Source organism: Bos mutus, chromosome 29 (assembly GCF_027580195.1).
Source record: "Bos mutus isolate GX-2022 chromosome 29, NWIPB_WYAK_1.1, whole genome shotgun sequence".
Classification (NCBI taxonomy): Eukaryota; Metazoa; Chordata; class Mammalia; order Artiodactyla; family Bovidae; genus Bos; species Bos mutus.
The window spans coordinates 7,301,841-7,878,556 of record NC_091645.1 but is presented as its reverse complement, the minus strand read 5'-3'; the positions used below and the strand labels follow the sequence as shown (position 1 = coordinate 7,878,556).

Here is a 576,716-nt window from a genome sequence, read left to right as displayed (position 1 = left end):
CTCACATCCATACATGACCACTGTATCCTTAATCATGTTGTTTTCAGGGTTTAGTTAAGAAAAAATACTCTATGTGTTTCAACAAGAGTCTAAATATGCAGTTTTTGATGACAAAATTGCTGGAAAATTGGAGTGCAAAAGGAGAAGGTGATGTTACTTACATGAGGAACTGCAAAAAAAAAAAAAAAAAGACCCTGCAAACGCCTCTAATGACTAATGCTGAGCATCTCTTCATGTGCTTGCTATTTGCTTATCGTAGGACAAATGTTTACTCAAATCCTTTGCCCATTTTTAAAACACGTCATTTGCCTTTATGTTGTTGAGTTCTAAGAGCTCTTCACATATTCTGGATTTGGGATATGGATTTATATTTCATATGTGATTTACAAATCTTTTCTTCCATTCTGTTGCTTGCCTTTTTACTTTCTTGATGCTGTCCTTTGAAACGCAAAAGTTTTTAATCTTGATGAAGTCCATTTTATCTGTTTATTTTTTCTGCAGGCGTTTTGGTGTCATATCTAAAACAACATTGCCTGATCTAAGAGCATAAGGATTTAAACCTCTGTTTTCATCTAAGACCTTTATAGTATACAACTCTTACATTTAGATCTTTGATCCATTTTGAATTAATTTTTGTATATGATGTGAGATCAGGCAAAAATGTTCAATTTCATTATTTTCATATGGATATCTAGTTGTCCCACCACCATTTGTGGAAAAGTCTATTTTCCTTCCACTAAATTATCTTGGCATCATTGTCAAAAATCAGTTTACCATAAAGGTTTATCTCTGGACTCTCAGTTCTGTTCCACTGATCTATGTCTGTCTTTGTGTCAGTACCATACTGTCCTGATTACTGTAGCCTTGTTCTGTTTTGAAATTGGGAAGTATGCCTTCTCTAAGTTATTTTTCAAGAAAAGAAAAAAAGTTGTTTTGTCTTACAAAACAACTTTTTGTATGAGTTTCAACAAACTTAAGTGCTTCTCCCGTGCTCACACTGCACTGTATCTACATTTCCAGTAAAGCAAATACTTTATAGTATTGTGCTCATTATGATGTTTGTGTTCTGATTAGAAGATCATTTCTTGAAGACAGGGCACATGTTTAATTTAGCTCTGTATTTCCAATGCTAGAATAAAATTTGGCCCAAACCAGGCCAAACTGATTTGGCCCAAATCAGTGATCAAATTTCCGGTGTTCCTACCATATACTATATAACAGCATTAAATTTCTTTCGCCATCGGTGACTCAAGAATGTTACCGACTTAACTACTTCATCTCAAGTACTTGACAGACAAATAGAGAAAGAATGCACGGAGACCTGAAACCTGTTCTGGCACTGTCACAGAATTCTGTTACAAACACCGTGAAACCCCCTGAGTCTAGTTCTGATTCTTATTCTACAAATTAGGGGTGACATCTGCTATTCATTTCCTGTGATGGTTCATTTCATGTGTCAACTTGGCTGGGCCATGGTCCCCAGATAATTGGTCTTCGTCCTCTGGACTGTTTTTTTGTATGTGAGTGTTTTTTGTATGTGATTAATATTTAAATCTGGACTTTGAGTAAAGTAGCTTGTCCTCCATAGTGTGAATGGGCCTAATCCTATCAGCTGAAAGCCTTAGTAGAATAACACAGACCCCTCCTGAACAAGGAGTGCAGCAGAAGACAGCCTTCAGACTTGGACCAAGACACGGATTCTTACCCGGGTCTCAGTCTGCTGGCCTACCATGCAGAGTTTGGACTCATCAGCCTCCATGATCATATGAGACAAAATTCCTCAAAATAAACTTCTCTCTTTATATGTATATATACATATAATAAGAGATACATATCTCTTATTGGGTCTGTTTCCTTGACGAATACATAAGAACGTTTTCCACCATTATGGAAAACAGAATGGAAGTTCCTTAAAAAACTAAAAATAGAACTACCATATGATCCAGCAATCCCACTTCTGGGCATAAAGCAGAAAAGACAAAAACTGTAATTGGAAAAGATACCTGCACCCAGATGTTTGCAGCAGCAGTATTTACAGTAACCAGGATATGAAGCAACCTGTCCATCAACAGATGAATGGATAGAGAAGATGTGGTATGCAGACACCATGGAATATTACTCAGCCACAAAAAAGAATGAAATATTGCCAGTTGCAACAACACAGAAGAACCTAGAGAATATCATCATACAAAGTTAAGCAGAAAGAGGAAGTGAAAGTGAAAGTCGCTCAGTCGCGTTCAACTCTTTGTGACCCCATAGACTATACAGTCTGTGGAATTCTGCAGGCCAGAATATTGGAGTGGGTAGCCTTTGCCTTCTCCAGGGGATCTTCCCAACCCAGGGATCAAACCCAGGTCTCCCGCATTGCAGAGTCTTTACCATGTGAACCACCAGAGAAGCCCAAGAATACTGGAGTGGGTAGCCTAGCCCTTCTCCAGAGGATCTTAGGCAGACAGAGAAAGATAAATATTATAAGATATCACATATATGTGAAATTTAAAAAAAATAACACAAATGAATTTATTTACAAAACAAGCAGACTCATGGACATAGAAAACAAGCTTATGGTTACCAAAGTGGGGGGAGGTATAAATTAGGAATTTGGGATTAACACATACACACTACTATATATAAAATAAGCAGCAAGGACCTACTGTATAGCACAGGGTACTTGTCTCAATATTTTCTAATAACCTATATGGAAAAAGAACCTGAAAAGAATTTTATGTATATTCACTGTGCTGTACATCTCAAACTAACACAGCATTATAAATCAACTATGATTCAATTTCAAAAAGAATCTTTTTCATTGGCATATACTTTAGCTCTATCCTGCTGCTAAGAGGTAGATTGTTTGGGGGAAGTGTTCAGAAAATGAGCCCACTGGCTCCTCTACAAGTAGAGCAGTGTATTCTTTTTGGCAGGATGACGGGTATGGGATATCTGGTGGATGATACTGATGACAATAGCTGCCCACGTTTATTGAGTACTTACTCTTTGACAGTGTTGTGCTAAGCATTTGTGTCATCAGTCTTTGTAATGGATGCTGTTGAGGGTGTCATCTCACAGTGACAACTCTCCAAACACAGTCCTCAGCTGCAAAGAGTCATACACCCTTTGGAGAGGGGATAAACTCCTCCCAATAAAGGGTCAACGCAGGAGACCCCAGCTCCCTCCCTATATTTCAAGACAACTCTGCAGGGCCTCCCAGCTTCAGAGCGTCCTGCAAGAGTGGCTGGAGCCTGTAAGACTGTCCTGCAGCCCAGCTTCTCTGTCTGTCCAGACCTGCTTGCGTCTCGCTTACCCACAACTGTCAGTCCCCAATTTCCTGCCTGCGCATCCTCATCTCAGAACCTCCTCTCAAAGAACCTAACCTGCAGCAGTCCTCTTGTAAGGATTAAACGGAAGAGTCCACAAAAAGAGCTTTGACCGCGCCCCCTGACAGAGAGTAGGCATTCAAACAATGAAATTACTAATTGTTATTGGAGAATAGTTGGCCTACGACGTTGTCTTAGTTTATCCTGTACAGCAAAACGAACTAACACAGCATTGCAGACCAACTACACTCCAATAACAACTAATAATCCAAAAGAGATTATTTCAAAAAATTAATACAAAAAGAGGGGATATATGTATATGTATACATCCCCTCTTTTTTTGGATTTCCTTCCCATTTAGATCACCACAGAGCATTGAGTAGAGTCCCCTGAGCTATACAGTAGCTTTTCACCAGTTATTTACTTTATACATGGTTTCAATAGTATGCATGTGTCGATTTCAATCTCCCAGTTCATCCCACCACCTTTCCTCCTTGGTATCCTTATGTTTGATCTCTACATCTGTGTCTGTATTTCTGCTTTGGAATTAAGATCATGACCAACCTAGATAGCATATTCAAAAGCAGAGACATTACTTTGCCAACAAAGGTTCGTCTAGTCAAGGCTATGGTTTTTCCAGTGGTCATGTATGGATGTGAGAGTTGGACTGTGAAGAAAGCTGAGCACTGAAGAATTGATGCTTTTGAACTGTGGTGTTGGAGAAGACTCTTGAGAGTCCCTTGGATTGCAAGGATATCCAACCAGTCCTTTCTGAAGGAGATCAGCCCTGGGATTTCTTTGGAAGGAATGATGCTGAAGCTGAATCTCCAGTACTTTGGCTACCTCATGCGAAGAGTTGACTCATTGGAAAAGACTCTGATGCTGGGAGGGATTGGCGGCAGGAGGAGAAGGGGACGACAGAGGATGAGATGTCAGGATGGCATCACCGACTCAATGGACGTGAGTTTGAGTGATCTCTGGGAGTTGGTGATGGACAGGGAGGGCTGGCATGCTGCAATTCATGGGGTCACAAAGAGTCGGACATGACTGAGCAACTGAACTGAACTGAACTGATACAATTTTCTAGATTCCACTGCTGCTGCTGCTGCTGCTGCTGCTAAGTCACTTCAGTCACGTCCAACTCTGTGTGACCCCATAGACGGCAGCCCACCAGGCTCCCCTGTCCCTGTGATTCTCTAGGCAAGAACCCTGGAGTGGGTTGCCATTTCCTTCTCCAATGCATGAAAGTGAAAAGTGAAAGTGAAGTCATTCAGTTGTGTCCAACTTTTTGTGACCCCATGGACTGCAGCCTGCCAGGCCCCTCCATCCATGGGATTTTCCAGGCAAGAGTACTGGAGTGGGGTGCCATTGCCTCCTCTACTAGATTCCACATATATGCACTAATTAGTTTTTCTCTTTCTGACTTATTTCACTCTGTATGACAGGCTCTAGGTCCATCCATATCTCTACAAATGACCCAGCTTCATTCTCTTACATGGCTGAGTGATAGTCCATTGTGTATATGCCACATCTTCTTTATCCATTCCTTTAAAACAATGAGATTATTATTAACCACCCCAAAAATGTAGGTACTGTCCCTACCCTGCACTTTACAGATGAAGACACTGAACTTCAGAGAGGTTAAATTACTCAACCAAGATTAAAATTAAAATTAAAGATGTATTTCAAATCCAGGTATGACTGTCTTCAAAACTCTGCTCATTCAAGCTTCCTTATTTTTCCCATTTCCCCCAAGAGTCAATGAAGTCTCAGAGTGACTAAGCCAGTGAGAGGTAGGTCACACAACAACCCTGCCTGCCTCAGAAACAAGTCTGGCCCCTGAGTGACTAAGTCTCACTTCTCTTAACAAATCCTTACACAATGTCCTTTAAAAAATAGGATACTTGGTCTTTCACTCAACTTATGTTCATCAAACTGAGTTGCTTTCAGTAGTTATAAACTTTTATGACTTTTTTCTGGTTATTACTGACAATATGCTTTTCCTTCAGTGCCTTGGTGGTTAAACTCGCATGTCACTATCTATCTGGCCTCTTAGTAGAATGCGATCATTTGCATAATCTGTTCCTTGTACAGTGTTTATTTCCTGGACCAGCTTTGGATTAATTATAATGCCTGTATTTAATGTTCTTATGGGTACTGTTCTAAAATCATTTTTAAGTCAGTTATTAAAAACAATAGATGACATAAAAATGGTTGTTCTTGTATTTTTTTATGAAAAATCTCATTTAAAATTCCCAAGTTCTAACTCAAGGACAGAAATTAATTTTGTGGATTGAAGTTGGGGATAATTTATGGACTCTAACAAAGATAAATAAAACATTATTATTTTTCCTAAAAAACAATCTGTGTTTATCCTTATTAGGCTATCCTGCCCTTTTGGGGGGCTTCCCAGGTGGTGCTAGTGGTAAAGAACTCACCTGCCAATGCAGGAGACATAAGAGATGAGGGTTCGATCCCTGGGTCGGGAAGATCCCCTGGAGGAAGGCAAGGCAACCCACTCTAGTGTTCTTGCCTGAAGTATCCCAGGGACAGAGGACCTTGGAAGACTACAGTCCTTGGGGTTACAAAGGGCCTGATCTGACTAAAGTGACTTAGCACTGCCTTCTTTCAAACAGCCATTCTAGAGACTATATCCAAATGCAAGATCTGGAGGAAGGTATACGGCAGGTGGAGACTGCGTTGTGCAAGCAGAGTACAAAACAAGCCCGCATTGGCAGTGAACTGCAAGTAAGCGGCGAGTTGGAAACCACCAGCGAAGACGGGAAACAAAGCAGAGTGGATGAAAAACAGGAAAAACAAAAGAACAGAAACATGAAAGTCCTGCCCGAACTTCTGGGGCTGTTCCAGGAGGAAGGTTTCACTGCATCCAGAGCCAAATATGAGGGAACAGGTAAGAATGTTCAAGACATCTTCCCTGCAAAGGACTTGGAACACAACTTTATAGAAGCACCTAAAAAAGGTCAAAGATCCTAGACACTCACTGTAAACAAACAAACAAACAAAACAAAACAAAAAATCCTGAACCAGGAATCAAATGTAATCCTCCACATGATATTTACTGGACACTCCACTTCATGGTCTCTGTCTTTGAGGAGCTCGCAGTCCACCATACTAGGAGTGGAGACGGCAGTGGAAAGGACGTTTTCAGTGTAACAACTAACTGTTGCACAAAAGAGATAAAAGACTGAAGCCACTAGAAAGACTGAGGCTGCTATAGAACGTGTGGTTAATCCTGCCCAGGAAAATCCTGGAAGGCTCCACAGAGGAGATGACATTTGAACAGGACCTTGAAGAATAATAGGAGCCAAGGAGAATTTTGAGAGACTAGACTATCTTCTAGCGGGGAAAAACAGACACATGCTTTTCCTTGCTTCCCTCCAGCATGTGGAGGGCACTCCGCGAGGAGTGATCCCTGCGTCGTCTTGCGGTGGATCAGGAGCACTTGGTATTTTCCATATTTCAACACCTGGGGCAATCTCTATAGATTCAAGCACTTCACCCTTTGAGAAGCTTGTCACGGGGTAAAAGAAATGGTCCTTTGAGTTCACATGTCATAAAACCCCGAGAAGCAGCCTGCGTGTGGGGAAGGCAGCTTAGGTTCAGTGGAGCTACACAGAGGAAACAGATGTTCTGCTGTGTCAGACAGACTGGGGGCCAGTCCTGAGAGGTTGCTGAGAGATGGCTCCCTTGCTTCCACGTTCTTTTCCCCCTGAGATGAAAAGGAGAGCCCCATCTCTGAGCCCTGGTGGCGTTTATGTCTAGGTCACAGGAATTCTATCCTCAGGCTCCGACACTGGCCATGAAGCTAGATGGCAGCTTCATGCTGATGGCACGGTACCCACCAGGAGCTCTGTACCCAGAGGATCCAACTGCACTGCTTCAGAAGGAAGTTTTATCTTTCCCGATACTGCTGAACAGATGGCAGCTTTGCACTTGGGAAACATTTGTCGCCAGGATGAAGTCATGTCTTTTAGCAGTTATGGTCTCATTATTTTTAATGAATATTGATGCCATGCTCCGATGTGTCTTAGAAAGAGCTTGTAACTCCTGGTGGGGATCGCATCTGGTCCTGATCCCTGGGAAGGAACATTTTAAGGAATTCAGAGGAAATGGAAATAATGCTTTCAGCCCATCTCTGTTAATAACTAGCTGTGGTTAAGTGGCCTTTGACAAGTCCTTCAGTTACTCAGACTAGCTCAGTGTAGGGAGTGGGCACCACGGGAGGGGTGGATGTCAGTTCTCAGGCACCGTGAGCTCCTCCCTTACTGTTGAAACTGGGGCACTTGGACACCTAGCGATCAGGGTGTTTTGGGGGCCTATTCCACTTGGAACTTGGGGAACCAACTGAAGAGCCAGGCAGCTTCACCTGTCACTCTGAGACTTATCTATCAGATACATTAAACCCTGGACATGACCCTCTGGTGACAGAAATCTCCCTCCCTCTTTGACTCTGTCTCTGACATGCCAGGGTTCTGCCCCTTAGAATCATCTGGAGAGATTTTTTTTTTTTTAAATACCAATGTCAAGGACCCCACCCCAGATATTCAGATTCAGGTCTCAGGTGGGGCCTGAGAAATGCTCTCTTATTTTACAAACTCCCCGGATGAATCTCATGGGCAGCTAATGTTGAAAAGCCTTGCCCTGGAATCTCATACCTTTGTATAAAGCATACTTTTATCCAGTTTCATGCCAGATATCAAGTTTTATTCAGCTTTATGCCAGAACAAAAATTTTTACATCAGTTGTTGAGAACACCAGCAACAAAAACTATTATTGATAATTGCTTAAAGCGTACTTGGCTAGCAATTTACAGTTTACTATCCTTAAAATGGCCTCAGGCTCAGGGAGGTAAAATAGCCCACCGGGAATAAGCAGGTCTCTGCCGCAGAACTTGGTCTAAAACACCCAGGTTTTCTAATTATTTGAGCTCAACCCCTCTCACTATTTCACCCTGGCTCCTAAATTACCAAGCCTGTTTTCAGTTATCAGACTATTTGAGGCCCGTGAGACATTTACAGCTGGCCCTCCACCACCAGACTGAATTGAAACGTTGAGGTAATTATCTGAGTAATTCAGGCAATGCCGTTTATTTTTCCTGAATTACCTGGATAATTACCTCAAGCCTAATAAGATGGAAAGAAGCCAGAGCCACATTCTGATGGTTTTATTGCCCCCTCAACAATGCATTCTTATTTTAAAGGTCCTGATTTGAAGAAATAAGCTGTGGAAACATGGGTCCTCCTCATTTGCCACAGGATACCCCGTTAATCATCTGGGGAAGATGGCGGTTGGCTCAGGAACACAGTCATCCTGTTCTCCAAGTCTCTGGGAGTCGCCTCAGCTAATGAGGTGACAGAGAGGAAGGCTTCTGGGGGCTGGTGTTTCTGCTTTTCTACTTGAGCTTTGCCACATTTCCCTCTGAAACAGTGTCACTCAACACTCTGCACCAGCTCCTTGTTTGCTGGGGCCGGACCTGGCCTGACTGACTAAATGGAGCTCGTCATCCGCGTGGCAAGGCCTCACCTTTCACTTCAAGGCTCGTGGCTAGAAGCCAGAGGGCTCCTTCCAGCTAAAGGGACAGGAACCCCCTGCTTCTGCCGCTGCCACTGTCGACCCTGTTAAGACGACCAAAGGTGTCACAGGAAGAAGTGTCCACCCCATTTCCTCAGGAGGGTTCCTCCTCCTGGTGCCTGGTCGTCTTTCTGGAACCTTGCTTCATCAGTCACTCCCTCTCCTTCCTCTCTCTTCAAGCTTTGCTCTCCATTGGCTCCTTCCGTTGTGCCTATGGCAGCACTAAGACTCCTCCACCTTGTAAGCAGAAAGCAAGGAAGCCAATGAGATTGGGAGGAAGCAAGCCATAGCCAGAAGCCGGCAGAGTGACAGTACTGGGAGATGGGAAAAAGAAAACGGGAGCCAGAAGAATGGAGTCAGGTCAGAGCAGACTGAGCGATAACACGGAAGCCAAGGGAGATGTGAGTTTCCAAAGAAACATGACTTGGTGGAGAAGTAAGTGTGGGTCTGGAATTGAATCCTGACTCCTTCACTTTCTGGCTGCATGATAATCTTTAAAACAGTGATGTTATTAAAGCTCACTCCCAAGGTGTCATGAGAGTGAAGCAATTCATTGCATAGAAAATTACCTAGAGAGATTTTATGCTAATTATTACTGTTATTATTGCAAATGGGAAGGGCTGACCAACAAGATTAAATGCTTCTCTGAAATCAGACTGGAAGAGGTAGTCATGGTTTTCTAATCTTATCATCTAAACTTTTTATTATAAACCCATTCCCATGATACGAAAAACATTTTATAAATGGTCAAGAATATTCATTCATATATACATATATTATATACATGCATGCTTGGTCACTCAATCATGTTCGGCTCTTTGCAACCTCATGGGCAGGCTCCTCTGTCCATGAGATTTTCCAGGCAAGAATACTGGAGTGGGTAGCCATTCCCTTCTCCAGGGGATCTTCCCAACCCAGGGATCAAACCCAGGTCTTCTGCTTTGCAGGCAGATTCTTCACCGTCTTAGCCATGATGCTTTCATATGGATGAGATAAAATGGCTCACCATCACCATAGCCACATTCTGGAAGAGGGCACATGGACAAATTATACCCCTTATCTTTAAGGATATAACCTGGAAGTTGCACCCACCACTTCAAATCATGTTCTGTTGGCCAGACCTTACCTATGTGCCCATTCCTTGCTTCAAGGGAGGCTGGCCAATGCAGGCTTTATTCCATGTGGCCAGGATCATGGTTTTAAGGACCAGTAAATATGAAAGGGTGGCAGGGTGGACAATGAAGGGCTTCCTTGGTGGCTCAGTGGTAAAAGAGTCCATCTGCAATATGGAGACATGGGTTCAACCTGGGTCGTGAAGACCCCCTGGAGAAGGAAATGGCAACCCACTGCAGTATTCTTTGGAAAATCCCAGGGACAGAGGAGCCTTGTGGGCTACAGTCCACGGGGTAACAAAGAGTCAGACATGACAGAGACTAAACAACAACAACAAGTAACAATGAAATGAAGAGAGAACACCTTGATTACTCTTTTGGGAAGTTTGCCAATGAAGAGAAGGAGAAGGAGACTAGGAACAGGAAAGTCAGGCTGAAAGAAGGAGAAGCTAACCTTCACTGGTCGTTTTGAACTTGAAAGCTCACAGTACAAATGCCATCCATGTAACCTTGCCTAATCCCCGGACTAATAATCTCATTCTCCCCATTAACTCCCATATCGCTTGACATATCCCCCTCTGCCTCATCACTGACTAGTTTACGCATGTGTCTCATCTCCCCTATAGCCTCTAAGCATCTCATTTATCTTTCTAACCCTTACCGCTTCTAGTATGATGCCTTGCCCAAAGCTGACATCTTTCTCATGTATCACCTTCCTCCCTATTGGTCTTGCTTTAGTCGGAAGCACAAGAAAGAGTCTAGTGTTTCCCTTCCCCTTTCAACAGCGTAGAGAGTTGACAGTGCTCTTTGAACAGTACTCTTTCCATCTTGCGCTCAGAATGAATGCAGAAAATGATTGGTCACAGACCCCAGGGATGGGAGCACCGTTGCTCAGGAGCGACAAGTTGCTAACATGCAGAAAGAATGGGTGATGGTTCCTGCTTCTCACGATGCATGTTTGTTAATAATTTTGTCAGGCAGGTTATAGAATTTATAAATCTGTACAAGATCATAAAACTGGTTATGACTTTTTTTTTTAAAAAAAGAAGCAAGACTTCAGATCCTGAGTTTGAAAATCATGGCTTTAAATCAGATTTTGTTCTGATATACAGGAACACACAAGATTTAATTAAAGAGTTAAATATCTCTCCTACCCAAGACAGTCTAGCATATTGGAAAATATTTTGAATACTATGAACAAAGGTACAAATCCTGGTCCTAGTGTTATGATCTTGGGAAAGTCACTTAATTTGTCTGGGCATCTACTTTCTCACCCATTAAATGGGGTTAAAAAAACTCATCTTGCACAGTTATTGTGACATATAAGGCTATCGTGTGAAAGCGTTAGTTGCTCAGTCATGTCCGATGCTTTGCAACCCCACAGACTTTAGCCTGCCTGGCTCCTCTGTCCACAGAATTCTCCAATCCCATCATTAGAAAAGACACTGATGCTGATAAAAGCCAACTCATTGGAAAAGACCCTGATGCTGGGAAAGGCTGAGGGCAGGGGGAGAAGGGGGTGACAGAGGATGAGATGGTTGGATGGCATCGCCAACTCAGTGACATGAGTTTGAGCAAACTCTGGGAAATGGTGAAGGTCAGGGAAGCCTGGCATGCTCTAATCCATGGGGGAACAGAGTCAGATACAATTCAGCAACTGAACAACAACAACAAAGGCTGCTGTGACATATAAGGCCAATGTCTGTCATAAATTCTATGCATTTATTATTTTTTAACACTAAACTGAGAGTATTTGGATTTTGGGCTCCACTCATCATTTTCAACCAAATTTATGATATTATTATGAAGACATAATTACAGTTAGTAGAAGAAAAGTCACACTTATGTCAGTGATAAGCTATTTACAAAGATGAATTAATAAATGCCTCTCCTTAGTCCATCAATCATTTCAGGCAAATTATTGGGAAGAGCCACAATAATTCGTATAACACAACTAACAGTTTATCTTTCTGTTAAGTGGGTAAGGTGGGGAGGTGGTAACTGGTTTCTGGTAGTAGCTCTATAGCTTTTAAATTCTATCTTTGTTTCTTACTTTGGCTAAAGGATCTTTTAGGCTTTTTAAAACTTCAAATAAGTCTCAGAGACCCCAATTAAAACTACTGATTAAGTTTGTACAGAAAACCTTTTTTCTAATCACCATGTTAGCTTTCATAGTTTAAACAGGGCCACCAAAAATGTATGTTTAGAAAAATTCATGAAAGGATGTACTTATTCAAATTGCTTGCCATGTTTAGAAGCATAGATTTCTTGGTTGTAAATTTTTGTGTATTTCCCTCATTCCACGGTTTAAATTGACATGGAGAATCAATAAAATAGCAATCATTAAAAAAAAAGAGGAAAAAAATCTTTTTTCTAAATGCAGTTATAAAGCAAATGTTTCAGAATGGCTATAAGCGATGGTATTTTAATAATTTTGTTGAGCCTTAAGGTATAGTATCAAATTCTGCTCATTCCTTCCAGTGGGGGAGAAAACTGGAGAAGGCAGAGGGAAATTGCTTACTTGCCTCCCCGCCATTCTTTAATAAGGCACTGACCCTTGTCAAAGAAAACACATATACGCAGGCACACAAACAAGGACCCCCATTTACCTTATTTTCAAATTTAAATGATGGGATCCGGTCATTCATCTTTGTCACAATCCACCAAACAGTTTTGCAAGAGTATGTTTCATAAACAAGCTCTCCTTTCAGCATCAGCCAGGAAGGTTAAGGTTTAGATCCTGCGTGATAGAAACCCTTTTTGTAATTCTCCCCCAAACATCTGTTCAGTCGCTCATCAACATCTGTCACCCATTTCTAGGCTCAGCCCAGACAAAGCTATGTTTTTCTAACACACTCCATTCCAAATTGTTACCAAGTGATTCCTACTCAGACTAATCTTACACAGGGATTGAGAAGATGTCTTATTGGATCAAATTCGTCTTCTGCTAATGGAGCATCTACCCTGCAGTCTTGGCAAAAGCCCAATGGCTCGGAGGAAGGGAAATTCCTCATAACATGCTAACACTTTTCTGACTCAGATTGTTACACTGAGAACTTTTCATTTTCTTCAGTGCTTCAGGGTTAGCACACATTACCGTATACCTGTGTGTATCTTTAACTTACCCGATTCAAGGCCCAGAGGGTTTGCTTTGTAAAGTAACTGAAGTAAGAAGATAAAAAATGTTTTCTGGGCTTCCCTGGTGGTTCGGTGGTAAAGACTCTGCCTGCCAAATGCAAGAGACATTGGCAACACATCAGTCAAATCCAGGTTCTATCCCTAGGTCAGGAAGATCCCCTGGAGAAGGAAATGGCAACCCACTTCAGTTTTGTTGCTTGGGAAGCCCCATAGAAAGTGGAGCCTGGTGGGCTACAGTCGATGGGGTCGCAAAAGAGTCAGACACGACTTAGCGACTGAACAACAACAACAACATGTTTTCTAATACTTGACCCAATTGTTTGTGTGAAAAGACAAGAAACGTTGGCTAATTTGAAGGACATCACAGGTAAAAGCGAGCAGAAAGACCTGAACTGAGATCTTGGAAATGTCACCTCTGAGGCAAGTAACCTTGGTGGCTTTAGTTAATGATCCTGAGACCTCAAATACCTAATGAGAAAAATGCATACCTTATAGGATTACAGAGTGAAAATTGTACATGTACATTGCATGTAAGGTGCTTGACATTGTGACCGGCATATAGTAAACAACTCAGTCAGGGATAACTCTTGCTATCACCACCATCATGATGATCATCATTGAAGCAGAAAGACACCAGGAAGGCTTTACCTTCCTCTTTTGCTCCCAGCCTCCCTTTTCCCTTTCTGTTCAGCCAGCATTTACTGAGGGCCTCTTATGAGCTCAAATATGTGCCAAATATGAATCTGGTAAATTCCTTGTCCTCAAGGAGCTGTCTCCTTAGTAGTGGAGATACATAAACCCACATTCTACTCAAATCAGACACTGATAAATGCTATAAAATTATAAGTAAAGCTCTTCTCAGAATATTTGAAGATGTTTTAATACCAAATCTCTGTTTTTTCTTATTAGAAGACTTTAACTGGGGCTCATCTTACATGGTAAATTAGGAATTTAAACCCCAGGGCAGAACTTTCATTTCAATGGGAACCTACTGGTTATAATTTAGGTCAATGTTTATAATGTCAATAGTGCAATGAGGAGGAAGAGAAGGGTTTTCACCTCTGTTTCCATGTACATTAAAAATGATAATGAAGAAGGCCCCCAGACTGAACCAAAGAGAGCACCTCAAGTATTCTTTTTTATTTTCTTCATGAAGCTGAATATAAGAAAAGATTTGAAGCTGCCATGACTCATTAAGGCCAATTTGACTGACATGGGTACCAAATATTAATGTTTAGATTTTAGAGATAAGAGTCCCACAGACTCCGCTTTCTATTGTTTCACAGGGAAGAGTCCCTTTGGGAATTCTGTGCCAATGGTCGCTAAGGGCCCCTTTTGCACACTATCCGGGGAAAGAGCAAATGGCACTGAGCGCCCTTCAGATGGATATCCCTCTGCTGCTGTTCCTTCACAGGTCCCTGTCCTAGAGGCCCAGGTCTTGTGTGGGAGACAAGTGTGTCACACAGAGGACATGACTCCATGTGCTGAGATGAGCAGAAAGAAGCTGAATTCCTCAGCAGAGGGGGCAGCAGCCAACAGAGACCTTCCAGGAAGAGGAACCTGCTTCCAGGGAGGGGTCAGGGCCCCTGGTCAGGGGTTAGTCTGGGGAGGGCCAGGTGCAGAACCCAGGTGGGGAGTGGAGTGACTGAGACTGGGAGAAATGGGCCAGAGGCAGTTCTCGAAGGAGAACTCGCACTTTGTATTCACCAAGACACCCGCTAGAAATGAGTGAGATCCAAGGCCCATTCTAGAGGTCCCTCTATGGGCCATGAAGACCACCTGTCCTCATGGAAGTTTCACAGGGCATGAATTCCCAGGCTTTATCAACCAATGTCATGTAACTTCCCTCCTTCAGCAGACTGATAAATTGTTATGTTATGTAACATCTCTGAACTTGCATTTCCTTCGCTGTAAATGGGGAAAACAACACCCACCTCTCCCAGCATCCAGGAACGTGTATGTACCTTGTCTGGTGGTAACAGGCACGCATCTATTCATTTCTTGGAGGCCAAGAGTTATTCACCAGGAAGTGATAAGGAAACAAACCCAGGTATGCGGACCATACATGTCACACACGTTTCAGGGCTTCACTCCACTTCCGGGCACACCTGGCAGGCAGAGGACACCCGGGAGCCCGGCTGAGCAGCCACCAATTTTACACGTGAAACTGGGGGGCATTTGCCTCCCACCCTTCAACTCCCACCAACCTCAACAAATCCTGGCTCTGCTGACTCCTCTCCCAGCCCAGTCCCCACCGATGGGGAGCTGACAGAGGACAACCAAGTCAAGGAAAAAAATATGACTGCAGGGAGGGGAAAGTCATGACAAGTGACACTAAAAAGACTGGATTTTTTCAAGATGTTTTCACTTGTCTTTAAAAAAAAAAAAATTACAAAGGCAAATCAGATAACCAAAGAATGCGTGGTCTGTGAGGGAGAAAAGTAGGAAATTGAGTTACAAAAGGAAAGGGGCTGACTAAACACCACTTTGAAAACAGAGATGTCTCTAAATCAACAGGCCCCAAGGACATGTTTCCTGAGGTGCTCATAGACGAATATATTCCTTTCACTGAAAATCGACTTAAGACGAATCCTGTTCTTAAGTTGGGGACAGCTTTAAAACCTGATTTATGGTTTCCCACTCAAAGCCTTCCTGGGCTGCCACTGCAGACACTTTATACTTTGTTGCAGGGTCTGGAAGCCACATTCTGCCTCCTAGGCAGGACCCCTTGGTAGGGGAGGCAGGTGGAGAAGGCAGTCTCTATGTGCCCAGGATACCCCTGGCTTTTATGCCCCCCTTGCCATAGAGCTTGGAAAAGCACCTGACCCATGGTGCAGGTAAGTCAGGCACACAATGATAATGACTCAAGCTGTGTCATGTGCTTCTTAAATGTTTATCTGATCCGTTCTATGGGGCTTCCCAGGTGGCGCTAGTGGTAAAGAACCCGCCTGCCAACGCAGGAGACTTAAGAGACGCAGGTTCTATCCCTGGGTGGGGAATGGCAACCCACTCCAGTATTCCTGCCTAGAGAATTCCATGGACAGAGGAGCCTGGCGGGCTATAGTCCATGGGTTCGCAGAATTCCCAGATATTTCACAAGGTAAACAGATTACCCTTTTTCCCTGCTCACGGCCCTTCTGTGACTTCCCTGTCACCAGAATGAAACTCACACTCTTTGCCAGGGGCTTCAAGGCCCCGCGGGGTCTGGGTCTGAACCACCCAGATGTGCTCCATTTGTACTGCTCTTTGCCACCATGACTACGCCATGGCTGTATTTGCCTGTGGACCCGTTTGTAGGCGATGCTCTCTTCTTTCCGGCTTACAGTCTACACAAGTTCCCTCTGCCTGGAATTTCTTCTCTGAACTCTTTGGCAGACTAGTGCCCACTCCTTCAAATCTCAGCATTATTGGACTTCACTGGCAGTCCAGTGGTTAAGATTCCACACTTCCAATACAAGAGACATAAGTTCGATTCCTGGCTGGGAAACTAAGATTCTGCAGGCCTGTGTAGGCCCCCCACCCCCGTCCCTCAAAAAAGGTCTCAGCATTATTATCTCTTTCTTAAAGAGGCCTTCCTTGCCTCTCAATCCGATTAGGTCTGCCTCTTTTTACACTCACGATAGCCCAGTCTCTTCCTTAATAGCAATTAACTAAACGTTGTGGAGTTATTTGTCTAATGTTTGTCACTGCATCCCTGACAGATGAGGACATCGACTATATCTATTTTACAGGTATTATATGCCATGAATGGGCTTCCCAGGTGGCGCTACTGGTAAAGAACCCTCCTGCCAATGCAGGAGATGTGAGAGTTGGGGACTAGATCCTGGGTTGGGAAGATCCCCTGGAGGAGAGCCTGGCAACTCATTCTAGTGTTCTTGGAGAACCCCATGAACACAGGAGCCTGGTGGACTATAGCCCATAGGGTCTCAAAGAGTCAGATATGACTGAAGTGATTCGGTACGCAGCACAGCTCCTGACTCAGCCTGGTGTGTGACAAACAGTTGGAGAATCAATAAAAGGCTGCCTTGAAGAGAACTACAAAATCGTCTGCTCCTGCAGCTGAGAAAGGGTATAGGTGGCTTCTGACCTAAATCAGCTCACAACCAAATATCAAATTATTAAAAGTGCTTGTTGTCAAATTGAATTAAAGGCAAAATGGTAGGTTGGCAGACCATCTTCTCCTTCCAGCCAAGGAACTGCAGTCAAGGGAGGTCACCGGTCTGAAAAGTTAGGAAGAACTTTGAGAAAAATAAGAGCCATTTTCTAAAACCAGAAAACCCGTAAACACAAGTTTCCTGGAGAACTGGTCACTCAGGTGACCCCATGGACTGTAGCCCGCCAGGCTCCTACGTCCATGGGATTCCCCAGGCAAGAATACTGGAGTGGGTAGCCTTTCCCTTCTCCAGGCGATCTTTCTGACCCAGGGATTGAACCTGGGTCTCTTGCACTGCAGACAGATTCTTTACTGTCTAAAGAAAAGGGAAGTCCAACTCTAAAACCAGGAAGCCCCTAAACACAAGTCTCCTGGAGAGCTGGTCACTCAGGTACCCAGCCACACGGTCACCTGTGTAAATGCCAAAATGTCAGAACGTGCAGCTGATACTGGAAAGAGAAGCAGTGGTAGAACCCGGGCCCCAAAGATCCTTGCCCACATGGTACAGGATCTGCCCGTGTTAATCAGAGAAGCCTAGCTGTTCCCATAACTAAAGGCAACTTCCAGGCATTCCTTTGGTTTTCCACTGATTATAAAATATTATTATAAAGGCATAGCATGTCAAGGCATATCATTTATGAAAACCAGGACTCTTTCAGAGAAAAGCAGATAAAGAGAGAAGCCATGACTCATGTCTGTCTCTCTCTACTGAACTGGGACTGGGGCTCCCTTTCCAGGCCGGAAACGGGATGTTCCTGGTCTTTGTTTACCCAGAGCCCAGAGCAGTGCTGAGCACAGAGGAGATCATCCGTTAAGGTTTACCGAACCTATACATGAATAACAGACGGACAAGAGTGTGTCTACACAATTCGTGGAGCTTTGTCTTTCACTGACATGAAGTTGCCCCTCCTAAAAAGGTGCTGTACTTTGTCGGGATGTCTCTGGTGGTTCAACTCCAGACTCAATGGACATGAGTTTGAGTAAACTCTGGGGGATGGTGAAGGACGAGGGAAGCCTGGCTGCTGCTGTCCGTGGGCTGCAAAGAGCTGGACACGACTGAGCGACTGAACAACAACATCTGGTGGTCCAATGGCTAAGACTCCAAGTTCCCAGTGCAGGGGGCCTGGGTTCGATTCCTGGACAGGGAACTAGATTCCACATGCCACAACTAAGGCCCGGTGTGGCCAAATAAAGAAAGAAACATTAAAAAGAAGAAAATGTTATACCTTTAACCTGACCCACCTGTGGCCAGACCCCATGGAGGCATACTCCACAGTCCTGGAATCCCTCTCTGTCTGCTCCCAACTTTTCCTCCTCTGTTTAGACTCAGCCTGTGTCCTGACTTTGACACTATCTCTCAGTTGAGGTCTCCTCTCCCTTGGCACAGGCATTTGTACTCAATTTTCCACTTTCTAACAACTGTGCTGCTACTGCTGCTGCTGCTAAGTCGCTTCAGTCGTGTCCAACTCTGTGCGACCCTATTGACGGCAGCCCACCAGGCTCCCCCGTCCCTGGGATTCTCCAGGCAAGAACACTGGAGTGGGTTGCCGTTTCCTTCTCCAATGCATGAAAGTGAAAAGTGAAAGGGAAGTTGCTCAGTCGCGTCCGACTCCTAGCGGCCCCATGGACTGCAGCCCACCAGGCCCTTCCATACATGGGATGTTCCAGGCAAGAGTACTGGAGTGGGGTGTCATTGCCTTCTCCGTTTAACAACTGTAGCTTTATCTAATTCCCATCTGTGGCTACTTGGATGAGAGTCTTCATCCAACCTCTCAGCCACTTCAGATCCACCTACCTCCCCTCAGCCCACAACCTCTGTGAAATTTTAAAGAAATTAGACAAGCTGGCTAGCTGCCAGGTAGGCAGGGAACAGGCCTGGTGTCATCTGCCCAGCTACTAAACTACCTCTAGAAGTGAAAGACCAAGGAGAAAAGATTAGTGCAAGTGATGCCACTACCTATTTTTTTTTTTCCTAGAAAGACAGTAAAGAAAACAACCCAAAACAAAACACCAAGGCACAGATTGGTGCTTATTCTTTTCCGACCTTAGCTAATTCCAAACTGTTTCTCTCACCCAAGCCTGAGTTGGACATTTCTTCCCCTCCCCCCAAGGATGAAAGACGTATGTAAGTGTTGTTAAGTGCCTGGACTGTGGCTTCTGGGATAGTAGTGTGGTTACTCTGGGTCTACTTCTGAGTTGAGTGAGCAAGTCATGTAATCATTTCAAGCTTCAGTTTCTGTGTTGTCAAGACATGGAAGATAACAGCTCAGAGGAAGACTACTCACTGAGGTGTCTGGGCGCTCACCCCGCTGGATGAATGGTACTTCAAAAGTTTAGGTATTTCATCTTCCAAACAGCTCTTCCTGCTATCATTTGACCCGGCTCCAGAATCTTTTCGATGTTTCTCCTCCCCTTCCACTTCCTCCTTCTTGCCCCTTCTCCTCCTCTCTCTGTTCTCATCTATTATATGGATTAAGAGACAACTGTCTAATGTCAATTTGCACAATCAGGTAAGAAAACCTAAAAGAAGCGCCATCTGCCAAAATACAAACAAAAAGCAATCATCTCAGCTTCTCTTTCACCAGGTAACTGCGATCACCTGTCCTCATTCACCCCATCTGTGTTTCGTGGACTGAGCTCCCAATCGTTCCCACGCCAGCCACATGCACCACTACCATACCCAGTGGTTTCTCAATTATTGTAATTTTCATGCATAGTCTTTTAAAATATTCTTGTAACAAGTAGTTGCCATTGGTGTTTAGTAAATCATTTTTAAATATATTTCTATAGGGAAATATATTTTCTTATTGTGATAAGAACATGACATGAGATATACCTTCTTAACTAGTTTTAAGAGTACAATATAGTATTGTTAGGGCCTTCTCAGGATGCCCAGTGATAAAGAATCTGCCTACCAATGCAGGAGACGTGGGTTCAATCCCTGAGTCAGGAAGATTCCCTGGAAGGACATGGCACCCCTCTCCAGTATTCTTGCCTGGGAAATCCCATAGACGGAGGAGCCTGCAGGCTACAGTCCATGGGGTCACAAAAGAGCTGGACATGACTTAAAAACTCAACAACAACAAATAGTATTTTTTTAACAACAGGTATGGAGGAGCCTGGTGGGCTGCAGTCCATGGGTCAGAAGAGAGGGACACGACTGAGCGACTATCACACACACACACACTGTGTTGTAGAGCAGGTCTCTAGAACTAATTCATCTGACACAACTGAAACCCTGTGTCTGCTGAACAGTTACACCCCAGCTCCGCCTGCCTTCAGCCCCTGACAACCACCACTCTACTCTCTCCTTATGGGCTTGGCTGTTTTAGATCTTTCATGTAAGGGAAATCATGCAGTCCTTCTGTGACTGTTTATTTTACTTAGTATAACGTCCTCAGTCTCATCCATGTTGTCAAATGTGGCAAGACTTCCATATTTTAAAGGCTAATATCCCACTGTGTGTACACACAATATTTACTTTATCCATTCATCCATCAATGAACACTTAGATTGTTTCCACAGTTTGACTGTTGTGCGTGATGTTGCAATGAGCATAAGCATGCCAGTATCTCTTTGAGATCCTGATTTCAGTTCTTTTGAATAACTGTCCCGAAGTGGGACTGCTGTATCATATGGAAGTTCTGTTTTCATTTTTTAAGTTTATTTATTTGGCTGCATCAGGCCTGTGCTTTGGCACACGGGATCACCTTCTTTGCATCCTGCGGGATCTTTCTTTTGTGGCATGTGGACTCCCCAGTTGTGGGGTGTGGGGTCCACAGCTGCAGTCCACGAGCTTAGTTGCCCCAAGTCACGTGAGATCTTAGTTCCCCAACCAGCAATTGAACCCGAGTCCGCTGCGTTGCAAGGAGGATGCTTAACCACAGGACCATCAGGGAAGTCCCTCTACTTGTATTTTTTGAGGAAATTCCATACTCTCTTCCAGCATAGTGCACCATTTTACATTTGCACCGAGAGTGTGCAAGGGGGACGTGTATGAATAATATAAATACATGCATATCTATCATTTTGTTGGTCTTTAGGAAAACGTGTCAAAAGTAGCAAAAGTTTATGAAGATGTTCACAGTCTTGAGCCAGTTTGTTGCTGTTTAGTCACTAAGCTGTGTCCAGCTGTTTGCGACCCCATGGACTGTAGCCCGCCAGGCCCCTCTGACCTGCGATTTCCCAGGCAAGAATACTGGAGTGAGTTGCCATTTCCTTCTCCAGGGGATCTTCCCAACCCGGGGACTGAACTTGCGTCTTCTGTTTGGCAGAAGGATTCCTCACCACTGAGCCGTGTGGGTACTTTTACAGATTAATCCCAGGGAGGGACTGGAGGAAACAACTAGCCTCCTCCCGCCGTCCCAGGAGCACACTGCTTCCCTTGCAACCACTCCCAGAAGACTCACTGGTCTGATTATACACAAAGTCAAACAACTGATGCAATTTCATGCCCAGTGTTATGGAAGTGGTTGGGTAAGTGATGTTATTTCAGCTCAATGAAATATGTGCAACTATTTAAAAACAATAATTACAACAACTTTGCAGTCTGTATAATTTGTAGAAATATGGGAAATATTTTAAGATGTACCGCTATGTGAAAAATATAAGAAGTGAAAGTAATGTTAGGGTGGTGGAATTTAGATAATTTACTGTGATTTTTATTTTCAAAGACTTGAATTGTTTACATTCCCCTTGAACAGAAGCATCAGTATCAGTCAGTCTCACCCTGAAAATTTTGTTAGAAATGCAGAGCTGGGGGTCCTACCTGGAATCTACTGAATAAGAATTTTCATTTTAACAACATCCCCAAGGGGTTCATACGTGTGCATTCGTGCTAAGTCATGTCCAACTCTTTGCGACGCTATGGATTGTAGCTTGCCTGGCTCCTCTGTCCATGGGACTCTCCAGGCAAGAATACGGGAGTGGGTTGCCATTTCCTCCTCCAAGAGATCCTCCCAACCCAGAGATCAAACCTGCGTCTCCTGCGTGTCCTGCATTGGCAGGCGGGTTCTTCACCACTAGCGCCAACGTACAGTTTATATTATCATTATATCAAGAAAAAAAAAGATGTTTACTGACTGCATTTCCTCACTTTGGTCTTCAAATAATCCTGAGTTGCTAGCACAGGAGTTGCCGTCCCTGTTGTACAGGTGAGGTGACAAGATTGGAGTTAAGTGACTTCCCCTGGGACATGCACCGTTTAGTGTCTGGGTCAGCTCTGAAGCCCAAGTCTCCCAGTTCCCAGGCTGAATCCAGGCCAGCCCACCTGGCTTGTATTTGCCCAGTCTTCCTACTTATGGCCCACAGGGGACCACCCAAGGTCAGGGCCTGAGGCTCAATAGCACAGCTGAAAGCAGCCCACAGGTGAAGAGGAAAAGTTGAAGTTTTACCTCCTCCATCTGCCTCTATAACTCAGCTTGCTCAATGCAAGGTCTAGATCACGGAGGTCACAGAAAGTGGGGACTTACAAATACTAGGAACTGGAGCTTATCTCACTCACCCTTGTCCTGCTCTTTGCAATCGCCTGGCCCCTGCAAACCTGCAAACCCGCTTAATCATGCCTGTCCGTGTATAAAAATTCTGTAACCCTTTTGTTTGGGGCTCAGAGCTTGGAGTGTTAACTCCTCTGGGCCCGCTGGCATAATAAACCTGAGTTCTTCAACTCTCCAAGTATGGTGCTTGGTTTCTCGAGTACAGGTTTCTGCAACACAGGGACCCCTGTTTCAGGAACAAGAAGAAGACAGGCTCATTTTCCTGAGGACATTTCTCTCTCCCACTGACCCTGATGACGCTGGGCTGACCCTCAGAGCAAATGGTGAGGCTCAAGTGTTTGGGAACGTTCCTTGGGGTTGTAAGGATGGGTGTGAGCGGGGGAGAGGCCACCGTACATCAACCAGAAGCTGCCTGACTCTCATCTGGGCCTTCCCAGGTGGCTCAGTGTGTAAAGAACCCACCTGCCAATGAAGGAGCTGCAGGAGACCCAGGTTCAATCTCTGGGTCAGGAAGATCCCCTGGAGGAGGGCATGGCAGCCCACTCCAGTATTCTTGCCTGGAGAATCCCATGGACAGAGGAGCCTGGCGGGCTATAGTCCATGGGGTTGCAGAGTGTCGGACACGACTGATTCGACTGAACACATACACACACGATTCTCATCTCATTCCACTCCATCCATCTTCAGAGGGAGAAAGGGGCTCAGAGAGGAGAAATGACTTCACCCAAACCACAGAGCTAGTTAGAGTCAGGCCGATAGACATGGTGGGCAGCCCACTTACTGGAAGGCAGGGCAGTGTGGCTGGGGGTGCCTGCACAGGCAGTGGCCATCGAGGGCTCGCCACTTCCTCGTCAGGGAGTGCAGAGCCCTTTCTGGAGAACAGTCTGCAGTAGCCTCCCTCAGTGCCGGGACACCACGCCAGGCGTGTACCCACTCTCATCTGAAGTCCATCCCATCACTCCATGCTGAGGACTGTCTGCTCCCTGTCCTGTGTTAGGTATCTCAAGTGCTTTTCCCTCTCCAACCATTGACGAAACCAAATACAGAGTAGTCATTTAAACATAAAGAGAGACTTCCCTGGTGGCCCACTAGTTAGGAATCTGCCTTCTAATGCAGGGGACTCTGGTTCGAAACTACCTACATGCCACAGGGCACCTAAGTCGCATGGGCCCCAGCTAGAGAAACCCACATGCTGCAACTCGTGAGCCCGTGTGCCACGTGGAGACTCAGCACAGCCACACACACACACACACTCGCAATCATGGACCCTGTAATGCAAATAAAATAAAAGCAACATTTAAAAAACAAAAAGTAAACATGAAGAAATAAAATGAATAACCTAGTTCGGGTCTGCTAAAAGGCAAGACTGAATTTATATCCATAGTGTGCTGTGCACTGGGCTATTCATCTACGTGCTTTTCAAAATGGAATCTACAGGCTTCTTCAATAAAGTGCACGTTCAACTGAAAAATTACCCCCAAATTTGACTGTTTTAACTTAGTCTCCAAGGTAACTTTTACATAACCCGCAGGAAATAGAGAAGATCATTAAAATACATGATTAATTACTGGGATAAATGGAGAGATGGAATAGTAATTAATATCACTTGAGCTCAGATTGCCCCTATAAGATCTGCAGAAATTGCACGACGGGGCAAGGTTTCATAGAACAATATTTCATCAGCAGATAATGACATTATCTCATTAGATGAGAGGGAGATGACAGATGTTGGAAGATCACTTTTCATAACAGTGCTCTGATAGTAATAATACCTGTGCCATCTCTCAATGACAGAGATGTAAATTTGTACTCTATCTAAAGAACACCAAAACAATAAGCCAATTCATGGTTTTAAAAAATTGATAAAAAATTGTTTGGCTCCATAGAGAGATCCAGCCATAGACTGAAACTTTGTAGGATATATTTTAACCTTTTACTGGTGAAAAATAAAACACACTTAACAATAAATGAAGTGCCTAAATGAAAAATATTTATATCTTTAACCTTTGCTACTTGAAGATCATTCCTAAAGTATCTAGAAAGAGCTAAAATTTTTAAATTAAAAAAAAAGTTTCCTGTAAGTACCCACTTTCAGCATTCTAAATATTCTCTCTCTTGCTCTATCTTGTCCAGAAACACTATTTTACATTTTTGTAATTCCCACCTTGGGTATTAGATTACACATCTATTTGTTTATTTTCCTCTTGTGTGACTCACCTACTACAGTGAGTGCAAAGATTTTTTTTTAGGGCTGTGTTCCCAGGACCAAGGTTAATTCTTGGCACATAATTGGTCTTCAGTGAGTCACTATTGAATAATGAATTATTTTTACCTTTGTTCCCCTATATCTCCTAAATGTCCTATGCATTACTTTTGTAATAAGGAATAAGAAGAGTAAATTATTTTAGAAGTAACAGGATCTGAAAGTGACAGATGTGGATCACTACATGATGGGTTCTGAAGTTGCTTTCTCCTTTCTTAGGTCTCCCCCGCCCCTATTCTCCACCAATTTACAGCTGCTAGGGTTACCCAAAAGCTTTCCTCCGGTTCTTTTAACTGCTGAGAATGTATGCTTCTGTCCGAGTTTTAGCTGCCCAGTAGAGTACTGACTGGAGTTTTCCCTCAGGCAAAAATCTGTAAAACATGCAAAACTCACACATGACATTTCATTCTTCCAAGCACGACCCTTGTTCACCATGTCTGCTTCTGGTTACTCTCTTTAAGTGCTTCCCCGTGACTGGTTCTTATATTTTTTTCTATAGCTTATGGTTGTTATTTATGGAAAACTTGTTCTTACGGGATCAACTCTGCCATTATCAGAAGTGGAACCTCAGATTTAAGCATTTTAGGAAGTACCCCACAGGAGTGTTGGGAAAGGGTTAGAGGTGAGCGGAGGGATAAAGAGATAAATCCGGATGCTGCAATGAGATACCTGGGGAAAGAGGACGAGAGTTCACAGCGGTGACCATTATGGGGAAAGAAAAGGTCATATCTGAGAGCTCCAGGCTCTGAAATTTCAATTCTTCGGAGAAATGGCCAGCATTTGAGTCCGCACTAAAATGTCAAAAGTTCTGGTTAGGGATGTAGGTTGCGGTAAGAGTTGATGCAGTAGTCCCAGGGGGTGTTCTCCCAGAACAGGGAAAGGGAAGGAAAGGGGGCCAGAAGCTGAACATGGGGATGATGCAGAGAGATACAGGGAGCAAGGTGGCTCAAACGGTAGGAGACATCAGAGAATCAGGAAGGTGGTAGTGGCGATGATGCTGAGGCTGAGGGTTGCTGTCGGTTAATAGCATCAACTGCCTCCATTAATCAGTAATCCAAGGTCCAGAAAGCTCCTATTGGATTTGGAAACTGTAAAATCACTGGTGATGTTTAGGAGCAGTTTCAGTGGAGGTTGGAGAAGCCAGGTTGGGGAGGGTTAGTGGCTAAAATTCACGCTCCCGATGCTAGGGCCCAGGGTTCAATCCCTGTTCAGGGAACTAGATCCCACAGGCCTCAATTAAAAGAGCTGCAACTAAGACCTGGTACAGCCAAATAAAAAAATAAAATAAATAAATATTAAAAGAAAGAAAGAAAGTGAGTGGGAAGTGAGGCAGCACAAATTGCTCTGCATCTATAGATGCCTTCACAGCATTCCACTTGCCTTCCCATGATCTTTGTCCACACACAAATTTCACAATCATGCACCATATAACTTTTTAAATGTAATTATATTAAGCCATTATTTGTTCCAATTTTATGTGAATATCCTTCAAAAAAGCACCATTTGATTATGGTTTCGGAAGCATTTAGAAGCAAACAATTGGCAAAAGGATTGCAATAGTGGCAGACACTTTCAATAATGTCCATCTATAACTTTCCCCTCAAAAAATTTCATAATTGCACCTCCACTAAAGTAGAGATGTCTTTGTTAATTTGCACTTCCGGTTGGTTAGAATTCCAGGCTGCCAGTTACTAGCTAGATGCCTCTAGTCTTCCTGAGCCTCAGTTTCCTGGCAGAGATAAAAAGACCAGCTAATCATTTGGAGAAGGAAATACTTCAGTATTCTTGCCTGGAGAATTCCATGGACAGAGGAGCCTGGCGGGCTGCAGCCCATGGGGTCACAAAGAGTGGGACATGACTTAGCAACTAAAAAAACAAAAAAAGGCATTCATATAACACTTACCTTTTGCCAGACACTAAATGGCAACCCACTCCAGTGTTCTTGCCTGGAAAATCCCATGGACAGAGGAGCCTGGTAGGCTACAGTCCATGGGGTCGCAAAGAGTTGGACATGACTGAGTCACTTCAATTCACTTCACATATAATAATAAATAATTTACTTCTTTTGACAGATCTAGGTACTATTATTATCCCCAGTTAGATGGGAAAACTGAGGTACAGAGAAGTTAAGACACTTGCCTAAGCTCTCAGAGCTAATCAATGACAGAGCAGGATTTGAACACACAAGTAAGGACCTCATTCAATGGCAACTGATATACTAATTATCACAATTTATTCACTCAATAAGTATTTATTGAGTACGTATTCTAAGGCAGGCATAGTACAAGGACCCGAGTAAATACTGAAGAGTAAAATCCTGGCCTTTGCTAGAAAAGATTCTAACCCGACTGGGGAGATGAGCAATTTAAGAGTGAACAAAAGATGAATATGCAATAACAACATACCAGAGCGCTATGGAGAAAACAGCCGCGATGCGGTGTAAAGAATAATGGAGGGACTTCCCTGGTGGTCCGGCGGTTAGGAGTCCGCCTGCCAATGCGGGGGGACACCAGTTCAACCCCTGGTCTGGGAATATCTCACATGCCGTGGGGCAGCTAGCCCAGCGCCCTAAAGCCCAGGCTCCACAAGAAGAGAGCCCACCGCAGTGAGAAGCCCCTTCACGGCAACTAGAGAGTGGCTCCCACTTGCCACAACTGCAGAGGGCCCGCACACAGCAGTGAAGACCCGGAGCAGTCAGGGAAAAAAAAAAAAAGAAGAAGAATGGGGACTCGCTTAACCCCAGGTGGTAAGGAGGGCTCCTCTAAGAAGGTAGATGTGAAAACTGACACCCGGCTGACAGAAAGGATCCAGCCATGCGGAGCACTAGGCGAAGAGGGAACCAGGCGGAAGGATCTGCACTTTAAGGTTCCAAACACTTAAGACCTCGAGGACCGTCTGGACAAGAGCAAATTGAGATCAGGCAAAGGACGGAGATGTGGACAGGTTGACCGGAACACGCAACGTCTTGTGGATCATGGTAAGAAGTTCGGACTTTACTCAAAATACAATGCAGGACTTCCCTGCTGGTGCAGTGGATAAGAGTCCACTTGCCGGTGCAGGGGACGTGGGTTTGATCTCTGGTCTCGGAAGATCTGACATGCTGAAGGGCAGCATGTCAAACTGTTCGCCACAACTGCTAAGCCCACGCTCTAGAGCCCGCAGACCTCAACTACCAAGCCCATGTGCTGCAGCTACTGAAGCGCACACATCTAGAGCCTGTGCCCTACAGCAAGAGAAACCAACCGCAGTGAAATGCTGGAACGCCGAAACGAGGAAGAGCCCCCGCTCAGCGCAACCAGAGAAAGCCCACACAGAGCAGTGGAGACCTAACCCCGACCTAAAATAACTAATTAACTTAAAAGATATCTAATGCAGGTTCTTTGAAAGGTTTGAAGCAGGGAATCGTCATGATTCCGATGATATTTTTAACAGCTCACTCTGGTTGTGACACGGCGAATATCCTGGGGAAGGGGCGGGGGCTGGAGAAAGGAGGTCAGTTCAGGAGCCAGTGAAGTCGTTCATGTAAGAGATGACTGGCATTTAAGAGTGGGTGGTGGTTGGGTAGATGGGATCCCCCCAGGGCAGACGGAAGCTGGTAGAATCTTGCAAGTAACTGATAGCCACAGAGATGGCCAGAGGAAGAGAGGAGACAAGATGAACCGTAGTGCTGTGTGAGAAATGCCTAATACAGCCTCCCTTTCAGCTCACGGAGACTGGGTGTCTAGAAATTCTCTGGACGACTTCCTTTCTTACTGGTTTTTTATTATTATTAATGGAGTATAATTTTTTTTTTTTTTTTGGAGTTACAGACCTCCTTTAATCTCACTGGCCAGCCTTGCTGGCAGCCAGGAGCAAGACTGCCCAGTGCTGGCGCTGAGATGGCTGTGAAGGGCTTAGACCCGAGTCCGTTCGATCCCTGGTCTGCGCACGTCATCCCTGAACAAAATCAAGGTTCTGTCAAGTGAGGAGGAAGCAGCGAAGGGTTACTGGCTAGACAGCCAACACCACCTACGGAGACAGGTTTGAGAGGAGAACCCCAAGAATTCGGATTTGAACGCCGGAAGTTTCCAAACGTCTGAGAAACTATGTCAATTGGACTGTTGGGTACATACCCAAGTCTGCTTTGAGCTTGATTTTTTTTTTAAGTTTAGAATTCTCTTTAAAATGTGCTGAGCTGTTGAGGGCACGTTAGATGTTGGAAACCATTGAGACTACAAACGGGAGTCTGAAAGGGGCACAATAGCCATGAGGCTTTCGTGAGTCTGTCAGGAGTCCGTTTTACAATGTGAGACGTGATTAACCTCGCGGCCGGCCTATCTGAGAACAGCTGGGAGCGAGGCGAGGAGGAACATATGCTGCAGCAGTTGGGAGCCGTCAACGGCGGCAGCGCAGCGGCCTGGCCGCTTTCCAATGGAGAGAGTCTCCTTGGAAAGGCTTCCGTCTGACTAAGGGTTCCAGGTGTCCATGGGAACTTGAAAGGAGAGAGATGAGGATTAAGATTTTGGCAAAGGAGAGTACCAGAACATTCTTCCATCATAGGCACCGATGCTCTGTAAAGATAGAAAACTCAACAGGGCGAAGACAGAGTCCAGCGTAGGTAGGGCTGGCTTAGGAGTTACCAGCACCTGGGCTCCAAACCTGGCTCTGCCTTTGGGACAATTCCTTACCCTCCTTGAAGCCCAGTCCTTTCATTTTTAAAACACTATAATGCCTACATTGGAATCTTAAGATGAGGGAATAAGATAATATATCAGTAGTGTCTCTTAAAAAGGCAGGAATCTGCTCACAGTTGCCATAATGTAGTAACCAAAAATTGGTGGGAGTCGGGGAGTGGGAATATGAGTGTCCAAAAATACGTTAACCACCTAAACCCGAATGGCAGGATGTTAAATATCATTTATAATTAGGTTGTACAGGACACAATTAATGAGGATACGTTTACCATATAAGGTTATGGGAACAGAGCAGGATGTAAAATGCATATAAATATTATTCTGTGCACATCAGAATGTTAACAGTGTTTGTTGAGACTGAAAATTATAGATTTGGGTTTTGTTTTTATATTAAAAAGAGCACACAGATTTTTATCATTCTTCTGAGCTTTCTGTGAGAATGTACTGCTTTTATAGAACCTGGGAATTTAATGGGAGATATTAAACGGTGGATGATTTAATATCACTGTGCTTGTTACCCTTCTTAGTGTATTGTTCTAATTCGGCGTTCCTCAAATCCACCTCTGGCATAGCCCCTGGGAAAATGGCAACAATCCAGTGGACCCAAAAATGTGTACCTAGAGGAATTAAAAGGATTTTTCTTCGTTTAATCTGGGTGGTTTCCACCAGCTGGGTGTGCCTCATCCTGACAGGAAATGTGTGTCACCAGAAGAGAATTTTATTCTTTGCAGCAAAAAGCCGGTTAGTGGAGGGAGGAAAAAAAAACCACCACCCGCTCACAGGTTCTGCTTGGCTGTGTCAGACCCAGCTCTCCTGTGTGGCCAGCTCGCCTCAGAGAGCAGATGTCTCCACTCAGGGACCGCGCTTTGCAACCGGGCAGGCTGTGCTGGAGGGGTCTCCTGGGGCCCCAGAGGTCGCCTGCACAGGGCCCCTGGGCTCTAAACCTGACTGTGTCTCTTGCAAGAGTCACCATTCCTTCCTGAGGCTCAGTTTCCCAACTCTAAAATCTGCATCTGCCTCGCCTCTCCCCCTGAAAAGGGAGCTTCTTTCTGGTTTGGGACCCTGCTTTGGCCTCCTTCCTCAAGGCCTGCTGCTGCTGCTAAGTCACTTCAGTCATGTCTCCTCAAGGCCTAGGATCAGTTAAAGTCTGCAACAATATTAATAAAGTATATGGGAAGATGTGTGTACATTATATGCAAATACTATGCCATTTTATAGGAAGGACTGAAGCATCCATGGATTTTTGTATGTGAGGAGAGTTCTAGAACCAACTCCCTGTGGATATACAGGGATGACTGTATATTTTGAACTTACCAAAGCAATAAGTCTAATTAACATCCATCACAAAATAAATTAAAAGAGAATGAAGTCTGCTAAATGACAAAGTTGTATAAGTGGCTTTTTAAATGTTCCATCCAGGCTTGGTCATTAAATGTGTGAATGTGCTCCTCCAGGGTATATTGGACATAATAGTTTATTTATGGAAAAAACAATTTAAAATAAAGGCAGGGAGGTGAAGAGCAAAGGGACTCAACCACACATACACATGTAACCATTCTCCCCCAAACCCCCGCTCTCATCCGGGCTGGCACATAACATTGAGCAGAGTTCCATCAACATTGTTAATTGGCTATACTCCAATGCAAAATGTTTTTGGTGTTAAGAAATAAAATAAAAATAAAATTTTTAAAAATAAAATAAATATGGGGAAATGTGAAGATCAGTCTGCATGGTGGTTTGTGAGTATGTGAGTGGACCCACATAATACCCATATTAATCTCTTTGATTCTTGGTTTCCTCAGATCTGCAAAATAATACTGACCTCCTTGAGTTCTTTCTGTGCCTTGAATGAGAAAGTGTTTTGTAAAGTGCTTAGCATGCTTGTGCGTTCATTAAATGTCCATTTCCTTTCAGTCAGGAGAGTGAAAGGTAGGTCTCATAGCTAACACTGGACTGTTTGATGTGAAGGTCCTGACCCCAGGCCCCCTGGTTGCCATGCCAGAGTGGTTATATCCAATTGTGACACAGATTGTTCAATGGGTAGTAAATGCCTCCCATTAGGAAAGACCATAGCACTGATCTCAGCCTGTGTCCCATCCACTGTTGGAAAGGCCTTGTATGATCATACGGGAAAGCGTAATTAGTCGCCCGTTCACCTACAGAACACCCACCACATACTCAACATTGTGCCAGGCGCTGGAAATTCAGGAAGGAGAAGCACAATCCCTGACCATGAAGAACTGACTGTCCAGGCAGAAACAGTATTACAGTACAATGCAATGAACACTAGATGAATCGCTCGTGGGAGGAAGTGAAACATCCAACCTCATTTAGCAATGAAATGTACCTCTTTCATTTTTATATGAAGCCCCCCAGAGGCTCAGTGGCAAAGAACCCACCTACCAGTGCCACAGATATGAGAGACCTGAGTTCAACCCCTGGACCAGGAAGATCCCCTGGAGTAGGAAATGGCAACCCACTCCAGTATTCTTGTCTGGAAAATTCCACGGACGGAGGAGTCTAGAGGACCACATCCAGTTCACAGGGTCACAAAGAGTCGGACATGACTGAGCAACTGAACATGAGCATGGCTCTCCTATGTTTCTGAAGTGTAGAAAACATTTGGAAGAGACTGTGGAAAATAAAAAGGCATCACCTTCACAAAGGACAATCTCATTTATGTCGTAAAGAGAATGAAATGAAATGCATGGGTGAGATACACAGAAATGAATACAGATGATGCGGAGACCAAGTTCAGGAAGGGAATACACCGTGGTCAGCGTGTTTACCGGGGAGATGAGGAGGTGACGGGTGGTGAGAAAGATGCTCTTATCATCTGTATGTTTCCACATTGTTTCATATTTTTAACATCAAGGATGTCGTCAGACATTGCTAAGTATAACTGCATTACTATATGTGCACAAGAAATAGAAGAGGAGGGAACAGCCTCTCCTCGGACGCCCACGCGGTTTGCTCCCTCATCTGCTTCAGGTCCTCGATCAAATGGCACTTTCTGAATATCGTGCTTCGAGTCGTCACCTCACCACCGAGAAAGCCTCCATCCCTTTCTTTTGTTTCTTTGTCCTCAGAGCACTTACCAGTCTGACACTATGCATTTTACTTCTTTTTAAAGTTGATTAGCTGTCTCCAGAACTATAATGGAAGCCCTGGCAGAGCCCAGATGGGTGTGTTTGTTTCCCAGCTCTAAACACAGTGCCATGGACACACCTCAGGGACTCCACTGGCCAACTGCCTGACTTATGGGGCAATAGGTCAACAGCGATGATTCCTTTCCTTTTTTTTTTTTTAAGTTTATTTGGCTGCACAGGGTCTCAGTTGCCGCAGAACGTGGGATCTCTAGTTGCAGCATACGAGCTCCTGGTTGCAGCATCTGGGATCCAGTTCCCTGACCATGGCTGCATTGGGAGTGCGGAGCCTTAACCACTGGACCACCAGGGAAGTCTCACGGTGACAATTTCTGAACGGAGGAATAACAGATCCTTTTATTCTCTTCTTTCTGCTACTTGGTATCTGAATTTTTGTAATGAACTCATATTAATATAATATTGGGCTTCCCTGGTGGCTCAGATGGTAAAGCGTCTGCCTGCAATATAGGAGGCCAGAGTTCGATCCCTGGGTCAGGAAGATCCCCTGGAGAAGAAATGGCAACCCACTCCAGTATTCTTGCCTGGAGAATCCCATGGACAGAGGAGCCAGGTGGGCTACAGTCCATGGGGCCACAAAGGGTCAGACATGACTGAGAGACTTCACTTTCTTTCTTTTCTTTCATATTAATATTACTGTCTGAAGTAAAAAAAAAAAAGAAAGAAAGGAAAAGAAAAGTCAACTGGGAGGCAATAAAATGTGACACCCAGTGGAAGCCACAAGGGCAGAAGAAAGGGCTGGTGGGAGGAGACCAGGCACAAGGAGCAGGGACAGCTCCCGAGACCTCTGGTGGGGGGACAGAGCCCTCCCCAAAGACGTGTCGTCCAGGCTACTGGCTCCTTTCAGACACCGGGATAAAGCCGGTCTACAGGTCGATGCTCACAAAAGCTCTTCTGCACCACAGTGCCTCATTCCCCACACAGAGAGCCCAGAAACCTACCTTCCTTCTTCTAGCTGCCAAATGTTTTTATCTGGTTCCTAGTTAGGTTTCAGCCGATTCTTTGCTGAAGCAACTTGGCTTCTTGTTTTCCTTGGGAACCAGACTCCTTTCAAATTGAAGCTGTAAAAAGGATGAAATCCATTCCCTGATTCTTCTCTATTCAGCCATTCAAACCCCGGGCAGATGGAGGCCCTGGGGGCCACACTCTCTCTGTGGCTGCGGCATCCAAGCTGGACGCTTTGCGGGAGGCACACAGGAAGGCGAAGGCTCAGGGCTTGTTTCTGCTGCTCTTTTCTTTCCTCCATTTTTTTCTCTATTCTATTTCCAAATTAGAGCTTTTGTCTTGAGGGAATGATTGTGGAAACAGGTCAGTCCTCCTCTCCGAGTGTCGCTGGAGGATTGTGGAGGCAGGCGGTCATGGTGGTCCAAACCTTAAGGGACTTGAATTCTCCTAAGTGCTCTGCACGTGTAACTAACATGTCACTAACATGTCACTAACATGTCACTAACATGTCACATGATTGTAGGTAAATCATGTTATCTCTCCGCGCCTCAGTTTCTTCATCTGCAAAGTGTTTTTGAAGTGTTTCTAAAGTCCCTGCCCCCGGATCCGTTTTTGTTTAACTGAGGATCAACAGTGACATCTTGTGGTACCCCTTGGCTTGGGTTCCATTTTCCCAGCCCACAGCCCAGGACGCTCATCAGCAGAAAGCCAAGGCCCCTCCCCAGCCCACCCACTCACAGACGAAGGTGTGTGCCTCTGGGGTGAAGCTTGAGACGATGCAAATGCAAGGGTTTCACCCCCAGGTACCTTATGGGGCTGACAGTGCAGCTCTAGAGAGCTAACCTGGCAGGAGGTGAGATTCAGTGGTTTTCAGGGCTCCTCCTAAGCGGCCTTATGGACTGTAGCCCACCCAGCTCCTCTGTCCATGGGATTTCCCAGGCAAGAATACTGGAGTGGATTGCCGTCCCCTTCTCCAGGGGATAATCCCAGCCCAGGAATCTAGTCTGCACTGCAGGAAGACTCTTTACCATCTGAGCCACCAGTTAAGTTCAGTTCAGTTCAGTCACTCAGCTGTGTCCGACTCTTTGTGACCCCATGAATCGCAGCACGCCAGGCCTTCCTGTCCATCACTAACTACTCCCGGAGTTCACCCAGACTCACGTCCATCGAGTCAGTGATGCCATCCAGCCATCTCATCCTCTGTTGTCCCCTTCTCCTCCTGCCCCCAATCCCTCCCAGCATCAGAGTCTTTTCCAATGAGTCAACTCTTCACATGAGGTGGCCAAAGTACTGGAGTTTCAGCTTTAGCATCATTCCTTCCAAAGAAATCCCAGGGCTGATCTCCTTCAGAATGGACTGGTTGGATCTCCTTGCAGTCCAAGGGACTCTCAAGAGTCTTCTCCAACAACACAGTTCAAAAGCATCAGTTCTTCTGAGCCACCAGGGAAGCCTAATTCCTGAAATAACACAACTCCAAATTGCTCTGTGCTTCTGTTTTCCCATTCATGAAATAAAATTGCCACTCAAAACTGCCTTCAAATTGACAATTTAGTCATTCTTTTACTTATACATCAGCCATTTAATTAGCTTCATCCTGGAGTCAAGTTCTGAGCAACTACCCGCACTAATGATACAAACGAGAAGGCACAGTCCCTGCTTTTGTCCAAGTTTAAGAGAGACAGGAAGGCCCTCCACAACACACGGTAAGATACAGGCCTTAAGGCAAAGTGTACACGGAACGGCCCAGGGCCCTAAAACAGACATCTAACCGGCCCCAGGATAAATGTCAGACAGAAAACAGAACACTTCAATCTGGATCTCACAGAATGGGAAGGAATTTGCCAGAAGAGGAACTCCAGAAGAGGAAACATGGTGAAAGCGGACAGGTTCTATCTGAATATCAAAACCAAAACGTCCTGGATCCAACCACTTCCCCTTCTACATATCACTCAATTCCTTGGCTTCCTATTTTGGCCAGACTTTCCAAAAGAGAAAGGGCATTTCATGCCCTGGCCTCACCCCTGCATTTCCTAGTCAGCCCCACCCCACCCTGACTTAGCCCCACCCCTCAATGGCTAACCAAGGACACCATGATACCACATCCCAGGGACCCTTTCTATTGCTTCGATTGTCATCCTCTAGTTTGGCTCCCAGCTGCAGGTGCCACATGAGGCGCCCTTCCCTTCCTGAAGCTCTCGCTCTCTCAGCTTCCATGAGACTCCCCACTCCTAGCTGGCCTCTAAGGTCTGCTTCTTCGTGAGCTCCTTTGTCAGCTCCTCCTATTCCACCCAACTTGAAATGTCAATATTTCTTAGTAACTAGACCTGGATTTCCTATCCTCTTTTTTTCGGTCAAGGGCTTCTCATTTATTCTCCTGGTTTTAAGTGTCATGTATCAGCTCCTAGATTTGTAAACCCAAATCTGAGTTCTGAAATCCAGACTTCTCAACTAGCAGGTGGTGGTGGTGGTGGTTTAGTTGGTAAATTACGTCCGATTCTTTGCAACCCCATGGACCATAGCTTACCAGGCTCCTCTGTCCATGGGGTTTCCCAGGCAAGAATATTGGAATGGGTTGCCATTTCCTTCTCCAGGAGATCTTCCCGACCCAGGGATTGAACCAGTGTCTCTCACATTGCAGGTGGTCTCCTGCTTTGCAGGTGGATTCTTCTACCGCTGAGTCACCAGGATAGCCCAATAAGCAGGGTCCCAGCTTAAATGCTACCTGAAGGTCAAGCAGCCTCCCCTGGCATTTTTCTTCCTTATGTCTACCTCCCCTCCCATCCCTCTGCACCATATATGCAGATCCAGCACCTAGAGGGTACTCAAAAAGTATTTGTTGAGTTAATGAAATATAAGTAAACAAAGCTATTTCAAAAGACAGAATAAATGTGGTATTGATTTTTTTTTTTCAGTGCTTTAGTCAAACCAGTTCAAGTCCATGCAGGTGACTTTCACAGGGTATCCTATGCTCTGTGTTTCAGGATGTGATCCAATTTTGAATTGTTTTTTGATGCAAAGTATCACCCTTTCCCCCACAACACACACACACTGTCTACATTCCTCTAGGGATATTTCCCCACAAAATCACACCTTCATTCTCCTTGATTATTCCAGGTTCACAGGCTTCTTAATCTGTGGCCTTTATGGCTGTGGCTATTCTTCCAGGAACTACTGGAGCTACAGAAGCTTGTGTTCTAGTTTGGTGGATGTTCACGCTCTGGGTGCTTTTTATCAGCTCAGACAATTCCCAAATCAGCAGGAGCTGAAAGCAGAATGGTCCAGGCTATGGAAAATGAAAACTCCTCCAGGCTGGGCCCCTCACCACCTCAGGGAAGCTTTGGGAAACACGCTCAATTTAGAGAAACAAGGTAAACCCTCCTTGAGGTGAACTTGAGGTTGAGATGTGTTTCAAGTTGAGGTCTCTGACCTAATTGACCTTGAAAGCTTCTTCACAGCAAAGGAAACCATAAACAAAATGAAAAGACAGCTCACAGAACGGGAAAAAATAATTGCAAATGAAGCGACCAACAACGGATTAATTTCCAAAATATACAAATAGCTCATGCAGCTATATGTCAAAACAATAAACAACCCAAGCAAAAAAATGAACAGAAGGTCTACATAGACATTTCTCAAAAGAAGACACATAGATGGCCCCAAATCACATGAAAACATGCTCATCATCACTAGCTATCAGAGAAATGCAAATCAAAACTGCAGTGAAGTATCACCTCATACAGGTCAGATTGCCATCATCAAAAAATCTATAAACGATAAATGCTGAACAGGGTGTGGAAAAAAGGAACCCTCTTACATTGTTGGTGGGAATGTAAATTGGTATAGCCACTATGGGCAACAGCATGGAGATTCCTTTAAAAACGAAACACAGAGCTACCATATGATCCAGTAATCCCACTCCTCAGCATATATCCAGAGAAAATCATAATTAGAAAAGATACGTGCATCTCAGGGTCCGTTTAGCACTATCTACAATAACTAAGACATGAAAGCAGCCTAAGTGTTCATCAACAGAGCAATGGATAAAGCTGTATGTATATACAATGGAATATTACTTAGCCATAAAAAGAACAAAATAATGCCATTTGCAGCAACGTGGATGGACCTAAGGATTATCACACTAAGTGAATTGTCAGAGAAAGACAAATGCCATCGGATTTCATTCATATGTGGAATCTAATTTTTTAAATGATACAAATAAACTTATTTACAGAACAGAAACAGATTTAAAGATATTGAAAACAAATTTATGATTACCCAAGGGGAAACGTGGTAGAGAGGAGGGATAAATCAGGAACTTGGGATGAAGACACAGGCACTACTATATACAAGATAGGTAACCGACAAGGACCTGCTGCACAGCACAGGGAAATACACTCAGTATTCTGTGATAACCTACATGAGAAAAGAATCCGAAAAAGACTGAGTGGAAGTTTATGTATAACTGAATCACTTTGCTGTACACTTGAAACCAACCCCACATTGTAAATCAACTATAACCCAATAAAATTTAAAAAACAACAATAAAAAGAAAAAAAAAAAAAAACCTGAGGCCTCTGAGGCACAGAGCAGCTCCCAACAGCCAGGGAACTGAGTTGTTGGAATGCTGTCTTCCTCTCTTCCTTTGCAGCAAGAGCCTCAGGCAGTGGGAACTTTGGTCACCAGGGATGAGAAGGTATTAAAATCAACCTCTAGTCACTTTATTCGGGAAACTTTAGGAATGTTTCTTTATTTATTTTTGTTTTGTGTGCATGCACTGCCGTATTTGTTTGTTTATTTTTATTTATTTATTTTTGGCTGCTCGGGGTCTTTGCTGCTGCGTGCAGCCTTGCTCTGGCTGTGGAGAGTGGGAACTGCTCGCTAGTTGAGTGCACAGGCTTCTCGTTGTGATGGGTCCTCTAGTTGCAGAGCATGGTCTCTAGGCACGCAGATTTCAGTAGCTGCAGCACAGGGCATGAGACTGTGGCTCTCGGGCCCTAGAGCACGCAAGCTTCAGGAGCTGTGGTGTGGACTCAGCGGTTGGTCCCCGGGCTCTAGGGCGCAAGCTCAGTAGTCGTGGCACGTGGGCTTAGTTGTCCTGCAGCATATAGAATCTTACTGGACCAGGGATTGAACCTATGTTCCTTGCATTGGCCAGCAGATTTTTATCTACTGCTCCACCAGGAATGTTTTTAAAAAGGCAAAAACCATCATGTCCAAGGAATGTTCACTCACCTTGCTCACATCTCCATAAATGACACTGACCAAGTTAATCATGCCTGCTTTCTGTGACAGAGTCACAGCTCCACCTCTGATATGACTTGTGCATGAATTATTCAGGTTCTCTGAGCCTTTACTTTGTCTTCGATAAAATGGACACAATAAAGTCCCTATACAGTCACGCTGAGGAATAAATCAGACAATACCTGTTGAATGCAGAACACAATGCCTAGAACATAACAGCAGTTTGGAACAAATACTTTGCTATCCCCAGTACTGGAGTAGAGGAAAATGCCCTCGTGATCCAGATATTGTCCCTGGAGAATTTTCTTCTTGACTTGCTCAACCAAACATACGAATGCATAATCCAGCAGCCTAGATGGGGAGGGACTCCCAACCTTGGGTTATGATTTCTGGTTTCCAAGGCTGTCTGCTTCATCCTCTGCTGGGTTTCGTCACCTTCATATCCCTGCATCCAGAGAGTGCCTGGAACATAGAAGGTGCACAAAATGTTTACTGACTCACCTTGGACTAAATCTGTGCTGTCCCTGTGGTAGCCTCAAGCCACACGTGACTGTTATGCACTTGAAGTGTGACTAGTCTGTGTCAACTGTGCTCTAAGTGTAAAATACGCACCAGATTGTGAAGATTCGGTACAACAAGTATAAATCATTTGCTTATACTTTTTTTGTTGATTACGTGAAAAATATATTGTGTTTGTTGTTCAGTTGCTAAGTCATGTCCAACTGTTTGCAACCCCATGAACTGCAGCCCACCACGCTTCCCTATCTTTCACTGTCTCCTGGAGTTTGCTCAAGTCAATGTCCATTCAGTCAGTGATGCTGTCTAACCACCTCATCCTCTGCTGCCCTCTTCTCCCTTACGCAGTGGACCACGTTTCATCAGAACTCTCCACTATGACCCATCCATCTTGGGTGGCCCTTCACGGCATGGCTCATTGCTTCATTGAGTTACTCAAGCTCCTTCACCACAACAAGGCTGTGATCCACGAAAGGGATGTTGTCTATATTGGATTAAGTAAAAAATGTTAATGTCACCTGTTTCCTTCTACTTTTTAAATGTGATTACTAAAAAAGCTTTTAAAATTACATGTATGGCTTATATATTGTATTTCTAGACAAAGCTGAACTAGATTACAGAGCACCAACTGGCTGAGAGATTGATAGGTACAGCCCCGAATTCTCTCTCTGGGGTCCTTCATTTATAAATGATGCACAGCTCTGTCAGGGGCTTTTCAGTTCCAGAACTCTATGCTTTTACAAGCTTTAAGCTACAGTTTCTTAGGTATGAATACTTATTAAATCTCTACTATAGGCTTCCCTGGTAGCTCAGATGGTAAAGAATTTGCCTGCCATGCAGAGGCTCAGGTTCAATCCCTGCTGGGTCAGGAAGATCCCCTGGAGATGGAATAGGCTACCCACTCCAGTGTTCTTGCCTGGAGAATTCCATGGACAGACCATGGGGTCACAAAGATTCAGACACGACTGAGCAACTAACATACACACAGGCCGAACAGTTTTCCATGGATGTTTAACCTGTATACTAAATGGAAGAAGAAAGAATGATTCTCCTCATTCAACAAACGAAGAGAAAACCTGCATAGGTTAAGACCATTGGCTAAGGTGAGCTGACTGCTAGGTGGCAGAGTGAAGTTAGAATGTCCGCCCCTCTTCTCTGGTTCTTTGTAAGAATTTTCAACAGAAAATGTAATCCAAGTGTTGAGTGTGGGTGCTTTGGCTCAGTGGTCCCCTAAGATGTATTTCCTTGTTTGGAAGAACTGTACATCATCAGAATCAGTATAAAAATGGATACAAGAGGCTCCTCGGAGACTGGCGGGGTTTGGTAGATCCTCGACACCCAGTAGTTCCCAGATGGCTCAGCAACTAAAGACACCGCCTGCAATGCCGGAGATGTGGGTTCGATCCCTGGGTCGGGAAGATCCCCTGAGGAGGAAATGGCGACCCACTCCAGTATCCTTGCCTAAAATATCCCGTGAACAGAGGAGCCTGGTGGGTCCCAGTTCATGGGGTTGCAAAGAGTCAGATGCAATTGAACGACTGAGCATGCAGGAGCACAGCAATGTGTGGGAAGGCTTTTCGTGAGAGAGGTCCGAGAGCCTCTGGAGGTTAATTGTTCACCAGCTTCAGAAGATCTGGCTGGGAGGGAGGCAAGGGGTGAAACATTGACCAGCATCTGATTTAGATGCAGGAATGCGTTAAGGAGGCACCTGAGACCGCTCCCACGGGCAAAATTCCTCTCCCTGTGAGAAGGGACAGGGAAAGGGAATGTGCTCAGGAGGGAAGCAAAGGGCCTCTGGCCTCACAGTGCCCTTGTTTTGCCAGCTCTGACAGCCATTCCCAGGGCCTGCTGGAGAGCGGGGGAAAGGCGAGGTCATGTTTGACTTTTCAACCTCCCAAAGTCAACTGAATTTTGGAGAGCTGGGACCAGGCAGGGAGGGGTAGGGAAAACAAAGATGCATAATTTAGATATTGTCCTTGCTTTGGGGCCAAACTGGAAAATTCAATGACTGGGCCTGGAGGCTCTTGGACTTCAAGTATTGGCTCCAGTTAGCCGGGTAATCCTGGGCAGTTTAGCTACTTTCTGAGTCTCCATTTACTCAACTGGAAAAGAAAAGTAATGAAGTCTACCTCCAAGTGTTGTTATAATAATCACATGAGCATGAGAAAGCTCCTGACTCCCAGTTCCATCAGGGATTAGCTGAAGAGTGGGAAAGACAATATCATTGCTTAAATTGGTTCCAAGGGCTCCCACAGCCTCTAGGGGGAAGGTTCAAACTCACATCCTCTTGTGAACTGACCCCACCTCATCTTCCAGCCTCCCTCTACCCTCAGCTTCCCACTCCTACTCCACCCTTAGCAGCTTCGGATCTGGGACTTGTTTAGAACCAACCTCTTGGATACTGAGGTTCTTGGTGATTCCTTCCTTCGCAATTTCTGCAGCCTTTAAGTCACCCAGGGGAGTTTACCCCTCGAAGGTCCTCCCTTAGCCCAACCCAGCAAATTACCCATATCCTTTGCCAGGATTAAACCCTAGCCCTGTGGGGCCGCTCTTCATCACCACAGACATCATTTGACGAAGAGCACGTTGCATTTCTCTTAATTTGTCTTAAAAACACAAAACAAAAGTTTGCTGGCTGGCTGCCCGGTTTCTGTTATGTAGACCAAGGTTGAATTTTTCTTGGACTGGTTTGCGGGGCCGCTGGATGCTGAACTGAAAAGTGATTTACATTTTTCTCTTGACAGGAGATGACCCAAGTGGGACTTGCCCTGAAAAATAGCTGTTTGAAGCTTGTGTGTGTTTGTGTGTGCACATATGTATACATCCCCTGGTCTGGTCAGGCTGATAAGTTCTTCTCATTGTCTGATAGGCTTCAGAAGTAGACTTACGAAAAGGGGTTTGCGAGATCATAACCCTAATGAGTAACAAGGTTGCCACGGCAACGTCGTAAGCTTGATTCTGGACCCTGGGTTAAAAGGGAAGCATCATCAGGCAAGTAGCTCTTCCCATCAGAATGGAGGTTCTCCTGACTCTTCTTGGGAAGATATTACAGTAATACTCACCTACCGTTCACTGAGCTCTGACTCTGCATAAGGGTACATTTAGTTCTTATAGCAGCCACATAAATTTTTCTTTATGGTTGAGAAAACTCAGACTCACAGAAGTAGTGACTTTTGTAGGAGTTGGAGCCTGAATTGCTACCCAAGTATGTCTCCCAGTCTCCCCAGCCTGTGACAGACATATCTTCAGCAATGCTTTCAGAGCAAATAGACTAGTTTGGGAAGCTGTCTGACCTTCAAGTAGAAATGGGTTTGTTCTGTGTTCTGTTCAAACTGGAAATGAGTTGACTGACAGGCTCATCCCCATCCCTTCTTCCATTGGGGGGAAAAAAATATATATATATATATATAGAGAGAGAGAGTCCATCTCATTAGGTGCCCTATATTCCTTTCCTTCTTTCTTCCTTCCTTCCTTTCACTTTTTTCAGAATGAGTTTCTATGTACCTTCAAAAAATCCTATCGGAATTTTTATTTGAATTAAATTCTACAGATATTTTTTAGTACCTTTCATTGAATTGTAAGTTTACATAATTTAACTTTTCTGATATCTTAATTTTGTTTTAATTTTTATCTTGTATTGGAGTATGGTTGATTAACAGCGTTGTGTTAGTTTCAGGTATGTAGCAAAATTTTTCAATTATACACGTGTGTGTTAGTTGCTCGGTCATGTCCACCTCTTTTCGACCCCATGGACTGTAGCCCACCAGGCTCCTCTGTACCATGGGACTCTCCAGGCAAGAATAGTGGAGTGGGTTGCCATACTCCCCACAGGGGATCTCCCCGACCTGGGGATCAGACCCAGGTCCTCCACTTTGTAAACAGACTCTTTACCATCTGAGGCACCACTTCTTTTCCCACTCAGGTTATTACAGAATATTGAGCAGAGTTTCCCTGTGCTACACAGTAGGTCCTTGTTGGTAATCTCATTTCTTTATTTAAAACTCACAAAAATTGTGTGACTTAGAGCGTAAAGGATGTTGGGAACCAGAACAGGTCCCACATGGGAAAATTTAAATAAAGGTGGACAAGTCATTTTAAGTGTCATGTATCAGAGAAAACTTGAGACCAAGAAGTGTGACTGGGTTTCAGAAGAGATGAGAAGTGGAAGCTGGGAAGTTAGAGCTCAGAAAGGGCGCTCCCTCTCCAAGGAGAACCATCTCCCGGCCCTGCACCTCCATGTTGGGGTGACCCTCCTTGTGTCCAAGCAAAAGAACCCCCTTTCAGGTTACACTCAGTCTTTGATGAATTTGAGAAAAGTACCAGGAATTCACCAATCAGCCACTCTTTCTTCTTTAGAGGCCCTCAGAAAGCCCCCCGCTTCCCTTTCTCCATCTGCGTGGAGTGACCTCTAACCACTCAGGACTGCTTACAAAGTCCATCCCGTTATAGGGCTCAGCACTGCCAGGCTGAGCCAAGTTCATCAGAAAAGGCTGACGCGTTTCTCTTCCTAGGCTGTAACCTCACAGGAGCCTGGAGGCAACAGTCCACGGGTCACAAAGAGACGCAACTGAGCGACTGAGCACAGCACTCCCCACCCCCCATCCCACCACACACACACACTGGGTCCTATGCCCAAATTCTTTGGAGATTCTGAAGGACCTCACTTGGGCCAGTCCACCCTGGGCCCAACCATCTCTCCCAGGGACCTGGAGTCACAAGGTACCAACAGGGAGGGGAGTCACTGGAAGCAGACAACTGAGGACCAGCAGAAGCCTCGAGGTTTCTGTTGTCATCTCCTTCCCCCCGGCAGGAAGGTGCTCCTAGGAGACCTGACCTTCACCCCCATGCTCGTCACTGAACGGAGTGATGGGGGCCGGGAAGCCGGCCCTGAGCTGGGTGCTCTCCAGTTGGCATTCAGCAGGGTCCTCCTCATCCAGCTCCGGTCCAGTCATGTCTGAGTCTCTGCGGCCCTGTGGACCATAGCCCACCAGGCTCCTCTGTCCGTGCGATTTTCCAGGCAAGAATACTGAGTGGGTTGTATGTCCTATCAAACAGTATACTTGGCATCTTATAAATGATTTCAACAGTAACACCGAGCGGAGCAGAGCCAAGATTTTTACCTTCTGCCCTTTCATAGCCTCTCATTTTCCTTTCTCCCTGTTGCTGCTGCTGCTGCTAAGTCGCTTTCAGTCGTGTCCGACTCTGTGTGACCCCATAGACGGCAGCCCACGAGGCTCCCCGGTCCCTGGGATTCTCCAGGCAAGAACACTGGAGTGGGTTGCCATTTCCTTCTCCAATGCATGAAAGTGAAAAAAGTAAAGTGAAGTCGCTCAGTCATGTCCGACTCCCAGCGACCCCATGGAGTGCAGCCCTCCAGGCCCCTCTGTCCATGGGATTTTCCAGGCAAGAGTCCTGGACTGGGGTGCCATTGCCTTCTCCGTTCTCCCTGTGGACCACCCTAAAAATGTGGGGCTGCACACGCTGATAGAAATCATACTGTACGTATATTAACGCATATATATGGAATTTAGAAAGATGGTAACGACGATCCTTTATGTGAGACAGCAAAAGAGACACAAATATAAAGAACAGACTTTTGGACTCTGTGGCAGAAGGCAAAAGTGGGATGATTTGAGAGAATAGCACTGAAACATGTATGTTACCATATATGAAGCAGATCACCGGTAAAGGTTCAATGCATGAGACAGGGTGCTCAGGGCTGGTGCACTGGGATGACCCTGAGGGATGGGATGGGGAGGAAGGTGGGAGCGGGGTTCAGGATGGGGAACACATGTACACCCATGGCTGATTCATGTCAATGTTTGGCAAAAACCACTACAATATTGTAAAGTAATTAGCCTCTAATTAAAATAAGTAAATTAATTTTTAAAAATATTTTTTAAAAAAGGAATCACACTGTACTCGGCGCCAGAAAATCCTCACTTACAAGTTGTGTGTCCTAAATCATTTGACCTTAACCTCTTTGATCATCATTCAGTTTTTAATCCCTTCAACAATTATATATACTTGTATACAGTACATATGCTTAATATATATTAATAAATAAAATATACGCACTTGGCATACATCATATATATTAATAGACAACACATATGTTTGTTATTGTATTGATAGATGTATTGGATATATTGCCAGGCACTGTGCTATGTAATGGAGAAGGAAATGGCAACCCACTCCAGTGTTCTTGCCTGGAGAACCCCAGGGACGGGGGAGCCTGGTGGGCTGCCGTCTGTGGGGTCGCACAGAGTCGGACACGACTGAAGCGACTTAGCAGCAGCGGCAGTGCTATGTAATTAAAAATATAACAAATCCTACCAGATGCTTAGTTTCTCAAGTAAGAAATGCAAACTAAAACAAACTATGCCAAGATGATATTTTTTTGTTCTCACATTGCCAGATTGCCAAACGCTCTGCAACAAATACAGCGAGGTCAAGGGCAAACAGGCTTTCTGATTCGCTGCGGGTGGGTGCATAAAGTGATACAACCCCATGGAAGGCAATTTGCCAAAATCTGTTCAAATATTATACAAACTCGGACTTTTTGTACCATCAATTTGTTCCTATGAAATTATCCTTTGGGTGTTCTAACATTCACAAGAAAGTAACATGTGTATATGATTGTTATCACTACAACATTGATTAGCAAAAGATGAAGAATAACTGAAATGGCCATCCGGATGGGCCTGGAGCAGTCCTAGACAGAGCGTCAGGCTTAAGGGACAGACCAGCCCTAGATGGAACGCCAGGGAGAAGTGACAAAGAATGAGCAAGATTTCTAAGTTCTAAAAAGGAAAATTACCAAGACATATTGCTAAGTGAAAAAAGGAAAGTGCAGGATGGTGTGTAGAGTGCACTACTGTGAGACTAACGATAGTGTAGTTGTTCAATGAGGAGCCTGCACAACCCAAAGAAATTCCTTTCTAGAAGAGGCCTGTATGAGATTTTACACCCATTTACACTACACTAATTATTAGCATTACTCTAATATTACTGTATCAATTCATTATATTAGTATATTTACTTATTATATTAGTATATATACTAATTATATTGGTTTATATATATATAATGCAGTAAAAAAAAAATTCCTCCAGAAAACGCCTATATGAGATTTTACACACACATGCACTATACTAATTTTTAGTATTACTGTTTCTAATATTATTATATCAATTTACTATATTAGTATATATATTAATTATATTAGTGTATATATATATATATAATACAGCCAAAAAAATTCCTCTCCAGAAAATGCCTTTATGAGATTTTACACATAAAGATCCCTGGAGAAGGGAATGGCTACCCACTCTGGCCTAGAGAAGTCCATGGACTGTATAGTTCACGGAGTTGCAAAGAGTTGGACACAACTGAGCGACTTTCACTTTCATACACATATGCACTATACTAATTATTAGTATTACTCTTTGTAATATTACTGCATCAATTTATTATATTAGTATATATTTATATTATATATACATATAATATATATATTATATAATTAGTATATATTCTTTATATTAGTATATATACTAATATAGTAATATAATAAACTGATGCAGTGATATTACAAAGAGTAATACTAATAATCAGTATAGTGCATATGTGTGTAAAAATCTCACATAGGCATTTTCTGGAAAGGAAGCTTCTGTTGCTGTGCAGGCTCTTCACTGTGACACGCAGGCTTCGCTAGCTGTGACACGTGGCCTTAGTTTGCCCCGAGACACGTGGGAATCTTAGTTCACTGACCAGCAATCAGACCCGCATCCCCTGCAATGAAGGTGAATTCTTAACCAGGGAAGTCCCTCTGGAAAGGGATTGAAGGGAGTTTTTCTGTGTGTTTTTTTTTTTTTAGGTAGGTGGGAAGCTAGGCAAAATGGAACAGGAGTACACCCAAAACTTTTCGCTGAACATCTTTTGAGAATCTTTGAACTGTATGAGTGTATAACCTATTCAAAAACTGAAATAAATATATGCAATTTAAAAATAACAACGGCACAATGAATGTTAAGAAGGAGAAGACCCAGGCATCACAGGAGCAGGTAACGTGTGACCTGACCTCGTCCACAGAGGAAGCCCCTGAGGAAGTAAGCCGTAAGTTGAAACTTGAAGGATAAATGGGCAGAAAGTCCAGTGGATGAACAGGGGTCATCCAGGAAAAGAGGAGGGAAAAAGCTCCACAGGGAAGGAGACTGGAATGCAGATACAAGGGGGCAGGGAGACAGGAAGCAGTAGCTGAGGCAAGCGCTGGGCCACGCTATGCACGCCGTGTTTAAAAATTTGGACTCCATCTGAAGGGTAGTGGAAACCCATTGAAAGGGTTTCAGCAGGAAAGTGATGGGATCAAGGTTATGTTTTGAATAGATTGCTCTGGAGTTTACAAGGAGAAATGACTGGAGGAAGCCAAGTGGATGTTGACAAGCCATATATCTGACAAACCACTTTGGAGAACTATTTGGTGCTTTTTTTATAAAGTTAAACATACATCTACCCTATGACCCAGCGATTTCATTCTTAGGTATTTATCCAAGTTAAATGAAAACACATGTTCACAAAAGTATTTGTACAAGAATTTTTATAGCAGCCATATTTATAAAAGCAAAAAGTATGCCCCCCCAAACTCCACAAATTTCTATCAAAAGATGATTTCAAAAGCAAATTGTGATGTATTTATACAATGAATACTATCAGCAATACAAGCGTAGACTCTCCTGATATACACAGCATGGATAATTCATGCATATACTGTGTGATTCCATTGATATGAAATGAAACTCACATACCAAAAAACAAAAATTGTAGTGATAGAAATCAGAAAGTAGTTGCTGGGGGGAGAGGGAAATTGGAAAGAAAAGTGAGGAAATGTTCTGGGGTGATGGAAATGTTTTGTGTCTGTTTGTACCTGGCAGTTACACAGTGTGTGAAACTGTCAAAACTTGCCAGAGTGAACAACTGAGACTTGTGCTTTTTATCAGATGTGAAGTATGCCTCAATTTAAAAGAAAAAAGAAAGAGTGGACATTGAACAAGTTGAGGACGTATTTACAGTAATCGGAAGAAAAGTGATGCTTGCCCAGTGGCCTAGTAGGGGCTCAAATAAAATAATGCATTTAAGAGGGCAAACTGCAGACTCCACGAGAACTATGCATGTGTGTGTGTGTGTGCGCGCTCAGTCAGTTGCTCAGTCGTGTCCGACTCTGTGTGATCCCATGGAGGATCCCACCAGGCTCCTCTGTCCATGGGATTTCCCAGGCAAGAACACTGTAGCGGATTGCCATTTCCTCCTCCAGGGGATCTTCCTGACCAGGGATCAAACCTGGGTCTCCTGCGTTGGCAGGTAGATTCCTTACCACTGAGCCACCTGGGAAGCCCATGCAAGCCAGAAAGCTCTGTATAAACTGTGACGCCCTGTGCAAAAGTGAGGATTTAGTCTAACACAATCCGTACCAAATTTTGGAGGTGATTGTGGACCATCTATGGAGAAGGAAATGGCAACCCACTCCAGTGTTCTTGCCTGGAGAATCCCATGGACGGGGAGCCTGGTGGGCTGCCGTCTATGGGGTCGCACAGAGTCGGACACGACTGAAGCGACTTAGCAGCAGCAGCAGCAGCAGCGGACCATCTAAATTGTCCAAAGCAGTCCTGTTTATTTGCAGTGAAGAGTTGAGGGTGATTAACGATTATTTTCTTGTTGGTTTGTCACCTTTTAGCAGGAAATAGGTCCAACGACTTCTGAGATTCATCAGAATACTTATTCTGAAAAGAAAGATTGGGGTGGGGGGTGGGCGGCAGGGCAGGTGTCTTTGCCCAGGATAATCTTCTACTGAAAACTGGGCTTTCCCAAATGAAAAAATGCATTCAGCTGTTGGGCTTGAGTCTTTAATTTAGTTTTTTGAATGATTAGGGTTTTAAAGATATGAAAGAAGGAAGCAGTCAGTTCCTGAAGCAGAGACAATATGATCAGTGGCACGGCCACCCAGCATTCAGGGGCGTGCTGAGAGCTGAGAGGAGGTGAGACACACACATGGGCTGCTTGAAGCCCCTGCCTCTGAGTGTAGACAGGTCTGGAGAAACAGCTGTGCGGAAATCAGTCACAAGCCATCTGAAGAGCTGGTCCCTCACCATTTAATTGAATTCAACTTGTTTATTAATTGGTAAGGGACCAGCTCTTCAGATGGCTTGTGACTGATGTCTGCACAGGTATTTCTCCAAACCTGTCTACACTCAGAGGCAGAGTGTATTGAATTTGATTGAATTCAACTTGTTTATTGGGCTTCCCTCATAGCTCAGTTGGTAAAGAATCTGCCTGCAATGCAGGAGACCCCGGTTCAATTCCTGGGTCGGGAAGATCTGCTAGAGAAGGGATAGGCTACCCACTCCAGTGTTCTTGGGCTTCCTTTGTGGCTCAGCTGGTAAAGAATCCACCTGCAATGTGGGAGACCTGGGTTTGATCCCTGGGTTGGGAAGATCCCTTGGACAAGGGAAAGGCTACCCACTCCAGTATTCTGGCCTGGAGAATTCCATGGACTGTATAGTCCATGGGGTCACAAAGAGTTGGACACGACTGAGCCACCTTCAAAGTGGAAGTGGAAAGTGGAACTTGTTTATATGTGTTTTTCAATGACAATAAATTCCTAATTATTTGTTTTCATTTAATGTTGATTTTTCTTCAAAACCACTTTGAAGGAGCAGACACTGCAGGGCCCTCTCTATCCACAGCAGTGGGCCCTCAGCACGGTACTTGGGCCCTTTATCCCACACAAGGCGGGACCTCAGAGTCCATGGCCTCTGGAAGACGCCTGCGCGTCCTCTTCTGAGCTGCAACTGGACAGGCGTCCCAGTTTAATTGTCTAGTGTCTCTCAACCAACCCCTCTCTCTTCCTAAGGATTGATCTTGGTGTGGTTTTTCTTGGTGGGAGGTTGAACCCATCTTCCACATCAAAAGTAGTCAGGACCTCTCTCTCTCTCTTTCTCTCACACACACACACACGCACACTTACTCTCACACACACACTCACACATACACTCTCACACACACATTCACACACTCTCTCACACACACATACACACACACTCACACAGACACACACATACAGACACACACACACTCACACACTGGCCCTAGCAAAATCTGAGGGTGGGCAACTGACGGGCTCAGCCGCTCTGGTGGTCTTCCCTTGAACTGGCAGCCTCCGAGAATCAGTTCAGGAATGCAGATGTGGCTGGTGGTTATCCACGGAAAGAGCTGGAAGCCGTTGGTTTGAAAGCAGTGGAACTAGCCTGCTGACCACACTGCTGCCGGACACCACAGCTGTGGCCTCGCCCACTGACTCTCCACTCCTGGGTGGGAGACCGGAGGCCCAGGATGTGAAATGACACGTCCATGTTCACACAACAAATTATCAACCAAGAGAAAACTCACACTTGGACGTTTTCCCCTCCCCCACTGCGTTCTTCACAGCACAAGAACCTCCTCTGATCTCTACCCATTTCTAGTTCTCTCCATCCCCTAATATCCCGCCAATAAACTGCTCTGCAAATAAGTTATCTGGAATCTGTTTTACTTGCTGACACCCAAGACAGATATACAACCATAAAATACAGTAAGTCCCCTACACACAAATGAGTTCCATTCTGAGAATGTGTTCGTAAATCCAATTTGTCCCTAAGTCCAACAGAGTCAGCCTAGGGAGCCAGCTAACACGGTTGTATAGTACTGTACTGTAACAGGTTTATAACACTTTTCACACAAATAATACGTTACAAAACAAAAAATAAAGAAAACATTTTTAACCTTACAGTACAGGACCTTGAAAAGTACAGTAGCACAGCACAACAGCTGGCATACAGGGGCGGGCATTGGGTGCACAGGCGAGGAGAGTTAGTGATGGAGGAGGGAGCGGAGGTGGGCAACGGAAGAGCCGAAGGGTCGTCAGCAACAGAGACGGAGGGCAGGCTGTAATTCCGCTTGCAGCTGACGTTGATGGCACAAGCTCTGGTCCACGCCAGACTCAATTCCACCTAGCCTCTTGAAAAAATGATCCAGTGATTTCTGGGTGGTAGCTCGTCTGTCTTGTCAGGGATGCCACGGTAGCCCTGGATTGCGTTCTGAACGGCTGCTGCAACTTTCATGCTTCTTTCGACTTTCAGGTCTGGTGCCTCAAAAACTACTGGCAACCCACTCCAGTGTTCTTGCCTGGAGAATCCCAGGGAGGGGGGAGCCTCGTGGGCTGCCGTCTATGGGGTCGCACAGAGTCGGACACGACTGAAGCGACTTAGCAGCAGTAGCAGCAGCCTCAAAAACTAACCATGCCTCCACAAGTAGAGAAAATCCCCTTGCCGTTTCCTGTGTCGTGAATCCCTTCGGTTCTTCAGTTTCTTCTTCCTCTTTTCTCTCTTCATCCTTTCTCTGGGCCTCCAATTCCATCCGGTTTTCACATCCACATCTTTGAAAGCTCACAACTTGTAGGCTAGTGTGTAGGGGGTTTAGTGCAGTGACTGCACTTCCTGTTTGAAGGCTTCACAGAGATGCTGTCAAGCAGTATCTCAGATACGCAGATCCAAAGCTTTTACTTTGGGGCCCAGGGAAATACACCTGAGTAAGTGGGAGTGGGGAGGGGGTAAGAGCAGTGAAAAAGAGAAGAGGAGGAGGAAAAATCTTATGTATTTCTCATCTGCTCTGTGCTGGAACTGAGGGTGCAGGGTCGGTCAACAGAGGCAGAGGCTCCAGCAGATGTCAAGAGCTGTGCTCAGCACTTGCTTTTGTGCTGACAACACAGGGAGGGGGGTGTTTTCCCATCAGAAGTGGGAACAGGGAGGTTGGATGACACTGAGAAATTTGCAGATGGTCACACTCACTCATACCCAGCACTGGAGCGGCAGGACTGGCATCAGGACTCATTGCCAGCCAGGTCTGCCCAGTCCAGGGTAATAAGTGTGTTGAAAGCTGGTAGGAAGCCATGCGTCTGTTTTATCTTTTTATTATGATTTCAGAATTGTACCCACGACTCGGAATGAGCTCACCTGAGCATAATGATGTGACAAGACCATCGGATCTTGTACTTATTTATTTAAGAAACACGAAGTACAAAAGTTCCTCCAGCTTCTGAAGAGCAGAGCTGGGGGTGTGTCGAAGCCTGTTTCAAGTGGAATGGATCCAGCTCGCGTATAAATTCGAGGCCGTGTTTGCTTGAGTCACACTCTGTTTTTTCAAATGACTTTTGTATGTCTCATTTCTTCTATTTCCCCCCTACTTCTGAGTTAGAAAACTGAGGTCTAGGACTTGAAAAATTCAAGTCCCGGTCCGCACAACAAACTGTCATTCGAGCCGAAACTCAAACCCAGATCTTTTCACTGTATTCCAATGCTTCCTTCCCAGCCTGAGAATTAACGCTGAACCAAGTGAGTTTAACAAGACTGATTCATCCTGATAGTCTGATTTAGCTTTCTGGGATTCTTCAGGTAAATATGAGTCCCACATATCTTTTCAAATACGTTCAGCCTCTCTGTCTTTGTTTCTTCATCTTTTCCCTGCATCCCACCCCTCCTCCCTTCCTCTGTTAACTTTTCCATCTCTCCTTTCTTCCCTTCCTCTCCTCCTCTCACAAACACATTTGTTTTTCTTGCCTAGAGGTGGTATCATGTCAGTGGGGTGGCTGAAATGAGAAGTATCTTTTAAGTCCTTGGAAGGAGAATATTTTCTTATGGATTTTTTTTTTTATTATTGTTTGGATTGTTTTTCCAATGATTGCTTTTCCATCTTTCTAATGAAAGATGACTCTGAGCCCCCCTGATCTCAGGCCAACCGGAGGATGCATTCAAGGTTTTTTTTTTTTTTTTCCCCTTACAAATGCACCCAGAAGGTCACTCTCAGGTCCCCGAGATAGCAGTGGGTGATCAATCACAGCTAGGACATCAGCATCACAGAGGATAATCTCATGAATGGGAGGATCTGGGGAAGGAGAGAGGGGAGCCAGGCTTGTGAGCTCAGTAAAGGGGTCTGATGGATTGCTTTCTCTAGAAGTTCTCTGGGACAGTCCCAAGGATATTCGTTCCAGCCCCAGTGGCTGGCCTTCCCCTCTGATTTTTTACTCCAAATAAGTAAATATACACTTACACAAAAGACTCAGACATTTCCCAGGTAATCTGATCATTGCAACTCAGCAAGCAATAAAGATGGTGTCTACATGGGTCCCCACAGGGCCCTAAGCACTCCTTTCAAAACAAACAGAAGGGACTCCAGTTCTGGCTTTGCCAAGGACAGGCTTTGTGAGCCTGGGTAACTCACTCAGTTTCTCTGGGCTTCAGCTTTGCAACAAGAAAATCAAATAATGAGCTAGTTTATTCTTTCAACAATTATTTATTAAACATCTACTTTATGACAGGCGTTGTGAAGAGTTTTGTTTGTTTATTTGTTTTCAAGGATAGACATAGTCCCAAGTCTGGAGAGGCAGGGGGAGGTCTCAAAGTTGAATGCAGAAAAAGATTTATAATAAAGGAAAATAATGATAATATAATATTTTCACGTGGTCTAATTCAAAGGACTGTGGAAGGACAAAGGTCAAAACAGCTGGACCTAAGAGCTCGTCTTTAGGATTCCTCCCACCTCTAAAAGTCTGTGTGTATGGATTTTTTGGTTTGTTTTGGTCTCCTTTTCATATTCATGTATTTTGTTCTTTCTTAACTTGTTAATTTCAAATCATTGTCATCATTATCAGCCATTGCCATCACACATACTGTTTAACAGCCCTGACAATTACAGAAGTTAGATATTATGGTCACCATGATCACCATTTTAGATATAAGAACACTGAAGGCCAGAGACGTTAAGCAACCTAGTCACACTCACACAGCTGAGAAATTACAGAATGGGGACCTGAACTCCCAACTGCTGACTTCAAAGCTCGTGCCCTTTCCACCACACGGTGCTGCTTCAGGTATATGCAGCCACTCAGGTCTTGCAGCACAATTTGCAGGACCAGGTGCAAAGTAAAAATATAGAAGCTCTTATTCAAAAATTATTAAGAACTTCAAATGGCAACCCACTCCAGTACTCTTGCCTGAAAAACTCCATGGACTGTCTGCTGAGGAGCCTGGTAGCCGACAGTCCATGGAGTCCCAAAGAGTCGGAAGCAATTGAGCAACTTTCACTTTCACTTCACTCAAGACAGCAAGAGCATTAAAGCCTGAGACTCTGAATGACTGCTCAGCTCACACACATATGAAGCCTGCCTCTCCCGACCGCAATTCACTTTAATAGGTGGCATCTCCCATCCAGGAGCAAAAGCATCCTGGCAGTTTGCAAGCCCAGCCCACAGTGGCAGAACATTTTATAGTCATGCTTCACATGTAGGTTACCTGAACAAAAGGTTCAGCCTGGACCACCTGGGCAGGATTGGTGAGCACTCTGGGATAGCTTTCCTGGAGCAGGAAAAATTCTTTATGTGGGGAATGCTGCATAATCTTGGGTTAACGAGGGTTCTGATCATACCTTCACAATACCTTTAGAACCTAAGGAGGATGACACTAATTCAACACCAGTGGAACACAGGCAAAAGCCCTTAACCTCTCTTTTTAAATTGTAGACCAGACCTGTAGGTGCCCTAATGAAGGACAGTGGAAAAAAAGCAACAGAATCGCTGGTTTATAAGCTTCCCTTGTGAAGCAGTCAAGAAGGTGTCAACTCCTACTAAGCCAATAAAAGATTACGAGCATCCTTTTTGCAACAATTCTTCATCAGTGGTATTCAATCTTTTGTGATCATACACCCACCTATGAAAGATTGGACCATTTCGCTCCCCAAAGACACATGTGTACATTATATATTTTTCATGCAGTTACAGACTTCCTGCATTGACCTCAGAGTTTTACAAACGCTTAGATCACAGCTCCTCCAGTTATAGAAACTGTGATGCACCCAGATAAAAACTTAGAGATCATTTATGTGAAACCATCATATTCCTCAGGGGATGAAGTTTGAGGCCATTTGAGATAATAAGTGGTTCTGTACACTTTCAAAGACCTGCTCTCTTGACTGTCAACTCTACTTTTGAACTAGCTGCACACTCCCCGGCCTCTCCTATCAAAACACTGCAGCCCAGCGGAACAGTCTAAGCCTACAGACACTGATGTCAGGATGTCAGTGAACATTGGCAGGGCACCTGGACAAGCCAGGGAGTTAGGCGCCAGGACAGTCCTTGTCCTTGAGACTATCACAGATGTCTAGGAGAGACATGTGTGCAAACAATGGAATGTGAGATAACGTGCAATTATAGGTGTTTGAGAGGTGACACACAGGGGCACAAGGTCGGCCAGGAGGGATCATTCAAGGCTCCCGGGAGAGAGAACGCTTACATGGGGTCTTGAGCAGCGAGTCCAGAGCCTTGGAGAGACAGGGTCTCCTGGCTGAGGGGACCTGCATGTGCAAAACCGAGAGGAGTGAGACACAAGGGAGTTGGAATTGGTTAGAACACACATGGAGTCTGAGGAAGAGGCGGGACGTGGGGCTGGAGGAAAGGGGAAGGGGCCCGACTCTGCAGGCCTTGGATGGACCTGCGGAAGAATGTCAGCCTGGGTAATGGATGAGGGAGCCTCTTCCTGGGGAAGGCATGAGGAGGCTAGATACCCATCTGTCCCAGGCAGCCTTCTGCTGGACGGTGGTGCAAGGAACGCGGGGGCGAAAAGCCTTTCTCAGATTCTTATCACCGCTTCCTCTAAAAATTAGCTGCTGCCCGACACACTGGAGAACATTAAGAAAGGCCCTGTAAACCCTTTGTAAAAGACAGGGGCAAGGGGACTTCCCTGGTGGTCTAGTGGTTAAGACACTGCCCTTCCAAGGCAAGGGGCCTGGGGTTCAATCCCTGCTTGGGGAACTAAGATCCCACATGCCATGTGGTGTAGCCAGAAATGAAAACAAAAAAGATCTGGACAGTCAGCCTAAAACATATCTCTAAGGCGTCCATGAGATTTACTCAACAGAAAAATACCATTCTTCTCCACAACCAGATGACCAAATCGAACTTCTTACAAATACAGAGAGACTGCCTTCATTAAAAAAAAAAAATTGAAGAGACCCTGATCCTGACTTGATATATCGATGTGCTTCTCTCTCCAAAGTCCCAGATTTTTCATTCATTCTTAAACTGAACCAGTTTAGGTGTGGGCTGGCTAGGCAGTGGGCTGGCTCTGAAGAAATATTAATCAAAAGAATAGAACATCACCAGAAATGTTTAAGGATTGCCATTTCCATATCATCACTTCACAGGGTTCTTAGGCAGTATGGGCATTAAGAAGTGCTTGGAACAGGTGTGTTTTCTCCCTAAGTATTTGTCGTTCAGTGTCCGACTCTTTGGGACCCCATGCGCTCTGTCCATGGGATTCTCCAGGCAAGAATATTGGAGTCCAGGGGAATCTTCCCAACTCAGGGATGGAACCAGGGTCTCCTGCATTGCAAGCAGATTCTTTACCATCTGAACCACCAGGGAAGCCCATTTTCTCCCAAATGCATAACTAAAAAACCCTGATCACTGAGACAGTGTGTGACACTCACCTTCAGCTTTAAAGCGGTCCTTCCCGCTATTTACCACTAGGGGTCATGAAAACCCTGTTTTAAAAGAAACGAAGCTTCAGAAATGCTGACCTAAAGAAAACCATTCCCCCTAGTGTTCAGATTTTTCAGTTAAAAAAAAAAACAAAAACTTTTTAACAACAGCAAACAGAAAAAAAAAAATTGCAAATGTTCAGAATTTATCTCTTGAGTAGCTACATAACGGTTATAATCCCTCAGACTATCTGCAAATAAAACGGTTCCTACGAGATCACAACAAACAGATTCTTGTTGAAATATCCACAGTAAACGTACATTGTACAGGAAATTCCATTGCATTTACACTATTTATTTAATAAAAATAATCTCCGTGATTATTTGCATTTATTTCTGAAGGAGGATGTTTTTCCTTCCTCAGAATAAGTTCAGGAAGTGGGTGAAGTGTTCAGGAAGTTAGCTAAATGCTGATGTAAATCCAAAAGGAAGGTCTGTTGTTTGGAAAAAAAAAAAGGGACCCAAAAAAAAAAAAAAAAGAGAGAGAGAGAGAGAAAGCTAGGAAGTGGTGGTTCTCTCTTTCACTGATGGAAAATGTTATACAGAATTTCTGATTTAAAAGGAAGAGGACTAGGGGAAAGGTGTGTGCTGATGACACCTTTTGCTGTGGATCTGGCTGGCAGTCCAGACTTCTTTTTTACTGATCACAGTAGCCCGCAGAGAAAACTGTCAAGAAACAAGATCTGGATGGAATATGTGAGTGGGATTAAGTTGGTGTTTATACTAAGTGAAGTCTTTCCTATGCAATCTGGAGCAGCTATAGTCTCGATAGGAAACTCCGAGTCCAAATGAGGTAGTGCGGCGGCTGAAGACGACATAAACAGCTCAACACGGTGCCCACCCCCCAGGGCCCCTGGCCTTTCCAGCCCCCGACGGATGGTGTCAGGCTGACCTGCAGACTCTGAGGGAGTCGTCTCCTCGGGGAAACCCCAGCTCCCCGGGGTGCCACGGGCCGCAGCCCCGGTGTGATTCCTTCGGTCATTATTTATCTGGGACTTGCAACGTAGGGAGTGTGCCGTATCAGGTGTCCGGAGCAAACGGAGAGCTCTGGGCCTCTGGAGCACAGGCCGTTTAGAAAGCACAGATTGGGCTCATTGAATTGTGCCGAGGAGGACGCAGTCTGTCGCCCGTTTCTCTGAAAATCGCCCCCTCCTTTCCAAGTCTCTGCTACCCGCTTCGTTGAGGCCTTCACGGTCTCTCAAACTGGTCTGTCTGCCCCGTCTCCCCCACACCCATCCTGGCCTTGTCTCCAGCTGAGGCCCCCCGAGGCAGCCAGGGAGAGCTCCGTGAGACACCCTCCCCCGCCCAGACCCCCGCCACCTCCCTGTGCCCGGCGAGGAGACGGCGCAGCCTCCGAGGCCTTTCCTAACTCGGCCGGAGTCCACCCTCCCTCCCGCTCGCAGGATCTCGGGCTCCAGAACCACTCACTGCCCGCACCTCGGTTGACTGCGTGCTTGTCTTCATTTCTGTAGAGCAGACTCTCTGGATTCGTAGAACTATGGCGTGAGAGAAGCAAGAGAGGGATCCCACAGGGCACAAGGCAGACACAGCTACACACACCACCTTCTGGGTGCAGGTATCATAAATCACGTGCGCCAGCGGAGACGTTCAGAGGAGGCAGCTGGTCGGATGGCTAAATGCCTCTGATGCCACCTTGTGAGTTTTTATTTTTATTTTTTTACAATTTTGGGGGGAAGATTTTTTGATGTGGACCATTTTTAAAGTCTTCATGGAATTCACTTAAATTGTGCTTCTGCTTTATATTTTGGGGCGTTTGGGGTCCTGAGGCACGTGGGATTGTAGCTCCCTGACAGGGAATCGAACCTGTGCATGGTGAACTGGAAGGTGAAGTCTTCACCACTGGACTGCCAGGAAAGTCCCCTGTTTTTTTACAGTTTGAACAGGGGGTGGTTTTGATGAGCAGACCAAGTTTTAGAGAATTCAGGGTGCCTGGACTCTGCCTGCTTCCTGCCCCCTCCCTAAGCACTTACCTGTTGAGGCCGAGGTGTCCTTCAGGGGATCAAATGGGATGACAATGGCTTAGAAAATGCTTTCCCGTTGCACTCAGTCCTCAGAAGCTGCAGCACCCACACTAAACAAACAAAGCCCCAGGACTCAGATTAGGAAGAAATTACACAATGAACACAGTAGGAACAGTAGCTCTGATCCCTTAGTGGGTCCGGAGCCTTTACCAGGTACGGAGGGCATGTGGTTTGTTGCCGTGAACTTCTGGAAGGAAAAGGTTGTGCCTTAGTTATCTTGCGGCTGGACCCTCGTTCAGCTACTCCACAAATATTTACTAAGCAACAGAGGATTTGTTTTTCCAGGTTTGGAATTTTAAGCTTGTTAATAACAGATGGATTCTTTCTCTGTTTCGTCATCTGTACTCTTGGACTCGGAGTTGGACCTTGTCTTTGCGGTTTTCGACAATCACTCCCTCTTTCCTTCCCCAGCCAACCCCAGGATTCTGCATACAGTAGGCACTCAGCAAATATTTGTTGGGGGTGGGGGTGCGGGGGGGGGCGGGGAAGAGGGAAGAAAGACAACAGTAAGCAGCACAGCGGGTAGGTGACCAGTGTCACAACCAAGACTGCAGGGTTTTCTGCCACCACCCCCAAGCTTCTTTCCAGAAACTTCGGCCTATGTGATGCCTCTTGTTACCTTTGGTTTTCTTTCCCACGCTGGCCACATCTGTCACCAAAGCCCCCACCTAACAAGATAAAACACCGTCTTCTTCTACCCTACCTTCCTTAGTCTCTCCACAGATATTTCCGAAAGCCTTGCTAGGCCCTGAGGACACGCGGGTGGGCACCTTTGGGTGCTCAGAGTCATCATCGGGTTGTTCATTCTGGTGGAGAGATGGATACATCAACAGACTATAACAAACAGTACAATCAAGGCTCCCAGAGTTGAAAGCACAGAGGCTTACACTTACCGGTGGTAAGAAGCAACAGAAGTGGGACTTCCCTGGTGGTCCAGCGGCTAAGACTCCGCCTTCCCAATGCGGGTGGGCCTAGGTTCGACTCCTGGTTGGGGAACTAGATCCCACATGACACAACTGAGTTCTGTGTGCAGCAACGTAAGCTCCTGTGTGCTGGAGCTAAACCCCAGAGCAGCCAAATGAATGAATATTAAAAAGAAGAAGCCAAAGGAGGCAGGAAGTGGCAAGTTGGAAGGTCAGGGACGTCTTCCCAGGAGAGGTGACCTAGGATCTCAGTGTCGAAGGAAGACTAGACACAGCCTAGTTGAAGGAGGGAAGAGTCCTTGCAGACAAAGGGAAATACCCACGGAAAGGCAAGGCAGTGTATGGAAAGCGACGGAACTAGGACGGGTTTTCCTCTGTGACTTATCAACCCTGTCTCACTGCTTTGCACTCTACACTTAATTCCTCTCGAGTGAAATGATGCAGTCCTTCGGCATCCTGGAAAAGGTAGATAACCAATCATTTCATCTCTTAAAGAAATAGGCATTGATAATGAGGGTTATCCGTGAGATTCATCAGGCTCTTGGGCGAAAACCACATCGGGGGCTTAAGGGAAGCCATGTGGGAAGCTGATGAAAATCAGCCAGTTGATGTGAAATGTAATAAACCTTACTTTTTATTCTTTCTCCCAGGGAGTTTGAGAAATTGGAAGCCTTTGCCTGAGAGCAGATGATTTCTTGGGTTCTCTTCTCCTTAAGGATGAGACAGAAGGAAAAGCTCAGAAGGAGAATTCCCGACTCTTGGAATTTCGGGTGGGACCAAGGTCCCGTTTTGAAAACTTTTTGGACTAAATCTTTGCAGGTCCAATCTTTTCAAAAAGTTTGCCAAGATGTTCCCAGTCCTACATCCCAGCTGCATGAAGGAAAACCGAGCAGAGGGCAACGCCCTTCTCAGAGTGTGGTTTATTTCTGTTTGCAGCAACTCTGAAGACAGGAGGCCAAGGCTGACCTCTTTAGTCAAGAGTCTGGTCAACTTTAAAATTATGATTGCATGTGAAAGCTAAAATGGGAAAGAGAAAAAATCAGTTCTCAGGACAGAAATGCTAAAAACCCTTGGGCCACATTCCAGCCAAGGTCCTGGCCCTGCATACGGAGCTCCCATCAGGGGCGGGTGGATGGGGAGAGCGGCTAAGACCGGTTCAGGTCGGTTGAGTGTCCGGGATCCTGGGGTTTATTCTAGAGGTGTCCAGCTTACAGATAAACTTACAAGAGTGATCACCTACATAATCCTTAAACAACAGAAGCTCATGGCCAGGTCTCGTTATTGAGTTGCCTGCCAAAATATTTATCAGTTCTCGGTGAACTATCTACAGTAAAGACATCAGAGGAACGGGGCTTCCCAGGTGGCTCAGTGCTGAAGAACCCACCTGTGAAGCAGGAGACCTGGGTTCGATCCCTGGGTTGGGAAGATCCCCGGAGGAGGAAATCGCAACCCACTCCAGTATTCTTGCCTGGAAAACTCCATGGACAGAGGAGCCTGGCAGGCTGCAGTCCCTGGGGTCGCAAAGAGTCGCCCATGAATAAAGTGACTTAACAAGCAGGCATGCATCTAGTATGAGCTGATTTTGGTTACAACTGCAAAGACCCTATTTCCAAGGAAATTCACATTCATAGGTAAAGAGTGTTAGGTCTTCAGTGTATCTTTGGGGCAAACACGGTTCAACTTGCAACTCACTGTATTAGGTTGGCCAAAAAGTTCGTTCGGGGTTCCCATCACACTATAGGGAAATCCCAGAAGAATTTTTTGGCCAACCCAGTAGAATGAAAACAAGACCCTGGGCTAAGCAGGAGAGAACCTGGCTGGCCAACAGGCTACCCACCTACAGAGGTCCCCCTCAGCAAGTCCCTCGTCCTAAGTTTCCGTTCTCATCTCTAGCGAGGTAGTGCCCACCCACCTTGCTTTCCTCCAAGGTGACATGAGTGTAAAATGAAATCATGTAAATAAAAGCATTTTCTATCCAGAAAGGGTTGGTACCAGTGCAAGGGATTATTGTGAATTCACCCCACATTGTGTTGACTTTTCCCTAACATCGTAACTACATAATGAGTAGGTAATGAAACGAGACACACAGCCTGTCTTCCAGGGAAGAGAATTTAAATTACATGCCTCCCTTCAGGTACGGTTGGACTTAAAAGTACAAGAGCAATCTGCAGTGAAGGAGACGAGCATTGCAGATTCTTGCTCCCTGGGTTTTCTATGCGCAGCAAAGCAGGGTGGTGTTCAGGTAAAACCGAAGGGTGGAAAGAAATTCAAAGGTAAACCGAAAGGACCAACGTTCTCCTCTGGGACCTCGACAGCATCTCCAATCGAGGGCAATGACTCCCCTCCCCTGTGTGCCTGTGTGGTCCATAATATTGCTTGCTCCCATGGCAATGTCCTGACAAAGGCCTTGAATTTGCTTTGTCTGATGACTTTTCTGGCTATGGGGACACAGACCACCCAACTTATAAAATTAGCTGAAGAAGTCATTTTCCTGGCTGACTGATGTGACATACTCCCATGTCAATTACACAACACAGAACCATTGTGTAACCAGAAAAAAAAAAAAAAAAGGTTTTGTTTTTTTCCCAAAAAATTTGGAGTTAAAAAAAAGCTCCCTTTCCCCTTTTTGAGTGGCCTGAACTCTAGCAATAAGAAAACTTTTTTCAGGCTGCAACATTAAGCCAAAGGGACTGAGAAGGTGTGTAAAAATGGTCACGTGTATTGAAAATGCCAAAATGGGGTGTGGAGTGACAGCCTGAGAACTTGAGTCACATCTGAAGCATCATGTGACCACTTGAGAGTTACCAATGACCACAGCAGTGATGGATTCTGTTGACCCTGGACCTCAGAGGGTTGGCTGACCCAGCCGAAATCCCACGGGGGAAAATTGCATCAGCAAAAAGAAGACAAGGCTGTGCCTCTGCCCTGCAAACCCAGCTCTTTATTTCTCCCTTCTGGGTAAGCGTGCTTCCCAGGGGCTTTCAGACACCTGCAGGAAGAGGCCAAATTACACACCAGCTAATAAACAAAACTTTATTTTCCTTTAATACAAAAATTAAATAGCAAAGTTTATTTTTTTTTGTACAGTGATAAATTAGAAATTTACAGTACAGACATTAATGCAGACATACGTTTGTACATCCTCGATAGCAGGGTCCATTTCTTCTGACGCTCAGCAATTCATTCAGGGTGCGTCGTAGGGGTTTGCTGGTACCTCTAATGTCGAACATCTGAAAGTCCCTCAGGTTGGCCTCAAGGGGGCTGGGGCTGCGGCTGCGGGTGGCTTGGGGGACCGAGAAAGGCCACACAGCAAGAGCTTGTCCGCCACACCAGCAGGCGGAATTTCATCTCTGTCTAGATCACACCTGATACTCACTCCACCTTTCCCACCGAGAGCTCAAGGAACCTTTGTCCTCCTCTCATCTGAAGTCTCACGACATCCCTGTGAGGTAGGAAGAAATTTAGGGCCACCTAGATGCCCCACTGGGAGAGACATCAGCGTCGCCTTCCCAAAGGCCCCAGCCAGGCTGGCCCGAGCCCTCGGCAGGATGGTGGGAGGGCAGATGGACCCAGGTTCCGGGGGGCAGGGGCGCTTGCAGCCTCCAAGGAAGCCTGCTGGGATGACAGTGGTCGTATACTGAATACTGTGGGCAATCAGGGAGCTCCGTAAGCTTGGAGGACATGGCTCATGGGTCCCCAAGCAGGCCCTCGACAAGTTGCCTGGGTGAATACTGGGGATTTGCTGGTGCAAAGAAGAAGGGAAATAAGGTAAATCAGAAACAGAAACAGCAGGTGGGTTTACCGCGGAGTAGAGGCTTGTTGGGGCGGGCGAGGGGGCTCCGGGGTTCACTTCCCTCCGGGTAATGCCCAGTGGGCATCACCGCACACACAAGGACAAGAGGTGGCAGCAGACAGCTCTGCCGAGGCCACAGCGCAGCAAAATCCATTATTTAAGCCTCTGGGATCTGATCCTTGGTAGGAGCAAAATGCTCTGCAAGGAGTTTCCAAGATCTACGACCTAGGCCCTGGAGAAAGATGAGAACCTAGGTCCCTATCCAGATGTAATACAAACCCAGACAGGGACTCTGAGCCCAAGTACAGTAAAGAGGCAAAAAGAATCGTCGAGGGTCCAAAGACGTGACATAATTGGCTGGGACAGCAATGCCCTCCAACTTCCCCCATCACGGAATGCAGTTCAGGACGTAGATCGATTCTGGGGCTCCTTCCAGGGGGCACTCTACAGCCCTCTTCTGGCTGCGGCGGTGGCCCCCTCGCCAGAAGCCGGCATGTGCACACCTGGGTGAAATCTCCAGTTAAGTCTGCCTTCCAGGGCTGAGGCTGTGGGGTCCCTCCTTACACCCTCAGGTCTCAGCTGGGTTCCCCCACTGAATTCAGTGGTCAGGAGGCTGAGTGGGGCAGGGCAGAGAGGACAGAGCTGGGGTGCTGGTGGTGTCAGAACCCAGACACAGAAGCTTCCTGGGGTCCAGGTTTGGGGGACGCAGGAGACAGAGGCCCAGGGGAAAGCAAAGTCAGAGAGCATCTCGGGGAAATAAATGAGTGTCCCTCTTTCTCCTGGCTGAGGTCCCTGAGCAAGCTGCCAGTTCAGGAGCAGTCTCAGGGATCAGGAAACGGGTCTCCACAGAGGAAAAAGGATATGACTCAACCAAGGCACTGCATCAGGAGGTTCTGGTCAGCTTCACTCTGCCCAGGTTCCTCTGCCCTGAGGTGCAACCCTTATGGAGGAGGAGAAAGGAGCCTGCCAGAGAGGAAGCTGACAGAGGTGCCCTTGGGCCTTTTCGAGGCCAAGGGATTTTGTAGGAAGTTACAATTATATACCTACTTCTCCTGGATTTCTGAGAAAGAGGAAGAACCCTAACCTTTTCCCTAGCAAGCTGCTGTCCTCAAATTCACCTGTGTGAGTCACTAGATTGGTTTCCCAGGTGGCTAAGTGGTAAAGAATCTGCCTCCAATGCAGGAGATTCGGGTTTGAACCCTGGGTCGGGAAGATCTCCTGGATGAGGGCATGGCAACCCACTCCGGTATTCTTGCCTGGACAATCTTTCTGGACAGAGGAGCCTAGTGGGCTATAGCCCATAGAATCGCAAAGAGTCAGACACGACAGAAGCGACTTAGTGTGCACACGCAAGTCACTAGAAAACCCCGAGCCCTGAACAACCTGCCCCGGAAGCCACATTAGATGGAGCCAAGGTTCATGATCATCTAGGGAGGTTTCCATAGAGACTGTCCTGTAACAGAATTGATGCTTTCTGGCAAAACCCCTGCACATCAATTTGCAAGGAACCCCGGGAAGGGCTGAGTGATGGGTTAAAGTTGGAAAGACCCAGGAAGAGGTTTATGGGATGGAGACAGTGAAACAGGTGGCAATTCAGCAGCCCCTGCTCCTTCTGAAACCAACGGCAAAGTTCAGCAGAACCAGGTTGGATTGGTTAGAGGAACAGAGTTGATCCTCCCTGACGTCCCTTAAGGTGCCTAACACAGGGTGTGACACACAGCTGGCATTCAATAAATGTGCTGATAATTAACTTTTTTTTCAAACCAATATCAATTTAAGAGGTGACAATAACTCACTTCAAGGTAACTGATAACTAACTCTTCAGCCACAAAGCTCCTTTCCTAAAACCGTAAACACCCTCCAAAGTCTAGAATGTGAAAGGAGCAACCTAAAAGCCTGTGACATTGTCAGTGTGTGCCAATGGCCAGCTCCAATCAAATATACTTCCCCTGAGAAGGCAAGAGACTGACGGAAGAGACATTCTAAGACCTAGAAAGCTTCAGAACTTGGGCATCCAGGTTCACCCAAGTACCCTTACTGTCACTATTTCATCATTCATAAACACGGAGCACCCTCTCCACAACTGGCCCTCTGCTAGGATGCTTGTCTCGGTCACCCAGTCACTGAAACATTACAAAGAGAACTGCATTGCAAACCCCTGCACGGTCCTTTTTCCCTTTCCTGGGCCAGAGTCTCCGAGCAACTCCCAAGACACTGGAGAGGAGCGTGAGTAAGGGCAGGCTTTGCCCTGGGTGCATGCTCCAGGACCCCGGCCAGCTATGGGAACCATCTGCGAGCAGCAAAGGGAGTTCACATTCTACGTTTCAGGGGCGATGCAGTCGTAGATGGAGTTCAACTGGCCCTTCTGGGGAGCATTTCTCATGCTCCTGGAGCCCTGACCCAGAGTCCAGCCAAGGTACTCAGGCCCAGAACACACAGTGGGGGCCACCAGTGCCCACTTAGCATCTGTGCACGAAACCCCAAGACTTTGCCTTCCAAAACAGGCAACAGTCCTTACGCACATCTTCATCTCAGCTCGAGAACCACACCAGACCAGAGAGAGAAGAAAGGAAAATGTCAAACTAGGGGCACGAAGCTCAAACAAAGACATGCTTATTTCCAGAATCTGAACTCCTATTTGCAATTTTGAGTCCCTGGAAACATTTCTCCACAAAGAAATGGGATAAAAGAGCTTTCCTACCTGTTTTAAAGGGGCGGGGAGGGGCAGGGATAAATAAATAATCATCCCAAAGTTGCTAAAGCAAAGACCGAGATGAACTTCAAGGACAGCAACCTGTTACATCAATCTGTCCCAAAGATCTGGTGATTAGAAGACCTCAGGGGGTTGAGGAGAAAGGCCAGTTATAACTTTAAAAGAACTGCAACTTTTGAGAGGCTGCTAGGGGGTATCCTCTTGCAAGGAATATAAAGCATACATTTTAAAAGCTCTGGATACCCCTGCAAAATGCAATTAAGACCTGTGCTGTAAGAGTTTGCAGTTCATTTCATATGGTCTACACTTTATTCCCTACAAACCAATCAAGCTCCTGGCTGGTATTCTGGAGATTCATTAAGCACCATATAAATACTCCAGGCCACACTGCCTCCAATGAAATCTTATACGGAGCCCTTGCCAATTACTAGGAAACAATTATGCACCAAAGTAGTTGGATTAGTTGTCCTTAGCTCCCTCTACAAAATTGAAAAAGTCTCCATTGCGCCAAGTAGACCAGACTCTGATAACATTCTTATGCTAAAGAGAAAAAAAAAGGCACTATCATTCTGAGAATGCAAGCTGACCATAGTTTTAAACTCAGTTGAGTAACTATTAAGTCATGGTCCAAGAATGTGCTTTTAATTGTAATTGACACACACAAATTATACAGTTAATCTGTGTGAATGCAAAGTTGCCAAGAAACGTAACATTTTAGCTCTTCCAGACTGGCGTCTGCATAGATACAATCACACAAAGTAAAATATATTAAGTCCCTGGTGCTCAATGCAATCGGTCTCTGGGGTGGGTAAGGTAAGTCGACTTGGTAGATCTCATTTTCCTCTGAATTAAGTGATTGTCAAGAAAGTGAATCGCCCTTCCTTTCCCCCCTCATTAGACCTGCTGCAGTGCAAACATTCCTATAAAAATACCTATTTTGAGTCATTAATGTAAAATGGAAAAAACAGCAGCGGTCTAGTAGGGAGCTGTTGAAATTTAAGAGGGAGAGAGAGAAGAAAAATTCACGGGATACCTCATGTGTGTTTGTACAGTACTTTTGTTTGTTCAAACAATTCTGTTTTATGACAAAGGCACTGAAAGATTCTGACACCACCTCTTGGGAGAGCAATCCACAAAGTTCTAAACAGCAGACAGTGTACCACAGAAAATGTTTATGTTAGATCAGCCAAACTATAAAACTCTTGTAACACTTCTCTGAACCCAGTGCTTCCAGTGTTTATAGATCGCTCTGCTGTCTGAAAGACCCAGTTAGTATTTAAAACTTGTAAAGGGTTAAAAAAAAGTTAATCTTTCTCCCTGTAAGTTGCCTACTCACAGCTCAAATCCCACCCTGCAGGGAAAAGGAGCATCCCCTGGACTTCCTGGAATCTCGGGAGGACCTCCACGCTCCAAGCTGCGACCTGCTCAAGTGATCAATGTTTTGATTTTTCACAGCTTTGAAAGCCTCTTACTGGCTTTTCCATTTTGGATCATTCCAAAGTCTGCAGCAAAATCACTAGTTTTATGATGCTGGGGGGGGGGAGATGGGCAGCGGGGGGAGAGCGGTGGTGGATTATTGGGGGGGGTTACTGAAGTGTTGCTAGTTTGTTCAAACTGAGATTCACTGCATAAGCTTTTTAGTAGCACTTGCACCCCAATGCTGGCATTCCCCCTGGAAAGCATGGAGGCTGGCTAGCCTTATACCACAGTCTCATTACCTCTCCCAGGCTTCACCCAGCCACTCCCTCTTTTCTCTCTCTTTACCTTCCCAGAATTCACCAATCTGTTGGAACACTTCTGCCACGTGTGCAGAGTTTTGGCAGACCAAATCCACATGCCCGAAGTGATGCCCACCAGCAAAGACATAAAGATTTTCAACATTTCCACTGCCATGTTGGAGTCATCTGCGGAATACCGGAAAAGCGCCCAGTTGGAGATTTCATAGAAATAACAGGCAATCACGCAGGTTGCAGGCACTGTGTACAGGACCGAGAAGACCCCGATCTTCACCATCAGCCTTTCCAACTTGTCTGTCTTCGTCCCATCCTTTTGAAGATTCGACCGAATTTTGAACAAGGCCACCAACCCCGCAGCAATGAACAAAGTCCCAATCACCAGGTAGGTGAACAGCGGGGCCACCACAAAGCCCGTGAGTGCATCCAGGTTCTGGTTCCCCACGTAGCACAGGCCAGTCAGCTCGTCCGCGTCCACCAGTCTCATAATCAAGATGACAATGGTTTTCACCGCGGGGATGGCCCAGGCTGCGATGTGGAAATAAGAGCTGTGCATTTCGATGGCTTCATGACCCCATTTGAGTCCCGCTGCCAAAAACCAAGTGAGCGTCAGAATAACCCACCAGATGGAACTGGCCATTCCAAAAAAGTACATCAGCAAGAAAATGATTGCACATCCTGTGTTCTTAAGGCCTTCTTGAATGAGAACAGGTTCTGCTGCCTCTTCAAAATCGCAGGATATCCTTTCCCGGCCTACAGTCAGCCTGACAATATAAGCAATGCTATAAATATTATAGCACATACTGAGAAAGATGATGGGGCGCTCTGGGTAGGAAAACCTGGAAGAATCAATCAGGAAGGTGAGCACAGTGAAGGCGGTGGAGATGAAGCACAGGCTGGCCCACACGGCCATCCAGACGTCGGTGAACTCCTTGGCCGAGCGGCTGTACAAGCCAGTGTCGTAGCCACACTTGAGAACACAGTTCAGGCTCCTTTTCACCCAGATGTACTGATCCGAGTTGGTTCCCACGGAGTGGCACTCTTCCCCAGGCTGGATGGGGGTTTTGTGAGGCAAGGGCACTTCCTCATCACCTGGCCCTTCCATGCACATGTGGTTGTGGTCGTTCTGGGGCGGGAATTTGCTGCAGTTTAGGCTCTCCGGCCAGGCAAAGCCAAACTCCTTCAGCACAGGCTCGCAGCGTCTCTTGACAGAAAGGCACATCCCGCCGCAGGGCCCGATGGGGATGTTGACCTTCTCTGTGCACATGGGCACATACACGGAACAAAGGAAGAACTGGAAAAAAGTCAAGAAACGAACAAAGAAAACAGTGACAGCTGACATGGAAGTCTGACCGAAGGCTTGCACAAATCTGACTTGCTTCTGGGCAGAGTCCATATCTACTTTTAAATCAGTCTATAGGGGTATCTGACTGTTGACTCTGACCTCAAATGAGCTTGCCTAATAATCCATCACTTACACCTTTTTCTACTTCTGGGTCTAGTAAACCCTTTCCAGGAGAACATAGATAAATAAATAGATAAAAGGGACTCAAAGCATTACATAATCCCCTTTTGCACAACACTTAGGGAAATAAACCTTAAAGAGCTGACTTTGAGCCTCCCTCCCCTTTCAGCTACTATATGAAAGAGCTGAACAGACTAATCAGTCTGACTCAGTTCTCTGGATGATGGGGTGCTTTATTTTTATCCCCATTTCTTTATTACCATAAAACTAAATATTCAAAAAAAAGGAGATCCGGCTTTTATCATGTTAATAGTCTCTCCTTCCTCTATTTTATTCCCCCAAATTATTTTTTAACCAGTCTCATATTGAAACAGAAAATGTCCTCATTGACGCTGTTAAACCCAAGGATGGGAAGCAAGTTGAAATCTCTGGGTATCAGGGGCTTTGTTTGGCCAGGTTTCCTCAATGAATAATAATGAAGCACAATAGGAAAATACAAATGTTCAGTCCCTGAAACTGCAATACCAGCAGGGGAGAGTCCAGTTGCTGTCCTCAATTCCTCCAGCATTGATAAACAGTCTGCTTGGCTCCGTACAGATGTTGTCTATGAAGTCTAGAGTTACAAGTAACTATTTTCCAGCATGTAAAGGGATCTCGTCCTGTCCTTCAAAACAGCTTGGCTGCCTCCCCAGGATACGTGTAATTAAAAATATATATCCCTGAAAAGCTGTTTTGCCAACAAAATTGCCACTGGTGTCAGGATATGTGTTGTTTCCAAACTGAGAGCTCGAGAATCATTGTCCTAAGCTTTCATAACCTAGTTCTAAAATGCTGACACTTCCACAGGGACATTTCACCAGCAACAGGTCTAATCCCAACCATCCTTCTGAAACCGCCATCCAACTTTTCAAATGACCTATGTAAAAACATCCACCTAGTAAGTCAATTGCCTGCCTGTTTATCTCTTAGAAGTTACAATCGGAACCACAGATTTCCAAAGCTTTCAGCCTGGATAACTATAGAACTATCCTCTATTCCTCTCCACTCCTCCCCCACCCCTCCAGTTCTCTCTTTTCTAAATTTCTAAAAATCACTCATAGCCTTTCCAACAGAAACACAACCAGTGTTAACATTTTTAAAAGTTTCCTTCCAGTTCTTTTTTTTTTCAGTGAACTTGTCGTTGTGGTAAGATTATAATCACTCGTATATACAAATTCTTTCTGCACTTATTATGTTAGGAAGAACATTTTCTATAGGACTACATAAGCTTTAATATTTTTAATGACTGGGAAAAAAGAAAAAAAAAAAAACTTCCAATATACAAGCTACCTTCTGGAGCTTGACCCTACTATCGCCTCTTCCCCAAGTGATGCCTTCTCCCCCTCCATGTCCTAAACCTGCCCTTAACCCTGAGAATAAGAAGGAACTCAAGACAGCGCAACCATTCCTTCGCACATGACCTCTACAATCATGCAAGACACCGCGAGGGGCCATTCTGCAGAAAATGGGCCAGGGGTGTTGCATTTAATAACACACCCAAAAAATACGGGGGAGAAAGGAGGTCGGCGAGGGAGCAGAAATTCCCTGTCGCCTTATCACTCCCTTCCAAGTCTTAGCTGCAACTGGCTGCCGTGCGGAGGACTCGCCCACCGAGCAGCGGCGGCCAGAATCCTTGGCAAAGATAACTCTCAGCTCCGCTGGGGTTAGGGGCTTGGCCAGACACGGGTGGGCAGAGGAGAAAGACGGAAGGGCGGGGTGCAGAGCGGGTTCTTTCGCAGGCCAGATGACTTACACAACGTTTTGGCCTCCAGTCCCTGAGGAGGGACAGCAAAGTGGGGGTGGGGATGGAAATCACTTTTCCCGGATAGATATCATTCCTTGAGACCTAGGAAGGGCACAGGGGGCTCGACCTGGCAAGGGCCCCGGGGAGTGAATCCGGGGCTCGGAGGCGTCCCCCTGCCCCAGGGGTCCCGCCCAGGGAGGGGGCGCCCACCTGCAGCTGGCTGGAGCAGCCGTACTGGATGAGCGGCGTGAATGTGGTCAGCTGCAGCTCGGCGTCCGTCTGCAGCTCGTGCCCCACCAGGTTGGGCATCTTGGTCACGTTGTAGCCCAGGTTCTGGCACATGGAGATGCGGATGGGGTCGCAGCGCCTCTCCTCCTCGTCCCCGAAGCCCCGCACCGGCTCCACGAGCAGTAGCAGCAGCAGCAGCAGCAACAGCCGTGGACTGAGCCCGACGCCCCCGGGGCCCCCCAGGACGCGCGGCCCTGCGCCCCGCCAGGCCATGGCCAGAGCCGGGGGCGGCGGCGGCGGCGGCGGCGGCGCTGGGGGCTGCTCCAGCAGACACCCCCAGTTTGCACGGGGCCGCCGGCCGCCCGCGCTGCTCCCGGCTCCGGGGAGAGGGCGATAAGGCGCCAAGGGCGACTACGACGGGGCGGAGGGGTAGCGGCCGGTTCTCCTGCAGCTGCGCGCGACTGCGTGGGGGCACTAGACGCCGCGAGCCGGGGCCGGAGGACGGCCTGCGGGGGTAATGGCTACGGGCGGCGATCCCCGGTACGGCGCCAGCCACGTCCGCGCAGCGCCTCTGCCGAGCCCGCGAGCACTCCGCGCCACCGCGCCGCTCCGCCGCCCGAGCCCGAAGCGGCGCTAGAGGTTCGCGGGGGCGGGCCCGGCGCGCGACGGACGGCGCGCCTCTCCAGTGGCCGCGTGCCGCCAGCCCGTGCCCCGCCCTGCGCCCCGCCCCGCCGCCCCGGGCTCCCCGCCCCGCTCCCTGGCGCTCGCCTCCCTCCCACCCGGTGCGCGGCGCTCTGGGGCCGGGCGCGGAGGCCGCCGCGGCTCTCCCAGCCGAGCCCGCGCGCCCCTTCTCCCCCGGGCGGGGCGGGGGGGAGAGGGGGGGGAAGGCGCGCCCCCAGACCCTGCCGGCTCCTTTTGCTGTCCTCCAGCTGTCCCCTCGGCCCCTGGCCGCTTCCCCATCGGGCAGCGAAACGTACACAAAGAACACGGGATTCGGGTTATTTACGAAATCGTGGTTTTTAAACCGCCGGCTGTGTGACCCGGAGCAAACTGCTCGGCCTCTCGGTGTCAGGGTCCTCGCCCGTAAAGAGACTGGGGAAGATAAGAGCGATAAGGCTTTTCGAACACGGGGCCCTGCGCCTGGCACGGCGCGGGCGCGCGGCTCCGTGCGCCCCCCAACCCGCCCGGCGTGCAGCCCGGCCCCGCTCCCGCCCCCCGCCTCGGCCCGACCTGCAGCCGAGAGTCGGGGAAGGCGGGGCGCCCCGGAGCCGCCGACGGCCTCGCGCTCCGATTTCCTCACCGTACGAAATGAAATTCCACAGGGGGATTCGAGAGGAAATGAGACCGGGACGCTCCGTGCTTCTCGGCCCGCCGCCCTTCCTGTCTCGGGGACACGGTTTCTAAATAAGGTTGGGAGGGCGAGAGGGCGGGAGGGGAGAAGCTTGACCTGTGCAGGAGGTGCTGGCGGGGTGGGGAGGGGACCGGGAAGGCTGCCCTCCTCCAGCCTTCCGGGCATCCACCCACCCCCCCCCCCACCTGCCTCCTGCATCTCTTTCCAACTTTCTCTGCTTCTCCGGGGGTCCTGGGGATCACGCCAGCCGTGTTTTGATCCAGCTTTACCCTCTCATTCCCAGCCCTCTCCCCACCCTCCGTTCCTTCGGCCGAGCTTGGTGTTAGCCCACAGTCTCCACTAAAGCCTCAGCAGGTGGATTCCTAAACAATTTAGTCCTTGCAGGACTGCCAGTGTGCCTCGCAGAGCCTCAGATGGGTCACCTGTAAGATAAGGAAGTTCGTATCTACCCCACGCAGTTGTTCTGACTTAAATGAGATAATGTGTGTAAATTGTTGTGCACACTGACTGGCACGTCGTAAGTGCCAAATAACTTGGTTATTGTTGATGTCGTGGAAATCTCCTGCAGCCCGGGTCTAAGGATCTGGGTTAAGAGCTTTCTGCTCTCTTCCTGAGATCTTTTTGTCCAACACTTATCACAGTTCTCCAAGAACTTGGTGACAGGGACCAAGCTTCTACTGTGTGTTTATGTCCTCCCATTTCAGGTAAGTCTAGCATATGGCAGAGGCTGGATGCAAGTTGAAAGGACCTCAGTACCACTCATGTGGTAATCATGTTATGCCTTGTATATACTACCAACCGGTCCTGGGTAAGGGCAAGAATGGAATCAACTTTTTTTTTTTTTTTTTGCTATTTGGCTCTGTGCCTAGAATTGTGTTAGGCACATAGAAGCTGCATGGTCTCCAGCCATCATCATAACCTACCAGGGAAGGAGACTCTGTTTGTTCCTCAAAGAAATGAAGAAACTGAGGTCAGAACCAAAGTGATTGTTAGAAAATGAAGGGGAGAAAACAGAGGCTGAAAGGAGGCCTTTGAAAAATGAAAAAAGTGGAAGTGGGGGGGAGCAGGGTTATTTCCCCAGAAAAGTTCCCAGCTGGGAATCTATGTACTCAGCAGTAGGGTTGAATCTTCTCTTTATCTTTGCAGAGTAATGCATGAGACCATTGGCCTACAGAGGTGAATAAATGATGAGTGAATCAAGTGTATAGATGGTTCTCACCTTGTAGGAACTCAGAGGAGGAGACAATAAACAGATAACAGTAACTCCATGTGTAAGTGCCCACAGAGAGAACTGTGGCTAAATTGAAGGTAGAAATAGCTGAATTTAAAGGGCTGCTCAAAAGGTAGAATTCTGAGCTACTCGGCAAAGCAGAGCTGTGTGCAGTTGGCACTTCTTGGGCACTTGCAAGGAGGGCAGAGGGGTTTGCTAGAAGGCAGTGGCAACCCACTCCAGTGCTATTGCCTGGAAAATCCCATGGACAGAGGAGCCTGGTAGGCTGCAGTCCATGGGGTTGCTAAGAGTCAGACACAACTGAGCGACTTCACTTTCACTTTTCACTTTCATGCATTGGAGAAGGAAATGGCACCCCACTCCAGTGTTTTTGCCTGGAGAATCCCAGGGACAGGGGGAGCCTGGTGGGCTGCCGTCTATGGGGTCGCACAGAGTCGGACACGACTGAAGTGACTTAGCAGCAAAGATTTGCATACACGGTTTATTAAGCAGTGGGTTCTATGAGGTCAAGAAGCAGGAGCTGTCCCTGCACAGAGCCTAGCACACAGAGGCAGCTCGTTGTGTTGGCTGAAGGAATACTACTATCAAATCAATAACAGATAATTCATGTAGAACCTTTACCCTGCGCCAGATATGGTGTTACACACTTTGCATGCATTTAGTTCACGCAATGGCCTCAGCAAACTGATGTTCCGAGAGGGTAAGCCGTTTGCCCAAGAACACACAGTAAGTGACAGAGGAGATGTGTATCTGCCGGCCGGAAAGTCTGTGTGCGTGGCGCCGCGTTCACAGAGGAAGCTGCCTGAAACTCTGCCTAATCCATGGTTACAGATAACCCTTTTGTGATCTGAACCTCTCATTCCTAGAGTCCTGCCATCTCTGCCTCGGCCTGCTTGATGCGACTGTCTCCTTTGAGAGCCCTTGAGAAAGCCGCTTGCCCGTCAGAAGCTTTTCCTGTCAACAGCTTTTCTTTCCCAGCATGGAACTCATCGCAGGTATTTTCCAAAAAAGAAAGCCCGGGGAATCACATTTCAGTCTGAATGTGGAAAGAAAACAAAGCCCACGACTTAGAGCTAAGTCTGAATGGCCTGGAGCCTCCCTCTCACCGAGTGGTTTACACAGTCGCCAATCTGCGCCTGGTGACAGGCATGGCATGTTTGTCTTTGTTGCAGAAAACACTTCCCCAAGGGAGTTCCAGGCAGAAGGCTATCCACCCTGTGACATGTACTGTTCAAGAGAGGTGCTTGGTCAGTCTCTCAGTCACTCTGTCGTAGCCAACTCTTTATGACCTCATGGACGATGGCCCACCAGGCTCCACTGTTCGTGGGATTTTTCAAGCAAGAAAATTGGAATGGGTTGCCATTTCCTCCTCCAGGGACTCTTACTGGACCAGGGATTGAACCTGCGTCTTCTCCATTGGTAGGCGGATTCTGTACCACTGAGCCACCTGGGAGATGGAAGAGTGGAGTCAAAGATAGTGTCTTGAGAATAGACCTGTTAACCTAAAGGATGGGCCACGGGTCCCTAGTGGCTCTGGCCCGAGTGCCTGGGCAGCTTCCTCCATCCACTCCCTGAGTAACAAAGATGCAGCTACTTTGGAGCAGCAACAAACATGACTTCAGCAGGCTGTTGGGCAGTCGGAGGGCTCTCTATTTGCATCTAATGAGAGGCTGGGTTCTAATTAACTCCTGTGATGTGTTAATTTTTCAACCTGACATTTTCTGCTCTAATAGATTCTTGTAATGGTTCCTAAATTAAAGGCTGCATTTGCAGACTAACGTTTAGGTTAAAATCCACCACCTAGGGGGTGGGGGAGGTGGCCCATAAACATCCTTTCCCTCCTAAGGGAAACCTCTCATTTGCAGTTCTTTGCTAACCCAATTAAGTGCTGAAGTAGTCACCCTAGAGCCTGCTTTTTATTTTCTGCGAAACAATCCAACTAATCCATATTCAGTGGCTTCCAAGAAAAGTCTTATTCCAACCACTCATGAAGAAACCAGCTTCTTTGAATCTGGACAGAACATTTAAAACTCACAAAGAGCTGTCTTGATAGAAAATGTAAGAAAGTGGTTCATTATTATCCTGTTTGGTTTTTGAGGGAGAAATTCACTGTGACTAAAACCTCATAAGGATTGGGAATTTACTGTGGGACCACAGAGCAGGGGGGCAAGCCTTGCCCCATCCCTCCGTGTATAGTCTGAATGCTGCATCTTCCCTTGCACCCAAGAACATGCAGACTGAGTAAACCAGAAGGAAAGATTCATCTAGCTCAAAGTTGAGAAATCAGAGACCCCAAGGGGTTAAGTAAAGTGAAAGTGTTAATCACTCAGTTGTGTCCAGTGCTCCAGAGGAGCCCACCAGGCTCCTCTGTCCATGGGATTCTCCAGGCCAGAATACTGGAGTGGGTTGCCATTTCCTTCTTCAGGGGATCTTCCCGACCCAGGGATCAAACCCAGGTCTCCTGCATTGCAGGCAGATTCTTACATATAAATATATATGAGAATCAAGTCACCACAGAACTCTAGGCTGTCACGGAGTCAAAGCCTGGTTATTCCTCCTTCCAAGCATAAGGTGTTATAGAGGACACTGTTGGTGGGTGGTGGTGATGGTTTAATGTACAGATGGGCAATCAAGAACCTTTGCAGGAGGCAACACATAATGCAAACATTTATGGACATGTCACTGAGCTGGATACTGAGTGGAATGCAGTTAAAAGGGGGCCCCTGCCTTCAAAGAGCATACAGTAACGGAGGAGGAGATTAAGACACGAGACTGAGAGTGAAACAAAATTGTTTATAGTTAAGTGCTTTTTCTTGAGCTCCCTTACTGTATTACAGTTCAGTTTTTTGTTTTGTTTTGTTCTTTTCCTTCTCCTTAAAACCCTCTGAGGCTGTGCCCTTTTCACCACTGTGCTGTTGGACAGCAAAGGAAAAATACCACCTGACCCAGAGAAAGCACTCAAGATACTTAGATAAATGAATGAATGTTCACGCTATAAGTGCTCTAGTTATTCAGAAAAAGAACCTTCATTATGTGCTGGATATAGATGACCACCAAAATACAGCCTGCTGCTGCTAAGTCGCTTCAGTCGTGTCCAACTCTGTGTGACCCCATAGACGGCAGCCCACTAGGCTCCCCCGTCCCTGGGATTCTCCAGGCAAGAACACTGGAGTGGGTTGCCATTTCCTTCTCCAAAATATAGCCTAGCTGGTCCCAGATTGATGGTCAAGTCTATTGTATAAGCCACTCCTGCAAGTCAGCTTTCAGCTCTCTTCTGAACTTGGTTGTTTTACCAATCGTTTATCTTTTCTATTTTATTGTGCCAATTCCTAAATCCTTAAAGGTAGAAAAGTGTATTGGCCCAAATTGTTATTTGATTCAGAAGCCTATTTCTCTACTTCATAAAGTAGCTCAAGACATTTTCTTATCACTTTTCGTTGGCTAGTTGACTACACATCTCATTATTGTCAGTCGTTAGGAATCACACATGCTTCAGGACAGGCAGTAAGCAGGGGTCGCAAGCCAAGGAGTTATAACTTAGGGGATCACCTGAGAATGATACATTTGTAGAAAAGCTGGAACGTGAGTTTAACTGTGAGGCATGTGTAAGTTTCCAAGAAACCTTGGGAAGCATGGAATAGAAGTCACCTGTAATAACATTCTCATAGGCATCACTTGTCAGTTGATACAGGTGAGGAATGAACAGGGATGAAAATGGTGCTAAAATATTACCAAAGGGCGAGCCAGCCATGTGCTGTGGATAAGCATGACCTGGATTAGACAGAGTTACAGATGGTGGTTTTAAACCACAGCCTTAGTTTCTTTGACATTGTTCCTGTTAAAGGGCAGAATGTATGTTCCTTTTCCTTGAATCTGGAATCCTTCAACCAGTAGAACGTGACGTGGCACTAGGTGACTTGCAGAGCTGAGTCGTGAAACCATGCAGTTTCTACCTGATTTACTGGGAAATTCATTTTAGAGCTCTGAGCAGCCTTGTAATGTCCAGTTACCTTGATACCACTATACAGGAGAGCCCACACCTGTGGGCTTTCGAGCAGACAGTCCCAGACAGATCTGTCCTTCAGTCATCCCAGGCCATGTGCCAGAAATGTGAATGAAGATGCCCTCTTGGAAATGGGGTCTCTGGCCCCAGCTTCTCCTACTTCCAGCTGTTTGAATCATCCCAGCCCAGACCTTATGGTGCATAGACGAACCATCCTTGCTGTGCCCTTTCTAAATTCCTGACACACAAAACCCATATTGGCTATTGTTTTATGCCTATCTTAGTGCATTTGAGCTGCTGTATCAAAATACCACAGACTGGGTGTCTTAGAAATTTGTTTCTCCCAGCTCTGGATGCTGAGAAGTCCAAGATCAAGGAACCAGTAGATTCAGTGGGAAGGGGCCCACCTCCTGGTTCATAGATGTCTGCCTTTTTGCTGTGTTCTCACATAGCAGGGACTTCCCAGCTGGCTCAGTGGAATAGAATCCACCTGCCGTTGCAGGAGATGCAGGAGACATGGGTTCGATCCCTGGGTTGGGAAGATCCCCTCGAGTAGGAAATGGCAATCCACTCCAGTATTCTTGCCTGGAGAATTCCATGGACAGAGTAGCTTGGTGGGCTGGAGCCCAAGGGGTAGCAAAAAGTCAGACATGACTGAGCAACTGAGCATGCACGCACACTTAGCAGAAGGAACAAGGGAACTCTCCAGGGTCTTCCCATTCCTGAGACCCCACCCTCGTGACCTAATCACCTCCCCAAATCCCCATTTCCAATACAAACATATCGGGGACTGGTGTTTCAACATATGAATTTTTTTCCTTTATTTATTTATTTTTAATTAATTTATATGGCAAAAACCAACATATGAATTTTGAAAGGACACAGTCAGTCACAATACCTATGGGTTTAGGTTGGTTTGTTACTCAGTATCATATAATCAAAGCAGAAGTAAAGGGACAAAATATCAAAGGAGAGTGTGACTGTTAGAGAAAGAATGACTATCACCCAAAGGATGATCTTACCAGTCTTTAGAATTCTTTAGCTCAGCTGTCAAAGAATCTGCCTGCAATGCAGGAAACCCCTGTTCAATTCCTGGGTTGGGAAGATTCCCTGAGGAAGAGCAGGGCTACCCACTCCAGGCAGTATTCCTGCCTGGAGAATCCCCATGGACGAGGAGCCTGGCGGGCTGCAGTCCATGGGGTCACAAAGAGTTGGACACGACTGAGCAACTAAGCACACACACATGGTGTAAAGAAGGTGTATGACTGCCATGCTGACAGACAGTGACTCTGGTACTGTGTCCGTTTAGCTACAGTAGAACTACATTTCCCTGAATTCCCTTCCCTGCATGATTCCAGATTGAGGTTAGCCACAAGAGAAACTGTCCCGAGACTGGCAAGGTGGAAGTGAAGCCGCACTTTATACTCTGAAAGCCAGTGTTGGGTACCAGGCACCGTGGCAGTTCACGTGCGTTGTCCCTGACGGCTGGCTCACTTGCTGGCTGGAGCGGCATCTAGACCTGCCCTGTCTCCTTCAGCTTCTCTGGGTCCTGAGCCAGGTGTGAGTAATTCTGTGGCTGAGAGCTGGGACTTCTGCAGGTCACCTGCACCTTCAAGATTATAGGTGGCTAGAGACAGACACGGAGAAGGCAATGGCAACCCACTCCAGTGTTCTTGCCTGGAGAATCCCAGGGACGGGGGAGCCTGGTGGCCTGCCGTCTCTGGGGTCGCACAGAGTCCGACACGACTGAAGCGACTTAGCAGCAGCAGCAGTGAGACAGACACAGGATCCAGTTTGTCCCTGTAGTTCCAATGTGCCCTCGACTTCCGAAACTTTGTGCTCAGCTTTCCTTGTTGATCGCAGTCCCTTCAATCCAGTACCTTTGCAGAGTACTCCAATGGCTTCCACATTTTATAAGGTCTGATGCTTATTATAAATTCTTGATTCTGCCTCACTCAGAGTGACTCTGCTTCTTCAATCAAACCCTGACTGATACATCCCATAAAAATGACTCATAAGATGTTAGCTCTGGCAGCTGCCTTAGGGATCACCTGGTCCACTCCTCATTCTGAATGGGGAAACTGAGGTCCTCAATGTGACTTGCCCAAGTGGCACATAAAAAATGAGTGGTTGAGGGACTTCCCTGGTGGGCCAGTGGTTAAGAATCTGCCTGCCAATGCAGGGACATGGGTTTGATCCCTGCTCTGGGAACTAAGATCCCACATGCTGCATGCAAAGCTGCTAAGCCCACATGCCACAGCTACTGAAGCAATGCCCTTAGAGCTTGTGCTCTCAGCAAGAGAAAGCACCACGGCGAGAAGTTCACACGCCGCAACTAGATAGCAGCCCTCGCTCGCTGCAACTAGAGCAACCCCCCTTGCAGCAGCAAAGAGCCAGCGAAGTCAAAACCAAATTAATTAATTTTTAAAAATCTAATTTAAAAAAAAAAAAAAAGAGTGGTCGAACCAGCTTGCTAATCTGCTCTGTGACCTCAGTATTTGCCAAAGTCCTCTGTGACTTAGGTAGTTGTGACTGGCCTGCTGTCCCAGATTCTGTTCTCTACCCAAGCACCTGATGGAGCCCCTTCCGTCCGGCTCTGTGCAAGTTGTTTTACATAGATGACCTCATTTAATCCACAGGCTCTCCAGAGTATATCCTAAACCTGGATTACCTCTCTCCGTCTCCACCACCTCCAACTGGCTGACCCTTGTCAGCGCTCACTCACGACTGTTTCTCCTAACAGGCCTGCTCATTGGCAATCTCTTCTCCACCCAGAAACAGGGGCATCATTACAGCTTCCGCCACTGGCTCTTCGCTCCTGCTGATAGCCTGTGGGTGGTTCCCCACTGCTGTTGGAATAAAGTGGATCAGGTCTGCACAGTGCCGGCTCCCCTCCACTTAGTTCACACTCTCTGCATGCTCCAGGCTCTCTTGGACGTCCACCTTCCTTCTGCTCCTAAAGCCCAGCCAGCTGGTTGCTGCCGCGGAGGCTCCATAGTTCCTTAGGCCTGGAAGGCCGCTCTCCCCCAGCCTCGCATCGCTGCTCCCTCCTGACAAACATTTCCTCTGTGAAGCCACCCTGAGCTGTCTCACCCCTCCCTTCAGTCACTTACCTTGACCAGGGATCAAACCCCGGCCCTTCGGCATTGGGAGTGAGGAGTCTTAGCCACTGGACCGCCAAGGAAGTCCCTACTGGCTTATTTAATAATGTTGTCTCTCTCCTACCTAGAAAGAATTTCCATGAGGACAGGGTCTTAAATGTCTTATTCGTTACTATACCCCTGATGCCTAGAAAGTACTCAGAAAATATTTGTTAAATGAACAGACCTGTATGGTACCTACTATAATTCTCTCCACTTTGTAAATGAGGAGAGCACCTGGGAGATTAAAAACTGGCCTGGAGCCCCTTAGAAAATTGTTCAGTCACCAAGTCGTGTCTGACTCTTTGCAATGCCATGGATGGCAGCACACCAGGCTTCCCTGTCCTTCACTGTCTCCCGGAGTTTGCTCAAACTCACGTCCATCGAGTCAGTGATGCCCTCAGTAAATAGCAGAATTGATATTATTCCAACACAGATTCACCTGATCCTCATGCATACTACTTTAGAGGTTTCATTGCCTCCATTAGTGTCCTTTGGGTGCAAAATGTGTCCAGATTTTAGAACTGCAAGTAACCTTTGATAATCAGCTATGTAAGGAGCTTATGATAAGCTCTTTGCCTAGTCGTTACAGTAAAGTTAATCAACCATTTCTTGAGTCCTTCCTGCGGGCACCGATAAGTTAACTGCAATTGCTCCACCAAATAGGACAGACATTAAGGATCCCTTGTTTATCACATCCTGGGAATTTATAGATGCCTGTATGTTTATCCGACTTTCCTACAATAGCTCTCAAGTTTTCAGTTTCAAGAATGTGGCTGAATTTTAGACCTTCTTGTCTCAGTTTTTCTTCATTATCTCTTCTGCCTTTGAGAAGCTATACCATTTCTATTCTAAAACAAGAAGAGACATCTTTTAAGAAAACACTTTTCAGACTCATGGAAAGAAACAGTGGACAGCATCTGTTAGGTCACCAGAGACCTGGGAGGAACCTTCCAGATCGTCTGTTGCAGAACCCAACAAATAATCTGAGACCCAGTGGGTGCAGATGGCTTATCCAAGATGGGGCTAAAAATAGATCTCCTTTACTCTGACTCCAGGACTCTTCCCACCACATTGCACCATCTTCCTTCTCCCTTCTTACTGGAGAAACTAGGATTGCTATGGAAACCAGGTTATAGGTGAACAGCAGCAGACCCATTACTCAGACCCAAGGCTTCAGGCTGCTTATGTAAGGATCTCGGTCATAGAATGCTCTATAAACCAGGCTCTTTCTACTTGTTATCAGTAGCACTGCTACACGTGGTCACTCCTGTGCCAGGGATGACTAGACTCGCCCCACCTGCATGCCCTTCAGAACGGCCAGTGGCTTGTCCACTTCAGTTGACTCATCTCCCCTTCTCCCTCGTCCACTTACTGTGTTTCAGAAAAGCTGTGTTGAATGATTTCCTTATTTCTGCTTCTGTGACTAAGCCTCCCTTGAAGGGTGAGCTGAGACATCCCTGCTAACCAAGTCTGAATTATAGTATCCTCATGCCGTCTATGGGGTCGCACAGAGTCGGACACGACTGAAGTGACTTAGCAGCAGCAGCATGAGGTGGGCTTCACTAGAGACTCAGCAGTAAAGAATCTGCCTGCAGTGCAGGAGATCCTGGTTTGATCCCTGCATTGGGAAGATCCCCTGAAGGAGGAAATGGCCACCCACTTCAGTATTCTTGCTTGGAGAATCCCATGGACAGAAGAGCCTGACAGGGGTCACAAAGAGTCAGACACAACTTAGTGACTGAACAACAACAACTATTGTGTCTGTTTATCAGTGACACAAAGATTCGGAGGGACTAAGGCACTTTCTCAAGGTTACAGTATGGGGCAGAATTAGGTCTGTCCACGGAGAGACCTACAAATAGAGCAAGCAAATTAGATTCAGAGTAATCGGATTGGAAATTTTAACTTTATGGTTACTAGTATGTGATGCTGATCAGTTTGATCTTTCTGAGTCTCAGTATCCATGCCTTTAAAATGGGATAATAAAAACAATGGCAGACCCTGTTGGTTGTTTTGCCAGTAGCCTCCCCCTACCCCTACTCAGTTCATTTCAGTCGCTCAGTCGTGTCTGACTCTTTGCGACCCCATGAATCACAGCACACCAGGCCTCCCTGTCCATCACCAACTCCCGGAGTTTACTCAAACTCATCTCCATGGATGGTGATGCCATCTAGCCATCTCATCCTCTGTCATCCCCTTTTCCTCCTGCCTTCAATCTTTTCCAGCATCAGGGTCTTTTCCAATGTGTCAGTTCTTGCATCATGTGGCCTACCCCTACTGGCCCAATCCAAACTTTTTTCCTTTCTAACAACAATGTGTTAGACTGTGAAGTGCTTCAGAGGAAGATGAGCTCTTTCCTGGCTCTAGGGCATGGCAGCAAATCTCTTGCCTTGCAAGAGACTGGCTTAGGAATGGGCATGTGACGTAACTCTAGCCAATGAAATGGAAGTACAAATGAGGGGCATGGAGGGCTCATCACAGGGGATGATTTTCCTGACTTTTAGAAGGGGATTCACTAATGGCTCAAACAGTAAAGAATCTGCCTTTCATGCGGGTTGTCTGGGTTTGATCCCTGAGTCCATTATAGCAAGATCTGCCTCTTCTTCTTTTATGTATTTATTTGGCTGCATCAGGTCTTAGCTACACAGCACGTGGGATCTTACCTTCAGGCACACGCACTCAGTAGTTGCGGCTCATGGGTTTAGCTGCCCCTCGGCATGTGGGATCTTAGTTCCTGCCCCAGGGACTGAACCCACGTCCCCTGTGTTGGAAGGTGAGTTCTTAACCACTGGAGCACCAGGAAGGCCCCGATCTGCCTCTTCTTACTCCAGTTCTTGGATGTTGTTTGAGGATATGATGACTGGAACTCTTGCTGCCATTTTGCTACCCCAGAGAGGCCAAATGCTGAAGATGAATGTGTGGCTAATTTTATGGGTCAATTTGACTGGACTACAGGGTGTTCAGACATTTGCTTAAACATTATTCTAGATGTTTCTGTGAGGATATTTTTGAATGTTTTTAACATTCCAATTAATAGACTGAGTAAAGCAGATTGCTCTCCCTAACACAGATGGACCTCATCCAGTCTAAACAGAAGAAAATAGGTCTAAATAGAATGAAAAGGCTGACCCTCCGCTGAGACGAGAAAATCCTTCCTTACTGCCTTTGATCTGGGACATCAGTTTTCTCCTGCTTTCAGGCTAGAACTGAACTATGGCTCTTCCTGGGCCTTGAGCTGGCTAGACTTCAGACTGTAAGTGCACCATGAGCTCTTCTGGTCTCTAGCTTGTCAACTCACCCTGCAGGTCTTGGGAGAGTCAGCTTCCATACCCACCTTGATATGTGTGTATCTGTCCTATTGGTTCTGTTTTTCTGAGGAGCCCTAATAGAATGAGAGAGCAAAAAGATGAAAAGAACCTGGGTCCTTACAGATACGATTGAGCTACTGAATTCATCAGCTCCTTATCAACTCATAAGGCTGTAGTCCTTATTTTTGAATTGATGGTTAAGTGACAGAAGACATTTTTCTTCTTGCGGAAGCCACTTTTAATTGAGTTTCTTTCTTATCTCTTGTACCTGGGGACTCTATAAGCGATCCAGCAGTCAAAGTAGTAGGACTGTTGTGAAAATATAATGGTGGTTAGTAAATATTGGTTCTCCTCTCAGAATCTGAATTACAGAGCAAGACTCTTCTTAATACTGATAATCCCTTAAACGGTATAGTCTTTTTGGCACAGAATGCCTCCCTAGGCATTATTCTACTAAATTGTGGGTTTATTATTATTATTACTATTGGCCTCAGTGTGCAGCTTGTGGGATCTTACTTCCTGAACTGGGATTGGACCCAGGGCCACGGCAGTGAAAGCGCCAAGTCCTAACTACTGGATCACCAGGGAAGCCCATAGATTGTAAATGTCTTGGAAACTGACATCAGGTTTATTTTGTCTCTAGCTGTAACTCCTAGCACAGGTATTGAATCTTTCTTAGATTATATCTTTTCGTGGATTTGTTCTTCAGTGACAGTGATGTGCACTTGGAAGTAGTTGCCTAGGAATTGGGCAAAGTGAATTAACACAACTCTAGATGTGTGCCTCATGGTATAGTTGTTGGTCATGTGTGCATGTGTACTCAGCTGCTTAAGCTGTATCTGACTCTTTGTGACCCCATGGACTGTAGCCCACCAGGCTCCTCTGTCCTTGGAATTCTCCAGGAAAGAATACTAGACTGGGTTTCCATGCCCTTCTCCAGGGGAGCTTCCGGACCCAGGGATCAAACCCGTGTCTCCTGCACTGCAGGCAGATTCTTTACTGCTGAGCCACCGGGGAAGCCCTAGTTGTTGGTTATAGGATGGTTTAATGTGGTTCTTTGATTGTCAGACTTTATGTTCAGTTCGGTTCAGTCGCTCAGTTGTGTCCGACTCTTTGCGACCCCATGAATCGCAGCACACCAGGCCTCCCTGTCCATCACCAGCTCCTGGAGTTCACTCAGACTCACGTCCATCGAGTCAGTGATGCCATCCAGCCATCTCATCCTCTGTCGTCCCCTTCTCCTCCTGCCCCCCATCCCTCCCAGCATCAGGGTCTTTTCCAATGACTTTAAGGTGTTTAATGTTAGCTGCTATTATCTAAGGCCTATGTTATATTGAAGGCACCATTAACTTTATAACCTATCACATGAACATTCCCTGACTGTCAGGATTTCCACCAAAGGCTTAGAATTAACGTTGCTTAGAAGGGCTTGGGTGACCCAGGGCTTCAGGATGAGCGTTATAAAATGCTAAATGTGATCCTAAAAGATAAACAAGAATTTTAAGGACAGATAACCATCACCAAGTTGCTTCTGCTTGCCGGAGGATGGGTTTTCTATACATCGTAGACCATAAATGAGGAAGGCAGAGAGAAAGAGGATCCCTGTAAGAGGAGTCCGTAATTTCGTGTACATGCTGAGGGGTGGGGTATGGAGTGGAAAGGAGTCATCAAGGGACAGGAGACCTATGGCTGTCAGCATCTCCGGGCTTCTTCCAGGACAAAGCGCCTTTCCAAGGAACGTTCAACTCTTCACCATGACTCCTATGTAGACTTTGTCAGTGAAGGGAACCCTTGACCAGAAAGCCTTCTTTATGGTCAGCAAACTTGTGAGGAAATGATGAATATTATTACAACAGCTGTTCCCTCATTCAATCTCTAGCAAGTCTTGAATCTAGAAGGTCAGGTGTATGGCTCAAGAAATATTATCTTCTGTCAAGTACCCCAAGTGATGTTTTTAGTAATTTTTCAGACCTTACCTTGAGTATTACTAATAGAGAGACATCTGGACTTGGCACCCTGTTTTGAGATGGTCCTGCCAGCTAATTACCGTGGCCTAAAAGGTCATTGTTTAATAGTCTCTGTAAAATAGGGTCTATTATACAGAGTGAAGTTAGTCAGAAAAGCAAAAATCCTATATTAACGCAAATATCTGGAATCTGGAAAGATGGTGCTGATGAACCTACTTGCAGGGCAGCAGTGGAACTGAAGACATAGAGAATGGACTTCTGGACCCCGTGGGGCAAGCAAAAGGCAGGACAGATTGAGAGAGTAGCATGGAAACATATACATTACCGTAAGTAAAATAGATCGCTGGTGGGAATTTGTGTAGGGAGCTCAACCCTGTGCTCCCTGACAACCTAGAGGGCTGGGATGGGGTGGGAGATGGGACGGAGGGTCCAGAGGGAAGGGACATATTCTTGCCTATGGCTGATTCGTGTTGATGTATGGCAGAAACCAACACAATATTGTAAATCAATTATTCTCCAATTAAATAAAAAAGTAAAAAATAAACTGTCATTGTTAGGCTTTATCTGTGTGTGCAGGGCGTACAGGTGGGAGACGCAGGTCTGGAGAGTACGATGCTCTGGGATTCTCTTCAGGAGGTGCTTATGGTCCCTTCCACCCATGAGAGGGACCTTGACCTTCAACAAAGGATATGAACAATGTCAGGTCAGCTTCCAGCCCATTTCTTGTGAGAATTAGTAAATTATCCCCTCTAGGTGGATACTCCTTGATGGGTTCTGGCTTGGTGAGAGAAGAAAAGGCTAGGTTTAGCCCCACCTGTCCACAGTGGGCTGCCTTTGAACATGGTATACAATCTTCTCAACTGTACAGGATGGCCTTTCATTATATGAGATCCTGGTGGTGATTTAGTTGCTAAGTCATGTCTGACTCTTGCAACCCCATGGACTATAACCTGCCAGGCCCCTCTATCCATGGGATTTCCCAGGTTAGAATGTTGGCGTGGGTTGCCATTTCCTTCTCCAGGGGATCTTCCCAACCTGTGGATTGAACCTAGGTCTCCTGCATTGCAGGTGGATTCTTTACTGACTGAGTCACCAAGGAAAGCCCTACCCTTGGCTTTCTCCAAGTGATGATCTTAGCCACCTGAGGGTTAATTCTTAAAACGTAAAATAGCTTTTTGTGGGGGAGGGGTCCCTAATAAGGCCCTAAATAAACAGCATCCTTATTTCCAACTACGTTCAAAACAAGTTGAGTAAATAAATAAATCAGCTAAAAATATTGCCTTTATTGGTGACAGAGGCTAGACTGATCAGTAGATACCACAGCTTTTTTTTTTTTTTTAATTTGTATTCCTTTATCCAGCTGTGCTGGGTCTTAGTTGCAGCATGCAGGATCTTCAGTTGAGGCATATGAACTCTTAGCTGTGGCATGTAGGATTTAGTCCCCTGACCAGGGATCAAACCTGGGCCCCCTGCATTGGGAGCACAGAGTCTTAGCCACTGGACCACCAAGTGAGTCCCCAGATGCTACAACTTGAGTAGAAAAAAAGTAGCTGCCCTTTATTTGCTGACCAGTATCCATCTTCTCAACCCAGGAATTGAACCAGGGTCTCTCGCACTGCAGGCAGATTCTTTACCAACTGAGCTATGAGGGAAGCCCTACCAGGTGCTAACTGACACTATATCTAACCTTCCATAATTTGAGGAGATCAATATTGTGGCCCCTATTCTGTAGATGAGGAAATTGAGTTAATAAATTGGAGAAGTCAAACCCAGGCCTGACTAGCCCCAGAACTCCCACTTCTTACTTGGCACTGCCACTTCTGAAGAAGCAGCTGGAATTTCTGCAACCAAAACCCAATTAAATCAACCAACAATTCTTATGAGATTCCCAAAATTGTCCTCTGGCAGAGTTTTTTCCTTTCCCCCAAGGTTCTCCTTTGGCACAAACCAAAAAGGCCTGGCTCCTTCAGCAGATCTAGAAATGTGTAAAGCCTCACGTCTTCCAATTCTGGGCCATTTTTCATTGCTCCTGGGAGCACTAGGTCTAAGGCCAGCATGGACATACTATTTTGAAACTAAAGGCATTTCTCAGAAAATGCAGGCATGGTGCCATTGCAAGGATATATTTCATATCATCACCCAGGTCTTCGGCCCCATGGTGCAGTATCAGCACGGCTGTCCTTCCGCTGGGGCTTCACCGCCTATGGAGAAAGCCTGCTCTGTTTAGTGTCACTTCCCGAGCATGGTGGAAAAACCACACGCACAGACCCAAAGGGCTATTTCGCTCTCGTGGATTTTTATCGTTACAAACGTACATTTTTCCATGGGATAGTTCTTGCTTTAGGTCAGGTTCCTTAGAAGCAGAGCCTGAAATGGATTGGTTTCAAGTGATTTATTGTGTTCAAGGAGGAGAGAAGCAGTCCTGATGGGGGAAAAGGGCTGAACAAGAATTTGGCTTCAGTTGGAGTCAAGCTTCTGCTTGATCCCGTGGAGACCTCCGGAGCACAGCCTGCACCACGGGGGTCATTTCGCCTTAAAGTTAGGAGGGTGGGCCCTGTGTACCCCCATGATGGCCAGTTTGGGGGCCATGGAGGCCATGTGTCTGTGTGCCTGTGCACATAGCTACCTTGTTGAAGTGGCTACCATTTGCTCCAGGGGGCTCCCTCTAAGCCACGGGCATTTGTCCAGAGAAGGGAGTAGCTGTGAATTACACCGGCCAACTCTCGCAGCAGCTCGGGGAAAGAGCCTGGGTGCGCGGGCTGGGGAAAAGGGCCTGGGCAGGGCACCAAAACCAGTTCTGAGTCACAAGACACAAAAATCATTCGAATCCGAGGACTGGTTCATTAATCTCAATGTTCCCAGAGATTTTGCCTCGTTATATATTCCTCGCTACACATTTAATTGGTGAAGAAACCAAGGCAAAAACCAAGAGTAAAATAGTCCTGCACAGCCAAGGAGTTGCACTAAAGATGGTGTTCAAGCATCAGTCAGCCTATTTCAACGTTCAGCCAGGCTGCTGGAACACATAACTGTGACAGCTATGGCGAATTCCATTTCATGCCCAACAATACCGCATACAATTCAGTCTTCCCGTGTGACCAACAGGTGGCACCAGAAACACCCACATTTATTCCAACTAATTTATGCATTACGTATATATTGGCTAAAATGTCAATTCCCCTCTACTCAGACTTCTCATGTGGAAAAGACACTCATAGCATTAAATCCACCTCCAAATTTGGTAACTTACAGTTTTCCATTTGCTATTTGACCTCTGTCTTGAAAGGTTACTTGAATGTGAAAAAAAAAAAAAAAATAGGGTGATAGGGCCAGTAAATTCAGAAAGAAAACATCTATTCATTAGCAAAAGGAAGGAAAAAAGACTGGAGTCCTGCATCCTTTTCCTTCAAGGTCTCTTGAGTGTGTAAATGCCGAAGATTATTAGGAAATATGTGAATAACAGGATAAAAAAGTCAAGGATACTGCCTCCAAAACATGAACTTTATTCCCGACTGAAAACAGACTTGGATGGCAACCAAGTTGTTCAAGGATTGCTCTGGCTAGTATTTGACCACGGGGTTCCACTCCAGGAAAGGTCTCTGGGTCCAGTGTTCACCATTTTCAAGTTTGTTTCTTTTGAAGTTTGTCCTTTATTGTTGGTGAGGGGAAGTAAAGAGAGGGAGTGGATGCTGCATCTTCCAATTTTTTTTTTTTTTTTTCTGAACAATCCAGCAATTACCTTTTTTTCCTATGTAGGGCGATCCAAGGAGCAGAATGACTTCAAGAAAAAACACTGAACTGAGAATTAAGCCCCAGTACACAATACACTGAACGGAGAATTAGGCCACTTTTATTATTTGATTCTTTAACTATGTTGGAAATTGTGTAAAATGGGGATACTGAGTCTCAGAAAGGTCATTTGAATGACCTTAGCCAGGTCCTTAGCCAGTTTCTCAGTCCAGTTTCTCTGACCCCAAGGCCAAGTTAAATCTAGGTGTGCTGTGAGCTCACCATGCAAATTTGACCAAACCATGTTATCTAACTGGGCTTCAGCTTTATCTCTAACATAAGAGGCCAGACTGCATGGCCCCAACACACCTTCCAGCTTGAAACCTCCAGATTCTGAACAGTACGTGTAAAGTGCAGTGTCTTGTGTACTGATCGGAGCTGGAGGTGTGGTTTGGCACCACCGTCCGTAGGAAGGAGGGTAAAGCTCACTTTGATAGTGTTCCAAAGTGGAAGGTGACACGGCTTTTATACAATGCGTGAAACAGTCTGGTTCTTGTATTTGGGGGGGGGGAAGTAAATACCAGATCCTGATTAGCCTTTCCTATACCTGTCGTCAGCTTATTGTACTGTAAACCCTGCGTCTCTGGGAGCCTTCCTTTTCAAATCAAACGATCCCAACATTTGGAATTCCTCTTCTCATGCCATGCTCTTCTGCCATGCATGCCGCAAATGATTTTCACTGCCCTTCTCTGAACTTTGACTATTTTTACTCTACCTTTTTGACAGCAAGACTGGTTAAAGGGAGTTTTGAGGGGAGGTTTTTTGTTTGGGGAATTTTTTTGTTAACTTAAAGACTTGAGGCAACAGGACTCCTGAATGGTACATGTGGATTCCTTGCTTATTTACTTATTTTTAAAAATATTTTCTTTTCATTTATTTGGCTGGACCGAGTCTTAGCTGCGGCACGCAGGATCTTTGATCTTGGTTGTGGCATGCAAACTCTTAGTTGAGGCATGTGGGATCTAGTCCCCTGACCAGGGATGAAATCCGGGGCCCCTTGCATGGGGAGCGCAAAGTCTTAGCCACTGGACCGCCAGAGAAGTCCCCCTCCCCTGCACATTTATATCTCCATAATGTGAATGGGAGAAGACAGGAAAAAGGGAGAAAAAAAATTAACCTTAATTGAGTACTCACAATATATCAGGCTCTCTGCTCAGCCTATTTGATGTCTTATCTCCTCTTGAGTGAGAAGCAGGGCAGTCTCGTGGTATAGTGGTCTGCCTGTGCCCTCTAGTTAGACAGACCTGGGTTCTCATCTAGGCCCTGTATCTGCTTCATCATATAACTCTGGGCAATCTATATAACTTCTCCAAGCGTTGGTTTCCTCAGCGAGACAACATAAGTAGCTAGTATAAGCCCAGAGTAAACGCTCAATGAGTGTTAGCCAACATCACTACCCTCCCAAAGGGCAAAGCTTATCTGCTTCACTCCAGAGAACAGCAACAACAAAAATAAAGTTCTAAGGAGTTAAGGAAAAGATTTCCAAACTTATATTGATCTGATTCTGTTATGGACACCTATCATTTCTTTTCCCCAGCACCATTCTTTCCTGGGCAAACCATCCTGCACGCCATTGTTTCGCTAGAGCAGCCGCCGTACTCCATCTCCAAGCTACCGGGGTGGGCACGTGACTTAGGTCTGGCCAATCAGAGTGTCTTATCTTTGTCTTGGCCATGATGGACCCAGGGCATGGTCAGCACGATTTTTCTGTAAAGAACCGATAGAAATATTTTAGGCTTTGTAAGATATAAGATCCCTGTCACCACTACTCAAATGTACTTTGACAGCAGAGAACACAGTCCATAAATGTATGGGTGTGGTGTGTTCAATAAAATTGAAATTCATGGACACTGAAATTTGAGTTGATACAATTTTCAGATGTGTTACAAAATATTATCTTCCTTTTTCCCCCCAACCATTTAAAAATGATGAAACTACTTAACTCACCTACTGTCCAAAAGCAGGAGACAGGCTGGATTTGGCCCATGGGTCATAGCTTGTTGACTCCTGGTCTAAGAGATGAGCATGTGACCCACAGAGATCAAAGTCCTGTCATGAGATTTAATACATAAACACCGGGAGGAACTGTGTGGCTCATCCTTTTGAATCCCGATTCCCCTGGCTGTCTTCCTTTCCACGTGGAGGAATCCTGTGAGAGTATGAGAACCACAGCACAGAAAATCAGAGCCAAGCAGAGCCAGCTAAGGATGAAGGAAGAGAACAGAGCCCTGAAGACTTCATTTGAGCCTCCCCTCTAGTGATGCCTGTTAGTTCCATGAACCGACGGATTCCTTTTTTCCCTAATCTAGTTTGAGTCAGGTTTTGGTCACCTACAATGAGAGGGTTCTGACAGAGACTTAAGGGTTTGTTTTCTTCATACTATGCAATACCAGCTTACAAAATTATTAAGGAAAATGGAGAACTAGCGTGTATCATGTACTTACCATGTGCCAGGCCATTGGGTAAGGTGCTTTCACGTGTGATTTCTCATTTATGCATGTGTGTGTGCATTTGGTCATGTCCAGCTCTTTGCAATCCCATGGACTGTGGCCCCAGGCTCCTCCATCCATGGAGTTTTCCAGACAAGAATACTGGAGCGTGTTGCCATTTCCTACTCCAGGGGATCTTTCCAAACCAGGAATCGAACCTGTGTCTCTCGCACCTGCTGCATTAGTGGGCTGATTCTTTACCACTGTGCCACCTAGGAAGCCTGGTTAGTTCTTATAAACCCATTGAGCTTGGCAATATTTTTACCTCATTTTACCAAGAGCACAGATACGTTTGATGCCAGTCTTGCTGGCCCAGATCCAGTGTTTGAAGGTTGAATGGAGCAGCTTGCAGGAATTTGGGGGGCATTGAGGGAACAGACTTCTCAGGTCCATTTTCTCTCCCACTTCACTCCCCTGGAAAGTCTGATGGAAGAATCAGGGCATGCTTAATCCCTTTTCTGAGAACGAGAGCACACATCGATGAGGAATCCCTGCTGTCCCCTCTGGCCATCCTGGGTGCTGGGGAGTGGCCGTCCTGGAGTTCCCACCCAGCTGCCTGGTGGAGAGGGGATGAGCAGCTGAGGCACTGGGCAATAGCCCAGGTTAATCCAGGATGCAGTTTGCAACCCCCTTGCAGGACCAATCAAGGATTTCCTTCAGAAGTATCACTTCCCAGCAGCTGGCTGGCTTGATTTTGCCAACTGCTTGTGACCCCTGGCTGCACAGGAAGCTTCAGCAGGTAGAACTTGGCCAGCCTGAGGAGCAGACACACCCCGGAGCTTCTTAGGACAGAACAGAAAGGTTTGCACAAATGAGGTTTGCATGATACAGGATGAGAAAGGTGCCAGGGAAAATAATCCCCCATGTCCATTAGCCCTCTTGATATATCAGCCCTTTGAGTTTTGGCCTGAAGACTAAGAGCTACCATAGCAACAGCTACAGGTACTTATTGGAGCTACTGTATCACCTCCCATTTCCTATTAAAATAGCCACCATTGGTTATCAAGCAATCACTAAGTGCCAGGCACTTTACTTATATTATTCTCAATCATTTCAACAACCCTGCAAAGTGGACATTAAATATTACCTACTACTTTATGAACAAGGTAACTGAGATGGCTAGAGGTCAAGATATGACGAACTCTAGGAAGGAAGGGGAATTTGCACCTGGTCTGTCTCTATTTCCACCTCACTGTCACAGGGGTGAGGGATTAAGTGAGAAGAGAGGGGCAGTACGTTTCCAGGAGCTGCTCAGGATGGGTCAAGCCACCAGAAATAGAAATGCGACTTGAGGCTTGAATCCCTTTTCAGGCTTTGGGTCACTTGGAAGCAGAGATTTTTGTTATTTTGTGTTTATCCCGTATACCCTCCACACCCAACTCATACTTAGCTCTGAGCAGGGACACAAAGAGTGTTTGTTAAATGAATGAGAAAGTGAGGCCCGGTGTCTGCTTTCTGTAAAACAGGAAGTGGCTGAGGGGCCGCTGACTTGATGAGGTCTTCTCTTTGTGTATGTCACTTTTAGGAGCTCTAAAAAGTTCTCAGGTTCATCCTGAGAACTCTCAGGTGCAGCCACACTACAATTTAGTGCAATGGACAGAAGTTTACAAAAGTTCACAGGTCATTTGATAGGCAGTGATTTCACAAATGATATCCTGGAAGTGAAAGTGTTAGTCACTCAGTCGTGTCTGACTCTTTGCAACCCCATGGACGTAGCCTGCCAGGCTCCTCTGTCCATGGAATTGTCCAGGCAAAAACCCTGGAGTGGCTTGTCATTCCCTTCTCCAGGGGATCTTCCTAACTCAAGGATCGAACCCAGGTCTCCTACATTGCAGGCAGATTTTTTACTGTCTGAGCCACCAGGGAACATACTCTGGTGGCGTAAAAGAGTTAATGCATCTTTCAAAAATATGTCCCACTGGACTGCTGGAGAGTAGCTTGAAGTAAGGAATGAATTTGATTGAAAAAATTTTTTTCTTTTTCTTTTTTTTTTGCTGAACCTTAACAGGCTCTGATTGGAGAAGGAAATGGCAACCCACTCCAGTGTTCTTGCCTGGAGAATCCCAGGGACGGGGGAGCCTGGTGGGCTGCTGTCTATGGGGTAGCACAGTCGGACACAACTGAAGCGACTTAGCAACAGCAGCAGCAGCAACAGGCTCTGATCAAGTGCTGAGTGCTAAAAAAAGTTAAGCAGAGACCTCTAGAAGGCAAGTTTTTCAAAAACAGAAGGTGGAATACAAAATTAAAAGTCTTTTTTTTTAAATAAAATGAATCAACTATACTTGAATAAAATAATTTTTTTAAGATATGGAAGAAAAGGGAAGGAGGAAAAATTAGAGAAAAAGTTAATAAACCGGAGCTTTGACTGTTTCCTTCCTAGCAGGGAAACCCTGAGCCCGATTCCCCTTTGCCTGCTCTTTGAGGCAAGGCTGAGTTAGCAAGCTATAAATTCCACGCGCCTAAGTGTGAGGAATGTGGAGATGAATGTGGGGAAGTCTTCATTCCAGAGGAAAGGGCATGAGAGTGGGCCAGCTGGAGATGGAAGACAGGACATACCCCAAGTGCGAGCCAACGGAGATTTGAAATTAGAATCTGGGCTCAACCTGCATCTAGGTTTTAAGAACTCTGTAAGTGGATAGGGCTGTCAAGCAGTTGGAGGGCATTTTGTAGAGACCTGAGGTGACACAGCATTGATTCACCCAGAAAAATGATCAGCATATTTATCATTATTTGAGTCAGTGTATCTTCTTGGCAAGGAGCAGCGTTTGGGTGGGGAGCTCTGACCTGGGGGGTTCCAGTAATGAAGAGAGAGCCCTGCAGAGGTGAGGAGGGAAGGTCAGCTGGTTCAGAGAAGCTCCTCTGGCTTGGCCATCAAAGGCAGCTTGATGGAGACAGGCTGTCTAAACAACTTGCCAAATTTCCGGTGGATGGTAGGCGACACCCTCCTGTAGAACTCGTGCTCTGGGATCCAAGCCTGGCACTTACTCTGGAACTAGTTGTTGAAGATCATTTTTATTAGAAAGTGTGGTTTGGAGTGTAAAAACCTCAGAGGCCTCTATCTTTAAAAAAATCAATGTTCATTGGCACAAACTAAGGTTCTCTGGGTTCTTAAATATTTAACAACAGCCTCTTTTCTCACCACAGTTAGCCTAGGTACAAACAATGCCTATGTGGGAACTAAGAATTCAAGGCTGATGGCCCTCTTAAGGTTTGCTTTGAGTGGAAGGATTTAAATGTATATTCTTCTAATGTAAGCTCGCCCAGTCATAGTGTGGGTGGATCGTGGAAAAGGTATTGCCTTAAATGGCCAGAAAGTGGGGACTGTGGACTAAGTATACCATTACTGTGTGAAGTGGGGCAAGTTATTCAACTTCTTATATCTCATTTTCCTTACCTTTAACATCATGGAGACAAGAGTGTTTTTTCCCCCTGCAGGAGTTCTTGTCAAAGGTAAATAAGATAAGTGACCATATCCTTTTTTAAAGAATGAAATGGATTCAACTGCATTACATGAAGAAGGGTTGAGGGTCTGGATTTAAATCTCAATTCTGTGATTCACCACCTGTCTAATCTTGGACATGGGCTTCCCGGATGGTGCAGCAGTAAAGAATCTGCCAGCCTATCTATGCAGGAGACGCAAGAGACGCCGGTTCCATCCCTGGGTGGGGAAGACCCCCTGGAGGAGAGAATGGCAACTCACTCCAGTATTCTTGCCTGGAGAATCCCATGGACAGAGGAGCCTGGCAGGCTACAGCCCATGTGGTTGCAAGAGTCAAACACAACTGAGCACACACACATACACACACACGCATGCACATGCACGCACACGCGCGCACACATGCAATCTTGGACCTGCTTTTTTTTTTTTCAATTGAAGTAAATTGCTTTACAGTGTTATGTTAGTTTCTGCTGTACAAAAACGTGAATCAGCTGTATGTATATATGTATCCCCTGCCTCTTGAGCCTCCCTCCCAAGCCCTGCCCCATCCACCCCTCTGAGTCATCACGGAACACGGAACACTCTCTGTGCGGGACAGCGGCTTCCCAGCAGCTGTCTGTCTTACACATGGTGGTGTGTGTATATCAGTGTTACTCTCCCAGCTCATCCCGCCCTCCTTTCCCCTCCGTGTCCCATGTCAGACATGCTTCTTGTCAATTTCCTAGTCTCTAAATACCGCTCTCAAGAAGCTGCCGTGAATACTGAAGAACGTATATAAAGCACTCAGCTTATAGATGGGGCTTGCTAAATTATACTGGTTATGATTATGACTTTAATCAAGCAAGAAGCACATGTAAAATTCATAGATTGGGACTTAAGCTGGAATATGGGAAATATTAATTATTATTATTGTTATCATTAATGTTTCTACCAGATACGAAAAAAATATTTAGAGGCAGAATTTATTTTGCCTCTCTAGAGAATGGCTGAATAAAACAGAAATGAATCCAATCTGTGCAGAGCCACCTGGGCCTCATTGGACCTGGGTCTTTCCCTACCATCTCCGGAAATCCTGTTTCACAGGAGTTTCCATTCGATTCAAATAGGAACAGTGAAGGGACTAAAACCACTAACAGTGTTTAATGCACAGGCAAAACCCAAACTGGGGAGAGGCCTCAGACATGATTCCTCAGCAATAACTTAGTAGCAACCACAGCCCCACAAGAATGATGTTCTGCCAGAAACCTCAAAGCCAGGGTGGTGTCCTGCCACCAACTCACCACAGGAGAGTGTACCAAAACAGTGGGGAGGAAGGAGCCACAGTTTAAAAATTACAGGACAAGGAAATGCAAGTCCAAAATATTCATAGGCAGAATGTATAATGGTCTCATAACATCCATAACTGCTAAGATAGAACTAACTACACCAGGACACTTAATCTAGTAAAAGCTTCCCATTAGGTAACAAAGTTGGTTAAGCTTGCCAAAAACAAATAAAACACTTAGATATTTATTTTTCTAGCTGAAGAGGCTCGTTGCTGCTACTGCTAAGTCACTTCAGTCGTGTCCGACTCTATGCGACCCCATAGATGGCAGCCCACCAGGCTCCCCCATCCCTGGGATTCTCCAGGCAAGAACACTGGAGTGGGTTGCCATTTCCTTCTCCAATGCATGAAAGTGAAAAGTGAAAGTGAAGTCGCTCAGTCGTGTCCAACTCTTAGCGACCCCCTGGACTGCAGCCTGCCAGGCTCCTCCATCCATGGGATTTTCCAGGCAAGAGTACTGGAGCTGGGTGCCATTGCCTTCTCCAGAAGAGGCTCATGGTTATGCCCAAAATGTTCTTCTGCCCATTATGTCTTTGTAGAAGCAGGGTCAATTTTTGTGTTTAAGGAGTTTCTGGAAACTTATATGAAAAATTTAATGTTTAGAAATCAAGCAATGGCCTTATATGTGAGGAATTTTAACCCCAAGAAACAAAAAAATTATAAAGTCTCCAGAATATTTTATCAATGGTTTAATCTTGGCCTAAAAATAGAAACCAGAGTCTTCAACAACATATGTATGTGATTGTTTAAAATGGTCAAAATGCAAATCAAACATTAAATACAGATAATTAAACTTCTTACCTAAAGTAATTTCTTACCTCAAATTCTGCTCTGAAACTATTTGAAATGATATTTTGTGGACATAAGATATTGGATTAGGGTTAGGAAGGAAGACTTTCTTTTTTTTTTTTTTTGACTTTGAAATATAGCTTTTATTGATGATTTCCACGTATCAGATACTAAGCTAAATACTTTACAGTGTGTCTTATTTACCCCTCCTAATATTCCTACTACATGCCCTTGTTAGGTCCACTTCATAGAGGAGGAAAATCAAAGCACAAAGAAGTAATTTGCTTAAAGACACACAGCTAGAAGTTACACATCAAGATAACTTTAGTTCACTGATAATAATTAGTGCTATCATAGTTCATGTTATTAAATATATGTGATGCTATATATTTAATGTTTTTCTGAAATATATCTTCAGAAGAAATTTTCTCCCTCCTTTAGGAAGGAAGACTTTCTGATGATAATTTTCCACTGGCTTGGGCAGGGTATTTTGCAGAGAAATGAGGCAACTGATAAGTGGATTATCAGGCTATTTAGTTTCCATCAAATTTTTATCTTGGATTAAGATGGTGGAATGATTATACAAATTAATCTTGTTTCTCCCACCCTCAGAACCCCTTAAAATAACATAAATGATAATAAAAATAGTTAGGGTTGGCATATTTAGCAAAGAAAAAAACCCCAAAAACAACAAAAAAGAATACCCACTAAAATATTTCAGATAAACAATGAATAATTTTTTAGTATAAATGCATCCCAAAAGTAATATTTTGGATTTATTATGTTTATCTGGCAACCATAAAAAGAATAAATCCATAACACTGTACTGTTGGTAGATCATGGTTAGGAAGAGTTTGAGGATCTCATCAGATTGGTTTTGTCTTACAATTCTACTTCTAGGCATTCAACCAATAGAAATGAAAAGATATCCACAGAAACACCTGTACAGGAATTTCACAGCAGCTGTATTCATAACAGTCAAAAATTTAGAAACAACCTATTTCTCATCAGCAGTATTGTGCATAAACAATTTGCATTTCTGACAAGTTCTACTGATGCTGATGGTTCAGGTATTAGACTTGGAGAACTACTTTTATAAAGAAATCTATAAAAAATAGATTAGCTCAGAAAGAAAGATAAGATTGATAGGAACTCCCAGCTCAGAGTAAGGGTGCCTATAAGTTAAGGGCAGTAAGGGGCCTTGAAATAATTAATTACCTGGATAATTAATCACAAGCTAATTTGAATAATTAATTACCTGGATAGTTAGTTACAGACCTGCATCCAGAGCAGCAAAGCCAGTCATGTCCCTGACCGCCCCCACCCCATCACCACCACCACCACTGAATAGCCAACCAGCAGCAGCAGCCTTAGACCCTGAGTTAAAGTCGCAGTAGAACAGCCCTGCAAACGCTGGGAACTTCCTACTGGGGAAGAATAGGATATGTGGCTGTAGAGGGCTGAGAGAGATAAATTTAAAATTACAAAATGGACTCAGAAGGAATAAACATCTTTGCTTAGGTGAAATTTCATTGACATCTTCCAGTGCCAAAGTAAAGCCCTTCTTCTCTGGCAATGAGGGAGGAGGTGGCGGTAAAGAGGATGAGGGGTTTTAGCCTGCCCATCTGCCCTACAATAGGTCCTTAAAGTGGAGTCTGTTCGTCAGAGCCCTGTGCGCCTATAGGAAGACCACAGCCACTCTCCCTTTTAGGGACGAAGCCTGCTGGGGAAAATGAATCTGAGTTGCTGCAGAGGCAGCCCACAGCAGGTAACCATAAGAATATGAGCAGACAGCTAGGAATGACCAGGTAAGTGCGGATCGCCAGCATCAGGGCTAAGAAGAAGCAAAAAGACCAAACTGACCAGAGGCAGCAAAGCTAACTCAGTGAGCAGAGAAAGACTTGGAAAAATACGAATTTGTGTAGCTAGGAGCATTTGAGAAGTTATCATGTGCATAAAACAAAAATATGTAGAATCACAGCCTGAGGCTGCCAAAGAAATTTAATAGGAACTAGACATGGCTGGGGACTGTGTCTCTTACTGTTTCTCTCTTGTTTTCTTTGTAAATAATAATTTAGCTAGATACAATAAAATAGGCACAAAAACTGCGAAATAGAAAAGATGTGAGTCTGCCAAAGCAGCCTTGTGGGTTGGCAGGTGGCGCTGCCATGGGATACCTCAAATTGCTCATTAAACTGCAAGTGTAGGAAATTCCAGATTTGGTGTGGGAAAGGCATTTTAGGGGTGGCATGTGTCATGTGTGAAAATTGGGTTGTATAAAAGTTGAATATGTGAGAACTGAGAGCCATCTGTGTCCACATTCCATTTGGCTTTCCCCAGAGCTCAGTAATATAAATCTTTCCACTTACACTCGATGTCACCATAAGAATAATGTCTGTATATCACTTCACCACTTCATAGTTTACAAAACACTTTTGCTAATTATTATATTTAATCTCTATCCTTGGGAGGCAGCTAATATCCCTGTTTTATCCTACAGGGAACAGAGTCAGCCAGCAATTTGCCTCTTCCTTCCAGGAAACAGAGAAACTCGTCAGAAAAGGCAATTTTGCAAATTGTTTCCCAAAGGATGTTTTGCAGATTGTTGATCCCATAGGATGTGTTTGTCAAACTTTAGTGAGCATTAGAATTGCCTGCATGGCTTGTAATAAAAAAAAGGAAAACACACAGATTGCTGCCTTCCACCTTCCCCCATCCCTAGCTTCTCATTCAGTAGATTGGGTGGAGTTTGGGAATGTGCATTTCTGACAACTTCTTAAGTGATGTTGCTGCTGGTACAAACTTTGAAAAACACTACCAGCTTCCCTGGTGGCTCAGATAGTAAAGATCTACCCGCAACACAGGAGACCCAAGTTTGATCCCTGGGTCAGGACATTCCCCTGGAAAATGGAATGGCTACCCACTCCAGTATTTTTGCCTGGAAATTCCATGAACAGAGGAGTCTGGAGGGCTACAGTCCAAGGGGTCTTGACAAAGAGTCGGACACGACTAAGTGACTTTCACTTTTCACCATAAGATATCCCCTCTTTAAAAAAATTTTTTTTTAATTTATTTATTTTTGGCTGCACGGACTTTCTCTAGGTTCAGTGATCAGAGGCTACTCTTCTCTGAAGAAACAGTTCCGTGGTCAACCTGAGAGGTAGTGATTATGTACTAGGAAATAAAATAATTCCTGCTTTATAAGGAAAGAGGAGGAAAGTAAATACACTAGGATAACAGGATTATAAATAATTTTTATTTCAAAAATCTCTTTAAATGCCATGTCTTATCTTTTAAACTAAAATTGAGGGGGAGAATATAGTATACTGAAAAATAACCAAAATAAAAGAGCATCTACAAAGTTTAATGAAAAATTGTTAATGATCTGGGAAAATGTTGGTGATATACAGCATGGTTTGAACTACTGATCTTAAAATAGATCTTTTTCTGTGAGCCAGAGTGCACGCGCGCGCGCACACACACACACACACACATCTAGAAAGACACAGAGAGAGAACGAACTGTTGTAGAAATTTTACAGTGGTTATCTTTGGTTTTGACCTTACGCATAATTTTTAGTTTCTTCTTTTTACTTTTTACACCGTACACATATTATTTATACAGTCAAGAAAATAAATCTGTAGTTTTTTAAAAAGTGCTTAGGGTTTGTACGAACCTCAAAAAAAAAAAAATCCCCATGGTGTTCTTTTTTTTTTTTTTACAAATACTATCTTCAAAAATCTCTCTTTTTTTAAACCAATTTTTCTGATAGAATTACACATTTCTTGTAACATAATTCATACAAAAGATAATTTGGGGCTATTTACTAGTACAAAAAGAGGATTATCCCATTAATCAACCTGGATCAAATTACCACATTTCAGTGCATATAGGCTGTAATTAAGGCAAGTCTAAACTAGACTGATCTTTTCTCTTTTTTTCCTTCCTTGCCATAATAATCTATTTTCATCTCCTTACCTACTTTTATTGTTGTGTATTTTATGTATTTTTATGTATTGTTATGTATTTTACCCAACTGTATTTGAAAACTGCCACAAAGCTACAGGCCAACCTCTGATATTCACACATAACAATAAATGTCTTGTTAATATCAGAAAAAGATTGGTAAACCTGTGCATACTGGGATACTGACTGCAACGACCATGTACTAGACACGTGGACTCCCTTGCTGCAAGTTTCTCTATAGGGGAAATATTTCCCTGCGAGAAAGAATGAGTCAATTGTTCAAAATTAAGTGAATTAAAAAAACATTTCCTTTTACCACTTCCCATTTTCCATGGGGTCGCAAAGAGTCTGACACGACTTAGCGACTGAACAACAACAGCAACAACCAACTTTTCCTGTTACCAAATTTCAGCTCTCAGGAGCTGCTCTGCGATTCGGAAATTGCTTTTCTTGCCTCTTCAGTCACCTGTCGTAGGAGGTTCTTGCTCAGTAATGATACTGTAAGTTAGATTAATGGAGAAGGCAATGGCACCCCACTCCAGTACTCTTGCCTGGAAAATCCCATGGATGGAGGAGCCTGGTAGGCTGCAGTCCATGGGGACGCTGAGGGTCGGGTGTCAGATTTAAAAGGAAAGATTCTGTTTCCCTTTGAAAGGAACTGTAAGATTTCATCTTTTAACCAACTGAACAACACACGAAAAGCAGCCTGCATGTGTGTGTGCTCAGTCATGACTGACTCTTTGTGATTCCATGGACTGTAGCCTGCCAAGCTCCTCTGTCTATGGGATTTCTCAAGCAAGAAAACTGGAGTAGGTTGCTATTTTCTTCTCCAAGGGATCTTCCTGGCCCAAGGGTCAAACCTGCATCTCCTGCAGTGCGGGCGGATTCCATACAGCTGAGCCATTGGGAAAGTCCCCAAAGCAGCCTGAAAGTGAAAGTCGCTAAGTCGGGTCCAACTCTTTTCTACAGTCCATGGGATTCTCCAGGCCAGAATACTGGAGTGGGTAGCCTTTTCCTTCTCCAGGGGATCTTCCCAGCCCAGGGATCAAACCCAGGTCTCCTGCATTGCAGGCAGATTCTTTACCAGCTGAGCCACAAGGGAAGCCCAAGAATACTGGAGTGGGTAGCCTATCCCTTCTCCAGCGGATCTTCCCAATCCAGCAATTGAATCGGGGTCTCCTGCATTGCAGGTGGATTCTTTACCAACTGAGCTACCAGGGAAGCCCAAAAGCAGCCTAGGGGTGAGCATTTCTTTGAATGCAATTGGGTTATTCACTACGTATTATGAAAAAAAAATCTGTGACTTTATTAATTTAAAAGGCAGCATTAAAAACTGAAAAAGAAGGGGAAGAAATAGCTTCTCTGTATTCATTTGGAGCTCTCCCCAAAAGGAGCCGTCCAGATGGGGCATCAAGATAAGGCTGACCACCAGAACTCACTGCGGGCACTGAGTCACTGACCATGCTGCGTGCGGCCCTTTCCTTCCGCCCTGGAAGGAAGCGGCCTGAAGCCCCTCTGAAAAGCACCTCCCCCTCCTCTCTCTCTTGTTCCGAACGGTGTTTGCGTCAGTCTGCAGCTGTGTATGGTATAATGTTATGTCTTATAATCCTGCATCGCTTCTATCCTTTCCAGTCATATCTAATCCAGAAAATTAGTTTCCAATGAAAGTAATATGCAGTGCTTTTATGATATTTGTGTGCAATGTCCCTTCTTCCACTGAAGATATTTGATGTAAAAGAAAAAAAAAATCAGTTCCACAAAAAAAAACCAAAGTGATGAAAGTTAAAAAAATTAAGACATTTCCATTACTCAGCCATAAAAAAATCAAATAATACCATTTGCAACAACATGATTTGACTTAGACATTATCATGTGTTTTGATACAAACTACTGTATGTCCAATCGATAATAGTAAGGTCCCATTGTATAGCTCAGGGAACTATGTTCAATATCTTATAATAAACTGTAATGAAAAGAACTTGATAAAGAATATACATGTATGTATGTGGAACTGAATCACTTTGCTGTACACCAGAAACTAACACAAACTGTAAATCAATCAACTATAAGTCAATACAAAACAAACAAAAAAACATTTTCCAGATAGTCCAGGGTAATTTATTATTTTTGCAATAGGGAGCTTAAATCAGACTAGGGCCATTTAAAATAATGCCAAACTGTTCTTATTCTGTAATATGTTCATGAAAAGACTCTTAAAAATTGAGTTAATAATGCATGTACTGTATACCAGGCTTCCCCCTGATGGCTCGGTGGGTAAAAAAAATCTGCCTGCAATGCAGGAGACACAGGAAATTCAGGTTCAGTCCCTGGGAGGTGAAAGATCCCCTGGAAGACAAAAATGGCAACCCACTCCAGTATTTATGCCTGAGAAATCCCATGGAGAGAGCGGCCTGGTGGGCTACAGTCCAAAGGGTCGCAAAGAGTCGAACACAGCTGAGTGACTAAGCACACACATACACACATACTGTATACCTCCTAAGTGCCCAATATTGTGACATTTATAAAAAATTTCCTGCTATAAAAGAACTTCTCTCTAAATTGATAGAAATAAAATTTACACATACGAAACGAGAAGAGATAAATACAGGACAGAAAAAATGAGTGGCTCAGTGAAGTCAGTCCACTAAACAACAGCAGGAGCTATATTCCGGTCATCTTTTGTTGGTGTTCTTGCTCAGTCACTCAGTTATGTCCAACTCTTTGTGACCCCATGGACTGCAGCACGCCAGGCCTCTCTGTCCTTACCATCTCCCAGAGCTTGCTCAAATTCATGTCCATTGAGTCGGTGATGCCATCCAACCATCTCGTCCTCTGTCACCCTCTTCTCCTCCTGCCTTCAATCTTTCCCAGCCTTAGAGTCTTTTCTAATGAGTCGACTCTTCATATCAGGTGGCCAAAGTATTGGAGCATCAGCTTTAGCATCAGTTCTTCCAATGAATATTCAGGACTTATTTCCTTTAGGATTGACTGGTTTGATCTCCTTGCAGTCTATGGGACTCTCAAGAGTCTTCTTCAACATCACAGTTTGAAAGCACCAATTCTTCAGCGCTCAGATTTATTTATGGTCTAGCTCTCATATTCATACATGACTACTGGAAAAACCGTAGCTTTTGACTATACGGTCAGCAAAGTAATGTCCAGTCATCTTTCAGTTCAATTCAGTTCAGTTGCTCAGTCATGTCCGACTCTTTGAGACCCCATGAATTGCAGCATGCCAGGCCTCCCTGTCCATCACCAACTCCCGGAGTTCACTCAAACTCACACCCATCGAGTCAGTGATGCCATCCAGCCATCTCATCTTCTGTCGTCCCCTTTTCCTCCTGCCCCCAATCCCTCCCAGCATCAGAGTCTTTTCCAGTGAGTCAACTCTTCTCATGAGGTGGCCAAAGTACTGGAGTTTCAGCTTTAGCATCATTCCTTCCAAAGAAATCCCAGGGCTGATCTCCTTCAGAAAGGACTGGCTGGATCTCCTTGCAGTCCAAGAGACTCTCAAGAGTCTTCTCCAACACCACAGTTCAAAAGTATCAATTCTTCAGTGCTCAGCTTTCTTCACAGTCCAACTCTCACATCCATACATGACCACTGGAAAAACCATAGCCTTGACTAGACGAACCTTTGTTGGCAAAGTAGTGTCTCTGCTTTTGAATATGCTAGCTAGGTTGGTCATAACTTTCCTTCCAAGGAGTAAGCGTCTTTTAATTTCATGGCTGCAGTCACCATCTGCAGTGAGTTTGGAGCCCCAAAAAATAAAGTCTGACACTGCTTCCACTGTCTCCCCATCTATTTCCCATGAAGTGATGGGACCGGATGCCATGAACTTCGTTTTCTGAATGTTGAGCTTTAAGCCAACTTTTTCACTCTCCTCTTTCACTTTCATCAAGAGGCTTTAAATCTCTCTAAACAAAGGTCTCACAGATCAGTGATAGGTCAAGGTATTTAGCAGCATAGTAATTCTTAAAGAATTGTAAATTTCAAGTAAGGCAAAGTGAATTCTTGCTCTTCAATAAGGAGGCATTTTCCCCCCCTTCTTTCTGCTACTACTACCAGGCTTCAGCACGTTCACTATCCACTGTAAGCTATGCTAAGTCACTTCAGTCGTGTCCGACTCTATATGACCCCATAGAATGCAGCCACCAGGCTCCCCCGTCCCTGGGATTCTCCAGGCAAGAACACTGGAGTGGGTTGCCATTTCCTTCTCCAATCCACTGTAAGCTAGTGGAGGAAATAGACAAGGGAGAGCTTTTCCCTTTAGGAAAGTGTGCAGCTTGCAAGAGAAAAGCCCACTCGAATGTATATAATGAAAACAAAAATCGCCTATTTCAGAAGAAGCACAGAATGAGGATGGGTTATAGATGTATTAGGAGCAGAGGCTCCTATTAAAGAACAAGGACTTTTTATCTGTACCTGTCCATCTCCATGCTCAGGCTGGTAGCAAAACAGCTGCTGTGTTTCTAGGGGGCATCCCCAGGTGTGGACATGGAACAGGGCAAGAATGAGCAAGCTATGACTGCGGGTCAAATCTGAACCACCATCTGATTCGGTAAGTTAGGTTTTATTGGGAAACATTCTTCTGAGGTCCTTTACATACGGTCTGTGGCTGATTTCATCTTATCATAGAACTGAGCAGTTGCCACAGGGAATTTGAAAAGTTCTCATGAAGCACTCCAAACAAGAGAGAGCCAGACTCCTGCTGCTTACTGCTCACAATATCCATCCCTATGGCCAATAATTCATCTACCCATTCACCCACCCATTGACCCACACTTTCAGAAACATTTATTGGAAGAACTTCCCTGGTGGTCTAGTGGCTAAAAATCAATGCTTCCAATGCAAAGGGCCCAGGTTCGGTCCCTGGTCAGGGAAGTAGATCCCACATGCTACTAAGAGTTTGATGCTGCAACTAAAGATTTCACCTACTTCAACAAAGAACGAAGAGTGTAGCAACTAACACCCAGTGCAGCCAAATAAATACATATTTTTTAAAAACCCCAAAACCATGTATAGGGTCCTATCTGTCTCTGTATGGATACCTTAAGCACATACACACACACACACACAAACACACACATATACACATACATATACACACACACTACACTATTTTAAGAGAGAGAGATTCCCAGAAACTTGCTTCCTAGAAACTTGTTTCTGAACTGGCTGATTCTGAACATTTCTCAACCCTCGTTCCTTATGACTCCCAGTCCTGGACTAATCATTCTCAATCTTCTCCTCTTTCAGTCTTAGAGCACATTCTCCTTGGGGCTCCTTTGTAAACTGGGTCTGATCCTTTAATAAGTGAAGACTGTGAGAGTGTATGGCAAGGAGAAGAGAGGAAAGGAACAACATCTACTGAGGGATGGAACAGCATCTACTGAGGGTCTCATTGTGCAGTGCACCCTCTGAGCTTCTTATCTTCGCACCTGAAGTCAGGGACAAGCAGGTGTGAGGAACCTTGGCAAGCAGCAGAGGAAGGGAACGCAGAAGGACACTTGTATTAATACTTACCAGGGAGAGTTCCTTGCTCCAAATTGTTTGACAATTCCCTGGGATCTTTTCAGATCAGGCTTCTAGTAAACTAGATATTCTTTTCATATTTTCCCTTTTCTTGTCTTTCTGAGGCCCTGGAAATTTAAAATAAGAGTGAAATAAAGATGGTGTTGAAAAATATTCCATTCTAAATGATACATTCTTGAAAGGAGCTTGTGCACAATGTTAACAATGCTGATCACAAAGATAATAGTAACAATTTTATGTGAAATTAAATATGAAGAGAAGCATTGTTTATTGAGCATCTATTATGTGATTTTCATATTAATCTCATATTCCCAATAAACCTGTGATATATTAAAATTACTTAAGGAGAGATTTAGTTGCAAAATGCAGAAAATCTAACCTGAGCGGTTTAACAGCTTAGGGATTTCGAAGTCCAGTAGCTGGTGCTGGCATCAATTCAGCATCTAAGCAATTGACATCTAGGAACTAGTCTCTTTTTCTGCGTCACTCTCCTTAGAAAGTTGGCATTTAATCTTATGCTTGTCATCTCATGATTGCAAGATGGCTGCATCAACACCAGATATCACATCTGCATTCAAGGTACAATCGAGAAGGAAGCCTAGGGCCTCCTGTATGAGTCCCGATTTTATCAGGAACACAACTTTTCCCAACCCCAACCCCCCACCCCCTGCTTAGACTTCTGGTTAGATATCATTGGCCAAAACTAGATCAGATGGATACCTTTAGTTTAAAAGAAGTGGACAAAGTAGGAAATAGGATTGCCAGGGTGGCCTCAGACTGCTGCTGCTACTGCTAAGTCACTTCAGTCGTGTCCGACTCTGTGTGACCCCATAGACGGCAGCCCACCAGGCTCCCCCGTCCCTGGGATTCTCCAGGCAAGAACACTGGAGTGGGTTGCCATTTCCTTCTCCAATGCATGAAAGTGACAAGTGAAAGTGAAGTCGCTCAGTCGTGTCCGACTCTCAGCGATCCCATGGACTGCAGCCTTCCAGGCTCCTCCGTCCATGGGATTTTCCAGGCAAGAGTACTGGAGTGGGTGCCATTGCCTTCTCCTGGCCTTAGACTAGGGATGGGGAGACAACTACCAAACCTGGACCACTGCCTATTTTTGTAAATAAAGTTTGTTGCCACATATCCCCACTTGTTCATTTATGTATTGTCTATAACTGTTTTCACGCTTCAGTGGCAGAACTGTGACAAAGACTCAGTAAAATTTGCGATCGCGCCTTCTACAGAAAAGTTTGCCGACCTTTGCATTAGACCGCTCGTGAACCATCACATAGTTTAGGTGCTGTCCTCCCCCAAACAAAACTGGGAGAGCTTCTGACAGCCCAAAGGACGGACCCTGTCCTTGGGGAGGCCACCAGTATGACCTGCCACAGTATTGCCACTTGTTTTCGACGTGGAGACCAAGGCTCCGAAAGTGTTAGTCAACTGACAAGGACACAGGTTGAGAGACTGCAGCCTCAAGGTCAAACTCAGGGCTCCCTGGCTTCATATCCTTTTGGCCCTACCCTATTTTTGTGTGTTTTCTAATCTGTGAAGGAGCTGTGAGATATCCACTATTCAATTCATGAGTTGTACAAAAAAGGACAGAGAGCCAATGGATCTATCTTAATAAGTTCAGAAGGTAATGAAACATTTACTTTTTAAAAAAACTTTTTGTCTTCTTTTTTTTTTTTCTGGCTGCTCCGGGTCTTTGTTGCAGCATGCAGGCTCTGCGCTGTGGCATGTGGGTCTTCTTCTCTAGTTGCAGCACTCAGGCTTAGTTGCCCCAAGGCACATGGGATCTTAGTTCCCCGACCAGGGATCAAACCCACATCCCCAGCATTGAAAGGTGGACTCTCAACCCTGGGCCACCAGGGAAGTCCTATAAAACATTTACTTTTAAATTGCATCCCACTGCTCATTTTCCATCTTGTTTTCTTTCCACTACATGTCTTCATGGGCTAGTAGACCCTGAGGAGAGGTGTTTTTTCGTTTTGCTTTTCATCTTTTCTCCCCAGCACGTCACACACACAGTCCCTCATGCATAATAAGGACTTGATAAAAGTTGGTTGTGCCCCTCTAACCTAGTCTTGTCTCAGAACAAGTACAAATATAAACCATTCATGTTTGCGTGCATTACCTCCTCAGTGGGTCTGTGGATTGCATCAGTGAGTATCCACGATGCACTCAGCATATGCAGAATGACTGAATGACATCTCCACCCCACCACTGGCCCCTTGGGACAGAAAATGATTGCAGTTGCAGTGTTAAAAGGCAACACGGATCACCTTTGGCCGGGCTGCCTGGTCTCACCTCTGTGTGATGGCAGCAGCCTCGATATGGATCTCAGACCTCAGCCTCTGCCTACCTCTGTCCCTTCTCTGCAACCTTGAAACAACGGCACAAGGGTTAAGACAGCTGTTAACCCTTAGCTGTTATCAGCTCTTATTAACCCGATCAGCTGTTATCAGCATACTCTGGGATGGATACAAAGGGCAAAGGTTTGAACCGAAGAGAGGAAGGCTTTTGCAAATAAATCTTTCTTGTTTTTCTTCTCACCTTTCTCTGTAACTCGGTCTAAGGGAAACAGGAAGAGATCTCTTCGCCTCTTCCCATCTTCCAGCCCAGACGTCTTCAGCTTCCTCAGATGCTCTCTATCTCTCTTGCCTGCCGGTCTTAGCCATTTCCTTAGCCCGGGAGATCCTTCCTCTCCATTCCCTTCCCCTTCATCAGGCTACCAACCCTTCTAAGATTCTACTTTAGAGTCAACAAAGCTTGCTTCAGCATTTAAAGATGCCCCTTATAGCACAGCCAAAGCATCCTATACCATTTGGACTAATTGCCTGTCTGCCAGATTATCTCCTTTGGGTCTGCAAGTAAAACTTCTGTGGAGCCACATGCAGCTTATCCCATGCGCTCAATTAGTGACTGATCTGTGAAAGAATGAGAGCAGGGGTAAGAATTCCAAGGGTCGGGCCTGGGAATTCCTAGTTACACTGGATTGACTCTTCCCTCGAGGTTTCTATTTGTTCCTCAGACTTTGGGAACTGTTAACCAGAAGGAGCTCCTTTGTTTGGAGATCTTATCCTCGTCCTTCACCATGGGGTGTCGTTTTCCTCTGTCTCTCCAGCCAGGCCTTCCTCTGCAGCCAAAGTGACTGCACCCTAGCCCTGTAAGTGCTAGAGCCTGGCGCCCTGGACAGAGTGCAAAAGCTACAGTGTAATCTTGCTGATTCTCAGGGCCATGGACCAGAGGAAACAAAAAGCACACTGATGGGGCTCCCCTGATGGGAACCAGCCAGTGGCTCTGAAGTTTCCTTCGGTGTTTAAAATTCCTTATCTGGCATTGCTAGCAAGTCAGCAGGCCCACGGGTCAATGGAGCCTTATCTCCAGAGCTGGCTCTTCAAAGAGATATATGCACACCACTCCCATGGGTCAGATAGCTGTGCCAGGGAGAGACGGGAGTAATTGTGTTCCATCAGCTTAACACATATATAACACAAGCCATTCACCACTTTTTAAAAAGCAAAAGTTTTTTTTTCCCCCTACCATTGTAAAAGTAATCAGCACTCACTGAAAATTTGGCAAATACCAAAAAGTGCAAAGCAAAATACTCCTCAACAATGTAGTACATTTGACATGTTTTTCTTTAGTTTTTTAGTGAGTTCCTTAATAGTTGTCATCTTATACATTTTGTTATCAATATACATTTGTATTCTGGCTGGTTTTTTTTTTTTTTTTTTTTGCATTTAAAAGCATAAGGAAATCTCCCAACTTTTTACATAATTGGGTAAATATGGTTTTAATGGCTGCCTCGTGTATTTATTAAATATTTTATTTCTTCACTGTTAGGTATTTAGGTGGTTTCCAGTATTTTTCATTTGAATTGTTATGAATGTCATTGAACATACAGCCTGTTCTAAATTTATACTTACTTCCTTAGGCTGGAATCCCAGGAGAGGAACCAAATAATATGAGTATTTACGATTCTCGTCTTTCCTTGCAAGATAATTGACAGAAAGGCACTACTAATTTATGCTTCCATCGGCAATGTTTGAGGATGCCGGTTTATTACCCCCTAGGCAAAACTAGATGGTCTTCTTCAATATTGTATATTCTTGTTTGGTAGGAAAAAAATTTCATCATGAGTTTAAGTTGCATTTCCTTTATTTATTATTAATGAAGTTAAACATGTTTATCAAGTATTTCTTTTTTAGACATAATCTATTTATGTCTTTTTTCTCTCTCTCTCTATTCGGCCTTATACTATTTTTCTTGTTAAATTTCACATGGCTTAATTCTTATCTTCCATATACACTGGGAATACATTCTCTCTATATGTTGTTTTCCATTGGATTTTGGCTTGTCTGGGGTACAGAAAATTAGCAGCAGCAGTAGCAGCAAAGAACTTGTTACAATATTGCTTCTGTTTCATGTTTCGGTTTTTTTGGCCACAAAGCATGCAGGATCTTAGCTCCCCGATCAGGGATGGAACCCACACCCCCTTCACTGGAAGTCAAGGTTTTAACCACTGGAGCACCAAGGAAAATCCCTCTTCTGTTACTTTTAAATAGTTTACCTCCTACACATTTGATAATCATTCTTTTCTTTGTTTGCTTTGATTATGTTAGCTTGTTATATTTGTTTGGCTTATGAGGGTAGTGATTAAGAAGCCCAAATCCAAAGTCAGACTGCTTAAATTCAAACACCACCTCTACAACCCACCAACTCTATAATGTGGGGCAAGTTACTGAAATTCCCAGCATCTTGATTTTTTCATCTGCAAAATGTAGACACTAATACATATGTACTGCCAACAGTTGCTATGATAATTAAATCAGAACTGTTCTTAGAAGCTTATAGCAAGTGCTAGGTAACTGGTGGATATTAATATTTAATCATTGTAGACTTACGTTGATTTAAAATCTAATGAAATAAAGTTGTAATTTGCTATTTTAAAAATTGGGGGAATTCCTTGGTGGTCCAGTAGTTAGGACTCCACATTTCCACTGCAGGCAGCACGGGTTCAAACCCTGGTCAGAGAACTAAGATCCTTTTTGCCGTTTGGCCAAAAAAACAAAGAAAAAGAAAAATTCTTATTTCTCAAATATTTTTTGGATAATTTCACCTACTTGATTTTCGAAATTTCAGTCATACTCTTGAAAGATTTACAGAGGGAGTTTTATTGGTCCTTCCCCATCTTTTCAGTAAGCTCACAAGGCTGCATAGGATGGTCAATGACAACTGTGCACTGGTTAAGACAGGAATTAAGGCATCAGTGCACCAGGGTGAGTGTGCATCTTGGTGATGCCACATTCTAGCTGCCTAACCTTCGTCAGGGTACTTCCCTGAGATGCAGATTTCTCACCTCTCAAATAGAGCAGAATTCATCCCAGTAGAAGCTGCCACAACACAAATGTGTATCAACTGATGAATAAATAACCAGAACATGATGTATCCACACAATAGAATAGTATTTGATCGTAAAGAGGAAGGAAGTATGGTATATGTTACAGCAGGGATGAACCTTGAAAGCATTATGCTACATGAAAGAAGCCAGTCCCCAAAGATCACATATTAATAGTTTATGATTCCATTCATATGAAATGTCCAGAACAGGCAAATCTGTAGAGACAGAAAGTAGATTAGTTGTTGCTTAGAGCTTGAGGAGATGGGGAGCCTGGAGGATGACAAGTAAAGGCTATGGGTTTCTGTTAACAGTTAACTCTCACGTGCTTTTAACTGACTGATGGTACCAAAATTGTGTGCTTGCACTCTTGTTGCAAAGGATACCGACTACGTGTGTGCGTGCCAAGTCGCTTCAGTCATGTCTGACTCTTTGTGACCCTACGGACTGTAGCCTGCCAGGCTCCTCAGTTCATGGGATTCTCCAGGCAAGAACACTGGAGGAGGTTGCCATTTCCTTCTCCAAAAGGATACCAACTACTACACTGGGATATTTACTATACAATTTATGCTGCTAAGCCTCTTCAGTCGTGTCCAACTCTGTGCGACCCCAGAGACGGCAGCCCACCAGGCTCCCCCGTCCCTGGGATTCTCCAGGCAAGAACACTGGAGTGGATCGCCATTATTGCCATATAAATACAGGAATTTCCCCCAACATAGAAAGGTCCTTCAGAAGACGATGAACAAGACTTCCCTGGTGGTCCAGGTGGTTTAAGAATCCTCCTGCCAATTGCAGGGGACATGGGTTCAATCCCTAGTCTGGGAAGATTCCACATGCTGCAAGATAACTAAGCCAGAACACCACAACTACTGAAGCGCGAATGCTCAAGAGCCCGCGAGCTGCAAGACCTGAAGCCTGCGTGCCCTAGAACCCACGCTCCACAGTGAGAGAAGCCGCCACAATGAGAAGCCCGCACGCCGCAACCAGTGAAGGTCCGCATGCCGCAGCAAAGATCCAGCACAGCCAAAAATAAATAATTTTTTTTTAAATTTAGAAAGAGAAAAATTTTTTTAAAGGACAATGAACAGTCATGATCATAATCAAATACAAGGACAAAGACTTTCAGAAAACCCCAAATCTTAGAGGTGGACAAAGGAAGGGGATCCAGAGAATATAGAAAGGAAGAAGGGTATCAATGGGAAGACAAAACGTAAAGAGAAACAATGGAAGAAAAGGATTAAAGAAGTCCAAAAGGAGCGAGTAGTGATCAGGAACGTTACGTCTATTCAGAAGTGAGATAAATACTGAGACTTGTCTTTAGTCGTTAGAAGTTCATTTAACAGCCTTAGTTCAGTTCAGTTCAGTTGCTCAGTTGTGTCCAACTCTTTGCGACCCCATGAATCGCAGCACGCCAGGCCTCCCTGTCCATCACCAACTCCCGGAGTTCACTCAGACTCACGTCCATCGAGTCAGTGATGCCATCCAGCCATCTCATCCTCTGCCGTCCCCTTCTCCTCCTGCCCCCAATCCCTCCCAGCATCAGAGTCTTTTCCAGTGAGTCAACTCTTCACATGAGGTGGCCAAAGTACTGGAGTTTCAGCTTTAGCATCATTAGTAACAGAAGTTTAATTCATGTGATGAGGAGGAAAGTGAAATTCAACTCAGTTCAATTCAGTTTCAATGGATTGAAAAGGAAATGAAAGATGATGACATAAAGACATACAGTCTCTCAGGACTTAGGGATCTAGTCCAAACATGTGCGTGCAGTAATAAACATCATCCTATTTGATCTATGTGAAGTCATAGGAGGTAGAGGCTGTTATTATCTCTACATTACAAAGGAGACTCAAAGTCATGCAAAGGGCAGATCTGGATCTCACACTCACCTGACATCAGGATCAGAAAGAACCCTTGGGCACTGGAGAACCCTGCCAACATTTCACAATAGTTGTGTGTCCTAGGGAAATCCCCATCTTAACAGATTCTCACAATAAGAAGGCGTTTGAACTCTGTTCCATCTCTTGGCTCCGCTTTCATGCTTCTTTCTTAGATCCTTAAAGCCAGAGTGTGTCTTTACCCCATCCTCTCATCGTTCTAGAGCTTCCCAGGAGGCTCTACTGGTAAAGAACCTGCCAGTGCAGGAGACACAAGAAATGTGGGTTTGATCCCTGGGTTGCGAAGATCCCCTGGAGCAAGGAATGGCAACCCACTCTAGTGTTCTTGCCTGGAGAATTCCATGGACAGAGGAGCCTGGCGGGCTACCATCCACAGGATCACAAAGAGTTGGACATGACTGAAGAGACTTAGCACGCTTGCACTCATCATTCTATACTTATCCTTCTGTTATATTTGTTTTTGAATCATTTCTCTCCTTTCTGGTCATAGAAGTCTGCTTGTTTTTCCTCTGAGGAACCACCCATTCTCTCAGTCCCTATCTATTTGCTTCCCAAGTGCTGCCTTGATCCTTGTCTCTAGGTCTGGGGAAGTCTGAGTCTTGACCAGTTTCAACTTGGCATCCCTTTGACCATTATGATAAGATTAGGGTTAAGCTTGCAAACAAATTCAAGCCACTGAAAATCGCATCCAAGACTTATATTGTGGTGCAAAAGAAGCCCTATTTTCTGTGATATTTGAATCTTGGAAGACAGATCTGGAGCTGTGGGAAGTCATCTCTTCACATAGAATCTAAGAGTAAACCTATAGTTGGGCGAGCAGACCTAGAAGAGGCTGAGAGGACTGGGGTCCCAGCGAGCCCTTGAATCAAGCCCCCTTTGAGACCATCACTTTTGTACTTCTCATTTTTGCTCTTGTTTAGTCACTAAGTCGTGTCTGACTCTTTGTGACCTCATGGTCTGTAGCCCGCCCACCAGGCTCCTCTGTCCATGGGATTCTCCAGGCAAGAATACCGAAGTGGGTTGCCATGCCCTCCTTCAGGGGATCTTCCCGACCCAGGGATCAAACTTGAGTCTCCTTCATTGGTAGGCTGGTTCTTTACAGCTGAACCACCAGGGAAGCCTTACTTTTCATTACGTGAACTAATTTTGCTGGTTTAAGTTAGTTTGAACAGGCTTTCTCTCACTTAATGCCAAGGAAGAGCTAATGTGTAGCTTAGCACCACCTGCATGGTATCTTCTTCCCACAGAGTGCCCTGATCCTGCCATATTTCAATTTGTGCTGCATCCATCCTACCAGTGCCTACGATGGTGCCTTGTGTGTAGTAAGTATTTAGTAAATGCCTGATGGGTTCAGTAGAATTGAATGTGGGCTGATTCTTCAACAGTCCTTGAAAATTGCATCAGAAAAGCTTCCTGTCTATAAGCTCGCTGTTTTGTCTCTTAATCACAGAAGTAACCTACAACAAAATCTCCAAATATTTGATCTTTCCATTTGTTTGATTCCATCTTAAACTGGAATTTAATGTCAACACGTGCTTGGAATGTTCACTGTGCATGCCAACAGAACAGCTTGAAAGAGTCAGAGTGGATTGCCCTGTGAGTGCTTCAGTAAAATGAAATGTTCATTTTTCTGTCCTCTGCAAAAAAACTAGTGTTTTTCTCTGGGGCTTCATTCCTTTCACACAGAGAGACTGACATCCTCTCAAGTAAAAATCAGGTAGAGGAATAGGATGTTTTGCTGGGTATTTCTGTGAAAACGTGGCAGCAATTCTGTGCCCAAAAGGACTTGAGCTACTGCTATTGTGCAGAGTTTAGGAACACTGCCCTCTCAAGCTGGCTGGGTTCATTTAACCAAGAAAGATACAGAGAGAAAGATACACTTTCAGAACACTTTGAGAAATGCTGTTAAATGATGTGTCATAGCTATGGACTGCTGAAAAATCTTGATCTGCTGGTATTAATAAATGCTGAGGATGTTTCCCATTGAAAGGAAGGGAGAGTTTTCTGTGCCATATCCTTATGACAAAAAACAAAAACACTAGGGGAAATATTTTGAGTTGATCATATTAATATTCCAATTCATCATAAATATAATTGTAGCTGACCCTTACTGAATATTTATCATGTGCCAGAGCACTTTACACATATCAATAATAGGCAGGGTCTGTTATTATCCCCATTTTGCAGCTATGAAACTGGGGCACCACATGATTACTTAAATTGCTCAAGGTCACACAGGTTGCGATGGAAGAGCTAGGCGTCACGCCAGCTAGTCCTGCTCCAGAGCTTCCGTCCTTAACTACCACGCTTCACTACTTCTCAGGACATTTGCACAGACAAGTGCAAATAAGCTTGTGAGAGCAGGGGACTGTGACCTCTGGGAAAGTCATCTCTCAACATCTATTAAAATTTAAATTACACGGGAGACTTCCCCGGCAGTCCAGTGGCTAAAGCTCCGTGCTTCCCCCGTAGGGAACACAAGTTCAAACTAAGACCCTGCATGATACGTGGACTTCCCCTCCCCCAAAGATTAAATTACACATGTCTTGGACCTAACAGTCTAGGAACACGTTCTACAGAAGAAATAAACATACTAAAGAATTCACATATGAGAATATGTATTGCAATGTCATTGCTAGGAACTGGAAAATGTCTGAATGTCCGTCAATAAGTGGAGACAGAATTAACTGTGAATTGGTCATCTTTGGCAGGTATATTTAGGAATGAATTTGATCTAGATCTGTTAACCTAGAGGTATATCCACGCTGTATCATTTAGAAAAGCAAAGCAAAGAGCCGAGAACTGTATATAGTGTGATCCATTTTTACAAAACAATGATCAGAGAATATCTATATTTATATGTGATTTCATGAGAATTGAGTGGAGTTAGAGTACTTTTGCCTGGAGAATCCCATGGATGGAGGAGCCTGGTGGGCTACAGTCCACGGGGTCGCAAAGAGTTGGACATGACTGAGCGAATCCTTAGTACCTTAGTAGTAGAATATATCAGGCTTTTTATATTGGGAGTGGGAGGAAATGGACACAAGAAAAGGTAAGAAAACAAAATGGAACAATATGCATGGCATAATGTCAGGTTAAATATGAAATATTTAAATATGTCACATATGAAAAGTCCATAGTAGTATTACTGTAAATATGTAATACCTGAGGAGACACTTAGGAAAGATGGTAACAAGGACAAATGTTAAATAAAACATTAATTTGATTAAATGGTAATTGTGTGACAATTTTTTTCTTGGATTTTGGTTGTCTTCTAAGGTTGATTTTTGTAATAGAAGATTATGAGTGGGAAATGGGGGAAAGGATTTAAACCTTTTTTAGGAGAGGAGCAAGCCTGGAACCCAGAGGTGACATTAAGACAAAATTAAGTGGTGTGGCCAGCGTAGAGCAGTGTGAACGTGGGCTCCATGAGATGCGCCGGGGCAGCATTATCAAGCACTGCGGGCCAGGGCCACGGGGAGACCGTGGCGGCAGCACTCGGCTGATGTGGGGCTCCACGCTTTGGCCACCTTTACCTGCGCTCTTGATTTGCGACTTGTTTTGCTCCAATCACAGCTTCTTGGATACGTTTAGTCATTGGACCCACTAACAACTCTAGGGTTTTGGAAACTACTTATCTGTGTTACAAAGGCATCTGCCACCCACCCACTCACCCATGCAGCCAGCCAGCCAGCCAGCCACCCATCCATCCATCCATCCAATTCTTCACTCAACTAGTGTTTTCTGAGTGCCTACTGTGTGCTGGGCCATATGTCAGGTCCTCATTCTGTGGTAAGATTGCTTCTACCGCAGAAGATGAAACATACTCTCTCCTTCCTCCCCCAGACCCTATCTGAACATATCCACCTTCTCACTAGGCAGAAGAGAAAGGCAGTGCTTTTTCTTAAATTGGGGCTGGGATGGGAAGCAGACTTTTCACTGGGGTCCATGTTGAATATCCATGACCCACCATGGCAACATGAGGCTTTCCATTAACCTGACCCTGACCTGTTCAGCCTGTTTCTTCCCTTACCAGTTCCCATCCTCTATCAAAACAACCATACTAAATGTCTGAGCATTCCCAATAGCATGCTTTTTGTAAGTCTCTGCCTTTGTAATCGCCAGTTACTTTGCCTGGAAAATCTACACCCATCCTTTAAGAATCAACTCATATGTCACCTCTGAGTTTCTGAAAGGATTAATTCCTCCATTCTGCTGATCAGTACTAGCTGTTGTCAGTACTTGAGGTCTAAAGGAAGTTCAAGAGATTGGAAACCTTTGGAATAAACTGCCCACATGACACTGAAACCCTAAAGACAATGAATCATCTCTGGACCAGAGCATATACGAAAAATCACCTAGAAACAGGAAAATTCTCAAACCTAGAGGATTTGAGTGCAACTCGACTGAAAGAAAAAAGGTACAACTCTCCGAGAGACTGTTCAATTGCAAAGCACAGAAAAAGAGGCCGAGAAGCACGCATGAATGTTTCCCATCACAGCATTGCCCCAAGGGGAGAAACTTACTGCTGGAGAAGCTATGTGAATCATTTCAGGTCTAACGACAAGGTGGTTCCTACTGTGGTGATAGACACAGGAAGTTATCAATTTCCAGTCTCATCAGCAAGACCAACCCTTATTTGTGAGAAAGATAGAATATCTTAGCCAGGCCTACAAAGTAATATTATAACTATAGACTTCCAAAGTAACTTAATAACAAGAGGCATCCTTCAATGTCATATTGAAATTCCAATCTATTTGACCGTTTTAGTACTCACTGAAAATTATTCAGAAATAATCCTGGTGTCTGTTTTTAGCCTCCTGCGCATTTTATTTATCCTGAGTCACTGGCAGGCATCTATGATCCCTGAATACCGAACTCAGAGAATATATATACTAGCAAAGCAAAGTAAGAGGTCTTAGAATTTGGCAGTCATCAAGACACAGGTCAGTAGTTCTCAACCTTTGTTCCACAGCACGCGTGGTGAACAGTGTTCACATGAACAGTTCCCATGGACTGTTCTAGGCTTATGTGACTTCCCAGTGTGCTGGGTCTCACTCCATTTCTTTCTTTTCTATTTAAGAAAGCATATCAGAATGCAAGTAAGAACCATATGGTTATGAAGTCACCATGGAGACCTTGAATCGGCTCTAATTTCTTTTTAAATGTAAATTACTTTTTTTTTTTTTTTTCCTTTCCAGCAGCTCCACTCTGGTCTGTCCAGTTTTTGGTTGGTTGTTTGTTTTTAGTTTATAAACAACAGAACTTTATTTCTCACAGCTTGGGAAGCTGGAAGGTCAAGTTGCCAGCATTGTCTTGCTCTTGTGAGTGCCCACTTCATGGTTCACGGACAGTACCTTCTTGCTGTGTCCTCAGACAATGGAAGGAGCTAGAGGTCCCTCTGGAATCTCTTATCTAAGGCACTAGTCTCATTCATAAGGGCCTTACCCTCATGAGTTAAGCATCTCCCAAAGGTCTCACCTACTGACAACTATCATCTTTGGGGGTTAAGATTTTAACATATGAAATTGGGGGAGGGAGGGCAACAAACACTTTGGTCTGTTTAGTTTTGAGGGTGCAGTCTGTAAAAGCCTTTAGTAGATGAGTGATGTGATTATATTTGTGTTTTAGAAATGCAAAATGGCAGCTATGTAGAATGCTACTGCAGATTTGGGCAAGAGCTACTGATGGCCTAAGTCAAGGTTGTGGCAGTGAGGATAGAGAAGAAGGGATAGAACTGAGAACTGTTAAGCAGTGGGATGAACAGAATGATTGAACATTGAGGTGGGAGCACAGATGAGAGAGGGGGAGAAGTTATAAATAAAGCCAGTTTGCCTGAGTGATTGGAGGAATAGTAACACCACTAAATAGGAAAAGGGTCAAAAGATAAGGAGCTGCTATAGGATGGGAGAGGACACATTTTACTATGCATGTATGTTAGGTTTGAGGTTCCTAAGGGAAATCCAGGTATCAGTTAAAAAGTCAGAAATACATGTCTAGAGATTAGGATCTTGGAGGAGGGCATGGCAACCCACTCCAGTAATCTTGCCTTGAGAATCCCATGGACAAAGGAGTCCTGGTGGGTTACAGTCCATAGGGGCACAAAGAGTCAGACACAGCTGAAGCTACTTAGCATGCACACAGAGATTAAGATAGACGTATAAATATTAAGGACACTAGGGTTATAAGTGAATGCAGTCAAAAGAGGAGTGTATGAGGTGAAAAGAAAACAGTTGAAGGACGAAATCTGGGAATAGATATATAAAAGGACAGACCAATGAAGGAAGAAGATGGGTAAGAACGTTGAGAAGGGAGATGCTGAGATTCATCAGAAGAATCAGGAGTACGGATTGTCACGGAAACCAGGAGAGGAGAGAATTCCAAAAAGAGAAAGGAGTTTGATGACGTCAGATACCCCAGAGAAAACAGGAGGAACGATGGGAAGTATTTACTGCCCTTGGCAATAAGAAGGTCATTGAAGATCTTCTAAAAGGACATCTGAGTGTGTGTGATGTGTCCACTGGCGTTCTGTGGGTCCAAGTGTGAACATGAAATAAGGAGTAAAAGGGAGCAGAGAGTTTGGTGATGAAGGAAATAATAAATAATAGTGATAACTAGTATTTATTGACTGCTTATTCTGTGTCAGGCACAGTGCCTGACATATAACTTCTCATTTCATTTTACAAACCATGTGCAATTATAATCCCCCTTTATACACCAGCAACACACTATGGAAATTAAATGAGTTGCTGAAGATCACTCAACTAATAGGTTGTAAAAATGTGATTCAAATTGGATACACATATATGTATGGCTGAGTCCCTTTGCTGTCCACCCGAAGCTATCATAACATTGTTAATCAGCTATACCCCAATACAAAATAAAAAGTTTAATATTATGGCTGAGTCCCTTTGCTGTCCACCCGAAGCTATCATAACATTGTTAATCAGCTATACCTCAATACAAAATAAAAAGTTTAATATTAAAAAAAAGATTCAAATGTGATTGAATTGGTGCTGATTGACCCAAAGCCCAAGGTCTTGCCCAATACAGTGGAGATGGGAGATAAGGCAGGGCCAAAGTGTACTGTTGTTTATCCAGTCATAAGATTATAAATGGAATGCTTCTTTTGAAATGATAGATTTAATTTTTAATAATGAAAAATCACACAAACACAAATAAAACCAGAAAGAAATGGTTTCCTTGAATTGTCACTCTGATCTCATGTCTGGAACCAATTGATAACTACTCTGGTTCTTTCAATGTCAAACCTTTGCAGCCAGCCAGCTAGCTAGTCAGTCATTAACACAAGCTGAGCACATGTTGTACAGGACGGTGAGCCTGAAGGGAATTAAGGCATCGGCCTCAACTTCATGGACTTTCTAGGAAAAGCGGTAGGTGATATACAGAACAGCAGGGAAGGAGGGTTTGAGGCCTACCTCTCTGTTTCCTATCTGTGGAGAGGCAGCCCAGAAAAGTATTTTGGTTATAGCATCCTTGTGGGGACCCGGGTCCATTCTTGAGTTGGCCTGGAATCTGTTTCACACTGGGACTCTGGGTTCTCCCTGAAAAAACTTGAATTCTCAATGGTATTAAGAAAGTGGACTCCCTGAGATCCCTTGGTCTCATAGATCACCCATCATGTGCCAGATGCTCTGAGCCAATGATGATAAGAAAGAAGATAAAACCATTCTGACCACATTTACCATCCTGGAATCCAAATATACTCACACCTAATTTTTTTCGGTTCACTGCTCTCCCCATATATCTCCATTAGCAGAAAGTCCAATAGCTCGTTTGCCTGAAGTTATTTAAGAATTCGAGGGACTTCCCTGATGGTCCAGGGGTGAAGAATCTGTCTTGCAATGCAGGGGATGAGGGTTCGATCCCTGGTCGGGGGACTGTCTCACATGCCACGGAGTCACCAAGCACATGTGCTGTAGCTGAAGAGTCATTGCTCTGCGATGAACAAGCCCACATGCCACACGAAGACATAATTAAACAAATGAATACTATTATTCAACATAGCTAAATAAATGAATATTTTTAAAAAGAATTTTAAAAAATGAATTCAAAACATTTCCTCTGTCTAAAGGGTTATAACCTGCTACCAAAAGCCAGGTTGAAAGAGAACTGGTGTGTCAATCAATTCAAAAGTTTCCTTGTTCCGAGTCACTGCCCCTTCATCATCTACTGGGCCTGTCTATGGTGGATGTACTGCTGTTGCTGTTCAAGATTTTGCCCTGGCTACATGGTGCATCAAGGTTTGCCTTCAAGATTCAGCTCCTCAGTTCACTGGATACACAAGTCCATGTATTCTGTCATAGCTTCCTGATGGCGTCCTCAGAAAGCTTTGCTGGCCCCATCCCTTTAGGGGCTTCCCAGGTGGCTCAGTGGTAAAGAGTCTGCCTGCCAATGCAGGAGACACAGGTTCGATCCCTGGGTTGGGAAGATCCTCTGGAGGAGGGCATGGCAACCCACTCCAGTATTCTTGCCTGAGAAATCCCATGGACAGAGGAGCCTGGTGGGCTCTAGGCCATGGGGTCGCAGAGTCAGACATGACTGAGCGACTAAACAACAGCTAGGTTTCCCATTCAGTTCAGTTCAGTTCAGTTACTCAGTCGTGTCCAACTCTTTGCAGTCCCGTGAACTGCAGCACGCCAGGCCTCCCTGTCCATCACCAACTCCCGGAGTCCACCCAAACCCATGTCCATCGAGTCGGTGACACCATCCAACCATCTCATCCTCTGTCGTCCCCTTCTCCTCCTGCCCTCAATCTTTCCCAGCATCAGGGTCTTTTCAAATGAATCAGCTCTTCACATCAGGTGGCCAAAGTATTGGAGTTTCAGCTTCAACATCAGTCCTTCCAATGAACACCCAGGACTGATCTCCTTTAGGATGGACTGGTTGGATCTCCTTGCAGTCCAAGGGACTCTCAAGAGTCTTCTCGAACACCACAGTTCAAAAGCATCAATTCTTCAGTGCTCAGCTTTCTTTATAGTCCAACTCTCACATCCACACATGACCACTGGAAAAACCATAGCCTTGACTCATTACGCAAATAATAATACCTGTCATTCATTTGGCTGATATGGCACCAGTACTTTACATGCATTATCTCCTCTCTCTTACAGAAGAATTCTGAGTCTAATAATGGAGTTAAAATATACAGAAATTACAGTATAAGGAAGAATGTGAAAAAAACTGCAGGAGTGAGGTAAGTGCAATGCGCCAAGAAAGCTTAGAGAAGGGAGGGCTTATTTCCAGCCAGCGAGGCTCATTCAGTCAAACATAAGCACATAATTATTGCAAGCTTTTTACATCCTGGTCTCAAGAATTTTCCAGATGAAGGGAAAAAGGACAATGAAACAGATCATCTTGATAGCATGATGTCAGCTGATGCAATCTGTCCATCAGGGCAGACTCCTCGGAAGAGGAGGCATGGGAGCTATAAGCTCTGAAGGTTCGGGGAATCTTCTGAACAGATAAGCCTGGGGATCCCTGATATCCCACAGTTGCATCTGGATCTCATTACAAGATCCCCGTCCTCTAGAAGAGAGAGAGAAGGGGGCGGTTGTTAACTTCCCGTTCAGTTCTCCTCGAAAGCCCTCATTTTGAAACTGTTAATGGTAACCAGTCCTTTCTCTCTGTGCAACTGGCTTTTCTCCCACTGAAGATTGCAATGCACTTTTTTGTACTTAACTTCATTCAGTTTGTGACCTCCTCTCCAATTTACCAATTCCGATTCACATCCTCCATCTTTTCTCCCACTGAGAAGAAACAGCTGACTTTTGGACTCCCAAGCTCCCTGGAAAAAGGCCAAGCTTCCATAAACTCCAGAAATATTATTGTGTGAATTAAACTGTTCACATGGTATCAGCTATGCAGTTACTCCAACGTTTATTTTGGAAAATATTACATTCGGAAAATGGGAAGCATTCCAGAGCATTCTCTTACCTTGAAATATCAGTAGACACAAGGGTATTCGGAGATAATTTCTTGTTCAAAAGTTAGCAAACAATCTGTACAATTAGACACATAAAACTGCCTTAAATAACATTAGTTAAGGGCTCTGGGGCTTAAAAAATTGCCTATAGAATATTTGTAGAGAAATTTGGGGCAAAAGGCTCCAATTCTAACTCACTGAAGTAAACTTTCAAAATGCCTTTGAGTTGGTTAAATCCCAGTTGGCTCTTATTGCATATTTCTCTTCCAATCACTGATGAGTAGACCTTGCTCAATTGCACATTTTCCAAGATCTTACATGCTTCAGACTTCATCGTCTGGCTACAAGAGGTAATAAGTCTAGTGCTCCAGTGAGAACTCCAGCTAAACCTGAAGGCCCGAGGGACACGTCCATCTTTCCCTTCCTTTCCTTTTCCTTCCATCTGTTTCTCCTCAGCGCGCTCATGCAGTGTTAAAGCTGTGAGAGGAGTGCCGAGGGTCCGCTGTCCCAGGGAGGCCTCATTGGTGCACCACTTGCTTTGATGTGGTTCAGTTCCCAGAGCCTATGATGTGTTTGCAGTGGCTCCAAGTGAGACTGGAGGGTCTTGAGAAGAAAAGTCCTAGAATGATGGATGGGTTGCAATCTGTCTTATATGTTCTTTCAAGCTTTGAAATTTGATAATACCTGAAACTCAACATTGTCTATGATCCCATTTAAGAAAAAGAAAATCCAGTGTGTGTATGTGTGTTTATGTGTAGATAAATAAAGAAAAAGTAGGAGGACACAGGCTAACATATGACAATGCTTAGCTCTGGCTTCCCAGATGGCACCAGTGGCAGAGAATCCCCACCTGCAAATGCAGGAGATGCAGAGATGTGGGTTAAATCCCTGGATCGGGAAAATCCCCTGGAGGAGCAAATGGCTACCCACTCCAGTATTGGTGTCTGGAGAATCTCATGAACAGAGGAGCCTAGCGGGCTACAGTTCATGGAATCAAAAAGAATTGGACATGACTGAGCATGTATGCATATTTTAAGCTCTGGGAAAGGCCATGTAATTAGATAGGAGTAGTAGCAGACTATTGATTAACATACATCACTTTTTTAATATTACTAATTTATTTATTTAACGTGTGAATAAACATAAAGAATAAATGATTTAAAGTAGAAAATTTTCAAAAGAACTAAACAGAATTTGATGTAGTAGTATGTAAAACTTTCCAAGAAATGTTAAGTTAAAAATAGCAAGTGTAAAGTCGTACCAAAAGTTCAGTTTGGGGGAAAAATGCAAATACACCCACATATAATTGGTCGTATATGCATAGGAAAAATCGCAAGGAAAATACAATAAATTATTGCTGTGTTTATTTGTGGGAGATGGAAAAGGGGATAGGGATTTTAACTGTCTACATTGGGGATTTCCTAGAATAGTCAAAATGTTAAATATTAGCATGTATTGATTTTTCTAGCAAACAAATTGGCTGAATAGTGTTATGCCCCTGTGTACTTGACATTGCCCTCAAAAGACTGACCAAATTGGCTTCAATGGGCCAATATGGAACACCACATTGACTGATCTGAACTGCTAACTCACCTCCCAACCCAAATGATAGTGTTCATAGGAGGTTCTCATACTTAACAAAGATCCTAGCTTTCACATCTGTACCTACCTTAAATAAGTAGTTCCTTCTGCTACAATTCCCTTCTTCCCCTGGTAAACTCCTATTCTCCTCCTTTAAAACTCAGCTCAACTATTAACTTTCCCTAACTCCCTGGAATGAATTAGTCATTTCCACTTCGCTCCCATAGCATTTACGCATACCTCTGTTTCCATAAGCTATTCCATGTATTCTAGTTCTATTTTTAACAAGTCTCCTCTTCTGAATTGATAGCTCCTCAGAGCAGAGATGGGCTTCCCTGGTGGCTCAGACAGTAAAGAATCTGCCTGCAATGCAGGAGACCTGGGTTCCATCCCTGGGTCTGGAAGATCCCCCGGAGAAGAGAATGGCAACCCACTCCAGTATTCTTGTTTAGAGAATTCCATGGACAGAGGAGCCTGGCAGGCTATAGTCCATGGGGTGTGAAAGAGTTGGATACTACTGAGCAACCAACACTTTCAGTTTCAGAGAGCAGGGATGAAAAGTGAAAGTGTCAGTCGTTCAGTTGTGCCCAACACTTTGCAACCCTATGGACCGTAGCTCACCAGGCTTCTCTACCCATGGAATTCTCCAGGCAAGAGTGCTGGAGTGGGTTGCCATTCCCTTCTCTAGGGGATCTTCCTGACTCTATGTATCTGTCTCGGAGCTTAAAATAATGAACAGTACTTAGTGTTCAATTGATTTGTTTCCTCAGCCCACCCTAATATAAGACTTTTAAATCTGGTGGACCCCAAACATGGTTATTTTTTAAAACTGATTTTTATTGGAGTATTGCTTTACAGTTTTGTGATACTTTCTGCTGTAAAACAAAGTCAGTCAGCTATGTGAATAAGTATATCCCCTCCTTCTTGGACCTCCCTGCCACCTCACCCCCCTCCCAGCCATCTAGGTCATCACAGAGCCTGAGCTGAGCTTCCTGCACCTTATAGCAAGTTGGCACCAGCTATCTATCTTGCACATGGTAGTGTATATGTCAATCCGCATCTCCTAGTTTGTCTCACCCCCGCCTTCTCCCCTGTGTCCACAGTCCGTACTCTACGTCTGCATTTGTATTCCTGCCCTGGAACTAGGCTCATCTGTACCACTTTTCTAGAGTCCACATATATGCGCTAATATATGATACTGGTTTTTCTCTTTCTGATTTACTTCACTTTGTATGACAGGCTCTATCTAGGTCCATCCACATCTCTACAAAATATGGCTATTAGCAGAATCTCTTGGGAGTGCATTTATAAACCCAGGCACTAATGCCCCCCGAGAGCGACCCTCAAGTCCAGTCTCCCAGATGGTTCTTCTTCTTCTTCTTCCTCCCCCTCCTCCTCTTCCCATTACTTTGCTTCCTGAATGGTTCTGTCCAAAGCCATTGACTGGCTCTGAACAAAGTAGGCATCCACGTGGTGGTAAGGGGAAAGAGACCCAGTGTGGGATGACAAAGCCCAGGCTGGATGCTGGAGCCTCAGCAGAGTGAGGAGGGCATTTAACAGGGGATCACGCAGAGGTGGCCAGGGAGTGTCAGAGCCTAACAAAAGGGTGTCCTTGGGAGGAGTCCAAGCAAGGTGAGAGGCCCCTCAGTGCAGCATTTTCCTGCTTGGATGGAGCATCTGTGCCCAGAGGGGTGGGGAGAGTATCCACATGGGTATTAGGGTCTAGGAGAAGAAAAAATTAGTAAATAAGTGTATTTATCACTGGGAAGTCTCTTTCTGTCACAGAGTTACAAATATGGAACAGGAGAAAACTAGAATGAATCTTCTGGTGTTGGATGAGAGTTGGAAACTCCCATAGTTTTCAATACAGAAACAGACACAGAAATAAATACAGGTTTAAATGGTGTGCATGTATAATATACAGGAATGGGTGTGTTTATCTAGATATCTGTTCCTTAGCCCTGTTTACCTGAAGGGCTTGAAAACAGCAACACCTCAGGAGCAAGGAGCATCTTGATTTAGCATCTCCATTTCTAAAAGTTCTTTGCAGGATTGGCTGATTTCAGTGCTGGGGTGGTGAAAGTAAAAAGCGACCCTGGACATATTGTGCCAAAAAAACAAGTCAAAGAATAATGACTGAAGAGCACCTGAGCCAGCTTGAAGGAGTTCTCACTGGACATACCTGGGACAATGGGAGCATCAAAATAAGTAAGGATAGTAGTGGGTTATATACAGCTCATTGAATAAAATCAGAATCCATGAGTACATACTGACATAAATTAATGCATAAATAATCTGCTTTATTGACTATGCCAAAGCCTTTGACTGTGTGGATCACAATCAACTGTGGAAAATTCTGAAAGAGATGGGAATACCAGACCACCTGACCTGGCTCTTGAGAAACCTATATGCAGGTCAGGAAGCAACAGTTAGAACTGGACATGGAACAACAGACTGGTTCCAAATAGGAAAAGGAGTACATCAAGGCTGTATATTGTCACCCTGCTTATTTAACTTATATGCAGAGTACATCATGAGAAACGCTGGGCTGGAAGAAGTACAAGCTGGAATCAAGATTTCCGGGAGAAATATCAATAACCTCAGATATGCAGATGACACCACCCTTATGGCAGAAAGTGAAGAGGAACTCAAAAGCCTCTTGATGAAAGCGAAAGAGGAGAGTGAAAAAGTTGGCTTAAAGCTCAACATTCAGAAAATGAAGATCATGGCATCCAGTCCCATCACTTCATGGGAAATAGATGGGGAAAGAGTGGAAACAGTGTCAGACTTTATTTTGGGGGGCTCCAAAATCACTGCAGATGGGATTTCAGCCATGAAATTAAAAGACGCTTACTCTTTGGAAGAAAAGTTATGACCAACCTAGACAGCATATTCAAAAGCAGAGACATTACTTTGCCAACAAAGGTTTGTCTAGTCAAGGCTATGGTTTTTCCTGTGGTCATGTATGGATGTGAGAGTTGGACTGTGAAGAAAGCTGAGTGCCGAAGAATTGATGCTTTTGAACTGTGGTGTTGGAGAAGACTCTTGAGAGTCCCTTGGACTGCAAGGAGATCCAACCAGTCCATTCTGAAGGAGATCAGCCCTGGGATTTCTTTGGAAGGAATGATGCTAAAGCTGAAACTCCAGTACTTTGGCCACCTCATGCGAAGAGTTGACTCATTGGAAAAGACTCTGATGCTGGGAGGGATTGGGAGCAGGAGGAGAAGGGGACGACAGAGGATGAGATGGCTGGATGGCATCACTGACTCGATGTGTGTGAGTCTGAGTGAACTCTGGGAGTTGGTGATGGACAGGAAGACCTGGCGTGCTGCAATTCATGGGGTCGCAAAGAGTCGGACACGACTGAGCAACTGAACTGAACTGACTGAATTGGAAATTTTGATAAGGAACCAGATATTTACATAATCTTGAGGGTCTCTCTCATTAAAAACTTATTAATTACAGAGACAGAAAGAATGACTTCATAGCGGACAGTTTGGCCGACACCATCTTAAACACGTCATTAAAGTACCCATACCGGCAACGGGGCATGGCAAAGTCAGACACCACCTGATCAGATGCGATGAGAACGTGACATCACTTCTATGATATTCCCTTCTCAGGCGCATAACCCGAGTCTAATCACGAGAAAACGTCGGCCAAGCAAACTGAGGGTCATTCTACAAAATAAAAGGACTGTGATTTTAAAATGTCAAGGTCATAAAAATCAAGGAGCATCTGAGAAACTGTTTGCAAAATAAGGAGACTGAAGAGACATGGCATAAATACAGTACATGATTCCATTCTCTTTTACTTTAAATGATGTTTTATGATCAAATGGCAAAACCTGAATGGGGTCTGAGCAGTAGAGATGACATTTATATACCACATAATGATATTACATTTCCTTGTTCTGATGGGTTTTCTTTGGCTATATAGTAGAATGTCCTTGTTTGTAGGAAAGAATAAAGTATCCAAAAAGAAAAGAAAACAATTTTAAAAGAAAAAGGTATTGAACAGTGCTGCTGCTGCTGCTGCTGCTGCTAAGTCGCTTCAGTCATATTTGACTCTGTGCGACCCCATAGACGGCAGCCCACCAGGCTCCCCTGTCCCTGGGATTCTCCAGGCAAGAACACTGGAGTGGGTTGCCATTTCCTTCTCCAATGCATGAAAGTGAGAAGTGAAAGGGAAGTCGCTCAGTCGTGTCCAACCCTTAGTGACCCCATGGACTGCAGTCCACCAGGCTCCTCCGTCCATGGGATTTTCCAGGCAAAAGTACTGGAGTGGGATGCCATCGCCTTCTCCAATTGAAGAGTGCTGCTGCTAAGTCACTTCAGTCGTGTCCGACTCTGTGTGACCCCATAGACGGCAGCCCACCAGGCTCCTCCGTCCCTAGGATTCTCCAGGCAAGAACACTGGAGTGGGTTGCCATTTCCTTCTCCAATGCATGAAAGTGAAAAGTGAAAGTAAAGTCGCTCAGTCGTGTCCGACCCTCAGGGACTCCATGGACTGCAGCCTACCAGGCTCCTCCGTCCATGGGATTTTCCAGGCAAGAGTGCTCGGGTGGGGTGCCATTGCCTTCTCCTAAGAATGCTAGGGCACCACATCAACAACCAACACTTGTATGGTTCACAAAGTGAAGTTATTTGTGATCTTTTTGCAACTTTTCTGTAAGTTTGAGATTGTTGCTATTGTTTCCCTAAGTCATGTCCATCTCTTCCGGCCCCATGGACTGTAGCCCACCAGGCTCGTCTATCCATGGGGTTTTTCAAGCAAGAGTACTTCAGTGGGTTACCATTTGCTTCTCCAGGGGATCTTCCTGACCCAGGGATTGAACCTGCAACTGCTACTTTGGTAGGTAGATTTTTTACCACTGAGTTGCCTGGGAAGTCAAGTTTGAGATTTTTCCAACTAAAAAGTGAAAAAAATTTTCCAGGTGAGTCCAGGGATCTCTTGTGGAGCACAAGCTTCCCAGATGATTCCATTGTTCTGCATTGGAAGCTATTGGTCTATACTATATGAGTGGGTCCTTATTAACTCGGGTATTCCTTTCTCACATGGGCTTCTTTGTCATATAAGAGGGCTTGGAAAACATATAGATTTTTAGGTCCAACTGGAAGCCCACTGGATCAGAATTTACAAAAGTAAAGCCTGGGGTATTTTCATTTATATTAAGTAGTTCCTAGGGGACTTCCCTGGAGGTCCAGTGGTTAAGACTCTATACTTCCAATCCTGGGGGCACAGGTTCAGTTCCTGATCATGCAATTAAGATCCCACATGCTGCATGGTGTGGCCAAAAAAATTAAAAATTAAATGACTAGGTAGTTGTTAAAACACCCTTAAAAAATATAAGTAGCTCTTAGGATCAGAGATGTTTGGGAAACATTAAAATTCATCATTGCGGTCATGGAACCTTTTCTCCAAGGCATGCAGGTGTGTCAGTTTAGTATCAAAATGGTGAACAATGTCTGCTCATCAAGGAAGAGGAGGTGGCCAGAACAAGCTAAATTCTACTGCCAAGGAAGGGCTTTTGTTGTCCAGGCGTCAATAGAAAATTGTGGCCAGGAAAGTGATGGTCCTGGAGGTTACCTACACAGACACTTTAGCTGAGGACAAGAAAGGGTCTGTTGTTTGGGAGAGGAATGAAAATAGCACTTCATATTTTTTATGGTTGAAAAGGAAAGTTCGCTGGCCTGTGATGGGATCCCAGTACTAGAATTGTCGTGGTTTTGCAGTCTGTGAAGGGCTGACTCCTGAATTGGTCTGAGTACTACGATGATGTAATTGCTGTTGGGGCTGGAAGGAGGATGGTTATGCGTGATTAAAAGGACTGAGCACTAAATACCACCGCCTGGGAGATCTAGCGAGGGCTGTTCTCTGTTGACTAAGGGAATGGAGTCTCTTACGAAGTCACCTTCCATGGAGGTAACATGCTGGCCTGTGCAGTGAATGGGACCAGCCTCTGACAGTGCCTGGCCTACAATGGGGGACCAACTTTCAGCAATTCTTTGAGGCATCATGGGCTAGCTTGGATGCTTAGATACCATGGCTCTTCTTAACCTGAAGAGGAACTTCCTAATTGAACAGTGTACACCCTCTAGGGTTCCCAGAAGATCTAGAACAGTGGTCCCCAAACTTGAGATCCACTTCATGAAAGACAATTTTTCCTTGCAGGGGGGGTAGTGGGGGAAAGGCAAATGGTTCAGGCAGTAATGCTAATGATGGGGAGCAGCAGATGAAGCTACAGTCATTTACCAGCTGCTTACTTCCTGCTGTATGGCCCAGTTTCTAACAGGCCTTGTACCAGTGCTGGTCTGAGGCCCAGGGGTTGGGGACCCCTGATCTAGAAGAAGGGAAAATGGCCCTAAGGAAGTGACACCAGATTCCACACTAAACTCACAGGAGGGGGGTCAAGCCATTTTTCTCTTTAATTAGGAGAATTGAATATGTAATCCTAGTTCTACCTTGAGCGTGAAGAAGCAGTTTATACCAGCTACATTTCATTGGATCCACATTGATTTCTACCACGCTGTTTGGCATGTGGTGGAATCCAGTACATGATTACTAATAAATGGATAAACACCTCATGATGATTATGATTTCAACAGATTTGGATGCGAATTCCTTTAAGGCTCACTTTTATATTCTGCAAACCTTATGTTAAATAGGTTACTAAGATACAGAGTTTATTTTATAGTGCATGCCAGATGCATATACCTAGCCTCTGAGACCTCACCAGACTATGATTAAAAATGAGGTCAGGTTTACCTTGTAATGTGCAAATTACTGTAGCTCAGACGTTCATCGTGTCTGATGACAGGCAGTCTCATCGTTTACGAGGTTCGTCTCTACACCTAGGTCTTTGCGCTTCCCAGTGGTTCATGTGCTCCACAAATCCATATTCCACAAACCCCGGGCAGTGGTGTGTTTCCAGACTGTTCATCACAGCTCCCTGACTGCCGCCTCTCACCTCCTGCAAACCCACGATTGAAGCCACCAGTTATGCTGGCCTCAAGGGAAGTCTCTTCTTCCCTTTACCAAATGTTCCCAAGGATGGACACAGATTCTTCCTTTCATTTCCCATCACATGACAAGGACTAGGCTACAACGTTTAACAAAATTTGATTAAAAGATTCAGGATAAGAGAAAGGTATGCTAGGGACTTCCTCGGCAGTCCAGTGGTCAACACTCTGCTTGCCAGTGCAGGGGGCACAGGTTGAATCCCTGGTCAGGGAGTTAAGACCCTACTTGCGTCTTGGCCAAGAAGCCAAAACATAAAACAGAAGCAATACTGTAACAAATTCAATCAAGACTTAAAAAAAAATGATCCATATCAAAAAAAAAAAAAAGAGAGAGAAAGGAAGGATAAAACATGAATTTAAAAATGGCCATGAGTTCTGAACGTGCTAGGAGGCAGAGAGCCGGAGCTCAGGCTGTCGGGGGCCATGGAGGTGCCTTCTTGCCTAGTTCCCAGGCTTGGGCTCTCTGGCACAGGCTGCTTGTCTTCTCCCTGTGGGAGTGACCTCTGGCGAGTCCGCTCTACCGAAAGTCAGGCCCCCATCTGCAGAGGCCTCAGAGAAGACCGCATTTCTCCCTGCAGACCCTCCAGCCTCAGGGCTGCCCCTCCTACCCCCGTTTCCTGTCCGCTTCCTCTGAGGAAACTCCAGCCGTCCCCGCTCTCGGGGTCAGGTCCGCTCCTGCGGCCTCTGAGAGATCATCTCAGCAGAGCAAAAGATCCTATAGGGCGACATTCACCGGGTCTGTGTTTGAGTATTACCACATGTGAGATAATCACAGGCCCCTCTTTTTGTACTAAGCTTCCACTAGTCCCCGTTTCTTTTCCTGGCATTTTTCTTCACATGGAGTAAAAACCCAGAACTGTAGCTTCCCTGTCATCCCAAACTCCTCACTCCTTGGTCTCCTGTGAGAAACTCCTTAAACAGGAAGCACAAGCCATCTCTATGAAAATAAACAATCCCATACAGGCTAAGGGAGTTTACACCCACACCTTAAAGGAAATATTTCTCCAAAGTCATCTTCAACTGCAGAGATAGATCTCCACCCATAATCAAGGCAACTTTTGATACCATGCTGCAGAAAAGTTTAGGTTTCTGGAGTTGGAGCTGTCAAATTTCCATTTTAGAAATTGGTCCGGTTTAGTACAGAATATCTTGCTAAGGCACTTCAGTTGTGTCCGACTGTTTGCGACCCCGTGGACTGTAGCTCTCCAGGCTCCTCAGTCCTTGGGATTCTCCAGACAAGAATGCTGAAGTGGCTTGCATGCCTGCCTTCACGGGATCTTCCCCACCCAGGGATTGAACCCACCGTCTCTTGCACTGCAGGCAGATTGTTTACCTGTGAGCCACCTCGGAAGCCCATCAGTATAATTTAACCTTGTCCATTTAGATCATTCCCCCCAAACCAAAACTACCCTTGAAAAAACTCCTTGAAGATCTGAAATTACAACATTCAAGCCACTCTCCCCATCCTGGCCTTCAAAAAATCTCTGCCCATTCTATGTTAGGACTCTGGTTACAAAGATCACGTGGCTGTTTACCCCTGGAGATTATGGATTTTCCCAAGCATCTAACTCTAAGGTAGTCAAGCTCTAAGAAGGGAAACTGTTTCCTCCTTCCAGGGACCACAGCCCTTTTCCTCCCCACATAAATATGGAACTAATTTTGATTTCTTTTTCTTGCAACTTAGATACCTGGCTTGTCAACAGTCATTCAAAAAGAATTTTATAAAGGTTAAAGAATTAGAGTTAGCCAAATTGTGAAATTGAGACTCTTTAGGGACTCAATTTCTGTAGTCATAGGTTAAGCAGAATTAAATGAATTTGGAGGTGTGGATTTTAGTGGGTTTAGGTTGTGGAGATTGTCAACTCAGATAAACTGGAGCAAAAGATGGATTTTCTCAATATTTTTGAATAGGCTTTAAGTATAATTAATAACAGCTGGCAAACGCTTACGTCTCTTTCCATTTGTACCGGCCACTAGTTCAAATAAGAGAAATGGATTTTTGCCAGTCATAAAGTTAAAATCATTAAAATAGGGAAAGCCATTTTAAATTACAAAACCACAAGTGGATATACAGTGTACAGAAATGGAACTTTCCATTCTTTTCTCTCAGGATCAGTTGCATTTATTCAAATACTTATTGCCTATGTGCCAGGCACTGTGCTAGGTCCTAAAGCTGCTATCAAGATGAGTAAGGGGACTTTCCTGGTGGCTCGGTGGTTAAGACTCTGCCTTCCAATGTAGGGGGTGTGGGTTTGATCCCTAGTCAGGGATCTATGGTCCCATATGCTGAAGGGTGTGGTCAAAAGTTAAAAAAAAAAACAACAGATGAATGAAAAAGCCTGCCCTTGAGTTCTTTACCACCCAGTTGGGAAGCGCGGGTGAGAGGAGTGGCAGGAAACACTGCTAACTAAAGTATTAAAATAAAAGTCTGTTCTCAGTTGATAACACAGTGGTGAGTCATGCATAATAGAAGCACAGAAAATAACTAACTCTGCCCAGAAAGCTTCAAAGAGAAGATGCACTTGAATCTGATCTTTGATGAAAAGAAGGTCACCAAAGAAGGGGAGAGGAATTCAATGCCCATTTGATGCCTAGCCTTCTTATGGACACTGTCAGTAAATTCCTTGTGGTTGGGATTAATCTCATTCATTGTTGTATGCCTGGCACCCAGCTCAGCACCTGGCAGACATCAAGTGTTCAAAAATATTAGTTGACCCGATTGACTAAAAATATCCTTGTCAGAGAGAAGCACATGTACAATAACAAATAAATAACACAATGATTTTTCTAGACTGTGGTTTATAATATCAGCACCATCAGCTCCTGGAAAGGAAAGAGAACTCTCCCAAGATAGCTCAAAAGAGTAGACTCTAGAGAAGAAGCTGTGACCTGAGTTTTAGACCCAGTCCTGTTATTAACGAGTTACCTGACTTTGAATCAATGATTATCCTGTACTGATCTAAGTCTTCTCATTTGTAAAATATCACTTATTATTACAATATTCAGTTCAGTTCAGTTCAGTCATTCAGTCGTGTCCAACTCTTTGCGACCCCATGAATCGCAGCACACCAGGCCTCCCTGTCCATCACCAACTCCCAGAGTTCACTCAGACTCACGTCCATCGAGTCGGTGACACCATCCAACCATCTCATCCTCTGGCGTCCCCTTTTCCTCTTGCCCCCAATCCCTCCCAGCATCAGAGTCTTTTCCAATGAGTCAACTCTTCGCATGAGGTGGCCAAAGTACTGGAGTTTCAGCTTTAGCATCATTCCTTCCAAAGAAATCCCAGGGCTGATCTCCTTCAGAATGGACTGGTTGGATCTCCTTGCAGTCCAAGGGATTCTCAAGAGTCTTCTCCAACACCACAGTTCAAAAGCATCAATTCTTCGGCACTCAGCCTTCTTCACAGTCCAACTCTCACATCCACACACGACCACAGGAAAAACCATAGCCTTGACTAGATGTACCTTTGTTGGCAAAGTAATGTCTCTGCTTTTGAATATGCTGTCTAGGTTGGTCATAACTTTTCTTCCAAGGAGTAAACGTCTTTTAATTTCATGACTGCGGTCACCATCTGCAGTGATTTTGAATCCCCAAAAAATAAAGTCTGACACTGTTTCCACTGTTTCCCCATCTATTTCACATATTATAATATTATATACTGTAAAAAAAAAAGCTCACTAGAAGGGAAAAGAATGTAGCACCGTGTCTTTTCTCTTATTTTCTAAATGCAAAATTAATACATGCTTCCCAAATTTAGGGCTTCCCAGGAGGCGCTAGTGGTAAAGAATCGGCCTGCTAATGCAGGAGATACAAGAGACTGGGGTTCGATCCCTGGGTGGAGAAGATCCCCTGGAGGAAGAAATGGCAACCACCTCCGGTATTCTTGCTTGGGAATTCCATGGACAGAGGAACCTGGCAGGCTATACAGTCCATGGAGTCGCAAAGAGTTGGACATGACTAAGCGTCTGAGCTCATTCCCAACTTTAAGATGCAGATGGAATGCATACCTGTCATTTCTCCCTCCCTCACCAAAATTGAAAGGCTGATTAAAAAAAAAAACAGGTTAGTGAATACTCAGAAACAGAAGGAAGTTTCTTTGAAGCAGAAGCCATGATCAAGTGGAAACAAGAGCGGTAGGCTGAGGCTTCCGCCATCCAAAAGCTCTTGTTCTTTGTCACATGCTGCCCCGATGGGGGGCCTTCCGGTTCTCTCTGATCTAATCAAAGTGATGAAGAGATAGAAAATAATTGAAACTGACAGGAAAGATAAGAGGCCTTGAGGTTACAGAGGTTTTATCATCAGTCAAATGCAGGTGTTTTGAAAATGTTTTGTGCCTTGGATCTCTCTTTAGCAGTTTAGTGAAGACTGTGGAAGCCCTTCTGTCTTAAGTCCTGTCTGGCTGCTATAACAAATACCACAGACTGGAGAGCTTATAACAACAGAAATTTATTTCTCACAATTCTGGAGGCTCAGCAGCCTAAGATTGAGGTGTTGGCATGGTCGCATCTTGTTGAGGGCTATTTTCCTGGTCCACAGCCAGTACTCTTGCTATCCCTCACAGGATGGAAGGGGTGAGAGAGAGCTCCCTGGGGCTTCTATTACAAGGGCACTAATCCCATTTATGGTGGCTTCCTGGTAAAGAATCTGCCTGCCAATGCAGGAGACGGGGGTCCAATCCCTGAGTCGGAAAGATCCCCTGGAAAAGGAAATAGCAACCCACTCCAGTATTCTCGCCTGGGAAATCCCAAGGACAGAGGGGCCTGGTGGGCTCTAGTCCATGGGGTCGCAAAGACTCAGACACAACAGAGCAACTAAGCAACAACCACAACAAATTCCATTTATGAAGGCTCCATCCTCACAACCTAAGCACCTCCCTACCCTCTAAGGTAGGGAGGAGGAGTCCCTACCTCCTATCACACTGGGCATTAGAATTTCAACATATGAATTTTAGGGGAACACAAACATACAGACCAGATTAATGCCTTCAAATGCATAAAATAAAGTATACAAAATTATATAAGAAATCAACTATATTGAAATGCAGTTATCAAAATATTAATATTTCATGATGTATTAACATGTTAGCAAATCCAATAATAAGACATGATGTGAACGTGGGAAAGTAGCTCTGTCACGTCCCACTCTTTGTGACCCCCATGGACTATATGGTCCATCAGATTCTCCAGGCCAGAATACTGGAGTGGGGAGCCTTTCTCTTCTCCAGGGGATCTTTCCAACCCAGAAATCGAACCCAGGTCTCTCGCATTGCAGGTGGATTCTTTACCAGCTGAGCCACAAGGGAAGCCCAATAAGACATGATCAGATCAGATCAGTCGCTCAGTCGTGTCCGACTCTTTGCAACCCCACGAATCGCAGCACGCCAGGCCTCCCTGTCCATCACCAACTCCAGGAGTTCACTCAGACTCACGTCCATCGAGTCGGTGATGCCATCCAGCCATCTCATCCTCTGTCATCCCCTTCTCCTCCTGCTCCCAATCCCTCCCAGGATCAGGGTCTTTTCCAATGAGTCAACTCTTCGCATGAGGTGGCCAAAGTACTGGAGTTTCAGCTTCAGCATCAGTCCTTCCAAAGAAATTCCAGGGCTGATCTCCTTCAGAATGGACTGATTGGATCTCCTTGCAGTCCAAGGGATTCTCAAGAGTCTTCTCCAACACCACAGTTCAAAAGCATCAATTCTTCGGCGCTCAGCCTTCTTCACAGTCCAACTCTCACATCCATACATGACCACAGGAAAAACCATAGCCTTGACTAGATGGACTTTTGTTAGCAAAGTAATGTCTCTGCTTTTGAATATGCTATCTAGGTTGGTCATAACTTTTCTTCCAAGGAGTAAGCGTCTTTTAATTTCATGGCTGCAGTCACAATCTGTAGTGATTTTGGAGCCCCAAAAATAAAGTCTGACACTGTTTCCACTGTTTCCCCATCTATTTCCCATGAAGTGGTGGGACCGGATGCCATGATCTTCATTTTCTGAATGTTGAGCTTTAAGCCAACTTTTTCACTCTCCACTTTCACTTTTATCAAGAGGCTCTTTAGTTCCTCTTCACTTTCTGCCATAAGGGTGGTGTCATCTGCATATCTGAGGTTATTGATATTTCTCCCAGCAATCTTGATTCTAACTTGTATTTCTCCCAGTCCAGCATTTCTCATGATGTACTCTGCATGATAGGCAGCTTATTATCGTTTTTGAGATATCTGCCTCAGTTGTAACATAATATGATAACATCTGTGATTTCTGTTGGTGACAATGTCACAGATACTGCATTTTGGTGCATTAATGTATTTTGTTGCCTATATGCAAATAGAACAATTTATTTCTATTTTTTATTTATTTATTTTTTATTTTATTCAAAATAAAATAATTTATTTCAGTTAGAGGCTAGTGAAAATTAAAACTTAATAGGTTTTTCATCTAATTACATGGACTCCCCTGAATTCTATCCAAAGACCTCAAGTTAAAAAAACTCTGGCTTGATAGAACTTTCAGGAGATTTCCTTGGAACAGAGGATATGTGATTCTTTAATTTCTAGACCTGAAACAAAAAGACATGACACTTCAGATTAAGAAAGTTCATGAAATTCTAGCAGAATAATGCAAAAAAATGAAATAAAGAAACACGACTGAAACTGATGGTAAAATATCAGTCATAAAGAGAAAATGCTAAAACTACCAGAGTAGAAAGATGAACTACAAAGGAAGGGGGTTCAAATAACCCTGGGTATCTGATTAGCAAATTCTATACAAGCAAACAATGCAAATTTTTTTTTTAACACTGAGGGAAAATTTATTGTGAATCTACAACTCCATTCATAACCAGATTATCAGTGGTTTTGAGGGAGAGTGAAAATAAAGCCTTTTTTGGACATTAAAGATTTAGAACCATTAGCACTCATGACCTAAAATAAACCGTATCAAGAAAAGGAAGTGTTGGAATGCAAGTATAATGTACACTAAGTGGGAAAACATTAAGTAATACAGTGGTATAAAACGTAAGTAAAAGAGCAGTGTCCTTACCCTTCAAAGCACTTGTAGGTTTTTAAGTACCAGAGTTTCAAAAAACGTTGAAGCAACTGACAAACAACTAATCTCAAAAATATACAAGCAGCTCCTGCAGCTCAATTCCAGAAAAATAAATGACCCAATCAAAAAGTGGGCCAAAGAACTAAATAGACATTTCTCCAAAGAAGACATGCAGATGGCTAACAAATACATAGATGCTCAACATCACTCATTATCAGAGAAATGCAAATCAAAACCACAATGAGGTGTCATTTCATGCCAGACAGAATGGCTGCGATCCAAAGTCTACAAGCAATAAATGCTGGAGAGGGTGTGGAGAAAAAGGAACCCTCTTACACTGTTGGTGGGAATGCAAACTAGTACAGCCACTATGGAGAACAGTGTGGAGATTCCTTAAAAAACTGGAAATAGAACTGCCTTATGACCCAGCAATTCCACTGCTGGGCATAAACACTGAGGAAACCAGAATTGAAAGAGACACGTGTACCCCAATGTTCATCGCAGCGCTGTTTATAATAGCCAGGACATGGAAGCAACCTAGATGTCCATCAGCAGATGAATGGATAAGAAAGCTGTGGTACATATACACAATGGAGTATTACTCAGCCATTAAAAAGAATACATTTGAATCAGTTCTAATGAGGTGGATGAAACTGGAGCCTATTATACAGAGTGAAGTAAGCCAGAAAGAAAAACACCAATACAGCATACTAACGCATATATATGGAATTTAGAAAGATGGTAATGATAACCCTGTATATGAGACAGCAAAAGAGACACAGATGTATAGAACAGTCTTTTGGACTCTGTGGGAGAGGGAGGGTGGGATGATTTGGGAGAATGGCATTGAAACATGTATAATATCACATAAGAAACAAATTGCCAGTCCAGGTTCGATGCAGGATACAGGATGCTTGGGGCTAGTGCACTGGGATGATCCAGAGGGATGGTACAGGAAGGGTGGTGGGAGAGGGGTTCAGGATGGGGAACATGCATACACCCGTGGCAGATTCATGTTGATGTATGGCAAAACCAATACAATATTATAAAGAATTAACCTCTAAGTAAAATAAATAAATTTAAATTAAAAAAAAAACAGTGTTTAAAGAAAAGTAGTAGAATTTTCACAAACAGAAGCAAAATGCTGGTTCATGCATAGGTTTTTAAAGTACTTGTGAAAATTTAGAAAAAGAGGCACCTTATTAAGGAAGGACGGGGCTTCCCAGGTAGCTCAAGCTGGTAAAGAATCTGCCTGCAATGTGGGAGACCCCTGGTTCAAATCCTGGGCCAGGAAGATCCTCTGGAAAAGGGATAGGCTACTCACTCCAGTATTCTTGGGCTTCCCTGGTGGCTCAGTTGGTAAAGAATCCACCTGCAAAGCGGGAGACCTGGGTTTGATCCCTAGATTGGGAAGATCCCTTGGAGGAGGGTATGAAAACCCACTCCATTATTCTTGCCTGGGGAATCCCCATGGACAGAGGAGCCTGGAAGGCTGCATTCTATGGGGTCACAAAGAGTGGAACACGACTGAGTGACTAACCACACACATTAAGGAAGGACACAGGATGTAGCTAAATCCCAGAATGAACAATTGTTTGAGTCTCGTTATGGTCAACAATAATGGGAAGGACTAGAGATGTCCTCAAGAAAATTAGAGACACCAAGGGAATATTTCATGCAAAGATGGGCTCAATAAAGGACAGAAATGGTATGGACCTAACAGAAGCAGAAGAAATTAAGAAGAGGTTGTAAGAATACACAGAAGAACTATACAAAAAGATCTTAATGATCCAATAACCATGATGGTGTGATCAATCACCTAGAGCCAGGCATCCTATAGTGTGAAGTCAAGTGGGCCTTAGAAAGCATCACTACGAACAAAGCTAGTGGAGGTAATGGAATTCCCACTGAGCTGTTTCAAGATAGGTGTTGAACTTGATGATGCTGTGAAAGTGCTACACTCAATATGCCAGCAAATTTGGAAAACTCAGCAGTGGCTACAGGACTGGAAAAGGTCAGTTTTCATTCCAATCCCAAAGAAGAGCAATACCAAAGAATGTTCAAACTACTGCACAATTGCTCTCATTTCACATGTTAGCAAAGTAACGCTCAAAATCCTACAAGCTAGGCTTCAACAGTACGTGAACTGTGAACTTCTGAATGTATAAGCTAGATTTAGAAAAGGCACAGGAACCAGAGATCAAATTGCCAACATCCGTTGGATCATAGAAAAAGCAAGAGGATTAAAAAAAAAAAAATCTACTCTGCTTCATTGACTACACTAAAGCCTTTGACTGAATGGATCACAACAAACTGTGGAAAATTCTTCAAGAGATGGGAATACCAGACCACCTGACCTGCCTCCTGAGAAACCAGTATGCAGGTCAAGAAGCAACAGTTAGAACTGGACATGGAACAACAGACTGGTTCCAAATTATTGGAAAGGAGTACTTCAAGGCTGTATCTTGTCAGTCACCCTGCTTATTTAACTTATATGCAGAGTACACTATGCAAAATGCTGGGCAGAATGAAGCACAAGCTGGAATCAAGATTGCTAGGAGAAATATCAATAACCTCAGATATGCAGATGACACCACCCTTATGGCAGAAACCAAAGAGGTACTAAAGAGCCTCTTGATCAGAGTGAAAGAGGAGAGTGAAAAAGCTGGTTTAAAACTCAACATTCAAAAAACTAAGATCACGGCATCCAGTCCTATCACTTCATGGCAAATAGATGGGGAAACAATGGAAACAGTGACAGACTTTCTTTTCTTGGGCTCCAAAATAACTGCAGATGGTGACTGCAGTCAAGAAATTAAAAGATGCTTGCTCCTTGGAAGAAAAGCTATGACAAACCTAGATAGCATATGCAAAAACAAAGACATTATTTTGCTTACAAAGGTCGGTATAGTCAAAGCTATGGTTTTTCCAGTAGTCATGTACTGTAATCCATACAAAAGATTACAAATGTAAACTACTCCTTTTTGTATTTTTTCTAATCCTAAAGCAGAGATCATTCTCCCTTAGATTTATTAGAATACCCTTTGCATTCCTTTGATCTGAGAGTTTGACTGAAATTTCCCATTCACCATCCAACTCCCTGTGAAAGTATGAAAGTGTTAGCCGCTCACTTGTGTCCGACTCTCTGTGACCCATGAACTGTGGCCCTCTGTTCATGGGGTTCTCCAGGCAAGAATACTGGAGTGGATTGCCATTCCCTCCTCCAGGAGATCTTCCCGACCAGGGACTGAACCTGGGTCTCCTGCACTGCAGGCAGATTCTTTACCATCTGAGCCACCAGGGAAGCCCTCATTAGCACTGTCATTCTTGGCATCTGTGACAACAATAACTGTGTTCTTCTCTTTTCAAATATCTTTTAAGCTTCAAGTCTCCATTTAACAGTTCATTAAGAGAAATTGCAGGCTTTTAATTGTAATTTTAAATATGTCCTTATTTCTTGGTCGGTATTTGCTGTGCCACATTGTAAACATAATGCTTATCATTATGCATGCAAACTACAGGTTCTATTACATTCAGAAGCAACTGATAATTAGTGACTGTATTCCTTGTTTGGTGATGAAAATGCTATGCTTTAAGTATTATACATCCTAACTCAACACTTTGTTGCTCATAATTGGCATTTCACTTTATTTTAAATATGTGTTAGGAATTTCAGGGTTGACGCATAACGTATTTTGTTTTTTCCCATTTGATAATAGGTTTCCCATTCAGCCTTTGCTTGAGGACCATCAGATTTTCAGGGATGGATTATTGAAATTAAGTAGGATAAGTCTGTGTGATCAGTCCTTTAATTTCCACGGACAAGTTTATGCTGTCTTTCTTATACTCTTAAATTTTTTTTAAATTAATTTGTTTGTTTCTTTTCGGTTGCACTGTGTTTTCATTGTTCTGTGCAGCCTTCCTCTGGTTGCGGTGTGCGGAGGCTACTCTTGGTTGCCGAGCGTGGGCTTCTCATTGCAGTGGCTTCTCTTGCTGGGGAGCACGGGCTTTAGGTGCGTGGGCTTCAGTAGTGGCGGCACACAGGCTCAGTAGTCGTGGCGCACAGGCTTAGCTGTTCTACAGCATGTGGAGTCTTCCTGAACCAGGGATCAAACCCAGGGCCCCTTGCATTGGCACGTGGATTCTTATCCACTGCACCACCAAGGTAATCCATAAGCCTCTCATATTTTGAACTAGAGATTTAAACAAAACAAAACAAAACTGTGATTATCCTGTTCCTATCCTATCATTGTGTACTGGCTATGTTAAAGAGGGAGATAACTTGAATGTGAGAGTGTATTTGTTCCTACAGAAGATCCCGGATGTTGAATAAGATGGGGTAAATGTATAGGAATTTAGGTTGTACCCCTTGAGAAGGCGAGGTTATGGTTATCTGAGGAAAAGGATGTTCCCAGATATTTGGGCAGCCAGAGGCGTGGAACTACAGCCGACACTTCTGGTTGCCCCCAGTATCTGTGCTTTTCATTTTGCTCAGTAATGAAACCCCAAATGTTAGCTGGGCATTTGTCCAACCAATAAAAAAGGTTATATTTCCCAGTCTCTCTTGAAACTAAGTGTGGCCATGAGACAAACTTTGCGCAATGTTTGTAAGGAGAAGTGGTTTGCATAGATCTACTGTGAAGTTTACTTAAGAGGAAGTTATGTCCTCTGTTCCTCTTTGGCTGGTCTTCCTCTCTAGCATGTGGATGTCATGGCTCAAGGTGAAGTGGCCAACTTACAAGTTAGGATGGAAATCACAGGTAACAGTTTGCAGAACAATCCGTCAGAAGGAGTTTGGGATCCCTGATGGATATAGAGCCACCATCTTAGACTAAGACTGTCTATGTTGGTCTGAGAGAGAGACCAACGTTTATCTTTTCTACCACTGTAACTCTGGACTTTCAATCTGAGTACTTTTATTATCTCAGTTTATACTATCAATATATTATTAGCATAGCTATCTTATCTTGTTTGGCTTTCTTATAACTTAGTTTTCAGGTAACTAGTTGTTTTGTTTAAAATATATGGGAAGGCATTTCTTGAGTTGTGCATAAAAGTAATGGTATTAAACAGTCTAATGGCAATCTTTGATATGTTGCTTAAATGAATGATATTTCCTTCATGTATTGTTTTTAAAGGGCCCACTGGGGAAGTTCAGTTCAGTTTAGTTGTTCAGTCATGTCCGACTTTTTGCAACCCCATGGACTGCAGCACGCCAGGCTTCCCTGTCCATCACCAACTTCAATTTCTCCATTGGGGAAGAGGAAAAAGAACAACAAAATCTAACACTATTCCAACTGACTGAGCTGTAGAAATGGAAGCTGCTTAACACTCAAGATGGTGTTCGACTGTCATTTTATGAGTTTTCCTTCAGGTGAGACAACTATAATGTTTCCCAATTTCTCTCCAAGTGACAAATGCTCCTCAATTTCATCCCTTCCATTTACATGTCACTCATATTTAATATGGGCTTCCCTGGTGGCTCAGAGGTTAAAGCCTCTGCTTACAATGCAGGAGACCTGGGTTCGATCCCTGAGTCAGGAAGATCCCCTGGAGAAGGAAATGGCAACCCACTCCAGTGTTCTTGCCTGGAGAATCCCATGGATGGAGGAGCCTGGTGGGTTACAGTCCATGGGGTCGCAAAAAGCTGGACATGATTGAGCGACTTCACTTCACTTCACTTCACATTTAATATATGTAGATTTCTTTTTAACGGCCTCTTTAGAGCTAGCATAAATCATCTTGTTTTTAAAAGCTGCACTCTTAGAAGCCCAGTCTTTTTTGTTGTGTATATGGCATCAATAGATCAATACTAGGTATTCTTAGACTTTTTTGTTGTTTATATGGCATCATACATAGCAAACTGGTAATCCTTCAGAGGTAGCAACTTCATAACAAAATGTGTAGGGGTCCTCCGTGGTATCACTGGTGTCATTTGTTAAGATCAGTTTTGCTTCCTCTATTATAATTATTTGTCTTTCCTCATCATTTAAACAGAACTTTCTTTCATCTTCTTTTGTGTAGAATATTTATTTTCTTATCATTAAAACCTTTGGTGACTTCATCATTCACTGTAACTCCAGAAGTCATAGTGCCTGGGGCTGCAATGCCAGCGCTGGCCCCAGCTCTATGGCACTGGGAGGAGATGGAGAGGTAGGTGGAAATCTTTCTTGTTCACAGCCGAATCTACCGAGCTTAGAATAGTGTCTGAAAATAATGTGTGTGTGTGCTCAGCCGTGTCTCACTCTTTGTGACCCCATGGAGTGCAGCTTGCTAGCTCCTTTGTCTTTGGAATTTTCTAGACAAGTATACTGGAGCAGGTTACCATTTCCTACTCCAGGGGATCTTCTTGACCCAGGGATTAAATCCGCGTTTCCTGCTGGCAGATTCTCTGCCACGGAGCCACCTGGGAAGCCTGCCTGAAAATAGTATGTGCTCAGTAAATATTACAGAATGAATAAATGAAGACTAGATTCGAATGGGATTTGTCTAAAGGGCTGTATATAAAAGTAATAGTATTTAACAGTCTAATGACAAGCTCCTGCTTTAAGACACTTAGAATTTGAAAATCCAGGGAACATGGAAAGTTATGTGTGAGGAAACTGACTCTTACAGAGTTTATAAGTCTCATGGGCCACACAGGTTCCTTGTCATGCCAACTGTTGGCAGCCCTCTAGCCAGGCATCAGTTCTAAGACCATGGCTGCCTCTACTAGGTGTACGATTTGAAGCATAGTCCCCCTAAAATCGAGTTCCCTTCCCCAGTTTATGATTAATCTCGCTATCTAAAACTTAATTTCCTTTCTCACCCTCCTACAACCTCAATCCTGTGCTAAGTGAACAGTAATCAACTAGTCAGATGACTAAAATTGCTGTTGCTGATGCCATTGCTAATATACTAAAACAGCTAGCTATTACAGATAACATCATTAATGTACAAACTCAGCCTGTTTCTCCACAAGATGAGCTCACAGACCCCCAAGCCATGGGCCACCTGACCTGAGAATCCAAGACATCCTGATTTCCAAAACTACGATAAAAAAAAGTCACAAGATGATTCATCCTAGTCTCTGTTTTCCCTTTTTAAGAAACCCCTAACTCACAGACAAAGTGGGAGCGGATCTGAGGCTTGTCAAGAAGTCAATCTCTCTCACGCCCTTGCTTGGTGGTGGTGGTTGTTCAGTCGTGTCTGACTTTTTGTGACCCCAAGGGTTACAGCACGCTAGGCTTCCCTGTCCTTCACAATCTCCCTGTACCCTGCAATAAACCCTAACACCTGCTGTGTTTGCTCTGGCCTGGCTTTCTGCGCCTGGGGCAAGTGAGTCCTTGCTGGGTTACATACTTGGCGGATGCGTACCTGTGACGGTGCTGTAGATACAATGGCTGGCTCAGTGGCCCAGAGTTTGGAGACAAAGACCTACTAGCCTTTCCCTTACAAGAAGGGAAAGTGCACAACTAGCAAATTTGTTGAGCCTTCTCAGGCACCGCAGAGCTTAGAAAGCCGAGTCATCGAGGGCGCTGCTGGGTCCCAACCAGCAGACAGCCTCAGCTATTTACTACCTGGCGCTCCAGGGAAGGGGAGCTGGCCGTTCTGAGGAAGATGGTTGTCTGGGTTCGCCTCTGACAACCGTCTTCCTCCACCAGCTCCCAACAAAGACATTTCATCCATTTCTTCCACTGCTCTCGATTCTGCTTGGCTGGGCTTTGAGAGGACCGAGGCTGGAGTACACAGTGACCCAACGCGCCCACTGGGGCGCATCTGTCAGGGCGCGCGCGGCGCGGGCCGTGAGGAGGCGGGCGGCCGGCGCGTCGCCGAGCCGCGCTCTCTCTACCCCCGTTGGCGGCGCGCGCCGCTCTGGGACGCTCTTGGCCGGGGGGCGCCGGCGGGGGCGCGCACGCTCCGCCTCTCCCCGCCTCCCCGGCTGCGCGCCCCGCCCCCTCGAGCAGCCATACGCTGAGCGCCCAACATCCGAGGACTTTGGCCCAGAGTAACCCCGCTAGCGTTACCTTTTCCCTCTTTTCCGCGCCTCCCCCCGGGCCGGCCCCGGCTGGTCCGCCGCGGCTGGGCGCGCGCTGCCCTCCCCGCTTCCTCCCTTGCGAGCGCCGGCTCAGTCCCTCCCGGCCCACGCGCGCGGCTCCTCGTCATGGCGGCGCTCAGCAAGTCCATCCCTCACAACTGCTACGAAATCGGCCACACTTGGCAGCCGTCCTGCTGGCTCTCTTTCCTGCACATCACCAGGGGCGCCCTGGAGGAGTCCCTGAAAATCTATGCACCCCTGTACTTGGTGAGCGCCGTCAGCCCTCCCCCAGGCCGAGGGCGGTGTGCGCGGTGGGCTCCTGGGAGGCGGGCTCGGGGCACTCGCTGTCTTGTCAGCCTCTCCTTGGGAGCCATCAGGGGTGTTTTGCGGGGGGGGTGGCAGAGTGGGTGGGCTTGGGGAGGGGGGAGATCGCGAGGGGCTGATACCCTAAATCCAGCTGGGACAGAAGAAGGGGGAAGGGAGTTAGAGGTTGAGCTGTCATCTGAACGTCTGCTGTTGGAGGAGAGGATGTCTTCTCAACTTCAGGATTAAGTTTGGGGGCCACTTCAAACTGTGAATGCACACACCTGCGTTGCTTTTCCTCTCTCCTGCCTTGTGATGGAGAGGTCTTCGTAGGTCAGCTAGGGGATGAGAAATGGCCTGCAATCATTCCTCATCTAATTCCCTCTGTTTTGGCGTTCCCCTCACCCCACCCCCACCCCCAGGTTTTTTTTTTTTTTTTTTTTTTTTTTTAGGGCATATTTGACATCAGGTCCCCATGACCTTAGATCTTGTGTCAATTTGGGAATGACAGGATTGTGGCTTGAAGGTTTTTGCAAAGTGTTTTTGCAAGTTCACAAAGTGGTCTCCAGGTTGAGATTTTGCTTGGTGTTGTAAGGTGGTTCCAGTCTATGAGTCAGTGAAAGTGTCTAGGAGATCTGACTGTATGTCACTTGTAGGTCCTTTATTCCACAGCTTTACAGGTAGGGCAATCTAAATTTGGAGCTTTAAATAGAGACTATTTGAAAATATGTGTATGTATCACTGAGAGTTGTTAGTTTGTTCTTGAATGTTCTAACCAGCATCTCTCCACCCGCCCCCCCCCCCGTAATCTCATCCTTTGTATTAAAGATTTCTTTAATCTTTAATTAACCAAGATCACTTTGGTTATTTAAGTTTATTGTCTTACTTTCTTGCCGAATAGAGTCTATGTCCTAAGAAGGCAGAGGTATATTTTTTTGTATGTTTCCTAAAAGTTCTAGTCAGTAGTCAGTGGATGGTCAGTTCTTCTCATTGAGTAACAATTTAGATTTATACCCTCATATTCCTGAAGGTGTGTCATGGCCATAGCTGTAGAACTTCTTCAGAAGTCTGATTATTTATTACAGAGATAACCGAGGAGAAGATGGTAACTTTCTCTGAGCTTGCAGAAGCCAGTTTCATTTGTATCATATTCACTGGTGCTTTTAAAACTTAAACGCGTGTTAGGAGTCTGCTGGGGGAGCATGTTAAAATGGGGGTTCTGATTCAGTAGATCTTGATGGGGCCTGAAATTCTACATTTCTGACAAACTCCCAGATGATATTAATGCTTCTGGACCAAGAGTCACACTTTGAATAGTAAGGATCTGGAGCAGAGGCTGATAATAAACTTATCATTAGAGCGATTAATATCTTCCTTGATTTTCTTTGGCAAAGATACATGTTTTTCTGCTTTTCCACTTGAATAGTCGCTAGTCTATAGCTCATTTATTTAAAAAAAAAAAGGATATCTACAAACATGATTGAGCTTTTGGCATATTCAGAGATTTTTCATTCCCTTATAGGATTATGAAGTTATATGGGGAGAGTCTAGGGTATGTACTTTCTCTCCCTGAAAATCCATAGCATTTTTATTGTGCCTCATTCATTCAACAATGATTTGTTGAATGCCTGATATTTTTCATATTTACAGCCTAGATAACTTATTGGTTATGTTCCATGATGACTAGTTCAAGGGAGCAACAGAAACATAGGTTCTTCTATGCCAGCAGGTGGGGTAGGGGCAAAAGTGTCAAGAGAAGTTTGTGTTTTATTACTCTCTCTCCAGCTAGGTTAAATACTTCTTGAAAACAAATTCTTGATCTTATTTGATCTTGTATCTGTGTTTGGAATATAGCTGGGTAACTCAAAGTTTGGGTTGCTATTCATGAATGGTTGTGAAGTAAAATTAGTGGGAACTGACCAGTATGTTATTTTAAGTGAAATAGAAAAGAATAGGAAAAAAAAAAAGAGAGAGAGGGCACCACAGGTGGTATGGATAAGTGTTATTTCATTACAATTTTGTTTGTTGTATTTATATAGGTGGCTGGGGCTCTTAGAACATATAGCAGCATTTTGTTCTTTGTCCATGTTGGGCAGTTGTTTAAATGTGTAATCCAGGTGCCACAAGGCAGTGCGGGGGAAGCAACGGGCTTTTAAAGGCTATCAGCCGCTTCTGATTTTGAATCTCAACTCACTCACTCACTGTTTGACTTTGTGCAAGTTGTTTTGACTCCTTCTGTGAGAATTAAGTGAAGTAATACACTGAAGACTATCACATTTTCTAGTTCATAATAGGTCTTGAATAATTAGGCATTTTTTTTTTGTTCCCCATGCCCTCGGTGACACTTAAGTTAGATGCAGGTAGCGAGGGCTCCTTGGAAGAAGTAACGTTTGACTTAGGCCTTGAAGAGAAGGATCACAGACATTGATTCATGTAGTAGATATTTATAAAATACTTAATGGAGCAGAGGGAGAAAAGTGTGCATTGAGGCAGAAATCCAAATGGTTTTGTAAAAGAAGTAGTAGGTGTATTGATTGACTGAAGCAGAAGTTTTGCACATAGGATGAGTAATGACAACTCTTATTTACTGAACACTCATGTAGCTAGCTTCCCTGATATCTCATTTGGTAAAGAATCTGCCTATAATGCAAGAGACTCCGGGTCAATTGCTAGGTCAGGAAGATCCGCAGGAGAAGGGATCAGCTACCCACTCCAGTATTCTTGGGCTTCCCTGGTGGCTCAGTTGGTAAAGAATCCGCCTGCAATGTGGAAGACCTGGGTTCCATCCCTGGGTTGGGAAGATCCCCTGGAGAAGGGAAAGACTACCCACTCCAGTATTCTGGCCTGGAAAATTCCATGGACTGTACAGTCCTTGGGGTCGCAAAGAGTTGGGCACAACTAAGCAACTTTCACTTTCACTTTCATGTGCTTAGACCTTTACTTATCTTATTTAATGCTTACACAACTCTCTCTTATGCCCATTTCGTAGGTAGGAAAACTGAAAGTTAGAGACTTTAAGCAGTTTCCAAGATGAAGAGTTAGTAGGGGGAAGAGACAGGCTTTTGTTTTTTTGTTTTGACTCAAAGACTGAAGGTCAGGCTGAGGATGTCATGAGGTTTTTTTTTTTTTGGAATAAAGGGGTTACAAGTACAGAATGGTGTTTTCAGAGGATGAATCTGGTTGAAATGGGTACACTGGATTGGAAAGGCTGTTGAGGAGTTGATGCAGTGGATTCATTTAAGTGATAGAAAATCTGTTCTCAGGGAATCCCACTTTGTAACTTGTTAGCAGTGTGACCTCAGGAAAATTATCTCACCTCTTTGAGCCTTAGTCTCTTTGGGTGTAATTATACCCATCTTTTTCAGGCTGTTGTGAAGATTTAAATGGGATAATAGTATGTAGGAATAGCAGTCATCACATAGGAGGTCCCTAATCAAGGGTTGGTGCATTTGTTATGATCTTTGTCTCCACCTCTGATTAGAATGGTGGTTTGTATTCAGAACTAGCATGGTTACTTCAGTAGGTGCTTCAGTAAGTGTCTGAATGAGTGCAAGTATGAATGGATGAACTCATGAATAATTCAGGAGTGAAGAAATAGTATTTGGCAGGCTTAAGGTAGTGGCAGAGAGAATGGAAGGGCAGTTTTAGAGGCATTTCACAGGAGAGGCATTTCATAGGATGAATGAACAGGACTTAGAGATTGAGAAGGTTGGGGCAGTGTGAAGGCTTGTTTATCATGCTTCCAGGATTTCAAGTCTGACTGATGGTGTCGCCATTATCACTGATAGAAGAGAAGTTTAAGGGAAGCCGGGTTGGGGGAAAATTTTAATCAGAAGTGTCTTTTAGAGCTTATAGAAATCTGCTTTTCATTTGAGATATTACGTGTGTTGTGCTAAACCGATTCCTTTTGTCCCTTTCAGGTTTCCTCACGGTCTGTACATCTGCTCTCATGTTTCTTTCTCATTGTGGCATCTAGCATCATGTCTTAGTATCACCTTCACTTTCTAATGCTTCAGATCAGATCAGTTGCTCAGTCGTGTCCAACTCTTTGCGACCCCATGAATTGCAGCACGCCAGGCCTCCCTGTCCATCACCAACTCCCAGAGTTCACTCAGACTCACGTCCATCGAGTCAGTGATGCCATCCAGCCATCTCATCCTCTGTCGTCCCCTTTTCCTCTTGCCCCCAATCCCTCCCAGCATCAGAGTCTTTTCCAATGAGTCAACTCTTCGCATGAGGTGGCCAAAGTACTGGAGTTTCAGCTTTAGCATCATTCCTTCCAAAGAAATCCCAGGGCTGATTTCCTTTACAACGGACTTGTTGGATCTCCTTGCAGTCCAAGGGATTCTCAAGAGTCTTCTCCAACACCACAGTTCAAAAGCATCAATTCTTTGGCGCTCAGCCTTCTTCACAGTCCAACTCTCACATCCATACATGACCACAGGAAAAACCATAGCCCTGGCTAGACGGACCTTTGTTGGCAAAGTAATGTCACTGCTTTTCAATATGCTATCTAGGTTGGTCATAACTTTTCTTCCAAGGAGTAAGCGTCTTTTAATTTCATGGCTGCAGTCACCATGTGCAGTGATTTTGGAGCCCAGAAAAATAAAGTCTGACACTGTTTCCACTGTTTCCCCATCTATCTCCCATGAAGTGATGGGACCGGATGCCTTGATCTTTGTTTTCTGAATGTTGAGCTTTAAGCCAACTTTTCCACTCTCCACTTTCACCTTCATCAAGAGGCTTTTGAGTTCCTCTTCACTTTCTGCCATAAGGATGGTGTCATCTGCATATCTGAGATTATTGATATTACTCCTGGCAATCTTGATTCCAACTTGTGTTTCTTCCAGTCCAGCGTTTCTCATGATGTACTCTGCATATAAGTTAAATAAACAGGGTGACAATATACAGCCTTGACGAACTCCTTTTCCTATTTGGATCCAGTCTGTTGTTCCATGTCCAGTTCTAACTGTTGCTTCCTGACCTGCATACAGATTTCTCAAGAGGCAGGTCATGTGGTCTGGGATTCCCATCTCTTTCAGAATTTTCCACAGTTTATTGTGATCCACACAGTCAAAGGCTTTGGCATTGTCAATAAAGCAGAAATAGATGTTTTTCTGGAACTCTCTTGCTTTTTCCATGATCCAGCGGATGTTGGCAATTTGATCTCTAGTTACTCTGCCTTTTCTAAAACCAGCTTGAACATCAGGAAGTTCACAGTTCACATATTGCTGAAGCCTGGCTTGGAGAATTTTAAGCATTACTTTAAATATAGTGATCTGTGCCTTTTCACATTGAATCTTCATGTTTTCTTGATTTGTAAAAAGCATCAATCCTCATTATCAATCCACTTGATAGAATTTTTTCTTTAAGAGCCTACAGCATGGCACCCCACTCCAGTGCTATTGCCTGAACAATCCCATGGACAGAGGAGCCTGGTGGGCTGCAGTCCGTGGGGTCACTAAGAGTTGGACACGACTGAGCGACTTCCGTTTCACTTTTCACTTTCATGCATTGGAGAAGGAAATGGCAACCCAGTCCAGTGTTCTTGCCTGGAGAATCCCAGGGATGGGGGAGCCTGGTGAGCTACCGTCTATGGGGTCGCACAGGGTCGGACAAGCGACTTAGCACCAGCAGCAGTACAAATGTTATAATATATGCTAACAATTTATCTATATACCAAAAATGTATTTCAGAAAGCTTTATTTCTTACTCAGTTATTGTCACACATTCACAATAAGTGGTACCCATTGCTATACACATGAAACAGTTATTAAACCACTAAAATTAATGAAAGCATAGTGTCCTTGGTACTTTGTGGCAAAGTTAAAATACACAGTTACTCATTTAGGAGGATGGACTCTGTGCTGTTCCAATTCTTAGGTGCCTTTCCTAAAAGGAAAACTTGTTAACTTACCTCAGGTGATTCTAACAGTTTTCTTATGTTTTTCCTGGTGTCTTTCCCCAGGACTTCCAGATTAGGGTACTGGCATTTATCATTAACTGATTTCAGAGAAGATCCTTTCTCAGTTTTGGCAAAGAGTGATTTAAAAATGTGCTTCTTTATTGACCTTCAAATGTTTATACCCTTCTTCAGAGTATGAAAGTGGTTACTTAATGTTTACTTCTGTTGAATCTTAACAGACTTGTTAGATTATAAAGGGTCAGTTCGTTACCTTTAGACTGAATAAATACTTAAGCAAGAGTTGGACTTCTAGGAATAAAAAAAGAAAAAGAAAACAACTTATGGACAGTTTTTAGTTAATTGTGAAAGACTTGAAAGGCAATGCCAAAGAATGCTCAAACTACCCCACAATTGCACTCATCTCATACGCTAGCAAAGTAATGCTCAAAATTCTCCAAGCCAGGCTTGAACAGTTTGTGAACCGTGAACTTCCAGATGTTCAAGCTGGATTTGGAAGAGGCAGAGGAAGCAGAGATCAAATTGCCAACATCCGTTGGATCATAGAAAAAGCAAGAGGATTCCAGAAAAACATCTATTTCTGCTTTATCGACTATGCCAAAACCTTTGACTGTATGGATCACAACAAACTGGGGAAAATTCTTCAAGATATGGGAACACCAGACCACCTGACCTGCCTCTTTAGAAATCTGTATGCAGGTCAGGAAGCAACAATTAGAACTGGACATGGAACAGCAGACTGGTTCCAAATTGGGAAAGGAGTTTGTCAAGGCTGTATAATGTCACCCTGTTTATTTATCTTATATGTAGAGTACATCATGAGAAATGCTTGACTGGATGTAGCACAAGCTGGAATCAAGGTTGCCGGGAGAAATATCAATAACCTCAGATATGTAGATGACATCACCCTTATGGCAGAAAGCGAAGAGCTAAAGAACCTCTTGATGAAAGTGAAAGTGGAGAGTGAAAAAGTTGGCTTAAAGCTCAGCATTCAGAACACTAAGATCATGGCATTGGTCCCATCACTTCATGGGAAATAGATGGGGAAACAGTGGAAACAGTGGCTGACTTTATTTTTTTTGGTCTCCAAAATCACTGCAGATGGTGACTGCAGCCATGAAATTAAAAGACACTTGATCCTTGAAAGAAAAGTTAGGACCACCCTAGACAGCATGTTAAAAAGCAGAGACGTTACTTTGCCAACAAAGGTCCATCTAGTCAAAGGTATGGTTTTTCCAATAGTCATGTATAGATGTGAGAGTTGGACTACAAAGAAAGCTGAGCACCGAAGAATTGATGCTTTTGAACTGTGGTGTTGAGAAGACTCTTGAGAGTCCCTTGGACTGCAAGGAGATCCAACCAGTCCATCCTAACAGAAATCAGTCCTGAATATTCATTTGGAAGGACTGATGTTGAAGCTGAAACTCCACTACTTTGGCCACCTGATGTGAAGAACTGACTCACTGGAAAAGACCTTGATACTGGGAAAGACTGAAGGTGGGAGGAGAAGGGGACAACAGAGGATGAGATGGTTGGATGGCATCACTGACTCAATGGACATGAGTTTGAGTGAACTCCAGGGAGTTGGTGATGGACAGGGAGGCCTGGTGTGCTGTAGGCCATGGGGTTGCAAAGAGTTGCACATTCCTGAGTGACTGAACTGAACTGTAAAATTTAAGTAATATGGCCAGAGGGTTTTTTTTTTTTTTTTTTTTTAATGTTCTCATATGGTTTTATTTTATGGGAAAAAACCAGTAATTCTATATAACTTCCCAAGCTTACCTCCACTTACAAGATGCTGTTCAGATTTCTATATTTCAGTATGGCTTAGGAGGGGGAATTCTGGATTCTGGAATCAAATTGCCTGTGTTAGAATTCTTGCTCACTTCTTACTAGCTGGGTAATCTCAGACAAATGACCTGTCTACTGTACTCAGTTTTTGTGTCTGTACTGTGGGAGAAATGGTAAATTTTAACTCCGGAGGCCCTGGTGAAGATTAAATGAGGCGTAATATGTAAAGTGTTTCTGGCATGTAGTATGCACTGAGTTTTTAAAGGTACTGTTTTAGCAGATTTTCTTGAGAAAATGAGACCAGAAATGAGACTTTTTGAAGCTTTTGATTTTTTTTTTTTACTTAAAAAAGGGAGAGAATTTAAAGTCATTAAGCAATATAGACTGCTGGGAATATTTGGATTATTTGACATTTGGAGACCATGGAATTTGTAAATATGTTGGATGAATCCCCCTTTGATTTTCTTCCTGAGGCCTACTTTAGAGGTGAAGGTGAAGGGCTCATTGTATCCTTCTAGTACATAAGTGGGAGAAGGCAATGGCACCCCACTCCAGTACTCTTGCCTGGAAAATCCCATGGATGGAGGAGCCTGGTAGGCTGCAGTCCATGGGGTTGCTAAGAGTTGGACAAGACTCAGCGACTTCACTCACTTTTCACTTTCATGCATTGGAGAAGGAAATGGCAACCCACTCCAGTGTTCTTGCCTGGAGAATCCCAGGGACGGGGGAGCCTGGTGGGCTGCCGTCTATGGGGTCACACAGAGTCGGACACGACTGAAGCGACTGAGCAGCAGCAGCAGCAGTCCATAAGAAAATGATGATTTTTTAACAAGATTTGTTATTGTCCCTTTTGAGGTGTAACAGTCATTTGGTCTTTGTCTTTCAAATGAGCAATTAGATGATGAGTTTTCCTATTCATTAATAAGAGATTGTGAGTATGTTGAGTTTGGTTTTCTGTGTGACATTTTATTATTCTTTGGCTGACCTCTGTTGAGTTCAAAATACACTTCCAGCATATTACTTCTAGTTGAAAGTTGAAGACTATTGTACTGAACACTTTTGTAACTCACCCTTTTCTGTAGCAATCTGAGTATATAGTTGGCCAAATGTTCTTTACTGCTACTTGTCTCTTTAGTTATCATAGATCAGGGATAAAAATTAAATTAATATAAACATTGGAATATAGGATCTAAATAGTTATGATCCATTCCTGTTCCTGTTTCTGAGTCAGTAGATTCTTATTAAAATGGATATTTATTTCATTAAATTTTTTTTTAAAGCCATTAAATCCTTAGTAAATATTTTTCAGCGTCAGCATTATTTCCGCTTGCCTTGTCACTAGAGAATTCTCTTCAAATCAGAAGGAGTGGGAATTTCCTTGGTGGTCCATTGGTTACATGTTGGCGCTTCCACCTCAAGGGGCCTGGGTTCAACCCCTGGTCTGGGAACTAAGATCCCACAAGCTGCACAGTGTGGCAAAAAAAAAAAAAAAAGATGTTGTTGTGATTTAAGATTTTTTTGGGTGCATGCATCTGTTATAGGAAGGGGGACCTCTTCCAGGGCCTGAGAGTGGGCTCTTGTCTAACACTTGGAAATGAATTATCTGAGGAGTCACACATGCTGACAAAGCAAGAGAGTTTATTGGGAAGGGGTGCCTGGGTGGAGAGCAGGAGGGTGAGGGAACCCAGGGGGACTGCCATGCCACGAGGCTCGCAGTCTCGGGTTTTATGGTGATGGGGTTCTTTTCTGGGATTTCTTTGGCCAAACATTTTGACTCGATTCTGACTTGGGTTCTGTCAGTGTGTTTCTCCTAACAAATCTGTTTTATCTTGGGAAAATAAGACTGTAGTTAATAAGTATTTGTTAATGAGCCTGATTTATTAGTGAATCAAATTGGTATTGTAAATTGATATTACAAATTGTATATGAAGCTCTCTCATAATTATACTTGCAGAGAATCAATTTCTGTGAATGCATGAGGATTTTAAGTAATTTTGCTTTCAGCTGCATTGAAAAATATTCAATGAAATGGATTTATGTGTGGAAAAAAGTGTGAAAAGAGGGAAGAATGCTGGATCAAGTGTCATCAGGTTTGAGCAGGTTGCTTTTATATGAATGCTGAATTTATAGCGTTTTTAACTTATCACCATGTATTTTGTCTAGTCTTTGGACTCATTACATATGCTAACTTGCTTTGGCTTCTTGCGTCTGGATCTTTGGAGTTTGCTTTGTGGTTAGTCCAGTTTGGGAGTTGCCTTGAAGGATTCCGTGTCTATTGGCAGTGACAGAAGAAAGCTTGTTATTCTGATCGTTTTTGATTTCTAAATGTTGAATAAAGTAGACATAGTCCCATCTTTGTCAGATCTGTATCTCAGAAACCCTCTAGCCCAGGAGACAGGGATTTAATCAGAATTCAGATTGAATTTCAGAGTGCGTGCATTTGTAGCTCCACATGGAGCTCACGGAGTGTAACTGCATTTACCTGACTCTCTGTTTTCTCTCTCTTTCCTATCCTTATTTTATTCTTCAACTATTACAGATTGCCTACAATGTATCAGAAATACAGGAGTGGGGTAACAAGATGTATGTGGACATTTAGGTTAAGGGGGAAGATAAACTTGAAAGAAACATGCAAAAATTGATTTCAACTGTATTAAGTGCTATTGAGAAGTACAGGATGTTACTGGAGAGTGTTACATGAGACCCTATCCTGGTGTGGTGGGTTTCGGAAGGCTTTCCCAATGAAGTAACAAAGTGAATATATGAATATCTGTTAAGTGAATATGTATCAGGCTTAACATTTATGGCACATAACCCAAATTCTAGCATGTGGAAATTCAGAGAAATAAGAAGTAGTTACTTTACAGAAAGAGAGATAATGTAATGATTTCTTAAATCCGATATCCTGGGCAAGAATTTGATTTCTTTCCTTTTGACTTTAGGTCAAAGGCAATAATAAAGCAACTCAGACGATACAAATACCTGGATTAACAGATTCTCTGGGGTTGAATCCCCTTCTAATAAAACTTATATTTTAAATTAAAATAGTCAGAAATTTTCAGTTACAAATGTTAGAAAAACTGTTTTAACCTCTATTTTCCTTCACTGATTTAAAGGTAAATAAAGTTTGTTTTGGGCTTCCCTTGAAGCTCAGTTGGTAAAGAATCTGCCTGCAATGCAGGAGATCCAGGTTTGATCCCTGGGTCGGGAAGATCCCCTGGAGAAGGGAATGGCTACCCACTCCAGGATTCTTGCTGGGAAATCCTATGGACAGAGGAGCCTGGTGGGCTACAGTCCATGGGGTCACAAAGAGTTGGACATGACTGAATGACTAACACTTTCACTTTCGAGGTTGTTTTAGACAAAATTGTCTATAAAGATCTGGGAAGGTCTTTTTAAAGCTTTCTTTTTTCTGTGCTCTCTCTCTCTCTCTTTTCCGCCCCCCTGTAGTTAAATTTATGGTTAAATTTCTTTTCTGGTTTAGATTGATGGTCAGGGTCTTCCCCATCAAAAAATAGTCAGCGATTCTGTATTCGTTAATTATCAGACTTCAATGTGGGTGAATTTTAGCAAATGTGTGACTACAAGTACAGTTTAACCCTTTTGAGACTAGCTTTATTTTCTGTTAAAGGAAATTCATGTAACAACAAATGATGAGGCAGTTTGATATTTTTTAGCCACATGGGCTTCTGATGTCTGTGATTTTTTCTCTTGCTCAAATTGTCCCTACTTCTCTGGCTTGAACTCTTAGTTTGCTATGGTTCTGTTTTAAGGATTCAGTTCAGTATATCCAGTATTCTTATCGGAGAGACTGGAATGTATGTACATACCTTCTATTTTTCATCTGAACTTAGTTCTTCAATAAGAAGTGTATTATTTGAATTTTTCTTCATTAAGGTATTTTTATATTAGAGCCCACATTTGTATTTAAGTATGCAGAAGATGGCAGGTTATAAGAATTGTTTTGATTTAAGACTATAGTATTCCTTGGAGAATTATAGCAATAACTTGAAGTAACAGGTGTGTGTTTTCAAGACTATCCCTATATTACCAAAAATATTAATATTACTTACTCAGTTTGGAACATGGCTATAATATACATAGGGCTCAATCTGAGTTTTGTTTTTGATCATATTTTGTCTCAATGTTATATATTTTCAGATTTATCTTTAAAGCCTGTGTCAACTTCCTTATAAATGTGAAAGTGGCCCTTTTACTGAGAGTAGACGATTATAAGCTTAATGGTCGTCACTGAAGCCTGATAGTATGATTTTCATTACAGGGAGGTTTAATAGTAAGTAGCTAAGGAAACTTTTGAAGATTTACTTGTACTCTCTGGCATATATTAGTAACAAAGTTTTGTTTTGTTCTGTTTTTATTTTATTATTATTTTAAAATTTTATATTTAATAAAGTATAGTTTGTTTACAATATCATATTTATTTCAGGTATACAACATAGTGATTCAAACTTTTTATAGATTATACTCCATTTAAAGTTACTCTAAAATATTGGTTGTATTCCCTGTGTTATGTAATATATTTTATGTGTAGTAATCTCCTACCCCTTTCCTTCTTGCCTCTACCCTCTTCCTTCACCTCAGCGGTAATCACTATTTGGTTCTCTGTATCTGTGGGTCTGTTTCTGTTATACTCATACTTTTGTTTTCTAGATTCCACGTAAGTGGTTTGTCTTTCTCTTTGTGACTTATTTCACAAATCTCAATACCTTCCAGACCATCCATGTTGTTGCAAATGGCATATTTTCATTTTTTTTAATGACTGTATTCATCCATTCATCTCTTTTATCTGTTCATGTGTTGATGGACACTCAGGTGGCTTCTATATCTTGGCTATTGTAAATAGTGTTGCTGTGGACATTGTGGTGCCTATCTCTTTCTGAATTAGTGTTTTTGTTTTCTTCAGGTGTATACTTAGGAGTGAAATTGCTGGGTCGTATGGTAGTTCCATTTTTAGTTTTTTGAGGGACGTTTATACTGTCTTCCACAGCGGCTGTACCAATTTACATGCCCACCAACAGTATGTGAGGGTTTCCTTTTCTCTACATCCTCGCCACCATTTGTTGTTTTTGTCTTTTTGGTGATAAGCCACTCTGACAGGTGTGAACTGATATGCTCATGGTTTTGATTTGCATTTCTCCGATGGATTAGCAGTGTTAAGAATGTTTTCATGTGCCTGTTGGCCATCTGTATATCTTCTTCAGAAAAATGTCTATGTAAACCTTTGGCCCACTTTTTTTTGATATTTAAAACAATTTTTATTTTTTGGTTGCGCTGCACAGCTTGCAGGATCTTAGTTCCCTGATCAGGGGTCAAACCCATGCTCCCTGCAGTGGAGGCACAGAGTCTTAACCACTGCACTGCCAGGGAAGTCCCTTCTGTCCATTTTTTGATTGGAATTTTTGTCTTTTTGATATTGAGTTGTATGAGCTGTTTGTGTCTTTTGGATCAGATTAGATCAGATCAGATCAGTCGCATCTCCTTCAGAAAGGACTGGCTGGATCTCCTTGCAATCCAAGGGACTCTCAAGAGTCTTCTCCAACACCACAGTTCAAAAGCATCAATTCTTCTTGGCGCTCAGCCTTCTTCACAGTCCAACTCTCACATCCATACATGACCACAGGAAAAACCATAGCCTTGACTAGATGTACCTTTGTTGGCAAAGTAATGTCTCTGCTTTTAAATATGCTATCTAGGTTGGTCATAACTTTCCTTCCAAGGAGCAAGTGTCTTTTAATTTCATGGCTGCAATCACTATCTGTAGTGATTTTGGAGCCCCAAAAATAAAGTCTGACACTGTTTCCACTGTTTCCCCATCTATTTCCCATGAAGTGATGGGACCAGATGCCATGATCTTCGTTTTCTGGATGTTGAGTTTTAAGCCAACTTTTTCACTCTCCTCTTTCACTTTTATCAAGAGGCTTTTGAGTTCCTCTTCACTTTCTGCCATAAGGGTGGTGTCATCTGCATATCTGAGGTTATTGATATTTCTCCTGGCAATCTTGATTCCAGCTTGTGTTTCTTCCAGTCCAGCATTTCTCATGATGTACTCTCATATAAGTTAAATAAACAGTGTGACAATATACAGCCTTGATGTACTCCTTTTCCTATTTGGAACCAGTCTGTTGTTCCATGTCCAGTTCTAACTGTTGCTTCCTGACCTGCATACAGATTTCTCAAGAGGCAGATCAGGTGGTCTGGGATATTCCCATCTCTTTCAGAATTTTCCACAGTTTATTGTGATCCACACAGTCAAAGGCTTTGGCATAGTCAATAAAGCAGAAATAGATGTTTTTCTGGAACTCTCTTGCTTTTTCCATGATCCAGCGGATGTTGGCAATTTGATCTCTGGTTCCTCTGCCTTTTCTAAAACCAGCTTGAACATCAGGAAGTTCACGGTTCACGTATTGCTGAAGCCTGGCTTGGAGAATTTTGAGCATTACTTTACTAGCGTGTGAGATGAGTGCAGCTGTGGGGTAGTTTGAGCATTCTTTGGCCTTGCCTTTCTTTGGGATTGGAATGAAAACTGACCTTTTCCAGTCCTGTGGCCACTGCTGAGTTTTCCAAATTTGCTGGCATATTGAGTGCAGCACTTTCACAGCATCATCTTTCAGGAGAAAGATGATGTCTTTTGGATAGTAACCTCTTATTGGTCATATTATTTGCAGCTATTTTCTCCCACACAGTGGATTGTCTTTTTGTTTTGTCAGTGGTTTCCTTTCCTGTGCAAAAGCTTTTAAATTTAATTATGTCCTATTTTATATTTGCCTTTGTTTCTTTTGCCTTAGTAGACATATACCCGCGCCCCGCCCCCCGCAAAATGGCTGCAGTTTATGTCAGAATGTTCTGCCTATGTTTTCTCCTAAGAGTTTCAAGGTTTCTTGTCTCACATGTAGGTGTTTAATCCACTTTGAGCTTACTTTTGTGTGTGATGTGAGAAAAGATCCTAATTTCATTTGTTTACTGAAGAGACTGTCCTTTCCCCATTGCGTATTCTTGCTGCTTTTGTCGTAGATGAATTGTCCTTGGAAGTGTGGGTTTACTTTTGGGCTCTCTGTCGTGTTCCGTTGAGCTGTGTGTCTGTTTTGTGCCAGTACCATACTGCTTTGATTATGGTAGCTTTGCAGTGCACAGTTTGAAGTTAGGGAGATGATTCCCTCCAGCTTTGTTCTTTCTCAGAATTGCTTTGGCTATTCAGGACCTTTGTGGTTCTGTATATTTTAGGATTATTTGTTCTAGTTCTGTGGAAAATGTCATGGATATTTTGATAGGGATTACATTAAATCTGTAGATTGCTTTGAGTAGTGTGGTCATTTTAATAATATTAATTCTTCCAATTCTTGAACATGGGATTGCTTTCCAATTCTGTATCATTCCTTTGTCAGTGTTTTATAGTTTACAGAGTATAGGTCTTTGACCTTCATGGTTAAGTTTATTCCTAGATATTTTGTTCTTTTCAATGCAATTTTTAAAAAAAATTAAAATTTTTTTAACTTTTATTTTATATTGGAGTATAGTTGACTTATAGTACTGTTTCAGTGTCAGGTGTTTAGTAAAGTACTTCAGTTATACATATACTTGTATCTATTCTTTCTCAGATTCTTTTCCTATGTAGGTTATTATGGAATAGTGACTTCTCTGTCCTGTGTAGTATGTCTTTGTTGATTATCTATGTTATACATAGTAGTGTATATATGTGGATTTATCTCTCCCCCCAGTCTTTCAACTTTGGTAACCGTTAGTTTCTTTTCAAAGTCTGTGGGTCTGTTTCTGTTTTGTAAATAAGTTTATTTGCATCTTTTTTTTTTTTTAGATTCAACATAGAAATGATATCATATATGTCTTTCTCTGCCTGACTTTCTTCACTTAATATGATAATCTCTAGGTCCCTTCGTGTTGCTGCAAATGGCATTATCGCGTGTCCTTATGTGGGAGCATCCGTATGCGGTCTGCATGTGCCAGGCTTTGGTTGGAGAGCTTGATCTGCAGTGAGCACAGGTCATGTCTTCACCCTGGGCGTGCTGGCAGCTGTCGCCTTGGTGGGAGACGGGGCTGGAGATTGATGGGTCAGGTCCAGGGCCAAGTGTGAGCCAGACCTTTTCCTCTACTCAGTGGTCGTTATTGCCCTGTTTGGGATGTGGTTGGGTCCTAAGGTGCTGGAGCAGAAACCCTGATGGTTGGGTCTGAGCTGGTTCCATTTCCTCTCAGTGTGAATTCTCCCCGCTCCTGGAAGGGGCAGCTTCATCCCAGAGGGAAGCAGCACTAGAGCAAGAGATGTTGGAGCAGGCCATGGGTGTGGCCTGACAAAGTGGGGCCCTCTTGAGAAACTGACCAGAGCCCTGGGAAGTCTCCATTTGCTTCCTCTGCCTTGTTCCCAGGAGTAGGCACGTATGTGCACGTGTTCTTCATGAGTGGAGTCTCAATTTTTTTGAGCTGTCTTGTAAGTAATACTGGTTTTCAAACCACGTAAGGGCACTTGTCTTCCTGGTGTTGGACCCCAGGGCCAGGGTATCAAATATGTGGTTTGAATCCTTCATGCCCCAGGGAGGGTCTCCCAGCCCAGGATATCTCTCTCATCTTCTGTGTCCCATCCTCGGATTACAGGTACTGACTTGATCACTTCTCCTCCCTTCTTTGCTGACTCTGTGTGGATTTTTACAGTCTTTGTGTAGGAGAGTCTTTCTGCCAGTCTTGTTTGTTTTCAGTGAGAGTTCTACATGTTGCTGTGTTTTTGATGTGTTCGTGGTGGAAAGTGAGCTCCAATGTCCTTCTTTGCCATCTTGATCTCTTCTTCTTTTGCGGCGGGGTGGGGGAATGGTCACTGGAGGAGACAGTGCTGCTTGGGTGCTGGTGATACTGTGGTTTTTCGTAAGCATCCTTGTTCACTGTTGGGCTGCACCCTGCAGGCAGGCAGTCCCTGTAGCTGCCCAGCTTCAGGACCAAGGGGAGAGCCCAGAGGTATGGATGGGGGGATCTTATATGTCTGAAGCAAGGTCCTGGAGCGACAGCCCACCGCATGCTACGGATGGTGGGCAGGACATGCCAGCAGCCCCCACTCCAAGGGGCGGGGATGTTACCAGTTATAGGGGAGAGGCGTCTGATTGGCACATAGGTTACCAGGGAAGTTAGCAGAGGGCATCCCGCTCACTGTCCCTTTGATAAGCTATCATTGTGGAGGTATTCTAGTTCTAATATTTAGACTAGCTGTGTGACTAGTGGTAAAGTGTATAGGCATGTGAGTAGGGTGTAGGTGAAGTGGGCACTGAGCCATTAGGGGATATACCAAAAGCAAAAGAATGACCATCTTGGGTGGCCTGATCACACATTGGCTGACCATGAGAGACGAACAGGAACTTCCAGTTTTTAATAAGCTGATTATCTGTATGTGATGAGGCAGCACGGTGCAGTGCACTGGATCTGAGTTTTTGTTTTGCTCTGCAACTTATAGTTTGACTCCCAGTTTCCTTATATAAATAGGTGATAACTCTGTCTTAACTACTCACGACATGCTTTGGGAATCATATGAGATAGTATATGTGTGAAAGCTTTGAAACTGCAAAAAGACATGTAAATATTGGTCTGTGATTCTAGGTTCCTTGTCTTTTTGTTTTAGAATTTAAATTTGGCCTTTGTAGCTTCAAAATAGTTTTAACCTTAAAAATAAAAGTGTTGGAAGCAGTATAAGTTCAGTGTATTTGTTAGAGTTCTCCAGAGACACAGAACCTGAAGGGGAGGTATGTGTGAGTATGTGAAAGTGTTTTGTGTTATGTATGAGAGGTGTGTGGTGTGCACACACACACACGTATATATATATGTATAGACAGACAGACAAACTGAGTAACTTATTATAAGGCATTGGCCCAACCATTACGGAGGCTGAGGAATTCCAAGATCCACAGTTGGCAAGCTGTTCAGTCGCAGTTCAGTTCAGTCGCTCAGTCGTGTCCGACTCTTTGCGACCCCATGAATCGCAGCACGCCAGGCCTCCCTGTCCATCACCAACTCCCGGAGTTCACTCAGACTCACGTCCATTGAGTCAGTGATGCCATCCAGCCATCTCATCCTCTGTCGCCCCCCCTTCTCCTCTTGCCCCCAATCCCTCCCAGCATCAGAGTTTTTTCCAATGAGTCAACTCTTCGCATGAGGTGGCCAAAGTACTGGAGTTTCAGCTTTAGCATCATTCCTTCCAAAGAAATCCCAGGGCTGATCTCCTTCAGAAAGGACTGGCTGGATCTCCTTGCAGTCCAAGGGACTCTCAAGAGTCTTCTCCAACACCACAGTTCAAAAGCATTAATTCTTTGGCACTCAGCTTTCTTCACAGTCCAACTCTCACATCCATACATGACCACAGGAAAAACCATAGCCTTGACTAGATGTACCTTTGTTGGCAAAGTGATGTCTCTGCTTTTCAATATGCTATCTAGGTTGGTCATAACTTTTCTTCCAAGGAGCAAGTGTCTTTTAATTTCATGGCTGCAGTCACCATCTGTAGTGAGTTTGGAGCCCCAAAAATAAAGTCTGACACTGTTTCCACTGTTTCCCCATCTATTTCCCATGAAGTGATGGGACCGGATGCCTTGATCTTCGTTTTCTGGATGTTGAGTTTTAAGCCAACTTTTTCACTCTCCTCTTTCACCTTTATCAAGAGGCTTTTGAGTTCCTCTTCACTTTCTGCCATAAGGGTGGTGTCATCTGCGTATCTGAGGTTATTGACATTTCTCCTGGCAATCTTGATTCCAGCTTGTGCTTCTTCCAGCCCAGCATTTCTCATGATGTACTCTCATATAAGTTAAATAAGCAGGGTGACAATATACAGCCTTGATGTACTCCTTTTCCTATTTGGAACCAGTCTGTTGTTCCATGTCCAGTTCTAACTGTTGCTTCCTGACCTGCATACAGATTTCTCAAGAGGCAGGTCAGGTGGTCTGGTATTCCCATCTCTTTCAGAATTTTCCACAGTTTATTGTGATCCACACAGTCAAAGGCTTTGGCATAGTCAATAAAGCAGAAATAGATGTTTTTCTGAAACTCTCTTGCTTTTTCCATGATCCAGCGGATGTTGGCAATTTGATCTCTGGTTCCTCTGCCTTTTCTAAAACCAGCTTGAACATCAGGAAGTTCACGGTTCACGTATTGCTGAAGCCTGGCTTGGAGAATTTTGAGCATTACTTTACTAGCGTGTGAGATGAGTGCAGCTGTGGGGTAGTTTGAGCATTCTTTGGCCTTGCCTTTCTTTGGGATTGGAATGAAAACTGACCTTTTCCAGTCCTGTGGCCACTGCTGAGTTTTCCAAATTTGCTGGCATATTGAGTGCAGCACTTTCACAGCATCATCTTTCAGGAGAAAGATGATGTCTTTTGATAGTAACCTCTTATTGGTCATATTATTTGCAGCTATTTTCTCCCACACAGTGGATTGTCTTTTTGTTTTGTCAGTGGTTTCCTTTCCTGTGCAAAAGCTTTTAAATTTAATTATGTCCTATTTTATATTTGCCTTTGTTTCTTTTGCCTTAGTAGACATATACCCCGCCCCCCCATAAAATGGCTGCAGTTTATGTCAGAATGTTCTGCCTATGTTTTCTCCTAAGAGTTTCAAGGTTTCTTGTCTCACATGTAGGTGTTTAATCCACTTTGAGCTTACTTTTTGTGTGTGATGTGAGAAAAGATCCTAATTTCATTTGTTTACTGAAGAGACTGTCCTTTCCCCATTGCGTATTCTTGCTGCTTTTTGAGAGATGAATTGTCCTTGGAAGTGTGGGTTTACTTTTGGGCTCTCTGTCGTGTTCCGTTGAGCTGTGTGTCTGTTTTGTGCCAGTACCATACTGCTTTGATTATGGTAGCTTTGCAGTGCACAGTTTGAAGTTAGGGAGATGATTCCCTCCAGCTTTGTTCTTTCTCAGAATTGCTTTGGCTATTCAGGACCTTTGTGGTTCTGTATATTTTAGGATTATTTGTTCTAGTTCTGTGGAAAATGTCATGGATATTTTGATAGGGATTACATTAAATCTGTAGATTGCTTTGAGTAGTGTGGTCATTTTAATAATATTAATTCTTCCAATTCTTGAACATGGGATTGCTTTCCAATTCTGTATCATTCCTTTGTCAGTGTTTTATAGTTTACAGAGTATAGGTCTTTGACCTTCATGGTTAAGTTTATTCCTAGATATTTTGTTCTTTTCAATGCGATTTTTAAAAAAAATTAAAATTTTTTTAACTTTTATTTATATTGAGTATAGTTGACTTATAGTACTGTTTCAGTGTCAGGTGTTTAGTAAAGTACTTCAGTTATACATATACTTGTATCTATTCTTTCTCAGATTCTTTTCCTATGTAGGTTATTATGGAATAGTGACTTCTCTGTCCTGTGTAGTATGTCTTTGTTGATTATCTATGTTATACATAGTAGTGTATATATGTGGATTTATCTCTCCCCCCAGTCTTTCAACTTTGGTAACCGTTAGTTTCTTTTCAAAGTCTGTGGGTCTGTTTCTGTTTTGTAAATAAGTTTATTTGCATCTTTTTTTTTTTTAGATTCAACATAGAAATGATACCATATATGTCTTTCTCTGCCTGACTTTCTTCACTTAATATGATAATCTCTAGGTCCCTTCGTGTTGCTGCAAATGGCATTATCGCGTGTCCTTATGTGGGAGCATCCGTATGCGGTCTGCATGTGCCAGGCTTTGGTTGGGAGAGCTTGATCTGCAGTGAGCACAGGTCATGTCTTCACCCTGGGCGTGCTGGCAGCTGTCGCCTTGGTGGGAGACGGGGCTGGAGATTGATGGGTCAGGTCCAGGGCCAAGTGTGAGCCAGACCTTTTCCTCTACTCAGTGGTCGTTATTGCCCTGTTTGGGATGTGGTTGGGTCCTAAGGTGCTGGAGCAGAAACCCTGATGGTTGGGTCTGAGCTGGTTCCATTTCCTCTCAGTGTGAATTCTCCCCGCTCCTGGAAGGGGCAGCTTCATCCCAGAGGGGAAGCAGCACTAGAGCAAGAGATGTTGGAGCAGGCCATGGGTGTGGCCTGACAAAGTGGGGCCCTCTTGAGAAACTGACCAGAGCCCTGGGAAGTCTCCATTTGCTTCCTCTGCCTTGTTCCCAGGAGTAGGCACGTATGTGCACGTGTTCTTCATGAGTGGAGTCTCAATTTTTTTGAGCTGTCTTGTAAGTAATACTGGTTTTCAAACCACGTAAGGGCACTTGTCTTCCTGGTGTTGGACCCCAGGGCCAGGGTATCAAATATGTGGTTTGAATCCTTCATGCCCCAGGGAGGGTCTCCCAGCCCAGGATATCTCTCTCATCTTCTGTGTCCCATCCTCGGATTACAGGTACTGACTTGATCACTTCTCCTCCCTTCTTTGCTGACTCTGTGTGGATTTTTACAGTCTTTGTGTAGGAGAGTCTTTCTGCCAGTCTTGTTTGTTTTCAGTGAGAGTTCTACATGTTGCTGTGTTTTTGATGTGTTCGTGGTGGAAAGTGAGCTCCAATGTCCTTCTTTGCCATCTTGATCTCTTCTTCTTTTGCGGCGGGGTGGGGGGAATGGTCACTGGAGGAGACAGTGCTGCTTGGGTGCTGGTGATACTGTGGTTTTTCGTAAGCATCCTTGTTCACTGTTGGGCTGCACCCTGCAGGCAGGCAGTCCCTGTAGCTGCCCAGCTTCAGGACCAAGGGGAGAGCCCAGAGGTATGGATGGGGGGATCTTATATGTCTGAAGCAAGGTCCTGGAGCGACAGCCCACCGCATGCTACGGATGGTGGGCAGGACATGCCAGCAGCCCCCACTCCAAGGGGCGGGGATGTTACCAGTTATAGGGGAGAGGCGTCTGATTGGCACATAGGTTACCAGGGAAGTTAGCAGAGGGCATCCCGCTCACTGTCCCTTTGATAAGCTATCATTGTGGAGGTATTCTAGTTCTAATATTTAGACTAGCTGTGTGACTAGTGGTAAAGTGTATAGGCATGTGAGTAGGGTGTAGGTGAAGTGGGCACTGAGCCATTAGGGGATATACCAAAAGCAAAAGAATGACCATCTTGGGTGGCCTGATCACACATTGGCTGACCATGAGAGACGAACAGGAACTTCCAGTTTTTAATAAGCTGATTATCTGTATGTGATGAGGCAGCACGGTGCAGTGCACTGGATCTGAGTTTTTGTTTTGCTCTGCAACTTATAGTTTGACTCCCAGTTTCCTTATATAAATAGGTGATAACTCTGTCTTAACTACTCACGACATGCTTTGGGAATCATATGAGATAGTATATGTGTGAAAGCTTTGAAACTGCAAAAAGACATGTAAATATTGGTCTGTGATTCTAGGTTCCTTGTCTTTTTGTTTTAGAATTTAAATTTGGCCTTTGTAGCTTCAAAATAGTTTTAACCTTAAAAATAAAAGTGTTGGAAGCAGTATAAGTTCAGTGTATTTGTTAGAGTTCTCCAGAGACACAGAACCTGAAGGGGAGGTATGTGTGAGTATGTGAAAGTGTTTGTGTTATGTATGAGAGGTGTGTGGTGTGCACGCACACACACGCAGTATATATATATGTATAGACAGACAGACAAACTGAGTAACTTATTATAAGGCATTGGCCCAACCATTACGGAGGCTGAGGAATTCCAAGATCCACAGTTGGCAAGCTGTTCAGTCGCAGTTCAGTTCAGTCGCTCAGTCGTGTCCGACTCTTTGCGACCCCATGAATCGCAGCACGCCAGGCCTCCCTGTCCATCACCAACTCCCGGAGTTCACTCAGACTCACGTCCATTGAGTCAGTGATGCCATCCAGCCATCTCATCCTCTGTCGTCCCCTTCTCCTCTTGCCCCCAATCCCTCCCAGCATCAGAGTTTTTTCCAATGAGTCAACTCTTCGCATGAGGTGGCCAAAGTACTGGAGTTTCAGCTTTAGCATCATTCCTTCCAAAGAAATCCCAGGGCTGATCTCCTTCAGAAAGGACTGGCTGGATCTCCTTGCAGTCCAAGGGACTCTCAAGAGTCTTCTCCAACACCACAGTTCAAAAGCATTAATTCTTTGGCACTCAGCTTTCTTCACAGTCCAACTCTCACATCCATACATGACCACAGGAAAAACCATAGCCTTGACTAGATGTACCTTTGTTGGCAAAGTGATGTCTCTGCTTTTCAATATGCTATCTAGGTTGGTCATAACTTTTCTTCCAAGGAGCAAGTGTCTTTTAATTTCATGGCTGCAGTCACCATCTGTAGTGAGTTTGGAGCCCCAAAAATAAAGTCTGACACTGTTTCCACTGTTTCCCCATCTATTTCCCATGAAGTGATGGGACCGGATGCCTTGATCTTCGTTTTCTGGATGTTGAGTTTTAAGCCAACTTTTTCACTCTCCTCTTTCACCTTTATCAAGAGGCTTTTGAGTTCCTCTTCACTTTCTGCCATAAGGGTGGTGTCATCTGCGTATCTGAGGTTATTGACATTTCTCCTGGCAATCTTGATTCCAGCTTGTGCTTCTTCCAGCCCAGCATTTCTCATGATGTACTCTCATATAAGTTAAATAAGCAGGGTGACAATATACAGCCTTGATGTACTCCTTTTCCTATTTGGAACCAGTCTGTTGTTCCATGTCCAGTTCTAACTGTTGCTCCCTGACCTGCATACAGATTTCTCAAGAGGCAGGTCAGGTGGTCTGGTATTCCCATCTCTTTCAGAATTTTCCACAGTTTATTGTGATCCACACAGTCAAAGGCTTTGGCATAGTCAATAAAGCAGAAATAGATGTTTTTCTGGAACTCTCTTGCTTTTTCCATGATCCAGCGGATGTTGGCAATTTGATCTCTGGTTCCTCTGCCTTTTCTAAAACCAGCTTGAACATCAGGAAGTTCACGGTTCACGTATTGCTGAAGCCTGGCTTGGAGAATTTTGAGCATTACTTTACTAGCGTGTGAGATGAGTGCAGCTGTGGGGTAGTTTGAGCATTCTTTGGCCTTGCCTTTCTTTGGGATTGGAATGAAAACTGACCTTTTCCAGTCCTGTGGCCACTGCTGAGTTTTCCAAATTTGCTGGCATATTGAGTGCAGCACTTTCACAGCATCATCTTTCAGGAGAAAGATGATGTCTTTTGGATAGTAACCTCTTATTGGTCATATTATTTGCAGCTATTTTCTCCCACACAGTGGATTGTCTTTTTGTTTTGTCAGTGGTTTCCTTTCCTGTGCAAAAGCTTTTAAATTTAATTATGTCCTATTTTATATTTGCCTTTGTTTCTTTTGCCTTAGTAGACATATACCCGCGCCGCCCCCCCCCCCGCAAAATGGCTGCAGTTTATGTCAGAATGTTCTGCCTATGTTTTCTCCTAAGAGTTTCAAGGTTTCTTGTCTCACATGTAGGTGTTTAATCCACTTTGAGCTTACTTTTGTGTGTGATGTGAGAAAAGATCCTAATTTCATTTGTTTACTGAAGAGACTGTCCTTTCCCCATTGCGTATTCTTGCTGCTTTTGTCGTAGATGAATTGTCCTTGGAAGTGTGGGTTTACTTTTGGGCTGTCTGTCGTGTTCCGTTGAGCTGTGTGTCTGTTTTGTGCCAGTACCATACTGCTTTGATTATGGTAGCTTTGCAGTGCACAGTTTGAAGTTAGGGAGATGATTCCCTCCAGCTTTGTTCTTTCTCAGAATTGCTTTGGCTATTCAGGACCTTTGTGGTTCTGTATATTTTAGGATTATTTGTTCTAGTTCTGTGGAAAATGTCATGGATATTTTGATAGGGATTACATTAAATCTGTAGATTGCTTTGAGTAGTGTGGTCATTTTAATAATATTAATTCTTCCAATTCTTGAACATGGGATTGCTTTCCAATTCTGTATCATTCCTTTGTCAGTGTTTTATAGTTTACAGAGTATAGGTCTTTGACCTTCATGGTTAAGTTTATTCCTAGATATTTTGTTCTTTTCAATGCATTTTTTAAAAAAAATTAAAATTTTTTTAACTTTTATTTTATATTGGAGTATAGTTGACTTATAGTACTGTTTCAGTGTCAGGTGTTTAGTAAAGTACTTCAGTTATACATATACTTGTATCTATTCTTTCTCAGATTCTTTTCCTATGTAGGTTATTATGGAATAGTGACTTCTCTGTCCTGTGTAGTATGTCTTTGTTGATTATCTATGTTATACATAGTAGTGTATATATGTGGATTTATCTCTCCCCCCAGTCTTTCAACTTTGGTAACCGTTAGTTTCTTTTCAAAGTCTGTGGGTCTGTTTCTGTTTTGTAAATAAGTTTATTTGCATCTTTTTTTTTTTTTTAGATTCAACATAGAAATGATATCATATATGTCTTTCTCTGCCTGACTTTCTTCACTTAATATGATAATCTCTAGGTCCCTTCGTGTTGCTGCAAATGGCATTATCGCGTGTCCTTATGTGGGAGCATCCGTATGCGGTCTGCATGTGCCAGGCTTTGGTTGGAGAGCTTGATCTGCAGTGAGCACAGGTCATGTCTTCACCCTGGGCGTGCTGGCAGCTGTCGCCTTGGTGGGAGACGGGGCTGGAGATTGATGGGTCAGGTCCAGGGCCAAGTGTGAGCCAGACCTTTTCCTCTACTCAGTGGTCGTTATTGCCCTGTTTGGGATGTGGTTGGGTCCTAAGGTGCTGGAGCAGAAACCCTGATGGTTGGGTCTGAGCTGGTTCCATTTCCTCTCAGTGTGAATTCTCCCCGCTCCTGGAAGGGGCAGCTTCATCCCAGAGGGGAAGCAGCACTAGAGCAAGAGATGTTGGAGCAGGCCATGGGTGTGGCCTGACAAAGTGGGGCCCTCTTGAGAAACTGACCAGAGCCCTGGGAAGTCTCCATTTGCTTCCTCTGCCTTGTTCCCAGGAGTAGGCACGTATGTGCACGTGTTCTTCATGAGTGGAGTCTCAATTTTTTGAGCTGTCTTGTAAGTAATACTGGTTTTCAAACCACGTAAGGGCACTTGTCTTCCTGGTGTTGGACCCCAGGGCCAGGGTATCAAATATGTGGTTTGAATCCTTCATGCCCCAGGGAGGGTCTCCCAGCCCAGGATATCTCTCTCATCTTCTGTGTCCCATCCTCGGATTACAGGTACTGACTTGATCACTTCTCCTCCCTTCTTTGCTGACTCTGTGTGGATTTTTACAGTCTTTGTGTAGGAGAGTCTTTCTGCCAGTCTTGTTTGTTTTCAGTGAGAGTTCTACATGTTGCTGTGTTTTTGATGTGTTCGTGGTGGAAAGTGAGCTCCAATGTCCTTCTTTGCCATCTTGATCTCTTCTTCTTTTGTGGCGGGGTGGGGGGAATGGTCACTGGAGGAGACAGTGCTGCTTGGGTGCTGGTGATACTGTGGTTTTTCGTAAGCATCCTTGTTCACTGTTGGGCTGCACCCTGCAGGCAGGCAGTCCCTGTAGCTGCCCAGCTTCAGGACCAAGGGGAGAGCCCAGAGGTATGGATGGGGGGATCTTATATGTCTGAAGCAAGGTCCTGGAGCGACAGCCCACCGCATGCTACGGATGGTGGGCAGGACATGCCAGCAGCCCCCACTCCAAGGGGCGGGGATGTTACCAGTTATAGGGGAGAGGCGTCTGATTGGCACATAGGTTACCAGGGAAGTTAGCAGAGGGCATCCCGCTCACTGTCCCTTTGATAAGCTATCATTGTGGAGGTATTCTAGTTCTAATATTTAGACTAGCTGTGTGACTAGTGGTAAAGTGTATAGGCATGTGAGTAGGGTGTAGGTGAAGTGGGCACTGAGCCATTAGGGGATATACCAAAAGCAAAAGAATGACCATCTTGGGTGGCCTGATCACACATTGGCTGACCATGAGAGACGAACAGGAACTTCCAGTTTTTAATAAGCTGATTATCTGTATGTGATGAGGCAGCACGGTGCAGTGCACTGGATCTGAGTTTTTGTTTTGCTCTGCAACTTATAGTTTGACTCCCAGTTTCCTTATATAAATAGGTGATAACTCTGTCTTAACTACTCACGACATGCTTTGGGAATCATATGAGATAGTATATGTGTGAAAGCTTTGAAACTGCAAAAAGACATGTAAATATTGGTCTGTGATTCTAGGTTCCTTGTCTTTTTGTTTTAGAATTTAAATTTGGCCTTTGTAGCTTCAAAATAGTTTTAACCTTAAAAATAAAAGTGTTGGAAGCAGTATAAGTTCAGTGTATTTGTTAGAGTTCTCCAGAGACACAGAACCTGAAGGGGAGGTATGTGTGAGTATGTGAAAGTGTTTGTGTTATGTATGAGAGGTGTGTGGTGTGCACGCACACACACGCAGTATATATATATGTATAGACAGACAGACAAACTGAGTAACTTATTATAAGGCATTGGCCCAACCATTACGGAGGCTGAGGAATTCCAAGATCCACAGTTGGCAAGCTGTTCAGTCGCAGTTCAGTTCAGTCGCTCAGTCGTGTCCGACTCTTTGCGACCCCATGAATCGCAGCACGCCAGGCCTCCCTGTCCATCACCAACTCCCGGAGTTCACTCAGACTCACGTCCATTGAGTCAGTGATGCCATCCAGCCATCTCATCCTCTGTCGTCCCCTTCTCCTCTTGCCCCCAATCCCTCCCAGCATCAGAGTTTTTTCCAATGAGTCAACTCTTCGCATGAGGTGGCCAAAGTACTGGAGTTTCAGCTTTAGCATCATTCCTTCCAAAGAAATCCCAGGGCTGATCTCCTTCAGAAAGGACTGGCTGGATCTCCTTGCAGTCCAAGGGACTCTCAAGAGTCTTCTCCAACACCACAGTTCAAAAGCATTAATTCTTTGGCACTCAGCTTTCTTCACAGTCCAACTCTCACATCCATACATGACCACAGGAAAAACCATAGCCTTGACTAGATGTACCTTTGTTGGCAAAGTGATGTCTCTGCTTTTCAATATGCTATCTAGGTTGGTCATAACTTTTCTTCCAAGGAGCAAGTGTCTTTTAATTTCATGGCTGCAGTCACCATCTGCAGTGAGTTTGGAGCCCCAAAAATAAAGTCTGACACTGTTTCCACTGTTTCCCCATCTATTTCCCATGAAGTGATGGGACCGGATGCCTTGATCTTCGTTTTCTGGATGTTGAGTTTTAAGCCAACTTTTTCACTCTCCTCTTTCACCTTCATCAAGAGGCTTTTGAGTTCCTCTTCACTTTCTGCCATAAGGGTGGTGTCATCTGCATATCTGAGGTTATTGACATTTCTCCTGGCAATCTTGATTCCAGCTTGTGCTTCTTCCAGCCCAGCATTTCTCATGATGTACTCTCATATAAGTTAAATAAGCAGGGTGACAATATACAGCCTTGATGTACTCCTTTTCCTATTTGGAACCAGTCTGTTGTTCCATGTCCAGTTCTAACTGTTGCTTCCTGACCTGCATATAGGTTTCTCAAGAGGCAGGTCAGGTGGTCTGGGATTCCCATCTCTTTCAGAATTTTCCACAGTTTATTGTGATCCACACAGTCAAAGGCTTTGGCATTGTCAATAAAGCAGAAATAGATGTTTTTCTGAAACTCTCTTGATTTTTCCATGATCCAGCGGATGTTGGCAATTTGGTCTCTGGTTCCTGTGCCTAATGCCTGATAACCAGGAAAGCCAGTAATGTCAGCTCCAGTTTAAGGCAGTCTCTGGGTGTGAGGTGGGAAAAGATTGATGGCCCAGCCTGAGGGCATATAGGCAAGAGGTGGTCCCTCTTACTCAGCTATTTATCCTGTCCAGACCTTCAGTTCTTTTATAAACACCTTTGTGGTCACACCCAAAATATGTGGCAAGCCTAGTCAAGTTGACGCAGATTTAACCAGCACATGCGCATAAAGTTCTAAGTGACAACAGAGTAATTCAACTTCCCTTATTACGCTAAGTATTTTTGTAAATGAGATCTTATTCTTCTAGAAGAGTTTTGAAATTTGTTGGAGAAAAAATAGGGAAGTCTTCTGACCTGAGATGAATGTTCTACTTCGGTTCTGTTCATTGAAGTTCTGTTTTTATTTTGAATCAGGTTTTCCTATAAGAATGTAGTTTAGTTTTGAGTCTCATGAGGACCACTCAGCTTTTTCTATAATTACTGTAATTGCCGTTCATTTTCTCCAAACATCTTGAATTGCTAGAGAGAGAAATGTCTTCAGAACACTTCATAGAACAGACCATGTTGTTGCTGTTCAGTCACTAAGTCATGTGTGACTCTTTGCAATCCCATGGGCTGCAGCATGCCAGGCTTCCCTGTCCTTCACTATCTCCTGGAGTTTGCTCAAATTCACGTCCTTTGAGTCAGTAATGCTATCTAACCATCTCCGCCAGGTTCCTCTGTCCATGGAATTTTCTAGGAAAGAATACTGGAGTGGGTAGCCATTCCCTTCTCCAGGGGATCTTCCCAACCCAGGGATCGAACCTGAGTCTCCTGCATCGCAGGCAGATTCTTTACCGTCTGAGCCACCATGGAAGCCCAGAAGAGACCTGCACAGCACAAAAATGAACTGGGGTTAGAGCTGGGAGTCATTGTGTAGAGTGAAAGAAACATACTTTTTAAAGTGCCTTCTGAAAGAAAGTGAAGTTGCTCAGTCGTGTCCAACTCTTTGCGACCCCATGGACTGTAGCCTACCAGGCTCCTCTGTCCATGGGATTTTCCAGGCAATAGTACTGGAGTAGATTGCCATTTCCTTTTGCAGGGGATCTTCCCAACCTAGGGATCGAACCCAGGTCTCCCGAATTGTAGACAGACGTTTTGCTGTCTGAGCCACCAGCTGAATACTTATATTTATTACTTTATTTATTTAAAATGTACTGAGATCTTGGAAGAAGGAAAGCAGAGTAAATAGGCGCATGGCTGGTTTTTCCATTTTCCTTGACTTAGTCTTGTGAACATAGTGTTTCATTTTCGTTTCTTTCATCTTTCGTTTTTAGCTCTTGTATACTGCGAATGTAATTTTTAGTCCTGGAGTCATCATGCTACCTTAGTTAGTTATAGAACTGGCATACGGAGAAGGCGATGGCACCCACTCCAGTACTCTTGCCTGGAAAATCCCATGGATGGAGGAGCCTGGCAGGCTGCAGTCCATGGTGTCGCTAACAGTCGGACACGACTGAGCAACTTCACTTTCACTTTTCACTTTCATGCATTGGAGAAGGAAATGGCAACCCACTCCAGTGTTCTTGCCTGGAGAATCCCAGGGACGGGGGAGCCTGGTGGGCTGTCTATGGGGTCACACAGAGTCGGACATGACTGAAGCGACTTAACAGCAGCAGCAGCAGCATGACTATTTTATTAGGAGATATATATATATATATATATATATGTTGTGTTTTCACTATATTTTAGTATTTCTTCTTTCAGAATGGGCAGCCTCAACCCTGTAGGGGCTGGTGAGTCACAAATCGCTGCTGTTGTTGGGTTTTTGCTTTTTTTTGGTAGCACTCACTATGTGTCATTCTTCCCCTCATTTAGAATGCCAGACTTCAGCATCGGGTGTGGTGCTTAAGAGCACTGAGTCCTCAGTGACTCTGGAGCCACTTAACTGTGTGCAGTCCCTGCCCTCCTGCTTCTTCACTGTGTGACTTTGCGCAACATAATCTCTTTGTGCCCACGTTTTCTTATGTCTAAAGTGGAATACTGATCATTCCATCTCATAGATTGTTAATAAGCACTGAGTTAACATTTGTACAGTGTTTAGAACAGTGCCTGGCATGTAGAAAGTGTTACAAGTGTTTGTTAACTAAAGTAGATATTCTGTTAATATTTTAAAAATGTAAATTCATTATGCCGTTTTCTCCCCTCCCTTTTTTTTTTAACATACTAGATTTATTCTTAAAATTTTTAGTAAATATTAAATCTTACACAAATAGTTCGTGTTCATTTGTAAGATGAAATTAGGTTTTAGACCAGGTCACAGTAATCAAGTATTTCCCCTATATGACTGATGGGATATTTAGAAGTCTTATCGGACACTCAGGACTAGTTTTAACTTTTTCAGACAGTCCTGTTATGTGTACTATGTGTAGGATGTCTGACATATTTGACCCTTTGTCAAAAATGCCTCGGTCCTGAAGGGAACCCTCCTGCACTATTGGTGGGAATGTAAATTGGTGTAGCCACTGTGAAGAACAGTATGGAGGTTCCTTAAAAAACTGAAAATAGAGCTACCATATGACCCTGCTACATACTGGAGACAAACAGGGTCTGAAAGAATACATGCGCCCCAGTGTACATTGCAGCTGTGTTTACAATAGTCAGACATGGAAGCAACCTAGATGTCCATTGACAGAGGGATAAACAAGATGTGGTACATGTATACAATAGAGTATTCCTGAGTCATCAAAAGAGTGAAATAACACCACTTGCAGCAACACGGATGGACCTAGGGATTGTCGTGCTGAGTGAAATCAGTCAGACAGGGAGAAATAGCATACGACATCCCTTATATTTGGAGTCTAAAAAGAAATAATGCAAATGAACTTATTTATGAAGAGGAAAAAGACTCACAAACTAGAGAACAAACTTATGGTTGCCAGTGTGGGAAGAATGGGGGGAAGGGATAGTTAGGGAGTTTGGGATCGACATGTACACACGGCTGTGTTTAAAATGGATAAGCAACAAGGACCTCCTGAATAGTACAGCAGCCTGGATGGGAGGGGAGTTCAGAGGAGAATGGATACATGTGTATGTGTGGCTGAGTCCCTTTGCTGTCCACCTGAAACTATCACAACACTGTCAATCAGCTATACTCGAATATAAAATAAAAAGTTAAAAAAAAAAACTGTGCCTGAATCCTTATATTATGCTGTTTTCTTTAAAATATTGTTTTCAATAAGAGGTAATTTTGCCTTCTAGGAGACACTTGGCACTACATGGAGACATTTTTGGTTGTCACAGCTCAGGCTGTGCTACTGGCATTTATAGAGTAGAAGCTAGGGATGCTGCTAAGCGTCCTATAATATGCTGGATAACCCTCCGAAGCAGCGGATTATCTGACCCAAAATGTAGTTAGTGTCGAAGTTGAGAGACTCTGCTTTAAAGAAATCATTATTTTCTGGTGATTAAATAAAAGATTTGTTCCTTGGAAGGAAAGCTATGACAAATGCAGACAGCATATTAAAAAGCAAAGACATCATTTTGCTGACAAATGTCCTTCTGATCAAAGCTGTGGTTTTTCTAGTAGCCATATGCAGATGTGAGAGTTGGACCATAAAGAAGTCTGAGTGCTGACGAATTGATGCTTTCAAACTGTGGTACTAGAGAAGGCTCTTGAGAGTTCCTTAGACAGCAAGGAAATCAAACCAGTCCATCTTTAAGGAAATCAACTTATTGCATATTCATTGGAAGGACTGATGCTGAAGCTCCAGTACTTTGGCCACCTGATACGAAGAGCCAACTCACTGGAAAAGACCCTGATGCTGGGAAAGATTGAGGGCAGGAGAAGACAGCAGCAAAGGATAAGATGGTTAGATAGCGTCACTGACTCAATGGACATGAGCCACCTCTGAGAGATAGTGAAGGATAGGGAAGCCTAGCATGGTGCAATCCATGGGGTTACAAAGAATTGAATATGACAGCGACTGAACATCAACAGCAACAAATAAAACATAAAATCAACTCCTACTGCATTCTTTTTCACAAAACTTGATTTATTAGACTCTAGAAATAGTCATCTGAGAGAGTTAATGATCAAGCTCTCGGGCTAACAAAGACTACTAAATTAAAGTTTGGTACAGTAAGGCTAAGATCATGGGTCAGTCCCTTGTGAGGGCCAGTTAACTGTGTTCTGTTCCATAGCCATGCAATCCTGATACCAGTTAACCATTTGTATGGCAAATATGCAGCATTAATCACAGGGGGAAACAGATAAGGGAGAATAAAGGAATAAGATGAAATGTGTATAGGCCTGATAGGTGTCTAATTGTGATATTTTTGTAAAAGGAAACTCCTAAATTGGGGGCCTGTCATTATAATTTTGCATCAGTCTTCAGGCTGTAGCCTTTGGGATAGTCAAGTCAATATCCATACTTTCCTTTCATGGGAACTATGCTTAATGCTGTCTCAGTCTTTGGACTTAAGCCTGGAATGTTCATATTCACCTATGTTTTCTTCCATATGCTTTATTGTTTATACTTTGCATATGTAAATCTGTGATCCATCTCAAACTAAGTTTTGTGTATAGTGTGAAGGAGAAGTTAACAAAAAAGGTAACTTTTTTGTTCTATACAGACACCCAGTTACTTCCTTTAGTCGCTAAGTCGTGTCTGACTCTTGTGACCCCATGGACTGTAGCCTTCCAGGCTCTTCTCTCCAGGGGATTCTTTAGGCAAGAATACTGGAGTGGGTTGCCATTTCCTTCTCCAAGTTCCTTAAGTATGATTTATTAAAAAAAGAAAAAAAGATATAATTTAAAAGTGGGAAAAAAGAATCTGTCATATTTTTAGTGTTGACTTTTTATTTTTACTTTTCAACATGGTGTTTTGATACACATGCATACTTCAGAGATACTGCAGGGGCAGTTTCAGATTACTGCAATGAAGTGACTGTCACAACAAACTGAATGTTTCAGTGGTACCTGAAATCTACCTTCTTAGCATATTTTCAGTATTCAGTACAGTGTTATTAACAATAGTCATTATGCTTGATCTTTTATTAGGTTTATTCATCCTACATAACTGTAACTTTGTATCCTTTGATCAACATCTCTTTGTGTCCCCTGCTCCCTCAGCCACTAGCAACCATCATCTACTCTGCTTCTGTGGGTTTTTAGTTTCCGCATATAACTGAGATAATGTAGAATTTGTCCTTCTGTGCCTGGTTTATTTTACTTGGCATAATTTCCCCCAGGTTTATCCAAGTTGTCCCAAATGACAGGATTTCCTTCTTTTTTAAGGCTGGATAATCCATTGTGTGTGTGTGTGTGTGTGTGTATGTACACCCAAGGATTCCCTTTTCTCCACACCCTCATTAACACATGACTTTTTGTCTTTTTGATAATAGCTATTATAACAGCTGTATGGTGATAGCTCATTGTTTTGATTTGCATTTCCATGATGTAATTAGTCATGTTGTACATCTTTTCATGCTCCTGTTGGCCATTTGTGTGTCTTCTTTTGAGAAATGTGTGCTCAGGCCCTTTACTCATTTTTAAAATGGTTATTGTTTTCTTGCTATTGAATTGTTTGAGTTTCTTCTATGTTTGGGACATTAATCTCTTATGAAATTTTGCAAATGGTTTGCAAATATTTTCTTCCATTTTGTAGGTTGTTTCTTCACTCTGTTAATAACTTTTTAGTTTCTATGGAGGAGATTTTTAGTTTGATGTAATTTCACCTGTCTGTCTATACATTTGTTGCTGTGCTTTTATAATTATATCCAAAAAAGTATTGTTCAAACAAATGCCAAGAAGCTTTTTATCTCTGTTTTCTTCAAGTAGTTTAGTTTCAGGTCTTACATTGAAGGATTTAATGATTCTGAATTGTTTTGTGTGTATTGAATATGGTAAGAGTTCAGTTTCCTTCTTCAACATGTGGATAAACAAGACCGTTTATTGAAGAGACTGTCCTTTCCCTGTTGTGTGTTCTTGGAACTTTTGATGAAAATCCTTTGACCATAAGTGCAAGATTTTATTTCTGGGCTCTATTCTGTTTCTTTGGTCTGCATGTCTGTTTTTATGCCAGTACTCTGCTATTTTTATTATAGTGGCTTTGTAGTGTATTTTGAAGTCCAGTTTAAGTGCATTGTGTCCAGCCTTGTTCTTTCTCAAGATTGCTTTGGCTATTCAGATTTTTATGTATGTGATTCCATATGAATTTTAGGATTTTTTTTCCCATTTCTATGAAAAATGCCTTTGGGATTTTGATACGGATTGCATTGAATCTATAGATGGCATTGAGTAGTGTGGACATTTTAACAATATTAAGTCTCCCAATCCATGAATATGGACTGTCTTTCCATTTATTTAGACTGGTGGCTCAGATGGTAAAGAATCTGCCTGCAATGCAGGAGACTTAGGTTCGATCCCTGGGTTGAGAGATCCCCTGGAGAAGGGATTGTAACCCACTCCAGTATTCTTGCATGGGGAATCCCATGGACAGAGAAGCCTGGCGGGCTACAGTCCAAAAGGTTGCAAGGAGTCGGACATGACTAAGTGACTTTCACTTCACTTCCATTTATTTGCATCTTCTTCAGTTTCTTTCATTACTCTTTTAAAGTTTTCAGTGTATATATCTTTCACCTCCTTGGTTTACTTTATTCCAGAGTATTTTGTTGATGATGTAATTGTAAATGAGATTGTTTTCTTAGTATCTTTTTCAGATTGTTTGGTGTAAGTGTTTAGAAATGAAACTGATTTTTGTATGTTGATTTTGTATCCCACAGCTTTACTGAATTCGTTTATTAGTTTTGATTTTTTTTCTCTTTTTTTGGTAGAAAATTCAAGGTTTCTGCACACAGAGACAGTTTTACTTCTGCTTTTCTGATACGGATAGCTTTTATTTCTTTTTCTTGACTTGCTACTCTGGTTAAGACTTCCTGTAATAAAGTTTAACAACAGTAGTGAGAGTGGGCATCTTTGCATTGTTTCTGGTCTTAGGGGAAAAGCTTTCATTTATTCACTTTTGAGTTTGATGTTAGCTGTGGGCTTATCATTTATTACCTTTTATCATGATGAAGTTTATTGATGTTTATATCTTGAAAGGATCTGAGTTTTGTCGAATACTTTATCTCCATCTACTGAGATGATCATGATTTTTAGCCTTCATTTTGTTAATGTATCACCTACTGATTTGTATATGTTGAACCATTCTTACACCCTAGAGGTAAGTCATTCTTGAGCATGATATATGTGCTGTTGAATTTGGATTGCTAGTATTTTGTTGAGAATTTTAATCTGTCTTCATCAAGGATGTTGACCTGTAGTTTTCTTTCCTTTAGTGTCCTTATCAGGCTTTGGTATGATGGTAATGCTGGCCTCATACAATGAGTTTCAAAGTTTTATGTTCTTTTCAAGTTTTTGGAAAAGTTTGAGCCGGATTTGCTTCCTTTAGTGTGTGGTAGAATTAATTGATGAAGCCATTACATTTTGGGATTGTGAGGTTTTTGATTATTGATTCAGTCTCCTTATTAGTTATTGGTCTGTTCAGATTTCCTGTTTCTTCGTGATTCATTATTGGTAGGTTGTATGTTTCATTTCTTTTGGGTTATCCAGTTTCTTGCTGTTTAATTATTCATAGTAGTCTCTTTGTCGGAGAAGGCAATGGCACCCCACTTCAGTACTCTTGCCTGGAAACTCCCATGGACAGAGGAGCCTGGTAGGCTGCAGTCCATGGGGTCGCTAGAGTCGGACACGACTGAGCGACTTCACTTTCACTTTTCACTTTCATGCATTGGAGAAGGAAATGGCAACCCACTCCAGTGTTCTTGCCTGGAGAGTCCTAGGGATGGGGGAGCCTGGTAGGCTGCCGTCTGTGGGGTCGCACAGGGTTGGACACGACTGAAGCGATTTAGCAGCAGCAGCAGTCTCTTTGTAGTAGTAGTTTCTATGATCCTTTGTATTTCTCTGATGTCAGTTGTAATGTCCTCTCTTTCATTTTTAATTTTATTTATTAATATCTTGTTTAAAAAGTTAGGCTAGGTAAAGTTTTTTCAATTTTATCTTTTCAAAACAACTCTTTGTTTCATTGATCTTTTGTGTTATTTTCTGGTCTCTGTTTCATTTATTTATGCTCTGACTTTTATTATTTTCTTCCTTCTGCTAACATTTGATTTAGTTAGTTGTGCTTCTAGTTTCTTGCGGTATGAACTTAGGTTGTTTATTTGAGATTTTTTTTTCCCCTAAAAGGCATTTATTGCTGTAGACTCCCTTCTTAGAACTGCTTTTGCTGTATCCCCAAAATTTTGATATATTGTTTCCTTTTTCATTTTTCTCAAGATAGTTTTTGATTTCTCTTTTTATTTTCTTTGAATTATTGTTTTTTCATGAGTGTACTGTTTAATTTCTGCATTTCCACATATTTATGAATTTTCCAGTTTTGCTCCTGTTACTGGGTTCTAGTCAGTCTTCTTAAAATTTTTAAGACCTGTTTTGAGCCATAAGACATGATGTGTTATTGAGAATGACTTGAAGAGAATGTGTGTTTTGTTTTGTTGGTTGGGATATTCTCTAATATGTCTGTTAGTTCCAGTTAATTGATAGTGTTGTTCAAGGCCAAATATTCTTCATTGATTTACTCTTTAGATGATCTGTCCATTGTTGAAAGTGGAGTATTGAAGTCCCCTATTATTATTATGTTGCTATTTATTTCTCCCTTCAATTCTGTTAATATTTCCTTTATATATGTAGGTGCTCTGATTTGGACCCATATATACTTGCAATTTTTATATCCTATTGATGAGGTGACACCTTTTTATTATACAGTGTCCTTCTCTGTCTCTTTTATGATTTTTGACTTAAAGTCTATTTTGTCTACTATAAATACAGCCACCCCTTCTCTATTTTGGTTATCATTTGCATCAATATCTTTTTCTCCATTCCTTCACTTTTGGCCTTTGTGTGTCCTTGGCGCTAACGTGAGTCTCTTGAAGGCAGTGTATATTGTGTCTTGGTTTTTTTTTTTTTAATTCATTCAGTCCTTGTGTGTCTTTTAGGAGGCATAGTTAATTTACGTGTAAAGACTTACTGTTGCTCTTTTCTTCATTGTTTTTCCACCGTTTTGTAGTTCACTTGTACCTTTCTTCCTTCCTCTCCTTGTGATTTGATGCCTGCTTTGTGGTGGTATTCTTTGATTCCTTTCATCTTCTCTTTTCTGTATCAATTATAGATTTTTGCTCTGTGGTTACTGTGAAGTTTATATAAGACATACTGATAAACAAAACAACATATTTATAATAGTTATTATACACTGATGATAACTTCAGTCTTATATAAAAAATTTACCTGGTTACTCCCCACTTCACAATTTTGATGTCACAATCTTTTTATATTGTTTATCCAGTAATAGATTTTTTTATAGCTATAGTTATTTTTAATACTTTATATTTCAACTTTTATTCTGAGTCACTTGATTTACACAGCACCATGACAGGATATACCATGATATTTGACTATATATTTAGTTTTACCAAGGACTTCCCTTGTGGCTTAGACGGTACAGCGTCTGCCTACAATGTGGGAAACCCAGGTTCGATCCCTGGGTCGGGAAGATCCCCTGGAGAAGGAAATGGCAACCCACACCAGTACTCTTGCTTGGAAAATCCCATGGATGGAGAAGGCCGGTAGGCTACAGTCCATGGGGTTGCAAAGAGTCAGACACGACTGAGCGACTTCACTTCACTTCACTTTACTTTTACCAGTGAGTTTTATATTTCCAGTATCTTTTCATTTCAGCACAAAGAACTCCCTTTAGCATTCCTTATAAGGCAGGGCTAGTGGTGATGGACAGCGAGGCCTGGCGTGCTGCGATTCATGGGGTCGCAAAGAGTTGGACACGACTGAGTGACTGAACTGAACTGAACTGAGTGGTGACTAACTCACTTAGCTTTTGATTTTTTTGGAAAGTCCTTATCTCTTTTTCCACTTTGAAGGACAGATTTGCAGATAAAGTATTCTTATTTGGCAGTTTTTTTTTTTTTTCCTTTTACCACTTTGAATATATATTTTCTTTCTGCTGAGAAATCATGGATATTTTTGAGGTTCCTTTGTACGTGATGAGTTTTCTTTTCTCTTCTTTCAAAATTCTCTTTTTGTCTTTGATTTTTGAGAATTTGATTTTAATGTATCTAGGTGAAGATTTCTCTCTTTTTTCTTTCGTTTTTGTTGGGAAATACTCAACTTACAGCACTGTGTAAGTTTAAGGTACACAGTGTAATGATTTGACTTACATGCATCATGAAATGGTTATTACGCTGTGATTAGTGAAGCTGAAACTCCAATACTTTGGCTACCTGATGTGAAGAGCTGACTCATTTGAAAAGACCCTGATGCTGGGAAAGATTGAGGGTAGGAGGAGAAGGGGACGACAGAGGATGAGATGGCTGGATCGCATCTCTGACTCGATGCACATGAGTTTGAGCAAACTCTGGCAGTTGATGATGGACAGGGAGGCCTGGCGTGCTGCGGTTCATGGGGTCGCAGAGTTGAACATGACTGAGCGACTGAACTGAACTGAACTGAACTGAGTAAACATTCATCATCTCAAAATTAGTGGAATAGAAAAATAACAAATAGATTCCTTTGTATTTAATGTATTTGGGATTCTTTGGACTTCATCAGTCTGGATGTCCTTTTCCCTCTTCTGATTGAGGAAGTTTCCAGTCAATATTTCTTTTTTTCCCCTACTATTTCTATGCTTTCTGACCCTTTCTCTTTCTTACTCTGGGATTCCTCAATGTATACATAATTTCTTTTGATGGCATCCCATAATTCTCAGGCTATCTTCCTTCTCTGTCAATTGTTTTTCTTTTTGTTCTTTTGCCTGTGTAATTTCAAATGATCTATCTTGAGCTCACTGGTTTTCTTTTCCTGTGGCTTGGTCAAATCTAGTCACTGTTTTTTAATTCCAGAATTCCTCCCTTCCTTCTTTCCTACTTCCCTCCCTCCCTTCCTTCTCTCTGTCTCTTGTTTAACTTCTCATTTTTGTTATGTATTGCTTTCCCGATTTTGGTTTTAATTGTCTATCTGTGTTCCTTTAGAGCTCACTGCAGTTCTTTAAGACAACTATTCTGAATTCCTTGGCTGGCAGTTCATTGATCTCCATTTCTTTAGGGTTAGTAACTGGTGCTTTATTTTGTTCCTCTTTTGACGTCTTATTTTCCTGAACATTCATTGTTACCGTAGCCTTGTTTTGGTATGTGTGCAATTGAAGATGTAAGCACCTCTTCCAGTCTTTGGCTTCTGCAGTGAAAGCCATTTGGTGGAGTCTGTGAGTGGGTTTGCTGCTGGAGTCTTCGGCAGGCTACTCTGGTGTCTGGGGGTGGGCTTGAAACCTGAGTTCACTGCTATGTACCTTATACTTGAGTCTCCCTCAGCACGCCTGGTATTTGAGACTTCAGATTGGGGCCTGAAACCTGCGTTCCTGGGGTATACCTGGAGCCTGGTTTCTTGGGGTTTGACCTGGCATCGGGATGGGCCTAGAGTCTGAGTCGATGGAGGCACAGCTGAGTCCTTGATCTGTGTGGCCTGGCCTGGTGCCTGATGTTACTTGGCAGGTGTGGAGCTGGGGTTTGTGGCGATGTTGGGTGCACACTTCACTCTTCTTCCTCCTTGGTGGGTGGCTCTCTGCATGCTGTGTTGCCTGGGGTTGGAGGTGGGGTGATGTGAGTAATATGATACTGTCTTTGATACCCTCTTCAATGCATCTTTTCTTATTTCTATATATCACCTGGGTGCTTTAATTTCTCACCTGGAATCTTTAGCTCTTATGAAGGTAATTTTGCATGGGGATATTTGTTCAAATTGATGATTCTGCAAGGAGATGAGTGCTAGAAACTGCTATTCTGCCATCTTATTGATGTCACTCTTGTTTCATGTAAGTCAGCCTCTTTATTTAATAAATGAGGAAGATGAAGTCTAAAGAGCATTGAAATAAGTAGCCTTCATAGAAATTGTTAGTTGTAAAACTAGAGTAAAAATTGTATCTCCTAATTATTTTATACTCTGTCATGCTGAATATTTCTATTCTCTATTCAGATCTTTTCCTATAATCCCCTCTTTCTCATACTTGTTCCCTTCCTACCAGTTTTTTAAATGTAGCATGTTGGTTGCAGAATGTCTAGGAAGTACCCCAAACAAAAAGATGAAAATAATCTGTTAATAGCCTTTCAAAGATAACCCAATGCATAATGTTCTGGTATTTGGTTCATATGTTCATTAGAAAATATTGTTTTGTAGTCTGTCTTATTGCTGTATATATTTTGATTGTTTTTTTTCCTGGTCATTAGTCTTCAAAATTTATATCAATATAAATAAACAAATAGAAGTATACATTTTAATCATAGTGTTATTATGTACTTTGTTGAGCTGAGTATTTGTATGCATATTTGGAAAATTGGTAAGGAATTTGAAAGTGAAAGAAGTGAAGTTGCTCAGTCATGTCCGACTGTTTGCGACCCCATGGACTGTAGCCTACCAGGTTCCACCGTCTGTAGGATTTTCCAGGCAAGAATACTGGAGTGGGTTGCCATTTCCTTCTCCAGGAGACCTTCCTGATTCAGGCACTGAACCCCGGTCTCCCACATTGTAGGCAGACGCTTTACCGTCTGAGCCACCAGGCAAGTCCCGATAAGGAATTTACTACTGTGGAATTACTTTATCTAAGTATATGAACACTGCAGCATTATTTTGCTATAAAATGTGATGTTTGTAAAGGTATCTGATGGTGTCTGATAATTTTATACACATGTGCATGTACCCTTATAATTCCTACATGGCTAGTACAATTACTGTTATGTTATTTGTTTAGATCAGTGCTTCTAAACTTTTTCATACTGTAGCATACACAGTTCAGTTCAGTTGCTCAGTTGTGTCTGACTCTTTGTGACCCCATAGACTGCAGCGCACTAGGCTTCCCTGTCCATCACCAATTCCCAGAGTTTACTCAACCTCATGTTCATTGAGTCAGTGATGGCATCCAACCATCTCATCCTCTGTTGTCCCCTTCTCCTCCCGCCTTCAATCTTTCCCGGCATCAGGGTCTTTTCTAGTGAGTCAGTTCTTCACATCAGGTGGCCGAAGTATTAGAGTTTTAGCTTCAGCATCACTCCCTCCAATGAATATTCAGGACTGACCTCCTTTAGGATGGACTGGTTGGATCTCCTTGCAGTCCAAGGGACTCTCAAGAGTCTTTTCCAACACCACAGTTCAAAAGCATCAATTCTTCGGTGCTCAGCTTTCTTTATATTTATAGTCCAACTCTCACATCCATACATGACTACTGGAAAAATGATAGGTTTGTCTAGACAGACCTTTATTGGCAAAGTAATGTCTCTGCTTTTTTAATGTGCTATCTAGGTTGGTCATAACTTTTCTTCCAAGGAGCAAGCGTTCTCCAATTGCTTGGCTGCAGTCACCATCTGCAGTGATTTTGGAGCCCCTCAAAATAAAGTCTCTCACTGTTTCCCTTGTTTCCCTATCTAGTAAATGATAACAATTGTGTGGCATACTAGGGAAAACTGAGACGGTTATCACGTTGCTCTGTTACCTGAGTCCTGGCCTGGCTACCCAGACTGATGCGCGGATCAGTATTTTGGCCACATGAAAATCCTGGTTGAAAGCTCTGAGTTAAAGCACAGTGTTGATAAGGTCTTAGATTATTTCCCCTGGTATTGTGTCAGATTATTCCTTTTTCTCACAGTGTACTGTTAGTTTGATCTACCAGTGTTGCAAATATGTACAGTTTATCTACCTTACTGCTGATGGACATTTAGGTGTTTTGTGGTATTTTTTTTTTAATGTTATGAATATAACTTTTGGTGGAAATAAGCAGTTATTTCTCTTGGTTATATTCCTAGGGGTGAAATTGCCAGATCATAGGGTAAGAGTACATTTAGTTTCATTAGATAATGATAGTTTTCTGAAGTAAGTATGCAGTTTTACATTCCCGTCAGCAGTGTGTGAAGTTCCAGCTACTTCATTCCTGACAGTGCTTTGCATTGCCGTTTCTCCTTGTTGTAGACATTCTGGTGCGTGTGTGTGTAGTGGTATTTCACTGTACAGTTTTCTGATGACTGGTGATGCTGAGCATATTTCATATGCCCGTTGGCCATGTGGATGACTGCTTTTTTCACTGAACTTTTAATTTTGAGATCATGGTAGATTCTTAAGTTGTTGGAGGGCTTTCCTTGTGTCTCAGCAGATAAAGAATCCACCTGCAATGTGGGAGACCTTGGATTGACCCCTGGGTTGGGAAGATTCCCTGGAGAAGGGAAAGGCTACCCACTCCAGTATTCTGGCCTGGAAAATTCCATGGACTGTACAGGGGGAGCCTGGTGGGCTACAGTTCATGGGGTTGCAAAGAGTCGGACACAACTGAGCAACTAACTTTCTTTTCAAGTAGTTGGAAGAAATAATAGATTCTCTGTACACTTTTTCTGGTTTCTCCCAGTGGTAGCATCCTGCAAAATGATAGTAAAATAACAGAACCTAAATAACTGCCTTGATATAGTGTCTGGTGGCTCAGTGGTAAAGAAGCTACCTGCAGTGCAGGAGACACAGATTTGATCCCTGGATTGGGAAGATCCCCTGGAGGAGGAAATGCAGCCCACTCCAGTATTCTTGCTGGGATAATCCCATGGACAGAGGAGACTGGAGGGCTACCATTCACGGGGTCAGAAAGAGTCAGACTGACTTGGAGACCAAACGTAGCATAGTAGTATAGTCATATACAGGACATTTCTATCACCACAAGGATCCCTCATGGTGCCCTTTTATAGCATTACCTACTTCCTCCCCCTTAGCCACCTCTTCTTAACTCCTGGTCATCACTGATTTATTCTTCATTTCTATAAATTTGTCATTCCATGTATGTTATATAAATGAAATTATATATATGTAGTCTTTGGTGATTGGCTTTTTTCACTTAGCACAGTTCTCTGGAAATTCATCAATATTGTGTCATGTATCACCAACTTATTTCTTTTTATTGCTGAATGGTAACCCATAGTGTGGATACAACTCAGTTTTTAAACCATTTACCTCTTAAAGGACATATGGGTTGTTTCCATTTATTGACTGTTACGAACAAAGCTGTTGTAATTTGGGGTGAACATTTTCATTTTTCTAGGGTAAACATCCGAGACTGCAGTTGCTGAGTCATATGATAGTTGCTTGCTTAGTTTCTAAAGAAACTGTCAAACTGTTGTTTAGAATGCTTCTGCTATTTCACATTCCTTCTGACAATGCACAAGAGATCCAATTTCTCCGCATTCTTGCCAGCATTTGGTGTTTTCAGTATTTTTAAACTTAATTATTCTGGCAGTTCTTTAGTGATAGCTTGTTGTGGTTTTAATTTGCTTTTCCTTAATGACTGATGTTGCATATTCTCTTTGGTGAACATCTGTTCATATCATTTGTATTTTCTAATTGGGTCATTTATTTTTTCACTGTTGAATTTTGAGATTTTCTTTTATATTCTACATACTAGTCCTTCACTAGGTCTGTAGTTTACAAGTATCTTCTCCCATTCTGTACCTTGGCTTTTTATCTTCTAACAGGTCTTTCACAGAGAAAAAGTTTTAATTTTGAGGTATAATTTATAGTTTTTCCTTTTATGGATTGTGCTTTTGCCTAGACTTAGATCTCTAAGATTTTCTCTGATTTTTTTCCTCTCAAAAGTTTTGTAGTTTTATATTTTACATTTATGTCTCTGATAGTTTGAATTTTTGTATAAACTATGAGACTTTGAAGTTAATTTTTTTTTCTTTTGCCTATGGAGCTCTTTTTACTCCAGTACCCTTTGCTAAAAAAGCTATTTTTCTTCTGTGGAATTGCATATGTATCTTGTCAAAAATCAGCTGGATATATTTATGTGTGTCTGTATCTAGGTTCTCTATTCTGTTTCATTAATCTATTTGTCAGTCCCTCTGCCAGTATCGCAAAACCATTGCTGTAGCTGTATGATATGTCTTGAAATTGCATAGACTCATTCCTCTCACTTCATTCTCTTTTTCAACGCTATTTTAGCTTTTATAGTTCCTTTGCTTTTCTATGTAGGTTTCAGAATAATCTTCTCAACCTCTCCAAAACTTTTTCTGAGGTTGTAATAGGAATTGTGTTAAACCTATGTATCACTTTGGGGCAGAACTGATGTTTTTCGATATTGAGTCTTTCTGTCTATGAATATTTATTTATATGTTCTTGATTTCTAACATCAGCATTGGGTAACTTTCAGCATATAAGTCCTACACAGGTGTTATGGATTTTCCCCTAAGTGTTTCAGTTTCTAAGGAGTTATAAATGCTGTTGTATTTTTAATTTGGGGGTCCACATATGTATTCATTAGTCTTGTATAGAAATACCAGTAAGTTTTGTATGTTTAGCTTGTATCGTATGCCCTTGCTCAACTCCTTTATTAGTTCTAGGAGGTGTGTGTGTATGTGTGTGTGTGTGTGTGTGTGTATGTGTATGTAAATTGCTTGGGAGTTATGTTTACTAGACAATCGGGTTATAGGGACACTTGTGTTATAAGAGATGTTATGTGTGTTTCCAGGAACAGAAGAAATTTTTTATGTAACTACTTGAGTATGAAACAGCATACCATATTCTGCCCATCAGTTCAGTTCAGTCGCTCAGTTGTGTCCAGCTCTTTGCAACCCCACGAACCGCAGCAAGTGGCCTCCCTGTCCATCACCAACTCCTGGAGTTTACCCAAACTGATGCCCATTGAGTCGGTGATGCTATCCAACCATCTCATCCTCTGTCGTCCCCTTCTCCTCCTGCCCTCAATTTTTCCCAACATCAGGGTCTTTTCGAATGAGTCAGTTCTGCGCATCAGCTGGCCAAAGTGTTGGAGTTTCAGCTTCAACATCAGTGCTTCCAATGAACACCCAAGACTGATCTCCTTTAGGAGGGACTGGTTGGATCTCCTTGCAGTCCAATGGACTCTCAAGAGTCTTCTCCAACACCACAGTTCAAAAGCATCAAATCTTCGGTGCTCAGCTTTCTTTATAGTCCAACTCTCACATCCATATATGACTACTGGAAAAACCATAGCCTTGACTAAACAGACCTTTGTTGGCCAAGTAATGTTTCTGCTTTTGAATATGCTATCTAGGTTGGTCATAACTTTCCTTCCAAGGAGTAAGCGTCTTTTAGTTTCATGGCAGCACTTACCATCTACAGTGATTTTGGAGCCCCAAAAGATAAAGTCAGCTACTGTTTCCATTGTTTCCTCATCTATTTCCCATGAAGTGATGGGACCGGGTGCCAAAAGTCTAAAATGAAAGAGACTACTTTCTAACCCCTGAAGATAGTAGAAGACCATTAGAACTGAGGAGATGGTTGAGGATCTAGGGAGTAATTGAAAATAACACCAACATTTTGTTCCTTAATTATGTAATTAGGTGAATGTGACACTATTACCTGAGGTTGGAAACTCAAAAGTAAAAGCATTTTGAGGAAACACAAGAAGTTCCGCTTTGGACAGGCTGATTTTTTTTGGATGTCTCTGGTACATCTTTATTGACATGTCCAATAGACATTTGAAGTATGAATTAAGAATTTAGTGGAAATGTTAGGGTTATATTGGAATTTCTACTTTGATATGATAGATGATGCTGTGGGAGGGAACATATACAGAAGGAGTAGCTATCTGAGGAAGAAATGCTAACAAAGGAATAGCATTTAGAGATATAATGGGAGAATGAGAAGACTGCAGTCACAGAGGCCATAGAAACTTCTCTTCTGTCAACATTTTACCTATTTGCCAAGATCCATCTTCCAGATATTATTGTCTGCCCAGTCCCATCTCCGTTTTGGTCGTGTTCTAATAGTAGTTCTGTAGCAGTTTCTTCTTCTTCTAGTCTAGCATTTAACACACTGCCATATTGTCATTAATTGTTTATATGTCTGTTTCTCTATCAAGTTTTTATGTTCCTTGCAGGCAAGAATTAGATCTGACTCACCATTGTGTTTCCTGTATATGGCTTACTTCTTAATAGCAGTTTGTATAATTGAGTGAAGTAGATTATCAGAAGCTTCTAAGGGGTAGAATAAGAAAAGAATTGAGAAGAGGCCGTTAGATTTCCCTTAGCACAGGGTAAGTGTTCTGCCCAGAATGGTGAGGAGTGAATGCAGGCTTCTCTGGTCTTCCTTTTCTCAAGTCTGTCTTGCCCTTTCTTAAATTCCCTCCCTCATTCCCTAATTCTGTCATCTTTTGTTCCTTTGATCATATTGTTTCACCTTGATAGAACAGCATTTCTTCATGGTACCTGTGAGAATGCCTCTGATCTAGCTCGTATTCCCTTTTCAATGAAACTGAATGAATGGTTTTTATCAGTTTCTAGTTTTTGTCACTGAAATTCTCTAATATTCAGGTTGATAATATCTGTAATGCAGTTTTGTTTAGCATTCAATTTCTATTTGAATTGAACTTCACTTTTTTGTCTGTTTAAAAATATATCTTATTTTTCAGTTTAAAACTTTTTCAGTTCAGTTCAGTCACTCAGTCGTGTCCGACTCTTTGCGACCCCATGAATCACAGCACGCCAGGCCTCCCTGTCCATCACCAACTCCCGGAGTTCACTCAGACTCATGTCCATTGAGTCAGTGATGCCATCCAGCCATCTCATCCTCTGTCGTCCCCTTCTCCTCCTGCCCCCAATCCCTCCCAGCATCAGAGTCTTTTCTAATGAGTTAGCTCTTCGCATGAGGAGGCCAAAGTACTGGAGTTTCAGCTTCAGCATCATTCCTTCCAAAGAAATCCCAGGGCTGATCTCCTTTAGAATGGACTGGTTGGATCTCCTTGCAGTCCAAGGGACTCTCAAGAGTCTTCTCTAACACCACAGTTCAAAAGCATCAATTCTTTGGTACTCAGCCTTCTTCACAGTCCAACTCTCACATCCATACATGACCACAGGAAAAACCATAGCCTTGACTAGATGGACCTTTGTTGGCAAAGTAATGTCTCTGCTTTTGAATATGCTATCTAGGTTGGTCATAACTTTCCTTCCAAGGAGTAAGCGCCTTTTCATGGCTGCAGTCACTATCTGTAGTGATTTTAGAGCCCAGAAGAATAAAGTCTGGCACCGTTTCCACTGTTTCCCCATCTATTTCCCATGAAGTGATGGGACCGGATGCCATGATCTTCGTTTTCTGAATGTTGAGCGTTAAGCCAACTTTTTCACTCTCCACTTTCACTTTCATCAAGAGGCTCTTTAGTTCCTCTTCACTTTCTGCCATAAGGGCGGTGTCATCTGCATATCTGAGGTGATTGATATTTCTCCCGGCAATCTTGATTCCAGCTTGTGTTTCTTCCAGTCCAGCGTTTCTCATGATGTACTCTGCATATAAGTTAAATAAACAGGGTGACAATATACAGCCTTGACGAACTCCTTTTCCCATTTGGAACCAGTCTGTTGTTCCATGTCCAGTTCTAACTGTTGCTTCCTGACCTGCATACAGATTTCTCAAGAGGCAGGTCAGGTGGTCTGGGATTCCCATCTCTTTCAGAATTTTCCACAGTTTATTGTGATCCACACAGTCAAAGGCTTTGGCATAGTCAATAAAGCAGAAATAGATGTTTTTCTGGAACTCTCTTGCTTTTTCCATGATCCAGCGGATGTTGGCAATTTGATCTCTGGTTCCTCTGCCTTTTCTAAAACCAGCTTGAACATCAGGAAGTTCACGGTTCACGTATTGCTGAAGCCTGGCTTGGAGAAATTTGAGCATAAGGCACTATAAATATTTATCTCAAATTTGCAGGTTACTTATCATGTGATTGATCCACATTGTGGCCCTTTACCTATTATACCTTCAATAAACTAAAGTGTCTTCTTTCTGTCCTGAAAATTGAATTTTCATAGAAAGAGCTATAAAATACCTGGGTTTTTACTTTAATTTGTAAATATATACTATTATTTCAGTATCTTCCACATAAGAGCTAACTTAAGTGGGAAAAGTTGGTTGGATTAAACAAAAGACCCTTTTTCTTTTCAGATTGCAGCAATTCTCCGGAAACGAAAATTAGACTATTATTTACACAAACTGCTCCCTGAGATCCTACAGTCTGCTTCATTTCTGACTGCTAATGGGGCCTTGTTTATGGCTTTCTTTTGCATTTTAAGGTTGGTACTCATAATAACCACTGGAGATTAATGCAAATTTCCTTTATTGAAATAGAAACAAACTGATGTTTATATAAATGTTGTGCAGGTCACTCCTTGTTTATTTTTTTCTCTCTGGGACATGGCATTTATTTATCTCAAAGAAAGCTTGTAAAACCAGGAGTTGTGACCGTTTGGCCTAACATGTGATGTAAACTTCAAATCACTGCTGTGATTATGGAACAAAAGTGCTTTAATGCATCATGTATTTTCTGGGGCCCACTGTATTTACTGCGTTGTTAATGAGGATTTCTTAACTTTTCAGTTTTATAGATTTGAAATTCAAAGCAACTGTCCATGATATAGCTTGGGTCCATATGTAGTGAACGGACTTCAAAAGGACCATAAAATGCTTGTGTTTATCTATGAAACTCCTGGCATATCCTACTGATGAAACTTTTGGTCTTGATTCAGTGCATTATCTGTTTCACATGCTTCATGCTGTATATATGCAGTTAGAATTCAGTTTTTGGTATTGTGATGTACCTAACATATTTAGTAGATATTTACTTTTTATCTTTCAAACAACGCAAACTAGTTATTTAATTTGTCAAATTGAAATACTTCACATTCTATTAATATTATGTTACCCACTTAGTATTGCCAAAGTAATTCTGCAGGTAGAAATATAATTTCCAGGTGTCTTTCATAGATTCTTTTTCCTTAAGAACAATAACATTTATAAACTTTTAAATTGCGCAGAAAATAATTGATATAATTTATACTATTGAGTAAATAAATCATGCCTTTAAATTGACCTGAATAATCTGTGCAAGAAACTCTTTATCATGTAGTCTCTGGAAAGTTTCTAATACTTGTTAAAACTCTAAAAATAGAGTTGTACGATAATTAGACTTAATAATAATAATAAATTGTTCTTGAAGCATATTTATGTTATGTGAACCCTTTGGTTAAGTTGTGAAAACATTAAATACTAATTATAAGATAACATCTATGTTCTTTCTATACCTGAGTCACTGAGTTATTTTCCTTTAATTCTTACATTCAATAATTTATTAAGCCATTTGTCGATTTTATTAGAGGGAGAACCACCTCCACTTTTCTCAGGCAGAAAGTTTCTGATGCCCATTGCAGAAATACCTATGTTATTTGTAAATTTTCTAATTTTTTAAAGCTAAGCTTCAGTTGAAAAGATAATTTTATCTGTGATTCTTGATCCTTATCTGTATGTATATAGCAAATATTTTTTCCTATAATACATCATTTAGCAGTTGAGCACCATTGTTCAGATACTTTCTTATTATTTTTTTGTTTCTCCCCTTCTTAGGAATATATCGTCTTTGAAAGGAAAAAAGAATTTCCTAGTATCTCCAGACTTCTTTTTATTTTCTCTTTGAAAACCCAAGAAGTTAATGGCTATTTGTAGTGAAACACCATAGTGAGACACTTTGCAGATTCTTTCTTTCAAATGATGTATTCTAGTAAAAGAAAAGCTTTGTATACATATATAACTAAAAGATATAAAATATTTTAGTAAGTGATGTAAGAAAAAACTTATCCAGGGTTGTAGAAGCAAAAGAGAGACATTTGTTGAATATTCATCATGTGTTAAAAAATAGAAGTAGTAAAAAAAAAAGATATAATGAACTTATACACAAAACAGAAAGAGACCCACAGACATAGAACTAACAAATTTATGAAAGGGGAAAGGTGAGGAGTAAATTAGGACTCTGGGATTAGCATATACACACTACTGTATATAAGATAGGTAACCAACAAGGGACCTACTGTGATAGCAAGGGAACTCTACTCAATATTTTGTGTTAATAATAACCTATAAGGGAAAAGAATCTGAAAAAAATATATATTTAACTGAATCACTTTGCTATACACATGAAACTAACACGCTATGGTAAATCAATTATACACCAATAAAAGCTGAAAAAAATGTAGTAGTGATAATAATAGTAATACTGGTAACAATAGCTAATGTTTTCTCAGTGTTTCCTTTGTGCCATGCATGGTGCTGGGAAGGATCCCATGTGGCCATCTTAGCAATTATGTATGAGATAGGTAATATATTTATTCCCATTTGATAAATGAGGAAACTGAGAACCTAGAGGGTTTTGCAGAGTGAACAGTATTGGGTCCAGGGAATGTCTGAATGAATATAACAGATTAAATGACTGCAAGGAGAGATACCTATTAGTTTGCTGTTGTAGTAGCCTGAAGAAGAGGTGGTGAGGGACTTGACTGAGGCAAAGGCAGTAGGTTGGAGAGGAATTTGAGAGATAAATTGTATATGGAAATACTTAAGTGGATGATTTCATGTATGGAAGACAGAGAAGCCAAGGATGTCTCCAAATGCCACACTTAGGTGAATAAGTAGTTGTTGATGTCATTAACCTAGGAAAAGACAAGGAAGAGCAAGTTCATGGAGCCTGGGGAGAAGAAGAATGAGCTTGGCTCTGGTCCTATTGAATTTGATTTGCTGTGGGACACCTAGACAGAGGGTGAACTGGGAAGGGGAACTCCTGTGTGTAATAACTGCAGTGACCAACAAGAAATTTTGTTTAATCCTTCCAAATTTCAATTTCAGGAAGATACTTGGAAAATTCTACTTATGGAGTCCCGGCTTTGGTGCCGCTTTGCCAGCATCTTATGTGGCCATTCTAGTTGAGAGAAAAAGCAGGTAAAAATTTGCATATCTACGTGTTTAGTAGAACCATTCTCACCCAAATTAGAGTTTTGCTTTTGTTTTTTGCTTAGTGTTTGTTGTGGTCCAGGGAGGAGAATTATTTCCACATATATTTTTCAATCTTGCAAATATTTGATGGAAAATTTGATTTTATACTTATTAATGTTTTTAAGCCTATGAAAAAGAAGATTGACATTATACAGTAAAATACCCATAGTCTTTGTTTACTATAAATCTAGAGCGTCCTCTAATGTGCCAAACTAAAGCATGACATGCATAAGTTCCAGCTAAAGATCTTTTCTGTAACCACAATACCATTATCACACCTAAGAACATAAACAATAATTTTCTTTATTCATCTAGATTTGTAATTTGCTTTAGACTCATTACCTCTATTAAGTCAGTTATTATTTTTAAGATTTTTGTTATCAATTTGAAAATGTTCCATGTGGAATAATACGGTTTCTGCAAAATACTACAAATGTTATGTAAGTTTTTCAGTCAAATAAACTGTTGAAGTTAGACATTTGGCATAAAATAATTTTTGCCATCTCAAGAATATTTATTTTTACTGCTGAGACCTGCTTTGATTCCACCTTTATCCCAGATAATCAAGATAGTGTCATGTGTTAATCAAGACGGGGTCATCTTTCAGCTGATGAAGATATTTGTTATAATCACCGATCCTCTAGTAAGAATATAGATAGATCTTGTTATATAACTAAATATTTACCTAAACTACTTATTATTTTTAAGTCACTAAGTCGTGTCTGACTCTCTGCGACCCTCTGAACTGTAACCCGCCAGGCTCCTCTGTCCATGGGATTTCCCAGGCAAGGATACTGGAGTGGGTTGCCATTTCATTCTCCAGGGGATCTTCTTGACCCAGAGATTGAACCCAAGTTTCCTGCGTTGGCAGGTGGATTATTTTACCACTGAGCCAGCAGGGAAGCCCTAAACTACCTGAGGCCATTTTAATGCATTTTTGTAAATGTAATAATATCTAACTTTTTGTGATTCTCTGATCATGCTTTTGGATTAGTAAAATTACTAAAATCAAAGGGTTTTATAACCCCAGCAAAATCAAGTCAGTATTGCTAGGAACATGAGCTTCCCTGGTGGCTCAGTGGTAAAGAATTCTCCTGCAATGCATGAGATGCTGTGACATGGGTTTGATCCCTGGGTTGGGAAGATGCCCTGGAGGAGAAAATGGCAACCTACTCCAGTAACCTTGCCTAGGAAATCCCATGGACAGAGGAGCCTGGTGGGCTACAATCCATGGGGACACACAAGAGTCAGACACGACTAAGAGACTAAACAAAAACATTGCTCAGGAATATAGGTTACCCCACCCAAGAGGAGAGTACAGAGTAGTCACTAAATAAGTGTGGATACTGGACCTATATTATCTGACTCGGGAGACTAGCTCTGCCACTTATTGGGTGACTTCTATGGCTTATTTCTTACCTGAAAAATGGAGATAGTGATTAAGTACTCATATAGTTGTTCAGAGAATTAAATGAGTTAGTTATGTGAAAAGTGCTTAGAAGAGTGTCTGACACATGGTAACTGTGTTGTGTTAAGTACTTTTATTATTTTCTCCCCTATAAGTAATGAGAGTATTTTTCTGGTGATTGTAATTTCTTGATCAGTTTATAAATACAAATATTGGTTTTTGGAAATATAATTTCAAAATATTCTAAAATAAGAATACTTTCCTACATAATTCTAGCACTATTATCACACATAAGAAAATTAGCAGTCATTCCCAGCTGCTGTCTTGCCCATACTGTCCTAAAATACTTCATAGCTGGCTTTTTTGAACCGAAATCTCGTCAAAGTTGATGGACGGTGTTCTGTTTCTTTATTTTCTCTTGATCTTGGTTAATCATCCATCCCACTTTTATCCTCCATGGCAGTGACTTATTGATATGACCAAGCCAGTTATCTTGTTGTTTGTAAAATCATTTATGATTTTGTCAGAAATTTTTCCTCACAGAATTGTTTAAATGGTATTTCCTGTGAACTTGAAGTTCAGTCAAAATCTTTGATTAGATTCGAATTAAATATTCTTGGTAAGAGTTTACTTCATAGATGATACTGACGCCATCCGGAGGCCCAAACTTCTGAGTAGTTTTAAGTTTGAATATGTGATTAAAGTGGTAATCAGCAGATCTTTCCAATGAATTGTTATTGATGATGAATTAGATGAATGGATTTCCAGATATTCCATAATCTCTGCTTTGCTGGAATAAAGCTCAGTTGATCCTGACATCACTAAGACATCATTATTGTGAGATGGCTACTTGTGTGTGTTATATGTTTGTGTATTCTTTATCCATTTTAGTGTCACTGTCACATTTACTTTATAAAATGTTTTATAAATTTTGTTGTTTTTCCCCTTACTCTGGTGTAATTTAAGTAGCAGTGAATTTTCTGGCCTTTGAGGATTTAGTCTGATCCTCTGTGAGCCCTCCTGGCCGTGGTGACTCTTTTGGGCATGGTAGTTCTTAAGAAGTTGTTTCCTCTGTGGAAACTGATCTGCTTAAACTCACTCAATTCTGTCTCTAACAGAAAGTTATCCATCTCTTAAAAATTTTCCATTTCCCCCAAATTATCCATTTATAAAGATTTTTATATTTATTAGCATGAAGCTCATGCAAAATAGTCCGATATGATTTGATTGAATTTTCTGTTTTCAATTGTTATTTCTCAACTCATTTATTTTGTATTATTGCTAGCTACTAATTTTGTTGATTTTGCTTTTCAATGAATCATTTATTAGTTCTGTTTTTTGGTTTTCTAATTCATTTCTTGCTGTCATTTTTTTTCCTTTTTTTTTTTTTTTTGCTAATTTTCTTTCCTTTTATAATAAATATCTTTTTGTTTGGGGCTTTATTTATTTTCATTCTTTAAGTTCTATTGATATAAGTATTTAAGGCTATGAATTTTCCTCTTTGATTATATATAGATTCTGATATGTTGTATTTACATAATCATAATTTTCTAGAAATTCTGTAATTTTAGTTTGTTTTTCTTCTTTGATATAAGAATTATTTAGTGGAGAGCTTAAAATGGAGAGGCCTCTTTGTTATTGCTGGCTCATGGTAACTGGGCTTCCCTGGTGGCTCAGACGGTAAAGCGTCTGCCTGCAATGTGGGAGACTGGGTTCGATCCCTGGGTCGGGAAGATCCCGTGGAGAAGGAAATGGCAACCCACTCCAGTATTCTTGCCTGGAAAATCCCATGGACAGAAGAGCCTTGTAGGCTACAGTCCATGGGGTTGCAGAGTCAGATACAACTGAGCGACTTCACTTCAGTTCATGGTAACTACGCTTCATCATTTGAGGAACTGCCAAAGTGTTTATTATACCATTGTTCCTCCTCTCCAGCAGAGTAACGAGTCTAATTACTTCACGTTGTGACTAACACTTGTAATTATATGCTTTCTGATTATGGTCTCCCTGCTGCTGCTGCTAAATTGCTTCAGTTGTATTCGACCCTGTGCGACCCCATAGACGGCAGCCCACCAGGCTCCCGCGTCCCTGGGATTCTCCAGGCAAGAACACTGGAGTGGGTTGCCATTTCCTTCTCCAATGCATGAAAGTGAAAAGTGGAAGTGAAGTCGCTCAGTTGTGTCTGACTCTTTGCGACCCATGGACTGCAGCCTACCAGGCTCCTCCGTCCATGGGATTTTCCAGGCAAGAGTACTGGAGTGGGTTGCCATTGCCTTCTCCTTAGAGAGTGAAGTAGTATTTAAGGTGTGGTTTAGGTTTGCATTTCCCAGATGACTATTGGTATTGAGCAACTTTTCATGTACCTACTAGCTGTTTGTAGATCTTCTTTGGAAAAATGCCTGTTTAGATCCTTTAACTGCTTTTTATTGGGTTATTTATCTTTTTATTATTAATTTGTAATCATTCTTTAGTTATTCTAAATAAAAGCCATTATGAGATATAGGACTTGTAAATACTTTCTCCCATTCAGTGCCTTGTTTTTTATATTCTTGATCATGTCATTTGAAGAACATACATTTTAGATTTTGAGGAAGTCCAATTTATATATTTTATTCTATTCTTGTATTTTTGTGTCATATTTAAGAAGCCCATTATCAAATCTAAGGTCACAAAGATTGTCTCTATGTTTCCTTTTAAGAGTTTTATAGTTTTAATTTTCATATTTCAGTCTTTGATCCATTTTAAGTTAATTTTTGTCTGTGATGTGAGGTAGGGGCATACTGTATTTTTAGTATCGTTTTTCACATGTTGCTATACATGGAAATGTATTGAGTTTTTGAATGTGATCTTGATTCTTGGGTTCTTGTAGAATTTACTTGTTAGTTCTAATAAGTTTTTCTGTATATTCCTTGAGATTTTTTACATTGAAAATAATATTGTTGCAAATAGGGACAATTTTATTCTTTGCTTTCCAGTCTATATACCTTTTATTTCCTTTTATTGTGTTGGTACATCCTTCCCTTGTTCCTGATCTTAGGGGAAGGAATTCAGTCTTTCACCTTTACGTATGATGTTACCTGTAGGGTGTTTTTTTAAGATACTTTTTATCAAGTTTAGGAAGTTCAGATGTATTCCTCGTTTTGTGAGAGCCTTGATCATGAATGGGTATAGCATTTTGTCAAATGTCTTTCCTGGATCCATTGATATGATCATGTGGGTTTTTGTGCTTTATTTTAGCCTGTTTCTAGCATTTTAAGAATATCAACGAGGTCAAATTGACATAGTTTATCATATCTAGGATGGGTTTTCAATCCTGGCACTATTGACTTGTTTTGGGCCAGATAATTCTTTGTTTGGGAGAGGACTGTTCTGTGTATTGTATTCATACATACCATTGGCACTCCCTTCCCCTCCCTACCAAATTGGGACAACAAATAATGTTTCCATAGGAAACATGTCCCCATGGGATCAGTTCAGTTCAGTCACTCAGTCGTGTCCGACTCTGCAACCCCACAGACTGCAGCACGCCAGGCCTCCCTGCCCATCACCAACTCCTGTAGCTTATTCAAACTCATGTCCATTGAGTCGGTGATGCCATCTAGCCATCTCATCCTCTGTCGTCCCCTTTTCCTCCCGCCTTCAATCTTTCCCAGCATCAGGGTCTTTTCAAATGAGTCAGTTCTTCACATCAGGTGGCCAAAGTATTGGAGTTTCAGCTTCAGCATCACTCCCTCCAATGAATGTTCAGGACTGATCTTCTTCAGGATGGACTGGTTGGATCTCCTTGCAGTCCAAGGGACTCTCAAGTCTTCTCCAATACCACAGTTCAAAAGCATCAATTCTTCAGCACTCAGCTTTCTTTATAGTCCAACTCTCACATCCATACATGACTACTGGAAAAACCATACCTTTGACTAGACGGACCTTTGTTGGCAAAGTGATGTCTCTGCTTTTTAATATGCTGTCTAGGTTCATCATAACTTTTCTTCCAAGGAGCAAGTGTCTTTTAATTTCTTGGTTGCAGTCACCATCTGCAGTGATTTTGAAGCCCAAGAAAATAAAGTCTGTCACTGTTTCCATTGTTTCCCCATCTGTTTGCCATGAAGTGATGGGACTGGATGCCATGATCTTAGTTTTCTGAATATTTGAGTTTTAAGCCAACTTTTTCACTCTTCTCTTTCACTTTCATCAAGAGGCTCTTCAGTTCCTCTTCACTTTCTGCCATGAGGATGGTGTCATCTGCATATCTGAGGTTATTGATATTTCTCCCGGCAATCTTGATTCCAGCTTGTGCTTCCTCCAGCCCAGTGTTTCTCATGATGTACTCTGTATATAAGTTAAATAAGCAAGGTTACAATATACAGCCTTGAGGTACTCCTTTCCCGATTTGGAACCAGTCTGTTGTTTCATGTCCAGTTCTAACTGTTGCTTCCTGACCTGCATACAGATTTCTCAAGAGGCAAGTCAGGTAGTCTGGTATTCCTTTCTTTAAGACTTTTCCAGTTGATTGTGATCCACACAGTCAAAGGCTTTGGCATAGTCAATAAAGCAGAAGTGGATATTTTTCTGGAACTCTTTTGTTTTTTGCTGATCCAACCGATGTTGGCAATTTGATATCTGGCTCCTCTGCATTTTCTAAATCCGGCTTGAACATCTGGAAGTTCATGATTCACGTACTGTTGAAGCCTGGCTTGGAGAATTTTGAGCATTAGGTTACTAGCATGTGAGATGAGTACAATTATCCCTATGGGATAAATCCCCCCTTTGTTGAAAACTACCAACCTATATTGTTACTAAATTTTTTGTCTAGTTTTATTATTTACTGAGAGACAGGTATTAAAATCACCCTTCTCTGGTTCTGGATTTGTCTGGTTCTTACTTTAATGCTGTCAGTTTGGTGTATACACATTTATGGTTGTCATTTCTTCAATGATAAATTGAACTTGTTATCAATATAAGATGTTTCTCTATAGCTTAGATAATTCCCTTTGCTCTGAATTGTGTTTTATTTGGTATTGCTATAACCACTCCAGCCGTGTTGTAGTGCTTGCATTGTATTGAATTTCTTTCCAGTTAATTTCAAATCCCTTAGTTTTATATTTGAAATGTGATTTTTGTGGATAACATTGCCGGGGTCCAGCCCCGGCTGATCCAGGGTATTTGAAGCGGGGACGGCATCTGCGAGGATCAGGATACAATAGCTTCAATTAGATATTAATTAAAGATATAAAGAGTAATAGAATAAGGATAGCTCAGTAGGAAAATTCAGTGGAGAAAAGAGGCTGAGTAGCTTGGTTTACGCGGGAGACCAATAAAACTTCAAGACAAGAAGTTTGCACCACTTACGTAGGCCACAGGCATCCTTCCGTTCTCCCGAAGGAGAGGAGACACTGAGGCCTCCCCTGTCAGATCTTAGAAGCCCAGGTATAATTAGTAAGCATGGTGGGTTCCGCGCTCCAGATGGAGACTCAGCCAGAGTGAGAGAGAGAGAGAGACATGGGGAGACCAGTCTTTCGAGAAACTAATCCCAATTCTTTATTTTCCAGAGTCTACTTTTATACACTGAGATGTTATGCAAAAATCACGTGGGGTCAGCAGTCCTGACTTTTGTCAAAATCAGGTGCTTCATACAAATGTGTACAGAGGTCTTAGGGGTGTTACATCATCTTCTGGCCAGGGGGCCTGCTGACAATTTATGACCCTCTCCTTGTGACAGTGGTCAGTCAACCAGGACACTTATTTCTCCAGGGGTGATTATTCTTAAAACAGATGCCACCCAAATAAAGTTACATTCCTATAGGGTGAGGGTGTAGTGGGTTTTAGTTAAGGAAAGAATTTACTTAGCCTAAGGTCTAATGTGATTTATATCAAAGGTTAATACTTATTTCTTCTATATATTCATTAATGTGTGTAAGGGCAGGGGATGTGGAGTCTTAGCAACAAACATTGGCTCAACAAATGAAAAACCCTTCACCAATACAATTTCTAATCAGCCCATTATACTTATACTAATAGTTTTCTAACTTTTCTAAGGAACCTGTTTTTAGAAGGTTTAAAGCATCTCGTGCCTCTCACGGTTGGGAGGCTGTGAGCAATCACATGTGGCCGGACAAGCCTGTCAGGCAGGCTAGAGAACCTTCAGAGGAGTTTGTAGGTTGAAACACTCCTATCACGCCCAGGAATTATTATTAACTGGAGCTCTAAGTTAACTCCTTCTCCAAAAGAGGTGGTGGGGGACAGCCCCCTGTAAAGTCAGAGGTGTAGGGGAGAGCCCAAAGTAGTAAAGTAGGCAGGCTCTGGTTATGGGGGTAGATGCTCGAGAATTTCCAGGGGGACTCCTGAGGCTCGATCCCGCCTTTGCGTATGTCGAGCCTCCTTCCTCATGACCTTTGCCATGGGCGGAGTGCCTCACGCCGGCCCCCAACATAGCATGTAATTGGGTCTTGGATTTTTATTTTTTAAAAATTTTATATTTAAAAATTAAGAAGTTACTTTTTGGCCAAGCCACGTGACTTGGGGGATTGTCATTTCCCTGACTTGGTATTGAACCCAGGCCCGTTGCAGTGAAAGCCAAATCCTTATCACTCAATTGCCAAGGAATTCCCTGGGTCTTGGTGTTTTAAATCTATGTTTACTAATTTTTGTCTTTTAATTAGATTAATTAGTCCATTAACATTTGGTATGTTTATTATGATGTGACTAAATTAGATTCACTGTTTCATTACTCTTTTTCTTCTTTTTTTTCTTTCTCTGTTCCTTTTCCTGCATTCTTTTCCATTATTTGAATTTTTTTTTTTTTTTGGGTAGATGGTGACACTGTGTTATTTTAAAAAGATTGTCCTCCACTCCCTTTTAAAAATGACTATAATTTAGGGGTAGGAGTTTTAGGTTCAAAGCAAAATTAAAGGGGAAGTATAATGATTTTTCATATATCCTGATCCCTACACATGGATATAATGTGCTGTGCTTAGTTGCTCAGTCATGGCCGATTCTTTATGACCCCATGGACTGTAGCCTACCGGGCTCTTCTGTCCGTGGGGATTCTCCAAGCAAGAATACTGGAGTGGGTTGTCATGCCCTCCTCCAGGGGATCTTCCTAACCCATGGTTTGAACCGAAGTCTCTCACACTGCAGGTGGATTCTTTATTGTCTGAATCACCAGGGAAGCCCAAGAATACTGGAGTGGGTAGCCTATCCCCTATAGCCTTCCTAATTATCAATATCACCCAACAGAGTGGTACGTTCGTTACAATTGATGTACCAAGATAGACATGTCATTATCAGTCCAAATCTATAATTTACATTAGGGTTCTTGGTTTTGTACATTCATGGGTTTGGACAAATGTATATGGACACATATAGACCATTATAGTATCTTGCAGAGGAATTTCACTGTCTTAAAAATTCTGTGTTTGCTTATTAATCCTTCTCTCCCCTCAACCCCTAGTAACCACTATTTTTTTTAACTGTGTCCATAGTTTTATCTTTTCTAGAATGTTGTGTAGTTGGAATCATACAGTATGTTGGCTTTTCACATTAACATCTTTTACTTAGTGATATGCGGTTAAGTTTCCTCCATGTCTTTTCATGGCTTGATGGGTCATTTCTTTTTGGAGCTGAATAATATTACATGGTCTGGATGTACCAGTTTATTTATCCACTGACCTACTGACAGACATCTTGATGGCTTCCAAGTTTTGGTAATCATGGATAAAGCTTCTGTAAACCTTCAGGTGCAGGTTTTTATGTAGACAAAAATTTTCAACTCCTTTGGATGATTGCTAAGGGTTGTGATTGCTGGATCACATACTAAGAGTTTGTTTAATTTTGTGTGAAACTGCCTACTGTCTTCCAAACGGTCTGGGCCATTTTGTATCCTTACTATTCCTGTTGTTCCATGTCTTCACCAGCACTTAGTTTTATCCGAATTTTGACCTTCCTAATATGTGTGTGGTAGTATCTCATTGTTGTTTTAATTTGCATTTCCTTGATGATATATGTATGTTATGGGGCATTTCTTCATGCTTATTTACTTTAATCTCTATGTATATATATATTTAAAGGTTTCTTGTATTTGGCATATAATTGGGTTATGTTTTAGATCAGCTTTGACAATCTGTCTTTTAACTGTCATTCAGAGTAATTGGTGCAGTGATAAAGAATCCACCTGCCAATGCAGGAGACCCAAGAGATGTGGGTTGGATCCCTAGGTCAGGAATATCCCCTGGAGTATGAAATGGCAACCCACTCCAGAGTTCTTGCCTGGAAGATTCCATGGACAGAGGAGACAGGCAGGCTGTAGTCAGTGGGGTTGCAGAGTCAGACATGACCGAGCACGCACATAGCTAGTGAAGTGATTATGATATAGTTGGATTGATTTCCAACATATTTGTTACTGTTTTTTCTTTGTTGCCTTTGTTCTTTGTTCTGATTTTTATCTTCCGGTCTTATTCTGCCTTTTGTGGTTTTAATTGAAAGTTTTATGTATTGGATTGGCAAAAACTTTCATTCAGGTTTTTCTATAAGATGTGATAGTCAAGCTCCTGGAGGTAAGACTCAAAAGTGTGGGCCCCTCTTAAGACCAATACCTGTGGAATTTTTAACTCCCAGACTGTGCCTCCCTCTGTTTATCCTAACTCCCACACTGAACCCCCTGCTGTGTATCAGTGACAGTGCAGATTGTCCTCTCCTGACTCACTCCCTCAGAGGTTTCAGCTTGTGAGTTTGTGCTCTGTTATGGTCTTTGTCTCTGTATCTGCTTGCAGTTTCTGCAGTTTAGGGGGCAGCAGTTTGTAATGTGACCTTACTTCTCTTGTGGAAGTTGACTTTTCAGTTTGTTCAGCTTTTTACTTGGTTTTAGGACCAAGTGATGGAAACAGTGTCAGACTTTATTTTTTTGGGCTCCAAAATCACTGCAGATGGTGACTGCAGCCATGAAATTAAAAGACGCTTACTCCTTGGAAGGAAAGTTATGACCGACCTAGATAGCATATTCAAAAGCAGAGACATTACTTTGCCAACAAAGGTCCGTCTAGTCAAGGCTATGGTTTTTCCTGTGGTCATGTATGGATGTGAGAGTTGGACTGTGAAGAAGGCTGAGCGCCGAAGAATTGATGCTTTTGAACTGTAGTGTTGGAGAAGACTCTTGAGAGTCCCTTGGACTGCAAGGAGGTCGTCCATTCTGAAGGAGATCAGCCCTGGGATTTCTTTGGAAGGAATGATGCTACAAGCTGAAACTCCAGTACTTTGGCCACCTCATGCGAAGAGTTGACTCATTGGAAAAGACTGATGCTGGGAGCGATTTGGGGCAGGAGGAGAAGGGGACGACAGAGGATGAGATGGCTGGATGGCATCACTGAGTCAATGGACGTGAGTCTGGGTGAACTCCAGGAGTTGGTGATGGACAGGGAGGCCTGGCGTGCTGCGATTCATGGGGTCGCAAATAGTCGGACACGACTGAGCGACTGAACTGAACTGAACTGATCACTTCCAGGTTCCTTACATGTAAACTGGAAACTGGAAGAAGAATTTTTTTGTAAGAATTTCATTTTTATGTATTTATTTCTTTTTAAATTTTTCCAAAAAGTCAAACTCTTTTTTGAAGAGTAACATTTATTTAAATACCGTGATAGTACCAAAATAAAATTGTGTTATTAATATTAAAAGCTATAACTCCTTAAGGCATGAAGAGGTTTCCTGGAAGTAGTTTATTTCCTATTCTCCTTTTACATTTGATAGTAAACTGTTTTTTAAGCTTTCTGTTTTTATTTATTTAAGTGAGCTATTGCACTAGTATTTTATTCATAAGACACTAGGGATTCATAGAAAATTTGTCCTAGATTATGACTTGTTCTAAATATTAATTGGAGTGGATTTACTCTGTTTGAGACCTGATTAGAATTTGAGGCTTCTCTGGTGGCTCAGATGATAAAGCATCTGCTTGTGATGCGGGAGACCGGGGTTCAATCCCTGGATCGGGAAGATCCCCTGGAGAAGGAAATGGCAGCCCACTCCAGTACTCTTGCCTGAAAAATCACCTGGATGGAGGAGCCTGGTAGCCTACAGTCCATGGGGTCGCAAAGAGTCAGACATGACTGAGCGGCTTCTCTCTCTCTCTCTCAAATTTTAACTTCTTTATGAGTATTATCCCATGGTTTCTGAAGAAAAAATGATCCTTATCATGATGTGATTGTTTAGTAGTTGAACTTTTTGTGACACGTGTTGATTTAGTTCTGTTCTTTATTTGATGATGCAATTAAAAAACCGGAAATAGCTCTAAGTTCTTTTTTTTTTTTTTTAAGCGTTGTGTGTATATATGTACATCAAGCACAAATGGTTTGGGGTCTAATTAAAATTTTTAAAATTAAATTTTATAGTATTGGTCAGAAGCTAGTGACTTTAAAATACAAGTTTAAAAAACTTTTTTGGCTTTAACAATAGAACAGAAAAGCAAATCTTTTAGCTTTGTTTCTTTGTAAGTTGTTGTATAGTGTATCTTACTTTAAGGAAGTCTTGTCTCTGTTTATCTGAAATTGTGCAAAAGTTAACAAGTGGTCTTACTTGCTTTGAAAACATTTTTTATTTAGCAACAAATTTTTCTTAAGATCTCATTAAAGGTCAAGATACCTGAGTAACCTACTCAGATTACTGAGTAGAATCTGGTAGAAAGTAATCTACCAGGGTTTTTAAAACTAAGATACACTATAAAACAACTTATAAAGAAATAAAGCTAAAAGATTTGCTTTTCTATGTTTTATATAAGTAATTTACAAAGGTTGAAGATAGGTGTATTTCAAAATTATTACATCTATCCCCAAATGAAACATATTAATATTGTAGCATTTAAGGAAGAGGAATTTATAATTATGCCTTTAGTTCCCAAAGAAAGTCAATGATATGTTGTTGGAGGTGGCCAGTAGGCAGCTTGAAGTGTGAGTCTAGACTCAGGAAAAGCATGGTAGTTATATAAATAAAATTTGAGGTTTCCTCCCGTAGGTGATTATTGAAGCTATTGGAGATTAGAGTCTCAAAGCTCAGAATAGGAAGCCTGAGGTTAGAGGTTGAGAAATAGCAACATTTAAGGAATTAGTTTTGGACCAATTTTTAAATTAATTGATCAGTTATTAGTTCTTCCTTTTAAAAGTAAATATCAGTAATATATTAGAAAGGATAGAAGAAAAAGAATGTGGAGGATTAACAGTTTTTTTCCAAGTTAGCAAATCATGATAATTTAAATTTTTAAATCTCTGAAGCTCTATTCAATAATGAAATCTTTACTAAAGTTATACGCTTTATACTCAATTGTATAATCATCTTTTTTAAAAGAAGCATTTAATGAGGTACAAGCATACAACATGGTTATATACACACACATATGTATGATGGATACATATGTGTGTGTGTGTTATATAGGTATAGATATATTAGTGAAAATCTATCTATATTCATGAATATGTTTTCATCTATATTGGTTTAAATTTATTTCCTCACAACTTTTTTCTCTCTGTCTCCAACTCATGCATCCTTTTATTCATCCATCCACCCATCCATCCATCTGTCCATCTTTCTGTCTCCTTCCACCTACAGAATTAAACATGCTTTGCCAGCTAGTTCCTAACACCTTGTAAGAGGGCAGCTTACTTAAATCTTAATCGCATAACTATGGGATTCTGCAAAAGCTTTGAAGTTGTTTCCAGGGTTGCTTAAAAAATTTGTGCCACAAAGAACTGTGATCTTAGTAACTCAGCAGGAAGCTTTGGTAACATCTAGTTTATCCCTAGGTGGGCTGTTAAGAACCAGTCTACTCTTTCTTTTTCTAGGAAGTGCTTTGTTTGTGGTTCAGAAAGAAGTTGTTCTGATGGATTTTGTTTTGTAGAGTTGTTGTGGATTTGCTTTGATATTTAGTATTAGTTTAGATAAGTTAAAACTGCAGGGTGCTCAAACAAGGACATGGATTAAAGTATCAAAAATTGGGTATTTATTCTAAGCATATTCATGGTTTAAGTTGTTAAATTACATTGTTGTCATTATGAAACTCCTAAGCAGATGTGACCAAAAGGAATCAACTATGTATTATGTGGGTAAAAGAATACCTATAAACAGGCCTATAAATTATTGGTATCTTCAAGTTTCAGTGTCATATTCACAGGAAGAAAATGAGATTACCTTACAGTCTTCTGAAAAGCTTCCTCTCTGTTATCCACTGTATACCATAGAATATAATTATGGAGTCTTTCTCTAGTCTAGAAGTTTGTCTTACCCATTCCTGTACCTTAAAGAAGTATTTTATACTGTTCTGAAATATTTTGACAAATGAAATTCTATTTTATTTTGAAAGACTTTCTGAAATGGTTAAATAAAATATCTTGGTAAACAGTGTTTAGGAACATTCACTTTGTTTTTCTTTAATCTCTAATTTCTCCTTATCCACTGAACACAGACATATTTTATATGTATATATAAATATTTAGAAGTTACACTACTAATACCTAATACCTACTGTATTCCCTGGTGACCTGAGTTATGAAATGTGTTACATACAGTGTCATTCAGAAGTTTGAGAAAGTTAACTTAACGAATATTTACACTAAAGTTTTCAGAAAATAAAAAGCATTATTGTCCATCTAATCAGACAAAATAATGTCATTAGAAGATAATCCTTGAAATTTCAGTAGAATGTGAGGATACCTTTTATTCTACTGAGATGTTAAGAAAATGTAATTATTTTAATATTTCCCCATAAGGAATAGTGATACTCTGATTGCACAGTTCTTACAACAGTGGTTCTTAATACTTTTTTAGATAGTACCCCTTGATGTACACACCACTTACATTTTTAATGGAAGTTTAAAAGATTCACCTCCTTTCCCCATCCAAAAAAAGAGCTTATCTGTGGTTGAAAGAAATACTTGACTAACTTTAGGTTGCTTATTCACTGAGTTTCACCAGTCTTCTAATCTAGTGATTAGATTAGAAGAATGGAAGTATTTGTGTGTCAGAGCCTCCTGTGAAGGTTAAGAAGTTATTGTCCTCCTTGGCCCCAGCCCTTCCTCTAGGCCCACTTTTTTTCTAATTGACATCTCCCCCCTTCCCCATCAATGTTGTAGCAGTGTTTTAATGTGTAACTTGGTTTCCAGAGAGAATTTACTCACTAGGAAGGGAGTACTTGTTTGTCGTCAGACTTAGGCTAGATACAGTCAAGTGTTAAATAATAAAATGGTATTTAATCAACTTACCTGTTTCCTGTAATATTGGACGAAGTGACCATCTCTGGAGAAGTGATAAAATAAATTACTGTTCTGATATTCTAACCTGCCAAATAAAATACCGTCTTCTCATTCTTGAGGCTGTTAGTTTTGGGTTGGAATTCAGATAAAGCTGAGGAGGAGGTGATCGTCCTCATTATTTGGAAATGGTAAATTGAAACTTGGGGCTTCCCAGGTGGCTCAGTGGGTAAAGAATCTGCCTGCCAGTGTAGGAGATGTAGGTTGGATCCCTGGATCAGGAAGATCCCCTGGAGAAGGAAATGGCAAACGATACAGTATCGTCGCCTGGGAAATCTATCTCATGGACAGAGGAGCCTGGTTGGCTACAGTTTATGGGTTGCAAAGTGTCGGACAAGACTGAGGAACTGAATAACAACACATTGAAGCTTGAGACCGTGATAGTTTCAAGTACTCTAATAGCAATACATCCTTGGCTTTTTACTGATGGTTGGACATGACTGAGCGACTTCACTTTCACTTGTCACTTTCATGCATTGGTGAAGGAAATGGCAACCCACTCCAGTGTTCTTGCCTGGAGAATCCCAGGGATGGGGGAGCCTGGTGGGCTGCCGTCTGTGGGGTCGCACAGAGTCGGACACAACTAAAGCGACTTAGCAGCAGCAGCAGCAGCAGCAGCAGACTGTGTCAAGGCTTTGTTTATCCTCGATGTACAAAAGCCTGCTAGGATACCATATTAAACAAATCAGTGAATTTTAGAATTGAAAGATAACTTAGTAAAGATTTTCTACTGTAGAAGCAGTACCTTGGAAAGAATATGAAACTTGAGTCAGAAGAAATTGCTTTTTGCCACCTTCATATTTTTAAATAAACCACTTCTCTGATTCTTGGTTTTTAATAGAGTGAGGACGATAGTGTCTGCTTTATACTCTGTATAACTACTGAGAGGATAAAATCTGATTTCAAAATATTAATTATACTGTGTAAATTATTAAATTTTATACAAATGGATCATGCTTTTGCTTGCTAATAAATTAGTGTCTTTAGTCAGTCGTCCCTCTGTCTAGGCTATCTTTCGTGATTATTTCTACAGTGTATGTCTATAATGTATTCCTTCTTGTAAGACTGGATTCCTAGTGACACTTTGCTTAGTAATTCTACCATTTGTTTAGTGTCTGTTAGATGCCAGGTACTATTGCAGGTCTGTGAAAATGTAATGGTTAAACAAGATCATCTTTGCTCAGTAAAGATAAACAGTTACAGATGGAAGCTAGTGATGATTCTAGAGTTGGGTTACTGTTATTATCAGAGACAGAATGAAGTTAGTGGAACAAATGTTTCTGAAGATAGCATCATGTATTAGTTCACTGCACTGTTGGTGTTGTTCAGTCACTCAGTCGTGTCTGACTCTTTGCGACCCCATGGACTGCAGCACGTCAGGCTTCCCGGTCCTTCACCATCTCCCGGAGCTTGCTCAAACTCATGTCCATCTCATCGGTGATGCCATCCAACCATCTCATCCTCTGTCATCCCCTTCTCCTCCTGCCTTCAATCCTTCCCAGCATGAGGGTCTTTTCTAATGAATCAGCTCTTCACATCAGGTGGCCAAAGTACTGGAGTTTCAGCTTTAGCATCAGTCCTTCCAATGAACATTCAGGACTGATTTCCTTTAGGGTTAACTGGTTGGATCTCCTTGCAGTCCAAGGGACTGTCAAGAGTTTTCTCCACCACAGCTCAAAAGCATCAGTTCTTCGGCGCTTAGCCTTCTATATGGTCCAACTTCACATCCATACATGACTGCTGGAAAAACCATAGCTTTCACTAGATGGACCTTTGTTGGCAAAGTAATGTCTCTGCTTTTTAATACATTGTCTAGGTTTGTCATAGCTTTTCTTCCAAGGAGCAAGTGTCTTTTAATTTCTCTTCATAGTGAAATGTATTTTTGGGCACTACCACTGAAATTACAGAAATATTTTTACTTTGGTTTTGTAATGAAGAATACTATTTTTTTGTTCATACGTAACCAGGAATTGAAAAGAACAGATAAATCCTTGAGAAGTGTTTAGCTTTTCCATGTATGTGTGACTCTTAGATGATGATGTTACCCTGATTTTTCTTGATATGATTTATTTAAAATAAGTACTATTGAAACATCTTTGATTTAGAATTTGATAGGAACTAAAGATTGGTAAGGATTAGTAAGAACAATTTCAATTGGTATGTATAAATCATAGAAAAGAAGACTTAAAAGGGACCTTACAGATCATCGTATCACTGATTTTGAAATTCATTTTTAGAGGAGCAGTGGAATTCTGTTGTTCTGCTAAGGTATATTAGGACCTGCTGAAGAGGGACATTGCTGGGGGCATGGCCCAGTATGCCTAGGGCGCCTCTCCCTTTCAACCAGGATGGACCCAATGTGGTGTTTTATATATTAGTGATAAATGTAAGTTTTTTTCTTTAAATAGTTTTTATATTAAAAATATGTTAGATAACTAATTTCCTCATTTTAATGACAAAACTAGAGTACCACGGAGAAGGCAATGGCACCCCACTCCAGTACTCTTGCCTGGAAAATCCCACGGACGGAGGAGACTGGTAGGCTGCAGTCCATGGGATCGCTAAGAGTCGGACACGACTGAGTGACTTTCCTTTCAATTTTTACTTCATGCATTGGAGAAGGAAATGGCAATCTACTCCAGTGTTCTTGCCTGGAGAATCCCAGGGACGGCGGAGCCTGGTGGGCTGCTGTCTATGGGGTCGCACAGAGTCAGACACGACTGAAGCGACTTAGCAGCAGCAGCAGCAGAGTACCAGTGAAAGTTAACTGGAACCTTGATTTCTTAACTTCACTTCAGCATTATTCAGTTACATCATACTGCCTCCATACGGCTTTAGTAAATTGAAAATCCTGTTAAGCCATTTTAAGTGATGAACAATCAAGGTTTTGTATGACTGAATCTGACATCAAGAAGATTGATTGATGATGTTAATATCAAGATCTAGCATGATATTTAAATGAAAGTGATTTGATATTCTTACTTTTTATGTTACAAAGTAATTGTTTCTTTGAGTACTAAAAATGTGCATTCTTGAAACTCAGATATATTTCTATGATTTTCAGAGTTTATTTGAGCCCTGCCCTTTAACGCTTTAAATATTAAAGACCTCTTTATTAGAGGGATGTGCGTCATTTATGGTCTCATGTGCAGTATAAGTTAAAATTATAAGGGCATAACATTGTCCTTATCTTTGAGTTTCTAGGTGAATTCTCATTAAGTAAGAGTGAATATGCATTTAGTAAATATATAGTTTTTCTGTAAAGCAGGTGTTCACAGAGCTTTTGTTTGTCCTTTGGTGTTAAAGAGTTCACTTAGTACCTGACTTTTCACTTAGCAATGAAATTAAAACAAGGTGATTTAGTATGATTTGTAACAATGTCTAATAAACAGTTGCATTATGTGTAAAATGATAGAAGATCTGATTTTTTAAAATCAATTTGCATTTAGTTAGAATTGTTATGGCCTTGACTTCTTGGCAAGATGAATTTGCTAGGATTCTTCATTAAGCTTAGAATTCTCTAACATAAAGATAGACTAATAGCAAATTGTACCTCTCTTCCTATTAATAAATAATAAAGTGTCAGTAATTTTAAAAATTGAGATGTAATTGACATGTATTGAACACTGTATTAATTTTGTTAGATATATGATCTTTACAATAAGTCTAATTAGCAATTACTAGTCAATAGTAATTTTTTTTTTTTAAGAAATGTTAGAGCTTTGACTTTATTTTTTTAATTCTTTAGAAGATTTTGGCTGTGCTGGGTTTTTGTTGTGGCATGTGGGCCTTCTCTAGTTGCAGCGTGCAGGCTTCTCTCTTGTTGCAGCGTGTGGGCTCTCGAGCTATGGTGTGTGGTCTTAGCAGTTGTGGCGTATGGGCTCAGTAGTTGTGGTCCGTGGGCTTAGTTGCCCTGCAGCATGTGGGATATTAGTTCCCTGACCAGGGATCGAACCCACATTGCCTGTATTGGAAGGTGCATTCTACCAGTAGACTACCAGGGGAAGTCCCAGGCAATAGTAATTTTAAAGAATTCTAATTAATGAGCACTAAACAGAATATTTAATGACTGCCAAACAGAATGACTTGTAGAATTGATTTATACAATTAACTGTTACAGTACTAAAAACTTAGTTCTGCATAATCTACCCCTTTCCCACCACTCCTGAGAAATGAGTTGGTAGATTTCTAAAAAAAATGATGAAGTGATTATTAAATCAAATTTGTGCTTAGTCTCACTCTCTGTCTTCTTAAAATTATTTGCAGGAGAGGGCTGCTCACAATTTATATGGCCAACTTGGTAAGTAAATCTTTTTCTTTTTTTGCATTTGAGGTTTTTCCATGCATTTTTTTTAAACATTCTTTTGTTTTTTGAATAAAATTCCCTTAAAAAAAGGAAACGTACTTGATTTTGATAATGTTGTCTGTCTTTGTTTTAAAGGATAGACTTAAATGTTTAAAATAGCTTTGATGCTCTCTGGTTTATTCCTGTTACATTATATGACTGAATTGTACTTATTTCAGGAGGAAATAGATTCACTGCCCTGTGTTCTTCATGATTCTTTTTTCTTTTACACTTAGGTCTTCATCTTTGGTAGTGTGCATATCTATATCTGTATCCTCTCTCTATGTATCTTTAATTTCATTTCATATTCTGCTTCTATTGCTAACTTCTTATGGAAAAAATGATTTAAGGATAAGTGTTTATGATGTATAGTTTTCCTGGATTTCAAAATAGCATTGATTCTATTTTTGAATATACTGAATATATTTAATAATGTGATAGTCTAGGCTTCTAAAAAATTTCTTAAGTTTTCAGAATTGAAATTAATGTTGTCTTAATACTCTTTGCTGTAGATATATACTCAGGGTATATGATTTTCATTGTCAAGCTCATATTTTAAAAACATATGTGTGTTAAAAGCTTTTAAACTTGTTTCACAGAAATTATAGGCAACAGTGAAAAATTCAACTAAGGAAAGATAAATAATTATTTGTTTACCTAAGGATAAATTTTTGAGTTCTGTAACAGAGGAGACTGTAGTTCAGGGTTGTATTTAGCAACTTATTTCAGTTTTAAAATATTTGATTTTTGCTCTGTGTAAGTTACTGTGCTATGTGCTAGAAGGCAAGATGAAGACAGTCCTTGTATTTATGGAGTTTGCTCTCTAGTGGAAAAGTCACAGTAGAAATAATAATGTTTGAAAAGAATTGAAAAATGAATTATAGGGTGCTATGGAAACCATAATAGTAGCACTAAACTATTCTAGGTGCTGCTTTCCTTTCTTATTTTGTAAAAAACTTAAAAATATTACAACTGCATCCCCAGAATGGATTTGAGTTTTAATGCATTTGTTTTCCTTTTAGTTGTGCACAAGCTTTTTTATATGACCACATGGTCATACTTTAATACCCAAATACTATATGTATTTATACACTTTTCTTAAATTCTAAGTAAATTTCCACAAACTTTATGTATTGCCTGGTTTAACTAGAAATTACTAGAGATAAGATATTTGATTTTGATTGATATAATCAATGTTGGAAGATGCCCTAAAACTACTCTGGTCTGCTTTTTATTTTGAAATAATCATCGATTCCTACGCAGTTGTAAGAAATAATAGATCTCATGTACTCTCTACACAGTTTCCCTTAATAGTAGTATCTTACAAAACTATAGTAGATCAAAAGTAAGATATTTACATTGATATTTATTATAGTCAAGATAGAGAACATTTTCTTCATGTTGCTGTTTTGTAGCTACATTTATCGGGTTGGCTAAAAAGTTTGAGTTTTTCCTAAAATGTTACAGAAAAACCTGAACAAACTTTTTGGTCAACCCAGTACTTACCTCTGACCTTTCCCTCCTATTGCCCAACTTCTGGCAACCACTAATTTATTCTTTACCTCTATAATTCTTTAGTTTCTATAGTCATTTCAAGAATGTTTTATAAATAGAATTATATAGTACATATTTTTTGTCATTAGCTGTTTTCACTCCATAATTCTCTGGAGATTGATTCAAGTTGTTGGGCATATCAGTAGTTCGTTCCTTTTTATTGCCGAGTAAGTATACCATAGTATGGATGTACTAGTTTATTTAACTGTTCACCTATTGAAGAACTTCTGGCTTGCTTCCAGTTTTTGGCTATTACAAATAAAGATGCTAGAAATATTCACATGCAACTTTTTGTGTGAACAGGAGTTTTTATTTCTCTGGGATAAATGCCCTGGAATACAGTTGCCAGGTTGTATGGTACCTAAATGGTTAGTTTTTAAAGGAACTGATAAACTGTTTTCCAGAGTGGCTGTACTGTGTTGTTTTGATAGCATTTGCAATCTAGAATAAACCTTTGAACCTCTAGTTCTTTCTAAATGTGAAACTTTGTGTGTGTGGGGAGTAACATTTGTCTGTTAAATAGATTTGTACATTTTATTTCCAGATTAATGAATTTCAGTATTAGAAAAGCTTTTCAAAAAATGCAGAATATAGATCCGTCTTTTATCTTTTGTCATCCAAGTTCTGTAATTTAAACATTTAATGAGATCAAAGCCTCACACATGGATTTTTGACTGTGTTCAAAGAAATTTGTACATGAAATATTTGGGATACTAATGATAGTCTTAGTTATTTTCATCTTCTTTAATCGCCCCTTCCTCTAAATAGAGCCTTTTATTTATACTATTGCTGTGTAACTATTATTTAAGTAAGAGGGTGATTAGTGTGGAATAGGTAAGAAATATTTTCAGAGCCTGAATTTATCCTTAAGAAATAACTAAATTCTAGAACTCTATTATATTGCTCACTAGACTGAGTTGAGATTGTTGGCTGATTTTAACACCAATGGCAAAATTTCTAAATGTTGGGAGCTTTTAAGAAAGTTATTTATTGTATTTAGGTATGTGTTTCTGAATTAGAAAGTAGAGAAAAACATGAAGAAGAAAGTAAAAGTTATCTGTAGTTTTACCATGTAGTAATTGCTAACATTTTAGTGTTTATTATTTTATCCCCTTCCCTTTCCTCCAATGTCCCTACATAAATACACATAGATGCATATTCACATTATACATTATATACCCAATAAAAAATTGGGGGCATATTGTTTTGTGACATCTTTTGTTACTATGGCATATAGTTTTGGTAGCTCATAGTATTAAGTAATCATTCTTTGGAGAGCGTAATCATACCTTTTCACCTAATTTTTGGTTATATTCTCATTACATTCAGTTGGTTTTGTACATATACACATATACCCACTAAAATGTTGGGTGACAGTAAATTACTATTTGGTTAGTAATAATGTTAGTTATAATTTGGTTAGTAATAATTGTTAGTTTTGGCTGCGACAGTTATCCACTGCTTAATTATTTTGGTCAGAAAATTTCAAAGGCATTGCCTTGCCTCTGAATGAATATCTGAGAAAAATATGGAAAACTGGCTTCATATTATCTTTATCATCTTTGTCTTTATTTTTATCAATGAACATTTATTGGGCAAAGCACTGTCCTGTGTATTTGGACACAAGTGTAAGTCATTATGGTCTTCCCTGGTAGTTCAGTGGTAAAGAATCTGCCTGCCAATGCAGGAGATACAGGTTCGATCCCTGGGTCAGGAAGATCCTTTGGAGAAGGAAATGGCAACCCATTCCAGTATTCTTGCCTAGGACATTCCATGAACAGAAGAGCCTGGAGGACTATAGTCCATGGGATTGCAAAAGAGGCAGACACGATATAGTGACTAAACAAATACCAAAAAATACATAAGTCATTATTCTGTTCTTCAAAGTAGTTTAGTTGAGGCAATAAGGTTTATCTAGATCTGGATTTAAAATGTTAATGTATTGCTCTATTTAAAATGGATAAACAACAAGGGCCTGCTGTATAACACATGGAACTCTGCCCAATGCTATGTGGCAGCCTGGATGGGAGAGGAGTTTGGGGGAGAATGGATACATGTATATGTGTGGCTGAATCCCTTCCCTGTTCACCTGAAACTATCACAACATTGTTTGTTAATTGCTAGACCCCAATACAAAATAAAACATTTACTGTAAAAAAATAATTAAAATGATAGTTTATTCATAGTCAAATATGTGGTTAGACAGTACAGTTTTAAGAACTTTAGGAAAGGGAGTTAGCTTTGTGCTGGGGAAATGAGAAAGTTTTATTATTGTTTTTTAACATTTATAGTCTGTGGGTAGTCTGCCTGGCAGCTCTATAGTGGAGCTAATAGTGACCTTCGCCAAGAGGACGTATGCCACACCTCGCCTCCCACGTCTGAGGCAGCCAGAGCTCCTGTCTCTGTAGCAGGTCACTGCTGACCTGTCCTCTGCAGGAGACACTCATACATTCAAAGGCAGGTCTGGCTGAATCTCTTGTGGAGGTCCCTGCTCCATTCCCTGGGTCTTGGTAACCACAGATAGCCATGATGATGTGATAACTCACCTAGAGCCAGACATCTTGGAGTGTGAAGTCAAGTGGGCCTTATGAAGCATCACTACGAACAAAGCTAGTGGAGGTGATGGAATTCCAGCTGAGCTATTTCAAACTCTAAAAGATGATGCTGTGAAAATGCTGTACTCAATATGCTAGCAAATTTGGAAAACTCAGCAGTGGCTACAGGACTGGAAAAGGTCAGTTTTCATTCCAATCCCAAAGAAGGGCTATGCCAAAGAATATTCAGACTAACACACAATTGCACTCATTTCACATGCTAACAAAGTAATGCTCAAAATTCTCCAACTTAGACTTTAGTAGTATGTGAACTGAGAACTCCCAGATATTCAAGCTGGATTTAGAAAAGGCAGAAGAGCCAGAGGTCAAATTATCAATATCAGTTGGATCATAGAAAAGGCAAGAGAATCCCAGAAAAAGATCTACTTCTTCTTCATTGACTATACTAAAGCCTTTGACTGTGTGGATCACAACATATTGTGGAAAATTCTTGGAGATGGGAATACCAGACCACCTTACCTGTCTTCTGACAAACCTGTAAACAGGTCAAGAAGGAATTAGGGCCAGACATGGAACAACAGACTGGTTCCAAATTGGGAAAGGAGTATGTCAAGGCTATATATTGCACCCTGCTTAATTAACTTATATGCAGAGTATACCACGTGAAATGCCAGGCAGGATGAAGCACAAGCTGGAATCAAGATTGCTGAGAGAAATATCAATAACCTCAAATATGCAGACAACACCATCCTTATGGCAAAAAGTGAATAATAACTAACCTCTTGAAGGTGAAAGAAGAGAGTGAAAAAAGCTGGCTTAAAACTCAACATTCAAAAAAACTAAGATCATGACATCCAGTCCTATCACTTCATGGCAAATAGATGGGGAAACAATGGAAACAGTGACAGACTTTATTTTCTTGGGCTCCAAAATCACTGCAGATGGTGACTGCAGCCACAAAATTAAAAGACATTTGTTCCTTGGAAGAAAAGCTATGACCAACCTAGACAGCATATTAAAAAGCAGAGACATTACTTTGCTTACAAAGGTCCATCTAGTCAAAGCTATAATTTTTCCAGTATCATGTGTGGATGTGAGAGTTGGAGCATATAGAAAGCTGAGTGCCAAAGAATTGATGCTTTTGAACTGTGGTGTTGGAGAAGACTCTTGAGAGTCCCTTGGACTGCAAGGAGATCCAACCAGTCAATTGTAAAGGAAATCAACCCTGAGTATTCATTGGAAGGACTGATGCTGAAACTGAAGCTCCAATACTTTGACCACCTGATGTGAAGAGCCAACTCATTAGAAAAGACACTCATACTGGAAAGATTGAAAGCAGGAGGAGAAGGGAATGACAGAGGACAAGATGGTTGGATGGCATCACCGACTCAATGGACATGCATTTGAGCAAGCTCCAGGAGATGGTGAAGGACAGGGAGGCTTGGCATGCTGCAGTCCATGGGGTCGTAAAGAGTCGGACGTGACTGAGCAACTGAACAGCGACATTTCATGTTATTTATTTGGCTGCAGTAGGTCTTTGTTGCTGCACGTGAGATCTAGTTCCCCAACTAGGGATTGAACCCGAGCACCCTGTATGGGGAGCCTGGAGTCCTAGCCACTGGACCCCCAGGAAAGTCCCCAAGAAGGTTTTATGAATTGCATGGGACCTGAATATCGAAGAAAGGCAAGAAATTGGAGGTAGCTTTATCTTTGAGACGTGTCTCTGGTGATCATAAGACAAAGTTCTTGCCTTTCCAAGGATTGCTAAGTTGAGGCCAAAATTTAGGGAAAAAAAAAAGAATAAGAAACATTTGTTGAGTTTCTACTCTGTTAGACATAATTGGTAAAATTGGGGTTACCCAAATAAACAAGGTATAGTTCCTGATTCTGAGGACCTTATACTTTACTAGGGGAGAGAGAGATATAAAACCTCATCTCTGTTTTTCAACATTGATAGTTGTCTCAAAGCAGAAAACAGTACAGTGTTTAAACTGTGTAGTTGTAAATATAAATCTTGCTAGTTGTTTTTGTGAACTGCGTTATGTTAGGTGTCGTAGGGAGTGGGTGAAGAACTATATATTCTAAATAAGGGACATCTCTATTGATGCTTTTGCTTTTATGAGAAGATATTCATTCACTCAGATATGCAGATGACACCACCCTTATGGCAGAAAGTGAAGAGGAACTCAAAAGCCTCTTGATGAAAGTGAAAGTGGAGAGTGAAAAAGTTGGCTTAAAGCTCAGCATTCAGAAAACGAAGATCATGGCATCTGGTCCCATCAGTTGATGGGAAATAGATGGGGAAACAGTGGCAGACTTGATTTTTCTGGGCTCCAAGATCACTACAGATGGTGACTGTAGCCATGAAATTAAAAGACGCTTACTCCTTGGAAGGAAAGTTATGACCAACCTAGATAGCATATTCAAAAGCAGAGACATTACTTTGCCAACAAAGGTCCGTCTAGTCAAGGCTATGGTTTTTCCAGTGGTCATGTATGGATGTGAGAGTTGGACTGTGAAGAAGGCTGAGCGCCGAAGAATTGATGTTTTTGAACTGTGGTGTTGGAGAAGACTCTTGAGAGTCCCTTGGACTGCAAGGAGATCCAACCAGTCCATTCTGAAGGAGATCAGCCCTGGGATTTCTTTGGAAGGAATGATGCTAAAGCTGAAACTCCAGTACCTTGGCCACCTCATGCGAAGAGTTGACTCATTGGAAAAGAATCTGATGCTGGGAGGGATTGGGGGCAGGAGGAGAAGGGGACGACTGAGGATGAGATGGCTAGATGGCATCACTGACTTGATGGATGTGAGTCTGAGTGAACTCCGGGAGTTGGTGATGGACAGGGAGGCCTGGTGTGCTGCGATTCATGGGGTCGCAAAGAGTTGGACACGACTGAGCGACTGAACTGAACTGATTCATTCTCTTGGGCTATTCTTATTATTCATAATATCCGTAAGTAAGCCTGGATAATTCTCAGTTATTAAACCTATGTGATTTGTAGCCTTAGCTATAAATGTCATAAATTATACTTTAACTAGCAGTTTTAAAAATTATGAAGTCTTACAGTTTAATACAGTTTAATTAATGCCCAGGTGAAAGTCTTTGAGTTCTATGTTAGCAAATTTTGGAAAGGAAAATGTAAAATTTTAAAAATTGTATAGTTTTTCCCCCCAGATTTTTAGAGTTGATAGAGAATTAGTTGTTAAAGGGCAAAATGTAGAGGAGATACACAAAAAAGAATTAAATATATTCTCTGGCTTTTGCCCAAGATATGTCTATAAGATGATGGAAGTGTTTTTGTGAAGGTAATATGCCAGAACCAATTACCCACAAGAACACCAGCTGCTAGGATTCAACTTTGCCACAGTTTGATTTAAAAGAAAACACATAAAAGTTAGCATTTACATGAGTTCCTTTTATTTAGTTGGTTGTGACGATGACTGAGGATTCCAGTTTTTCAAAACTTATAATTTGCTGCTAACAATTATTTAGGGTGTGATGTCAAGTGTGGTTCATTTCTGTTTAGTTTAAATATAATTTATGACATTTACCAATCTTTCTATGTAAGTCTTTTGAAACCTTCTTTCTGCAATTTCCTTTATGCCATCAAGCATTCAACAATGCATACATTTTAAACTGGTAAACATATATCTACAGGCTTGTCTCTAGCACTTGTTTTTTAATTTTAAACATGCAGTGTCTTTGATTAAAACATCTGTATTTGATTTTTCAAACATACGGTTTGAAAATGTTGACTCATATGTTTTCTTGTAAGGCTACTTCAATTTAATTAGATTCAGCAGGTATTTATTATGTATCAGCTATGCTAGGCACGTGAGGATACAAAAGAAATACAAAGTGGATTGTAAACTAGTTGGAGAAATTTGATAGATGAACTTGAAAAAAAAGTAAACTGAAAGTATTAAATTCAAAAAGCAATTATAAATACTCTTTCAAATTGCTCCCCTAAGCCTTCCTTTTGCATCAAAAGACATCAACCATCCATCTAGTTGCTCAGGCCAGAAACAGGCATTTTAACTCTTTTCTTCATCTTATACTCTTGGTCCAAATTAGAGCTTCTTGATCTGCTTAAAATTCAGAAAAACCTTCCCTTCTCACTTCTCACTGCACCCGTGTACAATACAAACACCTCACAAAGCTGGTATCTCTCTGACCTGATCTGCTCTTCTTATTCTTTACACTGGATTGCTTTTGTCTATAGAGTATTTGATCCTTGTTAGTCCTTTATTGGAGAAGGCAATGGCACCCTACTCCAGTACTCCTGCCTGGAAAATCCCATGGGCGGAGGAGCCTGGTAGGCTGCTGTCCATGGCGTCGAGAAGAGTTGGACACGACTGAGTGACTTCACTTTGACTTTTCACTTTCGTGCCTTGGAGAAGGAAATGGCAACCCGCTCCAGTGTTCTTGCCTGGAGAATCCCAGGGATGGGGGAGCCTGGTGGGCTGCCATCTATGGGATCGCACAGAGTCGGACACGACTGAATCGACTTAGCAGCAGCAGTCCTTTATAGCTGTAGCACTTTTGGGGGACAGGGGTGGAGTCTTGGAAATCTATTTCCCTAAAATATTCTTGGCTAGCAACCTTCTTCTTATATGCTTCTTAACCTATTGTTTGGAGAAGGCAATGGCAACCTGCTCCAGTACTCTTGCCTGGAAAATCCCATGGACGGAGGAGCCTGTTAAGCGGCAGTCCATGGGCTTGCTAGGAGTCAGACACGACTGAGCAACTTCACTTTCACTTTTCACTTTTATGCATTGGAGAAGGAAATGGCAACCCACTCCAGTGTTCTTGCCTGGAGAATCCCAGGGACAGGGGAGCCTGGTGGGCTGCCGTCTATGGGGTCGGACAGAGTTGGACACGACTGAAGCAACTTAGCAGCAGCAGCAGCAGCCTTGTTACATCCTAAGAGAGTCTTTACTGTTATAGTTAAAGCAGCTTCCCCTCACCTCTCTAACTTGTACTCTTTTCTTTTTCATGGCTCTTATAAGTAAATTAAATTTTAAAATTTAGAAATTTTCTTATTTGTTTGCTTCATTTTCCCCACACTGTATATAAGCTGCTTAACAGCAAGAATTATTGCTTGTTCACTGACATCCCTAGTATCCAGTGTTTAGAATATAATATGTGCTTAATGAATAGTTACTGAATGGATGGAGATTGGGAGCAAATATTCTAGAAAATGGCAAAGATGAGAGAGAATGACCCTTATCTTCTAAGTTGGTGAACATATTAATAATACCTATTCTTCTTCTTTCTTTCCATTAACTTTGAGACCCAAGTTGTTTAAGCCAACCAAATGAGCTTGTTTTCTCAAGGGAAGGTAAACAAAAGAGTAAGTAGATCTGTTATCAACTGATCTCCTGAGCTAGTAGATTCCTTTGTTGGATGGTTTCTTATGAGTACCAGAATTAGGGATGCTATTTTTCTCTGTATTCTTACTCTGATTCTTTAAATCACATTGAGGAATGTGCTTTTGGTGCCCAGTATAACATTTGGACCATCTTGTGCTCTTAATGCTGAAACTCCAGTACTTTAGCCACCTCATGCGAAGAGTTGACTCATTGGGAAAGACTCTGATGCTGGGAGGGATTGGGGGCAGGAGGAGAACGGGACGACAGAGGATGAGATGGCTGGATGGCATCACTGACTTGATGGATGTGAGTCTGAGTGAACTCCGGGAGTTGGTGATGGACAGGGAGGCCTGGCGTGCTGCGATTTATGGGGTCGCAAAGAGTTGGACACGACTGAGCAACTGAACTGAACTGAACTGAACTGTGCTCTTATCTTCATTTGGTAGAAGATGAAATACTTTGCTATCGAAGGTGAATAGATTCTTAAAAATTGTCATGGGCCACTTAAGGCATCGCAAAGGCAGACAGAGGAGGACTTGTGAGCATGAAAAGGGGAATTATTAGAGACTCCCTCTTATTTTCTTTTATTGAGCAATTTAATGCTGTTTTAGATGCTTTAGAGGAGGGCATGGTAACCCACTGCAGTATTCTTTCCTGGAGAACCCCATGGACAGAGGAGCCTGGTGGACTCTGGTCCATAGGGTTGCAGAGTCAGACACGACTGAAGTGACATAGCATTCCTGCATTTGAAGATCTATTGACACCGTGTTTTTGAGACCTATGTGTGTTCCTTTATGTCCTTCCCATGTATTGCTCTGACTGCCACCTAGTGTGCCAGAATGTTCATCCCTTGATCCCCTGTATGTGCCTTATAATGGCTTTATTGAGATATAAATCATATACCATAAAAGTTATCCCTTTGGAGTGATTTTTAGTACATTCACAGGATTGTGCACCATTAACACCATCTGGTTCATCTAGTGCATTTTACTTGTTCATTCTAGTGATGGACATCCAAATTACTTCCAACTCCTCAGTGTCATGATCAATGTGGTGATAATCATCTTTGTACATGACTGTTTTGTGAATTTCTCTGGATGTGCATGGATAAAAGCTGCTGCTGCTGCTGCTGCTAAGTCACTTCAGTCGTGTCCGACTCTGTGCGACCCCATAGATGGCAGCCCACCAGGCTCCCCCGTCCTTGGGATTCTCCAGGCAAGAACACTGGAGTGGGTTGCCATTTCCTTCTCCAATGCAAGAAAGTGAAAAGTCAAAGTGAAGTCGCTCAGTCGTGTCTGACTCTTAGCGATCCCATGGACTGCAGCCCACCAGGCTACTCCACCCATGGGATTTTCCAGGCAGGAGTACTGGAGTGGGTTGCCATTGCCTTCTCCAGGATAAAAGCTAAGAAGGTGTATTTTTAGATTCAGTACTTTCTGGTAAAATGACAGAGTAGCTTGAAATGTGAAAAAGTATCATTATTCTAGTAGTTCATTTGAACATAGATTTATTGGTTCTTTAGGAGATAATTTTGTTTTGTGTTTCTTCGTTCTGTGTTTCTATTTGAATAATTTGATAATTCATCATAGAGATTTTGGGGTTGGAGGTTGACATTGAATCTAGTAGGTATTCTGCTCCAAGTGTCCTGAAGAACTACTATAGGATCAATTAGGCCAAAGGAAAAAAGGGTGCCATTTTTCTTTAGGAGTGAGATTTCATCATAATTAGTCTTTATACACCTATTTATATACACTGTTTGCCTTGTGAAGGTAATGTGCTTCAGTTTTCCTTGAAGGTGGGACGTACAAAGTAAAGACTTTTTCAGACATAGAAAAGCGGGAATAATTCACCACCAGCAGACCTGTACTAGAGGAAATGTTAAAGTTTGTCAGGAAGTTTTCAGGAAAATAATACTAGTTGGAAATATAGATCTACACAGAGAAATGAAGAGCACTGAAAATGGTAACTGTCAACACCTTGGTAGATATAAAAGATACTTTTCTTATATATCCCCCTTTAAAAGTGTAATTGATTGCAAAAATAATAGCAGTGTAGTTTGTGAGGGTTATACATAGAAGTAATGTTTAACAACATTGATACAGAGTTCAGGAGGGAAGAAATAGAAATGTAATAACAGATTTTTATACCATATGGGACATTGTATAAATCACTTGAAGGTATGTATATTATAAACCTCAGATCAACTCAACTATATGTAACCTACAAGAAGTCACTTTAAAAGTAAAGGGAAAAATACATTTAAAATGGGTTAAAAGTAAAAGTTTTGATAAGAGATATATTATGCTCACTCTAATTAGAAGTAAGCTAGAGTGGCTGTAATAACAATGGTGCTAGTGGTAAAGAACCTGCTTGCCAGTGCAGGAGACGAAAGAGACTCGAGTTTGATCCCTGGGTCAGGAGGATCCTCTGGAGAAGGGCATGGCAACCCACTCCAGTATTCACGCATGGAGAATCCCATGGACAGAGGAACCTGGAGGGCTGCAGTCCATGGGCTTGCAAAGAATTGGACACTGAAGGGACTTAGCACGTGCTCGTGCATGGTAGATTTCAAAGCAGAGCATATTAGTAGAGAGAAAGAGAGTAATTTCATAACAGTAAAAGGATAAAGAATTAAGAGGACGTAATATTCCTAAATGTTTATGCATTTAATAAGAGAGCTTCAAAATAAATAAAGCAAAAACTGACAGAACCGCAATGAGAAATAAATAACATCCTTGATATAGAATGCAAAATGAAAATCATGAAGGATACAGAAGCCTTGAGTAACCCTATTAACTAACCTGACATTGTCGATGTTTATAGATCATTCTATACAGCACTATGGAGTGAAAATTATTTTCAAGTATCATCAAAATTTACCGTATTCTGTGCTACAAAACGAATCTCAAATGATTCAAGTCATACAATTTATTGTTTGATGTCAATGAAATTAAATTAGAACCAGTAACCAAAAGATATCTAGAAAATCCCCCAATATTTGAATATATCACAAGATAGCAAAAGTAAAGTAGAAAGTGTTTTGAATTAAATGAAAAAAAAACAAACATATCAAAATTGGTAAGATATTGACTGCCTACTTAGAGGGACATTTGTAACACGAAATGCCTGTTTAGGAAAAAAAAAAAAAGGTCTTAAGTCAGTGATTTCAGTTTCAACCTTAGGAAGCTAGGAAAAGAAGAGCAGTTAAACCCAAAGTAAGCATAAGTAAAGAAATAGTAAATATTGGAGTGGAAATAAGTGAAAAAAAAAATCAAAACCAAGCAGTCAACACAACTCTAGCTAGTTCTGTGAGAAAATGAATAAAATTAACAAACCTTTAAGCCAGATTGATGAGGAAAAAAAGAGAAAAGATACAAATTACCAGCATCAGGAATGAGAGAGGTTATTCTGTTATAGATTATATAGCTGTTACTGAGTTGGCTGAAACGTTTGTTTGGGTTTTTCCATAGAATCTTATGGAAAAAGCCAAACGAACTTTTGAGCCAAGCAATTAAAGTATAGTAACTTGGTAATTGAATACGTTTATGTCCATATATTTGTTAACTTAGGTGAAAAGGTTATATTTCTTTAAGGATTGTTGCTGTTGTCCAGTTGTTAAATTGTGTCCAGCTCTTTGGGATCCTGTGGACTCTAGCATGACAGGCTCCTCTGTCCTTCACTCTCTCCTGGAGTTTGCTCAGATTCATGTCCAGTGAATCAGTGATGCTATCCGACTATCTCATTCTCTGCTGCCTCTTTCTCCTTTGTATCTCAAAAGATATAAACCACCAAAACTCACTCAAAAAGAACAGGTTCTATGCAGGATACAGGATGCTCGGGACTGGTGCACTGGGACGACCCAGAGGGATGGTATGGGGAGGGAGGTGGGAGCGGGGATCAGGATGGGGAACATGTATACACCCGTGGCAGATTCATGTTGATGTATGGCAAAACCAATACAATATTGTAAAGTAATTAGCCTCCAGTTAAATAAATTTATATTAAAAAAAAAAGATATAAACTGATCAGCCCTTTATTTATTGAAGAAATTGGATTTGTAATTTAAAACCTTTTCCCAAAGAAAATTCCATGCCTGGGTAACTTCCCTGGTGAGTTTCAATAAATATTTATTTATTTATTTTTTAAATTTTATTTTATTTTTAGACTTTACAATATTGTATTGGTTCTGCCATATATCGAAATGAATCTGCCACAGGCATACATGTGTTCCCCATCCTGAACCCTCCTCCCTCCTCCCTCCCCATACCATCTCTCTGGGTTGTCCTAGTGCACCAGCCCCAAGCATCCAGTATCGTGCATCGAACCTGGACTGGCGACTCGTTTCATATATGATATTATACGTATTTCAATGCCATTCTCCCAAATCATCTCACCCTCTCCCTCTCCCACAGAGTCCAAAAGACTGTTCTATACATCAGTGTCTCTTTTGCTGTCTCGTATACAGGGTTATTGTTACCATCTTTCTAAATTCCATATATATGCATTAGTATACTGTATTGGTGTTTTTCTTTCTGGCTTACTTCACTCTGTATAATAGGCTCCAGTTTCATCCACCTCATTAGAACGGATTCAAATGTATTCTTTTTAATGGCTGAGTAATACTCCATTGTGTATATGTACCTCAGCTTTCTTATCCATTCATCTGCTGATGGACATCTAGGTTGCTTCCATGTCCTGGCTATTATAAACAGTGCTGCGATGAACATTGGGGTACACGTGTCTCTTTCAATTCTGGTTTCCTCAGTGTTTATGCCCAGCAGTGGGATTGCTGGGTCATAAGGCAGTTCTATTTCCAGTTTTTTAAGGAATCTCCACACTGGTCTCCATAGTGGCTGTACTAGTTTGCATTCCCACCAACAGTGTAAGAGGATTCCCTTTTCTCCACATCCTCTCCAGCATTTATTACTTGTAGACTTTTGGATCACAGCCATTCTGACTGGCGTGAAATGGTACCTCATAGTGGTTTTGATTTGCATTTCTCTGATAATTAGTGATGTTGAGCATCTTTTCCTGTGTTTGTTAGCCATCTGTATGTCTTCTTTGGAGAAATGTGTATTTAGTTCTTTGGCCCATTTTTTGATTGGGTCGTTTATTTTTCTGGAATTGAGCTGTAGGAGTTGCTTGTATATTTTTGAGATTAGTTGTTTGTCAGTTGCTTCATTTGCTATAATTTTCTCCCATTCTGAAGGCTGTCTTTTCACCTTGCTGATAGTTTCCTTTGTTGTGCAGAAGCTTTTAATTTTAATTAGGTCCCATTTGTTTATTTTTGCTTTTATTTCCAATATTCTGGGAGGTGGGTCATAGAGGATCCTGCTGTGATGTGTGTCTGAGTGTTTTGCCTATGTTCTCCTCTAAGAGTTTTATAGTTTCTGGTCTTCCATTTAGATCTTTTATCCATTTTGAGTTTATTTTTGTGTATGGTGTTAGAAAGTGTTCTAGTTTCATTCTTTTACAAGTGGTTGACCAGTTTTCCCAGCACCACTTGTTAAAGAGATTGTCTTTAATCCATTGTATATTCTTGCCTCCTTTGCCAAAGATAAGGTGTCCATATGTGCGTGGATTTATCTCTGGGCTTTCTATTTTGTTCCATTGATCTATATTTCTGTCTTTGTGCCAGTACCATACTGTCTTGATGACTGTGGCTTTGTAGTAGAGCCTGAAGTCAGGCAGGTTGATTCCTCCAGTTCCATTCTTCTTTCTCAAGATAGCTTTGGCTATTCGAGGTTTTTTTATATTTCCATACAAATTGTGAAATTATTTGTTCTAGCTCTGTGAAGAATACCGTTGGTAGCTTGATAGGGATTGCACTGAATCTATAAATTGCTTTGGGTAGTATACTCATTTTCACTATATTGATTCTTCCAATCCATGAACATGGTATATTTCTCCATCTATTAGGGTCCTCTTTGATTTCTTTCACCAGTGTTTTATAGTTTTCTATATATAGGTCTTTAGTTTCTTTAGGTAGATATATTCCTAAGTATTTTATTCTTTTTGTTGCAATGGTGAATGGAATTGTTTCCTTAATTTCTCTTTCTGTTTTCTCATTATTAGTGTATAGGAATGCAAGGGATTTCTGTGTGTTGATTTTATATCCTGCAACTTTATTATAGTCATTGATTAGTTCTAGTAATTTTCTGGTGGAGTCTTTAGGGTTTTCTATGTAGAGGATCATGTCATCTGCAAATAGTGAGAGTTTTACTTCTTCTTTTCCAATTTGGATTCCTTTTATTTCTTTTTCTGCTCTGATTGCTGTGGCCAAAACTTCCAAAACTATGTTGAATAGTAGTGGTGAAAGTGGGCACCCTTGTCTTATTGCTGACTTAAGAGGAAATGCTTTCAATTTTTCACCATTGAGGATAATGTTTGCTATGGGTTTGTCATATATAGCTTTTATTATGTTGAGGTATGTTCCTTCTATTCCTGCTTTCTGGAGAGTTTTCATCATAAATGGATGTTGAATTTTGTCAAAGGCTTTCTCTGCATCTATTGAGATAATCATATGGTTTTTATTTTTCAATTTTTTAATGTGGTGTATTACATTGTTTGATTTGTGGATATTGAAGAATCCTTGCATCCCTGGGATAAAGCCCACTTGGTCATGGTGTATGATCTTTTTAATGTGTTTGTTGGATTCTGATTGCTAGAAGTTTGTTAAGGATTTTTGCATCTATGTTCATCAGTGATATTGGCCTGTAGTTTTCTTTTTTTGTGGCATCTTTGTCAGGTTTTGGTATTAGGGTGATGGTGGCCTCATAGAATGAGTTTGGAAGTTTACCTTCCTCTGCAATTTTCTGGAAGAGTTTAAGTAGGATAGGTGTTAGCTCTTCTCTAAATTTTTGGTAGAATTCAGCTGTGAAGCCGTCTGGTCCTGGGCTTTTGTTTGCTGGAAGATTTTTGATTACAGTTTCAATGTCCGTGCTTGTGATGGGTCTTTTAAGATTTTCTATTTCTTCCTGGTCCAATTTTGGAAAGTTGTACTTTTCTAAGAATTTGTCCATTTCTTCCACGTTGTCCATTTTATTGGCATATAATTGTTGATAGTAGTCTCTTATGATCCTTTGTCTTTCTGTGTTGTCTGTTGTGATCTCTCCATTTTCATTTCTAATTTTATTGATTTGATTTTTCTCCCTTTGTTTCTTGATGAGTCTGGCTAATGGTTTGTCAATTTTATTTATCCTTTCAAAGAACCAGCTTTTGGCTTTGTTGATTTTTGCTATGGTCTCTTTTGTTTCTTTTGCATTTATTTCTGCCCTAATTTTTAAGATTTCTTTCCTTCTACTCACCCTGGGGTTCTTCATTTCTTCCTTTTCTAGTTGCTTTAGGTGTAGAGTTAGGTTATTTATTTGACTTTTTCTTGTTTCTTGAGTATGCCTGTATTGCTATGAACTTTCCCCTTAGGACTGCTTTTAAAGTGTCCCACAGGTTTTGGGTTGTTGTGTTTTCATTTTCATTTGTTTCTATGCAAATTTTGATTTCTTTTTTGATTTCTTCTGTGATTTCTTGGTTATTCAGCAATGTGTTGTTCAGCCTCCATATATTGGAATTTTTAATAGTTTTTCTCCTGTTATTGGGATCTAATCTTACAGCATTGTGATCAGAAAAGATGCTTGGAATGATTTCAATTTTTTTGAATTTACCAAGGCTAGATTTTTGGCCCAGGATGTGATCTATCCTGGAGAAGTTTCCATGTGCACTTGAGAAAAAGGTGAAATTCATTGTTTTGTGGTGAAATGTCCTATAGATATCAATGAGGTCTAACTGGTCTATTGTATCGTTTAAAGTTTGTGTTTCCTTGTTAATTTTCTGTTTAGTTGATCTATCTATAGGTGTGAGTGGGGTATTAAAGTCTCCCACTATTATTGTGTTATTTTTAATTTCTCCTTTCATACTTGTTAGCATTTGTCTTACATATTGCGGTGCTCCCATGTTGGGTGCATATATATATTTATAATTGTTATATCTTCTTCTTGGATTGATCCTTTGATCATTATGTAGTGACCGTCTTTGTCTCTTTTCACAGCCTTTGTTTTTAAGTCTATTTTGTCTGATATGAGTATTGCTATTCCTGCTTTCTTTTGGTCCCTATTTGCATGGAAAATCTTTTTCCAGCCCTTCACTTTCAGTCTGTATGTGTCCCCTGTTTTGAGGTGGGTCTCTTGTAGACAGCATATGTAGGGGTCTTGTTTTTGTATCCATTCAGCCAGGCTTTGTCTTTTGGTTGGGGCATTCAACCCATTTACGTTTAAGGTAATTATTGATAAGTATAATCCCGTTACTATTTACTTTATTGTTTGGGGTTCAAATTTATACACCGTTTTTGTGTTTCCTGTCTAGAGAATATCCTTTAGTATTTGTTGGAGAGCTGGTTTGGTGGTGCTGAATTCTCTGAGCTTTTGCTTGTCTGTAAAACTTTTGATTTCTCCTTCATATTTGAATGAGATCCTTGCTGGGTTCAATAATCTGGGCTGTAGGTTATTTTCTTTCATCGCTTTAAGTATATCTTGCCATTCCCTCCTGGCTTGGAGAGTTTCTATTGAAAGATCAGCCGTTATCCTTATGGTAATCCCCTTGTGTGTTATTTGTTGTTTTTCCCTTGCTGCTTTTAATATTTGTGTTTGATCTTTGTTAATTTGATTAATATGTGTCTTGGGGTGTTTCGCCTTGGGTTTATCCTGTTTGGGACTCTCTGGGTTTCTTGGACTTGAGTGATTATTTCCTTCCCCATTTTAGGGAAGTTTTCAACTGTTATCTCCTCAAGTATTTTCTCATGGTCTTTCTTTTTGTTTTCTTTTTCTGGGACCCCTATGATTCGAATGTTGTAGTGTTTAATATTGTCCTGGAGGTCTCTGAGATTGTCCTCATTTCTTTTAATTCGTTTTTCTTTTTTCCTCTTTGATTCATTTATTTCTACCATTCTATCTTCTAATTCACTAATCCTATCTTCTGCCTCTGTTATTCTACTATTTGTTGCCTCCAGAGTGTTTTTGATCTCATTTATTGCATTATTCATTATATATTGACTCTTTTTTATTTCTTCTAGGTCCTTGTTAAACCTTTCTTGCATCTTCTCAATCGTTGTCTCCAGGCTATTAATCTGTGATTCCATTTTGATTTCAAGATTTTGGATCAATTTCACTATCATTATTCGGAATTCTTTATCAGGTAGATTCCCTATCTCTTCCTCTTTTGTTTGGTTTGCTGTGCATTTATCCTGTTCCTTTACCTGCTGGGTATTCCTCTGTTTCTTCATCTTGTTTTAATTGCTGAGTTTGGGGTGTCCTTTCTGTATTCTGGCAGTTTGTGGATTTCTCTTTATTGTGGCGTTTCCTCGCTGTGTGTGGGTTTGTACAGGTGGCTTGTCAAGGTTTCTTGGTTAGGGAAGCTTGTGTCGGTGTTCTGGTGGATGGAGCTGTATTTCTTCTCTCTGGAGTGCAATGAAATGTCCAGTAATGAGTTATGAGATGTCTATGGTTTTGGGGTGACTTTGGGCAGCCTGTATCTTGGAGCGCAGGGCTGTATTCCTGTGTTGCTGGAGAATTTTCTTGGTATGTCTTGCCCTGGAACTTGTTGGCCCTTGTGTGGTGCTTGGTTTCAGTGTAGGTATGGAGGCGTTTGATGAGCTTCTGTCAATTTATGTTACCTGGAGTCAGGAGTTCCCTGGAGTTAGGGTTTGGACTTAAGCCTCCCGCTTCCAGTTATCGGTCTTATTTTTACAGTAGTTTCAAAACTTCTCCTTCTGAACAGCACCATTGATAAAACATCTACGTTAAAGATGAAAAGTTTCTCCACTGTGAGGGCCACCCAGAGAGGTTCACAGTGTTATATGGAGAAGAGAAGAGGGAGGAGGGAGTTAGAGCTGACCCGAATGAGATGAGGTGGAATCAATAGAGGAGAGAGTGGGCTAGCCAGTAATCACTTCCTTATGTGCACTCCACAATTGGACCATTCAGGATGTTCACCGAATTATACAGAGAAGAGAAGAAGGAGGAAGGAGACAGAGGTGGCCAGGAGGATAAAAGGGGGAATGAAAAGGAGGGAGACAAATCCAGCCAGTAATCAGTTCCCTAAATGTTCTTCACTGTCTGGAACACACAGAAATTCACAGAGTTGCATATAATAGAGAGGGGTTAGGGAGGAGACACAGGTGACCTGGTGGAGAAAAAGGAGAGTCCAAAGAGGGAGAGAGCAGTTAAGCCAGTAATCTCGCTCCCTAGTGAAAAATGGGTACTGAAGATTGGGTTCTTAAAGGTACAAAATTGGTAACAAATACATAAAAGCAAAAATTAAAAATCTAGAGTAGAGTTTGGAATTTCAAAAATACAATGTTAAAAAAAGAAGAAGGAAAAGAAAGAGAGAAAAAAAAAGTCGCAAAAATTATAAAGAAAATATAGGTACAAAATTGATAACAAATACCAAAAAGCAAAAGTTAAAAATCTAGAGTCTGGAATTTCAAAAATACAATGTTAAAAAAAAAAAAGAAGAAGAAAAAGAAAGAGAAAAAGCAAACAAAAACAAACCAAGTTGCAAAAATTATAAAGAAAATATAGGTACAAAATTGATGACAAATACCAAAAAGCATAAATTAAAAATCTACAGTAGAGTTTGGAATTTCAGATATACAATGTTATATAAAAAAAAGAGAAAGAGAGAGAGAAAAAAAAGTCACAAAAATTATTAAAAAAATATATATATAGGTATAAAATTGATAACAAATATCAAAAAGCTAAAATTAAAAATCTAGAGTAGAGTTTGGAATTTCAAAAATACAATGTTAAAGAAAAGAAGAAGAAAAAAAGCAAGGTCACAAAAATTAAAAAAAATATATATATGAAGTTTGCTTTAAAAAAAAAAGGGTCTTTTTTTTTTTTGCAAAGTAATAGTAGGTTATAAAAGTGAAAATTAAAGGAATAATAGAGGACTTAAAATTTTTTAAAAATTAAAAAAAAAAAAGAATGATCATAAAAGTAGTAAAAATATATCTAGGACTTTCTCTGGTTTTGTTTTGGGTGTTGTGGGTTCAGTTCATTTTTGGCTCATTCCTTGGTCCGACTTATATTTCTCAAGATCTATAGGCCCCTTCCTATGTATTCAGTTCTAACCACAGGGTTTTAATCTATTGCCTGTAGCTTCCAAGGCGGTTCCCTCTGTTATAACTTCTTCTGTTTGCTGGTCTCTTTAGTGTCTGGTTTCCGCCCTGACACAAAGGGGACGGTGGTGGACACTTTTTTTTTTTTTTAGGCTCACTTGTTCAGTCGCGCTGTGGGGAGGGAGGGACGCTGCAAACAAATAACACTGGCGTGTGCTCGCAGTGCCTCAGCCACACTGGGCCTGCCCCCACACACAGTGCGTGTAGCCTCCCTGCCAATACTGCTCAGGCTGTAGGTTGCTCCAGGAACCATCTGTGGCCGGCCCTGGGCTTCCTGCACCTCCCAGGTCCAAGCCGCTCAGGTTCAGGCACTCGGATAGTCCTCAGAGGCGCAGACTCGGTTGGGCCAGCGTTTTGTGCCCTTCCCAGGTCCGAGCAGCTCAGGTGATGAGGTGTTTGGTGAGCGCGATTGCTGTGACTTATTGCCTCCCCTCCGCTCCGTTATCTAGGTGTACAACTGGCGCACCTTCTCAGGCGGATGTTGACCGTCCAGACCCCCAAGAAGTTTTAGTTAGCAAAGAAGCCTGCTTATAGTTTTATAGATAATGTCTCTCTGGAGCTGCGATTTCCCCCTTCTGGCTCTGGCTGCCTGTCAGCAGAGGGGGACGGTCTGCAGACAGCTATCTCTGTACAGTCTGTTGTTCCGTGCGTGGGCCTGGTGGTGTCTTAGGTTAGGGCTGGCTTTTTGCGTGGTAGATATCCCACAGTCTGATTTGCTAGCCCAAATTATTTCGCTCAGATAGCGCTGGGGGTATTCAAGCCAGATCCTTATTCTAAGGGATGCAGCCTGCGCCATGCCTCCCTGCCCAGCCCCTGCTTGCTAATGGCGGATGCAGGCATCTGCGCTGCTTCTCCGCTGGGAGAGTTACAGTAGGGCTCCTAATCTGCAGGTTTTAATTGTTTATTTATTTTTCATCCCTGTTATGTTGCCCTCTGTGCTCGGCACAGATTCGGCAGCGAGAAGGTTTCCTGGTGTTTGGAAACTTCTCTCTTTTTAAGACTCCCTTTCCGGGAGGGCACTCCGTCCCTCCCTCTTTTGTCTCTTTTTTTGTCTTATATATTTTTTCCTACCTCCTTTCGAAGACATGGGTTGCTTTTCTGGGTGCCTGATGTCCTCTGCCGGCATTCAGAAGTTTTGTGGAATTTACTCTGCGTTTATATGTTCTTTTGATGAATTTGTGGGGGAGAAAGTATTCTCTGCATCCTACTCCTCTGCCATTTTAGCTCCTCCCCTCAATAAATATTTAAAGAAGACATGATACCAGTTCTACTCATTCCACTCAAACTGCATCAGAAGGTTGAAGAGAAGCAGTCACTTCAGGATCCATTCTCTGAGGCCAGCATAATTTTGATACCAAAGCAAGACAAAGACACTACAAGAAAACTGAAACGACGGAATCAGAATTCTCTTGAATTTAGACACAGTATTCTTAACAAAAGTTTAGCAGATCAGTCCAATAATACCATGTTCAAGTGAGGTTTAGCCTAGGAATTCAAATTTAGCTTAACATTCAGAAGTCAATTAATGTAATGGACTTACCAACATACTTAGAAAAGTCATCTTAACAGAGTCAGAATAAACTTTTGACAAAAAGTTCTCATAAAACTAGATCAGTGGTTTTCGGTCAGCAGGAGTGATTTCATACCCCGGGAGTGATTGTTATTGGCAAGATACAGAGATAGTATCGATTCTCAGGACTGAGCGCCGCTGGCACTCATCAGTTTGAATCCTGGTTTACCACCTTCTAGTTTTTTCTCAGTTTCCTCCTCTGTCAAATGGAATAATTAATACATTTTTTTTGTGATTATTATGAAGATTAATTAATGTCATCCAAGAGGAATAAGAAGCCCTTAAACCTAACATTTCTTTACTGTGATAATTACTCTAATAAATGAGAAAAAAATACATAATTCATAGAAATATATGTTTGCACAGAGAGTTTAAGATGTTAGTGTATCTATATCTATATATATTATGATAAAATCGGTAAGTAATTACCATTATGGCTTAGGTCTGGCCTGGGAGAGTGTGACATCACCACATCAATCATAGAAACATTTTAAAATTATAGACATTGTTCCAAAGAGGAAATAATATTTGGGTTATTAACATTACATAGTCATTTTCATCGGAGAAGGCAATCGCACCCCACTCCAGTACTCTTGCCTGGAAAACCCCATGGACGGAGGAGCCTGGTAGGCTGCAGTCCATGGGATCACTGAGAGTCGGACAAGACTGAGCGACTTCACGTTCACTTTTCACTTTCATGCATTGGAGAAGGAAATGGCAACCCACTCCAGTGTTCTTGCCTGGAGAATCCCAGGGATGGGGGAGCCTGGTGGGCTGCCTTCTATGGGGTCACACGGACTCGGACACCACTGAAGTGACTAAGCAGCAGCAGTAGCAGTATAGTCATTTTCATAATATGAGATTAGTTTCCCAGAATGCTTTGTGTGAAAGCTGATTTGAAGATAGGTTCTGGGACCCAACCTGCCATAGTCACCTTGTTTACTTGAACCTAGCTATTCACTTTTCCAGTTCTGTCTTCTTCTACTAAATCCAGACTGTGCAAGTCATTATTAATAAAGTCTGGAAACACAGCTGTCCTTAACATGGCTACAGAGTATATGTAGATCTGCATTGGGAAGTGACCCTCCTACCTAGCAAGGAAGAAGACAGAAGAAATGCTTAATTTATTTTTGTCCTTCTCTCTGCTTTCCTTAGATAAGCCAAGAATTATTTTTTGAGGGCGTGTGTGTGTGTGTGTGTGTGTGTAGAGCATGAATTTAAAGGGAAGTTATGAATGAAGTTTGCCAATAAAGGTTCGTCTAGTCAAGGCTATGGTTTTTCCTGTGGTCATGTATGGATGTGAGAGTTGGACTGTGAAGAAGGCTGAGCACCGAAGAATTGATGCTTTTGAAGTGTGGTGTTGGAGAAGACTCCTGAGAGTCCCTTGGACTGCAAGGAGATCCAACCAGTCCATTCTGAAGGAGATCAGCCCTGGGATTTCTTTGGAAGGACTGATACTAAAGCTGAAACTCCAGTACTTTGGCCACTTCATGCGAAGAGTTGACTCATTGGAAAAGACTCTGATGCTGGGAGGGATTGGGGGCAGGAGGAGGAGGGGACTACAGAGGATGAGATGGCTGGATGGCATCACTGACTTGATGGACGTGAGTCTGAGTGAACTCCGGGAGTTGGTGATGGACAGGGAGGCCTGGCGTGCTGCGATTCATGGGGTCGCAAAGAGTCAGACACGACTGAACAACTGATCTGATCTGATCTGATGAATGAAGTTTAACTTTTTTTTGCCTTTCAAATATTTAATATATGAGTTTACAGTTTTTGATTTCTTTTTATTTTTTTCACTAAAACAAACTTTTCATTGTCTGGAATTTTGTCTTCTATGTCTGTCTTTATAATTTCTTGCAGGAATAACCAGAATGCTTTGTATTTGATGAATAATACCTCCATAGTATCATGTTTATCTAATACCTTTATAAATGCTTTTCACATACCTTTTTGCATTTAACATACCAAAGCTACCTAGTTAAAAATAGGCATGATAGATTTTATTATACCATTTATAGATTATGAGAACAGCGTGGAAGGTTATGTGACTTTTAATCTCATATTGATGATATATAATAAGGTAATATTGAAACCTCAGGTTTTAACTGGGTTTATTAGTGCTTTTTCTAGGTTACTGTATCCTACCTGAAAGGTGTTGGTTGATGACTTTTTAGAATCTAGACTTTTTTAATGAATATTAAAAATAATCCTTAAATGTGGCAACAGTTGCAGTACAGAGCATGATTGTTTTCATTTATGGTCTTTTAATTAAGGTTAAATCTGGAAGTCTGGAATGTAATGGCAGTATTTAAAAAAATTTAGCACTGCTGTGACAGCTTTAGACAGTAGCATGGGATATTAACTCAATACACTTCTGTGTTAAATCATTTTATGTCACTTTGGTCAGGAAGGTAAGCATTAATTGTATTTCTAGGAGTTAAGTTATTCCAGTGTGTTGTATTTTAAAGTCAAAGGAAAAATAAATTACTTATTTATATTCAGTTAGCCAACAATTTAAGTTCTGAAAAAGCTTCTTTTAGTGCTTTACTAAATTTTGTAGCTCCTTGGTCATCTGTCAGTATTCTACTGGGTTTTTATGATATTTAAGTATTTTTTTGTATTTTGATATTAAAAATATGATCTAATGTAATCTAATTAATATTTGGTAGTTTTTAAAACAGAAGCAAAGAGCTATGACTTTTGTAGTGTGGCATTTATCATGTTCATTCTTATTGTGAGATACAAATTTAGTTACAAAGCTAAATATCACCTTTTAATCATCTATACAAAAACATTAAAATGTTTGTCACCCTTAAAGAAAATACAAAGGTAAAAAGTAAAAGTATACTAATTAAGGGCTTAAATACCTTAATTAAAAATAATGCATTATATGTTAAAAATTTTTTTGGAGGAAACGATGTAGATTTTGTATCATTTGTTAAATTATATGACTGGCATGTGATAAAAAGGGGTCTATGATTCTTTTTTTACAAGTTAATCTTGTACCATTTAGTGATATTTTTTAGCAACTTTCATAAACATAGCATGATATTAAACTAACAATTAGTTGTATTGCTTATCAGAAATAATACGTTGTTTGAGAAATTACATTTAGATGTATCCTACAATGTATGAGTTCTTGAATTTTTTGCATTCTGACATAAGATATGCTGTAATTGGTTCAGTAAAGTGAGCAGTACAATGAAGAAATTGAAGAGATACAACTGGGTTTAATGTGTAGGAGAAAAATAGCTCATTTGGAATATGCTTTTAAGGTATGCCCTTTACACCTCTAATAGCAATTAGCAAAGTAGAGGATGAAATGTCCTGGCCTAACTTGTAAATATCATTTGATGAAAAATAATGGACTCTATTATTTTCATTTTGCTGAAACAGTTGCAGGTAAGGACTATTCATACTAAAACTTGACCTTGTACTTGTGAAGTATTTATTTAAAGAAAAATAGAAAAATAAAAGAGAAAGGAAAAAAATGAAAGGAAAATAAAAAGGCATTTACTTAAAAATGTACTTGGGCTACACAGACCTAAATTTTTCAGATCTGGCATTTATTATTTCACCTTTGCAATTATTTTGTTGTTGTTAGATGTTTATTATAAATAGACATTTAATCAGATCAGATCAGATCAGTCGCTCAGTCGTGTCCGACTCTTTGCGACCCCATGAATCGCAGCACGCCAGGCCTCCCTGTCCATCACCAACTCCCGGAGTTCACTCAGACTCACGTCCATCAAGTCAGTGATGCCATCCAGCCATCTCATCCTCTGTCCTCCCCTTCTCCTCTTGCCCCCAATCCCTCCCAGCATCAGAGTCTTTCCCAATGAGTCAACTCTTCGCATGAAGTGGCCAAAGTACTGGAGTTTCAGCTTTAGCATCATTCCTTCCAAAGAAATCCCAGGACTGATCTCCTTCAGAATGGACTGGTTGGATCTCCTTGCAGTCCAAGGGACTCTCAAGAGTCTTCTCCAACACCACAGTTCAAAAGCATCAATTCTTCGGTGCTCAGCCTTCTTCACAGTCCAACTCTCACATCCATACATGACCACAGGAAAAACTATAGCCTTGACTAGACGAAACTTTGTTGGCAAAGTAATGTCTCTGCTTATCTAGGTTGGTCATAACTTTCCTTCCAAGGAGTAAGCGTCTTTTAATTTCATGGCTGCAGTCATCATCTGCAGTGATTTTGGAGCCCAGAAAAGTAAAGTCTGACACTGTTTCCCCATCTATTTCCCATGAAGTGATGGGACCGGATGCCAATAGAGATATTTAAAAGATTTAATTCTATTCTGTAAAATCGGCACTTGTGACAGGATCTGGTTTATTGTATTTGTTAGTGATAAGTTGACTTTCTAGCCCTGAAACTATGGCAGCAACCTGGTGCAGGCCAAGAGAGAGACGAAAACAGGGCCGTGGACAAGGAATAGTGGTGTGGAGTCTGGAGACTTACATCCTGGGATCAGTGTTCACACCAGTTAGTGTTCATATCTTTTGACTCTGTGGACCCTGGTTGTTAGTCTGGGAATCCTGAGATCTTTTCAGTATTAATTCAGTACTGTATTTTGTTACTAAGAGAGACTTCCCAGCCATGGCTGTGTACTTACTGCTTGTATTATGATCTTGGTCAAACCGTTTTACTTCTGCCTTTATTTTCTCAGCTGGCATAATTGGCATCATAATAGCTCCGACTTCACAGAGCAATATTGTGAAAATTAAATATGATAGTACATATAAGACTTACTAGTGAGTAGGAAGGTCTCAATAATATTTGCTTTTATTATTGTCTTTGTTATTTCTGTGGTTGAGTTTGATCATGTTTGTGAAGTCTTCTAAGCATGGAAAAATGTTATCTGTGCTTCCAGGAAAGGTGTATTTTTTGAAAACTTGTATTCTATGGAGGCACAGATTTCCTTAATTTTAGAACAAAATCTTTGTACTTTTATCTGGTCTTGTAACATTCTGATAGAGAATTCAACTATTTAGGTATCTAAAAATAATTCATTTCACTCCTCTTTTTCCTTCAAGGTATATAGAGTATTGATTAGATAAAGAAGAGTTGATGTCTATTTTTATGTGGTTTTAGTAGGTTTGAATTAGAAATGGAAATATAGTCATTGATAATACTATATGGTAGATTGTGCTGTTTTTCCTCCAGGGAGCGCAAAACATTTTAGAAGCGTCAACATATTATAGACATTTTTAATTGTCTGTCTTGCTGAGGAAGATATAACAAGTGACAATATTTGTTATATCTGAAGAACTTGCAAGTGCTAAAATATTTTTACTCCCTTGTTTTTTCTCTTTGCTATGGATATTATAATCGGAGAAGGCAATGGCACCCCACTCCAGTACTCTTGCCTGGAAAATCCCATGGACGGAGGAGCCTGTTAGGCTGCAGTCCATGGGGTCGCTGAGAGTCGAACACGACTGAGCGACTTCACTTTCACTTTTCACTTTCATGTATTGGAGAAGGAAACAGCAACCCACTCCAGTGTTGTTGCCTGGAGAATCCCAGGGACAGGGGAGCCTGGTGGGCTGCTGTCTATGGGGGTTACACAGAGTCGGACATGACTGAAGTGACTTAGCATAGCATAGCATGGATATTATAAAAAGAAAAAAACGTAAAGTAATTTGTCCTGAAATTGTCAGGTAAATAAGATACAGGGGTTCTCTGCTAATGTGTAAGAAAGCAAGGAAAAGGTGAACTGTTGTGAGACACCAGAGTCACGTTTTAGACTGATCAGAGACATCGATTATTCCTTAGTCTGCAACTGAAGTATAGGCTGCAATACAGGAAGACGTCATTCGTATTTCAAATTGAACAGTTTTTTAAGTTATAGTCAAGTGATTTTATTCGTCTTGAGAGCTGTGGTTGACCCCTACCCTACCTCATCCCAGTCTCTCTTTTAGGTGAACACTGTTATGGTCACCTTCACTTTTTTCTTACACAGCAGAACTATAGTTACATTGAGTTTACTGCCTTTGATGTCTATAAATTGTGTAAACTTAGCTGGCATTGACTTTTAATTTTTTACATCTAGCTGATATAGGGAAGAAATATGTTAAATTTAGAAATACTCACTCTTATGAAACAAAAAGAAAAGAAAAACAGAGAAATAGTCAGTCTTTTTGTGGCTATGTGCCTTGTGGGATCTTAGTTCCGTGACCAAGGATTCAGCCCAGGCTGCAGTAGGGAAAGTGTTTGAGTCCTAACCACTGAACTTCCAGGGAAGTCCCAGAAATATTCACTCTTGAATAGAATATTCATGATTCAGCCTTTTTTGGAGTTCCGTTTATAAGAAAAGTTTTTTTTTATCACTTGAAAGTTTTCCTTTCAAAACAAAATAAAGTCTTATGCACACAGCAGTTTTAATGTTGCAAATGAAAATGAAGAAGAGCAAAGCTTGTAATATTTAAATTACTGGGCTAGTTAGTTTTGAATCAATCTCAGAAGATGTTTGGGAAACTCATAGCATAGTCTTAGAAATTCATTAAATGTTAAATTGACTTATGTAGAATTTGATTTATTTAATTCATTAGCAAAATTAAACAAACATATCAGTCTATTGTTTCCTTTTCTTTTTTCTGAAAATGTAGATTAAAGTAATTGTGGTTACTTTAGTAAATCTGAAGATTACAAAGAGGTTTATAAAATCGTTTTTGATTTTCACTTTTGAAGAAAATCAAATCAATTAAGATTCATTCTGTTTTAAGGTTCATATTGTTTTATAATTTTTACCCTTCATCAATTACATATACATACATATATATGTATATGTGTGTGTGTGTGTGTATGACCATAACTGTTAATTGATGTGCCATAACTTCATGTGTTGACATAGTGTGCAATGTAAAGTCTGTATTTTCTACATCTAGAATCAATAGAATTCATTGGGTAATACTTTTATTGTGCTTAAGTTCAGAAAACAGTGACATTGAAAGCGTATGCTTTGCTAACATATGGTTTCAATTTGCATTTTAATCAGAATATGGAAGTCATTACTCTGACATCTGAAACTGAGGTAGCAATAAAAAATTATCACTAACAAGACAGCAGACACAATTTATTTTGTGTTTATTACTGGGTGGCCTTCTTGAAACTTTCCTGAACTTAATTGAATCCAGATATTAGAAATTGCAATTAAATTATGATATTTATTTTGGATGTATTTCAGTTGAACTATCTTAATAGGATTGATGTAATTTATGATTAATATCTATAACATTTATATCATGTGTTCACACACAGCATATATGTATGTACATATATAAATGTGTAGAGAAAGGATTATTTGAAAATGCTTAATGACTTAATTTTTGTTAATATCTGTAAATTGAAATATTGGTGAAAAAAAGAATTTTAGATTTTATTCTAAATATTTTGAGTTTCTAATGGCAGAAATTGAAGAGGAACTAAAGAACATCGTTATGAGGGTGAGGGAGGAGAGTGAAAAAGCCACCTTAAAACTCAGTATTAAAAAACTAAGAAGATGGCACCAGGTCCCATCACTTCATGGCAGACAGAAGGGGAAAAGGTGCAAAGCAGTGACAGATTTCCTCGTCATGTGCTCTGAGATCACTGTGACTGGTGACTGCAAACATGAAATTAGAAGACAATTGCTCTTCGCAGCAGAACTATGATAAACCTAGACAGTGTTAAGAAGCAAAGACATCACTTTGCCAACAAAGGTCCATATAGTCAAGGCTATGGTCATGTAAGGATATGAGAGCTAGACAATAAAGAAGGCAAAGTGCCAAAGAATTGATGTTTTCAAACTGTGGTGCAGGAGAGGACTCTTGAGAGTCCCTTGAACAGCAGGGTCAAACCAATCAATCTGAAAAGAAATCAACCCTGAATGTTCACTGGAAGGACTGATGCTGAAGCTGAAGCGCCAGTACTTTGGTCACCTGATGTGAACAGCTGATTCATTAGAAAAGTCCCTGATGCTGGGAAAGATTGAAGGTAAAAAGAAAAGAGGGCGACAGAGGATGAGATGGTTGGAGGGCATCACCGATGCAATGGACATAAACTTGGACAAACTCCAGGAGATGGTGAAGGACAGAGAAGCCTGGCGTGCTGCAATCCATGGGGTTGCAAAGAGTCGGACACGACTTGGCGACTGAACAACAGCATTATTGCTATAATAATTTACAACAGAAGATGAAATTTCATTCATTTATGAATTTTATTTAAACTAGAATATGTAGTCACAATTGTTTAAAACACTATTTAATAAATTATTAAAACAATTTAACTTACAATGAGAATACTAAAATGTACACTGTTCTGTGATTTAGAGCTTTGTTATATTTTTGAAATAATTTTAGTTTATGTACTCAGCAAATACATTTTTATTCTTCACATGCTCCATACATTGAACTAAGTGTCAGAGAAAGCAATACTGAATTAAACAGGGTTCTTGTCCTTGAGAAACTCAAGGTTTATTGAAGCATAAACACCAGCAAGTAGATATATTACAGTATCATATGGTACATAGTATTTTAGCAATGTGGAGGAAAGAACAGTTGGCAGGAAAATGTAAGGAAAGGGTTTCCTGAGGAGGCTGCATGTGAAAGATGAGTAAAGAATTTCCCAGATAAGTCAACAAGGCAAAGGTAATTCTCAGGAGAGCAGTAACAATATATGCAAAAAAGTTGGAGTCCTGAGCCCTCACAGAGTCAGTCATCCTTGTCAGTTTATTCATTCTTTATTCAACTCATACTGACTATGCATCTACGTACAGTGTTGAGTGCTCTGTATATCATAGCTATCATAGTGAACCTGATAGACATGCTCTGTCATAAAATTCAGTGTAGTGTGAAGGAATAAACAAGTAATTAAAATCATAGTGGGTTTACAGACAGGGAAACCAAGAATGTTATAGATGTGTATAACAAAGTTAAATATAGGAGAAGCTTCTGGATTATTAAGGAGTGGTATGAAATGGGACTGGATGGGGATTTGGGTCTTACTGTGAAGGGCGTTATATACTGAGTATAGGATTAAATAACATTAAAAAAATTAACTGTTTTCTGGGCCATATAAAACAGATAGCATGATCAAACTTTGTATTTTAGGACAATCATTCTGAAAGTACTGTTAAGGATGGATTATAGTAGGGATGGATTTATAATGTGGCCAATTGGGAGATTTTTATAATGTTTGGTCTTCCTGGTGGCTCAGAGGGTAAAGTGCCTGCCAGCAATGCTGGAGACCTGGGTTCGATCCCTGGGTTGGGAAGATCCCCTGGAGAAGGAAAAGGAAACCCACTCCAGTACTGTTGCCTGGAAAATCCCATAGATGGAGAAGCCTGGTAGGCTACCGTCCATAGGGTCGCAAAGAGTCGGACATGACTGTTTTGTGGGCCATACAAAACAGATAGCATGATCAAACTTTGTATGTTAGGACAATCATTCTGAAAGTACTCTTAAGGATGGATTATAGTAGGGATAGATTTATAATGTGGCCAATTGGGAGATTTTTATAATGTTTAGTCAATAAACAATTTCAGTTGCTCAGAATTGACATTTAGACTGGGAAGAGAAGACTGGGATGTGTCTTTCTGTCTGATTTTTTAAACCATTTTTTCTCTGCCACTTTATACTGTATTCAGGAGGCTTCAAGTAGATGTCTTCTGCCTATCTTAAATGATACATCATAAAGCAAATTAGTAGTCTTGTTCCACATCCTTACACTGTAGCCAGCTTCTCCATAATAATGATTGCTGTCATCTAACTTACTTCACAAGATAGGAATCAGACTATTCTTGACTAGCACCTCTGTTATTTACTCTTTTTTCCCTTAAATCTTGATTTATTTTAAAACTTTAAACCTTTTTCCCATGATAAAAATTCCTAGGTCTTGTGTGTGTTTGTTCCTTCTGGTTTTTAACCTGTCCAGCTCCTATTCATGTCTTCAGCATTAATGCTTAAGACTGGGGATAGTCAAACTTTCTATATGGAGCCAGATAGTAACTATTTCCAGTTTTGAGGGCCATTTGGTCTCTATGGTAACTGTTCAACATTGCATTTGTAGGACAGAAGCAGCCATAGAAAAGATATAAACAAATTAATGTGGCTGTGAGCAGTAAAACTTTATTTATGGACAGTGAAATTTGAATTTTATAGTTTCACATGTTGGGAAATGCTGTTGTTTTGATTAAAAACAAAACCTATTTGTATTAGGTCATTATATACTGAGTATAGGAATTTAAATAACATTACAAGAATTAACTGTTTTGTGGGCCATACAAAACAGATAGCATGATCAAACTTTGTATTTTAGTTTTCTAGGGCTGCCATAACAGTTTACCACAAACTGGGTGGCTGAAGACAACAGAAATATGTTCTCACACACTTCTGGAGACCAGAAACCTGAAATTAAGATGTTGGCAGAGCCACGCTCCCTGAAGTGTCTAGGGAAGAATCTGTCTTTACCTCTTCCAGTTTCAAGTGGCTCCTGATAATTCTTGACATTCCTTGTTTTTTTGCCACATTTTCCCAATCTCTGCCTCCGTCAGCACGTGGCTTCTTAGGCCAATAGATACCAGTCATTGTGATTTAGGGCTTACCTTAATCCAGTATGACTTCACGTTGACTGCATGTGCAAAGACCCTTTCTCAAGGTAAGGTCACATTCACATAGATACCACAGGTTATGATTTTATATATATATATATATATATATATATTAATTTTAGGAGGAGGCACACACAATATTCAATGCACAACTCTATTTAAAAATTTGAAAACCAGTCTTGGTTTGTGGGCCATACAAAACAAAACAGATGAGGGGGTGTATTTAACTCATGGCTTTATTTGTTAACCCTCTTCCCTTGTGGCTCAGCTGTTAAAGAATCCGCCTGCAATGTGGGAGACCTGGGTTCCATCTCTGGGTTGGGAAGATCCCCTGGAGAAGGGAAAGGCTACCCACTCCAGTATTCTGGCCTGGAGAATTCCATGGACTGGATAGTCCATGGTGTCGCAAAGAAGTGGACACGACTGAGTGACTTTCATCTTCGCTCTAGCCAGAGTTGGCTTTTCACTTATTTTTGATTAAACATCTTTTCCTTATTGGGAAACAAGGTGAGGATTAACATTTATTGAGCCCCTACTATCTTGCAGACATTTTGCTGATTGTTTTGACATCTTTTATCTTGTTTAATCTTCCAACAACCCTCTGAGGGTTGTCACCAGTAGATTAGGAGCCGGAGAATGTTAAATTACGTGTTCAAACTCACATCAGATAGGTAGCAGATAGTGAATCTAGAAGTTGAATCTGCATCTGAAAGTGAGTGATACCAATGTTTTGCTCTTCCTATTATGTCAGTACAGTTTTTAGGTATGTAGTAACTTCACACTGCTTGGAATAGAGACATAAACCTTAATCTCTGTTTTAGCTTTTCACTAGGATGATTGTATATTCAAAGTGTTTCACAGTTGCTTGGGTTTTTTTTAATAAAAGAAACCAATTTGGTTAGCTTAAGATAAAAACAGGGATTAAGGCAAGGACTTTGAGAAGGCTCACAGAATTGAAGGATATACTAAACAATCAAGTCTCAGGAAAGACCGGAACCAGGGCTGCTGTGGGGAACTCAGCAGTAGCACCTTTAAAAAAAATGTGATGCTATCATTAAAGTGACTCGGATCTGAATCTCTACCTCGTCTTCTTCCCCTTTGCCTTTACCCTAATATGATTGACCTGCTTCAGGTGTAGTGTATCTGATCCCAGATCAAACGACCATAGCAGGGCCTTGGAGGACAATGAAGGAGGGGGCATAGCCCAAATGTAACCTCTGAAGTATTTTTATGAATTAAATAACATCCTAAATTTTGTCAATGACATCTATTATTCATGCACATTAATGGGGCTTCTGTGTGGTGCAGTCCAGTGGAATTTGTGGTTGTTCAGTCACTCAGCCGTGTCTGACTCTTTACAACTCCATAAACGATAGCACACCAGGCTCCTCTGTCCTCCACTGTCTCCTGGAGTTTGCTCGAATTCATGTGCATTGAGTCAGTGACCATCTTATCCTCTGCCATCCCCTTCTCCTTTTACCTTCAGTCTTTCCCAGCATCAGGGTCTTTTCCAATAATTCAGCTCTTTGTGTCAGGGGCCAAAGTATTGGAGCTTCAGCTTCAGCATCAGTCCTTCCAGTGAATTTAAAGGTCAGTTTCCTTTAGGAAAGATGGGTTTGATCTCCCTGGAGACCAAGGGAGTCTTAAGAGTCTTCTCTAGCACCGTGATTCGAAAGCATCAGTTCTTCAGCTCTCAGCCTTCTTTATGGTCCAACTCTCACATTCATACTTGATTATTGGAAAAACCATAGCTTTGATTATGTGGATCTTTGTTGACAAAGTGATGTCTCTGCTTTTTAATACACTGTTTAAGGAGCAAGCATCTTTTAATTTCATGGCTTGACTCACTGTCCCCAGTGATTTTGGAACTCAAGAAAATAAAATCTGTCACTGTTTCCATTTTTTCCTCTTCTGTTTGCCATGAAGTGTTGGGACCGGATGCCATATCTTGCTTTTTTGAAAACTGAGTTTCAAGCCAGCTTTTTCACTCTCCTCTTTCACCCTCATCAAAAGGTTCTTTAGTTATTATTTTCTTTCGGCCGTTAGAGTGGTACCATCTGCACGTCTGAGATGGGTAGTATTTCTCCCTGCAGTTTTGATTGGAGCTTGTGAGTCATCCAGCCTGGCATTTCACATGATAAACTCTGCATCTAAGTTAAATAAGCAGGGTGACAGCATACAGCCTTGTGGTACTCCTTTCCCCATTTGGAACCATGTCCAGTTCTACCTGTTGCTTCTTGTCCTGTGCACAGGTTTCTCAGGAGACAGGTACTCCCATCTCTTTAAGAACTTTCCACAGTTTGTTGTGATCCACCCAAAGGCTTTAGCATAATAAATGAAGCAGAAGTAGATGTTTTTCTGGAATGCCTTTGCTTTCTCCATGATCCAGTGAATGTTGGCAGTTTGATTTCTGGTTCCTCTGTCTCTTCAAAACCCGCTTGTATATCAGGAAGTTCTTGGTTCATGTGCTGCTGTAGCCTAGCTTAAAGGATTTTGAGCATAATCTTGCTAGCTTGTGAAATGGGGACAATTGTATGGTAGTTTGAACATTGTTTGGTATTGCTCTTCTTTGGGATTGAAATGAAAACTGACCTTTTCCAGTCCTGTGGCCACTGCTTAGTTTCCCAGATTTGCTGACATATGGAGTGTGGCACTTTAAGAGCATCAAAATGGAATCCTCTCCATTTAATAGTTAGTGTGTGTCATTGTTATTTCCTGGTCATGTATCTAAGACAGTGACAAATCTGAATTTAGAAATCTTTCCTCTGGAGTAGGTTACCTTCTCTTCTGTTGTCCTATGGCACTTAGTTTGAGATTCTGTAGCAGTGATGTTCCCCCCACCCCATTTTCCCCCCTTCTCTTTCATTTCTCTGGCATTATTATTGGTGTGCTGTTCTAGAGCAGAGATGTTATTTTAGTCCCAGCTGTATTCCAATGAGCCAGAGCTCGAGACGATCTTATGAAAGTGTTTTCAGGGAGTGTGAACAGTAAATAAATTAGATCCTTAGATGGGAATAAGCTTGGTGCATTTGATTTGTAGCCAAGAAGACTGTTGTGGGTGGACAGAATGGTATAAAATGAGGTTGATATAAAATGAAATAAGCAAAAGACAGTTTACATTTAGGATTTTGTTGCCATGGTAAGGAGTTTAGAGTTTATTTTGCATTTTATAGAAAAGCATTGGAGAATTTTTGAAAATTCTTTTTTAAAAATTCATTTTTATGCATTTTCAATTGATATAGTTAATTTACAATGTTGTGTTAGTTTCAACTGTATATATATCTATATATTCAAGAGTGTGTGTGTGTGTATATATATATATATGCTTTTTCAGATTCTTTTCTATTTTAGGTTATTATCAATGCAAGATATTGATATAATTCCCTGTGTATATAGTAGGTTCTTGTCGTTTACTTATTTTATATATAGTAGTGTGTATGTCGGAGAAGGCAATGGCACCCCACTCCAGTACTCTTGCCTGGAAAATCCCATGGATGGAGGAGCCTGGTAGGCTGCAGTCCATGGGGTCGCTAGAGTCAGACACGACTGAGAGACTTCCCTTTCACTTTTCACTTTCATGCATTGGAGAAGGAAATGGCAACCCACTCCAGTGTTCTTGCCTGGAGAATCCCAGGGACGGGGGAGCCTGGTGGGCTGCCGTCTATGGGGTCGCACAGAGTCGGACACCACTGAAGCGACTTAGCAGCAGCAGCAGCAGCAGCAGCAGTGTGTATGTGTTATGAAAACCACTGGAGACTTTTAAACAAAAGAGCAATAGAATATGATTTGCCTTTTCAAAGAGTCAAATGGTATTTGTTGTTCAGGCATTCAGTTCTCTCTGACTGTTTACGACCCCATGGACTATAGCACACCAGGCTCCTCTGTTCTCCACTGTCTCCTGGAGTTTGCTCAAATTCATGTCCATTGAGTTGGTGATGCTACCTAACCATCTCATCCTCTGTCCCTTCTCCTTTTGCCTTCTTATCAGGGTCTTTTCCAATAAGTTGGCTCTTTGTGTCAGGGGGCCCAGAGTATTGGAACTTCAGCTTCAGCATCAGTCCTTTCAATGAATTTCAGGGTTGATTTCCTTCTCCAGCACCGCAATGTGAAAGCATCAGTTCTTCAGCTCTCAGCCTGCTTTATGGTCCAGCTCTCACATTCGTACATGATTATTGGGAAAACCATAGCTTTGATTATACAAATCTTTATTAAATGATGTCTCTTCTTTTTATTACACTGTATTCCAAATGTAAATACAAATTTATAATACAAATCAATAGAATATGATTTGCCTTTTCAAACAGTTACTCATAGCTCATTTGGGAATAAATAATTGTAGGGAGGATGAGCAGCAGTATTGGAAGCCTTAGGGGCAGTTCTCAAGCTGTTGTAAGAGCTCTAGAAAATTAAAATGTCATGTAGATAGATAAATTTTGGTTAACTGCAAAAATTTATACTAATTTGTTTTATTCTTTTACCGAAGCGAAATTTGTTGTCAGTGTATGGAATATAACTACTCTCTCATTGCCTCCTTCCCCGTCTGTTGTATCAGTTGCTTTCAGCAACTGTATGAAGAAACAGTATTGTACTAAGATCTTGTATGAGGCATGTGCCAGTAAAATTTTGCTTATACTGGTGAAAATAAGTTTCCCTGAATTACATCCTGATACACTTTTCTCCATGGGAAACAAGGGTCAAATTAGTGCTAGCCTGATGTTAATTATCCATACTCTTGGAAACACCCAGGGGAATGTTAAGTTAAACAACTTAAGGGTCATGACACAAAACAGATTAAAATCTCTGTTCCAAATGAAAGGTAACCATTTTATTTATTAGTCAATTTTTTATTAGAGTTAGAAATTATTCAAAATTAGACCATAATATCTGCAAATTATTTAGGTGGCTCAGTGGTAAAGAATCCTTCTGCCAAAGCAGGAGATGTAGGAGTTGTGGGTTCTATCCCTGAGTTGGGAAGATCCCCTGGAGTAGAAAGTAGCAACCTACTCCAGTATTGCCTGGAAAGTTACGTGAACAGAGGAGCCTGGTGAGCCAGAGTCCACGGGGTCGCAAAGAGACACAACTGAGTGACTGAGCACCCACGCACATACAGAGAATTTTAATTCACAGGGTCAATATAAACTTTATTAATTATTTTGAAAGATAATTATAATACATATCTTTATTAGTAGGTTTTTGAAACTTAGTTTTTCTGTCTCTTTAGAAGTTTAGACTATTGTGGCTATGTACGTAAATAGATATTTTTACATATATAGTAGTATAGAAATTTTTCCTTAATTTTGTTTCACTTTCATCAGATATTTTAAAGTATTTTATCCAACAGTTGATAATTACTCATCCTTGTATTAAAAATGGTTTTACATAATCATAATTAAAGCAATTACATTATTTAACTTTCTAGCAAAGATTTATCATACTGTATTTTCTGCCTTTTTTTTTTTTTTTGGGAAAGAAATTTAGTCCTTGCTTAACATACATTTAGCAGTATTATTTTGTTCATATAGGACACTGTTTGTGTATATAAACACTTAAGGGAGAAAGGGACTTATTGATTGTACTATTATGAATCTGATGTTTTTAAAAAGACATATTTGGGCTTCCCTGCTGGCTCAGTGGTAAAGAATCTGCCTGCCAATGCAGGAGGCATGGGTTCGACCCTTGGTCTAGGAAGATCCCACATACCGTAGAGCAGCTAAGCCCATGTGGCAAAACTACTTAGCCTGTGCTCTAGAGCCCATGTTCCACAAGCAGAGAAGCCGCTGCAGTGAGAAGCTCCTGTATCTCAACTGGAGAGTAGGGCCTGCTCACCCCAACTAGAGAAAGGCATGTGCAGCAACAAAGGCCCAGCACAACCAAAGATAAAAATTAAAAAAAATATATATAAACTTTAAAAAAAGGCATGTTTTCCATTTTTAGTGTTAAAAATTGCTAATAAAGATTGACCCTATGAAGTATATGCATATTTGGAAGTACTAGAAAGGAAACATTAACACTTAAAGAAGGCTGGTTTTGATTATTAAGTAGGCATATATACTGTATGTGTTTATAAAATTTATGTTTGGATTCTGAATTCTTATTAGGGTAATTTATGATAGAAATAAAAGTCCACAACAGAAGCAAATTAGTACAGGAAATGGGGAGAAATTGTGGACTTAGGGGGAATGATTAAGAATTGGGATCTATTACATTCTTTTTAAAAACACATAGATTAAAAAACCTAAGTTCATTTACGAGATATTTATTAACAGCCAGAGCCTTGTAGAGAGTAGCATTGATTTAGCAATTTTAGATTTTTCTCAACTGTTTACTTTGTTAAAACCGAAACGAGGTAATCTGGATCCTATTGACTTAAATAAGAGAAAGAATTCAATATTGAGTTACTGTTTATAGGTTGTTAAGTATTTGTTTGGTGTTTAAGGATAATGTTTAGCATTGTGCTCAATTAGTGTGAACTAACCAGTTGAAGTGCCAGATTCTTAAATGTTTTAGTTGAATTACTACAAAATACTAAGGGTTCCATTCATTCCAAGTTACTTGCGCCATAGGTGCCTGCCACACAGTCTCCATAAGCAAGCTTTTCTGGGGACTAATCAAGACTCATGTCCTCCAGGCTTTGTTGCATAGCATTTTAGTGTCTGAAATGTCTGTTTTTCTTTTTATTAGCTTCTCTGTTTTTATTGGGCTTCCCTGGTGGCTTAGATGGTAAGGAATCTGCCCGCAATGCTGGAGACCCAGGTTCGTTCCCTGAGTTGTGAAGATCCCCTGGAGAAGGATTTTATCCCTAGTTCTTTCTCTCATTTTAAGTTATGTGTAAAATTGAGCCTGTATGCTTGTACTCTAATGCAGTTAGAATTGAGAATAATTTGGTAGAACAAACTAAAAAGTTATAACAATAAATAAACATATACAAACAAAAGTTTATGCAAATTTAGGACATTGGTCTCCAATAGATGAAATTTCCAGTCAAAGACAGCAGTAATTTTGGGCCCAGATATCAGTAAAATGGTGAAAGTATTCAGATATTTTTGTTTGGTCTCCCACCTTCTTTTTCAGCATCTCTGTTCCTATTTCTGTTTTTCTTTAGGTCCTATCCTTGTCAGCTAATTATTCCTAACTTTCCGAAGTCCAGAGATATTTGCAGCACAATGCAAATATTTGTTAATGAATGAAAAGTGCTGAATGTTCAACAAAATTCAGTAGTGCAGATGTGGTTTCAGGCACTATGAGAGGAAATGAAGATCTGTTTTGGACGTGAGAGGGACTTTCAACATCTCTTAAATCAAAATAGGCAAATAAGTAAGTTCTCTGACTCTCTGATCATGCTGGTTCTAGAGTCTCGTGTTGGCTTTATTGTGTCTAGTTCCAGTTATTCTCTGAGTTGATTACATAGTTAATAGAGAAATTGCTGTAGATATAGTTGATGAGTTTTGTAAAACTCTTGACTTCTAACGTTTTATAATTTCCTGTTAAGAACATTAGAGCTGGAAACAAAACTATAGTCCCTCTACACTTTGGTAGCACTTTCCCCCCAGTATTAATTGTGCATGTGTGCATGCGTGTTAGAGATATGATTATGTGTGTGCATATGACTATACGTGTACTTCCTATGAACCTTCTACTCCTGTGTCACTAGATCTCTGCTCCAGCTGTTTAAGCTTAATATTCTTTTTCTTTTTTTCTTTTGGTAGATTTCTGTTCCTTGTAGTAAGGGGGTCTTTATGAAATGCTTTTGATTACTGAGTTCCTACCACATGTATAGTATCATTATGTAGGTAGTCAATACATGAAAAAATGAATAACTTCATTTTGAAGTTTTGTTAGATACTTACAGGATGCTTGATGAACTTTCTTTTGTTAACCCGGAGGAAAATATTACTAGAAATAATAACTGTTATCTGTTGCTAGTAGAAGTGCGAATTTGTACACTCAGTTTAGAAAACGATTGGACAGAGGAGCCTGGCAGGCTACAGTCCATAGGGTCGCAAAGAGTCAGATACAATTGAAGTGACTGAGCATGCATGCAGTAAATTTGAATATACATGTTACAACTCATCAGTCTTTTATTTAAGTATATATTAGGGGATGTTTTTTTCTTATCTGTAACAGGAGAAACCAACAAGAATATTTTGAGTAGTGTGTTCATAATTATAAAAACACAATTCAACTCAGGGATCCACCTGTAGTTAAACAGATGGGCAAATTTATAGTTTTATAACTATAACAAATTCGTATACTGGAATACTGTACAGCATGGGAGCTTCAGGTTGGTTCCAAGAAGCTTCAGTGAATTACTTCTTCCATATACCCATGTAGTTTCCTATTTGGAAATTAAGTAGCTTTAGGTTTATTCTTCTTATAGTTATGGCTTTACATTGAGTATTTGGCTGTGTGAAGACACAATACATTGAGTATTGTATCTTCATTGCTGTTTGGGTTTTCATATCTTCACACTTTCTGATTTTATAATTTAACCTCTACTTTCCTTAAAAAACACATAAGCATGGAAAAACAAAAGGCCCTGAATAGCAAAAGCAATCTTGAGAAAGAAAAATGGAGCTGGAGGAACCAGGCTTCCTGGCTTCAGACTATACTACAAAGCTACACTAATCAATATAGTATGGTACCGACACAAAAGCTGAAATATAGATCAGTGGAACAGGATTGAAAGCCCGGAGAAAAATCCATGCACTTTTGGTCACCTAATCTATGACAAAGGAGATAAGAATGTACCATAGAGAAAGGAGTTTCTTCAGTAAGTGGTAATGGGAAAACTGGACAGCTACAGGTAAAAGAATGAAATTAGAATACTCCCTCACACCATATACAAAAATAAACTCAAAATGGATTAAAGAACTGAATGGAAGGCCAGATACTCTAAAACTCTTAGAGGAAAACATAGGAAGAATACTCTTTGACATAAATTGCAGCAGGATTTTTTTTTTGGATCCACCTCCTAGAGTAAGGAAAATGAGCAAATGGGACCTAATTAAACTTAAAAGTTTTTGCACAGCAAAGGAAGCCATAAACAAGACAAAAAGACAACCCTCAGAATGGGAGAAAATATTTGCAAACAAAGCAACTGATAAAGGATTAATCTTCAAAATATATAAATAGCTCATGCAGCTTAATATAAATAAGGCATCACCTTACACTAGTCAGAATGTCTATTATCAGAAAATCTACAAATGATAAATGCTGGAGAGGGTATGGGGGAAAAGGAAGCCTGCTTGCACTGTTGGGGGGACTGTAAATTGATACAGCTGCTATAGAGAACAGTATAGAGGTTCCTTAAAAAACTAAAAATAGAATTACTTTATGACCCAGCAGTCCTGCTATGGGGCATAAACCCAGAGAAACCATAATTCAAAAAGACACATGTGCCCCAGTGTTCACTGGAGCACTACTCATAATAGCCAGGACATGGAAGCAACTTAAGTGTCCATCAACAGGAGAGTGATTAAAGAAGCTGTAGTACATATACACAATGGAGTAATACTCAGCCATTAAAAGGAATAAAACTGGGTCATTTGTAGAGATGTGGATGGACCTAGAGACCATCATACAGAGTGAAGTAAGTCAGAAAAATAAAAATAAATATTGTATATTAATGCATATATATGGAATCTAAAAAAACATATATCATCAATATCAGATGATCTTATTTACAAAAGACATAGATACACATATGCAGAGAACAAATCTATGGACACCAAGGGGAAATGAGGGGAGTGGGATGGATTGGGAGGTTGGAAATGGTATATATACACTGTTGATACAGTGTACAAGTGAGAATTTATTGTAAAGTTCAAGGAACTCTACTCATGCTCTGTGGTGACCTAAATGGGAAAGCAACCCAAAAGAAGGGGACATATGTATACACACAGCTGATTCACTTTGCTGTACAATAGAAACTAACACAACATTGTAAAGCAACTATACTTTAATAAAAATTAATAAAAATAGCAAAAAATAAAAAACTTATTAGTGGTACAGCTATAAATGAACAGAACAGTAAGGTTTATATTACCAGAACAGTTTACTTTTTGTTATAGATGCTTCTTATTCTTTTTATCACAAGTAATATAAAACTTTACATTTTTACTTTGATAAAAATAAACCCCAAATTAAGAGATATAAATATTTAGGAAACTATTTTATAATTTCCCAGACATCTAGAATGCAGAATTTAAGGAATGATATGTAAGTCTAGCGTTCCACTCTGAGATAAAGATTTCAACAACTTCTGAGGCAAGTTCTTCACTAGGATTATAGATTTATTTGGATGTAGTTAGCTGAATACCCAACATTGGACAAGACCCTGATGCTCGGAAGAAGAGAAGGGGGCGGCAGTGCATGAGATGATTAGATAGCATCATTGACCCAATTGGACATGAGTTTGAGCAAACTCCGGGATATAATGAAGGACAGGGAAGCTTGGTATGCTGCAGTTCATAGGGTCACAGAATCAGACACAGCTTAGTGACTGAACAACAACTACAGTGACTTAATGTACGTTTTATTTTTTTAAAATAAATTACACAGAGTCTCCAGAGTAGCAGTTTCAGAACTCAGTGATAATTCAGTGAGTTATCAAGAACTCAGTCTACTTAAATCCTTCCACTCTATCCTTTTTGGTTCATTGACCTTTTATATTTATGCTTGTCAATAAATTCCATGGTAATGATGATAGTGATGGTGGTAAGGACATGCAGTTTATTTTTCTAATTTTTCTGGGAAGACCTGGATAAACAGATTGGAAGTTAGAATATAACTCTTTAAAGTAATGTTCTGTTGATATTTTGGAAATCACATGACTGAAATACTGATATCATGGAAAAAGAATGGCCTTCCATATTTGTAGTTCTTCCTTCTGTTTTTGCTCTTTCTTTCCTTACTATCCTTTTCATGGTCTATAGAGATTGGTTCTGCATATCTGGCTATGATAGTCATTGTTAATGACTCTTAATATTCTAATATGGAATGAGTAGCTGTTAGATGTTTTAAATGAGTTTAAATTCACACTATCATCTAACTTCACTCATATGTTGATTTTTATTAAATTAATTTGCTTATAAAAAAGGTGCTATCTATTTCTAATTTAGTTTGTTAAAGAGTTTTTTCTTTTATTTTTTACCTTGGTATATAACCTTTCGTTTTGTTTAGTTTTTTTTTCTTTTTTAGTTTGTGTGTATATACTTTTAAAAACTAGCCTTAATTTTAAGAGCAGTTTTAGGTTTATAGAAAAATTGAGTTTCCACACTCTCCCCTTCTCTCTTCTCCTGTTATTAACATCTTACATTAGTCTGGCACATTTGTTACACTCGATGAACCTATATTAATACATTATTATTAATTAGAACCCATAGTTTCCAGGAGGCTACAATCTGTTTATTTGTACTATAGCTGTTAGACTGTCATTTGTAAAAACAAAGAAAATTTTACTTCTTCCTTTGTAATCTGGATGTGTTTTATTTCTTTTCCTTGCATTATTGCAGTGGCTAGCAGTTCCACTATAATACTGAATAGAAATCAGGTTGACATCTTGCCTTGTTCCCGATCTTAAGGGCATTGTATTCAGTCTTTTCATCCTTTAATATATTAGCTGTAGATTTTTTGTAGATACCCATTTTCCATTTGAGATAGTCCATTCCTATTCCTGGCTTTTATTATCAGGAATAGATGTTTATGTCAGATGTTTTTTCCATATCTATAGAAATGATCTTGTAGTTTTCTTTTTTAGTTTAGTATAGTAAATTACATTGCTTTATATTTAAATGTTAAATTAGCCTTGCATCCTGGAATAAACCCCTCTGATGTGCTATTCTTTTTATATATTGTTGGATTCAGTCTGCTGAAATTTTGTTAGGAATGTTCATGGGGGATACTGGTCTGTAATTTTCTTGTAATATCTTTCTCTGGTTTTGCTCTTGGGGTAACACTGTCCTCTTATAGTGAGTTAAGAAGCATTCCCTTCTTTTCAAATTCCTGGAAGTTTGTGTAGAACTGGAATTATTGCTTCCTTAAATGTTTGTAAGCATTTACCAGTGAAGCCATATAGACTGGGAATTTCCTTTGTGGGACGATCTGTAACTACTATTTCAATTTCTTTTGTGAGGTTTGATAGTTTGTGCTATTCAAGCAATTTGTCTATTTCATTTAAGTTGTCAAATTAATTGGCATAAAATTGTTCCTGTATTCTCTGGTTACCCTTTTAACTTCTGAAGAACTAGTGGTGATATTAATCTCATTCCTAATAATGGTAACTTGTGACTTCTCTCTTTTTTCCAGACTGTAGTCTACCCTGGGGAATGTTTTGTATGGATCTGAAAAGAATGTTTATTCTGCTTTTGTTTAGTGTGGTATCTACTACCATCAGTGAGGCTACGTTGATTAATAGTATTCTTCCAGGCTCATATTTTTACTGATTTTCTGTATACTTTTCCATCAGTTATTGTAGAGGGCATTGAAGTCTCTGACTCTAGTATGGGTTTTTCTTATTTGTCCATATAGTTACATCAATTTTTGACTCATATGTTTTGAATATTTGTTTTTAGATTCATAAATATTTAAATTTATTATGTCCTCTTGATGAACTGACCTCTTTATTTTCATGAAATTGCCTTATCTCTGGTATCATATGCATGCATCTAAAAAAATCACTGGCAAGAGGAATGAGATTGACATTCCTGATTTAGTTAAGCCAATAGCCTTGTGAAAGAAGATAGATTACCTAAACAAAATCAGCATCTTTTTAGAATAGAGGAAGGAACTGAAGAGGAAGGGATGTTGTATAATCATCTAATGATTATTACATATACTAGTCTTGCCTACTTTAAAATATTTTATATGCTAATAAAACGAAAGGTCAAATTTAGATGTAATTCTTTATTCCTCACTTTTATTTGAAGTTAAACACTCTCAGTTATTATATTTGATATTATCACCATTTAATGTTGAGAAAACCCTGAGTGACTCAACTCTCTTACTTTGTTTCGAAACAACTGAAATCTCCCTCTACATCTCAGCATTTGTTTGGTGTTACCTTTTTTTAGTTTGTTTTGACTCTCAGTTTAAGAAGATAATGTGGTGGAGAAATCCATACTTTTCTTAAATTTTATTATGTTCAGAGAGGTAAAGCAGAACATAACTTAGTACATTGTTTTATCATGTCATATTGGATAGAACACGAAAGAATATGTATTTACAAAAGTACGCTCTTCTTTAGAGCCAGATGACTGCTATCAATTTGGAAACAAACCATCTGCTTATTGTTTAAACTTCCGGATAACTTAAACCAACCCTCATCTATAAACAGAAGTAACATTCTTTATAACCATAAAACCACTGCTAAGGTCGGTTGTCTCCTGTATGTAATGAATGTTTCCTGTGTATTGAATTAAAACCTGTTATGTCATTTGTGATGTCTAAAAAGATCAAGTTGATTTCATTGACATGAAAGGCTAATGAGTTATACTTTTAGCATTTGAAATTGTTATAATACAGTTTGGGACATATTTGTTCACACCTTGGTAAAACATATACCCCCAAACTATCAATAAATAAGTTGTTACTTGTCATAGTCCAAATGACTACTGACTCATTATCTCTTAATTCTCGCATTCATTCAGCAGTTATTAAGTGTCCTCCCAGATGTTAGGTGCTAGGGGTGCAGTGATGAGTGAAATATAACCTACAATCTAGTGAGAATTTTAGGTGAATAAGTAATTAATAAGTTTTATACTCTAATAAGCATTATACATAAAATACTGTAATAAGTATTACTTATAGCAAATTAATTGTTGAGAGAAAAGGAAGATTCAGGGGTAACTCAGGTTTCTCCTTGGACAAATAAGTGGATGGAAACACAGGTCCAAGAACACTCCCCTGCAAGTGATGGTAAAGTTGGTGATTTTTGTTTGTCAGTTGCTTAGTTTTTATATATAGTACTTATTTTCCTTAATTATCAAGTTACATGTATGGTAGGGCAGTGGTTCCTAAATGGTGATAATGTAGAATTTTGTATGGAATGCAGAGTTTTCATACAATTTACTTTGAGTGGGTCCCTAAGTCTTCCCATGAGTGTGACATACAGATTGTATATTTCCTAGATTATTCATCTGTTGTGTTTCTTGTTGGCTTTAGTATTACTGCTGATTTTCTTCTGCTTTGGTCAACTTCTATCTGTGCCCCCAATTTATATGGGTTTAAGATGAAATCTGCATCTAAAGCATGTATATATTTTTCCTATAAAATTTGTCATTAGAATAGTACCCAGGTTTTCTTCTAGTGGTTGGTGGTGATTAAGTTACCAGTTAGTTGGGAACTGCTTTGGGGAGGGGGACAGGTGTGCATTTTTTAAAAACAGCTTTGTATTTAATGAATATCACCTGTTTTAAGTGTACGGTTTGATGAGTTTTGACAGATGTTTATAGTTATGTGACTACAGCCATAATCAAACAGTCTTTTCCCTAACAAAGTCCCTCTTCTTCCTTGGCCGTCAGTTCCCGCCCTCCATGTTTCTCGGGTTCCAAGCAATCGCTAATATGCTCTCTGTCACTATAATTTTGGCTTTTCTACAGTTCATACAAATGGACATATGTTTTCATTTCTCTCTGGTAGATACCTAGGGACAGAATTGCTGTGTCTCATGTAACTCCATAGGAAACTGCCCAACTGTTTTCCAAAGTGACTGTACCATTTTGTGTTCCCACCAGCAACATATGAGAGTTCTAGTAGCTCCATATTCCAAATGTCACTTGCTCTTGTCATTCTTTTTAGTATTTTTACCTATTCGTGTGCATGTATAGTATTATCTCACTGTGGTTTTAATTTGCATTTCCCTAAAGGTTAATGAAAAGGCAAAAGGCAGTATGAAAAGGCAAAATGATAGGATACTGAAAGAGGAACTCCCCAGGTCGGTAGGTGCCCAAAATGCAACTGGAGATCAGTGGAGCGATAACTCCAGAAAGAATGAAGGAATAGAGCCAAAGCAAAAACAATACCCAGTTGTGGATGTGACTGGTGATAGAAGCAAGGTCTGATGCTGTAAAGAGCAATGTTGCATAGGAATCTGGAATGTTAGGTCCATGAATCGAGGCAAATTTGAAGTGGTCAAACAGGAGATGGCAAGAGTGAACATCAACATTCTAGGAATCAATGAACTAAAATGGACTGGAATGGGTGAATTTAACTCAGATGACCATTATATCTACTACTGCGGGCAGGAATCCCTCAGAAGAAATGGAATAGCCATCATGGTCAACAAAAGAGTCCTAAATGCAGTACTTGGATGCGATCTCAAAAACGACAGAATGATCTCTGTTCGTTTCCAAGGCAAACCATTCAATATCACAGTGATCCAAGTCTATGCCCCAACCAGTAACGCTAAAGAAGCTGAAGTTGAATGGTTGTATGAAGACCTACAAGACCTTTTGGAACTAACACCCAAAAAAGATGTCCTTTTCAATATAGGGGACTGGAATGCAAAAGTAGGAAGTCAAGAAACACCTGGAGTAACAGGCAAATTTGGCCTTGGAATACGGAATGAAGCAGGACACAGGCTAATAGAGTTTTGCCAAGAGAACACACTGGTCATAGCAAACACTCTCTTCCAAAAACACAAGAGAAGACTCTACACATGGACATCACCAGATGGTCAACACCAAAATCAGATTGATTATATTTGCAGCCAAAGATGGAGAAGCTCTATATAGTCAGCAAAAACAAGACCAGGAGCTGACTGTGGCTCAGATCATGAACTCCTTATTGCCAAATTCAGACTTAAATTGAAGAAAGTAGGGAAAACCACTAGACCATTCAGGTATGACCTAAATCAAATCCTTTATGATTATACAGTGGAAGTGACAAATAGATTTAAGGAACTAGATCTGATAGATAGAGTGCCTGATGAACTATGGATGGAGGTTCGTGACACTGTACAGGAGACAGGGATCAAGACCATCCCATGGAAAAGAAATGCAAAAAAGCAAAATGGCTGTCAGAGGAGGCCTTACAAATAGCTGTGAAAAGAAGAGAAGCAAAAAGCAAAGGAGAAAAGGAAACATACAAACATCTGAATGCAGAGTTCCAAAGAATAGCAAGAAGAGATAAGAAAGCCTTCCTCAGTGATCAGTGCAAAGAAATAGAGGAAAACCACAGAATGGGAAAGACTAGAGATCTCTTCAAGAAAATTAGAGATACCAAGGGAACATTTCATGCAAAGATGGGCTCGATAAAGGACAGAAATGGTATGGACCTAACAGAAGCAGAAGATATTAAGAAGAGGTGGCAAGAATACACAGAAGAACTGTACAAAAAAGATCTTCATGACCCAGATAATCACGGTGGTGTGATCACTCACCTAGAGCCAGACATCACCTAGAGTGAAGTCAAGTGGGCCTTAGAAAGCATCACTACGAACAAAGCTAGTGGAGGTGATGGAATTCCAGTTGAGCTATTCCAAATCCTGAAAGATGATGCTGTGAAAGTGCTGCACTCAACATGCCAGCAAATTGGAAAACTCAGCAGTGGCCACAAGACTGGAAAAGGTCAGTTTTCATTCCAATCCCAAAGAAAGGCAATGCCAAAGAATGCTCAAACTACCGCACAATTGCACTCATCTCACACGCTAGTAAAGTAATGCTCAAAATTCTCCAAGCCAGGCTTCAGCAATACAAGAACCATGAACTTCTGGATGTTCAAGCTGGTTTTAGAAAAGGCAGAGGAACCAGAGATCAAATTGCCAACATCCACTGGATCATGGAAAAAGCAAGAGAGTTCCAGAAAAACATCTATTTCTGCTTGATTGACTATGCCAAAGCCTTTGACTGTGTGGATCACAATAAACTGTGGAAAATTCTGAAAGAGATGGGAATACCAGACCACCTGACTGGCTTCTTGGGAAACCTATAATGCAGGTCAGGAAGCAACAATTAGAACTGGACATGGAACAACAGACTGGTTCCAAATAGGAAAATGAGTTCGTCAAGGCTGTATATTGTCACTCTGCTTATTTAACTTCTATGCAGAGTACATCATGAGAAACACTGGGCTGGAAGAAGCACAAGCTGGAATCAAGATTGCCGGGAGAAATATCAATAACCTCAGATATGCAGATGACACCACCCTTATGGCAGAAAGGGAAGAGGAACTAAAAAGCCTCTTGATGTTAGGGAAAGAGGAGAGTGAAAAAGTTGACTTAAAGCTCAACATTCAGAAAACGAAGATCATGGCATCTGGTCCCATCACTTCATGGGAAATAGATGGGGAAACAGTGGAAACACTGTCAGACTTTATTTTTTTGGGCTCCAAAATCACTGCAGATGGTGACTACAGCCATGAAATTAAAAGACACTTACTCCTTGGAAGGACAGTTATGACCAACCTAGATAGCACATTCAAAAGCAGAGACATTACTTTGCTAACAAAGGTCCATCTAGTCAAGGCTATGGTTTTTCCAGTAGCCATGTACGGATGTGAGAGTTGGACTGTGAAGAAAGCTGAGTGCCGAAGAATTGATGCTTTTGAACTGTGGTGTTGGAGAAGACTCTTGAGAGTCCCTTGGACTGCAAGGAGATCCAACCAGTCCATTCTGAAGGAGATCAGCCCTGGGTGTTCTTTGGAAGGAATGATGCTGAAGCTGAAACTCCAGTACTTTGGCCACCTCATGTGAAGAGTTGACTCATTGGAAAAGACTCTGATGCTGGGAGGGATTGGGGGCAGGAGGAGAAGGGGACAACAGAGGATGAGATTGCTGGATGGTGTCACCGACTCAATGGACGTGAGTTTGAGTGAACTCCGGGAGTTGGTGATGGACAGGGAGGCCTGGCGTGCTGCGATTCATGGGGTCGCAAAGAGTGAGCGACTAAGCTGAACTGAAAGGTTAATGACATTGAACATCTTTTTGTTGACTTTTTGTCCATTCAAATATGTGTGTGTTGTGTGTTTATGAGTGTATATGTGCATATACAGTATTTACACGCATATATGCATGCATACTGGAGAAGGCAATGGCACCCCACTCCAGTACTCTTGCTTGGAAAATTGCATGGACGGAGGAGCCTGGTAGGCTGCAGTCCATGGGGTCGCTAAGAGTTGCACACGACTGAGCGACTTCACTTTCACATTTCACTTTTATGCATTGGAGAAAGAAATGGCACCCCACTCGAGTTCTTGCCTGGAGAATCCCAGGGACGGGGGAGCCTGGTGGGCTGCCGTCTATGGGGTCGCACAGAGTCGGACACGACTGAAGTGACTTAGCTTAGCTAGCTCATGCATGCATACATATATATGAATATACTATAGGATGTGTCTACATATGTTTTCCCTTGGATGAAATGCATGTTGAAATATTTTGTTCATTTTAATTTTTTTTTTATATGTCTTATTTTTTAGTTGTAGGAATCATTTATATATTCTAAATGCAAGTACTTGTCAGATGTGTTTTTAGACATAGTTTCTGTGAATCTGTGGCTTGCTTTTTCATTTTCTCAATTGAGTCTTTGAATGAGCACAAGCCCTTTAATTTTTATAAGGCACATTTTTATCAATGTATAGTTATCTGATGCTGTGTAACAAATCACTGAAAATGTAGTCGCTAAACATAATGGTGTTTACTTTATATGAATCTGCAGTTTGGAGAAGGAAATGGCAACCCACTCCAGTGTTCTTGCCTGGAGAATCCCAGGGACAGGGGAGCCTGATGGGCTGCCATCTATGGGGTCGCACAGAGTCGGACATGACTGAAGCGACTTAGCAGCAGCAGCAGTTTGGGAAGAGCTTAAACAGAATAGCCCGTGACTGTTCTACTTGATGTTGGCCTGTCCAGCGTGAAAGCTGAAGGCTGGAATCATCTGATGATTCACTTACACGAATGTGCCTTGGCTAGGAGTAGTTGAATAGCTGTGTGTTGCACCGGTCAGAATGGCCATCATCAAAAAGTCTACAACAATACATGCTGGAGAGAGTGTGGAGAAAAGGGAACCCTCTTACACTGTTGGTAGGAATTTAAACTGATACTGCCACTATGAAGAACAGTGTGGAGATTCTTTAAAAAACTGGGAATAGAACTGCCATATGACCCAGCAATCCCACTGCTGGGCATACACACTGAGGAAACCAGAATTGAAAGAGATACATGTACCCCAATGTTCATTGCAACATTATTTAAAATAGCTAGGACATGGAAGCAACCTAATGTCCATTGGCAGATGAATGGATAAGGAAGTTGTGGTACACATACACAATGGAATATTATTCCACTATAAGGGAACGCATTTGAGTCAGTCCTAATGAGGTGGAGGGCTTCTCTGATAGCTCAGTTGGTAAAGAATCTGCCTGCAATGTAGGAGACCCTGGTTCGATTCCTGGGTTGGGAAGATCTGCTGGAGAAGTGATAGGCTACCCGTTCCAGTATTCTTGGGCTTCCCTTGTGGCTCAGCTGGTAAAGAGTCTGCCTGCAATGTGGGAGACCTGGGTTTGACCCCTGGATTGGGAGGATCCCCTGGAGAAGGGAAAGGCTACCTACTTCAGTATTCTGGCCTGGAGAATTCCATGGACTATAGCCCATGGGGTTGCAAAGAGTCAGACACGACTGATCGACTTTCACTTCACTAATGAGGTGGATGAAACTGGAGCCTATTATACAGAGTGAAGTAAGTCAGAAAGAGAAAGACAAATACTGTATATTAACTCATATGTATGGAATTTAGAAAGATAGTAATGATGGTCCTATATACAGGGCAATAAAGGAGACACAGATGTAAAGAATAGACTTTTGGACTCAGTGAGAGAAGACGAGGGTGGGATGATTTGAGAGAATAGCGCTGAAACATGTATATTACCATATGCAAAATAGATGACCAATGCAGAATCGATGCATGAAGCAGGGCACTCAGAGCCAGTACTCTGGGACAATCCAGAGGGATAGGGTGGGGAGGGAGGTGAGAGAGGCGTACAGGATGGGGGGACACGTGTTCTTGTGGCTGTTTCATGTTGATGTATGGCAGAAGGCTTCACAATATTGTAATTATCATCCAATTAAAATAGATTCATTAATTTAAAAAGATAGCTGTGTGTTGGAATAGCTGAAGCATCTCCCTCTATTTTTACATAGGTCTTCTAGCATGGTGAAGAACTATCTAAAACTATGTAAATACTATCTTTTCAAGGTAGTTGGATTTCTTACATTGTAGCTCAGGGCTCCAAAGGCTCTTGTGCAAAGTGAGAACACCAGGGAAAAACTATTTTGCCCAATTATGATTTAGCCCTGAAAATCAGCATCATTTCTGCCTCATTATGTATAAATTACAGTTACGTAGGTAGTTTCAAAGGTCCCAGGCCCAAGGGCAGGGAATATGTAACATGTGGAGGAGAGTCAGTGTCACATTTAAAGAAGTACATCTGAGATAGGATATAAATTAGTGTGGCCATCTTTGGACTGTATCTACCATAATGAATTTCTTCTTTAATGTTTTTGACTTATGGAGGAGAGTCAGTGTCACATTTAAAGAAGTACATCTGAGATAGGATATAAATTAGTGTGGCCATCTTTGGACAGTATCTGCCATAATGAATTTCTTCTTTAATGTTTTACTCTCCTCCCCTCCTTGTATCATATCTTTGCCTAAATCAAATTATAAAGTGTTTCTTTCTAGTGTTTTTTTTTTTTTTTTTTTGTAGAAGTTTTATGCTTTGAATGCCAGCATTTAAATCTGTGTTCCATTTTTAAGTTCATTTTTGTGCATGGAGTGAGGTGTGGGTCAATGTTTATATATTTCAGTTTAGAAATTCAGTTGTTAAAGCTTCGTTGGTATAAAAGACTACTCTTTTCCTGTGTACTTTGATACTTTTGTAGAAAATCAATTGAGTATACAGTGTGGGTTTCTTTCTAGGATTATTTCTCTTCAGCCTGTAGAAATTTCTTCAGTATTTCCTTTAAAGCAGTTCTGTTGGTGACAGATTCTTAGTCTCTTTTGCATGAGAATGTCTTTATTTTGGCTCCATTCCAAAACCATATTTTTGCTGGATATAGGATTCTGGGCTTATAGTTCAAAACCTTTAAAAATATTTTTTCTCCTTTTATGATTTCTAATGGCAAAACCATAATCATTTTAATTATTCCACTATATAATATGTATTTTTTTGGTCTACTTTCAAGATCCTTTCTTTCTATTTGGATTTCATTATTTTTGTTTATGATATGTCTAGGTATGGATTTCTTTGTGCATATCTTACTTGAGGTTCATTGGGCTTTTTAAATCTGTAAATGTTTGTCTCTTATCAAGTTTTGGAAGTTATTAGCTATCTTTTTTTTATCAATCTGTTTTTCCTCTTTCTAGGTCTCTGATGTCCATGTGTAGAGTCATCTCTTGTGTTTTTGGAAGAGGGTATTTGCTATGACCAGTGTATTCTCTTGGCAAAACTGTATTAGCTTTTGCCATGCTTCATTTTGTACTCCAAGGCCAAATTTGCCTGTTACTCAGGTATCTCTTGACTTCCTACTTTTGCATTCCAGTCCCCTATAATGAAAAGGACATCTTTTTTGGGTGTTAGTTCTAAAAGGTCTTCTGGTCTTCATAGAACCGTTCAACTTCAGCTTCTTTAGCATTACTGGTCGGGGCATAGGCTTGGATTACTGTGATATTGAATGGTTTGCCATAGAAACGAACAGAGATCATTCTGTCATTTTTGAGATCGCATCCAAGTACTGCATTTCGGACTCTTTTGTTGACTATGAAGATTACTCCATTTCTTCTAAGGGATTCTTGCCTAGAGTAGTAGATATAATGGTCATCTGAGTTAAATTCACCCATTCCAGTCCATTTTAGTTCGCTGATTCCTAAAATGTTGATGTTCACTTCAAGAGAAGACTATACATGGATATCACCAGATGGTCAATACCAAAGCAGACTGATTATAGTCTCTGCAGCCAAAGATGGAGAAGCTCTATACAGTCAGCAAAAACAGGACCTGAGCTGACTGTGGCTCAGATCATGAAATCCTTTATTGCAAAACTCAGACTTAAATTGAAGAAAGTAGGGAAAACCACTAGACCATTCAGGTATGAGCTAAATCAAATCCCTTACGATTATACAGTGGAAGTGACGAATAGATTCAAGGGATTAGATCTGACAGAGTGCCTGAAGAACTATGGGGGAGGTTTGTGACATTGTGTAGGAGGCAGTGATCAAGACCATCCCCAAGAAAAAGAAATGCAAAGAGGCAAAATGGTTGTCTGAGGGGACCTTACAAACAGCTCTGAATAGAAGAGAAGCTAAAAGCAAAGGAGAAAAAGAAAGATATACCTATTTCAATGCAGAGTTCCTAAGAATAACAAGGAGAGATAAGAAAGCCTTCCTCAGTGATCAGTGCAAAGAAATAGAGGAAAACAATAGAATGGGAAAAACTAGAGATCTCTTCAAGAAAATTAAAGATACCAAGGGAACATTTCATGCAAAGATGGGAAGAACAAAGGACAGAAATGGTATGTACCTAACAGAAACAGAAGATATTAAGAAGAGGTGGTGAGAATACACAGAACTGTACAAAAAAGATCTTCATGACCCAGATAACCATGATGGTGTGATCACTGACCTAGAGCCAGACATCACCTAGAGCGAAGTCAAGTGGGCCTTAGGAAGCATCACTACGAACAAAGCTAGTGGAGGTGATGGAATTCCAATTGAGCCATTTCAAATCCTGAAAGATGATGCTGTGAAAGTGCTGCACTCAGTATGCCAGCAAATTTGGAAAACTCAGCAGTGACCACAGGACTAGAAAAGGTCAGTTTTCATTATAATCCCCAAAAAAGTCAATGCCAAACAATGTTCAAAGTACCGCACAACTGAACACATGCTAGCAAGGTAATGCTCAAAATTCTCCAAGCCAGGCTTCAACAATACATGAACTGTGAACTTCCAAATGATCAAGCTGGATTTAGAAAAGGCAGAGGAACCAGAGATCAAATCGCCAACATCTGTTGGATCATCAAAAAAGCAAGAGTTCCAGAAAAACATCTATTTCTGCTTGATTGACTATGCTAAAGCCTTTGACTGTGTGGATCACCACAAAGTGTGGAAAATTCTGAAAGAGATGGGAATACCAGACCACCTGACCTGCCCCCTGAGAAATCTGTATGCAGGTCAAGAAGCAACAGTTAGAACTGGACATGGAATAACAGACTGGTTCCAAATTGGGAAAGGAGTATGTCAAGGCTGTATATTGTCACCCTGCTTATTGAACTTGCATGCAGAGCACAATCATGAGAAATGCTGGGCTGGAGGAAGCACAAGCTGGAATCAAGATTGCCAGGAGAAATATCAATAACCTCAGATATGCAGATGACACCACCCTTATGGTAGAAAGTAAAGAAGAACTGAAGAACCTCTTGATGAAAGTGAAAGAGGAGAGTGAAAAAGTGGGCTTAAAACTCAACATTCAGAAAACTAGGATCATGGCATCTGGTCCCATCACTTCATGGCAAATAGATGGGGAAACAATGGAAATAGTGAGAGAGTTTATTTTTTGGGCTCCAAAATCACTGCAAATGGTGACTGCAGCTATGAAATTAAATGACCTTGTTCCTTGGAAGAAAAGCTATGACCAACCTAGACAGCGTATTAAAAAGCAGAGACATTACTTTGCTGACAAAGGTCCATGTAGTCAAAGGTATGGTTGTACCAGGAGTCATGTATAGATGTGAGAGTTGACCTATAGAGAAAGCTGAGCACTGAAGAATTGATGCTTTTGAACTGTGGTGTTGGAGAAGACTCTTGAGAGTCTCTTGGACTGCAAGGAGATCCAAGCAGTCCATCCTAAAGGAAATCAGTCTTGAATATTCATTGGAAGCACTGATGGATGCCAAAGCTGAAACTCCAGTACTTTGCCATGTTATGCGAAGAACTGACTCATTCGAAAATACCCTGATGCTGGGAAAGATTGAAGGAGAGAGGAGAAGGGTACAACAGAGGATGAGGCAGTTGGATGACGTCACCAACTCAATGGACGTAAGTTTGAGTAAACTCCTGGAGTTGGTGATGGACAGCAAAACTTGGCCTGCTGTAGTCCATGGGGTCGCAAAGAGTTGGACACGACTGAGTGACTGAACTGAACTGAACTGAGGTCTTGATACCAGAAATAGTACATCTTTGGTTATTCTCCTGGAAGTGTGTGGGCTCTGCTCAGTTTTTGTTTTCAATCTTTTCTTTTTGTTCTGTAGAATGGATTATTTTTATCTGTTTATCATCAAGTTCACTGATTCTTTCCTCTTTCATCTTCATTCTGCTCTTGAGTTCCCATCTACTAAATTTATTTCAGATATTTTATTTTTCAGTTCCAATAATTCCATTTATTTTCAATTTCCGTTTCTCTGCTGAGAACTTCTCTTTCCATCCATTTCAAGTGTGTTTAACCTTACCTCATGAAACATGGTTATTATAGCTTCTTTCCTAGTCCTTTCTGGTAATTTCAGCATCTGATTGTTTTTGAGAAGGGGTCAAGATTTTTGTATTTTGCAGGTTGAGTAATTTTGGATTGCTTCTGGGTATTTTGAATATAATGCTGTGAGATTCTGGGTTGTGTTAAAATGCTCTAGAGAGTGATAATTTTTTAAACATTTATTTTTATTTTATTTTTTAATATAAATTTATTTTTTTAATTGGAGGCTAATTACTTTACAATATTGTATTGGTTTTGCCATACATTTACATGAATCCGCCATGCGTGTACATGTGTTCCCCATCCTGAGTCCCCCTCCCCATCCCATCCCTCTGGATCATCCCAGTGCACCAGCCCCGAGCACTCTGTATCATACATCGAACCTGGACTGACGCTTCGTTTCACATATGATAATATACCTGTTTCAATGCCATTTTTATTTTTATTTATTTGTTAATCATTATTTTTTACTTTGGTAGTTAGCAGTCACCTGTTAGATTTAGACTGCAAGTTCTGTCTCATCTCCAGTGGGCAGGAGTTCCAATGTTAGTTGCTTTGTTAGTTAGTTCCAATATTAGTTCTTGTGGTGCTTTGTGGCTGTCCTGGCTCTGTGCCCCTCATGGGCTGTGCGAAGAATTGGGTGGTAGTTTTAATTGTAGTTTTCCCCTCAAAGCCTTTGCTTTGCTACTTAGGTCTGTTCCATGCATCAGCTGATGGGGAGTGAGCTCTGTATTTTTGCTAGTTCAAACACAGATTTGATTAAGGGATTCCCTTTTGTAGCTCTTCTTTCTGGGATTACCTCTTTAGTTTCTGCTTCACTGGGTCTCCTCTTCATGGTCCTCTGGCCAGAAAGACAGATTGCTCTCAGAGCTCTAGCTGTCTGCTCTGCTGTCTCAGCTGCACACACTGACCAGGGTCTGCTGTTGGGAGAAAATGAATAGAAAAAAAGAGTGGAAAAAAAAAATAGTGAGGATTCTTCCTCTCTTCTTTGGACTACAAGTGTCCCCTTTCCATAAGCCTTGCCTAGAAAAACAGAGTTGATTTTGTAGCTTTAACTACCTGCACTGGTGCTGCTTCATCGTATAATTGGGACCTGTCCTTGGGGGCAGAGTCAAGAGGAAAAAAGAAAATACCTCCTGTCCACCCCTGCCCCTGCCCCACCAAGCTAGAAATTAATTCCCTACACATTCTCTGCTTGACTCGAGCCCCTCTTCCCTATTTCCTGGCTAGACAGACAGAGTTCCTGTCAGAGCTTTTGCTCCCTGGACTGTAGCTGCTGCAGTGCAAGGGCCCTGAGGTTATGAACTGTAATTTGTGAGCCAGAAAGCGGTGGGCTGTAGGCAGCTGCCTGGAGGGAAGAGTATGAGAAAGGTTTGGGGACTTCATAAAGGTCTTGGTTGCTAAGCTAATGCCTTTGTGTATTTTGAAGGTATATGACTAGATTTTTGTCATGCTGTGATTCTTTAGTTAGGAGCAGATAGCTAATAGGGCTTCCCTCATAGCTCAGTTGGTAAAGAATCTGCCTGCAATGCAGGAGACCCCCGTTCAATGCCTGATAGGGAAGATTCACTGGAGAAGGGATAGACTACCCACTCCAGTATTCTTGGGCTTCCGTTGTAGCTTATTGAGGAATCTGTATGCAGGTCAGGAAGCAACAGTTAGAACTGGACATGGAACAACAGACTGGTTCCAAATCGGGAAAGGAGTACATCAAGGCTATGTATTGTCACCCTGCTTATTGAACTTTCATGCAGAGTATATCATGTGAAATGCCAGACTGGATGAAGCACAAGCTGGAATCAGGATTGCCAGGAGAAATATCAATAACCTCAGATATGCAGATGACACTGCCCTTACGGCAGAAAGTGAAGAAGAACTAAAGAGCTTCTTGATGAAAGTGAAAGAGGAGAGTGAAAAAGTTGGCTTAAAGCTCAACATTCAGAAAACTAAGATCATGGCACCCGGTCCCATCACTTCATGGCAAATAGATGGGTCAACCAGTGGAACTAGTGGCTGACTTTATTTTTGGGGGCTCCAAAATCACTGTAGATGGTGATTGCAGCCATGAAATTAGAAGATTCTTGGTCCTTGAAAGGATAGTTATGACCAGCCTAGACAGCATATTAAAAAGCAGAGACATTACTTTGCCAATAAAGGTCCATCTAGTCAAAGTTCTGGTTTTTCCAGTAGTCATGTATGGATGTGAGAGTTGAGCTATAGAGAAAGCTGAGCACTGAAGAATTGATGCTTTTGAACTGTGGTGTTGGATAAGACTCTTGAGAGTCCATCGGACTGCAAGGAGATCCAGCCAGTCAATCCTAAAGGAAATCAGTCCTGGATATTCAATGTAAGGACTGATGCTCAAGCTGAAACTCCAGTACTTTGGCTGCCTGATGCAAAGAACTGACTTATTGGAAAAGACCCTGATGCTGGGAAAGATTGAAGGCAGGAGGAGAATGGGACGACAAAGGATGAGAGGTTGGATGGCATCATCAACTCAATGGACATGAGTTTGGGTGGACTCTGGGAGTTGGTGGTAGACAGGGAGGCCTGGGGTGCTGTGGTCCATGGGGTCGCAAAGAGTTGGACATGACTGAGCTTCTGAACTGAACTGAACTGAGATAACTAATGCTCAGTTTTCCTATTTTTCACTTTATATTTTTATCATCATAAAGAAGGAAAGCAGCTGGTGCTTAAAAGCTTCAGTATTTAAATCTCTTTTTCTTCTGTAGCCAGGATAAACAGCTGGGGAATGACTATTGCATATTATTTCTTTTGCTAAATTAATCTTTTTGAAATAATGTAAGTTTTCTTTATTTCCTGTTGTCTTGTCAAGAATGTTAGTATAAATAAATAGCCATATGGCATAATGTGCTAATTGTGGTTTACTGTTTTATACAGTACATTTTTAATTCCCATCTGATGTAGTTTTTAGTTGTATTTTTAACTGTAAATTATGACCACTTTTTAAGGCAGAATTGGAATTTTGTATTTCCTTTAGGATATTAATAGTAATAAAATCACCTATTGAACACTTATAATTTTCCTTGAGTTCCATACTGTTGTTATCCTGATTTTGTTAATCATGAAGTTGCACTCAAAGAAATAAATTGCTTGTTTGTATCACACATCTTACAAATAGCAAAGCTAGATTTTGAACTGAACAGCCTGTTTCTAAAACCTGCTTTCTTAATCTTTATGTTATGTTTTTTTTTTAAGGCCCTGGAAATACATAAAAATGAGTGTTTTATCAAACATCTTTTCATTTCACGAAGTCCTAAAGTAGACCCTGGATTCACTATTTTACCTTTATGTAGCTCTTTACTGAGCTTTTCACATACATTAACATAACCACTAACCAACACAGGAAAACAGGCTGATATTAGCTGTCACCTTTTTATAGAGGTCTTATTTACTATCTTGGCAACCTGTCTGCAGCTTACCAAGATAGTAAATACTGGGAATAAGATAACTAGAATTCTAGTTGCTTGACTAATAGGAAGTAAATATAGGAAATAAATATATGCTAAATACAGCTTTTGTATTTATATGTATAAACTGCACATTAATTTAACCATTGAAGTCTTTCTATAATATGATGATTTTCAAAGCGAAGCCTATTAAGTATATATTTCTTGTTAAGATGACTTACTTTGTGTTGATAAAATGAATTAAAATGCATTGGACTATAAGAACATGAGTCTTTGTTGAATTTTGATTATTTTCACATTGGGAGCCATTCAGTGTAGTATTGCTTGTCCTATAATATTTTACACTGTTCCAAAATTCTGTTTTAAATCTAGTTTATCTTCTAGTGTATAAAAATTGTTACTTTTACTTTTCCCTTTTTCCTTTTACTGTTAGCAAATGGTATATGTGCATGACAGAATATTAGAAAAGATCCTTCTGGATCTTTCTTTGGCTTGTGCACGTGCACACACATGCACACACACACATACACACGTATACCCACATACCCAAACACAAGGATCCATTCTTCAACTTCGCATTTCTTCCATCTAGATTTCATGTCCCTGTGTTGCTTTATCCAACACATTTCCTAAAAGCAGTCTCTTTTGCAAACCTATTTTTAACGGAGAGCCTATTGATGTTTTTTCTCTCTGCCACTGACAAATGTTTAATGAATGTTTTTAGTATTAATCATTTTAATTAATTTTAGTATTAATCAAAACTCGAAGAGAGGGAAATTTCAATGAAGAATTTGTTAGTGGTAAATTTACAGATGCTGAGAATTAGCCCTGTATCTCATTGTTTCGGACACTTGTTAGTCATTGTTTGGGTACAAATAAATTAAACGCAGTCTCTTTAGTAGAGGTCAAAAGAATGTTGTCCACTCCAGTGCTTTCCTATAGAATCAAAGGAAGTTGAGCTGAATTGACAGAGAGCTATCAGAATGAGACGTTCTTAACAATGTTGGTGGGAAGAGCTCAGGAAATAAATCAATTTAGTTGGAAACAAAAGATTGAATTTAGTGTTCTTTCTCTATTGGAGAAAGTGCAAAAGGATAATTAAATCTTCAAACTGCCTCAGGTTTGTGAGTCACAAAAGAGTAAAGAAGTTTGATGTGGTTTAGAGGAGAAGTTGTGTATTTTATCCCAAGTGCTTGCTGCCTCTGCCATTCTCCTTTTGCTTCTCAAATATATACAGTAACTAACCTGACCTGGATGAGGCCTGTTAATCACATCACTAGATTAAATAAGGTTTTCAAAAGAAACAGGAAGACGGAAGATGTAATTTAGTGTACATATGATTAAGAATGGAAAAAAATTACAATGTACTATTGGTAAATTTTTTCTTTTAATAAAAATGTCTGTAAATCTTTCAACATCTAGTTGTGTATGCGTTTGTAAAAATCTCTCATAGCAAAGTCATTCATTTATCGCTTGTTTTTTGTTTGTGTGTATGGATAACCCTTCTTCCTCCCTATTAGTGGCCTATTTTAATTCTCTCTGAGTTATGGATTGAAATTATGTTCATGTTGTGCTGAATTCACAAATTTAGTAGTGTTTGTCCAGTTCTCCCAGTACCATTTGCTAAAAAGACTGTCCTTTCTCCATTGAATGGTCTCAGTACTTTTCTTGAACATCATTAGACTGTTTATAAAGTTTGTTTTCAGTTTCTCGCTTCTATTTCATTGGCCTATACATATCTGTATGATTACTGTAGCTTTAAAGTAAGTTTTGAAATCGGAAGGTGTGAGTCCTCCAGCTTTGCTCCTCTTTTTCAAAATTATTTTGGCTGTTGGGGTCTTTGGGGTTGCATGTGAATTTTAGGATGGATTTTTGTATTTATGTAAAGAAATCATTGGAATTTTGATAGGAATAACATTGACTCTATAGGTCATTTTGTATAGTATTGATATCTTAACAATATTATGTCTTTTAATTGATGAACACAGGTTGTCTTTCCATTTATTTATATTTTTAGCTCTCTGGGCAGTGTTTTTTAGTTTTCAGTGAATAAGTCTTCTGCTTCTTTGGTTAAATTTATTCCTATGTCTTTAAAATTTTTTTTGATACTGTTATAAACAAATTCTTAGTTTCCTTTTAGGAGTGTTCATTGTTAGTGTATAGAAAGCATTGTCTTTTCAGATGCTATTTAATACACGACATCACAGAATTACTTAGTTTTCTGTCAGTATTTCAGTACTAATCTAGTGATTTGGACTGGTGTTTGTATACCAATCAGAATAAATGGTAATTTCTGAATTGAATTCAAGTTCTAAGTTTTTATTTAATCTTTGTTAACCAAACTAAGTTTTATAGTTATTTAAGTGTTTTAATTTGAAACTATAGATGTGAAATGATAATAGCAGATCAAAATAACCTTTGAAACATTGCAGTTTGAGCTTTTTATAACATTAAAATATTCTCAAAATGATTTTTTTATTTGGAGAAAGCAATGGCACTCCACTCCAGTACTCTTGCCTGGAAAATCCCATGGATGGAGGGGCTTGGTGGGCTGCAGTCCATGGGGTCGCTAGGAGTCGGACACAACTGAGCGACTTCACTTTCACTTTTCACTTTCATGCATTGGAGAAGGAAATGGCAACCCACTCCAGTGTTCTTGCCTGGAGAATCCCAGGGACGGGGGAGCCTAGTGGGGTGCCATCTATGGGGTCGCACAGAGTCGGACACGACTGAAGTGACTTAGCAGCAGCATAAAGCTTATTATACCTTATTCATGCTTCTTTAGAAGTTCCTGAAAAATGTAATATTGAGTGTTTTGCATTTTGGTGTTGAAATGTACAGCTGAACACAGATTAAAGATGATATATCTTTGCTTTTTTTTTCTTTTAAATTCACAGGCCACAGAAACACTATTTAGAATGGGTGTAGCAAGAGGAGTCATCACAACATTAAGAAATGGAGAAGTAAGATGAGAATTTTTATATACTTATTAGTTCTTAATTCATAGTGTTTTTTAAATTAATATAACAAATTGAAAATATCTGAAGTACATAATACTGAGTGAATCTGACCTACAAATCGATTTCAGTTAAGTCATATTAGAACCTAGTCTTGAGTTGAATATAAATTGCTGAACCTTTTAATCTTTGGTTACCAATTGTTTTTACTCTTAAAAGAAAATGACATTTAATAATAACTTCTTCAAATGCGTATATATTTATTGAAAATAGCCCCATACTTCTTTCTTTCTGTTTTATATTCTACAATCGTGATACTTCTTTCTTAACATAAAATAATTTGAAATGTTAGTATTTATCGCAGAAGGAGGGTAGAGGGGGGGAGAGAAATGGAGTTTAGTCTGTCCTTTCTTGTAGTTGAGGCTCAACCAAGAGTCTAAGTTTAGATTTTTCTAAATGCTCCTACCAATTCTTAAAAAAATCTAGTACCTGAAATAAATTGTCATTACCAAATTATTACTGGTTCCATTACCACTCTGTCTGCTTTTTCTTTATTCACTTCCTTACTAAGATATCTTTAGGTTGAGGTTGAATATAATGTCACATTGCCATGTTCCCTTTTGTATTCTACTAGCAAATACTTATGGATAAAATATGGTGCTTTCTTTTTATTCTGGAATTAAGTTCTATGTAATTTAATGTAATATATGTAATTTGACACCTTAAACATTTAATAGTGGAAGTGAGTAAATATCTAAGGAGTTAACTGGAACTATTATTGTGTGATATAAAATTTATCAGTCAGTAGATATATCAGTGTGTTAGGTGAAAATGTACAGTCATTTGGAAACTATATGCCTTTAAATGTTTAATTGTATGTATATTGGCAAATTACTTTGGTATTGATTTGTAATACATACTTTGTCTATGAAAAATACTTAATTCATCTCTTTGTATTCTCAACAAACAAAAGTCTGTGTTGCCATTTTGAGAGAAAAACATATTGCATTAATAAAGTTGGGCATATTTATCTGCCTAAAATTTGTCAGTATAAATTTTAGGTTTTAGTAATTACTATGATTCTTTTAATGGGAGTTATCAGTGATCTTTTGAACTTTATCTTTATAAAAAGTTTGGGAAAGTAAATATATGTAAGAGAGTTTTATAAGTATTCTTCTGAGCATATCGACACATATTACACATGTATATATTTTACTTTATGGAGAGGAAGTAGTTAAATCAGCTTGCTTCTGATTCATTCCTCCCCCAGTTACTGAAGATTGTAACTGAAGATTGTAAGAGTAATACCTGGTTAACAGGTAATAATTAGGACAAAATTTTTAAGCCCTCTCTTGGACATTTTTTCTTGCATTTTAAGATCTCTGAAAATGGAATATGTCTTCTAATCAGTGACACCTCATAGTCACCATTTACTATTTTTCACATCTTAACACCTCTAAAATTAAGTCTATGATATTTTAGAATTGATAAAATATGATAATATTCTGTAGATTAAAAAAATACAGAGTGATGCATAGTGAGTATTCAGTAAATGGTAGCTGGGATAGGCTACAAATTAGTTTTAAATATTTAACTTTGGGAAGTAAACAATTAAGACAAAGGAAAACAAAGAAATTATTGAATATGTGTATATGCAAGTGGCATAGATATTTTTGGACATGGTAGGCTAAGTGCTACGAGAATAGATGATGTAATGTGGTTCTTGCCTCTAGGGGAGCTTACTCTCTGGTGGGGGAAACAGTGGCATCAATACATGGGAAAAAACCTGAAAAAGAGTAGAAGTGTTTAGTTAAGGTTGAGTCTGGAAGTAACTAGAGTCCGAGTCCAGATTCCACTTGCATGCAAACCTAGTCACTTGAGTTGCGTCTGACTTTTTACAACCCTATGGACTGTAGCCTGCCAGGCTCCTCTGTCCATGGGCATTCTCCAGGCAAGAATACTGGAGTGGATTGCCATGCCCTCCTCCAGGGGATCTTCCCGCCAGGGATAGAACCAATGTCTCTTATGTCTCCTGCATTGGCAGGCAAGTTCTTTATCACTTGCGCCATCTGGGACTGTGCTAAATTTTAGTGTCTGGTCAATAATAGAGAATTACTTTGGAGGTAGGAGATAAACTAAAAGTTTTTGGTCTACTTAAAGCAGAAGCTGCTGCTGCTAAGTCACTTCAGTTGTGTCCGACTCTGTGTGACCCCATAGACAGCAGCCCACCAGGCTCCCCCATCCCTGGGATTCTCCAGGCAAGAACACTGGAGTGGGTTGCCATTTCTTTCTCCAATGCATAAAAGTGAAAAGTCAAAATGAAGTCGCTCAGTCGTGTCCGACTCTTCGTGACTCCATGGACTGCAGCCCACCAGGCTCCTCCATCCATGGGATTTTCCAGGCAAGAGTACTGGAGTGGGGTACCATTTACCATGTATATATTATTAGAAAACTTATGGCATGCTAAGGGAGGAGGTTAGTAAGGAGCTTACTTGTTCTAGGGTAGTTGGAAAATTGTTTTAGCTCATTACTGTGAAAATATTTGTTGAGTAGGGATTAATAAGTAACTTCATGACAATGATATCAGGTAGGAGGAATAAAGACTGGTGTATCAAAATTACAAAGATAGTAGTCTTTAAATAAATTTGTGATTTGAATGCTTGATGACACTGAGCTTTGCTTATCTCTTGTGTACCCTTCCCTTTGGTGGTGGTGGTTTAGTTGCTAAGTTGTATCCAACTTTCTGTGACCCTATGGACTGTAGTTCACCAGGGCTCCTCTTTCTGTGGGATTTCCCAGGCAAGAAAACTGGCATAGGTTGCCATTTCCTTTTCCAGGAGATCTTGCTGACCCAGGGATTGCACCCACATCTCCTACATTGCAGGTGGATTCTTTACCACTGATCCACCAGAGAAGCCCTGCCCTTCCCTGAATTCTGACTTGAAGCCTATGTTTTGTCTGCCCATTGAACATTTCTACTTGCATATTTTAAGAAATGTTGAGACCAGAAAACATGATTCCTTTCTTTGAAAGTAAGAAGGTAATTTTTGAAGGGGTTTGTAATTTTTTCTCTAAGTTATAATGAATCATTAGAGAATTTAAGTAAATGAATGACATATTATCCTTTTAAATCTTCATCACAACTCTGCAAGGGAGAAATATGCCCATTTTATAGATAAACCAAGTCTCAGGGAAGTTAAACATTTTGCCTATGATCAAACAACTGGGAGATGGGAGTCCTGAGATGTGAACCCCAGTGTGTTTCCAAAACCCATTCATTCCACTATATAATATAATCTCCCTCAGTGTATTTACTTACTTAGAGTTTTCTATTTATTCAATTGTCCTATAGTTTGACAGTTGAAAAATAGCTCTAGCTCAATAGCTAAGACCTCTGAGATTATGTAATTAGCCATATATTTGATTATCACTCTTACCTTTTCATATGTGTAGTGAAATATATGGCTTAAAATGAAGAGAAAAAAATAGTGACCCTTCACAATTCTGTTTTGTCACTGAATGCCTAACCATATTGATGTGTTCTTTGTACAGTCCTGTGTATGGGCTAGCCGGATTTTTGTATTTTGATTAAATTGCATAAAAATGCTATAAAGCAGGTAATTTGGGGGAGTAGAATTTTGTACTGTGTTTATTTGGAAGGCTAACTTGTAAAATTATCACAATCAAAAATAGTTTTTAAATGTACTTGACTCAAAAATTTTAGTTTTAAAACTTTTTCAAGAAAGGGATAATCGTATTTTCAGCCTTATGTATAGGATGAAACAAGTTGTTTAAAACAAAAAAAGATAAAATTGCTCTCTTAAATTTATATATTTCAAGAGTTATATACTGTTATATAACTTGAACCTGAATAATTCAGAAATTAGTGTTTTTTCATTAGGTTGTTCTTTATTCAGGAGCTTACCTGGTATTTCAACTGGTAAAGAATCCGCCTGCCATTCAGGAGATCAGATCAGATCAGATCAGTCGCTCAATTGTGTCCGACTCTTTGCGACCCCATGAATCGCAGCACGCCAGGCCTCCCTGTCCATCACCAACTCCCAGAGTTCACTCAGACTCATGTCCATCAAGTCAGTGATGCCATCCAGCCATCTCATCCTCTGTCGTCCCCTTCTCCTCCTGCCCCCAATCCCTCCCAGCATCAGGGTCTTTTCCAATGAGTCAACTCTTCGCATGAGGTGGCCAAAGTACTGGAGTTTCAGCTTCAGCATCATTCCTTCCAAAGAAATCCCAGGGCTAATGTCCTTCAGAATGGACTGGTTGGATCTCCTTGCAGTCCAAGGGACTCGCAAGGGTCTTCTTCAGCACCACAGTTCAAAAGCATCAATTCTTCGGCGCTCAGCCTTCTTCACAGTCCAACTCTCACATCCATACATGACCGCAGGAAAAACCATAGCCTTGACTAGACGGGCCTTTGTTGGCACAGTAATGTCTCTGCTTTTGAATATGCTATCTAGGTTGGTCATAACTTTCCTTCCAAGGAGTAAGCGCCTTTTAATTTCATGGCTGCAGTCACCATCTGCAGTAATTTTGGAGCCCAGAAAAATAAAGTCTGACACTGTTTTCACTGTTTCCCCATCTATTTCCCATGAAGTGATGGGACCGGATGCCATGATCTTCTTTTTCTGAATGTTGAGCTTTAAGCCAACTTTTTCACTCTCCACTTTCACTTTCATCAAGAGGCTTTTTAGTTCGTCTTCACTTCCTGCCATAAGGGTGGTGTCATCTGTATATCTGAGGTTATTGATATTTCTCCCGGCAATCTTGATTCCAGCTTGTGTTTCTTCCAGTCCAGCGTTTCTCATTATGTACTCTGCATATAAGTTAAATAAACAGGGTGACAATATACAGCCTTGACGAACTCCTTTTCCTATTTGGAACCAGTCTGTTGTTCCATGTCCAGTTCTAACTGTTGCTTCCTGACCTGCATACAGATTTCTCAAGAGGCAGGTCAGGTGGTCTGGTATTCCCATCTCTTTCAGAATTTTCCACAGTTTATTGTGATCCACACAGTCAAAGGCTTTGGCATAGTCAATCAAGCAGAAATAGATGTTTTTCTGGAACTCTCTTGCTTTTTCTATGATCCAGCAGATGTTGGCAATTTGATCTCTGGTTCCTCTGCCTTTTCTAAAACTAGCTTGAACATCAGGAAGTTCACAGTTCACATATTGCTGAAGCCTGGCTTGGAGAATTTTGAGCATTACTTTACTAGCGTGTGAGATGAGTGCAATTGTGTGGTAGTTTGAGCATTCTTTGGCATTGCCTTTCTTTGGGATTGGAATGAAAACTGACCTTTTCCAGTCCTGTGGCCACTGCTGAGTTTTCCAATTTGCTGGCATATTGAGTGCAGCACTTTCACAGCATCATCTTTCAGGATTTGGAATAGCTCAACTGGAATTCCATCACCTCCACTAGCTTTGTTCGTAGTGATGCTTTCTAAGGCCCACTTGACTTCACATTCCAGGATGTCTGGCTCTAGGTGAGTGCTCACACCATCATGATTATCTGGGTCGTGCAGATCTTTTTTGTACAGTTCTTCTGTGTATTCTTGCCATCTCTTCTTAATATCTTCTGCTTCTGTTAGGTCCATACCATTTCTGTCCTTTATCGAGCCCATCTTTGCATGAAATGTTCCCTTGGTATCTCTGATTTTCTTGAAGAGGTCTGTAGTCTTTCCCATTCTGTTGTTTTCCTCTATGTCTTTGCATTGATCGCTGAAGAAGGCTTTCTTATCTCTTCTTGCTATTCTTTGGAACTCTGCATTCAGATGTTTATATCTTTCCTTTTCTCCTTTGCTTTCACTTCTCTTCTTTTCACAGCTATTTGTAAGTCCTCCCCAGACAGCCATTTTGCTTTTTTGCATTTCTTTTCCATGGGGATGGTCTTGATCCCTGTCTCCTGTACAATGTTACGGACCTCATTCCATTGTTCAGCAGGCACTCTGTCTATCAGATCTAGGCCCTTAAACCTATTTCTCACTTCCACTGTATAATCATAAGGGATTTGATTTAGGTCATACCTGAATGGTCTAGTGGTTTTCCCTACTTTCTTCAATTTAAGTCTGAATTTGGCAATAAGGAGTTCATGGTCTGAACCACAGTCAGCTCCCGGTCTTGTTTTTGCTGACTGTATAGAACTTCTCCATCTTCGGCTGCAAAGAGTATAATGAATCTGATTTCGGTGTTGACCATATGGTGATGTCCATATGTAGAGTCTTCTCTTGTGTTGTTGGAAGAGGGTGTTTGTTATGACCAGTGCATTTTCTTGCCAAAACTCTATTAGTCTTTGCCCTGCTTCATTCTGTATTCCAAGGCCAAATTTGCCTGTTACTCCAGGTGTTTCTTGACTTCCTACTTTGGCATTCCAGTCCCCTATAAAGAAAAGGACATCTTTTTTTGGGTGTTAGTTCTAAAGACCCTGGTTCAATCCTGGGTCAGGAAGATCCCCTGGAGAAGGGTTAGCCTACCCACTCCAGTATTCTTGGGCTTCCCTGGTGGCTCAGCTGGTCAAGAATCCGCCTGTTATACGGGAGACCTGGATTCTATCCCTGGGTTGGGAAGATCTCCTCCAGAAGGGAAAGGCTACCCACTCCAGTACTGTGGCCTGGAGAATTCCATGGACTGTACAGTCCATGGGGTCTCAAAGATTTGGACACAACTGAGCGACTTTCACTTTATTCTTAATTCATAGTTTTAAAAGAGAGAAAAGTTAAGCAGTTCTTCACCATAGAAAGGTAGGATTTCAAACTCTAGGAGTTTAAAGACGTAAAGCCTTTATCTTCTCTGTGTTAGCTGCCATTGTGTATCCACTGAATCACAGAGTATTATGTAATGAAGAAGTTAATGACTTCCTATAGTCAGCGGATTGATTTCATCTGTTACAGCTCTATTAACTTTAAAAAAATTTGCAAATTTCTAAAGTACAAACATATCTGTCTTCATTTTTCCAAAAAGTTTAGTGTTTCATATCTGTGTCTTTGTGTTAGAAAGACTGATGAATGGAAGGAGAAATAATCCTCGAAAGTATTTTTTCAGCAGCTTCTAATATTCCTGGCATTGTCTTCAGTTCAATTCAGTTGCTCAGTCGTGTCTGACTCTGTGACCCCATGAACCACAGCACGCCAGGCCTCCCTGTCCTTCACCAACTCCCAGAGTCCACCCAAACCCATGTCCATTGAGTCGGTGATGCCATCCAACCATCTCATCCTCTGTCGTCCCCTTCTCCTCCCGCCCTCAATCTTTCCTAGCATCAGGGTCTTTTCAGATGAGTCAGCTCTTCGCATCAGGTGGCCAAGGTATTGGAGTTTCAGCTTCAACATCAGTCCTTCCAATGAACACCCAGGGCTGATCTCCTTTAAGATGGACTGGTAGCATTGTTTTAGGTGCTTGCATTCCATCAGTAAGCAAAACAGACCAATATCCTTGTCTTTGGGGAGCTTGTATTCTAACCCACTGATTCTTAGTTCTAATTATGGAAGAAGATTGAAAAGTACAAAGCAATGGGGGAAGTAATTATAATTGCAGAGCTTCAAAAGGAGGTATAACCAAGTATATGGTTTAAAAGCATGATCAGTTTAAATAATAAGGGAAGAAACAAGTAATTTGAGTAGGGTAAGTTAGTTCAGAAGATTCGTTAGAAGGCACATCTTAACTTGAGTGCTGAAGAAATTTATTAGCATCGCTGAAGAAGAAGAGGTCAAAAGGCGTTGCCAGTTAGGAGAAACAATATAAAAAGGGACATAGTTGAGAGTTAGGGAGAGATAATCTTGGTGTAGAATCAAAAAGGAAGGGAGGAGATCATGCTGTTGACGGAGAGAAACATTTGTTGAGTGCCTTTTCCAGGCACTTTATAATTATTCAGCTCATTTATAGATTAAAACAACTTTTCATTTTAGATCTTTTTATCACCATTCTTTCCAAAGGAAATATTTGAGGTTTAAGAAGCAGTGTTTTACAAAAGTCACATTTCCCTGAGAATTTGCTATTTGAATGCTTATGATGATACTGATTAAGCTTGTGGTATAGTCAAGAGTTAGTACTTTTTCTTCCTCCCAAGTGGAGAAGGCAGCCTTGTGCGGCAGAAGAAGACTAGTCTGCTCGCCCCTAGACCTGTTTCTCCTCCTGGCATTACTAGCTATGCGATCTTGGACAATTTAGTTACTTTCTCACAACTTCAAATTCACAACTTTGGAAAATGAGTTGATTAGATGATCCTTATGGTCCTATTTAGCTTTAACATTTTCTGCTTCCAGACACCTTTGTATAACCTTTCTTTTTTGTGGCTCTCAGCCTTGAGTATGTATGAGAATTGCCCAGGGAACTCTGTGAAACTGTAGGTCCATGGGCTTCATCCCCAAAGACTTTGTCAGTTAGATCTAACCTAGAGCTCTAGTACCTATATTTATTAAAACACTGATTTTTAAAGCTTAGCTACTAATATTAACTACTGTCTTAGAGAAGTGTTTATCCATCTTACGGCTTCTGTGAATTCAGGGAATGTAAAATTTGAGTTAGACTAAACAGTTAAAGAACTAGGAAAGAAATTTGAGGGGTATTTAAATTTTTTTGTACATAAATAGAACACTGTAGCATGGTTTGTTGTTGTTTTGGAAAGGTGGATATGGGACTTGACACAGTATTTACTTTTGTCTTATGTTACTGTGTAGTATTAGGTATTCTGCATGTTTTATTAGAATGGAAACCTTTTTTTGCCTTTCTATGTGATTTTTTAAAAAGTCATATAGAATATTTAGTTTTAGTATAATTGCTGCAGTGCAGCCCTCAGTTTAAGATAAATATAATCATAAATACCTTTGTGGATTTATATCTATATAAATATTAGGGCTATATTATTCTAAAATCATAAAGTTTGTAAATACAATGATACATTTTTAAACAAAATTTTTTCATGCCTTAAGGAGTACTTGAAGAGTCTATAAAATATACATATTTATATTCACTCTTAGTCACAAAGTTAATTGATTATTAAGATATTAGATACATGTCCAACACTTGAAATTATGTTAAAATTATACAATTTAATATAATACTTAAATCAAGTATTTTCTTAATATGAATGCAAATTCTTTATAAAAGGAAACCTAGAAGTAAACTTTTATTTATATTTTAAAAATTACATCTGTTTTTTTGCTTAATAAAATATATTTTTAAACTATTTCTCTTTTAATATCACCTCTGGAAATATATGCGCTTCCCTGGTAGCTCTGCAGTAAAGAATCCGTCTGCTAAGCGGGAGACGTTTGTTCGATTCCTGGGTCAGGAAGATCCTCTGGAGAAGGAAATAGCAACCCACTCCAGTATTCCTGCCTAGAAAATCCCATGGACAAAGGAGCCTGGTGGGCTACAGTCCATAGGGTCACAGAGAGTTGGACATGATCGCAGCAACTGAAACACAGGAAATATGTGTCTTTAATAAGCAGTGTATTAGTATTTCCAATAGTGAAGTTTCTGAAGCTAGTAGAGTGCCGGTACCTAGTGGCTTATAAAATTTAATCGGTGACAGTACTTACTGAGCGCATCTTAAAGGTAGATGTAACACGTGGCACTGGTACCAGATCTAGTGTTACTTCCCCTCCCTTTATTCCCTAAGTATTAATTGAGTGCCAGGCGCTATGCAAAGTGCTGGATTTTAACTATAAATAAGACTAATATGGTTTAAGCTCTCAGGAAACTTTACAGCCCCATGACTGCGTCCATAAACCTGTCACTTAGGACCTTGCCATGCAATGTCCCGTTGTCTTTGTTAAATAGGATTAAAAGCACCCACTCATGTCTTACTCTGTGAAAAATAGATTTATAAAGCAGCTAGTGTAATAATACAAAGTAAGCCTATTAGGAATTAGCCTGTATTAAATTATAGCTATTTATTGAGTTAAGTAGGATGATATATTTTCTACATTAACATGAGTATATGGGCATCTCTAACCGTTGGTAATGGGAGACAGATATTTTGGATCCATAGCTATGCCAATAGCTGCGAGCTTCCCTGGTGGCTCAGCAGTGAAGAATCCTGTCAAGGAAAATTGGACTATCTCTTCTATAACACCTTTGATTTATGTACTGTATTTTAATGGGAAGAAAATATGAAAATAAGTTTACACATCTGTTGCCATTGAAATATGCTCTTTGTTAACTTGACTAGCTTCCTGTCATATCCCCATATCACTAAGGGTGAAAAAAAAAATTCTGACCACTTTAGAGTGTCCCCAAATAATATTTTCAAGTTTATTGTTTTTCCTTTGGCAGGGATTTCCTCATTCTGCGCGTAGTGGTAAACCATGCAAATGCAGATGGACCTCGGTGTTCGTGGTTTCCACATCCGCGTATGTGTAGGGCTGACTGTACTAAGCTGTTCTATGTAAGGAACCCGAGCATCTGTGGATTTTGGCATCGGTGGCAGTTCTGGAGCCAGTCCCCTGTGGATGCTGACAGGTGACTGTAATCTACTAGAGTTTAGCCTAGAAAAGTTACTATGCTGTTTTTTCCTTTCAAGAAGCAAGTAGGGTATAGCTTAAAAAAAGCATATGGGAAAAATGGATAACACCCTGATAAGGAGAAAACAAATGTAGAAAAGGATATAGAGAGCACGGTTAAGGCCTAGGGAGTGTTTATAATAAACAAGGTATATATAAAGAAGGCCCATTTCTGTCTCTTGATGAGGTGGGAAGAAATGAGTTTTGATTACAGGACAGAAAGTTGGAGATAACTGGAGTCATTAGTCATGATTTCAAGGTGGCAAAACATTAAAAGAGACTTCAAGGAGGTCTGGGGTTGGCTATATTGTTTGCTTTTACAAAGTTGTGTTTCTTAATAGCCATCAGTCTAGATGGTATAGATACTGAACTGCCAGGGGCAAAAGACGTGTCTGACTTCATTTTTTTTCCCCCACTTTTCCAATTCCATGAATCAAAACAACATGTTATATTTTGGCAGGTGCTTAGAAAATTTAGAATCCATGCCAGAATGGCATTGTAAAACACTGAGCTTCAGAATTTGTATTTGATTCTTGCTCTAATAGTTTATCCTTGTCACTGTATTGAATTTAAATGGCTCACCATTTGTATGCTGTCACATTATTTCATATTCTTGGTGAACCAACAGTTTATTTGGAAAATTCTGATACAAAGAAGGCCATGGGCCAAGGTGAGGTTTTAATAATATCAGATCACAGTGTTTAAGCTTGGTGGCCTTGTCTATACCAACTCTGTATATGCCTTTCTATACTGAGATAATTATCGTTCAGAATGCCCTTATTTTCTTCATAATAGTAACTCTGCTTTTGATTTAAGTACAAAAATAAATGTGCCATAATTTTCTCCTTAAACAAAACAAACAATATCTGGACAATATCTGGCTAACTATGGAACACTTAGGTTTTATTTTTCAAAAATTGGAAGGGTTCTTAAGATAACATCAGTCTGTTTTGATCCTAATAGGAAGAGCTGTAGGCCAGGAAAGCAATTATTTCCACATGGGTAAGGCCAGTTCCAACTACCTCCCCCTGAACTTGCTCCCCCTAAACTACCTCCCCCTAAACTTGCCTACTTTGATTATATAGCTGTATGTGGTTGAGAGTATTAGCAAATGTAGGCTCTCTTTTGAAAATCAAGTCTTTAGATATACAGAAAATGTTTCTTTGTACTTCATATACCAAATGAATTTTGTGTGTAGTGTTGGGGTGAGTTTAGCAGCAAGTAACTTAAACATTTTGAATTTCCAAAAAATTTAATTTTTTATAAAAATGTCTGTCCAATTATAATTCTTACCATTTTGTTTGTACATCTATTTTTCTTTCTTTGTTTGACTCTTGGCTTTATCCTCAATAGATGAGTTTGCAATGTAAAGACAGTAAGGATGTGGCAGAACTTGAGATTTGTGTTAAATGGTGTGGTTGGTCTTTCTGGTGATCAGCCCAGATCCTAAAGCTATGAATCACTTCATTAGCATAACAGATACTTATACCACTCAGGAAATTCCAAGGATGTTTAAAGCTGTGTACCAGGAACAGGGAGCAAAGCACAGATATATTCTTTATTAAAGCTCAAATCCATAGATTTCCTTTTTCTGAAAGTTTCATATATATGGAATCATACAATATATGGGGCTTCCTAGGTATCACTACAGAGAAGGCAATGGCACCCCACTCCAGTACTCTTGCCTGGAAAATCCCATGGACAGAGGAGCCTGGTAGGCTGCAGTCCATGGGGTCGCTAAGAGTCGGACACGACTGAGCGACTTCCCTTTCACTTTTCACTTTCCTGCATTGGAGAAGGAAATGGCAACCCACTCCAGTGTTCTTACCTGGAGAATCCCAGGGACAGAGGAGCCTGGTGGGCTGCTGTCTATGGGGTCGCACAGAGTCGGACACGACTGAAGCGACTTAGCAGCAGCAGCAGTAGCAGCAGGTATCACTAGCGGTAAAGAACCTGCCTGCCAATGCAGAAGACATAAGAGATGCAGGTTCGATCCCTGGGTCAGGAAGATTTCCTGGAGGAGGGCAGGTCAACCCACTTCAGAGTCTTGCCTGGAGAATCCCATGGACAGAGCAGCCTTGTGGGCGATCCATGGTCCAAGTTTCGCAAAGAGTCAGACACGACTGGAGTGACTTAGCATGCATGCACGCATGCACGCACACAATATACACTCTTTCGTGTCTGACTTCTTTCACTTAGCACGTTTTTGAGATTCATCCATAGTAGTTTTTCCTTTTCGTGACTGAGTAGTATTCCATTGTGTGGATAATATTTTGTTCATCTACTAACCAGCTAATGAACATCTGGACAGTTTCCAGTTTTTGGCTATTATGAATAATATTTCTGTGAGCATTTGCATAGAAGACTTGTGTGTTGACATATGTTTTAATGTCTCTTGGTTTGATACTGAGAGTGAAATTGCTCAGTCATATTAAAACCGTTTACCTTGGATAGGGCGTTGACCCATGTGCTATGGCTCAAATGAAGCCAAAACCCATGGTACCTGGTTTCAGGACCTAAAGAAAGAAGCTCAGGATCTTGATATCTCGTTGCAGAAAGAATTCAGTGAGAGACAAAGTGATAGGTAAGAAATGGGTTTATTCAGATTCAGAGAAAAGCACCCTCCACAGACAGAGTGTGGGCCATAGCAGAGGGAGAGTGTAGCCATGAAAATGTGACATGGTTAGTTTTTATGGGCTGGGTAATCTCATATGCTAATGATTGGGAGGATTATTCCAACTATTTTGGGAAAGGGGTGGAGATTTCCAGGAATCGGGCCACTGCCCACTCCTTGGTCTTTTGACAGTGCCTCAGAACTGTCGTGGTGCCTCTGAGTGTGTCATTTAGCTTTCTTATTGAGAATCAAGGTCTAGTGGAAGTTGACTTGTCTGCCATCTTGGACCCATTTGATTTTAATAGGTTTGTGTTGTATCCTTGGGCTATGTCACTCTTTAAAAAGTTGTGCCCTGCCCCCTTCCCTCCTATTATAATAGGAGGAACTTTTAAAGAAAAAGTGGCTATATTATTTTACATTCCAAGTGGCAATGGACAGGAGGTCCAATTTGTCAACATCTTTGCCAGCATTTGGTATTACCAGTCTTTTTGATTATAGCCATTCTAGAAATATGTTGCTGTATCTCATTGTGGCTGTAATTTGCCTTTACCTAATGATTAATGGGCCTTCCCTGGTAGCTCAGTGGTAAAGAACCCACTTGCCAATGCAGGAGATGTGGGTTCAGTCGCTGGGTTGGGAGGATCTCCTGAAGAAGAAAATGGCAACTCACTGCAGTATTCGTACCTGGGATCTCATGGACAGAGGGGCTTGGTGGGCTACAGTCCATGGGGTTGTAAAAGAGTAGGACACAACCTAGCAACCAAACAACAGCAGTGACTGTTGGGAATCTCTCCATGTCCTTCTTAGTCACTGGTATATCTTTGATAAAATGTCTTTTAAAATCTTTTGCCAAGTTTTGTGTGTTTTGTTTCTCAAGTTGTAGGAGCTAATTTTTTTTTTTTTTTGCAAACTTTAAACTTTTTTTATTTTGTATTGAGGTATAGCTGGTTAACAATGTTGTGGTAGTTTCAGGTGAACAGCAAAGGGACTCAGTCATACGTATACCTATAACCATTCTCCCCCAAACCCCTCTCCCATCCAGCCTGGCACATGACATTGAGCAGAGTTCCATGAGCTATACAACAGGTCCTTGTTGGTTATCCATCTTAAATATAGAAGTAGGTACATGACCTTCTCAAAGTCCCTAACTATCCCTTCTCCTCAGCAGCCATAAGTTCATTTCCTAAGTCTGTAAGTCTCTTTCTGTTTTGTAAGTAAGTTCACTTATATAATTTCTTTTTTAGAATCCACATATGAGGGATGTCATGATATTTCTCTCCTTTTCTATCTGACTCATCTAACACTCTAGTTCCATTCATGTTGCTGCAAATGGTATTATTTCACCTTTTTAATAGCTGAGTAGTATTCCATTGTATATATTTACCACATCTTCTTTATTCATTCCTCTGTTGATGGACATTTAGGTTGCTTCCTTGTCTTGGCTATTGTAAACAGGACTGCAGTGAACCTTGGGTTACATGGATCCTTTTGGATCATTTTTTTCTCTGGATATATGCCCAGGAGTGGGATTGAGGGGGTCATATGGTAGCTCTACTTTTAGTTTTTTAAAGGAACCTCCGTACTCTTCTCCATAATGGCTGTACCAATTTACATTCCCACCAATATAGTGTAAGAGGATTCCCTTCTCTCCATATCCTCTGTAGGAGGTGATTTAAAAAAAAATTCTGGATACAAATGTATTAAATATATGACTTGAAAAAAAATTTTTTTTCCCCTAGTCTGTTGTCTGTCTTTCTATTGTTTAAGTGTGCTCTTCAAAAGGTCTGAATTTTGATTAGGTTTACTTTGTTGGGTTTTTTGGTATCATCACTTAAAAAATACATAACTTACAAAAGAAAGCTTTTGTAAGTTAACTGAGAGACTCCTATGTTTTCTTCTAAAAGTTTTATAATTTTTGGTTTTACGTTTAGATCTGTGATCCATTTTGAGTTGGCTTTTGTATACAGTGTGAGGCAAAGTTTTATCTATTTATATTGCGTATGGATATCCAGTTGTTCCAGCAGCATTTGCTGAAATAGCTGTTCTTTGCCTGTTGATTTGCTTTGACACCTTTGTCACAGATCAATTGACTGTGAATGTTAGGGATTTATTTCTGGAAATTTTGTGGTTCCAGTTCTCCTGAGATGGAGGAGGAAACACATTCTTGTCTCTCCCACTGATTACAACTAAAAACTCTGAACAGAACACATAGAGCTACCATGAGACCTCTGAAGAGTAAATAATCGCAGGAGGTGTAGGGAAGGAAGTCAAAACTGGGACTGGTTACTGATCAGCAGTGAGTTTCCTTTTCGCTCTCACCCACCATCCTCTGTCTCCTGGCTTGAACTCTAGGGAACCCCCTATTCTCGATCCCCACAATGGATCCAGCCAGAAAAAGCTCTAAGAGAAACCCCATCTTCCTCTGTGTATGGTCAGAGACCTGGAAAATAGGACTCTTACATACAGAAAATTCTGCATAAAATCAGCCTTTCTTTTTGTTTTGTCCTTCTGATGGGACAGAAGGTGGGCCCCGATCGTGAGGCTGTCCTCCAGGGGTGGTAGCGGTGGCCGTGGCACTGTGCGGCCATTTAAAACCCTGAAAGATCATCTTTCTCTTTAATCAGAAGCTGGGCAAAGGGTCTCCTGTGGTCCGAAGAGTGTGGAGAGAATACGTGTTACTTTTTTGCTACCTTTGTTTTCCTTACCACTTTATCCCTGAGGCAGATGTCATTGCAACAAATATGCTACTGAATGGGGAATCAGAAAATTTAATGTAGGCAGAGGATTGAGAAAAGGGATGTGGGAGACAGACTGTGAGTAAACCATGGAAAGGCAGAAGACAGAGAAAAAGATGATCTAAATCCGTATATAGTCTGAAATTCACTCCTGAGCTAAGCATTTGTGGAACTTATTTGAGGAAGCGTTAAGGTTTTGAGAACTGAACTATAGCATAGACCACTGCCCTTTGGTGGCACATATGGGGAGAGACTAAATAATACTGAAAAGACTTGGAAAACTGAAAATAATATTGAAACCACAGCCCACAAACGGTGGGTTGGGACTTGTGGTTGGAACCTAATAGCGTTTATTGCCTACCACAATGACAAAAACGACGGATCAGTTCTGCAGAGAACCACGAGTCTTTAACATGACTAAGAGTGTCAAAATTAAGTCTCTAGGATATAGTCCAGAAGTGCTTGATATACCAAAAACTAGGGAAATCATAGTCAATTGTGGGGGAAAACAGCAGTCAACAGGTACCAATTATGCAATTACTTTGCTGTTGGAAACACAATAAAAGTTCTCAGAGCAGTCATTCTAATGCTGTGTAAACTCTGTGTAAAACACTGTGTAACCCAGTGTAAAAAGTGTGTAAGCACTTTTGAAATGAATGGAAAGTCTGAAGTTCCCAGATGAGAAAAAGAAACTATAAAAAGAACCAAGTTGCAGTCTGGGGACAGAAAATTAAAATAGCTCAAATAATAATATTAAATGTTGAAATAACTAAGAATTCATTAGATGATTTCAATAGCAGAATGGAGAAGATAGAGGAAGGAAATGTTGAAGAAACTTGATAGTTCAGTTGTACAATCTAAATAATAAGGAAAGATTAAAGAAAATAAACAGAGCTTAAAAACCTAAAGGACAATAGCAGAGGTCTCACATTTGTGTCTTATATATACTAGAGAAGGCAAAGAGATTTGTGAAGAAAAAATATTTGAGGAAATGGCTGACAGCTTCCAAATTTGGTGAAGACAAACACCTACATATTCATAAAGCTCAGGAAACCCCTCATCATCAGTGTATGATTCCGTTTATATGGTATTCTGCGAAAGCCAAAACTCTAGGGGATGGGAGAACAGATCAGTGGTTGCTTGAGATTAAAGGTGGAAGAGGGGCTGATTACAGAAGGTCAAAACTATTCTGTATTGTGATACTGGGTGGCAGGGACACAACTCTGCAAACTGTAAATTTCATTGTATGCAAATTAAAAAATAAAAAAGTAGTGGTTAAAACAATAAAAAATGTGTTTTGGAAGATAGTACTGTTACTGTTTAAGATTAAGGAGCATAATTAAGGAGGCTAGTTCTACTAATTATTTTTCTCCTTGGGCTTCTTTCAGAATTTCCCCCCTGATCTTTGATTTTCTCTAGTTTGAAAATAATATACCTAGGTGTATTTTTTTTGGGGGGTGTATACTGAAAAGCAGAGACATTACTTTGCCAACAAAGGTTCGTCTAGTCAAGGCTATGGTTTTTCCAGTGGTCATGTATGGATGTGAGAGTTGGACTGTGAAGAAAACTGAGCGTCGAAGAATTGATGCTTTTGAACTGTGGTGTTGGAGAAGACTCTTGAGAGTCCCTTGGACTGCAAGGAGATCCAACCAGTCCATTCTGAAGGAGATCAGCTCTGGAATTTCTTTGGAGGGAATGATGCTGAAGCTGAAACTCCAGTACTTTGGCCACCTCATGCGAAGAGTTGACTCATTGGAAAAGACTCTGATGCTGGGAGGGATTGGGGGCAGGAGGAGAAGGGGGCGACAGAGGATGAGATGGCTGGATGGCATCACTGACTCGATGGACGTGAGTCTGAGTGAACTCCGGGAGTTGGTGATGGACAGGGAGGCCTGGCGTGCTGCGATTCATGGGGTCGCAAAGAGTTGGACATGACTGAGAGACTGAACTGAACTGAACTGGGGGCCTTTATCCTGCCTAGTTTTCTCTGAGCTTGCTGAATCTATTATTTGGTTTCTGATATTAATTTGGGGAAGTTCTCAGTCATTGTTGCAAATATTTGCTCTGTTCCTTTTTTCCTTCTCCTTCTGGTATCCCCATTATGTAGATATTATGCCTTCTGTAGTTGCCCACAGCCCTTGGATATTCTGTTCTGTTTTTGTTTTAATTCTTCTATATCCTTTTCAGCTTTTGGAGGTTTCTCCTGATACGTCCTCAAGCTCAGAAACTCTTTCCTCAGCCATATCATATCTACTATATAATAAGTCTATCAAAAAAGCATTCTTCATTCCTGTTACAATCTAGGTTTGTTTGGGTTTTAAATCTCTAGCATTTCTTTTTGGTTCTTTCTTAGGATTTCCATCTCTCTGCTCACATTTCCATCTGTTTTTGCATGTAGACTCTTTTGTCCATTAGACAGACACCTTAGCATATTAATCGTAGTTGTTTTAAATTCCTGGTTTGATAATTCCAGCATCTTTGCTGTGTTTGGTTCTGGTGCTTGCTTTGTCTCTTCATTCTGTGATTTTTATGTTTTAGTATGTTTTGTAATTTTTTTCTTGATAGTTGGACATGATGTACTAGGTAAAAGGAACCATTGTAAATATGACTTTAGTAATGTGATGTTGAGATGTGGGGGGTGGGGGGGTAGGGGATGAAGCAATCTATAGTCCTTCAGTAAGCCTGTGCTCTGGACTGTAAGCTTTGCAGGTGTTTTTCATTTTTTTGGTAACTTCCCCCTTAGGTAGGGCAGGACGGCTCGTGTAGACTGGAGTTGGGTTATTCTAGGCTCTCGTGATACCCATGAGGTTTTGTTGTTGTTTAATCACTGTGTTCAACTCTTTATGACTCAATGGATTATAGCACACGAGACTCCTGTCCATAGGATTTCCCAGGCAAGAATACTAGAGTGGGTTGCCATTTCCTTCTCCAGGCTATCTTCTCAATCCAAGGGTCAAACCTGCATCTCCTGCTTGGCAGGTGGATTCTTTACCACTGAACCACCTGGGAAGCACCCATCAGGGTAGACTCTGGTTAATATAGTTTTCCCTGAAGGCTGGTTTTATTAAGAACAGAGTGCTCTGGCTTATTTTAAAGTGGTTCCTTTTCCCCTCCCCATGATTTGAAGCGGGAGGAGATTTTTTTTCTCTATTTGCTGTGAGAACCTACTTAAGCTCCTGGAGATAAGACTCACAGAAGTGTGAAGTTCCCCTTATGACTGGTACCCCTAGAGTTTTTAACTCTCCAATTTGTGTACACTGAGCCTTTTGCGGTTCAGTTGGTTACAGCATAGGTTTTCCTACTCCACACTGGTTCCCATGGTTTCTACTCTGAGTCTCTATAGAGGTAATATGTGATTCTCTGTATTTGCTAGTCTGTTTCTCCAGCTTTCGGGGAGTGGTTTGCTCTGTTTCCAAGAGTTGTTGGTTTTTTTGTTCAATTTAAAAAAATTTTTTATTTTTAATGAATTTGTTTAATTGGAGGCTAATTACTTTACAATATTGTGGTAGTTTTTGCCATACATTGACATGAATCAGCCATGGGTGTACATGTGGCCCCCATCCTGAACCCCCCTCCCACCTCCCTCCTCACCCTATCCTTCCAGGTTGTCCCAGAGCACCGGCTTTGAGTGCCCTGCTTCATGCATCGAACTTGCACTGGTCATCTGTTTTACATATGGTAATGTACATGTTTCAATGCTGTTCTCTCATAGCATCCCACCCTTGCCTTCTCCCACAGAGTCCGAAAGTCTGTTCTTTACATCTGCGTCTCTTTTGTTCAACTTTTTAATTATTCTGTTGGAGGGGCAACTTGCAAGCTCCTCCCCTGTGGTACTAGAAACTAAGTCCCCCAGATTCATCCATATTCACGTCTGTATGATGTTGAAGTATTTAGTTCCTTTTGAACTAAGTTTCCAATTTTTATGTTAAAGAGAAGATTGATAACATGGAGGGTTTGAAATAGGAGTAATAAATCTTACTATCTTTAATAAATTCCAAGAAAGAAGTTGAAAAGTCCTTTATCAAAGTTCAAAGTCAGCTAAGACTCTGAACTTCCACTAAAAGAGCCAAGGGTTTGATCCCTGGTTGGAGAACTAAGATCCTGCAGCCCATGTGGTGTGGCCGAAAAAAAAAGCAATTGAAAAACATTTGTCAAAAATAAAAACTTTAAAGTGAAATCTTTATTCTGCCCATGCAGACTTGGTAAATTTATATATTAAAGTGAAATATATATGTATGTTTTGTATTTCCTTTTAAGAGTAGGTGTATACAATGTGTATTTTGTGACCTGCATTCTATGTCTCTTTTTAAAATTCTGTATTCAAATTAGGTGGAGGAAAATAAACAAAAGCATTTTCTGTATCTGTGTTTAAGTTACGGTTTCTTGTTCATCGCTCAGACTTGTGATGTTGGGTTGCACTTGATGAAGTAGAAAGCCAGGTGGATTAAGTGGAGGACTATCAATGCAAATAAGAATTTCCAGTTAATCACATTTTAGTTCCAGATCTTTTAGTTCTGACAGCTATCTTACAGCATTGTTTATCTTGCATTTAAAAAATACTGATTCTGCTGCCTTAAGAGCTGTTCTTAGCTTTATTTTGCATGGATTTTGTCAACACTGTTTTAGCAGTCCTATTTAGTATTTTTTAAAAACCATTGTGTTATATTTTCACCTAAATGCTAAGTAGAAGAAAAACCCTTGAGAAGAAAATCACGTTATATACTAGGGATAGTCTTTTCTATAGTTTCCTTAAACATGGCTTATTACTAAGGCCCTGTAGTAAATTCACATTTTAAATAAGGCAAATTTACCATTTTAAGACCAAAGAATTACGGTGAAAGTGTATGACGGTGTTTCCCTTTTCTGCTGCTACTGGGCTGTGCAACTCCATGGGGAGGGAAACTCCCAGACTTTGCAGAATACGACAGTCCCTTCTCTCACCACCACCGCCAAACGAGAAAGGAATCAAGATGTCTGCTTACCTCACAGAACGCTAAAAAGCAGATGGTTATAGCTAGCTCCGCCACGTCAAAAGATGATGAAAGATCCAGTAGCAAGTAAATATTTGTTGAAAAGAACTCTATGCCCTTTCCTGTTTTTTCCACTTTTCATACTCAAATCCTACTCATTCCTCAAGGAAGACCCATCTCAGTTGCTACCTCCTCTGTAAAGTATGTTTCTTTCCCCAGCTGGAAGTCATTTTCTTTTTCAGCAATGTAACAGCACAGTATTTGTACTCTCTAAGAGTATTTCCTGAAAATGCATTTGTTAGTTTGCCTTACCTTTCTGGCTAGTGTTTAAGTTCCTTAAGGACGGTTTTTGTGTCTGATTTTCTTTTGTATTCCTTTAGATGACACTTGGTGCATAATTCCATTTTATGTTCAGTGAGTTACTAACAACAAACTGACAATAAAGAGGAAAAAACTAAAACTGAGAGTCCCCTCTTATTAGGTATGATTGTTTAGGTTTTAGTTTCTTATTCACTGTTGAACTTGTAGTATTAGGTGGAAGGCTGTTCAATATAATCTGTAATAATCACATGTACCTATTATAATGCTTTAAAGGGTACCACCACAATCAGGGTTCTGTGAATTGTAAGTGACGAGAAATGTTTTCGTTGGGCAGGAATTTGAGTCTCCATAAATCTTTAATACCTAGGGTGTGACTGTCTTTGGATTCTGCTTCCTAGATCCAGTTGACTTCTGACTGTCATTCTTTGCAGACCCTTCACTCCAGAACAGTGGTGTTTTGAACAGTCTCTTCTTCCTTGGCTGCTTTCATCCAGGACTCAGCCTTTGATCCCTCCGTTCCATGGTTAACCTGGCCCCCTGCTTGCCTGGGAGGGGATGCCAGCTGCTTTATATCACCCAAATCAGAAGTCATTTATTAAGCATCAGTGTAGTAAGTGTGCTAGCACTGACTGCTGCCGTCAACAAGTCTCTTCACAGCATGGGATACGGCACTTTGCCACCGCTTTTGGTCCTCGTAGGCACACTCGGTGCAGACAGAGAAGGTTTTATTCATCTTCCCACTTGGTGGAAGAAGTATCTGAGGTGCCGAGGAGTTAAGTGTCTTGCTGAAAAGATAGATGTGGGATTAAAGATCCAAGTACCTGGCATGTAAAACCAGTGCTTCTTATTCCATTTCTCCCTCTGTGTGCTCAGCGCTAGGCTGGGTGTGCAGGACGCAGTATAAACTCGGATGCATGTGCTCTTTCCTAAGACTGATAATGACTGACAGCTATTAATGTTTTTGCCCTAGGAGTACTGAGAACAAAAGATGCCAGTTTCTTGAGCCATTAGTATAAAGCCAGAAAAAAGTGGTTACATGAATATATGTTCTAAAAAGCAATTTAATTTCAGATAAACTTGATATTTGTTATTACCTCCATTGTGGTGTGGTTTAGTTGCTAAGTCATGTCCAACTCTTGGCGACCCCATGGACTGTAGCTTGGCAGGCTTCTCTGTCCATGGGATTTTCCAGTCAAGAATCCTGGAGTGGGTTGCCATTTCCTTCTCCAGGAATTACCTACATAATTGGGTTAATTATTTTTTAATTCCACAACGTTTTTAATCTTCAGTAGTAATAGACTATGCCTTTAACTGCTGCTCTTTGAAAATGCACAGTGAGTGATTAATCTGGAGTTTTGCCTGACAGAATGACTTTTAGACATAATTATGTAGAAGTATCTGATTACTTTAAGTCTTTAAAAACGGCAGTGATACAGACTGATTTTTAGAGAATTACTGTTTAGTTCCCATAGCAAATAAAGGGGTTTCTAATGCTAAAAGTCCATACTGTTTCTGTCCTTTATTGTGCCCATCTCACGTTGCACTCATCTCACATGCTAGCAAAATAATGCTCAAAAGTCTCCAAGCCAGGCTTCAACAGTACGTGAACCATGAAATTCCAGATGTTCAGGCTGAAGTTAGAAAAGACAGAGGAACCAGAGATCAAATTGCCAACATCCGTTGGATCGTTGAAAAAGCAAGAGAGTTCCAGAAAAACATCTAGTTCTGTTTTATTGACTATGCCAAAGCCTTTGACTGTGTGGATCACAACAAACTGGAAAATTCTTCAAGAAATGGGAATACCAGACCACCTGACCTGCCTTCTGAGAAACATGTATGCAGGTCAAGAAGCAACAGTTAGAACTGGACATGGAACAACAGAGTGATTCTAAATTGGGAAAGGAATATGTCAAGGCAGTATATTGTCACCCTGCTTATTTAACTTATATGCAGAATACATCATGTGAAATGCTGGACTGGATGAAACACAAGCTAGAATCAAGATTGCCGGGAGAAATATCAATAATCTTAGATATGCATATGATACCACCCTTATGGCAGAAAGTGAAGAAGAACTAAAGAGCCTCTTGATGAAAGTGAAAAAGGAGAGTGAAAAAGTTGGCTTAAAACTCAACATTCAGAAAACTAAGATCATGGCATCCAGTCCCATCACTTCATGGCAAGTAGATGGGGAAACAACAAACTTACTTTTCTTGGGCTCCAGAATCACTGCAGACAGTGACTGCAGCCATGAAATTAAAAGATGCTTGCTCCTTGGAAGAAAAGCTATGACCAACATAGACAGCATATTAAAAAGCAGAGACATTGTTTTGCCAACAAAGGTCTGTCTAGTCAAAGCTATGGTTTTTCCAGTAGTCAAGTGTGGATGTGAAGGACTATAAAAAAAGCTTGAGCACCGAAGAACTGATGCTTTTGAACTGTGGTGTTGGAGAAGATTCTTGAGAGTCCTTTGGACTGCAAGGAGATCCAACCAGTCCATCCTAAAGGAAATTAGTCCCGAATGTTCTGTGGAAGGACTGATGCTGAAGCTGAAACTCCAGTACTTTGGCCACCTGATGCGAAGAGCTGACACATTTGAAAAGACCCTGATGCTGGGAGAGACCGAAGGTGGGAGGAGAAGGGGATGACAGAGGATGAGATGGTTGAATGGCATCACCGATGCAATGGACATGAGTTTGAGCAGACTTCAGGAATTGGTGATGGACAGAGAAGCCTGGTATGCTGCAGTCCATGGGGTCCCAAAGAGTTGGACACATCTGAGCAACTGAACTGAACTGAAAACTAAAAGTATGTTTCAACAGACAGATGGCTAAAAATTACATGAAAAGATGCTCAACGTCACTGTCAGAGAAATGCAGATCAAAACTACAATAGGTATCATCTCACATGGGTCAGAATGACCATCATGAAAAGTCTAGAAACATAAATGCTGGTGAAGATGTTAAAAGAGAATCCCTCCACAGTTTTGGTGAGAATACATTAATAAATTGCTATAACCACTTTGGAGATCAGTATGGAGGTTCCTTAAAAAATCTAAAAATAGGGCTACCATATGCTCCAAGAGTCCCGCTCTTGGGCCTGTATCCAAAGAAAACTGATAATCTGAAAATGATACATGCACCCTGATGTTCATTGCAGCACTAGTCACAGTAGCCAAGACATGGAAGCAACCTAAATGTCCATCGACAGAGGAATGGATAAAGAAGATATATACATACATACATATATATATATATACACACACACACAATGGAATATTGCAGTATATTGTATATATATATATACAATGGATATATATACAATGGAGTATTACTCAGTGATAAAGAATGAAATAATGCCATTTACAGCAGTATAGATCTCAGTTGGTAAAGTATCTGCCTGCAATGCAGGAGGCCCAGATTTGATCCCTTGGTTGGTAAGATTCCCTGGAGAAGGAAATGGCAACCCACTCCAGTATTCTTGTTTGGAGACTCTCATGGACAGGGTAGCCTGGCGGCTACCGTCCATGGGGTCACAAAGAGTTGGACATGACTTAGCGACTAAACCACCATCACCACCATATGGACCTAGAGGTTATCATGTGTGTGTGTATGCTATGTCAGTCAGTCGTGTCATACTAAGTGAAATTAGACAGAGAAAGACAAATATCATATGACATCATTTACATGTGTAATCTAAAAAAAAAAAAAAAAAACTGATACAAATGAGCATATTTACCAAACAGAAACAGACTTTACAGATATCAAAAGCAAACTTACAGTTACCAAAGAGGAAGCATGGGGGAAAAGGGATAAATCAGGAGTTTGGCATGAACATTTACACAGTACCATATATAAGATGGGTTTCCCAGGTAGCTCTGGTGGTAAAGAGCCCACCTGCCAGTGCAGGAGATATAGGAGATCCGGGTTCAATACCTGGATTTGGAAGATCCCCTGCAGAAGGGCATGGCAACTCACTCCAGTATTCTTGCCTGGAGAATCCCATGGACAGAAGAGCCTGGAGGGTTAGGGTCCATGGGGTTGCACAGAGTCGGACACTACTGAAGTGACTTAGCACACATATATAAGATAGATAACCAACAAGTACCTACTGTATAGCACAGGGAACTCTACTCAGCATTCTGTGATAACCTATATGAGAACAGAATCTGGAAAAAATTAATATATGTGTATATATATTTGATGTACACCTGAGACTAACATAGCATTGGAAACCAACTACAATAAAATTACAATTTTTTAAAAGTATATTTCAGAAACCATACACATGAAAAATTTTATGTATACAAAAAGTAATAAGTTTAAGTATTTTTAGCATTAGATTCTTTTTTTCCCTTAAATATTCTTGTGTTGTATTAGGGGCTTTCCCTATAATGAACTTATCTTTATTCTGTATGTATTGTTTCCTATGTTGAATGCTGTTGCTTTTGGCCCAGTGGCTGGAATGTGGTATATGTGGTATCAGTTCAGTTCAGTCGCCCAGTCATGTCCGACTCTTTGCGACCCCATTAACCGCAGCATGCCAGGCCTCTCTGTCCATCACCAACTCCCAGAGTCTACCCAAACCCATGTCCATTGAGTCGGTGATGCCATCCAACCATCTCATCCTCTGTCGTCCCCTTCTCCTCCTGCCCTCAATCTTTCCCAGCATCAGGATCTTTTCAAATGAGTCAGTTCTTTACATCAAGTGGCCAAAGTATTGGAGTTTCAGCTTCAACATCAGTGCTTCCAATGAACACACAGGACTGATCTCCTTTTAGGATAGACTCGTTGGATCTCCTTGCAGTCCAAGGGACTCTCAAGAGTCTTCTCCAACACCACAGTTCAAAACCATCAACTCTTCGGCACTCAGCTTTCTTTATAGTCCAACTCTCACATCCATACATGACCACTGAAAAAACCATAGCCTTGACTAGACGGACCTTTGTTGACAAAGGTCTGTCTCTGCTTTTGAATATGCTATCTAGGTTGGTCATAACTTTCCTTCCAAGGAGTAAGCGTCTTTTAATTTCATGGCTGCAGTCACCATCTGCAGTGATTTTGGAGCCCAAAAAAGTAAAGTCTGCCACTGTTTCCACTGTTGACCCATCTATTTGCTATGAAGTGTTGGGACCAGATGCCATGGTCTTAGTTTTCTGAATGTTGAGCTTTAAGCCAACCTTTTTACTCTTCTCTTTCACTTTGATTAAGAGGCTTTTTAGTTCTTCTTCACTTTCTGCCATAAGAATGGTGTCATCTGCATATCTGAGGTTATTGATATGTGGTATATTGAGCAATAAAAAGTGTTATACACTCTCATGAGGGAACCTTAATTTATAAGATTTTAAAATACCCAGGAGAAAAGTATAACACACATTAGTTTACCTCTCTTTATGAAAATTCAGTAGGCAGATATCCTCTTTGCTAAATAAAAGTTTAGAGTGCCATTTATTACATTATGAAAGGATTTTTCTGATAACAGTGTGAATGATTAGCCTTATAATGCTCATTTAGCTTTATACATATATTTATAAATAATTACTTCCATTTTGTAGGTAGGAAAGCAAAGGTTTATGACATTAAGGTTTTGTTTTCTTTGTGAAACATTGTGAAACCAATAATTTGGTTTCACAGTAATTTGAGTCATTTGATTTATAGTTCAGTATTTTTCACTCACTGATATATCACTTTTAGGTTTTAAACTGGTGTAGGAGTGAAAAGAAAATTATTTTATTAAACAAGAGAGGGAAACAAGGATAAAAGCCCAATGTTTAAGGATGATGTATTAGAAATTACGGTTATTATTGTATGGTTAGTATTGGGTCGGCCAAAAGATTCATTTGGATTTTTCCATAAATCCTTATAGAAAAACCTGAACAAACTTTTTTGCCCACCCAATATTATGAATACTTTGTTTTCATGGTTTATAATTAAATGAGTCTTTTAGCCATAATGGTAGTTTAACCAACTGCTTATATAATTAATTGAGAATATTTTATCCTGTTGGGTTCTCAGACTTTTTCTGACTTTGAGGTTTTAAATGTTTAAAATGTTGGTTTGTGTCTCAAGGGAGATAAGTCAAACCAACTAAGAATTCATGAATAAAACTCTTACAATTTATTTCCCACAGAGAGTTAGCTTGAATTTATATGTCAGAGGTTACGTAGAAGTACTTTACAGAAAGTCTCTGAGGTAAAGACACTGCATTAGAGAGGCCAGGCAGGCAAAGCATGTGTCCTCACATTGACCCAGCGGAGAACCTGTGGCCAGACTCTGATTAATGTGTTCACGTGGAATGAAAACATGAAATGGCGAAGTAGTTACTATCTGTCATAAAGTACTGCCTTGGGGTTGGAACTGCCAAATCTAAGAGATCCTGTTGAACTCAATGTGTAACCCTCCCATGGGCTTTGTGGGTTTTTTTGGATTTTGACCCTAACCACTATGGAGCCTTTGAGCCCAATCAGAACATGATCGGTTGTCATGACTACAGTAAGATGACCTGAAACATGCTGTGTATATGTGTGTTTCTGTGTGCACTTGTGCGTGTGCATGTAATAGCATTTGATTTGCTTTATATATGTTGTACTTTGACTTTGGACAATTTTGGGGAGGTATTTTACAAATTTAGATTTCAAAGATTGGAGCATTTTTCATCCAAACTGTAAAACTAAAGGACATGCCTAGTCACCGTGCTGTTTCAACAAGTGCTTATTGTTTGTAGTAAAATAAAGTCAGATTCCTTTCCCATTCATTCATCTAGCACAAAATATTGAATATTACATATGCCTGGCTAGAGGCTGTTGATTACTAGTCTTTCGAAGTTAAACCTTCTTAGGCTGTGTTGAACTTTGAGAGTCAGTTAATATCTATATCTGACCTGTTTAGAAAGAGCACTTTGTATTTATGTTAAAGGATATTTTGCTAAAGAAGGTTATTTATTCAGAATTCCCAGCTACAAGTTCAGAGTTGAACAATGAAGGAGACTATCACCACAGACTCCTCTTTGTTGTGATGATGAAATTTAGCAGATAAGTACATGGTGTTCAGTTCAGTTCCTTCGCTCAGTCATGTCTGACTCTTTGCTACCCCATGGACTGCAGCATGCCAAGCCTCCCTGTCCATCACCAATTCCTGAAGCCTGCTCAAACTCATGTCCATTGCATCAGTGATACCATCCAACCATCTCATCTTCTGTCGTCCCCTTCTCCTCCAGCCTTCAATCTTCCCAGCATCAGGGTCTTTTCAAATGAGTCAGCTCTTTGCATCAGGTGGCCAAATATTGGAGTTTCAGCTTCAACATCTGTCCTTCCCAGTGAACACTCAGGACTGATCTCCTTTAGAATGGACTGGTTGGATCTCCTTGCAGTCCAAAGGACTCTGAAGAGTGTTCTACAACACCACAGTTCAAAAGCATCAGTTCTTCTGTGCTCAGCTTTCTTTATAGTTCAACTCTCACATCCATACATGATGACTGGAAAAACCGTAGCCTTAACTAGATGAACCTTTGTTGGCAAAGTAATATCTCTGCTATTGAATATGCTGTCTAGGTTGGTCGTAACTTTCCTTCCAAGGAGTAAGTGTCTGTTAATTTCATGGCTGCAATCACCATCTGCAGTGATTTTGGAGCCCCCCAAAATAAAGTCTGCCACTGTTTTCACTGTTGACCCATCTATTAGCCATGAAGTGATGGAACTGGATGCCATGATCTTAGTTTTCTGAATATTGAGCTTTAAGCCAACTTTTTCACTCTCCACTTTCACTTTCATCAAGAGGCTTTTTAGTTCTTCTTCACTTTCTGCCATACGGGTGGTGTCATCTGCATATCTGAGGTTATTGATATTTCTCCTGGCAATCTTAATTCCAGCTTGTGCTTCCTCCATCCCAGCATTTCTCATGATGTACTCTGCGTATAAGTTAAATGAGCAGGGTGACAATATACAGCCTTGACGTACTCCTTTTCCTATTTGGAACCAGTCTGTTGTTCCATGTCCAGTTCTAACTGTTGCTTCCTGACCTGCATACAGATTTCTCAGTCAGGTGGTCTGGTATTCCCATCTCTTGAAGAATTTTCCACAGTTTAGTGTGATCCACATAGTGTTAGGATCCCTGTTTCTTTAGAATTTTGTAGAAAGGGAGCCAATGCAGTTTGCAGTCATCTTTTTATTCATGCCCCAACCCATTCTCCTACTGAGATTTTTTTTTAATGAAAAAAATGTAAATCATGTAATTTTTCTGGGTTAATTGAATTAAATCTATTTGAAATAAAATTTGAAAAAATGAGTTACAGTCTTAGGAGTCTATATTTTTAAATCACTTATTAATGTTTCCATTGGGTTTTTAAAAAATTATAAAAGTAGTATACTTATATGATATTTTTAAGCTGTATATAAATGTGTAAAGGGAAAGATGTAATCTCTTTTCATTTTTTATTATCACCCTCTGGATTAACCACTGTTAACTGTCTGATGTTGCAGCCTTCTTAACTGTTCTGTATTCATCTACATGTATAAGCATACATCTGTATGAACATGGGAAAAGGCTGTGTACATTACCTATGTATTTGAACAATTAAGTAGGATCATATACATTCTGAATATAACCTTTTTCACATCTAAATAGATCATGACTATCCTTCCAGTTGGTACATATGCCAAACTTATTCTTTGTATTAATAACAATTGTGTAATTATTGTGTAGTGCAGATTCATCACCATTTATGTACTCCTTTTATAGTTGAACATTTGGCTTGTTTTCAATATTTTATTTCTCTAATGGTAAAACAAGCAACCATGAACTCATACTACTTTTAGGCACTTCTGTTTATTCTTAAGTTTGATAGATTTCTGGAGGAAGAATTGCTGGGTCAAGGGTTAGGACTAGTCTGTACCCCAGCACACATTACGAGAATGTTCTTTGTCTGACACCGTTGCCAACACTGGCACTTAACCGTTGGCCTTTAAAAAAATAAAAAAAATTTTAAAAACTCATTATTTTCACTCTTCTTTTTAAATTCTGCTTCTTAGGCTTCTTGAATTATTCCTCCGATTTGTGACTTTTATTGACAGTTTGTAGAATGCAGACCTCAGTGGTAAAGAACCTTCCTGCCAATACAGCAGCCACAGGAGACGTGGGTTCCATCTCTGGGTGGGAAAGATCCACTGGAGGAGGCATTGGCAACCTGCTCAAGTATTCTTGCCTGGAGAATCCTATGGATGGAGGAAGCTTGGTGGGGTACAGTCCATGGGGTCACAAAGAGTAGCACACATGCCTATGAAGAATACAGGCAATAGTCAGAGATTTCGCTGAAGAAATGAGAAAGGGTAACAACTGTAGTTATTTGGCATCCTTGACAACTTCTCTTTGTAACTTGAGTATTTATTTTTACTGCTCAAATGTGAATCAAGTTTGTTATGTTCATGCTGAAGTATCAGATCACGTTTGTTAACATTTATATTTCTGTAATTTATACTAAACTCAAGGCTTTCGAAGATGAATGATGAAAAATGACATAATGTGGTAGCACATTTCCAAAACTATTATGTTAATGAAACTTAATAGTTCTTTTTATCTTTTCTTTTTAAAGTTTCTAGTCTTACTTAATTTTTTTAAACTAGGGGATAGTAAGCTCTCCAGGGCAAGGTGAAAGTGAAAGCAGAAGTCACTCAGTTGTATCGGACTCTTTGCGACCCCATGGACTATACAGTGTATGGAATTCTCCAGGCCAGAATACTGGAGTGGGTAGCCTTTCCCTTCTCCAGGGAATCTTCCCAACCCAGGGTTTGAACCTAGCTTTCTCGCATCACAGGCGGATTCTTTACCAGCTGAGCCACTAGGGAAGCTCCCAGGGCAAGGTGGTATGTTTTATTTCTGTTTTGCTCCATAGAATCTTGATACTCCATGGTAAGAATTTATTGATTTTGGTTGACTTAAAATCCACTATTTGACATTGAACACTGATTTATCCTGTAAATTCATGAAGGGAATGTCTTTATTGAAAAAGTTTCAAATTTTCATATTCAAAGAAGTGAAGTCTTACTTGATAGTATTTTTTTTGCCAAACACAGTCAGCTCTCGCCTGCCTCGGAAGGCAAATAATTACTTTTATGAAATATATTTATGGCTAGTTTTGAGTCTTGATTAACTGCAATCTTCTGCTATTCCCCCATTTTTGAAATATTTTCCTCTGATCTAATTTTCTGATGCTTCCTGTAGTTTGCCAATGGAATTCAAACTGATCCTTCTGAGCATCCTACAAAGACTATATTGTGAATATAAACTTGCTATAGAAGCGACTACTACTTAAAATAAATTCAGATGCAAATCCAAGCTCTATATTTAAAATTATACACGCCATGTATTTTATATGCCTTCTTGCTTGTGTTTTAACTTTTCTCCTCTAAGTGTTCTGTTCCATGCTAGTCATTTTTTCCTTGATTTTTTTTGTACTGCTTTCAAATTTTTCAGTATATTATTTCATTAGCTTCATAAGTTTTCAGAACTCAGAAACTATCTTTGTCATTCTTTGAATTACATAAAAGTTTACATTCTTCCAGTGTAATATATTCCTTCAATGATTGCATAAAGTACAAATATGTTGTTTTTTTTACAAGTCTTATTAGATGGTATTCTGCTTTTTAAAGGCTTAACCAACCCCATGCATGGGATTATTACCTATCATACATCAGCTGTACTCATGACCTTTCTCAGGCTTCCGTTTGAGGAATTCCAGGTGTTCTCAACCACATAGTAATCATTGTTACGTGTTAAAAGAGTTTGGTTAGTGATGGAGATGGTAGGAAGAGTATCTCAGTGGGCAGCATCCCTCTGATAAAGTTTATTGACAAAAATATTTATAGGACTGGTAAGTGTGAATTCTGAAACTGCTATTAAAATAGGATTTAAAAAAGTCATGTTGAATGGCCAAAGATGGAGCAGCAGATCCAGATTTTCTTTTTAATTCAATCATGCGGAACAAGGAACTGCTGCTTTAATACTTTGGAATCTACTGATTCCTAAGTAAGAGAGCTGTTATTACCAAAATCTCTTTTACTTTATTTTGTATCCTTGTTGGATAGGGCCAAAATTGATTGACCCTTCAAATTCTTTTCCTTACTTGTTTACAGATACTCTCTACATTTCAAAGTTCTTCCAACTCCTGATAAACAATCACCATCTTTGAGAAGTACTGTCACTGCCTAATTCCAATTTATCTTTCACTACTGTCTTTGAGAATTACTATAGATTTGCCATGGAAAAATAGAAAAAACATCTGATTAAAAGAGAAGTGTATCTTTCTTAATGATATTATAGTAATTGGAAAACTGTAAACTGACTCTTAGACAATCACATCCCAATACTTAGAAATCTTTTGGAGTTTCAAAGGTTTACAAAAAGGAATATCCTGTCCCTTGAATGTTCTGAGAGAAAGCAAGGAAGAAGCCACTTTTATGTCCTAATTTTGTAAGCCACATAGAATCACTGCTGGCTCATTCTACATGTTAGAAGTGAGTCACTGAGTACAGCTAACACTTCGGAGGGGAATTGGGCTCTACCTTTGGAAGGGAGGAGTATACAGACTTTGTGCAAAGTATTTTAAAACCACTACAGTTGTGAACATGATTTTTTAAATTGCTCTGAGAGTGTATTTATGATTTGTTTGCAGCAGTGATGATAAATGAGATATGCTGTAATTTGTTTTTGAAGTTGTTTTTAGGTTTTGCAATCAGTGTTATTATACTCAGTTTACAGAAATGACTTGGAAATTTTCCTTGTGTTTTTGGAGTAGCTTCAAGTATCATTGGGTGTTTACAATTTTTAAAAGTACACTAGAATTCTGAGAAACCATCTGGGCCTGGAGCTTTTTCTTGGGTGCTGTATAACTATTCTTCCTATTCTTTTTGTAATATTTGATTTATGCAGACTTTCTATCTTAATTAAAACCATCTCTGGTACCAATTCCAGTATGTTTTAAGATAGGTTTTGAACGCAAATTTATGCTCAGAAGACCATATCTTTTGTTTTTGTAACTTACATACTTACATATTTTATATATAGGCAACCATCAGCAATATATCATTTCTTTAAAGAGAAGTATACCTTTCTTACAAGTATTTGTTTTTTAACTTGTCCTGAAGGCATTACTAATTAGGTAAATATGAGTGAATATAAGAGTTTTCAAAAAAAAACATTTTTTTGTAGTGTGTGTGATATGTAAAGACATTAGTCATCATATTGCTTATAAATGACAGAGATATTCCAGGTTATTTGATTCAGTGATTTGAATTCGTTTTATGATCTATTCTCATTTAAACTGTCTTTTTCAATTTCCTTATAAAATCAATTTTGCATAGTGGTGAGAATGTGATTTTAGGTGTGAATACGCTATGTGATATTGTTTATAACATATTTTGGATGTCCGGTTTTCATGCTTTGTTTACTCATAAAAAGAAATGGAAAAGGCACCAAATATTAATATTATAATCCATTATTAAGTTAGGATTGGATGATACGTAACCATGAAGATAACGTGGTATCTGCTGTTGAGCTCATATACAGGTGATTCTAAACTAGGACAGTAGTAGTGAAATTGAGAACCATTTGGAAGGTATCTGAAAAGTTTTGAGAGAAATTTATAAAATCACTTTGCCTATAGTTTTTCTGAGATAAAAATTAAATAACTTAGTCTCTGTTAATTTTTAACTGTTTGCCTTGTAATTTATCTATTTTTTTTCCAGGTTATTTTCATTTTACTTTCCCATAGAGCTAAATGTTAATGGAATTCTAGATACCAACATTGTTTTAGTTTGGTACTAAGAATTGGAAATGAGCCTTATTTTGGAGAGGGTGTGGAAGTAACTATTAATTGCCACTTCAGTTCAGTTCAGTTCAGTTGCTCAGTCGTGTCTGACTCTCTGCAACCCCATGAATTGCAGCGCCCAGGCCTCCCTGTCCATCACCAACTCCCGGAGTTCACTCAAACTCATATCCATTGAGTTGGTGATGCCATCCAGCCGTCTCATCCTCTGTTGTCCCCTTCTCCTCCTGCCCCCAATCCCTCTCAGCATCAGGGTCTTTTCCAATGAGTCAGCTCTTTGCATCAGGTGGCCAAAGTATTGGAGTTTCAGCTTCAACATCAGTCCCTCCAATGAACACTCAGGACTGATCTCATTTAGGATGGACTGGTTGGATCTCCTTGCAGTCCAGGGGACTCTCAAGAGTCTTCTCCAACACCACAGTTTAAAAGCATCAGTTCTTCGGCACTCAGCCTTCTTCACAGTCCAACTCTCACATCCATACATGACCACAGGAAAAACCATAGCCTTGACTAGACGGACCTTTGTTGCCACTTAGTACCCAGGAATAAATTGTTAAGCTTTTAGTTTTGTGGTTATGACATTAAAAGTGAATTTTATCTTCATCATACAATCAGAAAAAGAATTAAGAGCCCAGTTTATTATTCTTATCATTATTTTTGGCTACACCGCACAAGTACGCAGGAACTTAGTTGCCCAGCCAGGGACTGAACCCGCACCCCCTGCGATGGAAGTGCAGAGTCTTAACAACTGGATTGCCAGGGAACTCCCAAGAACTCAGTTTTCTATTATTTTTTTGAGTTGGTTCACACTCATGTCTTAAATGTTCACTAATAAGGAAAATTATATATTATACTTGTTTTGAATTTTTATTGGACATAGGATCATGTTAGCATACAGTAGATACTCAATACATTTCTGTTCAGTTTGCATGTTTGAAGCACTGCTGTGGAAAATAAAATGTTTTTGTGGTCAGGCATGGTCTTGTTATTTTGGTTCTTCTTACTTACTGGTGGGGAAGCTTGCCTAGAGAATCCCATGGACAGAGGAGCCTGGTGGGCTGCTGTCCATAGTGTCGCACAGAGTCGGACACGCCTGAAGCGACTTAGCAGCAGCAGCAGGAAAGCTTAATGTAATGTTTAAATTATATTCATGCTTATTCTTTAAAATCTTTATAAAATGTCTGTTTTGAATCAACCCTACTAATTGAAAAGAACTGCAAATTTTAAGCCATTTAATGATTTTTACTTCCATTGGATTTAGTGAAAAAGGAAGTTTATTTTTTGCTTCACACAAGAGGCAAGGTTTTCTCTGCTCAAGTTAAAAAAAAAAAAAAAGATGTAGTGAGTGACATGTTGGGAAAGCTACTGTTTCTTGCACATATTCTTAAAATCAACAAAATACTTTCATAAGACAGCTAGCAGCTATGGTTGAACTTACAAAACACTATCTGCTGTCCGAAAGTCTGCAGTATTTATAGTTCAGCTAACTGAATATCATTCTGCAAATTAAAAAAAAAGAGTCTCTCAAATCTTTTAATAGGCAAAGACTTTATAAAGTTTTTCTATGATAGTATATCCAGTCTTGTTTGGAACTATGTATTTTCTATTTTAGTTTCCTTTACATTTACTTCACTCGTGGCTCAGATGGTAAAGCGTCTTGCTTACAATGCGGGAGACCTGGGTTCGATCCCTGGGTCAGGAAGATCCTGTGGAGAAAGAAATGACAACCCACTCCAGTACTCTTGCCTGGAAAATCCCATGGACAGAGGAGCCTGGTAGACTATAGTTCACGGGGTCGCAAAGAATCGTACACTACTGAGCGACTTCACTTCACTTTACGTTTTATAGTTCTACTCTTTTTTAAAAAAGGTAAGCCTAATTGGTTTACAGTGTTGTATTGATTTCTGGTGTACAACAGGATGATTCAGGTTTAGATATATAACATATCTATTTATATAAATTATAACTTTTGGTATACTTTAAAATGAAAGTTATTAAAGTTACATTGCTGCTGCTGCTGCTAAGTCGCTTCAGTAGTGTCCGACTCTGTGCGACCCCATAGACGGCAGCCCACCAGGCTCCCCCGTCCCTGGGATTCTCCAGGCAAGAACACTGGAGTGGGTTGCCATTTCCTTCTCCAGTGCAGGAAAGTGAAAAGTGAAAGTGAATTTGCTCAGTCGTGTCTGACTCCTGGCAACCCCATGGACTGCAGCCCATCAGGCTCCTCCATCCATGGGGTTTTCCAGGCAAGAGTATTGGAGTGGGGTGCCATTGCCTTCTCCAAATTAGCTATCATTTAATAGACTGTTTTTCACTATAGTTCACTTAGCTAGGCACAAATGCTTAGAAAGTAAGAATGATAAAGTCACTAAAATCCACTATATGTTTGATTATTTTAGAATATGGTAGTCTTTCTGTCCAAAAAGTTGTAATTTGACTATGTCAGATTTAGATGCCTGACTATTAGAGTGTTTTCTTTTTCTTTTGTGCACAGTTGAGGCCATTATTTTCACAGAGTTTGATGAGGGAAACCTGAAATTGAGAATCTTTTCAGAAAGATCTTTTTAGGAAGATCTTTTCAGAGTTGTCAGGAAGTAGATTCCACATATAATTGTGCACAGTCTGACCACTTATTAAGTATTTCCTGACTTTCTGATAAGACAGAGCCCAGATTAACTGAAATTTTCAGTGAAATCTCAACTTTTAGACTTTAGTGCGTAATCCTTAAAGTGGGATAATACAGTGTATACTTTTAGTGGGCTTTAAAAAACACTACGAAATTTTTAAAAATTACCACCCCAAAAGGGATTAAAATTACTTTATGAATAGATACATATTTGGGATACATATTATCTAATATTAAGTATTGATGTTTATAAATTACAAATTTGGAACATTGAAGGGATATTGATGGAGCATGATTATATTTCTCTGAGGTTAAAGAATGAGCCTGATTTATGGTACCCCCCGAAAAAGAAAAGAAGTACTTTTCAGGTTTGGGCTCTTTTTATCTTCAGACAAACAAAGCTAGATTATTTTCCTCTTTTTAGAAGTTCCTGATATAAAAAGGAAAGTACAATAGTTGCATGGTTATGTATCCTTTTAATTTAATGCAAGAAATTCCAATTAAACTTAAATGATAAAACATACCTGACTTTTATACTGAGTAAATAGTATAAAAGGAAAAGTACACTAAATTCCTTTGTGTTGTCATGTAAAAGAATAAACACTTTATTCCCGTGTCAGAATCAATTAAGAAGATGGTACCTGTAATTTGACTTAAAAACAGATCTCTTTCTGAATTAGCAAGTGAAATTTGTTGAATTTGTGCAATTGATGAGAAGGATTTCTTTATCATGGTATTTCTTTATCATGGTTCTGTTCAAATTATTAGTTTTTCATTATTTTCATGGCTTTTTTGTAGCCAGTGTGGTTTTATGTGTGGCTTGGCCAAAAGCTGTCACTTAGGTTGGCCTGAATCTAAGCTTAAATTTTATGTTCATATTTAGTTATTTGAAGCATTTCTTACAAATCATTTTCATCAAGAGTGTCATATAAATATAATGCTTATAATTGATAGAATGAAAAAGCTATAAAGTAATTTTAAAATTTGTATGTTATCAGAGAAGAAAGTTGACATTTTATTTACAGTATTTGGAAAACTGTTGAAGCATAACTTCCATCTCAGAATGCATTTTTGTCTTATATATTTTTATTATGATACCTCTTTTTAATATCTCTTTTCAATCTAAATTTATTTAGGAGAGAGGAGGCATACTAGAGCAGGAACCTTGGAAACTTGAAATGCATTATAGTGTTCTAAAGAAAAACAGAACAGAACAAAACAAAAACAAAAAAAGCAGATTATTTTCCTAGTTTAAACACCTGTCTCCTGAGTGTGGTTAGTTGGTCCTTCCGTTTACTCCTTCCCTTCCTTTATTCCTTCTTTTCCTTCTTTGCTCCATCCATTCCTCCTTCCCTCCTTTCCTTCCTTCCTATCTGTATTTCTCCTAGTCTTTCTTCTTTCCCTCTCTCACATTCTCTTCCTTTCTTTCTGTTCTTTAATGAATTAATAAAGGATGACTGAATACCTACCTTGTTCAGGTACTTTACTAGGTGGTAGGGACAAGTAAAACTAATGGAAAGAATTTTTAAAAGATACTTAAAAATCAAGAACATTTGACTGAGTAGCTAGTTTTATAAATTCATTCAATAATAATTTGAATGTCTCTTTTTACTTTGCTAGGCTGTGGGGATTTTCTTGCCTACAAGAGGTCCATAATTTAAATATATTCGGTACTGTAAGGGGAGTCCATACAAAATGCCATGGGTAAAGAGAAGGGAGCATCTTAGCTTTCAAAAAAGATTTTTATGCTCTGATTTGAAAACCTTGCTCAGACATTTCATGTGTCATTAACATTTATTTAGTTAAAATCAGAATTTATGAATTTCAAGCCTACATTTCCCCAGGAACAGCCTTAATGCTATCCTAGAGTCTCTAGAGTTACGGGTGACTGGCAGTGGGAAAAACATTCTCTACTTTTTTTTTTTTAAGGATTTTTGACGTGGACCATTTTTAAAGTCTTTATTCAATCTGTCACAGTATTGCTTCTGTGTTTTGTTTTGTTTTCTCGGCCCCAAGGCTGTGGGATCTTAGTGCCCCAGCCAAGGATTGAACTTGCAGCCCCTGCATTGGAAGGCGAAGACTTAACCACTGGAAATCCCAACATTCTCTACTATTACTGAGTTTTCTTGTACCCATATTCTGGGGAGTACAGAGTGACCACAGTTGTGTCCTGGCGATAGGGAAAGATGTGTTTCATTCAGAAAATGAATGAAGTGAATGTTTGTTTTGGTTTATAGCGAAGAATGGCTTAGATCTATACTCAGAACACAGGTCCCTCTGCTATTTTACATATGGACCACAGTTCCTCATCTTCTTTCCACTACTTTTACCCCAAAAATATTTACCTTAAAAATATTTTTTAAGATTTTTAGATTCTAAGGTTTGTTCGCAAAAGTTTGTATTGGACCTAACATATAGTGGTATTGATATTTCCCCAACTCATATTAAAAACAGACTTTTAGATGACACTATTTAAAGGTTCAGATCACAATTTGGAAAGGTTTTAAATTGCCCTAGAACATACAAACTTAAATCGTTATTAGTAATTTCTGTAGATTTAAAAATATACTTCTGGAGATCCTGCTTTTTATTGCCAAGTCCAAGCGTTTTCATTTCAAAGACCCTGGGTAGATACAGCTGTTTCAAGGAAGTTACCATCAGTGTAAAATTTTTGCTATTGCTCATTTTTAAACACAGTTCTCTCTAGGGATCAGTCATAAGACTGTCAATCAAATGAATAGCCAATACTGAGAAAACAGGAAAGCTCTTCAGTTAAAGATAAGTTATTGGGAAGGGAAATAAGAAATCCTAGATAAGCATTAGATTTGCTTTCAATTTAAGTTGTGCTGACTATTTATCAACCGAGTGACATCTTTGAGAATATTTTACTTTCTCAACTTTTGCCTTTCATTAGTTGTTGTTCCAGTTTTCCTTGGATTCATACTTAGGGAAGAAAATTCCAATGAAGATTTTTAACTTCCTTTTTGGGGAGATAGTGAAGATGTGTTTTTTTTTTTCAGAAATTTCATCTTCAGTTACGTGTACTCAATCTGTTCAGCCATGTTTATAAATAGATTTATAGTACTCGAAGATAGGAAATATAGAAGATTTAAGTGGAGACATAATATGTTGGAAGAAAGGTTTTGATAAGTTAAGCTTCTCGGTCATTTTAAGTAAATTAGGAGTGTCTTATTTCAAATACAGGTTAGAAGAAAAATAATGAACTCTTAGGATGGCCCCGTGAGTTATAATTTCTAGTTTTAGCTTTTATAAATATTTTGCCTGATGCTATTGTAGCTATAGAATTAAAATAACCATGAAAGGCACTAGAATTCAACCTGAGTTAAAACTTGTTTTCTGTGTTACTTTGGGTCAGTATGTCTCTTGTTAGCTTAAATTGGATGCTTAGTGATTGCGAACTAAAATTGTCCAAGAAGTTTTCAAGTAATGAGTAAATGTTTTTCTTGAGATTTGTAATAATTATTTTTGTATTTCCAAAGCATTTTGTTGGCTAGATTTTGAGTAGTACCTATATGTATTTTCTGAATGAATTATTTTATAATAGTAATTATTTTTACCTACAACCCCACATCCCAAAAGTCAATTATAAGTTATTAGTAGAGTTAGAAAGTTCAAGAATGCTAATTATTAGTTTCTGTAATCTGTCAAGTCTGTGGTAGTGTTCCTCTCCAGTTGATTAAGTTTCCACTAAAAGCCAACACCAATGGAATGGAAGCATATGGCAATTTTTATAGATACTGACCTAAGGGTCATAAGCAAAGACAGTATAAATTTATAAGGATCACATAAAGTTATGCCATATTTGGCAACAAATATGGTGACTTGGGCATGAAATTGTTTTTATTTACTTTGTAAAAATGAAGTTATAATTTTTTATTAGCTTTTTTTTTAACATAGAAGTATTTTCAAACTATCAATCCTTAATCATAGAAATGAGCTTTTTTCTACAATTAGATATGTCCTGCCTCCCAGTGTGCAATTATACCTCTTTACAGAGATATAATTAAAATCTCTTAATTTTATGAGAAGAATATACTTGTAGGATGTATGTTTTCCCTCTATAATTGCCTCTGTGTGTATGTATATACACATATACTGTATATAATTTTTTAAAACATTTCCCCTCATTTTAACTCTTATTCTGTAGTGTGATACTTTTTATATATACATATATATATACACACACACATATGGCTTGAAGTATATGTTTTCTTCTTTACTATATTTGGAAAAAATTGTGAAATATTATAGGAACCAACTTTGGGGAAATTAAATCATAATTCAGTACTTGAGTGACTTCATATTCGTGTATCACTTTTCCTTTGTTACCCAAATTATAATTTATATTTTGGGGGAGAGGAATTTAACCTCAGGTCTGAGGTTTGCAATCATTATCCTTAACCCTTTTCAGCTCTGTTTTTGCTGAAATGGCATGACATTGTCATTGGAAATTTGGGCTGTTGCTTGATAATGAACTCTTGTTTTTCAAAAAGCTATTCATAAAGAAGAGGACATGTTCAGATACCTTTTGCCGTCTAAAGCATGCAACACTCCCAACAGAGAGCTTTCTCAGAGTCTAGACACTGGGAAGTTCTTGTGCAATGTGCTGTTACAAGTGGTTTAATGTTTGTGAATAGTGGAGGTTAGAGGGAGTGTCAAGAGGATAGAAACCTCCTTGTATTGACCTTTCTGAGACAGTGCATTCATGTCAAAACTAATCAAGTGCAGCTGCAAGATTAATTGTGTGGAGAAGCTGTAAACATAGAAAGCTGTGACCTCTACTCTGGACTCTTGTTTCATGTACAAGCATTCGCTTTGGAACTACTGACTGTGAACTTGGACGGACTGTAATTTGCTCAGTTGAGCACACAGTCATGGTAGTTTAAGAGTCACCGAGCTCGTAGGACATCACTGAATTTGTGGGCATGAGATGGACCCTTACAGATTTCTAGTTGAGGCATTTGAGAGAGCAGGCCTGAGTCAATGAGAAGAGGGGAAAACAGAACTTGGCTTTGTGAAGCCAGGAAAAAGAATTTCCATTATCAGTTTTTGCATCTTTTTCTTGGGTTTGTTTATTTAAATGGAATTTCACTTTAATCCATACTATAATTTGCTTCCTTCTCTAAGTCTCATTGCGCTCTACATGCTGAGTCACTTCAGTTGTGTCTCTTTGCGACCCCATGGACTGTGGCCCTCCAGGCTCCTCTGTCCATGGATTCTGCAGGCAATAGTTCTGGAGTGGGTTGCCATTTCCTTCTCCAGGGGATCTTCCTGACCCAGGGATCAATGCGTCCTTTCTTAGGTCTCCTGCATTGGCAGACGAGTTCTTTACCACTCATGCCCCCTGGTAATAGTTGTTTAAAATCCTTCATGAAAATGTGTAATTTTAGTAATTATTGACTTAATAATTATCTTACAGGAGTGAAATGATGTTTTTAGATTATGAAATAGTTTTGTTTTTAATAGGAGATAGCAAATCCATCTAAACATTTATAACATATATGGGCATTCACAAGGCTTTAGGCTTTGTCTATGCTATGCTATGCTAAGTCACTTCAGTCGTGTCCGACTGTGTGACCCCAGAGATGGCAGCACACGAGGCTCCCCTGTCCCTGGGATTCTCCAGGCAAGAACACTGGAATGGGTTGCCATTTCCTTCTCCAATGCATAAAAGTGAAAAGAGAAAGTGAAATTGCTCAGTCGTGTCCGACTCCTAGCGACCCCATGGACTGCAGCCCACCAGGCTCCTCCATCCATGGGATTTTCCAGGCAAGTGTACTGGAGTAGGGTGCCATTGCCTTCTCCGTAGGCTTTGTCTACATGTATCCAAAATCTTAATATTTGGAAAGAAACCTAACTAGATATTTGAATTATCTTGTCAGGTTTTTGTTAATCTTAGAATTCAAAGTTTCCAGAGTTGCATAGTGATTCATCTCTACAGTGCATTAATTATTATGTAATTTGTTTGTTTTTGACATTAATAGACTTTAAATGGTTTTTCGGGTAATTTTAGGTTCACAGCAAAGTTGAGCAGAGGGTGTAGAGAGGTCCACCTCCCTGCCATCCCTGCCCCCCCAGGTCTTCCTCATTACAGTTGAAGAACCTACATTCACACATCAATATCAACCAAAGTCTGTAGTTTACTTTAGGGTTTGCAGTTGGTGGTGTTCCTTCTATAGCTTTTGACAAATCTATAATGACATGTGTCTATCATTATAGTATTATACAAAGCAGTTTCACTGTCCTAAAAATCTCCTGTGTTCTTACCTGTCTATCCCTTCCTCCCCACAGATCTTTGGCAACCGTTGATCTTTTAACAACCTGTTTGCCTTTTCTAGAATGTCGTTTGATTGGACTCTTGCAGTGTGTAGCTGTTTCTGATTGGCTTGTTTCACTTAGTAATATGCGTTTAAGGTTCCACACTGACTTACTGTGTGTGGCTTGATGGCTCATTTCTTTTTAGTGCTGAATACTATTCCACTGTATTCTCTTAGCTTTTAGGAATGAAAGAAGCCTGCATGTGCTTTTAGGAATGAAAGAAGCCTGCAATTAAAAATTCTATTATTTAAATATTTTTCATTTTTGTTCTTGCTAAGTAATATACAATTATTCCTATTTGCACATGAGAAAGCTAAGGTACAGAGAAATTCCTTACTTCAAAGAAATAATTCACATCTGAGAAGTGAATCCTGGAAGACCTTGTTCCTGCTGCTGCATCTTCCTGTCTTGGAGAAGGACTATATAATATATATAAGATCTTACATGTTGTCATTTTAAGTGATACATATATTTTTATTAAAAATGCTGTCTTTTTAAATTTTTCATATTCATTGACATTTTTTGTATGGAAGATAAGTTACTTTTGGAAAAGAAAATGTAACAAATCTGTAGTGTGTATATTGCCATTTTGCTGAGGTTTTAACTTCTCTTATTTGGTGTAGCTGAAATTTCACCAGCTTTAAGATTTCATTCATTACAAAGCGTTCCTTGGCTTTCATCCTTTTGTAATTTGGTGAATTATATATCTTTGCTAATGCAGCCAATGAATATAACATGGTAATTAAGATCATTGTTAAGACCTCTGCTACTTGGGTGAGTTAGTTTTATGATGACAGCTAATGTCAGCTGTATGTTATGAAGGCTCTTTGAGAAATGTAAGAAGTGATTTAGGTTCATGTTTAATGTGCCCTTTCTCTTTCATGTTGTCAGGAAACTAATACTTGAGAAAAAATTACATATATTATACTGGAAAAATTTAGCTTTGTTTACTAATATATATTAATACTGAATTTATATTAAGTCATCCAGGAACTTTATTTTAATGACCACTGAAGAGATATTTACAAATGCGTTGTGCCCTGTGGGCCTTGGGCTTCCCTTGTGGCTCAGTGATAAAGAACCCACCTGCTAAGGCAGGAGATTCAAATCCCTGGGTCGGAAAGATCCCCCGGAGAAGGAAATGGCAACCCACTCCAGTGTTCTTGCCTGGGAAATTCGATAGAGGAGCCTGGTGGGCTGTTGTACATGGGGTTTCGAAAGAGTCAGCAATGAAGCAACAACAACAGCACATATGTACTACTGTTGTAGAATTTGTCATGATTATATTTTCTTAGCCATCCTGCTGCTGCTGCTGCTGCTAAATCGCTTCAGTCGTGTCCGACTCTGTGCGACCCCATAGACAGCAGCCCACCAGGCTCCCCCGTCCCTGGGATTCTCCAGGCAAGAACACTGGAGTGGGTTGCCATTTCCTTCTCCAATGCGTGAAAGTGAAAAGTGAAAGTGAAGTTGCTCAGTCGTGTCCGACTCTTAGCGACCCCATGGACTGCAGCCTACCAGGCTCCTCTGTCCATGGGATTTTCCAGGCAAGAGTACTGGAGTGGGGTGCCATTGCCTTCTCCGTTTCTTAGCCATAGTAGATTTTATTTTATTTATTTATTTTTTTTGCCATAGTAGATTTTAAAACATATCTACACATGCATGCACACACGTTTTTAGTGTTTATTTTAAAGAAAATTCTGTAATGGTTATTTCTATCATTTCCATTTTAGTAGTTTGCATTTTTTTTTAAATCTGTATAACCGTTGAGCAAGTGGCAAACCCATACATGTATGTATATAAAATATACTAATATTATACAGATGTGTGTTTATAACATATAGCATGTGTATAATAATGATTGATATTTGTTGTCAAGCATTATGCAAATTTATTTATATGGATTTTCTCATATAACATCGTAACTTGTGATGTATATAACATGATAACTGGTGAAGTAGATGCTATTGTTATTTTTACTTTATAGTAACCTGTGGCTTGAAATTAATTAATTGCCGCAGGATCATACTCCTGATAAATGGGATACTGTCAAGAATTAAAAAGTGTCTGAGTATCTGTTTGTAGACCAACTTGTTTATGAAGCTATCCATAGCATCATAAATGATAGCAGAAGACAGGTTTCTGGTCAGAGGCAAAAGACTCTTTTTTTTCTTTTTTAAAAAAATTAATTAATTTATTTTAATTGGAGGCTAATTACTTTACAGTATTGTAGTGGCTTTTGCCATACATTGACGTGAATCCACCATGGGTGTACATGTGCTCCCCATCCTGAACCCCCCTCCCACATCCCTCCGCATCCCGTAGCAACAGCAGTAAACAGAATGTCATCACTGTTGTGATAGTTCCTTGAGTCTCAATTCTCCTAGGGTGAAGTGAAAAGTGAAGTGAAGTCTGACTCTTTGTGACCCCACAGACTGTAGCATACCAGGCTCCTCTGTCCATGGGATTTTCCAGGCAAGAATACTGGAGTGGGGTGCCATTTCCTTCTCCAGGGGATCTTCCCAACCCAGGGATCGAACCCAGGTCTCCCACATTGTAGGCAGACGCTTTACTGTCTGAGCCACCAGGGAAGAGGGTGAAGTAAAGAGGGCCAAATAACACCTGTAGAATAGTATATTGCATGATAGGAGAAGAACTCTGAGACTGAGGAACCAAAATCTTTTTTGTCATCATGCCTTTTTGCTCCAGCAAAAGGCATGAAGCACTGGCACACTATCTTCCTAAAGTCACTGTATACAAATAATACTTGAAAGATAGTCTAGAACAAAAGATGAGAGCTTCTCTTATAAAATATGCAAAAATACGAAAGACCTGCAGAATTTCCCCGTTAATCATATGTTGGTAGGATGACAGAGTGAATGTCTTAAGTGCACTTTGTTATACTCTTTCTTCAAGTAAAGTATTTTTGTTTTTAGTCTCTTTTTCTTTCTTTTTAAAAAATTTATTTATTTTTAAATTGAAGGATAATTGTTTTACAGAATTTTGTTGTTTTCTGTCAAACCTCAGCATAATAGTCTCTTTTTCTTTTCTCCTCTATGTAGCCTTCTCTAGGTTCTTCTCAGTCATTCAGATATGTTTCAGAATTATCCTTTTCTTTCCAGCTTCATAGTCATTACCCACTTCTGGACTCTTGGTTTTTTTTTTTTTTGACTCAATTATGCAGATAATCTGCGAGGTCTTTTCCCTTGCTTTTTTTGTTCCCTCTTTCATTTTGTTTCTGGTAGTATAATTAAGCTGCATAAAAGCCATTAGCTTTGAATAAAATTTTAGGCTTCTTTTGGTTTGAACTGTTAAAAGATAAAATGAGGCATATTAAATTTTACAAGGCTTTACATGAGCAAACATCAGTTCTCATTGAGCAATGCCAAACTTTCCTCTGTGGAAGGAAGGAGGGAAGGAGGGAGGGAGGGAAGGAAGGAAGATTTTCAAAGAGCAGATGTGAAAGCAGAGCGAGGAAATTATTTGATTGTCTGTAGCTTAATATTGCCTTTTTTTTGGGAAAGCCTAGTTGACTTGTGATTGATTGTTCTTAGGTTTAGATTTCTGAGCCTTGAGACATTTACAAAAATTTTATCCTGACTTTGCTTATATAGGCTGCCAAGGCATTAGAGCCATCTCAGTCTAAAGACTTCCTTGTTTAATTTCTTTATATTACCCAAATGAAATCTTCTGCATTTATTTCTTGCCAGTAAATGTTGGTAGTTATGAATACCTCTTGCCCCAGTTGTAAGAGTCATAAAATGGATTAAATCAGAGATATGTAATTATGCTTAAGGTTAAGAATTGTTCCTAGGTAAGAATAAAATTTGACTGAGATACAATTGAATATACCAATATACCAAAGGAAAACATTGTAAATACAGAGGGTGTTAGTCATTCAAAAAAGAAGTGGTAAATTTAAGGTCAGCAGGGCGAGTACAGTAGAGAGATACCATGGTCCAAAAATATGAACTTCCTATATCTACTGATATCATAAAAATAGTGTTTTTGTTTGTTTGAGCTTGACATCAGTATATATTCAAACTTTAATTCATCTTATAATGATCCTATATTCACCGATATATCATCTGATTGTAATCTGGTTTCTTATGGAGCTTACATTCAGGGAGAGCATTCAGTGATAAAAGCCTCAGAGTGAATAGCCCCTTTGGCAGTTTAAATTTTGTAAGTGACATTTTGGCTAGAGCTGTCTCTGGTAGCTTTATTATTTATTTGTTTTATTTTTTGTGTCTGTCTCCGTGCACAGGCTTTTTCTGACTGCAGCAAGTGGGGGCTGCTTCTTGCTGTGCTTCGTGGGCTTTCACTGCAGTGGCTTCCCTTGTGGAGCACAGGCTCTAGGCACCTGCGCAGGCTCAGTAGTTGTGGCTCAGGGACTTAGTTGCTCTGCAGCACGTGGGATCTTCCCAGATCAGGGATTGAACTCATGTTTCCTTCATTGGCTGGCAGATTCTTATCTACCGTACCACCAGAGAAGTCTCTTGATAGCTTTATTGATGTCAGTAGTATTTGTAAATGGATCTGTTTTCATGCCAAGAGGTCAGATTTCTCTGCCTGCCAAGAGCCAAACTAGCACTTCTCTGATAGTTTCCTGTGGAAGTTGTTGTTGTTTATTTGCTAAGTCATGTCCGACTTTTTTGTGACCCTGTGGACCATAGCCTGCCAGGCTCCTCTGTCCTTGGGATTTTCCAGGCAAGAATACTGGAGTGGGTTGCCATTACCTTATCCAGGGAATCTTTCCAACTTAAGAGATTGAACCTGCGTCTCCTGTATTGCAGGCAGATTCTTTACCACTTAGCCACCAGGGAAGCCGCTCCCATGGAAGGTGTGCTACTAAATTTTAATAAATACAAACTCTTGTTGCTGCAACAATACAATTCTTTTATGGCAGCACATGGCAGCACACTGAACTGAATGAACCATGCAAAGTGATACGATGTGGGATACCTAAAGGTGTGGTGAGAAGCCAGCACCGAAGAAAGATTTCTGGACCATTTGAACTTTGCCTTGAGACTCAATGAAGGTACTCAGAGGAGTATTCAGTTATACTCACAGACTGCAGAAGAGCCAGTTTCAAGCTTCCAAACTTGTAGATACTGTGTCTTTTGTTCTGTACTGCACCTCAGCATGGTAGTTATTACACATGTTCAATAAGTTTTTGTAGGATGAGTGAGTAGAATGAATATTCAGTATTGAATGAAAGGTCAATTGTGTACATATAAAATATAGAACACACTTCATTTTTAAAAAGTCACTTTATTGAGGTGTTACTGACATACAGCTAGCATAACATATTTAAGGTATACAATTTGTTGAAGATAAATATACACCTGTGATAGCATCACCTTAGTCAGTGCCAGAAATATATCTATCACCTCCAAAAGTTTCTCCTCCCTCCTCCTTTGTTCTTTCTCTGTATTTTTTTTTTTTTTTTTGTAGAACACAGTCTTCAATGACGTAATAAAGATGTATATTTTGGCTGATAACACATCTATTGTCCTTTCTAAATAGCGATTGAAAAAAATCTTACAGCTGTTCAGTTGCAGCCGAAAGTCTGTATAAGTGAACTATGACTTCAGTCTTTTCCTTCCCTTAACATTCCATAGTGATGGAATCTAGGAAAATAAGAGTTTTAAGTACCAAAAATGAGACTAAGAGTGAATCCTTTCGCAGGAACTGTGAGACATTACTGGTGTAGGAATTATAACCTGTGTGGACTTTAGTGTTGTTCTGAGTCTTAACTCCAAAGTGCTTGAGAACACTAAATGGTGGAGAGCCTCTGTCCTAAATTCTGATGAATCCTCAAAGTAATGCAGTCCTGCTAGGGATTTTAAGGCTGCCAGGCGATCTTCTTTACGGACCTTGCCAGTGAAAACCTACCTTTTCTCAAGTTTTTTGTGCTTAGAGTACAATTGGTGGTGGGTATGCTAAGGTCTTATTCATCGAAGACCTGTATTGGGAAGTCACATCTTTGTAAGCTATGCTATAGATTATCAAGTGAAGCAGAGTTTTCTTTAAGGAAAACACACTCCCTATGTAGATCAGACTCTTAAATAATTTTATATGTTTTTTTTTGGCTATAGCACCAGGTTATGAGGCAAAAAATATATATGCTAGTAATTATGGTGTTTGCTTAATTAAATGATCTTATTTTGAGTATTTAAAACATTTCCCTATAAATTACATCACTGTGGAATGTTGTGGGAAGGGAAGAGTGGAGCTGTGGTTCACTTCTGCAGAGTTTCTGCTGTTACAACAGCTGATTAATTATAAGATATTTTTCAGCCAACATTTTGAATAAAGTATTGGATAAAAATGTGACTGTAGCCAAAATATGCATCTTTATTAGGTCATTAAAAAGTATGTTTTAGGTTTTATATATCCATAACTGACTTTCTAGTCAATACTGTTTGAATACATATATGGAAATATAGGTGCTAAAGAGTTTTATTCTATTACCTATTATAAATTTTTTTTTTTTTTTAATTTTATTTTATTTTTAAACTTTACAATATTGTATTGGTTTTGCCAAACATTGAAATGAATCTGCCACAGGTATACATGTGTTCCCCATCCTGAACCCTCCTCCCACCTCCCTCCCCATACCATCCCTCAGGGTCGTCCCAGTGCACCAGCCCCAAGCATCCAGTATCGTGCATCGAACCTGGACTGGCGACTCGTTCCATATATGATATTATATGTATTTCAGTGCCATTCTCCCAAATCATCCCACCCTCTCCCTCTCCCACAGAGTCCAAAAGACTGTTCTATACATCAGTGTCTCTTTTACTGTCTCATATATAGGGTTATTGTTACCATCTTTCTAAATTCCATATATATGCGTTAGTATACTGTATTGGTGTTTTTCTTTCTGGCTTACTTCACTCTGTATAATAGGCTCCAGTTTGATCCACCTCAGAACTGATTCAAATGTATTCTTTTTAATGGCTGAGTAATACTCCATTGTGTATTCTATTACCTATTATAATTTCTATTGTATGTCTAAGACCAATAGAATCCATTGTTACTTAATAATGCAAAAACCTTGAGTTTCATCCAAGTTTTGGATACATTAAAATACTTTAAATTATTTTAATTTCAGTTGTTTTTAAAATGTGTCACGTGTCCCTTTTGTAATTAGAATGTATTAAACAACTTAAATAATTCATTATTAATACAAACTAATGTTGTTCAGTCGCTCAGTCATGTATGACTCTGTGACCCCATTGACTGCACCACACCAGGCTTCTCTGTCCAACACCATCTCTAGGAGTTTACTCAAACTCATGTCCATTGAGTCGGTGTTGCCATCCAACCATCTTATCCTCTGTCATCCCCTTCTCCTCTTGCCTTCAATCTTTTTCACCATCAGGGTCTTTTCCAATGAGTCAGCTCTTCGAATCAGATGGGCCAAAGTACTGGAGTTTCAGCTTCAACATCAGTCCTTCCAGTGAACACCCAGGACTGATCTCCTTTTAGGATGGACTGGTTGGATCTCCTTGCAGTCCAAGGGACTCTCAAGAGTCTTCTCCAACACCACAGTTCAAAGGCATCAATTCTTCGGTGCTTAGCATTTTTTATTGTCCAGCTCTCACATCCATACATGACTACTGGAAAAACCATAGCTTTGACTATACAGATGTTTCAAGGCAAAATAATGTCTCTGCACTGTCTAGGTTTGTCATTGCTTTTCTCCCAAGGAGCAAATGTTTTTAATTTGAGTTTTGAGCCAGCTTTTTCACTGTCCTCTTTCACCATCATCAAGAGGCTCTTTAATTCCTCTTCCCTTTCTGCCAGAAGAGTGGTGTCATCTGCATAGCAAATCTGAGGTTAGTGATATTTCTCCATGCAATCTTGATTATTATTATAAAACTTTTATAATATCATTTATACATTTCCATACATGTTATGCAATTTGCTAATTTGCTTCAGTCCTGTCTGACTCTGTGTGACCCAATGGACTGGAGCTTGCCAGGCTCCTCTGTTCATGGGATTCTTCAGGGTTGCCATGCCCCTCTTCAGGGGATATTCCCAACCCAGGGATTGAACCCTGATTCTTGGATTGGCAGGCAGGTTCTTTACCACTAGCACCACCCGGGAAGCCCATTTATATATTTAGGACCTATCAAATGCTGTAGGGCTCTTTAGTCTATACTAAATGGTCTCCTGTTGACTTTAATTTTGATTTTGTTTACTGATTGTTTTCTATTTGGCCCAGCCTCCTCATTCTTTCTGGAGCTATTTCTCTGTTCTTCCCCAGTAGCATATTTGACACCTACCAACCTTGGGGGTTAATCTTCTAGTGTCATGTCTTTTTGCCATTTCCTACTCTTCATGGGATTCTCCAGGCAAGAATACTGGAGTGGTTTACCATTCCCTTCTCCAGTGGGCCACATTTTGTCAGAACTCTCCACCATGACCCGTCCACTTGGATGGTCCTGCACGACATGGCTTATAGTTTTCCTAGAGTTACACAAGACTGATTCATGCTCAAAATCCTTCTAGCTAGGCTTCAGCAGTACATAAACTGAAAACTTCCAGATGTACAGCTGGATTTAGAAAAGGCAGAGGAACCAGAGATCAAATTGCCAACATCCATTGGATCATCGAAAAAGCAAGAGAATTCCAGAGAAACATCTACTTCTCCTTCACTGACTACACTAAAGTGTTGACTATGTGGATCACAACAAACTGTGGAAAATTCTTAATGAGATGGGAATAGCAGACCACCTTACCTTCTTCCTGAGAAACCTTATGTAGGCCAAGAAGCAACAGATAGAATGGAACGTGGAACAATGGACTGGTTCAAAATTGAGAAAGAAGGATGTTCAGGCTGTATGTTGTCACCCTGCTTATTTAACTTATATGCGGAATACATCATTAGAAACGCTGGGCTGGATGAAGCACAAGCTGGAATTGAGATTGCTGGGAGAACTATCAATACCCTCAGATATGCAGATGACACTACCCTTATGGCAGAAAGTGAAGAAGAACTAAAGAGCCTCTTGATGAAAGTGAAAGAGGAGAGTGAAAAAGTTGGCTTAAAGCTCAACATTCAGAAAACTAAGATCTTGGCATCTGGTCCCATCACTTCATGGCAAATAGATGGAGAAAAAATGGAAGCATTAACAGATTTTATTTTCTTGGACTCCAAAATCACTGTGGACGTGACTGTTGCCGTGAAATTAAAAGACGCTTACTCTTTGGAAGAAAGGCTATGACAAACCTAGACAGCATTTTAAAAAGCAGCGACATCACTTCTCTGACAAAGGTCCGTCTAGTCAAAGCTATGGTTTTTCCAGTAGTCATGTACGGATGTGAGAGTTGGACCATAAAGAAGGCTGAGTGCCGAAGAATTGATGCTTTCAAACTGGTGTTGGAGAAAACTCTTGAGAGTCCCTTGGAGAGCAAGGAGATCAAACCAGTCAATCCTAAAGGAAGTCAATCCTAAATATTCATTGGAAGGGCGGATGCTGAAACTGAAGCTCCAGTACTTTGGCCACCTGATGTGAAGAGCTGGCTCATTAGAAAAGACCCAGATGTTGGGAAAAATTGAGGGCAGGAGGAGAAGAGGTGACAGAGGATAAGATTGTTGGATGGCATCACCAACTCAATGGACATGAGTTTGAGCAAATTCCAGGAGATAGTGAAGAACAGGGAAGCCTGGCGTGCTGCATTCCATGGGGTTGCACAGAATCGGACATATCTTGGCAATGAACAACACATTGTTTTCTCTTGCCATGTTATGAACAACTACAAAATGTTGTAGCTTTAAAACAGCAGCGGTTTTATTTGCTTATGAATCTATGCAGTGGCAACTTAGTCTGGGCTTAACCAGACAGTTTTTCTGCTAGTGTCTGTTGGGATCAGTTATACAACTACAGTCTTCTGCTGCCTCGACTGGGGCTTCATGGCCTTAGATGAGCTAGTTGTTTGCTTCTCTGTCTTCCTGGTCTCTCATCTCAAGTTGAGAGAAGAAGACATTAGTTAAAGAAGTTCTTTAAGTAATGATCTTCTTTAAGTAATGGTCTCAAGGTTCTAAGAAGTGAGAGTAGAGTTATACAGTATCATTTTTGCCACATTCCCTTGGTCAGAGCAAGTCATAGGACTAAGCCAGGAATAGAGGGGGGACTAGTCTCCATCTCTTATCTGACTCTCTTGAGCAGAATTGCAGAGTCGATAGCCTGGGGATTTGTGTGCAAGGGTGGGAGAAATCTTTGCAACCAACTTTGTAAATGTCTCATTCATACAATTTTTTTTTTTTGCTTTCAATTATTATTTAATTATTTTTTTATACCTCCCTCTAGCATCCCCTCTTTTTTTCCTTTGCCTCCTATGCTGAATTTGCTATTGTATTTTTGAAAACTACTTAGCTTATGTTGCTATTAACAGAATGATATGTAGACTGAGAAACAGACTTGCTTTGAGAGGGGACCTGAGATGGTCCTCAAATCAAGGGCGCGGTAGTTGTCGCATCTCATTTCGGTCTCTGAGCTTTTTGTCCCTCTTTGCCGTGTGACAGGATATTGTTTTCTAACACATTCTTCACATATTTCCAGTTTGCACAGCTTCCTAGGAACTACTGGGTAGTGTAGTAGGGAGACAGAGCACTACCTCAGCAGAGCATTTCTACATTCATTTATTTTACCTATAGTTTTGGCAGGTTTGATTTTGTTTGGACAAAGAGTTTCTTGGCTTAAAAAACAAAACCACCATTTTAGGTAATTAGACTTGTTGGCTAGCTGACTTTGGGATATATGAGGTTAATTACGCAGTTAAGACACTAATAACTTAAGGTCTTATAAAAATATTTTTGCCTTAAGCCATTTCTAGAATATATTTTCTAAAATGGAGACTGTATGTTTTGTTTTGTCAAATACTTTGAAAGCATATTGTATAATTTAGCAACTCCAAATTCAGAGCATCAATTACACAAAAGTTAAAATTATATAAAATTAAGGGTTAGCATATCTAAGAAGGCAGTCAATATAGTAAAACAGCAAAATGAAAAGTCTTTCAGAGGCATATTAGTTAGTCCACTAGTGAGGAAGTAGAGTTTTTCTTTTTTTTAAATTAAAAACAATATTTATCAGACATTGACTGCCTATTTAAATGAAAAGGAAATAATTAGAAAAATAAAAAGTTATTCCTTCAGTTATAGGTGTAATTTTGAAGATATGAAAATTTAATTGAAAAAAACAGATGAGTTGATAAATGCTGTTACAAATGCATATGTGATTCAGGTCTGGACCTGTCTGGAGCTAGGAGTTTCTACCTTTGTGAGACAACTTGGGTGACTCTTTGTCCACTGAGTACCTAAAATATCAATTGAGATTATTTATGTGTCCCTTTTAGTTCTTACCTACAAAGGAATCAAGGTACAGAGATTATCATCTTATATTGGAAGGACTGACTTTGTAGAGGAAGAATTCATTTTCTATGTAACTAGGAATTATGAGAATAATTGAGAGAAAGGCAGATTTCATTGCAATAGTAAAGAAGAATATTCAACTAGAGCTGTTTGAAAAATGGATTTGGTGGCCTAGTAAAGTTGAGAGTTTCTCATTCTTGAAGTTTCTTAATCAAACACTGTACAATGATCTTTTATAGTCATTAAAGAAAGGGATTTTTGTCACAGAGAAGGGCTTAGATTAGAAAGTTCTCAGGCTATCCACTCCAGTATTCTGACCTGCAGAATTCCAAGGACAGAGGAGCCTGGCAGGTTACAGTCCATGGGGCCACAAAGAGTCGGACATGACTGAGCGACTTTCACTTTCAGGGCTTTATAAGTGCTTAGGATTGCATGCGTGGTCCAAATAAAGCATCTTTAGGTTTCCTGTTGGTCAGTGGTTTCAGCTGAGGGCAGGGTAGTTGGCCGTATTTGAGGACCTCTTTGGCTGTCCTCTCTGTCGTGTGGGATTGCCATTGTGGATCTAGTGAGAAAGGCCACAGATGCTGGTGAACATCCGCAGCGCACAGGACAGCCGCCCTCAGCCCCACCTCCAGCAACAGAGAGTTATCCACCTCCACTGTCAGTGGTACCCAGGGTGAAAAACTGTGGTTCAGCCAACTTAAATGGTGGTCCATTTGATCTTTCAGACTTGTCTTGGCCTGAAGTGATTACGTCAGCTAATACTGGCTATATAGGCAAATGTGTGAAGTCTAATATAGTTATTTTCAACAGTGTCTTGCCATGTCCATCACACTGGCAGTTCCTCCCAGGTTCTGTAAGTTCTGCTTCTGTACACCTTTCTGGGCCTGTCGTCTCTAGTAATTCTTTATCTCATCAGACTTAGCTCACTTGGGCCTGTTTCCTCAACGTCTTCTCTCTGTTACCTAGGTAATCTGAAAAATGTGTACACCCACTGATACTGATGGTCTTTCCTTACTTGATGATCATGCCTGAATCTTTTTTCCTCCTCCAATGACTCATGGTGATTTTACTGGAACCTTCCAAGATGCTCAGTTGTCTACTCACAGGGCTATTTGCAAGTTGTTGTTCACATTGATCACATGTGAATACTTTATTAAAGCATGACAGTAGGATTCTTGTCCAATATCTATTCAAAATTACTTAAATAGGAATTCAAACAAGACATTAGAAATATATACATGCATTGACATGAGGCTCGTTAGAGCTACAGCTCAGGTATATTAAAATATTAATGGCAGCAGTTTGAGTACTGGATACTAAGAATGGTTACAGTTAATTAAGATAGATCGCTTAACTTTTATTAACCAACTGTAAGGTTTAATCACTTGTGTATTCAGAAATGACATAATCAGGAAATAGTTTTGTATTGAAAATCAGTTGAAAAAAATGCTCTGAATTTTAGTTTGGTGGAGTTTGCAATGGACATGTATACACTGCTACATTTAAAACGGATAACCAACAAGGACTCACTGTATAGCACATGGAATTCTGCTCAATGCTGTATGGCAACCTGGATGGGAGGGGAGTATTGGGGAGAATAGATATATGTGTGTGGCTGAGTCCCTTTGCTGTTCTCCTGAAATGATCACAACACTGTTTATTAATCGGCTATGTGTGTGAGTCACTCAGTCATGTCTGACTCTTTGCGACCCCATGGGCTATAGCCTGTCAGATGTTTCCATCCATGGAATTCTCCAGGCAAGAATACTGAAGTGGGTTGCCATTTCCTTCTCCAGGGGATCTTCCCGACCCCTGGGATTGAACTCAGGTCTCCTGCATTGCAGGCAGATTCTTTATAATCAGCGTTGAGTTCAGTTCAGTTCAGTTCAGTCGTTCAGTCGTGTCCAACTCTTTGCAACCCCATGAATCGCAGCACGCCAGGCCTCCCTGTCCATCACCAACTCCTGGAGTTCACTCAGACTCGCATCCATCGAGTCAGTGATGCCATCCAGCCATCTCATCCTTTGTTGTCCCCTTCTCCTCCTGCCCCCAATCCGTCCCAGCATCAGAGTCTTTTCCAATGAGTCAACTCTTTGCATGAGGTGGCCAAAGTACTGGAGTTTCAGCTTTAGCATCATTCCTTCCAAAGAAATCCCAGGGCTGATCTCCTTCAGGATGGACTGCTTGGATCTCCTTGCAGTCCAAGGGACTCTCAAGAGTCTTCTCCAACACCACAGTTCAAAAGCATCAATTCTTCGGCGCTCAGCCTTCTTCACAGTCCAACTCTCACATAATCAGCTTTACCCCAATACAAAATAAAAAGTTAAAAGAAATTCACGTCACTCTGCTATTATAGATAAAAGGGGAAAGTTTTCTTCTAGTCATTCATACTATGTTATGAAGTACTGAGTATATATTTCACTGCAAAATTTACTTTTTCTTCAGGTGAATCTCATTGCATGTAAAGGTCTAGTTCTGATGAAAATTTTGAAGCACAGTAATATTTTAATGTTTAGTTTTCAGTAAAAACTGGTCATTTTACCCTCGTTCCTTTATAAAAATGAAACCTCACTTCCCCAAATGCCAGTCTATGCCTTGCTGCTAGCTTGATTAAGATGAAGGAATGTGTGCTTAGCTATTCAGACACTGCGACTCTGTGTACCAGGAACCACCTGCTTTCCTTAGGGGCCTTTCCTATTAAAATATTAATCAGACTGTTTGTTGTTATAGACAGAATTTCCATGTGAAAAATTTGGCTAACATACACACATGCCTCATTTTTGCCATGCCCTGTATTTAATACACTAAGAAAATTACGTGTTGGAATGCTCTTCAGAGCTTTTAGCTTCCACCCCCAATTAGTGTGGTTTATTGTTACTAATTAAATTTTGAAGACTGAGAAGGCCAAGTCGTATCAGTTTCAAAGTGCTTTGGGAGTTGTGAGGACTTATTTTTGAGGATACTACTCTGTTTCATCCCTAACCGTCTTGCCAGTATGATATTAAGTTGATATACTGCTTGTTCATCTCACTCTAACTTTATGGGCAGAGACAACAATGCTATTTAGACATGGTGTTTTAGAAATATGCCAGGGAGGTTTTTGTATATGCTGTGATTGATAGAATTTTGTTTCGATAAGTCTCTAACTTTCTAAACTGTAAGATACTTCTGAAAATATCCGCTTGAAAAAAATCTGATAGATGAAAGACAAACTTAAGTCTATGATTTAAACAAATGAATAAAATGAATGTTTCCTTTATTCTGTACCATGAAATCTATGCCCCATATGTTTGTATGTCTAATAACCTGCATTTTTAAGGTATTGCTTTGGAATATAAGCTAGAGTAAGTATACATTTATGTTATTGGTATTTTTAAATAAAAAAGAACCTATATGATGCATTCATAAAGTTTAATACTGGAGAAGTAAGCTGAGACTCTGCAGCTGCGCTAGTGGCCACTAACAAAGGCTGTGGGAACATTGAGAATACTATTGTGAGAAAGTTTAAGAAAACCTTTGTTCATTTCTTCCCATGCCTTTTAATGGCATTTTCTGGAGGAAAAAAAAAAGGTGAAGAAAAAACAAAACTTATATTTCCTTTCATGAAAATTTCTATAGAAGCAGATGACTATCAGGTTGTAAACATACTTGAGGAAGTAATATACCATGTGAGGATCACATCCTTCATTCTGGAACTTCCTAGTTCTCTTAGGTGCAGCATCATGAAAAGGCAAATAAGATGGAGAGAAAGAAAACAAGGTGGAGGTTTCTCCAAGTACAAACTCTATTCAGATTTGCAGGTATATTGAGTTTATTTAGAAAATCACGAAACATTATCCTTTGGTTAGAGGATTCAGAAGGGGAGTTGTGCTTGTCAACCAGCCTGTTTCTCTCTCTCCCCCCATCCATCCATCCATCCACCCATCCCTCCAAACAGAATTTTGCCATCAGCAATGTAATGTGCTTTTAAGGGATGAAGAGTTTTTACAGACATTCCTAGATATTGGTGCCTAAAATTATGGTTTTGACTTTTAGATAAACACAGATTGCCTGCCTGAATCTAAGGTCATATGGTCCACATGCATCCTTCAAACTGTCTGTACACAAATTTCCTGCAAACTCTTGACCACATTTAGATAGAATACAAAGCAGAAGATAGTTTTCCATGATAGATGCAACCTCTGGTCTATAAATTGCTTCTCTTTAATCATTTTGGAATCCATAACTAATAGCTAATACTAGATATAAATTTGATTTTACAGTTGCACTACATTTTTATCTCTTGATTCTTAATTCATTTTTACTGTTGGAACAAAACTTGGTAAGCACTTAAATTTCTTCTCACTGCCCTAGACCCATTTGATATGCAACAAAGTTGACTTTGGATTTTAAAAAATATCAGCAGTGATTTTTAAAATTCTTTTATCCATCTCTTATCTATAGACTGCTAAAATATTTTTGTGGTATTTTGAAAAATTATGTGTCTCAATATCACTATGTCTGTTAGTGATAAACTGGATACTGTATCTTTCATGCTGACCGGGGAGGAAAAAAAGCACCGAAGTTTTCGTAAGGTTATCCAGAGAGAGGCCTTGATCTATTCTGTTTCCTTGATGTAATAAGCTGGGGAGGCATAAAAGGAAAAATCTTGTGTGTGAAATAATTTTGGAGGAGATGACTATAAAGTCTTCCACAGTTCATCTGAGTCAAAATTCATGCACTCTCCCCACTTCTTTTCTTTTAATGCCCACTTTCATTGTGCTTGAAGACTTTTTAAATGCTCATTAGAAAGAAAGTTTGGTTCTGGACATTTCGTGCGTGAAGAAATGGTAGCTGGTGAGAACTGAGTATGCAGAGAGGAATCTGCAGCTGGATAGAAATAGTGAGAACCAAGGCAGATAGGAGCAAAGCCATGCCTAATCAGGGAAGGATTTTCTCAAACGAATTCCAGAGTGAGCATGTGCTCAAATCACCGGCAGATGACTTGAGTGTGGGCACAGGGCATACCACTTGGGAAAACTAAGGCACATACCGTCACATCAATACATGAGTGAATACGCGTCAGTACACATGCTGTGTTTAAAACAACAGTAAAGAGATCATATACATCCTTCTGTGTATTGCTGATGACCGTTTTGTTGCAAGTTGTGTATTGGGGTTGAGTTGGTTCTCGGTGGACACCACAGACATGTAGGATTCAGCTGGAGGGCAGTTGTTGGCCTTTTCCCCACAGCACAATGTGGTTTGGGGAAGCAGAGAGTGAGTGCTGTCGTTCTGGCCACCTTAGCTGGATTACAACAGCCCTTACTCTAATGGTCTTTCTTACTTTCATCAAATGACAGAATCCTGAGTTGCTGCACTGCCTTGTGCTGTTTGTAGGTGGCCCTGCTGTGACCTCTGTGAAGTAATCTGGGAGCCCCTATTTATTTTTGTTATGTCTCTCAGGGAAAAACATAATGTCACCCTAAGCCTGGTTCTTATTTGAGGTTAATGGGAATACCACCCTTTCTATGAAAGTAACTAACTTCCTACAAATTGTCTACTTATAATAATGAGGTTTCACTTAGGTGATCGGCTACTTTCCCCTGCTTAAAGGCACAATATTTTTTCAGCTTTAACTTTGTTCTGAGTCCGTATAAAACCTTTCTCCATCCTCTGTGTGCTGAATGACATGTGAGATTTTTTTGTATTGTTTTCTGAATTGAAAAAGTAAGATGTTTGGCAGCATTAGAATGAAGAATGGTCACTTACATGGTCAGGTAAACATATTAGAAAACTGGCTCATGTAACTTTTTTCCCTTCTCACCTAATGTGTCAATATGTAAGGTTTTAAGTTTTTGATTGTGATATTTAGGTTACTTAGTTTCAAAATGTAAAAACTGTGTTTCTTTGATTGTGATATTAGGTTACTTAGTTTCAAAATATGAAAAATGTATTTTTTTAACTAGAATGAATATTTTGTACAAGTTTTGAGGATTATGGAAATTTTTTGGTCACTTTTGCTTTTCTTAAATCTGATTTGTTATGTAAGTAGTGCACTCTATAACAGTGATTATATCTTTTTGTAATTTTTAAATTGTTTACTGATTTATAGCTGTTGTGTTAGTTTATGGTATGGTGGTGGTGGGTTAGCCGCCAAGTCATCTCTGACCCTTGCAATCCCACGGACTGTAGCCTGCCAGGCTCCTCTGCCGTAGGATTCTCCAGGCAAGAATTCTGGAATGGGTTGGGGATCTTCCCGACCCAGGAATCGAACCCAGGTCTCCTGCCTTCCTGCAGATTCTTTACTGATTGAGCTATGAGGGAAGTAATTCAGTTACACATATACATATGTTATTAGTCCTGAATATTCATTGGAAGGACTGATGTTGAAGCTGAAACTCCAATACTTCGGCCACCTGATGTGAAGAGCTGACTCCTTGGAAAAAACCCTGATACTGGGAAAGATTGAAGGCAGGAGGAGAAGGTGGATCTTACCACAGAGGATAAGATGGTTGGATGGATCACTGACTCGATGGACATGAGTTTGAATAAACTCTGGGAGTTGGTAATGGACAGGGAGGCCTGGCGTGCTGCAGTCTATGGGGTCACAAAGAGTTGGACACAACTGAGCAACTGAACTGAACTGATGTTATATATATATTTTTTTCCCACTATGATTTATTACAGTATATTGAATGTAATTCCCTGTCCCATGCAGTAAGACTTTGTTGTTTTTCAGTTTTATTTTATTTATTTATTTATTTTTGCCAGGGAGTTCCCATTCCCTTTATTTATTTATTTTAATTGGAGGCTAATTACTTTACAATATTGTATTGGTTTTGCCATACATCAACATGAATCTGCCATGGGTGTACACGTGTTCCCAATCCTGAACCCCCCACCACCTCCCTCCCCATACCATCCCTCTGGGTCATCCCAGTGCATCAGCCCCAAGCATCCTGTATCCTGCATTGAACCTGGACTGGTGATTTGTTTCTTATATGGTATTATACATGTTTCATTGCCATTCTCCCAAATCATCCCACCCTCTCCCTCTCCCACAGAGTCCAAAAGACTGTTCTATACATCTGTGTCTTTTTTGCTGTCTCGCATACAGGGTTATCGTTACCATCTTTCTAAATTCCATATATATGCATTAGTATACTGTATTGGTGTTTTTCTTTCTGGCTTACTTCACTCTGTATAATAGGCTCCAGTTTCAGCCACCTCATTAGAACTGATTCAAATGTATTATTTTTAATGGCTGAGTAATGTTGTGTATATGTACCACAGCTTTCTTATCCATTCATCTGCTGATGGACATCTAGGTTGCTTCCATGTCCTGGCTATTATAAACAGTGCTGCGATGAACAGTGGGGTACACGTGTCTCTTTCAATTCTGGTTTCCTTGGTGTGTATGCCCAGCAGTGGGATTGCTGGATCATAAGGCAGTTCTATTTCCAGTTTTTTAAGGAATCTCCACACTGTTCTCCATAGTAGCTGTACTAGTTTGCATTCCCACCAACAGTGTAAGAGGGTTCCCTTTTCTCCACACCCTCTCCAGCATTTATTGCTTGTAGACTTTTGGATTGCAGCCATTCTGACTGGCGTGAAATGGTACCACATAGTGGTTTTGATTTTCATTTCTCTGATAATGAGTGATGTTGAGCATCTTTTCATGTGTTTGTTAGTCATCTGTATGTCTTCTTTGGAGAAATGTCTATTTAGTTCTTTGGCCCATTTTTTGATTGGGTCATTTATTTTTCTGGAATTGAGCTGCAGGAGTTGCTTGTATATTTTTGAGATTAGTTGTTTGTCAGTTGCTTCATTTGCTATTATTTTCTCCCATTCTGAAGACTGTCTTTTCACCTTGCTTATAGTTTCTTTTGTTGTGCAGAAGCTTTTAATTTTAATTAGGTCCCATTTGTTTATTTTTGCTTTTATTCCCAATATTCTGGGAGGTGGGTCATAGAGGATCCTGCTGTGATGTATGTCGGAGAGTGTTTTGCCTATGTTCTCCTCTAAGAGTTTTATAGTTTCTGGTCTTACGTTGAGATCTTTAATCCATTTTGAGTTTATTTTTGTGTATGGTGTTAGAAAGTGTTCTAGTTTCATTCTTTTACAAGTGGTTGACCAGTTTTCCCAGCACCACTTGTTAAAGAGATTGTCTTTAATCCATTGTATATTCTTGCCTCCTTTGTCAAAGATAAGGTGTTCATATGTGCGTGGATTTATCTCTGGGCTTTCTATTTTGTTCCATTGATCTATATTTCTGTCTTTGTGCCAGTACCATACTGTCTTGATGACTGTGGCTTTGTAGTAGAATCTGAAGTCAGGCAGGTTGATTCCTCTAGTTCCATTCTTCTTTCTCAAGATTGCTTTGGCTATTCGTGGTTTTTTGTATTTCGAAACAAATTGTGAAATTATTTGTTCTAGCTCTGTGAAGAATACTGTTGGTAGCTTGATAGGGATTGCATTGAATCTATAGATTGCTTTGGGTAGTATACTCATTTTCACTATATTGATTCTTCTGATCCATGAACATGGTATATTTCTCCATCTATTAGGGTCCTCTTTGATTTCTTTCACCAGTGTTTTATAGTTTTCTATATATAGGTCTTTAGTTTCTTTAGGTAGATATATTCCTAAATATTTTATTCTTTTCGTTGCTATGGTGAATGGAATTGTTTCCTTAATTTCTCTATTTTCTCATTGTTAGTGTATAGGAATGCAAGGGATTTCTGCGTGTTGATTTTATATCCTGAAACTTTACTATACTCATTGATTAGCTTTAGTAATTTAAATATAGTAGTTTGTATCTGCTAATCCTAAACTCCTAATTTATCCCTACTCCACCTCCTCTCTCCAGTAATAGCCCTAAATTTGTTTTCTGTGTATGTGAATGTGTTTCTGTTTTGTAAATAGGTTTATTTGTATCATATTTAGATTCCACATATAGTGATATCATATATTTGTCTTTCTCTTTCTGACTTCATGTAGTATGTTAATCTCTGGGTCCATCCATGCTGCTGCAAATGGTGTTATTTCCTTTTTATGGCTGAGTAGTACTCAGCCATGTATATACACACCACATCTTCTTTAAAAGAGCTTTTTATTTTGTATTGGGGTATAGGTGATTAACCATGTTGTGATAGTTTCTGGTGAGCAGGTAAGGGAGTCTGCCATACATATACATGTATCCATTCTGCCCCAACTCCCACCCATCCAGGCTGCCATGTAACATTCAGCAGAGTTTTTCTGTAGATCCTTGTTGATTATCCATTTTAAATATAGCAGTATGAATATGTTCATCCCAAAGTCCCTAACTATCCCTGCCCTCCATCCTTCCCCCAGCTGCAACCACAAGTTCCTTCTCTAAGTCTGTGAGTCTCTTTCTGTTTTGTAAATTCATTTGTATGATTTCTTTTTAGATTCCACATATAAGGGGTGTCACGTGATATTTCTCCTTCTCTGTTTAACTTACTTATTGACTTCACTCAGTATGGCAGTCTCTAGGTCCATCCATGTTGCTACAAGTGGCATTATTTCATTCTTTTTAATGGCTGAGTCGGAGAAGGCAATGGCACACCACTCCAGTATTCTTGCCTGGAAAATCCCATGGATGGAGGAGCCTGGTGGGCTGCAGTCCATGGGGTCGCACAGAGTCAGACACAACTGAAGCGACTTAGCAGCAGCAGCAGTGGCTGAGTAATGTTCCTGTGTGTGTGTGTGTGTATGTGTGTGCACGCGTGTGTCAACCACATGTTTACCCATTCCTCTGTTGATGGATGTTTAGTTTTCTTCCATGTCCTGGCTTTTGTAAATAGTGCTGCAGTGAACATTGGGGTACATGTAATTTTTCAAATCATAGTGTTCTCTGGATATATATTCCCAGGAGTGGGATTGCCAGATCATATGGCATCTCTGTTTTCAGTCCTTTAAGGAACCCCCATGCTTATTCTCCATGGTCGCTGCACCCGTTTACATTTCCACCAACACTCAACACCATAGGAATTCCTTTTCCTCCACACCTTCTCTGGCATTTGTTATTTGTAGACTTTTAAATGATTTATGTGAGGTGATACCTCATTGTAGTTTTGATTTGTGCTTCAAAGACTATATTAGCTGAGTGTTTTATTATAATTAAGCTGAATGAAATTTATAAAAGCTGTAATTCTCTAATGGGACTTTTTAAAGTTTTTGAGAGAAATCCATGACCATGCAATCACACCTGGTTGCCAAATCTGGCTTAATCCCAGTGTTGTCTGTGTCTCTAAGGCTCTTATCTGAAGTGGGGATAATAACCCCTACATTACAAGGCTATTTTGAGGATTATATAAAGTGATGTATGTCAAGCACAGCATGTCATGTCACAGCATGTGACATATAGGGAGCATTCAGTAACATCAGTAATTGATGTTAGTTTTACACTATTATTTTTATTATGCTGAACTCTGAAAGGTTTCCCCTCACCACCACCCCTTATTAAAGGACAGATACTTATTAAAAAGTATGTGTATATATATTACATATAGGAAGCATTATAAGGATTATCCCTACCTTGGAAGCAGAGTAGCTACCTGATTACCATTAATAAAGTTTTTCTAGAGGCAGAAGGATATAATAAAAAGCCTTGAATCTGAAATCACACAGTCCTAGCTCTGAGTCTTAGTTCAGCCACTTAAATATTTTGTGATTTTAAGTGAATAGCGTACTTTCCAAGTCCAGTTGCCTCATCTCTAAAATGGGAATGATTAAAAACCTACTTTGGAGCTCAGCCTGGTGCTCTGGTGCTCTGACAACCTAGAGGGGTGAGGTGGGGTGGGGGGATGAGGAGGGAGGTTCAGGAAGGGGGGGATGTATGAGACTTAATGGCTGACTCATGTTGTAAGGCAGAAACCAATGCAGTGTTGTAAAGCAATCACCCTGCAATTCCTACCCTCCAAAAACGACAACAGAAAACCAAGCACCTACCTTGAAGAGCTATCATTAAGATTAGAGGTAGTATTTTAAAAAATGCATGGTGCCTGGCGTTGCTAGTCAGCAGTTCATTGTCTGATTTACTCTTCCACTTTCCTCTCTCTCTGTTCTCTGATTCTTTTTTATTTATTTTTATAACTTACCTTTAACTGTAAACATTCTTATGGTTTCTTTTTGGCTCTTATGCTTCCTTTTCACATTTCCTTTCTTGTTTGCTTTGATTTGCCATTTTAATGACTTTTAATAACCAACTAATTGACTGTAAAATAGAGAAATGGGTATGGGAAAGAAAAGAAGCAGCTGAATATCTTGATAGTTTTTAAGCTTTTAAATATGTCATTAGAAAACCTTTGCTCTCAGTAACTGCATTTCCTTTATATGATAATAATAGGGATATAAACAAAGTGCTGTGGGTGTTTGATGATGATGTTGAATTGATTTTTGTAGTACCAATTTAGAGAATATGCTTTCAATAAGTATTTTGTTTACAGAGTGAATTCACATGGTGGTTTTCACTTGACCATTCAATTTTCTTTTAAAGTCTTTTTTTTTTAATGTCTAAACCTTTATCTGTAATCCTTTAAATAGTAAGTTGTAATTTAAAGCTTTTTTTTTTTAATTTGCCAGCCAAATTAGACTTGTGTTGTAATAAGGATTATAATGTTCAAGTTGTATTAGTTACTTCATATGGAAATATTCTATAGTTGGTTCTATAGTTAGATTCTGTAAATTGTTTCACTTTTACGAAAGACAAAATACAGCTTACCTATTTACCATAAAAGGACAGCACATCATACAGTCCGTACTTCCTTGCCTCTATCTAACATCACTGTTTCCACAACTGGAAAATGTCAAGGTTAACATGTTGCCAGACTGTGTTTGCTGACCTTGAAGGTATAAATCAAGAAAGGTGAGCAGTGCAAGGAGGAGCCTGGGCAGAGCTGGCATACCTAGTGTGATTTCCCACCCTCAGTTCAGTCAGAGAAAATGGTCTTTTTTGCTCAGTATATGCATATATTCAGAGGTTTGGCTCATCATATATTGGTGACAGTTTGCTTTGAAATAATTTTGTTGTGCACTGAAAAAAGTTGACTCGTGGAATCATAAAATTTTGGAGTTGTGATCCAAGACATTAATCTAATGTCTCTTTTTAAAAAAAATTAATTTATTTTAATTGAAGGCTAATTACTTTTGCCATGCATTGACGTGAATCAGCCTGGGTGTACATGTGTCCCCCATCCTGAACCCCCTCCCACCTCCCTTCCATCCCGTCCTTCAGGGTTGTCCCAGTGCACCGGCTTTGAGTGCCCTGTTTCCTAAAGATGAAAAATTAGGGCTTAAAGAATGGAAGTGATTTGATGAAGTTTATACTCTTAATCTGGAGACCCCAGACTTCTTTCTTACTAGTAGTCTGGTATTTGTGGCCCTAAAGGCCCCAAGGTGTTTTGTACTTTTCCTGTATTTGTTCTGTCAAGGAAAGGAAACTTAAAAAAAAAAAAAAAAGAAAGAAATCAGCAAGCAAAACTGCTACTCCAAAACAAAGGGACAGATTATAAAGATGTACTATATGTTATGTGATTCAAATTATATAAGGACTTTTAAAAATTATAAAGTAATACATAGCTATTTAACAATCCCACTACTTAAGACAATGCATTTTAAAAAGCATATTAATACCATGATAATGATCTGTTGTGTGTTCAAAGCAAAATATGTACATTGCAAAGTGTGATAAAACTCATTGATCTTATAAGAATGGCTTCCCCAAGAGACTATGTAATGGTCTGTGCTTTTAGGAAAATTGAAAATGCTTATAGAGTCTTAAGTTCCACCTTAACAAAGTATATGAATGGGAGTAGTATTTAGTGTTTTGAAAGATGGCTACTATACATAGAAATTAAATTTATTATCAGAAGCCTTATATGGAATATCAAGAGTCTGTCCTTGAATGGAATTACACGGAATAACGATTGCTTTTGGGCACTTTGTGTTTTGAGTAACTTAAAACCTTTACGTGTTGGAGATGTGAAGGTATACAGACAACCAAAAAGGCTTTGTCTAAATATATATTGAATAATTAAAATAATAATATAATTAAATGTTTTGGTGAGCACCTCCTGTAGGGTAAAATGTAAATATCCTGTCTTAGCATGTTGTACTGGGCTGATTTGTTCATGTGCTGACATTTCCACTAGACTGACTTCGACAACAAGAATCAATACTGTGTGGTTCTGTTGCCCTAATGCCCTGGCAGTACAGCAAGCACTGTAGTAAATATAGAGGCAAAGGTGACCACTAGTGGCTCCTTGTCTATCCTGTTTCTCTCGACGATCATGAGGTCTCCTGATAGTCTAGAGCTTCTCAGACCGTCTCTGTATCTTTCTCCTTTTGATTTGCTCAGGCACGAAGTGTTAGTAACGCATAAATAGCAGATCATTTTTTTTTTCTTGAATGGGAGGGAGGGTGGATGCACGGCTAAAATATGAATGAAGTACACATGAGACAAGGAGAAGTTTATTGCTCTTTTCCAGAAAGCAGAGATGAAGTTTCATCAGTATTTGTTTGTGTAATGGAAGGAAAGGGGCTCAGTGAATACGGGGAGGAAACAGGCTTGATGCGAATAGTGAAGGCCAGGCAACAAGGAGCATCTTTGGACACATTCAGGCAGGAGTGGGCAAAGTCAGTGAGCAGGGCTAAGGAACATTTAATTGAGGATATTAAAGAAAAGCAGAAGATTTCTGTGGGAGTAAGTAGTTAAATGCACCATCTGTTTAGGTCGCTAGTAGACTTTAAATGACTTCAGGATATGTGTTTTAACCATTTTGAGGCTTAAATGGTAAAACCAGCCTTCTTTACCAGGTCATAGTCACATTTTGTGTATTTCTGGTTATTTTTAGGTTTATAAAGTATTCACATATCATGGTATTGTTTCTTTGTTAGAGCATCGAGAGGGATAGTTTTCGTATAATCCTACATGACATAGTGAAGACAGCCATAGTACAGTTTTTCCCTGCAAGTTTTGTAAGCTCTCTAACAGGAAGCCATGTATTGTAAATCTATCACTTCCTGAAAAGTTATTCGAGAGAAAACTATTTTTCAGTTGAATGAACTTTACTTTCATGTTATTTGTGCACTTGACTTAAATATTCTATTGGTTTAGTACATAATGAAATTTCCAATACACAGTGTTTTATTTTATTTAACCACCTCTATTCTTGGTGCAAATAGAAAATAATGAAATTAATTCTATGCTTTCACATAGGTATATTCAGTTTCAAAAAATAGTTTCTAAAAGATCCACAGTCAAAAAATAGGCAAAGGGTATGAAAAAGTAGTTTAATCAACTGACCAAAAAACAAAAAGATTTATAAACCCATGAGGCTCAATTTCATTCATAAGAAGAATGCAACTATAATATATTGTTTCTTTCATCCATCACATTGTGAGGATAAAACGCAGTTTTGTGGCTATAGGGAAATTGTTCATGTCAGGGTATGGCTACTTTGATATACCATTGATATGAGAGTATATCAGAATTAAAAATGCACCTGTCTTTGATACAGTGAATTCAGTTCTAAGGATTTACCTCCAGAGATATGCATGCAAGTTTACAATGTTTACCTTGGTATTCAGTACATATTGCCTCCACTCTTATTTATTCACAGACTGTTTAAATAAACCTTAGCATTCCTCTGTGTATATGTGTGTAAAATTAAGAAGTATAAAAGACTGTCTTTATTTGGCATGTATCTTTGCACAAATGTACACACACATACACAGACACACCTACACAATTCTATACAGACAGAATACCAGAGCTCTAGAATATAAGGGAACTTTCTGTTCATTGTATTTTTTTCATTCAGTTTGAGTTTTTGTTTCTTTCAAGTACATGTATCAATTTTTTTAAAGTTTTAAGTGTTTTTGAGATATATTACATGCTATAAAAGTGTCAATTCCATGGGTTTTTAGTATGTTTACAGAGCTGTGTACGTCTCCATATGGTCTAATTTTGGAATATTTTCATCGACCCTTGAAGAAACAGTATACCATGGGCAAACTCCCTGTCAGCCCTCACTCTACTTGCTGTATGGACATTTGTCTATTATGAAATTTCAGATAAATGGTGTCATACAACATGTGGTCTTTTGTAACTGGCTTCCTTCACTTAAATAGTTTTTCTGAGGTTCATTCATGTTGTGAAGGCAATGGCACCCCACTCCAATACTCTTGCCTGGAAAATCCCATGGACGGAGGAGCCTGATAGGCTCCAGTCCCTGGGGTCGCTAAGAGTTGGACACGACTGAGCGCTTCACTTTCACTTTTCACTTTCATGCATTGGAGAAAGAAATGGCAACCCACTCCAGTATTCTTGCCTGGAGAATCCCGGGGACAGAGGAGCCTGGTGGGCTGCCGTCTCAGGGGTCGCACAGAGTCGGACATGACTGAAGCAACTTAGCAGCAGCAGCAGCATGTTGTATTAGGCCCTTAATTATTTTTTTGAATTAAATAAATCAAAGTGATAATAGCAATTTCAAAAGCACTTATCCTGTTTACATATATTGTACAATTATTGTGAAATGGAAGGGAATTATAGAGAAATTATTTCTTGTCAGTAGTTACCATTCTTTGAGCATCTTTGATGTACTGGTCATTCTATTAGGCTTTATGTATGTTATCTCAGTCAATGCTTACAATCTGTGTGATAATTAATATTGTATTGTTTCCACAAATGAGTAAACTGTGATATTATTTTGTGTGTCAATTTAGACATAACAATGTAAGGTATAAAAATAGATGTGTGCAGATGCATACTTTACAGGCAAAGTTAGAATATGTTAAGTGAAGCATTACCACGATGCACAGTGGAAATGTCATTTATTAGCCAGGCAGGTCTAACAGAACTTTTTGCAATTATGGCTATGTCTGTAACTGCTTGTCCGTTATGGGATCCACTGCTGGATGGAGTCCACTGAAGATGAGAGAGGAAGATATTCAGCTCGTTACTGATTAGGGCATGTACATGAGGAAGATACCCAGGTCAAAGAATGACCTGAAAAGATTAGAAGTGCTTAATTGAGTGCTTGGCATTCAAATAGCAGTAGAAATAGTGTCCGTTCCTATCAGCCAGCCTGGAAAATCTCAAGATTCATGTGGCACTGGGTAGAGTACACATAAGGGTCTTATCTCAGCCATGGGGAATAATTAGTCCTAAGTTGAGCACTACCCCACGCCCTCCTAAAATATCTTAAAAGCAAGTCACTAAAGGATTTGACTGTTTCCAAATAACTGTGACCAAGAACAAAGCCCAAGAAGATTTATGGACATACAAAAATATCCAACAGCCACCAAGGTAAAATTCAGAATGTGTGCTATCCAATCATTACCAGGCATGCAGTAAGAAACAAAAAAGTTGACCTGTAATGAGGACATAATCAATCAATTAATACTGAGTGAAAACTGACAAAAGCTGTTAGTTGGCAGGCAATGACATTAGAAAGCATTGTTATAAGTGAATTCTGTAGTTTCACAGGAGTTAGAGACATGGAAAATGGGGGAAAAATCAAATCACATTTCTAATTATGATATAATAATTACATGTGTAAAATTTACTGTGTGACCTTAATAATATATTATAAATTACAGAAGAAAATATTAATGAACTTGAAGATATAAGAATAGAAATGATCCATAATGAATCATGGAGAATAAAGGTTTTTTGTTTTTTTTTTTTACAAAATAAAGAGAAAATTACTGAGTTGTGGAACAACTTTAGGTGACCTACTATATAATAATTGGAGTTCCCAAAGAGGAAAGGGAGAGGGAGAAAATATATTTCATGTAATTATGGTTAAAAATTTTCAGAGTTGATGTAAACTATAAATCCACAGATCGAAGAAATGTAATGAAGCCCTAGTAAAAGAAGCATGAAAAAGACTACTCTAAGACACCTCATAATCAAATTCTAAGAAGACACTGAAGCAGTACTCATTGAGCCAACTACTGAAATAAAATGATCCATCAACTTAGAAATTGATACCCAGAAAAAATAACTTTAAAAACAAGGGTCAAAACTTTTTTAGACATACATTTTTAAGAAAAATATTTCAAATATATTTTCTATAAAACATATAGAACTATAATGGATGACAGTAATAGCATACGTGTTAGGGACAGGGAGAAACAGAAGTATATTATTGAGGGATTCCACTTTATATGTTAAGTGCTATAATATCACTTGAATGGAGACTGTATCAATTTAAAGATGTTTACTATAAATCCTTTAAACAAACAAACAAGCCAACAGTGGAGGGAAGATGGAGTCTTTTAAAAAAACTGAATTGATTCAAAAAAAGCAGAGGAAGAAAAAAGAAACAAATAAGGAACTATTGAGGGCTTTTCTGCTAGCTCACTGGTAAAGAATCTTACTGCCAAGACATGAGACCCAGGTTCAATCCCTGGTCTGGGAGGATCCCACCTCCTGCAGAGCAACTGAGCCTGTGCTCTAGAGCCTGGAAGCCGCAGCTGTGGGCCCACAAGCTGCAGCTACTGAAGCCTGGGCGCCTAGAGCCTGTGCTGCACAAGAGAGGCCGGCACACGGCAGCTGGAGAGTGGCCCCTGTGTGCCGCATGGAGAACGGCACCCGCAGTCACCAGGACCTGGCACGGCTGAAAATAAATAAATAAAATTATGAAAAAGAAACTATAGAAAAAATAGCAAGAGGACAGATTTAGTTCTGAACTCACCAATAATCGTCTTAAATGTAAACAATCTAAATATGCCAAATGAACAGGTGGAGGTTTCAGACAGGATAAAAAAGCAAGAAACAGCAGTATGATGCCTCTAGGCATTGAATATCAAGACCAAATCAATTAAAAAAGTGGAAAACTAACAGTAACCAAAAGAAAGCTGGAATTACTGTCAGATGAAATAGATTTCAAAGCAAAGAATGCCAGAGATAAGGTAATTTCATCATGGTAAAGTAGGCATAATTCTAAATGTCTTGTCCCTGAGAGCAGAGCTTCAGAATCAGATCAGATCAGATCAGTTGCTCAGTCGTGTCTGACTCTTTGCGACCCCATGAATCACAGCACGCCAGGCCTCCCTGTCCATCACCAACTCCCGGAGTTCACTCAGACTCACGTCCATTGAGTCAGTGATGCCATCCGGCCATCTCATCCTTTGTCGTCCCCTTCTCCTCCTGCCCCCAATCCCTCCCAGCATCAGAGTCTTTTCCAATGAGTCAACTCTTCGCATGAGGTGGCCAAAGTACTGGAGTTTCAGCTTTAGCATCATTCCTTCCAAAGAACACCCAGGGCTGATCTCCTTCAGAATGGACTGGTTGGATCTCCTTGCAGTCCAAGGAACCCTCAAGAGTCTTCTCCAACACCACAGTTCAAAAGCATCCATTCTTCGGCGCTCAGCCTTCTTCACAGTCCAACTCTCACATCCATACATGACCACAGGAAAAACCATAACCTTGACTAGACGGACCTTTGTTGGCAAAGTGATGTCTCTGCTTTTCAATATGCTATCTAGGTTGGTCATAACTTTTCTTCCAAGGAGCAAGTGTCTTTTAATTTCATGGCTGCAGTCACCATCTGCAGTGATTTTGGAGCCCAGAAAATAAAGTCTGACACTGTTTCCACTGTTTCCCCATCTATTTCCCATGAAATGATGGGACTGGATGCCATGAGCTTCAGAATAGTCCGAGGAAAAACTGATAGAACCGTGAGGAGAGATTATGGAGACACCTGCATAATTACAGCAGGATATTTTGATACTTTGTCTCAATAATTGTTGAAGAAGTAGACAGATAAATCAATAAAGATTTATAAGACTGGAACAACACTGTTAAGCAGGTTGACTCTCGCCCGGCAACAGTTGAATTCACATTCTTTTAAAAGGCACACAGGTTATTTACCAAACATATAAAACATATTCTGGGATATCAAATAAGTTTTGATAAATCTAGGAATAATCAAGTCCAATGAAGTATTTTCTGATCCTAATAGAATAAATAAGTCAGTGACAACAAAAAGATAGCTGAAAATCCCCAAGTATTTGGAAATCAAACAACATACTTATAATGAAGTCATGGACATGAGTTTGAGTAAACTCCAGGAATTGGTGATGGACAGGGAGGCCTGGTGTGCTGCAGTCCATGGGGTTGCAAAGAGTCGGACATGACTGAGCAACTGAGCTGAGCTGAACTGAATTAAGCCATGGATCATAAAAGGGAGCAAAAGCAAACATTAGAAAGTATTTTGAATGGAACAAAAATGGACTCTAGCATATTAAAATTAGGATAGTTGTACATCAGATATTAGGAGGAAATTTATATCATTGTACATCTATATAGGAAAAGAACAAACAAAAACTTAAACCAATGGCCTAAATTTCTAACTTTAAGAAACTAAGAAAACAAAATCAAACCAAACAAAAAGGAATTAATAAAAATTAAATTTAAGTAAACAAGATAGAAAATGGAAAAAGAAAATTGAAAGCAAAAGCTTGCAAAAGCTTTTTTTGATAAAAGTCAATACAGTTAATAAATTCGTAGACTAATAAAGACAAGAAGATACAAACTGCCAGTGTTGGGAGTGAGAAAGGTGACATAATACAGAGTCTTACTGCAGAGACAATGAAGGAATGCTATTAAAAACATTTTGGGTGTGATGGATATATTCATTATCTTAATTCTGATTTTACAGCTGTGTACTTTTGTCAGAAATTACAAATTTGTACACATTAAATGTCAATTATACCTTAATATATCTATAAAAATTTTTTAAATAGCCACACATGTGAAAAGTAGCTGCAGAATTAAACAAACTATGAAGCAGTATTCTATAAGATGTTTGAGGGTTAGAATCATTTTTAAATATCTCCTGTATAGAATGGAAACAGTAACACTTGACCAATATTTGTTTAATAGAGGAAATGCAAGATACAACCAACAGGGTAGATATGGATGTATCACTGGGTTTTTAAGGATTTGTGTTTCCTACTATGAAAAAAATACATTACCTGAAGTACCATTTACCTCTAAAATCTTTTTTTTATTATTATTATTATTTTTTAATTTTATTTTATTTTTAAACTTTACATAATTGTATTAGTTTTGCCAAATATCAAAATGAATCCGCCACAGGTATAATTCGAAACAGAGACTATATTCTTCATTCAACTACAATTTGCATTTATTTGGAAAAGCAGTCTGTTGAAGTTAGTGTTTAACAGATTTAGCACAATTAATTAAAAAAAAAACTTTGAAAAGTGTATGTTGCTAAAAGTGAAGTCCTTTCTTTAACATCTTTAACATAATACTGACCATCTTTCCCAATACAATTCAAAAATATTTTCCATTGGTTGTCTTGATAGAGTCCCCTTGTTTATTCCTCATCTCCTCAGAGTCTCTACTAACACGTCTTTGCTTCCTTGACCACTTTGTGTAAAACCACCCCTTTATCTCCTTATTGTACTTTGTTTTACTTCAAAATTCATTACTGTCTGACATACTAATTTGATATCTTCTCTAAGCCTTACCAGGAGATAAGTCCCACAAGGGCAAGGCCTTTGTCCATTTTGTATACTGTTTTAAGTTCTACAATAGTGCCTGGCGCATGGTATGTGTGAATATTTCTCGAATGAGTTGATCACTTGTACTTTAATAATATCCCTTACATGTTTCCTACTGCTTGCACAGATTTTCATGTCTTAAAACTATTAAAAAAAAAAGTGAACTTCAAATATTGGTGATTTGAGAAGATTTCATAAAGTCAGTCTACTTGCTTTTAAACAAAGGTTTTAAAATCCTTTCCAGGTTTCTCTGTCTCTGGATGAGGTTTCTATATCTACATCACTTTCATGAATTACAGAACAAAATAAAAATAATCTGCTAAATCCCTGACACTGCAAGTATTGTCTCATTTAATCTTCCCAACAATTCAAAGTGAGGTGATATACTCACTTTACAAATAAGGGATCTAAGATTTTAGGGGAAATCATAAAAAAACACATCATGTCTGCATCTCCTTTGCTACCTTGCAAGTAGGACATCAGTACTATCTTTATAGATTCCATCAGATCAGATCAGTCGCTCAGTCATGTCCTACTCTTTGCGATCCCATGAATCACAGCACGCCAGGCCTCCCTGTCCATCACCAACTCTCGGAGCTCACCCAGACTCACGTCCATCGAATCTGTGATGCCATCCAGCCATCTCATCCTCTGTCGACCCCTTCTTCTCCTGCCCCCAATCCCTCCCAGCATCAGAGTCTTTTCCAATGAGTCAACTCTTCACATGAGGTGGCCGAAGTACTGGAGTTTCAGCTTTAGTATCATTCCTTCCAAAGAAATCCCAGGACTGATCTTCAGAATGGACTGGTTGGATCTCCTTGCAGTTCAAGGAACCCTCAAGAGTCTTCTCCAACACCACAGTTCAAAAGCATCAATTCTTCACCGCTCCCTTCTTCACAGTCCAACTCTCAAATCCATACATGACCACAGGGAAAACCATAGCCTTGACTAGACGAACCTTTGTTGGCAAAGTAATGTCTCTGCTTTTGAATATGCTATCTAGGTTGGTCATAACTTTCCTTCCAAGGAGTAAGCGTCTTTTAATTTCATGGCTGCAGTCACCATCTGCAGTGATTTTGGAGCCTAGAAAAATAAAGTCAGCCACTGTTTCCCCATCTATTTCCCATGAAGTGATGGGACTGGATGCCATGATCTTCGTTTTCTGAATGTTGAGCTTTAAGCCAACTTTTTCACTCTCCACTTTCACTTTCATCAAGAGGCTTTTTAGTTCCTCTTCACTTTCTGCCATAAGGGTGGTGTCATCTGCATATCTAAGGTTAGTGATATTTCTCCCGGCAATCTTGATTCCAGCTTGTTTTCTTCCAGTCCAGCGTTTCTCATGATGTACTCTGCATAGAAGTTAAATAAGCAGGGTGACAATATACAGCCTTGATGAACTCCTTTTCCTATTTGGAACCAATCTGTTGTTCCATGTCCAGTTCTAACTGTTGCTTCCTGACCTGCATACAAATTTCTCAAGAGGCGGATCAGGTGTTCTGGTATTCCCATCTCTTTCAGAATTTTCCCCAGTTTATTGTGATCCACACAGTCAAAGGCTTTGGCATAGTCAATCAAGCAGAAATAGATGTTTTTCTGGAACTCTCTTGCTTTTTCCATGATCCAGCGGATATTGGCAATTTGATCTCTGGTTCTTCTGCCTTTTCTAAAACCAGCTTGAACATCAGGGAGTTCACGGTTCATGTATTGCTGAAGCCTGGCTTGGAGAATTTTGAGCATTACTTTACTAGCGTGTGAGATGAGTGCAATTGTGCGGTAGTTTGAGCATTCTTTGGCATTGCCTTTCTCTGGGATTGGAATGAAAACTGACCTTTTCCAGTCCTGTGGCCACTGCTGAGTTTTCCAAATTTGCTGGCATATTGAGTGCAGCACTTTCACAGCATCATCTTTCAGGATTTGGAATAGCTCAACTGGAATCCCATCACCTCCACTAGCTTTGTTCGTAGTGATGCTTTCTAAGGCCCACTTGACTTCACATTCCAGGATGTCTGGCTCTAGGTCAGTGATCACACCATCGTGATTATCTGGGCCATGAAGATCTTTTTTGTACAGTTCTTCTGTGTATTCTTGCCATCTAGATTCCATATATATACATTAATATATGATCTTTCTCTTCCTCTTTCTGACTTACTTCACTCTGTGTAATAGGCTCTAAGTTCTTCCACCTCATTAGAAAGCGTCAAAAGTCACACAGAACTAGATTCAAACCTTTATTTGCCTTATTCCAGAGCTTGAGTTCTTAAACATTATATTCTTTCCTAGTTTCAAATGTATTATTCATGAAGATAATTGTTAGTTTCATGTGAGCACAGATAGGTCTAAGCATATGAGGATGGAGCATATAAACATTTTGAGGGAGACTTTTGGAAATTTTCTTTGGAGAAGATAGAGAACTTAGGAAGGACTTCCAGCGTGGTTTGTGAATGAAGTTTGTGAGGGGGATAATGACTTGTGCAGGGAAAGAATGAAATACTGAGCATTTGGGAAGATTGGCATTGCCCCAAGGGGATTCAAGGAAAGGGAAATAAAAATTGAGTTTCTTGATCTGGATCATTGGCTAGGAAATTATTGCCAGTAAACAAACTCACTTGGAATTTATAATTGATTAAGCAGTAACTGAAAATTATTCTTTATGCTTTGTCAGATTTTCAAAAACAGTGACATGAACCTTATGCATCATGGATAAGGTATTTTTAAAGACAAGAGAGATTGGGAGAGGAAAAGAAGAAGATAGGAGAGAAGAGTGTGTGCATGTTTATTAGATTTGATATACTTTATAATGAAAGTGAAAGTGAAGTCACTCAGTCGTGTCCGACTCTTTGCGACCCCATACACTGTAGCCTACCAGGGTCCTCTGTCCATGGGATTTTCCAGGCAATAGTACTGGAGTGGATTGCCATTTCCTTCTCCAGGGATCTTCCCAACCCAGGGCTTGAACCCAGGTCTCCCTCATTGTAGACAGATGCTTTACCGTTTGAGCCACCAGGGAAGTATATATAATGAAAGATTTCATATATTACTTTACAAGAAATTAATAAAAGTGTTCTGTAGTAATTGACACCCATCCTTTTAAAAGGATGGACTTCCCTTTGGCTCAGATGGTAAAGAATCTGCCTGCAGTGCAGGGGACCTGGGTTTGATCCCTGGGTCAGGAAGATCCCCTGGAGAAGGAGATAGCAATCCACTCCAGTATTCTTGCCTGGAGTATCCCATGGACAGAGGGGTCTGGAGGGCTGAAGTACATGGGGTCACAAAGAGTCAGACATGACTAAGTGATTAACACACACATCCTTTTAAAAAATTAATTTAAACTTAAAAAAAAAAAAAAATGCAGCTGCCCCATTTCTCCCACCACTCTCCTGCATCCTGTAACCTATCTGTTCTCGGTAGCTGTGAGCTCAAATTTCTCACTCTCTTTCTTCCTTCTTCTTTCTTCTTTCTCCCTTCTTCCTCCTCCTTCACATTGCACATGAAAGAGATCATATGAATTTGTCTTTCTCTGACCTACTTATTTCACTTAACGCACGGTGCCCTCGTGGTCCTTCCAATTGTTGCAATTGGCAAGATTTCATTCTTTTTTATGGCTGAATAGTATCCCCCCACCTGTGTGTGTGCGTGTGTGTCTGTGTATACCACGGTTTACTCATCCATTCATCTATTGATGGACAGTTGTTTCCATATCTTGGCTGTTGTAAATAGTGCTTCACGTATGTCTTTTCCAGTTAGTGTTTTCATTTTCTTTGGGTAAATATTCGGATGTGGAATTGCTGGACCATATGGCAGTTTTATTTTTACTTTTTTGAAGTGCCTCCATGCTGTTTTCCATAGTGATTGCACCAATTTGCTTTCCTGCCAACAGTACACAGGGATTCCCTTTTCTTAATTTCCTCATCAACACTTGTTATTTCTAGTCTTTTTGATGATAGCCATTCTAACAAGTGTTAGATGATATTGTATTATGGTTTTGATTTGTATTTGCCTAATGTTGAGCATATTTTCATATACTTGTAGGCCATTTATTTGTCTTCTTTGGAAAAATTTAATCTTCTGACTATTTAAAAATTGGATTATTTGTTCTTTTGATATTGAGTTGTAGGAGTTCTTTTTATATTTTGGACTTTAGTCCTTTATCAATTATGTCATTTGTAATTATCAATAACCTCAGATATGCAGATGATACCACCCTTATGGCAGAAAGTGAAGAGGAACTAAAAAGCCTCTTGATGAAAGTGAAAGTGGAGAGTGAAAAAGTTGGCTTAAAGCTCAACATTCAGAAAACAAAGATCAGGGCATCTGGTCCCATCACTTCATGGGAAATAGATGGGGAAACAGTGGAAACAGTGGCAGATTTTATTTTTTTGGGCTCCAAAGTCACTGCAGATGGTGACTGCAGCCATGAAATTAAAAGATGCTTACTCCTTGGAAGGAAGGTTATGATCAACCTAGATAGCATATTGAAAAGCAGAGACATTACTTTGCCAACAAAGGTCCATCTAGTCAAGGCTATGGTTTTTCCTGTGGTCATGTATGGATGTGAGAGTTGGACTGTGAAGAAGGCTGAGCACTGAAGAATTGATGCTTTTGAACTGTGGTGTTGGAGAAGACTCCTGAGAGTCCCTTGGACTGCAAGGAGATCCAACCAGTCCATTCTGAAGGAGATTAGCCCTGGGTGTTCTTTGGAAGGAATGATGCTAAAGCTGAAGCTCAGTACTTTGGCCACCTCATGTGAAGAGTTGACTCATTGGAAAAGGCTCTGATGCTGGGAGGGACTGGTGGCAGGAGGAGAAGGGGACGACAGAGGATGAGATGGATGGATGGCATCACCGACTTGATGGACATGAGTTTGGGTGAACTCTGGGAGTTGGTGATGGACAGGGAGGCCTGGCGTGCTGCAGTTCACAGGGTTGCAAAGAGTCAGACACAACTGAGCGACTGAACTGAACTGAACCTTTGTTTTTCAGAACTTTTTAGTTTACTGTCTCACTTTATTTTTGCTTTTATTGCTTTTGGTGTCAGATTTTTAAAAATCACCATGACCTATGTCTAGGAGCTTGCCAACTATGTTTTCTTCTGGGAGTTTTATGTTTCAGGCCTTACATTCAAATCTGTAATCTATTTTCAGTTAATTTTGTGTGTGATTTTAGATAGTGGTCCAGCTTCATTCTTTTGCATGTGTCTATCCTATTTTGCAATACCACTTACTGAAGAGACTGTTGTATCCCCATTGTGTATTCTTGGCTTCTTTATCATAAATCAATTGACCATGTATGCATGGGTTTATTTCTGGGCCCTTTTATTCTGTATCATTCTCTTTTCTTTTTTTATGCCAATACCATACCATTTTGATTACTATAACTTTGAAATATGATGCCCATCCTCTTTTGGCTTGGTAGGCTTATATCTCTAAGTCATTCAGTTTGTGTTTATAATGCGTATCTTAAGCCAAGGTGGCAAATTTATCAAGCTTGATTTGTAATAGCAAAATTTTTTACACTTTCCTTAGGTCAACTGCAATTTGTGTTGGGAATAGCTGAACACTATTTTGTAAAAGTGTTTTTGTGGTTCCTTGTGATCAGTTTTTAACAATAGTTGATGATTATTCACTTGTCATTTGTCTGTGATGTGAGAACACTAATTTTTGTGTTTAATTTACGCTGTTATTGACATTGGAACATATTTTATAACATCTGTTTTATTGATTTAAAACAATTTTATGGAGATCCACTTTCTTGGCATAACTAAGCTTTTGGTCAGGACTTGGGTTGGGATTCTTTTCATATACGTCTTAGTGTATTGTGCGTAGTGAGATGTGTTTTAAGGGAGCTTCTTTAATCCAGATTCATTGTGTGTTCTGTTGCTTGATTTTAGAGGAATTTTTTTTTTTTTTAGTAGGAAGTCTATATCCCATACAGGAGGATTATATTTTTAGGGGGCTTTCTTATTGATTATAATTGGTTGTCAACTGGGCTGTGTTTTATATTTTAAAATCTGGTTATCTTGATATAATAGTTAATAATAGCTTTATGATTAAAGTTAAAATAGCTTTATAATTTTTCTGCTGACTTCACGATATAAAAGCCATTGTCTTTGTTCTTGGGTTACTTGCTTCTTCAGGAATTCTTAGATATAATTTTAACAATTGGCTATTCTTTTTTGAACCCTGTTACCCTCTACTGAATCTATATACATGCACACATGTATGTATATTGTTATATATCTAAATATGTGTATATACACACACATATATATTGTATAATGTATGCAGTTTTATTTATTTGTATATGTGTAAATATACAGACTCATTTATGCCTTGATATAACTTTTTGAAAGGTAGGGAATGTGATATGTATATGACTGGTTTTGTACACCTTTCCATTGTTTCAGGTATAAGGTTTAATAGTGGGTATTTTGCTTTGATAAGACACACAAATGATGTCAGTGTTCTCTTGCAAGTAATGTATTATCTCCTTTTTATAGGTCCTTTTGTTCTGCATCACAGCTGCCATGTACATGTTCTTTTTCAGGTATGTTCTATCTATTTACTTTAATAGAAAAAATATTCTTCCTTGGCAAGTTTAAAATCATCTGTATAACTAATATGTTTTCTAAATTATTATTCCCCACAAATGACATGAATTTTTGTTTGATTTGTTTTGTTTTCTGGAGTGGTCAGAGATAAGTCACTGCTTCTTAGTGAAGAGAGAAAGAGAGGGAAGGAAGATGTGATTTTTTTCAGATTATGCTTATAAGTTCATCTTGGAAAGCTGAATATATAAATTAATAGTCCTCAGATCTTGATAAGTGAAATTTTGCTTTTTTGGCCCTCATTTTAAATACTCGTCACTCTCTTTATAAAACAATCAACATTTCAAATTTAAATGAGAGAAAAGTGATGGTAAGGCTTGATCTCAGTCTTTTGCAAAGGTAACCTATCACACAAATCACCGTCTGTAAAACATTAAGTTAGTTTGTGATGTCAAAGTTGTATTTTTCATTGACACTGAGACTCTCAGGAATGTGGGGGAGTGTTAGAATGGCTCAAAATTGTAATGCCAATAAATATGGTGTCTGTCATTGTTGCATAAACAGTATGGAAGTAAGATTTTTGATTAGGAAGATTCCACTCTTTCATTTGAAGTAATACCAGTAATTCCTGTTTGTTTCACTCTTATTATACTCATTTGAATAGACTTCTTTCTTAATTTTTCATGATCTAGGCAGAATTCAATCACAGCAGGAAGTACAAGTCTTTTAAAATTAAAATTTACAATGATTGACAAAGACAGTTATGGATTTTAGTGAGATGTATTTGATAGATATCTTTTTTGTTTAACCTAAATAAGACAGTTCAACCATAGCAGAATGTTTAAACAACTAATTTCCTATTAGAACGTTCTAATAAATATTTGATAAGCATGGTGATATAATTTTAACTTCCTTTGACATTATAAAAATGTTATATGCAAATATAAAATGATGATGTTGCTTTAATTTTTCATGTAAAGGACGGACAGGCTATTAGAAGGAAAAAAAATGGATGAAGTTTTTAAGGTGGGGAGGACTTATTCATAATGGAGTGCATGGTATTTTATGTCGGTTATTAGTGGCTGAGAAATCATTGCAGCTACCTGGGGGCATTTGTGAAATCATATGACCAACTATTTTTAACATACTTTCATATATACTTTACAACTCCTATAGTCGCTTTCTTATATTTTGGTAATTTCGGGGTGTGGTATGGGAGTTGAGAACAATGACTTTCATTTTATCAGTTTCTAAAACCTTAATTGTATTTAGATGCATTATTAGGACAGTGTTACAAGTTCGTGTAGTTTATCTTTATCCTCTGTCTAATCTGAAGATACCTAGTGGGAGAGATGTTAAAAAAAAAGATAAAAACTTAGAAACGTATCTTTTCTTGGCATGCATAGGAGGAAAGTACAATATCAAGTAAAGTTTTTTTTGTTTGTGAGAATTCCTACCAAACCCAGGTTGTTAAGTGAAACAGTCCTTCCCAATATGGCACTTTAAGACAGCATGTTTGATCAACATTTAACATTTCTTAGTCATCAGAAGTCTTTGAGGTTAAAAAAAAATTGCGTTGAATATACTGATAGGGCCCAATGTTAGTCAGGGTCCTAGGATATTGTACTTTGAAAACTGCTGCCATCAAACTAGTATTTTTGGTGTAGAAGGAAAATCAAGCCTATAAATATGTATTTTGGTGCAGAGCTACGGAACCTTTTCCTGTTTCAGTCACAAAGTCTAGGTTAAAAACAACAATTTAAAATACTTTCCAGAAGGCTCAATACAAGGTTTTAGTGCCAAGATAAACATTTTCCATTTTCTGAGGAAAGGGGTTGTTTTTCTCCAAAAAGGAGCACTATCACCAAATTCCTAGTGTTCTTGGCAGAAGTTAGTTTGAATAACTCAACAAAAGAAATTTGGTAAATGGTAAAATAAAACCATTTATAATGTACTGCAACCAAAGAAAACAGTATTATATGTTTGTCTGAACTCTAGCACGTGTTTGGAATGTACAAACAAGTTAGTAGTTAGCAAGTCCAATTGTATTAGAATATTTTGTTTTTGAAATTCAGCTTTATTATAAATACAGATATCTTAGGACTTATTTATTCCATTTATTAACAATTACTTTAATTCTAATTACATAAAATTAGATCAGTAAATATCAAATAATATTGTCCCTATGATTCCATTTATGGTAACCTTTACTAAGAAGAGGATAAGGGAAACATTTTGTGTTAGAAATGAGTCAACTTGTGTTTTTATCCTAACCCATAAATGGGAAAAAGGGAAATGAGACCCCATTTCAATACAGAGAAAATTTGCCAATTTTATGTTTTTTTAAAGAAAGAACTTAGGAAGTAGTTCCATAAGTGTTTTCTTAAAGTGACATAGGATGTGATAGTTACAAAGTGAATTTACTTAAAAAACAACAGAGTGTTCATAGTATTGAAACCATGGTTATTAAAATACGTAGTGAAAATATCACTTTTGCGTAGCTCTTAGTTATTTTATAGGTATAGGTCTTTTCACGTTATCCCATACATGATGATCTCTTTTTATCTTTTTTTTTTTTTTAATTATAAAAGTATGATATCATATTTACAGGAAACTTGGAAAATACAGAAGAGTTACATACATTTCCACTATATATTACAGTTATTTTTTAAGTAGATAAATTAAGATTTTTAGTTGGAGTTTCAATATCAAACTCTCAAAAATTAATAGAATGAATATACAGAAAGGTCGAAGGATATAGTAAGCCTGAAAAACACTGAATCAATTAAACATAATTAAGATTTATACAGCTTTCACACAACAGTAGGCTACAAATTCTATTCAAGTTCCCATAGACTATAAACTAGGAGACACTGGAACATATCCAGGGACATAAAACAAGGTATAAAAATTTCATGGTCTAAAGGTATTGAAGTCATACAGAGTCTGTTCTCTTGTCACTGTGAAATTATGTTAGAAATCAATATCAAAAGGTATTTGAAAATAACCCATATATTTTCAAGCACAATGTGACCTTTACCAAGAAAGATCTTTGATTTAGCCATTGAAAGCCTCAATAAAGTTAGAAGGATGAAAAAACACAGAGGGTGATTGCAGAGAAGGAAGCATTTAAATAAGAATTTAATACCAAAATGAGAAGTTAGTATTAAAGACACTTTAAAAACCCCATCATACATGGTGGTCTTGATTTTTAATTGGTACCCCAGAAATAAAGCTTACATTCAAATGAAATTCTGGGAGCATTTCACAGGTGAGGGTGGAGGGAAGGTACTATGTGAACAGAAAGTTCTAGTCTTGTTCCAGTTCTTAGCCAGTTGGCCATCCAGCTGTCAGTTGATATGAATCAGCGTACAATATTTTAAAGAGTGTTTTGAAAGAAAAAGCCTCGCTATACGGTTCCAGTGGGCATTATTCATAACGACTGTGCCTTTTTTGTTTAAGCATTATATTATTTTGTATGTTATTGTCATAACTTTGCCTGAGAGCATGTCTGTCACTATCAATTCAGACCAAGCACAAGTCGTACTCGAAAAAAAAAAAAAAGAAGTCGTACTTGAAAACTTGATAGACTGTTTTGTCAAAGACTGTTTTGTCAAATGCATCTCTTTAAGGTATTTCTTTACTTCCAAGAGTGTATTTGTGGTTAAAGAAATGTATTTTTTTTTTCAAGTAAAAGGGTTTATCATAATTATTGATTCAGGCTTGCTTAGGATCTTCCCAACAGTCAGTGTGGAGAAAATAAAGAGTTTCTTTTGAACCACTCGCTCTTTCTTGTTTTGAGAAACAAAGGAGAAAATCAACAATAAGACGGACAGTGCAACAAAACTACTATGCTTAATCCTGCTCACAACTTTTAAACGATATTTTACCTGTTTTATTGTCAACAATAGTGATCTGTGTATTAAAAACATTAATATTTTTTTAAAATGAAGTAATCCAATTTCATTTTTCTTTAATTTAAAATTGTATCATAAAGCGTATTATGACAACTTTGATCCCATCTTAGTGAGTACCTAGCTAGAAATTCTTTCCACCTATGCAAAGGCAGCAACAAATCCAACAATTTGTTTAAACATGTAGATTGAACAGCTCAGACTTGTTGTCATAGCAGATAATCTACAGACTATATATGACTGATTCACAGCAGACATATGTTAATCTGCTATAAACATTGGATTTTTAGTTAAAAACCAGTGCAAATTAAAGTTTATTGTGGTTGTGTTTTATACATATTTAGGAACAGTTTTGATGACTGCTATTCCATGAATTTGTGGAGGCCTACTCTGTGAAGGCCAACATTAATAAACTGTAATATTTCATTGGTCTCAACATATGGATGTAGATTCTTTTTTTTTAGAAAGCGACACTATTTATTGATTGGACAACCTACAGTTCTTGAGTGAAAGATGTTTCTGATTGTCCTTGAATCTGTTTACATAAACTTAATATCTTTGAAATAACAACTAGTAAAAACTTTTGATTTGGGTCTTTTGGCCGTTTACTGATTTTTGAAAAACCCTTTAAATATCAGTAAGTTTCTGTATTTTTAAATTATTATTTAAAATGACACAAAAATCCAATCTAGAAAATTATATATGGCATTTGGAGTTTAAGAGTTTCTTTCAGGTTTCGGGGAACTTGTCTTAAATAATTAGATTTTTATTTCAAGGAGATCAGTTCCAGCAATGCTGAGTGAGAGTGAATTAGGGTTTTGAGGGGGCATAGTACCAGATAATGGGAAGACACCAAGGCAGTTATTCAGCAGAGAAATGGTGAGGGCATCATTGATGCTGAGTGAGAGTGAATTAGGGTTTTGATGGGGCATAGTACCAGATAATGGGAAGACACCAAGGCAGTTATTCAGCAGAGAAATGGTGAGGGCATCATTGAAGGTTATGGTCATGACCTGATGAAGAGTAAATTTATCTAAAACAGGAGGAAGAGCAAAACACTGAAAAGTGAGCATTTTAGAAAATGTGTGGAAATTACATACAACTTTTGTAAACACTGAGATTGAGTTGCTTTTAAGACGTTCACATAGGGAAATACAGATATCATTTATTTGGAGTTCATGAGATAAACAGAGGCTATTCTTGATTGTCATACGAGCAGTTTGACTTTGGACAAATTATACAATTTCTGTATACCTCACCTTTTCATTATTAAAAAGTGTAAATTGTTATATGGACCTCATAGGTAGGATTGTGGCCATTACATAAAAAACAATGTCTTTCCAACTTTTTTGGATGTCACTCAAACAAGAACTGTATTTTAAATTGGGACTGTGCATACACACACATAAATTTGCCTGAATAATATATAACCTTACTACATGTAAACGTTTGTATAGTTTCCATTCTAGTTTATTTCATTTATTTTAAAAGCTGTTTTGCCCCAATAATGGATAACTGCTACAGTGTGAAAGACTGCTGGACTAATACATGTGAGCACCTAGCACAGTAATTGTTATTTTAGTAAAAATAGAGTTGAGAAGTGTTTGTTGTTTTTAAACTTAGGGAAGATAGTTAATTAAAATAGAGAATTTGAGGAATGAAACTATATTTACTGTTAATGCTGTAGATATATCCAGTAAGGTAAAGGTTAAAGATGTGTTCGTTTTCCTCTAGCAACCTGGTTGAGAAATTTCAGTGGTGACCTGTTGAGAAATTTCTGTAGTTGAGTTGAAATAATAGATTGAGAAATAAATGTGCCATGTTATATACTTTTAAATACAGTGATATCTGTCAATTATTTCTCAATACAGTAGGGAAACATTTTTCAAATAAAGAAAAGAAAATGGCAGTCCAGTGGTTAGGACTCCAAGCTCTAACTTCTGAGGCCCTGAGGTCAATCCCTTGTTAGAGAACTTAAGATTCCACAAGCTGCACTGCACAACCAAAAAAAAAAAAACGTAAAAAATGTGAGGTGTCGAAGCAGAATGAGTTTGAGAGGAGAAAGCTGGGAAAAATTGTTATAGGATTAAGGGTTTTTCTTTTGTTTTCCTTCTTTATTTATCTATTGAGGTAAGAGAGATGGTGTGTACATGCTCAGTCGCTTCAGTCATGTCTGACGTTTTGCGATCCCATGGACAGTAACCCCACCAGGCTCCTCTGTCCATGGGATTCTCCAGGAAAGAATACTGGAGTGGTTTGCCATGCCCTCCTCCAAGGGATCTTCCCGACCCAGGATCAAACCCACGCCTCTTATATCTCCTGCATTGGCAGGCGGATTCTTTACCATAAGCACCTGCGAAGCCCATCAAGAGAAACTAGATTATGAGAAAGCTTACGTGGATAAAAGAAGATTGCCAAGCAAGAGAGATTGGCACATTGGGGAATGGGAAAAAAAGAGAAGTGGTATAGGATCCAGTCCAAAATGTCTACATACATGGCTAGATTGTGAAACCGACTTATCTGAGAGATATCACGATAAACAACCAACCAGGAGGAAACTGAAGCTCTGTTTGAAGGCTTCACACAGTTTAAGTGAAAGAGGACTGATAGATATAAATAATAGGAAATAGAAAAATCTAGTGCTTTTTATGGCTTCCTGAATTCATTGTCATTCCTGAAAGATAAATTAGTTAGTGAGTCGACATGGACTTGTGAAACCAGTGTTCCTCAAAAGATACATTCAGGTGAAACAAGGTACTAACTAATTGGAAAATAAAACCAGTCAGCTTAGCAAAAAATACAAAACCTGTCTTATGAACAGAGACAGTATGGAGAATGTTGCTTTCTTCAAAGCAAATAGAAAACATGGGTTCATAAACGTTGTGAATCACTTCCTCTGAGAATGCAAAGCTTATGACTGTTATCTGACTTGATTTTTGGGAGGAGAAAATTATTCTCCCTCTTCAGTGAATGGCCTCCATCTGTGGATGAAAGTTGTGGCAAGTCTATTTTCACTTTTTGCCTGTTAGCCTCTGAGATACCCATGCCTAGATAAAGAAACTGCTCAAAAAATTTTAACATACATAAATGTTTATTGACTTTGTTAGAAGGCAAGCGGTAATAGCAAATGGAGAAATGGTGTGAACTGAAAATGCAGGTACTAAAGTAAGGACTTAATGGGACACAATCAGGTCAGAAGTGGTCAGTTGCCTTTCAAAAACTTGTTGCAACTTTATTTTCATGAGTACAAATGACATTTCTTACTGATCATAGAAAGTTCTTAGACTGGACTTTGCTGATACAAGCACTCAGATTGGAAGCGATTAAGTTTTACCTGCTTGTTTTACCAGTTATAAGGAGCGCTGCAATTCACTGTTGTCTTCATGCCTGGCTCTTTGTTTCCAGTATTTTCTACTGGAGTTTTCCTCGAGCTAATGAAGGGGTACTCTAGGATAGCAGCGTTGGTTAAACGCATGAACTCTGGAGCCAGACGGTGTCAGTTCAGACCCCCAGTCCATCTAAGTTCTTTGTGATCATGGATCAGTTGCTCAGCCTCTCTGGGCCTCAGGTTTTTCATCTTAAAGTGGTGATAATAACAATGCTTACCTCATGGGCTTACTGGGAGTATTAAATGACTGCCACACTGTAAACTCTCAGTAAATGTTAGCTATATTTATTATTTAATTCTGAACTATAAAGATTATATATTGTATAATTCCATCAATAGGAAATGTCCAGAATAGGCAAATCCAAAGATAGAAAGTAGATTTGTGTTGCCTGTGGCTAGGGGACTTATGGGGAATGACTACTAATTGGTATTTCCTTTTTATGGTGCTAAAAATATTCTAAAAGTAATTATGATAATGGCGACACAATTCTGTGCATATATTAATAACTCATTGAATGATACCCTTTGAATAGTGAGTTGTATGCTAATTTTATCAATTAAGCTATTATTTGAAAAAATCTGACTTGGAAATAGATCTTTGTTGCACAGTGGCATGGTGTTTCTCATGTGAAAAGCATTGCTTTCCTCCGGGTGTCACCTCTCAGGGATGTTACTGCTTTTGTGGGCACATAGGCATGTACTGAGAGAGAGCATCAGGAGACTTGTCTTGTTCCAAGGTGTACCTTAGGGAGGAGTGCTCCCATGGAGGATGACGGACCCGTGCACCGCAAAGCTTGCCACCTCTCTTTCCAGAATTGTCAGAACTGCAGTTTAAAATATGCATATTCTTAGTTCTGAGACCCTTTAGAATTAGACAGGTAGCAATGAGGAAGCTACAGTGGAAGCCGCAGACATGTATGAGATCATTATTACAACACTGTCCTAATAAGGCTGAAATTTGCCTTTGGTACTTATGAGTTTGGGTGTTTTTCTACTTGGTTGTTATTCAGTCGCTCAGTTGTGTCCAACTCTTTGCAACCCCATGAACTATGGCATGCCAGGCCTCCCTGTCCCTCACCATCTCCCAGAGTTTGCCCAGGTTTATCTCCACTGCATCGGTGATGCCATCCAGCCATCTCATCTACTGATGCCATCTTCTCCTTCTGCCCTCAATCCTTCCCAGATAGTGTCTTTTCTAATGAGTCGGCTGTTTGCATCAGGTGACCAAAATATTGGAGCTTCAGCTTCAGTGCCAGTCCTTCCAATGAGTATTCAGGGTTTCCTTTAGGATTGACTGGTTTGATCTCCTTGCTGTCCAAAGCACTTTTACTTGGTAGTAACATCTGGGGATCAGTCCTGGGTGTTCATTGGAGGGACTGATGCTGAAGCTGAAATCCAATATTTTGGCCACCTCATGCAAAGAGTTGACTCATTGGAAAAGACCCTGATCCTGGGAGGAATTGGGGGCAGGAGGAGAAGGGGACGACAGAGGATGAAATGGCTGGATGGCATCACCGACTCGGTGGACGTGAGTTTGAGTGAACTCTGGGAGTTGGTGATGGACAGGGAGGCCTGGTGTGCTGTGATTCATGGGGTCACAAAGAGCTGGACACGACTGAGCGACTGAACAAAACTGAACTGAACACTGCAAGAGTACAGTTTTTAAAAAGTCTTATAAGATTGCCAATGAAGACTGATTTCAGAAATATATGCAGAAGTATAATAACAAACATGCTTATTGATTGGAGGAAAACAAAATTGGAGAATGGAAATAAATTTATTTGCCTGAAATGTTTCGGCTTTTAGTGAATATATTCTGAAGTGTAAGTCTGATGCATTACTGCTTATCAAAATAAAACGTCATACATCACCAGAATATTTAAAGTGATCACCAGAATGCACTTTAAATATCTATGAAGTCCACTGCTAATACATTCCATTTTAGTTTGAATGGAAATTATATTTACAATCTTTGAAAATACAAATTATCACATCCCAACCTGATTATATTTTGGGTATATATTTCATAGATTATATTTGATTACATATTGATATTGATGATATTTTAAAGAAGAATTTTGCTGTATTTTCTGTTTATTTTGGGGGTGGTGTTTCAAAATCACTGCTCTTGACATAGAAAATTATTGAAATGAGTAGCAGGGCGTAGAAGTAAATTGAAATATTTGTATAATATCATATCGTATTTTTCCTCTTTCATGATCTATTGTAGATGTTTCTTAAAACAAAATCACAGATAGTGAAAACTGGGAATATTTGGATTTATTCCAGTCTGTATCCTTACAGCTTCAAATAACACATCCATGTATGGAGACTGCTTTTCATGCTACGCTAGTTCAGTGACAGCTTATTGGGACATCACAGCTGTCATGAGCTGAAATTCACAGTAAAACAATATTTTTCTACCATTATCAATTTTCAGCACAGATTCTGTTTCAATGTGTGACTGAGTCACTGAACCAGGAAGGTGTTTACTTGCAAGGTGAGCTAGTGGAAATGGGAGAAGCTTTTAAGTTCTAAAATTTCAGCCAGAGGCTTCCCTAGAGGAAGGAAAAAGTGGGTCTCCCCCTGTTTTGTATCCTCTTGTCAATCACAGAGCCCCTTTGTCCTGGTGGGGCCTTGCTGGTGACTGAGCGCTGGCTGGTTTGTCGTGTTCCTGTCGTCCTAAAATGCAGAGTAAAAGAACATAGCCTTGGGTCCTCAGGCCTTAGAGGGTAAGTTGCTTGTTACCGTCCAGGACCTGTGAGTTCCAGCTGCCCTGAAATGCTTTCTGAAGTGATTTGTTCACTGAAATGGAGTATGTAATTCTTACGGTTTTTGAGCTCCTTAGGCATGTTCAGAGGAAGAATGATATTCAGAGTTACATGATGGAGAGCAATTGAGCTTATCTTGTCTGATTTCTTCTATCACATAAGTATCAAGCTCTAGTATCAGAATCATAATTGCTATCTTGACTTCTGTTTCTTCCTTGAGTGTTAAAAAATGCCTTTTGGATTGGATCATTCCAAATTCTTATATTTTAGATGAGCCTTCCTTGCAGGGGGTCATTATAAGATATTTTCCGGGATTCTTAAGAAAGATGAGACTCACCTCATCATGTAAAATCACCAGCAGTTATCTCCTGGTATGAATCATGTTTCTACTGGTGTGAATCATGTAGGGAGATTCATTACAGTTGGCCAATCCTATGGAAATTACCTGGGACCTAACAATTTAAGCGGAGAAGGCAATGGCACCCCACTCCAGTACTCTTGCCTGGAAAATCCCATGGACGGAGGAGCCTGGTAGGCTGCAGTCCATGGGGTCGCGAAGAGTCGGAAACGACTGAGCGACTTCACTTTCACTTTTCACTTTCCTGCATTGGAGAAGGAAATGGCAACCCACTCCAGTGTTCTTGCCTGGAGAGTCCCAGGGATGGGGAAGCCTGGTGGGCTGCTGTCTATGTGGTTGCACAGAGTCGGACACGACTGAAGTGACTTAGCAGCAGCAGCAACAATTTAAACATCATTCAAGTTTTTGATCACTTAATTGAAGTTATTATCTCTGCCTTTGGGATTTTAGCTTACCTCTCTTATAGCCTTCTATTACATTTTATTATTAGAAGAATTGTGTGAATGAGAGGGACCTGGACTAATGTGGCTTTCACCTTGAAAGAATATAGGCCTCAAAAATTTGTTGCTTTTTTATTATTATTTGGAAAAGCAGAAATAGTACCTATAAGGATGGGAAAGAAAGGTTTTGTTATCAAATATTTCTTTTACTGATTCTGAAGCACGTACTTGTTAAAGTTCAAGGGACATGAACTGTTACAAATGTAAATGTAAACTGTCACAAGTCACAACTGTAAGGGCTGTAAGTGAAAGTGAAAGCCACTCAGTTGTGTCCGACTCTTTGCGACTCCATGGACTATACAGTCCTTGGAATTCTCCAGGCCAGAATACTGGAGTGGGTCGCCTTTCCCTTCTCCAGGGGATTGTCCCAACCCAGGGATTGAACCCAGGTCTCCTTCACTGGGGGCGGATTCTTTACCAACTGAGCTATCAGGGAAGCCCCAACGGCTATAAAGGAGTTCTCAAACTTCACTGTGCATACAGATCGTTTGGGGAATCTTATTAAAAATGCAGATTATGATTCAGCAGATCTGAGCTGGGGTGTTAGCGCCTGCATTTCTTAGCTCCCAGGTGATGCCAGGGCTGCTAGCACTGGGGTCACATTCTGAGTTGCAACGCTGTTAAGTCACATCAAGAAATAAACGATAAAAATCTCCCTTAAAATCTGTAACTGAAAAAGAATCTGAATATTTAATCCCTCTGCCTCTCCTTTTAAAAAAAATTATTTAAAAAATGTTTCTGGTTGCCCTGAGTCTTTGTTGGCGTGTGTGGGCTTTCTGTAGTTGCAGCGAGCAGGGGCCACTCTCAGTTGCAGCTTCTCTTTGCAGGGACTTCTCTTATTGCTGAGCACAAGCTCTAGGCGCTCAGGCTCAGTGGCTGTGGTGCGCGGGCTGAATTGCTTCGGAGCATGTGGAATCTTCCTGGCCTGGAATCAGACCCCTGTTCCCTGCATTGACAGGCTGATTCTTATCCACTACACCACCAGAGAAGTCCCTCTCTTCTTCTCTTATACACCAGTTTTAGTGGTTCATAGCATGTAGAGTCAGAACGTTTCCCCCAAATATCCCACAGTCTCTAATAAAAGGGAATAGGCTTACCCTGAAGTCCTTTCCTCAGTTGAAATAGAAAACAGTTCTTCATAGAATCACTTTAGGTGCCTAAAGATTATGAGGTTTCCTTTTCTCTGTCTTAACTTTCTTCTCAGCATCAACTTCTTCTAGCACTTTAATACGTAGTTTACTTTTTCATCCCAATTTTAACTGCAAATTATCTACGTAGGGTAAAAATGATGAGTCTGTTATTCAGTAGGTGAGTTGATGAGAGACTTTTCTGATCTAAAACTTAACACGTCTCCTCTGTTTTTAAAGAATGTGTTAATTGTGCAAGTAATACGCTACTAAGTTCTTTCAAAAACTTCAGATAGCATCAAAGTGTATAGTAAAACGTGAAAGTTCTTCCCCCTTTATCCAACTGCCTCTTCCTGCTTCTTATTTCATTTGAAACCATCTTAACATTTTGGCATATATCCTGCCAGAATTTTTTTAATACAAATCTATGGCTCTATTTATTTTTTAAAAAATAGGATCACATATTACGTATTTCCTTCAGTATTTTTCTATTTAATAGTATATCTTAAGGTTCTCTCTGTATATCACTGTCTATGGATGTACCTCATTGTTTTTAATTGCTGCAAAAAATTTTATAAACCTTTATATAGTATTTTAAGTCCTATTAAATTTTATACTGATTGTAGTTTTTCAACCAGTCACAAACTGTGCAACTGTGAACATTCTGTTAAAAATATCTTTGTATGCATGTTCTAGTGTTTCTGTAGGTTGGGCAGCTACCTACAAATGTATTCTCTGGGTCAGATATGCTGTATGTATTTAGTTTTGACAAATCTTGCCAGATAGTCCGTCGTAAAAGGCACTATGTGCCTGCCTGCATGCTAAGTCACTTCAGTTGTGTCCTGCTGTTTGCAACCCTATGGACTGTAGCCCGCCAGGCTCCTCTGTCTATGGGATTCTCCGGGTAAGAATGCTGGAGTGGGTTGCCATGCTGTCCTCCAGGGGATCTTCCTGACCCAGGGATTGAACCTTTATCTCTTCTGTCTGCTGTATTACTAGGCAGATTCTTTACCCCTAGCACCACCTGGTAAGCCCTACAAGGCTCTACGGATCTACTTACCCTCCAAGAGTACTTGTTGATTCCCAGTTTTAGTTCCTGTCGATTATGTTTACCTTATCAATCAAATAATCTAAAAGGTAATGCCTCATTTCTGCCTTGCTATATATTTCCCTGATGACTAGTGAGCTGGAATGTGTCTTCATTGGTTTGTCGTTTTGATTGCATCCCTCTTCCCATTCTTTATTTTTTAGTTTTTTGTGCTGATTTGTAGGAGCTCTGTATGCTATTAATAGTTTTCCTGGCACAGTGTTGTGTCAGTCATCTAATATGTAAACAGCAGCCGTAAAATTGTAGTGCCATGGAACAAGCAAGTTGGCTGGGTCAATCCTGTGTCTCACTGTGGGCCTGTGGGTCAGTTAGGGCAATTCGGCTGTGCATGTATTCATACTGATGTCCAGGCTGAGGGGACAGAAGCTATTCAGGGTAAGCTGTCCTCATGGCAGCACCGTGAGATTTGTTTCTACTAACAGCATCTCCAAGATACCCATACATGTGTACGTTAAGTACTTCATTTCAACCTCGCACCCACAAATTATCTGCTCATTTACCAAGGCATTTTGTTTGAGTTCCCCAGCTGGAGTTCTGAGTTGTTTTTGTTGTATAAATCATACTTATAAGGTATTAGCTTTCCAAAACAGTAAACTCAGTTTCCATGGAAAAATAACTTTTTTCCTTTTCGGTTTATGTAATATGTAGGTCAGTTACGTAATTACATTAACAAATACAAATGACATAAACACATTTGGGGATAAACAGAGCTGGTTTCTGGCATGTGTGTAACTCAGCTAGTGTGCGCTGACATACGTGGTCATATTTAGTGGTGGTCTTTTATCTTCCAGCAGTCAATGTGAACGTTACAATGTTTTACAGAGAAAAGAGAGAATCTAAGATAAGTTTACTTTATTAAAGGTAATCTTTTAAGTGGTGATTGCATAAGAGAATTTTTAATGTAAAGAGCACAGTTAAAAAATATTTACTAGCGTCTTTTGTCTCTGCACTATTATCATCACTGACCTCTTTTCCATTCTTTGAGAATTTCTCAGTGGGTTGAAGTCCTTAAGATTTGGTTTTTCTTTGGCTTTTTATTTATCCTAGCAGAGCCAAACTTCAGAGTCATACTTTTGCGATAGAAGCCAGTTTATATCTTTTACATGTATCTTGATGCTTATTGATTCTAGTCCCAAAGTAACTGAGGTTCAAGAATTCATGGAATATATGCTGATTCAGTGTTCTTTTCAGTTAATTTTATATGTTGCAAAATTTCATAAAAGTATTTTTCTCTCAAGTGAGTAATACCAATACTTAATATTTCAGAGGATCATGAACTTTAGAGTAAGTGGCAAATTAGAGGTTATGCGCCACACCATCATCACTTTCCTGGTGAGAAAATGAGGACTTTTGTGATTTGTTTTAGTGGTTCGGAAAAGAGGCAGAAGTAAAATTTTGCATAGTTTACTTTAAATACCATAAATTATTTCAAAACAGCTGAATATTTTGAAATTTATGTAAGAAACGTGGCAAAGAGTCAGTTATTTTTCTACTGTTAAATACAAAGATTCAGGGTTTTTTTTTTTCCCCCCATGTACCCTTAAATACTACACTGTTATGGAAAGCCTTTTTGAGGGGGAAATTAAACAGAAAGACCTAGAAATTAAGGAAGATAGGAACTCCTTCAAAATGTCATTATTGCATATTTTGGGGTTTGTGTATGAAATAGTTTTAACTAGTTGAGAAATTCTGTCTCATGGGGTTATTCATCTTTCTATTTTAAATTATAAATATTTCTGATTGCTGCTATTAGAAATCTTTGAAATTCCTTTCCTGTGACTAGATTTAAAGCCAGAAAGGAGGATAAAAGCTACTTTGTAGTCAGATGGCTGTGCTTTCTGTCTCTGTGTTTCAGCCTCTCTCTTTCGCCCTCTCTTCTCCCCTCCCTCCCCACTTCTCATCCTTTTTCTTTTCTTTTTGGTTTTGTTTGTTTTTTGCTTTTTTTGTTGTAATACAAAATGTCAAGGAAATAACTAGTGTTGCACTATGGTGCTTAACATTAAATATTCAGTATGTCGTTTTTAGTGTGATAAATGTGTGTATGACTAGTATTTTACAATGGAGTTAAATTTATGTTAGTAGTTCCTTTTACATTGTTAATAATTTCTTAAGAGGAAAGTGTTCTATGTTAGTACATACTTATAATCATCTCTGATCTTTTATCGTGAATCGATCACTGCTGCCTTTATGAAACATAAACAAATATGTATTGACACTTTATTTAAAGAGCAGTTTGTACAAAAAAAGGATTTTTTTTTTCAATTATTTAAACTCTGTGGTGTACTTCCAGGCTTAAACTCACTGAATATACTCAACTGTCATTTAAATTCAATCTTCTAAACTTAAGATATATTAATTTCATGTAGGAAATCACAAACATCTTAAATTTTAATCTGTTTATTACCTTTGAGGGTAATATTTTGTTTCTATAGTATTGAAGTTCATTTTGTTGGGAAAAAAATAGACTAGATTTCCAAAGAGATTTGTAAAAGGGGGTTGTTTTTTTTTTTTTTAAGCTGTGAAGCACTTAGAAATTCATAAGATGAGTCTGAAACCCTTTACAGAATGTAGGTTTTACATTCTTATTTTTCAAATCAAATTTGCCACAGCAATAGTAAGCTACAATTGAAATATGAAACTCTGACATGAAGCAGAAATTGGAATGTTTTGAACAGCTGTTGTCATAAAAGAGATTGACTAGAATTTTATTGTGTGTCTAAAACATTATCTCCTCACAAGTCTCTTTTTTAGCTTACTGAATACAAGTTTTAATTCTGCTCTGCTTAATGTCATTCCAGCAGTCCAATATTATCTCTTCTTGTTCCATACATGAATTAAATAGATATTAGGCAGATTACATGTACCTTGTATAAGTTCTGTTTTGTCTGAAAATTCTTTCCAAATCGTAATTCCTTTGGACTTAACTGTTTTTACTGGTTAAAAATGTCCAGATCCGCCCTGGATCTTGACCTCTTGCCCCATTTCTAACCCTACAAATCTAACTACATTCCCTGTTCTTGGCTGTTGAACCTTTGGTTTAGATTCAGCATATCTCTCCTTTCCAGTGTCTTCTTCCCATTTTTTTTCACCTGTCAGTTGGGTCGTCTCTGTAAAGGATCATCTACAAAGTGAGAGGGATGAAACAGGCCACATTTTAGGCACATCATACTTGCTTTCAGTGCTCAGTTCTATTTGGAGCATAAAGCAATTTTTACATGCTAGTGTATGCTAAGTTGACCCTGTCTATATTCTCACACATTTGTAATACTTTTCTGTAGGAAATACAGTGCAGGAAGTCAGATTTCTGGGTATGTAGCATAATTGGGAAAAATTTTCAATTTTTACGGGAAGAGCTAATAACGCAGTAGTGAGAGAGATGATTTTGATGACTCTGAAGAAGAGATATTTATCTAAATGTTATCAGTTTTGAAGGAGTCACATATTAAGAATTTTACATGGGAATTGCATATAAGCTCCTGTGATTTAAAAAAAATCCACCATACTGGAGAATTCTCTGGCAATCTAGTGATTAGAACTTGGCAGGTTCACAGCCAGGGGCCTGGGTTCCATCCCTTGTCAGGGAACTAAGGTCCTATACATGAAAGTGAAAGAGGAGAGTGAAAAAGTTGGCTTGAAGCTCAACATTCAGAAAACTAAGATCATGGCATCCGGTCCCATCACTTCATGGCAGATAGATGGGGAAACGGTGGAAACAGTGGCTGACTTTATTTTTCTGGGCTCCAAAATCACTGCAGATGGTGATTGCAGCCATGAAATTAAAAGATGCTTACTCCTTGGAAGGAAGGTTATGACCAACCTAGATAGCATATTGAAAAGCAGAGACATTACTTTGTCAACAAAGGTCCGCCTAGTCAAGGCTATGGTTTTTCCAGTAGTCATGTATGGATGTGAGAGTTGGACTGTGAAGAAAGCTGAGCGCCGAAGAATTGATGCTTTTGAACTGTGGTGTTGGAGAAGACTCTTGAGAGTCCCTTGGACTGCAAGGAGATCCAACCAGTCCATCCTAAAGGAGATCAGTCCTGGGTGTTCATTGGAAACTGATGCTGAAGCTTAAACTCCAATACTTTGGCCACCTCATGTGAAGAGTTGACTCACTGGAAAAGATCCTGATGCTGGGAAAGATTGAGGACAGGAGGAGAAAGGGACGACAGAGGATGAGATGGCTGGATGGCATCACTGACTCAATGGACATGGGTTTGAGTAAACTCTGGGAGTTGGTGATGGACAGGGAGGCCTGGCATGCTGCAGTTCATGGGGTCACAAAGAGTCGGACACGACTGAGCGACTGAACTGAACTGAACTGAAGCTGAGTGCATTGGCCAAAAATATAAACAAATAAACCCCACCATACTAGCCTGTGTCTCTCATTGTTTCAGAGCCAGTCTGTCCCTTTATTGCAGTTGGAGAAATCTGTGAATAGTGAGACTCTGATGAAAAAAGAGATAGGAATAGCTGGCTAATATTCCCTGAGTGCTTCCTATGTACTAGGCACTGCACTAAGTGCTTTATAAACAGAATTGGGTTAATTCTCTCCTACTAGGGTAGCTACTGATAATTCCTCCATTTTACACGTGAGGAAACAGACTTTGAGAGGTTAAGTGACTTGCCAGGGACTGTACACCTGGAAGCAAACAGAGCTTAGGTTTGAGTTGGGATCTCTGTAACCTCGGAGCCTGTTCTCTTCATTTCTTGGTCAAGCTGACTTGACCAGTACTTCCCAATCTTTGTGACATCATGCCATACATATAAAATGGTAGTGTGTGTCTTTCCAGCATTGTGGGGGTAAATGACTGAGGCCGCTTACAGCTGGAGACAATGCAGCCTGACGCCCGGGGCACCTCGAAGGTTGCCCTGGCATCCCTGCGATGTGAGGCCCAAGTTGGGAGGGGATTAGGACCTAGTTGCACTGTTCAGTCGTGTGTGGCGGACACACCTTTTGGGATGCTCCGTTCTACACTGTGGTGCCTCACCAGGAAGTGAGGGGTGAGAGGCAAATCCCTTTTTCATCACGCAGCTCACCTCATCACCACAGGCCATGCATTGGGAGTTTGGATTGGCGCTGAGTTCTCAGTTCTGCCATGTTCCTCTTTCTCTTTCATTTTTCTATCTGCTATAATGATAGCATAGTTAGTGGTTAATTTTTTTTTTCATTCAGAAAATATTTATTATTGAGTACTTACTATGTGCTGGAGAACGCAATGGCACCCCACTCTAGTACTCTTGCCTGGAAAATCCCACGGACGGAGGAGCCTGGTGGGCTGCAGTCCATGGGGTCGCCAAGAGTCGGACACAACTGAGCGACTTCACTTTCACTTTTCACTTTCATGCATTGGAGAAGGAAATGGCAACCCACTCCAGTGTTCTTGCCTCGAGAATCCCAGGGATGGGGGAGCCTGGTGGGCTGCCATCTATGGGGTCGCACAGAGTCGGACACGACTGAAGCGACTTAGCAGCAGCAGCAGCAGCAGCATTTACTATGTGCAGTGCTATAAACTCTGCTAATCTTTCAAGCTTTGTTAATCTTCCAAGACGCTGCTCATTAGGGAAACATTGGCTCCACTTCCCTGTTGAAACTGATCACGGTGCCCTTCCTGTGCGTTGCACTTTGTTCATGCCACTATGTTGGGACACTCCATGTGCCATATTAAAGCAATTTATGTGTAAATGGGTTAATCTGTTCAAGCTACTTTAACAGAATTCACAAATCAGGTAACTTGTAAACAACAGAAATTTATTTCCCAAAGAGTTCTGAAGGCTGAAAAGTTCGAGACCACGGCACCAGCAGACCGGGTATCTGGTGAGGGCTTGCTTCCTGGTGCATAGATGGTGCCCTCTTGCTGAGTTTTCTCTCCCTGGGGCCCCTTTCCTAAGTACACTAATCCCATTCATGAGGGCTCTGCCCTTACAACCTAATCACTTCCCAAAGGCCCCACCTCCTAATGCCGTCACCTAGGAGGTTAGGATTCTAACATATGAATTTGGTTGGCAGGGGGTTGGGGATAAAAACATCCAGACTATAGCAGATTCTTATAATTACCAAAGCCTACTGATTAGTTTTAACTAGGAAATGTAGCGAATGTTTCCCTGATGAGTAGCATCTTGGAAGATTAATAAAACTTGAAAGAGTAGTAGAATTTAAAGACAAGAGATCAAAAGGTTGGTGATGACAGTAATGCAAATATAGTTGATAGCATCAGCAAAATCTCAGAAGTTGGAACGCTTAGAACTGTGTTTACATGTTAGAAAGAAAGTAAGGGAGGGAAGAATGTGAAGGAGCGGGGGAAAGAACCCTTTCCTTTAGTACCTTACTTCTTTGTTCTTTTTTCCAGCCAGATTTCTCAGATTGGTTGTCTGCATTTGCTGTTTGGTCTTATCAAGTGCCACTGTAATCTCATTTCCACGGCATTTTGCCTCTGAAATAGATCTCACTGTGATCATCAAAGACACCTGTAACCAAACCTTGGTGTTCTTATCCTGTAAGAGCTGTCACCACCTTAGGACGTTGCTGTCCACTTCTTGTCTCTTAAAGCACCTTTGTCCTTGGTTTCCCTGAAATCATCTTCTCTTTATACTTTGCCTACTCTTCAGTCACTCCTTCATCTCCTTTTCACTCTTCTCTTTTGAAACTGTGTATTCCCTGAAGCATTTATATATTCACTGTTCTTTTCCAGGACCTCAGCTTTTCTTACTTTTTATATACTCTGTGAGTAATATTACATATTTCTATGGCTTTGATGACCATTTCTATACTGATAACCCCCCTAATCTGGCTCTGTAGCTCAGATTTCTCTTGAGTTTCAGGTCCATATAGTGAACTCCTTCCCTGGTTGTTCACTGCCCCTCAAAATAAATGTTTCCAAAGTTGAATTTATGTCTTTGCCTCAACCCTTTTCTAAACCCCTGCTCCATCTAACTGTATTTTTCTTCAAGTGTTTGTTTTTGGGAATGGAAATGTCACTAATGCATTTGGCCCCAGGTAGAAATTTGGCCATCATCTCAAATTTCACCTTTTGGATCACACGAATATTTAATCACAGAGAATTATCTATTTCACCTCCTCAGTATATCTTGAATCCCTGCTCCCTCTGTGTGCACTGCTGGTGCTCTGCTCCATCATCCAGGCCTTTGTCGCCCTGGTGCCGCAGCAGGTCTGCACATGAATACTGTCTCTCTTGTCCAGTTCGTCTCCCAGCTATAACCAGAGAGCATTCCAGTCCCATGCTTCCACTTCAAAGCCATTCAATGAGTGTCTTGCCTTCAGAGTAAAGTTCTAAACTCTTTCAGATAGCTTATAAGACCTTTGTAAATGTCTGGCTCATTTAGGGGATTAGGAATGAAGGAATTGCAGTCTGTTTCTTTAGATTTGACATCACTTACTGTGTGAACCTAGACAAATTATATATCTTCCCTTTGCCTCAGTTCTTTTCTGTGTTAAGATAGGATTGATAATAAGGCTTTGATTATTGAATGACTTGATAGATAATAATTGGAGAATAAATGTTAACTCATTATTGTAACTGTTGCAACTTCAATATTATGACCATCATTCATTAGTCAGAGCACAAGAATTTCTGTGGGACAGTTCTTCAGCATATGTGGGAAGCATGTGGTAATTTGTGTTCCTTATAGACACATACCAGCAAAAAATAAAAGGTTATATGTGTTTGGTACCAAATGAGAGAATAGGCAATTGAACAAAAAAGGAAAAAGACATTTGCTGAAAATTTGATCTGGATAACCAAGGTAGTAGCAGCTAAAGCAGCTAATATTTACTGAGACCTTGCTGTGTCCCAGGCACTGGGTTAAACGCTTCATGTGCATCGTTTTCCTCAGAAGAGCTTGAGGAGGTATTATTTGTAGCCCTGACTTACCAATGAGGAAACTGAGGCTTAAAAAATTAGGCAACCCTATCAAATATGGAGCTAAACTTCACATCCAAATAGAGGACAAAGATGTCCTCCAGGTATTTATGCTTTAAAATGTTTTCCTGTATTTGTCACAACTCTTCGAAGGCAAAATGCACTCACACACACGAGTCTGTTTTTCTGCCTCTCTAATGATATTTAAAAACAATTTAATACTATTTTAAATATATATAAAATATGGGATATTTATCCAGATTTTCTCATGCAGAAAATATATTCTGCAGGTAAATTATAGTAGTGTACAGAAAAAAAAAAAAAAAACACGAAGCATCAGCCTTCTGTAACGTGAAAGATTTGGGGAGAATATGATAAGCAACGTTCAGTTGAAAAAAAAAGTATTTGACAGTTGTATTACCACAGGCTTTTTAAGTGAGGCATCCTGAGTTGTGTTTAGAGGAGCTGGTGTTAATCATGTCTGCCTCCTTGTTGGGCCTTTGTAATACTCCAGATGTAGGAAAGGAACCGAATAGCCTATTGGCAGTCCATAGGTTCTGTTCAGGCTTGATTCAGGCTGACACTCTAGGCTTAGTACCCTTCGTTGACAGCAGAGCATTGGGAATAGAGCTTTTGTTTGAGGATTTCGGATGTTTATGTTGAGTTTTTGTGTTGTTTGTGACAGACTTGAAGTGGTGTTACATCAAATACTGTATTTTCAAACACCAAACAGGCTAGATTGTCTTGTGAAGACAGACTGGCTTGGGTTGCCACCATGTGATAACACCTTTCTTCTTTCATTTCATTGGAAAAGATTGTCTAACAATTAACTGTCATTCATCTCAAATTTAATTTGGTATCGTGCATATCTGTTGTGCAGTTTACCTTTTGTTCCTTCTTTTAAAAATTTTTTAAAGTTAATCTTAATACTTAAAAAAAAAAACCTGCCCTTGCAGGCCAAAACCATGAAAATTTTTCAGTTTTTGGAGTGTATAGTCTTTGGTTCTTCTCGTTTCTTTGATAAAGAGGATATAAACTGTGTTCAAAACTGTCAAGATGTAGACGACAGAATTCACCAGTTAATTGAGCTCTTTTAAAGGGAATATGAATTACTGCTTTTCACTTATATCAGATAAAGGAGGCTCCTTCTTCTTTGATTTTTCTTAGACATATTAATTTGTATGAGTTAATGCAGTTGTATTCCAGGGACTTCTTCCCTGTGCACCACCCCCCCACCCGCCCCTCAGTAATGTCTTGGAAATGACGTTTTGGGGATTGGTATCTCTTTTCCACTAGTTATATCTGTATTGGTAATTTCTGATCATCCATGCTGCCATTTTAGTTTGAATTAGAAGTGTAACCTTAAACTCCACCAGGAACATAAGGTTATCAATTTTATAGAGTAATGAGGCAAGCTTTAGAATTAGGCTAATCTGGATTCATGTTACAGTTTCACCACTTAACTAGTTGTGTAACTTTGAGCAATTGGTTTAGTCTCTTGGAGCCCGCTACTTCATTCAATACCAGTAATGTCTCTTCTGCTGATGGTGTTGGGGATTGGAGACAATGCTTGTAAGACCCCTGTGTGTGTCTGACTCATAGTAAATACTCAGTCCTTTGTGGAAATTGTTCCAGTTAAGGAAGATATTCTGTCTCAGCTGTGAAAAATTACCTGTTAGATTTTGATAGTCATTGTGCTGAGTGCCATTTATTCTCAGATTGCTACCGCCCACCCCCATTCCACACCCACCTTGGGTCCCATGCTAGGGGTATACCTCTCTGACTCTTGAAGCTACCTTTAACTAGCTTTGGTCAAAGGAATAAGAACGAGTGTGGTGTATGTCAGTTCTGGGCAGAAGCTTTGAGGCCGTGTGTCAGTTGCCACAGCCTCTCTTTCTGAGTCACTGATTGAGGAAATGTGTTAGGGTGGAGCATCCCAGCCCGGTTCCCTGAGGACTACAGTGAGCATAGTCCTCTTGCTGATCTTGCAGTGTGAGGCATAAATAAATTTTTATTGTGTTACACCTCTGAGATCTGGAGGCTGTTCCTTACTGTTACGGAACCATACTCTCAATGATCAGGACTACTCAAAAGTTGTTTGCAATTTTTTATGCGAATAAAACAAAGTCTTTTACCTATTGTAAATGAAGATTTGACCTTTAGAAAACACAAATTGCTTATCTTATTTTTTTACCTCAAAATTAATCTTGAACACCATGGCCTTTGAAAATGGAATATATTTTGTGAGAATGTGATGCTTAAAAGGCATGTTGGGATCTAATGGTTAAATTCTTATCTTTTTCATTTATTTATTTCATTGGAGGCTAGTTACAGTACTGTGATGGCCTCTGCCATGTATCAGCACAAATCAGCCATAGGCATACATGTGTCCCCCACTCCTAAGCCCCGCTCCGCCCTTCCTCCCCACCCCACCCCTCCAGGTTGTCACAGAGCGCCAGCTTTGCATTCCCTGTGGCACACGTTAAATTGCTGCTGTCTGTTTTACGTATGGTATGTACATGTTTCAGTGCTGTTCTCTCCAATCATGCCACCTTCTCCTCCCACTGTGTCCAAAAGTCTTTCCTTTATGTCTGTGTCCCCTTTGCTGCTGTACACGTAGGGTCACTGGTACTCTCTCTCTAGATTCCACATATATGTGTTAGTATACATTTGTCTTTTACTTTCTGGCTTATTTTGCTCTGTATAATAGGCTCTAGGTTCATCCACCTCATTAGAACTGACTCAAATGCATTCCTTTTTATGGCCGAGTAATATTCCCTTGCATATATGTAGCACAACTTCCTTATTCATTTATTTGCCAGTGGACATCTAGGTTGCTTCCATGTCCTAGCTATTGGAAATAGTGCTCCAATGAACATTGGAGCCCATGTGTCTTTTTCAATTATGATTCCCTTATAGTATATGCCAAGTAGTGGTATTGCTGGGTAGTAGTTAAATTCTTAATGTATGTGCATATGGAGTGACACTGGGGAGGAGAAGGGGCATTGTTAGGCAGTAAAACTTCTGGGTTTCATTTAGTATAGAGCACCTCAGACTTGATAATGGCTCGAGTAGCTGTTTAACACCATGAGCACCACAGGCCCTGAGAGAAAGGTAAAAAGAAGGTTAGAAACGGAAGATAAATGGAGTTTCTCTTGGCTAATTGTAGCCAAGTAATTTGTAGCTGCAAGTAATTGTAGCCACTTAAATTACTACTGTGGCTTATGGTTGTCTGAGCATCTCCTTTGTATGCCAGGGGCATTGGAAGAGAAAGCAGATCAATTGATGGGAACAGTTTGCCCACAGTTGGGAAAATGTAGTGCAGTCCATGTGATTACAAAGAGTCAGACAGGACTTAGCGACTGAACAACAACAAACACCATTTGCTGATGGCTGCTTAATCTTCAGCAACTTCTTTAATCCTTTTGGTTTTCTTACCCATAAGATGGGCAGGATAATACCTACTGATGATATAAAGATATGAGATCATGTATGTAGGATAACACATTAAATACTTAGCTGTATGACTGCAGTCTGAAAGATGCAAAAAATATTGACTTTCTATCCCCCTTTGTTAACTGCATTTTAAAAATTGATATATAATTGATTTACAAGGGCTTCCCTGATGGCTCAGGGAAGAATCTCAGATGGTAAAGAATCTGCTTGTAATGCAGGAGACCCAGGTTTGATCCCTGGGTCAGGAAGATCCCTTGGAGAAGGGAATGGCTACCCACTCCAGTATTCTTGCCTGGAGAATCCCATGGAAAGAAGAGCCTGGTGGGCTACAGTCCATGGGGTCACGAAGAGTCAGACACAACTGAGTGACTAACACTCACACAGATTTACACTGTTGTGTTAGTTTCAGGTGTAAAAAAGTGGTACATGTATATACTTTTTTCAGAGAGAGAGTAGGAGCATGGGGTATTATATGTTCATTTCATTACCTGGGTCATAGCTCTTTATAAAACACTATACAAAAAGTATCATTGTATGCATAAAGAGGATTTTATTTTCATTAAGCATCTTCCCAGTTTACTTAGAGTGTTCTTTTGATACAGAGAAAATTGTTTAAGATCTTTTTATATTCATTTTTAATTAGGGGTAGTGTCCTGAACTGTCTATTGAATATATTGACTTTTAGCTGAAAGTTTTGTATGAAAAGCTTTCTGCTTTTGAACACAAAGATCAAATCTTTAACATGACTCAGAGTAAAGAAAAAGGAAATATTTATTTTGAGAATAGGCCAATTCATATATTATTGGACATAACACAGACCACCCAAGCCTGAAGCCTACTGTTTATAGTAAAAGATCTTAAATCTACATATGTTCTTGATGAGCGAGAGCTATCTTTGTTCCAAGGAGAAAGTTTTATGTCTGCAAAGGGTAATAATTTCATGTTTCTCCCTCACCCTGGGCTAGTAAAATTCTGTTAAGTAGATTATTTCATTTCCACAGGGGAGAAGATTTCTTTTGACCTTGGTAACAATAACATTGCTAAGTTTCATCTATCAAAGGACTAGCGTTTAATATTGTTGGAAAAGCCTAGAGTTATATTTGCCTTCAAAACCAACTTCTTGTATAAATATATGTATGTGTATATTTGTGAATGTATATAAGCACACAAAATATAGTTGAAATGTGTGAATACACACACACACACACACACAATGTAGCTGTTTTGTTTTAAGTACAAAATTTGTGGTTTGATTTGAAGCTTCATTTTCTTTTACTCAGCCATCAGAGTTTGGAATTCTTCAAAGGTTGGTTTTAGGCTCTCTTCTGGTCTCTCTCTATATCCTCACTGTAAACAGCTTACACCATGTTCATATATAATAGGAGGAAAGAAGAAGAAAATGGTGCAGAGCAGAAGCGGGCAGACTTGAAGCTCCTCAGCTTCCTATTGGGAAATCATGTCTGTTAGCTATTATGCTTCTCAGTAAAGTAGAAGGTACGATCTTGGATGAAACTAAGGAGAGGGAGCCAAAGGCTTGGATAGAACTCAGAGGATTTGCAATATTTGTTTTGTGTAGATTAGAATAAGAGGGTAGGATTGCTGGGCTGTGTTCAGGATACGTTTGGGCATGCTGACCGTATTTTGTACCTTTCCCTAGCATTGCATGCTTGCTTCATTGTAGTTGTGGAGAAAGTAGTTAGTTGCATGTGTTGTTGCAGTTTTGCCAACGGAGTTGATGCAAGGAGTGATGGAAAAGGAACTTAGGGTAGTAGAGTGCTTCCTAACGTCATAGAATTTAAGCTGGATAAGGAGGATCATGATGAAAGAAAGCTCTGATAAATGGGAAGAAATACGAAACTAATGAATTGGAAGTCTCTTAGCAGACCAAAAACCCCTTCATGGTGGGAGTGACTCATCAAGAGAATTCAGAGTAAAGGAGACGTGGAAATAAGATACACTGCTTGAGTAAATTATTCCTGAGCAGTTAGGATGGCAAGATTATTGTAGTGACTTTGGAAGTAGATTGCGGAAGTGAGTTGGAGTTACTTACTGGATTGAAAAGGGCAGATTCATTCACATGGATCATACATGTGAATGTTGAAGTCATCCTGAATAATGGAAGGATTTGGAGTTGAGAGAAAGACTTGAAGTTAAGGTCTAAGGCCTCTGATAAATAAAGGAGAATGACAGAGAGGTTGGTAAATACAGCAGTGATGAGGAGGCACAGGGGGTGGTATGACTGAAAGGCATGAGTCTTAAATGATCAAGATGTATACTAATGAATTGAGGATAATGGAATAAAGCTGGGAATAGTGAATAGGGAAGAAAATTGTAAGTGAACAAGCAGCTCTCACAGAGACAGCACAGGACATGTGTGCCTTAAAGGCAATGGCACCCCACTCCAGTATTTCTGCCTGGAAAATCCCATGGACAGAGGAGCCTGATAGGCTGCAGTCCATGGGGTCACTCAGAGTCAGACAGGACTGAGAGGCTTCACTTTCACTTTTCACTTTCATGCATTGGAGAAGGAAATGGCAACCCACTCCAGTGTTCTTGCCTGGAGAATCCTGGGGACGGCGGAGCCTGGTGGGCTGCCGTCTATGGGGTCGCACAGAGTTGGACACGACTGAAGCGACTTAGCAGCAGCAGTTTTACTGAATGCAAAGAGGCAACAACAAAAAAAACACAAAACACGTTTTCCAGATGGGGTTAAGATTATAGGCAAGGTGAAATAGGCAATATGTACTCGGTAAAGGTGGTTTATTGGTTGAACAATAATACAAGTTGATTGAAACATAATATTATGTCCACATCCTTTTTGTATGTGTGTTGGTGTTTGGAATGGAGTATACCTGTTAGGGATAGACTTTAATAATCTCAGTATCAATAGGATGAGGTCAGGTGTGTACCACGATGGGTAAGAAAAACAGTCAGTACTATGAGTGAAAACAGTGCAAAATTTATAAGTCAAACGAAACATCTACTGTCTAAGGACTACAGAATTCTGTTTGTTAATGTGGTAGATTGATCAGTGAACACATTGAAATTAAGTTTCCCTAAGTGTCTGATGCTGCTTAAAGAAAATACATCAAAGTTTTATATGCTTTGAGTTAATGATCATATGATCACATTAATAAACTACTAATGTAGTATGAAAAGTTACTAATACGGCTTTCTCTTTAATGATTCATTTAACCTATAAAGTGGTAAATCAAAATAAAATGTTTTCTTATCAAATGATGTCATTATCCTCTCTCGGAAATGTTTCCAAACTTTCCTAGTGGAGTAAATTACCTCTTATTAAACAGATATATGTAGCTGAGCCCATATTACAATGTTGGACCTTCTTCAGGGGATCTTCCCTACCCAGAGATCAAACTGGCATCTCCTGCATTGGCAGGCAGATTCTTTACCATTGAGCCACCTGGGAAGCCCAAAGCTGAGGTATAGCAAAGGTTAATTAAGTCGCTGGTATAAGTGGCAGAGTTAGACCTGGACCCAGATGCTCCTAACCATTATGCTAAACTGGTTTAGCGTGGTCTTAGGAAGAATATCCCCCGTAAAAATAAAACTTTTTCTTTCTTGCGTTGTTTCTTATTTTCTCAGTCGCATGGATTACTTAGAATTGGCTTTGGCACTTAGGATTGAAAAACTCAAAATACAGTGGCTTAAACATGAGATAAATTTATTTCTTACATAAAGAGGACTCCAGGTGGGCAGTACAGGGCTGATACAGTAACTCCCGTCATTGTGTCCTTGCTCCCTCTTTCACCACCCTTCTGAATAAACTTCATCCGTTTTTCTTTTTTTGAAAAAATACTTATTTGGCTGCTGGCATGCGTGATCTTTTTTTTTTTTTTCTCCTTTAGTTGTGGCATGTGGGATCTAGTTCCCTAACTCGCCATTGAACCTAGGCCCTGTCTTGGGTTCACTGAACTTGGGTTCAATGCTTGGGAGCACTGAATCTTGATCACTCGGCCACCAGGGAGGTCTCTAAACTTTATTCTTCCTGTACTAAGATGGCTGTGAGAACCCCAGCCTTTGTATCTGTCTTACAGACCAGCAGGAAAGTAAATGACCAGAAATAGAAAAAGAGACTCCTCCCATTGAAACCAGCTTTCTTTAGACAAAGCCCCACACAACACTTCTGCTCTCCTTTCATTGCTCAGAGTTTAGTCACATGGCCATACAAACTGGGAATTGTGGTCTTTTATTCTGGATAAATGCCTTACTGCATAATGGGTTTCTGCTCCTAAGGGATAACTCTAGGGAGAATGGTATTATGTATGTATCTAGCAGTCACCATCCTTGGATCCACATCTCTTCAGACTGATTTCTTTTTATATATACTGATTTTTTAAGTACATTTTGAACTGAGAGTTTAAAAAACTGACACAGGTGAAGACACAGGTTGAGGAGCAGTAGAATGGGATTTGAGGGCACTCATGGCATGTGATGAGGGTAATGCAAGAAAGCAAATTGGAGAGGGCAGAAATCATAATTGCTGTAGTTTTCAGGCCCAGACGGTAAAGGATCTGCCGCCAATGCAGGAGACCCGACTTCAATCCCTGGGTAAGGAAGATCCCCTGGAGAAGGGAATGGCAGCCCACTCCAATGTTATTGCCTGGAGAACCCCATGGACAGAGGAGCCTGGGGGATGGGCTACAGTCCACGGGGTCACAGAGGGTCGAACACTACTGAGTGACTGGCACGCACAGGGAGGGACTGCCCTGACAGCCCAGTGGGTAAGAGTTCGTCTTCCAGTGCAGGGGTGCGGCTTCGATACCTAGTCATAAAGCAAAGATCCCGCACGCCTTGTGGCCAAAATCCAAACCCTAAAACAGAAACAATATTATAACACATTAAATAATTACTGTAAAAACGGTCCGTATCCAAACTACAGGGAAACTCTTCCATGAAGTGATAAGTGAAGTCTGATTATGCATTCACCTAAGATATATGTTGTATTATTAACAGTTTAATGAAAAGTAGTATTTTTAAATTGAATTTCCAGTTCCTTTATGGGGAGGGGTGGATGAAAAAACTCTCACCCGTTTGTTTAATTTATTTAGGCACCTAAGAAAAGATGATTATTGAACTGAGAAAGTCCTAAATGATGAGGAAGAAACTCCTTGCTAACTCTCCCTTTCTTACAGGAGATAAGTGTTCTTGTCCATCCCCTTTTAAAGTATGGAAGACGTACTATATTTTATTTCACATGGTTGTGGGAGTTTTATTATATAAAAAAAGCATTTTGGGAGAAAGCACGTTTCATTGGAAAGGCAGTTTCTTCCCACTGAAGATGACAGTAAACTGCTCACAGTTTCTAAGTGTACTGCGTGTTTCATTCACAGCATGGATTTCATGATTGTTTTCGGTGATACATAAAAACTTTTCATGAATGTAGAGAATTTTATGTATGGTGTACATGTCAAAAATAATACACGAAACTAAGGGTCATGATCAATACTCTACTTTCCTGTAAGACAGTGCGCTCTGGAATACAGGGTAGCCAAGTAAAGTCTTGTTTACTTTTAGGGGAGATTAAGAATCTACTCTTTTAAAGAATCTACTCTGTTTTAAAGGTCTGAATATGAATATTTACCTGACTTGTTCATTATACATACTCTTTCAACTGACACATTTTAAATGACTTAAATTTTCAATGAGTGATTTAAGACTTTGAACTAGAATGAGAAAACTTTCTATATCTTTATTTCACAAGTATCTCAGGAACAAAATTATGACCTTAAGGGTCAAATATATTGAATAGATGGTCATGGATCTCACAGAGTTCCCATCTGCCTTTTGTTGCTTTTGTATTTTCTCTCCTGCTGCACAATTAGTAAATCCAGTTTACTAGTGTCAGCCTTCTCTGTTTTGTTTGTTTTGTTGCTTGTGGAAACCCAATGAGAGCTGTTCAGAGTGGATTGCAGTCACCAGTGATTTATTTTGTGTATCTAAGCTGGATTCCAGCTGTTTGAGGTTTTTCTCTTGGACATCTAGATTTCAGATAGCATCCAGACTGAAAAGACAATTCTGGTTAAGATGCCTATCTGAGTCTTAAGCAGTTTAAATTCTCTGTTTTTCTAAGTTTCTAAGAAATTTACTTAGATTTGTATGTTGAAAATAACTGTTTATGCTTAAATGTTTATATTGATAAGATTATTAATTCCAAAATTGGTGTTAAAAAATGGCTAGTTTTAAGGAAGAATTATATTGTTTTAAAAATTACTCAGACTTTTCAATTAGCCGAATCGGTAGAACTCAGCTTATAACAGAACTTTTCCTTTAGAACTTCTAATTCAGAAGTTACAACCCCTTAATGTGAGGAGATAGATGCCTATTCACACTTACCATATGATTTGTGGTAAATTATGATTTACGGTCATATCCTAAATCTTTCCATTAATTTTTGCTTTTTTATTTTATTCACCAACATGTAAACACTTTCACATCTAGTTTTGATTTATATGACTTGTCAAACTCTTCTGTTTATTATTAAAATTGTTTCATAGCCTTCTTCACAATCCCATAAACTTAAAAGAAGTTCTAAAAAATAACATTTTCTGGAAAAGTATTAGCTGTCATTATTGTTAGACTACAGATTTATGTTGATTTTCTTTTTTTAACAAGAACTTCAGTTTTTATCAGCTTCAAATTCTATGCACCTGAAGAAACATCTGTAGAAGTCTCAATGTGGTTTCTTCTAAGTGGATTCTCAGCTATAAAGTACTTTTCTTGTATCAGATGACCTATCAGTTTATTTTTAAAATATCACTTATGATTGCTTCCTTCTTAACTATAATCCTTAGAAGAAAAGCTCCCTTCAAAATTATACACCAGGACTAAAATATATGTTACTAATTTCAGTCTTGTTGGGTTCAGTTGATCAATATAAACTCCCTGGATCTCCCTAGAACTACAGTATGGTGACATTAACTTACTATGGATTTCTATCAGGTTTTCATGATTCTAGTATCAGTGAAGAAAAGAAAGTTGTACCACGTATCGTTATTACCACTCTATTGATTTTAATCTTTAGAAAGTCACTTATAAGTAAGCTGCAGTTACTTTTGTGATTATGTTGACTTTACAGTCTTAGATTTAGAAGTCTTCAATTTTCATTCTGGTTCCTTCTCTAATAATTTATTAGCTGAACAATCTTGGACAAGATTACTTTCTAAACCTGTCTTTTTATCTGTAAAATGAATGTTGTGAGGATCAAATGAAACACCATATAGATGTTATTACCTACTCACGTTGTTAGTCAGAGGTCTTTTTAATCTTCTTGACCGTAACTGACTTGACAGGTACTGTCCTTTCCTAGGATCCTTTATTCCTTGCTGTTTATTTTTATTATCATTTTAGATCTTTTCATTCCCTCGTTCATTGATATTTGTGGTTCTACCAGTCTTTAGTCCTTCTAAAAGACTGTGGTTATAAAGAAAAATACAACAAATATATAATATTGTTCATAAAATGGGTATCACCCTTTGGAATCTGCACATAGATTTTTAAAAGCTGAGATTATAGATTCAGAAAAAGTTCCAAACACCAGGGAGGAAAAACGGAGAAAACCGTAAATTGTTAAAACAAAACAAAACCCTAGGGAAAAGGACAAAGGAGCTTCACCTGTACTGAATACCTGTCTTGTTCCAGGCGTTGCTCTTGATCGATGCATTTATGTTATTTAAGTTATTCCCCCTCCTGTCTTACAGAGGAGGAAAGAGAGGACCGGGTATATTAGCTAACATCCTTTTAGTTTATTCAGGTCCCTTCTTATTGTTTATCTATGTTTCCCCCCAGACATTGTTTGGTAACTATTGTTTACTTTGGGCGTTTGATTTCTATGCTAATGGTGTAGATAGAGTTGGTCTCAAGTGTCCTAGCAAAAGTAAATGAAACTTGAGTATTTTTAAACAAGGATACCAGATATGAGACTTATGAGATGTATTTTGTACTGTTTTGGGGAATATAGATCTCCAGACCAGTCTTTAGAGTGGGTGGAATGGGTGTGGCAGTAATTCAGGAAGCCTTCCCCTCCCAAGCTAGAAATGTCAGCAAAACTTGCCAGTCTGAAAGCTGCTGAACACTAAAAATGAAACCCTTCTCAGTGTCTGATTTTCTTTCCCACATTCCCTCAGGGCGCAGCTCCCACTATTCTGCCAACGACTCCCTGTCCTGGTAGGCAAAGTGAAAATGCTAATTGTGAATTTGTGCTGCAACCTTCAGGGCTAAATCCAGCTTTATTTGAAATGAACAATCAAATAAGGCGGGATTTAGCTCTAAACAATCTCTGCCCATTTCCCTCAGAGCTTTCCTCCCTGTCTCCACTGCTTCACTTATAGTAGCTCCCGAATGCTCTGCTCCATACATGTCTCTGGTCCCACCAGTACCTTCCCACCTTGTACCTTTTTGACTTGCTTTTTCAGAAAGGTCCAAATGTCTTGTCTTGTGATAGATACTCTGACCTGCCTCAAGTGTAGAATTAGTAGCAGGAGTGAATAAACTCTAGAGAAATAAATACATTTTCAGCTCCCTGTCCTTGTACTACAGAAGGCTGGGCAAGGCATTCATAAAATATGGCTTGTAAGTGCACTGCTTTCTGAAGAAATCTTTTTTTTCCCCCTTAAGGAATTCTAAGAAGCATCTGTTGTATTTCTAGAGCAAATCATCTTTAACCTCTCCTTCATTTTTTGTTTTATTTAAATGAATGGATATTTGAGAAGCCCTTGTCTCCATGTTCAGGCCCCGACAATTTTTCTACTAAAAAAAGTCTGTAAAGTGTTACTATTACATTGGGTAATTTTATTTCAAACTGAATACAAGACTATTATTTTCTTCTGTCATGCTGTGCGATTGTCTTTTGTGTTTTCACTAGACTCTCCCTCCTCTTTAACCTCTTGGAATTTTGCCTCTGGAGTTTGAATCCCCTTCCTATTTTCTGGAAAAAAAAAATGAGATGCAGAACAAGGCATGGCTTGAAGTCAAAAGTAGATTCCTGTATTTAAGTGCTAGCAACCGCTACAGGCTCCACGAGGTCAAAGCCTACCTCTCAGCGACTTGGCTGTTAAGTGACCATATGTTTTAGGAAAGGGCACTGGACCGACTCAAAATGTAGAGTTTTGATGCATTGTTGCCAAAAAATCACTCTGTGTATTAGAAGTTTGTCTGGCAGAATACTGAAAACCTAAAATGTAGCTCATACATATAAACTTGTTGGAAGACAAAATACATTTTTCATCCAGTCCCAGTGAGAAAAACCAAGACAGTTTGGATTTTAGTTTTCCTCCCACTTTGCCTACTGCCAGCCTCCACAGGGACCCTAATTATGTGGCACTGAAAAGAAGATTATTTTCTGTATTTTAAATAATATTGTTGCTTTTGACTTAGCAGCATTTCAGTTTACATATGCAAGGGAACATATAAAATTACAAGGGATGTTCACTAATGAAAAATAAAAATGTTAGGCACTCAGTCGTGTCCGACTCTTTGTGACCCGATGGACTATAGCCCACCAGGCTCCTCTGTCCATGGAATTCTCCAGGCAGGAATACTAGAGTGGGTTGCCATGCCCTTCTCCAGGGGATCTTCCCAACCCAGGGATCAAACCTGAGTCTTCTCCATTGCAGACAAATTCTTCACCTTCTGAGCCATCAGGGAAATTGACCCAATGGACACTAGCTAGGATGGTATTTAAGCAAAGAATTAATATTTAATTAGAGCTACTTAGATGTGCCTGTACATCAGTTTTGTTCATCTTTGAGAAATAGCATCTATAATCCTAAATACGTGTGTGTGTGATCTTGGTAGTATCTTTAATATATTTTTAAGCATTTCTAATGTAGGCTCATTAAATGTTTTACGATGGTTTCTTGTTAGACATTAGAACATAGATATATTAAATAGTCTAAAGATATTTTCCTATTAAGTATTGCGTGAGTATGTTCCACCTTTCAAAACTGGTAAAGCAAGAGCATATTGCAGAAAGTCAGCTTATAACAAATATAGATGGTGCGTGCATACAAAGTCACTTCAGTTGTGTCCAGCCCTTTGCAGCCCTATGGACTGTAGCCTGCCAGGCTTCTCTGTCCATGGGCTTCTCCGGGCAGGAATACTGGAGTGGGTTGCCATGCCCTCCTCCGGGGGTCCTTCCGAATCCGGGAATTGAACCTGCATCTCTTATGTCTTCTACATTGGCAGGCAGGTTCTTTACCACTGACACTACTTGGGAAGCCCACAGATGGTACTATAAGCAATATGCTCTATTCTTATTTCAACAGAACTCAGTTAATTGCTGTACTTAGTTCAACAGATCTCAGGTAATTTTCACATATAGAAATCATTAGACTAATATAGAAATAGGTGGGCTTCCTTGGGGGCACATTGGTAAAGAATCTGCCTGCAATGTAGGATTCACAGGAGACACAGATTGAGTTCCTGGGTGGGAAGATCCCCTGGAGGAGGAAATAGCAACCCACTCCAGTATTCTTGCCTGAAAAGCTCATGGAAAAGAAGAGCCCGGTGGGCTGCTGTCCATAGGGTCGCAAAGAGTCGGACAAAATTGAGTGACTGGGCACGCACATAGAAATAGATAAGCTATCTGAAGGTAAAAATATAATTTTGAACATTTGAGTATTTAGTTTGTCCATGTATATTAGAAGGTACTTTACTTTGGGTAGAATGTTAATTTTATAATATTCTTCCTACTTAAAATCTATAAAGAGATATCTTCAGTAGCCCCTCAAACTGAATGTTTAAACCATTTCATATCAGTTTAGTATTGGTTGAATTATATTTAAATTTGAGAACCCAGAAGCAGGTTGCAAGTTGGAGCAAATCATAAAAATTTGCAGATAATAGACTGTATCAGAATTTTTAAGTTTTAAGGAATCCTCAGGATCATTCAATTCTATCTTTTTGTTTTATATTTAGAGAAAGGATGAGAAACATTAAGTTTCATTTTAAGATCTTATAACTATTTAGTGAAAGAGCCAGAATTAAAAATGAGATTCTCAGACTGTCTTTGGCCTAATCAATTATGGAGTCTAAAATGGGAGAATACTCACTAGAAGGAAAGGAATTAACCTCTCAGTATATCAGGCCATATTTATCTACTGACCTATTTGTGGATGACTGATCTTTTCTGTTGGAATTCGTGATAACCTTAAGACCGAAATTCATGATAACCCTAAGACTGTTCTAAGTCATTAACGTTGTTGGCTCTGATAAAGCAAATGGAACATTGGCCAAGTAGGAGTAGCTGTGTTTTCTTTCTCCTGCATTTCAAAATTATCAATGTCACAGGATCGATATCTAAGAAATACTTTCCAGATGGCTTTGTTTTTGTTTACTGAACTGTATTTTATAGTGGAAGCCTTTGAAAGAATATGGGCCTTCCCAATAGTTTTGGATGACCTTTAATTCCTCCCTGTTCCTAGTTTAGGCTGGTTAGAAAGGGTTTTGTTTGTTTTTAAGATAAGTGTGACTGTTTGCATATAAATCTGTTGTCACATTTTATGTGTATATTCAAAAAACTTGGTTTTTCCAAAAGTTTGATAAAACCTTTTTATTCTCATTTTCTACCTTGGTAGAATTTTACTTGTAAAGCTTGAAGGAAAAATTGAACATCTTTTTCTACAGTTTTCAAAAATATCAGGTTATTCCTGTAACCAGTACCCTAATCTTCCTTCCCTGTGCCCAACTCTACCAAAAAAAGATCCACAGAATTGGAACTACAAGGCTGATAAGGGTCATCAAACTTAAGATTTCTCATGTCATCTTCATAGAAGGGACCTTTGTGAAGGAACCTGTTCATAAAAACCGAGAGCACTTCGAAAACAACAGGTTTTTCCTGTAACCTGCAAGAGAAGTTTGAATAAACTGCAGCCCATGGCAGGAAAACTTACGAGTGTCTGAATGTTTGGTGTTAGGAATGGACTGGGGAGAAAAGCAGTAACAAGAGTGCAGTAACAAGAAAAGCAGTAACAGTAACGAGAGAACTGGATGGGGTGTTAATTACACAAAGCTGTATAACTCTTCAATCCGATGTGCCTTATTGGCAGTCTTGGTTTTCAGCATCCTTCTCTGTTCCCAGTAGTAAATAAATTCTGTGACTTTATTAATTGTATGTACACAGAGCAATATCTAGAGCTGCATTATGGATGCTGCAAATGAGGTTACTTTCTTTGGCAGAGATAGTCTAGATGAATTCCTGATTGCAAAGCAAGAAATAGAGGGTTTTTTGTTTTTTGTTTTTTTGGCTTTTAACTGGTATTAATTACTTGAATTTTATAGTATCTTAAAGTTTGATACTTTTGGGCCTCATTTAGTTTTGAAAAGAGTCATTTTAAAACCAATTTGTTAATCTGTCAGAATGTATTAAAATGTCTTAAAGTTGATATGTAATTTAATTTATTATCCTAAAGAGCAGTATAACTTTTTAGATGGCTTTAGTATCAGTTGCTTTCAACAGAATTCAGTTTCTAAGTTGATATTTAAAAAGTTCAAACAAATGCTATTAAGTGAGATTGCAGTTTAAAAATAAACAACGAGATGGGATTCAATAGTAAGTCATGAAAGCTACACTTGGAATATCTTTGTTAAACACAGATCTGGTCATGTCTTCTGTGATAGCTCAGTTGGTAAAGAATCCATCTGCAATGCAGGAGACCTGGGTTTGATTTCTGGGTCGGGAAGATCCCCTGGAGAAGGGAAAGGCTACCCACTCCAGTATTCTGGCCTGGAGAATTCCATGGACTGTATAGTCCATGGGGTCACAAAGAATCAGACACAACTGAGCCACTTTCACTTTTCTGGGACATGGGGCCTTTTGCCTTAGAGGTAAAGTTCAAACTCATTTTTTTTTATTATTTTTTATTGAAGGATAATTGCTTTACAGAATTTTGTTGTTTTCTGTCAAACCTCAACATGAAATCAGCCATAGGTATACATTTGTCCCCTCCCTTTTGAACCTTCCGCCCATCTCCCGCGCCATCCCACCCCTCTAGGTTGATACAGAGTCCCGGTCAAACTCATTTTTAGAATTAATTGATTTGCCTGCAGCAGCTCGGTCTTGGTTGTGGCACATGGGGTCCTCAGTCTTCGTTGTGGCGTGTGGAGTCTTTAGCTGAGACATGTGAGTTCTCAGTTGCAGCGTGTGGGATCTGGTTTCCTGACCAGGGATCGGTCCAAGTGCCCTGCATTGGGAGCTTGGAGTCTTAACCTCTGGACCACCAGGGAAATCCCTCAAACTCGTTTTTGACACGTTTGGCCTGTGCCAAGTCCTTCTGTACTGCTTGCTGTCTCCATTTGCCACTCACGTTAAGCCTCTTCAGTCCCAGAACACCTTATCTACGTCTCACATGGGTTGTCCCTCTCTGCTCTCTTCCTCCTCTTCTGCCTGCACGTGCCATCTTAAATGTCTCTTCTCTTCTGGGTGGCCTGCCACGGCCAAGCCGGGCTTAGGCAGCCCTCCTTTGTGCTCCCTGGGCACTGGATGCTTCATGTTAAAGCACTTCCTGCAATGCAGTAGCCCTTGTCACTTATGTGTATGCCCCTCTGGGTTGTGAGCTCCTGGAGAACACGGACCCTGGCTGTCCCCAGCACTTGACAGCCTATCTGGTACATAGTCGACTCAGAGTAAATATTGGTGAAATATTTAACTGTGTGAATGAGTGTGGATAATGCCCCGACCTATGAGCTTTATCATCTCACCTCTTTTGTGTGCTCTGTTGCTCGGTCATGTCCGACTCTTTGCCATCCCACCGACTGTAGCCCGCCAGGCTTCTCTGTCCATGGAATTTCCCAGGCAAGAATACTGGAGCAGATTGCCATTTCCTGCTCCAGGGGATCTTCCCGGCCCAGGGATTGAACCTACATCTCTTGCATCTCCTGTAGTGGCAGGCAGACTCTTTACCACTAGCACCCCCTTGGAAACCTCATTTTTTCAGTTGTAATTTCTAGTTCAGTATAAACATGTCTATAGCAGCATTCCCATTCCCGCCTTTTGGACTTGATAGCCTTATATTCCAGTCACTGTTATATTTCATTTGGGTGTTAAAAGATAGCTCCTCATTCAGAAAAGATTAGAGACTCCTTTTTAGACCCCTGTTTATGCACATTTATGTCTAAGTGTCAATTTGTGCCAAATTATCGGTGAAAAAACTAATAAAATTTTATATTAAGGCTGAACACTGGGAGTTGTTAATATGTAATGGGGTAGCTGATTTTAAACACATTTTTAGATACTAAATATTTATTAAAAGCTTAGAATTGCTGTTCAAAAATGAATCCAAGAAACATGATACCCAATTAGAAATATGATTACTCGAAAGTAGTGTTTTCAGATACTAGACAGATACAGATTTCTTTCTTTCAACATAAATTATTGAGTGGCCGATATGCTATGCACTGATGTAGGCACTTGGGGTATATAACTGAACGATGTGAAATTCCTGAATGCTTTAGTAATTAGAACAAAAAGGAGCTCAGAATGCATATACACATAGTTTATGCATATACGTAAAATACTAATTAATACATTGTAGACAAGCCTGTTTCTGAAATCAGCAACAGATTTTAAGCATTATCATACGTAAAGTGAAATATTGAAGTTATTATGTAAAAAACTAAGTGATGCTAGGATTTGGGAGGAAAAGGGGACTGTGCCTTGAATTTCGTTAAATATAGTAAACAAATACAATTGATCTTCAACAGTAATATGCCTGGTGTGTTATGGTAGGCTGTGTTATTGTTTAAAACCCTTTGCTGTCTCTCCCTGGGGAAGCATTATACTCACTGACCTGTTAACATCATGCCTGGCCTTAGATTTGCTTTGGCTAATAAAATACGAGTGGAAATGATTTATGTTTACTTTTGAGCAGAAGCTTTGAGTCAGAACACAGTGTCCTATATTCTTTTTTTCTCTGCTTTGACAATTCAGCAGATCTGAATAGATGTTTCTCCATTGCCCTAAGGTCCAAAATAAAGATGACATGTAGTTGAGACTTAGCCAACTCTTGTTTGATAATTAGCATGAGCAAGAAATAACCTTTTGTTGTTCAAACTGTTGAAATTCTGCTATTGCAACATAACCTGACCTGATGGTTCTCAAGCTTGAGCATGCGCTAGAATCACGTGGAGGTTTTGTTAAAATACAGAGTGTACAGGTTGTTGGACCCTGCTCTTAAGAGTTTCTGAATTCATGAGACCTGCGCTGGGAACCAGCATTTCAGTTTCTAACAAGTTGTTACGATCTTATGCTGATGCTGTTCCAGGTGGTCCACACTTTGAGAATCACTGACCTAACCTTTCCTGATTATGTGGTCTATTAATTTATATTTCTAGATACCTTAATTGCACAGTAAATGTTGCCGTTTTGTTGTTGTTTAGTCGCTAAGTGGTGTCCGACTCTTTGTGACCCCATTGACCATAGCCTGCCAGTCTCCTCTGTCCATGGGATTCTCCAGGCAAGAACACTGGAGTCGGTTGCCATTCCCTTCTCCAGGGGATCTTCCCAAGCCAGGGCTCGAACATGTGTCTCCTGAGGCTCCTCCATTGGGAAGCAGATTCTTTACCACTAAGCCACCTAGGAAGCCCAAATGCTGTAATAACAAGATGCAAAATATTTCCCAGTGTCGTTATTGAAGATGTAAACTCTATAAATTGCTTTTGATTTCTGAGATATGGACACACAAAATGCCATATGGAAACATAAATTTTGTAAAATGGAATAGATAACTTGGAAATTAGTATCATGTTGTTGTTGTTGTTCAGTCGCCCAGTTCTGTTCGACTCTTTGTGATCCCATGGACTGTAGCATGCCAGACCTCCCTGTCCCTCAGCATCTCCCAAAGTTTGCCCAAGTTCATGTCCATTGCATCAGTGATGCCATCCAGCCATCTCATCCTCTAACGCCGTCTTCTCCTTCTGCCCTCAGTCTTTCCCAGCATGAGGGACTTTTCCAGTGAGTCGTCTGTTCACATCAGATGACAAAAATACTGGAGCTTCATCACCCGTCCTTCCAATGAGTATTCAGGATTTCCCTTAAGAGTGACTAGCTGTCACGTTAGCGAGAGCCAAATAAAACCTGCCAAAAATACACAAAAAGCAAAGGAAGTTTGAGAAAGAGTCATATACAATTGTGGGGAAAACTGTCATTCCTGTTGGACTTGGTAGCAATCCTCTTAAACAGGGAGGGTGGTTGAGGAATGGATTGCATGTGGAAGGACCAGGGTAACCAAGGTGAGAGAGGTGAGAGAGTGTGACATGCATCTGAGAGTAACTGCAATACAGTTTGCTATTGAGAGACAGGCAAAGGAGAAGTAATCTCAGGAATGTCTTTCACAAGTCCCGTTTCTTATTTGGTGTATGATAGAAAACACAACTTCGTTCCAGGCCTGTTTTTTGTACTCATGTATGAAATTCAGGTGCTTTTGGAATTCAAGTTGCTAACAGTGGCAGATTTAATACTGATTGCGATTGTCCTCAAAGTTTTGGAGAGAGTTATGTAAAAAATCACTCTTGTGAAGAGGGAGGTAGATAAGAGAAGGCAGTAAAGAGTCCTGAACAAAGTCAGGCCAATCACGTTTCACTGGGAGGATTTTGGTTCCTTGCTGTCCATGCTCTTCTGTCCCTTATAAAGTCTTTGCATGATTTTAGTTGGAGGAATATTGCTCTCTCCTTCCATTCAGGTGATTTGTGATTTGTCTCCTACAGCCCAGGGTCCCTTATCTTCCCTGTGGTAGTTCTTCTCCCCAGTAGGCCCAGAGAGTGAGTTATTGGGATATAAACAGATTTCCTTGTATGTGATGCTGTCTTAGACCAGAATCTGTCTGGGGGCAGATCATTTAATCTCCCCAGGCCTTGGTTTCTTAATCTTACAGTTTAACTCTCTTAGGTTACTTTAGTTCTAGTATTTCATTTTTCTAGTACCATTTATAGTCTAGCCAGATTCCAGTATTTTAACTTGCCCAATTTTTGTCATACATAACACATGTCCATCATCTTTGAGATGAATGAAGTAAGCTGGAGTTTTTAAATGAAGGCTTTTCTTTTAGAGTTAGGTACTCTGTAGTCCTCAGTTAATCACAAAACTGTAGTTTTCCAAAAGCTTCCAAAATAGTATTTTTGTTCCATTATTCAAAGATGCATATTTCATCTTAGATGTGAACTTTGATATTAAATAAGCATAACTTCATGAAAAAGTGTAGCCTAAATAGCTGCTCATTTTGTTTAGTATGCAATCCAGTTGCTGTATTATTTTAATGACATAGATACTAATGTACATTTGAAAGTAAATTAATGTTGATTCAGAGATCCTATATCATTGAAAACCTTTGTTTTAATCTTTTTCCCAACCATTATAGGAGGGGGAAAAAAATGAAAATACTTGGCAGTCTTAAGGTCTTTAAAAAATAGTTTGGTTCAGTATTGTGGTTAGAATTTTTGTTTAATGTAAATAATTTTTTTTCCATAACAATGCTGTGATTTTAAGAAACTTGGTAAGTTTTTCTTGGATTTATGTAAAACACAATTTTGCTACTAAATTTGGTTTTTGCCTATTGTTAATTTGGCGAGTATAAACATGTGCCATTTCCTTAGGAACTGCAAACAATTTAGGTCAATGGAAGTAAAATCTGCTTCTTTTACATGTGTTTTAAAGTTTGACTTGCTGACTCAGTACTCGGTGGATGTATTGTTGTTGTTTAGTCATGTCTGATTTTTTGTCACCCCATGGACTGCAGCACGCCAGACATCCCTGTCCTTCACCATCTCCCGGAGCTTGCTCAAACTCATGTCCATCGAGTCGGTGATGCCATCCAAGCATCTCATCCTCTGTTGTCCCCTTCTCCTCCTGCCTTCAATCTTTCCCAGCATCAGGGTCTTTTTCAGTGAGTCAGCTCTTCCCATCAGGTGGCCAGAGTATTGGAGCTTCAACTTCAGCATCAGTCCTTCCAATGAATATTCAGGGTTGATTTCCTTTAGGATAGACTGGTTTGATCTCCTTGCAGTCCAAGGGACATGAGTTTGAGCAAACTCCGGGAGATACTGAAGGACAGGGAAACCTGGTGTGCTGCAGTCCATGGGGTCGCACAGAGTTGGACAGGATTGAAATGAACAGCAACAAGTATTGTTATTACTAGTTCATTTTGAGAGGGAGATTCATCCTAATTAACATTTCTTTTAGAAACAGTCTGAAGGTGATTCTTGGTTTCTTAGCAATTGAAGAGGGCTTGGAGCATGACCTTCCTTAGTTTAGATTTTAAAGCAAAAACAGTTCCAGCCTCTCCAAGTTGAAGGAGAAATATGATTCTGTTGGAGTTGTTACTGTAATTTTGAATCCAAATGTTTCCAATTTATATTCAAGACATACTAGAAAAAAGTACACAATAATCATCTGGGGACTTACAATCACACTTGATTACCCATAACTGCTGCCTTGCTTCACCAGCTTTCCTGAGGTTATTGAGAACAAAGCTAAGCACCAGTGTTCCATTCTATGTGAAATAAATGTACTGTAAAACATTTGCCCAAATCAAAAATAATATTTTTAATGCAGTGGGGAGAATCACTTTTAAAGAAAACAGTTAAAAATTGTTTGGAAGGTCTATGATGTGTTCACGAACAAACAAAATAATCTTCCACAAATTTCTTCATCTGTTGCTGTTCCAACTTAAGATTTTTGTGTATGAGCTTTCTTAAACTAGGACTGTAATATCTGTTATTTTGTTTTCTCATATTAAGTGCCGTCTGCTGGCTGAAACCAAACTCTCTGAGTCTGTTTTATTCTTGAAATTATAGTAGACCTAAGAGGAAAAAACCTGTTGTGTATATTTAAGCGAAGTAGTGTATTTTAATTGCACATCCAAGGTTCCGAGTAGTAAATTGAAATGATTGATTTAACCTGTTGGAGTGTACATATGTAATTAGAACACTGAAGATTTTTTAAAAACAAAGCTAAAATAAAATCTTTAAATTAATCCCATCTCAATTTTTCTGTTATTCTTATGATAAACAGATATCAATCAAAATCTATAGTTGTTGATCCAGTTTCAGTTCCTAAATTATAGTTTCAGTTCAGTTCAGTTGCTCAGTCATGTCCAACTCTTTGCGCCCCCATGGAGTGCAGCAGACAGTCCTGTCCATCACCTCCCCGTCCATGACCAACTCCCGGAGTTTACTCAAACTCATGTCCATCGAGTCGGTGATGCCATCCAACCATCCCGTCCTCTGTCGTCTCCTCCTTCTGCTTTCAATCTTTCCCAGCATCACGGTCTTTTCCAATGAGTCAGTTCTTCGCATCAGTCCTTCCAATGAATACCCAGGACTGATCTCCTTTAGGATGGACTGGTTGGATCTCCTTGCAGTCCACGGGACTCTTAAGAGTCTTCTCCAGCACCACAGTTCAAAAGCATCAATTCTTCTGTGCTTAGCTTTCTTTACAGTCCAACCCTCACACCATACATGACCACTGGAAAAACCATAGCCTTGACTAGGCGGACCTTTGTTGGCAAAGTAATGTCTCTGCTTTTTTAATATGCTGTCTAGGTTGGTCATAGCTTTTCTTCCAAGGAGCAAGTGTCTTTTAATTTCATGGCTGCAGTCACCATCTGCAGTGATTTTGGAGCCCCCAAAATAGTCTGTCACTGTTTCCATTGTTTTCCCATCTATTTGCCACGAAGTGATGGGACCAGATGCCATGATCTTAGTTTTCTGAATGCTGAATATTTTTTCACTCTCCTCTTTCACTTTCAGCTTAGGATGGGCATATTGGGACATAATCCCATCATATGTGAAAGAAGAGCCCTGCTGCTTTTCTCAAATCAAACAATTTAAGGAGAGAAAATGCAGGACTAAAAAAATTTGAAGCTGAACTCATAAAGTAGAAATAAAGTAATCAAGCTCTTAGCACTGTTGATACAAGAAATTGTGTCAGAACTTTTAGTTAAGATTATTTTCATTTATTTGACAAAGATACATATAACTTTGCAGATGCCTTTTTTAATGATATGAGATAGTATATAATTTACCTTGGCATTACTCAAATGATCTGCAGCACAGTGTCTTTTGTATGTTAGATGCCTGGTAACTGTTGAGTGAATAAAAAGAGATGCTATAATGTTTAACCAATATGTGAGTTTCCTTCTAACCAGTTCAATGAGTAAAAAAAGGACAAAAGAACTCTGACATGATACTTACTCAGTGTTTCTTTTTTGTCATTGTAGTCCCCTAGTTATCCATGTTCTTTGGGATCATTTCAGAAAATTCTACCTGCATCATTTGTTTTAGTTATTAATTTTTTGCCTTCTAGCAAAACTTTTATAGCAGTATTAATTAGTGAAGTTGACTGACTTTCACTTTCTCTGCCAAGGTGTTGGTGAAATAGAGACGAATAACTTTTACAGTGTTTAATCTGTTCCTGAATGTTCAGATACTGATGTTTTTAATTAAACAAACTATACAAATAATATATAAATGTATACTTATAGAAAATTTAAATGATATATGAATATAGAGAGTAAAGAGTTATATTCTTTCTTCATGTCTTTTATCCCATGCCCTGGAGAAGGAAATGGCAACCCACTCCAGTATTCTTGCATGGAAAAAAGTCCCATGGACAGCAGAGCCTGGCAGGCTACAGTCCGTGGGGTCACAAAGCGTTGGACACAATTGAGCGACTAAACACGCACTTCAGTAGGTAGCCTGCTAGTAACTGTTTGGGGTGTATGCTTTTGACTCGATAGACGTGAGTCTCAGTGAACTCCAGGAGTTGGTGATGGACAGGGGAGGCCTGGCGTGCTGCGATTCATGGGGTTGCAAAGAGTCGGACACGACTGAGCGACTGATCTGATCTGATCTGATGCTTTTGATCACTTTCTGTAACATTCTATATGTATACAAAAACAGCATTTTATGTTTTATCATTGATAATATTTTAGCACTGATGCTTAATATATCAAAAATGTAACCTTCTATCATTGAGATTATAGAATTACTTCTTTTATTTAACAGTGTTTCTTACAGGTCTTTGTATAGCATATATATATTTATGGTGGTAGTTTGTCTTGTAATCTTGCAGTTAAAAAAAGAGAAGGTATCTTTCAACCTTTTCAGGAGTAAGTTCCGTGTGTAAATTTTATAAGCAATAAGCAAATGTAATAATATTAGTAGCAGCCAGTAATCTCAAAATAAATTCAGGGATTTGTACGTATGTTTTATTTCTTTTTAATTCTTGACGGCAAAATCACTATTTATAAATGATTTGGAATAATTCATTTATTTTCCATCATTATTATTTTAAATAATAATAGTAGCAGTAAATAAGATGGTAATAAGTGATAAAACTTCCGAATTGGAAATCATTTAAGGAGCCATTATGGCAGTCATTTACTTCCAGCCCTCTTTCCGAAGGTGGCGAGATGGAGCCCTCAGTGATTTAGGTTGACAGGCAAATTATGACTAGTTTCTGTTCCATTGCATCATGCACTGCTTTAGAAATATTTAAGAGGAGATTTATATAAGTGTATCTTTTATGTCTATTATATGTAACCAAATAAATGAAAGCTGACTAGACAAAAAATTGTAGGAATCAAAATAGTTCTCAGTGTTTTCAGGTTACTAGAAAGCACATAATAAAACAGCACATTTACATTCTATGTTGGTGCCAAATGTTAGGGTGTTCTTAGAGATTTTATGACTGTGTGGAATAATAGGAACATGAGTATCGCCTATCACTAAAAGTCTCATGTTAGTGATATTTACTTGGGGGAACTTAATGCAGTTTAACTAAAATTTTTTCAGAAGTAATATTTTGCATGCCTATGAATTTGTTTTTAAAGGAAAATGTGCAAGAAAATGTTTGTGAAATCACATCCGACCTAGAAATTCTTCCCAAAATGGTTTACTAGTGACCCCTGCTGGTACAATGTTGTAATGAAGTATATTTCGTATCTCAAAAAAATGTATCCCAGGTATCATGAGACATTTCCAGTATCTCATTGAAGTAATTTCATGGAAGTTAAGAATGAAATAAAGAATCTTTCTGGGCAGAGCTGTTTTTTTTTTACCAACACTTGCATTTCTAATCGAAAAAAATTGTCTTTTTGGATTCCCTCCTATTAATATTTGACCAAAAGTAGTATTCTAATAACAATAACATCAGACTTCTTAATTCTTTCTTATATATAGTATGCAATTCCAACCTGACCCTCTATGATTAGTTGTTTATCAGCTAAGTTGTTTGATATAATGCTGCAAATTCTTTCCCCTCTTCGTCTCCTGGCTTTGTTTTATGTCATAGGTAGCACAGAACCTTGCAATTGTAGAGATTTAGTAACTGTAGATTCAGTTATTTATGCCATTTGCACAAACATTAATAGGAGAATTTGTGTATACGTGAGTTAAATGCATTCTTTTTATGCCCACTCAAAAAATGAAAAAATTTAGAAAGACTTTGTATTATTAGAGAGTGGTTTTATTAGCGAAATGAATTTTTGTTTTTCTTTTCTGAAAGAGATTTTCTGCATACAAGTTATGGAGGAATAAAAAATGCTCATTTTCTTATTTTCTGTATTGACACTTAATTCCTAGATGAGACCTCTCCCTTGAACTCAAATCTGCATACTCAGCTGCTTGCTTCCCTAACATTCCCATTTACAGCTCACATGCATCTCAAACTTAACGCATCTGAAACAGAACTTTGATTTTTCTCTTCAAAACCTGTTTCTCTAGTAGTCTTCCTCATTTCAGTAAATGGATATTTTATCCTTCCATTCGCTCAAACCAAAAATATTTTAATAATTTGTAAATTCTCTATCATACCCCACATTCATTTAAACCATCTAGAAATTCTGCCCACTCTGTCTTGAAATGCATTCAGACACATTCCTGTCCACGTCCGCCACTGCAGCCTGGTCCAGCCGCAGGCACCGTTCTCCTCCTAATTAGGCCCTGTGATTTTTTCTACCCTTGCCCTCCTGTAGTCTGTTTTCCAACCAGCAGCCAGTCTATTATCTTAGAATTTAAGACAGCTCTTTTCACTCCTCTGCGGAGAACCTGCCCGAGTCCTCACCACGCCTGCCGTCCCTGCAGGAACTGCAGACCACTTGCCCCCTCATTTCCTACCACTGATACTGGGACCTCGTCTCCAACTGCTGCTTCGCTCCAGCTTAACCCCTGGCTGTTCTCCTTACACACCACGTAGAGTCCTCGTCCTTCAAACTGAAATGCCCTTCCCTCAATTCAGTAAGGTTTCTGATCAAATTACCAAACTCCACCTCCTCAGAGAGGCCCTTCCTGGCCACAGTTCTCCGGCAAGAATACTGGAGTGGGCAGCCATTCCCTCTTCCAGGGTATCTTCTAGGGATCGAACCCAGGTCTCCTGCCTTGCAGGCGGATTCTTTACCTTGTAAGCCACCAGGGAAGCCTGCTTCCTGACCACAAGGTTAAAAACAAATACAAAAGGCCCAGGCTGATACTGTTTCTCCCCTTTTCCTGCTTTGCTTTTTGCCATAGTAGTTATCACCACACGACATACTTAGTTTTTTAAATCCTCTCTCTTCCCTCATCTAAAATGTCAGTGGTAGGAAAGCAGAGACCCTGTATTGTCCACTGTTACATCCTTAAAACCTAAAGCAGAGCTTGCACATAGAAGGCACTGCATAGTAGCATTTGCGGAATAAATCAACCAGCCTTAATATCTGAATGAAGAATGTGATTTGATTTACATTATAATAACCAGATCCATCTCATAGTGAGGTGCCTTTTAATGGGATCTCTTTTGTATAAATCTTTATGTTTATATCATACTTTTTACATTTAACACAGATTTCTGTAGTGTTTCATAGTTAGGTTAGGGCTCAGATGATACTTTTTATGTCAGAATGCAGGCCAGTATTGCTGTTTTAAACATTCTTTTTCTGGGAATAATTACTTTTTTGTCCTTTTGACATAGACATCTGACCCTCAATTACATTAAGAGACCTTATACACATGAATGGAAAGAAGAATAGCCCCTTTTGAATCCACGCTAAGACTTTATCAATATGAAGTGCTTCCCACAGGGTTCTGCTGAAAGAACCAAACTTCCATCATAATGAAATTGCAAATTCATTTGTGGATGCCCTTTTATATTTGAAAGCTACTTTTTGATGTTTGGTCTGCAGTTAGATTTATTGTTTAAGGTCACAAATAATGCAATCCTGACTAGACCACGTTGTCAGAATCCTTTATTTAGCATTGCGCAAAGACAAATGGCTATCCTTTAACAATAACATACCAACACCAAAATTTGTTCCCAGTTGTACATAATCTTTTAATCAATCTGTTGCTCTCTGTTTTCCAGTCAATAGACTCCCAGCCTACCCCCTCACCACCCCATCTATCTAGAAATTACTCAATTATGGGTTTTAAATTACTGAGAAACACTTTCTTCAGATGAAAACAGATAACTGCAAGAATTTTAATGCTGTAATTTTCCCCTGCACGTTTTTAGCTTAACATATGAATTATTTTGCCTTTACCCTCATTCTGAACAGGGTAGATGCTTATGTAGTATGTTAGCTAAATTCTCTGGTCACATTCTTACTGTTAACATGACCGCAAAGTGGATTATAGTGCTTAATTGAATTCTTAATTCTTTAAAACATCTCAGTGCACATGGATTAAGTTTTTTCCCTGAGATTCTATAATGTCCTCCAATAAAAATGTGTATTTAAAGCTTTCGAGACAGATTTCTTGTATTTTTTTCCATTTCCTTTGTGACCTTTCATATAAAAGGCATACAGATAGAACTGCCCAGTTAGATTTAAGACTGTGCTTTTCCTCTGCAAATACCCAGTGTCTAATAGAGTAATGATACTCTGTTATGTTAGAGTATCATTATATGACCAATCTGTAGTTTCTCCAAGGAATTTTAATACCAGAAACACAAAGATTCTCTGGTAACTTGATGACACCTACAGTGGAGCAGACCATTAAGACCAGTATATAGTAAGGCCCCTATTTTAAAACCTTGTTTAAATATTTTTTGCCAATGAGAGAATCTTCCCTTCCCGCACCCACCCCCGCCCCGCCTTTAATTGCCATGTAGCTTAGGTCTTCCCCAATTAAAAGGAATACATTGTTTTAGGAAGAGGTGTAAGAGAAAACCGTGACTTTTAAGTCAGATGAATTCTGACTACTATTTATTTTGTGACCTCTGGGAGATTGCCGCATGTGGGGGGCCTCTGCGCAGCTGTGACATAGAGATACACCTGTTTATAGAATTGTGATATAATTGAGTGAGACAGCACATGTAAAGGGCTGCAGACAGTGCCCAGCAGTGGTAAACGCTCTGATATTTGCAGTCTTCTCTCTGTGCTCTTCTCCTCCACCCGCGTTCCTCATGCTGCGTTATCTGTTCCGACTGGGCTTACTCAGAAGTTAAAACTGTTGAACTAAACGTGAAACCTTTTTGTACCTGCCAACTATACGTTGCTCTGCATTCACTGCATTAATAAGTAAAGAGGAGTCAGGACCCTGGTTGACCTGTATATAAAACACACCCAGTGGGTGTATGTGGCCTTTTTCTTCACAACAAATTGCTCCCCCAGGATTGGGTAGAATGAAAAATACTCCACTCGCAGCCTTCCTTTTAAGTCCACATGGATCCCATAGAAGATTGCATTTAAATCTCCCTTCAGCCTACAAATTTGAGAATTGAGCTTTGAATTGTGTTAGTATGACGTGGGGAGGCGTTATCATTTTAATCATTTTGTGTTAGGTGGCTTGCTTTACTGTTCATTGTTGTTTGACCATTTGTACTGCTCAGATCACTGTCCTAAAAGAACTTCACCTTAACAGAAAATCATTTTCAGGAAAAATTTTAATAGCTATTTAATACTGCTGCTTTATATTTCAAAATAAGTTACCATTTTATTATTGTAAATTTTTATTGTTTTAGGTGCAAAGATGGTTTGAAAGGATTTACATTCTCTGCACTTAGGTAAGTTGCATCTTTTATATACTTTTATGGTTAGAGAATTTATGTTAGCTTTTTTTTTTTAATGTAATGTCATTGTACATAATTATTTATTTATGACTCTACTTTTAAGTTGAAAGTAATTTTAAAAGTTACAAAAGTGGCTTTGTGGTCATTTCACTAACAGAGTAATTTATTAATTTTCCTCCTAAAAATAAATCAGTCAGTCAATCACTATTTGGGGGCCTATTGCGTGCCTTATACTATAGGGTGTTAAAGAAGATTACAAGAACTCTCTGTTCAAAGAGCTTGGAAAGACAAAGCTACATGTGAACAATTACTGGAAAACTAAGTCCTTAATTGTGTGGCACCAGATTATGGGCTTCGTTAGGTCAGGACTCATGTGTTATCAAACACATTTTGGATTATAAGCTTCACTAGAGTCACTGGCCTCTTCTTTTTACCTGGTAGTTCATCTCTTATCACAGTAATTGACACACAGTGGATACTGTAAAGATGTTGGTTAGCACTGAATTTTATAGTTCATCAAGCATTTTCACATTCATTAGGAAATTAAACTTTTATAATATTGAATGGAATATTTTGGTTGTGGAAATTCTTTGGTAACAATAACTAAATCATAACACACAGCAGTAATTTCTTTGTGTCATATGTTTCATTAAAGATCATGAAACTTATTAGAAAATATCTTTTTATTGTTGCACTGGCTATATAGAATTCTTTGTTAAACTGAAACTTGGTAACAAAATCAAAAGTTGGTTTTCCTAGAGAAAACTTTACCTTATCCCTGAATCTTTCCTTAGACTCTGGAATTCTTGCAATAACTCACAATGTGCCTGATATTTGTATGTGTTTTCTTCAAATCTGCTTATAATGAAGGACTGACTTGGACTATTTGCACTTAACATTTTCTCTGTATTATAGGAACATATTCTGGAAAGGTGGTTATTAGCTCTTGCTAGTTCTGTCAGATAATAGTGGAAGTTATGGGAATAGAAAGAGTCAAGGACAGAACCATGAGAGAAAAGCCAATGCAGAAATCTGAAAATAGACTTCTGAAAGTAGACTAAGCCTGATTCCTCATAGTTTAAAGCATAGTTAGCGTACAAAGCCTGAAGACTAAGAATCCAGGCCTTAGAGTCAAATTATTGCAAGTTCAAATAATCGCAGTTATTTCTGGCTGTAACAGGATGCCTTTTTCATGTTAACTAAGTCATGGAAATTATGGTACCTACTTCATAGTGTTGCTGTGAGGGTTAAATGATATATTCGTAAAGTACTCAGTACTGTGTCTGTCATATAGTCATAAATGCTCAGATTGCATACTATATTCATTCACTGTGTATTAACTAAGTATTACATGCCCAGCACTATGCCAGGCACTGGATGTAATAGTAAAGAAGGGGTTCCCTGAGCTGTGAGAGCACAGAGAAAGGAGGCTTGCAGCAGGGGCAACTTCTCCAAGGAAGTGAGCTCTACTTTGAATGGTCAGTCCTGGCCAAAATAGCGACAGTGTTATGAAAGGTATGAGAGATTACATTGTATCTGTTTTAGCACAGTTTTGTCTTCTTAAAGAGCAGCAGTACAGATCCTAAACTCTCCATTCACACTTTACCAAGCAGTTACCAAAGGAGGCACAGCTGCCCCCTAGTGGCAAACAGTCTCATTGCATGCTCCTTTGATAAACTAGATGTTTTAAGTTTGTCTTAAGGAGATGGGTTTCTCTTGTTGATAGGAACCATTTTCTCAAACCTAAGAATATTTAAATTTGTCATAACCCACATGTTCCAGAATTTTAGTGTGGTGTTACCGATCTCCTGTTTAACTGTATTTTGTGATGTTTTCTGAAAGTTCAGCAGCCACAGTTGACTAAGGAAAGCTTAGTTATTCTTTGTAAGAGCAGCAGCTCTTTTGGTGATGGTACAAAGAGCAGAGATGAAAACTCCAATAAAGGATACTATGAGTGATATCTAATGGTTGGTAGTGTTTTCTTTGTACTGTCTTTGGAAAAATATAGTCCAGTTCTCATGAGACATGATGTCTTCTCCTAGATATTAGATTTTCCCAAGAGAAATAAGTAGATTAGAATAACATCAAATTTAAGATTTTCTAATGAAATAATGTGGGGAAGACACAGAACCTTAACACTTTCTGTTTCTCGTTACTTCCCTTTGTTTCTCGTGTGTGTATAGATGACCATCCACTGTATTGTAGCTGTTTTGTGACTCACAGTGACATTAGATATAAACTTAGAGTGAAAGATGAGAAATGCATTCAGTTTTAGCTGTCAATACATTTTAGAGAAAAAAAAATTTTGTCATTAATTAGTAGATCCAAGTTCATAGTTCATCTGCTTTTCTGTTTGAAAAAACGTTAAGGTGCATAATGCCTTAAAACAGGCTGTGACCTAAGTTAAAAGGTGGTTCATCCAAGTGCCATGCTGTATTCACTTGGTTAATTGGATTTTTAGATGCCGCATTTGTTAAATAGCTGTTAACAGTTTCTGAGTATTCAGATTTCAAAAGTCTATTTTTTTAAAGGATGTTTAGATTTTATATAAGTTGCAGAAAATATTATTTCAAATGATAAGGTTCTGTTCACAGTGTATTTGTATATAAACAAAATCAGTTTATTTTCTCATTGACTTTTTTTTAAGGTGAAAAAATGCCTTTCATTGTGTTCTTTTCTTTAGGTTCATTGTTGGGAAGGAAGAAATTCCCACACATTCTTATTCACCAGAGGCAGCCTATGCAAAAGTGGAACAAAAGACTGAGAAACATGAGGAAAAACCAAGAGGAATGAATATAATTGCTCTAGTCAGGAAGCTTGTGGATTCAGTGTGAGTTCTTTATCTTGATTTTAGCACATTTTGTCACTGTTTTATATGATATTTTTGCCATGCCAAAGTTTTCTTTTTGTTTTCAAGTAATGGATTTTTTTTATACCAGAAACTGTGCATAGAGTCTTATAAAAAGGCACAGGATGGCGAGAGAGTGTATTTATTATTTCTGGCAGGACTATAGACCATTATATGCCTTTAAAATACATTTACATGCAATTGAAATCCTTTCCTATTTCAAACTAAGCAGAGTTGCAGGAGGCTAGAATAGGGAACTTTAGGAAACAGATTAATATTTGCTATGAACAAAGCTAGTGGAGGTGATGGAATTCCAGTTGAGCTATTCCAAATCCTACCAAATGATGCTGTGAAAGTGCTACACTCAATATGCCAACAAATTTGGAAAACTCAGCAGTGGCCACAGGACTGGAAAAAGTCAGTTTTCATTCTAATCCCAAAGAAAGGCAATGTCAAAGAATGTTCAAACTACCGCACAATTGCACTCATCTTACACCATAGCAAAATAATGCTCAAAATTCTCCAAACCAGGCTACAACAGTACATGAACCGTGAACTTCCAGATGTTCAATCTTTATTTAGAAAAGGCAGAGGAACCAGAGATCAAATTGCCAACATCCGCTGGATCATCAAAAAGCAAGAGAGTTCTGGAAAAACATCTACTTTTGCTTTATTGACTATGCCAAAGTCTTACTGTGTGGATCACAACAAACTGTGGAAAATTCTTCAAGAGATGGGAATACCAGACCACCTGACCGGTCTCCTGAGAAATCTGTATGCAGGTCAAGAAGGAACAGTTAGAACTGAACATGGAACAACAGACTGGTTCCAGATCAGGAAAGGAGTACGTCAAGGCTATATATTGTCACCCTGCTTATTTAACTTATGTGCAGAGTACATCATGCGAAATGCTGGGCTGGATGAAACACAAGATGGAATCAGGATTGCTCTGAGAAATATCAATAACCTCATATATGCAGATGACACCACCCTTATGGCAGAAAGCAAAGAAGAACTGATGAAAGTGAAAGAGGAGAGTGAAAAAGTTGGTTTAAAACTCAACATTCAGAAAACTAAGATTATGGCATCCGGTCCAGTCTCTTCATGGCAAATAGATGGGGAAACAGTGGAAACAATGATAGACTTTATTTTTCTGAGCTCCAAAATCACTGCAGATGGTGACTGCAGCCACGAAATTAAAAGACACTTGCTCCTTGGAAGAAAAGCTGTGACCAACCTAGACAGCTTATTAAAAAGCAGAGACATTACTTTGCCAACAAAGGTCCGTCTAGTCAAGGCTATGGTTTTTCCAGTAGTCATGTGTGGATGTGAGAGTTGGACTATAAAGAAAGCTGAGGACTGAAGAATTGATGCTTTTGAACTGTGGAGTTGCAGAAGACTCTTGAAAGTCCCTTGGACTGCAAGGAGATCCAACCAGTCCATTCTAAAGGAGATCAGTCCTGAATATTCATTGGAAGGACTGATGCTGAACCTGAAATTCCAATACTTTGGCCAGCTGATGTGAAGAACTAACTCATCTGCCAAAGACCCTGATGCTGGGAAAGATTGAGGGCATGAGGAGAAGGGGACGACAGAGGATGAGGTGGTTGGATGGCATTACTGACTCAATGGACATGAGTTTGAGTAAACTCTGGGAGTTGGTGATGGACAGCGAAGCCTGGTATGCTGCAGCCCTTGGGGTCACAAAGAGTCTGACACAACTGAGTGACTGAACTGAATCGAATGTGCCAAGTGTGGAAAGGAAAAGGAAAAGTTCTGAAAGATGCAGGTAGATGTAGGAATAATGAGGAACAAACCTTAGGTAAAAGATATGTTGTAAGAGTGGAACTTTTTAGAGCTTTGGAAATAAAATAAATATTTGTACGTTATACAAAGAAATGTATATTTCATACAAATATATGTTCAGTTACATTTCAAATATTTAAGGTATTTTAGAAAATACATTTAATGGTTTAAAATTGGAATTTCAGCCAATTAAAATAATCTTGTAGTAATATTTTAGACAGTGTAGAATGAGGAGGCAATATAGAAAGTTAGGGGATCAGTTACAGGACGCAGATGCCCTTTAAGAAATCTGAAGACCTGTGTTTGACTCATTTTGCCCCTCTTGGCCTTGGGACTTTAAACAAGTGATTTAATCACTCTGTACTCCAAAGTCCTCATCAGTTAGCTGGGGGCTAATAACCTCTATTAAGGAGTATTGCATGCATTAAATGGAATAACATAAGACTTTCTTCACATGCAGGAGCACAGAGTGGGGTACTCAGAATTTTTATTGAACATAAAGACTTTGTCTCCATTTTAGCATACACAGCAGAAGAAGGTAATAGCAAAGAAAGGGATAGTAGACGGCAGGAATAATTGTGGCAGTGAACTTAATTGTGCTAGGGAACCCTGTTAATGGGAAGCACATCAACAAGAGTCACAGGGGAATGCAGAGAATGTGTGATGTGGGTGGACGAAGCCTTGGCTATCAGAGCTGATCCAGTCATGGCAGAACTTGTCAGGGCAGCCTCAGCGAGTCTGCTGGTGTGAATGCAGGTGCGAGATAGAGGCAGAGCAGATCATATAGGAGATGGGTGGTGCAGCACGTGGGAAGCCGTTTCAATGGAAGGCTAGGAAAGAATGGATGAGAGTGTGGTTGCTATCGGAATGTTAGTTCACTAACAAAGAGAGTTGAACAGTCTCTCTGTAGTGCTGGTGGCCATGCTGAGAGATGCCTTTGAAGAGGACACTTAGATGTGTCCACAAACTTAGAAGTTTGGAGAGTGATGGTTTACATAAGGCAGCCCTTCTCTGATTCACCCCTTTTCAGGCCCCTCGCTTTAATCACTCAGCAGCTTGGCGAGACCAGATACGTCATATCATTCTAATGACAAAAGGAACGGACTGCTGCTGTTGCTCTTGACTCGGAGAGGCTGCCTGTACGCTCCAGCTGCAGAGCAGCGTTGGATTTCGGAGAAGGTCTTGGTAGTCGGTTTGCAAATGGAATTAGAGAGCCAGAATATCACTCTACAAGTTGTCGTTATAAACAAGAAAGAGTTAATGTGTTCCAACCATGAAGATAATTAGTTAACTGTGGTCTGAAAGAGTTATAAAGACTGTTTATTTTGGGACATGAACTCGTTTAAAGAGAGAGAGAGGGAAAGTTAAGGCCACATTAGGTATTCTACTTATTCTTTATGCCTCAAGTGAATAAATATCCTGAAATCGACATACCAAGTAACTAAAATAAGTGTCTTGAACAGTAGTCTTCCCAGCAGAAATGTTTATTAAACACCAGAGGACTAATTGGTTTACAATTAAATAGCAAATAACTTACTTTGAATTCCCACATGATCTATTTCTATATTTATTTTAAAAACGGAATTTTAAGTTCTAATACTGTATCATGTTTCTTTCACAGATGTTTTCTCTCAAATATAATTAAGTATAAATTCCTGTAACCTGAGCGCATTCTCATTATGATTTTTGCTCAAGTCCTGACTTCATGGATGATTTATGACCGTTATACGCTACAATGAGCAATCGAAAACTTCCAAAAGATTTGGCAGAGTATAGAGATAACATACACGTATTTTTCATATCTAGTCACAAATATTTACCAACATGGCTTTCTGTTCCACATTTAGGCATTTTGACTGCAGTCGCGTATTTTACAGTGTGTCAAATGGTGAGCAGCAAAGGGAAAAAAAATCTGTTATCTTTGCTTCTGTATGCCCCAGGAAATCAAAAGATGTACACATTTAGAAATGAGTTGATAATGTTTTTTCCTTTTTTGGTTAGAGAGTTTTAAGCAGATCCACACACAGACATACACACATGTACACACACACAATTTAACTTTTTTTATTCCTTTGGTTTGTTTTCAGATGTAAGCATGGACCAAGGCATAGATGTTGCAAACACTATGAGGATAATTGCATCTCTTATTGCATTAAAGTAAGTATATAAAATCTAATAACCACAGGGAATGTGTATGGAAAGAACTTATTTATTAAAACATAATTTCAAAGTAAATGGAAAAATTGACAGTAATTGCTATAATTCTTTGCATTTGACTTGCCGAGTAAGATACTTCTGAAAAATAGGTGACGATTTAGCTTTTAGGATTCACTTACCAGATCTTTTGTTAAATAATTTTGAAATTGGCTTGCTTATTTAATGTAAAACAAAATATTCGGTTGGCCAAAAAGCTTGTTCAGATTTTCTGTACCGTCTTGTAGGAAAACTCGAACGAACCTTTTGGCCAACCCAAAAGAAGGTGAAGCAGCAACAACAAAAACGACCGAGAAATCAAGTCATTAAAACTAGTAAATGCTTTGCAGTGTATCCTCATTAGAATACATCTGAGAACAAAGCCCTGGGCCGTGCTGTGCGCTAGGGGCTCAGCAGCCACGCACATAGGCTACCCAGTCTGGGACAGTGGCATTTGCTTTTGGACTTGTGAAGCTGTTACATTTTTTTAAGGCATGAAGGTAACTGGAGCATGTCCACAGTTGTTCTACATTAAGAAGTTAGTTATGCCCACTGGCATAAATTCCCCGCTCCCTAATATATGAGTGTACCAGAGCAGAGATCCCCACCCCCACCCCCGGCCCCCATCCCCTGCCGACCACAGCCCACTCCCCCCGATCCCCACCGACTCTGGGAAGGAAGTGTTGTCACTGCGGTTAGTCTGGCACAGGTGGTACCATCTGCTGCAAGTTCTTTAGTTCTGGACGGTGCTCTCACAATCCTGACGCTGTACAAAATTTATGTTCTTTGTCACAACATCTAATCCCCGCCTTATGGATGATGAGAGGAGCAGAGCTGTACAGCACCTCAAAAGACAGCCTCCTGATGGTCCCCCTCGGGAGGGACTGTATCGCATTGGTGCCTGTGAATGTGAGTGCCTGTGGCTTGGTGTTGATGGTGGCACTCAGCCAAGCCAACACTTACCTTTAAAATCCTCAAAGATGGAAGCAGGGGTAAAAGCGGTAGAGTATTTTTTCCATCAGGCAGTAATTTCTGCTCCACTCCTTCCAAATCTGATTTCCTGCCCCATTTTTAAAGTGGCAAAAAATAAAAAGAAAAAAGAAAGGAAAGGAATGTTGCCGGCAGCCTCGGAGTCTGCCAGCTCCATGAGAGTGTTATTATTCCCTCCAACTCGAGGGAATTCTACTCTAGGGGGCAGATTTCAGGAGGGAGACTAAGAAAAGTATTCTGACTAAATTAGAGGTATGTGAAATTTTGGGGAGAGGAGAGATGATTTTTTTTTAATTATATGAGAAAGTTAGTGAGAATTACTGACTTATGATAAAAAGTAGTCATTCTTTCAAATGTGTACCAGTACTATAAACTTTCTAATATGTATGTACATTGTAATTAATATTATGTCCGTGAATGTAAAATTGTTTGGAGATTTGTGGGTGAGGAATTTATCCCACAAGTATAGTTAAATATTCTGACAGTGCACCTCATTATTCCATGGGCTCAGTTGCCCCTCCTGTTAAATCAGTCCCCTGAGTAAACACTCACATGAATTACATTCCCCCAAGCTCACTGTACTCCATTCACACTAACTCTTGGTTGATGCCTGTCAGTCTCTTTTTTGGCTCTGTGCGTTTTTGTCCAAGCTATCTGAAATGTCTTTCTCCTGCTAGTTCCTTCTCTTTTGTGTCTGTTGAAACGTCAAGTCCTTAGTAGTCTTCCCTTACCAGTAATCTAATGTAGGTTGTCCTTTTAATATCTCATCCAGTGGCGCCTGATTATTTCCTTCACAACACTTTTTGTATTCTGTAATTATGTTTGTTTACATATTTTCTCTTCTTCTGATGGGCATGGAAGCTCCATGAAGGCAGGACTTTTGTGTCCCCTTCGCTGCTGTGTCCCCAGCATCGAATGTAATCTTTGGCACACAAGAGGCATTCACTGAACCTTTCCTGAATACATGAAAGGGTGAATAGATGGAGGGATAATCGATCTCTTGAAAATAGCATGAAATGATTGAACATAAGTGTGATCTTTGAACCCTCAGGTTAATATTACGAGATTACCAATGACAAGATATAAGTGTGATCACTTCATGAATTAACCAAGGACTGAGCAGTTTCAGTTAAACAAATGTGTGATAATTCATACTAATTGATTGGACAATTTAATTTTCATGTTTTAACCAGGTATTAGGTAGCTTCAGATAAATTGATGACTGTTTATTCATAGTAATTCAGAATTTTTCTAAAAGAAGGCTGCTATCCAAAAAATACAAACCTGGTCTTTGGAACTTAGCAGCAAACACTAAGAATGTCGACGTTTTTCCATTCCAGTGGGGGTGAAAGAGAAGTGTTATAGGAGATCCATATTATAGTGTATTGGTCAAATCATGTTTAAAATACTTTTAAAAATAACATTTTGTTTCAAGATGACTGAAATTTTTCAGTCTCTCAGTATTAGGTGACCTCAAACTTCATTTTCCTAAGTACTGAAATGAAATTGACCAACATTATCATCCTCTCCCTTCCCTTTTACACTATAAATAGTTGTAGGTAATATGGGGAAATGGTGACAGGAAATGTGGATTTATAGCAAATTTGCTTTTTCAAATTTTGTTTAGTTTACCTTAAAGGTACCATTCCCTGGAAATGCTTTAGTCTGACACATTGAGCACAGAAATTAAAACCTGGCTAGATTTCATTATTTTCCTGGAAAATTCTTTAAACTTGATCATTTAAATTTCTGTTAAAATTTCCAAAAGCATTTCGTTTTGTTAACTGTTTTTTGTGCTTTTTTGGATTTTTTTTTTTTTTTTGGAATTTCAGTGCTTTTGTTTCTAAAACTCATTTGTGGTTTAGGGATTTTAAATCCCAGTTATTGTCAACAGAATGTCAAGAAGTAGAAGTCTGGTACATAGACAGTCTTAGCCAGTGCTTGGGAAACTTTTTAAGTCTTGGTAAATCGTAGAAAGTATATCCACTGCAAGCTCTCGTGATTATTTTTAAGGTAATTCTTTTAAAACTGTTTGAGGTTTTAGGACTTAGTTTTGAAAATGGCTACTAGATAAGCTTAAAATTTTTAGTGCCATTTTGATTCTGTGACAGTGAAGTTTATACCTATCAGACTTAAGAATTTGGTTATAAATCAGACTTTGCTCCCAATTTTCTCCAGGGTTTCATCAGAATGTTTAGCGTGGGATACTTGATCCAGTGCTGCCTCCGAATTCCCTCTGCATTTAGGCATCTGTTTACACAGCCATCCCGGCTACTTTCTCTCTTCTACAATAAAGAAAACTTCCAGCTCGGAGCTTTTCTGGGCTCTTTTGTTAGCATATACAAGGTAAGCCTTTTAACAAATAGCATAGCATCACCAACGCAATGGACACGAGTTCGAGTAAGCTCCGGGAGTTGGTGATGGACAGGGAGGCCTGGGGTGCTGCAGTCCCTGGGGTCACAAAGAATTGGACACGACTGAGCAACTGAACTGAACTGATTGTTAAAATGAGATAACAGCCTTAACTCATCTGTCACTTTTCTTAACACTTCTTTCTGTAGTATTCATAAATATCACCAGATATACATAATACATTGGGAATAGAAGTTGGGGACATTTTGTCTTTTAAAGCTTGAAAGTTTGGATATATTATATTTATTCATGATATTAAAGACTTTTCAAAAACTCCTTTTTTTTCAATAATGTAATCACTGAGAAATTATGAACTTCCTAATATTTCTAACGTCAAAAGTGATATTAATACACCTGGCCTGCGTGTTTTTCTTAATAACATTTACTACCTAAGTATTAATTTAAACATCTTCAGACCCTTCTAGCTGATATCAACCCTTGATAAAACCAGTAAGAGTTTTCAGGCATAACTTATATAAATAATGAGTTATTTTCCATCTCCCTCCCAATCACTTGTTCTACTACACTCTCTCAAATAAACAAAGTTAATGTTCTTCCACCTCTTTCTACATGTTCCTGTAAATGTACCCACACATATATAATAAGCACACACCTAAACACATATACATGGATCATCTGTGACACAGTAAGTACTCTGCAGTTTGAAGTAATGGCCTTTTGTTTATTGGGAATCACTGATATGTAAATTATATTACTGACATTTTATTAAACATCTAAAATTTATATTCTAAATTTAAATGGTAAAGTGTGTTAACTAAGGTTGAGCTGTCTGCATATGCGTGCACACACACAAGTATAGACACAGTTGTTTAAAAGAAACTGCTGTGAAAAATTGAATTCTGGAATTATTTTGTATAAGATGGTTATGTATCATTTTATGTAATTACCTGTAAAAGGTAAATATGCTGCTGCTAAGTTGCTTCAGTCATGTCCGACTCTGTGTGACCCCATAGATAGCAGCCCACCAGGCTCCCCCGTCCCTGCGATTCTCCAGGCAAGAACACTGGAGTGGGTTACCACTTCCTTCTCCAATGCATGAAAGTGAGAAGTGAAAGTGAAGCTGTTCAGTCGTGTCTGACCCTCAGCAACCCCATGGACTGCAGCCCTCCAGGCTCCTCTATCCGTGGGATTTTCCAGGCAAGAACACTGGAGTGGGGTGCCATTGCCTTCTCCAAAAGCAGTCATAGACAATATATAAATGAATGAGCATGGCTGTATTCCAATAAAACTTAATCACACTGTATTAGAATTTCATATAATTTTCATGCACAAAATATTTTTTATTTACTTTTATCCCTTGAGATATGCAAAAACATTCTTAGCTTATGAGCCATACAGAAATAGATGGCAGGCTAGATTTGGCTAGTGGGTCATAGTTTTCTGACCACTGCTTTAGAGAGTTGATTCATTTTTATAGCAATTCTAGGTCAAAAAGGCCTTCTCATGTGGCACTAGTGGCAAAGAACCCACCTGCCAACCTAGGAGACAGAAGAGATGCAAGTTTGATCCCTGGGTAGGGAAGATCCCCTGGAAGAGGGCACAGCAACCCACTCCAGTATTCTTGCCTGGAGAATCCCTGTAGCCTGGAGGGCTACAGTCCATGGGGTCTCAAAGAGTCAGACGTGACTGAAACGACTTAGCACAGCACAAGATAAGAAAAACATGTCTTCTATTAATAAGTTAATGAGTTGACCTTCATTTTACCATTTCCAGAGCTCTTCATTTCTTTTTTTAATCTAATTTTTTTTGTGGTATCTTATACCTTATTTAATTTAAATAAGATCACCAATTTGCCTCCAAGGCCAGCTGATGACTCACCCATTACAGATGTTACATGCAGTTTTTCTCTTAGAACTGAAACAACTGAAGGAATTGTATTTTCTTCTTGATACAGGGTACTAGTTGCTTCCTGCGCTGGGTCAGAAATCTGGATGATGAACTGCATGCCATTATAGCTGGTAAAAAGTATAATATATATATTATAAAATATATATGATATACATATATTATCACATCAATCTATGATAGGAGTGAAGCAGAAATGGTTTTCAAATTCATCTGATTTCCTTGTATCTTCCTTTTTCTAATAGAATTCCCATCAAGGCACTAGCATTAATATTTTGTACTTGTGAAGTTGAACATACCAAGGCTCTCTTGCCATATGATGTTTTGAGTTGGCAACATAATGACTTGGGTTTCTGTCCTGCGACAGGCCAGAAATTCTAGGGAATGTGTCACAAAAGAACATAAAATATTAATAAGTGACTAATGATTTCTTACAAGCATTTTTATTTTACCATTGGCAGCTGACATGTTTTTAAATAATTTTTTAAGGAACTCAAGTAATGTTATAAACATAAAAACTAAACATTTTTGGTAAGCTCAGTGTATTTTATTACTTAAGCCGACTAGATGATTTTTCAGATGTTTTTAGTGATGTCCCTGCTATTAGTATTCCAGACCTCCCACCACCTTGCCTTTCCATTTATAGAATGAAAGCAATGGAGAGAAGTGTGGTGACAGCACTAAGTATGGTTTGAGCTCTTAGGACAATAAATGAAAGAATATTTCCGCTTAAAATGAGACTGATACTAGTAGCCTTTAAAAATTGTTATATTTGGTAAGACCACTGCTGTTTTTAAAAGTTTAATTTAAAATGTGAGGTTTCTTATGGTATCAGAACTGTGGTTCCTAATTCTGAAGGTCAATTTTTAAGTTTAAAAAAATATGATAAAGAAGAATTCACCCCATTTTCATATCATTGCTTGTACTACTGTCCTCGATTTTGTTATAGCAAAAGTCAGTGCTAAATCCATTATTTCCTATTTAAGTCAATTAACGTTTCTGAGTGACGTAATAACAAAGAAGTACTTTTGAGTTATGATCGATTTTGCCTTATTTATTATTGTTTCAGGATTTTTGGCAGGAGTATCAATGATGTTTTATAAAAGCACAACAATTTCCATGTATTTAGCTTCCAAATTGGTAGAGGTAAGCAAACATTTTTATGTATATACAGCCAAATGATATAGAGCCTTTTAGCTACTTCAGCAACAATATATATCCCAGTTTCAAAAGCAAATTCTAACCTTATGAAAGTGAATCTTTATGAATCTTTACAAAGCCAGTTTTCCTATTTCTTCTTTTTTTCTCTGTGTCATTTTCAAATATACACAAGCATAGGAAGAATAACGTGATAATCCTCATGTGCCCGTCATATAGCTTCAACACTTCACAGCATTGGGCCAGTCTCCTTTCATCTATACTGCTCCAAATCCCCAGGTACCAAATTATTTTAAAACAAATCCCAGACATCAAGTCACTCCATTCATAAACAACTCAGGAGAAAGAGTCCTTGAAAAATAAAACTAAAGGATAAAGACTCTTTAAAAACAAACAAATCAAAAGTGCCATCAGGGTATAAACAAAATGCATATCACCCATTTTAGAAGTCTGCTAATTCTTCAATATTATCGTTATCCAATTAGAACTTACACTTTCAATATTACCTCACACCTATCTTTTGTAGTCCCTTTGTTTTAATTGGAGTTACTTTTATGTTAAAATGCTGTATTACTGTATAATGAATATTAAGTAAAAATCACCTGTGTAGGTAACTTCTTTGAAAAAATTATTTTATGTTCTTTATTTCATGGACCACTCATATCTTCTTAAACCCCCCTCCAACCTGTTGAAACACCATTCTGTCTTGGTCATCTTTCCCCTTTTCTTATTAGTTTCACTTTAGCATTCCCACAATCCAGAAAACCCATCTCCATGAATTATCCCATTTCTGGCCATATAGATGTGCTGGGAATCCCTCATAAATACCCTGCATGTTCACCCTGTCCGTTAGCCCTGATTTTCCTCTCTTACTTAGTTGTTGATCCGAGACCTCTTGGAAGATCGCACTTTTATAAGTGTGGTCAGCAGGCTAACATTGGTCCATGAACTGCACATTACCAGTTCATGACAAAGAAAGGATAGAAATTGAGAGGAAGCATTTGGAAACTTTAACAGCACCTGAATAGAGTAATTTGTTTTTTGAATATAACAGTAAAAATTTAGTTCAACTTTGTGTTTAAATTTTTTTTCCAATAATTCATTTTTATTATAAAAGCATCAGGCCATGACAACTAGAAATTTGTTTTTTAAGAAGTGGTTCTTATGTTTGAGAAGCAGTACTCAGTGTAGTCATTTCTGAAATTCTCTTTGGTCCTTTGTCCTAGACAGAGTAGTTGCTCTTTCCTCTGGGGAGACAACATATATTATATATTAATATGTACACATACATATATACATGATAGACATAAATATACATACATACACATGTGATGGTCTGCAACCTAATCTGTATAGATATCTTGATTAGAGTGCATTAGTATTTGTTATGCACTAACCAGGTTTACACCAGTACATGTTTAATGAATGAATAAATGAAGGAAAAGTAAGAAGTCAGGAAATCCCTGGAGTAACAGGCAAATTTGGCCTTGGAGTACAGAATGAAGCAGGGCAAAGGCTAATAGAGTTTTGCCAAGAGAACGCACTGGTCATAGCAAACACCCTCTTCCAACAACACAAGAGAAGACTCTACACATGGACATCACCAGATGGTCATTACCGAAATCAGATTGATTATATTCTTTGCAGCCAAAGATGGAGAAGCTCTATACAGTCAGCAAAAACAAGACCGGGAGCTGACTGTGGCTCAGATCATGAACTCCTTATTGCCAAATTCAGACTTAAATTGAAGAAAGTAGGGAAACCACTAGACCATTCAGGTATGACCTAAATCAAATCCCTTATGATTATATGGTGGAAGTGACAGATTCAAGGGATTAGATCTGATAGACAGAGCACCTGATGAACTTTGGGTGGAGGTTTCGGACATTATACAGGAGACAGGGATCAAGACCATCCCCAAGAAAAAGAAATGCAAAAAAGCAAAATGGCTGTCTGAGGAGGCATTACAAGTAGCTGTGGAAAGAAGGGAAGTGAAAAGCAAAGGAGAAAAGGAAAGATATGCCCATTTGAATGCAGAGTTCCAAAGAGTAGCAAGGAGAGATAAGAAAGCCTTCCTCAGTGATCAGTGCAAAGAAACAGAGGAAAAAATAGAATGGGAAAGACTAGAGATCTTTCTAGACAAAGATGGGCACAATAAAGGACAGAAATGGTATGGACCTAACAGAAACAGAAGACATTAAGAAAAGGCGACAAGAATACACAGAAGAACTATACAAAAAAGATCTTCATGACCCAAATAATCATGATGGTGTGGTCACTCACCTAGAGCCAGACATCCTGGAATGTGAAGTCAAGTGGGCCTTAGGAAACATCACCACGAACAAAGCAAGTGGAGGTGATGGAATTCCAGTTGAGCTATTTCAAATCCTGAAAGATGATGCTGTGAAAGTGCTGCCCTCAATTTGCCAGCAAATTTGGAAGACTCAGCAGTGGCCACAGAACTGAAAAAGGTCAGTTTTCATTCCAATCCCAAAGAAAGGCAATGCCAAAGAATGCTCAAACTACCACACAATTGCACTCATCTCACACGCTAGTAAAGTAATGCTCAAAGTTATCCAAGCCAGGCTTCAACAGTACTTGAACTTGAAGTACGTGAACTTCCAGATGTTCAAGCTGGTTTTAGAAAACGCAGAGGAACCAGAGATCAAGTTCCTAACATCCACTGGATTATGAAAAAAGCAAGAGAGTTCCAGAAAAACATCTACTTCTGCTTTATTGACTATGCCAAAGCCTTTGACTGTGTGGATCACCACAAACTGTGGAAAATTCTGAAAGAGATGGGAATACCAGACCACCTGACCTGCCTCTTGAGAAACCTATATGCAGGTCAGTGAAGCAACAGTTAGAACTGAACATGGAACAGCAGACTGGTTCCAAATTGGGAAAGGAGTACATCAAGGCTGTATATTGTCACCCTGCTTATTTAACTTACATGCAGAGTACATCATGAGAAACACTGGGCTGGAAGAAGCACAAGCTGGAATCAGGATTGCTGGGAGAAATATCAATAACCTCAGATATACAGATGACACCACCCTTATGGCAGAAAGCGAAGAAGCACTAAAGAACTTCTTGATGAAAGTGAAAGAGGAGAGTGAAAAAGTTGGCTTAAAACTGAACATTCAGAAAACTAAGATCATGGCATTGGTCCCATCACTTCATGGCAAATAGATGGGGAAACAGTGACAGACTTTATTTTGTTAGGCTCCAAAATCACTGCAGATGGTGATTGCAGCCATGAAATTAAAAGACACTTGCTCCTTGGAAGGAAAGTTATGACCAACCTAGACAGCTTATTAAAAAGCAGAGACATTACTTTACCAACAAAGGTCTGTCTAGTCAAGGCTGCAGTTTTTCCAGTAGTTGTGTATGGATGTGACAGTTGGACTATAAAGAAAGCTGAGGACTGAAGAATTGATGCTTTTGAACTGTGGTGTTGGAGAAGACTCTTGAGAGTCCCTTGGACTGCAAGGAGATCAGCCAGTCCATCCTAAAGGAAATCAGTCTTGAATATTCATTGAAAGGACAGATGTTGAAACTGAAACTCCAATACTTTGGCCACTTGACGCGAAGAACTGACTCATTGGAAAAGATCCTGATGCTGGGAAAGATTGAGGGCAGGAGGAGAAGGGGATGACAGAGGATGAGATGGTTGGATGGCATCACCGACTCAATGGGCATGAGTTTGGGTAAACTCCAGGGGTTGGTGATGGACAGGGAAGCCTGGTGTGCTGCAGTCTGTGGGGTCACAAAGAGTCAGATACAACTGAGTGACTGAACTGAACTAAATGAATAGATCTGACAGAGAAGGGAAGACTTGGATGCTGTACAGAAAGCACTGAAGAATACATGACATGAAAGAGGTAGAAATCAGGTGCTGTTGAATTTCACAGAAACGTGTTATTACTGGCATCTTGGGGCTGGGGTGAGGGGCTGAGGGAAAGGAAACAGCTGACACTTAACTCTGTCAGGGAAGATATACCTGTAATTTGAGCTCTGGAAGGAGTGTTAGGATTTTGAAAGGTAGAAAAAGTAGTTGTAGATAAGGAACGCCTTGCTCCACTTTGTTGTTAATGCTATTTAAAGTTGTTTTCCTTATAAATCTCCCATTATGCTTGTTTTGCAGACAATGTATTTCAAAGGCATTGAAGCAGGAAAGGTGCCCTATTTTCCCCATGCAGACACTATCATCTATTCCATCTCTACAGCGATTTGCTTCCAGGCAGTAAGTATAGCTTTTTGAAATGAGAAATAGAATTATTTCTGTTTCTAATGTGTATTAAACCAATGAGGGGAAAAGAAAGGCCTAGAAGCATTTCCATTTTTTACACTGTATGCTTTTTTGTCTTATTAGCAAGATAGCTGACAAGTATCCAATCACTAAACATGTTAACTTAGTGGGCCAGGTCATGTTTTACGAACACAACCATTTTAGGTTTCAATGGAGTACAGTTTTTTAGGAAAATTATCACTCCAGTATCTTGGCTAGAATGCCCTCACTTAATTTTACTTCTGGAAAAACAGATCCCATGGACATAAATAAGAATAATTGCATTTCCTCAACATTACTCAAGCAGTGAGGACAGGGATAGAGTCTAGTTTAATAAAAGCATTGTTCAGTCTCTTCAAGTTCTATAATCACCATTATTGATGTTAATGATCTTAGGACTTCTGCAGAGTTTTGGGGATAGCTTTTATTTGCACTTTCTCGCGATAATCCTTCCAGGTTGGTAAACTCATTATAATTAGTGAAGTGCCAGCTATCTAATGGATATCTAGTAAATGCTTCCTAATAATAATGACTGTTAACTCAATCATTATTTCATGTACAATATTTTTGTTTGAAGGCATATTTACAAAGATTCTAGAAAGTCAACTTACACTTTTTTTTCGCTGTCGGGGTATTTTTTTTTTTTTTTAACACAATGAGCGATAAAAATAGAGATAAAAGTATTCTATTGCCTAAGACGGATAGTGTTTGCTGTTCACTAAAAAAAGTCTCGAATAATTTTAGGCTGTCATGGAAGTTCAGACCTTACGACCATCTTACTGGAAGTTCCTTTTAAGACTCACCAAGGGCAGGTAAGATATCTATGAGATATTGTAACTGATTATGCTGCTGCTGCTGCTGCTGCTAAGTTGCTTCAGTCGTGTCCGACTCTGTGCGACCCCATAGATGGCAGCCCACCAGGCTCCCCCGTCCCTGGGATTCTCCAGGCAAGAACACTGGAGTGGGTTGCCATTTCCTTCTCCAATGCATGAAAGTGAAAAAATAAAGTGAAGTCGCTCAGTCGTGTCCGACTCTTCCCGATCCCATGGACTGCAGCCTACCAGGCTCCTCCATCCATGGGATTTTCCAGGCAAGAGTACTGGAGTGGGGTGCCATAACTGATCATAAAAAAAAAACAATTACCACAAAAAAGATTTTGAATCTTTTTGTCTACTTGAGGGAGTACTCTTTGGTAAGGTAGCTATCTAGGTGTAAAACAAATTTGAACTAAAATTCAATAAGAATAACATGGGATGTTTCTTTTTGTTTAAAAATACTAAACAGATTCATTAGAAATCCTGTCTAAACAATAGACTGATGTCCATTTGGGAAAAATAACGAAAAATAATCACATTCTTTTACCTGATTTTTGTAAGCATATTTTTCTTTGCCTTTACTATCATGTTCTGTATTCGTGCTGGTGTTTGCATTTCCTGATTATAATCTAGTGAGAGGCAATGTAGCCTGATACACAGACTGTGAGTTTGGGAGTTGAACAAACCTGGGTGTGACCCCAGCACCAGTACCCTTTGCTGTGTCACTGGTTGGGAAAGTTGTTTACCCTCGTGAGCCTCAAGTTTCTTTCTCTCTACAGTGAAGCAATAATGCATACTTGTTATGGTTGTGGGAAAATCAATGTTTGTGGCAGCCCTTAGCACTTAGTAGGCACTCAGTAAATAGCATCTGCCATTGACTTTGCTGTCATTAATAGTAATAGTAGAAAACAGTTGTATAGCTCTGGCTGTGTCCCAGAAGTGGTTTTAAGATACACACATTAACACACACAACACACATATACATACATATGTGTTTAATGCTTTAAATAGCTCTGTGAGATAGGTACTAGGTACTGTTAATATCTTGGCGTTACTTGTGGGGAGACCGAGATGCGCACAGAGTTTAAGCACTTGCAGAATCACAAAGCTAGTAAAGGATGGAGCTCGGGTTGAGCCAGGCAGTCTGGCTGCAGAGTTCTTCCTCTTAGCCATGACACTGTGTAGTATTATTATTATTTAATCATTAAAATCTACATTATTAATCTATATTGTTATCATTTGATCATTTATTTCTTTGTCATTTATGTTTCTTTGCACATCAGTGAGTTTAACCCATTGATTATGTTGGAAGGGAACTTAGCGTTGGGAAGGAGCTAAAAGTCACATTTATGGGTTCTTGGAACAATGACACTGGCTAATGACTCAAAGCTAATTTCACCCTGGTATCTTCCCCAGAGAAGAAGAGCTTATAATCAGGCAGAGAGATGCAGAAGGTCCATCCTGCACATTAGCTGAATATGTGTCTTTTAAAAATTTCTTATCTTTTAGGTGATGGAGAAAGTGAGGGCATGTTTTTACTCTGTTGTGTGTATTAGAAATTTGAAAACCTATAAGCTGTTTCCTCTTCATTAAGTATTTGCACATTTGAATGTATTTTCTGTTGATTGTGAGACATTAAAATTTTAGTTATGGGAGGAATTACCTTTAATACCTTCGCTTGTCTGTAAATGTCAGCTCATTCATTATATATGTAGCTTCTTATCATTGTATTCATCCATTAATCAAGAAAATCACAATGAACCTATTTTTCTGTTTGACACAATCTAGAGGAAAGAGCTCTGGAAGGGTTTGAAATGATGGTGGTAATCTCTGGGGCTTCAGGTTTGGGGACTAGCATCTTTTCAAAGAAAACTTGAGACAGTGTATCTTGAAGAGTAGCAAAATGACTTTTCAATCTGCCACTGAGTCTCTTGCGGTGTCAGCTCTTCTGTCTTCCCATCCCATGAAAGATAAACGAAGCGAATCATCTTCTTTTACGACGTCATTGGGTACTCATTTCCTGTGTCCTTGTTTTACAGGTTTGCTGTCATGAACCGCAAAGTCCTTGATGTTTTTGGTACCGGCGCATCTAAAAACTTCCCGGACTTCACCCCTAGGTTGGACCCAAGATACACAACTGTAACGCCAGAGTTGCCCATCGAGTTTTCTTGAAGATTACTGTAACTTATTAATGTGACTTAATGTTTCATTATTTTGTCCTGGAGAGTTAATTATGCTGAACACAAAGAAGAGGACCCGAGCTTGAACTTCAGTGTTATTTCAATGAGGGATGCTCTTTTTTGTTTGATTTTCTTACCAATCAGAAATTCAGAAGCTTTTTAGCAAAGTGTTGCTTAATAATTAAGCTCCCTCTATAGCCAGAATCTCATTCTGGGTCATTGTAGTGGTTGAAATTATGATATATTATCGATTAAATTATGTCTACAAGCAATATTAAATAATCTATGTAGAAATGTAGTAACAAATAAGAGTATACTTAAAATGACTTTAAAAGATGTTTTAGTTCATTCCAATATAATTCTTGGTGGAAACTAAGAATATAGCTGCATTTTAAGATACAAAAGGATCACGGGTACATGGATTTGATCTGTATTTTTTTTTTTTAACTTTCGAATTAGTAGTGAAATGTTATGGGTAAGGAGTAACTCTTCACAGACAATGCTGCTTTATTTCATATAGAGCAATTTAATTGGAGAAAGTGGCCATTCTTGCTTCAGGGATGCAAAGACGGGTCTCATACTGTTTGGATAAAGGCTGTGGCATCTGTGGTTTCCTTCCACTGATACCTTCATATGTCCCCACGATCCGCTTAGCTGGGCTCTTTGGCAGCCCAGTGAACCTTATGTGTTAATGGTAGGTTAGAATCAGGTGGAAACTGACAAATCTGATACAGTTGAAATGTCTGTTTTAGTCTCTTATGGCAACGTTACACTTGAATATTTAAAAGCAAATGAAGTTATTTTTAAACCTCCTCCTATCGGTTCATTATGTTTGTTTTCATTTATAAGGACTGGATTCATCATAGCTAAGTTTGTATGCCATTGTCGATTTAGAAGGGATCAAATTCTATGGAACAAAAGTAGTTTGGGCAGGTTTGGCAGTTTGTTCCCTCAGCTGTTTCACTTGTTTGACAACTAAAAACATTCTGAAAATCCAGTGGTTGTGAAGAAATACATGTCATCACTAATTGGATGCAGATTCCCTAGCCTGTTTTTAAAAACTCATTATCATCATTTTTACTCCTGTTAGAGCAAGGAAGTGACAAAATGTAGTCACTGCTGATTGTGAGTTAGTTCAGGACCGTTTTGATTGAAATACCATCACTCTTTAGAGTTTTTCAGGGACAAGGTATTCTTTTCTAAGTTAATACAAGGCTGAAGTGGTTGTGAAATCTACAATTAATGTAACATATAGGGATAATGGTATATTTTTTTAAGCGTAATTTTATTGCTGAAAAGTCTTAGGCTGTTGTAAATTAATTATGTTCTATAGAATTATGTTCTAAATTCTACACAGTAGAACATGTGTTGCAACAAGAATTATAACCCAAACTTTAAATGCTTAATCCTCTGTATTAAATTTCATCAAGCCTTGTATGCTTCTGTTTGCATGTAATCCTAGTCTGGTTGTTATGGCAGATTGAAACCCAACAAAAAAGACAGGCTCTGGTACCATAGTATCAGAAAGAGCCATTTTAATTAGGCCAAAATTTTGCATTATGATTAACTTTAGGATGACTTGTCTGTTAGGCAGTACGGTTAAAGGATCCTTTTGGCTTCAGAATTCCACATTGATTAGTAAATTCAGTTTTAAGTTTTCATTCCCTGGAATCAAAATGATGATTGCTACTGTGTTTACCTTTAAAAACGAAGTATTACAGCAGTGAAGAAAGCACTGCTACTTGCATCTTATTTTCTCTATTCAGAAATTACGTTTATAGTATTTTTCCTGTCCAGTTAAACAGAAAACTTTTAAATCCATAAGTTGTTTTCATTCACAGTAAAAAAAAAAAAAAAAAAACTATGAAATTGAAAGACAAATTCTACTGAAATATGATGAGATTGTTTAGTAAAATTTTACTGGTCAAAAGGTACATTTCTATGATCTATCTTTTTTAACACAAGCTATGGTCATTTTTTATTTTATATAAAATGAAATAGCCATCATGAAGCAGAGTATAATAATGAATGTATAGCTGAAATGAACAGTTAACTAGTTTGCAGTGGTGAATAGAGAAGTACAATTTTATTTTATTGGGACAGGCTGCAAAGTATAGTTGTTCGAGCAGACACAAAGAAACTGTGTTTGTGTTCCTGAAGACAATCAAAATGAATGTCTTTCTACCTCTGACTAACCAAGTACTGATTGACACCTTGGCATCGTAAATAAAGTGAAATAGATGTCTCCATTCCACAATATGTTTTTTAGTCCAATTTATATGCTGAAGAAGTCCTATCTGTGCTAAGTTTCCTTCCACTAGACCTGAGTACATCAAACACTTAGTATGCCCTCTTAGTATTTGCTACATCTTTATGTAGACTGAAAAACAGAGCATTGGGGTGCTTAATAGGATTATGAGTGTTTCCTGTATTAATTAGCTATTTCCTGAATTAATAAAATCTTAGCATTAGTACCAACCAAGTAAAAAGAAAAGACAAGTTGCAGGATAACAGATTATCTCAAATCTGTCAGATTCTTACCCATTTTTCATCCAGTAGTTTAGTCCATTGTATTACCCATCTCTGAAAGAAAACCATGATTCAATTGTCTTTTTTAAAAACAAATTCTATGATTTCTCCTATAACCTATAAGCATCGTTATCTCTCAGTTGATGCCTAGTATACTTTTTGCTCTCATTTGTTCTTTAGTGAGTATTCATTTAATAGAGTTTTATCTTCTTTACTCTTTGCTCTCAGACTTTATAACTTACTTTCTTCTGGAACAGACTTGTCTTTCGTGAGGAAACCCAAATCAGTCACCCGTCACACAGTGTGTTCATGTTGAGCTTGCCTGAGTATTCATCTTCCTGTGGGTTTTGTCTAGCTAACAGCTCACTGATGAAATCATTTCTGCTTGCATTTTATCCCTGCCCCTTGTTTCTGAGCCCTCTGACAGTGCCTCGTTAAGGAGAATCAATTTCCTCTACCCTCAAGGAGTTTCATCCACTTGCTATGGCAAGCCCTTCTCGCAGTGGGGGTGAGGCAGCCCTGCGGCAAGGCAGAGAGGTGTGCCCGCGGGGAGCGTGGCCTTTGAATCAGCAGTCCCCAAGCCCTGGGAACCCTTGGACTCTCCCTGCGGTTTACTGTTTATTGATCCGGCCGTCTTGGCTGTGTCATGCGGGATCTGTTGCTGCGGTGTCCAGACTCTCATGTGGAACACAGGCTCCAGAGCAGGCCCGGTCGTTGAGGCGCCAGCTTAGCCGCTCTGCGGCCCGTGGGGTCTCAGTTCCCTGACGAGGGGTCGAACCTGCACGTGCCGCACTGCAGGGCGGATTGGTGACCACCGGACTACCCGGGAAGCCTGTCCCTGCGACTGGTTTTTACTTGGTTAAGTAAACACTCATTTCTGAACTGTGACTTTGCTAAGGTACACGATACACTTGATCTCCCCTAGCACCTCAACCTGTTGCTGCTTATTTCTTCCACAGTCATTTTCAGATAGACAGTTTAAGTAGTTGAAGATGTGTGACAAAGAAAAAGACGTAAGGAAAACAAAAAGAAATCACCTTTTCTGTGGGCCTGGGCTGAGGCTGGCCTGACTGTGTACGCCCAGGAGACTGTTCTTACTGTTGCCACAACCCTGTGCCTCCTCTTTATAGCCTGTTCCTGTTTGTGCTTTGGGGCTTCTCAGGTAGCTCAGTGGTAAAGAACCCGCCTGCCAGGGCAAGAGACACAGGTTCAGTCCCTGGGTTGGGAAGATTCCCTGGGTTGGGAAGATCCACTGGAGAAGAAAATGGCAACCCACTCCTGTATTCTTGTCTGGAAAATCCCATGGACAGAGGAGTCTGATGGGCTAAACTCCTGTGGGGATCACAGAGTCGGACACGACTTAATGACTAAACAACAGCAGATTAGTGTTTTAGCTGATTCTGTACTCCCTTCTCATGGAATTAGCAAGGAAAAGAGTGTGGGGGACTCGTGTGACTCTAAGATCAAGTGTTGGGGGTGCCTGTGGGCCCTGGGGTGGCGTGCACTTCCCTCCAGCTAGGACCTCAGAGTTAAGGCTGTGTTTTCTGTTTTAAGCTACAGCCTCAGGTGACTTTGTAAAGCCTCTGTAGTTATGAACGGGGTGGCTCAGGTGATAAAGAATCTGCCTGCAATTCAGGAGACGTGGGCTTCATCGTTGGGCTGGGAAGATCCCCTGGAGAAGGGAAAGGCTACTCACTCCAGTATTCTGGCCTGGAGAATCCCATGGACAGAGGAGCCTTGCGGGCTCTGGTGGCAGAGTCAGTCACTATTCACAGCTAACACTATAGTAGTGAAAGTGAAATCGCTCAGTCGTGTCCGACTCTTTGCGACCCCATGGACTGTAGCCTACCAGGCTCCTCTGTACATGGGATTTTCTAGGCGATAGTACTGGAGTGGATTGCCTTTTAGAGGTAACTACAAAAAAGTGAACCTGACGTTGATGTGTGGCTTCTGGAAGCAGAGGGGGACCAGAAGCGTGCCCGAGATGCAGAATGCGTCCTTGGACTGCAGCCGGGCAGCACACAGCCCGGAGCTTATAGCTGTGCCAAGTGAGAGTAGGTGCCCTCTTATATTGAGAGAAAAGTGAGTGACATTGAATTGGAGGGAAGAATTAATACCCAGAGGACTTCTCGCTCCTTGCTGTAGTCTGTCTGCCCGTCTTCACACCCCTGTCCCAGCTGTCTCCTTCCTCCTTCCAGCCTTGGAATTTTATGTCTGGCTTCATGTTACCACTCCCCACTCCTTGTCCCTGTGCCTCTCGCCTTTCTCTGCCGGTTGGTGTTACATTACAACCCTACTCCCTGAATATGGATGCTCGGTGGCTCCCTCGGGTGACAGCTGGTCAGGTGGGGGGCTCCGGAAGGATCGTGAAAATGGAGTAAATATTTCTTGGGATGGTGACTTCTGATATAGCTCTGCATTTGTTCGCAGGAGGGAATGGAGGGTAACTGTCCAGATGTGGAAAGAGACATAACCTCTGCATGTGAGACCTTTAAATCCAGGACAGTCCGTCCCCTCTAAACAACCTTGTAACAGCACCCAACTGTTGCTGTGGCTGCACAGAAGAGGCAGGAACTCATTTCCTCTTGCCTGTCACTTTATCTGTTTTCTTTCCACCCTTACCTCCTCCAAATGTGTCCTAAGTGAAATAATACACTGGGCTTTAACCTTTGTCTTTGCAGGCCCGAGAATCCCAGTCATCTCTCTCTCACACACACACCCCCCAACCTGGTCCACAGCAGAGGTCTCAGGCGAGGTATCGTTAGTACTTTTTCTCTAGATCGTAAGCACTGCCCCTTGCCTGTTCAGCCTTTAGTTCGCTGTGGGTATTCCCTCCCTGCACCCCCACCCCCCGCCTCCACCCCTGAAGCCTTCTGATCTTGTCAGAGAAGCCGGGGCTGCAGGCAGCGGGCTGCCTTCACACACCAGCCTCCCCACGGCCGGCTGGGGGCTCCAGGCCTGCACAGGCGGAGCCGTGTGCCCGTACTGGCTGAAGTCACCCAGGAGGAGCACTTCCCTCTGTCCTTTCACTTGACCCAGGCCATCCTTGAGGCCTCCTCCCTTAATATTTATTAAATGTCTTTCAGTCATCAGTTAACCCCCTCAGTGAATTTTCTTTCTGGGTTACATTGGCCCCACAAGAGGACCCTGTGGCTGTAGAGAAACGGGGTTGGTGCCCAAGGTCTAAGAAGGCTTGAAGCGTGAAGTAATCCTGTTGTTGGTAGTTAGGAGATGGGGCGCCAGAAGGGCCGTGTGAGGAGAGACGGCCAACACGCTTCAAGTCCCACCGCCCCCCCGCCTTCTTCCTTTACCTTCCTGAGCCTGGGCTTTACTGCCACAGCTTTGCCATTTTATTTCTTCAGTTTGAGTTCTCCAGGGGAAAAAAAAAACCAAAGTCCTTATTTTCCTGTTCGCTTCAGGGAAAGTTGAAGGTGAGACTGCTAAGCGCCTGAAGGAGTGCTGTGGAGGCTGTGAGGGAGAGAGGCACCTTCTCCCCCGTCTCCTCTCGGAAGTGAGCCAGAGGGGGTCTTCAAAGTGGGAGTGTTTAGAGGCAGGTCCCAGAGGCCCGCGTGACTGGTACATGCCCTGACAGACTTGGAAGAGTGAAGAGACACCGTCCATGAAGGGGGACGAAAGGGTTATTTCTCAGAATTTCCAAAGTACGTACCAGGTCTGCAGCATTAGTATAAATATAAACCTAACTGGAGGCCAGCGGTCCAACTAGCTATTGACTAACAAGTTCATTTGCTTCATCAAAGTATTCAGTGTCTGTGTCATGAATGACTGGGTGGTCTCGTGGTGCTTAAGAAAGGCAGCGGTTATGTCCTCATTAAGTTGCAAATGTATAAAGAGAGGTTTTATATGAATAAAACTTTTAGCTTCCTTTTTTTGAAATTTAATTTGTAGAGTAGGTAAAATCTACAGAACCGCAGGAGGAGACTCAATAGCATCTAGATTTGAAACTGCAGTTTGGGGAAGCCTGTCGTTCTTAGGAATAACAGTCAGATCCCTTTGAGACCTGAGAGGACGAAATAGATAAATCTACAAAACTAGAGGCATAATTGATCATCTGGGACTTCGCTTTCCTTTAGAACTCTTGTTTCATTAGAATTTGAATTAAAGTTCAAAACTAGATTGTAGTTATTGTTCATGGCTCATCCAGTGGTTGTTTAATCCTTTTTCCTTGCTGGGAACACTTAACTTTGTTGAAGGCAGCAATGTGCCCAGCTCCGGGGATGGATCATGATTTTTCGAGGCCTTTCGCGTTACTCCTTCTTGTCCAGATATGTTTCCAGCCTTTTCTCTGGGGATGATCAGGTGACCCAGTTGGGGCCAGTAAGATGTAATGGAAGATCTGGGGGAGGTCTTGGAGACCTTTTCTCCCCTGAATAAAGGAAAGCTCTTTTTAACTCCTTTTTTTTTTTTTTTTTCCTTGTTCATAACACTAGTTAAAGGGATCTGGATCTGTGGCAACCATCTTGCAAATATGAGGTGAAAAGGACAAAGATGGAAACCCACCATGTTAAAGATGTCAGAGCAGAAATAAAGAACCTGCCTCCCAGATGACATTCTTGAGCCCCTGACTCAGTGCCAGTAACCACATACCTCTGGGCATTCTGAGCAAACAGACCTTGAGATCTGGAGGCTCTGTCAGTGGAGGACTCTCTTGCTTTTCAGTTAAAAGCATTTCTGATTGACACATTCCAGTCCTGTATAGGTCAGACCTCAGAGCCATTGCCCAGTACATGCCTCCCTCCCTTGATTTAGAATGCTCTCTTTTCCTCCCCTGCTCCACATGTGCATGTATCCTGAAATATTCAGTCACCTCCTCCTTGAAAGTTTGCTGATCTTTTATCTCTGTCTTTCTGAAGCTAATACCACCCATAAAGCACATTCCATTTTCTAGTAGCTGTTGCACTCACCTGTTGCTGCTTTAGATTCTAGTGTGTATTCGAAAAGGACAGACATGGCTTATCCCCATTTCACTGCCTAAGTCAGGGCTCTCTAGAGGACGACGGGGAGGCGTTAAGGGTGGGAGGTAGTAGTCCCAGCAGCTGCCTATTGAATATATGCTGACAGTGCGGAGTCCGCAGACTAGAAAGCTACCCTTAGCCTTCCCTTTAAACGTCTGGGAAATGTTATCCTTACAAATGATTCTGTAAATGCTCCAGGAAATTGACTTCTGCTACCCTTCTAGCAGCTATCAGAGCCAGCTTGGCTTTAGGTCTTAGAGACATGATTTGTCATCTGTTTCATTTGTTTGCTTTTTCCTGACAGAGCTGGAATTCTGGATTGTTCCCCACTTTAAAAACTGCCAAGTCCAAACCAGAAGTAGACAGGGCTGGACACGAGGCTCTTCCTTCCCACTCATTTCACAGGGTAAAAAGTCACATTTATTCTTTGTGTCTGGCTTTTCAATAGTGTATTATGGTTATTTTTTTTTCCCTATGAGAGAGAGGATATTTGAGAGGAAAAAAGCTTGGAATCACTCTTACCAGTGCAGGCAGGGCCCTAACAAATAACTTCTTCTGATACTCATTTTCTTAAGCAGGAAAAGAAGAAAAGTAAACCATGTAAGTTGCCTCGTATTATAATAGATGTTTTATATTTCATTCAAACGTTACAACCTAATAATATATATTACTAGTTCTGTTTTACCAGTGAAAGAACTGGTAATTTGTCCAAAGTGGGAATACTAGAATTTGAGCTCAGATCTTCCAGTGTTGAAAGTTTTGTTTTGTTTTTCTCAGAACATAACAGAACCTCCCAAGAAGTGATATCTTCCACTCCCCTTTCTTAAAAGGAATCATTAACATTGCAGTAAAAATCTTGCCTCCAAAAATGGTTTTGACATTTACTTTCAGAACAGGAACTGGAAATACTCTCTCTCAAAAAATCTGAAAGACCTGCTACTGTGTATAAAACAACAGTTTTCATACATTGGAGCACAAGCAATGCAGGGCAGGGATCCCTCAGAGAAGGGAAATGAATCGAGTCCTGTGATGGCCCCAGCTGATGCCTGGAGAGAGACTCAAGATTGCAGCTCTGGCAGGGAGCAGCATGACAGAGCCCAGAGGGCTCCCTGAGCTGAGGAAACACACCTGGGAGTCCAGAGGGGCCCAAACGGATGAAGCTCATAGGGCAGGGTACGGGGGAGAGGTGAGCAACACAGGAAGAGAGCACAGCGAGCTGGCGAGGTCCCCTGGAGACTTAGGCTGAGTGCTGCTGCTTGCATGGAGGAAGCTACTGCAGCTGGAAAAAGGACCGCCTGAAAGGAGCGGAGGGAGTCGTCACTGAAGTTCACACAAAGCTGTTAATAGTGTGGATTCCTGCTGCCACAGAAGAAAACTTGGCAGTCCACAGGGCCCTGGGCGGAACAGTGAGAAAAGTGTGCCTTCAGTAGGAAAGCAGAATTAACCCTGCACCAAAGGCTGCAGAGGCTGCAGTTTCTAAGTAACTGTCTCTTCGAACAAAGTACAGGAACGTAGGGATGCAAATATTTCCAGTATGCAACAAGGTAAGAAGCAAAACTTCTAGCACCCAGTAAAAAACGTGTCAGGGATGCAAAAAGCCAGAAAATAAAACCATAAGTGAAGGAGGAAAAGAGATCCAGAAATGACACAAAATATAGAATTATTATTTGTGCAAAAAGAGACTGTAACTGTATGTGTCAAGAAGGTAGTGGCCCAGAAGCAGAGGCAAGATTGGCCGTGTTAATTAGGACCTAGAAGATGTAAAAAGGACCAGGACATATAAAAGATAAAAACACACAATCAGATTTAAAAACAAAGCCTCGCAATCTGGGTGAGATAAACAGTAGATTAGACAGCAAAAGGAAAGATTAGAAAACTTGAAAACGTAGGCACTCAGTTTAGAGTGAAGTATGACTGGAGAAAAGTGGACAGAGCTTTAATGAATAAGCTGTGAGTCAACTTCAAGCAGCCTGGTGTATGTACAATTGGAGTCCTTAAGGGAGAAAAGACGGATGTAGGGATGGAAAGGGAAAGAGAAAAAGGTTTTTATTTTATATGTTCATATTTCTTCAGATCATTTGAAGACAAGGGCCAACATTTTTTCAAATTTGATGAAAATTATAAATCCACGGGTTTAAGATATTCAATCAACTCCAGGGACAAGAAACATGAAGACTAAGGCACATCTTAATCAAATGGTTTTAAACCCGTGATTAAAAAATAATAATAATAACATCCGGGGTGGAGGGAGGGCATGTTACATACAGACGAGCTCAGATAAAAATGATAGGAAACTTTTCATGGAAAACTATGGGAGTCAGAAGACAATGGAGCAACATCTTTTATATAAAGATGTTTATATAAAGATATTATGTGAAAAGAACAAGACAATAAAACCTGTCAACCTAAAATTTTATATGCAGTGAAAATATCTTTTCAAACAACAAAGGCAAAACAAGAAGACTTTTTCAAACATCTAAAAGCTGAATAAATGCACCAGTAGACCTGCATTACCAGAAATGTTTTTAAAAATCTTTCAAACAGATATAGTACTGTGTGAAAATACAGTAAATATGTAGCTAAATACTAAAGCTCCCCTTTTTGGTATTGTATCTATTAAAAAGATAATTGTTGAAAACAGGAATATTTTATTGTGGAGTTTATAACACATTTCAAAATAAAAGATAACAATTACACAAAGTTTAGGAAGGGGAGAATGGAAATATACTAATGTAACATTCGCATGCCATACCTGAAGTGGTATAACATTACTTCAAGGAAAACTGTGATAAGTTAAAGATATAATATAAGCCCTAAAATAATTCCTTTCATCCCCTAAGAGTGTTATAGCTAACAAGCCAACAACAGAATACAATGGGATCATTAGTTATTATTCAGTTAAATCCAAAAGGAGGGGGGAAGGAGCAAAGAAAAATAAGGCAAATAGCAAGATAATAGATTTAAGCTTAACCATATCAATAATCACATTGATTGTAAATTGTAAACACCTGATAAAAAGGCAAAGATTGTTATACTGACTAAAAGAAGACAGGACCCAATTATATGTTATTTTATCAAAACCCGCTTTCACTACAAAGACACTAGGTTTGAAGTAAAGTATAAACAAAGATATACTAACAATAATTTAAAGAAAGCAGGTGTACCATACTAGTAGTAAACAGTAGATTTCAGAGCTTGAAAATGTTACCAAGACTAAGGATTAAGATGGTTGTCTATAATCACAAAGAGGAAATTAACAATCCTGAACATGTTCATAACAGCTTCTAAATATGTGAGGAAAAGACTGTGAACTAAAAGGAGAAATAACCAACCCACAAATGTATCGTGCTGGCCAAAAATTTCATTTGGGATTTTTAACATCGTATGGAAAAACCTGAAGGAAATTTTTGGCCAGCCCAATAGTTGAGGATATTCAGCACCTCCATTAATTGTTAAAACATGTAGACAGAAAATCAGTAATACTTAGAAGACTTGAAAAACACTCTCAACCATCTTGACGGAGCACTCCACCCAGCAACAGCATTATACACATCACTTTCATGTGCCTTCAGAGCATTTTCAGTACAGACCACATTCTGGGAGGGAAAGCAAGTCATAATAAAGGTTCAAACCATAAAAGCATGTTCTCTGGCAAAAGAAAAAGAAAATTGGAAATCAGTAACAGTTATCTGGAAAATACCCCAATATTTGGAAACTAAACAACATGCTTCTAATGAAAAAATAAGATGAGAAAGATATTGGCTTGAATAAAAATAAAAGCAACATCAAAATTTATTAGATACAGATTAGGCAACCAATCCTAGAGGACAATTTATAATGGTAATTGCCTGTATTAAAATAGAAGAAAATTCTCAAATCGATGATTTCACCTACCACCTTTAGAAACCAGGAAAAAGAGCAGATTAAACCCAAAGTAGAGACTCTGAGCTTCCAAGGCAAGGGGCCAGGTTCAGTTCCCGGTCAGGGGAACTGAGATCCTGCAAGCTGTATAGAGTTGCCCCCCACAAAAAAAAGAGGGGCAGGAAAAAAAGTAAGGATAATATCAAGAAATCAATAAAATAAAAATTTAAGTACAAGATAAAATGAAACCAAAAGTTGGTTCTTTGAGAAAAATCGGTAAAATTTATAAACCTCTCAATAAATAATTGAAAAGAAATAACACAGAACTATAAAGAACCTGCTCAGCAACGCAGGAGACACGGGTTGGATCCCTGGGTTGGGAAGATCCCCTGGAGGAGGAAATGGCAACCCACTCCAGTATTCTTGCCTGGGAAATCCCATGGACCAAGGAGCCTGGCAGGATACAGTCCATAGGGTCGCAAAATAGTCAGACGTGACTTAGTGAATAAACAACGACATCAGAAATAAAGAGAGATCGTCACTATAGATATTTCAGAAATGAAAAGTATATTCACTGACTACTATGAACAACTTTATTCCAATAAATTTGACAGTCTAGATGAAATGGACAAATTCCTCAAAAGACATAAATAACAAAGTTCATGCAAGAAGAACTAGATAATCTGAAAGCACTGTATTTATTAAAGAAATGGAATTTTTAGTTAAAAGCCTTCCCGCAATCAAAGCTCTAGGCCCAGCTGAGTCCACTGGTGAGTTCCAACAAACATCTAAAGAAGATGGAATGCCAGTTCTGTGAACACTTTTAGAAAGCTGAGAAGGGGAAACATCTAGTTGTATCAGGTCAGTTATTTTCCCGATGCCAAAACCAGGCAGGGAAAATAGAAGAGAAGAAAACTAAAGTCCAACATGCCTCCTGAACATACAGACAAAAAAATTTAAATCAATTATTAGCAAAGTGAACATAGCATTTAAAAGGGATGACACATCGTGACCAAGTAGGGTTTATCCCAGGATTTCAGGGTTGATGTAACAATGGAAAATTCATCAAAGGAATTCATCATATTAATTCACTAAAAAAAAAGATCACCTCAACTGAAGAAGGAAAAGCATTTGACAGTATCTAATCATCCCTTTTCCATTCTTCTCAGCAAACTGGGAGTAGAGGGAATTTCTTCAAACTAGGAGTGAAGGGAATTTTCTAATACACAGCATCTATTAAAACCCCACAGCTAACTTCATACTTCATTGTGAATGACTTACCATTTTTCCTCTGATATCAACAAGGCATGAGTGTCTGCTCTTACCATTTCTGTTCAACATTGTACAGGAGTTTCTAGCCATGGCTATAAGATATAAAAGACAAAACCATCCAAGTTGGAATACAATAAATAATACTGTCTTTATTGGCAGATAAGATGATTATTGATGTAGACAATCCTGTGAAATCTCAACCCAAAAAAAAGCATTAGAATTGATACATGAATTTTGCAAGCCCAAAATTCAAAAATGCAATCTATATGAAAAGACCAAAACTACTTTGAAAAAGAACAAAGTAAGGGGGCTTATACCATCTAATTTTAAGACATTATAAAGCTACCATAAGCAAGATATTCTATTATGAATATGTGGGTAGACCATTAGATCAATCAAACATAATACAGGTATCAATCTAGGCACATTCAGTTCAGTCGCTCAGTTGTGTCTGACTCTTTGTGACCCCATGAACCGCAGCACACCAGGCCTCCCTGTCCATCACCAACTCCCGGAGTTCACCCAAACCTATGTCCATTGAGTCCGTGATGCCATCCAACCATCTCATCCTCTGTTGTCCCCTTCTCCTCCTGCCTTCAATCTTTCCCAGCATCAGGGTCTTTTCAAATGAGTCAACTCTCCACATCAGGTGGCCAAAATATTGGAGTTTCAGCTTTAGCATCAGTCCTTCCAATGAACACCCAGGACTGATCTTTAGGATGGATTGGTTGGATCTCCTTGCAGTCCAAGGGACTCTCAAGAGTCTTTTCCAACACCACAGTTCATAAGCATCAATTCTTTGGCACTCAGCTTTCTTTATAGTCCAACTCTCACATCCATACATGACCACTGGAAAAACCATAGCCTTGACTAGATGGACCTTTATTGGCAAAGTAATGTCTCTGCTTTTTAATATGCTGTCTAGGTTGGTCATCACTTTCCTTCCAAGGAGCAAGCGTCGTTTAATTTCATGGCTGCAATCACCATCCACAGTGATTTTGGAGCCCAGAAAAGTAAAGTCTGACACTGTTTCCCCATCTGTTTGCCATGAAGTGATGGGAGCAGATGCCATGATCTTAGTTTTCTGAATGTTGAGCTTTAAGCCAACTTTTTCACTATCCTCTTTCACTTTCATCAAGAGGTTCCTTAGTTCTTCACTTTCTGCCATAAGGGTGGTATCATCATCAATTAATAGATTTATGACAAAGATGCCATGGGAATTTACTAAAGAAAGGATAATCTCAACAAATGTGCTGGAACAGTTGACTAGCCGTATGTAAAAGATGAACAAACACAACAGAAAACAGTACAAAAACCAAAAATTATCTTTGACCCTTCTTGCGAAAAAAAAAAAAAAAAATTGGACCATGTGCAGTTGACCCTTGACAAGGTAAGGGTTAGGTGTCCTGAGCCTCTGTGCTGTTGAAAATCTCTGTGTTACTTTGCCATCAGCCTTCCGTATTCATGGTTCGGCATCTGCAGCCACAAAGCACGTAGTACTGTAGTATGTGTTCACTGAGGAAAACCCACATGTAAGTGGACCTGTGCAGTTCAAGCCAGTGTTGTTCAAGAGAGTCTGCTGTATAAAATTTTGAGCCAAAATGCAACGTAGACCTAAATATGAAATCTAAAACTATAGAATTTGTAGGAAAAAAGTAGAAAATCTTTGTGACTCCAGGCGAATACTTCTTAGACAAGGCACCAAAGGTACAGTCAGTCCATAAAAGAAAAATTTGAAAAATGGGATTTCATAAAAATATGAAACTTTGGCTTTCAAGACACTTTTAAGAAAATGAATAAGTAACCCACATACTGGGAGACAGTATTTACAAATTACATATCTGATAACAGGTTTTATCTACAATAATGTATAAAGAACTCTTGAAACTCAGTAGGGAGATTGAATACTGACATGAGAGTATTAGCAGCTTCACTGACTTGCTTTCCAGGGAAACAATGAAAATTATTTTTAAAAGTTTAACCATTCAAAACCTTCGAAAATGGTCCTAAAGAAAAACAGCAAATGCAGAAACATTTCTTCAAGAAAATCTATGAAATGTCAACAAGAAAGGTGAATTTTGCTTTGAGTAAGGAAGGTGACTCTTTCGGTAAGGAAGTCTATGATGTTTGAACCAAGGCTCCCCCTGTCTCCCTTCCCAGCCCAACAAGAGGGAGATTTCACTCCAGACTGCTAAAGCCAGGAGCACAGGGTTCCCTGTCTTCCCAACTCCTAGCCAGGAGGCTTTCTTCCAGGAGTAGCAGGACTTCAGTAGTTCTCATCCTGCCCCCAGCTGTCCCTTGCTGAGGCCAAGTCCCAGGCAAATACAGCTGAGAGGTGGGCGTTCCCTGCTTTTATCCACCCATCACTCGTGGAGGATGGTTCTACCTTAAATGCAGTAGCTAAGGATGCTGGGGCCTTGATTCCTTTTCCCCGGCTCGTGAGCTGGTGGCTCCGTGCTGTGAAAGGGAAGCCAAGAGGAGCTCAGGCTACAGCTCCTCCCCAGCTCCACTGAACGCTTCACGCCTAGAGGTGAAGCGTCCTTCCAGGAGAAGCTTGCCATCGTCCCCGCTCCAATGCTAGAGTCCAAGAAAGATGGAAGAGATCAGTCAATCATGGGCCATACGAACGTTACACCTCCCTGAGAGCCAGCATCAGAGGCTTAATACTGCCGAGGATAGGTGGGTTTCACTAAAATAATTCAGACAGTCATTAAGCAAATAAGAACAAAGAGCCCTGGAGAAACAGAGAAGTCTGTTACCCAGAGTGGCTACAGTATGTTATCTAGAATCTCCAGTTTCCCACACAAATGAATGAGGCATGCAAAAAAATAAAAGGATCTGTTCGACCCATGTACTGGAAAAGCAAAAGTAAAAACAGGCTACAGAAACAGTAATAGTGATCAGATATCAGAGTGAGGAGGAAACTATTTCAAAATAGCCGTTACAAATATGTTCATAGTAAAGGAAAACTTGCCTAAAAGGAATAAAGGGAGGTATGACGGTGATGTTGCATCAAACGGAGAATATCATAAAGAGGGTTTTTGAAAAGAACCAAATGGGAATTCCAGCATTGAAAAGAACAATAGCTGAAATTGCAAATTCACTGGAAAAAGTTGTCAATAAGCAGAAGAATCACTAAACTTCAAAACAGATCAATAGAGATTATGCCAACCAAAGAACAGGAAGAAAGAATTGTTTATTCCACCATTACTGGAATCAGGACATATGTTATTTACGGAAACATTTATTGTGTGCCTATTTCCCTTGTGGCTCAGTTAGTAAAGAGACCACCTGCAATGTAGGAGACCTGGCTTTGATCCCTGGGTCGGGAAGATCCCCTGGAGAAGGAAACAGCAACCCACCTCAGGATTTTTGCCTGGAGAATCCTGTGGACAGAGGAGCCTGGCAGGTTACGGTCCATGGGGTCGCAAGAGTTGGACACGATGACTTAGCATCTAAACCAACCACTGTCAATAGACAGTACTGGGTGCTAAGGGATTCTTCTCAACCTTAAAAGAGTAATTCTTACAGTTACTGGGAACTACAGGCCTAAGGTCATCTCAGTGGTCCTAAATGTAGGCTTTTCATTAGAACTAGTTGGTATTTCTTGAGGCCGTATGCCTGAACCCAAGGGAGTGGTTGTATAAGATACAGAAAAATAGCAGGGGAAATGCAGTAAGACTCCTCTGAGTGCCAGGTGCCTCCTGGGAACCTCACGTAGATAAATCTAATAAACGCCGTGGTCACATCGCCAAGTAATCTGAGACCCACAGATGTACCACCAGCTATATTCTGTGAAGCTGTCGTATCGTGCATTGTTTTCAGCTCTTTTTTGACCGCATGGACTGTAGCCCTCCAGGCTCCTCAGTCCGTGGGATTGCCCAGGCAAGAATACTGGTGTGGGTTGCCATTTCCTTCTCCAGGGGATCTTCTCGACCCAGGGATTAAACCCTCATCTCCTGCACTGGCAGGTGGATTCTTTACCACGGGAACACTTGGGAAGCTGTTTGTTGGCTCATAACCCTAGTTGTGTATGTTCTGGGAGCAGAATTAACAGGTACAGTGAGAGAAATTGCTACTACTTTTCAGTGTGAATGTACTCAGCAGGGCATTTTGGAGTAAAAGTTTGTTCTAAGAAGTGCCATGGGAGAAGACCGTTCTGATGGCGTAAAGGTAAGGCACTGGGCCTCTGCTGTCCTGGGGGATGTCCTACAACTTATGAGGCTTTGTGAAGGCCAGAGTCACCTTCAAGCCTTTGTCTAAATGTTGCGTTCTCCCTGAGGCTTAACCCATCTTAGTATCTTAGACCCCTCTCCTGGAAAAAAAAAAAAAAAAAAAATCCTTGCCATTAACACCCTTCACCATGCTAAATTATTTACTTATTTATTAAATCTATTGCTTCACTATCTCCTCTGTTAGAGAGTAAGGCCCACAAGGATGGAAATCTTTGTTTCATGCACTGATATATTTCCAGTACTAGAGTTTCTGGAACATAACAGGCATTTGAGTTACTGGACCTCCTGATGATAAGAGAAATCAACTGAAAAACATAGACAATCTTAGTCTCGCAATTTATCCCTCCTCCCCACCTTCCCCCCTGGTAACCATAAGATTGTTTTTTATATCTGTGACTCTATTTCTGTTTTGTAAATAAGCTCACGTGTACCATTTTTTAGATTCCACATATAAGTGATATCGTATGCTATTTGTCTCTGAGTTACTTCACTCAGGATGAAGATCTCTGGGTCCATCCATGTTGTTGCAAATGGCATTATTTCATTCTTTATCAGGGCTGAGTAATATTCCATTGTTTCTATGTACCACATCTGTATCCATTCAAAAACACTAAAAATTAAAATAATTTAAAAATTAAAAAAAAAGACAAGACACAGGCAATGTGACCATCTTTATCCCCCATACTGGTGAAGTAACTGATATCAATTGCAGTTTTCAATTTTCTAGGGGCTTTTTTAGGGTATATTGTTACTGCTATTATCATAAAGCTTTCACTTAATTAGAGATTTTTTTCAGTATTGTTTTGCATGCTTTTATTGTGATTAATCTTTTTCAATATGACAGTCTTTTCTTTTTCCTTATTCAGTAGGAAAAAGAATAGTGGGAAGTTAGAACTGCCAAAAATAAGAAATTACATTTCCCCATGACTAAGGTAAAACTTTACATAGAGGTTTCTTTTTAGAGTCATTTATCCTGGACGATGGCACAAGCCCAGGTGGGCCCAGAACCTTCCATGCTGGGCTTCTCTGCTCGCCTGACTGCCTTTTAGCTGAGAAGCTGTGTGTGGGTCCCACAGCCTGGCGGAACAGTGCCGCTCATGGGCACATGTGAGAGTCGGATTCTCCGGAAGCCAAAGCCTCCTGCCTTCACACCACCACTGAAGCCCACGTTTTCTTTTTTCATCATCCCCAAAGAGGAAGGGTAACCATACCCCTCTTTTTTCTGCCTGTAATGCTACCAGAGGTCTCCCTCTTTATTTCTGATTTCTGTCTGCTTTTTCTAGCTTTTTGATATTTTTGATTTAGAGCTTTGATATGTCTCTAAACGGTGACCAAACTGTGGGGGGTGGGGGGAGGGTCCTGAAACCTCTTCTAATCAAGTTTCAAGCAGGTTGAGTGCCGCGGGAAAGTGCCGCGGGAAAAGGCCACACGGTGCCCACCATCTATAGCTGCCTCCTGGGAGAAAGCAGATTTCCCCGAGGGACCTCGTGACCTTCCTGCAGATGCTGGAGGCCCTGCACTTGCTGACTGTGTGACCTGAGCCCAGTGGCGAGCCCACAAGGAGTTTTGAGGCTTTAAGGTAACTGGAGGAAGCACTGGGAACAATGCTTCTTTCTCACAAAGCACTCTGTAAGTGTTCGCAATTGTTGTTTTCCGTAGGATGGTTCAGCAAGCCTTTAATGAAAATCTGTGTATGGAGATTTGTATTTGACAATCAACATTCAATACAATTTTAACCTCGAATGGCAGGAGACTTTTCACGTCTGACTTTTCATGGCATTGGAAAGGCGGGACTTCATAATGTAATGTATTGTGAGTGCGTGCTCAGTCATGTCCGATTCTTTGTGACCCCATGGTCTGTAGCCCGCCAGGCTCCTCTGTCCATGGAATTTCCCAGGCAAGGATACTGGAGTGGGATGTCATGCCCTCCTCCAGGGGATCTTCCCGACTCAGGGATTGAACCAGCATCTGTTGCATCTCCTGCATTGGCAAGCGGATTCTTTACTACTGGTGCCACCTGGGAAGCCAATGTAAAGTAATGTAATGTTGATTTTGATCCAAAAGCAGACTCATTTCTTGCCCCTTTCTGCCCCTTCTCCTCTGTTGCCAGCCTCTAGGGGTCTTGTTCTTCTGCCTGTCACCTAGGCTAAATCTCTAACATCTCCCTCTTCCTTACCCCCTGGCCATCTTGTCCTGGAGATTCTAATTCCACAATATCTTGTGTCTGCCTCCTTCTCCCCATCCTTCCTACCCCTCCCTTCTTGTGCTCCAGAACTTAGCCTCCAGGAGGGAAGGGCTTGCATACAAACAGTGCCTGGTACATCTAGGCCTGTCAATGTCTACTGGATTTTTTTTTAATGGTAAGTTGACTTTTATTAAAATTTAAAACATTTGCTTTTCGAAAAATACTAAGTAAAGATAAGCCATAAGTCAGAAGGAAAATGTTCACAATATCTGACTAATAAATTGTATCCAAAATATATAAATAACTTTTACAACTTAATAACAAGACAACTGAATTAAAAAATAGCGAAAGATTACACTGTCACTGCTTTAAAGAGAATATATGGATGTCCAATAAGGGCCGATCTCCTCAAAACCCTGCGAGGCCGGAGTTCAGGACGGCAGGAAAGACGTGGGGTGTTGCTAACGTGTTGCCATCGTTACAGTTACTGTGGCGATGACCTTGGTGATTCCTGTCTCTAAGTCTGGTTCTTGGCTTCTCTGGTCACTGATGACGCTGGTCAAGCCATATCTGGCCACCAGGTGGCACTCGCGCTCCATGAGTGATGGTTTCAGTGCTTTGCAAGGGCTGGGCTCTCCTCCGCTGTGTCGGTTGCTGAGTGCTCGCCGACTCTTTGCGACCCCACGAACTGCAGCACACCAGGCTTCTGTGTCAATCAGTACCTCCCAGAGCTTGCGCAAACTCATGTCCATCGAGTCGGTGATGCCATCCAACCATCTCATTCTCTGTCGTCCCCTTCTCCTCCCGCCTTCAATCTTTCCCAGCATCAGGGTCTTTTCCAATGATCAGCTCGTCACATCAGGTGGCCAAAGTATTGGAACTTCAGCATCAATCCTTCCAGAGAATATTCAGGGTTGATTTCCGGCAACTGATAGCCGCGGGAGGGATCCATTGACCACGCACCCTGCCCCCGCTCTCAGAGCCACAATTTGACATCCGTCCCTCTTCCGCACGTCTCCACCCTAGTTGAGCTCCACGCTCCTCCATCCAAAGCCTTCCCTGCGTTTCGTGTGGGTGAGGCCTCTCTCCCAGTGGCCCATCTGACCTTCAGGAGGGCTGGCAGGAAGCTCCAGGCGAGGTCGCGTCTCAGTCTGGTGGACACGATGAGCTGTCCGCTCCCTGTCACGGAGTTGGCACCTTCTGGGGTGAAGTCCGTGAGGCCCAGGCCTGGGGAAATGTGTTGCCCGGCAGCCTCACCATCCTGCCTGCCTTCACCCAGCCAGACCATCAGAAACACCACACATCTGCCTGGCCACACATCTGCCTGGCCCTGGTGTTTGTGACCAACTCAGCTTTCCCTGAGTAACAGATGACATGCAAGAAACAGGTGTCTCAGTGTGCTAGGGGCGGATCTGGGGTGAGCCTCCTGCACAGGGCACCCCCTGGGGTGCAGGTGACTGGGCGCCTCGGGACAGCAGGCCCACCTGTGCTGGGTTTGTGGTCCAGGGATCCCTCTCTCGGTTGCCAGTCACCAAGGAGAGCGAGCCCCGTGTGTCTCAAGTTCGTCTCCCCGCAGGGGCCCCTCCCCTCCTGGGCCTGGGTTCTGTGCACACCCAGATCTTGCTCTGAGCAGTCAGTGGGGCCCCAGCTCTGGGCACATGCTGTCTGGACTGACCACTCCCATCAGAGGCTGTCGGGCACTGTGAGATCTCATTTGGAAACCAGAGTTTTTACTCTCAGCAAGCACAAGCTCATGCAAATTGTGGGGTTTGGTTTGCCCGTTTGATGCTCAAGCACAAAAGGGCAGTGATTATAATCCTCATATCCGTGGATTCATGTGTGATATCAATCACGTCTATGCAAGGTTCTAGAACAGAGGATGCTTTTGAGGGTTTTGGGTGGCCAGTAGGACATAGGATGCAAAGTGCTTAATCCCTGCCTCCCCCCAACTCTGTGTGTGTGTGGGGGGGTTGTCTCACAGAGGGAGCCCAGCCAGCAAGTCCTTGGTTTCAGGGGTAGAGGCAGCAAGGCCCTGGAGGAAACTGGGGTCCATGGAGTCATTTAGTGCATGGATCACAGCTAGGAAATTACTCCTCCCCCCAAAGGATAAAATACCTTCTCACCCACTACAGAGAGCTCATGGATAAGAGACGATGCATCTGAGAGAGGACCCTGAGACTTGCAGCATGAAAGTAAGGAGCCCTGTCAGCTCACAGCTTGACCAGTCGGGCCACCCCGAGGCAGCCAAGATCCTGAATGTTCTGAAAACAAGCAGGGGGCTCTCGGTGAGCCCTGGGCACAAACGCGACTCAGGCTCACTGGCTCCCACCCAGGCCCTGTGCTGGGGGCTGTGGGCAGCCTAGAGAGAGGAGAGACGGCAGCAGAACCTAGGGCTCCTGAGACATGGAACGAGGCCAACCTTTATACCAGCTCCGTGTTGGATCCATGAGCGGGGGCATCAGCACCCACTCTTCACTGGAGGTGTCTGAGCCCGTGAGCTGTCCACCAAAACGCATGCTGTGTGTGTGTTAGTCGCTCAGTCGTGTCTGACTCTGTGACCCCATGTACAGTAGCCTGCCAGGCTCCTCTGTCCATGGGATTCTCCAGAATACTGGAGTGGGTTGCAATGCCCTTATGCAGGGGATCTTCCTTACTCAGGGGTTGAAGCCGGATCTCCTACATTGCAGGCAGATTCTTTTACTGAGCCACCAGGGAAGCTTTAAAAATGCATGTTGGAAAATCACAAAAGCTCTGGACTCATTGTTTCTTTGCAAACCCCAAGCAGAGCAAAACAGCTTTTAGAATTCTGACAAACTGCCGCCTGCACATAGCTGTTCCCCATCCTGATGTGCGTCTCCCAGGTTTAAAAGGTTCCGGGGCCCAGCAAACTGCCTGGTGCTTGCTCCTGGTGGCCCTGTAGGACGGTTACTGTCTCCCTGGGAGATTTCCAGACTGAAAGGGCCTGACAAGCGGGCAGCGCTTTTGCACCCATAAAAGGAGCACCAGCCTCTCCACCTAAACTGCCTTCCAGGGGAGGTGTGAGAGAAGCTTGGGAAAAAGCACCTTGAGAAGCAGAGTGTTGATCCAGCTCACGCACAGGCTTATATCAAGTTAGCTTCTTGGTCCTACACCCCATTCACTTGTTTAATTAATTTCTTAGTGTTTACTTGAATGTCAGCTTGGGTCTCTTCAAACTACAATGCTTCTGCAGAAGTCCAAAGTGGTCTTGAAGGATTTTGCAAGTTCCCAGAGAGTGAGGGGGTTTCCCTGGTGGCACAGTGGTAAAGAATCTGTCTGTAGTGCAAGAGACGCAGGTTCAATCCTTGGGTCAGGAAGATCTCCTGGAGAAGGCAACGGCTCCCCACTCCAGTACGCTTGCCTGGGAAATCCCACGGATAGAGGAGCCTAGCTAGCTACAGTCCATGGGGTCGCAAAGGGTCAGACACAACTGAGCGACTAAACAACGAGAGAGTGGGGGCAGCACATCTTTCCTTGCATCCTTCTGTCTCCATGACCAGAAAATCAGCCCCCTCTCCAGGCTCTTAAGAAAGGTTCATGTGGAGAAAGGGCAGCCGTATGCACCATCGGCGGGATTGTAAATTGGTACTGCCGCTCTGGAAAACAGTATGGCAGTTCCTCGAACAATTAACAACAGAAAAACCTATGACCCAGCAATTCCACTGCTGAGTTTTTACCCCCCAAAAAAAACAAAAACACACACAAAAAAACAAAAAACACAAATTTAAAAAGACACATGCACCTCTATGTTCACAGCAACATTATTTGAGATAATCTAGATGTGGAGATAACCTAAGGGTCCTGCTGGAGAAGCCTGGCCTACTGCAGTCCATGGGGTCACAAAGAGTCAGATGTGACTTAGCAACTGAACAACAAGAGATGAATGGATGAGTAAGATGTGATATATGTCTATATATGCACACACACAGAGACATATATATATATAATGGAATATTATTCAGCCTTAAAAAAGAATGAAATCTTGCCATTTGCAAGGACATGGATGGGCTTGAATTGAGAGTGAGAGAGCGTGACAGGCACTCGGGTGTGTCTAACTCTGCCATCCATGGACTGTAGTCCACCAGGCTCCTCTGTCCATGGGATTCTCCAGGCAAGAAAACTGGAGTGGAGGTGCCATTTCCTTCTCCAGAGAATCTTCCTGAGCCAAGGATCAAACCTTGGTCTCCCACAGTTCTTTAGCGTCTGAGCCACCAGACACTAAAAGAAGCTAAAAGTGAAATAAGTCAGGCATAAAAGATAAATAACATATGATCTCACTTATAAGCGGAATCTAAAAAACAAAACAAAATGACAACAGGCTCATCAAGAACAAATGAGTGGTTTCCAGAGGGGAGGGGCTTTGAGGTGTGAAATAAGAGAAGTGTATTAAGAGCTACAAACTTCCAGTTATAAAACAGATAAGCCACAGAAACGTAGTACAGCATAAGGAATATGGTCAATCAGATTGCAGTAACTCTGTATGGGGACAGATGGTTACTAGACTTATCGTGACGATCGTTTTCATAATGTATGCAAATTCGAGATCACGATGTAATATGCCTGAAAGTGACATAATGTCGTGCAACAGCTATATTTCATTTTTTAAAAATCCCAGAGTATTCGTGAGTGTTAGAGACTTTGCTGAAGTTCGGGGAGGAGACGGGCGGGTTTACACAATAGCAGCGAACACTTTCAGGTTGGGCCTTGGGCGTCCTTTTTCTTGCAATTTCCTGGCAGGAAGTGACCTGATCTCTGGGGTCAGGGTCTGGTTACCACTCTGTTCCAGGGCAACTGTCTAGACCCAGGCTTACTCTTTAAAAAATTTTTTTAATTAGAATATTTTTCCAGCTTGATGGAGGTATAATTGACAAAGTTACAAGGTATTTCAAGTGTAAAACATGATGATTTAATGTCTACATTGTGAAAATGTTGTATTCATCGAATTCATTAACACATATTCGCCTATTTACGTTCTTTGAGTTCTACTTCCCTGGCAAGTTTCAGTTATACAATACAGTGTTAACAATTTTAGTTACCATGCTATACATCACCTACTCCATGGGCATGAATTTGAGCAAACTTGGGGAGATGGTGGAAGACAGAGGAACCTGGTGTGCTGCAGTGCATGGGGTCACAGAGTCAGTCGTAGCACTTAAGGACTGAACAGCACCGGCATGAGATGCTCACACCTTACAGCTGTAAGTTTGTATCCTTCTGCCAAACTCTCCTGACTTCTTCCAGCCCAACCTGCCTTTACTCTTTTTTATATTTATGTATTATTCAGCTGCCCTGAGTCTTAGTTGCAGCATGTGGGATCTGGTTCCCCGACCAGGGATCGAGCCCGGACACCCTGCTCTGGGAGTGCAGAGACTTTCCCTAGTCTGATCTAGTGGTGCTGTGCTTAGTCACTCAGTCGTGTCCGACTCTTGTGACCCCATGGACTGTAGCCCGCCAGGCTCCTCTGTCCATGGAATTCTCCAGGCAAGAATACTGGAGTGGGTTGCCATGCCCTCCTCCAGGGGATCTTCCCAACCCAGGGATCGAACCCAGGTCTCCCACACTGCAGGCGGATTCTTTACTGTCTGAACCAGGGGACTTACCCTTAATTCTCTCCCTGCTTCTCTCCTTCCCTCTTTGTCATCCCCCTCCGACTCCAGACCAAAGCAAAGCTCTTTTTCTCAGAGCCCACTTTACCCAGTGGCTCTGTGGCTGAGTTCCTGTCAATCTCGCCTTCTTCCCCAAGGTGCTTGTCAAAGTATTGATAGTTTCTCCAAATGAAAGTAGTTCCCGCCTGATGAGGAGTTCTGGGGCCAGGTTTCAAGAGGACAACGTTTTCACCTGACATTTACCACAACAGAATCCAGAAAAACCGTTCTCAACACCTTTGATGTTGGCAAGAGATTTGAGCTGGGAAGAGTAACCTACATGTTTTGTTAAAAAGGAAATGATAAAGAAAATTCACGAATGACGTGGACGGAAGGGGATAAAATTCTCCCTGAAATCCAAGTGGCCCTTTCCAGTAGCTGAGACTAAAAGAGTAGCAAGTATTCACCTAACGCCTGACCCAACCCCTCAAGGCCTAGTGGTGCAGAGAGGCCTGTGGGGTTCCAGCCTATGCATCAAGGTTCCTGGAGGAATGGAGGCCGGGGCTCACCTGGAAGCTGGAGTCAAGGAGGCTGGGAGGGAGACTGGCCAGGGTGAACAACCCCCCAACCCCCGGGCCAGCATCTGGGGGTGCTGAGTGCCAGGCCTCACCCCGCCCACCCGTCGAGCACTGAGTGACCTCCCGTGCCCCGGGGGGCAGGGTGGAGGGACCCCCTTCTGCACCCCGGTCACTGGCTGGAGCGCCCCCAGCAGTGTCGTTGTACCGTGTGGACGGGCCTCTCTGCCCGCTAGGCTGTGCTCACCTGCCGGCAGGGACCAGGCCCGGTTTGTCGCTGTGCACTCAGGACTCAGAAGGCATGCGGTACAGACGGAGAAAAAGGAGAAATGACTGCATCCCTGGCTGATTTCATCCCTGCGTCTGATTTCTTGTTTCCACTCTGACTTATCCGGAGGCCTCTGAAACCGAGGCCTAAAAACCTCTCTAAAGCCTCACTTTTCTCTGAACAGAATGCCCTTGGAGGGAAGGCCTAAGGACCTAGCGAAACAGATGGGAAAGCCCTTGGCAAGCGGAAAGAACGAGGAATGGTGGTGGGTGTGGGGCCAGAAGCTCACAGGCCCGGCTCTGCCTCCAGGAGCGTCCTCTGCACAGAGCCTGACACGGGCTCACAGGGGAGCTCGCGCTCTCCCCCCAAGCCCCAGCTTCGCTCTCTTGCTAGCTTCACTTGGAGACCAGGAAGAGTCCCTTGTCAGTCACCCACCTCTCTCCCCATGGGGCTTAGGCCAGACCCCGGCCGGCTCATCCCGCTGGCTCCAGCGGCGGCTGAGAAGGGCAGGCCTGGTGCCTTGGATGCTCCAGAGGATACTGCGGGCATGCTGGGCTGTGGGCGCTGATTTAAGAAGGCACGTTGATCACAAACTCCAGGATTCCGAAATTCAGTCAGCTAGAACTCGTATGCAAAGGGAAGAAAGCCTGAAATGCATTCACAGCCTGATTAAATCACACCCTCTCTTTCCTCCTCGATCCCCCTTCCTCCACTCACCTCCAGCTTCTGCTGTTTTGCCCAAGTGTGTCACCTCTGGGCGTCCAGGCCTTCGACCTTCTCTCTCCCATGCTTGGCCAGGTGAACGGGCCTTATGTGTAGGGGGAACTTGAATTCGAGTTTGAGACTGAGCAAATGAAGAACCAAAGGATAAAAATGAATGAATAAGGCAAGAGCCTCTGACGGACAAATAGGCGCTAACATCTCAAAAACATGGCGTTGTCTCGTTTCCCTCCGAGTTCCTGCATCCACACAGCAATCTCGTGGAAAGCTCCGGGTGACTCCTTCCCAAAGGAAATTCATTTTGGGGTGGGGTATTCCCGGCTGTAGCCCATGTGATGTGATTGAGAGGCATTTCCAATGTTTCCTCTGGAAGCATTTCTTTATAAAATACTACTAGACATTTCCAACAGTAGTACCTGGGCCATACTTTCCCTACTCCTGCAAGGCCATTCAGAGAAGGCAATGGCACCCCACTCCAGCATTCTCTCTGTGTCTCATTCTTCTCACTGGAAAAATAAAAGCAATGTTAATGCATACCTCATAAGCTTCCCAGGTGGTACTGATGGTAAAGAACCGGCCTGCCTGTGCAGGAGACTATGAGACGTCAGTCCCTGGGTGGGGAAGACCCCCTGGAGAAGGAAATGTCAACCCACTCCAGGATTCTTGCCTGGGAAATCCCATGGACAGAGGAGCCTCACGGGCTACAGTCCATGGGGTCGCAAAGAGTCGGACACAACTGAAGAGACTTAGCACGCACACACATAAGCTCTTGTGGGGCCCACAGGAGAGTGAAGACAGGCAGGTACGAGATAAATGGTGACCTCTCACGGGCCTGGATGTTACCTTACAGTGAAGGCATGCCAGCCTCCTTCACTCTTCTACTCACAACCTCCCTCCAAACTCTAGCTCCCCCCAACACACAGAAGACACCTGTGTATACACGTTTGCACTATGCATACACCACACACACTTCATGCATCCAGAGCACAGAGACTACAGCCTACATTCACGCAAGCTACTCACTTGCTCTTACTCTTACTCCAGACCCAACAAACCCGGGAACACAGCCGTTTCCTGGCTGTAGCCCATGTGATGTGATTGAGAGGCATTTCCAATGTTTCTTCTGGAAGCATTTCTTTATAAATACTACTAGACATTTCCAACAGTAGTACCTGGGCCATACTTTCCCTACTCCTGAAAGGCCATTTGGAGAAGGCAATGGCACCCCACTCCAGCACTCTTGCCTGGAAAATCCCATTGACGGAGGAGCATGGAAGGCTGCAGTCCATGAGGTCGCTGAGGGTTGGACACGACTGAGCAGCTTCACTTTCACTTTTCACTTTCATGCATTGGAGAAGGAAATGGCAACCCACTCCAGTGTTCTTGCCTGGAGAATCCCAGGGACGGGGGAGCCTGGTGGGCTGCCGTCTATGGGGTTGCACAGAGTTGGACATGACTGAAGCGACTTAGTAGTAGCAAGGCCATTCCTATCTTCTCTGCTCATATTGACTTACCCTTGGACCCTTGGTCTGGAACAAGCTGAGCCTGTGATCACTCCCCAGTGGTGTTTTAGCCCAGGAAGGGTCCTGGTGTGTGTTTCGGAGCCCTTCCTCCCTTAACTCAGGCAGCAGTCCTGGTACACAGTCTTCTTCCTGCGGTCCAGTGCTCATTGCTTGTCAGCTCTTCAGTGACTCATTCCCACACACCCCAAGTTGAAGAACGGACTCAGGGGGGATGGGATTGGACATAGTGACAATGAATTTGATGGTGAAAATGTTGATTTAGTGATAGCTGGCACATTCAGCTAAAGGCCAGCTTTGGAGTTAATGGGAGAGAACTCAACTATAGATAAATAAGCTTGGAAATTTCTGCATACTTATAGATTATTTGTTAGCAATTATATTTAGTTACTAGAATCAAAAACCAGGAGAAAAAATGCAGCCATTTAAACAAGATGAAAGTTTATTGTACTTAATGTTAAGAACTGGTGTGTCAGTTCTATGGTGTCTTTTAGAGGCAAAGGGACCCTTCTGTCTTTCTGCTTCACCATTTTAGTATGTGGCTTCTAGCTTGGTATTGCCTCATAATCAAACATGGCTGCTGGAGCACCAGCCATCATCTTTGCATTCCAGGTAAGAAGCAGCAGAAATAGTGGAAGGTTAAAAAAAAAATTAGTGCCTATACCAGCAACTATCTTCACTTTAAGCCAATTCATACGCAACAACTTCTCTTTATACATTATTGGCTAAAGTTTAGTCAAATGGCTACATGTACATAAGTACAAGAGAAGCTGAGAGGTGTAATCTCTTAGCTAGTAACTTGCATCTGGTCTCAGCACACCATTTGGCAACCAAAAATACTCTTGACTTTTACCAAAAATACTCTCCCTTCTTGAGGGAGACAACCCCAAGGTCCTGACCAACTCGAAAGCGAGGATCTCTAAATGATGGGCAGTGTATACCTTCGCGTTTGGATGTCCTTACTAACCAGTGGTCTAAACACTCCAGGGCCAAATCCTCTAGATCTGCACCTCCCGATACGCTTAGTATGCAGCAGCCAAGCAAGGGCAAGAGAACAGCTACACAGTGTTGGAAAAGGAGAGAATGGAAATGTGACTTTGTCACTGGTCTGACACAACGGCCAGTCCTCTGGGACAGGACTTCTGAAGACTCCCAACCATAGCAAAGTGCCACATTCCTCGGTTATCTCATCTGCCAGGTCTCCTTCTCTGCTTTCTGATAAGATCCCCCTTATTCATTGTTCCCTGGGCCCCCTGAGCCTTAGCTGGTCCAAAATCCACCTTTGTATTAACAAGAAAAGGCACCCGTCAAGCTTGTAGGAGCTTTGCTGGAAGAAAGGTCTCCAAGAGACTATTCTTTGTCCACCTTCGGTCATGTGTCTCTTACTGACCAGTTTCCTCCAGTTGGGATACAATGGCTGGCACAGCTGGGTCCCAGGTGGCATCCTCTGGGCTGGTCTGAGTGGAAGGGGTGTCGTGAGGTCCCCTCGGCCACACTGTGTGGGTCCGCCCCCCTTCCCTCCAGCCAAAGAGAATCATCTGTTGTTTCTCTGCATCCTTCAAGGCTCGTTCACATCCCTCTTCCTGTGCGTGTGTTATTTCCTAGGCTTTAGTCCTGATTCTTTTTCTAAGCAATTCCTACTCATCTGTTATACCTGGGTTGACACCTCCTTTGGGAAGGCTTCCTGGGTGTCTCTGTTGGATCAGATGCTTGTGGTGATTCTGTGAGACCTTGAGACTAACATACAGTTATCTTGGCATTTACACAGTTCAGTAATTACTGGTTTTCTTGCCTGTCTTCCCCCTGTTCTGTGAGACCCTTCAGGGCCAGAATAACCTCTTCAATTGTGCATCCATAGTGCCAAGTCTAGCTCAAAAGTGTGTTGAATTGAATTGAATCAGTGGTTGAATTTTAACAAAGTAATGGCACACAGCAGTAAGTGCCTACATCACAATTATTAACGAAAACCTGTATCATTGGCCGAAAGACAGTGAGGCCCTTTTAGGGCAAATGCCACCGTTTTTGAAGTTTGTGTCATGGCTGTGATGAGAACAGATATGAGTCAGATGGACCTCGGTTCAGATTACACTTCCACCTCTTACTAACCCTTCAACTCAGGCAAGTTCCTTTATCTGAGCCTTGGGTCTTCGTAAAACGAGGGTTAGTAACATCTATTTCACCAGTTATAGTGAGAATTGAAATGAATGAAAGCAAGCTCCTATGGACAGCTGGTGAGGTGTTACACAGGCTCCGCACACCGTCTTTCCCCTGTCCTTCCACTTTAGGAACTCACCACCCTCCTGGGGGGCCTCCCAGTTGCGACTGTTGCATTGTCCTATTGTTAGCAGTCGCTCTCGCACTGTAGACAGAATCCTGATTAATTACATGCTCATCGTCTTAATGAGCCCTGACACACCATCCATCCTGCCGTCAGCGTCCCAGACCTGGCTTCTGCTAAACTGACAACCGGGAGCCAGCGTCTCAAATTAGACAAGGGGGTGAGGAGCTGGAAGCCATGCTCGCAGGGCACACCCCGTCCATGCGAGACCCCTGTCGCCATGTTGGCACTTCCGTGCACCTGAGGGCTAAGTGCAGATGTCCCCAGCCAGTCTGTGACGTTCGGCGGCTTTGTTTTCCTACTGAGGCAGAGAGAATTTCCAGCTTTCACCTTTTAAAAAGCAGACTCCATTTGCTTTTCTCCAAACCTGACCCTCCAGAACCTGGAGGGTCTGCAGGATGCTCCCTGCTCAGAAGGAGCATTATCGCCATCAGTGCTCAGTCTGTCGTCTCTGGGCCTTCAGTTTGTTTTTGAAGCAGCAGCTGGGTTGAGAACACTATTTGACTCTAAATGATGCCCCTCCACAACTGCGGTTTAGCATGGGTTGCTGTCCTAGGCCATTTGAGCTGCTCAGAGATGGGGACCATGTCCTGTTGCCATTGTGTCTCCATCACCCCCCCTAGTGTCTGACATGTGTTCAGAGTGGATGGTTAATTAATATGAGTGAGATGGCCAAACGTCCTTAGTTTGGACAGGGCTTTCTGGAGTGGGCTTTGTGCTACTCTCCCACGTCCCCTGAGGATGTAGGGACTGGTTCATCCAGAAACAGTCCCGGGAAAGGAGTGGCCTGGGCTTGAGGTGTCTCAGGAACTTGGTAAAGACCACGTCTGGCTTATTCCCAGGGACTGGCTACCACTGCCATGAAACCAAACTGTTAACTGCCCAAATGAGATCCTCCTGGGGAAAAAAATCAATATTTATTAGCAGTTGTTAGGAAAAAAGCTGATAATAGGCTTTTCTCACCTCTGTAGATGCTTAGACGCTCAGTCGTGTCCAACTCTTCACGACCCCATGGACTGTAGCTCCCAGGCTCCTCTGTCCATGGGATTCTCCAGGCAAGAATTACTGGAGTGGGTTGCCATTTCCTTCTCCAGGAGATCTTTCCCACCCCAGGATCAAACCTGGGTCTCTTGCATTGCAGGTGGATTCTTTACCAACTGAGCCAGCAGGGAAGCCTTTTCTCACCTCTCCTGATGGTAAAAGCAAAAGCTTAAGAGAAAGAAACTGAAAGAGTGAAGGAAGGATTGAAGGGGTGCTTGAGTGAAGTAAGAAGGAAGGAGAGGCATCCATCACACACATGCAGTTCACATGTCTGGTCCATTCTTCTAGCTTAGACTGGATCCCATGACTCAGCTTTGCCAGCTTTCATGTAACTTGTGGAACACCAGGACCCACTCAGTCTTGCCTTTCGTTACGTATTACCCATATCAGTCATGGTTTGGGCAGAAGTCACTCTCGGTATTTCAAGTAGAAAGAGGTTTAATACAGGGAGCTAGAGATTTCCATGGCCCCTGAAATGCAGAGATTTCCATTTTCAGGAAATCCTGAAGTGCAGAAGTTTTGGGGAAGCTGTCCCACTAACTTCAGCGGCTGCTCCAAGAAGAGGAACTCCCAGGGTGCTGGGGGCTGTGGCTGGTCATCCAACAGCTTGTGGCACCAAAAAAGTGTGATTCTCAGGGTGATACCCTGAAACATCTGCCTCTGCTGAATGCCCACATACCTGCAAACAGCTACCCCTTGGACATCATGATTTCTTTTCCTCCTCAGTCCTCCAGGGCCCCTAGAGAGCCTCTTCTTGGCAGAACTGACCCAGAGCCAAGAGCTGCAAGGGATTCTAGGAAAAGCAGTTCCAGGCTTTTCTGCTCAGTGGACCAGGTGAGAATGCCGCTGAGCAGATCACAGACTCTCTATACATAGCCTCATAGACTCATATTTATTCATTCATTCATTCAATGAATAATTAATGAGGACCTGCCAGGCACCAGAGCCTGCACTTCGATGAGTCAACTTTCTCCAAGGCTTTGAGTACAGGCTTAGCTCTTCTAAGTGTTTTCTATCTTCCACTGTGTTGCACTGGGCATACAAGCCTATTGCCTATTAACTGACCTTAAACATGACTAGCCTGGTGTTCCCAGTGGAAGAGGGTAAAGTGAGAAATATGATTTACATGTGTCTGTATCAATCGGTGGGCTTCCCAGGTGGCTCGGTGGTGAAGAATCCACCCGCCAGTGCAGGACATGTGGGTTCAGTCCCCCGGGCAGGAAGATCTCCTGAAGAAGGAAATGGCAACCCACTCCAGTGTTCTTGTCTGGGAAATCCCATGGACAGTGGAGCCTGGTGGGCTACAGTCCATGGGGTTGCAAAAGAGTCAGACACAATTCAGCAACTGAGCACTCATGTACGTATTGATAAAGAGATATTTATGTGTATATGCTATATATACCTTAGTAATGCAAAGGTATAGCATGCTGATTAAAGACAGTTTGGAAAAACTATATAATTAAAATTTTTAAAATTACCTTTAGTTCATTCTTATTTAGCAAAATCATTTTTTACCGAAATAATCATTTGCCAACATTTTTAGTTTATTTTCTTTTTCAGTTTTTTTTTGTTTTGTTTGTCTTTTAGATAGTGTTAATATATGATTATAAAGGTCCATCTAGTCAAAGGTATGGTTTTGCCAGTAGTCAGGTATGGATGTGAGAGTTGGACTATAAAGAAGGCTGAGTGCTGAAGAACTGATGCTTTTGAACTATGGTGTTGGAGAAGACTCCTGAGAGTCCCTTGGACTGCAAGGAGATCCAACCAGTCCATCCTAAAGGAGATCAGTCCTGAATATTCATTGGAAGGACTGATGCTGAAGCTGAAGCTCCAATACTTTGGCCACCTGATGTGAAGAACTGACTCATTGGAAAAGACCCTGATGCTGGGAAAGACTGAAGATGGGAGGAGAAGGGGACGACACAGGATGAGACGGTTGGATGGCATCACTGACTTGATGGACATGAGTTTGAGCAAGGTCCAGGAGTTGGTGATGGACAGGGAAGCCTGGTGTGCTGCCATGGGGTTGCAAAGAGTCAGACTCAACTTAGCGATTGATCAACAGAATTACTTTACATCTTTCTTACTTTCACTTTTCACTTTCATGCATTGGAGAAGGAAATGGCAACCCACTCCAGTGTCCTTGCCTGGAGAATCCCAGGGACGGGGGAGCCTGGTGGGCTGCCGTCTGTGGGGTCGCCTCTCGGACACGATGGAAGCGATGCAGCAGCAGCAGCATGTTATATTTTAGGTATTTTAATATTGTCACATTTGTAAAATTGTAACAGCTGAGGAACAGTCAGTTGAGCAGATTCATTATTGTTTAGTCATGCTCCCAGTGCTGGAGGTTTGGGTCGTTCCCAATGCCGGGTAGTGTACAAGCCCTTGTTCTCTTTTGACTGGTTCCCAATGCCGGGCAGTGTACAAGCCCGTGTTCTCTTTTGACTGGTTCCCAATGCCGGGCAGTGTACAAGCCCGTGTTCTCTTTTGACTGGTTCCCAATGCCGGGCAGTGTACAAGCCCGTGTTCTCTTTTGACTGGTTCCCAATGCCGGGCAGTGTACAAGCCCGTGTTCTCTTTTGACTGGTTCCCAATGCCGGGCAGTGTACAAGCCCGTGTTTCTTTTGACTGGTTCCCAATGCCGGGCAGTGTACAAGCCCGTGTTCTCTTTTGACTGGTTCCCAATGCCGGGCAGTGTACAAGCCCGTGTTCTCTTTTGACTGGTTCCCAATGCCGGGTAGTGTACAAGCCCGTGTTCTCTTTTGACTGGTCGGTTGTGTCCTGGCGAGTGTCAGTTTGTGTCTTCTCCTCCCTCCCTCTCCCAGCCCTTGATACAACCAAGAGGGCTGGAGGGTGTTGCTGGCGCAGGACTGTTAGCACACCATGTTAGCGGAAGTCCTAGCTTGTTGGCCAGAATGAATATCTGGCTCAGGGACCCTTGCTATAGTGCAAAAGAAAGAACCTGTGCCGGGGTGGCAGAGAGAAAACCTGGATTTCTGTCCCGGCCGTGAGATCATTGCTGTGTGACCCTGGGCGTGTGTCCTCCCCTCTCTGATGCCCTGGTCGCCTCTCATTTGAGAGACTGAGCCGTTAGTCTATGGACTTCACTAGCTCTGCTGCTCTGTAGATTCATCCCATTTCTGAACTGCCTTGGCATGAAGAACCCTGGGGCAACTCCGCTTCCATTCTGATTGGTCATGTTTAATGGTTCAGTTCAGGGCTGAGATCGCATCCCTCACCTCCTGCCTTTGCCCAGGCTGTTTTTTCCCTCCACCTGCATGGCCTTTCTTCCGAACTCAGAGACGATGCTTGCTCAGGGCTCAGCTCAGGGCACCCACTTTGTTTTCCTTTCTCCTACTCAGTACAAAACACCACTCAAATGACCCCCCTTGAAGATGTCTCTCTAACTGGGCTGTCTGGGTTCAGTGTCTGAACCCCCTTACTTAAGATGCTACTGCCCTTGCTCCAGCTGATTGAGTTCCTTGCGGCGGATGCCAAGCCTTGCTGCTCTGAGGCAAGGTGCCTGGCACAGTGGGTGTTTATGACTGCCAAATAAGGGAATAAAGGCACACCACCCAGGGCTTCCCTGCTGCAGAAGGTAAAGAATCCTCCTGCAATGCAGGAGACCTGGGTTTGATTGCTGGGTTGGGAAGATCCCTTGGAGAAGGGAATGGCAACCCACTCCAGGACTCTTGCCTGGAGAATTCCATGGACAGAGGAGCCTGGTGGGCTACAGTCCATGGGGTTGCAAAGAGTCCGACACGACTGAGAGACTTCACTTTCACTTTTCACTTTCATGCATTGGAGAAGGAAATGGCAACCCACTCCAGTGGTCTTGCCTGGAGAATCTCAGGGACGGGGGAGCCTGGTGGGCTGCCGTCTCTGGGGTGGCACAGAGTCAGACATGACTGAAGTGACTTAGCATAGCATAGCATAGTCCTTTACCCTAAAATATTCTCTATGCTATGTGAGGCCCATGTCTCATCTTTTAAATCTCAGCTTCAGTGTCCATTCTTCAGAACGTAACCCCTAACTACTGCAGATTCCACCAGCTCCTCTCATAGCACTTCGTTTTCGTAACATTTAGCATTGCTTATTGCAATTATTGAACGGAAGCAGTGGCTCAGTGTTGATCCCTCACTGGTCCATAAGCTGCCTGGGGCAAGGGCCTTCTGTTCCGGATTCCAGGACTGTGTAGTATGGACGAAGCAGACCTTTGACAGATATCAGCTGAATAAAGAATGTTAGCAAACGTGTTAGTCGCTCAGTCATGGCCCACTGTTTGCGACTCCATGGACTGTTGCCCACCAGGCTCCTCTGTCCATGGGATTCTCCAGGCAAGAATTCTGGAGTGGGTTGCCATGCCCTCCACCAGGGTGCTTCCCTACCCAGGGATTGAGCCCAGGTTTCCTCCACTATGGACGGATCTTTTACCATTTGAGCCACTAGGATGTTAAGGAGTTAAGTGTTCTTGGCTCAGAAGTTATTTCCTGCAGCCACCTGAATTTTCCAAGCCTGATTTTTTGCAGAAGTTCTTCTCGATAGCCTCATCCAGAAGCTGTCCTTATACTTGGAACATCAAGGGCTGTGGGGAACACACCATTGCAAAGAGTTTCTGCATGTAATTAAATTATAGCTAATGAAATAAGTGACACGTTGATCTCTCTTCCTGCTCAACATATCTGGGACTATGGGTTGCATACTGATTTCTGGTCTAATTCAATTAAAGTCCTTAAAAAAAAAAGAAGAAGCTCTTTCCTCCTATAGAGCAGACATAAGAGAAATGTTTGGAGAATCTTGGAGACAGTGAGGCTGTTGCAAGGGGACCGGATGAGACAGAGGGATGGGAAACGCCAACTCGCGCCAGATGAGTGCGACCTTAATCATCTTGGATTGTGGAAACTTCCCCGTGAATTATCTCAGCCCTTAGGAGAGGCAAGTAACAGGAAAACAATTGGATCTCAGGGATTCAGTCTAAACGGTCAGCATCTCTGAGCTGCCCTGTGGTGAATGCGCTTTAGTGCAGTTTTCTTCTTCTCTGGCTACAGGAGCAGGAGGGGAGAAACAATGCTGGTAATGAGGCTCTGGAGGCCTCCTAGCATCCTCAGATATTTGCGGATGGCTGGGTTGCACGCAGACTGCTCTTACTGAGGTGGGAAAAATGAAATCTCTATTAAGATTCATAAAAAATTTTACACTTTTTTCTCACTCATTGCTGTCTCAGTCATTCAAAAAAATGTGCATTCAGTTTATACAAAGGGAACCCAGACACAGTGTCTGTCCTTAAGGCCTGCGAATGGAGAAGAAAGTAACAAGAGCTCTAGGCAAGGCATAATTATGCATTTGGAGCTGCTTTGTGCGTGCTAAGTTGCTCAGTCCTGGCCGACTCTTTGAGACTCTATGGATGGCAGCCCACCAGGATCCTCTGTCCATGGGACTCTCCAGGCGAGAATACTGGAGTGGGTTGCCATACCCTCTTCCAAAGGATCTTCCTGACCCAGGAATCGAACATGCATCTCCCTTGTCTCCTGCATTGCCGGCAGATTCTTTACCACTGAGCCACCATGGGTGTGGAGGGACTGTAATAAAACACACCCCACCCACTAATATATGTGCATCCCTTGGGGTAGGTGGCCTGCAACCTGATGGGAGTCCACTTACTCTATCGAGAAAGGTCCTGCAGGTATCCTGAGAGCATATGCTCATTGGCGGGCACCTGCAGAAGAGGCAGGGTTCTCAGCCAGGATGTGAACCTTGGAAAGCATTAGACAGGACGGATGGAGAACTCCTGTCTTCCTCAGGGCCTCTCCTGGTTCTACATTTAAGGCCTTATGATGTCTAGACTTAACCTGTGGGTACTGCCTGTGTGTCACGCATCAGGCTAGGTTTCTTCGTCTAGAACCCTCAGCCCTATAAATGGAAGGAGTGATTATTTCTACAGAAGGGTAGATGGAGACTCTGAGAGAGTAAGGGCGTCTTTTACATTTATTCGTTTGTTAATATTTACTTATTTCTGGCTGCACTGGGTCCTTGTTGATATGCATGGCCTTTCTCTGGCTGTGGCGAGTAGGGGCGACTCTCTAGTCCCAGTGTCCGGCTTCTCACTGTGGTGGCTTCTCTTGTTGCAGAGCACAGGCTCTAAGGCGCTTGGGCTTCAGTCATTGCAGCTTGTGGGCTCCAGAGAGCAGGCTCAGTAGCTGTGGAGTCCGAGCTTCGTTGCCCCATGGCACGTGGAATCCTCCCAGCCCAGGGACTGAACACATGTCCCCTGCATTGGCAGGTGGCTTCTTACCCACTGCTCCACCAGGAAAGTCCAGTAAGGGTTTTATAACTAGTAAGGGAGACGGTTGTGGGATTCAAAACAAGATCTGTGTGAGCACACCAGCCTTCACTTTTATCCATGGAGCTGTTATGCATTCTGGATGGTGCGTATGAAGCAGTGATGTGCTCTGAAAAATAATAAACAATTCCCTGATTTGTGCTGATTTTTGTGGTGTAAGCGCTCCCACCATGGCCGATTTCAAGCTACCAAATGGAGATGCTCGGTGAACCAGGGGGTGGGAAGAAATGTGCACAGCTGACTGGACCCAGGACACCTCTGGAGTGAAGGCCCCCGTGCCACGGAAACAAGCTAGAAACTTCTACAGGGTGAAGACTACAAACTCCGGAGAAGAAAGCCTGATATTGAGCTGAGTGAAGCCCTTGCTGCTGCTGCTAAGTCGCTTCAGTCGTGTCCGACTCTGTGCGACTCCATGGACGGCAGCCCACCAGGCTCCTCTGTCCCTGGGACGGACTCCAGGCAAGAATACTGAAGTTGGTTGCCAGCTCCTTCTCCAATGCATGCATGCATGCTAAGTCACTTTGGTCATGTCTGACTCTGTGCGACCCCATGGACAGCAGCCCAACAGGCTCCTCTGTCCACGGGACTCCCCAGGCAAGAATACCGAAGTGGGTTGCCATTTCCTTCTCCTGTGAAGCCCTTGAGAGCTAGTTTATTCAGTTATATATTACTCTTTCTTCTTTTATTTTCCAGAAGATTTACTGAAGCCCTGAATGAATGCCTCTTCTTGCTCAGAAAATAATTAAGGAAAGGGAGGAGCCCGTGTTGCCCACCCCACCAGGCTCTGGTGATGGTGGCAGAAATGCTCAGTGAGATACCCCTGGGCACCGGGCATCCTGGGTGGTAGGGCCATGACTGCCCCTCCTCTTGGGAAACCTTCCACTGATTATTTCAGGGAGATGGGATTTTTTTCCCCTACAGAAGCTTTGAAATATTCTCTGGGATGACGGAGCTCTAGCTCAATTTAACTCCATCGTGCATGGCCGTGTCTTCATCTTCAACCCCAAGGTCACCACCACCTATGTTTTCCCATCACTGTCAGCATTCCCTTCAGTGTGTGACTCTTGGACTACCTGTGTCAGAATCCCCTAGAGTGCTTGATGAAAATGCAGGTTCAGGTCCAGGGAGCTGCATTTAACATGCTCTCCAGTTGGCAATCAGGGTCAGCATTCCAGAGCCAATTTGCTAAACTATATTTTCTCAAGTGTCTCCAGCAGAGTTAGGAGGTCATAGGATATTAACACACATCATGTGATCCCCTGGAGAAGGAAATGGCAACCCACTCCAGAATTCTTGCCCAGAAAATTCCATGGACAGAGAAGCCTGATGGGCTACAGCCCATGTGGTCGCAAAGAGTCGGACACGACTGAGTGACTGAGAACACAGCACACACATGTAAGAATATCATGAGAGACCTTGATGGCAGGTGTCTGCAAAGAGCAGAAAGTTGATGAGTGGTCTCTTTCCATGCGGCCCTAGAGCTCAGAATGGCTTTTTCATGTTTAAATTATTGGACACACACACAAAATAAAGACACTTGATGGCAGGCAGACACGGCACCTTTTATAACCTAACGTGCAACGGGGCCTTTCCAGAGGGTGAAGAGCATTTCTCACTCATGTTGGAACATAGAATTCCCCCCTCGTTATTATTTTTTTTATAGAGCATGTGATGGAACCAGTGTTCTGTGGAATATGCTCTGAGAAACACTGTTCTAAACAAATTGTTGTGTTTAGTCACTCAGTCGTGTCTGACTCTTTTGAGAGCCCATGGACTGTAGTTCATGAGGCTCCTTCTGTCCATGTGATTTCCGGGCAAGAATACTGGAGTGGGTTGCCGTTTCCTTCTCCAGGGTATCTTTACAACCCAGGGATTGATCGCACGTCTCCTGGATTGGCAGGTGGATTCTTTACCACTGAGCCACCTGGGAAGACCTCTAAGCAAATTAATTACGATCAAATTTGGCAACCAGGTTCCCTCGAACCCTTCACCATGGTGTTTTCTTTTATCTTGGTCAGGGATGCGATTCCTTCTCCTGACTCGATGGGTTCAATCCATTCTTCTGGGCTTTTTGTCAAGTCCCTGCTTTCCCACCCTCTACCGACTACAGTCTACATCAGTAACAATCGTTTCCTTTCAGAACTCTTAGAGCACATAAGATTTGTTCAATATTATAGAGCCCTGATTTTCTGAAGCTCCAAGGAAACAAAGGGTTCCAGAAAGCAACAGTATTTTCTGGAAATCTGAGTGGTTATGATTTTTGGCATGAAAACATTATTTAACCTAATACTTTTGGACGGTAAACTTTTGAACCATGGTGAATAATTCTTTAATTGAACATAATTTAACTTTATTTTCATGACATGGTGCAGTCGGAAGATCACTTGATGGAAAGATGAGAAAAGTTGTGTTTTCAGCTCGGTTCCACCACTAATGAGATGGGAAGCCTGAAAAGTCGCTTTTTTTTTTTCCCCTGGCCTCTGAGAAAATGAGGTTATTAGCTTAGAGGTTCTGCAAGGTTCCTCTGAGGTCTGACATTCCATGATGTTCTGGAATTGCAGAATTCCAGGAAAGAGAATGAGATGAGGCAAATGCACTCAAGTTCTATTAGATTTATATCTGATGATTTCTTACGAGCCACACAAATTAGTTACTATTGCTAAATCGTGCGTATATACAAATTTTTAAAAACATTCTAATTGGTCCTTAATTCTACTTGGTGAACAAATTTCCAATTTTTGCACGGCACCAGATTAAAAATCAAAGATGTTCTTAATACTATTAAGTGGATTTTCTTCTTCATGAGTTGAGTCTGGCAAGGCTTTGATCATGGACCTTGACAGAATGTCGGTATTTTTATGCCTTTTAGAAAGCTCCAGCCGTCTGAGACGCTCTGTCCCTGAGGTCTCACAAATCTGACTTGATCACTCTGAATTTCTTTCCCAGATAAAGCTATTGACTGTGGGAGACTTGCTTTTCACTTTAAAGGAAGGTCATGAACTTCAATTGTGTGGATTTTTATTTATTAGTCGATGCCACTGGCATCTGAACTTCAGCTAGGCTCTCACTGTGCTTCCAAATTCTTCCATCATCTCTGACTTTCAAGTGAATTCCCAACAGAGACTGTCCCGACAGTTCTATTTTCTCCTCAAGCTTCAGCCGGTCCCACCCTTCTCAGCCCTGCGAGAGGCTGTAATTTTTTCTCCATCGCAAAGCTCCTAAAGCACCCAGTGATTTTCCGTTCCTCATTCATTCATTCATTCATTCAAATTTTCTCGAATGTTCAATCTGTGTGAACTGGGCATAGTCCTCGAGGTACTTCCATTCTGGTGGGAAGTTAGAAGGAATGAAAACACCGATGTATCTTATGTCTTTGATTGCCAGAGAGGAACATTTACTTTCCTTGAGTGCAGGGATCAGTAAAGTTTCCCAGAGAAGGTGATCTGTGAGTTGTGTCTGAGAGGGGAAGTCAGAGTTCAATAGGAGACAATTGGAGAGCCAGCACTCCAAGTGGAGGCGTGCAAGACCATGAAGGTGTGAGCAAGCGTGACACAATCAGAGTAAGAAGGGGGCTGGATAAGAGGCTGTCCTGTGGCCGTGTTGGGAGAGGCCCTGGGAAGCTGGTGGGAGCTCCGTCACTTGGCAAGAGGTGTCTGTCCTTCCCTGTTCCTGGCCGCACTCCCTTCTCCAGCATCTTGCTTCAAGGATGCCCTTTTTGAGTTCTTTTCCTTCTCATCTTTCAGCTTGCGGAGAGCTGTCATGTTTCAACACACTCACATACACGCACCTCAACTATATCCCAATCTGCTTTAAGCTTCCGTTTCATGGTCCTTAGTACCTAGTTTCAAGTTCTTGAGAGAGCAGGTTGTCTCACGTTTTTACTTCTTTGCTCCTCATTCTCTCCCTCCTGTTGCAATCTGGCTTGAGGAAAAAAAGTAAGTGTGCTTGGGCGTATCAGCCAACCCTAGACTTTGAAATCTAAAACCTATGAGTCAACTGTGTTTTCTTTACCCCAATGTGAATTTTAAAGAATGCCGTTTTATTTTCTTCCTTATTTATTTGCAGCTCATGCAGGCTTAGTCTCTCTCTGAATATATTTTAGTTTACTTAAAACATGTCTATTCTCTTCTCTGCTCAGTTATGTAAATCCAATGGCTCCTCTGATTCCAATGCCATGGGAATGCCTGTTTGATGCAAAGCCTGAAACAGGAATCCATCTGCCTTTATCCTACTCAGAGAAGAAATGCACAGTAATAGAAAAGCAGAAGAAATAGAATCTGGGGAGCCATGTTTAGCCTGTTTACAAGTGGAAAAGAAAAATTGCTCTGTAGAGAGATATTCAGAGGGAAGAAGGGATGGCCCCAAAGAGAGTGGGGTTCAGAGATGGCTGGGCCTGGGGCCTGATCTGGAGAGTGTGTTCCAGTTCCTGGTACCAAGTCTTCTTGGAACCTGTCTGTACTTCTCGGCTGTGAGTTCATTTTGATATTTCTTTTCATCCAAAAAACCTCAGTTTTTGCTTAACATTGCTCAAGAAAGTTTCTTAAAACCAAAACCTTTTAAATGGGAGACTGATGGAACTCAATTCACATTCAGGGCCTCTCTGATCTTGGTATCTGTGGTTTGCTCACATCCCGTGGTTTACCCAACAGCACAGATTCAAGTGCTGCCCTGAATTAAAACAGAGTCTGATACAGTTTCCATTGTACTTTATTACCCTCTGGGATCCTGGCATAAAACTGAATCTCATAACTTGGGACAGACTTCTAATGCGTCTGGGGCTCTCTTTCATCATAAATGGATGACTGTTGCTACCATACAGAGCTGTTAATGATGTCAGTCAGGGGTTTTGGATATTTCTGTGGAAGTCACAAGTGCATAGATCTGTGGATATTCATTTTTCAAGATTAATCTAATGTTATTTTTTGACAGAACTGTGTTTTGCATTGGAGATTCAGAGAAAAATGAAATATAATCCCTAATCCAAAGGACTCTCAGACTTTTAGGGGATAGATAAAAGTTTTTTAAAAATGCTCTGATTACTGGTGATGAACCTGAGGCTTGGAAGATGTGATTTGATCAAAGACTTAATGATAATCTCTCTGTTCTTTCCATGCTGAATATATATCCTGTTTGGGCACTAAATTATTCTAAATCTTTTGGCCCAATTGGAATGGCAGTGGTGGAAAATTAGAGGCTTGCATTATTGACTTCAAAGAGAATGTGGATCCAGCATTCTTGGAAATTATATAAGTATTAAGATTGCCAAGCATTAAGCCTACTTTTGGAAATAACCAATTGAGTTTTATGGGTCATTCTAGTTAGTGAAAATGAAATAAATAGATGCAAAATACTTTCAAAATTGCCTGATCAGTTGATTTCTGGTAATAGTGAAATGCAGTAACTAGGTCAAGAACAATATGGCATCAATCTTAGGGAGGCCACACGAGACTATTGTACTTGCTATCCTGCACTCATTGATTTTTGTAAAGTCTAGAAAAGACAGATTGTAAAGTGGAGCAAAGTGTCAGCTGAAAGGGGTTGAGACCCCAGAAGGATATCTTGAAAGTCTTGACACTAACTAGGTTGCATAGTAGATGGTGGAGGGAAAGACAGACAGGAAGCAGGCAATTGAAAGTGCATCAGCTTTGCTCTTGGATGACGTGATGATGCTGGCTGGGGGCTATCCATGCCTTAGGTATCGGAAAGGCTATCTTGAGGAGCTTGACCTAGGTGGAGAGATGAAATTGGCCTCGAGAGGAGGCAGGGTCCAGGAGGAAAGAGTAGCTGGTCATGTCAGCCGGAAGGAGACAATGGACAGGTGTGCACAGTGTGGGAAAAGGAGCAACGAAGTTAGTGATGTGGAAATATCCGGGGCTGAGTTTAGGGGTAGGATATGCATCAGGTAGGGTGGCCTTAACGAGTCTTCACGGGATGACCCCAGGCAAGGAGCCAAAGAGGCAGTACTTGAGAAGTTTCTCTTTTCTGAATGGATCCTAGAAGTACAGGAATTCCATTTTGTCTATATTATTTACGTAGAGTTGACCCCAAATTTCTCTGAATTGTTTAGGGCTGAAGTTAGAGAATTTGAGGTGGGCTAAAATCCTGAAACATAACAATATTTTAACCACTATATCTAAATCCTCTTTTTTTTTTTTTTCCCTCAACCAACCTCTGGACACTTGGTTCTACGTGGGCTGCTTCACTTAATTTAACAATAATTCTATATTGATTGGATTTTTTCAAGATATAAGAAAAACTCTAAGTGTCCATCAACAGAGGAATAGATAAAGAAGATGTGGTACATATATACAATGGACTTTTATATTCAGCCATTAAAAGGAACAAAATTGGGTCATTTGTGAATGGCCGTAAAGTCTGTCATACAGAGTGAAGTGAGTCAGAAAGATAAAGAAAAATGTCATATATTAGTGCATATATGTGGAATCTAGAAAAATGGTACAGATGATCTTCTTTGCAAAACAGAAATAGAGACAGAGATGCAGAGAACAAATGTACGGACACCAAGGAGGGAAGGAGGAAAGTGGGATGAATTGGAAGATTGGAGCTGACATAAAAGCGCTACTGATACTGTGTATGAAATAGATAACTGATGAGAAGCTGTACAGTTCCCCGTGTAGCTCAGGAAACTCTCCTCAGTCCTCTGTGGTGACCTAAATGAGGAGGAAATCCAAAGCAGAGGGATATTTGTGTGTGTAGAGCTTACGTGCTTTGCTGAACAGTAGAAATTAATAGAAGATTGTAAAGCAACTCTGTGTGCTAAGTTGCTTCACTCGTGTCTGACTCTTTTGCGACCCTATGGACTGTAACCCACCAGGCTCCTCTGTCCATGGGACTCTCCAGGTGAGAATCTGGAGTGGGCTGCCATGCCCTTCTCCAGGAGATGTTTCCAACTGCAGGGATCGAACCCACATCTCTTGTGTCTCCTGCATTGGCAGATGGGTTCTTTACCACCAGCGCCACCTGGGAAGTCCTATACTCCAATGAGAATTAATTCAAAAAAGCATTAAAAAGAAATACTGATATATTGTTTTCTGGTTAACGGGAGTTTAAATGATTGAAAAAATTAATATGAAAACCTTCAAACTGACCCTACCCTTAGAAAGACTTAAACACTGTGAAAATCTTGTATGTAGAATAATTCCTACAATTATTAGCTCAGAGTTTTTAGCATACTCAGGGCTTTTACTTACTCGTGAGTCTTGCTGCCACATGGCTTCTGCCTTAAAAAAAATTTTTTTTTAACATTTATTTATTTTTCATTTTATTTGTCTGCATTGGGTCTTGGTTGTGACCTATGAGATCTAGTTTCCTGACTAGGGATTGAACCTGGGCTCCCTAACTTGACAGCATTGGAATTCCAGCCCCTGACAACCAGGGAAGTCCTGGCTTCTTCCTTCTGTCTTCTCTTTGCCTCTCTGCTGTACGGTGCTGTGCTTAGTCATTCAGATCAGATCAGATCAGATCATATCAGTCGCTCAGTTGTGTCTGACTCTTTGCAACCCATGAATCACAGCACTCCAGGCCTCCCTGTCCATCACCAACTCCCAGAATTCACTCAGACTCACGTCCATTGAGTCAGTGATGCCATCCAGCCATCTCATCCACTGTCGTCCCCTTCTCCTCCTGCCCCCAATCCCTCCCAGCATCAGAGTCTTTTCCAATGAGTCAACTCTTCACATGAGGTGGCCAAAGTACTGGAGTTTCAGCTTTAGCATCATTCCTTCCAAAGAAATCCCAGGGCTGATCTCCTTCACAATGGACTGGTTGGATCTCCTTGCAGTCCAAGGGACTCTCAAGAGTCTTCTCCAACACCACAGTTCAAAAGCATCAATTCTTCGGTGCTCAGCCTTCTTCACAGTCCAACTCTCACATCCATACATGACCACTGGAAAAACCATAGCCTTGACTAGACAGACCTTTGTTGGCAAAGTAATGTCTCTGCTTTTGAATATGCTATCTAGGTTGGTCATAACTTTCCTTCCAAGGAGTAAGCGTCTTTTAATTTCATGGCTGCAGTCACCATCTGCAGTGATTTTGGAGCCCCCAAAAATAAAGTCTGACACTGTTTCCACTGTTTCCCCATCTATTTCCCATGAAGTGATGGGACCGGATGCCATGATCTTCGTTTTCTGAATGTTGAGCTTTAAGCCCACTTTTTCACTCTCCACTTTCACTCTCATCAAGATGCTTTTTAGTTCCTCTTCACTTTCTGCCATAAGGGTGGTGTCATCTGCATATCTGGGGTTATTGATATTTCTCCCGGCAATCTTGATTCCAGCTTGTGTTTCTTCCAGTCCAGCGTCACTCAGTCATGTCCAACTCTTTTCGACCCCATGGACTGTAGCCCGCCAGGCACCTCTGTGGGATTTTCCAAGCAAGAATACTGGAGTGGGTTGCCATACCTTCCTCCAAGGGACCTTCCTGACCCAGGGATTGAACCTATGTCTCTAAGCCCCTCATGGCTATATTTTGTGGAAATTCTATCAGTAACAATTACCATGAATTGGGAAAAAGTATTGAAACTTTGTATTGCTTTCTTGAGGCAAACTGAGGAATACAGGAAGGGCAAAGGCATAAAATCTGAGTGTGCATTGGGTGAAGTTGCTGTATTATTGTAGGTATGTAGCCAGGAGTTTGGATTCTTTCTGTTTGTTTATTTTTAATGGGAGCATGTGTTGGTTTCTGTCACACGCCCACATGAATCAGTCACAGGCACACATGGTCCCTCCCTCTGGAGCCTCCCTCCTGCCTCCCACCCCCTCCCTCCCTGCTAGGCTGTCACAGAGCACTGGGTTTGAGCTTCCTAAGTCACATGGCAAATCCGCATTTGAGTCAGTTCTGTCGACTAAAAAAGATGCATAACTTGTGAGTTGCGAGTTAAGTTTTGTTTGGGGCAAATGAGGACTGCAGCCCGGGAGGCAGCACCTCGGATAGCTCTGAGAGACTGCTCCAAAGCGGCAGCTGGGAAAGGCCAATATATAAGGTTTAGTGAAGGGGAGTTCAACACCATTTTACAAAAGGTTTTTTGTTAGTCGTGAGGATCTGATGTCACCATGAAGGGATTTCCTGCTTCTCTACCTATGAGGAGATGCAAGGAGAGAGATCATAAAATCTGTCCCTAAAAACATCCAACTATCTAAAGACCGTCCCACCAGACTCCCTGGAGCACAGAGCGCCTCACTCCACCCTGAACTCCCTCAGGGGTTGATGAAAGTCAACAGCTAGAGCAGCAGGGGACAGCAGTCTCTGTAGAGAAATGGATGTGAGAAAGAAAGCTCAGTCCTGTCCGACTCTTTGCGACACCATGGACTGTAACCCACAGTCTCCTCCGTCCATGGGGTTCTCCAGGCAAGAGTACCAGTGGTTGCCATTTCCTTCTCCAGGGGATCTTCCCGACCCAGGGACCGAACCCGGGTCTCTGGTGTTGCAGGCAGACGCTTTTCCATCTGAGCCACAAGGGAAACCCTCAGTCTCCACAGAGGCAGATGGCAAATGCCTTTGTTGTTCAGTCGTTGGCAATGCTCTTGGTGAGTGCCAATTTGTAGTTGACAGTTCTAATAGGTTCTCTTTTTTTTCAACCTCAGATACTTCCAGGACACCTGGAACTTTTTTCTTGGCTCCTGGAGGGTTTGGGGCTATCAGGCCAAGGAGCAGGCCTTTTGCCTTACGAGGCTGCTGAGGGTGAGAAGGCGAGTTCTCTCTGATTTCTTTTGTAAAGCTTGGAAAACATCAAGTAAAGGAAACAGCCCCCCAGGCCCTACTTATCTCTGAAGGGGGATAAGCTCTTCCTCCCCTGATACACTGTGTGGCTTTCACTTCACTTCACTCCCCCTGACCTTGGCTCCCAAGTACCCCAGGCTGCCTTGAGGCTGGGCTGCAGCTGGGCTGGACTTTTCACACTCCCCTGGATCTATCCAAGCTCCTCCATGCTTGGAAAGTCTCCCAGGCCTCTCTCCAGTTCCCCTACAGAGCAGAGCCTCCTTGTGGGCCTTGCTTGTCTGAGTTCCAGGGGCCACGTGTCAATGAAAGCACTTGGAAGTCACAGTCAGTTGTCTCTAACTACCATCTCTGACTTCAACTCTCCAAACTCTTGCGTTAAGTTCAAACCAGGCTGTCCAGGGGGATTTTTGTTATTAATAAGACCATAGAAACATGGCTAAGAACTGGACAAAACAAAGTAAAAACAACCATAAACTCACATTTGATTTTTATTATGAACTGAGCATCAACTTCCATGATTCTTGCCTTGGCATTCTGTGGAGATAAGGGATTCCATGACTTTGTCCTAAGGTGACCCTTCCAATGTGTATGTTCATTGGGTTCTATTCAGCAAAAACCTATGAATAACTGATGCCCCATGTGATTAGTCTGAGGGACTCATGGGTGGTCAATATTTATTGTAAAGCAAAGCATTTTTTTCCTTTGCATTATGTATGGGGCATACTGTGCTCAGATGTTCAGCTGTGTTTGACTCTTTGCAACCGCATGGACTATAGCCTGCCAAGTTCCTCTGTCCATGGAATTCTCTAGGCAAGAATACTGGAGTGGGTTGCTATTTCCTCCTCCAGGGGATCTTTCCGACCCAGGGATTGAACCCTTGTCTCTTGAGTTTTTTGTTTTGACAGGCAGATTCCTTGGGCTTCCCTGGTGGCTCAGCTGGTAAAGAATCTTCCTGCAGTGTGGGAGACCTGGGTTTGATCTCTGGGTTGGGAAGATCCTCTGGAGAGGGGAATGGCAACCCGCTCCGGTATTCTGGCCTGGAGAATTCCATGGACTGTATAGTGCATGAGGTTGCAAAGAGCTGGACACAACTGAGCGACTTTCAATTTCACTTCCACTTCACTTCAGCACCATCTGGGAAGCCATTGTCTATGGAAGCATGATATTTAACATGTTGACAGCAGGAAAAATATCAATAGAAATCTGTTGGCCGTGACTGTTTCACAACATGATTTCTGAAAATTCTTTCTTTCCAGTCTATTTTCCCTTTGCTTCTGATCTTACTTGAGGTCTCTTGCTCTGTATTTGAATTTAATCATTAGTACTCCCTTTCAAGTGGGCTTCCCTGTTGACTCAGTGATTAAAAAATCCTCCTGCCAATGCAGAAGACTTGGGTTCGATCCCTGGGTTGGGAAGATCCCCTGGAGAAGGAAATGGCAATGGCAAAGCACTCCAGTATTCTTGCCTGGGAAATCCCATGGACAGAGGAGCCTGGTGGGTTAAAGTCCATGGGATCACCAAGGAGTCAGACACGACTTAACAACTAAAAGAACAACAGTAACTCTCTCTCAAATACCAACGCTTGTCGGATGGTTCTCGGTAAAGACCTCTCGTAATTCTGTCTGGCTCCTGGAACCTGCTGAACGCCATGGCTGCTGCTGCGTTTGCCTCAGACATGAAGCGGGAACCAGAAGGAATGGGAAAATGTTGACTAACCCATCTCTCCGCCTTCCACTAATGCTTCTCTGGTTTCACCTTCAGGCATAAGTAGGTGATTATTTTTCTGAATTCCACAGCATCCTGGAGAACTGGAGATGGGCTTTCAGCTTGAGTTTTTTCTCTATAGCCCTGGGGTAATGGGCATGTTACCCTGAGGACTGTTCCTGAGCGTGAAGGCATGTGCAGGAGTGAGTGCCCGCCAAGCAGGAGGGCTCAGCTAGAGTCAGCCTGAACTCCCAGAATGCTCTTGATGTGACCTGCCTTTACTTCACACGGGCATCCCACGTGGCCCTAGTGGTAAAGAACCTGCCTGCCAACGCAGGAGACACAGGAGACGCAGGTTCGATCCTTGGGTTGGGTAGATCCCCTGGAGGAGGGCATGGCAACCCACTCCAGTGTTCTTGCCTGGAGATTCCCACAGAGGAGCCTGGCAGGTTACAGTCCATAGGGTCCCAAAGAGTTGGACATGACTGAGCGACTTAGCACGCATCCACATCTCTATTCTGGGGTTACTCTGAGCCTGGAATCATGATGTTGGAGCTGACTGTAACTTGAACTCCTCTGTCCAGACACAGGTCCTGAAGGAAGATGGGATGTGCGCTGTAAGCCACGTGGAATCTCTTTAAGAAATGTGATCATGTCCTCTGGGTTTCCTAAATGTTTTTGCCTTTTGTTTCTGCTTCTGCAAAGGAACCGTGTGGGGGGTTGTCTAGTAAGAAGGAGAAGCACCGGCTTTGTGTCCTGCCTCTGTCACTTTCTGATAGTGAGACCCTGGGTAAGGGTAAGACTTTGCCTGAGTTTTGTTTCCTCACCTGCTAAATGGGCATAAATTAGGGGAAAGTCCAGGTTTTTGGGGGGTAAAACTTACATAATTTGGGGGCTCTGTTTAAGCAAAAGAACACAAAATTGTGAATACAAAACTCGTTATAAAACTTACAATGAGGAAAGAAATCACTGTAAACTATACATTAAAAAATTTAAAAATACCATAAACATTATATAATTTAGAAAACTAATATTTATTACTATTTAACTACTTGGCATACTTCCATAATATTCTCTTTGCTTACCTTTTTAGCTAATTGTTGTCTGATTACCTTTCCATACAACAACCGTTTTGGAATATCTTTGTAGAGAGAATAGAAAGATACTGTACTGTTTCCTTGGAGAAGGCAATGGCACCACACTCCAGTACTCTTGCCTGGAAAATTCCATGGACGGAGGAGCCTGGTAGGCTGCAGTCCACGGGGTCACGAAGAGTCGGACACAACTGAGCGACTTCCCTTTCACTTTTCACTTTCATGCATTGGAGAAGGAAATGGCAACCCACTCCAGTGTCCTTGCCTGGAGAATCCCAGGGATGGGGGAGCCTGGTGGGCTGCCGTCTATGGGGTCGCACAGAGTCGGACATGACTGAAGTGACTTAGCAGCAGTACTCTTTCATCCTGCATGCTAATCAAAATTTTTATTTCATTGTTAAGAGTATCAAGAGGTTTTACAGTTCCACCTATATTGTATAAATGTTAAGAATTGTCAATTTGGGAGAACTTTTATCAAGTTCAAAAACATATGTATATATAAGTTGTGGGCTTCCATGGTGGCTGAGACTGTAAAGAATCTGCCTGCAATGCAGGAGACCCAGGTTCCATCCTGGGTCAGGAAAATCCCTTGGAGAAGTGAATATTAAGATGCATTTAAGTTTTCTTACATAGAACGTACACTAAACACTCTGTGAAATGAGAGTATTCTTTGGTCAGCTTGTCATTTCTATGTGTCAACCAGCAAAAATGTTTAAATGCATTAAATGATTCTTTCCTCTTCATTAATTGGATTATCGAACAATCCAGGAACTTATTTATTGCCTCTGTTTGGAATTGATCTCTTCCTTTTCAAGATTTAACGACACTTGTTCGTGATCTGAATGTTGCTTTTTGTTACAATTGCATCTCAGGGTCAGAGCAATTTTGGTTGATTTCCTAGCTCACGTATTTTATGAATTTATTTTAATCTCCTCTCAGTTCTTTAATAAACTGGTGATCTGCTTTGGTCCCACCAGCTCAAGGAGTTTGTGGAGAGACTTGCATGAGATGATATAAGTGAAGAGACTTTGTGAATGTCAAAATGTTGTTGTTGTTTAGTCATGAAGTCGTATCGTACTCTTTGGGACCCTACGGACTGTAGCTCTTCAAGCTTTCTGTCCATGGGATTCCCAGGCAAGGACACTGGAGGGGGCTGCCCTTTCCTTCTCCAGGCAAAAGACCCCAAAAATCTGGGTCTCTCCTCTCCCCCCAACTCCCACCACCACCACCCCTCCCCCACACCCCTAGGACCTTGCAGAGCTCAAGGCCTCCCACAGTGAGTGCCCAGGAAAGATCTAGAAGCTGACCTACTGGTTCCCTTTCTAAAAACTGGGAGGAGGGAAGGTGATGGAGCAGGGAGGGGGAAGAGTGGAGTTTTAATTCTTTTATGTCACTGTCAACTTGCATTATGGTTTCTCTCTAGGACAGACAGGATAAAGTGTGACACTTAAAATTGTACTTGAAAATTAGTTTTAGAGAAAATGATCTCAGAATTTCCTTACGTCTAATAAGAAATCTTTAATCAGGACTTCAGAAATTTACCCTGCTTCTGCAGCCTGGGCCAGATGTATTAAGTAGAGGCCTCTAGTACATCCCCACCCGCAACCCCTCACCCCCATTTATTGAACCTCAAAGCGTTTTCCTGAGAAGATCAGGGCTGGGAGCCTGTGGCTTGGTCCATATTCTATCTGTTATCTCCTCCCAATAAAGTTCCTGATCCCTGAAATCTCAAGCACACCTGAATGGCAGGTTTCCTGAACAGCATAAACACTCTTGGAGCTTGGATTTAAATGCCAAAAGTAAAGCAATCTACTTTTAAGAAGAATTTCTCTATTTGAAAAAAATCAAGCTTCAGGGTAATTTTATAGAGGAAAAAATCCATGAAGGAAACTAATTGCACTTGGTTGTTCTTTTAAAATGAATAATGGACCAGGTATACCCTTGCCAGTGTACTGGTGGCATTTCTGTTTGTTTTTCTAAGTGCAGTTAATTAAACCCTGGGTGGTTCCAGGGGGCTGTCTGTGGAACAGAGAAATATCACCTCCTCCTGAAAGTCTCCCTTGATTCCCCTGCAGAGTTAGCAGCTTCTTCCTTTTGCCTCCTCACATCCCTCAGAATGCCCTGTGTTCATGTCCATCATAGGACTTACCGTGTTAGAATTATTAACCTACTTTTGTGCTTCCTGAACCAAGTGCCAGCTCCCTGAGGGCAGGAGCTATGGTTTTTAGCATCTTTCAATCCTCACTTACCTGTAGGCATTTACTACCTGTAGGTGTTTACTAAATGTCTCACTACCTGCAGATGTTTACTAAAACCTCTCACCTGGACTTCCCCTCTAATGGGCTCCTGGTACTTACTCTGCCCCAGAGGCTCTGCTGGTCCCAAGCAGGTCATCCCTGCCTTCGGCACAACCTCTCCAGCCCCTTGAATCCAGGCCCAGGCCTGCTGAGTCCTTCCGGTCTGGATGGCATTGGTCCCGACACGTTGGATGGAGCCCTCTGTGGACACAATGGTCACCCCTGTGACCGTGAAGGCGGATGAGTTGGTTTCCTTGTGAGTTCGGGTGCTTTGGTGCTTCCACTCTCTTGGACTGGGCCTGCCTGCCAGGATCTCCCTGGTCTTGTCTGTTGCCCAACAAGTTGTCGCGTTGGAGCCTGACTTGAGGTTAAGGACGTCTAACTCTCAGGAGGCCTTGCTCAGACCCGGTAGGAAGGTTTTTCAAGAAGATCCCAGACCTCCGACTCTGGGCTGATCCTGGCCAGCCTGACTCCAGAAAGAAATGGCAACAGGCAGAGAGGATGATGAATGGCTATGGAATAGGAAATTGGGTTTTGTTTGTGACAAGTCATCTATTAGTCCCCCTACCATCCCTCTGTCCCCGAAGCCACAGATAAATAAATAAAAACCACTCAATATTTCAACCAACTGGAGAAACAGCAAAAAATCCACGTGCCATGTAGGAAGAGAGACAAGCCCGTGATGTGCACGGCTCCTCCCCAGCAGATGTGTGGAGCAGGAGGGGGAAGGCTGATTTCTGTGGAGCTGTTCATGCAGGGATAGTTGGTTTCCCGTGTCACCCACTGCCCACTCTGGGATATGGACTTCCAGGATAAGTCCTCACGGTCACTCTGTGGGCCAGGCTGCCCCCTTCCACCTCCCAGACCACGGCATTCGCCTTCCGATGGCTCTCTCAGTTCCTTGGGTCTCCCTCAACCCATCGCCCACATGGCAGGCCGAACGACCTTTGAAACTGTACAGAGGTCACAGCGCACCCAGCCACGCAGTGTCTGTTCTGCTCCCCAATGGCTCAGCCCCTTCCCCGCTCAGGAGCCCTTTGAGCTGATTCCATTCCTCTGTCTCTTCACTGGTCTTACTTCGTTGCCTCCCTCAGGCCTCAGACCCAAACTTTGCTTCTTCAGGGAAAGGTTCTCTGCCTTGCCTCTAAATGCTCTCCTTCCCATCCTGTGTCCTCACAGGAACCTCTGCTTTTCCTGCATGGCATGTGCTAAAATTTGTAATCACATATTCATTTGTCTGGGCTTCTCAGGTGGCTCAGCAGTAAAGAATCCATCTGCCAGTGCAGGAGACAGGGATTTGATCCTTGGATTGGGAAGATCCCTTGGAGAAGGAAATGACAACCCACTTCAGTATTCTTGCCTGGAGAATCCCATGGACAGAGAAGCCTGGCGGGCTACAGTCCATGAAGTCACAAAGAGTCAGACATGACTGAGCGACTAAATAACAACAAAAAATTCATTTGTCTATGCTTTTTTTTTTTTAATTTATTTTAGTTTTGTCTGAGCTGGGTCTTCGTTGCTGTGCAGGCTTTCTCTAGGTGCAGCGAGTGTGGGCTCCTCTGTAGATGTGGTGCGTGGGCTTATCTTGTTGTGGGGTGCAGGAGGCAGGGTGCACGGCTTTCAGCAGTTGAGGCACGCAGGCTCAGTGGCTCCGTGGCATGCGGAATCCTTATGGACCAGGGGTCAAGCCCGTGTCCCCTGCACTGGCAGGCGGATTCTTCACCACTGTACCATCAGGGAAGTCCTTGTCTACCGTTTCCTCCTCCAACCATCCCGTGTCCTCCATGAAGGCAGGGGGCAGTGTCCGGTTGATGAATCATTGCATATCTAATGTCTAGTACAGAGTAGGTGCTCATCAAACGTTTGTTGAATGAAAGAATCAGCAGCGACTTGATACAATAAACTTCAATATAATAACACACATGGGCGGGCATTAGAGCTTGTATGCTATGAGTCGAATAGTTAGGAGAAAGCCCCAGTACATAATTGTGTTTATCTGCTAATTTATAAGACCAAGGACTGGGACTGAGATTTAAGTCCTATCCATCTTAGAGCTTAGACACAAGGAAATATGTGTGAGAAGTAAGAATAGATTCCAGGGAGGCCAAGTCAGAAGGGAGAATATCAGGATTTTTTGAGGCAAAAAAATCGCCCAAAGAATTTCTCAACATCAGTACTATTGACATTTTAGGCGGATAACTTTTGTTGAGGAGGCTTTTTCTATGCAGGACAGCATGTTTTGCAACATTCCTTGCCTCCACTCACTCGGTTTCATTAGCAGCCTTCTTTCCTAGTTTGACAAGCAAAAACATCCCTAAACATGGCCTAACATACCCTGGGGATGGGGTGTAAAACTGCCCCCCATTTGAGAACAACTACCCTAAGAGAGGAAATGACACAGTGAACAGAACCCAGTAAATGCCAGAAAGACGAAGGCATGGAGGCAGCTAACGTCAGCATTTACTGCAGCCACTCTGTTGGCTTGTATAAACCCTGGAAGAGAGCATGGGGTCCCTTGTAATTATACCATTTCGGACTCCAGCTTTCTGACTGTGGGAACCCTCCCTGCCGTCTGCACGAAGCACTAACAGAGCTCCTTCCGCCTGACTTCAAGTGGCCATGGCTCACTCCACCCAGATTCACAGCTGGCCCAGATCCTTGGTGGGACCATCAGAGCCTGGGGCAGTGCTGGCTGCTACTTGGGGTGACCCAGCTCACGGATTCTGAGATAAGAATATAAGACATCCCTTGGAATTCCCCTCAAATATTTTGGAGGTAGGATTTGGGAAAAGGTTGACTTCCAGTAATCAAACTGGCAGCAGAACTTACCCACAGTCAGGAGTTTGTAATAAACTTAACAACATTATGATTAACTCAAAATCTGGTGAAGCTAAAGATGCTAACATTTACGAAGCCTTGGTTTCATCTGCTCTCCACAAAAACTCTACACCAGTACTATTATTAGTCACTATTTTATGGATAAACCAACTTCCCAGGGCACCACTGCCTGGATGAGGACTAGGTCCTGGGCTCCAACGCAAGCCATGATTACTCCTTTCAATAAAATCCTTTATCATCTTCCGCCAAGTGAGAGGGATAGTTTAATTCATTCAGCTAAGGTTGGCCAGTTGAAGCATAGACTGGTTTTTGTTAGCTCTGCCTTTCTAATTAATGAACTGAGCAAAGCAAGAAAATGTATCCACACTGAAGAGGAAAAGTTAAAATTTTACATAACCTCCTGCTCCTTCTGCCTGTGTAACTCAGCTTGCTCCTTGCAAAGTCTGGATCATGTAGGTCACGTAGTCTCAGAAAGTGGGGACTTGGAATACTAAGAACTGGAGCTTATCTCACTCACCCTTGTCCTGCTCTTTGCAACTGCCCGGCCCCTGCAAACCTGCTTAATCAGGCCTGTCCGTGTAAAGGTCAGCCATCCCCCTCCCTGTCTTGATCGCTGTTCCTGGGCACGTGAAACCCCTTAGTTTAAACCAGCCTATTAGCAGCTAGTGTTGGCCACTATAGTCTGTTTGTAAAAACTCTGTAACCCCTTTGTTTGGGGCTCAGAAATTGGAGTGTTAACTGCTCTGGGGCTGCTGGTGTAATAAACCTGAGTTCTTCAACTCTCCGAGTGTGGTGCTTGCTTGCTCGATTACTGGTTTCTGCAACACCATGTCTGTAAATTACTACTTTTCAGTATCTAGTTATTTGTTTATATATTCAGGAACCATTTGTTGATTGAACAAATGAATGATTAAATATTATGAATTTATATCCTGAGCTGCTACTGGTCCATTCTAGCAGTGGATTATGGCCATAGTGTGGGGTGACCGGCTGACTTGGTCTTTGCCCAGGACTGATGGATTTCCTGGGATTTGGGACTTTCAGTATTTTCCTTGGGATGAGTCGGTCACCTGTCCATAAAACTCTTTTAATGTGGATGTCCAACCCTCCCAGCTTGCAGAGGCATTAGTTCACCAAACACACATTGCAGTCTTTCTCCACGCCAAGCAATGGTGTAGAGATAAGAGACACGTAGTCTCTGCCCTTGGGTACTTGATGCTGAAATGTTAGTTAACTGTGAAGCTTTATGCTGGAGCTGGTGCTGCAGCAATGAGAGACAGCCCTCCCAAGCTCTCAACCAGGCTCTGCAGTGCCCACCTTCTCAGCATCCCAGTCCAAGCCAGGAGCACTCCTGCGCCCCTTTCTGCTTCCCCCTCTTGCTCATTCTACTCTGCACGTTCCCTCTAGTGTGAACCATTCCAGGTGTCAAAGCTTCTAATGAGTTCTGGGGGAAACAAACACTCGGGAGTTCTGGGACTGAAACACCAGCTCAGTGAGTGAATTATCAAGCTCTTTCACTTCTTTTGCTAAAGGCGGAGAGGCCTAGATTGTGAGATTAGCAGAGAGGACCTCGCTGTCTGCTTTTTATACAATTTAAAAAGCTATGCAATACTGTGTTAGTTTCAGACATATAGCTTCAGATTCTTTTCCAGTGTAAGTTATTATAAGATACTGAATATCATTCCCAGCGCTATAATATGGTAAATCCTGTTGCTTGCCTATAGAGTGATGTGTATGTTAGTTTATATGGGATTAACAGATATGTATCTCAGCTTTTTGATTCAACTTTCCTAGTAGCTCAGATGGTAAAGAATCTGCCTGCAGTGCAGGAGACCTGGGTTCAATCCCTGGGTTGGGAAGATTCCTTGGAGAAGGAAATAGCAACCCACTCCAGTATCCTTGTCTGGGAAATCCCATGGACAGAAGAGCCTGGTGGGCTACAATCCATGGGGTCGGACACAACTTAGAAACTAATACTTTAAACACTGCTCTTTGATTCAACTTGGGGTGAGATACGTGCTTCCAGATTTTCATTATACAATATCATTAGCTCCTTATACCACCTGCCCCCAGGGGATGTTCCTGAAGGAAGACTAGAGAGACTGGAAGTAAAAAAGTGCAGCCAATCCTCTGAGCCTGACTAGCCTGCAGAGTACCAGAGAGAAAGGATGAGCGGCTGCAGACTCATCACAGTGGTGAGCAGGGCCGGGAGGCGTGTGAGAGTCTCCTGCTGGTGGCCTCGGTTTCCTCTCTGAAAAAGAACTCCTCAGAATCCAACCCACAGGCATAACTCATACCCTCAAGCCACATCCGTACCCTCAAGCAAAATTCAGACCACTGGGATTGTATGTAAATGAAAACAGGACAAGACCCTGCTGTTTTTCCTATGCAAGGTAATTGGGTTCAAACTGATTTCAGTATGGTTTAGTGTTTATAAGAAAAGCTTTCCTTTAGCTTAATTTGTTGTTGTTGCTTAGTCGCTAAGTTGTAGGACTCTTTTGTGACCCCATGGACTGTAGCCCGCCAGGCTCCTCTGACCATGGGATTCTCCAGGTAAGAATACTGGAGTGGGGTGCCATGTTCTCCTCCAGGGGCTCTTCCTGACCCAGGGATGGAACCCGTGTCTCCTGCATCGGCAGGCAGATTCCTTACCTCTGAGCCACCAGGGAAGCCCGCCAGTCCACATTAGAGACAATGATATGGGCTTGGCTGGCCTCCAGGTCCCACACCCCTGCCGTCTGCCTTCCCCATCCTCCTCCATAGTGGGGCGGGCAGATTCTTTTACCACTGAGGCACCAGGAAAGCACCTTTAGCTTAAGGGAACTGTCCTATTTGCTGATTTGTTCCATCAGTCTGGCATGGTCTGTCCACAAGACCTGTGCTAATTCAAGTCTCAGCCTAAACGCTGTGACAAACCTTATGAAGCTTCCCTATCTAAGCAAGGCAAGCTTGAGGGCTTTTTCTTCTCTGTGCTCCTGGCATGGGGCCCTTCAATTCTGCATTTTCTCTTCAGGTTGCGTACGTGCGTGCTAAGTCACTTCAGTTGTGTCTGACTCTTTGTGACCCCATGGACTGTAGCCCGCCAGAGTCCTCTGTCCATGGGGATTCTCCAGGCAAGAATACTGAAGTGGGTTGTCATGCCCTCCTCCAGGGGATCTTTCTGACCCAGGGATCAAACCAGTGACTCCTGTAGCTCCTGCATTGCAGGCGGATTCTTTACCACAGAGCCACTGGGGAAGCCCTCGCTTCAGGTTACAGTGACACTGAATGTCTACTGGGAACCCTGGAGGGGGAGGTGCCCTTCTTTGACTCTTTAGCTCCAAGCACAGGACACAGCACACAGCACGTGCTCATTAAATTCATGATTGAATGAGAGTGAATAACAGGGCTGGGCCTACTAGCTTAGGGAGATATGCCCCCTCACACTCCATGCCTTGAGAGCTCCTAGGACAGCAAAGAGATCCAACCAGTCCATCCTAAAGGAAATCAGTCCTGAATATTCACTGGAAGGACTGATGTTGAAGCTGAAACTCCAATACTTTGGCCACCTGATGGGAAGAGCTGACTCATTTGAAAAGACCCTGATGCTGGGAAAGATTGAGGGCAGGAGGAGAAGGGGACGACAGAGGATGAGATGGTTGGATGGCATCACTGACTCAATGGACATGATTTTGAGTAAACTCAGGGAGTTGGTGATGGACAGGAGGCCTGGCGTGCTGCAGTCCATGGGGTCGCAGAGTTGGACATGATTGAGCAACTGAACTGAATCTAACTCCATGCCTGTGTGTGTGCTAAGTCACTTCAGTCGTGTCCGACTCTTTGAGACTCCGTGGACTGTAGCCCGCCAGGCTCCTCTGCCCATGGGTTTCTCCAGGCAAGAATACTGCAGTGGGTTGCTGTGCCCTCCTCATACTCCACGTCACTGGTCAGATCCAAAGCCTGGCGGTGAGGGAGGTAAGGTGTGTAGACATCTGTAAATAGTTGGTGCTGAGTCCTTGGGAGGAACCATCCAAAAAGATATATGCAAACTGTATCCAAGTGCCAAGAACAAAACTCTGTGGGAGAGCTTCCAGTAAATCAGGCTGAGAATTTGGTTAGTTAGTTCAGTCGTTCAGTCGTGTCTGACTCTTTGCGACCCCATGGACCACAGCACGCCAGGCCTCCCTGTCCATCACCAACTCCCAGAGCTCACCAAAACTCATGTCCATTGAGTCGGTGATGCCATCCAGCCATCTCACGCTCTGTCGTCCTCGTCTCCTCCCGCCTTCAGTCTTTCCCTGCGTCAGGAGGGGTGTTTAAGGTAGGACAGTGACACCTAGTGGTGGAAGGACTACCCCGCTTCAGACTCCCGATCCAGCTCATCACTGGAGGGTCTGCGGGCTGGTTGGGATTTTGGCAGGGCTCCATCCGGGAGCGGTGGGCAGGAAGTGCTCCGCCTGCAGGACCTCTGGTCTCTAAAGTGGAATAGATGGGCTGACTGGCAAAACCACAAACATTGTGCCTTAAGTTAATGATGCTGTTGTTGTTTAGTCGCTCAGTTGTGTCCAACTTTTTGCGATTCTATGCCCTGTAGCCCACCAAGCTCCTTGGTCCGTGGGATTCTCCAGGCAAGAATACTGGAACGGGTTGCCATTTCCTTCTTCAGGGGATCTTCCCAACCCAGGGATTGACCCCAAGTCTCCTGCTCTGGCAGGCAGATTTTTTTTTTTTTTTAACCACTGAGCCACCAGGAAAGCCCAGTGATGCTGTGCTGTACACTTAAACATTTGTTTAAATGTTCTTACAACAATTACGCTCACATGCACACCAATTGGCAGGGCCAGATTAGATGACCATAGAGTCCCCCGTGCAACCCTCCTTGAGCCCAGAGAGTGAAAAAAGACCAACTGAAAGTCACAGCCAATTAGCCCCAGAGCCTGACTTTGAATCCAGCTTTGCTGATACTCAGAAAGACATCTTTCCTCTCGATCACCCTTCCTCTCCTGAAGGCAGGGCAAACTGACTTCAGTAGGGTGGGGTTATGTTACCATGAAACTAAGGCAAACTTAGGAACAAAACAATATGTGGGGGAAACTTGAAGATGTGTCCAAGGGGACTCACACCTTCTCTGTCTGAAGAAAGGAAGGAGGGGTGGGATCAAGCCCGTGCTCTCCATCTCTGCTCGCACCCAGCACCTGCCTTCTTCCCCCTGACTTCTCAGGGCCAAGAGCTACTGTCTGTGTCCTCACTCGAAGGACCAATTTGATGGTTCACACTAAAAAGATGTTGCAATGGATTCTTTGTAAGGGCAGTGGTGGGAAGCCTGGAAAGTGTTAGAATCACCCGAGGGGCTCAGGCACTTACAGGGTGTTTGTTATCTTGCCCCAGTCTGCAGAAAGTGGTGCAGTGGAAGGGAGAGCACCATGTACAGTGTGAGAGGTGCTTAGGCTAGGGGCTGGGAGGGGATTCGCACAGGGACTCCTGGCTGAGGGGCTCTGGCCAGGGGAGCCTGTCCTTCTCTGCTGCCAGCGGAGCTGGCCTGCTGAGTCATCTTCAGGGGCCTCCTGGTGCCTGGCACAGAGCCCAGGCTCCGGGAACGTCCCTGTGGCTCCTCCCTTGACTCCAGTTTCCCACAATGTCTGCTTTTCTGCCGCATGCGTGTATTTCCATCTCAGCCAAGGTGTCTGTCTGGTTCGGCTTTTCAACTGGCTTCTCCCTGAGACACAGATTCTCTTATCATCTTCAGTCCCTCATTCCCCACAGGCTGTCCCAGGCTCCATGGTGGGAACAAGTAAGGAACCGCTATCTCTTGCTTCCAGCAAAACCTGTCGCTGCAAACATGGAGCAGAAAATGGAGCTTGATTTAAACTTACCAAAAGTGCACGGTGGAAAGATGTGCTACCAAGATGCTCCGGACATGTGTTCTTGCTGTTTCTCTAGAGTCCTCCTTTTGGGTGGAGATTTGGTTATTCTTTTGTGCGGTGATAGAACTCTTAATTTAGTGATTTTTTTCTAATATACATGAAAACGTAAGCATTCCAAAGACATGAAGACGTGGATATAGATGATTTGTTTGTCATTCAGTGTAGCAAAGAGATGTATATTTGGCTAATTGATATAAGACTAAATCCAAGTTGTTAAGGGACACTTAATGTGTGTTTTTGCTGTGTTAAGCACTTTATGTGTGTTTTATCATTAAATATACAGAAATACTTGGAGGTAGACAATTATCCCAATCTGTGGTTGAGAAAACTGACACTCAGCTACTTGCCTAAAATCACACACAGGTTGTAAGATTCTTGAGGGCAAGACCCTTGTCTTATTTCCCGCTCTCCCATTTGTCTCCTGGTACGTGATAAAGTCGATGGTGGCTAATGCTGATGGTGAAGTGACGATGACCGAGAATGACTCTGAGATAGGAGATCTCCATTCTACCACTGACCCCTGTACTCTGCCCCCAGGCATAATCTACACAGAACTTATCCCATTGGAACTCTTTAGAATATACCTCACCTTACCTCCATATCAGGGTAAGATGATCATATCTTAATTCTGTTCTTGTCTCAGTTTCTTTATCTGTAAAATGGGAATAAAAATATGACTTTAGGGAAAGTGAGACATAAATGTGCATTAGATGTGAAAATCCTTTGTGAGTTGTTCATCATCAAACATATGAAAGGTGTTATTTCTATTAACACTCTGATATTAAATATTAATAATAATATCCATACCTATGTGAGAGGTGGACTACATTTTCCTCACTCAGGGCATAAAGCAAAACTGATCTTGTATTCTATGCTTGTATCTTGATATTTTAAAGGTGGAAAGGGACAATTTTAAGCTACTCTATTCTTCTCTTGGGGCTTCCCCAGTGGCTCAGCAGAAAAGGATCCACCTACAATGTAGGAGACACAGGAGACGTGGGTTCTATGCCCTGGAGGAGGATCCCCTGGAGGAGGGCATAGCAACCCACTCCAATATTCTCACCTGGAGAATTCCGTGGACAGAGGAGCCTGGCGGGCCATGGTTTACAAGGTCACAAAGAGTTGGACAGGACTGAAGTGACTGAGAATATACACACGGACTCAGACCTTCTTCTCCTGACAAAGCTTGACTGTCAAGTCTATTTTCTTGCTGTGGATGAGAAAAACTTATTTTGAACATCTGAAGCTCTATATTGCATTCTTAATATTACAACAGTAATTACCCCCTGCCCGCTATGGATGGTTGCCTTGGGTTGTCCACAATGGAGGCTGAAGAAGCCCTTTTTATACATTATAGTGGTATTAGTCAAAGTATGGTGTTTGGCTTCGGCTTGTCAATGAACTTTTCATTATTAGCTGAAAAATAAACATTTAGAAGTTGACAGTAAAGCATCTAGAAACATTGTATGGCAACTTTACAGAGTTCGTTTTATGTCCGTTGAATCTAATACTAAAAAAAGTGTGGCTTGCATTTTGTCTTTTTTATTTCGCATTTTAACAATACATTTTGATTGTGTTTTCCAAAAACATGTACATATGACGGATTGGAATCTAAAAAGAAAGGTCATTTACTCCTAGTAGTTTGAGAAGTCTTGCTTTGTATCTAAAAAGGAGGGGTGGAGTTTCTAGTCATTTATGCTGAGGATCCTTCTTGGAGCTATGAAAATGTGCTCTTCTTTTTCTTAGGTCTCTAAGACCTAAGAGGTACTGTCAAAAACACACCCTGAGGCATGGTCAGAAGCCTGATTTGGGCCATAAGTGTCCCATACTCTCCTCCCAGAGAAGTAGATGCTAACTGCTTTGCATTTGCAGACTCAAATAGGCCATTTTAGTTATTGTTTCCTCAAGATCAAAGTCTGCTCTGTGGTGACTCCTGGCTGTCAGCTTCCAGATGTAGAAATAACTGGCCATGGTTTCAAGACATGGCTCACCAGGTACCTCTTTACCACGAAACGCGGAAACTGGGGCCCAGAGAGGTTGAGTAACTTGTCCTAGGCACATGGTTCTTATAGCTTAGAACCAAGATTCAAACCCAGCTCTGTTTTCTCCAAGAGCACATGATCTTTCACAATAAGTCATTTCGGTGAAATGAGACAGATTCCCCAGGTTCCTCGGGGCGTCACACAGAAAGAGTTGAGGGGCCTACAGGGAAGAAGAGAATGGCGGGGGCATGCAGGATGTGAGAAGTGACAATAGATTGATAGAGGGAGATGCAATTGTTATGGGTTGACTCTACGCCCTACTTCCAGAAATTCTTGTATTGAAATTCTAGCTCCCAATACCTCACAATGTGACTTTATTTGGACACAGGATCTTTTCTCAGCCTTAGTTCAGTTCCTCATTCGTGTCTGACTCTTTGGGACCCCATGGACTGCAGCACGCCAGGCCTCCCTGTCCATCACCAACTTCCAGAGTTTACTCAGACTCATGTCCATTGAGTCGGTGATGCCATCCAACCATCTCATCCTCTGGTCTTTTCAGAAGTAATCAAATTAAAATGAGGTCATTAACTGTGTGCTTAGTTGCTCAGTCTTGTCCGACTCTTTCTGACCCCATGGACTGTAGCCCACCAGGCTCCTCTGTCCATGGGATTCTCCAGGCAAGAATACTGGAGTGGGTAGTGGTTACCTTCTCCAGGGGATCTTCCCAACCCAGGGATCGAATCCAGGTCTCCCGCATTGCAGAAGGATTCTTTACCATCTGAGCCACCAGGGAAGCCCGAGGTCATTAGGACGAACCGTAATCCAATCTCATTGATGAAAAAGGGGAAACTTGGAGGCAGATCCGTACAGAGGACAACGATGTGAGGAGCCACAGGGGGAAGGTGGCCCCTCTACATCCAAGGAGAAACTCCAGTGTCGGGCCTTTCCTCACAGCTGTCAGAAGGAGCCAACCCTGCTGACTCCTGATCTCAGACGTCCAGCCTCCAGGACTGTGAGCAAAGGCGTTTCTGCCGTTGAAGCTGCTGCAGGAAGGGGGACCCCTTCCAGGGCCGGAGAGTGGGCTCTTGTCCAACACTCAGAAATGAACTGTCTGAGGAGACGCACATGCTGACAAAGCAAGAGACTTCACTGGGAAGGGGCACCCGGGCGGAGAGCAGGAGTGAGGGAGCCCGGGAGGACTGCTCTGCCACGAGGCTCGCAGTCTCGGGTTTGGGGGATGGGATTAGTTTCCAGCTTGTCTCTGGCCCATCACTCTGACTCAGGTCCTTCCTGGCTTTGTGTGCGTCTCTCAGCCAAGATGGATTCCAGCGAGGAGGACTCTGGGAGGTTGGTTAGACATGTGGACTGGCCTCTTCTTTCCTTTTGACCTTTCCCAGATTCTGCAAGTCGGTGATCACTTGTTAGTTCTGAGTTCCTTACCAGGACCCCGTGTTCTAAAATAACTCATGCAAGTGGCTACTAGCTTGCCCGGCCAGGGAGGGTAGTTTCTGTCAGTGTTTCCCCTCACAAAGCCACCCAGTCTGGGGTACTTTGTTACAGCAGCCCCGGCAAACTAATATAGACATTGTAGACTAAAGAGCATTCTGACAGAGCCCTCAGTTCAGTTCAGTCACTCAGTTGTGTCTGACTCTTTGAGACCCCATGGACTGCAGCATGCCCAGCTTCCCTACCCATCACCAACTCCTGGAGCTTGCTCAAACTCATGTCCATCGAGTCGGTGATGCCATCCAGCCATCTCATCCTCTGTCATCCCCTTCTCCCGCCTTCAATCTTTCCCAGCATCAGGGTCTTTTCAAATGAGTCAGTTCTTCACATCAGGTGGCCAAAGTATTGGAGTTTCAGCTTCAGCATCAGTCCTTTCAATGAATATTCAGGACTGATTTCCTTTAGGATGGACTGGTTGGATCTCCTTGCAGTCCAAGGGACTCTCAAGAGTCTTCTCCAACACCACAGTTCAAAAGCATCAATTCTTTGATGCTCAGCTTTCTTTATAGTCCAACTCTCACATTCATACATGACTACTGGAAAAACCATAGCCTAGACTAGATGGACCTTTGTTAGCAAAGTGATGTCTCTACTTTTTAATATGCTGTCTAGTTTGGTCCTAACTTTTCTTCCAAGGAGCAAGTGTCTTTTAATTTCATGGTTGCAGTCACCATCTACAGTGATTTTGGAGCCCCCCAGAATAAAGTCTGCCACTGTTTCCACTGTTTCCCCATCTATTTGCCATGAAGCGATTTGCCATGACAGAGCCCTAGCTTTCAGACTATAACAGCATCATTAAAGATGCTGGAGACACTGGTCCCCACAGTGGCAGAGAGAGAGGACGTCCTGCTGGCTCAGACTGTAGACAGGGCTCCGCCCTGTTAACAATTCCTTGCCTCTGGCCAGGGCAGGGTGAATGACAGTGTTCTTTTCAATCCTGTCAACTTCCTAATCTAGTTCCAGCCCCACTGCCCTGCCTCCTGATGACTTTCTTTCTGGCCTGACTTTCTGTCATTCTTTCAGGCCTGACCTCCGCAGACCCCTTACAAAGAGATTTTTCAGCAGCCTCATCTCTATCAGTCTTAAATGTATTTTAAGCATTGCTTTGTATGGGGAATACTTTACAAATGACACAGCTGTTCCCCCCTAGCTCTTAACCACTTCTTTAAAAGCAAACTGACTCTCTATCCTCCACCACAAAATTCTTCCAGTTCTGTTGGAAGGAAGGGCTACTGAGAATGAGTGTGCTTCCCAGGGAAGGAGCCGCCTGTGGTCTCTGGAGGTCGAGGGGCAGGGCTCTGCTGGCCATCGGTGGGCCATGGGAGTAGGAAATCAAGGTAGACCAGATGTTCTGTCTCAGAAGGGAGTGTTTTTGTGAATTCTGTATACTGTTCTGGCTGGAGGGTTTGTTCTAACTACATGCAGAAGCTCTCCATGCCTTTTCTGGAAGCTTCTTTGGAACTTAAAAAATTTTTTTTTCTTTCAGTTTTATCCAGGCATAATTGACATACAGCACCATATACGTTAAAGGTGTACATTATGATTTGACATATATATCATGGAATGATTCCTGCAAATTTAGTCATCTCTCATCTCATATAGATATACATTATAGAAGTTAAAAATTTTTTTCTTGTGATGAGATCTCTTAGGACTTTCTTTCCTAACAATTTTCATGTATAACATACATCAGTGTTAATTATCTTTATGTTGTATGTTATGTCTCCAGTACTTGTTTTCTAATAACTGGAAGTTTGTGCATTTTGACCACCTTCATCCAACTCTCTTTCTCGCCACCCCCACCTCTGGTAACCACAAATCCAATCTCTTTTTCTATAAGTGGATCTGTATTGAAAGTATAATTGACCTAAAACAACACTGTGTTAGTTCCTGTTATACAGTATGCTGCTGCTGCTGCTAAATCGCTTCAGTCGTGTCCAACTCTGTGCGACCCCATAGACGGCAGCACACCAGGCTCCCCCATCCCTGGGATTCTCCAGGCAAGAACACCGGAGTGGGTTGCCATTTCCTTCTCCAATGTGTGAAAGTGAAAAGTGAAAGGGAAGTCGCTCGGTCGTGTCTGACTCTTAGCAACCCCATGGACTACAGCCTACCAGGCTCCTCTGTCCATGGGATTTTCCAGGCAAAAGTACTGGAGTGGGGTGCCATCGCCTTCTCAGATTACACAGTATAGTGATTGTATATTTCTGTACATTTCAAAATGATAGCCACCACCATAAGTCTAATTACAATATGTCACCATACAAAGATACTGCAAGCAAGTCTTTTTAGTTTAATATAATTTCATTGGTTTTATTTTGGTTTCATTCTCTTGCCTGAGGCGATACATCCAAAAGAGTATTACTAAGATCAATGTGACTGAGCATACTGTCTATGTGTTTTTTTCCTAAAAGGTCTTACTTTTCAGTCTTTTTAAAATTTGAATTTATTTTTGTGCACGGTGTGAGAGCATAGTCCAACTTGATTCTTTTGCATGCAGCTGTCCAGTTTTTCCAATGTCATTTATTGAGAAAGTTGTCTTTTCCCCGCGGTATATTCTTACCTCCTTTGTTGCAGATTGCCTGTACAAGTGTGGGTTCTCCTCTGGGCTCTCTACTCTGTTCCATTAATTTACATGTATGTTTTTGTGCCAGTACCATACTCTTGGGTTTCCCAGGTGGTGCTAGTGGTAAAGAACCTGCCTGCCAATGCAGGAGATATAAGAACCCATGGGTTCCCCTGGGTTGGGAAGATCCCCTGGAGGAGGGCATGGCAACCCACGCTAGTATTCTTGCCTGGAGAATCCCATGGACAGAGGAGCCTGGCAGCTACAGTCCATGGGGCCACAAGGAGTCAGACACGACTGAAGCAACCTAGCATGCACATATTCACCATGCTCCTTTGACGGCTGCAGGCTTGTAGTATAGTTTGAAATCAGGGAGCATGATATCATCAGCTCTGTTCTTCTTTGGCAACTTCTCTACTTACCTTATAAAATAATTATTTACCATTTCAGGCAGAAGGATTTCCATGGAGGAATGTTTTACCTCTTTTCAGTGATGCAGGTGAGCCCTGTGAGGTGGTCTGCAGAGATATTAAAGGTTGGTCACTGCCGTTTTTCTTCTAGATCAGATCTTGTTGTAGATCACCTGCATTAGAATCACCCCAGAATTTAAACAGTAAATATTCCTGGGTTTTTATTCCCTAACATACTGACTCAGGAATCTGGGTTTATAGCTAAGAATTTGTATTTTAAAAATATCATCAGGTGACTGTAATGTACAACCAGGTTTAGGAAACAACTCTTCATTTCTGCATTGCTATTCTATTTCGTATCTTTATCTGATGTTCACTGAGCATTTTCCCTGTTCCAGAAACTGATCAAAGACCAAAGGATAAAGGGATCAAAGGCATAGTGTTTGTTCTCGGGTATTCCACAGTTTGATGGGAAAGACAGACTGGCAGCAAATGTTCACATAATGTCAGAGTCGCTTGAGTAGAATTAGGTCCAGTAAGGCTGAGAACATTAAACCTGCTTTGAGGGGAGAAGGTGAGAGTAGGGTTAGAACATTAGTTTTCAGCTGGGGGCGCTTTTGTTCCTGAAAGATAGTTGGCAAGGTCTGGAGATGTTTTTGATGGCCAGAAGTTGGGAGGGGTGATGGTGAGCAGGAATCTGGTGAGCAGGAATCTGGTGAGCAGGGGTCAGAGCTACAGTTTGAGCTGGGTTCTTCGGTGAATGCCTTTCCCAACAGACCCTCCTGCTCTGCTAACGAGAACAAATCAAGAAAACCAATATACATTAGTCAGGACCTTGCATCAGTAAAAACACTTTCATATATATTGTCTTTTTAAATTTTTTGTTACTTTAAAAACCCCATGTATTTGGAAATTAAATGTTAACTGAGGCTTATAATAACCCCCTGAGGGCTGGAAGAACTGATATTTTTGTTCAAAGAAAAGAAAGCAAACAAATATTTGAAACCATAAAGGGCTAATTTTCTCAGTAAGCAAAGGATGCTTGTGCTTATTCCCTCAGTCATGTCTGACTCTTTGCGACCTCATGGACTTTAAGCTCAGCACGCTCCTCTGTCCTTGGTGATTCTCCAGGCAAGAATACTGGAGTGGGTTGCCAGGTTCTCCTCCAGGGGATCTTCCAGACCCAGGGATATAACCTAGGTCCCCCAAGTTGCAGGCAGATTCTTTACAGTCTGAGCCACCAGGGAAGACCAGAAGATGCTTAAGCATCAATAAGAAAAACAAAATTGAACAGAAAAGTGAGCAAAAGACCACAAACAGACAATCTATATACGGGGAAATGTCAGTGAACAATAAACATATAAAAAGATGTAATATCATTCAAAATAAAGGAAATGCCAAATGTAACAGGTGAGATGTTTTCTCCTGTCGGATTGACATAGACCTTTAGGTTCCATGATACCCAGTGTTGCTTAAAGACAGGAGTGGGGCCTGAAGTTAGAATCCTTCTGCTGTTGATGGGAGAATAAATTAGTACAACAGATTTGGAGGGTAATTTTTAAAACATTATTAGAAATAAGCATATGAAATTTGACTTAGCTATTTTATTTTAAGGAATTTTCCTGAAAGCTGCTGCTGCTGCTGCTGCTAAGTCGCTTCAGTCATGTCCGACTCTATGCGACCCCATAGATGGCAGCCCACCAGGCTCCCCCGTCCCTGGGATTCTCCAGGCAAGAACATCGGAGTGGGTTGCCATTTCCTTCTCCAATGCATGAAAGTGAGAAGTGAAAGTGAAGTCGCTCAGTCGTGTCCAACTCTTAGTGACCCCATGGACTGCAGCCCACCAGGCTCCTCCCTCCATGGGATTTTCCAGGCAAGAGTACTGGAGTGGGGTGCCATTGCCTTCTCCTATGTCTGCAAAGACATTTTAATACACAGGACTGTTTATTGATACATTGTTTGCAATAACCAAACAACAGAGACACTGTAACTCAGTGTTAAAGAATGGGTTAAATATATTTTATTTCAGCATTGCCCAGACTGGAGCACAGATGTCAAGGAGACAGAAGCAGATCTCTATGTCCTGGCATGAAAATGTCTCTGAGATATCTTGTGTAGAAAAAAAAAAAAAAAATCACAAGTCTGTGAAAGAGATATACAATTTTCATTTGTATAAAATAAAGATATAGATATCCATGTAGGTGTCCACAAAGAAATCTCAAGGAACACCTAAGAAGCTAGTGGCTAATTCTGAGGATGGGTCCCAAGGTAAAGGGGGAAAAGAACAGCTCTCTCTTCCTTACTGTTAGAATTATTTTTCCAGGAACATGGATCACTTTTTTAATCTATCTATCTATCTATATAAAGCAGAATAAAGAACAGAGAACAGATTGAGTGTATTGTCTTTAAGTATCCTTTTTTACAGGCACGTCTTACCTTTATAGTTGGCGCATTTGCTCAATTAGCAATTTTTTTTTTAACTGCCGTCATCTCCATCTATTATGAAGACTTTATTCTTGCTCAGTTTTAATACTTGAGAATTCCCAGGAATTGTTTCCAAGGAAACCCATCTATAACCAGAAGTTATTGGCACAATCTCTTATGGACTCAGAAAGGGTCCTGTTTCTTAGCAACTCATCCAAATTTTCTCATTTTAATTGAAATCATACATTTCCTTAAAAGCCTTTTCAAAGCAGTGATATGGAAGGTCATTTATCCTTGGTGAGATTCCCCTTGAAAAAAGGCTTTGGTGAATGTCAAGTTCAAAATGTTCAAAAACACTTCCCCATGCAAAGTATGCCTTCTTTTTTAATTGAATAAATCTGTCTCTGCTTTCTATCCACCTACAGTCAATCCAACATGTGTCTCTGCCTTTGACCTCCTCCGGTAAAATGAGAGGTGGGTGGGAACAGCTTCCTGACCCGCCTGGGGTTTCCTGTTAAGTTTGAATGGGACTTCCCTGGTGGCTCAATAGCAAAGAAGTGTCTGCCAATGCAGGGAACAGTGTGATCCCTCCCTGGTCTGGGAAGATCCCACATGCCTCGGGACAACTAACCCTGTGCACCACAACTCCTGAGCCAGCCCTCTAAATCCCATGAGTCGCAACTGCTGAACCCACGCACTGCAACAAGAGAAACCACTGCAGTGAGAAGCCTGTGTTCTGCAACAGGAGAGTAGACCGCACTCACCGCAGCTAGAGAAAGCCCACTCAGGGACCCAGGGAAGTGACTGTCATTCCAGGAAAGGCCTGTCTGTGTAGGACACCTTGGAGTCTCTGGGCAGACAGAGATCTGAAAGGATTTTCGTGGTGCTGAGGAAGTAGTCAGGAACCTTGAGGCTGGATGGAAAGTGGACACTGTGAGTCAACTTCACACACTGAGTCCTACGTCCCAGCTCCTCTGGGCCAACAGAGCAGGTCGCTTCCTCATTCTTTGGCAAGTGTTTACTGGCCCTGTCCTAGGAGCTAGGCTGCAGCCCGTGAGCAGGACTAACTTCAAGTCTAGGGAAAGGTCTGCATGCAGACAAAAATAAGAAACAGGGTTAGGGAGAGTGTGGGAACTAGGGGTGTGCTATCAGGAGATCCGTTCCTAAACTTGCAGAGTCAGGGAAGGCTTCTTGAAGGAAGCTGACAGCATCAAGTCTGAGACCTAAATGTTGGATGCAGGTTAAGCAGGTAACATGAAGTGAGAGCCAGCCCGTCTGTGAACAACAGGCTTGGACTTGATCATGATCAAGTTCCCTTCCAGATCCCATAGTCTGACTTTCTTTCCAGGTTCCTACCTCTGGCCTTGAGCTCGGTCCTGCTGGTGACAGGTCTGGGTCCCCAGGTGAACAGGACAGAGGTCGCGTCTCCAGGGCTCTCCGTCTCCCTGATATGCCTATGGGGCTGGTGCAGCGCATCCGCGAGGAGACAGCCTGGCTGACACTGGCTGTCCTGTCTAGACGGGAGAGCGTGCCCTCCCTCGGTGAGCAGGAGTCTTAAGGCACAGCTTTGCTGTCTGCTTTGAGCAATCGATAAACGAAGCTCCCAGACGCCGGCAGCTAGATGCTGAGGTGCCAGGGGTGTCGAGGCCAAGCATGTGGCCTGAATCTTCTCTGAGCAGGGTCTTTTTGAGGCAGACTCCTACAGGCTGACTCCCTCAAACAAGAGCAAATCTCAGGCTCCCTGGCTGCATGGCAAATGGCTAATGCTTTGACGCTGGAGGTGAGGGGGAAGGATGAGAACCACCTCTGTCCCAGTTGGCATGCTGCAGGGCCTAATTATAACCCACCAGGACACTCCAGTACAGAGTGAGTTTTGGAGACGCAAGAAAGAGCAGAGAATAATCACAATATAACTTGGAAGAGGCATCCACAGGCAGACGTCAGGAGGAGTCAGGAAGGGAGTGGTATTACCTGAGGCTGGGGAGCCTGGGTTTGCAGACAGATCACCTTGGGTTATGAACCTCTCCAAGCCTGAGCTTTCTAATCTATAAACTGGAAGTTATGATAACACTGTCCTCATGGGATTATTATAACATTAAGTAAAATAGTGCAGATTTTAGCACTCACTTTGGTACCTGATAAGCGCTCAAGAAACATTAGCTATTTTTATAATAATAATGATTATTTATGAATCACATTCTGTGCCAAGCATTGCAATAAGTAGACAGTTTTAAAAGTTCTTTAAGGAGGGCATTAAGGAGGCGCAATGCACCTTAAACGCTCTGCTTATTTACCTAAAACAAGATCTGTCAAGATCATCTAGCGTGAGCTTCGCTTTTCTTATCTGTAAAGCGCAGATGATGACCTCTGCCCTACAAGTTTGGAGTTTCATGTCATTAATATCTTTCTTGCAGAAGCCAGAGCTGTACTGCATTGCCTACAATTTCCTGCACCGATTCCTTTAAAGTAGACAAAGATCCTAAGGACACTTGAAAAATCAATTGAAGCTTATCATCCTTCTGTATTTTTAAATGACTTCTTCCTGTATCTTTTATGGATGTTTCTCCCCCACCTTTTTCAGATTTTCCCGAAGTCTTTAACTTAGTTTCCATAGAAACAACTCTCTTCCTTTTCAGGCAGGAAGTTTGTACTTTCAAGCAGGATTTAATGAAATGATTTAATTACAGTGATAAGTACAACCAGGATGAACAGATGGAGATATGGACAAACTGATTCTTGGTATTATTACACAACTCAACTGAAGGATGCAGAATGAGCAGATAAACTGAGAGCAGCCCGCTGGCTATGGGCATTCGGGTGGCATGGGCATTAGTCATTTTATGTTACAGGAAATGGAGAGCCCCAGCCAAACCCACTAGCCGTTTAAGCGAAGGTCTGTAACAGAGCTCCTACTGTACTTGCAGATTCCATCCTGCACCATCCTCTCTCATGGTCTGGGTCTCTATGTTCTGTTCTCTTTGTCAGAATGCCCTGCTCATCTCTTTCCACCTCCCCTCCACCCCCTCCCCTTTTTTTTCCAGGCCAGTTCTTAACCTTTCCTCTTGATTTAGTTTAGAGAGTCTTTCCTTCTACCCTACTCATTCCTCCTCTCCCATCACTCTCCCTAAAACTTCTTGTCGGATCGTGTGCCCTTCTTGCCGCCCCTGTCTTCCTCATGCAGATGGCCGAGCCCCAAGACGGCAGGAGTCTGGGTTTCCTCCCAGCTCCTCCTACTTCTCCAAGGGCATGCACCCCACTCTATTAAATTTAGTCAATTATTTCTCTGTCCTCCATTCCACTAATATCTGAGCATCTTGATGGTAATCCTATGTCATATTCAACTTGGTTTCCTTATCACCAAACCCAGTGCCTGATACACCGTTTTTCACTTGAGATTTGTTGAATGAGTTGCAATCTTTTTGAAGCTATGCATATAGTAAACACAGTGATGTCAGACAGATAATCAGCCTAGTGATCAAAAGTAATTTGCAAATGGGTTGAGCCACTTAGTTACATGTTCATGAATGCGGTGGACATAGCTTCGTGGCTTAATCCCACTGTCTTTTTCTAAGCTTTTATGTACTTTTCAACCACGGTTGGTTTTCATAGTCAGAAGTGTGGGAAAAGGAGCATAGAGAACCTCATATGTCAGGTTTTTATGCCCAGTACTGGAAATGGCACATATTACTACCTACTCATACTCCTAAAACCAGAACTCAATTGTGTGCCCTCTTTCTCCAGTTTCAAAGGGGGCTGGGAAATGTATTCCAGCAGTATTCCAGGCAGACTAGATTACTGGGTCATGGGGGCACACATATCTTTAACATCATTAGATAACGCCAAAATATTTCCAATGTGGAGTGCCGATTTATACTCCCACCAGTAAAGGATGAGAATTCTTGTCTACATTCTGGCCAACATTTGCTGCTCATCTTTGGACTTCCATGATATGTTAGTTGGTAAAATTTAGTATTCAGGGTATATTTGTCTCCTTTATAAGACTGTATCTTTATTGGTGGAAGTTACCTTGTTTTTCTATTCCAAGTTCTCAGCAATTCTATCCTAGGTATATATCCAGCAGTGAGATGTGGGCCCATGCACTAGAGATGTGTGTAATAATGTTTAAACAAATAGTATGTAGGAGGAAACTGGAAGAGACCCGAGTGTCCAGTGAGAGTAAAGTGGAGTACTAGACAGCAATGATAAAGAACAGACTGTAACTACACAGAGCAACATGGCTGGGGGCATTAGAAACATAGTTCTCTGCAAAACAAGTGCATGCTGTATAAATCCATTTATATAAAGTTCAATGTTCTTGACTGATCTAGACACTGTTGTGTTTAAGGTTATGTACTTAGGTGGTGTGAATATAGAGAGGAGAAAAGAAAGGAAGCAATAACCATGAAAATCAGGTTACTGTTAGGGATGGGGGGAAGGTGTAGGTATGAGAAGAGGCTCATTAGTGTCTCCATAGATGGGAATTAGAAGATTGATACAGGGTTTTAGGGACCAGAGTTAGTCCTATGGTCGTTTTAGGAGAGAAGATAACAAACTGGGCAAATATTGATCAGAATTTTCAAACTAGGTGAGTTGTTGCAAGGGTTAGTGTTATTAACTTTGTAACACTTGAGTCCATGAGGAACTTCTATTACTATGGTTTTTACCTTGGAAAATATAGTTCCAGGAGCTGGGGATAAAACAGTATCTAGAAGCTGGTGTTAAAATAATTTGCGCCTTGATGCTTTGTGTTGTGTGCCATGATCTGGCAAAAATTGTTATGCAAATCATGATATTATTTTGCAAATGTTGGGGTTTGATTCATTTCTGAAGGCATGCACATCAAAAAGTATGAAAGTGAAAGTGTTAGCTGTTCAGCCGTGTCTGACTCTGTGACCTGGTTGACTGTAGCCTGACAGGCTCCTCTGTCCATGGAATTCTCTAGGCAAGAATACTGGAGTGGATATCCATTCCCTTCTCCAGCGGATCTTCCAGACTCAGGGATCGAACCTGGGTCTCCCACATTGCAGGCAGATTCTGTACTGTCAGAGTCATCAGTGTTTAATTTATTGAGTTGGGTGGTTCATCTTCCAGTCCTTTCATTTTACATTCGTATTTTTTCACTCTTCTGTATGTGTGTCGTATTTTGAATTAAAGTTACATATATATTAATTTAGAAATTTTGTGATTTATAAATATTTGTTCAGAAAGATACATATACGATATTGGAAGAACAAGTGCCAAAGTGAAATTTATGGTTCCTCCCACATAGCAGGATCATGACTTTTAGTTTCTTCCTATGTGCTTGAATTGACCTTGAAAGGTTGAGTTTGTTTAAACAATAGATTAAAACATGACAGCGTCACTCCTGGTGGGGCAAATCTGTTTTCAGTTTAAACCCGTTAATGTTTTTACAACTCAGTGCCAAGCAGTTCCACCAGGCTAATTTAACAAACATGTATTGCCTCTGTGTAATGGACACCAGGCTAAATGCTGGAAAGATAGAGATGAAAACTTATTCACTACCCTCAAGGATCTCGTGAGGGAAAATAAGCCCACATGTACACAAACAAAATATATACAAACTGTGACATTTCAAGACAGAATTCGATGTGAAAATCAGTAGCGGTGACAGGGAAGCTCCAGGAAGGCTCATAGAGAGGGACTCCTGAGTTGGACCTTGAGAGACTGAAAACAAGCAGGGCCTGGAAGGGTTCCTGGGCTTGGGGAGCCTTTCTGTTCAGCCTCAGTGACCTTCCAAAGAGCTAATCTGGGAAGGGATGCAGAGTCAAGGGAGGAACATTCACGAAACAGTAGTACAGCCTTGGGGCAGGACCCTGGTTCCACCTCAAGGGACACAAATAACAATAGGGCTTTCCTGGTGGCTCAGAGGGTCAAGAATCCACCTACAAAGCAGGAGACCCAGGTTCAGGTTCCATCCCTGGGTCGGGAAGATCCCCTGGAGAAGGGGATGCCTACCCACTCCAGTATTCTTGCCTGGAGAATCCCATGGACAGAGGAGCCTGGCGGGCTACAGTCCAGGGGGTTGCAGAGAGTTGGTCACAACTGAGTGGCTAAGCACACATAGAATTAAAACCCAACAACTGGAAGAGATCAGCATTCTCCATATCAGAGAAGACCACAAGAGGCAGACTAAACGAACCAGAGAAGCTTATCAGGATTACTTGAGGGGCTTCCCTGGTGATCCATTTGGTTAAGAATTTGCCTTGTAATGCAAGGGACACCCGTTGAATCCCTGGTTCTGGAAGATCCCATATGCTGTGTAGCAACTAAGTCAGTGAGCTGCAGCTACTGATCCCACGTGCAGTAACTACGGAAGCCACGTGGAGATAGGGCTTCCCAGGTGGCTCAGTGGGAAAGAAAGCACCTGCCATTGCAGGAGATGTGGGTTCAATCCCTGGGTCAGGATGATCCCCTGGAGAAGGAAATGGCAACCCACTCCAGTATTCGTGTCTTGAACATCCCATGGACAGAGGAGTCTGGCAGGCTACAGTCCATGGCGTCACAGTTGAACACAACTGGGCGATTGAGCATGCATGTGGAGACAAGGGAGGAACAGTCAAGAAACAATAAGGCATTTTTGGGGAACCTTCCTGGTTCCCCCTCAAGGGATATACCTAACAATATCTTGGAGCTGTTTTGCAGGTATTGAAACCCTCACCAGGTGGGAGAAGTTAAAAGTATGCTGTCCATAAGCACGTAGACCCCAGACTGGTTGGAACCAGAAGGTTGATGATGCTGACTCCCACTTACCTCACCACCAACCAATCAGAAGAAAGTCCACAAGCTGACCACGCCCTCCCTGAGGCATTACTATGAGACTCCTCACTACCCGCTCCAGGTCAGGACATTCAATTCTGAGGGCTTTAGACAGCTATGTCCTCCTTTGCCTGGCAAAGCAATAAATCTAATCTTTTCTACTTCATCCAAAACTCTGTCTCCAAGACTTAATTCAGTGTTGGGGTACAGAGGCTAATTTGGCTTCAGGATCTAGATGGATTTCAGGCAGAAAAGCAACTTGGTTGTGTCTGCTTTAGAAAAATTATTCAGTACAGCAACTATATTTCAGTAAAAGAAAAAAAAATATTAAAAAATCCCCAAACCAAACAACAAACAAACAAAAAGCAGAATGACTCAGGCACAAGCGAACAGAAACAGAAAGAGGAAAACCTAAAAGGAGGAAAACTATTCGGGAGGTAGGTACCCCTCCCTCCACTGAAAAAGGCTGACGGGAAAGCCTGGGCTATGGCCTGGAGAATGCAGAGAAGAGAAGCGGCTGATGCAGTCACTGTCCCGCTGATGCTGAGTGAGGACGAGACAGGTGCTGAGGATGGTCTTGGGCCAGCCCGCACGGCTTTGTGAACAGTGTGCTTCCCCTGTAAAAGCAGGGGGCACACAGCATCTCTCATGCAGGCTTGCTGGCACTTTGCAGGAGGCAGGAAGAGGGCTGTCTGCTTGCTAACTTGGTGGGAGCTTTGAGTCTCCCCGGCTTTCAGATAGACACATGGTTCCCAAGCAGAGTTATGCTTCTTTTGTATGAAAATGATTGAGAAAATTTGTAACGATACCTGACAATATCCCTCTTCCAGTAGAAGAAAATATTGTTCCCTCGAAACGCAAAGCCCCAGTTTGGAGCCATCCAATCCATGGTTGTTGCATTGTCCTGTAAGGTGAGAATATTATTCAGGGTGTTAACCTGGCCCATCCTCCCTGAGAGAAAGTCTTTCCAGAATCAGTGATTAGGTAAGATGAGGCGTGGTTGTCTGAATACCTTGCCGTGCTATCCGAATTTCTCCCATCTGCACATTCTCTGTGAACCAGGATCTGTGACCCAGGATCCCATCTTTGATGAGAAATTTTGCTTGAATATTTAAATTTAACTCCCCAAACTCAGAGATTAAGTATCACTGTGCAAAACATTTCCATTAATCTTTGCAGATATTATGTCTCGGAAGGCAATGACAAGATCTTCTGGAGGCTCTTGGGCCTTTATCTGCCACCATCATCATCCTTTTTTTTTTTTCCTGTCAAATGAAAATATTTATCTTCCCCTGGCCAGACTGGAGTGATTCCCTGGTACACCAAATTCATCACTGACTAACTCATGGATAAATATTCCTTACATGAGATTTATTTCCAACCCCAATAGTTTTCTCCTCCATCTAAACAAGGAAAAGAACACATTCATTTTCCTTAAAAAAAAAAAAAAAGAAAAGAAAAGATCCTTTGAAAATGTGATGGGGTGGGAAAGAAATGTGAGAGAACTTCTTAAATTTTTAAGATTTAGTTTTGATCCTGTCTTGAGTCTGGATAAGTCTCTTAACATTTAGCTTGTTGATTTGTAAATTATATGGATCTTATGTCCTGGACATTTGGTTTTTTATGTTCTTAATTTATTTCCTCACTTTGATGGAGATCATCAACTAGAAGTTTCCAGAAAAGGAATTAAGGAAAGATTATTTTTTTGAAAAGTTGTACGTAGGAAGGGCCTCCTAGGTAGCTCAGTGGTAAGGAACCTGCCTGCCAATGCAGGAAATGGGGGTTCAATCCCTGGTCTGGGAATATCCCCTGGGGGTGGAAAATGGCAACCCACTCCAATATCGTTGCCTGGAGAATTCCACGGACAGAGGAGCCTGGCGGGCGACAGTTCATGGGGTCACAGAGAGTCCGACACGACTGATCATGCACACGTGCATGTAGGAAAATGAATCTTTTCCCCCAAACTCACATTTTAATGGTGGTATGTCTGGTTAGGGCACTAGCTTAGAAACCTCAGGATCTGGAAGACCTTGTTGGATTGAGTTTTGGCTTTCAGTGTTGTTGTAAGTAATAAAATACCTATTCCTAGCATTTAGTACATCACTTCTGTTTTTCTTTTTTTCTGTGTAGGTTTTACAGTCTTGTCTCCTAAGTTCTGAAATTTATGCTCATTTCCTATCAACTTTTCCAAGCAATGAGTGGGAACACTCAATTCAGAAACTCAGATCCTTCTGTTCTGGAAAAATTTTCAATATTACTTCTTACATAATGTCCTTCTAGCCCTGTCTTCTTTTCCTGAAATTCTACATGTTGGACCTCCTACACTGATCCTCTAATTGCTTCATCTTTTGCCAGAAGAAAATTTAGAAAGCCTCACTTGATATGAAAATTTTGTTGGTCGAAAAACAAACTGTGAACTGGGAGATTTCAAGCTTGGAACTGGTAGGGGTCTCAGTGGCATGACATTGCAGGATGGCTTCTAAAGCCAGAATGAAGATGCTCTTGATCTTCATGATGATTGGTTATTGCAGTGTAGACAGCAGGGGATTGGTTTAAAATGATTATCTTACATCATTTTAGGCAGATGACAAGTTTTGATTATGATTATTAGAAGTATTTACAAGAATTAACTTAACTTTCACTTATATAAATGAAATAAACTAGATTAAGTTTTCCTTATGTGGCTTAAGTGGGTTTGTCTGATCAGAGGATCATCAAACTTGGTCACCATTTGATTTTACATAATACTCTCCCCGTATATCCCATCACTTGGCCTATTTTCCCAATGCTTTCCTTTATTTTCTCTTTCAATCATTTTATTGAATTTGTATTTCTCTTATTATGCTTTTAATTTGCAAGATTCTTTTTTCTATAAAGTTTCTGTTACAAACATTATCTTACAAAATAGCATCCTAGTCTTCTTTTCCTGGCTCTGTAAAGATATCAGTTGTAGTTTTCTAACTTTTTCCTCTGCATTTTTCTCTGTTTTCACTGAGGTGAGTTACTTTAAAATATGTTTATTGTGGTCTCTGTCTTTCATATAAAGACTTTAGATGAATGTCTGGGGATTCTTAGGTTATTCACTGTTACGAGAGACATCATTTACAGGTGGTTTGAAATCCTATCTCTGGGAGGAGTTTGACAGCTCTGTGTCAATTTCACTGTCAGTTTCACCACGGACTGATTTGGTCAGACCAATTTCACCAGGACTTTCTATTAGGAGATTCCCAAACACCTGTTTATAGACCTTTCCAGTGGATCATTTGATTTTTCCTGGAAACCTGGATCTTCCCTGGAAAAAACACACCTGAATACTATCAATCCAGGAGCCAGGTTGTACTAGCAGAATGGGAAATCCCATATTTCAGTGTGTAAAATCCCAATTCATTCCTTTGTTTTCACTATAGCCTTCTTCCTGCTAACCCCAAATTAGGAACTGCTTCATGTCAGTTTCTCACATAATAATCCTCTGGTTTCCTGCCAGTGTGTGAGAGAGAGAATTTTCTGGCTTCAAACAATGGGAATCTGTTTGTTAAAGAGACTTTCCCAAACCCCCTTGCTTCACACTCCCCTGTGGTGGGAGCTGGCACCTCCTTGCACAAGCCTCTCTGGAGCCTTGCTGCACGAATGGGCCCTGTCTCACTGGGTTCTTTCCTGTGGAACCTGGCATTCAACTTTCTCAAAGTCCACCAACGCCTTCTTTTACTTTTCATTTCCAAAAATTTGTTGACACCTGTCTCTCTCTCAATCATTGCCCTTGCAGTCTATGCTTTTTGAGTTCCAATAATATCATTTTAGAAGGGTGCAGAGGGAGAGAACAAGGATCAACACATGGCCTCAACCCGTCATTTTATACCAGAAACCCAGATGGACTTTTTCTTAGAGTGATTTTATTCTGCCATGCCTGAGTTATTTTCTGCTATGTGTCACTTCACTACAATCTGAAATCATGATGCTAAAATAAACCTATTTCCTCTGATCTCTCTCTCTGCAGATTTCCCATTAAAAGGCAAATCTTGAATTTGAAATAGAGTTCCAGCTGGCTCGATTTGAGGTGCTAAAATTCAGCTGATCCAAACATATTTTTCTGATTCTAGGAGTCTGCTGCTACTTAATTCCACTGTGAACTGGACATTTTCTTTCACCCACCTTTTAGATGGGCCAGCTCTGCGCTGGTCTGCACACTATTGCCTACTTTGTTCCTGCTATTTGTTTTAATCTGGTGGCTCATTACAGATGACTTGGTAAGGTCTGTTATAGTAAGTGACTGAACACCAAATAGGAGTTTGGAAATAAAGTTGTTACTGACTCCAAGCTTGGTTTGCTTCGCTATTCTGTATGAAACTATAATGATGGGTATATGTCACCATACATTTGTCAAGATCCCCTAGCGTGTGGCTTCCCTGGTGGCTCAGACGGTGGAGAATCTGCCTGCAGTGCAGGAGACCTGGGTTTGATCCCTGGGTAGGGAAGACCCCCTGGAGAAGGGAATGGCAACCCACCCCAGTATTCTTGCCTGGAGAACTCTATGGACAGAGAAGCCTGGTGGTCTGCAGTCCGTGGGGTCTCAAAGAGTCAGATATGACTGAACAACTAACACTCAATCGCAGATATACACCATGAAGAGTGAATCCTACTGTAAACTATGGACTCTGGGTGATAATATGATGTCAGCGTAGGTTCATGCATTGTAGCAAACGTGACACTCTGGTTCCAGGTGTTGACAGTGGGAGAGCCCACACATGTGGAGGAGGGGCGTGTAGGGGAGCTCTGTGCTTGCTTTTTTTTTTTTTTTAAATAAATTTATTTATTTTAATTGGAGGTTAATTACTTTACAATATTGTATTGGTTTTGCCATACATCAACATGAATCTGCCATGGGTGTACACGTGTTCCCCATCCCGAACCCCCCTCCCTCCTCCCTCCCCATACCATCCCTCTGCGTCATCCCAGTGCACCAGCCCCAAGCAACCAGTATCATGCATTGAACTTGGCCTGGCGATTCATTTCATATATGATATTATACATGTTTCAATGCCATTCTCCCAAATCATCCCACCCTCTCCCTCTCCTACAGAGTCCAAAAGACTGTTCTATACATCTGTGTCTCTTTTGCTGTCTCACATACAGGGTTATCATTACCATCTTTCTAAATTCCATATATATGCGTTAGTATACTGTATTGGAGTTTTTCTTTCTGGCGTACTTCACTCTGTATAATTGGCTGTAGTTTCTTCCACCTCATTAGAACTGATTCAAATGTATTCTTTTTAATGGCTGAGTAATACTCCATTGTATATATGTACCGCTGCTTTCTTATCCATTCATCTGCTGATGGACATCTAGGTTGCTTCCATGTCCTGGCTATTATAAACAGTGCTGTGATCAACACTGGGGTACACGTGTCTCTTTCAATTCTGGTTGCCTCAGTGTGTATGCCCAGCAGTGGGATTGCTGGGTCATAAGGCGGTTCTGTTTCCAGTTTTTTAAGGAATCTCCACACTGTTCTCCATAGTGGCTGTACTAGTTTGCATTCCCACCAACAGTGTAAGAGGGTTTCCTTTTCTCCAAACTCTCTCCAGCATTTATTGCTTGTTGACTTTTGGATCACAGCCATTCTGATTGGCATGAAATTGTGGTTTTGATTTACATTTCTCTGATAATGAGTGATGTTGAGCATCTTTTCATGTGTTTGTTAGCCATCTGCATGTCTTCTTTGGAGAAATGTCTATTTAGTTCTTTAGCCCATTTTTTGATTGGGTCATTTATTTTTCTGGAATTGAGCTGCAGAAGTTGCTTGTATATTTTTGAGATTAGTTATTTGTCAGTTGCTTCATTTGCTATTATTTTCTCCCATTCTGAAGGCTGTCTTTTCACCTTGCTAATAGTTTACTTTGTTGTGCAGAAGCTTTTAAGTTTAATTAGGTCCCATTTGTTTATTTTTGCTTTTATTTCCAATATTCTGGGAGGTGGGTCATAGAGGATCCTGCTGTGATTTATGTCGGAGAGTGTTTTGCCTATGTTCTCCTCTAGGAGTTTAATGGTTTCTCGTCTTACGTTTAGATCTTTAATCCATTTTGAGTTTATTTTTGTGTATGGTGTTAGAAAGTGGTCTAGTTTCATTCTTTTACAAGTGGTTGACCAGTTTTCCCACCACCACTTGTTAAAGAGATTGTCTTTAATCCATTGTATATTCTTGCCTCCTTTGTCAAAGATAAGGTGTTCATAGGTGTGTGGATTTATCTCTGGGCTTTCTATTTTGTTCCATTGATCTATATTTCTGTCTTGTGCCAGTACCAGACTGTCTTGATGACTGTGGCTTTGTAGTAGAGCCTGAAGTCAGGCAGGTTGATTCCTCCAGTTCCATTCTTCTTTCTCAAGATTGCTTTGGCTATTTGAGGTTTTATGTATTTCCATACAAATTGTGAAATTATTTGTTCTAGCTCTGTGAAAAATACTGTTGGTAGCTTGATAGGGATTGCATTGAATCTATAGATTGCTTTGGGTAGTATACTCATTTTCATTATATTGATTCTTCCAATCCACGAACATGCTATATTTCTCCATCTATTAGTGTCCTCTTTGATTTCTTTCACCAGTGTTTTATAGTTTTCTATATATAGGTCTGTAGTTTCTTTAGGTAAATATATTCCTAGGTATTTTATTCTTTTCATTGCAAAGGTGAATGGAATTGTTTCCTTAATTTCTCTTTCTATTTTCTCATTATTAGTGTATAGGAATGCAAGGGATTTCTGTGCGTTGATTTTATATCCTGCAACTTTACTATATTCATTGATCAGCTCTAGTAATTTTCTGGTGGAGTCTTTAGGGTTTTCTATGTAGAGGATCATGTCATCTGCAAACAGTGAGAGTTTTACTTCTTCTTTTCCAATTTGGATTCCTTTTATTTTTTTCTGCCCTGATGGGCCAAAACTTCCAAAACTATGTTGAATAGTAGTGGTGAGAATGGGCACCCTTGTCTTGTTCCTGACTTCAGGGGAAATGCTTTCAATTTTTCACCATCGAGGATAATGTTTGCTGTGGGGTTGTCACATATAGCTTTTATTATGTTGAGGTATGTTCCTTCTATTCCTGCTTTCTGGAGAGTTATTATCGTAAATGGATGTTGAATTTTGTCAAAGGCTTTCTCTGCATCTATTGAGATAATCATATGGCTTTTATTTTTCAATTTTTTAATGTGGTGTATTACAATGATTGATTTGTGGATATTGAAGAATCCTTGCATCCCTGGGATAAAGCCTACTTGGTCATGGTATATGATCTTTTTAATGTGTTGTTGGATTCTGATTGCTAGAATTTTGTTAAGGATTTTTGCATCTATGTTCATCAGTGATATTGGCCTATAGTTTTCTTTTTTTGTGGCATCTTTGTCAGGTTTTGGTATTAGGGTGATGGTGGCCTCATAGAATGAGTTTGGAAGTTTACCTTCCTCTGCAATTTTCTGGAAGAGTTTGAGTAGGATAGGTGTTAGCTCTTCTCTAAATTTTTGGTAGAATTCAGCTGTGAAGCCTTCTGGACCTGGGCTTTTGTTTGCTGGAAGATTTCTGATTAGAGTTTCAATTTCTGTGCTTGTGATGGGTCTGTTAAGATTTTCTATTTCTTCCTGGTTCGGTTTTGGAAGGTTGTACTTTTCTAGGTATTTGTCCATTTCTTCCACGTTGTCCATTTTATTGGCATATATTTGCTGATAGTAGTCTCTTATGAACCCACTCCAGTACTCTTGCCTGGCAAATCCCATGGACAGAGGAGCCTGGTAGGCTGCAGTCCATGGGGTCTTAAAGAGTTGGACATGACTGAGCAACTTCACTTTCACTTTTCACTTTCATGCTTTGGAGAAGGAAATGGCAACCCACTTCAGTGTTCTTGCCTGGAGAATCCCAGGGACAGTGGAGCCTGGTGGGCTGCCGTCTATGGGGTTTCACAGAGTCAGAAATGACTGAAGCGACTTAGCAGCAGCAGCAGCAGCCTCTTATGATCCTTTGTATTTCTGTGTTGTCTGTTGTGATCTCTCCATTTTCATTTCTAATTTTATTGATTTGATTTTTCTCCCTTTGTTTCTTGATGAGTCTGGCTAATGGTTTGTCAATTTTATTTATCCTTTCAAAGAACCAGCTTTTGGCTTTGTTGATTTTTGCTATGGTCTCTTTTGTTTCTTTTGCATTTATTTCTGCCCTAATTTTTAAGATTTCTTTCCTTCTACTAACCCTGGGGTTCTTCATTTCTTCCTTTTCTAGTTGCTGTAGGTGTAGAGTTAGGTTATTTATTTGACTTTTTTCTTGTTTCTTGAGGTATGCCTGTATTGCTATGAACTTTCCCGTTAGCACTGCTTTTACAGTGTCCTACAGGTTTTGGGTTGTTGTGTTTTCATTTTCATTCATTTCTATGCATATTTTGATTTCTTTTTTGATTTCTTCTGTGATCTGTTGGTTATTCAGCAGCATGTTGTTCAGCCTCCATATGTTGGAATTTTTAATAGTTTTTCTACTGTAATGTGCTTGCTTTTTGATTCTGCTCTGAACTTCTCTGTTTTAAGAAATAAAGTTTTTCTACTTAAAAAATTTCTTTTACTTTATATCTATTCACCTAATAAATGAATTATAAAAATGTGGTATTATTTTGAATGGATGTAAATTTATTACAACAGTCCACAGTTGCTGAATATTTACACTTTTTCTCTTATATTTTTATTGCAATTAAATGCTTTACAATTGACCTCTTTCTGCACAGATTTTTGGGCACATTTTTCTCATATATTGCCTATATCCCTCCTAAACTCTAAATTCCTTGTATGTGGGACTTGACCTATCTAATCTTTATATGCTCAGAACCTGGTACAGTGTGAGGTACCCAGTAGATACTTAATACATATTTCTTGACTAAGTGAATACACTTTCATTTTCTCATGTAGAGTGATCCTGTGAGATTTCAGACTATATTTCTGGTCTCTGGTCTCTATACCAGACATGTTACATAATGCTGTAAGACCTTATATTTAAGTTAAACACACACACACACTGCTTTGAAAATCAAACATGTTTCTGAAAGTATAGCAGTAATTTATTTACAAATTCATCTATTGAAATTTAGATACTGGAGTATAGTCAAAGAAACCAGACATCTAATATGGTCTACCATTTTGAATATCATGCTTTTCCATTTCTTTCTTTTCTGAAGAAAGCAATACAAATGATCCACATCCTAAGAGCACTTGAGTTGCTAGTGTGCTTTGAGCATGAGTGGATCCCAAGGCAAACTGAATTGAATTGCAGAAGGGTGGGAGTGGAGTGGAAGCAAATGCTGAAGGGTCTTCTCCTGTAGCCCTCACGTCGTTGGATGGATTTCCTTGAGGGCGGGCCTTTGTTCCCTTCCCACCGCTGTGGGATTCTGCTTGTTAGAACATTTCTTCTGAGGCAACTCCATCCTATAAATACAGAGTGGGTCCTGAACACTGGAATATAGATGAATAACGTACTCTCTTTTCCCTGAAGAATCTCACAATTTTCAGACATTTTCATACAGACAAATTCAGTTGGATGCTTGTCTCAACAATAAAGTCGAGCTTATCTACAGGTCCAAGGGAGTTGTTGACAGACTTTCTGTGAAGACGAGGAGAGACCTCCCTGAACCTGCCTCCTCTTCCTTGCAGCTTTCCCCTGTTACTCCCTGCTATGGACTTTAATGCAAAACAGGACTTCCTCACTCATCACTGCTCTCCAGACAGTCAAAGAAAGAGATCACATGTCTCCCAAGACTCCTCTGGGTTATGCATCTCAGATCCTTTAACAACTCCTTTCTGACATAATTTCAAGTCCCTTCAGCATTTAGTCATTCTTCATTAACTACATTTTTGTTCACCGAACCTGGTGCTTTTGGTGTGTTCTCTATGGCATGCAGGACTATTAATTTCCTTGATCTCTAGACACTATATTTTTTATGCATACAGACTAGCAATGAGTTTGGGTTTTTTTGGAAGCCAAGTGTAATATTGATTCCTAATGAGCTTATAGGTTACAAACCTTGCCTTTTATGAACCTTGATTTCTGAAACTTAAAGTTCCGGGAATTACATTTGAGCTCTTCAGGTCTACCTTGTCAGATGTATTGAGCCCTTAATCCCAACCTATCACAATGCTGAATTTTCCACCCTGAATCAGCCAATTGTTATATTGGCTATCTCTCCCAACTTTAATTTATATTAACAGATTTTCTTAATATGAAAGTCAGTCAGAGTATGTTTAGCTATATTGAAGGATAAATGAGTCCTAAATCCCCAGTGGCTAATAAAAGCCCAGAGCTCATTCTCTGATTATGTTACAGTCCATGATGAATTGGCGGAGACCCTCTTCCATGTCATCTCACTCCAGGAGCCAAGCAGAGAGACACCTGCACCTCAAACATTGCTGATCAACAAGGTGAAGGAAAAGCTCTGAAGCTCTCACGCCAGAAATGAGATGCCCCAGCCTGGAAGTAATACTCATTACTTTTTCTCATTAGCTGGAATTAGTTTCATGACCTCATCAGTCACACAGAGGTCAGAAATTGCAATTCAATCATGTGCTCAGAGATAGTTAATGAACAGTGTCAATGACTATCACAACATGATCTCCATGTTCTTGACACAGTAATTAATAAAAATATTGGCTAGGATAAGACCTAGAGAGTGTCTCTATAGTATACTCCTAGAGATATCCTTTAAGATGGATATGGATGCATTAATAAGTACTCTTTGGGTACATTCTTTCAAAAAAGTACAAGGTCAAATCAATGTACTGACTTCTGGACCACACTTTCCAATCTTCCTCGCAGTATATTATGAAAGATTAAGGCAAAGCCCTTGCTGAAATTTGTCTGTAGCAGGCTACACCTCTTTGGGTGGTAGAAAGAGCCTTGATTTTAAAAAAAACCTGAGTTATATTCTTTGCTTTATCATTCTCTAGACTTATGAGCACTGGCAAATAAATATATCTCTCTGAGCCTTAGGATTTTCTCTTTTTGAAGTTTACAAAATTGTTGTTCAGTTGCTAAGTCGTGTCCAACTCTTCGTGACCCCATGGACTGCAACATGCCAAGCTTCCCTGTCCTTCACTGTCTTCTGGAGCTTGCTCAAACTCATGTCCATTGAGTCAGTGATGTGATTCAACCATCTCATCCTCAGTTGCCCTCTTCTCCTCTTGCCCTGAATCTTTCCCTGAATCAGGGTCTTTTCCAATGAGTCAATTCTTTACATTAGGTGGCCAAAGTATTGGAGCTTCAGCTTCAGCACCGGTCCTTCCAAAGAATATTCAGGGCTGATTGCCTCTAGGATTGACTGGTTGGATCTCCTTGCAGTCCAAAGGACTCAAGAGTCTTCTCCAGCACTATGGTTGGAAAGCACCAATTCTTCGGTGCTCAGCCTTCTTTATGGTACAACTCTTACATCTGCACATTACTACTGGAAAAGTCATATCTTTGACTATGTGGACCTTTGTCAGAAATGTGAAATCTCTGCTTTTCAATACACTGTCTAGGTTTGTCATCACCCTCCACAGTGATTTTGAAGCCCCAAAATAAAATCTGTCAGACTATTAAAAAATCCCTTTGATTTATAAAATTTAAGAAACCTTATCTGGCACTTCCAACCCAATAACTCTTCATAAAGTAAGTAATGTACTTTTGGCCATGATGAACTTTGTAGGTGTGGGGATCATTAATTCCATTTTTATATCATCACTCCCAGATTCTACAGTGGAAGGGAGAGAGCAAGACACAGCACCAAGCGGGCTCCTGAGTTAAGAATGGATACAAGGAAGAAAATGCAGCATTATCTCTGGAAACATCATGGATTCCTCAGCCATGAATTCAGCAAGGCATTCCAAGTATAGTAGGCTGCATTATTGTTTACACTTATTTTCTGCCTTTCCTGTAAGATTACACTTCTGTGTACCATTGATTTTAGGCTGAACTTTGTGATTTACTTTAGCCAATGAAATGTGAGTAGAAGTCATTTCTGATGAACAGAATCATTAAGAAATATCACTGCACTGCTCCTTTCCTCCATGCACAAAAAATGGCATCTTCCAAGTAGGTTTTCTCCTTCAGGCTAGCTCTGAGAAAGAGGCGCACATACGGAATAGAACTACAGCCAACTTACAGCAGACATGCAACTGACGGATTAACTTTGACATCAGTCACTGAGATAGTAGGATTGTTTGTTACCACAGCAGTACCTAGTGAAAGTTGGCTGATACTCTAGGCTGACCAATAGGTAGGTGGGACATAGTCTAGGGGCTCAAGAGCAGGAACTAAAAAATATTTCAAGAGAGGAGAGATTTTCAAGGTTACTAGGATTGTAAAATTCAGTTTAAAAAAATCAAGAAATAGAATAACGGAGAGACCATTTGGGGACCAGGTAATGTAAGAGCACAGGGTTTTATAAATAGTAAAGAGATAGGTGAGGAGAAGACGTTGAGATCAGGGACTTCACTGGTGGTCCAGGGCTTAAGACTTCATCTTCCAATGCAGGGAGTGCTGGTTTGATCCCTGGTCAGTGAGCCAAGATCCTACATGTGTCACAGCCAAAAAACTGGAACATAAACCACAGAAGCAATGTTGTAAAAAAAATTTTTTTTTAAAGACTTAAAAAAAGAAAGACATAGTGATTAAAAGACCATTAATTTCTAGCAGATGAATTCAGTGTTAGCTAGAGAAATAGCAATGTCTGAAAACTAGGAAGACAAATACCAAATCAAGGAGTCAGAGAAGAAAGCAGGTGTTAAAAAATGATGATATCCAGTGGAGGGACTTTTGGGAGAATTCCTCTTCTCTTACTTAGATCAATAGCTTTGTTGATACAAATCTTTGTGCTGAGCTTTGAAGACATCAGATATCTTGATCTCAGAGGAGGTCCGAAGATGACTCTGGCTGTTTTATCGCAGAGAGGAGTACTGAAATCTTGCTCTTAATAAATGGCCCTGTCATGCAAAGAGTCTTTCTTGTTTGTGTGGGGGAAGACAGACAGAGACATGCCATCCAGAATTCAAGCACCATCTCCCTGATTGACTGCAAACTACTCACTGAGTCAGTGGTGGAAAAGGCCTAGAGGGCGGGGACACAGGCTGTCTTTCTCTGATTATAACACAGGATGATAAAATGTGTTCTGCCAAGTGTCTGGGTATTTCTCTTTCTTGAAAAAAAAAATTGTTCACAGCTTTCATCACCACTTTATCACATTTCTTCATGTAATTGAAGACATGGGGTTGGACTACATTAATCTCTGCTTTGAAAGGCAAGGCTGAGTCCTGATCAACATCTGAAAGAGTGGCTGAAAGTAACAGAAATCTCAAAGTGGGTGTTGGGAGGAACGTTGTCTTAACGAATATGTGGGAAGACATAGAATGATCCATGATGGAAGGAGGGATTTGGCAGTTATTTAGAAAGTAAATTTCATGTTACTCTTCTGCTTATATTCCTTTGGGTATATCTACATCGTTTAGGATAAAGCAGCTTGGTTTTCCATACTAATATTTTGTGGAGCCACTCTGACGGACCTGACTTTCTGGGTTTCCCTGGTGGCTCACTCAGATGGCAAAGGGTCTGCCTGCAATGCAGAAGACCAGAGTTCCATCTCTGGGTCAGGAAGAGCCCCTGGCGAAGGGAATGGCAACCCCCTCCAGTGTTCTTGCCCAGAGAATCCCATGGACAGAGGGCCTGGTAGGCTGCAGTCCATGGGGTTGCAAAGAGTCAGACATGACTGAGATGCTTATATTCCATCGGGGACATCCACATCATTTAGGATAAAGCAACTTGGTTTTCCATACCCACACTTTGTGGGAGCCACTTTGATGGATCTGTACCTTCTGCCTTTCCTGCCTTTCTTTTCATGGCAAACTCTTGCTTGTCTTCCAAAGTGTAGTCCAAGAGTTCTGCCTCAGACTTTTCTGATCTGCACTGTGATTTCATCCTTATCACCCCGAATCCTGATGGGTGAGTTGTTTTGTCTCTCTCCTCCATATTGGCATTTAACTGCATCAGGACAGAGACCACGCAGAAGTTAATAGTGCCTGGAGCCGTGCATGGCACGGGGCAGAAGCTCAATGAGTGTTGAATTTGTTCTACAGTCTCCTGGCCTGGCCCCAGAGCCGTGGCCCTGATCGCTGAAACTTACTGCTATTTCCAGATACCTTCATGGCTTCAAGGAAGGAATGAGAACCTCTCTAAGGAAAAATAGCTGGAGAGAGGCCAGGGAAGAATTCCCAGAGGGCCTGAGCTGGACCTGCTGTCTTAAGGGATGAGTAGGATTGTATCAGGCACATGAAGTAAAAGGAAAGTGTGTATAGAGGCAGAAAAAAGAAAAGTGTTAGTCGCTCAGCCGTGCCCGACTCTTTGTGACCCTGTGGACTGCACCCCACCAGGCTCCTCTGTCCATGGGATTTTCCAGGCAAGGATCCTGGAGTGGTTTGCCATTTCCTTCTCCAGGGGATCATCCCGACCCAGGGATCGAACCCGGGTCTCCTGCACTGGAGGCAGATTCTTTACTGACTGAGCTACCAGGAGGCAGAAGTACAAAACAAAACGTTACAGGTAACAAATTTGCCATTGACTTAGCACACACTTTGTGATGCTCTTGTTGGGTGTTTATGTTCAGCATCTCTAAGCCTGACAACAGTCTTACAGTGATGGACCCCTTTTCCAGGCTCCCAAAGGGAACATCCACTGAAACATTGTTGCTCAGAGAGGCCCAGTGATAAACTCAAGGCCACATATCTCTCAGGTGACCGCTGGAATTCCAACTCTCTATGGTCTGACAATAAAAGCCTAAGCGCTTTTCACCACTGAAGGCTGTAGATGTAGTTTGAAATTAATCTATGCCTCATATGCACCATCAGTAAAATATGTGTTTGATCCTGTAAATGTTGATGCTCTTTTCCAAATCCGAAATTTCTGTGGGCTCAGCTCGAGAGCAGCAAGGCACAGTGATTAAGGCGTGGGCTCCAGAGCTGGAGTGTCCAGGTTTTAGTCTCAGCTCCGCCTGGGGTAATCTCTTCACCTCTCTTTGTTTCTATTTCCCCATAATGACCGAGGGGCCTCCATAAATGATGTCCTTAGCACAGGCATTAGCATACAGCAAAGTCCTCAGTAAAACAATTTTCAGCACTTCTCAAGGATTACCTTTGAGCTGTATGCTGGGCCTTTATTTACCTCAATAGACCCTATTGTTTCTTATTTACTCACTGAATGAATGTTTATTTAAACCTGTTAGACGTTAGCTGCAGTGCATTCGTTGGCGATGCAGAGACCCACAAGACACAGGGCACCCAGGTATGGCGGGACCAACATTTGTTCAGCTCCTCACGGTTCACAAACACACTCTGCACTTCCAGTGCTAACTCACCTCCAGGTGCTGCTTGCTGTTTTAGACACAGAAGCAGGCTTGAAATGGTTAAATTGCAAAACTCAAGTTGGGGAGATTGGAAAATCATGTAACGTGAAGTAAACCAAATGGGTTATTTGCCTGCTTGAAGGACTAGCTGGGCAAACAGAGAACAGGAGGAGAAGGGAAGCAGGGAGGCCCAGGGCTGCTGCCCAGACGTTTAAGCAGAAGGCATCCTGGCTTCCCCGCTGGTTCAGCGGTAAAGAACCCACCTGCCAATGCAGGAGACCCGGGTTTGATCCCTGGGCCGGGAAGATCCCCTGGAGAAGGAAACAGCAACCCTCTCCAGTATTCTTGCCTGGGAAATTCCAGTATTCTTGCCTGGACAGACGAGCCTGAAGGGCTGTAGTCCAAAGGACCACAACAGTGGCACACGACTTAGCGACTAACCAACAGCAACAATGCTGGGCAAAGGTGCCTTCGTTCTCCTGGGCACTCTCTGATCTTGGATTCTGGAAGGTGTTTGGGCTGTAGTATGACAGATGCTTGGAACTGTGTTTCTGCTGGGAGACCCTGTGTGTGTGTGTGTGTGTGTGTGTGTGTGTGTTTTAATGTGTGCATCATCCCATCACAGCAGTATCTGCCTTTCCAACCTTATAACTGATTTGTCTAATTTGAGGGCCTTCTCCACTCAGGGATACATTTTCAATCACTGTCCAAGAGTAGCTGAAAAAGGACAAAGAGGAGCACAGCAAAGTGTGCTGTCAGTAAGTAACCAGGCCGTCATCTTACAGAGTTAAATCTAGCTTTCAAGCTCCTTTGCCAGTGCCTTGTACTCACTCTTCGGGTCACGTTGCCTCATTGTATGGATTTCAGAGAGCTCTTCAGCAGCATTACTCAGCAGTCCTAGCTGCCATTTACTGATGGCTGCGTGTTCTTCCTAATCTCTCACCTCACTTTTCACAACAGTAAAATCTTCACTATCTTAGGTCAAGAAAGGAAGGCTCAGAGAATTGAAGTAATGACTTCACACCCCCCAAACTCTGAAGGGCAGAGTTTGGAGCCCAGCCTTGCTGCATACTAGCGATGTCATAGAAATTTTCTATGCCTCAGTTTCCTCTTCTGTAAAATGGGAACAGCAATGCTTCTGCGACAGGGCTGTTGAGAAGATTCAGAGACTCAGCACATAGTAAGGCTCTCCAGGTGGAAGTCAGCAAGGGCCAGACGGCCTTATTGCCATACTCATCTGCCACTTTTCCAAGCAGACGCTGCGGGGCTTGGATGAGAGCCAGCTTTTGGGAGTGTGCACCAAATGCAGTTGTCTTCTTGATCATGCCCCTGCTGAGGTGACTGCTTTCATTCAGAAAGGCAAGAGAGTCCCTTCTTTTTTCTAGTGCACCTGGATGAGTTGATTCACCAGCTGCATGTTGTTCGGGGAGTTTCCTCCTCTCGAGCCAATTAACTTCCCTAATTGTCCACATCTCCATGACCGTGGGCTAGGGGTGTGTCGTTATGAAGCCTCCTCCTGTCTGGTCATCTGTTGAGCAGAAGAGGTACTTCCGTTTCTGGTTGTTTGGAAGTTCTCAGTACTGGGTTCTTATCAGCATCAATGGAACAAATGAACCATTAATACTTGTCTGCATTTGACAGCTCAGACCTTGAGATTCCGATTTAGCAGGACCTGGGATTTGCATTTTGCAAAACTGTTTGCATGCACTTTGGAGGCACAGCCTGGCTGAGAACCACCGGATGTGGAATCTGGTTGGTGGAGAATCAAATGTGACTGTCAGATGTCCCCTTTGTGCAACTGTCAGACAGCTGTTCAAGTCCCAAATGCCAGGACTGTAAGGAGTGGTCTGAACAGTGGGTTGAACCTCATGCCAGTCATGAGGTGATGAACTTTCACATTGGTTAGACCACTGAAGGGCTTCCTTGGTGGCTCAGCAGTAAAGAATCCACCTGCCAAGGCAGGAGACGTGGGTTCAATCCCTGGGTCAGGAAGATCCCTGGAGAACATGGTAACCCACTCCTGTGTTCTTGCCTGGAGAATCCCATGGACAGAGGAGCTTGGCAGGCTATAGTCCAGAGGGTTGCAAAGAGTCGGACACGACTTAGCAACTAAACAGTTTCAAACAGGAAGCCATTAGAAGGTATTCAAGTAACAGTGTTTTCCAGTTGATAAGTTTATGGAAATGATGATTCCTGTAATGGTTTGACTATTAGAGCACAAAATTGCTTAATTAGAATTATTGAATTGAACTTACCTCTGTTGATATGCAGAGGGGATTCTTCCCTTACATTTAACAAAGTACTAGTTGCGTGGCAGGATGTAATTAAAAGCAAACATTAAACTCTTCAAGAGAATCAGCTTGTCATAGGAAGATCTAACCTATGAACTGAATATGTATATACTACAGTCTCCAGTGACAGAGCAGGGGATGGTACATTCCTGCCTCTCACGCTGTTAGGGATTTTAAAGCAAGATAGAGTGATATAATTTTCAAGATGCCCAAATTGAAGTATCTCAGAGTATTTATTCCTTTATTCACTCAGCAAACTTTTTGACTACCTGCTGTGTGTTGGAGGAGGTCTTCAAAATGTGACTGCTGGTTGACCTGAGAGATGACCCTGGACAATGGGAGGTTCCTCACCACCCCCCCCCCCACCGCCCCCAATCCCCCCACCCTCCCACCCCACTCTTTTCTGGAATGTATATTCCACCCATCATTCAAAGCCAGAGCCATTCAGAGATGGAGCCTTGAGAGAGCCATCTGGATGGTATACTTGACTGAACCTTGTTAAGGCCCTCTGTACACTTCTAAGGTTCTGCTGGGAGATCTACTCACCTCGCAGCTGCTTAAGACAAGGCTTGTAGGTAAGTCCCCCAGCTTATTAAACAGGCCACCTACCAATCTTGGGGGCTTCCCAGGTGGCTCAGTGGTAAAGAATCCGCCTGCCAAAGCAGGAGATGCAGGAGACGCAGGTTCAATTTCTGGGTTGGGAAGATCCTTTGAAGAAGGAAATAGCAACCCACTCCAGTATTCTTGTCTGGAAAATCCCATGGACAGAGGAGGCTGGCAGGCTACAGTCCATGGGGTTGCAGAATTGGACATGACTGAGCACAGCACAGCAGCAACCAGCCTGGGGTGTCTGTCTCTTTCTCTCATCTCTCTGTGCCCCCTGGGGAGGCTGGGGGACCAGTTTATGAACCAACACTATGTTAGTTATGGAGAAGAAAGATAATAATCCTTCCCTGTTTTCACAGAACAGAAGAGCAAAGTAAACAAATTTACAAGATACCATGTCTATTTTGGTGCAGTAGAGACATGTTCAGAGGCTAAAGGGACATAGGGGAGAGGGCTTGGTCAGGAAGGTGTCTTTGGAAGGCTAAGCTCAGTAGATACTAATCAAAGTATGGTTATGTGATATGCAAGGGTCGAGGTGGCAAGAATACACAGAAGAACTGTATGAAAAAGATCTTCATGACCCAGATACTCATGATGGTGTGATCACTGACCTAGAGCCAGACATCATGGAATGTGAAGTCAAGTGGGCCTTAGAAAGCATCACTACGAACAAAGCTAGTGGAGGTAATGGAATTCCAGTTGAGCTATTCCAAATCCTGAAAGATGATGCTGTGAAAGTGCTGCACTCAATATGCCAGCAAATCTGGAAAACTCAGCAGTGGCCACAGGACTGGAAAAGGTCAGTTTTCATTCCAATCCCAAAGAAAGGCAATGCCAAAGAATGCTCAAACTATCACACAATTGCACTCATCTCACATGCTAGTAAAGTAATGCTCAAAATTCTCCAAGCCAGGCTTCAGCTGTATGTGAACCATGAACTTCCTGATGTTCAAGCTGGTTTTAGAAAAGGCAGAGGAACCAGAGATCAAATTGCCAACATCCGCTGGATCATGGAAAAAGCAAGAGAGTTCCAGAAAAACATCTATTTCTGCTTTATTGACTATGTCATAGCCTTTGACTGTGTGGATCACAATAAACTGTGGCAAATTCTGAAGGAGATGGGAATACCAGACCACCTGATCTGCTTCTTGAGAAATTTGTATGCAGGTCAGGAAGCAACAGTTAGATCAGGACATGGAACAACAGACTGGTTCCAAATAGGAAAAGGAGTATGTCAAGGCTATGTATTATCACCCTGCTTATTTAACTTATATGCAGAGTACATCATGAGAAACACTGGACTGGAAGAAACACAAGCTGGAATCAAGATTTCCAGGAGAAATATCAATAACCTCAGATATGCAGATGACACCACCCTTATGGCAGAAAGTGAAGAGGAACTCAAAAGCCTCTTGATGAAAGTGAAAGTGGAGAGTGAAAAAGTTGGCTTAAAGCTCAACATTCAGAAAACAAAGATCATGGCATCCGGTCCCACCTCTTCATGGGAAATAGATGGGGAAACAGAGGAAACAGTGTCAGACTTTATTTTTTTGGGCTCCAAAATCACTACAGATGGTGACTGCAGCCATGAAATTAAAAGACACTTACTCCTTGGAAGGAAAGTTATGACCAACCTAGATAGCATATTCAAAATCAGAGACATTACTTTGCCAACAAAGGTCCGTCTAGTCAAGGCTATGGTTTTTCCAGTGGTCATGTATGGATGTGAGAGTTGGACTGTGAAGAAGGCTGAACACCAAAGAATTGATGCTTTTGAACTGTGGTGTTGGAGAAGACTCTTGACAGTCCCTTGGACTGCAAGGAGATCCAACCGGTCCATTCTGAAGGAGATCAGCCCTGGCATTTCTTTGGAAGGAATGATGCTAAAACTGAAACTCCAGTACTTTGGCCACCTCATGCAAAGAGTTGACTCATTGGAAAAGACTCTGATGCTGGGAGGGATTGGGGGCAGGAGGAGAAGGGGACAACAGAGGATGAGATGGCTGGATGGAATCACTGACTCGATGGATGTGAGTCTGGGTGAACTCTGGGAGTTGGTGATGGACAGGGAGGCCTGGCGTGCTGCGATTCATGGGGTCGTAAAGAGTCGGACACGACTGAGTGACTGAACTGAACTGAACTGAGCAAGAGGAGTAGAGTCTGGTGAAGTTAGTGCTTTAACAACAACAAAAACAACAATAATTTCAGCCGCAATAAAAGCAACAAAACACAGCTCCATGTGGAGGCAGTTCTGAACTTTGGTTGTGGTAGGACTGAGACCAGACTGAGATGAAAGGCAGAGGGCATGCCAACAAAGGCTGAGCTTGCCAGACTTAAAAGGTGGAACTTCACGCTCAAAATATTGCGGCCTTGGTGAATATCCAGGCGTAAACACAATCAGCATTGTTTTTTGCTTGTCTTTCAGCAAAAGAGTAATTTACCAGCTTCTGTAGTTGACAAAGGTATAGTGGTAACTGTAAGGAATCAGACGAGGGATGAGAACCAAGGTGCTGATGTTGCCAGGATGCTCCATGTCGCGTCTGCTTATTTCTCCTTTTGAACACTGGCCTCAGCCTCGCCTTGTGCACACAGCCTTCCCCACTGGGCAGAAGACATGAGAGGGTGTTTCATTTTCCAGCCTGTGTGGTGGCTGTAGTGGAGCACTCTGCATAGGCTTGCTTGGACTAGTCACTCTCACCAGTTATGTGAGATACTGCACAGAACTGGGTATCAAGGAACTCACTCCAGAAGATGGGAAGGAGAGCAGCGGGGCCAGCGGCTGGGAGGACGGAGACACTGAGTCCTGAACTGAGGCAGAGACAGAGGGAGGGGTGTGGAAGGGCAGGTCCAGACTCTGAAGAAGTCACAGACCCCGGGGACTGCCTGAAGGGGCAGGGCGGGGAATGCAAGTCTGAAGCATGGCCGATGTTGTACTTGATCCATTGGCTGCATGAAGGAAGTATTTGCTGAGGGATGGGGTAGAAACATTTTATTATGGGAAAGAAGAAATTCATTCTTCCTCTTTTACTTCCCATGATTATTTAAACCTTTCCTTCGGTTTTTTCAAAGCCTATAATCGTTACTTCTGATTTAAAAACTCATGCAATGAATATTAAATTTCATTTGTATTATGGAAAAGAGTGCTATCTTACTTATACAGGTCTTCAGGAGCAGATAAACAGATGTAATAACGTTCAAATCCTTAGGCTGGCAAAGGTGGTTGTGAGAATTCAAAGACAGAAAGTGTGTATAATCCCTAATTACACAATTCAAGAAAGGCTGGATTCCATACACAGATGTCAATAGGGCCAAAAATAGTTTGTACTAAAATTAAACAGACCACTTGACAACTTTTTCTTTTTTTTTAAAAGAACTTTGTGTTTGTAGGCATACCAAATGTAATAAAACTGCATTTAGTTCTGTTTATAAATGAACATGGGTTTCCCAAGTGGCTCTGTGGTAAAGAATCTGCCTGCCAATACAAGAGACATGGGTTTGATCTCTGGATTGGGAAGACCCCCTGGAGGAAGGCATGGCAACCCACTCCTGTATTCTTGCCTGGAGAATCCCATGGACGGAGGAGCCTGGCGGGCTACAGCCCATGGGGTGGCAAAAGCATCCGACATGACTTTAGTGACTAAACAGTAATAGCAACAATAAATGACCATAGTTCAGATCTTTCACTAATTCAGACTCCCTGCTCTAGCAGTTTGAGTTACTGGGATTAGTTGATCTTGGACGTGAAAGGCTGAACAACAGCATAAGCTGCACATTGGTCTTTTCACACTTTCTCTCCTCTGCTCGCAGTGTCCTTTACCATAGTCTCTGCTGGGTAAATTCTTCCTTGTCCTTGAAGACTTCCCTGGACAACAGGTCACTGTTTTCCTATGTTCCTCTGTTTTGTTCAAACTTCTACCACATGGTAGCCCAGTGGGTAAGACCCTGGCCTTTAATGTGACTTGTATTCACGTCTGCTGCTGTGAAGTATTAGGCAAGTTACTTAACCTCCCTGAGCCTCAGTTTTCCTACCATGCAATGGGGTTAATAACAGTGTCTCATAGAGTTATTATGGAGACTAAGCAACAAAGGTCTGTCTAGTCAAGGCTATGGTTTTTCCTGTGGTCGTGTATGGATGTGAGAGTTGGATTGTGAAGAAAGCTGAGCGCCGAAGAATTGATGCTTTTGAATTGTGGTGTTGTAGAAGACTCTTGAGAGTCCCTTGGACTGCAAGGGGATCCAATCAGTCCATTCTGAAGGAGATCAGCCCTGGGATTTCTTTGGAGGGAATGATGCTAAAGCTAAAACTCCAGTACTTTGGCCACCTCATGCGAAGAGTTGACTCATTGGAAAAGACTTTGATGCTGGGAGGGATTGGGGGCAGGAGGAGAAGGGGACAACAGAGGATAAGACAGCTGGATGGCATACTGACTCAATGGACGTGAGTCTGAGTGAACTCCTGGAGTTGGTGATGGACAGGGAGGCCTGGCGTGCTGCGATTCATGGGGTTGCAAAGAGTCGGACACGACTGAGCAACTGAAATGAACTGAACTGAACTGAACTGAAGCAATGTAACGCACATGAAGTACACAGCATGGGTCGGACCCCTAGTAAATGCTCAGTAAATGAATAAAATAATAAACTTTTGCATAAAAGAATTGCCTAAGACAAAAGGGGTTACTGGATGGTGATTATTTCACAGTGGAGATCTTGACAGATGAGTGTCTTCACACTTACTGAGCAGTTGGAAGTGTCAACGGGGATTTTGTTTTCCAGTGAGGTGTGGTATTCTGACCTCTGTATGATGACAGTTGTACTTTTCAAAGGCAGAAAGACTGAGAAGTTAAAGTGCTTTTTGGAACGTGCTGATTGGAATCCAGGAAATGCAGCCCCCAACTTCAGGGTGTGTTTGAGACTTGGTTTCACTCATTCTCATACTCCACTATCCTGGCGTCAGTGGCTATCACAGGGGTGAGTGTGGATCCAAGATGGACCCATCAAAGTCCTCTTCTTGAGTCATATGCAGAGCCTGGGCAAGAGAGGCTGGATGTCCCTCCTGGTAGATTATCAGCCATTTTTCCTCCTCTCTCCTCACTGCTCTGTGTGTGTGTGTGAGAGTCGTTCAGTCGTGTCCAACCCTGCCACCCTATGGACTGCAGCCCACCAGGTTCCTCTGTCCAAGGGATTCTCCAGGCAAGAATACTGGAGTGGGTTGCCATTTCCTTCTCGACTCCTTACTGCTGCATGGAGCAAAACCAGCTGCACTAGATGTGAATCGGGTCAACATACAGGAGACAACAGTCTTGACCATGTTGTTTGAGTCCACAGAGTCCCTGGGCCTCTTTTTCCCTTGGACTTCCTAGTTAGATGATACATTCTTTCTTCTTTTGAAGCTTAAAGTAGCTTGAATGAAGTTTTTTTTTTTTTTTTTTGCCGTACAGTATCTCAATTGTGGCATGTGAGATATAGTTCCCTGACCAGGGATCAAACCCAAGAACCCCCGCACTGGGGACTCAGAAGATTAGCCACTAAATCCCCAGGAAGTCCCAAATTAAGCTTTTCCATTCAAGACCCACTGTCTTGAATAAATGGTTCATGACTTTCACCACGGTCTTATGAGTTAAATACTATCCCTCTCTTCTTTTTAGATATAAAATCAGAGAGGTTACTTGTACAAAAATACACAATTACTAAATGGTTAAGATAGGTTTGAAATTCCGGTCTGTGTGGTTCTAAAACCCTTACTGCCTTGATTGCTTTCGTCACTTCTTTTGACATGTGGCCTTGACACCTACTCATGGCCTCGACCTTCCCAAATGCCAGTCTATGAAGAAGGGGAAGGGGCTGTCATTCTCCTGGGTCCCCGGCCACTCTGTCTTAGCAGTATCAGCGTGTCTTTGCTCTTTTGTATATTCAGTTCCCTCTTTAGTCAAATTCAAATTTATTTGTAGACTCTTCTACTTAAACTCCTCCTCACTCCCTTTCAAGTAACTCAGGGCCCATGAAGGAGCCTCCTCCCAGGCTGCCCGTGACCCAGGCCATGATGGGCCCATTAATCTTGCAGATACGAGGGAGGCTGGGACCCTTCCCCAGATGGCTTTTTCTTAGGAGACAATAGAGACCGCCAGGACATGACCGGAACTGAAAAGGCAGTGGCCTGTTTAGGGCAGGAAGGTTTGGGAGGCCTGGGAAGAAAACCAAGGTGGCTGCTTTATTTAATTCATTTATTGATGCATTATATCAAGAGCGAATGTAATGGTCTTTGATTTCATAATTTGTGAGATGAGAGTGGTCATTGGCAACCTGAAGAGAAATTCTTGGGGCAGAGAGGAAGAGATCCAAAATATATGCTTACATGTTTTATATTTATATCAATGATTCAAGTTATACTCAACTGTGTTTGTAGCTGTACTCTTATAACTATCTACTATTTTCCTATTTCATATTAGAGGCTACAAATTATAATTGTATCCTTTAGGATTCAGTGTCAGTTTTATTCATGAGATAGTTTTTCAAACTCTTATGGAGGAGCTAGAATTCTATCCCCAATCTGCATCTTAAGGGATTCTGTGTCTGCTTTTACATCTATATTTTAAGGATAGCACAGCTTATAATTCTGGATGAAGTTTCTTTCATTTTGATGAACATACTTATACGTCTTCTCAGTCCCTTCTTTGAACTAACTCCTCCTCAAACCTTGGTCTCACGTCCTTCAGGAAGTTTTAAATTTCTTGGCATCAACGTCTCTACTTGCTGATATTCATCACATTTGCAATTTTTTGTTCAACATTATCTTTTTGGCTAGATTACAGATACAGAGCAATGCCTGAAACAGGGTCTTACACGTCTGTGTTTATCAAACTTCTGTTGAAAGAGTCAGGGGGCTACAGTCTGTATCATGTCATCAGAGTTGCTCAGGTAGTTTGGGCTGGTTGCGAAGTAAAAATGTCTATTCCGGTAAGCATCACCCATGCCAAACCTACACTGAGCCGCTGCTCCTCATAGGAATCCATCCTCTTCCTCAGGAGTCAGGGGGCAGAAAGAAGGTTGTGGACCACTGCAAACCCGGACTTCTTTCTAGTACTGATCCTACTGTATTACAGGCGTAATATATACGTAATATATGTAAAAACATATTTTACATAAATTAATTCATTGTTCCTCTCAACACCCCATGTGAAACCCTATTCCATTTTAAATTTGAGAACACTGAGGGTCACAGGGATTTTAAGTAGCTGCTAAAGACCTTACAAGTGAGACCCTAAGCAATAAGACTGATTTCAAACTCAGACAGCAGCAACAAAGACCACTCTACCAATACTATTTCTCCATATGTGTTTGAATTAAATTAAATTTGAGATGAACATGTATTCCCTGTCTGAGGCCTCAAGAGAAAGAGACACCTTTTATTTTAGACAAGGTAAGATGGATGAGGGCTTCCCCAATAGCTCAGTTGGTAAAGAATCTGTCTGCAATGCAGGAGACCCTTGTTTGATTCCTGGGTCAGGAAGATCCACTGGGGAAGGGCTAGGCTACCCACTCCAGTATTCTTGGGCTTCCCTTGTGACTGAGCTGGTAAAGAATCCACCTGCAATGCAGGAGACCTGGGTTCGATCCCTTGGTTGGAAAAATCCCCTGAAGAAAGGAAAGGCTACCCACTCCAGTATTCTGGCCTGGAAAATTCCATGGACTATATAGTCCATGGGGTTGCAAAAAGTCAGACATGACTGAGGGACTTTCACTCACTCAAGATGGATAAGATAGGCCCAGCTTTGTGACAGGTCAAGTATGCATGTAAAATCATATCTTAGAATGTGAGCATCTGCAGGAATTCAAGCTCAAGTGGGGTGCCCTCGTGTTGGGAAAGCCATGAGCACCTAGGAGGTGGTAGTGGTAGTGGGGTGACAGTCCCATGTGACATGAGGTCACTTTATCGTAGTGGTCAAGAGCACATTGTGAAGGCAGAGGACAGACTAAACACTCAATCCACAACGTTTATCCATTGCCACTGTGTTCGAGTGTTTGGAGTATTTAGAACTAATGCTGCATATCCATAAAGATCAGGACACTAACACTTGTGCAATCTTCAGGAGTGGAAGTCCTGCAGAGGCAGGAACCAGACGGGTTCTGCCTCACAGTGAGCTGGTCCTCCTTCCCAGCATGTCTGGGACCCGAGGCCGCCACACCTGTTGGGGTATCTGGCATCCAGAGAAGGATGTGCTTTGCCGAGCAGAGGGCTGAATCCTACCTGTGCTGCTCGTGGCTGTTTCTGTGAAGAAGTTATGTCTCTTTCCATTTCTCTTATCCATTAACCCACGCAAGGCTCTCTCTGGCTAATTGAATTCGCTAGAAGGCTGCCTTCGGTGATTAGACATCCTGCAGCCTGAGCTGAGAGGAAGAAGGGAACAGGCAGAGAGGCGAACATCTTGGTGAGCGCAATTCAATCTGCTGCTAAATTTAATCTGTGTGTTTCTGGTTTCTGTTCGCATTCAACCACCTGCAGTGATATGTTTAAAATGCTCCCGACGCATCAGCAAGGTGGGCACTGTGCCAGGACCAAGTCTGCCCGTTTTTGCTTCATTTTATGTAAAACTTGACTGAATATCAGCTCGGGTTTTTTCTTTTCTTGGCACATCTGAGGTTTTAAATTGCTGATGAAGACAGGACAGCAGTATCTGCCCCAAATGTGATCTCTAAAATAGGTTTTCACAGTGTCAGCCTCCCTGCCTCCATCCCACAGATTTCCCCTGCCCAGAAGATATCAGTAGGCCCTACGTACTCAGCATTAGAGCTCTAGCCTTGAATTATATCAAACACATTAATCCCTATACACATTGCATGATATAAAATTTATTTAAAATTTCAGGTAGTAAAATGCAGCTGAGCTGAAGATGTGTTGATACACAATTAAGTGCATATTTGTTTGAATTTAAGTTTTCTTTTTGTATTTTGCAGGCAATATGTATTCTTTGTCAGGTCTTACACCTCTTATGTAGGCCTCCTAAGAGCTCATAGGTCCCAAGTCCTTTGCCCATGCGTGGGCCAAACTGGGAGCTTCAGAGATGGTGTTTTGTTGTCTGCCCACCATTCTGAAGTTTCCTAAAGTAGAAGCAAAGAATGTCTACGTGATGGTTCCACACACAGGCTTTGGCATCAAGCAAGTCCAAGTCTGTCTGCTCACAGAATCAGTTTCTGAGAACAGAATCTCAGTTTCTGCCTTGTTAAAGTCTGGATGATGATGGTGTCTACTCACTGCTGTTATTTGAATAGTATCATTTGCGGAGAAGGCAATGGCACCCCACTCCAGTACTCTTGCCTGGAAAATCCCATGGATGGAGGAGCCTAGTAGGCTGCAGTCCATGGGGTTGCTAGGAGTCAGACACGACTGAGCGACTTCACTTTCATGCATTGGAGAAGGAAATGGCAACCCACTCCAGTGTCCTTGCCTGGAGAATCCCAGGGACAGGGGAGCCTCATGGGCTGCCGTCTATGGGGTTGCATGGAGTCGGACACGACTGAAGGGACATAGCAGCATTCGTGTTTTGTACCGTGACAACTTGGCCGGGCTGAACTGCATTTCCCAGAATCCTTTCCTGTACATTTCCTGTTAGGGCGGGCCCCCATAGAGATTCCAGGGGGAGATTTGCCAAGTGTGTGTTGAGCAGCAGGCATTTTGCAGTTCACACGTGTTGTCACTTACCTGCTGGTTCACCTAATTGGAGGGAAGTAATAACCAGGCCTGCAGTGACTCTGTGTGTGCGTGCTTAGTTGCTCAGTTGTGTCCAACTCTTTGTGACCCCACGGCCTGTAGCCCGCCAGGCTCCTCTGTGCCTGGGGATTCTCCAGGCAAGAAACCTGGAGGTCGGTTGCCATGCCCTCCTCCCTTTACTAAATCCTTCTTCAGCTTCTCTGACTCCTAGGCCGGGTGTGTCTTGTTTAGTTTCAGGACAAGGCACCTGCAGGACGAGATCAGAAGCAAAGAAAATCTGACATGGTTTTTCAATCCATTCTTGTGGGTTTTGGTTCATTCTTTCTCTCCCTCAGTCCATATCCATCTTCCCTTCCTGACTGCCTCCCCTGATGGCTTCATACTCCAGCATCAGATGTGAAGGCAACCAGCTCTCATGATTGTGTAAGGTCAAATTCCTGCAACAAATCCCTTTCTAAATTTATAGTGGTTCTGTTTCTCTGATCGATTCCTGCCTGAAATAGAACTTATGGTTGTTGTTTGACTGAGATAAACCTTGTAAAGTGCATAGTAGCAGACCTGGCATATAGTCAGTGCTTGATAAACACCTCCATTACAGTCCCCAAAGATGGACATTATTTCATGGACACAAATCTAAGTCCAGTACCTGTCACATAGCAGATGCTCTACACAAACTTGTTGAATGTTTCTCAACACAAGAGGAACAGGACTGTATGCGGCAATACATGGGAGTTGAGGGGGAGGTGGTTGAATCAGTTGAGTAATAGGACATCTATATTTAAGAAAACTATTTAAAGAGATGCAATGTATCATTTCACATTGATAGAATGATCACCTGTGGCAACATCATATGCTCTAAATTTAAACATTTGCCAAGTATGTTCCGTGGGACCAGTGTGTATGAACAGTTAGATTGATACCTAATAAGCGTGTATAAATAAAAATAGAGGTTTCTATGGTACTTGAGAAGGAAATTATTTTCTTGTGGGGTTTTGCACATCTGACAAGTCTCTCTTCTTCCCCTCTGTCTGTCTGGGGTCTCTGTGTCCTGAGTGAGGGTTTCTTCCTCTGGTGTGCCCTTCTTGACCCTAGGGAGTTTCACTTTTATTTTTCTCTCCCACCCACATCATCATGGCTATTCCTTGGCTCTTCTCTTCAGCCTAGACTGCAACACCTCTGAAAGCTTAAGTCCAATAGTTCTGGTTATTCAGTGCTGCCTAATAAAATATTGCATAGGAACCAGGAATGTTAGGTCTATGAATCAAGGTAAATTAGAAGTGGTCAAACAGGAGATGGCAAGAATGAACACTGACGTTTTAGGAATCAGTAAACTAAAATGGACTGGAATGGGTGAATTTAATTCAGATGACCATTAAATCTACTACTGTGGGCAAGAATCCCTTGGAAGAAATGGAGTAACCCTCATAGTCAACAAAAGAGTCCTAAATGGATGCAATCTAAAAAATGACAGAATGATCTTTGTTTCCAAGGCAAACCATTCAATATCATAGTAAACCAAGTCTATGCCCAACCAGTAATGCTGAAGAAATTGAAGTTGAATGGTTCTATGAAGACATACAAGACCTTCTAGAACTAACACCCAAAAGAGATGCTCTTTTCATTATAGGGGACTGGAATGTAAAAGTAGGAAGTCAAGAGCTACCTAGAGTAACAGCCAAATTTGGCCTTGGAGTACAGAATGAAGCAGGGCAAAGGCTAATAGAGTTTTGCCAAGAGAACGCACTGGTCATAACAAACACCCTCCTCCAACAACGCAAGAGAAGACTCTACACATGGACATCACCAGATGGTCAACACCGAAATCAGATTGATTGTATTCCTTGCAGCCAAAGATGGAGAAGCTCTATACAGTCAGCAAAAACAAGACTGAGAGCTGACTGTGGCTCAGATCATGAACTTCTTATTGCAAAATTCAGACTTAAATTGAAGAAAGTAGGGAAAACCACTAGACCATTCAGGTATGACCTAAATCAAATCCATTATGATTATATGGTGGAAGTGACAAATAGATTCAAGGGATTAGATCTGACAGAGTGTCTGAAGAACTATGGATGGAGGTTCCTGACATTGTACACGAGGCAGTGATCAAGACCATCCCCAAGGAAAAGAAATGCAAAAAGGCAAAATGGTTGTCTGAGGAGGCCTTACAAATAGCTAAGAAAAGAAGAGAAGCAAAAGACAAAGGAGAAAAGGAAAGATATACCCATTTGAATACAGAGTTCCAAAGAATAGCAAGGAGAGATAAGAAAGCCTTCTTCGGTGATCAGTGCAAAGAAATAGAGGAAAGCAATAGAATGGGAAAGACTAGAGATATCTTTTAAGAAAATAAGACAAACCAAAGGAATATTTCATGCAAAGATGGGCACACTAAAGGACAGAAATGGTATGGACCTAACAGAAGCAGAAGATATTAAGAAGAGGTGGCAAGAATACACAGAATAACCATACAAAAAAGATCTTCATGACTCAGATAACCATGATGGTGTGATCACTCATCTAGAGCCAGACATCCTGGAATGTGAAGTCAAGTGGACCTTAGGAAGCATCACCACGAACAAAGCTCGTGGAAGTGATGGAATTCCAGTTGAGCTTTTTCCAATCCTAAAAGATGATGCTGTGAAAGTGCTGCACTCAATATGCCAGAAAACTTGGAAAACTCAGGCCACAAGACTGGAAAAGGTCAGTTTTCATTCCAATCCCAAAGAAAAATGAAAGTGAAAGTCGCTCAGTCGTGTCCCACTCTTTGTGACCCCATAGACTATACAGACCATGGAATTCTCCAGGCAAGAATACTGGAGTGGGTAGCCTTTTCTTTCTCCAGGGGATCTTTCCAATCCAGGGATCAAACTCAGGTCTCCCACATTGCTGGTGGATTCATCCCAAAGAAAGGTAACGCTAAAGAATGTTCAAACTACCACACAATTGCACTCATCTCACATGCTAGCAAATAATGCTCAAAATTCTCCAAGCCAGGCTTCAACAGTACATGAACAGTGAACTTCTAGATGTTCAAGCTGGATTTAGAAAAGGCAGAAGAAGCAAAGATCAAATTGCCTACATCTATTGGATCATAGAAAAAGCAAGAGAGTTTCAGAAAAACATCTGCTTCTGCTTTATTGACTACGCCAAAGCCTTTGACTGTGTGGATCACAACAAACTGTGGAAAATTCTTCAAGAGATGGGAATACCAGACCACCTTACCTGCCTCCTGAGAAATCTGTATGCAGGTCAAGAAGCAACATTTAGAACCGAACATGGAATAGCAGACTGGTTCCAAATTGGGAAAGGAGTACGTCAAGGCTGTATATTGTCACCCTGCTTATTTAACTTATATGCAGAGTACATCATGAGAAACGCTGGGCTGGAGGAAGCTAAAGCTGGAATCAAGATTGCTTGGAGAAGTATCAGTAACCTCAGATATGCAGATGACACCACCCTTAGGGCAGAAGTGAAGAACTATAGAGCCTCTTGATGAAACTGCAAAGGGAGAGTGAAAAGTCGATTCAAAACTCAACATCCAAAAAACGAAGATCATGGCATCCGATCCCATCACCTCATGGCAAATAAATGGAGAAACAATGGAAACAGTGACAGACTTTATATTTTGGGCTCCAAAATCACTGGACATGGTGACTGAAGCCATGAAATTAAAAGATGCTTGTTCCTTGGAAGAAAAGCTATGATCAACCTAGACAGCATATTAAAAAGCAGAGACATTACTTTGCTGACAAAGTTCTGTCTAGTCAAGGCTATGGTTTTTCCAGTGGTCATGTATGGATATGAGAGTTGCACTATAAAGAAACCTGAACACTAAAGAATTGATGCTTTTGAACTGTGGTGTTGGAGAAGACTCTTGAGAGTCCCTTGGACTGCAAGGAGATCCAACCAGTCCATCCTAAAGGAAATCAGTCCTGAAATATACATTGGAAGGACTGATGCTGAAGCTGAAAGTCCAATACTTTGGCCATTTGATGCGAAGAACTGACTCATTAGAAAAGACCCTGATGCTGGGAAAGATTGAAGACAGGAGGAGAAGGGGACAACAGAGGACAAGATGGTTGGATAGCATCACTGACTCAATGGATATGAGTTGGAACAAGCTCCAGGTGTTGGTGAAGGACAGGAGTCCTGGTGTGCTGCAGTCCATGGGGTCGCAGAGAGTTGGACATGACTGAGTGAGTTAACTGAACTGAACTGAATAAAATATCCCTGGATCTTCCCAGGTGGCCCAGAGTCAAAGAATCCTCCTGCCAATGCAGGAGATACAGGTTCAATCCCTGAGTTGGGAAGATCCCCTGGAGAAGGAAATGGCAACCCACTCCAGTATTCTTGCCTGGGAAATCCTTTGGACAGAGGAGCATAACAGGCTACAGTCCATGGGGTCGAAAAAGATTTCCAACATGCTCCATAACTAATTCCTTATCTTTCCTGTACCTTCAGTGTCTATTTTTAATGCTCTTTCTTATCACCAAGTTGGAATATCAACCACAGAAACAGCTAATATTTATTGCTTACCAACTGTCAGACACTATCTTTGCACTGCCATCTTGTAACTTATTTATTAATACTTGCAACAATGATTAGTATTGTTATTATCTCCACCTTTACAGATGAGTAAAACAGAATCCTGTGACATTAAAGAATATACTCAAGGTCACACAGCTTTTGTGTGGAACTGGGACTGCTTCTAGAGCTTGAATACATGCTGAAAGTGAAAGTGAAGTCGCTGAGTCATGTCCAACTCTTTGCAATCCTATGGACTGTAGCCTACCAGGCTCCTCCGTCCATGGGATTTTCCATGCAAAAGTACTGGAGTGGGTTGCCATTCCCTTCTCCAGGGGATCTTCCCAACCCAGGAGTCCAACCCAGGTTTCCTGCATCATAGGCAGATGCTTTATATCTGAGCCACTAGGAAAGTCCATAATACATGCTCTTCACCACATACTGCTCCAACACATGTAGAAATGTTCCAGAAAGAAATCCAAGACATATTTTTTCTACCTTTAGCTCTTGTCCCATCTCTCACTTTTTTTTGAATCATCTTCACAAAATATCTTTTCCACTTCCTCACTTCATCTTCAACTGCTTGCAGCAGACCACAGAGACAACCCGAGCACCCGGAACCCCCATTTTAGACTTCCGTCCCGGTTTGTCTGTGGCCCCGCTGCCTCTGAGCGTGGTGTGTCCAGTTCCCTCCTACCTTCATTCTCTCATGATTTTCCTCCCACTCCGGCCCCTCCGCAGTCCCCTTTGCCAGCTCTTCCCCCTCTGCATTGCTCTTATCTTAATAGTTCTGTTCCTCAGGCTTCTATCTGTGTCCAGGTCTCCTTACTCTGGGTGAGTTCAATGCAGGCAGGCTCCCGTCTGAGCCACCAGGGTCTCTGGGGTGAACTCATCTCTTCTCAGGGCTGCCCTTGTACAAACTCTGCCTGATTACTCTCAGATGGAGACTTCTCACTCAGATTTCACTTTGAGCCCCAGCTCCACTCATGAAGCTGCTGACTGGAGACTTGGTTGCTTGATGGGCTGAGTCACCCTGTTGGAGGGGTTGGTGGGCCAGGGAGAAGCTTGGGAAGGTAGGCAGCTTGTGACAAAATCCTTGGGAAACTGGAGAGAACCAATAAGAAAGCTGGATCAATTCATGAGTTGGTCGGAGCTCAATGACAGAGGTTTGGGATGACTGTATAGACTCGCGGGTGGTCTGTGCGTGAGGAAATGAAGTGTTCCATACATCAAGAAATGGGGTCAGCATGGGCCATGCAGAAGCCACAGGTGAAGTATGTACAAAACCGTGCTGACCCTGTTCTGTCAGAAGCTTGCTGCTCTTGTTCTTTGAATTAGAGCCTATATATGGAATCTAGAAAAATGGTACTGCTGCTGCTGCTGCTGCTAAGTCGCTTCAGTCGTGTCCGACTCTGTGCGACCCCATAGACGGCAGCCCACCAGGCTCCCTTGTCCCTAGGATTCTCCAGGCAAGAACACTGGAGTGGGTTGCCATTTCCTTCTCCAACGCATGAAAGTGAAAAGTCAAAGTGAAGTCGCTCAGTCGTGTCTGACTCTTCGAGACCCCATGGGCTGCAGCCTACCAGGCTCCTCCGTCCATGGGATTTTCCAGGCAAGAGTACTGGAGTAGGGTGCCATTGCCTTCTCCCAGAAAAATGGTACAGATGAACCTATTTCCAGGGCACAAATAGAGACAAAGATAGAGAATGGATATGTGGATACAGGGTAGGGGAATGGGAAGACTTGGGAGATTAGGACTGACGTACATACACCACCATGTGTAAAATAGATGGCTAGTGGGAAGCTACTGTGTAGTACATGGAGCTGAGCTCAGCGCTCTGTGGGGACCTAGGGAGGGGCACTGGGGGCCGGGAGGGAGGTTCAGGAGGGAGGGGACATAGTATGCATGTAGCTGACTCACTTAGCTATACAGCAGAAACTAACACAACATGGTAAGGCAACAATACCCCAATAAATTCAAGCGCGTGGCTCACCCAGATCTCTGACCACCCAAATCAGATTCTGGCTCATTTGCTGTTTTTTGCCCCCCTCATTAAATTAGACCATAAGTCCTGTTGATTGTGCTTCCCAATTACATTTTGAATTCACTCAGGCCTCTTGTTACTTCTATTTCCTTAAGTTAGGCCATCATCATTACCTGTCTGGACTCTTCCAACAGCCTCTTGACTTATCCCCCAGGTGCTATCTGACTGTCCTTCTAGAAAGACTGTGTAAAATGTAACTGTGATAGTATAGCCCCACTTTCCCAATGGGAGTGGGGCTACTCCCATTGCTTGCTGAACGAGACCCAGATTCCTCAGCATGGCAAGCAAGGCCCTTCTTTATGTGGCTCCTGACCCCCCTCCAGCTCCACTCTGTCTCATCCTCCCCATGCTCTCAAAGACTGTGTGTCCTGAGATGCTTTGCAGTTCCCCGGCATTCACACCTTTGCCTGCTGCTCCTCCTGAACAGCTTGTCTGGTCTGACAGCCTGGTCACCCCTCCCTGTCCTCCTGTCTCCACTCCACTCACCTTCTGAAAGCCTTCTCTGGCTGCATTCCGGGGTTGACTGGCCCCTTCTGTGCCTGGGAAGGGCCCTGGACTGTGCCAGGAAGTGTCCTCCTCTCTGAGGCTGAGTTCCCAGAGGGCCAGGACCAGGTACAGTATCTGTATCTATCCACAAGTGATCCCAGAGTTAGCTGGGCCAACTCCTTTCAGCCCCGAGAACCTTACCCTAGCATCCTTACCATGGGTGAGGCCCTTCCTACTCCCAAGGAAAATTAATTAGCCTTTCTATATTACTTCTGAACACTGTATTTGCTCCATTTATGTTATTAATAATAATAACATCAATCAAATACTTATCTATGTGTTCAGCTATATGCTAACTGCTTTACTGCTGATTGGAGAGATTATTGCCTTTAATCTTTATAACATGCCCATGAAGTAGTTACTATATTTGCATTTTTCTAGAGGAAAAAACCAGAGAAGGCAATGGCACCCCACTCCAGTACTCTTACCTGGAAAATCCCATGGGTGGAGGAGCCTGGTAGGCTGCAGTCCATGGGGTCTTGAAGAGTTGGACACGACTGAGTGACTTCACTTTGACTTTTCACTTTCATGCATTGGAGAAGGAAATGGCAACCCACTCCAGTGTTCTTGCCTGGAGAATCCCAGGGACGGGGGAGCCTGGTGGGCTGCCATCTATGGGGTCGCACAGAGTCGGACATGACTGAAGTGACTTAGCAGCAGCAGCAGAGGATAAAACTAGAGTTTTGAGGTCCTGTGATAGGCGCAGTAGATACGGCATGAACAAAACCCACAGGGCCTCTGCCTCCTTGAAGCTAGCAGTCTGGAGGGAGGTGTGGACATTAAAGTAAAACTCTCATAAGCAATAATAAAATCTTAATATTTCTTAAGACCTTACCATCTGTCAGGCACTCCTCCAAATGCCTTTCATATACCACCTTATTTAATGCTTATAAAACCCTAGGAATTAGGTATTATTATCCCCATTTTTCAAAAGGATGCCAATACATGGCGATGCTAAGTAACTCGGCCAAGGTCCCAAAGCCAGGCTTTGAACCCTCTGCCACTTGAATCCTGGGCCTATGCTCCTGGGGAATGACAGGGCACCCTCTGAGAGTGTCATTAGGGACCTGGCTTGATTGGGATATGTGTGGAGGGAAGGCTGCCTAGAGGACATGTGACATGTGAGCTGAGACTTGAAAGATCTGCTGGTGGAGGAGAAGCGTTTCAGGATTCTTTGGTTTCCTCCTAGAATAGAATTGTGGTTCACTCTTTTTTGTATCACCAATATTATGTACTGTGCCTGTAAGCGTGTATATGTGTGTGTGTACTATGGTGGTTAGTACATGGAGATATTCAAACACTTGAAAAACACACATGTTGCTTCAATAAGCATGTCTCTTTTGATTCCTTACTCATAAAACTGCAAGGTAGGTAGAATAAATATTCCAAATTTCTTTAAAAAGATATAAAAAAAGATAAATAAGAACAAAACAAGTGATTTGCTTAATGTCTCCAGACCACAAAAAGGCGGAAGTGAAGGGAGAATCTAAAATCAAGTCTCTTTGAGTTCAGACCATCTTGGTGACATCCTCGTATCAGAGTGGCTCACCTTCTGGTTATTTCCACTGTCCTTCGCAACTTGAGGCACAGCTGTAGACCTAGAAGGCTGGCTGCATGTGGCCCTGGTGTCCCCAGGACACAGGTTCTCACCAGCAGAGAACTCAGTCTGTGTGCAGGCCGTTTGCACTCTCAGTGCCTTTTTACTGAAGCCCGAAGTCTCCGCTTTCTCCCGTGTAAACCAGCAGGCATCACAAGTTAGAGCACATGCGCACTGTGGGCAGGTGAGGACCCACCCTGGGAATTCTACCCAAAGGGTCCGCATGGGCTATTTTGTCCCCTTTCACCGTCTATCTGGTTGACCACCCAGTAACCCACACCCCTCCTGTACTGAGGGGTTGTCTCAGGAAGGGACGAAGTCTTCCAAAGCCTTGGCAACTTGGCTCCCCTTTTCTTTGTCCAAGGACGTCACGGACCCCCCGGGCTTCTGCCTGCGTTGTGCCTCCTGTCTCCTGCGCTCCCCGCATGCCTCTTCTTGCTACCTCGAGGGCAACCGCTGGTTGACCTCGGCACTCCAGCTCTTTTATTTTCATAACTACAGGAGCCAAAGTCAAGCCCTGATGGCTGCTTTGCAACCATGCGGTAGAGCTCTGTCTTTTGTAATTGACATAAAGGCTCTGGATCCCTCTTTTCCGAGAGCCATGATTTCCCGTCGGGTCACTGCCATGGCCAAATGGGGCAACCGTGTCTGTATCATATGACTCTTCTTTCTGCTGTGGCCGATCATATCAGAAATGGTATCTCAGGGAGATGATCGGCTGCAGCTAGGAACTGAAGGGTGGAGAAGATTCAGGCAGGCTGAAGGAAGGGACAGGGCAGAGAATGAGGGAAGGCAGGAATGGAGAGTGGAAAGCTAGGGGCAGGACAGACACGACTCATGTAGGGGATAACTAGCTGGCTCGACTGGCATTAACTGGGATTCTTACAGGAGCCTGCAAGCGGCTGTGGAAGGAAGAAACAGATTGCTGCTGCTGCTGCTGCTAAGTCACTTCAGTCGTGTCCGACTCTGTGCGACCCCATAGACGGCAGCTCACCAGGCTCCCCGTCCATGGGATTCTCCAGGCAAGGACACTGGAGTGGGTTGCCATTTCCTTCTCCAATGCATGAAAGTGAAAAGTCAAAGTGAAGTCACTCAGTCGTGTCTGACTCTTCGCAACCCCATGGACTGCAGCCTACCAGGCTCCTCCGTCCGTGGGATTTTCCAGGCAAGAGTACTGGAATGGGGTGCCATTGCCTTCTCCAAAGAAACAGATTGCAAGGTCTTAAAAGCCATTCTGGATCCATATTCCACACTCCAATTCTACCCTAAAATTGAACACAATGATATAGATGAGGGTTTTCCATTTTCAAAAGAAGACATATGGTGGGTGAGAATGGAAATAATATTTGTCAAATACCAGTGACTATTTGGAAAAGGAAATGGCAATCCATGCCAGTATTTTTGCCTGGAGAATCCCATGGACAGAGGAGACTGGTGAGTTACAGACCATGGGGTCACAAAGAGTCAGACACAGCTGAGTTAAAAACAACACACAGTGACGATTATAACTGCTTTCAATACATCATTTACTCCTATCAATAATGCATTTGGTGATAAGAAACAGAATTCAGCATGCAGTGGCTTAAATTGAAGAGACACAATTTTACATATCATGAGAAGTTGATGGCTTCAGCATTGATTCAATATCTTGATGCTGTCGGGGCTAATAACTCTGAAATTCTCTTGGTCACAAGATGGCTCCTGAAACTCCAGACATCACATCTTTGTTCAAGGCAGGAAGTAGAAGAAAGAGGGAAAGAGCTTCATCTATCCTCTTTTATTAGGAAAACAGAAACATTTCCAGAACCTGCCCTCAGACTTCTGCTTATATTCCCCTGCCCAGAACTTTGTTTCCTGGTCATCCCTTGCTGAAAGGCACCCTTGGAAAGTGAGTATTAAGTTCTTCCAGTCTCTAAAGTAAAAGTGTCTGTTATAATTATGTTATTTATTTCAGATGTTAATATCATTTCCATATTGTATGTGAGAAAATTGAGGCTTCATAAGGAAAGTCGTGCTAGTATCTGGGAGAGTTAGAATTCAAATCTTGGACATTCTGATGCCAAAGTCCCTGTCTTTCCTGTGAGCCCTGGCAGGCTCAAGCTTGCTTGTGGTCAGGAACATTCTCAGACTTTCTGCATGAAAATCTCTGCTGGCCCTAAAGCAGGCTCCTGAAAATCTTATATGCTGGAAGGGTGAGAAAGAAAATGTTGGAACTTCAGAGGATTATTTGATTCTCTTAGAAAGCCCAGGGTTCCTGCAGAGATGCCAGGCAGAGGGGGTGGCTAGAGTTGATGAGGAGGAGGAAAGGCAAAAATTGTGTCCTTACTCTTTGTTCTAACTGGCACCTAAATAGGGTTGGACATGCAGCTCTGGAAGGGGTATATTTTTATGAAGAAAGAACAAAGGGACCTGGAAATTTGATCTGTTAGGCTGGGGGAATTGCTCTGTGAAAAATACCACAGGATACTCAAGCTCTCTGCTGTTTCTAGAACAGCGGCTGACAGGCCCTTGTTCATGGGGGAGCAAACATGAGAAATAAAAGGCTTAGTTAAGTTTGACTGAATGATGTTTCCTATGGAGCCGGAAATGACAAGCAGTGATTTCCTATCAATCGTACCTTAGGTGACTATTTTAAAAGCAAATGGTCCCTATTGACATGAAAAGAAAAAAAAAAAGAAAGCAAGAACATTTCTGGGTATGCATTTTTGCCCTTAACCTAACTGGATATTTAGAAGACTTTGAAATGAAAAATTGCCTGGTTCCGGGAGGGCAGCAGGCAGTAGGGAAGTCTGTCTCAAGGTTATTGGTATTCCTGTGTGAGGAGGAAGTTGTCTGAGAATCACAGCCTCTCTTGTCTGTCAGGGAGACAAGGCCCCTCTAGGAACGATGACTTGGGCCAAAGCTGTCCCAGTCTATTCAGGCTTTCCAGAGAAGTTGAGGAAGGGATTCCTCTTCCCTTAAGCAGCCAGATCTCAGGACGCATTTCACGTATCCCTCCTGTCAGTGGTGGCTCAGGTGGTAAAGAATCTGCCTGCAATGTGGGAGACCCGGGGTAGATCCCTGGGTCAGGAAGATCCCCTGGAGAAGGGAATATCAACCCACCCCAGTGTTCTTGCTGGAGAATTCCATGGACAGAGGAGCCTGGCGGGCTACAGTCCTCAGGGTCACACAGAGTCGGACACGATTGAGCAACTTTCACTCACTCCTGTCAGCGAGATTATCTGTAACCAGCTCCCTCTGTCTCCATATTGTTTCAACCGTCATGTTACTTGAGCAGTTCCTCTGAGACTTTGGAGGCCTTTCATTGGCCGGGGCGATGGCAGGAAAGGTAAAGTTCAGAGAAATGATATGGAAGGGGGATAGAATTTGCCACCTCAAAATGTACCTCTTTGGCATAAGAATCACTTTGATTATTTTTAAGAAATAGCTGACTATTGGAGAAGCTCTGAGTAAAGAAGCCACCCTTTTGTAAGGGCTTCCCTGGTGACTCAGTGGTAAAGAACCTGCCTGCCAATGCAGGGGATGTGGGTTCGATCCCTGGTCTGGGAAGATGCCCTGGAGAAGGAAGTGGCAACCCACTCTGGTAATCTTGCCTGGGAAATCCCATAGGCAAAGGAGCCTGGAGGGCTACAATCCATGGGGGTCACAAAAGTCAAATAGGGCTTAGTGACTAAACAACAGTAACAAGAAACATTTACAAGTGAAATCTCCATTTGTAAGGGTGTCTTCCTCTTGGTACCCAGAAAATAAGAATGACTGAATCTCTAGAAATGTATCAGTGGAGAAGGAATGCGTTCAATCTGTCTCTTGTCTTTAGCTGGAGATGGTACTTAAGGTGGTGGTTTGGACCATTTCAAGAGTTAATCAGTTTTACTGGGTTCTCCCATGAGAACAGGAGCTATACATGTTATTAAATGTCTCTTTGTTCTTCTCTTGTTAATCTGCCTTTAATTATAGGGGAGTTTCAGCCAAGGATCTAGAAGGGTAGAGGGAAAATTATTGCTCCTCCCCTACAGTATTAAAGGAAAATACAGAGAAACTGTTTTAAAGGACCCCTGGAAACTTTTACTTTTAAGCCTTGCATACTTGGCTTTCCTAGTTTGCCTCTGGTCTAATATACTACTACCCTTTGATGTTCCAATTAGATGGAACATCTATTCTCTGCTTCCCCCATCCCCCTCTCCAGAGATTACCATGATTTTCATGATTCTGGGCTTTTGCGTTTCCTCTGCCTAGAGTTCTCTTCCTGGCAGACACATTTGGGACTCACTCAACTCAATGTCATATCAGGGGTGCCATCTCTAGCTCCTTTATGCAGGGAGCCTCTTGAATCCATGACTCATGAATCCATGAGCCTCAACCATAACTCCTATGAGATAGAACAGTAGTTCTCAAACCCTGCACTCTGAGATTTCTTGGGGGCTTGTTTAGAGCAGAGATTCCTGGATTTCAACAGCAGAACTTCTGCTCAGTATACCTGGGGTGAGTCTAGGACCCTGCATTTAAAGAAGCCCCCAGGAGATTCCTGTGCATCCTAATATTGGAGTCCCATTGCTCCACCGAAAATAGGGAATCATCTGACAATACTTTGAAAGCTCTGTGGTCAAATAGACATCTGTTTGAACTGGTCTGGCTCCCCTGACATGATACTGGCTTTTCAGGCACAGACAGAGTCTGCAGTGCTGGGCACAGTGCCCGACACATAGAGCAAGTCCTCACCATTCTAGAAGGTCAGGGGAGAGGTCATCATTTTACTGATGAATGGGGGCTTGTGGGACACCCAACTGGCATTCAAACCCAGGCTTGGGTGTGCAAGTTGTGAGTGAGACCTATATTTCACATGAAAGGTGGTTTTGCACAAGAGGGAAAAAAAATCATAAAATAGAAACAGTTGAGGGAGCACTAGAACCTTATTTTTCTGTTCTGTTTATGCTTGTTGGAAGTTTTAGGCTAGATTCTATCGAGGCTATTTCTAACCCCTTCCTCTCAGAAAGTAGTAAATATATTTGGGGAGTCTGTTAATGTCATTCTCTTTTTTTTGGAAGTGCTTCCCCAAACCCTTCTGCCACTCTTGAGTCCAGAAAGAACAGAATGATGATTGTTTGAAGTGACTTCGATTTTCAGGCACAACTGGCCCTGAATGAATATCAGATTCTGTTTTCAGAACTTAAACCAAGAGATCCAGAGGTTGTCAGATGGCCATGGGCAGGGGAGCTGAAAGGTCAAGTTGCAAACAGTCAGCACCATGGCAACGCAGTGGTCCATGCAAACTGGTATTAGGAGATTTCATGAAGGAAGAGCCTCGCAGAGAAGATGGTCCAGGGAGAAAACGAATAAAGAAGAATGCAATCAACTTCTAGCAGTACAAGAGGCCACATGTCTCCAGAGAGCAGCAGTTTGGATGGATCAAGAGGGTAGCAGCTCACTGATTTTCCGGTTCCTATGTGGCTCAGCTCTGTTTCTCCTCATTGCCCTCCCGATTCCTTATAACCAACCCTTCTCATCTTAAGCTTGCTTGAATCTCTCCCTTGAAACTGAAGACAGTGAGCCAAGGAAAGATCCACAGGCAAACTTGGCATAAATAAGGCCACTAGCTACCCCATTGCTCCTTGCTGTTGAAGGTCCCACAGCAAGCTGCCATCTTGTATTTAACTTTGATGAATCCCGTCTGGTTTTCTATTTAATCCTGGGCTAAAGTTGTTCTCCCTACCTTTTGCTGGGTTGAGAATCTTAGTCCTGGTTGGAATATACCAAGACTCAAATCTGAGGAAAGTTTTAATATACAGACTCCCTGCATTTAGGAACCAACCCCCAAAAGTGAGATCATCTTGCCAGAGCTCTGAGCTCCATCCATGATAAGCAATTTGGACCCATGGAAGTCATAGGAAACTGTGGGCTGACTTGGTCAAAAGATATATTGACACCCCCCAACCAGCTCTGTCAATTAGTCTGTCAATAAATCAACTATTCCATCAAATCTGCGCAAATTCACTGATTGTAGGACTTATTCAATAAAACATTATACCTGGAAATAAGAGGTCCTAAAAGGGCGACTTTACAACCAGACGCACCCACCTTGCAGCCTGTTCCATCACTTCTTCCTTCACGAGCTTGAGCAAATTCACTTAACTCCTTTTAGGCTCCAATTCCTCATGTCCAAAGCAAGGTTAATAGCCTCTCTCTTGGGATGTCTTAGGAGTATTACAATGTATAATGCAGGAAAAGTTCATAGCAAAACACTCAGGGCATAGTAAATGCTCAATACATGTTTCTCTTCTTGCCCCATATCACTAAGTTACATAAGAGAGCAGAGATAAATCTGTTGTATTTTCTTACATATATCTTCCCAATAGCGGCCAACACAGAGCCTGGCAAACTTGAGCGAGCTGTGGTGTGTTAGACAGTTGCCCCTCTGTGGTGTTGCTACCCTAGGGTGCCGTAGCCGAGGGGGAGACCCACTACCCCTGAAGTTAGAATACCTTGACTCCAGTTCTGCATCACAGTCTCTCCTTCACTCTCTCCCAACCAAGAAAGGGTGGGATCATCCCAGATCACCAGCTTTTTGTAAAGACTGCATGAGAAATTGGAGAGAAAACATTTGGGCATTGTAGGGCTTCCCTGGTGGCTCAGATGGTAAAGCGTCTGCCTGCAATGCAGGAGACCTGGGTTCAATCCCTGGGTTGGGAAGATCCTCTGGAGAAGGAAATGGCAGCCCACTCCAGTATTCTTGCCTGGAAAATTCCATGGACTGAGGAGCCTGGTAGGGTACAGTCCATGGGGTCGCAAACAGTCGGACACGACTGAGCGACTTCACTTTCACTTTTCACTTTCAGGACCCTCACAAAGGCTGGGTGAAGATGGCCATGACTCGTAGAAACCCTGAGGCCAGGTGAGCTGCTCTTATAAGAAGGCACATTCTGGATTTGGCAACCTCAAGTCACACTAGTTGGAGCGACGTTGAGAATGAATTATTGCAGAATGGGGGGGCGGTGGAGTAATGTATGGAAAAATCGATACTAGCCTTTCAGATAGTCATTTAGGACGTTGCTCTCAAAGCCTTGTAGGTAGATCAGCACCTGGCGTGTCGTTAGGAAGACAGGATCTCAGGCTCCACACAGGAGCCACTGAGCTGAAATCAGCATTTTAACTAGATCCCCAGTTGATTCCCGTGTTCACTGAACTTTGAGAAGCACTGCAGTCTGGTAGAGTCCATACGAAACTGGCTTTCAGTGGGCTTCTAATTAGAATCGTGGTACAAATCTCAGGATTGATTGAAAGTCCCTCCTGTCCGTCAGCCAGGAAGAGGAAAACCCTTTTTCTTTTTAGTTCTCTTCCGAGCAAACATGGCCTTCAGCTGCTTTGTATTTATATAATGAATTAGGTTTCAGATGAAAGATAATGTATTAGTTTTATTAGCACCTTTGACAGCAATGGCTGATGAACTGTTCGCTTGTCGTCTCTGAGAGGAAGGAAGGGTAGCCCAGGGAAATGGGTACCACACCGTGGGAAGAATAATACAATTTCCATACACTTTCATTAATTCCTCACAAAAACGCTATTGGGAGTTTTATTGTCAGTATTTTACAGACCAGAAACAGGCCCAGCGAGGTAACACTCACGAACTCTGTGTAGTGGGGTAGAGCTAGAACTCTATATATGCAGGCCTGTTTGACTTAAAGTCCTATTTGTTTGTCCTAAGTGCTCTTTATGAAAAAAATATTGGAGTATAATTGATTTACAATGTTGTGTTAGTTTCAGGTGTACAGTAAAGAGATTCAATTTTACATATATGCACTCTTTTTAAGATTCTTACCCATACAATTTCTTACAGAATATTGAGTAGAGTTCCCTGTGCTATACAGTAGGTCCTTGTTGGCTATCTATTTTATATAAAGTACAGTGTTTATGTTAATCCCAAGCTCTTAATTCGGGCTTCCCAGGTGGCAGTAGAGGTAAAGAACTTGCACGTCAACGCAGGAGACATAAGAGATGCAGGTTTGATTCCTGGGTTGGGAAGATCCCCTGGAGCAGGACGTGGCCACTCACTCCAGTATTCTTGCCTGGTGAATCCCAGGGACAGAGGAGCCTGGCGAGCTATGGTCCATGGGGTCACAAAGAGTTGGACATGACTGAAGCGACTTAGCATGAACCCCGCCTCCCATCCCCCCCACCATGTTGTTGCATTTGGTAATCACAGGTTTGTTTGCAAAATCTGTTAGTCTGTTTTTATTTTGTAAATAAGGGGTTACTTTTGCTGCTAACAAATTAATGCAAATGTAGCTGAAAATGACCATTTTATTAATATTACGCCCATGGAGTCCGTGGGTCAGAAATTCCAGACAAGGCACTGTGGGAATGCCTTGTCTCACCCCTAAATAGCTAGGGTGAGTTTATGTCTGGGACTGGGTTAATAGGAAGGCATCTTTACCTCCACATCTGGCAGTTGATGACGGCTGCCAGCTTGGACCTCAGCTGGTGCTGTGGACCAGAAAACCCACGTGTGGCTCCTCCAAGTGGCCTGGACTTGCTAACACTATGGTAGCCTCAGGGGAATTGCACATCTTCTATGAAACCCCAGGGATCCAAGAGTGAGCATCCCAGTGAACAAGGCAGTGTCACCTCTGCTGACCGAGCCTCAGAAGTCTCCAAGCCTCTGTCTGTCCCATTCTATTGGTTACAAGTAAGTCACAAATACTTTGGCCACCTCATGTGAAGAGTTGACTCATTGGAAAAGACTCTGATGCTGGGAGGGATTGGAGGCAGGAGGAGAAGGGGACGACAGAGGATGAGATGGCTGGATGGCATCACCGACTCGATGGACATGAGTTTGGGTGAACTCTGGGAATTGGTGATGGACAGGGAGGCCTGGCGTGCTGCGATACATGGAGTTGCAAAGAGTCGGACATGACTGAATGACTGAACTGAACTGAACTGAACTGAAGTCACAAACTTGCCCAGATTTAATGGGAGAGGACTCAGATCCCATCTCTGATGGTGGGATTGTCAAAAGACCTGTAGCCATTTTTCTTTAATTTCCCCAAAGTTTGAGAAGATATCCGCAAGGTCTACTTTGCTAGAAGAAGGTAGATCACTTGAAGCTGTGTTTTACTTCCCACCATGGCTCAGGACCAACTCTATTAAGCAGGAAAGCAGGTGGGACCACAGGCCGGGCCTCACCTGAAGGCTGACTTGTTGACATTGCACAGTTATCTTTGTAGCTTTGCCAAGTTGCATAGGACTTTTGAGCTCTAGTGTGCATCAGCAGGAGCTAGAAACCTCCATGAAAGCTGCCAAAAGAGACTGAAAATAGCTAGGTGGAGTCTTTGTGTCATCTGGAAGAAAAGCTTAATGCGTGGGAGGTGGACATTGGATTGGTGATAACTGGCAAAGATGACAAAAGGCATTCATGGTTTCCCATTACTTTCAGGCTTCTTTTGCTTTTTGTGCTTTTTTGACCTGATTTACTTTGACAAGAAAGACTCCATTTTCCAAGATGTTGTTGCTTCTCAGTTTACTGGAGTCAAATGTCAGGGAGGCAATAGAAAAGATAACTTACGAACCTGAGGGGAGTTAGCAAATTCTGGGGAAGAAAGGCCTCAGTTCAGTTCAGTTCAGTCACTCAGTCGTGTCTAACTCTTTGCAACCCCATGAATCACAGCACGCCAGGCCTCCCTGTCCATTACCAACTCCCAGAGTTCACTCAAACTCATGTCCATCGAGTCGGTGATGCCATCCAGCCATCTCATCCCCTGTTGTCCCCTTCTCCTCCTGCCTCCAATCCCTCCCAGCATCAGAGTTTTTCCCAATGAGTCAACTCTTCACATGACGTGGCCAAAGTACTGGAGTTTCAGCTTTAGCATCAGTCCTTCCAATGAACACCCAGGACTGATCTCCTTTAGAATGGACTGGTTGGATCTCCTTGCAGTCCAAGGGACTCTCAAGAGTCTTCTCCAACACCACAGTTCAAAAGCATCAATTCTTCGGCGCTCAGCTTTCTTCACAGTCCAACTCTCACATCCATACATGACCACTGGAAAAACCATAGCCTTGACTAGATGGACCTTTGTTGGCAAAGTAATGTCTGTGCTTTTGAATATGCTATCTAGGTTGGTCATAACTTTCCTTCCAAGGAGTAAGCGTCTTTTAATTTCATGGCTGCAATCACCATCTGCAGTGATTTTGGAGCCCCAAAAAATAAAGTCTGACACTGTTTCCACTGTTTCCCATCTATTTGTCATGAAGTGATGGGACCAGATGCCATGATCTTCGTTTTCTGAATGTTGAGCTTTAAGCCCACTTTTTCACTCTCCACTTTCACTTTCATCAAGAGGCTTTTTAGTTCCTCTTCAGTTTCTGCCATAAGGGTGGTGTCATCTGCATATTTGAGGTTATTGATATTTCTCCCGGCAATCTTGATTCTAGCTTGTGCCTCTTCCAGCCCAGCATTAGAAGGCCTAGATAGGTGTAAAAAAGACCTCCTTAGCTTGATTCTGATGAACTGTAGTCATGCTCCAAATAAACGGTTTCTCCGTGACTCTCTAGAAGATCTGAAAACCATGATTCACTGAGTCTAGAAGGAAGTATCTCACCTAACATAATGCTTCAGTTCAGTTCAGTTCAGTCGCTCAGTCACGTCTGACTCTTTGTGATCCCATGAACCACAGCACGCCAGGCCTCCCTGTCCATCACCAACTCCTGGAGTTTACTCAAACTCATGTCCATTGAGTCAATGATGTCATCCAACCATCTCATCCTCTGTTGTCCCCTTCTTCTCCCACCATCAATTTTTCCCTGCATCAGGGTCTTTTCAAACATAATGCTTGTGTGCATGCTAAGTCACTTCAGATGTGTCCGACTCTTTACAACCCTGTGGACTGTAGCCCACCAGACTCCTCTGTCCCTGGGATTCTCCAGGCAAGAATACTGGAGTGGGTTGCCATGCCCTCCTCCAGGGGATCTTCCAGACCCAGGGATGGAGCCAATGTCTCGTCATGTCTCCTGCATTGTCAGGAGGGTTCTTTACCATTAGCAGCACCTGAGAAGCCCACCTAACATAATGTTCAGTGTTGAAAAGGTCACTGTTGTCAGCCTCAGATGAGAATAACCCTTGGCCTTAAGGAGAGGGAAGGCCATGAGCAGAGTCGACAATAATAGTGAATGTAACAGTCATAAAAGGCTCTGCCGCGTGAGGAATAGCTCCCACATGCCACTCTGTGTGCTGGATGTCCGTATCACCTCACTCCCCTGCGGCCAGGACAGTTCCTGATACACGAAGGCAGTCGTTCAGCAGCATTGTCCAATGACTGAATGACGGCATAGGATCTAACAGGTTACAGAGAGTGGCTTCGCCAGCCTCTAAGTTGCCAATGTGCAGTTGTGAGTAGAAGCCCAGTCCTCCAATTTGCTGCCCTATTTCGTTCCCACAGAAAACCACCAACATAAAGTCAAACCATTAACAGAGTCATCGTCTCCCATTGCAGCGCTTTCCAGCATGTAATGCTACGGCACCCCAGGGATTGACTTTCTTTTGCTCTGTGAAGAAGCGACATAAGGACATTAACATGTATTCCTCGTATATTATGATCTGGGGCTTAGCAGTTAGGAAAATTAGGGAGAACAGGGTAGGCACAGGATTTATTGAGATTTATGGAGAAGAACCCAAAACAAGACAGGTAGATCAGGCCATGAGTGAGCTGGCCCATGAACACAGAGGTTGAAAGGGGGGTGGTGAAAGCCTGTGCTGCCACACATTTTGCTCTGAGTACTCTGAATCACAAAGGATCGGAAATCTTCTGACATGAGGAACTGCAGCAGAAGCAAAGTGGTCTTTTGTCTGAAGTTGCCTTGACTCCAATCACTGTGCCCTGGAGGGCTGCCCTTCTGCCTCCGTGTAGATGGAAGTGATTTCCCCGCACGGAGCTGCGCTCGTCGTCAAAGGAGCAGCAAAAAGAGCCTGCAGACTTTGAGGTGAGGGTGGTGCTCGCTGAGATAATGATGAACCACAGCCTTAGGTTTCAGGTTTACAGAGATCCTGGCACAGAATCAAGCAGTGGTGCTCTCCTCAGGCTTAGTTCCAGAAGAAATTGGACCAGGTCCCAGACTCCATCCTTCCACACTCTCTCTCTTCAGGATGTGGAGAATTGGCTGGTTTGTTTTCTTCAAGTAAAGAATACTGTGTTGGGGACATGTGGGACCTAAGTTCCCAGGCCAGGGATCGAACCCACATCCCCTGCCTTGGATGGTGGATTCTTAACCACTGGACCACCAACTAAACGAGCCCGTGTAGCACGGGCTCCACCATGGAGACCCAGCAAAGCGCGTTTCTCCTTCCCTGTATCTGGTGTCCTCGTCTGTGTTGGTTTGGACATATTAGACGTCTGGGACTTAGTCCAGCTCTCTGGTTGGGACTAGTGGACCCCACGGGCTGTTACTTCAGGCTGACAGGTCACCATGGTGCGTGAAGCCATCTCTTGCCACAGACGTCTGCCGGCCTCCTGGTGGTTCTTGCTGCAAAGGGAGAAGTGAGAGTGTGGATGGATGAATACAGCTTCCTGCTCACTCCCCACGGATGGGATTCTACCTGATTTCATTCAATCCAGGGTAATGGAGTCCCTTGCCCTGCTCCCCCAGTCCATCCTATCCCATCCCAGCTCAGCCCATCCCCTTCCATTACATCCGTTTTGCAAGTTTCATTCCATTTATTAGATATAAAATTCTATTCTATTAACTGAGCCCCTCACCCACCATGGGAGGACAGAACATCCTATTAGCCATCCAGGGACGCATGAAGGTTAGTAAATCCCAGGCAGCCCATCATAGAAATGACTTAGGGAGTTGACTGAATTATCTTCAGTTTAATCCACTCCAAGCTCCTCCTGGTCTTCTTACAGAGACACCCTTTCTGCTTCTCTTCCTTTGAGTCGCTGTGAAAAGGAGGAAGGGACCCAAGAAGGAAGGCTGGCACCTTAGACTCTGACCAATTTTCATTTTCCTGGAGCTCCAGAGTGTGTCCAAAACAAGGTATATACACTAAGTCCTCTACATACAGACTTTCAAATTGTGAACTTTCAAGGATGCAAATATGGGTTTCATCAACGTCAGGCACAAGCGAAATTGCAGCTTGCCCTCCATCTCTGTTGCTGACAATCCTTCAGCTCTCCCATCTCCCACCACCTCCAATCGGTAGCTCTTCTTGCCTGTTCACTTGATGCCAGCCCCTGTAAGCCAGATGTTGTACTGTGCTACTGCACTTTTCAAAGTACGGTAAGATTAAAAATGTTTTCTTTACTTTTTTTGCGATTGCTTGTTTTTTTATGTATTACTTGTGTGAAAGCATTACAAACCTACTACAGTAGTATACCATATGGTGTTAGTTAGCCAATTAGTTAACTAGTTAGTGTTAGCCGGTTGTGTTAGTTGGGTACCTGGGCTAACTTTGTTGGACTTATGAACAAACTGCCCTTATGAACACACTCTTGGAAGAGAATGCATCCATAACTAAGGGATTCACTGTACTTGTCACACTACACATATTTACTTGACATCTCTGTTGGTTGAATGAAAATAACCTGTGTGGCCTTGGACAAGACTCTTCCCCTCTCTGAGTCTGAGTTTTCCATTCCTGCAGACAGGTGGTTTGAATAGGTTAGTGAATTTTAGACTGTGACAGTTTCTGAGTCAGGAGACTGGTTCCCTTGGGATCAGGCTCTGAGAAGCAGGCTGGCACAATGGTTAGAGGACTTATGATGAGCCCATGGGGCAACTTATACACATGGAGAATTTTCTTGGAAAATACTGTTTATGATTAACCCTGTTACCTAAGAAGAGGGGTAGTGTTGGTGGTAGTTTAGTTGCAAAATCGTGTCCAACTCTTTGTGACCCCATGGACTGTAGCCCACCAGGCTCCTCTGTCCATGGGATTCTCCAGACAAGGATACTGGAGTGGGTTGCCATTCCCTTCTCCAGGGGATCTTCCTGACCCAGGGACCAAACCTTGATCTCCTGCATTGCAGGCAGATTCTTTGCTGTCTGAACCACCAGGGAAGCCCGGAAGAGGTAGAGGCCACAGTGAGTGTGTGATTTATGCTATATTATTTTGAATAAATGAATAAAAATAATTTTGTCATAGCCAATGAGGTTTGTACAGGAACTTGTTTTAATTTCCAAGTATTATTCAGTGTTGGGTGAGCATGATAAATTTGCTGAGGTTAAACTTATTTGTCCCTCTATTTTCTGCATGGACCTTAGGATGAACTAGCTCTACTTCTGTAGCTGCACAAAAGGCAAGATTCCAGTGAATGTGCTACTAGGGGTGTTGTTGAGGAGCTTCCATCTGCAGGCAAAATGCCAGAACTAGAAACAGATCCTTTTCTAGCCCAGAGGCTGTGGAAGAGTCTTGGCCACTTGTTTGTTTTCTAGATCTAACAATCAGACCTCTTTTCTTTTTATTGCCAACTAGTAAATATCAACTGCGAATCTACTAAGTATCAGGAAGTGATAGTGAGTAAAAGAGGCAGAGCCTCTGTCATCAGTATTAATTAATATTTTTTATATCATGGGCACTAAATATTTTGCATGTATTAACCCATGTAATCCCTTCAAACTTAGAAGGGAAGTACTCTCATCATCTCCAGTTTAGAGAAATGAAAATAGAAATATATAGAGATCAAATATTTGCAGACTTTCACAGCTAATTAACTAGAGGGGAGATGTTGCTGGGATTTGAATCCACGCTTCATGGTTCCAGAGTCCAACTCCTAAACATTTATGCTATCCCACACCATATAGGTATATGGTGAGCCTGCAGAGAGCCTCTATTGAGTGTATAAGTCAAAGGGGCAGATTAGAAAGGATTAAAACACACACGGTAGAGAGGATTAAAATTGGCCATTAAACATCCAGCAAGTAATTTATAAACCACTTTGCAGTACTTTTTTTTCCCTTGGGAGTCTTTGCAAAAGCTGTCCTCCTGCCTAAAAAGCCCTTAAAAATATGTCTGAGATATGATTTACATAAGGTGATGTGCCAGATCTTTATTAAGTACACAGTTAAATGAGTTTTCACAAATGAATACATTGGTATAGCCACGACCCCAAACAAGATTTTTATCACCTAGGAAAGTCCTCTATGCACTCAATCACTCCACCCTCTACTCTTTCTCCCCTCAAATGAGGTTCTGATTTCTACTAACATTTCTACTAAGTTTTGCCTGTTCTAGAATTTCATGTAACTGAAATCATGTAGCCACTCTTTTTTGTCTAGCTTTGTTCACTCACCATAATGTTTGTGAGATTCATTCATGATGCCGTGGGGGTTATTTTGGTTTTGTTTTATTACTCAGTCTATTGCATGAATTTACCATGCTTCTAAAATTCATTTACTTATTGATGTTTTGGATTTTTTCTAGTTTGGGACTATTATGAATAAAGTTTCTATGAATGTTATTTTGTGTGAACACATGTTTTCATTTCTTTTGAGTATATACCTAGAACTCCAATTGCTAGGTCATATAGCAAGTGTATGATTAATGAAATTATTTTATAAAGGGGCTGCATCTCTTTTGCATTCCCATCAGCAAGCAGCCTAGGAGAGTTACAGTGGCTCCATATCCTCACCAATATTTTGCACTGTTGATCTTTTTAATTATTCTAGTGACTGTAATTAGAAAAATTAACTTCCCTGGTGGCTCAGATGGTAAAGCATCTGTCTACAACATGGGAGACCCAGGTTCGATCTCTGGGTTGGGAAGATCCCTTGGAGAAGGAAATGGCAACCCACTCCAGTACAATTGCCTGGAAAATCCCATGGACAGAGGAGCCTGGTAGGCTACAGTCCATGGGGTCGCAAAGAGTTGGACACGACTGAGCAACTTCACGTTATGTTCAGTGACTGTAATGTGATATCTCATTGTGGTTTCACTTTTTATTTTTCTGATAATTAATGATGTTAAATGTCTTTTCATGTCTTTCTGGGACAGTCATATATCTTTGAGAAACACCTGCTTGAATCTTTTGCCCACTCTTTAATTTGTCTGACTTTCAAAATATTAAATTATAGGAGTTCTTTATATATTCTGAATTCCATTTTTTGTTTAAGATATGATTATGGTTTTTTTCCCCCCAATCTGTGGCTTATCTTTCATTATCTTAACAGTGTATTTTGAAGAACAGATGTTTTGAATTTGGATGAAATTCAGTTTACAAGTTTTTCTTTCATGACTGATGCTTTGTACATCTTAGGTAACTTGCCTTACACTAAGGATATGGAGATGTTTTCCATCATCTTTCTCTAGCAGTTTTATAGTTTTATCTTTTATGCTTAGATCTGTGATCCATCTTGAATAAATTTTTGCCTATTATGTGAGCTAAAAGTCAAAGATCAATCTGTATTATGTTGATATCTAGGTTTTCCAGTAATATTTGTTAAAAAGAATGTAATTTTCTTATGGAAATACCTTGGAAGTGTTGTTGAAAATAAATTAATTGTGTATATATGAATCTATCTTTGGTCTGTCTTCTTTGATCTACCTGTGTGCTCTTCACATATACCACACTGACTTGATTACTGTAGCTTTTCAGTAAATCTTGAAATCAGCTTGTATAATTACTCCATCCTTATTCGTTTTCAAAATTCTTTTGTCTATTCAAAGTTCTTCGCATTTCTAGATAACATTTAGAAATGTTAGTCTTGCCATGCCTGCTGAGATTTTGACTAGATGAATTTGGGCAGACTTGGCAACTACATAATATTGAATCTTCCTATTCATGAATAAAATCAATTTTTCCAAAATTTATTTGTCTTCTATAGCATATGTCTGTAATGTTTTACACTCCACAGTATAGAGATCTCACACATTTTTGTCAAATATATTCCAAAGTATTTTATACTTTTTAATGCTATTATAAGTGGTATTGTTTTTTAATTTTCATTTTTCAGTTATTTTTTCCTGCTATATAAATGCAATTGATGTTTGGATATTGAACTTGTATCTTGTGTCTTTGCTAAGCAGTAGGTTTTGGGTAGGGTAGCTATGGCGTTCCCCTGTAAGGAATCATATTGTCTATTATAAAGACAGTTTTACTTATACTTGGAGAAGGGATAGACTACTCACTCCAGTATTCTTGGGCTTCCCTTGTGGCTCAGCTGGTAAAGAATCAGCCTGCAATGTGGGATGCCTGGGTTTGATCCCTGGGTTGGGAATATCCTCTGGAGAAGGGAAAGGGTACCCACTCTAGTATTCTGGCCTAGAGAATTCCATGGACTGTATAGTCCATGAGGTCGTAAAGAATTGGGCACAACTGAGTGACTTTCACTTTCAATCTTCATACCTTTTATATTTTTATCTTGACTTATTGTACCGGCTAGAATCTCTAGGACAATGTTCAGTAGAAATGCTGAAAATGTATCAACATGTCCTATTCTCAACTGAAGAATGACATGTAACATTGCATCATTAAGTGTGATGTTAATGAAGAATTTCTGTAGATATTCTTTATCAAATTGAAAAAATATTCTTCTATCTTTTCCTTGCCGAAAGATACTTTTTAATATGAATGAGTGTTGATTTATGTCGAGTGTTTTTTCTGCACCTATTACTGTGATCATATTTTTTCCCTTTATTCTGTTTATTTGGTGTCTTAACTCAATTGATTTACGAATGCTGAAATTTGGACTAGATGAAATTGGACAGACTTAGCAACTTTATAATACTGACTCTTCCAATTCATGAATAAAATTAACTTTTCCTAAATATTTCTGACTTCTTTAGCATCTTTCTGTAATCTCTGTCCAAACTTGGAGGGTAAGTCTCACTTGGTCATGATATATTATTCTTTTTGTATATTGCTAGATTTCATTTGCCATTATATTGTTCAACATTTTTGTGCCTATATTAATGAGGGATTTTTTATTTTTGCCACTTTCTTTTTTAATTGAAGGATAATTGCTTTCCAGAATTTTGTGGCTTTCTGTCACACATCAACAGGAATCAGCCGTAGGTACACCCATGTCCCCTCCCTCCCAACCTTCCCTCCCATCTCCCTCCCCATCCCATCCTTCTAGATTGTCACAGAGCCCCTGTTTGAGTCCCCTGAGTCGTACAGCAAATTCCCATTGGCTATCTATTTTACAAACATTTTGTAGATTTCCCTGTTACCCTCTCCTACATCTCATCCTCTCCCTCCTCCCCTTCCCCTGTGTTCATAGGTCTGTTCTCTATGTCTGCTTCTCCATTGCTGCCCTGATAATAAATTCATCAGTATCATCTTTCTAGATTTCATATATATGCTTCAATATGCAATATTTGTTTCTCTTTATAACTTCACTCTGTACAATAGGCTCTAGGTTCATCCACTTCATTAGAACTGACTCAAATGTGTTCCCTTCTATGGCTGAGTAGAATTCCATTATATACATGTATCACAGTTTCTTTATCCATTCATCTGTCGATGGACATCTAGGTTGCTTCCATGTTCTAGCTATTGTAAATAGTGTGGCAATGAACATTGGGGTATATGTGTCTTTTTCAATTTTGGTTTAATGAGGGATTTTTAAAAAATATCCTCAAACATGTGTTATCAGGATTACATTAACCTTATAAAATGGAGTTGGGAAGAGGATATTTTCTGAACTGTAAAAGTATTTGTACAGTTACTATACAGTAGTGTACAACTGTAAAAGTATTAATACAGTTATTAAGATTTTCTATTTTTCCTTATTTTAGTTTGGCAAGTTGTGTTTTTAAGAAATAATATATCTTCATTATTCTATGGCTGTGGGATCTATAATGCAGATAACTTGTCTTCTCTCTTCTCTCTCTTTTGATTAAACCAGCCTTGCTTTCTTGCAAGACACAGTCAAGAGAATGAAAAGACTAGCCATAGATTGGAAAGACATTTGCAAATCATAGATCTAATAAAGAAATTTTATGCAGAATATGTAAAGTACATTCAACACTCAATAATGATAGAACAAACGAGGCAACAACAGCAAAAAAAATGGGTAAAAACTTTTAGCAGACACTTTACCAAAGAAGATATACAGATGATGAATAAACATGAAAATCTCATCAAAGTTGTTGGTACTTAGGGAAAGCCAAGTGAAAACTATAGTGAGTTAACCCAGCATGCCATTTAGAATGGCTAAAATTAAAAAGACTGGTCATATCCAATGTTGGCAAGAGTGTGGGGTAATTGGGACTCATCTACTCACCAGTTGTGGCTGGTGGTGTTGTAAAATGTATAACAAAAAGTTGTACATAGGGCTACCACAATTCACTCATTCCACTCAAGAGAAATAAAAGCATACATCCATACACAGATTTATACTTAACTATTCAAAGAAGCTTTATTTGTGTTATTACTACTATTTATATGCATAACAACATGGATGAATCCCAAAATAATTAAGCTAAGTGTAAATAGTGTACACAATGTGTGATTCCATTTATACAAATTCTAAATAATGCAATCTGATCTAATGTTAGAGACAGAAAGCAGATCAGTGATTGCCTGAAATGGAGAATGGTAGATTACATTCTACCATGTAATGGTAAGATTACAAAGGTGCATTGAGTTCACTGTGGGTAATGAATATGCTTATTTTGACTGTGGTGATGATTTCACAGGTATGTACATATATGTATTGTATATAGTATGTTAATTACATCTCAATGAGACAAACTAGATAATTATGCAGCTTTCATGAGAATTTCATTATTTATCTCTCTTTAGGATAAGAGATATATATGCTAGGCAAAACATAAATGTAACCATTTAGAAATATTTTTATCTTTTAAATATCTTCATGGAAATAAACCTAAGATATATATACAGCATGATTCTAGCCCCAAAGATGGAAAACAGAAAAATGTAGGTTTGAGAAGCTGAAACCTTGGCTCCCACTGGCTCTTTGTTAGGATGTATGGTTGGAGCCGGGGATTTTCATAATGTTAATGATGAGCATAACTGTTGAGTTGAATTTTAAGTCTTGATACTAAAATAGCTATCACCGGGAGCTATGTGGAGCCCAATTATAAGTGAATTGAGTTGTAAGTTGCTGAATATAGTAAGACAGTGGCAGATGTACAGTAATTAGCTTCTAGCACTAAGCTTTTTACTTTGTGATTTTTGCAATACCTTCTAAAAGAGGAGAAGTAACTATGGACAGTCAGAATCAGATTTGGAATCTGAAGTGTTCTTAGGATTTATTTTTCTGCAGAGAGCCAGGGCTTGAATGTTGGCAAGCAATGCTATGAAAGAAGATTCTGGCTCAGGAGTTACAGATGAAAGAGAGCATGGTAGTGAAAGAGCTAGATGCTACACTTGGGCAAGGAAATGTATGATTTTTGAGTGGAATGTCAATATATAAAGGAATAATACCACTGATTAGCTGGTAATAGCTAATTGACAAGTTATCATAACAATTGTTACAATTAGTCTCTAAGTGTCTCTTAGTGTCCAACTCTTTTGTGACCCCATGGACTGAAGTCTGCCAGACTTCTCTGTCCATGGGATTTCCCAGCAAGAATACTGGAGTGGGTTGCCATTTCTTTTTCCAGGGGATCTTCCTGACCCAGGGATTGAACCCCAAGTCTCCTGCTTTGCAGGTGGATTCTTTACCACTGAGTCGCTAGGGAAGCCCTATCAGTACAATTAACAAAACTTTGCATCAAGTTCTGTCGGCATATTCGTAGCCTTAAGTAGTAGAATAGAAGTATTGATAGTATCAATAAGAAGAATCTGGGAGCTGGGTAAACAGGTTGGAATCCAACTAAGTGAGGAGTCTTAGCCACTAGACCACCAGGGAAGTCCCAAGAAGCTGGGTTTTCTATATCACCTAGTATGCACGTATGTGTGCTAAGTCACTTCAGCTGTGCCTGACTCTTTGCGACCCTCTGGCCTGTAGCCCCCCAGGCTCCTCTGTCCATGGGGATTCTCTAGGCAAGAGTACTGGAGTGGGTTGCCATCCCCTCCTCCAGGGGATCTTCCTGACTCAGGGATGGAACAGGCATCTCTTACATCTTGTGCATTGGCAGGCAGGTTCTTTACCGTTTGTGGCACTTGAGAAGCCAGCTGCTATGTATGTTGTTAGAGAAACTTGGTTAGGGATCCAAACTAGGATTCCAAGGACCTGGTCCAGGTTGAAGTTCTACTGTAAACAGCTGTGTACCCTCGAGCAACTTGGCACTTCTTTCTGTGCTAATGACCACTAATGCCACTTCTACCATTGTAATTCTATAACTTATTTCTTCTGTTCTTAACTTCTTAATTATGATAAAACAAAACAAAGAACAAGAATTCCAACAGTGAGTGGAGAATGATGTTGGTCTCTGTCATCTAGATCCTTAACTACTATCAATTGTCTTTTGTGTGTTCTTTCAGGAAATGTTTGGGGTCTCTCTCTCTCTCTCTTTACTTGTACACAGTAAGATACACATGTTATTCTATATCTCTTATTCTATATCCTAATCAAACTTTCCCCAAATGCCGGTTTGTCTTGAAGACCTTTCCATGTCAACACATATAAATCTTCCACATTTGGTTCGTGTCAATGGCATGGTCTTCATGACCCAGATAATCACTACGGTGTGATCACTCACACTCACCTAGAGCCAGACATCCTGGAATGTGAAGTCAGCTGGGCCTTAGGAAGCATCACTATGAACAAAGCTAGTGGAGGTGATGGAATTCCAGTTGAGCTGTTTCAAATCCTGACAGATGATGCTGTGAAAGTGCTGCACTCAATATGTCAGCAAATTTGGAAAACTAAGCAGGGGCCACAGGACTGGAAAAGGTCAGTTTTCATTTCAATCTCAAAGAAAGGCAATACCAAGTAATGCTCAAACTACTGCACAATTGCACTTATCTCACTCGCTAGGAAAGTAATGCTCAAAATTCTCCAAGCCAGGCTGCAGCAATACATGAACTGTGAACCTCCAGATGTTCAAGCTGGTTTTAGAAAAGGCAGAGGAACCAGAGATCAAATTGCCGACATCCACTGGAATATCAGAAAAGCAAGACAGTTTCAGAAAAACACCCATTTCTGCTTTATTGACTATGCCAAAGCCTTTGACTGTGTGGATCACAATAAACTGTGGAAAATTCTTCAAGAGATGGGAATACCAGACCACCTGACCTGCCTCTTGAGAAACCTGTATGCAGGTCAGGAAGCAACAGTTAGAACTGGACATGGAACAACAGACTGGTTCCAAATACGAAAAGGAGTATAAGTCAAGGCTGTATATTGTCACCCTGCTTATTTAACTTATTTGCAGAGTACGTCATGAGAAACACTGGGCTGGAGGAAGCACAAGCTGGAATCGAGATTGCCGGGAGAAATATCAATAATCTCAAATATGCAGATGACACCACCCTTATGGCAGAAAGTGAAGAGGAACTAAAAAGCCTCTTGATGAAAGTGAAAGACGAGAGTGAAAAAGTTGGCTTAAAGCTCAACATTCAGAAAACTAAAATCATGGCATCCAGTCCCATCACTTCATGGGAAATAGATGGGGAAACAGTGGAAACAGTGGCTGACTTTATTTCTGGGGCTCCAAAATCACTGCAGATGGTGACTGCAGCCATGAAATTAAGACACTTACTCCTTGGAAGGAAAGTTTTGATCAATCTAGACAGCATATTCAAAATCAGAGACATTACTTTGCCAACAAAGGTCCTTCTAGTCAAGGCTATGGTTTTTCCACCTATCATGTATGGATGTGAGAGTTGAACTATAAAGAAAGCTGAGCACCAAAGAATTGATGCTTTTGAACTATGGTGTTGGAGAAGACTCTTGACAGTCCCTTGTACTGCAAGGAGATCCAACCAGTCCATCCTAAAGGAGATCTGTCCTGGGTGTTCATTGTTAGGACTGATGTTGAAGCTGAAACTCCAATACTTTGGCCACCTGATGTGAAGACCTGACTCATTTGAAAAGACCCTGATGCTGAGAGGGATTGAGGGCAGGAGGAGAAGGGGATGACAGAGGATGAGATGGTTAGATGGCATCACAGACTCAATGGACACGGGTTTGGGTAGACTCTGACAGCTGGTGATGGACAGGGAGGACTGGTGTCCTGCGGTTCATGGGATCACAAAGAGTCGGACACAACTGAGTGACTGAACTGAATTGAACTGAATGACATGGTAATAGCTGCATGATATGCCAAATAACTGGAAGTAATATTATTGTTAGTTTTCTATTTAGCTTAGTAATCCGTTTCCTATTAATAGACTTATAGGCTATTTTCTTTGTTTTTAAAAATAATGAAGCAAACATCTGTGCACATTATTTTTTGTATATGCATGCATTTATTTGTAGAATGGATTTTCAGAAGCTGAATTGCTGGGTCAAATGGTGGGTATAATAAAATTTTAATAAATATTCTCCAATTGACCTCCAGAGAGGATGAACCAATTTATATAACCACTAACTATGTGTTTGTAATTATTTCCCCACACACTTACCGACATTGTGATAACTTGCTTTTGTGCAAAGAGTAATTTTTTTTTGTTGACATTATTCACAATTTATCCTCTATTACTCTCACCGCCCCCTCGAGTGGAAATGACTTGATTCAACAAATATTTAATCTTGTAAAACTTTGTTCTGTTGAAGTATAGTATCAGATATTTTCAGAAGTCACAATTCATTAGATACCGTTTCTGCCCCTGGCCAGATGCTAATACTATTGAGAGAGGCAGACTCACTGTGGCTTCAGATTATTTTTCCCACCTTATCTATTTGTAATAACTTTTGTGACCATCGTGGGACTGAAATAAGCAAGTTTCATGAATATTTTAAGTGAGTACTAGAAGTTTCATGAATATGTTAAGTAGGTGTGAGAATTTCCATGAATATATTAAGTAGAAGAATAATGAACACGGATAGGGCATCATAGCTCACTAACCTCCATCTCCTACATGTTCTTTTAATACCATCTGCATCTTTTTTTCACGGCTACAAGCTGGTACAAGGAGGTGTGACTGGGAATTTATGATTTCATGCCTCTTTCACAGATCTTCCTGGTCAGCTGACTTACAATCTCACCAGCCAATAATTACATTACAAAGGTTCTGCATCATTATGGAAAAGTGATCCCTCCTGGAAAATAACAATATCTTAATGAGCAGCCATATGTCACGATTGGGACAACATACAAAACAGTAAACATGAATGGGCTTGTGAAAGGTAGAAGTGGGTGCCTGGAGTGAGGAGAGGATGGTTGGGGGAAATGAGTGCACTGACCGCTGGCATCTATGCTGCTAAGTCACCCCAGTCGTGTCCGACTCTGTGAGACCCCACAGACGGCAGCCCACCAGGCTCCCCCGTCCCTGGGACTCTCCAGGCAAGAACACTGGAGTGGGTTGCCATTTCCTTCTCCAATGCATGAAACTGAAAAGTGAAAGTAAAGTCGCTCAGTCGTGTCCGACCCTCAGCGGCCCCATCGACCATAGCCTTCCAGGCTCCTCCATCCACGGGATTCTCCAGGCAGGAGTACCTGAGGGAGGGACAATGACAAGAGTGAAATACACAGATGAAGACAAGTAATGGCCGCATGGAAGTTCTTGTGGGCCTTGTGTTCGATTTTTAATATTCATGTTCATTAATTTTAGGCTGCCTGTGCACAAGAGGTGTTCTATATGAAACACATTTTCTTTATTAAATACGTCATAGTGAATATTGAAGCTCCAATACTTTGGCCACCTGATGCAAAGAACTGATTCATTGGAATAGACCCTAATGCTGGGAAAGATTGAAGGCAGGAGGAGAAGGGGACGGCAGAGGATGAGATGGTTGGATGGCATCACTGACTCAATGGACATGAGTTTTAGCAAACTCTGGAAGATGGTGAAGGACAGGGAAACCTGGTGTGCTGCAGCCCACGAGGTCACAAAGAGTTGGACATGACTTAGTGACCAAAAAACAAGTGAATAAGTGTGCTAGCCTCCTCTTTGCCCTAATTTTGGCTCCTGGGGTGGTGTGATGAGAGCCATGTCAACTGTCTAATGTAAGTAGCTGGATACCCTATAGTTGAGGAATGAGGAAAATAATTTTCTCTTCTTACAAAAGAGAAGGCAGGGACTTCCCTGGTGGTCCGGTAGCTAACACTCCACACTCCCAATGCAGGGCCTGGTTTCAATCTCTGGTCAGGGAACTACATCCCACATGATGCAACTAAGCATTCACATGTGACAACTAAGGATTCCACATGCCACACAAAGATCAAAGATGCTGTGTACCTCAACCAAGGCCCGGTGCGGCCACATGAATAATAATCTAAAAAATATTAAAGTTTTTAATGAAAGGAGAAGGCAGTTGTCTCCAATCTCTCCTGAAAGAAGAGACTATAGATCTTTGGTTTGCAAATAGCCTTTCTCCAGGAGTTTGAGAGTTTCTTGCCTCTAGTTTCTTTCTCAAGGTAAGGGGTTCATTCCTCCTTGAAATGGAAAAGCCTAAGGAGACAATGCTCCCTTCTCCAAGCACCTTCTAAACTAATCCAGGGACCCAGCCTGGGGCATACCCACTTAACTTTTGGATCAATAGGAGAAATATTAAGCTATATATCTAATCCATATGGCATGTAGAAATGTTTTTAGGAGAAGTGAAAGTAAGTTTTCCTTTACTTGAAAGTATGCAAGTTTTCGTAGCTCAAAGGCTAAGACTTTTTACAGGGTCAGTGTCATATTCTGGGCAATATCAGTTGCCTACATCTTGTATGCTGGCATTCAGTGGCTTTTACTGAAATGTATTAGTTTGTGGGGACTTCCCTGGGGGCAAAAAAATCCACTTGCAATGTAGGAGTTCGATCCCTGGGTTGGGAAGATCCCCTAGAGAAGGAAAGGACAACCCACTCCAGTATTCTTGCCTGGAAAATCCCACAGACAGAGGAGCCTGGTGGGCTACAGTCTATGAGGTCACAAAAGACACCATTGAGTTACTAAGCACACAGGCACGTACATATATGGAACATATACATAGACACACACATATATAGTAATGTATGTAATTTAAGGAAAAAGAAACATGGATATCCCTCAATTGTTTTATTGTTTGTGTATTATCCCATAGTATAGATGTACCAAAATTTATTTAACCATCCCTTTTATGACAGACATGTAGGTTGTTGGTAAGAATGTCTTCATTTAAAAGAAACATCAGCTACTTGGATGCTAGTCACAGTGCAAAGTAAGCCATCTGGTGAGTGAACAATGAATCCATTTAAAATTTCTATTTTAGAAAATTTACTTAAATTTGTTGTTTAAAATATTTGTTCACAAGATGATACTATTGATGGAGAAGATGAGAGGAAATGATCACTCTCAGATTCTGCTAGGAAGAGTGGAAATTAATGCAGTTTTGCTGAGAAAGAATTTGACAATGTGTACCAAGAGTTTTAAAAATGATTTATCCCCATTGATCCAGTAATTCTATTTCTGGGGATTAATTTCAAGGTAATAATAAAAGCTGTAGAAAAAGATTTATGGATATAGACATTTAATAGTCTTATTTATAATAGGAAAAAAAAACATGGAAACACATACTAACTAGTGACTAAGTAAATTATGGCCCGTTAATATGACTGCATTGTAGTTTGCAGACAATATAACCATGTTTTCAAAAATTTAGTTGCATGAAAAATACTTGTGATATAATGTCTAATGAAAAAAACTGGAGTTATCTCTTGAAATGTCCTCTTTACATTTTAAATTTCAGCTTTCTATAAGAAACACATTTTTACACATAAGAAAATTTTTAAGAATAAGCCGTATTGAGGTAATCTGTGCTGGAGGAGATAGCAGGTGTTTATGAAGGGAATATCTTTAGCTCCTTCCTGCTGACATTGTTTATGGAAACTATGAAAGTTCCTAGGGGGCTTCCCAGGTGGTACCAGTGCTAAAGAACCCACCTGCCAACGTGGGAGACGCCAGAGATGTGGGTTCCATCCCTGGGTCAGGAAGATCCCCTGGAGGAGGGCCTGGCACCCCACCGCAGTATTCTTGCCTGGAGACTCCCCATGGACAGAGGAGCCTGGTGGGCTGCAGTCCATGGGGTGGCAAAGAGTTGGACACGACTGAAGCGACTTTGCCCGTCCTCCCTCCCCCACACGCAAGGTTCCTAAGGATTGACTTCAAATTAGGGGAATACCATTTTTAAAATTAATTTATTTATTTTGTTTCAACTTTTGCAGTGACTTGGGATAGCAGCTACTGGATATACTGCTGAGGAAGGGAGACTCACTCTGGATAAGAGGTCGAAGGACACATTAGAGGGTTGTAGGGCAGAACGTGCTGTTTGCTGACTTGGGGTTTCTTGTGCATTTTTCAGACACAAAGCACATCTTCCTCTCATCCCCTAACAGCATTCCTCCGGTGACTGAGATAGAGGACAAAGTCCAGATCCATCACTCTAAAAACATTTTGTAGATTTGTATTCTAGGTGAAAGCATGTATTGGAAAGTTGCTGTTCAAACCTCAAAGTTTTGAGACTTAATGGCAAATAGGAGAGAAGCTATTTTCCT

At 41.3% G+C, this 576,716-nt stretch overlaps 2 protein-coding genes, 2 long non-coding RNA genes and 1 pseudogene across 7 annotated transcripts; 1 reads left to right on the top strand and 4 right to left on the bottom strand.

Moving 5' to 3' along the window:
* Positions 1-59,050: 59,050 nt before the first annotated feature.
* LOC138986257 (uncharacterized) lies at positions 59,051-60,489 on the bottom strand. Its single transcript, XR_011463119.1, has 3 exons — positions 60,167-60,489; positions 59,977-60,079; positions 59,051-59,323 (listed from the first exon to the last, which is right to left on the bottom strand). It is a non-coding gene; the product is annotated as an uncharacterized lncRNA (long non-coding RNA).
* Positions 60,490-68,288: 7,799 nt separating this feature from the next.
* Positions 68,289-72,327, bottom strand: FZD4 (frizzled class receptor 4). The gene is made up of 2 exons (XM_014480706.2): positions 71,894-72,327; positions 68,289-69,729 (listed from the first exon to the last, which is right to left on the bottom strand). The coding sequence occupies exons 1-2, from the start codon at positions 72,182-72,184 to the stop codon at positions 68,401-68,403; spliced, it is 1,620 nt and encodes a 539-aa protein (XP_014336192.2). The 5' UTR covers positions 72,185-72,327; the 3' UTR covers positions 68,289-68,400.
* A 74,153-nt stretch (positions 72,328-146,480) lies between these two features.
* LOC102266212 (cofilin-2 pseudogene) lies at positions 146,481-147,219 on the bottom strand (annotated as a pseudogene).
* Positions 147,220-149,061: 1,842 nt separating this feature from the next.
* On the top strand, positions 149,062-438,075 carry TMEM135 (transmembrane protein 135). Of its 2 annotated transcripts, XM_070365067.1 has the most exons (15): positions 149,062-149,413; positions 197,767-197,894; positions 200,494-200,586; positions 219,598-219,631; positions 283,275-283,340; positions 364,697-364,743; positions 415,195-415,236; positions 417,926-418,072; positions 421,984-422,053; positions 425,258-425,425; positions 427,407-427,470; positions 428,427-428,503; positions 432,663-432,761; positions 433,551-433,618; positions 435,661-438,075. In XM_070365067.1, exons 1-15 carry the CDS (start codon positions 149,273-149,275, stop codon positions 435,791-435,793), a joined length of 1,377 nt encoding a protein of 458 aa, XP_070221168.1. In that variant the 5' UTR covers positions 149,062-149,272; the 3' UTR covers positions 435,794-438,075. The 2 variants fall into 2 exon arrangements, with proteins under 2 accessions (XP_070221168.1, XP_070221169.1); XM_070365068.1 differs by lacking the exon at positions 283,275-283,340.
* Positions 438,076-487,463: 49,388 nt separating this feature from the next.
* LOC138986234 (uncharacterized) lies at positions 487,464-507,489 on the bottom strand. Of its 3 annotated transcripts, XR_011463095.1 has the most exons (7): positions 507,083-507,489; positions 506,491-506,639; positions 503,374-503,475; positions 497,902-498,048; positions 497,433-497,490; positions 496,788-496,861; positions 487,464-489,931 (listed from the first exon to the last, which is right to left on the bottom strand). It is a non-coding gene; the product is annotated as an uncharacterized lncRNA (long non-coding RNA). The 3 variants fall into 3 exon arrangements; XR_011463093.1 differs by lacking the exon at positions 496,788-496,861; XR_011463094.1 differs by lacking the exons at positions 496,788-496,861; positions 506,491-506,639.
* Between the last annotated feature and the right edge of the window lie 69,227 nt (positions 507,490-576,716).

Coding starts and splice junctions, on each gene's coding strand:
- TMEM135 (XM_070365067.1), top strand. CDS start 149,273: ATGGCGGCGCTCAGCAAGTCCATCCCTCACAACTGCTACGAAATCGGC. Junction 200,587..219,597: donor CTAGTTGAGAGAAAAAGCAG/GTAAAAATTTGC, acceptor AATTATTTGCAG/GAGAGGGCTGCTCACAATTT. Junction 432,762..433,550: donor CAGCGATTTGCTTCCAGGCA/GTAAGTATAGCT, acceptor GAATAATTTTAG/GCTGTCATGGAAGTTCAGAC.
- FZD4 (XM_014480706.2), bottom strand. CDS start 72,184: ATGGCCTGGCGGGGCGCAGGGCCGCGCGTCCTGGGGGGCCCCGGGGGC. Junction 69,730..71,893: donor GCTGCTCCAGCCAGCTGCAG/GTGGGCGCCCCC, acceptor ACTTTTTTCCAG/TTCTTCCTTTGTTCCGTGTA.